The sequence below is a fragment of the Letharia lupina genome, assembly GCF_014066315.1.
Source record: "Letharia lupina isolate WasteWater1 chromosome Unknown contig_5, whole genome shotgun sequence".
NCBI classification, from domain to species: domain Eukaryota; kingdom Fungi; phylum Ascomycota; class Lecanoromycetes; order Lecanorales; family Parmeliaceae; genus Letharia; species Letharia lupina.
This window is the reverse complement of record NW_023502974.1, coordinates 1768708-2344266: the sequence shown is the minus strand read 5'-3', so window position 1 is coordinate 2344266 and position 575559 is coordinate 1768708. Positions and strand designations below refer to the sequence as shown.

At 37.8% G+C, this 575559-nt stretch overlaps 119 protein-coding genes and 1 non-coding gene across 120 annotated transcripts in view; 62 read left to right on the top strand and 58 right to left on the bottom strand.

Annotated features, from left to right (window-relative positions):
- The window catches only part of HO133_008886 (uncharacterized protein), a gene marked incomplete at both ends in the record, with an annotated part of 5327 nt that extends 686 nt beyond the window's left edge, over positions 1-4641 (top strand). Inside the window, 2 exons of the mRNA XM_037299749.1 lie at positions 1-320; positions 404-4641. The exon at positions 1-320 is cut by the window's left edge and continues 112 nt beyond it. Of these exons, the coding sequence (XP_037155750.1) occupies positions 1-320; positions 404-4641 (4558 nt within the window). The remainder of the gene's footprint in view (positions 321-403) is intronic.
- Positions 4642-5381: 740 nt separating this feature from the next.
- On the bottom strand, positions 5382-6878 carry HO133_008885 (uncharacterized protein; the record flags this gene model as incomplete). The annotated part of the gene is made up of 4 exons (XM_037299748.1): positions 5382-6581; positions 6676-6685; positions 6749-6798; positions 6858-6878. 4 exons carry the CDS (start codon positions 6876-6878, stop codon positions 5382-5384), a joined length of 1281 nt encoding a protein of 426 aa, XP_037155749.1.
- Positions 6879-9707: 2829 nt separating this feature from the next.
- On the bottom strand, positions 9708-12617 carry HO133_008884 (uncharacterized protein; the record flags this gene model as incomplete). The annotated part of the gene is made up of 2 exons (XM_037299747.1): positions 9708-12129; positions 12184-12617. 2 exons carry the CDS (start codon positions 12615-12617, stop codon positions 9708-9710), a joined length of 2856 nt encoding a protein of 951 aa, XP_037155748.1.
- A 5455-nt stretch (positions 12618-18072) lies between these two features.
- HO133_008883 (uncharacterized protein) lies at positions 18073-19311 on the bottom strand (the record flags this gene model as incomplete). The annotated part of the gene is made up of 3 exons (XM_037299746.1): positions 18073-19142; positions 19195-19227; positions 19278-19311. 3 exons carry the CDS (start codon positions 19309-19311, stop codon positions 18073-18075), a joined length of 1137 nt encoding a protein of 378 aa, XP_037155747.1.
- Positions 19312-19718: 407 nt separating this feature from the next.
- On the top strand, positions 19719-20440 carry HO133_008882 (uncharacterized protein; the record flags this gene model as incomplete). The annotated part of the gene is made up of 3 exons (XM_037299745.1): positions 19719-20056; positions 20119-20364; positions 20422-20440. The coding sequence occupies 3 exons, from the start codon at positions 19719-19721 to the stop codon at positions 20438-20440; spliced, it is 603 nt and encodes a 200-aa protein (XP_037155746.1).
- Positions 20441-23963: 3523 nt separating this feature from the next.
- HO133_008881 (uncharacterized protein) lies at positions 23964-24727 on the bottom strand (the record flags this gene model as incomplete). The annotated part of the gene is made up of 2 exons (XM_037299744.1): positions 23964-24575; positions 24680-24727. The coding sequence occupies 2 exons, from the start codon at positions 24725-24727 to the stop codon at positions 23964-23966; spliced, it is 660 nt and encodes a 219-aa protein (XP_037155745.1).
- Positions 24728-30610: 5883 nt separating this feature from the next.
- On the bottom strand, positions 30611-31424 carry HO133_008880 (uncharacterized protein; the record flags this gene model as incomplete). Its single annotated transcript, XM_037299743.1, has 2 exons — positions 30611-30935; positions 31153-31424. The coding sequence occupies 2 exons, from the start codon at positions 31422-31424 to the stop codon at positions 30611-30613; spliced, it is 597 nt and encodes a 198-aa protein (XP_037155744.1).
- A 27041-nt stretch (positions 31425-58465) lies between these two features.
- Positions 58466-61088, bottom strand: HO133_008879 (uncharacterized protein; the record flags this gene model as incomplete). The annotated part of the gene is made up of 4 exons (XM_037299742.1): positions 58466-58564; positions 58621-60666; positions 60719-60981; positions 61040-61088. The coding sequence occupies 4 exons, from the start codon at positions 61086-61088 to the stop codon at positions 58466-58468; spliced, it is 2457 nt and encodes an 818-aa protein (XP_037155743.1).
- A 367-nt stretch (positions 61089-61455) lies between these two features.
- HO133_008878 (uncharacterized protein) lies at positions 61456-65296 on the top strand (the record flags this gene model as incomplete). The annotated part of the gene is made up of 4 exons (XM_037299741.1): positions 61456-61554; positions 61604-61840; positions 61891-61969; positions 62022-65296. The coding sequence occupies 4 exons, from the start codon at positions 61456-61458 to the stop codon at positions 65294-65296; spliced, it is 3690 nt and encodes a 1229-aa protein (XP_037155742.1).
- Positions 65297-66971: 1675 nt separating this feature from the next.
- Positions 66972-67844, bottom strand: HO133_008877 (uncharacterized protein; the record flags this gene model as incomplete). The annotated part of the gene is made up of 2 exons (XM_037299740.1): positions 66972-67250; positions 67290-67844. 2 exons carry the CDS (start codon positions 67842-67844, stop codon positions 66972-66974), a joined length of 834 nt encoding a protein of 277 aa, XP_037155741.1.
- Positions 67845-68939: 1095 nt separating this feature from the next.
- On the top strand, positions 68940-69802 carry HO133_008876 (uncharacterized protein; the record flags this gene model as incomplete). The annotated part of the gene is made up of 2 exons (XM_037299739.1): positions 68940-69202; positions 69460-69802. The coding sequence occupies 2 exons, from the start codon at positions 68940-68942 to the stop codon at positions 69800-69802; spliced, it is 606 nt and encodes a 201-aa protein (XP_037155740.1).
- Positions 69803-70394: 592 nt separating this feature from the next.
- Positions 70395-72405, top strand: HO133_008875 (uncharacterized protein; the record flags this gene model as incomplete). The annotated part of the gene is made up of 2 exons (XM_037299738.1): positions 70395-70634; positions 70684-72405. The coding sequence occupies 2 exons, from the start codon at positions 70395-70397 to the stop codon at positions 72403-72405; spliced, it is 1962 nt and encodes a 653-aa protein (XP_037155739.1).
- A 3747-nt stretch (positions 72406-76152) lies between these two features.
- On the bottom strand, positions 76153-78016 carry HO133_008874 (uncharacterized protein; the record flags this gene model as incomplete). Its single annotated transcript, XM_037299737.1, has 5 exons — positions 76153-76221; positions 76277-76387; positions 76441-77429; positions 77485-77725; positions 77774-78016. The coding sequence occupies 5 exons, from the start codon at positions 78014-78016 to the stop codon at positions 76153-76155; spliced, it is 1653 nt and encodes a 550-aa protein (XP_037155738.1).
- A 1863-nt stretch (positions 78017-79879) lies between these two features.
- Positions 79880-81727, top strand: HO133_008873 (uncharacterized protein; the record flags this gene model as incomplete). The annotated part of the gene is made up of 1 exon (XM_037299736.1): positions 79880-81727. One exon carries the CDS (start codon positions 79880-79882, stop codon positions 81725-81727), a length of 1848 nt encoding a protein of 615 aa, XP_037155737.1.
- Positions 81728-82468: 741 nt separating this feature from the next.
- Positions 82469-84130, bottom strand: HO133_008872 (uncharacterized protein; the record flags this gene model as incomplete). The annotated part of the gene is made up of 3 exons (XM_037299735.1): positions 82469-82869; positions 83009-83442; positions 83493-84130. 3 exons carry the CDS (start codon positions 84128-84130, stop codon positions 82469-82471), a joined length of 1473 nt encoding a protein of 490 aa, XP_037155736.1.
- Positions 84131-85421: 1291 nt separating this feature from the next.
- On the top strand, positions 85422-88082 carry HO133_008871 (uncharacterized protein; the record flags this gene model as incomplete). The annotated part of the gene is made up of 5 exons (XM_037299734.1): positions 85422-86198; positions 86346-86452; positions 86600-87021; positions 87170-87270; positions 87426-88082. The coding sequence occupies 5 exons, from the start codon at positions 85422-85424 to the stop codon at positions 88080-88082; spliced, it is 2064 nt and encodes a 687-aa protein (XP_037155735.1).
- Positions 88083-88491: 409 nt separating this feature from the next.
- HO133_008870 (uncharacterized protein) lies at positions 88492-90337 on the bottom strand (the record flags this gene model as incomplete). The annotated part of the gene is made up of 6 exons (XM_037299733.1): positions 88492-88891; positions 88967-89054; positions 89111-89245; positions 89302-89519; positions 89567-90102; positions 90176-90337. 6 exons carry the CDS (start codon positions 90335-90337, stop codon positions 88492-88494), a joined length of 1539 nt encoding a protein of 512 aa, XP_037155734.1.
- A 1580-nt stretch (positions 90338-91917) lies between these two features.
- HO133_008869 (uncharacterized protein) lies at positions 91918-92728 on the top strand (the record flags this gene model as incomplete). Its single annotated transcript, XM_037299732.1, has 3 exons — positions 91918-92074; positions 92283-92579; positions 92631-92728. 3 exons carry the CDS (start codon positions 91918-91920, stop codon positions 92726-92728), a joined length of 552 nt encoding a protein of 183 aa, XP_037155733.1.
- A 9598-nt stretch (positions 92729-102326) lies between these two features.
- HO133_008868 (uncharacterized protein) lies at positions 102327-103608 on the top strand (the record flags this gene model as incomplete). Its single annotated transcript, XM_037299731.1, has 3 exons — positions 102327-102401; positions 102539-102988; positions 103015-103608. The coding sequence occupies 3 exons, from the start codon at positions 102327-102329 to the stop codon at positions 103606-103608; spliced, it is 1119 nt and encodes a 372-aa protein (XP_037155732.1).
- A 95-nt stretch (positions 103609-103703) lies between these two features.
- HO133_008867 (uncharacterized protein) lies at positions 103704-104205 on the top strand (the record flags this gene model as incomplete). The annotated part of the gene is made up of 2 exons (XM_037299730.1): positions 103704-104148; positions 104177-104205. The coding sequence occupies 2 exons, from the start codon at positions 103704-103706 to the stop codon at positions 104203-104205; spliced, it is 474 nt and encodes a 157-aa protein (XP_037155731.1).
- Positions 104206-107367: 3162 nt separating this feature from the next.
- Positions 107368-109383, top strand: HO133_008866 (uncharacterized protein; the record flags this gene model as incomplete). Its single annotated transcript, XM_037299729.1, has 2 exons — positions 107368-108105; positions 108160-109383. The coding sequence occupies 2 exons, from the start codon at positions 107368-107370 to the stop codon at positions 109381-109383; spliced, it is 1962 nt and encodes a 653-aa protein (XP_037155730.1).
- A 2931-nt stretch (positions 109384-112314) lies between these two features.
- HO133_008865 (uncharacterized protein) lies at positions 112315-113805 on the bottom strand (the record flags this gene model as incomplete). Its single annotated transcript, XM_037299728.1, has 3 exons — positions 112315-113192; positions 113241-113471; positions 113529-113805. 3 exons carry the CDS (start codon positions 113803-113805, stop codon positions 112315-112317), a joined length of 1386 nt encoding a protein of 461 aa, XP_037155729.1.
- Positions 113806-114122: 317 nt separating this feature from the next.
- HO133_008864 (uncharacterized protein) lies at positions 114123-114820 on the top strand (the record flags this gene model as incomplete). Its single annotated transcript, XM_037299727.1, has 3 exons — positions 114123-114146; positions 114284-114588; positions 114658-114820. 3 exons carry the CDS (start codon positions 114123-114125, stop codon positions 114818-114820), a joined length of 492 nt encoding a protein of 163 aa, XP_037155728.1.
- A 239-nt stretch (positions 114821-115059) lies between these two features.
- Positions 115060-115819, bottom strand: HO133_008863 (uncharacterized protein; the record flags this gene model as incomplete). Its single annotated transcript, XM_037299726.1, has 2 exons — positions 115060-115557; positions 115610-115819. 2 exons carry the CDS (start codon positions 115817-115819, stop codon positions 115060-115062), a joined length of 708 nt encoding a protein of 235 aa, XP_037155727.1.
- A 100-nt stretch (positions 115820-115919) lies between these two features.
- On the top strand, positions 115920-117084 carry HO133_008862 (uncharacterized protein; the record flags this gene model as incomplete). Its single annotated transcript, XM_037299725.1, has 5 exons — positions 115920-116002; positions 116116-116411; positions 116476-116580; positions 116634-116885; positions 116942-117084. 5 exons carry the CDS (start codon positions 115920-115922, stop codon positions 117082-117084), a joined length of 879 nt encoding a protein of 292 aa, XP_037155726.1.
- A 1551-nt stretch (positions 117085-118635) lies between these two features.
- HO133_008861 (uncharacterized protein) lies at positions 118636-120051 on the top strand (the record flags this gene model as incomplete). Its single annotated transcript, XM_037299724.1, has 3 exons — positions 118636-118670; positions 118836-119222; positions 119283-120051. The coding sequence occupies 3 exons, from the start codon at positions 118636-118638 to the stop codon at positions 120049-120051; spliced, it is 1191 nt and encodes a 396-aa protein (XP_037155725.1).
- Positions 120052-123002: 2951 nt separating this feature from the next.
- HO133_008860 (uncharacterized protein) lies at positions 123003-123806 on the top strand (the record flags this gene model as incomplete). The annotated part of the gene is made up of 1 exon (XM_037299723.1): positions 123003-123806. One exon carries the CDS (start codon positions 123003-123005, stop codon positions 123804-123806), a length of 804 nt encoding a protein of 267 aa, XP_037155724.1.
- Positions 123807-125748: 1942 nt separating this feature from the next.
- On the top strand, positions 125749-126510 carry HO133_008859 (uncharacterized protein; the record flags this gene model as incomplete). Its single annotated transcript, XM_037299722.1, has 1 exon — positions 125749-126510. One exon carries the CDS (start codon positions 125749-125751, stop codon positions 126508-126510), a length of 762 nt encoding a protein of 253 aa, XP_037155723.1.
- A 2041-nt stretch (positions 126511-128551) lies between these two features.
- HO133_008858 (uncharacterized protein) lies at positions 128552-130028 on the bottom strand (the record flags this gene model as incomplete). Its single annotated transcript, XM_037299721.1, has 2 exons — positions 128552-129685; positions 129873-130028. The coding sequence occupies 2 exons, from the start codon at positions 130026-130028 to the stop codon at positions 128552-128554; spliced, it is 1290 nt and encodes a 429-aa protein (XP_037155722.1).
- Positions 130029-131118: 1090 nt separating this feature from the next.
- On the bottom strand, positions 131119-132211 carry HO133_008857 (uncharacterized protein; the record flags this gene model as incomplete). The annotated part of the gene is made up of 2 exons (XM_037299720.1): positions 131119-131388; positions 131477-132211. The coding sequence occupies 2 exons, from the start codon at positions 132209-132211 to the stop codon at positions 131119-131121; spliced, it is 1005 nt and encodes a 334-aa protein (XP_037155721.1).
- Positions 132212-132788: 577 nt separating this feature from the next.
- On the bottom strand, positions 132789-133807 carry HO133_008856 (uncharacterized protein; the record flags this gene model as incomplete). The annotated part of the gene is made up of 3 exons (XM_037299719.1): positions 132789-132954; positions 133023-133148; positions 133197-133807. 3 exons carry the CDS (start codon positions 133805-133807, stop codon positions 132789-132791), a joined length of 903 nt encoding a protein of 300 aa, XP_037155720.1.
- Positions 133808-134300: 493 nt separating this feature from the next.
- Positions 134301-135238, top strand: HO133_008855 (uncharacterized protein; the record flags this gene model as incomplete). Its single annotated transcript, XM_037299718.1, has 5 exons — positions 134301-134331; positions 134389-134434; positions 134491-134505; positions 134573-134848; positions 134917-135238. 5 exons carry the CDS (start codon positions 134301-134303, stop codon positions 135236-135238), a joined length of 690 nt encoding a protein of 229 aa, XP_037155719.1.
- A 135-nt stretch (positions 135239-135373) lies between these two features.
- On the bottom strand, positions 135374-136831 carry HO133_008854 (uncharacterized protein; the record flags this gene model as incomplete). Its single annotated transcript, XM_037299717.1, has 3 exons — positions 135374-135736; positions 135847-136705; positions 136740-136831. The coding sequence occupies 3 exons, from the start codon at positions 136829-136831 to the stop codon at positions 135374-135376; spliced, it is 1314 nt and encodes a 437-aa protein (XP_037155718.1).
- Positions 136832-138076: 1245 nt separating this feature from the next.
- Positions 138077-139482, top strand: HO133_008853 (uncharacterized protein; the record flags this gene model as incomplete). The annotated part of the gene is made up of 2 exons (XM_037299716.1): positions 138077-139222; positions 139270-139482. 2 exons carry the CDS (start codon positions 138077-138079, stop codon positions 139480-139482), a joined length of 1359 nt encoding a protein of 452 aa, XP_037155717.1.
- A 548-nt stretch (positions 139483-140030) lies between these two features.
- Positions 140031-142423, bottom strand: HO133_008852 (uncharacterized protein; the record flags this gene model as incomplete). Its single annotated transcript, XM_037299715.1, has 4 exons — positions 140031-140441; positions 140512-142048; positions 142098-142290; positions 142351-142423. 4 exons carry the CDS (start codon positions 142421-142423, stop codon positions 140031-140033), a joined length of 2214 nt encoding a protein of 737 aa, XP_037155716.1.
- Positions 142424-143124: 701 nt separating this feature from the next.
- Positions 143125-144307, top strand: HO133_008851 (uncharacterized protein; the record flags this gene model as incomplete). Its single annotated transcript, XM_037299714.1, has 5 exons — positions 143125-143131; positions 143220-143356; positions 143413-143944; positions 144048-144061; positions 144122-144307. The coding sequence occupies 5 exons, from the start codon at positions 143125-143127 to the stop codon at positions 144305-144307; spliced, it is 876 nt and encodes a 291-aa protein (XP_037155715.1).
- Positions 144308-146591: 2284 nt separating this feature from the next.
- Positions 146592-148049, top strand: HO133_008850 (uncharacterized protein; the record flags this gene model as incomplete). The annotated part of the gene is made up of 1 exon (XM_037299713.1): positions 146592-148049. The coding sequence occupies one exon, from the start codon at positions 146592-146594 to the stop codon at positions 148047-148049; it is 1458 nt and encodes a 485-aa protein (XP_037155714.1).
- A 1873-nt stretch (positions 148050-149922) lies between these two features.
- Positions 149923-151438, bottom strand: HO133_008849 (uncharacterized protein; the record flags this gene model as incomplete). The annotated part of the gene is made up of 4 exons (XM_037299712.1): positions 149923-150709; positions 150774-150900; positions 150972-151092; positions 151268-151438. The coding sequence occupies 4 exons, from the start codon at positions 151436-151438 to the stop codon at positions 149923-149925; spliced, it is 1206 nt and encodes a 401-aa protein (XP_037155713.1).
- Positions 151439-152482: 1044 nt separating this feature from the next.
- Positions 152483-152923, top strand: HO133_008848 (uncharacterized protein; the record flags this gene model as incomplete). The annotated part of the gene is made up of 3 exons (XM_037299711.1): positions 152483-152495; positions 152605-152819; positions 152879-152923. 3 exons carry the CDS (start codon positions 152483-152485, stop codon positions 152921-152923), a joined length of 273 nt encoding a protein of 90 aa, XP_037155712.1.
- A 1704-nt stretch (positions 152924-154627) lies between these two features.
- HO133_008847 (uncharacterized protein) lies at positions 154628-158918 on the top strand (the record flags this gene model as incomplete). Its single annotated transcript, XM_037299710.1, has 3 exons — positions 154628-155826; positions 156498-156633; positions 156705-158918. 3 exons carry the CDS (start codon positions 154628-154630, stop codon positions 158916-158918), a joined length of 3549 nt encoding a protein of 1182 aa, XP_037155711.1.
- A 536-nt stretch (positions 158919-159454) lies between these two features.
- HO133_008846 (uncharacterized protein) lies at positions 159455-162451 on the bottom strand (the record flags this gene model as incomplete). Its single annotated transcript, XM_037299709.1, has 6 exons — positions 159455-160881; positions 160929-161016; positions 161076-161195; positions 161241-161390; positions 161500-161850; positions 161900-162451. 6 exons carry the CDS (start codon positions 162449-162451, stop codon positions 159455-159457), a joined length of 2688 nt encoding a protein of 895 aa, XP_037155710.1.
- Positions 162452-162821: 370 nt separating this feature from the next.
- On the top strand, positions 162822-164453 carry HO133_008845 (uncharacterized protein; the record flags this gene model as incomplete). The annotated part of the gene is made up of 2 exons (XM_037299708.1): positions 162822-163046; positions 163119-164453. The coding sequence occupies 2 exons, from the start codon at positions 162822-162824 to the stop codon at positions 164451-164453; spliced, it is 1560 nt and encodes a 519-aa protein (XP_037155709.1).
- A 5045-nt stretch (positions 164454-169498) lies between these two features.
- Positions 169499-170316, bottom strand: HO133_008844 (uncharacterized protein; the record flags this gene model as incomplete). Its single annotated transcript, XM_037299707.1, has 2 exons — positions 169499-169722; positions 169830-170316. The coding sequence occupies 2 exons, from the start codon at positions 170314-170316 to the stop codon at positions 169499-169501; spliced, it is 711 nt and encodes a 236-aa protein (XP_037155708.1).
- A 504-nt stretch (positions 170317-170820) lies between these two features.
- On the top strand, positions 170821-173364 carry HO133_008843 (uncharacterized protein; the record flags this gene model as incomplete). Its single annotated transcript, XM_037299706.1, has 1 exon — positions 170821-173364. One exon carries the CDS (start codon positions 170821-170823, stop codon positions 173362-173364), a length of 2544 nt encoding a protein of 847 aa, XP_037155707.1.
- A 702-nt stretch (positions 173365-174066) lies between these two features.
- On the top strand, positions 174067-174996 carry HO133_008842 (uncharacterized protein; the record flags this gene model as incomplete). Its single annotated transcript, XM_037299705.1, has 3 exons — positions 174067-174287; positions 174334-174574; positions 174736-174996. 3 exons carry the CDS (start codon positions 174067-174069, stop codon positions 174994-174996), a joined length of 723 nt encoding a protein of 240 aa, XP_037155706.1.
- A 136-nt stretch (positions 174997-175132) lies between these two features.
- HO133_008841 (uncharacterized protein) lies at positions 175133-176480 on the bottom strand (the record flags this gene model as incomplete). Its single annotated transcript, XM_037299704.1, has 2 exons — positions 175133-176053; positions 176223-176480. The coding sequence occupies 2 exons, from the start codon at positions 176478-176480 to the stop codon at positions 175133-175135; spliced, it is 1179 nt and encodes a 392-aa protein (XP_037155705.1).
- A 1489-nt stretch (positions 176481-177969) lies between these two features.
- HO133_008840 (uncharacterized protein) lies at positions 177970-180592 on the top strand (the record flags this gene model as incomplete). Its single annotated transcript, XM_037299703.1, has 2 exons — positions 177970-177994; positions 178305-180592. 2 exons carry the CDS (start codon positions 177970-177972, stop codon positions 180590-180592), a joined length of 2313 nt encoding a protein of 770 aa, XP_037155704.1.
- A 3092-nt stretch (positions 180593-183684) lies between these two features.
- HO133_008839 (uncharacterized protein) lies at positions 183685-186258 on the bottom strand (the record flags this gene model as incomplete). Its single annotated transcript, XM_037299702.1, has 3 exons — positions 183685-185381; positions 185441-185944; positions 186000-186258. 3 exons carry the CDS (start codon positions 186256-186258, stop codon positions 183685-183687), a joined length of 2460 nt encoding a protein of 819 aa, XP_037155703.1.
- A 2791-nt stretch (positions 186259-189049) lies between these two features.
- On the bottom strand, positions 189050-190656 carry HO133_008838 (uncharacterized protein; the record flags this gene model as incomplete). Its single annotated transcript, XM_037299701.1, has 2 exons — positions 189050-189542; positions 189617-190656. 2 exons carry the CDS (start codon positions 190654-190656, stop codon positions 189050-189052), a joined length of 1533 nt encoding a protein of 510 aa, XP_037155702.1.
- Positions 190657-191071: 415 nt separating this feature from the next.
- Positions 191072-192095, bottom strand: HO133_008837 (uncharacterized protein; the record flags this gene model as incomplete). The annotated part of the gene is made up of 3 exons (XM_037299700.1): positions 191072-191411; positions 191468-191736; positions 191973-192095. The coding sequence occupies 3 exons, from the start codon at positions 192093-192095 to the stop codon at positions 191072-191074; spliced, it is 732 nt and encodes a 243-aa protein (XP_037155701.1).
- Positions 192096-192587: 492 nt separating this feature from the next.
- Positions 192588-195309, top strand: HO133_008836 (uncharacterized protein; the record flags this gene model as incomplete). The annotated part of the gene is made up of 9 exons (XM_037299699.1): positions 192588-192973; positions 192995-193403; positions 193610-193914; positions 194062-194191; positions 194247-194301; positions 194356-194505; positions 194554-194769; positions 194835-195079; positions 195148-195309. 9 exons carry the CDS (start codon positions 192588-192590, stop codon positions 195307-195309), a joined length of 2058 nt encoding a protein of 685 aa, XP_037155700.1.
- Positions 195310-199655: 4346 nt separating this feature from the next.
- HO133_008835 (uncharacterized protein) lies at positions 199656-200998 on the bottom strand (the record flags this gene model as incomplete). The annotated part of the gene is made up of 5 exons (XM_037299698.1): positions 199656-199905; positions 199975-200574; positions 200666-200745; positions 200843-200897; positions 200949-200998. The coding sequence occupies 5 exons, from the start codon at positions 200996-200998 to the stop codon at positions 199656-199658; spliced, it is 1035 nt and encodes a 344-aa protein (XP_037155699.1).
- A 1628-nt stretch (positions 200999-202626) lies between these two features.
- On the bottom strand, positions 202627-208668 carry HO133_008834 (uncharacterized protein; the record flags this gene model as incomplete). Its single annotated transcript, XM_037299697.1, has 3 exons — positions 202627-202740; positions 202799-203965; positions 204016-208668. The coding sequence occupies 3 exons, from the start codon at positions 208666-208668 to the stop codon at positions 202627-202629; spliced, it is 5934 nt and encodes a 1977-aa protein (XP_037155698.1).
- A 1398-nt stretch (positions 208669-210066) lies between these two features.
- Positions 210067-214064, top strand: HO133_008833 (uncharacterized protein; the record flags this gene model as incomplete). Its single annotated transcript, XM_037299696.1, has 10 exons — positions 210067-210301; positions 210365-210802; positions 210859-211077; positions 211124-211467; positions 211520-211870; positions 211920-213258; positions 213312-213381; positions 213429-213595; positions 213678-213786; positions 213887-214064. 10 exons carry the CDS (start codon positions 210067-210069, stop codon positions 214062-214064), a joined length of 3450 nt encoding a protein of 1149 aa, XP_037155697.1.
- A 336-nt stretch (positions 214065-214400) lies between these two features.
- Positions 214401-217063, top strand: HO133_008832 (uncharacterized protein; the record flags this gene model as incomplete). Its single annotated transcript, XM_037299695.1, has 3 exons — positions 214401-215976; positions 216030-216484; positions 216539-217063. The coding sequence occupies 3 exons, from the start codon at positions 214401-214403 to the stop codon at positions 217061-217063; spliced, it is 2556 nt and encodes an 851-aa protein (XP_037155696.1).
- Positions 217064-219246: 2183 nt separating this feature from the next.
- Positions 219247-219705, top strand: HO133_008831 (uncharacterized protein; the record flags this gene model as incomplete). The annotated part of the gene is made up of 1 exon (XM_037299694.1): positions 219247-219705. One exon carries the CDS (start codon positions 219247-219249, stop codon positions 219703-219705), a length of 459 nt encoding a protein of 152 aa, XP_037155695.1.
- Positions 219706-220424: 719 nt separating this feature from the next.
- On the top strand, positions 220425-221882 carry HO133_008830 (uncharacterized protein; the record flags this gene model as incomplete). Its single annotated transcript, XM_037299693.1, has 1 exon — positions 220425-221882. The coding sequence occupies one exon, from the start codon at positions 220425-220427 to the stop codon at positions 221880-221882; it is 1458 nt and encodes a 485-aa protein (XP_037155694.1).
- Positions 221883-222186: 304 nt separating this feature from the next.
- On the bottom strand, positions 222187-225054 carry HO133_008829 (uncharacterized protein; the record flags this gene model as incomplete). The annotated part of the gene is made up of 4 exons (XM_037299692.1): positions 222187-222875; positions 223238-223401; positions 223543-223822; positions 224634-225054. The coding sequence occupies 4 exons, from the start codon at positions 225052-225054 to the stop codon at positions 222187-222189; spliced, it is 1554 nt and encodes a 517-aa protein (XP_037155693.1).
- A 603-nt stretch (positions 225055-225657) lies between these two features.
- On the top strand, positions 225658-226353 carry HO133_008828 (uncharacterized protein; the record flags this gene model as incomplete). Its single annotated transcript, XM_037299691.1, has 1 exon — positions 225658-226353. One exon carries the CDS (start codon positions 225658-225660, stop codon positions 226351-226353), a length of 696 nt encoding a protein of 231 aa, XP_037155692.1.
- Positions 226354-228525: 2172 nt separating this feature from the next.
- HO133_008827 (uncharacterized protein) lies at positions 228526-229188 on the bottom strand (the record flags this gene model as incomplete). The annotated part of the gene is made up of 2 exons (XM_037299690.1): positions 228526-228964; positions 229046-229188. 2 exons carry the CDS (start codon positions 229186-229188, stop codon positions 228526-228528), a joined length of 582 nt encoding a protein of 193 aa, XP_037155691.1.
- A 1230-nt stretch (positions 229189-230418) lies between these two features.
- On the bottom strand, positions 230419-232433 carry HO133_008826 (uncharacterized protein; the record flags this gene model as incomplete). Its single annotated transcript, XM_037299689.1, has 3 exons — positions 230419-231848; positions 231899-232267; positions 232322-232433. 3 exons carry the CDS (start codon positions 232431-232433, stop codon positions 230419-230421), a joined length of 1911 nt encoding a protein of 636 aa, XP_037155690.1.
- A 642-nt stretch (positions 232434-233075) lies between these two features.
- Positions 233076-234271, bottom strand: HO133_008825 (uncharacterized protein; the record flags this gene model as incomplete). Its single annotated transcript, XM_037299688.1, has 9 exons — positions 233076-233144; positions 233210-233268; positions 233406-233545; positions 233597-233647; positions 233714-233778; positions 233852-233871; positions 233991-234031; positions 234081-234184; positions 234236-234271. The coding sequence occupies 9 exons, from the start codon at positions 234269-234271 to the stop codon at positions 233076-233078; spliced, it is 585 nt and encodes a 194-aa protein (XP_037155689.1).
- Positions 234272-234862: 591 nt separating this feature from the next.
- On the top strand, positions 234863-235879 carry HO133_008824 (uncharacterized protein; the record flags this gene model as incomplete). The annotated part of the gene is made up of 1 exon (XM_037299687.1): positions 234863-235879. The coding sequence occupies one exon, from the start codon at positions 234863-234865 to the stop codon at positions 235877-235879; it is 1017 nt and encodes a 338-aa protein (XP_037155688.1).
- Positions 235880-236361: 482 nt separating this feature from the next.
- On the top strand, positions 236362-239579 carry HO133_008823 (uncharacterized protein; the record flags this gene model as incomplete). The annotated part of the gene is made up of 4 exons (XM_037299686.1): positions 236362-236470; positions 236520-238944; positions 238994-239255; positions 239391-239579. The coding sequence occupies 4 exons, from the start codon at positions 236362-236364 to the stop codon at positions 239577-239579; spliced, it is 2985 nt and encodes a 994-aa protein (XP_037155687.1).
- Positions 239580-242006: 2427 nt separating this feature from the next.
- Positions 242007-243204, top strand: HO133_008822 (uncharacterized protein; the record flags this gene model as incomplete). The annotated part of the gene is made up of 3 exons (XM_037299685.1): positions 242007-242295; positions 242369-242533; positions 242594-243204. The coding sequence occupies 3 exons, from the start codon at positions 242007-242009 to the stop codon at positions 243202-243204; spliced, it is 1065 nt and encodes a 354-aa protein (XP_037155686.1).
- Positions 243205-243344: 140 nt separating this feature from the next.
- On the bottom strand, positions 243345-243893 carry HO133_008821 (uncharacterized protein; the record flags this gene model as incomplete). The annotated part of the gene is made up of 2 exons (XM_037299684.1): positions 243345-243675; positions 243790-243893. The coding sequence occupies 2 exons, from the start codon at positions 243891-243893 to the stop codon at positions 243345-243347; spliced, it is 435 nt and encodes a 144-aa protein (XP_037155685.1).
- A 551-nt stretch (positions 243894-244444) lies between these two features.
- Positions 244445-245171, top strand: HO133_008820 (uncharacterized protein; the record flags this gene model as incomplete). Its single annotated transcript, XM_037299683.1, has 5 exons — positions 244445-244560; positions 244710-244779; positions 244859-244927; positions 244983-245015; positions 245073-245171. 5 exons carry the CDS (start codon positions 244445-244447, stop codon positions 245169-245171), a joined length of 387 nt encoding a protein of 128 aa, XP_037155684.1.
- Positions 245172-246886: 1715 nt separating this feature from the next.
- HO133_008819 (uncharacterized protein) lies at positions 246887-247728 on the top strand (the record flags this gene model as incomplete). The annotated part of the gene is made up of 6 exons (XM_037299682.1): positions 246887-246940; positions 247000-247074; positions 247149-247166; positions 247321-247371; positions 247425-247514; positions 247657-247728. The coding sequence occupies 6 exons, from the start codon at positions 246887-246889 to the stop codon at positions 247726-247728; spliced, it is 360 nt and encodes a 119-aa protein (XP_037155683.1).
- Positions 247729-247835: 107 nt separating this feature from the next.
- On the bottom strand, positions 247836-249473 carry HO133_008818 (uncharacterized protein; the record flags this gene model as incomplete). The annotated part of the gene is made up of 9 exons (XM_037299681.1): positions 247836-247886; positions 247941-247972; positions 248022-248152; positions 248211-248308; positions 248373-248427; positions 248479-248601; positions 248660-249222; positions 249279-249328; positions 249383-249473. 9 exons carry the CDS (start codon positions 249471-249473, stop codon positions 247836-247838), a joined length of 1194 nt encoding a protein of 397 aa, XP_037155682.1.
- A 247-nt stretch (positions 249474-249720) lies between these two features.
- HO133_008817 (uncharacterized protein) lies at positions 249721-251811 on the top strand (the record flags this gene model as incomplete). The annotated part of the gene is made up of 2 exons (XM_037299680.1): positions 249721-250843; positions 251465-251811. 2 exons carry the CDS (start codon positions 249721-249723, stop codon positions 251809-251811), a joined length of 1470 nt encoding a protein of 489 aa, XP_037155681.1.
- A 5626-nt stretch (positions 251812-257437) lies between these two features.
- On the top strand, positions 257438-260443 carry HO133_008816 (uncharacterized protein; the record flags this gene model as incomplete). The annotated part of the gene is made up of 10 exons (XM_037299679.1): positions 257438-257776; positions 257847-258191; positions 258254-258430; positions 258600-258657; positions 258706-258800; positions 258947-259019; positions 259084-259151; positions 259300-259338; positions 259494-259691; positions 259748-260443. 10 exons carry the CDS (start codon positions 257438-257440, stop codon positions 260441-260443), a joined length of 2088 nt encoding a protein of 695 aa, XP_037155680.1.
- A 383-nt stretch (positions 260444-260826) lies between these two features.
- On the bottom strand, positions 260827-262607 carry HO133_008815 (uncharacterized protein; the record flags this gene model as incomplete). The annotated part of the gene is made up of 4 exons (XM_037299678.1): positions 260827-261063; positions 261117-261868; positions 261919-262405; positions 262500-262607. 4 exons carry the CDS (start codon positions 262605-262607, stop codon positions 260827-260829), a joined length of 1584 nt encoding a protein of 527 aa, XP_037155679.1.
- A 308-nt stretch (positions 262608-262915) lies between these two features.
- Positions 262916-265201, top strand: HO133_008814 (uncharacterized protein; the record flags this gene model as incomplete). Its single annotated transcript, XM_037299677.1, has 5 exons — positions 262916-263052; positions 263102-263839; positions 264008-264032; positions 264179-264428; positions 264486-265201. The coding sequence occupies 5 exons, from the start codon at positions 262916-262918 to the stop codon at positions 265199-265201; spliced, it is 1866 nt and encodes a 621-aa protein (XP_037155678.1).
- Positions 265202-265823: 622 nt separating this feature from the next.
- HO133_008813 (uncharacterized protein) lies at positions 265824-267652 on the bottom strand (the record flags this gene model as incomplete). The annotated part of the gene is made up of 4 exons (XM_037299676.1): positions 265824-266747; positions 266811-266948; positions 267007-267563; positions 267616-267652. 4 exons carry the CDS (start codon positions 267650-267652, stop codon positions 265824-265826), a joined length of 1656 nt encoding a protein of 551 aa, XP_037155677.1.
- A 404-nt stretch (positions 267653-268056) lies between these two features.
- HO133_008812 (uncharacterized protein) lies at positions 268057-268610 on the top strand (the record flags this gene model as incomplete). The annotated part of the gene is made up of 6 exons (XM_037299675.1): positions 268057-268081; positions 268145-268201; positions 268266-268304; positions 268365-268392; positions 268456-268519; positions 268569-268610. The coding sequence occupies 6 exons, from the start codon at positions 268057-268059 to the stop codon at positions 268608-268610; spliced, it is 255 nt and encodes an 84-aa protein (XP_037155676.1).
- Positions 268611-268822: 212 nt separating this feature from the next.
- Positions 268823-269815, bottom strand: HO133_008811 (uncharacterized protein; the record flags this gene model as incomplete). Its single annotated transcript, XM_037299674.1, has 1 exon — positions 268823-269815. One exon carries the CDS (start codon positions 269813-269815, stop codon positions 268823-268825), a length of 993 nt encoding a protein of 330 aa, XP_037155675.1.
- Positions 269816-270259: 444 nt separating this feature from the next.
- HO133_008810 (uncharacterized protein) lies at positions 270260-271426 on the top strand (the record flags this gene model as incomplete). Its single annotated transcript, XM_037299673.1, has 4 exons — positions 270260-270279; positions 270846-270904; positions 271035-271164; positions 271234-271426. 4 exons carry the CDS (start codon positions 270260-270262, stop codon positions 271424-271426), a joined length of 402 nt encoding a protein of 133 aa, XP_037155674.1.
- Positions 271427-271958: 532 nt separating this feature from the next.
- On the top strand, positions 271959-276610 carry HO133_008809 (uncharacterized protein; the record flags this gene model as incomplete). Its single annotated transcript, XM_037299672.1, has 5 exons — positions 271959-272493; positions 272540-272603; positions 272651-274693; positions 274744-275328; positions 275383-276610. 5 exons carry the CDS (start codon positions 271959-271961, stop codon positions 276608-276610), a joined length of 4455 nt encoding a protein of 1484 aa, XP_037155673.1.
- Positions 276611-276934: 324 nt separating this feature from the next.
- Positions 276935-278317, top strand: HO133_008808 (uncharacterized protein; the record flags this gene model as incomplete). Its single annotated transcript, XM_037299671.1, has 2 exons — positions 276935-277151; positions 277209-278317. The coding sequence occupies 2 exons, from the start codon at positions 276935-276937 to the stop codon at positions 278315-278317; spliced, it is 1326 nt and encodes a 441-aa protein (XP_037155672.1).
- A 1101-nt stretch (positions 278318-279418) lies between these two features.
- HO133_008807 (uncharacterized protein) lies at positions 279419-281104 on the bottom strand (the record flags this gene model as incomplete). Its single annotated transcript, XM_037299670.1, has 1 exon — positions 279419-281104. The coding sequence occupies one exon, from the start codon at positions 281102-281104 to the stop codon at positions 279419-279421; it is 1686 nt and encodes a 561-aa protein (XP_037155671.1).
- A 1792-nt stretch (positions 281105-282896) lies between these two features.
- On the bottom strand, positions 282897-285813 carry HO133_008806 (uncharacterized protein; the record flags this gene model as incomplete). The annotated part of the gene is made up of 9 exons (XM_037299669.1): positions 282897-283331; positions 283537-284091; positions 284158-284340; positions 284453-285120; positions 285168-285288; positions 285360-285387; positions 285455-285468; positions 285525-285534; positions 285596-285813. 9 exons carry the CDS (start codon positions 285811-285813, stop codon positions 282897-282899), a joined length of 2232 nt encoding a protein of 743 aa, XP_037155670.1.
- A 2357-nt stretch (positions 285814-288170) lies between these two features.
- HO133_008805 (uncharacterized protein) lies at positions 288171-294776 on the bottom strand (the record flags this gene model as incomplete). The annotated part of the gene is made up of 5 exons (XM_037299668.1): positions 288171-291483; positions 291778-292983; positions 293284-294041; positions 294145-294306; positions 294612-294776. 5 exons carry the CDS (start codon positions 294774-294776, stop codon positions 288171-288173), a joined length of 5604 nt encoding a protein of 1867 aa, XP_037155669.1.
- Positions 294777-295072: 296 nt separating this feature from the next.
- Positions 295073-296767, top strand: HO133_008804 (uncharacterized protein; the record flags this gene model as incomplete). Its single annotated transcript, XM_037299667.1, has 3 exons — positions 295073-295318; positions 295374-295571; positions 295622-296767. The coding sequence occupies 3 exons, from the start codon at positions 295073-295075 to the stop codon at positions 296765-296767; spliced, it is 1590 nt and encodes a 529-aa protein (XP_037155668.1).
- A 538-nt stretch (positions 296768-297305) lies between these two features.
- HO133_008803 (uncharacterized protein) lies at positions 297306-299556 on the top strand (the record flags this gene model as incomplete). Its single annotated transcript, XM_037299666.1, has 5 exons — positions 297306-297350; positions 297406-297982; positions 298037-298629; positions 298678-298808; positions 298863-299556. The coding sequence occupies 5 exons, from the start codon at positions 297306-297308 to the stop codon at positions 299554-299556; spliced, it is 2040 nt and encodes a 679-aa protein (XP_037155667.1).
- A 570-nt stretch (positions 299557-300126) lies between these two features.
- Positions 300127-301809, top strand: HO133_008802 (uncharacterized protein; the record flags this gene model as incomplete). Its single annotated transcript, XM_037299665.1, has 1 exon — positions 300127-301809. One exon carries the CDS (start codon positions 300127-300129, stop codon positions 301807-301809), a length of 1683 nt encoding a protein of 560 aa, XP_037155666.1.
- A 218-nt stretch (positions 301810-302027) lies between these two features.
- HO133_008801 (uncharacterized protein) lies at positions 302028-302690 on the bottom strand (the record flags this gene model as incomplete). Its single annotated transcript, XM_037299664.1, has 1 exon — positions 302028-302690. The coding sequence occupies one exon, from the start codon at positions 302688-302690 to the stop codon at positions 302028-302030; it is 663 nt and encodes a 220-aa protein (XP_037155665.1).
- A 757-nt stretch (positions 302691-303447) lies between these two features.
- Positions 303448-306786, bottom strand: HO133_008800 (uncharacterized protein; the record flags this gene model as incomplete). The annotated part of the gene is made up of 2 exons (XM_037299663.1): positions 303448-306456; positions 306526-306786. The coding sequence occupies 2 exons, from the start codon at positions 306784-306786 to the stop codon at positions 303448-303450; spliced, it is 3270 nt and encodes a 1089-aa protein (XP_037155664.1).
- A 293-nt stretch (positions 306787-307079) lies between these two features.
- On the top strand, positions 307080-308749 carry HO133_008799 (uncharacterized protein; the record flags this gene model as incomplete). The annotated part of the gene is made up of 3 exons (XM_037299662.1): positions 307080-307428; positions 307487-307699; positions 307812-308749. The coding sequence occupies 3 exons, from the start codon at positions 307080-307082 to the stop codon at positions 308747-308749; spliced, it is 1500 nt and encodes a 499-aa protein (XP_037155663.1).
- Positions 308750-309349: 600 nt separating this feature from the next.
- HO133_008798 (uncharacterized protein) lies at positions 309350-311154 on the bottom strand (the record flags this gene model as incomplete). Its single annotated transcript, XM_037299661.1, has 2 exons — positions 309350-310458; positions 310515-311154. 2 exons carry the CDS (start codon positions 311152-311154, stop codon positions 309350-309352), a joined length of 1749 nt encoding a protein of 582 aa, XP_037155662.1.
- Positions 311155-311621: 467 nt separating this feature from the next.
- HO133_008797 (uncharacterized protein) lies at positions 311622-317539 on the top strand (the record flags this gene model as incomplete). Its single annotated transcript, XM_037299660.1, has 3 exons — positions 311622-311629; positions 311679-313452; positions 313505-317539. The coding sequence occupies 3 exons, from the start codon at positions 311622-311624 to the stop codon at positions 317537-317539; spliced, it is 5817 nt and encodes a 1938-aa protein (XP_037155661.1).
- Positions 317540-318796: 1257 nt separating this feature from the next.
- HO133_008796 (uncharacterized protein) lies at positions 318797-321094 on the top strand (the record flags this gene model as incomplete). The annotated part of the gene is made up of 3 exons (XM_037299659.1): positions 318797-318921; positions 319005-319321; positions 319386-321094. 3 exons carry the CDS (start codon positions 318797-318799, stop codon positions 321092-321094), a joined length of 2151 nt encoding a protein of 716 aa, XP_037155660.1.
- A 1196-nt stretch (positions 321095-322290) lies between these two features.
- HO133_008795 (uncharacterized protein) lies at positions 322291-324530 on the bottom strand (the record flags this gene model as incomplete). Its single annotated transcript, XM_037299658.1, has 3 exons — positions 322291-322884; positions 322935-324259; positions 324365-324530. 3 exons carry the CDS (start codon positions 324528-324530, stop codon positions 322291-322293), a joined length of 2085 nt encoding a protein of 694 aa, XP_037155659.1.
- Positions 324531-328616: 4086 nt separating this feature from the next.
- Positions 328617-330062, bottom strand: HO133_008794 (uncharacterized protein; the record flags this gene model as incomplete). The annotated part of the gene is made up of 3 exons (XM_037299657.1): positions 328617-328910; positions 329069-329451; positions 329507-330062. 3 exons carry the CDS (start codon positions 330060-330062, stop codon positions 328617-328619), a joined length of 1233 nt encoding a protein of 410 aa, XP_037155658.1.
- A 390-nt stretch (positions 330063-330452) lies between these two features.
- HO133_008793 (uncharacterized protein) lies at positions 330453-332196 on the top strand (the record flags this gene model as incomplete). Its single annotated transcript, XM_037299656.1, has 4 exons — positions 330453-330859; positions 330912-331352; positions 331501-331748; positions 331871-332196. The coding sequence occupies 4 exons, from the start codon at positions 330453-330455 to the stop codon at positions 332194-332196; spliced, it is 1422 nt and encodes a 473-aa protein (XP_037155657.1).
- A 202-nt stretch (positions 332197-332398) lies between these two features.
- Positions 332399-333911, bottom strand: HO133_008792 (uncharacterized protein; the record flags this gene model as incomplete). Its single annotated transcript, XM_037299655.1, has 6 exons — positions 332399-332648; positions 332705-332909; positions 333031-333047; positions 333102-333146; positions 333279-333426; positions 333569-333911. 6 exons carry the CDS (start codon positions 333909-333911, stop codon positions 332399-332401), a joined length of 1008 nt encoding a protein of 335 aa, XP_037155656.1.
- A 991-nt stretch (positions 333912-334902) lies between these two features.
- Positions 334903-338652, top strand: HO133_008791 (uncharacterized protein; the record flags this gene model as incomplete). Its single annotated transcript, XM_037299654.1, has 3 exons — positions 334903-337379; positions 337436-338042; positions 338098-338652. The coding sequence occupies 3 exons, from the start codon at positions 334903-334905 to the stop codon at positions 338650-338652; spliced, it is 3639 nt and encodes a 1212-aa protein (XP_037155655.1).
- Positions 338653-338923: 271 nt separating this feature from the next.
- HO133_008790 (uncharacterized protein) lies at positions 338924-339661 on the bottom strand (the record flags this gene model as incomplete). Its single annotated transcript, XM_037299653.1, has 1 exon — positions 338924-339661. The coding sequence occupies one exon, from the start codon at positions 339659-339661 to the stop codon at positions 338924-338926; it is 738 nt and encodes a 245-aa protein (XP_037155654.1).
- Positions 339662-339916: 255 nt separating this feature from the next.
- Positions 339917-341131, top strand: HO133_008789 (uncharacterized protein; the record flags this gene model as incomplete). The annotated part of the gene is made up of 1 exon (XM_037299652.1): positions 339917-341131. The coding sequence occupies one exon, from the start codon at positions 339917-339919 to the stop codon at positions 341129-341131; it is 1215 nt and encodes a 404-aa protein (XP_037155653.1).
- A 1495-nt stretch (positions 341132-342626) lies between these two features.
- On the top strand, positions 342627-345884 carry HO133_008788 (uncharacterized protein; the record flags this gene model as incomplete). Its single annotated transcript, XM_037299651.1, has 2 exons — positions 342627-343506; positions 343684-345884. 2 exons carry the CDS (start codon positions 342627-342629, stop codon positions 345882-345884), a joined length of 3081 nt encoding a protein of 1026 aa, XP_037155652.1.
- A 768-nt stretch (positions 345885-346652) lies between these two features.
- On the bottom strand, positions 346653-347879 carry HO133_008787 (uncharacterized protein; the record flags this gene model as incomplete). Its single annotated transcript, XM_037299650.1, has 1 exon — positions 346653-347879. One exon carries the CDS (start codon positions 347877-347879, stop codon positions 346653-346655), a length of 1227 nt encoding a protein of 408 aa, XP_037155651.1.
- A 1307-nt stretch (positions 347880-349186) lies between these two features.
- HO133_008786 (uncharacterized protein) lies at positions 349187-349899 on the bottom strand (the record flags this gene model as incomplete). Its single annotated transcript, XM_037299649.1, has 2 exons — positions 349187-349509; positions 349572-349899. The coding sequence occupies 2 exons, from the start codon at positions 349897-349899 to the stop codon at positions 349187-349189; spliced, it is 651 nt and encodes a 216-aa protein (XP_037155650.1).
- Positions 349900-350533: 634 nt separating this feature from the next.
- On the bottom strand, positions 350534-352244 carry HO133_008785 (uncharacterized protein; the record flags this gene model as incomplete). Its single annotated transcript, XM_037299648.1, has 3 exons — positions 350534-351154; positions 351209-351676; positions 351729-352244. 3 exons carry the CDS (start codon positions 352242-352244, stop codon positions 350534-350536), a joined length of 1605 nt encoding a protein of 534 aa, XP_037155649.1.
- Positions 352245-353548: 1304 nt separating this feature from the next.
- Positions 353549-356347, bottom strand: HO133_008784 (uncharacterized protein; the record flags this gene model as incomplete). The annotated part of the gene is made up of 11 exons (XM_037299647.1): positions 353549-353868; positions 353933-354271; positions 354448-354615; positions 354678-354948; positions 355064-355172; positions 355332-355389; positions 355447-355472; positions 355620-355704; positions 355760-355841; positions 355895-356260; positions 356315-356347. The coding sequence occupies 11 exons, from the start codon at positions 356345-356347 to the stop codon at positions 353549-353551; spliced, it is 1857 nt and encodes a 618-aa protein (XP_037155648.1).
- Positions 356348-357421: 1074 nt separating this feature from the next.
- HO133_008783 (uncharacterized protein) lies at positions 357422-358395 on the top strand (the record flags this gene model as incomplete). Its single annotated transcript, XM_037299646.1, has 3 exons — positions 357422-357837; positions 357944-358087; positions 358146-358395. The coding sequence occupies 3 exons, from the start codon at positions 357422-357424 to the stop codon at positions 358393-358395; spliced, it is 810 nt and encodes a 269-aa protein (XP_037155647.1).
- A 503-nt stretch (positions 358396-358898) lies between these two features.
- HO133_008782 (uncharacterized protein) lies at positions 358899-359857 on the bottom strand (the record flags this gene model as incomplete). The annotated part of the gene is made up of 3 exons (XM_037299645.1): positions 358899-358956; positions 359032-359365; positions 359419-359857. 3 exons carry the CDS (start codon positions 359855-359857, stop codon positions 358899-358901), a joined length of 831 nt encoding a protein of 276 aa, XP_037155646.1.
- Positions 359858-367248: 7391 nt separating this feature from the next.
- HO133_008781 lies at positions 367249-367320 on the bottom strand. The gene has a single exon. It is a non-coding gene; the product is annotated as a tRNA-Met (tRNA).
- A 1955-nt stretch (positions 367321-369275) lies between these two features.
- HO133_008780 (uncharacterized protein) lies at positions 369276-371950 on the bottom strand (the record flags this gene model as incomplete). Its single annotated transcript, XM_037299644.1, has 4 exons — positions 369276-369530; positions 369581-371170; positions 371224-371815; positions 371868-371950. The coding sequence occupies 4 exons, from the start codon at positions 371948-371950 to the stop codon at positions 369276-369278; spliced, it is 2520 nt and encodes an 839-aa protein (XP_037155645.1).
- Positions 371951-372292: 342 nt separating this feature from the next.
- Positions 372293-374276, top strand: HO133_008779 (uncharacterized protein; the record flags this gene model as incomplete). The annotated part of the gene is made up of 3 exons (XM_037299643.1): positions 372293-372341; positions 372392-372652; positions 372703-374276. The coding sequence occupies 3 exons, from the start codon at positions 372293-372295 to the stop codon at positions 374274-374276; spliced, it is 1884 nt and encodes a 627-aa protein (XP_037155644.1).
- Positions 374277-374526: 250 nt separating this feature from the next.
- HO133_008778 (uncharacterized protein) lies at positions 374527-377407 on the bottom strand (the record flags this gene model as incomplete). Its single annotated transcript, XM_037299642.1, has 4 exons — positions 374527-375548; positions 375626-375811; positions 375863-375958; positions 376015-377407. 4 exons carry the CDS (start codon positions 377405-377407, stop codon positions 374527-374529), a joined length of 2697 nt encoding a protein of 898 aa, XP_037155643.1.
- A 778-nt stretch (positions 377408-378185) lies between these two features.
- HO133_008777 (uncharacterized protein) lies at positions 378186-383700 on the top strand (the record flags this gene model as incomplete). The annotated part of the gene is made up of 3 exons (XM_037299641.1): positions 378186-378324; positions 378383-378729; positions 378796-383700. The coding sequence occupies 3 exons, from the start codon at positions 378186-378188 to the stop codon at positions 383698-383700; spliced, it is 5391 nt and encodes a 1796-aa protein (XP_037155642.1).
- Positions 383701-385690: 1990 nt separating this feature from the next.
- HO133_008776 (uncharacterized protein) lies at positions 385691-387811 on the top strand (the record flags this gene model as incomplete). The annotated part of the gene is made up of 2 exons (XM_037299640.1): positions 385691-386502; positions 386584-387811. 2 exons carry the CDS (start codon positions 385691-385693, stop codon positions 387809-387811), a joined length of 2040 nt encoding a protein of 679 aa, XP_037155641.1.
- A 2565-nt stretch (positions 387812-390376) lies between these two features.
- On the top strand, positions 390377-391381 carry HO133_008775 (uncharacterized protein; the record flags this gene model as incomplete). Its single annotated transcript, XM_037299639.1, has 2 exons — positions 390377-390659; positions 390897-391381. 2 exons carry the CDS (start codon positions 390377-390379, stop codon positions 391379-391381), a joined length of 768 nt encoding a protein of 255 aa, XP_037155640.1.
- A 1014-nt stretch (positions 391382-392395) lies between these two features.
- Positions 392396-393973, bottom strand: HO133_008774 (uncharacterized protein; the record flags this gene model as incomplete). The annotated part of the gene is made up of 8 exons (XM_037299638.1): positions 392396-392455; positions 392518-393069; positions 393139-393184; positions 393251-393280; positions 393344-393413; positions 393501-393657; positions 393738-393786; positions 393855-393973. The coding sequence occupies 8 exons, from the start codon at positions 393971-393973 to the stop codon at positions 392396-392398; spliced, it is 1083 nt and encodes a 360-aa protein (XP_037155639.1).
- A 1148-nt stretch (positions 393974-395121) lies between these two features.
- HO133_008773 (uncharacterized protein) lies at positions 395122-395897 on the bottom strand (the record flags this gene model as incomplete). Its single annotated transcript, XM_037299637.1, has 2 exons — positions 395122-395342; positions 395417-395897. The coding sequence occupies 2 exons, from the start codon at positions 395895-395897 to the stop codon at positions 395122-395124; spliced, it is 702 nt and encodes a 233-aa protein (XP_037155638.1).
- A 765-nt stretch (positions 395898-396662) lies between these two features.
- On the bottom strand, positions 396663-397798 carry HO133_008772 (uncharacterized protein; the record flags this gene model as incomplete). Its single annotated transcript, XM_037299636.1, has 4 exons — positions 396663-396686; positions 396740-397054; positions 397112-397727; positions 397776-397798. 4 exons carry the CDS (start codon positions 397796-397798, stop codon positions 396663-396665), a joined length of 978 nt encoding a protein of 325 aa, XP_037155637.1.
- A 1419-nt stretch (positions 397799-399217) lies between these two features.
- HO133_008771 (uncharacterized protein) lies at positions 399218-403313 on the top strand (the record flags this gene model as incomplete). Its single annotated transcript, XM_037299635.1, has 11 exons — positions 399218-399365; positions 399526-399570; positions 399633-399849; positions 399900-400917; positions 400971-401138; positions 401189-401265; positions 401315-401699; positions 401753-402052; positions 402108-402217; positions 402267-402595; positions 402655-403313. 11 exons carry the CDS (start codon positions 399218-399220, stop codon positions 403311-403313), a joined length of 3456 nt encoding a protein of 1151 aa, XP_037155636.1.
- A 1527-nt stretch (positions 403314-404840) lies between these two features.
- HO133_008770 (uncharacterized protein) lies at positions 404841-406779 on the bottom strand (the record flags this gene model as incomplete). Its single annotated transcript, XM_037299634.1, has 4 exons — positions 404841-404944; positions 404998-405274; positions 405339-406719; positions 406775-406779. 4 exons carry the CDS (start codon positions 406777-406779, stop codon positions 404841-404843), a joined length of 1767 nt encoding a protein of 588 aa, XP_037155635.1.
- A 1004-nt stretch (positions 406780-407783) lies between these two features.
- On the bottom strand, positions 407784-408910 carry HO133_008769 (uncharacterized protein; the record flags this gene model as incomplete). Its single annotated transcript, XM_037299633.1, has 4 exons — positions 407784-408020; positions 408071-408223; positions 408277-408483; positions 408542-408910. 4 exons carry the CDS (start codon positions 408908-408910, stop codon positions 407784-407786), a joined length of 966 nt encoding a protein of 321 aa, XP_037155634.1.
- A 614-nt stretch (positions 408911-409524) lies between these two features.
- Positions 409525-412680, top strand: HO133_008768 (uncharacterized protein; the record flags this gene model as incomplete). The annotated part of the gene is made up of 4 exons (XM_037299632.1): positions 409525-409725; positions 409775-410158; positions 410207-410435; positions 410483-412680. The coding sequence occupies 4 exons, from the start codon at positions 409525-409527 to the stop codon at positions 412678-412680; spliced, it is 3012 nt and encodes a 1003-aa protein (XP_037155633.1).
- A 479-nt stretch (positions 412681-413159) lies between these two features.
- On the top strand, positions 413160-415600 carry HO133_008767 (uncharacterized protein; the record flags this gene model as incomplete). Its single annotated transcript, XM_037299631.1, has 3 exons — positions 413160-413223; positions 413278-414108; positions 414168-415600. The coding sequence occupies 3 exons, from the start codon at positions 413160-413162 to the stop codon at positions 415598-415600; spliced, it is 2328 nt and encodes a 775-aa protein (XP_037155632.1).
- Between the last annotated feature and the right edge of the window lie 159959 nt (positions 415601-575559).

Genomic DNA, 575559 nt, shown 5'->3' with positions numbered 1-575559 from the left:
GTTGAAACGCGCTCAGAAAGCCTTAGCAGCGTATTCCTCCTCCACCTCTAGCACTTCTACGGCCACAACGCAAAGATTGTCCAACGTGGTAGCTTCGTTAGCTTCTGTTACTGGGGCCATCAGTTTGTCTTCACGTCAATCTTTCTCCCACTACGCCAACACGACAAGCTCCACACCTGCCAGCTCCCAGTCGGTGACCGCATCGAGCACCAGTTCCCTACCCTACGGATGCACTGATCTTGCTTGTGTGTCTGAGTCCAATGCAGGACGGGCCGGGGCCGGCACCGCCTCTACTAGTTCTTTGCCATTTGGTTGCGGTAGTAAGCTTATATCTCCTACTTCGTCAATGGCAAAGGCTGACTTCGGTTTCTCCAAGACGAGATCTGTGTGTCATTGTCCTTAGGTGTACAAGCCAGCGTGACTTTGGGACTGAACGCGTTGCCCACAACAAAGAGCGCCACGTCTACGAGTTCAGTGACTACGAGATTGGTGACCACGAGTCCTGCGATCTCGAGTTCTAGGCACACAATTTCTACGTCTACCAGTCCTGCGCCCACTACAGACATCCTACCTACCGATATTCTCCCTACCAATATCCTCTCTACAGGCATCCTGCCTACAGACATCCTACCTACCGATGCTCTCCCTACCAATATCCTCCCTACAGGCATCCTACCTACAAATCTTCTACCTACAAATCTTCTACCTACAAATCTTCTACCTACAGACATCCTACCTACCGATATTCTCCCTACCAATATCCTCCCTACAGGCATCCTACCTACAAATCTTCTACCTACAAATCTTCTACCTACAGACATCCTACCTACCGATATTCTCCCTACCAATATCCTCCCTACAAACATTCTACCTACCGATATCCTCCCTACAGGCATCCTACCTACCGATATTCTCCCTACCAATATCCTACCTACAAATCTTCTACCTACAAATCTTCTACCTACAAATCTTCTACCTACAAATCTTCTACCTACAAATCTTCTACCTACAAATCTTCTACCTACAAATCTTCTACCTACAAATCTTCTACCTACCGATATCCTCCCTACAGGTATCCTACCTACCGATATTCTCCCCACCGATATTCTCCCCACCAATATCCTCCCTACAGGCATCCTGCCTACAGACATCCTACCTACCGATATTCTCCCTACCAATATCCTCCCTACAGGCATCCTACCTACAAATCTTCTACCTACAAATCTTCTACCTACAAATCTTCTACCTACCGATATCCTCCCTACAGGTATCCTACCTACCGATATTCTCCCCACCGATATTCTCCCCACCAATATCCTCCCTACAGGCATCCTGCCTACAGACATCCTACCTACCGATATCCTCCCTACCAATATCCTCCCTACCGATATTCTCCCCACCGATATCCTCCCTACAGACATTCTACCTACCGATATCCTCCCTACAGGCATCCTCCCTACCGATATTCTCCCTACAGGCATCCTACCTACAGACATTCTACCTACCGATATCCTCCCTACAGGTATCCTACCTACCGATATTCTCCCCACCGATATTCTCCCCACCAATATCCTCCCTACAGGCATCCTGCCTACAGACATCCTACCTACCGATATCCTCCCTACAGGCATCCTACCTACCGATATCCTCCCTACAAACATCCTACCTACCGATATTCTCCCCACCGATATCCTCCCTACAGGCATCCTGCCTACAGACATTCTACCTACCGATATCCTCCCTACAGGCATCCTACCTACCAATATTCTCCCTACCAATATTCTCCCCACCGATATCCTCCCCACCAATATCCTGCCTACAGATATCCTACCTACGAATATCCTCCCTACAAATATCCTACCTACCGATATTCTCCCCACCGATATCCTCCCTACAGGCATCCTGCCTACAGACATTCTACCTACCGATATCCTTCCTACAAACATCCTACCCACCGATATCCTCCCCACCGATATCCTGCCTACAGATATCCTACCTACGAATATCCTCCCTACAAATATCCTACCTACAAACATCCTACCTACCGATATTCTCCCCACCGATATTCTCCCCACCGATATCCTCCCTACAGGCATCCTGCCTACAGACATCCTACCTACCGATATCCTCCCTACAAACATCCTCCCTACCGATATTCTCCCCACCGATATCCTCCCTACAGGCATCCTGCCTACAGACATTCTACCTACCGATATCCTCCCTACAGGCATCCTACCTACCGATATTCTCCCTACCGATATCCTACCTACCGATATCCTCCCTACCAATATTCTCCCCACCGATATCCTCCCCACCGATATCCTTCCTACAGATATCCTGCCTACCAATATTCTCCCTACACTTGCAATTCCTACGATACTACCTACAGACATCCTTCCTACCAATATCCTACCTACCGATATCTTACCTACTAATATTCTACCTACAATTGCTCTTCCTACAGTGCTACCGACAGATATCCTACCCACCGATATCCTCCCTACGCTTGCAATTCCTACAGTACTACCTACAGATATCCTCCCTACAGATATCTTACCTACCGATATTCTCCCTACCGATATCGTTCCTACAAATATCCTGCCTACCGATATCCTCCCTACAGATATCCTGCCTACCGATATTCTACCTACAGTGGCAATACCTACAGCGCTCCCTACAGATATATTACCTACCGATATTCTCCCTACCGATATCCTTCCTACAGATATCCTGCCTACCGATAATCTACCTACAGCTGCTCTCCCTACGGTGCTACCGACAGATATCCTCCCCACCGATATCCTTCCCACGGATATTCTCCCTACAGCTGCTCTCCCTACGGTGCTACCGACAGATATCCTCCCCACCGATATCCTTCCCACGGATATTCTCCCTACAGCTGCTCTTCCCACCGATATCCTACCCACCGATATTCTCCCTACAGCTACTCTTCCGACGGTGCTACCTACAGATATCCTGCCTACCGATATTCTCCCTACAGTTGCGATACCTACGGCGCTCCCTACCGATATCCTCCCCACCGACGTTGTCCCTACCGATGTTGTCCCTACCGACATCCTTCCCACTGATATCCTACCCACCGATATTCTCCCTACAGCTACTCTTCCGACGGTGCTACCTACAGATATCCTACCTACCGATGTCCTCCCTACCGCGCTACCTACAGACATCCTCCCCACCGACATTATCCCTACAGTTGCAGTGCCTACGGTCCTCCCTACCGATGTTGTCCCTACCGATATTGTCCCGACCGATATTGTCCCGACCGATATCCTCCCTACCGCGCTACCTACAGACATCCTCCCCACCGACATCATCCCTACAGTTGCAGTGCCTACGGTCCTCCCTACCGATGTTGTCCCTACGGATATTGTCCCGACCGATATCCTCCCTACCGCGCTACCTACAGACATCCTCCCCACCGACATCATCCCTACAGTTGCAGTGCCCACGGTCGTCCCTACCGATGTCGTCCCTACCGATGTTGTCCCTACAGACATCCTCCCTACCGACATCATCCCTACAGTAGCAGTTCCTACTGTCCTCCCTACCGATATTATCCCTACCGATATCCTCCCTACCGATGTTCTCCCTACCGATGTCCTCCCTACCGATGTCCTCCCTACCGATGTCCTCCCTACCGATGTCCTCCCTACCGACATTATCCCTACAGTAGCAGTTCCTACTGTCCTCCCTACCGATGTTGTCCCTACAGACATCCTCCCCACCGACATCATCCCTACAGTAGCAGTTCCTACTGTCCTCCCTACCGATGTCCTCCCTACCGATGTCCTCCCTACCGATGTTGTCCCTACAGACATCCTCACCACCGACATCATCCCTACAGTTACAGTGTCTATGGTCCTCCCTACCGATGTTATCCCTACCGATATCCTACCTACCGATATCCTGCCTACAGTAACAGTTCCTACTGTCCTCCCTACCGATGTTATCCCTACAGACATCCTCTCCACCGACATCATCCCTACAGTAGCAGTTCCTACTGTCCTCCCTACCGATGTTGTCCCTACGGATATTATCCCTACAGACATCCTCTCCACCGACATCATCCCTACAGTTGCAGTGCCTACGGTCCTCCCTACGGATATTATCCCTACAGCCATCCTCACCACCGACCTCATCCCCACAGTTGCAGTGCCCACGGTCCTCCCTACCGAACTCCTCTCCACCGACATCATCCCCACAGTCGCAGTCCCCACGGTCCTCCCCACCTCGATCCTCCCCACAATCACCCTCCTCCCGGCCCTACCCATCTTAGGCGGAGCCGCCACCCCCGCGCCGATCTCGACCCTGCTACCGTACAACTGCCCCGACGAAGCCTGCGTCAGTCTCGAAATCTCGATCCAAAACTCACTCGTCCAAGCCACGCTCGGCGGCACGGTCCAGCTCCTCCCCAGCGTGACCGCGACGGCGCCGAGCACCTTCGTCACGGTCACGGTGGCCGCGGGCTCCGCGGGCTCCGCGACGCCGGTCGCGACCGTGACCCGGACCGGGTTCACCACGGTCGTGGTGACGAACGCGGTGGCGGTGAGCACGAGCGGTGGGGCGGTGGCGCTGGTCCCGGTGGTCAATACCGTCATTGCTGGGATCGGTCTGTGATTTGCTTTGGCGTGCTTTTTCGGCGGCTTGGGGATGTGTTTATTTGCCATCTTTTTTTTTCATGTTATCAAACGATTGCTCGGGGGGAGGGGAGTTGGGTTTGCATCGCTTGGGAAGGGGGGTTTGGTTTGGGAGTTGGCTCACTTTTCTAATCGCTAAGGTTAATGATAATATCAATCAATGAGTTAGCTCAACTTGAGAATCGAGGCAATCGGTCCCGTCATTGCTTGTACAGTTTGAAGAAAGAAGAAATTTGCTTTACTGCTGAAGGTGCGCGCTCCAGGAGACAACGCGCGCGTCCAGAGATGTCTGTTTTAGCGATGCTTCCAATCCATGATAATGACTGGCATGTAAGCAATGGGGAAGAGTGTGAGCTGGTTGCATCTTTGGAGGGCCCACTTGTTGGGTGAGATTGGAAACCTCAAGTCGACTCTGAGCCTTGTTGCATATTTAGTGCCCCTTTCAGCCTGACAGTATTCCCGTAATAGGTGAGCTCCTAGGGTCTAGCGGCCAAGAGGGAGCAATGCCAGGGAGAATAAGAAGGGGCATAGGGCCATAGACCTTTGGGAAATTTATTAATGGATAATCATCATGATATTCTATGAGCATAAAAAAGGTCTGGAAGCATTCATGCCCATGTCGGACAAATCATCTAACATACCCCAACGCCGCGCTCTGGGTATCATGCTACCGTCACGTGATCATACAATCTTCGTCGGAAGTTCCCCCTATGGCATCGATCAGAAGAAAACCACAATCTCCCCCTTGTCGTTCCTCCTCAGCCTCAGCGCCTTGAACAGCTCCTTCTCCTCATCCGCCTTCTCCAGACCCAACCCTTCCTCTCCTCTCTCACGGTGATACCTTTTCAGCGCCTTGTGCAAGCTATAACCCTGCTCGCTTTCGGGACCCTTGGTCACGAATGACGTGAACAGTTCTGCTCTGGTCTTGAAGAGTACGAGCTGTTGCTGGGAGTCATCGGGATCGGTTTGGGTGTGGTATTCGATCGCTTTGCGTTTGGGGCGATCGTGGTGGCTGTGTTGGCTATGTCGATCTGACTCGTGATGTGAGCGACGCTGCTTGCGCGGTCGAGACTCGTCTGAGCTCCGCCTTTTGCGGACCTTGACCAGGATCGATTCTGCTTTTCGACCCCGATCTTTCTCCTTGGCGGCTGGCTTAATTGTCCGCTTCACTGGGCTGGGTGGGTCACGGCCACCATTCGAGAGCTCAGACCTCGGTGGAAATTTGGATTTTGTAAGCAGGCGGCCGAGACCGCCTGTGAGACCAGAGTGTAGTATTGGTGGTGGTGCGTCGGCCATGATGTGGTCTGATTCACGGCTGGGACGTCGAGCTGCAGTGAATTCTAGCTCTTCGGCGTGAACACGTTTGCGCTTCTTGTCCGTTGATCTTCTCTCCGAATCCTCCAGATTGTACACCGAGTCCGTGCTCGGGTTTTGCATATATACCGACTTTGGTGCCGGGGTCAAGTACTCGACCTTGAACCTCTCTTTCGCAACGGGTATTGGCTCAGAACCGTATGTGAAGCCAAGTTTGTCGTAGGCTTCGTCGTAGATCCCTAGTCCTGCTTCCCGATGGCCATTCCCAAGGATTGATGGCGATTGCTCCACCATTTTCATAGAATCGTTCATACCTTCAATATTAGTCTTCGAGGCATTAGGGGTGTCGCCCGAGACGAGGAAGTCGAAGACGTTGATATGTTGATCCTGTGTAGAAGGGATAGCAGAAGGTGGGGTGGGAGCAGCAGGAGGAGCGTTGACGATGGAGACGGCGTTGCCTGTCTCTTCGTCTAGAGCATCTTCTACGTAGGCTTTGCGCGGGGCGTGTGATGTAGGCTCTGATATCTTGACCGACTTCTTGGCCTTTTTCGCCGGCTTCTCTTTGTACAACGTTCCCTGGTATTTTTGGTCTTCGGACACGCAGGACTATTCGAATGGAGGGGGAGTTAGCAGATTCGGTTGCGAGTTGGAGCCAGGCGAACAGGCATCTATTGTAGGCTATGCGACGGGATAGACATACGGTATGAGTCCTAAAATCCGTTCCGCGAAAATGGGTCATGCAATCCAGGCAAGTAAATGAGGAACCCTGACACTGGCGGTGATGAGCGTCGAGCTTCTTCTTGGTGAGGACATCTCCGCAAGCCTGCAATAAGTCACCAACGTTAGCATGTGTAGTGAAGCCCAGTCAAGGGGCATGGGTACCTCGCAGGAGAAGGACACCATGAGGGTGATTGAGCAGCAGCGCCGCTACCGTCGCGATACAAATTTTGAGGCGATAGAATGGTGGTGTCTAGCAGTAAGAAGAGAGCGGAGAGGGGATGGTGGCATCAGTTGGAAGTGGTTCTCGTATTCCAGGCAGGGCGCAATTGTTTACTATTTTTGTGGCCTGTGACCGAGGACCCTTGCTTGCCGCTCGGCAACGATGACCTGCTCAATTATACGCGTAGCTTGGGTACATCTAATAATAGACTTGGCGTGACTATCAACGCGCCCTCGCCTCGCCAGTCTCAGAAAGGCCCCACGCAGCATAGTTTGGCAGGTATCCTACGCTCTCTTATAACGATGACTTGTGCAAAGCTTCAGGCAAGCTGCCAGAATAAGTAACAGTCTTAAACGCCTACCCACTAACAGCCTCGTTCAGTTTCAAACACACCTTGATACCCCGGTCGAATGAACCCAACCCAGGCACTGTATTCGACAAAGAAAAGATCTGCGACTCATACTCAGCAATCTCAATATTTTGGGGACTCGAACAGCTGCAAATGCGACTTTTTCGGGCAGCACGCCTATCACATGCTTTTCCTGGACTGCGAGACTCCGCCAAAAGTGACAGTCGCGGTAGATCAAACATATCAGACGGCCAGCAATCAGGAGACTCGGAGTCAAAAAAGGTGTCGGTCTGATGTGCTGGAATTACTGTTTCACCGTCAAATTAGGGCTTCAGTCCAAGAAATTTTATACCTGATGACGGGAATTGTGTCGAGAAGAGCAGGACACAAGAGAAAACATCACAGTGCGAATGCTTCTTGTGGACCGCAGTCTTGAGATAATATGAACTGATGATAATGTATTGCAATTGGGGCCCCCACTTCCGCCCAAAGCTTTCCCCAACGTTCTCTACACCGTGGAGAAACTACCGAGAGTAGTAGCCGGGTGGAGTGAGGACGCACAACGTTCTGCGACGCTTGTGGTATACATAAATGTCTATTACCGAAGCAATCTTGGGCGCCATCAAGTGGTATATATGTACAAAGGTATATAACCAGATGTCTCTCATTGTAGCATCCGGCACTGCTCTCCTCGCTTATTCGGCGACTAGCTTGAATGATACCGAGAAGACCGATGACATAGAACCTAATCGACTCCAGCTTGTCATCAACAACACATTTACTGACAACCTCCACTCGGGGTTGAAAACAATGAACAGGTGCTGGAACGAGCAGCGACGAAGTTCGACAGAATGACTCAAGGAGGGAAAATCGCATCGGTCACGGCTTCGGTTTGTAGTCACAGTATCGTTGAGTTTGCTGAAAGGCTGGGATACTGGCGAATCGAAGTCCTGACCGTTTGAAGGACTCAAAAGACAAGTTTTCGAAAGAGAAGAGTCTCGAATCCCATCTGGTGGGGAAAAACGATCGATAGTTCGATATTCAACGTAAAATTAGCCCGTTATGGTAACACTGACAGCGCCCATGGTGCTACGCGGCACACTCGATATATCGATCAAGACCTCGCCGGCTCGGCGTCCTTCCGTAGGAGCTACTCGCTCGCATCCAACAGCTACCGGGAAATCGGGTAAGTAGTAAGAGAGTATAGCAAAAGTCATGCACAGAGGGAATTGAAAACTTTCCGAATCCCAGGAGGAGAAAGCTCTCTTTCTTTTCATTTGCGCATACTTCTGTGGGTATCGACCAGAACAAATCGGCTTTTGCTATCAAACCATGTCGGATCAAGAGGATGAAACGCATAAAAAGCAATTCCCTTGCAGGTAAATTGACGAAATTCAGGAAAAGTTCGTAAACATTGTCACTTTATTCTGGCAACGCGCCGGAAACTGTAGACCTTCAACAGCTTCGTTCGGAATGTTCGCCCTCTATGCATGACTTTTACTGCATCTCCATTCTCTTATGTCGACCAGCTCATCCGCGTGATAGCAATGGTACCTGGTCTGACACGGGCAGGTCTGTGCTAGAAAAAACCGGGCTGTTTCGGCCATTTGGCTTTGTGTTGAGGTTTCCGATAGACCTCTTCTTACCAGCCAACTCATCGAGCTCCTATGGTGGGATGATAGCGCGGGGATTACCTTTTGATTTAGATGTCAAGGATAAGGCATCCAAGAGTCCACTTTAACACGACCGAGTCTTAGACATTGACGGAAGCGTGGTGCTCTGATTCTGATTCCAATATGACTGAGGTTTTGATCACCAAGTCAAAAGTGAGACCGTGTGAATTGACAATCCACGGTGTCGTAACTCGGATTCTAGGCGAGAAACTCGTTGACGAAGCAGAAGGTCGGACTGTGGACTGGATTACCGCGACCCGTGTGAATCTGGTGTGAGGGTGACTGATGGTGATTCATGTTTTCAAGGCTTGTCACTTCCAGTATGAAGGGAATCACACTTCGTGGTTCACCACTGAAAACTGGAGCTGAAGCTCCATCCATGTGCTAGTTGGGGCGTGTTGGCGTGAAGAGGAGATTTGGGATTCGGAGACCGAAGCGTTGGATTTGCCCACTAAATAATGACTTACCAGTAGGTATGACAACCGGTCCTCTCATCAACCGCCCACCCCTGAGCTCATGGAAGTCCCAATCGGTTTTTGTCAAATTTTCCAGCGTTCGGACGATCTCGTTAGCATCAATGGACGAAGCCTGCTCAGAGATCAGGTATCTGGCTATGGCTCTGGCTCGTCATCATCAAATAGCGATGCTAACCCATTAGATCGAAGTTGCTGACTCCTTTGGCCGTGTGCCGATCGAACCAAGGAAAACGTCGTCAGTTCAACAGAAATGGCATGTTGTTTAACCTCCACCTTCATAAGCAGGTCGTGAAGTCAAGTCCAGGGTATCAAGTTCCACACACTCCAGCTCGATGTCTCGGGCACAATAGCCTCTATCTCCGCAATCTTGCCATCGCCGAAGATCTCCCTCAAGATACTCACAGCCGTGAGCTCCACTGGGACATCTACTTCAATAATCCCTCCTCGAGTGACCACTCTTCGATACTTTGCCGTCTTCACCAGCGCAGCCGTCTCCGCCTCTAAGTGGTTCGCCATTTTTTCTCGCCGCGTAGTCTCAAGCTTCAGCTTCCTATCAGCGCCTTTTCTGATCATCAACTCCGCCGCTTTGAACCAGGTTTCTTTGGCTTGGGAACTTTTGATATCCTTTTTCTCGTAGCATGAGAGGAGGAAAAGCGCCCAGACGGTGATGTTGCCGTAAATCGATACCTTTTCGTTGGGGTTGGCTCCCTTGTCCAGAAGCAAGCGAACCATGTCGAAATCGATAAACTCCACAAGTTGCGGAAGTCTAGTCGGGGTTACAATATTGGGTCGCAGTGCGTAATCCAGAAACGGGCGGCCACTTTTGGCGCGCAGAAGGTTAGGTTTGCTATCGAGCTTCTCCTTGACATACAAGCCTAGGCGACTCTGAACTGCCAACGCGAGAAAGCTGTTGTAGTTGTATTCGTCGAAGTACAAGCCTCTTGGTGGATCGCGAGCATTTGTCCAGTGATAGACCATACCATTATCAGCGTAGTCCGAGATGACTCGATCGAGTTGTTCTAGTAATTTGGTCTGTGGCGCTTTCTGCTCTATTTCAACTTCGTGGGCATAGAACATGAGTGTGTCAACGAGAGAAAACACGACGTTGAGTCGGTTTTGAATGCCATGTTTGAGAGGCAAGCTCTTCGCTCTGGCCAGCTCTACGTAGCAGAGTGCTTGGTGAGGATCCCATTTGGCTGTATCGTTGTCGGTCGCGCGTTGAACCAGGTCTTGGTACATGTCCTTTTCCATGAGAAAATCGCTTACAGTTCTATGGAGGAAGTCCACTTGATAATCAAGCCTTTGGTCGGTAAGGGTCTCATTCACCTCGAGTAAGTCTTTGCACAGGAAATTGATCCGATCCCTAACATCTTCGTGTACGAGCGTCAGTTGTTCTGGGGACATCGGCTCGATCAACGCTTCAAGCGCGTAGCCCGGCTCGCGATGTTCTTTCTCGAGATAGCGATAGCAGGCAACAGAGAGTGGCTGCACAGCATGGGTCGTCAGAAGGAACACCTTGGCAGATTCCGTCCGGTGTGCTGTGTCAATTCCATCGAATATTTGCTTGAAATAAGATTCCAAGTCTTTCGGCATTGTGTCGAGTTTTGCTTGGAGGTCTTCTAATTTGTTCCGCTCTCCCAATCCTTTCAAAAGCTGATTGACTACCAAGAACACCCACAAGAATACACCGAGGGCTCTTTCAATCACTTCATGGACAAACAAACCATATTTCTTGTCTATTCGCTCTGCTTGGGTGAATCTTTTATCTTTCTCTAGTATATCCCTCACGAAGCGCTCGATATCATGCTTCGTATGTCTTTCGAGTAGAAGTGAGCCATCGCAGTTCCCTTCAGCGAAAGCTATCCTGAATGGAGTCCAAGGACGACTGGCGAGACACATTTTGATGTTTTCAGCTTTTGCCAAGAGTTGGAGCCTGTCTATAATTTCGGTGGGTCGTCCATCATATTCGTCCAAGCCATCAATGAACATGCAGAACAGTATCCCGGGCGTGGGCTGGTTTGATATGATGACAAAAGCAGCGTCGAGTTCCTCAAGGGTCCATGGATCGCTCTCTTCGCCGTATGCACTATCTTCTTGCCATCTACTTTCGCAGACAATCGGAATGAGATTAGGGCATCGTCTCAGAATCTGGAATAGCAGCGACTGAAAGAGACCTTCTTTGGACTTCTGCATAGCCGATCCAACAGCCCAGAAAAACCAGGAGATCAATACCGGTTTTGCAGAAAGACCCGCCCAATCTTGGAGATAGTGGCTAACGCGTGGGTTCTCGGCGAGGAACTTCATGAGAGTGGATTTCCCAGACCCTGCTTTCCCAGAGATCCAATAGATACCATTTTTACCTTGGAGCCACTCCTTGAAGCCTGTGGGTGGTATGGCAGGGTCCTTGGAGTCTTCCAACATCCAATCGAAAGTCTGCGTGTGAGCTTTGTGAACATCATTGAATCTGCGCTTCCACTCGGTGAACTCAAGGCTCTTGAGGATTTTTTCTTCATTCGCCACTCTGTGACCTTCTTCGGCCAGGTCGCCGAGTTTCTGAATTAGGATCTGGGCGCGATTGCTGTCATCAGCCTGTCGCGCGGCGTATCTCCGAATGTCAGCCTTTAGCTGCTCCATGTGGTGAACGCTCTCGATCTGCATTAGGGTATGCTCCTTGGAGATGTGGTTCATTCGCTTGGATAGTTCAGACTGCTGGTTGCTAAAGCGAAGGAGTTAGTCGAGTAAACTGTATCACAAATTTGGCGATACGTACGTCATCATTACTTGTAATCGAGAATCAATCTGCTTCTGTATCTTGAGCAATCGTGTCTCAATATCCTTGACCTTCCCTTTCTTTCGTGCACTTTTGATGGCGTTCTTGAAGCTTTTCCATTGCGTTGCATCTGGCGGCACCTCCAACTCCGCCAGGAGGTTCATCAATGCTTCTACTTCTCGCAGGCATGCACCGACGAGCTTTCCAAGTGCTCTGTCATCGTCGTCTAGCATTTGGAAGTTTTGGTCCTTACTGGTTAGATCCTTGTATAGGAGGTTGATATCCTTAGTAATCTCGCCACTTGTCACATTATCTTTTGTCGCGCCATTGGCGGAATAGTATATCTCTTGACTTTGTGAAACTAGCTTACATCCGAAGTCGACGATCTGGATGACAGAGCTCGCGATACTTAAGGCGGTCAAAGGGTCAAGCATTGCAAGAGAAGGTCTCTGTCCACCACAGGCATTTAGGTGAGTCCGTCTGATCTTTAACTTATAAATTATAGATTAGAAGTAAGACAAGTATAAAGTAACCAGCTATAAAGCCTTAGAAGTAAGCATCGCTTGGCCAACAATGACAGTGTATGGTTGTTATATTGTTGAATGAGCGGATTTGGGGCTGGTCTTCAGCCTTACGGTTTAGTCAACACGGCTACCTTAGATAATCAGGCCAGCGGCACGACCAAACGATTAGGTAAGCCGCCCTATTCATCATGCTAGTCCTATTGGACTTAGCCAAGTAGCTTTGATAGCTGTCTTTTTAAGGTACGTACTTAGCTATCTTACCATTCTTACCTTCCAGCTTCATACGCTTCGATGGCACGCGCAGCTTGGCCAGGTATATGAGGCTACTTGAAGGAAGTCGCTGCCAGTCCCAACACATTACTTGTGCTCCTTCTCTAAATCTATGTCAACCTGCGATTGACTTCCTCTATCCACCGCCGCCTTAGCGGCTCTAGCACATACATATGTGTATTGATTGCGTGCGAGGGGCCTGATCTCCAAGTGTTCAGGGATGTCCGACAGTAAGGCACTGTCGACTTCTTACTCCATTCGTAACCCACCTTTTCCAAAACTAAATAATTATGTTCACAGCTAGGTCCAACCGGTCCAACCTCAGGAAACTTGGCCATTCAGCTGGCGGCTGGGAATGGACAGCATCCAGAAGACCTCGAGAGGAATCCACACCGATCGTTCATGGAGAGGACGCAGATACAGAGCTGTATGGCAATGAGACCAGAATGCTTGGGGGCACAGAAGCCGCATTCCAAACGCCTTGGCATAGGGATAATAGGCGGTGGGTTCGGTGGCCAGCACAATTGTGGCACGTCACCGGGCAACGTTTTGTACCTCAGGCATGTCTTTCCCAGTTCGTTCACCCCTCTTGACTACCAGTACTTGGGAAGGCCATGTCTCGGGGGTGTCTGCTCCTACCGTACTCCGCAAACATGCCATGTAACCAACTGCACACCGTTTGATAACGTCAATGATGAGTTTGCTCTCCACTGTTTGGTACCTTGGTCACAGTCCTAGATTCAGGGGCATTTCCTCGTAGCGTACTCCCTTAGAATGCTTTGTCACTTACTGAAAGTTTCCCAATCATGGCAACGCTGAATTTGAATCATAAACCAGCTGCGCGTCTTCGGGATTGATCTTTTCCTCGTTCATATCGGATCTTGGGTTGCAGGCCAAATTCCGCGCGCAATTTCTCCCGATATCCAGCTCAAATATGCATCATGACTCACTAGAATACTGACTCCTTCGTGTAGGGGCGAAAGTCGGCATTTCGACCAGCTTCTTACTGGTGGTCACGTTGGCTGGGCTACGTCTGGCGGATGTTCCAACGCTCAGGAGGGTATCGTAACCTGTTACAACCTTTGCCACAGAGCTACCTGAACCTGTTACTGGTCTTTCTTCCTCTGGCACTCGTCGCTGTTGTTACTCCCTTGGCCCCAGATGTCGTCCTTATATTCAATTTCTTGGCTATTATTCCATTATCTGGTCTCGTGCACTCAGCTTGCGAAGACTTGTCAGCGAACTCGAATCCAGCTCTGGGAAGGTTGCTTGTCGCGTTTTCGGATAACCTTGTTGAGTTTGTTGTATGTGTCACACCTACCGCTATTAGGCCATGGGTCTTTATTGATTCTGCCAAGGTTGGCATAGTAGCTCTATGCAAAGGTGAAATACGTCTGGTGCAACTCAGTGTAATCGGTAGTGTTTTGTGCTACTCTCTCCTCGTATGTGCTCTCACGGTGACTTCTTGCCGCTGTGGTTTTTGCTAAAAAGGCCAGATAATGGGCTCGTGCTTCTTTGCCCACGGCATGAAGTACAGCCGGGGATCCTTCAATTCATTCACGACAAAAAGTATTACCTCACTCAATCTCCTTGCCTTGTGTTGCCTCTTGATACCATCAGCGCTCTACATGATACTAGAGAACTACGATCCGGCTCATGTTGAAAATTTCATGCTGCTCATAAGCCGTGGAATTGCGATAATACTCTTGGCTTTGTACATCGTATACCTTTTGTTCACACTCAAAACCCACAGCGACTATTTCTACGAGGACCCAGAAAACTATGAGGAAGATGCTTCTGCCGACGCGGCCAACTTGTCGCTTCGACCCTTCGCGGCCATCACTTGGCTCGCTGTCAGCCTTACATGCATCACGCTCTGTACGTTGGCCCTGGTGTCGAGCATCCAAGGTTCGATCTGGAAAGCACACAAGTCACTTCTTGGCTTTATACTCTTTCCCTTTTTGGGGAATGTAACAGACTACCTGTCTGCTTGCGTAGTCGCATGGAAGAATAATTTGGATATCACCATTCTCGTTACCATTGGGAGCAGTATGCAGCTCTTACTCTTCACTTTGCCCATCTTGGTCATCCTAGGGTGGATAACAAACGAGCCGATGACTTTGCACGTTGACTTTTTTGAGACTGCAACTGTCTTCCTTGGTGTGTTCGTCGTTAACGGCCTGGTTCAGAACGCGAATAGCAATTACTTGACTGGCGCAATGTGCATTGCTCTGTAAGTCTCTGACGCTAAAGCTGGTACTACTCTGACATCGCTAAAGCTATGCCATCATCGCTCTTGCGACATTTCTCCATCCAGACGATGTGTATTCCAGCCCAATACCCATCTGAGCGAGTTAACGGCATTGCAATCGAATCGAAGCGTCCTTCTAGTGCAGACTCCGTCTTTCGGATTGGAAGATAGGAAGCAGAAGCTGAGCGACTGGCTGACTGCCGTCAGTGGGTGCCCGGAAGCCAATATCAGCGGCAGAAATTGTTACTGAGAATAGCGCTGCTAGAAAAAGTCGCAGCTGCTGCGGTACGAGTCCTTAAAAATATAGAGACTTAGTATTACGAGGAGTTGATTTCCACTGGCCCAAGGCTCTGTTGGAGCTGGACCTCGTTCATGACAGCACAAATTCTCGGCTAAATACCCAATTTTTTTTTCTGAACAGACGAACACGGCGTTTGAGACTGTCATTTTTCTGGATGATCAAGTTTTAGTATATTACCTCCAGTCAGAGTTGTGACGGAAGTATCGGGATGATCCCAACATAGAGCTTCCAGTACTGGAGTTCATGATTACTCTTTGAAGGGCTGAGTCCCCGTCATGACTGTGATGTACAGAAGCACGAGTGGCAGTGATCGTGGACTAGGCAGCATCGGTTCAAGCATCCCGCAAGCGAAAAGGTTTCCGTAGGTAAGATGACGACTCTCTCAATCTTGCCAACGACCTTTTTCACATCCTTCTATGAAGCGTATATCCAATGAATCCCGTCATTGACGTTGGACATCGTCGCGCAACGCATCCGAGCCGAATAGAGAGCCCTGAGATCCTCCATGGAGGCAGGCTTGCTCGTGCATAATGCTGTCGTCTGGGCTGGGCTTGATCTTCAGTCAGGCGTGGCTACCGGCGAGCTTTTGGGTTGAGAGTCAGCTTTTACTCGTCATTCTGAATGTAGTCTTTGGCAACGGTACCGTTCTTCGCCGTTTTCGCCTTGTTCGGCTTGGACTGCTGCTCTGCTTCATTCTCAGTACCCTTGGTTTTCCCCACGGCTCCTTTCTTTTTTTCGCCGGGCTTAGCAGGTGGCATTGCTGTCCCATCTGCGGTTTCTCTACTTTGTCCACAACGTACCGCTTCGAACCCGGTTGCTTCTTTACCGAGCACATACGCCTTTCTTTCCCAGGTTCAGAATTGTCACTGCCGCTCCATTCTCCTTCTCCAGCCGCTCTCGCAGCGTTTGCACATTTTCGAACATCTACAATATCGTCCTGACCGTACGCTCTGTCCCGGCAACCGTTGCATTCTACGAAAAGCTATTGGGGATGAAGCACCAAGTGTTCACGTCTGCAAAAGTTGGATATGTGGAACGGTACACAGGACCTCCATTCTCCTCCTCCTTCCAGTCAATCCAGTCGGGGAATAGCTCGTAGGGCGTTATCGCTGTGACATTAAATACATATCATCGCGCATTCCCGCCTTGCCGTGTACTCTACAAATGCTCAAACAATTCTCAAGTTCTGGAATTCTCATTGCATAATGACCTTCGCCGATCTTTGTTCTCTGACCGACCAGGATACGATAGGCACGCACTTGTCTTCGGCTGCCAAAAAATCAATCTCCACCAAGCTGGCCGCGAATTCGAGCCCAAAAGCCCAGAATGTAATGGGGATCTGTGTTTCTTGACCGATACACCCGTGGGCGAAGTTCTACAGACGTTTCAGGAGCAGAAGGTGGATGTACGTCAGTTTCTCGTCCTACGCTACGATATCAAAAGCTACCTTGGTGAGGGGGCGAGAGACTAGCCAATCATCTTCAGCACACGCGAGCGCCTCGTAAGCGGAGACTGACGTGTTACTCAAGGGTCTTGGAAGGTGGAAAGGTAGTTGACAGGACCGGTGCGGTGGGCCATCTCCAGAGTGTGTGTGTGCGGGATCCTGATGGGAATTTGGTAGAATCGCAAACTCCTCCCCTCCCCTCCCACCATCACCCATCTCCCTTTCCCATCCCACCCCCCACGTCCAAAACACGCTCACTCATCAGCCACCCCGCGCCGGGGCTTATCCCACGCATTCGGCACACAACGCCCGCACCGCTGCCTTCGCCTATGCGGAATTGATGACCAAATGAGTCTGGTAACGTAGACGTCACGGTCACGGGCGCGATGTGGTTGAGCTTGGTGTTATTCGTAAGCTGGATGGATGGGGACAATCTCTCACGTACTGTTGGGTGGGTTTGGCGGAGTGAGCGGTGATGGTCGGGGTCGGGATTGTCGGGTAGGTTTTGGGGAAAGGGTTGGGGGTGGAGATGGAGATGTCGCGGGGGGGATTTTTCGATCGAGTTGGGTTGTGTGAGATGGGCGGCGGGGAGGTGTTGTGTTCATGATGTAGGTGCGTGGGACGGGGTTTCGGGATGGCGCCTGGTGGGGTTTGATAGTTGGTCTGGGTTTCACTGGCTTGCACTGTTGCGATGTGGGTTGGATTGGAGTCTGAGGAATTAGACACGGATTTCGTAGAGTAGAGAGTCGCTAGAATGGACGATGATATGTTCTAGAGGTATGACTTTTTGGTCTGACGGTGAAGACAATTTAGAGAAGAAAAAGGGTCGAGGAATGTTAAATCCATTGTATATATTCTTTCCAAAATTGTGCTGTGACTCACGGACAAGTAAAAAAGAGGAACATTGCTCTCTTAGCGCGAGTATAAAACCAACCGCAGGAACATCGAATCCGGACAAGGGAAGGGACAGTAGGAGAAAGCCTTTTCAGATGGTAGGGGGCTTTGAGGGAGAAGAAATGAGAGAGTGTCATGAATATGGAGAAACCTGCAAGCCACTGGAAGCTCATAGGCAAAAAATGACCTGTAATCACTTTTTGAACTAAGGTAGCTCGTCTACACTACCGTCCACGCCGTTCACGCCGTCCGTTGACGCTCCATTGATGCTCGGGAACCCTTTAGGTTCTTTCACGTAGTCCAGCCATCCGAAGGGGTCCTTTATCTTGCCTTGTTGTATCGACTTCAGTGTAGTCAGGAGCTTCTCACACGCCGGTCCAGGCTTATCGCTTCCGCCTTGATATATAAATTTGTCGTTCCTCGACCTCATCGTGATAGACTTGATAGGTACCAGCGCCGCAGCCGTGCCAGCGGCCATGATCTCGGTGAAGGTGGATATTTCATCGTACTTTATTGATCGACATTCCACCTTCCAGCCTAAAGACTTTGCGATCTCGCAGACGCTGTCGGATGTGACGCTCTTGATCACACTTTTGCTGTCTGGCACAACCACTGTATACTTTTCTCCTTCTTTATGCACTCCAACGAAGCCAGATGTTGAGAACTCGTCAACCTCGGTCTTTGTTCTGCTATCTAAGTGCAACGTGATACCGAAACCGTCTTTCTTTGCTCTTTCACTCCATTTCAGGACAGGACCATAGTTTCCTCCTAATTTAGCGGATCCTGTACCTTCCGGCGCAGCTCGGTCGAACTCCTCAAGAATCAAGGCGTCGACGGGATGAACGCCATGGAAGACGCCAACCGGTACCACAAAGACAACAAAGGTAAACTCTTCGGGCGGGGTTAGTCCGAGGTGTGCGGAGCTTCCATATACCAGGGGCCGGATGTACATGGAAGCACCGGTACGATGAGGAGGGACATGTTCCGCGTTGAGCCCTACTGCTAGGTGACAGCATTTGACGAAGTGTGTTTCTGGTACAGGGGGTATCGCGACAAATCCGGCAGAGTGGGCCATTCGTTTTGCGTTGGCCATCGTGCGGAAGATAGCTATCTGGTCGTCTGGTGTTCGAAATGTTTTGATCCCTTCAAATGCTTGCTCGCCATAATTCAGGGCAGGTGCCATGCCGTGTATGCGGAGATAAGGGTCCGCGACGAATTGGGGTTCACTCCATTTGCCGGTATTGACGCTGTAATAAGATTCGATGTGGCCATTGACTGCGTGAGTTATAACCTCGAAATATGTGTGATCCTGCATGTTCGCACATACCATCGCGGACTTTGAAGCCTATGTTGTCCCAATCTGCATAGCTGTCAGAAATGATCCTGAAGCTTGGAGCCGTGTTACAATACCAATGGATTCTACAGGCGGCGGGGGAAACGGCATTACGCGGGGTTGATGGGAGCAAATTTTATGTAAATTGTCAATGACTAGAATATCAAGGTGAGACGAAGGCGAGGAGGTGGAAAAAAAGTTGCTGAGTGTTTATGTGAGATTTTGGGGCTTCTGGGAGCGGCGATATCGGTGAAGCTTAAGGTACCTATGCATGCCCGAGTCCCTGCATAAGCGCATAATTCAGCCTTACAGAATTGTGAAGGCTCAGAACTTCGTCTGATGTTCTTCGTACTCTAACCTCTAGGTTCCTATCTCATTTTCCTTCTTTGATGTTTGCCTATATTTCTCTGCCAGTGAACCGCGCGAATGATCAGCGAACTTTGAAATGACCGCCCATGGAACCGCCTGACCTTACCTGAAGACCCTCCAACGTTCTACCTCCCCCCGCCTCGGGCGCCATGCCTACCCCGGGCACGGTACCAAACCGACGCTTCCTCCTCCTACTAGTTACAGCCGTCGGTCTTGTCTCGCTCCTGACTTGGACGTTCTCTGGACGAAGGAACCTAGATGCGACCTTCAGCTCCATTCCCATACACCAGGTCAGCGTGGACGATGATGTGCTGAAAGGGGGTGCGATCATGGGCAAGATTGGGAATGAGACAATAAAAGCGGAATTAGGGAGAGCTGCGTGGAAGTTATTCCACACGACCATGGCGAAGTTTCCGGATAAGCCTTCGCAGGACGAGCAGACGGCGCTCTTTTCCTACATACATCTCTTTGCACGGCTTTATCCATGGTAAGTGTCAAAATATTCAGACAAAAGTTTCTTATGAGGGGCTTGCTGATGTTGGTTCTAAGCGGCGAATGTGCTGGTCACTTCCGTCAGATCCTCAACAAGTTCCCTCCGCAAGTCTCGTCGCGCTCATCCGCTGCGGCTTGGGCATGCCACGTTCATAACGAAGTCAATAAATCTCTGGGGAAAGATCTCTTCGACTGTTCTAAAATTGGAGACTTCTACGATTGCGGTTGCGCTGAGGAAGATGAGAAGAAGGACAAGAAAGTGACGAATACGGATAGAATTGATTTGCAGGTGGAGAAGCTGGGGTAAAGACTGCCCTTCAAAAGTGCCGCCCATACGCTGATGCTTTTCTCCTTCTCCAGGCCCACTAAGGGAGGTTAGCTGCCCAGCTTGGGTTGGCCTTTTTGGAACTCTCGCGGATACCCCATTGCATAGATATGGCGTTCCGGAAACGTGAAAGACCTTTCAACACCACTTTGGAAATCCATGCATTTGAAAGTGAAAAGTGTGTGAAGTCTGAGTAGCTCGGCTTAAGCTGCGAATGTTTATGATCGTTACTATTGGCTTTCTGCAGCAATGTAGGAGATCTCAATATTTGTTCCAGACACAAGCACTGTTGGGTGAGTCCTTGGTCGTTCTACCCCCAGGCCCCCCTTGTCTTCCCCCTGTTTCTGCCCAAGTCCATAGCTTCGACTGAAACATCTGTCCTTGCTCGAAGAGCTGGTCTCAATACTCATTCGGGCGTGTCCCCCTTTTTTCCTCAAATTCCCGCGAAGCACTGAGTATACTATTACATCTTGACCGAGGAAAATCTGCTCAAAGCACTGTTCAAAGTGGCCCAAAGCACTACTGAAAGTGACACAAACCAACTCCATATGCCCAAGACTATCGATCCCTCCATCAAAACATATACGTACGGAGTTACAATGCCACGAAAACTGACCACCAGACGCCCCTCTCCCCATCCGGGTCGCCGAAGCAAGACGTAACGACGAAATAGTCAAACTCAACCGGGTTCGAAAGCGACAAGACGACATCTCTAACACCAAAGACTCCACCCCCAAAACACATGTCCCACCATCCGTCCAATGGGCTAAATTTCAAGAATCGACGAATATCGTCGAATAGGAACAATCTACTCCACACTCACCCACGGCACTTGGAATATAACCCCCTCGTTGGAGACTTTGGAGGGCTTTGGACCGAACGACGAGAGGAGAGGCCGGCTGAGGCTGGGCTCTTTTGCGTTTTCAGACTACCTTGGGCCGACTTGCGTAGGATGTTTTCCAGCTTTTGGCGTAGATGGCGGTATTTTTAAAGTAGCAAGATACGATTCAATATAACGGGTAAGGTCGAAGCCAAGGGCTGATATAGACGGTCGTACTTTTTCTGTCTTCGGTAGTGTGATAGTTGTTGGTGATGCGAGTTGGGCAAATGCTACAACATGATTGACAATGCTGCTGGTATTTAATTGCTTGCTGTTAAGCCCAATGCTACCTCGGTTTGTGCAAGCCACGGTTTGCTTGCTGCAAAAGCATCTAAAACGCCTGGCTGCATAGCAACGTGAAGTGTCAAGCCACTCCGCATCACAGACCGTGGACTCAAGCGGCCATGCAAAGAACAGACCATATTTACAACGCTTTGCACAAATAGTCGACCATGTTTTCGCCGTCATCCATGATCTTCGGCTGAGCCGATCATTCAGAATTCCCTTGCGTCACCCTCACAGCCCCCAATATCTGCTCCAACATGCCCTTCTGATCCCGCTGCTCCTTTTCCATTCGCTCAATCCTCGAGATAATCAACTCCCCGCTCTGCCTTTTCGGGTCTCCCAGCGCGCCGCCAGTAGATGCATCGGGAGTCCCAGCCGCTGCAGACATGGATGCGGTAGGAGCATTCTGGCGTTGAGAACGTAGACGGGAGGGAGTGGTGTTGGCTTGGTGGTTGGAGAATGGTGAGAGGGTGTTAGAGTCATCGTCTGCGTTCTGAAAGGAGGGGAAATGCTCAGCGGGACCGTTTGCGGTAGGCTGACGTGGATAGGTGTTAGGTGCGGAATCGTATTCTCCGTATCGGAGATGTGTTGGCTGAGGATGATTTTGATTGAAATCATTGAGCAGCTGTTGACCAGCTTCTGAAACAGGTTGCTGAGAGGCAGAAGAGATACTGGGAGTCTGTAGCTGAGGATCAAGCGCTGAATTCACTGCAATTGGTGGTACAGGAGCCGTCCTCCTTCGCTTCTTAGACTTCTTGTTCATCACCTCGTCGCCATCCTCAAGCCAAGCCCACCTTCCATTAGTACTCGGACCAGGGAACACGCCATTCGGATCCTCAAACGGCTGCTCTTCCGGCTGACCAGCAGCCAGCTCAGTCAGCTCTTTCTGAGTCTTATGCTTCTTCCTCGCATTGTAGATGTCCCTCGTCAACACCTTGATATCTGGCCACAGAATCCTCAACTCCTCCAAAGTCTCGGCCGGGCTCCTACCGGCATCACACATCTCATTCACCTTAATCACTTGCTCATCCGTCATGCGCCTCAACGTAGGATGCGCGCTCAAGTCCTCTGAGGGACCGTGATTATGCTCAGCCACCTCAGTTTCGACCTTCCAAGCCCCGTCTCTCTTCACATTTGCTAGCATCTTGAACTGACATCCTAGCAGACGACTCTCGCCCCGCTTGCGCTTTCGTTGTTCGGGAGTGAGGTTGCGGCGGTTCTCGTACGTGCCGCCTCGGTCGCATTTGAGCCAAAGGCGATTGAATCGTGAGCGAGCAATGACCACTGCGAAGCCTTGGTGAGCAGCCCAATCTTTGCAGCCGGCGAGCAGCTCTTCGCGGGAGTTGAACTCGCTGAGGGGCATTGGGGCAAGGGAGCGTGGTGGGGGTGGTGAGGCTCCGGGAGAGATTGGCATGCGCTCTCGTTCAGGAGTGCTGGGACGCAGTACACCAAACATGGTGGCGGGCCTGTTGAAAGGTGCTGCTTCTGGGAAAGGAGGCCGATGCCGAGATTGATGTTGATGATTTGCCTGTCTTGAGCTGGACCGTGTGTGCGGAGTAAGAGTGTGTGTAATTTGAAGTGTCGTGGGACTAAAGACGGAGTCTCGGGATACGATTTTTTTAGCGGGTTCACGTGACTACCCATATCTCTATGTGACAAAATATCGAAGAGTACACTACTACCAGCCTCAGCCAACAGGACGTCGCCATCAACTTAATATGTTGCACATCGCAGCGTCCCATTGACTTCTACCAGCGCTTGACATAATCGCTGCTATTCCCCCAAGCCGCCTTACAGGCCCCGTATCCAGCGTGTAAACCGTGACTCGAAAGGACTTCGAGCACCACACAGACCCAGGCAGACTCGCCTTTCTCAAAGTCCACGCTTCCCTTTCATCCGCTAACGCAGCGGCAAAGGCCCACCTTCTCGCCCAATCACGCAAGACCGGCGCGCTCGATGCAGACATAGAGGAGCCGCAGAAGGACGGTAGACATGATGGATATTGCTATACGCACGAGGACAGGCGTGATCACTTTAGATGTGAGGTCAGAAAGATGGAATTGAAAAGTGGAAGGTTGGCCACCAGTGGAGCAGCAGCGCCAGCTTGAAGCCTTGCAATATACCTGCATATCATGTTGCTACAGCTATTGATTAGCCAGTATTTTCTGCAGTATAATCTGCAGTATGTTTTGCAGTGTGTCCCGAGGAGTTTCCCTGATAGCGCCAACGCTCAAGCATGCAAAGGCAAACCGATGCGACCACCATCATTCGCTAGATCGACGTGCCTTTCACTCAATTCTCGGAGGGCTCCTCGAAGGCTTCTGGCTCGAATGCTTGTGGCTCTGTGAGGGACTGGCACTCGATCTGCCCACGATCAGCAAAGATATTTAATACATGGGTCACGTCGAACACTTACGACCTCCGCCTCTCTCCTTCCTTTCTAAACCCCTCAATAATCCTCAGCATCTCTTTCCTCCCTTGCGTAGCATCCACACTCTTCCCTCCCATGCTCATACTAACCTTCTCCTTCGCATGCGCCATCAGCAGCTTTCTCAATAGCAAATGTCTCATCTGTATGCAAACAAAAACCCCACAATCACTGCTGTTCTCCTGTTGCGGGGAATCCGCCAGATCGATGAACTGGAGCTGTCTTCCTAACAACTGACCAATCTTTCTCGCTGCCAACCCAGCTTCGTTTCTATTTGCGGGGTTGAGGCTATCATAGTGAAATGCCACGCCGTCGACGACGCTCACAAGGAGCAGGGACCAGTGCGAGCCGCCTTCGGCGATTGAGGGATTGCGGCAGTCGTTGATGGGGAGGAAGATGTGAGTTGTACGCGAAAAATTGGGGAGGGCTTCTTTGAGTGTGTGAGGGTCAGGGGTCTGCATGAGCATGAAGGACATGGATGGGCGGAGGAGGACGATGTGGGCATTTTTGTATTGATTGAGGTATTCGCGTTCGAGGTACCTGTAGACGCTGTCAGCCCGCCGAACGAAAGTTCTTTTTGGTGTGGCCGTATAGTGCTAGGACGAGCCTAAGCCTGGCGATGGACGTACTCTTCCCAGAATGATATGCTCTGCACGATCCATTAGCCATGCCCAGGTCTCGCAGGTGTAACCCTTCATACGTTGTCCGTCAACCAGTCATTCTTCAGTGTGTCGATATCCTCTTTCATCACTATCAACTCTTAGCCGCAGTCTCCATGATCGAGTCTGTACGGACGCACACACATCGTATATCGAAGTCTACCCTCCAATTAGCCACTGCAGTACACGGGTCGGGCATGCGCATGTCTAGACTCACAGCTCAGATATGCAGCGTCTGGGCCAAGCTACACGCAATTGATCAGCTCTAAAACCCCTCTAATATCCAGCCTCTTCACTCTGTATACGGACGTCATGTCGCGTACCGTCTCGCCGAAGTGCCTACTGACTCGACCCTTGAACGGGTGGAAGCCGGAATCCCGCATCCTCCTTGCAGACTCGAGCTGAACTCGAGCCGTGTGATTATCGAGGTGAGTGATGATTTGGTTGTGTCTGACGACAATTGATTGGTTTGCGATATAGAAGGCTTCTGGTGGAAGAGGGGGGGCAATCAAATTTCGCAGTGATTTGAAGCTCGTTTTCAGCGCAAGAATTTCGTCGGCAGGTTTGCTGCAAGGCGAGTTTGGCTATAATGTCTGAGGATCGAAATGCGTTATATCAGGAAGAAAGTTGTTGTACCTTGCATCGTCATTAAGAATTGAATTGAGATCGGCCCATGCCACGCCTTCCCGAAAACGGGTAGCTTTTATACCTCAGTCAATGCTAAGAAAAATACTATTAGCGTACTTATAAGGTGGCTAAGCTAGATTTATATAATAGCTATATTAAAATAAAGCGTGACGATACTAATATCTTACTATTATTATCGCTATTATCGAAAATCTCTTAGCTATACTCGCTGATATTACTATTAATTAAAGCGAGATTTATATAGAAGATATAGCGGAGTTTACGTTATAATAAGAGACCTCGCTATTATCTTTTATAAGGCGAAGAATAACTTAATAAGATTAGATAAAATTTAAGTAGAAAGATATCGTTATTATTATAATATCTCGAGGCTATTAAAGCGAAATCTAATAAAAAAATCATCGCTATTATCTTAATATTTCTAGCGTCTTAAGATAAAATCTATCTTATTATCGCTTTATAAGAGTTTTATTAGAGGTTTAACTAGCTATCTAACTCTTATTCTTATTATCTATTAAAATCTTTATAAAGTTAATAAATATCTATAATTTAAATATATTATAGTTAATATTAATAAGATTCTTTAAAATTAATTAAACTCTCTATTAACGAATTAGCTTAATAGTTTTTCTAAGTATAATAATTTATAACGTCGAGATATAAGCCCTATTATTATTCTTCTATAATACGATATTCTCTTTTAATTTATAGAATTTAATCTTAATCTTATTAAGTATCTCGCATATCTTAAGTATATACTTATTAGAGTTATTTAATTTCTTATAAATATTCTTAATAACGTATTTCTTTATTATAGATTTATAGATCTTAAAGTTTCTCTCTTAAAATATATAGATCTATTACTCTTAATCGCTATCGCTAAAAGCGTTATTTATAAAGTAAAATTATTAGAAATAAAAGTATAAGAGCTAATATTAATAATAAAAGAGATATTAATAAGAGAGATTATTCGTTAAATCTTCTTTTAATATTTTATCTAAATAATTAATAAATAAAGCTATTTAAAAATAGAGTAGATATATCTCTTTTTATAGCGTCTCTTATTTTTTAATTTTATTCGATAAGAAGCTCTTATATCGACTTAGAAAACTTTATTAATACGGGATATTAAGTATATTTAGCTATTTAATAAACTCGCTATTTAAGTACGATCTTATAATAATAAAGCTTTTATTAATTATCGATTTTTAAAATATATAATACTATATTAATGAGACTAAATTTAAGTATAGTTCTCTTATTCTTCTTATAAATCTTAAGCGAATAATATTATAATTCGATTAGATTTATATCTAAAATCTAAAGTAGTAAGTATAAATATTATTTAATATAATATCTCTAAAGCTTTCTAGTTTTCAATTATTAACGCTTAATATACTTTTATTAATTTTTTAAAGTAATATTTAATATTATATTAATTAATTCTAGATAGTTAATATATATAAATTAAAAGTAGAGTACTTTATAAAGATATTCGAAGAACTTCTTATAATTATTAATACTTAACTCTTACTTTAATATTTATTTATAATATCGATAATATAGTAGATATTAAATCTCTTATTTATTTATCTCTAAATTATAAAAGGCTAGCTTAATAACTCTCTATTTAATTAAAAAGTTATTAATAATTATATATCGAAGAAGCTAGCTATCTCTTTCTTTATATTATTTCTTTATTATATATAAAAACGTTATTATAATATTATTATTCTCGAATTAAAAAATTATATAAGTATATAAAGTTTATTATTTATATTTACTATAAGCCGCTATAGTAAATAGCTTTTACTTAAAATTATTACTATTATATATAAAATCTATAAAAGCGAGATACTCTTATTTTTTTAGAAAATTAATACGAGCTAATTAAATAGAATTAGCGTAAATTTATAATAAATTAAAATACTATTATTAAAAAATATTCTTTTACTTATATTTCTTCGCAAATATAATCGTATAAGTAATCTTATTATTAATCTATCTTATAACGATAATATTCTAAATAAAGATATTTTTCTAACTCTTTAGATTAGTTAGATAAATCTCTTACTACTCTAATTAATTTACTTTAACTTTATAAATTTAATTATTTAAATACGCTCTTTTAAACTTAGTCTTAACGTTATAAATATAAATAAGATTAAGATATTTATTTTTAATAGTCTTTAGAGCGTTAAAATTAACTATTTATTTAACTTTCTTTATAACTTAATAGACTTAAGCTATCTTATATTCTTAAGCTACTTATTTATTTATAATATTTATAATAAATAAATTAATTTTAATAGCGTTTATAAAGTCTAGTATATAATTATAGATTAAATAATAAGTCTTATTCTTATAAAGAAATAGTATAATTAATATAAGAATACTACTATTAGATAAATTATAGTACTTAATTTTTTTTATCTTTATCCCGTAGAGCTAATATATTCGAAGATTCTTATTTTAATAATTATAAGTCTATAAGAGTAAAAGTACTTAGAGTAAACTAATAGACTCGCTTATATCGCTTACTAGACTATAAGCTACGTAGCTAAGACGAGTATTTAATATATTTAACGAAGTCTTAAATACTTATAAGTTCTATTTCCTCTTCTTCTTTCTTTAATTATTAATTTATCTAATAATTAATTTATTTATTCTATTAACTACGTATCTAGATCTTATAATTATATAGCTACTACGTAGTTCTATTAAAAGAGATATTACTATCTTATAATTCTAATAACTTTATTTATATAAAGTTATTTAATTTAATTATAGTAAGTAACTCGCGAGTTAATTCTATTAATTTATAAAGTAAAAATATCTTATTATTATTAATTAACGACGTTTTTAATCTAATAAGCGATTTTTATTAAAATATATCTATTACGTAATTAAGCGATTATAATATTAATTCTAATATTAATAAAAATTCTAATAATATTATTAGCGGAAATAATAATCGTTAAAGCGTTATATTTAATAAATCTCTATCTATAGATAAAGATTTTTATCTTATAAATTTAATTTAAATCTAACGCTATCGACTTCTAGAGCTTAATATTAAGAAGTAATTAATTATCGAAAAATTTAAGCTAATTAAAATATAAAATATATAAAAATATCGTCGCGAGTATAATAATAATTACTATCGTAATTTAAATTATAAAAAAATAAGTATTATTAAGATATCTAATACGTAATATCTTAATAACTATAACTCGATAATTATATTTCTTTAAAACTACGATAATTTTATCGCCTCGATATCTTATATTAATTTTTATATAAATAAAGAAAAGATTTATTAATCTTTTATTCTCTTAGTAAATATTAAAAAATAGATTTAAAGAAATATTAAGAATATAATATTATATAATATTAAGAAATTTATCTAAAAGAAATATAAGAGATAATATTTAAATTAAGTTTATAATTTAATTATTAAGTCTTATAATATAAGATACTAGTTAATTAAAGTAGTTATAAGAGATATATAATCGATAATTAGTTTTAATAACTATTTTACTATACTCTAATTATAGTAAAACTACTATATAATTAATTTAGAATATATAAAAAATTTATAAAATAAAATAATAGAGAAAATTTCTCTAAAAGCTATAAAGAAGATTATTTAATTTATTATCTATATTATATTATTATAATAGTATTAAAATATAAAATAAAGATTATAAAAAATAAAAGAGCTCTTTATTTTAGATAAGACTCGCTTTAATAATAAGATAAGTAATTAGAGAAGTAGTAATTAATAATATATTAAGTTTAAAGAATAATATATAAAAAGCTAATAAGATTAAAAGAAGAGTTTATTCTTATTAACGTTATAAAATCGAAAATTTAAATAAATTAAATTCGAAGATAATAACTCTTATATTAAATTTAAGATATCTCTTATTAAAATATAATATTATAATTATAAGTAGCTAAGATATTATAAGAATTTATTTAAATATTTAAATTATATTATAAGTAATAAAGTATATAATTATAAATTAGATAAGAGAAAAGATAAAGTTTAATATTTATCGCTATAGTATTAAATATATTATTAATTAAGTAATAATCTCGCTCTCTATTATTAAGAGATAAAATTATTATACTAAATAAAAAGCGTAAAATAATTATTTTAATAAATATCGATAGCGAGAAAATCTTTATATCGCAAGTTTTTATTAAAGAGATATAGATTTCTAAATCTAAATACGCGTTAATAATAATATATATTATTGTGAAAATATAAGATAAGATACTTAGTTATTAACTATAGAGTTACTATAAAGAAAAGAGCGACTAGATATAAATACGCTAAGGCGTATCACGTGACTATATTACGTAACCGCTAAGAGTTATATAACTCGAATTTTAATACTCTTCTTTATATATATTCTCTTATAGATAAAACTTAGTAAATACGAAGCTTAATACTAATAGAGTTTAAAATTAGATAAATAAGATAAAATAATTTAATCGATTTTCGTCGAATTATTAAAGTAAGTTAGCGTTAGATAATTAAAGTAAAATTTAAGTTAAGTAGTTAGAGTGAGTTAGCGCCGGGTAGCTAGCGTAAAGATATATTTCTTATACCCCCTTTATCTCTATTTCTCTTATATAAATAAAATTAAAAAATATAAGATTTAAAGTTCGCGATATTTAAAATAGAGTAGATAAGATAAAAAGTCGAAATCTAAAAATAACTATATCAAACTAGTCCCCTATTAAAATTTAATCTAAATTTCACTTTTTATTAAAAAGCGATTTTTCGAAAATTTTATTTTCAAATTATCTAATATATATTAAAAATCGATTAATTTAAGATCGAAGAATATATATAAAGATAGCTAAATAAAATAATTAAAAGAAATTCTTCTAGCTATATATCGTCGACTATTAAACTCTCTATAAGAGTTATTCTAGATATTTAATTCTTAATAATAATAACTATAATAGCGATAATTTGAAGATATAATATTTAAGATATTAATAATAAATAAATATAAGTTTCTTAAAAGAGCTTTAAAAGTTTAATAACGATAGCGGTAATAGCGTTAAAGAAATAGCTGTTTTGATATAGATTAATAAGTTCGCTAAGTGCTAAATCTAATATAGCGACTGTCAGGACCAGCATAGGTGCGATACCAGTATGGGTGAGGTAGATCAAGGATAATAAGGCTACCGAACTATGTAGATGGGAAGGAGGCATGATATGGTAGGGGATGCCTCCGCCAAGGCACTAGGCCATAGGGCTGAGTGGTGTGTCAAGGGTACGCTCGTAACAGTACTCCCCCCTCTCAAAGAGCCATGGCCCCCATGGCTGGTAGACCGGAGATGCACGCCCATTGCTTGCCCTGTGTCTCCAAACATCCATAGTCCGTGTAGGCCTCGACCGGAGACGATTTGCCGAGGTGTAGTGGTAGTAGTCGAAAACATCGGATGGTTTCAATTCGTTCAAAAACACCATGTCCGAGGTTTTGCCGGATCGCATGCTGGTCTTGACTGTGCCATGCCCACATTTGTCCTTCAGAGATCCTGGAGATGTAGCCACATCTTGCCTGCGTACCAGCAAGATTCTCCATACTCTTCTCCAGCCTCTTGCCCAGTCTTCTTGCCATAGTCCTTCGGTAGAATTGAAGAAAATCCAACGCATACATATATGATGAAACCCCCTCAACACCTGTTGGCAGCCTGGCCTGGGAGCTTCACTGTAGATTTGCCCTGTGTCTCTCATGCTCTTGCCATCAAGTCCATCCTCGGTTTTATACCCTTTGTCTTAACTCGTAGCCATCTTGCTTCGTAGTGCTATCCATTGCATCCATCCGCCTTGTAAGCCTACCGCTTCGACTGCCGGTACCCCGTAGGCCTACCCGTCCTAAGCTGCCATAGCGAGTACTCAGCAGCCAATGACCTGACTGACATAGACCACTTCCGTAAACTCATGCACTTGTCGATTCGTAGGGTCTGGTAGGGAGGTAGGAGGCTGGGAAGAATCGAATGTGTTGAATGCCATTTGGTAGCAGGCTCACTATGTGTGTTGCCGATATGCTCAGTGAAGAGATCGTACGTTTGCTGCCATTGTAGCAGGCTCACTGTGTGTGTTGTCGACATGCTCAGTAAAGAGGTCGAATCGTAATCGTGTTGTCGGGTCTGTTCCCGTCGCCATTGTAGCAGGCTCACTATGGTGGGGTGGTGTTGTCTGTCAATTTCTTTCTGATTCGCTTGCAGTACGAATGGTCCAGTGGTGCTTTATCCCTCCTGCTGTCCAGAGGCCGTTCCGTCATGCCGAAACGAATTACCCGTTTGGTGGGCTGACCCAAGGATACGATGCCTCAAGTTCCTGTCTTGACCTCAACCGGTCGTGGTGTCTTGGTCTCAAGTTAGTATCTTGACAAAGCCCTTGCCAGCGCGTTTGTTTATTAACCATTCGTCCGCTAATCCGAATAGACGTGAGTGTGCGTTGATTGGCCCGTATGTGTTTCTCTTCGCCGGGTGTACGAAGGAGCCTTATTATAATGTCAGGACCAGCATAGGTGCGATACCAGTATGGGTGAGGTAGATAGGATAATAAGGCTACCGAACTATGTATGTGGGAAGGAGGCATGATATAGTAGGGGATGCCTCCGCCAAGGCACTAGGCCATAGGGCTGAGTGGTGTGTCAAGGGTACGCTCGTAACAGCGACTTAATAAGCGACTTAAATAGATTATCTATAGTATAAGAATTAATAAAATAGCTTTTCTAAAGTAGTTAATAGTAGATGATTTCTCTAAATTCAGATATAGATATAATAGAATAGCTTTTCTATTAGATATTATTAAATTAAGATTATATTAAGACTATATTAAGATAGTAATAAAATTAACGATTATCGAAGAGATGAGTAGATATAGTTTTCACTCTAAGAGTATCTTAAAAAGTAATAAATTTATTTAAGTAAAGAGCCTTAATAAGTTTATTAGCTATCTATTTATTAATAGAAATATATTATATATTTATAATATTATTATTAATCTTTTCTTATACGAAATAATAAATAATATTAATATACTTAATATAAGTATAAAACTAAGTATTCTTTATAAGAGTAATTACGCTTTAATTATTATCGAAAATAATAATAACTTTAAGATTTACGTTATTAAGATAAAGAAGTTAATTAAGTAGATTCTTTAATTAGATTACTTCTTTAATAATCTACGTCTAATTAATATACTTTATTTTATAAATAAATAATATTATAATAACTTAACGCTTAGATAATTAACTAATTACGTTATTTTTTATATTAAAGAAATAGCTAGATATAAATCTTCGAGTTATATTATTAATTTAATTAGAATTAATATAATCGATAAATTCTTAAAGAAAGTCTTTATATACGAGTTTATAATATACTATATCTCTTAGATATCGAAAGATTTAAATAATTATATTTTAATATGTTAAAGTTAAGTTAACTAAGTAGTAATTTATTAATAATATCGCATAGATAATATTAAAATAAGTATCGAGTATAGTATATATAAGAGATTCTATCGCGAATTAATAATTCTCTTATAATTTCCTTAAGACGATATAGTTTTTTTTAGCGAAAATTAATTTATAATTAGTTTTAAAAAATATCGATATCGAGATAAGGTTTTAATAGTTAAAATAATTTAAAAATTAAATAATATAAGTCTCTTATCTTAGGCGAAGAATATCGCTATAATAATTTCTCTTAATAGTTATATTTAAATAGTAGATATATAATTTTAAATTTAATATATAAAACTTCGCATTAAGATCTTTCTTAATCCGCTAAATTCTAGCTTTATTAAGATTAATAATTAAAATATTATTAATATAGAGCGCTATAATAGTACTCTTTTTAAGATTTATAAATACGCTATTATTTAATTTAATAGAGAGAAAATCTAGTTTTTTTATATACTTCGAGAAGTGCTAATATTAGATTTAAGAGAATTACTTTAAATTATAAAGTATCTTATTTAACTTATAAATTTTAATATTATTTTTATTAAAGCTATTAAATTAATATATATAAATCTCTTTCTTTATATTATTATATAGAAAGATAATTTTAATATTTATTTACTTTAGATTCTAATTTAAGATAATTATAAGTATAAAGATTATCTTATAATTTATAGACTTTATTATTAATACGAAAGTATTATAATAATTATAGCCCTTCTATTATTCGAATTTTTAAATAATTTAGTATATCTTATAGCGGGTAATTTCTTTATTAAGATCTTATTTTAAGATATAAATCTATCTATCTCTTAGAATATAAGTCTTAAAAGACGTCTAAATAAGATATTAAGTATTATTATTCATAAGAGATTTATACTTATTCTTTATAAAAAGTTTTTAATTTATTTAAAATAGCTAGTTAGATATAGTCCACTTATAAATAATAGACTTAAAAATATTTAACTTATTAATATAATTTATAAATAGAGTAAATATTATAAAGATTTTCGAAAGAGAGTTAGAGAATAGATCTTATAGATTTAAAATTATAAGATTTAAATAATTATATAATACTCTTTAAATAGTATTTAACTTATAATCTTCGCGAATAGTTTATATAACTTTAATAATAATAAATAATAAATCTAAGTTTAAGGAAATTTCTTATATAGATAGCGTAAATCGAATTATTAATATAGATATAAATATAATATTTAATCGAGTAACTTATATTAAGAGCGCTTAAGCTAAAGACTTTTATATAATTAATTAAAGATTTTATATTAAAAACTCTTATATAGATCTTCGCGAAGGCGCTAGTTTATTAATTAGTTAAAAAAAATTTAGCCTTAGCTTTATAGATACTAGAGATCTTAAAGCTATTAAAGATTTAATAGCTATTCTAGTTACTAATACAACGTCTTTTAGAATATTAATAATATACTACTTATTTAATACCTTCTCTATAGTAAATACTAATATTATTAAATATTACTACTTATTCGAAAACTTATAAACCTTAATTTCTTCTTTCAAATTTATAATTAGAGGCTATTTCTTTATAAAGTATACGCTATTAACGCGAATAATTATCTTCTTAATAAGATTATATAGTTAAAAGATATACTCCCTCTTATACTCTAATAAAACACACTTTTCACTTTAATCTATAAATTTCTTTTAAATTTATTTTATCGCGTAAATAATAGAATTAATTATACGTAAATAAAAAAGAATAAACTTTCATTAATAAAAGATCTTAAAAGAAATTACGATAATTCTAATATTAAGCGATTATATTATTAAATAATTAGCAATAATAACAATTTTAGACTAAAAAGATTTATTAAGATTAAAATTTAATAAAATAGAATATATCTTATATAGTAAGATTTATTTAAAACGCTTAATTATATTATTTATCTAAAGATTATTAGAGATAATAAGTTTCTACTTAATATCTAATAGAGCGAGATAATTAAGAAAAACTTTAAATATATATTCGCTCTTATTATCGAGATAAATATAAGAGATTTTATAATTATATAACTTAAGATAAGCCTTAAATTATAAGAATATAATAAAGATCTTACTCTTATAGCGAATATAGTAAACTTTAGAGTAGAAGATAAAATTATTCTTAAATATTATAAAGTATTTATAATTATTAAAATTTATAGAGAATAGAGGCCTTATAAGATTACTATAAATAAATTCGCTTAATTATATATCGAGTGTAATAAGATTAATATAAGAAATAGCCTTTTAGCGTCTTATAATATAGTACTTATAAGTATATTTATTCGCGATATTCTTAATAAAATCTATATTTATCGCTATAATAAAAAATCTATTTAAATTCTACTAATTTAAATAATTTATATAAATATATTAGAGTTAATAAATCGAATTTAAAGAAATACTATATATCGCTAAAATATTATTTAAATTATCTTAGAGATTAAGAAAGAATAAATCTTAATTATAAATATTTATAAGCTTTAAATTATATTGAAATTCGAGTTACGTGACTCTTAGCGATTACGTAATATAGTTATATAATACGCCTTAGCGTATTTATATCTAGTCGCTCTTTTCTTTATAGTAACTCTATAATTAATAACTAAGTATCTTATCTTATATTTCTATAGATTATAAGTTTAAACTCTACTTAATAACTATTATATTATAACTACTATTTACCTCTATAACTACGACTACTCTTAGACTTTTAATATCTATTTTATAATATTTAAAGTTTATTATATAGAAGTAATAGTAGCTATAAAGATATTCTTTTAATCTTCTTGATAAAGATATTTCCTTCTCTTAAAATAATTGTAAATCTAAGCGAATATAATTTATTAATAATATAAGAAGCTAAGAGTCGCTTTCGCCTCTACTCTAAGCGAGTTAAGATATATTATCTCTAGTCGAAGTATTAAACTCGCTAAATATATTAAATATATAATTATATTATTATATAATTAAGTTATATTATTAAGGCCTCTAAATCTTATTAGCTTTCGCTAAATTAAAATACTTAACTCTATTAAAAGTAAAGTTATTTTATATTAATATTAAGTTTAAAACTATATATTAATTATCGAATTAATAATTATTAATTAAAAGTAGTTAAATATTAATATTAATAGTCTAATCGTAATCTAGAGTATTTTAGAGTTAATACTACTATCTCTTAATACGCTTATAAGTTTATTAAAATTGAAATAATAAGAATATCTTATTAATATTAGCTTTTAGACCTTTAAAAGCCCCTTAAAAAAGGGGGCTAAGACTCTATTACCGAATTCTTTTTCCGCGATTATCTATATCTTATCATCGTAATTATAAAATTAAAATAATCTTTAAAGTCTTATAGTAGTAGCTAGCGACGTAAATATTCTAGATCTAAATCTCTAAATAAGTAGTATAAAAAGAATATTAATTTCTCTTTAAGAAGAAGATTCGTATATTTATAATAACTATATTTCGTATAATTCTATTAGAAATTAATCTATATTTATAAGTTATTCTTATTATTAAATATCTTTTATTTTAATTAAATTATCTATATCTATTATAGCTCTATATATAAGTACTTTTTATTTCTTATATAAGAACTCGAAGCTTAAAGGCGATAGTTAACTAGTATTAATAAGATCTTTAAAAACTCTAACAACGATTAGAGTATCTATTTTACTCTTACTACTTTATCAAATAATAGTCTTATTAATCTCGAATTTAAAGCTAGCGAAGATACTCTTAGCTCTATAAGCGATATTAAGCTATTTAATTTTTATACTAAAAAGTCTATTTTACTTACTTTAAAGTTACTCTTAGAATCTTTCTCTAACTCTACTATCTCGTTTAAAATAGTAATTAAATTATTATTATTATTACCGCTATTACCCTCTCTATTAATATTCTATATACTATTATTTAGATTATTCTCTAATAATAATAAATTTAAATAATTAGTTATAGCGCGCTATAATTAATATCTTTAATTAATCTTAATTTAATAAAAGTAATTTTCCTCTAATCTTTATCGCTATTCTAGAATTTAATATAAAATATATTAGATAAAGATAAGATATTAAAAACTAGTTAATACTTAATAATCTTTTACTCTTTATTAAAACTACTAAGCTTAAAACTTATATAACTATTTTTTAATATCTTAAATATAATAATCGCTAGCTTATTAAGATTAATTATAATAATAAAAATTCTTAAATAATATTAAACGTTATCGCTAAATATTATAAGTCTAAAGACTTTAAGCTCTATATAAAGTTAATTTATCAACTACTTAATATTACTCTTACTTTTAAAAGAGATATTCGCTAATATAAAAAGAATTTTTATAAGATTATTATCGAAATTGCTAGTCTATATAAATCGCTCGCTTTATTAGAGTTCTTTCTAATTTAGCTCTTTCTTATAAAACTTAAAAACTCTTTTAATATCTTTATAATAATTTATATCTAGATTTATAAGCTATATAACGATAAGATTATTAAATTTAATAAGATTATTTATATCGCGATAAATAAAGAGATTTATTTATTATTATTTAAAGACGATAGTATTATTATATACGCTATCTATAATAATAGTAATAAGAATAAAGATAAGTAATTCGCTAGATATTATAAAGCTAATAACTTAGAAATCAATTATAAAACTTATCTCTTATATAAGATCGTTAAATATAAATTTAAATATCTCTTAATTAAATACTAGATTAAGTTCTCTTATTTAAAATTTAAAAAGTTTATATTAAATAAGAAAAAGAAGAAGAAAGCTTAAATCGCTGCGATTAATTTTAATAATATAAAGGAGAGTCTTAGTATTAAGCGTAAGCGTATTAAAGAGGCGCTCTTTAACGCTTTTACTTTAGAGGAGAATAAGTATCTTAATATTAACTATATCTTTCTAAAAGAATTAAATTCGATTATATATTATATAAATTCTAGTCTTAACGATTTTAATATTCTTAATACGATTAATAATAAAAAAGTTATTAATTTAATAATTATCGATTCTAGTCTAGAGTATAACTTAATAATAACTAACTTTATTGATCTATACTCTCATATAATAGTAAACTCTAACTACTCTCGCTATTTCTTCGTTAATTATTTAATATTTATTATTTATAAAAAGATCTACTCTTATTCTATTCGTAGTATTAAGAGTAGTTAAGTTTAATCTCTTAACTATAATATTATTAGCTTAAATTACTCTATTTAAGATAAGCGTATAAATATTACTCTACTTAATATCTTATATATACTCGATATAGATATTAATCTTCTTTTTATCGATAAACTCTTAAATATCGATATTATAATTAATTTTTATAAGATTAATTACGCTTTAATTAAAGATAATTTAAAGTTTATAAACACTCGCAATTAAGATTTATTCTTTCTCGATCTTTAAGATAATTTAAATAGTACTTTAATAATATATAGTATTTTTTTAAATCTAATTTATTAACTCTAATATACTTATATAAGCTATTTAGATTAGTAGAATTTAAATAAACTCTTCGCTATAGCGATAGATATAGATTTTATTAAGAATATCGCGGATAAGTATACTTGCGAGTACTATATTATAAGACGCTAAAAGACTATTCTCTATATTAATTCTATTACGCCTAATATATAATTAAGCGAATTTATTTATAGCGATCTTATAGAGTCTCTATTTTCTATAGATTTTAATAATTATAGATACTTTATAATATTTAAAAATAATTTTATCTTCTATTTTAAAGTCTACTATATTCGCTATAAGAGTAAGATCTTCGCTATATTTTTATAATTTAAGACTTATCTTAAATCGTATAACTATAAGATCTCTTATATTTATCTTAATAATGGGGGTAAATATATATTTAAAGCCTTCCTTGATTATCTCGCTCTATCGAGTATTAAATAGAAATTTATCGTATCTAGTAATCCTTAGATAAACGATATAATTAAATATTTTAGATAGATCTTATTATATAAGATATATCTTATTCTTTTAAGCTTTAATCTTAATAAATCTTTTTAATCTAAAATTATTATTATCGCTAACTATCTAATAATATAATCGTCTAATATTAGAATTATCGTAATTTCTTTTAAGGCCTTCTATTAATAAAAGTCTATTCTTTTCTACTTATATATAATTAATTTTATTATTTACGCGATAAAATAAATTTAGAAGAAGCTTATAAATCGAAGTGAAAAGTGTATACTGCTGGGGTATAAGGGGGAGTATATCTTTCGATTATATAATCTTACTAAGAAGATAGTTATTCGCGCTAATAGCGCGCACTTCGTAGAAAAATAGCCCTTAGTTATAGACTTAAAAGAAGAAATTGAGGTTTATAAGCTCTTAAATAAGCGATAATATTTAATAATATTAGTATTCGCTATAAGGGAGGCACTAAATAGATAGCGTATTATAGATATTTCGAAAGACGTTAAATTTAAAGAAGTACTAGAAGACGTTATATCTATAACTAGAATAACTATTAAATCTTTAATAGCTTCGAGATCTTTAATATCTATAAGATTAAGATTAAATTTTCTCTAATTAACTAATAAGCTAGCGCCTTCGCGGAGATTTATATAAGAGTTTTTAGTAAAACGAATTTAATTAACTACGCGAGAGTCCTTAGCTTAAGCGTTTTTAATATAAGCTACTCGATTAAATACTATATCTATATCTATATTAATAATTCGACTTACGTTACCTATATAGAAAATTTTCTTAAACTTAAATTTATTATTTATTATTATTAAAGTTATATAAACTATTTATAAAGATCGTAAGTTAAGCGCTATTTAAAGAATATTATATAATTATTCGAATCTTATAATTTCGAATCTATAGAACCTATTCTCTAATTCTCTTTCGAGAGTCTTTATAATATTCGTTTTACTTATAAACTATATTAATAAGCTAAATATTTTCGAGCCTATTACTTATAAGTAAATTATATCTAATTAGCTATTTTAAATAAATTAAAAACTTTTTATAAAGAATAAATATAAATCTCTTATAAATAATAACACTTAGTGTCTTATTTAGACGCCTTTTAAGGCTTATATTCTAAGAGATAAATAAGTTTATATCTTAAAATGAAATCTTAATAAAAAAATTACTCGCTATAAGATACGCTAAGTTATTCGAGAATTTAAATAGTAGAAGAGTCGTAACTATTATAATACTTTTATATTAATAATAAAGTCTATAAGCTATAAGGCGATCTTTATATTTATAGTCGCTCTAGATTAAAACCTAAAGTAAATAAATATTAAAACTATCTTTCTATATAGTAATATAAAGAAAGAGATTTATATACGCTAACTCGATAGCTTTAGTAAGAATAATATTAAGATCTATAAGCTAAATAAGATACTTTATAATCTAAAGTAGTTTTCTCGAGTTTAATATTAATACTTCTCAAAGTATATAAAAAAGCTAAATCTTCTCTCTATTAAATTAAATAATAGCGTATTTATAGATCTTAAAGAGAATACTATTATAGCGCTCTATATCGACGATATTCTAATTATTAACTTTAATAAAGTCGAAATTTAGCGGATTAAGAAGGGTCTTAATACGAAGTTTTATATGTCGAACTTAGAACTATATATCTATTACTTAAATATAACTATTAAGAGAAATCGCTATAGCGATATTCTTCGCCTAAGATAAGAGACTTATATTACTCGATTCTTAAATTATTTTAACTATTAAAATTTTACTTCGATATCGATACTTCTTAAAACTAATTGTAAACTAGCTCTTATCGAAGAGAGCTATATCGCTTTAAGGAAATTATAAAAAAACTATTAATTCGCGGTGAAATCTCTTATATATATTATACTCGATACTTATCTCGATATCGTTTACGCGATATTATTAATAAGTCGCTACTTAGTTAATCTAATTCTAGCGTATTAAAATACGATTATTTAAATCTTTCGATATTTAAAAAGTATAGTATACTATAAACTTGTATATAAAGACTCTCTTTAAAAATTTATCGATTATATCGATTTTAATTAAGCTAGCAATATAATTTGAAGATTTATATCTAATTATCTCTTTAATATAAAAAGTAATATAATTAATTAGTTATTTAAGCGTTAAGCTATTATAATATTATTTATTTATAAGATAGAGTATATTAATTAAATATAGACTATTAAAGAAGCGATTTAGTTAAAGAATTTACTTAATTAATTCTTTTACCTTAATAACGTAAATCTTAAAGCTATCGTTATTTTCGATAATAATTAAAACGTAATTACTCTTATAAAGAATACTTAGTTTTATACTCGTATTAAGTATATTAATATTATCTACTATTTTATATAGAAAAAGATTAATAATAATACTATAAATATATGATATATTTTTACTAATAAATAGATGGCTAATAAGCTTATTAAGACTCTTTACTTAAATAAATTCGTTACTTTTCGAGATACTCTTAAAATGAAAGCTATATCTACTTATCTTCTCGATAGTTATTAATTTTATTACTATCTTAGTATAGTCTTAGTATAATCTTAGTTTAATAATATCTAATAGAGAGGCTATTCTATTATATCTATATCTAAATCTAGAAAAGTTATCTACTACTAATTACTTTAGAAAAGTTATTTTATTAATCCTCGTACTACGAGTAATCTATTTAAGTTATTTATCGAGTCGCTATATTAGACTTAATACTTAGCGAACTCGCTATTCTATATCGAAATAGCTATTTCTTTAGCGCTATTATTACTATTATTATTAAACTTCTAAAGCTCTTTCGAAGAGACCTATATCTATTTATTAATAATATCTCGAATATTATACCTTCAAATTATCGCTATTATAGTCATTATTACTAAGGGCTAGATATCTAAAATAACTCTTATAGAGAGCTTAATAGCCGGCGATATATAGCTAGAAGAATTTCTTTTAATTATTTTATTTAGCTACTCTCACATATATTCTCTAGTCTTAAATTAATCGATTTTTGATATATACCAGATAGCCTAGAAATAAAATTTCCGAAAAATCGCTTTTTAATAAAAAGTGGAATTTAGATCGAATTTTAATAGGGGACTAATTTAATATAGTCGTTTTTAGATTTCGACTTTTTATCTTATCTACTCTATTTTAGACGTTATAAACTTTAAATCTTATATTTTTTAATTTTATTCGTATGGGGGGGATAGAGGTAAAGGGGGTATAGGGGGTATATCTTTACGCTAGCTATCTGACGCTAACTCACTCTAATTATTTAACTTAAATTTTACTTTAATTACCTAACGCTAGTCTTACTTTAATAATCTAATAAAAATCGATTAAGTTATTTTACTTTATCTATCTAATTTTAAATCTTATTAGTATTAAGCTTCGTATTTATTAGATTTCGCTTATAAGAGAATATATGCGAAGGGGAGTATTGAAATTCGAGTTATGTGACTCTTAGCGGTCATATGATATAATCACATAACACGCCTTAGCGTATCTATATCTAGTCGCTCTTTTCTCTATAGTAACTCTATAGTTAATAACTAAGTATCTTATCTCATATTTTTATAAATTATCTTTAATTAGAGTATAACTAATCTTATAAAAATTAACTATAATATTAATATTTAAGAGTTTATTAATAAAAAAAAGATTAATATCTATATTAAATATATATAAGATATTAAGTAAGATAATATTTATACGCTTATTTTAAATGAAGTAATTTAAGCTAATAATATCGCGATTAAGAAATTAAACTTAATTATTCTTAATATCGTAAATAGAGCGAGAGTAGATCTTTTCGTAAATAATAAATATTAAATAATTAATAAAGAAATAGTAAGAGTAGCTAGAGTCTATTATTATATAAAAATATAAATTAATAAAGTTAGTAGTTATTAAGTTATACTTTAGACTAGAATCGATAACTATTAAGTTAATAACTTCTTTATTATTAGTTATATTAAGAATATTGAAATTATTAAAGCTAAGATCTATATAATATATAGTTAAATCTAGTTCTTTTAGAAAGATATAGTTAATATTAAGATATTTATTCTTCTCTAAAGTAGAAGCGTTAAAAAGTATCTCTTCGATACGCTTACGCTTAATATTAAGACTCTCTCTTATATTATTAAAGTTAATTATAATAATTTAAGCCTTCTTCTTCTTTTTCTTATTCGATATAAACTTTTTAAACTTTAAATAAAAGAACTTAATTTAATATTTAACGAGGGGATATCTAAATTTATATTTAACGACCTTATATGAGAGATAAGTTTCATAATTAGTTTCTAAGTTATCGACTTTATAGTATCTAGCGAATTACTTATTTTTATTCTTATCGCTATTATTATAAATAGCGTATATAATAATATCGCTATCTTTAGATAATAATAAGCGAATTTTTTTATTTATCGCAATATAGATAATTTTATTAAATTTAATAATTTTATTATTATATAGCTTATAAGTCTAAATATAAATTATAACGAAAATATTAAAAGAGTTTTTAAATTTTATAAGAAAGAGTTAAATTAGAAAGAGCTCTAATAAAATAAGTAATTTATATAAATTAGCAATTTCGATAATAATCTTATAAAAGTTCTTTTTATATTAATGAATATCTCTTTTAAAAGTAAAGATAATATCGAGTAATTAGCGAATTAGCTTTATATAGAGCTCGAAGTCTTTAGATTTATAATATTTAGCGATAGCGTCTAATATTATCTAAAAATTCTTATTATTATAATTAATTTTAATAAATTAATAATTATTATATTTAAGATATTAGAAAATAGCTATATAAATTTTAAGCTTAATAATTTTAATAAAAAATAAAAAATTATTAAGTATTAATTAGCTCTTAATATCTTATTTTTATCTAATATATTTTATATTAAATTTTAAAATAATAATAAAAATTAGAGAGAAACTACTTTTATTAAATTAAAATTAATTAAAAATATTAATTATAAAGCGCTATAATTAATTATTTAAATTTATTATCACTAAAAGATAATCTAGATAATAATATATAGAATACTAATAAAGAGGGCGATAGCGGTAATAATAATAATAATTTAATTATTATTTCAAACGAGATAATAGAGTTAGAGAAAGATTCTGAGGGTAGCTTTAAAGTAAATAAAATAGACTTTTTAATATAAAGATCGAATAGCTTAATATCGCTTATAGAGCTAAATATATCTTCGCTAGCTTTAAATTTAGAGTTAATAAAATTATTATTTAATAAAATAGCGAAAGTAGAATAGATACTCTAATTATTATTAAAGTTTTTAAAGATCTTATTAATACTAGTTAATTATTATCTTTAGATTTCAAGTTTTTATATAAGAAATAAGAAGTACTTATATATAGAGTTATAATAGATATAGATAATTTAATTAAAATAAAAGATACTTAGTAATAAGAATAATTTATAAACGTAGACTAATTTCTAATAAAATTATATAAAATATAATTATTATAAATATATAAATCTTCTTCTTAAAGAGGGATTAATACTCTTTTTATATTACTTATTTAAAGATTTAAACTTAAAATATTTATATCGCTAGCTGCTACTATAAGACTTCGAAGATTATTCTAATTTTATAATTATAATAATAGAATATAAATAATTATAAAAAAAGAATTTGATAATAAAGCCTTAACTTCTTTTTTTAAGAGAATTCTAAAAACTTAGAAGCTAATATTAATAAGATATTCTTATTATTTTAGTCTTAATAGATTTATAAATATATTAAAAGATAGTAATATTAGCTTTAAAATACTTTAAATTATAATTAAACTATTAATACTAATATTTAATTACTTTTAATTAATAATTATTAATTTAATAGTTAATATATAGTTTGAAAGTTAATATTAATATAAAATAACTCTATTTTTAATAAAATTAAATATTCTAACTTAGCGAAAGCTAGTAAGATTTAGAGACTTTAATAATATAACTTAATTATATAACGATATAATTATATACTTAATATATTTAGTAAATTTAATATTTTAATTAAAGATAATATATCTTAACTCGCTTAGAGTAGAGGCGAAAGCGACTTTTAGCTCCTTATATTATTAATAAATTATATTCGCTTAAATTTAAATTGTTTTAAGAGAAAGAAATATTCTTATTAAGAAGATTAAAAGAATATCTCTATAACTACTATTATCTCTATATAATAAACTTTAAATATTATAAAATAGATATTAAAAGTCTAAAAATAGTTATAATTATAGAGATAAATAGTAGATATAATATAATAGTTATTAGATAGAGCTTAAGCTTATAATCTATAAAAATATAAGATAAGATACTTAGTTATTAACTATAGAGTTACTATAAAGAAAAGAGCGACTAGATATAAATACGCTAAGACGTATTATATAATTATATCACGTAATCGCTAAGACGCTAAGAGTCACGTAATTCGAATTTTAATAATAAGCTTTATAATTAAAAATATTAATTTAATCTATAAAAATATAATAGTATATCTATTATAATTAAATTTATAGTATTAATAAAGTAACTAAATAATATTATTATTATAAATATTTAAGTTATTAACTTAAATAAAAGAGTATTTAATAGATAAATATATATTCTAGATATTACGATATTATCTTAACTTCTAATTTATTAAATTTTAAAATTAAAGAGATTTTATTTAGAGTTATAAAAATTAATAATAATATAACTATTTAAATTATAATATAAAAATATTTTTATTATAAATAAGAAGTATCGTTAAAAATACGCTATTAAATAGAATAAACTTTTAAAATAGAAAGTTAATAAGAATAAACTATTATATTATAATCTCGTAGTTTATATTTCTAATAATTCTACTATAAAGAAAGAGATCTTTTATATAAATTATAATAACTCTAATACTAGATACTTTATTCGTAAATATATTAAAAAGAATATTAAATTTAAATATTATTAAATAGATATAATAAGCGATATAGTAGAATATATTTATACTTATCTTAATTATTAAAAAATATAAATTTATTATTATAAGCTATATAGCGAGTTAACGTCGATCTCCTTAAATAATATAAATTTATTTCATATTATAATATTAGATTTTATTATAAATCTATTACTTATAAAAAATTTATAATATTATTTTAATCTTAGTAAATAAATTAATTAAGTATATAATATATATAAAAATTATAAAGAATTTAAAGGCTAATAATCTTATTAATATCTTATAGCGAGAGTTTATATTATTACGCGATATAATATATAACTTAATTTTAAATCGAGACTCTCTATTTATAAGTAAATTTTAAATAATATTATATTAATATCTAGATATAAAATATAAACTTAATATTATATTTTATTCTTAAATTAATAATTAAATTAAGAGATAAAATTAGATATTAAAATATTATCTATAAATATATTATAATTATAAATAAAATAATTAACTCGAGATCTTATTAATAATAATATTTATATATAATAATAATATATATATAAATATTAATAAGATCTCGTAAGAGCTATTAATAAAATATATAATAGATTTAAAAAATACTTTTAAGAGTAGAATCTTAAAAAGAAAAGTATTACTTATTATAGAGCGAGTAGATTAATTATAAAAGATAAGATTATATTTAAAAGAATTATAAGAGTAAGTATTAAAATAGTAAGTAAAGTATTATAATAGTAATTATAAAATTATAATTTTTAAAAAAGAGAATAAAGTATTATTATAAAGTTTAAATATATATATTTTATAATTAAAGAAAAAACTTAATTATAAATAGTTTAGATTTTTTAAAGTATTAAAGAAAATAAATATATAGATTTATAAGCTAGATTTCTTTATTAGATATAAAAAAATTTATTTTATATTTTATATATCGCTATTAGAGTTATAATACTTATATAAAAATAATTTAAAATTATAAATAATTTTAATTAATAAAGAAGAAGAATAGAAGATTAATAAGATATTAGATAAAAGAGTTTATAAGAGTAAGATTAAATATCTTATTAATTAGAAAAACTCTCTATTTTATAAAGCTTTATAGAAATTAATAGAGTATCTTAAAAATATTAAAAATTTAATTAAAGACTTTAAGTAAGTAAAGAAATTATATAAATTAATATCTAAGATAAAATTAAAGATATAATTATTAAAGAGAATTAAGAAGTAAAAAAGATTAAGAAAATAATAATAATAGAGATTTAGATAAATAAATAAAATTATAATTAAAAGGCCTAGCGAATATAATTAAAAAGTTTATAAGTCGATTTTAAAGCGTTAAGATGTTATATATAATAAGAAAAGTAATTATTAAAGTTATATATATAACTATTACTATCTAATATTAATCTATCTATTCTCTTATATTAAAAAATAACTTTTTATTTAAAAAATTTATTAGATAATAAAAAGATTTAATATAAAAGGTGATAAAAGAAGTAGTAGAAGAAGCGGCGAAGATAATAATATTATATCGAAGTTTCTTAACGCGATAAGCTATTATATATATTAGCTATATAATCTAATATATATTAATTAAGATTTATATTATTTTATATTTAAAGAATAATATAAATATATCGAAATATAAAGTTCTCAGTTATATTCCCAGTTACTCTCCGCTATAATCTATATATATATTAACTATATTACTCTATTTATATAAGATTAAAGATATTCTCTAGAAGATTTTAGAGATAGAATTAATTATCCTTCTATATTATTATATTTATATTCTATTCTTTTTAATAGATTATAAACTCGAAAGCGAGTAGAATAGTATTAAATATTCTTTACACTTTCTAATAGAATATTAATTAATATTAATATACGATAATCTTATATCTATAAATATACCTTTATTAATATTACGATAATTCATTTTTTTAATTTATAATTATCGACGAGAGAGCTATCGCAATTTAATTTTACTATAAAAAATCGTTTTATCGCTATTACTTATAGAGTCTTAAATTTAATCTTATAATAATAGCTATTAAGACGAGTATTTTAATTTTAAATCTCTAAATAAGTAATATAAGAAGGATATTAATCTCTCTTTAAGAAGATTTATATATTTATAACTATACTTTATATAGTTCTATTAGAAACTAGCCTTTATTATTAAATCGTTTTTATTATTTAATATCTTTTATTAGAACGCTCTTATCGATATTATTCGAAGATTCTTATATAAGCACTTCTTATTTCTTATGCGAGAATTCGAATTTTAAAGATAATATCTAATCGCTTTTAATATTAATAAGATTTTTAAGAATTCTAACGAAGAGTAATAGAGTCTCTATCTTACTTCGATTACTTTATTATTATATAATAGCGATTTCGAGGCTAGCGAGGATATATTTAATTCCTCGAGTGATATTAAGCTATTTAATCTCTATACGAAGTTATCGCTCTCGTCTTTATCTATTTCTTTCGAAGTATCTTTAAACTCGTTATTATTATCTTCTTCATCTTTATTTTTAAATAATTATTAATTACGATTAGAAAGATTTATTAAAAATTTACTTATTAATAATTAGAGAGCTAATACTCTTTTCCTTTTTTCTATAAGATTTTTAAGATTTAATAAAGTTAATAAGAAGTTAGAGAAGCTATTTAAAGGGGAGTTTTAGATTATTATAGATTATTTATAGAGAAATATCGAAATATAAAGTTTTTAGTTATATTTCTAGCTACTCTTCGCTATAATCTATATATATATTAACTATATTACTCTATTTCTATAGAATTAAAGATATTCCTTAGAAGATTTTAGAGATAGAATTAATTATTCTTCCAGATCATCGTATTTACATTTTATTCTTTTTAATAAAATATTCTCGCTAAAGTAGATTATAGCGAGAATATTATTTTAATAATAGAGAATTGAATTTACGATATATATATAATCTTCGCGAAAGTATTACTTATACTTATATTAACGCGAATTAATAAAAAATATAATATAAATTTTATAAAAATTATATATAAAAGTATATATATAATAATAGTAAAAGGGAATTAATATATATTAGCGTAATCTCTTAATTATTTAATATTTCTTTTATTTATAAATAAGAATAAAAATAATAATAAGAGAAGTTATTAAGTTCTCTTAGTTAAATATATCTTTAAAATAAAGATAAGTATTTATTAATTATAGCGAGAAGCGTAGAAATAACGATAGCTATAAGTATTTAGTAACTTATAAAATTATAAGAGCGGAGATTTAATACTACTATTAATATATTAATATACTTCTTATACTATTTATAAAGTATCGTAAAGTATTCTTTAAAATACTTATTATATATAAAGTTAATTTAAATAATTATAATCTTATTTAATTATTATCTTAATCGATATATATATTATATTATTATAATAATATATAACTTACTATCGCGATATTATAATAAAAATAAATAAAGATAAAATAATAGATATAAAGAAGAATTAAGTATTTACTTATAATAATAATATTATTATTATTATTATTAAAAAGAATAAAAGTTAAATTAAAAGTAAAACTTTTATATTTACTAATACGATATTTACGATTATAATAATAGATTTATTATAATTATTAAAGTAATAATAATATTAATAGTATATAATAATAATAATAATAATAATAGTATATCGCAATAAGATAGTAATATATTTATATTCTATTAATTAAAATAATAATATATAAAGCGATATTATCGCGATTTAGTATATAAATATATTAATATATTTAAGAAGATCTTAAGATAAGTAATTTAAATACGTTATTATAGTATATATTAATTTAGATTATATTTAAACTAGTAATAAATAATATATATAAAATTAATAAATTTATAGTATTTAATTATAAGATATAATAATAATAAGATTTAAAGGCTATATCTTTTAAAAGAGAATATAATTATAAAAATAAAAGTACTTAAAGCGAATTAATAGACTCGCTTATATTACTTATTAGATTATAAATTATATAGCTAAAGCGAGTATTTAATATATTTAATAAAGTCTTAAATATTTATAAGTTTTCTTTCTTTTTCTTTTTTCTTTAGTTATTAATTTATTTAATAATTAATCTATTTATTCTATTAACTATATATTTAGATCTTATAATTATATAGCTACTACGTAGTTTTATTAAAAGAGGCCTTACTATTTTATAAAGTCTTAGACTTAATAGTCTTTTTATATAGACGATATTATTAATAGAATAACTAAGTATCTAATTTAATAATAGAATTATTAAGCTTATTATATATCTAGAAGTTATTTATAAATAATTATAAGTAGACGAATTTCTTAGTTATTTACTAAATCTTCTCTCTTATATTAAATAAAATTTAATAAATTATTTTAATATTCGATAATAAGACTATAATTATTAATTTTAAATAAGAGATAACTACTTTATTAATACGCGTCTTTCTTTACTTAATTCTCTTATAAGACTCTTTCTAATCTATCGATATATCTAAAGAGATCTCGACTTTATATTTTAAGAAGAAAGAGAAGAAAGAAATAATAAATATCGATAATAATAATCTAAACGCGTTAAAATATATAGCTTTACTCTATTCGTCGTCGCTATTATTATTATTCTCTTTCTATATTAGAGATAAAAAGTCGTTATTTAAAAACTTTATCTTTAAGCTACGGTCTCGATTAATACTCTTTAAATTATTATTATACTAATCTAACTTCTTTTAAATATTCTTAAAGTCTCTATACTAAGAGAGCTAACGAATACAAAGAGAAGACGATATTAAGACTATATAAGAGGAGGTTATATAAAGATTTAATAATAGTGAGATATAGAAGGAGTAAGATATTGAAATTCGGATTACATAACTCTTAGCGGTTATGTAATATAGTTATGTAATACGCCTTAGCGTGTTCATATCTAGTCGCTCTTTTCTTTATAGTAACTCTATAGTTAATAACTAAGTATCTTATCTTATATTTCTATAGATTATAAGCTCGAGCTTTACTCGATAACTATTATATTATAACTACTATTCGCCTCTATAATTGCGGTTACCCTTAGGCTTTTAGCATCTATCTTATAATATTTAAAGCCTATTATATAGAGGTAATAGCAGCTATAGAGGTATTCTTTTAATCTTCTTAATAGAAATATTTTCCTCTCTTAAAATAGTCGTAAGCCTAAGCGAATATAATTCGCTAATAATATAAGAGGCTAAAAGCCGCTTTCGCCTCTACCTTAAGCGAGTATAAGATATATTACCTCTAGCCGAAATATCGAACTCGCTAAATATATTAAGTATACGATTATATTATCATATAATCGAGTTATATCGCTAAGGCTCTTAAATCTTACTAGCTTTCGCTAAGTTAAGATACTTAACTCTATTAAAAATAAAGTTATTTTATATTAATATTAACTTTTAAATTATATATTAATTATCGAATTAATAGTTATTAATTAAAAGTAATTAAATGCTAATACTAATAGTCTAATCGTAATCTAGAGTATTTTAGAGCTGATATTACTATCTTTCAGTGCGCTTATAAGTCTATTAAGACTAAAATAATAAGAATATCTTATTAATATTAGCTTCTAGATCTTTAGAAGCTTCTTAAAGAAGAGGGCTAGAGCCTTATTATCGAATTCTTTTTTTATAATTATCTATATTCTACTATCGTAATTATAAAGTTAGAATAATCTTCGAAGTCTTACGGTAATAGCTAGCGATATAAATGTTCTAGGTCTAAATCTCTAAACGAGTAGTATAAGAAGAGTGCTAATTCCTCTTTAAGAAGAAGATTCGTATATCTATAATAACTATATTCTATATAGTTCTATTAGAAACTAGTCTACATTTATAAGTTATTTTTATTACTAAGTATCTTTTATTTTAATTAAATCGCCTATATCTATTACAGCTCTACGTATAAGCACTTTTTATTTTTTATATAAAAACTCGAAGCTTAAAGGCGATAGTTAGCTAGTATCGATAAGACCTTCGAGGATTTTAATGACGATTAGAGTATCTATTTTACTTTCGCTACTTTATTAAACGATAGCTTTATCGACCTCGAATTTGAAGCTAGCGAAGATACCCTTAGCTCTATAAGCGATATTAAGCTATTCGACTTTCGTGCTAAGAAGCTTATTTTACCCGCTTCGAAGTTACCCTTAAAGTCTTTCTCTAACTCTGCTACCTCGTCTAAAATAGTAGCTAAATTATTATTATTATTATTACTATCGCCCTCTCTATTAATATCCTATATATTATTATTTAGACTATTCTTTAGTAATAATAGATTTAAATAATTAATTATAGCGCGCTGCGGCTAATATCTTTAATTAGTCTTAATTTAATAAGAGTAATTTCCCTTTAACCTTTATCGTTATTCTAGAATTTAGCGTGAAATATATTAGATAAAGATAAGATATTAAGAGCTAATTAATACTTAATAATCTTTTATTTTTTATCGAAACTACTAAGCTTAAGACTTATGTAATTATTTTCTAACGTCTCGAGTATAGTAGTCGCTAGCTTATCGAGATCGATTATAATAATAAGAATTCTTAGATAATACTAAACGCTATCGTTAAATACTATAAGCCTAAAGGCTTCGGGCTCTACACGAAGCTAATTCGCTAATTACTCGATATCACTCTTACTTTCGAGGGAGGCGTTCGTTAATACGAAAAGGACTTTCGTAAGATTATTATCGAAATCGCTAGTCTATATAAGTCGCTCGCTTTATTAGAGCCCTTTCTAATTTAGCTCTTTTTTATAAGACTCGAGAACTCTTTTAATATCTTCGTAATAACTTATATCTAAACCTATGAGCTATATGATAATAAAGCCGTTAAATTCGATAAGATTATCTATATCGCGGTGAATAAAGAGACTTATCTATTATTATTTAAAGACGATAATATCGCTATATACGCTACTCGCAACGATAGCGATAAGAGTAAAGATAAACAGTTCGTTAGATACTATAAAGCTGACGACTTAGAAATTAATTATGAAACTTACTCCCTATATAAGACCGTTAAATGTAAATTTAGATATCTCTCAATTAAATACTAAATTAAGTTCTCTTATCTAAAGTTTAAAAAGTTTATATCGAATAAGGAAAAGAAGAAGAAGACTTAAATTATCGCGATTAACTTTAATAATATAGAGGAGAGCCTTAGTATTAAGTGTAAGCGTATCGAAGAGACGCCCTTTAACGCTTTTATTTTAGAGAAGAATAAGTATCTTAATATTAACTATACCTTTTTGAAAGAATTAAATTTGACTATGTATTATATAGATCTTAGCCTCGACAATTTTAATATCTTCGATACGATTAATAATAAGAAAGTTATTAACTTAATAATCGTTAATTCTAGTTTAGAGTATAACTTGATAATAACTAACTTCGCCGATTTATACTCTTATATAATAATAAACTCTAGCTATTCTCGCTATTCCTTTATTAATTATTCGATATTTATTATCTATAAAAAGATCTACTCTCGCTCTATTCGTGATATTAAGAATAATTAAGTTTAGCTTCTCGATTATAATATTATTAGCTTGAATTACTCTATTTAAGATAAGCGTATAAGTGTTATTCTATTTAACGTCTTATATATATTCGATATAAGCGTTAATCTTCTTTTCGTCGATAAACTCTTAAATATCGATATCGTAGTCGGCTTTTATAAGACTGGCTGCGCTCTAACTAAAGATGATCTAAAGCTTATAAATACTTACAATTAAGATTTATTCTTTCTCGACCTCTAAGATAGTTTAAATAATACCTTAGCGATATATAGTATTTCTTCGAATTTAATTTATTAACTCTAATATACTTATATAAGTTATTTAGATTAGTAGAATCTAAATAGACTCTTCGCTATAGCGATAAATATAGATTTCATTAAGGATATCGCGGATAAGTATACTTATAAGTACTATATTATAGGGCGTTAGAAGACTATCCTCTATACTAGTTTCACTACGCTCGATATATAATTAAGCGAATTCATTTATAGCGATCTTATAGAGTCTCTATTCTCTACTAGTTTTAATAGCTATAGATACTTTATAATATTTAAGAATAATTTTATCTTCTACTCTAAAGTCTACTATATTCGCTATAAGAGTAAAACCTTCGCTATATTCTTACAATTTAAGACCCATCTTAAGTTGTATAACTATAAGATCTTTTATATTCGCCTTAATAATAGAGGTAAGTATATATTTAAAGTTTTTCTTAACTATCTCGCTCTATCGAGTATTAAATAGAAATTTATTATTTTTAGTAATCTCTAGATAAATAGTACAGCTAAGCGTTTTAGATAGATCTTACTATATAAGATATATCTTATTCTTTTAAGCTTTAATCTTAATAAATCTTTTTAATCTAAAATCGTTATTATCGCTAACTATCTAACGATATAATCGCCTAACATTAAAACTATTATAATTCCTTTCGAGGCCTTCTATTAATAAAAGCTTATTCTTTTCCACTTATATATAATCGATTTTATCGCTTACGCGATAAAATAAATTTAAAAGAAGCTTATAGATCGAAGCGAAAAGTGTATACTACTAGGGTATAAGAGAAAGCACATCTTTTGACTATATAATCTTATTAAAAAGATAGTTATTCGCGCTAATAACGCGCACTTCATAAAAAAACAGCCCTTAGTTATAAACTCGAAAGAAGAAACTAAGGCTTACGAGCTCTCGAATAAGCGGCAACGTCTAATAATATTAGTATCCGCTATAGAGAAGGTACTAAATAAATAGCGTATTATAGATATTTCGGAAGACGTTAAATCTAAAGAAGTATTAGAAGACGTTATATCTATAATTAAAATAGTTATTAAATCTTCGACGGCTTTAAGATCTTTAGTATTTATAAGATTAAGGCTAAATTTCCCCTAGCTAACTAATAAGCTAGCGCCTTCGCGAAGATCTATATAAAAGTCTTTAGTATAACGTATTTAATTAATTACGCGAAAGCTTTTAACTTAAGCGCCTTTAATATAAGCTACTCAATTAAATATTATATCTATATTATTATCGATAATTCGATCTATACTATCTATATAAGAAATTTCCTTAAGCTTAGATTTATTATTTATTATTATCGAAGTTATATAAGCTATTCGCGAAGATTATAAATTAAGCGCTATTTAAAGGGTACTATACGATTACTCAGATCTTATAATTTCGAATCTACGGGACCTATCCTCTAACCCTCTTTCGGGAGTCTTTACAATATTCACCCTACTTACGAATCATATTAATAAGCCAAATATCTTCGAGCCTATTACTTATAAGCAAATTATATTTAATTAACTATCTCGAATAAATTAGGAACTTTTTATAAAGAATAAGTATAAATCTCTTATAGATAATAACACTTAATATCTTATCTAGGCGCCTTTCAAGACTTATATCCTAAAAAATAGATAAGTCTATATCTTAAAATGAGGTCTCGATAGAGAAATTACCCGCTATAAGATACGCTAAGTTATTCGAGAATTCGAATAGTAGAAGAGTCGTAATTATTATAATACTTTCGCGTCGATAATAAAGCCTATAAGTTATAAGACGATCTTTATACTTATAACCGCCCTAAATTAGAATCTAGAGTAAATAAATATTAAAACTATCTTTCTATATGATAACGTAAAGAAAGAGATTTATATACGCTAATTCGATAGCTTTAGTAAGAATAATACTAAGATCTATAAGCTAAATAAGACACTTTATAGTCTAAAGCAGTCCCCTCGAGTCTAATATCAGCACTTCTCGAAGTATATAAAGAAACTAGGTCTTCTCTCTATTAAATCAAATAATAGCGTATTTATAGACCCTAAAGAGGGTACTATTATGGCGCTTTATGTCGACGATATTCTAATTATCGACTTTAGTAAAGCCGGGATTTAGCGGATTAAGAAGGGTCTTAACGCGAAGTTTTATATATTAGACTTAAGATTATATATCTACTACTTAGATATAACTATTAAGAGAGATCGCCGTAGCGATATTCTTCGCCTGGGATAAGAGGCTTACATTACTTAATTCTTAAACTATTTTAACTATTAGAATCTTACTTTAATATTAATATTTCTCAAAACTAATTATAAACTAGCTTTTATCGAAGAGAGCTATATCGCTCTAAGAAAATTATAAAAGAACTATTAATTCGCGGTGAAATCTCTTATATATACTATACTCGATACTTATCTTAATATCGCCTACGCGATATTATTAATAAGTCGCTATTTAGCTAACCCGACTTTAGCGTATTAAAATACGATTATTCGAATCTTTCGATATCTAAGAAATATAGTACACTACGAACTTATATATAAAGGCTTTCTTTAAGAACTTATTAGTTATATCGATTCTAATTAAATTAATAATACGATCTAAAGGTTTATATCTAGCTACCTCTTTAATATAAAAAGCAGCGCGATTAGTTAGTTATCTAAGCGTTAAGCTACTATAGTATTATTTACTTATAAGATAGAGTATATCGATTAAACGCAGGCTATTAAAGAAGCGATCTAGCTAAAAAACCTACTTAATTAACTCCTTCGCCTCGACGATATAGATCTTAAAGCCACTATTATTTTCGATAATAATTAGAGCGTAATTACCCTCGCAAAGAACGCTTAATTTTATACTCGTATTAAGTATATTAATATTGCCCATTATTTCGTGCGAGAAAAGATTAATAATAATACTATAAATATGCGATATATTTCTATTAATAAATAGATGGCTAATAAGCTTATTAAGGCCCTTTACTTAAATAAATTCATTACTTTTCGAAATACTCTTAAGATAAAAGCTATATCTACTTACCCTCTTAATAGTTATTAATCTTACTACTATCTTAATATAGTCTTAGTTTAATAATATCTAATAGAGGAGCTATTCTATTATATCTATACCTAGATTTAGGGAAATTATCTGCTATCGACTACTTTAAGAAAGTTATTTTATTAATCCTCGCACTACGGGTAATCTATTTAAGTCGCTCGCCGAGTCGTTATATTAGACTTAACACTTAGCGAACTCGTTAATCTATATCAAAACAGCTATTTCTTTAGCACTATTACCGCTATCGTTACTAAACTTTTAGAGCTCTTTCGAAGAACCTGTATTTATTCGTTACTAATGCCTCGGGTAATGTATCTTTAAATTACCGCTATTATAGTCATTATTATCAAGGGTTAGATATCTAAAATGACCCCCATAGAGGGCCTAGCAGCCGGCGATATACAGCTAGAAGAATTTCTTTCAATTATTTTATTTAGCTATCTCTACATCTATCCTTCGATCTTAAATCGATCGATTTTTGATGTATACCAGATGGCCTAAAAATAAAATTTCCGAAAAACCGCTTTTTGACAAAAAGTGGAATTTAGATCGAATTTTGGTGGGGGACTGATTTAATATAGTCGTTTTCAGATTTCGACTTTTCACCTTATCTACCCTATTTTAGACGTCGCAAACTTTAAATCTCGTATTTTTTAATTTCGTTCGTATAGAGAAGTAGGGGTAAAGGGGGTGTGAGGGGTATATCTTCACGCTAGCTACCCGACGCTAACTCACTCTAACTACCCAGCTCGGATTTCACTTTAATTACCCGGCGCTAGTCTCACTTTAATAACCCGGCGAAAATCGACCAAGTTATTTCACCTTATCTATCCGGTTTTAAACCCTATTAGCATTAAGCTTCGTATTCATTGGATTTCGCCTATAAGAGGATACGTGCGAAGGGGAGTGTTGAAATTCGGGTCACGTGACTCTTGGCGGTCATGTGACATGGTCACGTGACACGCCTTAGCGTGTCCGTATCTAGTCGCTCTTTCCTTTATAGTAACTCTATAGTTAATAACTAAGTGTCTTATCTCATATTTCCACATAAGAGGATAGAGGATAATAATAGCGAGATATAGGGAAGACGATAAGATCAGCTAGGACGTATCCTCTATTTACTACTGTAATCTCTTACTAATTAGGGGAATATAGCTAGGTCGGCCTAATAACTCTCCGGTATCGTACACTAGCGTTGGCTGAGGTTTAAAAGGAACCCGAAAACGGCGAGCTTTGCTTTTTTGTCTTCACCTCCTTTCCATCCACACAGTGGAATAGCGTTGTTGTAAAACGCTTTATTCTTACTACACCTACAAAAAGTTCCTTGAGAGACATACCTCTAGGCGCACGTTTGGGCTACCGCCTACCATGAATGGCACAACGACTAGACTATCTGTGATCGCGAAGTTGGTGAAGTGCCTTGTGCGTATGGAACATGGTCATCCTTTCCCCAAAAAATATGCATTGTTGACCCCTTTGCGTCAGGTTGAGGCCTCACGTCCATATGATGTTAATAGAGAGATCCTAGGGTCTCTCTCTGAACACGGATGCCGATGCTGTTTCCTCGGGGCTCCTGAGGGTATCATTATCCAAATCGGTATTTCAATCTGGTCTCAAATACATTGCCAACTGCTCGCTAATTTGTACAAGCTATAGTCTTGCAAGTAGCAGTCAAATGAAGCCAGACGCCATGAATAGCACTCCATCTAGAACATATCATCGTCTCCATCCATGTCCATGTCCCCATCAGCATCTCCAGACTCGATGAAAACAAGACGAGTACCTTCCGCAGCCGTTTGCCATACCTGTGGAGCTTCTTGTCAGCGATGCCTCCACTGGGCAAAGGGAATGGGTGGCTTACGTCAAGCAAAGCATACTCATCCAACGCCTGGCTGAACTGATCCTCCGTGAAACCTTTCGCAATTATTCTTTCCCTGACCTTCTTAATGCTCAACTCTCCTCTACTCCCATCTCCGATAGCCGCCGCCCCACTATCCTTCATCGCCCTGACAAGATTGTAAATCTTGCTGCTTGGGCTTTGATCAGCCGCTCCTCTCGAGTCGTTGTACAAGCTTGCTTTGCTGACTTCTACCAGTCGTAAAGCCTCGTCAACATCGTCAGTGACAACTTGTGAAGAGAAGCGTAGTCGAGCCAATGCTTGCGAGAGTCGAAGGACACCTAGAAGTGTGCGAGGCGAGGTGTGGGTGAAATGCTTCTGGCCACCTTCATCACGTTTCTGCTGTTGGCGCATACGCACGTATGCGCCAACCATGTACTCCGAAACCTCCTTGGGCACCGTTGGCCGCCAACTTCGAGCTTGAGCAATGTACTGGCGAACTTCGTGAGGAGTGAAGATCACGCCCGTGGTTTCTGGATGCTTGTTGTTCATGTGAACATAGGTCACATGTTGGGCTAGCTCTTCGTCCGACTCGCGACTGGGCTGGTCAAGCATGAGGAAGAGAACATCAAAACGTGAAAGGAGTGCGGCGGGAAGATTGATGTTTTCCACGGGAGAGATTCGTGGGTTGTAGCGGCCATAGAGGGGATTGGCTGCAGCGAGGATTGATGTCCGAGCATTGAGGGATGTTGTGATGCCAGCTTTTGAGATCGAGATTGTCTGTTGTTCCATGACTTCGTGGATGGCTGTTCGGTCTCCATCATCCATCTTATCGAATTCATCGATACAGCAGATACCGTTGTCTGCCAGGACTAGAGCACCTCCTTCCAGCACCATCTCGTCTGTGACTGGATCTCGCATGACGGCTGCTGTCAGTCCGACACCGCTGCTTCCACGTCCGGTAGTGTAAACACCCCGAGGAGCTACTTTGGTGATGTACTTGAGAAGTTGAGATTTAGCCACACCAGGATCACCCATAAGGCAGATGTTGATGTCTCCACGTATTCGCATTCCGTCGCCCATTTCTTTGGTGACACCGCCGATCAGGAGCAGTAAAAGCGCCTTCTTCACATCTTGATGACCATAGATTTCCGGAGCGATGGACCTCGAGAGGTACTCGTACATGTGACCTGAATGCTTGTATTGCTCGATTCTTCGGAACGTCTTGGCATCAAAGACCAGATCATCGTATGCCTTTTTGTGTTGATTGACATGTTGAGCCTCGAGGTAGGTATCTGTCAGAAGACCAGCACGGATAGCTTTGAAGCCTGTGTACGGCGTTGGGAGGAAGATTCCCGCCACATCAATGACATCGCCAGGGTTGATCTGTCTCGTCAAGGTCCCATGACAGTGAACGGTTAGTGTCCGAGGGATATGGCCAACAGGTACTTGATCAGCCATTTCCTGTATCTTGACTTCTTGGAAAGGCAGAAATTTCGATGCCCGCGTTGATAGGAATAGTTGACCCTTGGAGTTGTTCTGCTTGCATTCATCTGAGGGACATTCCGTCATTGGGGTAAATTGCTTTGAGGTGACAGGCTGAAATATCTCGCATCCACATCGATCACAGGTGTACGCGTTGACTTGTACGGAGGGTTTTACGTCAGAAACCCTAGTCGTGATACCTCTAACAGTGATTAGATGGCCTAGATGCTCTCCTCGCACATTCCGAACAGCAAGCGCCTTTGTATTTCTGTCGCTATCCGATCCGGCAGGACTGATTGGTTTGAAAACCAAAGTGTATCGTCGTGTAAGCTCAGCAGGAAATATTGCTTCAGGCTGCGAAGGGTCGAGCTCATTCTCTGCTGCCAGCATTACGCTCTCGTTCCTCTTCTCACGCTGCGACATGATGATATCAAGCACATCGTCTTTGAATGAAATCTCCTTCGTCTCTTTCGGCATTACTTTGTCCACTGCATGCGATAGAACGTCGATGTAATGTTTCGCATTCTTTTCGATCGAGTCGACTAATCGTAAGCCCGTACCCTCCTCACCAAAGCTTTTCTCATACTATGTCGGATGATCAGTGAAAATAGAGAACAAAATCGGAGGGCTCACTTACATTGTCCAAATCGTCCAGCTCTATGGTTACTTCCCCTATCTGTCGATCTGCCACCTTCTGTAGCATATCCATGTATTTTCTCTTAGGCTCTGTATGCTGCCCAGCATGCCGCGCTGCCTTCCCATCTACCACATCATCCATAAAGTCGTACTCATCGCTCGTGCCATCTCCGTCGATGTTGAGATCTTGAAAGGCGTCAGTCGCTGCGAGGTCTAGGTCGGTTTGCGTAGATTTGTAGTTCAGTAGGAAGTCCTCGAAGGCAGCTGTAGTCCTTGTCAGTTCTTCATGTCCGAAAGGCCAGCAGAGGAAAGGGGCACTTACTTTGTTGTGCAGCGTAGTCCACGGGCGATCGGAAGGTGAGAAGCGCCATTGATCCAGCTGGAGAACAGTTGTTGGTTTGCTTATGAGAAGGAAGGAGATCTAATACATGAGTTTTGCTTGCTGTGGAGCAATTCCAAGTGCTCGATAGTTTATGATATGGAGAAGGCCAACCACTTTGGCGCGTGAGACGCGTCGTTTCGCGATCAATTAGTATCTTTTCGGGTTAGCGCTCCCGAAGCTCGTACATAAGGTACTTCCGAACCGCTCGGTTCTGCCTCGGCTGTTGAAAAGCATAAGGTACACAGTTTCTCCAATTCTGGTTGCTGAGCAATAAGAGAAGTTCGCTACTAATCTCGATGGTTTCATAACGCTCTTAAGTCATCTTGGACGCCCACAAGAGGTTCTAAAATCCAGCTATGGCGCCAACTCAGGCCGAAATCAAGCTGGTAGAGCTCAAAAACTGCTTTGTCAACGTTCCTCGGTCAATCGTTGGACTGCTTGACAATGCAAAGGCTGTAAGCAGTCAGGTTACTCTTTATGGACATAATACTTATACATTGCTAGGTCGTCCAGAATGTTGTCATTGAGCTACAGTACAAGGAGTCCTCGACTGAACAAGTCTTAAAAAGGCCCAATGGCGCTTCACAACGCTCTGTATACGTCGGATGGACAGGAATGGCAAGTACAGCAAAGTCAACGTCAATCACCGACAGAACTGGAAGAAGACCCATAGACGAAATTGGAGTGGTGGAAATTGATGCAATGTTCGGACGTATGCTGGGTCTCATGGATGGCCAGAAGGTCAGAGAGATGGGGTGATTGCATTAAAGGATGCTAAGGTCATAATGCAGGTGGGTATATCTCTACATCTGGATCCTCCCATGGCACATACAGTTCATATTGAACCGCTGACTCCAGCAGACTGGGAAAGCAAGTGTGTCCCGCGCTCATATCTGGGAACGCAAGCTAACGGCTGCCGCAGTTATTGAGCTCCATGCGAGTTTTCTCGAATCCAATCTATTATTCCAAGTTCGAGCCTTACCCAACCCCTCTTTCGCTGCGTCGCCTTCCGCCCAGGCTCAGCAAGTTCATCCTTTGACTATCCACCTGTCGCCAACCTCCACGGCAAATGTCATCATTAGCTCTCTTACTCCGCCACAACCTTCTTCGACTCCATTTGCGAAGATCTCGCCGGACGGTGAGGTCATTGTGGCTCCTAAGACACGACCTCGCCTATCGCATAATGACCGTACCACGAGTCAGAGTATTGCTAGCACTGGGCGCCGAAGTGCTGGCGGAAGAAGTGGAATGGGGGGATCAAGGCAACGCAGTCATCGAGGAAGTGCGGGCCCGAGCGCAGTCTTCCTCCGTGGTGTGGATAGAAGCCGGTGTGCTCATTTGTTCGACGAACACGATGAAGGCAAGACTCATGATAGAAACCTCGGGCTATGGGTAGACCGAGAGTTGCTAGCAAACAAAGCTCTCAAAAGTCTTGAATACGTGTGTGTGTCTGTCGTGAAACCTGGTGGGATCGAACTTTCACTTGATCCGCAGCAGCAACAGAGAAGTAAAGACATGGAAGCCAGCGAGTCTGGGAAGCCTGCGTCGAAGATTGTTGCAAAGCTATTCGCCTGGGACGATGCTCCTGATTCTCGTCATGTTGCTCTTTCTTCGGCCCTTTGCTCTGCTCTGAACAGTGAGGGCATTGTTGGAGGCCTTGTGCGTATTGAAGCCGCGCCACCTCCAGTACCAAGAAGTGGAATTGAGAATCTAAAAATCTTCCCTATTATCGGGAAGTTCGGAGAAGTCGATGGCATCAAGTTTGGCGGGCAATCCAAAGCAGGCCGCGAAGCAGCAGCTGAGAAAATTCGGGCTTATTATGCAAGCGTGGAACAGGATGAGGCAGGCATGCTAGATGGGCCCCTCACGAACGGCCTCGTTCTGCCCAGAATCCCACAAGACATTGAAAGCCAGGATTGGGAAGGAGGACTTGTCCGGCTGGAGGTACCTTCGCACGACGGCAGGGAGTCTGCTAAGGCTTCTGTGAAGTGGTGCATAGGCTCAGAGATCAAGGGTGCCATCCAAGTGCAACAGGGAATACCAAATCCCTTTAGTACCTCAAAATCAACCGCTATCAACGCTGACCTAATTCCAATTGAGTTCCCCTCCATAATCGGCATTGACAACCTTATCAACCAGCTCACCGCCAACCTGTCGCACTGTTCGTCTGTTCTATTGACTGGTGGCCTCGGCTCTGGCAAATCATCTCTGGCACGCTTACTTGGCCATCGACTGCGCACGTTCGATCTATTTCACACAAGCTACTTCCCCTGTCGCAAGCTGACGACCGACGAGACCCGAGTCTCTACAATCAAAGATAGTCTGAGTCGACTGTTCATGACCGCATCTTGGGGTGCTAGATCAGGAGGCCGCGCGCTTGTCATTTTAGACGACCTTGACAAACTCTGTCCCGCCGAGACAGAGCTTCAGACAAGTGACAATGGCCGCAGCCGACAGATCAGTGAGATAGTGTGCTCTCTCGTGCGCCAGTACTGCAGCCTCGACTCGCATGTGGTGATCTTGGCAACGTCGCAAGCGAAAGAAGCGCTGAACAACGTTATTATTGGAGGCAACGTCATGAGGGAAATAGTAGCGCTGAAGGTGCCAGACAAAGACGGTCGGCGGCAGATGCTGCAAGCTCTCACCGGTCAATCTCGCGATGGAAGGTCATCAGCCAATGGGGTGAATGGCCACTCACGCGGCAGTAGCCAAGATATTGAGGCCGCTTGGATGGGTGAGTCCCCTCGCTCGGAGCCTGCAGATGGATCCGGAAAATTCCAAGTCGATCGCAGCCTAGACTTCCTTGATTTAGCAGGGCAGACTGATGGCTACATGCCGGGGGACTTAGTGCTACTTGTCTCTCGAGCAAAGAGTGAAGCTTTGATCAGATCCGTTGGCACAGCCTCAGATCCCGCTGAAGAGTCGAACATCGTCCTCGAGAAAGTGGACTTCGAGAATGCTTTGAAAGGCTTCACTCCCGCATCTCTCAGGAACGTAACCCTGCAGTCATCCAAGACTACGTTTGACTCCATCGGAGGGCTGCTAGAAACTCGCAAGATCCTCCTCGAAACATTGCAGTACCCCACCACTTACGCTCCGATCTTCGCACAGTGCCCTCTCCGCCTACGCTCTGGTCTCCTACTTTACGGCTACCCAGGTTGCGGCAAGACATTGCTTGCAAGCGCGGTAGCTGGCGAGTGTGGCCTGAACTTCATCAGCGTGAAAGGTCCAGAGATCTTGAACAAATACATCGGTGCTAGCGAGAAAAGTGTTCGTGATCTCTTTGACAGAGCTGAATCAGCGAGACCATGTGTGCTTTTTTTCGACGAGTTTGACAGCATCGCACCGAAGCGAGGCCATGATTCTACAGGCGTCACGGATCGTGTGGTGAACCAACTTCTGACGCAGATGGATGGTGCAGAGGGTCTCTCTGGGGTCTACGTGCTAGCTGCGACTTCTCGACCTGACCTGATTGATCCTGCTCTACTAAGACCAGGTCGCCTTGATAAGTCGCTGCTCTGTGACATGCCCAGCTTGGATGACCGACTGGACATTCTTCGAGCGCTAAGTAAGAAGCTGTCCATCAGCCAAGACATCCTGGATGCGGCATATCAGCACAAGAGTCTCTCGGAGGTTGCCCATCGAACAGCAGGCTACTCAGGCGCTGATCTGCAGGCTGTCATCTACAACGCACATCTCGAAGCAATCCACGATGTACTAGGTGACCATAGTATCAACGGTGACATCAATTCCAAGAGTCGTAGAAACAATAAGAACTACAGCAGCGCCTCGAAACAAGATATTCTACAATTTCGCTTTGGCAAGGAGGACACCGTAAACGGCGCAGTTCCCGCCATGAGTCGCGCAAAGCAGGCAACAGAGTACGCAGCAATCGTTGCAAAGCTGGATGCAATCAAGCTTGCCAAGCGAAAGGATCGACATGCACGACGTGGGATCACTGAGCCATCTTCCAAGGACAACGCCAACAGGGATGGTACACAGGCGGGGTCGAAGCAAGAGGTCGTGATTGAGTGGAAACATATTGAAGCTTCGCTTGCTACAACGAGGAGCTCGGTCGGTGCAGATGAGAGGAGGAGGTTGGAGCGCATCTATAGGGAGTTTGTCGTTGGCAGGAATGGCGAGATGCCAAATGGGCAGGGACCTACAGAAGTTGGGGGAAGGAGTAGCTTGATGTGACATGATTCAGATATGAGATGATGGTGCAGATATTCTAAAGCATCTAGCTACAGTGGCAGAAGGTATTCACAATCTTTCGTTGCCGTATGAGAGATCTAGACTCTGCTGGGCTAAATTCGAAGACATGCAGTGATTGAGGAAACCTTTCCGCCCGTATCTTCTTGGTTTGGCCTCATCAGGTCGGGGTCATCGTTCCTCACAAAGCATCAACAAATTGTGACGAAGAACCACAATCTACGTATTTTGTGACCCTGACTATGCGACCGTCAATCTTGAGCTCGATTACTCCGCCATGTCGGCGCCGCAAACATAACTGGGAAACCCTCTTCGGCCTCCACGTAAGCAGAGCCCTCAAACACCAGTGATATATATCATTATAAGACCAACCTTTTCTCTACTGGAAATGATGAACGAACGAATGAAATCACATTGGTTGACACGCGCGTGGTCTAATTGTTTGCGCTTACTGAAAACAAAAAATGTCAATACAGAAACCTGATCCAGCTGCCTACTTAATCTTTTTTCGCGGTTCGAGGACTCGAAGCTCAAATATCGACCGTCTCATTGGATTTTCATCTGTAAAGGCATTTTTGTCCGAGGATCCATGTACGGCAATGCTTCGAAATACTCTCGCCAGTGCTTCGATGTTCGTATGAACTGCCTCGCTTAGAAGGCGCTAGTGTCGATCCTATGGGCCCTGTGAGGACGCCGCAACATATCTATCAGACCTACCTACTCGTCTGTTCGAGGGGCAAGAGAAGTGGATACTTCGGGCATTCATTCACAGAAAATAAGGTAGCAGAATTCGGCGTTGAGGTTAGTGTTGATATTTCCAAAGGTCCGATTGGCTCGAACTCCTCAGTTGTTTGTTTATTTTGATATATAAGTGGTGTAGGATGGAGCTTTTCACTAACCAGCTTCTCTAGCCCAACATTTAGACTTTGGAAATTACCAGCCAGCCAGCCAGTCAACCTTTTCTTTCCCTTTCCCTTTCCCTCGTAGATCCCTTCTCCAAAAAGTTTCCCACACCCTGCCAAACCGCATGTTACGACAAAACTCACCATAACGGACCCCGAAGTCGACGGGCATCAACAAGTCCGGTCTAGTCATTCTAGATGAGAGTGGGGAGGCTAGCTCGTGATCTGCCCCCTTCCCGTAGGCAGAGATGTAGGACATTTGTTTCCGAGGGTAGAAAAAGATCGAGAGGGAAAAGGAAAGAAAAAAAGGGGAAGAAATCAGAAAAAGCCAGAAGGGAAGAAACCCAAATAAAGACCCTGACAAGATGTCCGAACTCTTTTATCATTTACGATGTTCAAGATCACTAACGTGAACTGTTTTGTTTCTATGCAGGCTTTGTGTGCACGCGGACCCACAATAGTTTACAGGTGTCGTCAATCGTACTCATCACTGCTCCTTCTTTGCGTCTATCCTACGAAACTCCAGCTCACTATCCTCTCATTCAGGCTGTGACAACATTTATCAAGACACCCGCATCGTGTCTTGCAACACCGTCGACAGCCCGTGATCATCAACCTTGGCTCAAACACAGTTCTGCCCCTCCTGCCTCACCAATTCATCAGCGTTGTTGATGTGGTTGATCTGGCCGGAGCCTAAAGAATCATCAGAATCATAGCGGCGCTGCCCTCATGGTCAACGTATGTAGGGGCAAGAAGATCTAGAACCTTACCTTTCGATCGATAATGTTCCCAAGTACAGTCCTCATATTAACATGTGGAGGAGTCTGAGTCGGCTTTACGGGGTTTGCTGGCCTCTGATTCGGCGTCGCGACGGGTTGACACAAGGTACACCACCCCACCGGATACGCTGGAGACACCCGGTCTTCGTGGCCGCCGTTCACCGCTGTCATTTTCCGTAGCCACGCAGATGAGGCATTGCAACGGACAACAACCTTTCGCGTGATAAGTTCATTGACTGTCTCAACAACGACGTCGGTCTTTGGGATATAGCCGTTGTTCGCGAAGAAGGGTCATACCGAGTCTTGGAGGTTGGCAGCGGACTGCAGTGGACCAGAGCCCAGTTGGTAGACTGTCTCATTGGAGCCATTCCAATCCAGGGTGTCAATTGCAAGTTGTTCCACCTTGTCATCCCCAAAGTCAAATCTGAATACTCGAAGAGATACCTGGGCTTCATCCCTCAAGTCAACCTTGGCGAATACTGCAACCAAGGAGGGATCATAAGCTGTTTCAAGCTCTATCCTCACGAGTCCGGGAACATGTGGATCAGAGTCCCCAATATGGATGTGCGTTCGCTCCACAGAAGCTGCCTTCTCTACTCGTGAAGGCAGAGATACCTGAAGAGCCGTACCGCCGTGCAAGAGTTTTGTTACGTGAAGCTCCGTCAAGTTATGCATCTGGAGGTGGGCAGTGTTGAGGTCGGGTGGGTCCTCTAAGTGGTAGTGTTCCCAATTCGTAATCCCTGGTGGAAGCCCCTTCCCAACCTCCCTATACCATCGACGACGGGCAACTGCAGACTCGTAGTCTTGCCTTGCGGCACGAAGCCTTGACGTACCGTACCGTTCCAGAGCCATTGCGCCGTCGCGACAATCGAACTAAACCCTGTCAGCTTACTGATAATCATGTAGCACCCCATTGCCAGTCTTACCTGCTACGGCAACTGCTGCTGAAGCCCCACTGCTCCAGGAAATCGCTGAATCGCGAACTTGACTACTGCCGCTTTTATTGCATCTGGCGAAAGGCGTGCCCTCTTGTTAGGATTGCACGCCACCACATCAGAGATGAAGCGTGATATATATATATAACCAGTCCATCACTCGTGAACTGCTCTGGAGTTACCAGCGGCAAACAGGACTCGTGGTTCTGAAATTTAAACACAAGATGGCCGTATTCGAGTGGCTATGGGGCACATTGGCCTGGGCTTGGTATGGTTCGTCGTCGAGAAATCGCGTGAGGACTTTCCAATCGGGGTGCTCTTCCCACCTAACTCATTGTCAGAAAAGTGGTCGAAATTTTGTTGCTCGGGCACCTACTCGCTGGAGCGCCTCTCTGTACTGGACTTTGAGGGTCGCCGAAGGGTGTTGCCATGTCCTCAAAGTCACCACCCGGATATAGACGTCGTTCACTTTTGTACTGGTTATCTGGACGCCGGGTAGGCCCGGGTTGTTTGCCCGTACCGGCCACCGAATATGGAAGGCGGCATGTTCAGGAGGGCGGCATCGCTGAGCGCAGGGCATATGAGATCGGTCCCATCGCGCGTTTGGAGAGGCATTCTCGAGCAGGACAATGCCGGAAGAACCTCCGGAGTGCGCCAAAAAACTGCGTATCTGTAGAGAGAGGGTTTTGCTAGTATGGGGTGAATGGTGCGGAAGAGGAGTTGTAGTTGTTGATGCTGAAGGCTTGCCAAGAGTTTGGAAAGGAGCAAAGTGTTGAAGCGTTCGGGACGCGTGCTGCCGCTGGGTCGAACGCTGTATAGTAAAGATCCAGTACCACGCATGACATACCCAATCACAACTCCAGCCTACTCGGCCCTATTCGCGACGAGGGTAACTTCCATCTTGCGAGCGCAGTATCTGACTGAAGGTTCTGAGAGGAGACTACCTTCCTCTGACAGGGCACTCATTGTGTCGCGGGTATCGACCGAGGAACAAGCAGAGTCCCTGACACAAATGCACGTCCACCGGCTCGGACAGGGCCCAGCCAATGGTCCGAGGTCCACCAAACCCGAGGTTCTGGGCGCACACAACCGCCCCATTGTCATACCGTTCGACAACGATACTGTAAGAGATATGGCTCTTTCGCATATACAACAAGCAAGATTTCACTTCAGAGACGAGCGAAATGTCAAGCTTGATGTAACGCGGCTGAGCGAGGGCACAGCCACGAAAACGAGCTTTGTCTTAGACTCTCGCCTAGTGGAATTTCTTAGGCTGTCTCGACGATTTCCTGCGGCCGTTCTTTGCTAGTGCTCTCTTGACTGATTGGATGGTCCCACTATTTTGGCAAGCGCTGGGAAAGCTGATTGGTGGCAAGAGGGTCAACGATTTATCAAGCCTTGACACTGTTCACCTCTTCAAGGCGTTCGTCGATAACCATTACCCTCACTTCACACATAAAGAGAGGCGGGGCCTCTTTACCGCAGTATGTCTTTGGCTTCTACATGCATGAAGGCTGCTGACGTTGTGATAGACCAACGTTGACCACCTGGAATACCGCTCTTTCTATGTGGCGCTACCCGTTCTCAGTCACCGACTTGGTGGCCAGAGAGAGCCGAACGAGTGGTCAACCAATGCTGCAGCTGCCAAGCTCACAGTCAGTACCTGCGCCTGTGCTATGGCCAAAGCAGACCATTGTGACAGAGTGGCTCTTTCCTAGACAAAGTCTGATGAATGCCGTGAATCTCGTGGTCGAATCCCTTTTCGACAGCGGCAAAGTTGCTCGCAGGAAGCAAAATGTTGAGGAAGAGAAGGTTTCTACACCGAATAATGGCTTCTTGACGTCGTTGGATTTTCTCGAGGGACATCTGGGATAGCTGTAAGTCTGCAAGAGGGAGAGACCTTCATTTGGCAGCAAGCAGACGTTTGGAATTGGGCTTATATCGAGAATTAGCCCATAGAGCGACGTTGTTCTACTCGGAGCCTCTGCATTAAACGATTAGAGAATATCAGGCCCTGTGCTTATTAGGATCTTACATTCTTCTGCTCGTAGCAAACCGTTATTGCCTTTGTCTAAACCATACTGGGGAAGGACTAGGGAAGGGCTTATGCCGTCTTCTTGCCCATGTTTATCAGATCGAGAGCAAGCGAGGGAGAAGGGGCAGAAAAAGCCATAACGACAGTACGAACACAGAAAACCCCAAGACAGCTTGAGATGTCTTTTCCAGCCCCGGCCCTTTGCCAACCTCTGATATCAACCGCGCGCCTGGAAATCTGGAGTCAGAGTTTCTCCTCGAGTCTAGCGCCTTCCATATCTGTTTCAACACTTTTTGGCCCGCGCGCGTGGTAAGCAAAGCACCAATAACAACGATTCCTACACAGCACCCATCTGCCATACAACTTCTTCATACACCATCACCTCAACTTTTACTCATCTCAACGGGTTATCTGACATCACTTTGACGCGATATGGACCTTAGCATGGATCTCAAGACGATCCCCAACGCAGAGGATGGCGTGGCCATGACGCCGCCACTGCTCAATGACAGCGTCATGCCCTACATGACGCCGTCAAACTTCCTGGCGTGGATGCGCTGGAAGCTGGAAACCCCTGCCTGGGTGCTACAGGCTTTTGAAGAGCTAGTACGCGATAGAGCTCAACAGGATCTCCCAGTGAACCTGCAATACTACCAAAATATGATGGAACGCGTTAGTAACTATCAATGGGATGGTTGCTGCAGCTAACGGTATGCCACAGTTCAGAAACCACTCTGATTGGGTCTCCATGAGGCCGGCTCTCGAGAACAAGACGGTCCTCCGTCAAGCAGTGGTTCCCCACAGCACACCGGGCGACGATCCAGCTTACTATGAGTACGACAAGAAAACCTTCTTGTTGCCTATGGTGGACCAGAAGCAATTTAGTCCTTGGGGTCTCGATCCTCAACGATTCATCGAGGCTATGTTATTGGCTAATCCAGGTCGAATCAAAGAACTGTCAACAAGCCAGATAATTCAAGCAGCGGGAAAATTCGCCAAGCTACGTTTCCCAGGGGCAAATTTAGGTCTGGATCAGCAGTTCATAAAGCAGGTAAGGGATAAAGTAGGTGTGGGGATTGTTTTTGCAGCTTACAAAGTCCAGTTCGGCACCTCAGATGGACTGGCGGCCCTTTTGAAGCATGAAAACGAACGACGTGCCATCATAGCTGAAGACCGAGCTTCCATACGCACTCTCACGAGGAATCCGGCGGCCTTGACGAATGAGCTACAGCGTCACTGGTCTGGGATGTTTGGCAAGGCTAGGAAGAGTGAGAAGGAGATATACCAGGGCGTGATAAAACGCGAAAAAGAGATAATCCACGGCAAGCCCAGGCAAGATCCGTACCAGCCTGGTGTGATATCGACCGATCGAAGTCACGATATCTTGCGAGCGCATCCCCTTCCAGAGCCACATCGGGCGAGGTTGGCTTCTAGTGGTATGGCATTGATCGTGTCTTTAGCGTCTCTGGAAGAGCAAGCGGTTTCCGTGACCGCAACGCATTTCCACATCCACGAGACTGAGCCCGAACATAAGCATATTTGGGTCAAATTAGAGCTTCTGGCAGCGTTCCACCCAGCTGTTGTTATACCCTTCGACAATGTAACCATTAAGGAACGGGCACTTGCGCAGCTCCAGCACTCATCCAGATTCGACTTTCTAGAAGAGAAAGGCCTGCAGCTTGATGCATACACCTTGCGAGAAGACATAGCCAAGGAGCCGACCTTCATGCTGGGCTCTGGGCCACTGAGAACTCTGGCTTTGCTCGACGAATCCTTGAGAGCTTTCTTTTGGTACAAGGGTTATATCTCAAATCGAGACCTCATTACTAAGCATGTCCGCGGTATAACTGAAAGAAAGGTCGTGATTCGAAACAATCGTGGTTTCGATTGGGTACAGAAATGCACCGTGACCAAAGCTGGCAATGGAGACCAGAATATTCCCGCAGAATCAGTGGAAAAGTGCTCTATCTGCCTTGGATCTCGATCTCGTCTGCCGCTCGTTCGTGAGAACGTTGAACCCAACGATCGGGACATTCCCAGGCAAGTTCCAAAGTTTCCAGATTACTTACGCTCGGTATCTGCCTCCAAAATGCCCGCTCGTAGAGGTGTTGTGCCGAATGACAGGAACGCCCCCAAGTACGCTCCAGTAAATCAAGATAAAGTGCGTCCAGTGGCACCGCTTCCAGCGCCACTTGCTTCAGATCTAGTTAGGAATGACGCAAAAGCTCCCACGCATATCCCAAAGACACAACTCCCAGCAAATGCTGCCGGCATTTTTCAACCAATCGTTCTTGCGAATACGGTGGCCAACGATGACCGGGGTCCCATTTCTGACACGCATACTCATCGCCACGCGCGCTCGAAGGATGCGTTCCAAACCCCCGCTCGTGCTAGTAATGCGCCCAGGGGTGTCAAAGCGCCTAGCCGCAAGGTAAATACTTGAATCGTCGCGATTCTGCGCTTGCTAACAGTTCCGGCAAGCGAACATTCAGTCCGGATGCTCCAGAACTCTACCAACGACGACCAAGGTTGCAAGCACCGTGAAAGGCTAATTGCCGGCTTCAGGGTACGGTTCCTTCGATAGGAGTTGCAGCGCCTGATAACTGGAGGTGGATATCTAATGAGACGCAAGAAGAGGTGGAATATCAGCAGTTCAGATAACGTCGTGATGGATGCAAGTGGATTTACTAGCGATTGTAGAGCGGACAATCAATGATACTTGTTACGCTTCATAGCTGAAAGTGCACTCTAACAGCCCGTATGCCTCGGGTTGATAATGTAGAAGATGTACGATAAAAGTGAGATGCCGCTGGATGTGTTGATCACTAAAGTTAAAGACAAGAGTAAGCTTCCAACTGCATATTCCAAAGGAAAAACGAAAGCAAAAAATACAAAACGTAGATAGACTCAAAACCTGGGACTTGGAAAATGCAAAAGAGTTCGAACATGCTGAACGGGTGAGCGACTCGAACCCCAGCATGCCTACGTCTCTGCCTACGGGCGAGGGACAGCAGATTGCCTGACACCCCACACTCTCCAGAATGACTGGACCGGGTTGTCGATGCCCATCGTTTCGGTCGGGGTGCGTAATTGGCGACTTTTTCGTATCTTTTGGGGCGGCTCGTTACGATCGTTTCGGCTCGATGGGAAGGGATAGGGAAGCAAGCGCCTACGAGGCAAAGGAAGAAATGTCTACAGGGGGGCATGGGAAGGTGGGAAGGGAAGGGAAGGGAAGGTAGGCAGGGGAGGGAGATTGGCGGTGGGCTGGTAATTGGCAAGGTCTAAATGTTGGGCTAGAGAAGCTGGTTAGTGGAAAAGGCGATCCTACTTTAGTTATGAACAAAAAGCGAAATGAAATGAAAAATAAACAACGGAGTTAGTTCGAACCAATCGGATGTCTGGGAATCTCAACACTGACCTTCTGGGGAGGAACCTCCGTCGTCTCTGTTCTTGGTAGCGAAACTCTTGATGCACTTCCATTCCTATGCCTTCTCAAAAGGAAAGTAGGGTCAATGGATATACGAAGTGTTCTCGAAGCCCGGAAAGATCACTTTTGGATACGGCGGTTTTTCGTAACCATTATGGGCAACCAATACTATCAATGATAATTGTTGTCTTGATGGTAGCATGTGATACAGTACGATTATGACAGTAGTTATGTTAAAAGATATGGATTCAATCCATGAGCCTTGTGGGCGGTGTCTACGGTACCTTCCTTACTGTGAAGTCTAAACGCCAAGCCGCTAGAGTAGCCGGGTAGGTCGGCTACAGGCGGCGCCTGATTGACACCATGGATCTTGTCAACTCACGAGCCTCTCCTTCAAGACTGAGCCAGCATGAAGCACCTGGTAGATATCAAAATGCTTGAATTATCTCTTAGCCTGGTCTGAAAACCGTGTTAATGAAGCCCAAAACATCAGAGAGAAATCTGATCAGCCATCTTTTTTGGCAGTCTAAAGGCTCCAGGGAATCTAAGTGGAACGCATCTTCGTTCATGGAGAGCATTCGCAGTCAGATCGGTCTTGTATTTCTTGTCCGATGAGGATTTTGTCGGTCTTTTTGCCAGAAAGGTATTCTGAGAATTCCCACGCCATTCAACGCCAACTGGCTCAATGCTTGTCCTCTTATGGCTCTAGCCTTGAACGCTCGAGCACATGCTGCGGGTCAAAACGGACAATAGTATCTTTGTTTCAGATCGGCAATCCTACCTTTGCTTGATTTCTGATGCCCGATTGCCGCTTGTGCGTCAATTCTAAGATTTAAAAGTACTCATCATGCATGTAGCAACAACGGCAATGTTTCACGAGGGTATCTGGTCTTGATCCGAGTCTATGACCGCACCATTTGAGAGTTCTCGAGCCCACCAGCTTGACCAAACGCAGAATTAGGTCCGGGAGCTTAATGGGATCTTCGACCCACTGTGATTTATGAGCATTGAATGCAGAGCATCGTAAAGCATGTGCTGCGTGATAGTCCCTTTTTCTGTCCTATATCAACATGATGATAGCTTGGTGCATTTTTGCTACATTTCCTCGCTTCGATCTTGATACGCCGATGATATACTTCTTGATCTTAGATTTTTAAGAATGTCAAACCACGTCTGTTCTGCCATGATCACTACCAGCGTCTGAATGAGGTAGACGGCATGGCGAAGAGCAAGGTGCAGAAGGGCACTTCCTCGTTTGCACAGACTCTTCCACTCCTCCTCCAAAGAAGTTAGGGCGCCTCGTCGTCGCGAACCAAGACCCTAATGGTCACCTCCCATCGATACGCTACTGCCTGGCTTGTACACAAGTCTTGCAACAGAAATATCTCAGCCAACGCTTTCAAGAGACTATGCCAGACCATGGACTAAGCCACCAGCCAACAGCTGATTGGTAGTACGGCGCTTGTGCAGGAATGTCTTCGTTGGTTTTAGTCGGTTGTGTGGGCTTGGAGGCTTACAATAACTGAGGAGCACATTTCTGTAGGTTTACAGCAGCAGAAACTCGAAAACCAGATGTAATAGCCATATTGTATGGGTGCTCTGTACCAGTGACATTGCGACGGATTTCGAGTCCTGAGAGCAAGGTGGTGACATTTGATTTGATAGGGCAATGCTATGTTGCTGGGGTGAAGGACCGGCAAGCGCTGGCTATCAAGAGTGCAACGGGTACTACGACCTAGACACTTGTTTTTATATGACCGAGTCGTATTAAAGCAGTGTCTTGAGGCACAGTACCAAGCTCGTGGGAGTCAGGACCCCAAAAGCTTCAGGAGAATATCAATACTTAGTCCAACATGCGCTAGTTTATACATCACGATATCGAGGATGTAAGCTACAATTACTCAAATAATTCCCTCTCTCAAGACTCCATAGAACACCGAACCATAGATACGTCTTGGCTGCTAAAAAGGATGCAGAGGACTTACCGGGCACTTCTTGCAACAAGTGTTGACGCGGCACGGGAGGCCGATTGGCCGAATCCGTTCCCAATTTCCCTCCCTTTATAAATGAATTAGCAAATCCCATTCCATGCCACCAGCTTCTTTAGCTCAGATGTTTAGGTTTCCAAATTACCAGTCGCCTCCTGCATCCACACACGCCATTGCGAACCCCGACCGTCACCGAGGGCAACGACAAGTCCGGTCCAGTCATTCTGGAATAGTCAGTTGCTCCCGGGCAAGGAGGTTCGAGTTCGAATTATTCTCTAATAAAAAAAAAAAAAAAAAAAAAAAAAAAAACCAGATTCAAAACTCAAAGAACTCGAATAATGATCCCCCGGTTCAAGAAGCGCGACTATCGTAGGCAAGAGATGTAGACATCGTGGGTTAGAGACACTCGCCCATTATACAAGATGCTCGAACTCTTTTTTTGCCAGTTGGGTCTTCCAAAAACATGAAGATGTGTGGAATTCCCATAGGTCTCTAAAACTACGCCACCTGGTTTGTTGTACTCCTCGTTTACTTGCCACCATGCACATTCTAAACAGGAAATCATGACGCCATGGATTTTCGTAGAGAGCCTAGATCTCCACCATCGCCTAAACAAATTTCGTAGGCACATAGTCCAGAGGGACATTCTTTATCGCTATTTGAGCGCATCTTACCGACTGTGACACAACGCTACGTATCTGTCACCCAAGTCTATGTAACTGAATTTACTTCTTGCTGCTTGATATTCGTTAAAAAGCAGACGATCATACCGTAGCTACATATAATCGGCAGCGACCGGACCCCTGAGCATTTTTCGAGCTGCTCCGTTATCACCAGCTAGAGTCTGTTGCAGGACGTCAGTATGCATCCAAGGCAGACAATATATTTTCAGTACTGACCTTACGCTTCGAACCCACGACTTTGCCATCAGACATGTAGACCTTGGTAAAATATCTCCGCAAATGTTTACACAGAAGTTCCCAGTCATCTACGCGCTCGCCCCCATCGATCTATCATGAAGCTTTCAGTTCTGGTCTTAGTAGGATGAGGGTCGTACACTTACTCGGTGGAGCACAGCGAGTCTGGCTTCGAAATCAGAATCTGGATAGAAGGTGTCCAGGAATAGGTTGAAGCCGCGCACGAAACGGCGTGGTGGAACCTTCCTAGCAACCTCAGACCCATTCAGTAAAGTGAAAACTGCTATGTAACTAGTGATCTTGAAATCATCCAGTGAAGGATGAGCAGCAGCAAGAGCGGGGCCTGGTATACTCAGGCAAGGCCGTGCAGAATTCTCCGCGCTCGCACCGTCATTGCCGCGGCGTAGGGAAGATGGCGTCACAATTGATAGATGCGCATCTTTCGGGCTGGAATGACGCCGATCTTGGCCTGCAACACGCGCGCACAGGCTACACGACTCAGCTGGTTCTGTGGGGATTCTATTGTCTCCGTGACCACCTGGCAGGGCGTTCAATTTCTCCAGAAACCCGGGAGAGAAGCGGTACCGTATCAGTAACTCTATTCTCAGGACGCCAGTCCTCCGCGTTCTAATGATGTCGGTGATGGGCACAAAGCCTTCTTTGCAAAAGAAACGCTGGAGCGACTCCCGGTGATCACAATAGTAGAGAAAGCCAGGACCAAGAGTATAGGTAGCTTTGGCACTTGCTGGATTGTCGCCAAATTCTTGTACGTCAACCTTGATGGGATCGTTGTCCTCAAACTGGAATTTCAAGCTCCCGATCTGCCGTGCTGCCAGGTCCTTGTTGGCTTTGCTGTCATACGCCAGTACGATTGAGGGATAGCAAGCCAACACTAGCTGAATACGACGGAGGCTTTCAGCCTGATCGATGCCATCGCAGAGGTGTGCGTGAGTCGTCTTTGTAGGCAGCGCATGTGCCGTCTCCGACGGCAGCGAGATGAGGAGGCAGTTCCCGCTCTGTACCAGCTTCTTTCTGTAATGCTGGCCTAGGAAGTGAGGCATTTGCACGACCACATTTCTGTTGTACGGTGACTTCAACGGGATGAGCGCGAACCCTTCGTCAAGAAGAGTGGGAGCTAACCATGCTTTTTGAGCCAGAATGCTTCGGCCGCGATCTCACTCGTGTCAAACATTGGTTGGAGCCAACGCGCTCTGGCACGCTGGGAGCAGTGGCAGGCGGTTTCGTGCCCGTCGCTCGAGGATCCATGACCTTTGTTGGGACGATTGAGGCCATAGTATTGCTGCTCTTTTGTGTCTTTGGAACCGATGCGCTCGCGGTGGAGGACACGCTGGGGGGTAGATATGTACCGATTTTACGTAGCTTGCCATCGAAGAGCTCGTGAAGGACGTCTCCGGCTGTGGAGGAAAGCCACTGCCACACAATATTAGCGGAGTCATCGACTGAAGACCTGGTACCTACTCGCTGCTGTACAATCTGAATCTGCGCTTTGACCTCTGTCGAAAAGGGACCTCCCTGGCCTAAACGGGCTATTCTTCCCGTAAAGCAGCACAAGAGGTTATGTTTAGTGAGTTGAGTTGCGGGCAAAGTAGGGTTCCTTGTCAGGAGTTCTTGTACAAATCCTGCTCGCGATGCGTTGACGAGCGCGTGGATGTCCATGTCGGGGAGAAGGATGGTGTAGCCGTCTGGGGTTTTGTGCGTCATGGTAGGCCACAGAGGAGGTTTATGACCCTTGTGAATGAAAGAGGGGAGGGTGTAGAGGGTTTGGAGAGTGCGGGGAAATTGTTGATGATGGTTGTGGGGTTGAGATTTTGAGCAAGAAGTATAGTGTTGAAGACGGAGGAACATGCGCTACGGATGGAAGCAGTGCCGCGAAGCAGCGAACGGCATAAACCTACCGTTCTGGCTTTCTGAGCAAAAGAAACCTATCTTCGAGTACGGAAGAAAACAAAGTTCCACAGTTCAAGTTGAAGGCTTGATGAACAGCGAAGACATTACCCGCAGCCCGTCTTGGTCTCAGAACTTACGAATGACAGTCCCTTCTTTCTCTTTGCACTTAGGCTCCGCCACTTGAGAAAGCCGTCGTACGCAGTTGCCATCCAACGAACGACATCGCAAGTGTTCGACCTTGCCTCCTTTCGGCCTTCATGAGCCACGGCGTCCGATTGACACCCACAGTCTTCATCTTCTCGCCATCCTCCATTGCAGTCCAAGAACAGGCATGCAGAATAGCAAGCGAATGCTGCGGCTCTTGAGAAATACAAGGAAATGCTTCTGCAATACTGGAGCCAAAGACCTCAGCTGAAGCAGTGCAGACGCCGCTAAAGAGACCCCTCATTCCCTGTTTCTGCTCCCGCAAGACTGACAGAGCAAAGTCTAACAGCTTTCTCCTCTTTTCTACATGCTCTACCCTCCATCGAACATCTGAAACTTCATCGACGGCAAGAAGGCCACTGTCGAGGTTGGAAAAAGCAGCTTGGACAAGCTTAAAAATGGTGGGGAAGCGAAGCCAACAACCGCTGAGCCGCGACCGCCAAGTCTAAAGTACTCCTGGACGACATACCAACGCTACAAAGGCTGGCATTCTCTACACCAGCGTCCATACACCCTCCAGGCTCTGGAATAGCCGGCGGGGATGAGCTGTGTCAGTACCGGAACTTGCATTGTGTCGGCAGATTGATGCTGTCTCCACCGCTCTGCCCAGAATGCAGACTGCCAACCCACCGGCTCTGGGAGCTTAAAGGCCTCCAAAGACCAGATGTCCGCTTCGAAGCCAAAGATACGGTGTAATGGTTGATAGAACAAAGTTACTGCTGCCAGTCGCTTCGACATGCCCAATGGCCGCGGCATTGCATTTTGCTTCGACCACTCCCGAGGAGCGAGGGCAGTGGCGGGCATGAGGTGAAGAGGGCAGGAGAGCAGTTGACTCGGATGTAGAGGGAGGATGATAGGGACTTTGGGAGCAAGTACAGGTTTCGGTACCGCGCCCTTGGAATAATGCCCGGGCAGCGTCTGCCATGGTTTCTACACGGGCGTGATGCTTTGCCCACTTGACATCACATGTGTTTGTTCGCCGTAGCTTCAATGCAAAAACAAGATTCTCTACAGAATCATAATCATTTTGGGAGTGCAGACCTGGCCTACAGCAGGTTCGGGCTCCTTTTGTGAACTGACAAGCTGTCCAAAATGTCGTGACATTTGCGGCTGACAGGGTAGAAAGCCCAAGTGCAGCGGCAAATTCTACTTTGATGACAATGCATGACTCTGTAGGGTGATAGAGCTCTGACTCTGAAACGCTCTCGAAAGATCAAATAGTCTACTCGTGAAAAGTATGGTAGCAGAAGAAGGGTCTCTTTCGTAGGATCGGATCCCCCTTTGCTGTGTATGGCTACGGAGAGAACTGAGCAATTTTCGTGTTACGGCCAGCCGCGTCTGCAAAAAGGAGACGTTGTCGACTTGCTCCGGATTTGCACATTCAACTCACTTCCCCCAAACCTCAGAATCTTTGAACAACGCGCCGCCCTCTACGAAACGTTTATTTACCATTCCTACGTGCCTAGCTGAACCATGTCTACCACTAAGAGGTGTAAGACCCAATCCGCTACAACACAAATCATATATCCTCGGCGCGCTGTTCAGCATGCGGCGAAGCTCGCGCAAGATTTCTCCGATGTCTACATTCACATTGAGAAGCCCAAAACCCATCATGGCAAGTTGCCCTCGGCCATCAAGGAGAAGATGAAAAAGGGCGTAGAGAGCGTCGTCGCGAAAGCTCTCTCGAAGCGAGTCTGCGCGAGTTTTCCTTCCAACCAAGACAAGAAGACCTTTCAAGACATGATCTCCAACATGATATGTGACTTGTATTCCTCCACAGTCCCTCAAGACCTGTTCGATAAACTCGAACAATCATTCAGATGCCTTGTTCCCAAAATCCAGGCCCTGGAATCCGCTTCTCAGCATCTTAACTGGTATCCGGCAGATTCAACAGTCGGCATGGGAGCAAAAAAAGACGCAGACGCTTTAATTACTGCCCAAGCGGCTAGGCTTTCGATAGACCACGAGATAGCTGACAGTATGGATGACGAAAGCTCTGACGACCAAAAGGAAACGAACAAGCAAGTGGTACAGCCAGCAACCAGATTGCAAGGTAGCGTAGACTTCAGCCCAGATCAGAGCGACTTGGAGAGCGATGAAGAAAGTGAGGAAGATAGGGAGGAAGATAGTGAAGTGGAGATCAAAGAAGAGAATGAAGACCAGGCTGCGGCAATGGTCTCGCCCGATCCCACAGTGTTTACCGTCACCTTAGGCGTCCCGATTGCGCCTGGCGACCATCGATTCAGCATCAGATTCCACAACGAGCGCGTCGTCCATGGCCTTCACTGTATGCCCTCTCGCGAGATATGGCAGCTCGTTCACCATGCAATTCGACAGGACCCCAACATCTCCGACCGCCCGTCCTCGCTTCCTCGGATCACCGAAGTGCATCAACAGGATGACGGACGTCTAGCTTTCAGAATGAGCAGCAAAGAAGATCTTGGCATACTCTCCACCAACGTCCAATGGGCCAGAGACCTTCGGGACACGATCGCGGCAGGCATCAAGACCTACAGGGTCGTGTTCGAATTCGGCAAGAACCAGGCTCGAAAAATGGAGATCGAAGAATACACAGACAGGGCATCGATCCTGGACAAAATCCGGGAAGGAAATTCCGAAAAGATACCCTCACTCAGCCACATCGGCGCAATCAGAGACGTCATGACGCTCCAGGACCCGGCCTCGAAGGGGAAAAGGATCAACTACATACTCGTCTTCGGATCAAGGGAAGCGGCGAACGCGGCCCTGGAAATGGGCCTGACATTTCACAAAAAGAGCCGCGCGTGCACGGTCCACTCGCCCGGCACGCAATGGCACGAGCAATGTTCCCACTGCCAAGGACACACCCACGCCGCCAAAGACTGCCCGTCGACCCCGTCGTGCCGCAAGTGTGGCTACAGGCACGCAACCCGGTATTGCACATCGGCGACGATCGAGTGCGCGAACTGTCACGGCGAACATGTGGCATCGAGCAAGGAATGTCCCCAGTGGCTGACGGCGGAGGAGGCGGCCCATCGTTCGTACCGTTTCCCGGCAGAAGGGGCGGAGTGTCAGATACCAACTCCAGCGACAGCGGTAACCTTGCCTACCCCAACGTCGCCACTACCGATAGACCAAACGCCACCGGAGCCGCGCAACCATCGACCCGAAACAGCTCTCCCACCAGCCACCCTCAGCACCCAAACCCAGAACCCCTCGATCAAAGCCCACCCCGCCGCCCCCGCTTCCGCCATCCTCCAGACCATAGACGAGTTCCGAGCATTCGTAGCCGCGCGCGAGAACCACGGCCGGGATTCTCGAAAGCGGAAAAGGGCCGGGTAAACGTGACGGCGGGGGCGTTGCGGGACGGAAAGCGAGCGAGGCGGGAGGAGGAGGAGGGGCCCGTGTGGCCGATGGGTCGGGCGGATTCCCGATCTTCTTTGTTTTAGGCTGCGTGTGGGAGATCGTTGAGTATCTCCTTCGGCGTTAGGTCGGTACATCTCGTGTGCTGCGGATTGTAACGGCTTCTGATCAGGTGCGTGGAGCGGGCGGGGGAGGAATGTCCAGAGCGTCTTCTTGAGGATAGATACTATACGGTGCGTTTCACAGCCTCGTATCAAGCACAAAGGACTTCGCAATGGCAAACAGACATGTAAGACACGAAAGCCACTGCACAGGCTCAGACGAATAAGAAACGGCCTCGGTGATGGAAATGCTTAGCTTTCCACATGAAAAATTCTGCAACGTTCGGCTCACGCCTCGATCCCTTCCCAGTTCCGCAAAGTGACCCGCCCTCCCCCACGCATTCTCCGCACCCGGTCCTCAGGACTTGGCTCGTCTTTTCGTACGACGAACCTGAGGGCGCAGTGCTGTTGTAGAGGTAGAAGGTAGGTGGGTGGGTGGGTAGGTCGAATACGACTCCCCTCCATCTGCTTCTATCCTGCTGGCGCAACCGTTGAAGCGAGCGGCCTTACTCCGTAGACGTGCTCTAGGGACCTGATGCTCCAGGCCCGCATCTAACCTTCACAGGACAGCGAGTCAACTGCTGAATTCAAGGCGAACGTACGTAGAAACTCTGCATGCTCAACCGAAGCTCCTCGTTCCAGCATATCTGCCATTATACAGCTGCCAGAAATTCCTTTTTCCATTATCCTCGATATGATCATCGGACATGGTCTTCTCAGCCTCCAACTTCTTCGCTTCCTCGAATCCCATCTGAATCCACGTCTCATTCTTCAGCGCCCACGTGGAATTCCACTGCGGGTCCCACTCGTCCTCCGTTGAAGATCCGTTGAGAACCTTGTCCGCGTTCAGCCTCGCCGAGTACTGCAAACCGAGTCCGGGATACCATTCCGTCACGGCCGTCTCTCCCGTTACGATCTCACCGAGGGGATGCTCGATGTTAGTTTTTGTAATAGCCGCAGTGAAAACTTGGGGCCAAACACCGAGGCAGTTCACATCTTGATTCTCACGACATATAGTCGCTGCGCAGATTCCGGAGTCAGCATTGCTTACACAAGGCATGGAACGGAAGACAGGTCTTGAGAGTAAAAAGGTTCTCTTGCTCCCGGAACATGTCTTGCCACTCAATTTCAATACCAAACCGGAAAGACATATACGTACCAAGCCGGAGATCTATATTGTCGCTACCCTCTCGGAATTCCTTTTCCAACTTGACGGCGCCGGCATTGCTGATGGCATAAGCGGTGGAGCAGACAGCGAAGCCGAGTGGGAACACCGATCTAGTCCCTGGTCTGTGCTGCTCCTCTCGTGGCTTATCTGAGAATGTGTATTCATAGTCCTCTGGCGGCACGGCGCTGTCGTTGAAGCTATATATGCGGTGATTTTCGTGGTTCCAGGCGCCGCAGTGACCAAACCAGATGACATCCCATTTGTCGCCGTACGGAAAAATGCCTGGGCGTTTTGGGACATCGAATGGCCAGTCCACTAGGCGTTTGGAGGCGGACGCTACGCCCTGCATGGTCTCCTTGATGCGAAGGTCCCAGTCAGTATCGCTCTCCATGATCAAAGCGGATTCGATGTTTTCAGCGATCATCCTAGAGCATGTCTTAGTTCTAATTAATCCTATTGGGACGTCGTAACTTACTTCTTCCAAGTCCTTACGTGAGACGTGAGGCAGCCGAGTTCACCGCTTTTCTTCTCATGATTATCTGACCATCCTTTGGGCCAGGCATCCTCGGGGATCTGCTTGTCTCTGACAGCATTGAGGATGGTTACGTTAATATTAGTGGCACTGGCGGCGTTTAAAAGTGGCTGGACTCTGTCGAGTCGATCTGGTAAGGCAAGTGCGAATACGTGTTGGAACTTTTCCCCTATGTCAGCCAGAACCTCCCAATACAAGCTCATCGCAGGGACACAAACCCCAAGAGTATCGTTGAAAACCGAATTTTCTGATTCAGCCCTTCTGCTCGTGGACGACGATACACCTTGCCGCAGAAAATTCGACCAAGAAACAATGAATAGGACTATCAAACCGAAGACCAGCAGCTTCTGGGAAAGAGATCTTTGTGTTCTGCCACTAATTCCTAAACGTCGAAAATTTGGCTTGAAATCGTTCATCTGAGGCATCGCATATTCAAGATGACTCTCCACATCTTGGAATCGCGGTCTCAGATATTTACATTGAGGTTCCAGATGTACAAGATTGACCTTCAGCTCCTCCAAATACAACTTCAGCTTTTCAAGCCGAGCATCCAGCCATTGAAGATCAATGTAGTGTTGCATACCGAGATGACCGCCTAGAAGTCAGACCACAAGTGAAGCACAGAATCATGAGGTGCGGGAAAAAGAAAACAAGCAGCAGGGAGATGTAGGAAGGAAGACATAAAGACATAAAAGACCCAAGGCATAGAAACAGAGTGAATAGCCTGCCCGGCATAGAGGCAGTCGTCGATCAAACATGGCCAAACAAAGGGAGAAGAAAAAGTAGATTCTCATACAAGCGCATCAGAAATAGCATCAAACAAAGAGAGCTTTCAAGCCCGGTCTAGCGGGTGAAACCTAGGTACTTTTCATCAAGTGTTACCCTTATCCTCGTACCATAATGAAACGCGGGCAGAGATATGTTCCGAAAGAGAGCGGCAATAGTCGCATATTGCCAATTGGTTTGGATGCGACCCGCAAAGCTTAATCGAGGACTTGGGGGCCTCTCCCGACTCGCTGAAACGAGGGCAGAAGCCCAGAGGTGTGCAAGAGGCGGAAGGGAGGTCTCATTACCATTACGAACTATACGGGATGCTGGATTGCATTGTTTTTGCTCTGACTCGTCCAATAGGACTATCGAACGCTTTAATCGTAGGAGAGGAGAGAGGAAAGAGGAGACAGCGGACGACGGAAGAGCGGGGACATTAAGCGGCGGCAGATTTTAGTGTCGTCCCCTCGGTCCGAGCTTTTGCAGTCCTTGGCATTTGAGAGTCCTCTCCCGCCCCTCCCTCATTACAATACTCGCTCTCATGCCGATATGGACAGCGTGGGAAATGGTGGTAGGAAACATAACAAAACCCCCTGTACAAACTTCATAGAAATAAATAGTAGCAGATGTGATTGTGTATTTGACAATACTGTAAGAATTTAAGCAATTGCAAAAGTCTTGAACAGGCTCAGGTGGCTAGCTGTGCCACATTCAAGCTTCTACCGCTAAATAAATTGACCGCCGCAAAACATGTCCACCAACATTTTGATCTGAATGTCTGTTGCTAGATCTTGAGCTGCCTGAGCTGCCTGATGAAATTCTACTGGATCGACGAAGTCTTATCGGCGTGGTGGGGACTCGGGTTTCCTGACCCTTTAGGAATCTGCCAGCAGCGCTTGTCCACAACCTTCCTCTTTTGTTGACTCCCCACGTCATTCACTCATTCAGTATGCGCCCAGCGTCCTATCTCTGCTATCCTTTGCTGAAGGCCTCGCCTTCAGTGCTGCCTTCTTTTGTCCTTTTCCTCTCCAGTACGTTCTCTTTTCAACCAGGGAGATCCGACTACTAGATCGCTGAGACTGCGCATAGTCACCTCCCTTCACCATGCTTCCTGCTATGATCAAGTCCCCTTGTCTCCTTTGCCTGTATGTCTTCATATTGCGTTGCGCAGCCAATGCTCTTCTTTCCCAAAGTCCTGACGATGCGCTCCAAAAGCGACAGACTCCAGCTACCACTCCTCTGGTTGACTTTCAGGTCTACGAACCCGTCCTCACACCATCCGGCACGAGTGACCAGTATGGATGCATTTATACACAGACGCTCATGAGCTATGTCTTCTCCAACAGCTACGGCGCCCCATTCGTTGGTAAGCTCTCTCCTTCCAAGTCTACCGAGGAAGTAGGACTAACCAGCGGCCTACTGCGACTAGGAGAATACACGCCCCCACCATGCAGCTTCAATCGAGTCACCATGAACTTCACCGTCACTTCGCAGGGTCGCCAGTTTGACAGGCTCGGACTGATGTACCTGGGGGACACTGAGGTATTTCGGACTTCCACTGCCGAGCCGACTGCCTCTGGCATCCTCTGGACTTATGTTAAAGAGATGGAACAATACAATGCTTTGTGGGAGAAAGACCAGAAGGTCATTTTCGATCTGGGCAACATTGTAAACAGTGAATACACCGGACCTTACTATACAACGTTGACCGCGACTTTCTTCACGATTCCAGATTCCCAGCCTACTGCCGATGTAATCTTGCCTATCTCGGCGGAGCTGTCTGCTGAGAACATGGGCAGTGCATTCTCAGTCCCAGGCGTAAATGCCTCTGTATCCTATACCTTACCTCAAAACATCGAGAGGGCGGTCATTTCTCTTTCGGTACGTATATCCGGAGCCCATATTTTCCCTTTTGGAGCAAATCTTGAGTCTTGAGAAATGTTTTGGGAGTCTTTACTTTCAAAACATGTTCCAAGGCTCGACATACCTCCTTAAATAGGCATTGCTGACGGCGAAATCGTAATCTAGGCGTGTGGTCAGAGCACGGAGGAGTTCTGGTACACAAATACTTTCAATTCAGAAGTGGATACCTTCGAGCCTACGGCTGGGACCTTGTATGGATTCTCGCCTTTCCGGTTCGTTATGATTTCCGTGGCAATTATCCCCCATTCATGCTGTCTTATGAATCGTCAAACATGTCTCCAGGGCCCTCTGCTCCTTAGACATGTCTCGCGATACAGATCTTCTTCCGAAAGAGTAATGCTGACCCCGAAATCATCAAGTGAAGTTCAGCTGCTCATTGATGGCCAATTGGCAGGGGTTTCTTGGCCCTTTCCCATCATCTTTACCGGTGGCATTGTTCCAGGGTTCTGGCGGCCAATCGTGGGCATTGACGCTTTTGATCTTCGGCAACACGAGATCGACGTCACTCCATGGCTTCCTCTGCTGTGTGATGGTGCCTCTCATACTTTTGAGATCAGGGTTGCCGGCCTCAATGATGATGGAGCTGGCAACGCCACGCTCTCTGAAATTGTTGGCACTTATTGGGTTGTCACGGGGACAATCTTCCTTTTCTTGGGACAGGATGGATCTGTGACGACAGGGACCTCACCAAGCATTGATACTCCTTTGCCGGAGATCCAGATCTCATCGTCCGTTACCACCAATTCGACAGGTGCTAACGAAACCTTGACCTATTCTACCGGTACGTATTTTCGGAGCCCATCTATCCTCGTTTGGACCAAGTCTTGAGTCTCGAGATATGTCTTGGGAATTTCTGCCCTGTAGAAGTGTTCCAAGCTCAATGCAAGCCCTCGATTAGGCAATACTAACCCCAATATTACAATCCACAGCAGCCACCCGAGATATCTCCATTACTTCTACCATAAAGACTTCAAACGGCTCTCAGAAAGCATCGTGGACCCAGAATTTGTCCTATTCCAATTTTAACGCAGTACGTATATTTTTGAGACCATCTCTCCTGTTTGACATTAAAATTGAGTCACAAGACATGTTTTGGGAGCATGAGGACCTTTCTACTTCCGGGACCGGTCTTGCAACTCCATTTTGTGCCTCGAGTAAGCAATGCTGACTCCGAAACCTGCGTAGTTGACGAATCAGGGATTTGTGCAGCTCACAGTCCAGAATACTACCGGCTCGGACCTCTCATCTAGTGGATACGCCAATACTTACAGCTACCCGTTAGATGTCAACTCCTCTTTCTCAGTCGACGCGGCCGGCGAAGTAGGCATCAATGGCACCCTGACCCGAGGCCTCGACTACAATGTCTATGGACCTTCCGTTTTCCCCTCAGGCATCCAAACCTTCAACATCACAACCCCAAGCTTCTTCAGTGCAGAAGGCGCCTTGACCCACCAGAAAATCCAGCTCTCTGCCAGTCTTCCCTTCTTCAGCGGCGCGCTTCTGTCCACCACCCAAGAGGGAAGTGCGGAGTACTTCTCCGGAGTCAATTCTTCCTACAGCTTCGGCACCACGACGCAGGACTTTGACTTCAAAGGTGCCGAGGTCAACACCCCGGACACGACCTATGAGCTCTATCACCGGCTCGTGATGGCTGTGAATTCCACCATCACAGAAGACGAGCAGACGCTTGCGGGGCAGACGTTCGGGGTCCCGGTCGCGCAGGCGGCGGAGAACGTCCCGGCGCCTGTTTTTGAAGGGTTCAGTGTGAGATCTTTGCTCGGGAGGGGGCCGGGGCAGCCCAAGGCGGGGTTGATGGGCGGGGGAGGTTCTGAGCAAGGATAGATTCGTTGATAACTCGATTATTTTTGACGTTGGATCCAAAGGCAGCTAGCTTGATAGGGTTAGTCGCCATCTTTCTCTTGGACTGGCACTCTTAAGCGGGATGCTGTCAAAACTTTTGAAATCTCTCAGACTCGTGATTTGGTCCTCTTGTATGATATGGAGACATATTCACTTCTATCAACGACCCTGCGAATTTTCCCCTCCGGCCTCTCAATCGCCACATTCCCCATCTCCGTTCGAACTTCATCCCTCCCATGCATCTCCGCAACGCTGAGTCTCCCACCAATCACGCGCACGGCTAATGTGTATTCAAACGTCACCGATCCATTTGCAACAGTTCCCGCGTCTAGCCCATCGTGTATATATATCTATATGAGATGATCGCCACACGACAGCTACCCCGCGGTGTCTAGAGCGTATAGAAGAAATCGGGCCTCATATCCCCAAGGGCCTGGACCTCCTCCTCCGTCTTGCCGTCGGCCCAGTGATCCCTGCGGCCGGCCCTCCTCTTGGCGTTTTCCCTCCTCAGCGACCAATACTGCAACAGGCTGCCTCCGAGCAGGAAGACGGTCAGGTAGGCGAGCACGATGCCGTGGCCCCGGCGGTACAGGGGCGCGTCTGTGGCTTGGTAGATGTTGGAGGAGACGACGCCGTTGAGGTTGCCCCAGCCGATGACGAAGCCCATGGTGATGCCGCGCTTGTAGACGCCTTCGGTGTTGTTGGAGGTCCAGACGATGGTGTTGGCGACGCAGGGGTAGATGCCGAGGGCGCCGAGGAAGGTACCGGCGTAGCGGACTCCGGGGGATGTTCTGATGGGGGTGGGGTTAGCTTGATGTTTTGGGTTTGTTGACGGGGGGGGGCTCGAGGGGGATGGGGGAACGCACCCAGCTACGAGCATCGCGAAGCCGGCCATGCCGAGGAAAGAGGTGCAGATGTTGCAGAGGGCTCTCTGGTGGGTTCGATCGGCGATGTCTTTGGGCTGTTAGCAGGTGCAAATTGTGTCGGAAAGCTGTCAGATTCAAACTCACAGCCGACTGTGATGGTCAGGATGGCGGCAGCTGCGTACGGGGGGACAGACAGGAGTTGGGCGGTGGTTGATTTGTAGCCGAGTGAAGCGATGATGGAGGGGAGGAAGAGGGAGAAGGCGTAGAGAGGGACATCACCTGGAACAATGCGTGTTAGTGTTACTGTATATAGCGACAGGATAGTGGCCACCTGCAGCCCATGTACGTCGCGGCAAAGACCCAGGTCTTCAAATCCTTGATCGAAGCCCAGAAATACGCCATTTTGAAGGATTCATGCTCCGCTGACGACTGCTTATCCGCTTTTAAGCGTCGTAGTACGCGCTGTCTGTCGACCGAGGAGAGGAAAGTTGCTTCATCAGGGAAGTCATAAACCATATAGAAGGATGCGAGACCGATACACACAGTAGCCAACCTATAGAAATCAAATCTGACGTTATATAAGGGTCTTTCCCAACCAACCCTTCCAAGATGAAGATCCAAGCCCATCCCTCTTTGCCACCAATACCGGCCATGTTACCAATTGCGGCTGCAAGCAAGCCTCCAAATGATCCCGATACTGCGGCAGCGGAGAAGAAGATGGCCGCTCGGATGCCAAGCTCATCGCGTTTATACCAACAGGATAGATAGAAGTTTATGCCCGGGAAAAGCCCAGCTTCGGCGGTCCCTAAAAACCATCGCGCCGCCATCATCCCTGAAAAGTTATGGGTCAGCCCCATTGTCACCATCGTGATACCCCATAGCGTCATGATAATGGGAATGAAGACGCTAGGTCGAAGTCGCTTGAGCAAGACGTTGGTAAGGGGTTCGAAGAGGGCGTAGGAGACGAAGAAGATGGACAGGCAGGCATTGTATTGGCCGCCGGTGATATGGAGACTCTTCTCTAGCCCGTCAAGTTTGGCATTGCCGATGTTGGTTCTGTCGAGAAAGGAAATGAGATAGAGGAGGCACAGCCAGGGAATTAAACGGAGGTCGAGTTTCCACAAGAGTTTGCGGTCCTATGTGAGGGCAATCAGCTATGAAACTCGTCGTATGAAGGGGATTAAAAGGTCTATCATCGAAGCTACATACGATGGCCGCCCTTTCTTCCGGGCTGAGGTGTGCATCTGGATCTGGCAGAAGTTCGCCATGTCCGAGGGTGTCGCACTCTCCTTGTCCTACAGCGATTCTCTTCTCATCATCGGAAGGTGAATGGCCACTATCGCTATCAATGTGCTCTGTAGATAGCTTCATCTTGAATCATAGACCTCGCGATGCCGAATGGTGGAGGATGGACGAGATAAAGGAGAATGAGCTTGAGTAGAGGCGAATGATGAGCGTCATGCTGGATTACCTGCCGCTTGTGATATGCAGCCTTGTGCGGGCAGGCCAATAGCACTTTCATCAGTGTGTAAAATCGGCATATTCTTCATCCTGTCAACCGTTTTCCCCGCGTTGCTTGGCACTCTAAGCCGAGCTAATTTCCGGCAAACCACATGTGGGGATCTGCCGTGCATTAGCGTGGCATATCTTTCTATTAGCTACATGTAAGGTAGGTATCTCATGTTGTAATTGCCGTGACAAGACTTGCAACGAAAAGACAGAAAATTCGACTATCCAATCCATGGGATGAATCCTTTTCACTCACCAGGTCCACACCCAACTTCAGGTACTCCACAAACGACCCAGCAAATAGGGCTTAAGGGAAGCAAAGCATCTAGAGAGACAGTGAAACCCACATCATCCTGTTTTACCCCTAATATCACGCCTCATTCCTCCAAATAGTTCTAAGGGGAAAAAGGGATTTTGTGGATTACGTGTCCAAGATTTCATCCGTCCTTGTCAATATACGCGTCTTAGGTCCTCCCTGTATTCGACATCTTACCTCAAACTCCTGCAGCAAGCGCTGGGCATTCCCTCACTCGTTCCCAGGTAGCCTCGTATCTTACAGCGCATCTCGTATTCATCATCCCTTCTCGTTCGTCTCTTATCAATAACTCTCACAACTTCCTACTCCTCGTCCTTACTGGTCATTGCCGAATAAGTCGCTCGCTGTATGAAACCCGACTTCTTCTCCATTTACCTCCCCGGGCTCCTCTACCTCTCAAGACACTATCTTGGTATGTCTCCGCTAGCTACCTCTTCCTTCATGCTTGAGGAATTCGTATCACATCACACGTCTGGCCCCCCAGAGTAAAACTCTGCTCAAGAGCGCCTATGGTTGAATCATCTTCCGTGTTAGTTCTAGGGAACACGCTGTGGTAGCAGATACAGAATCTTGTATCTCCATTCTCAGATTAGTCTCAAAACCTTGCATGCATCACCACTGGAACAGTAAGACCTACCAGCAGTATCTGTGGATATGGAAGCCGTCAAAATGCCTTATTTTCCTCTTCGTCCGCAATGGGCAGTCTCCAGGACTGATTCGCGCCCGTAGTCAATTTGGAGAGACGCGCCGAATTGCTCATGATCCCGACCTTCAGTACTTTAGAATTTCATGGCTCAGCAGCCGCTCCGTGATCTCGACAAATCATCTTGGCATCGTGTCTGATCTTAGCCTACCTTCAAAACATACATCCCAATCAGGCCTAGCGTAGCTTGGCACTACGTACTTCACAATACTTAGTATTCTATTCATAATGTAACACCACTACAAATATCAGTCTCATCTTACGTCCAAACCCTGACACTAACCTTGAACTGACTTGCATACAATGTTCAATTCACTCTCACATTGGAAGTCGGTCTTCCATCCACTTCTCTCAAATACTCAGCGAAATTTTTCCCACCTGTACTGAAGTTGGTCTCCTGGCGACTTCTCCCAACTACTCACCATGTCTACCGCACCACAATTTCTGCCAGTGTGGAATGAGGAGTCTGCAAAAGCTGCCGACGATCGCAAAGTAGAAGGAGAAGCGAAACAAACCCGGCAGGCGTGGAATGACTGGGGCGAACTACTAAGAGAAGGGACGCAGCGTCGTCCGGCCAAGCGTACTGGGGAGACTTCGATTTTTTGAGACCATTGGCCGTCAAATGATGACGGATTTTGCTGCATGATTGCATCTTACATGAGCACATCGGGAAAGACGATGGAGTCCATCACATATTTGGTAACGCGGATACGGTGTTGAGATTTGGCATCGGCGGGGGTATGTCTTCCCTTATGCTGTCCGTCGTGACAACTCCTGACCAAGTTTAGGCTCGGATGCTCCTCACTTTCGGCTCAAGCTCACGCACAAGCCGAGTGGACGGAGCGTCATGCTCTGTTTCATGGGATGGACGCGGAACCAACCACCAAACGCCGCAGAACGACCTGTGTACCAGTATCCTGAGACTCCTTCCGGGAGCCCGCATTCCTTCAGTATGCACCTCATCCATGTCACATGGGGCTACGTTCACAAATCTCCCGACATCGTTGATGCGGAGAAGTCATGGTCTTCAACTGAAGGGAGTTACCCCTTAGGCGTGAATTGGAAAGTCGATGAATCTCCAACTGGTATGAATATCACAACCCTTCTTTGGAGAAGGGAGACCTAAACGTGTTCAGGGAAAAACCTCAATGTTGACACGTCGAGGATGTCGACCGCGGCGGCGGCCAAGTTTGCAACGTTAAGGATAATCAAGACCAATGCAACGGCCATTTAACTGACTTTGCGCGGGCACAGAGGGTTAGAAGAATGTTGGTAATTCTTTGCCGCCCAGCCGTCTCCGACACCACCTTCGTGTTGGAGATACTCTGATACTATCGCGCAAATGGAAGTATATGAGCATTACTTCAATCACGTCTACTCGTATGATTTCGTCACCTTACAAGAGTGTGTGAAGGGTCTGACCGCGGAATCCAAATTCTTCATCCATTTACCGGTGAGTGGGCGTCGGCATGAGGGGTCCAGATCAGATATCGTCGATCCGTCCACATCGGAGTCGGCCTTTTGGCCACTTCTCCCAAATCCCACTCCCAACCTTAGAGCAGACAGGGGACGACTGCTAGCATCAGACGAAGCATCAGCGCCACCAGTGCCGGAAGTCGGCACCGATGTAACAATCGACTCGGAATTCGAGTAGTTCAAAGGATGAGTCATCTCTGTCGACAACAGTGTCCTCATCATGGAAGTTGTCAGAAGCCGCGGAACAGGTGCCATGATTCACAGCGGTCGGTCAGGACATTTCACGTTCAAAGACCCTGCAGCTGCATTCGTGGTAGCAAAAAAGGCCATTCAAAAGGCAATGTGGCAGAATCATCCATTCAACTGGTTAAAGAATCTTCTGCTTGCCCATAACAACAACGCAATAACTCTAACCAACCCTCCTTTTAGCACGGAAGCCTGGACAAGAAGTCTCTCACCTCTGAATACGCAACAGAATATAGCCTTCGCGCGCGTTGTCCGGCGGAGCCGCGAGCTGTCCGATATTGTTCTCATTCTCACGCCTCACACATACATAGGGCACATAGGTATGAGGTATCAAGTGGTTGGGCCGTCCCCGACGCCGGGATAACAGCTGAATAGAGGCCTGAACAGACGTATTCGTACCCCAGCGCCGAGAAAACTCCCATGCCTATGGCATAGACCTGGAGTGGAATGATAGCTAGCTATGTACAGGTGTGGGTGGGTAGGACAAAAAGTACGCAATGGCTCCGAAAGAGACGAAGTGGGATGAAGAGCCATTGACAGGTGCAAAATAGGTGGCTATATAGCTCGTATTGGACACCTATCCCTAACCCCTTACGGGGATATTAATAGGGGTATCAATAGGGCTATGATATCATAAAATCCACTAACCCCCAATCCCACTATAGCGATTAGTATTTTTATTCTCACATCTTATATATATATAGGATATATAGATATAAGATATCAAGTAGTTAAATCGTTCTCGACGCCGAAATAATAGCTAAATAGAGATTTAAATAGATATATTTATATTCTAATATCGAGAAAACTTCTAAATCTTAAGACGACGTTATCGAAAAAAAAAAATTTAACGAGAATCGCTAATATTAACGCTAAAGAAAGAAAGATATTAATATTAATATAAATCTATTAATTATAATAACTAAATAATCTTTAATTATATCTACTAAATAGTTTTATAATTATAATATCTAAAATAGCTAAAATAATTAATTAATTTTATAATTATAATAATTAAAATAGCTATAATAACTAAAATATTTTTATAATTATAATAATCTAAATAATTAAATAATTAAGATATCTTTATAATTATAATAATTTAAATAATTAAGATATTTAAAATATCTCTATAACTACGATAATTTAAATAACTAAAATAATTAAAATATCTCTATAATTGCGATAGTCTAAATAGTTAAGATAATTAAAATATTTCTATAATTATAATAATTAAAATATCTCTATAGCTATAATAGTTTAACTAATTAAAATTATTAAGAAATCTCTATAACTACGATAGTTTAAATAAATAAAATAATTAAAATATCTCTATAGTTATAATAATTTAAATAATTAGAATAGTTAAGATATTTTAATAGCTGCGATAATCTAATTAGCTGAAATAATTAAAAAGAAAAATCTTCTATAACTGCGATAGCTTAAATAGTTAAAATAATTAAGATATCTTTATAATTATAATAGCCTCGATAATTAAAATAATTAAGATATCTCTAAAGCTATAATAACTTAAATAATTAAAATCGCTAAAATATCTTTATAGCTACGATAATCTAAATAATTAAAATAATTAAGATATTCTATAATTGCGATAGCTTAATTAATTAAAATAATTAAGATATTCTAATAGTAACGATAATCTAATTAATTAAAAAAATTAAAAAATCTTTATAGCTATAATAATTTAAATAGTTAAAATAATTAAAATATCTCTATAATTATAATAATCTCGATAGTTAAAGTAATTAAGATATTTTTAAAATTATAATAATCTAAATAAATAATATAGCTAAGATATTTCTATAGCTATAATAGTTTAAATAGCTAAAATAACTAAGATATTTTTATATTTATAATAGTTTAAATAGCTAGATATAGCTATAATAATTTAAATAGTTAAAATAATTAAAATATTCTTATAGCTATAGTAATCTAAATAGTTAAAGTAATTAAGATATCTTTAAAATTACGATAATCTAAATAGCTAAAATAATTAAGATATCTTTATAGCTATAATAATCTAAATAGCTAGAATAGCTAAAATATCTTTATAATTACAATAATCTAAATAGCTAAAATAGCTAAGATATCTTTATAATTATAATAACTCAAATAATTAAAATAGCTAAAATATTTCTATAGCTGCGATAATCTAAATAGTTAAAATAATTAAAATATCTTTATAACTGCGATAGTCTAAATAGTTAAAATATCTAAGATATCTCTATAACTATAATAGTCTAAATAGTTAAAATAATTAAGATATTTTTATAACTACGATAGTTTAAATAATTAAAATAATTAAGATATCTCTATAATTACGATAATTTAAATAGTTAAAATAATTAAGATCTCTCTATAACTACGATAATTAAAATATTCTTATAACTACGATAGCTTAAATAATTAAAATAATTAAGATATCTTTATAACTGCGATAATCTAATTAGATAAAATAGATAAAATCTCTTTATAGCTATAATAACTTAAATAGATAAAATAATTCAGATATCTTTATAATTATAATAGTTAAGATATCTCTATAGCTGCGATAATTTAAATAATTAAAATAATTAAGAGATCTCTATAGTTACGATAGTCTAAATAGCTAAAATAGCTAAAATATTCTTATAACTACGATAATCTAAATAGCTAAAATAATTAAAATATCTTTATAACTACGATAGTCTAAATAGTCGAAATAATTAGAATATTTTTATAATTGCGATAGCCCGATTAGCTAAAATAATTAAAATATTTTCTCAATTACGATAGCTCGAATAGCTAAAATAATTAAAAAATATTTTTATAACTATAGTAGTCTAAATAGCTAAAATAATTAATATATTTATATAACTATAATAGTCGAAATAGCTAAAATAGTCATATAGCTATAGTAGCTTAAATAGCTAAATTAATTAAAATATTCTTATAACTATAATAGTCTAAATAACTAAAATAGTTAAAATAATTAAAAAAATTTATATAACTATAATAATTTAAATAGTTAAAATAGTTTCTTAGCTATAATAGCTTAAATAGCTAAAATAGTCGAAATATTTATATAATTATAATAGTCTATATAGCTGAAATAGCTAAAATAACTAAAAGTATTTATATAACTATAATAGTCTAAATAGCTGAAATAATTAATATTTACATATCTATAATAGCTTAAATAGTTAAAATAGCTATATAGTTATAATAGTCTATATAATTAAATTAATTAAAATATTCTTATAGCTATAATAGTCTATATAGCTAAAATAATTAAGATATTTCTATATCTATAATAGTCTAATTAGTTAAAATAGCTAAGATAACTAAAAAATAACTATATAATTATAATAACTAAATAGTTAAGATAATTAAAATATTTATATAGCTATAGTAATCTAAATAATTAAAATAATTAAAAATATTTATATAGCTATAATAGTTTAAATAGCTAAAGTAATTAATATATTCTTATAATTATAGTAATTTAAAAGGTTAAAATAGCTATATAGCTATAATAGCTTAAATAGCTAAAGTAATTAAAATATTTATATAGTTATAATAGTTTAAATAATTAAAATAACTAAAATATTTATATAGCTACGATAGTTTAAATAGTTAAAATAATTAAAATAACTAAAATACTTAAATAGCTACGATATCTAAGATAGTCGATTTAGCTAAAATAGCTATATATCTATATCGCTATAATAGCTAATTATTTTTATAATTATATAATTTTAATAGCTAGAATAATTAAAATTTCGATATAATTATAATAGTTAAGATAAATAATTATAGATAGAATAGTTAAAGTATATATTTAAATAGTAATAATATAATTATATAATTATATAATTATAAATAGCTAATATAACTTTAATAGTTAAATAATTATATAATATCTATATAACTATAATAGTCTTAAATAGCTAGTATACTAGATAATTTCATATAATTAAAAATAACTTATAATCGTATAACTATAATAGAATTAAAATAGAATTAAAATATCTATATAATTATAGTAGCCTTAAATAGCTGAAATAGCTAAATAGCTTTATAGTCGTATAGCTGAAATAGTCGAAATATTCTTTTATAATAATTGATAAAAAGTATATAATAGCTCTAAAAGAGATTAAATTAAATGAAGAGCTATTGATAGATATAAAATAGATAACTATATAGCTTATATTAAATATTTATCTCTAATCTCTTATAGAAATATTAATAGAGATATTAATAAGATTATAATATTATAAAATTTATTAATCTCTAATTCTACTATAGCGATTAATATTCTTATTTTTATATTTTATATATATATAGAATATATAGATATAAGATATTAAGTAATTAGATTATTTTTAATACTAAAATAATAGCTAAATAAAGACTTAAATAGATATATTTATATCTTAATATTAAGAAAACTTTTAAATCTTAAAATAATATTATTAAAGAGAATATTTTTAGCGAGAATCGCTAATATTAATACCAAAGAAAGAAAGATATTAATATTAATATAAATTTATTAATTATAATAATTAAATAGTCTTTAATTATATTTACTAAATAATTTTATAATTATAATATTTAAAATAGTTAAAATAATTAATTAATTTTATAGCTATAATAGTTTAAATAGCTAGAATAGTTAAAATATTTCTATAGCTATAATAATCTAAATAATTAAGATAATTAAGATATCTTTATAATTATAATAATTTAAATAATTAAGATAATTAAAATATTTCTATAACTATAATAGCTTAAATAATTAAAATAATTAAGATATTTTTATAATTACGATAATTTAATTAATTAAAATAATTAAGATATTTCTATAACTACGATAATTTAATTAATTAAAATTATTAAAAGATCTCTATAGCTACGATAGTTTAAATAAATAAAATAAATAAAATATTTTTATAATTATAATAATTTAAATAGTTAAAATAATTAGAATATTTTAATAGCTACGATAGCTTAATTAATTAAAATAATTAAGATATCTTTATAATTATAATAGTCTAAATAGCTAAAATAATTAAGATATTTTTATAATTATAATAGCCTCGATAATTAAAGTAATTAAGATATTTCTAAAACTATAATAATCTAAATAATTAAAATTATTAAAATATCTTTATAGCTATAATAGTCTAAATAATCGAAATAACTAGAATATTCTATAATTATAATAATCTAATTAGCTAAAATAGCTAAAGAATTTTAATAATAATAATAATCTAATTAGTTAAAATAATTAAAAAAAATTTATAATTATAATAGCTTAAATAGTTAAAATAATTAAGATATCTTTATAGTTACGATAGCCTTAATAACTAAAGTAATTAAAATATCTTTAGAGTTATAATAGTTTAAATAGATAATATAGCTAAAATATCTCTATAGCTATAATAGCTTAAATAGCTGAAATTATTAAGATATCTTTATAATTATAATAATTTAGATAGTTAGATATAGCTATAATAATTTAAATAGCTAAAATAATTAAGATATTTCTAAGACTACGATAGTTTAAATAATTAAAATAATTAAGATATCTCTATAATTATAATAATCTAAATAGTTAAAATAATTAAGATATTCTTAGAGCTACGATAATCTAAATAATTAAAATAATTAAAATATCTTTATAATTATAATAGTTTAAATTATTAGAATAATTAAGATATTTTTATAATTATAATAATCTAAATAGCTAAAATAATTAAAATCTCTTTATAATTACAATAACTCGATTAATTAAAATAATTAAAATATCTTTATAGCTATAATAGCTTAAATAGCTAAAATAATTAAGATATTTTTATAATTATAATAATTTAATTAGTTAAAATAATTAGAAAATTTCTATAATTACGATAGTTTAAATAGTTAAAATAATTAAGATATCTTTATAGCTATAATAGCTTAAATAATTAAAATAATTAAAATATCTTTATAGCTACGATAGTCTAATTAGATAAAATAGTTAAAATCTCTTTATAGTTATAATAGCTAAGATATTCTTATAATTACGATAGTCTAAATAATTAAAATAATTAAGATATCTCTATAACTGCGATAGTCTAATTAGATAAAATAATTAAAATCTCTTTATAACTATAATAGTTTAAATAAGTAAAATAGTTAAAATATTCTTATAGCTATAATAGCTAAGATATCTTTATAATTACGATAGCTCGAATAGTTAAAATAATTAAGATATCTCTATAGTTATAATAATCTAAATAGCTAAAATAATTAAAATATTTCTATAACTACGATAGTCTAAATAGTTGAAATAATTAAGATATCTTTATAGTTACGATAATCTAAATAGTTAAAATAGTTAAGATCTCTCTATAGCTGCGATAGCTTAAATAGTTAAAATAATTAGAATATTCTATAATTACGATAATCTAATTAATTAAAATAGCTAAGATATTCTAATAGCGACGATAATTTAATTAATTAAAATAATTAAAAAATTCTTATAATTATAATAATCTAAATAGTTAAAATAATTAAGATATCTTTATAACTACGATAATCTCGATAATTAAAGTAATTAAGATATTTTTAAAATTATAATAATCTAAATAGTTAAGATAACTAAGATATCTCTATAGCTATAATAGTCTAAATAGATAAAATAATTAAGATATCTTTATAGTTATAATAGTTTAAATAGTTAATTATAATTATAATAATTTAAATAGTTAAAATAATTAAGATATCTTTATAATTGCGATAATTTAAATAATTAAAGTAATTAAGATATTTCTATAATTATAATAATTTAAATAATTAAAGTAATTAAGATATTTCTATAATTATAATAATTTAAATAGTTAAAGTAATTAAGATATTTCTAAAGCTACGATAATCTAAATAGTTGAAATAACTAAGATATCTTTATAGCTGTAATAATCTAAATAATTAAAATAGTTAAGATCTCTCTATAGCTGCGATAATCTAAATAGTTAAAATAATTATAATTTCTCTATAGCTATAATAGCTCGATTAGCTAAAATAGTTAAAATATCTTTATAATTATAATAGCTTAAATAGTTAAAATAATTAAGATATCTCTATAACTATAATAATCTAATTAGTTAAAATAATTAGAAAATTTCTATATTTATAATAATCTAAATAATTAAAATAATTAAGATATCTTTATAACTACAATAATCTAAATAGTTAAAATAATTAAGATATCTTTATAGCTATAATAACTTAAATAGATAGAATAATTAAGAGTTCTTTATAACTACGATAGCTAAGATATTCTTATAATTGCGATAGTTTAAATAATTAAAATAACTAAAATATCTCTATAGCTATAATAGTCTAAATAGCTAAAATAATTAAGACTTCTTTATAGCTATAATAATTTAAATAAGTAAAATAATTAAGAGTTCTCTATAACTACGATAGTTAAGATATTTTTATAATTACGATAGTTTAAATAGCTAAAATAATTAAAATATCTTTATAGCTATAATAGTTTAAATAATTAAAATAGTTAAAATATCTTTATAACTACGATAGTCTATATAGCTAAAATAATTAAGATATTTTTATATCTACGATAGTCTAATTAGTTAAAATAGCTAGAATATCTTTATAATTACGATAATCTAAATAGCTAAAATAATTAGAATATCTTTATAGTTATAATAGCTCGAATAGCTAAAATAATTAGAATATATCTCTATAACTATAGTAGCCTAGATAGCTAAAATAATTAATATATTTATATAGCTATAATAGTTAAAATAGCTGAAATAATCATATAGCTACAATAGTCTAAATAGCTAAATCGACTAAAATATCCTTATGGCTGCAATAGTCTAAATAACTAAAATAGTTGAAATAACTGAAAACATTCATATAGCTGCAATAGCTTAAATAGCTAAAATAGTCCCTTAGCTGTAATAGCTTAAATAGCTGAAATAGCTGAAATATCTATATGGCTGCCATAGCCCACATAGCTGAAATAGCTGAAATGATTTATATGGCTGCAATAGTCTAAATAGCTGAAATAACTGATATCTACATGGCTGTAATAGTTTAAATAGCTGAAATAGCCACATGGCTGCAATAGCCCACATAGCTGAACTGACTGATATCTACATGGCTGTAATAGTTTAAATAGCTGAAATAGCCACATGGCTGCAATAGCCTAAATAGCTGAACTGACTGAAATATTCACATGGCTGCAATAGCCCAAATAGCTGAAATGACTGAAATATCTATATGGCTGCAATAGCCCACATAGCTGAAATAGCTGAAATGACTGAAAAACATCCACATAGCTGCAATAATCAAATAGCTAAGATGACTGAAATATCCACATAGCTGCAGTAGCCTAAATGGCTGAAATAACTGAAAATATCCATATGGCTGCAATAGCCCAAATAGCTGAAGTGATTGATATATTCTTATGGCTGTAGTAGCCTAAAAGGCTGAAATAGCTATATGGCTATAATAGCTTAAATAGCTGAAGTAGCTAAAATATTCATATGACTGCAATAGTCTAAATAGCTGAAATCATTAAAATATCTCTACAGCTGCGATAGTCTAAATAGCTGAAATAATTGAAATAACTAAAATACTTAAATAGCTGCGATGTCTAAGATAGCCGACTTAGCTAAAGTGGTTATATACCTATATCGCTATAATAGCTAACTATCTTTATAGTTATATAGCTTCAGTAGCTGGAATAATTGAAATTTCGATATAGCTGCGATAGCTGAGGTGAATAGTTATAGATAAAATGGCTAAAGTGTGTATCTAAATGTTAGTTATATGATCGTATGGTTGTACGGCTGCAAATGGTTGACATGGCTCCAATGGCTGAATAGCTATATGATATCCATGTGACTGCAATAGCCTTAAATAGCTGGTATGCTGGACAATTCCATATGGCTGAAAATGGCTCATGGCCGCATGGCTGCAATAGGGCTGAAATAGGGCTGAAATATTCATGTGACTGCAGTGGCCTCAAATAGCTGGAATGGCTGAATAGCTTCATGGCCGCATGGCTGAAATAGCCGAAATATCCTTTCGCAATGACTGATAAAAAGTATGCAATGGCTCTGAAAGAGACGAAATTGAATGAAGAGCCATTGACAGGTGCAAAACAGGTGGCTATATAGCTCGTACTGGACACCTGTCCCCAACCCCTTGCCGGGGTACCAACAGGGGTACCAACAGGGCCATGATGTCATGAAACCCACTAACCCCCAGTCCCACTGTGGCGAATATTGTGACCATGATCCAGGGTCCACCAGGGACTGGCAAGACTAGGCTTATCGGCTTTTGCGTGCTTAATTGTGTCCAGCAACAGCAGCGGTGGTTACTCACCGCAGAGACGCACTATGCGGTTCAAGTATGCGCCGATCGAATCTACGCAAATCTTCAAGCTGTAGATGGTAACTACAATGGTATATGGCTGATCGAGCGCGCTGATCTCGACAGCGCTGCTTTTACTGTCTCTTCTTCCGACTTCCCAGACGACCAAGCGAAGATTTCGGAGTTGACCCGAACGAAGATCATTCAGCGCCTCCGTGGCATGCGGAGCCCAAACGGTTCTCTCTTACCTCTCACATCTCAGATCGCCTCCGACTTTTCCGAGACCAACAAAGAATGCGAGCCGACGAGGCTGCAATTCTTAGAGATCTCAATGTACCATAATTGGCCCTCGACCACTTTAGTTGTGAAGAGGATGTCGGTGAGTGGAAGAGGATATACAAACAGTTCGATAAGGTGTGGGAAGACACACAAGAGTATTACATCAGAACCCAAGCACTTGGTATTATTGTCACAGCGGCAACTGCAATGACAAAGATGCTCCGCGTCTTCAGACCACAACAAATCATAGTCAATGAAGCGTCGCAGCTTACCGAGTTCGCGACTGTCGCTGTCGTTTCGAGGTTTTTTGAAAATCTCAGGAAGGTTCTCATCGTTGGGGATCCGTGCCAAAAAAAGCCCTTTGTGCTCAACCAGAATTCCGAGTTCGTGAATACAACTGAAACAAGTCTCATGGTCAGGCTCTCAAACTCTGGTGTTCCGATTACTAGACTCCGCGAACAATTTCGTATGCATCCCCACATTGCTCAGCCCGTCTCTTCCCTATCCTACGAGGCAACATTAATCAACTCACCGAGCGTGCTTTCGAGACCAAAAGACAGGATTTGGCAAACCTTCCACGGTCAGACTCTACAAGAATGTGCCAAGCGACACTCCATCTTTGTCCACGTCAAGAATTATGTGCCGTATCGGCTCAAGAAGACACAATCAATGTTAAAACCCTCGCGCCTGGCCATCGTACGCGCGCTGATAGATCGGTAAGGGCCGCTGGTGCCAACGACAGACAAATCTCCGTATTGACACCCTAGCAGGGTCAATCGCGTTGGCTGAGAACCTGGGAGACAGCAGATCTCACTATGGCCACAACTGATTCGGCGCAGGGCAAAGAGTACGACTTCGTCATACTCGATTTGGTAAGCCCCGGTGGAAGGCAGTACGCGCTTGGGTTTCGGACAGACCCGAGAAGGATGTGCGTTGCTCTGTCAAAGGCCAAGATTGGGCTTCTCATCATTGGTAACAAGAATAAGGCCAATGTTGCATACCCTGGGGCAGGCACCAGAGCATGGAAGCAGCTGATCGATGACCACGTGACCAAGGATGCAGTGTGCGAAAAGGATGCATGGGATTTTTCAGGGCAGGTGAAGGCATTGATGCGAGAACATTATATTCCAGGTGTTTTGTATGAAGAGGCACCAAGACGGGGTTACCTGATAGCTAGGTACCCATATTCGACTATAGCTAAAACGCTGGCAAATATACTGCTCGAAGGCGCGGACATATCATCAATCCTTCTCTCGATGGGTATGAAATTTCACCACTATAACGATAGACTACGGTGCTATATTCAGTTTTTTATGAAAAGAACGTCTCGTTTACACTACTTGTGCTTCTTGACGTGACAACGGAACACTCTAGATTTATTCATTCATGTAGAGGGAGTTGGTTTTATGCATCAGGGCTATATAACATCCAAAGATGATAAGTATCTCAGCACCATATAGCCATATTCACAATTCTCTCAAGGAAGTTCTACAGAATGGCGCGTTCAGTTCTCCTACCATCAATCACATTGTCCCATCTCCTTTCTACTAAATCAACGCTGTCGCTACCCACCTCCTTCTCCTCCTCCTCCTCCTCCTCCTCCTCCTCCTCCGGTCTGAGCCTGACGTCCTCAGCGACCAATCCACAAGGCAACTCGACTCAGTCGCCCTCCGGCCACCCGAACGGATAGACACCGTTGTGGATATCGGGAGATGGATCCCAGATGGTGCCTGTCAACGGGCAACCTCACCCAACGCATCTACAAGTCGAACTGACCCTGCTGAATGCCAGCACAGTCGGGACAAACCGACAAACCTCACGGTCTCTTGGCTGCTGCGAACGGCCACTCTTACACTTTTCGGCTTCGCAAACTACCACGGAGCGGTGACCCCTGGATCAGGTCTCGCAGATTTGGTTTCCGAATGCGAAATCGGGCTCTGTGGCTGGGTAGCGGCATCGGGGCTCGACGTGTGGATGATGTATCCACGGGGTAGGTGCGTTTGCGATGGGAAGCTTCGCGGCATGGTTTGAATGGGTCTGGTCGATGATACTGTCGGCTGCGAAATGGCCTAATGGGATCTTGCGTTCCTGATCAAAGTCCTTTATGATACCGAGGGCGTTAAGGAAGAAGCGCCGTTCTTCGACCTCAACCTTCAATGGTACCGCCGCGAGGAGTGCCCAGTAGCGTAAACGGTAGCCATGCTGAATGAGTGAGCGATGGAGACTTCTGTTCGACCGGAAGGCGCGGCCTTTTCATGTATGAGGTCTGCAGGCCGAGTGAGCTTGTTTAATATCGTACATACACAATACAGTCTCTTGGCCCGTCAATTGCGAAAAGCAACTTAAGGATTCTCTCGTAGGTTACAACATCAAGAGGTCCGTTCAACATCGACTGTGTCGCCGTAATGAACAGTAAGGTCGGACGAACCCGGTGGATAGATGAACCGTGTACTGTTCTCCGCAGGGGAGGTAGCGCTCAAACAGACAATTAGGAAAAAACTTGGAATTGGAAATGGGAGGATTTTGAGCCTTCAAGTGCAGCAAAGGAAACGTAGACGGTAGACGACTTGAAGGATTCTACCTGGGCTAATCCGTAATGAGGATATACTCCATCGACGATGGAGCTTGAAAAACGAAAACGGAAGACACCCTATCTTTTGAGGTTTCCGAATCCCACGCAAGAAGACTGGAAACACGAAGATTGAATTAGATAGGTAGGTTCAATGCAGCGCATGGATCGTGCAGGTGCTCCGCAGACACAGCCTTGTCTCCCTCGTCCCATGCGACATTGCATGAAGGGGCTGGGGCCATCTTGGCATTGAAAATCCTTGCGCAGCGTCTTTATCGTGGAGTTCTTCTTATTGTTCTGGGGGTTTTCCCCGCTCTATAGAATATCTCTTTATCTTTGAGGGTTCCCTTCAATTGTAGGGATCCCTTTACGTTAGAGCTCTGTTGTTAGAGGTATTTAGTTCGTATTAGGTTCGATTCCTAATGGCGCTGGTACAATGGTGTTGCGGTGCTTTTTATTTTCTAGCTCGCGCGGTGACTCTCACACTTGTGGAACCGGCGCTTCACCCTAGACCTAATACGGGTTGAGGTTCGCAAAGCACGTGAGGGGATCTGCCGTATTATCTACAGTAGCGTGGCATGTCTTTCGGTTAATGTAAGGTACTGTACCTTGAGGAGTAACTGCCCGAGAAAGCTTGCATCAAATGGTACTCCGGCGTACGCTTACTCCTTAAATGCGTTTCTTACTCTGGAGACAGGCTGCCAAATCTCTTGCAGCGTGCCTACTAAGAACAACACCTGCATACTCAACCATGGCTCCCTCCTTCAGGAGTCTTGGGGCTCAACCCGTCTCTGCACAGTCCATGCTTTTCGAGTGGTATCCGAACTGCTGGGCTTATACGACTCTATATGCCATTGGGTGGAACGAGCTTCAAGGCATTCGCTCGAGACCAGGCTGAACAGCAATGGCTTAGTGATGGTGCTCCACCAAAAGCCTCGCTCTTCCTTCTATCGAGCCTACGCAGATGCTCGAAGACTTGTTTTCCTGACTTCTGGTGGTCGACACATCTGTTGTAGGCATCATTCGTTTCGATCTTTGTCTGCATGGATCCTGCTACTGGTTCTTCCAATTGACGACCTGAACTCACAGAGACGGGCGAAGCTCCATTGTGCCGTCTAGATCCACACGATCAGTCACAAATGAGTGGTACAATGCCGTTGCCTGGCATACATCTTATCTTCTACCTCACGTGGAAACCTTTCAACACTTCCTCTCAGCAGCTTAGAAGATGAAAGGCACATTCCACTTGAGCTTCTGATCGAGGTTTTGTCATTCGACTCTACATCCTGCCCGCCCTTCTCGTCCCACTTGATAAAATCGTCGGCGCCAGTAAGTACATCAAAACTGCTCACAAATCCTTCATTTCCCGCTACGTCACCCCTGTCACCCTCGTCTCTTGTCTCTTGTCCCCCTTCTGTCGATTTACACCATTCTTCGTCCTTGCAATACTCATCTATTCGACCCTCATCTTTGCTCCGCCATGATTACTTGTGGACAGCTTTGGACAGCTTTTATCATCCTCATCCTTCACCGTTCTCTCTAATTTGCTGCGATCAGCGACTTCGAGAAACCCTTGGGAGCTCACGGACTTTTTCCGTCTCTCGAACTTCCATCTTTGTCTTACCTACCTTCTCTAGCCGCGCTACTCTCTTGTGAGTTAGTCCCTCACTGCCGCCCCATTCCGAGACCAGCTATAACCTACAGCCAGCAGCAGTCATACTAGGCTATTTGCTCAGTGCGTTGGGATTTTCCCACCCACCAACCATCATTTCGTGCCTTATTCCCCTACAGCTGTTGCTCCATCTCAATCTCACCAACCTACTTCGTGCGGTGCGTATTATCTCTCACCACCTCAGAATATAGCTCATCTTGATTTTAGCCATTTCCTTGATTGTCACCCCACCTTCGCAATGGGTGCAACCCTTTCTTACCTCGGCTACGCATCACATCAGCAGCCTCACCCAGGTTTTTATGAGCGTGTTTCCCGGCAGCTGCACCAAGGCTTCGAACCAACTCTCATCTTCGGCAATAAAGATGCAGTTTCACCCTCCATCATCGACCTCTGTACTCGTCTTACCGCTTTGGAGAAAGATCTTCAGATTTCTCGAACGGCAAACACCAACAAAGAGGCTGTCATTCAGTACCTTCTGCAGTCCAGCGTGAGCAACGCGCGTGTCAAGGAACGCACTGTAAAGCTCAAGGAGCAGCTTCTAGTTCTGAAGACGACCATCGACCAAACTCACAAGGAGAAGAAAGAAATCAAGGACAAGCTGAGGAAAGCTGAAGACACTATCTTTGCCCTATCCAGGCCCAATGTTCCCAATTCAATGTCTCAATCTATCTCAACAAGCTTCAGCAGTCACAGCGATTCCCCACCGAAAAGCGAGATAGTGACCGAGGATTTGATTGATCTGCTAGACTGCAGCCAAGAGTTCAGCAGTGCGAAATTAACGAAAGGGGGCACCACTTTGCTAGATAAGTTCTACGAAGACGAGTCAGATACTGAGGGAGTTTCCAACAGTACTACGCCATTTCAGTCTCTGCAACAGTCTTCTGATTCAGATTTCGAAGGGTCCTCGTACATTGTCCATTTCGCGGACAGCGATGAAGATACGAAATCACAGGACGCTGTTAAGGTGTCTACAAAGGTATTGCGCCGAGGAGCCTTATACTATTCCAGTTGCTAATTAGCCTTTTAATAGAAGGTCAGGGTGCCTCGCGGCTTATCAGAGTCTATCACACCTTCAGAGCAGCAGAACGACATTCTTGTACTTTCCGAAAAGGCCGATGAATCTTCTTCGGAGGATGCATCCTCTCTGAATGGTCCTAATTCCACAGCAACCTCCTTTACTTCTACGAGCAGTGGAAATTCGCCGCTCAACGCCAAGCTCCTCAATGAGGAGTTTTTGCAGCTGAAGGCCTTGCATTCTGAAGGCGGCAATTTGGATAAATCTATGGCTATAGTCAGCACATTAGCAGACAAACTATGCAGTTTCGGCACGCTCAATCAAGACGAGCCATTTCGGCCAACCGCCCAAGCCCCTACGGAATCTCGAGATCTGCAGACCTCAGTCAAGGGTGATACCACCGAGCCACGTTGGAGCCCAGAGAGAATCTTTGAGTCTGTTCAAGATCGCAAGACTGCCGTCTTAATCAACGGACGTAGTGCTCAGACTGGAGCAAGAGATGTACCCTATCCAGACTTCTTCAAATATGGTATCCGCTATGTTCCCAAAACCTACGAGCAGGATGTCTATCGTACCGTTGCAATCTCGGGACTCCCGCCATCTGTCACAATGATGGCTCTTCTAGAGAAAGTCCGAGGAGGCATGCTCGTCGATGCAAAGCTTCTGGACACAGCCAAGATTACCGGTAGTAACACGGCATTAGTGACTTTCTTACACGAGCGTTCAGCCATGGCATACGAGGATCGTGCGAAAGAGCATCCCATAGCCTTCAACAACGTTGTGGCCCAGGTTGCGGTAATCCCAACTCCGACGTGGCCCATCCCGGTTAACCTTCGAACAGGCATCGAAGAATTTGGACGCACGCGCTGCTTCGAGGTACATAACATTCCTCGCAATCTCTTTCTGCCGACTTTGAGACAAGAACTCACAGCCTCCCCTGTCATGAAGTCAGACAGCCTGGAGTGCATGAGGCTGGGAGCGGACGGGGTTCTGGGACTGCGCTTTTCATCCATCAGAGCCGCCGGACACAGCTCTGCTTTGTTCAGCAAAACCCTGCGCTACCGGGGATGTACCGTCCAATGCATCCCAGATCCGTGCGCTCAGCCTTTGGAGACTCTTCTTCAACCACGTACAGACATGTCCGAAGTTGTCAAGGAAGTCACCCCAGAGCCTTCCTACAATTCGGAGGCCAAAGCCGCTGCCGATGAGCAATCTGGTAGGCTCACCAAGGTCGACTAGACAATCGATTCAGAGCTTCGTCGTGGCCAAGGGTTTGAAGACCGAGCCGATTCCGCCCTTGATAAGACCGTCGAACTAGCCGGCCACAGCATCTTACTCAGCAGCGTCAGTACTAAGGAGCCTCTACACCAGCAGACAGCAGCCACAATAGCTTCTTTCGCAAAGTCCCCTTCTCCCCCGAAATAACTTTGGCTTCCCTTTACAAGCTATTGTGCCCGCGGGTCTATCGTTCACATCGATTGCCAGTTTTCATTTGCCTCGATCTTCAATCTTCAAAAGCATTGTTTTTGGCTCAAACACCGCTCGCTTATGCTATTCTGGTGAGGTGTGAGCCAACTCTGGATCTTTATTTGTATCTATCAGCACGTCTATGCAACCTTTGCCGTTAGTTATTGACGAGACTCGTCGCAGCCTTCGTCGTCTTCATCACACAGCGCGCGGAGATGGAGACTTCGGTTGGATACTCTGTGGAAGCGTGAAGCGCTGGAGGTCGTGCGGGTGGAAGGTGCAGGCCGATCATCAATGCTTCTTTCGATGGCTACGAATTTCCATCATTACAATGATAGACTACTTTGCCATATACCATTTTGATAGAAAGGAAGTCAACTACGCTGCTCATGCTTTTGAACGTGACATCGGAACAGTGAAGACTGATCCATTTATGTAGAGGGGGTTGGTTTTGCCTAATTCCCATATCTGGTTATACCAAAGACGCCTTACCGCTGCAAAGGATCGATCATGGCCCCATCTCCATCGCTCCCACCACGTATCAACACATCACAAAAAGTTCAGCCTCCGCTTATTGAACGCCCTTTGATCCTTCATCCAATTCCTATACTCCTTCACGCTCCCAATCTTCTCCCCGTAATAATCCGGCACGGGATTCGCCGACGACCCTCCGGACGGATCGACCCTATGCTTCTTTATCCTCCTGTAAAAATCCCTCTCCTTCTATCCATCGCACACACCACTCATCAGCACCCGTCCCTCGAAAACGCACCCCTCCCCCCGCCTTCACCACAACCCAGCCAAACACACACACATACAGAGACGCAAAACTCACCTCGGCAATCTGCCCCCCCACCCTCCGATGCGCCACCCCGAAGACGGCATTCCCCACAAACGGCCCCAGCAGCCATCCCACGGCCCCGCTGCCCGCCGTCAGCGCCGCGAGCACCAGGAACGGATCCAGCCCGAAGACGTTGACCTGCTCGAGGTTGAGCGTCGCGAGGGCGGACACGCCGCCCGCCGTCGTGAGGAGCGAGCTCAGCAGCGACGAGGCGAGGTTGTAGCGGCGCCGCGTCTTGCGCAGCGAGAGGTAGGCGTTCCAGGGCAGGGGGTGGAGGGGAGGGGGGGATGGGAGGGGGGGCGGCGGCGGTGGTGGTGGTGGTGGTGGTGGTGGATTCGAAGCGGAGGGGGGGCGTGCGGTGGGTGGATGGGTTGAGGAAGGGTCGGTGGGTGGGTTTCGACGACGATGTCGATGTCGACAGTGACGCGCAGCATGGTGTGGTGAGCTTGGGTTGGAGTTTCAAGCTCGTGAGTGCGGAGCGCAGGTGCGTTGAGTGGGGGGGGAGCATCTTGGACGCAACTTGGGGAGAGGCGCTGTGGGGGGGGGGTCTGGTCTGGTCTGTGAGGGAGGGTAGTGCACACGACTGGAGCTTTTGATGGTCGGGATGTAAAGTAGGTATGTAGGGCTGTTGGCGCCGTACGCGCTGTTGGCGTCTATCTCTGGCTTGGCACTGCTCGTGGAGTTTCGCAAACTTACTGATGAACAATTCAGTCAACTGTATGTAGTCAGCCAACACGCTCATTTGATTTTTTTACCTTTTGATCAGAGAGATACCTTATAGCTAGCAAATGGTATGCAAGACAAGCGTCGATGTTGTGAGAAGAGTTGCGAATAGGGGTGTGTAACTAGTGTACGGGTCGAGTAATGTTCCAGGACGCACTCTCGGTATTGTTGGAAGTCCAGACGAGATTCGAGAATCAATTGAGGATCTTTGACCCGAGCAATATGCTATTACAGTAGATTTATATAATGGGCCAAAAGGAACGATCAGAAGGGTGGTCTGCCATAAATGTAAGAGTTTGTAGCAAAAGTCATGTCGAAACCCCTTCATGAAATTGGAGCAGTCCGACAGTTGCCAAAAAGTAGTTGACGATTTCCATAGACTTTTCCTTATAAATTGTCATTGTATATACGACGGAGAACTTATAGAAGTCCTAAAGGTTAGGCGCAGTGCCAGAAAATAGTAACAATTTTCGGCAGAATTTTCCTCCAGGACCATCACTTTACCTGCAAGGGAGAATCTGTAGAAGTCGTATAGTTGAAGTATACTACCCCCCGAAAAATGACAGTTTCGCAACCTTTCTCGGAAAATCGTTGTTTTATCTGCGATTCTTGATGTATTATATTCAATCCTTCCTATTGTGAAATGATAGTCCCCTACGCGAGACTTTTGGTACATTCTCTTACTGTAAATTGTTCGGAGTTCCTCCAAGTAACCTTGTTATTCAAGCATACGAGGCTTCGAATGTTGCTCAGACAATCCTTCAAGAGCTTTGGTTTTGCGCGAGGAGAGTAATAGTCTTCGCTGTTTCGCACCGTTAACCCTATAATAACAAGCCATGCAACCATTTATCCTCCGTTGAATGCACGTCTCTTTTCTGCCGCCAAATGATATCTCAGAAGACGTAATCCAGAGCAAGAATGATGCTCATGCTCATGCTCATGCTCATTAACAGCCTCATCGGACGCCGAAAATCATAACTTGAGGAAGGGTGCCGCGTACCAGTTGCCGTTTCCAGCTCAGATACAACAGCCACCAAATCTGATGACTGTGGCAGCGCTAACAGAACAGCACGACACAGCGTACGAAAGTGAGAAAAGGACCAGTTAAACTCGCTGACCCTGATTCGGTCCCTCTATCCTCAAAACGTCAATTGAAACTCCTGCTCTGCTTCCTCTCTTAAAAGCGTGTCCAACCCATGCGGATGATCGCCTGCAAAGATCTCCTCCAAACTTGGCCCCTCATCCTCATCGAAGCATCCCGCGGCCCTACAGCGAATCCACATCTCGCTACCGACTCGGGGTACACCATAACGCCGAATGTACTCCGCTGGCGCCAACGAAGTATCAGGTATCTCATTTGAGCCAGTCTTGACATCTTTCTTTGGCACCACAGTCTTGCGGAGCGTGGCAGAAGTGGCGCGACCTTTCGAGTAGCCCATTGTCGTCTTCGAGGCTGCTACTGCGGCGTTATGACGCATAGGTGAGGGATTAGTTGGCGCAGGTGCGTTCTTGGGCCGGGCAACGAGGGAAGTTGTAAGACGGGGTTTAGCGGGTGCAAAGGTGGGCTTTGAGGCGGTCTTCGACGCAGGACCAGATTGTTTAGGCAGAGACAATGATGCTGCAGCGACTTTGGATTTGAGGGTGGATGGTCCCTTGGTTGGAATCAATTTTCTGGTAGCTGGTGTAGTCTCTGCCTCAATCGTTGCTATGGTCTCATGATACTGCTCCTCTGCTGCTTTTCTTGCCTCGACTGTATCTTTGCATGTTTCGGTCGGACATTCTGGATAGTGCGTGCATGGAATAGGCATACTGTCAATATCTCGTTGCATAAGAGCCTCCATTTTCCTGTCAGCTATGTCATAGATCCTTTGCAGTCGTTGCTCCTCTCGCTCGGCATGACTTAGTCCGTCAGGCCCTTCCCTAGTCATGAAATGGCTCCAGGCCCCTCTCATCCTGTTCTCTCCTTCGAACATGGATAGATTGAGTTCAACATGATCGTCCGGATAATCAGGTAGATCTAAAGCCGATCAGCGCCGCCCTCAATTGGTAAAAGCGAGATGCTAACTTTTCGCCTTTGGTGGCATGTACTCGATCTCCCTTTCTTTCAGTACATCCTTGTCACCCAAGACCTCCAACTTGGTCATCTCAGCATGTGAAATCCTCGGCTTTGCCTTTCGCGCTGACACACTCTTCTGATTAGTCTTGCCCAGATCATTGTCAGCCGGAGGTGGAGCGGGCGTTTGAAAGGCTTTTGCGTTGGTTGTCTTCATGCCTAGAGGCGCTCGAGTTCGCGGGGCTGGATCACGGATACATTAGCTTGACCGTATAGCCAGGCGAGTCGAATATATTATACCCATCGGTGTAACAAAGGCAGTCTTGTCTCCCAGGCCTCCCTTCTTCGCCCCAAGGATCATGTTCTCATTGCCCTTGCCATGGGTCTTCAACCCTCCCTTCCCCCCTCCAAGAGCCCCAGCATTGTTTTCATCGTTCAATGGAACCTTGAAGGGTGTCTTGGGTGCTTTGGCCGGAGTCTTTGGCGCAAGCTGTCTGGCTCCTTGATTGAGCGGCTTTGAAGCCGCTGCTGCTTGATGACCGTGGACCAGGTTCTCTTGGTCTCGCGCCGCAAGCATACTGAATTCAGGAGATTGGTGATTCAGTTCGTAAAAGTCCCAATCATTGATAGTCTTCAGTATTTTCTGTAGTGTAAATGTGTACAGTACTGTTTACTTTTACATGTTGCCATTGGCGACTGAGACGCGGCTAAGAGCCGGATTTAGACGCTTGCGGCGTGGGCACCATGGGCAGATCTTTATCATTCAGGTCCCACGTAAGCTCCACAAACTTCATAACTCTTTTCTCCCTCGAAAAACCTCTCTCTACATACTCTGAATCTCTTGCAACTCCACTAAACTGCCGCCTCCGCTCTGCCTTGCTCAATACCGCCATCATGTCTCTCGACACTATCAAACAGGTACGAAACGCTACTTTCCCCATATCTGCCCCACCTTAGTTTGCGTCGAGGCTAGCAAATGCTTTTGATCACTCTGTGACTGCAATCAATGCTTGTAATGTATGTGGGAGAGGCTAGAATGCTAAGAATTCCTCTAGAAAATGAGTTCCCTCCGCGTGCAGCAAGAGGAGACCCAGGCCAAGTATGAAGAGCTCCAAGGCAAGGTCAAGACGTTGGAGCAGGAGAATCTCGCAAAGGAACAAGAGATCACTTCATTATCGCACAAGAACCAACTGTTGGAGACCGAGGTCGAGAAGCTAGAAGGTGGCATCAAGGAAGCCAAGGTGGCTGCGGAGGAGAGCGGCCAACACGGCATTCAGAATGAGAGTCTACAGAGGAGACTGCAGCTGCTGGAAGAGGAAGCTGAGGAGTCGGACAAGAACATTAGGGAGACAAATGAGAAGTATGACCAAGTCTCTTGCGTTACTGCTAGCGTAGGAGAAACACCAAGCTAACGTCTCCTTTCTCGCAGGCTACGTCAAACCGACGTCAAGGCCGGCCACTACGAACGCAAAGTCCAGGCTCTCGAAGCAAGCCGTGATCAATGGGAGGAGAAGTATGAAGAGATGGCCCAGAAATACAACGTGGTCAAGAAGGAATTGGAGGACTTCCAGCTTGAGATTGGGAATATCTGAGCGGCTGGAGTACTCCACTTGAGTGTTGCATTTGAGCGTTACTGCGGTGCTGCAATGGTGATTTGAGGCGGGAGAGCGCCGAGCTTGCGAGCTGTAAGATGACCAAATGTTGTGCAATAGACATACTTGCATCCTTGGTCGGAAGGACTAGCTATTCAAAAGATGATCATGCTTTTTATTACACTGTTTATTGCTGCCGCTCAAAGGGTATCATGACGCTCATGCCCTTCCTTTGCTTATCATTCCCTTCTGGCCTTGGCTTTCGCTTTGTTGCCCGATCTTTCCTTGTATCTTGTGGCCTTCCTCTCAGCTTTGTTCTCATAACGGAACTTCTTTTTCCTTTTTCTAGGGCCACTTGGGGCCTCTTTGGTCCATACCCGCTTGCCCTTCTCGGATCCTGTTCTTCCCTGCAGAGCCGTAGTTCCCTGTGGTTTCCCATCAGGTCTGTCGGTGCCCGAGGCCTCGCCTTCATTCTCTGCATCTTGAATTGCTTTCTGTAGACCATCCTTTGAGACATCCACAGCCTCGACTGTGACAGTTGTAAACCTATCGTCGTCCATGTATTCGTCCTCATGGTCCACTAGAGGGTCATGATTATCCTTGATCCCATCCCATAGCTCTCCCTCACCCTCAACCCCTTCCTCGCTAGAGTCTGAAGCTACCCCATCCGCTTCCCTTATCATGGAATTTACGGCTTGCACATGCTTCTCCAGATCTGCTTTCCGCCCTTCTCGTAGCTGTAATCGTCCAGTCAGAACCGCAGGGAAGCAGGAACAGATTGAGGCATACGATCTTCCTAGCAGCAAGTTTGTCTTCGCGGTCTTTCTTGGCAGCTTCCTCCTTAGCATGCTTTATTCGTAGCAGCTTGCGTTTGTGGAATCCAGTCAGGTAGTCTTCTCGGGCACTGAAGTCGAAGGAGATCTCTTCGATGGCTGACGCTGATTTCCGCTTCTTCCTTGGTGGAGGCACAGCTTGGAATGCTTTACGTTTACCCAGCATCATGACTGATGTCTGAAGGATGCCAGAGATTTTCGAAGGAGGGGAATCCTCCGTAGATGCGCCGCAAAAACGTTTATCCTAGCGCCAAACATGTCGCCGCATGTCAGGCTTCAAGTGGCATCAGCACCTGGAAAAGCAACATACAGGCAATGTTATCAATGAGGATCTGGGCATTTGCCCTGGGTGCATGCGTAGTCAACGCCTTTAAAGACACATCGCCCTTCTTCCTTTTCTCAACCTCTGAGTAATTCCAAAACTCTGGGCGAAGCCGAGCTCCACTAATCTACAACTTCCAGACTCCTCGCATCCTCCCCAGATCTTACCTCCGCAGCGTCTCTCAGCAAAGTCATCATTCCAGAACTCGAAGCATGTACATCAGATACCTACGTCGTCGTATCGCAGCCGGGCGTCAATGCAGTTGACTACCAAAACCGAGCGTCGCCCTATCTACGGATGAAAGTACTGGGGAATGATAAGAGTATACGGTCAAGTCTTGCGGTCAAGGAAGTGATGGGAGAGATTAGCGGGGACCACCTGAGTAAAGTCATACAAGAGAAGTGTGGGGCAAGACATTTGAGGGTGGATGCGTCAAGTAAGAGCTTCTGGGGCTGGGAACATGCACTGGAGATTATTCGCTGACATATGGCATCATAAAGCTGGCTCCTTTGAAATCTCTGAAGACGCGAAACCCAGAGTTATCAATCTCGATTTCCCCGCTCTTCCTTTCGGTAACGCCAGGTCCCAGAGATTGCTTGAAAACGGTATGGAGAAAATCACTGTTCGACTATGCAATGTGGAAGCTAACATAAATTAGACGCCTTCCTCGCGTCTGTCCTTGACCTACTCTCATCAAATAAGTTCACTGTCATCTACACTACTACGCCTCCCAACGCTGCTCATCAACCAGCCTCCACTGAGTCCGAGTCGTATGAGATGGATGCTCAATTCCAAGCGCCCGTGCACATGGACCTCAAACGAGACTTTTCGAATGAAAAGCGTGCATCTGATGGCAATATTACACTCCCAGATGGTCCTTTGTTCGAACGATACCAATATCTTAGCCCAGGTACTTCCCCTAGGACATGTTTACTTGTGAGACAGCATACTGACTACTCTGTCCAGGCCTTTTTATGGGCTTACTCGTATCCTTCATCCTTATATCGATCCTCTACGTCGGTATCAATGGTGTTGCCAGCCTCCAAGTCTCTTATGCCGCTTTCGACAAGGAGATGGGCCCCGCGGCACAGAAGAAGCAGCCTCAGTAATGTGTTCATGGATTGTAAATTTACGAGATAGTTTGCTTGTATATTGATAGGCTACTAGGGACCCAATGTATGATTTATTGGCTCTCCCATAGCTGAAGTAGCTTGACAAGCAAGATTCAAAGCCGGCACTCGGAGCTGAGAACACCTCTCGCCGCCCAAGGCGTCTGACCTGCATCCATACCGTATTATCTATTCGAAGTACAACAGTGTGATCTCCTAAGATGTAAGGAACGTTGGGTTTCCATGGCTGTGAACACGTGCATTGGCGACCCTGCTGAGCACCTTTCCGACTAACTTATGCCATTCCCGCAACTTTTTCCCATAGACGCATCTTTCATAGGTTAGGGGCCCGACTTTCTCTTTCGATTTGCCTCCATAGTAGTCACGATCGATCATGACTACAAGAAAATCACCTTTGCATGATGCAGGTTGCGAGCAATCGTAGCATCGCGTGGTGAATATTGAGGACCATCAAACATGATTCGTTAGCTTCTTTCAAAATTCGGAATACAGCCGTTGACACACTTCGGTAGGTCACTGAACGTATTCGTGGCAGAGAAAGATTCGACCGCAGAGAAAGACTGTCTAATCTAGGATGAATGCTGGCCACTGAGTTGGTGAGCCGGAGCAATCAATTTTCGTTGTGCAGGTGGTTGTTTGCCGGTGTAGTAGTATATTAACCTGGCCAGTTCGCCTGTGTTACACAAAATGTCCACGCCACTCTCTTCCCCTCCCACCCTCATACCCAGAGAGAAATGAACAGTATGCAGGCCTTAGGTATTGAGGACGATGTCGACCATGATGCGTGAACATCAGAGTGGTATTGGACTCTTTGCGTGGCATGGCCTTGAGTGGTTAGGAAGCTTCGTTTCAGTCCTGACAACATCCGAGTAGGATTCAGACTAGGCCGAAATGACAACGCAATTTCCTGCAATTGCCTCCTTGGTGTGGTAGGCAGCCTCATTGATCATGCATGAAAGCGTTTTTGCTCATGGGGCCTTTACTGTCTTTCGATGGCAACTGTATGGTGAGTTTTTCCCTTCCCCTCACTGAGGAGCCTGTGAGTGAAGCTCCCTCTTTGCCACCCAGCTAACCCGTTGGGCTGCAGGAGTCATGCGGCCCCAAGTGGAGCTCGCCATATGCTGCTACTACATTACATTGGATCATTCAAGTTGTCTACATTATCGTGGATGTCATGGAGTCAAAGCGCCATAGAACGATACGTTGCTGGCACCATCAGACTGGTTGATCTGCTAGGTTACGTTCTCGTGGATCTGGCAGCCTGAAACCAGCACAGAACATCACGTCGTTTGCACTTAGGGGATTGGACGACGTCTTTTGGCGCAGTTATCGTGGACGTGACTGGCACTCGTACTTGGGAGCCATACAATTCTCTACGGAAGATGACAAAGAGAATGGCTCCAGGTATATATATACCGTGGTCTGTCTTGTTCAGGGTGCGTTGGTAAGTAGCATTCATTGCATTCTCCAAGAGACTTCTTTTTTGACTCCGAAGAAGAAACAAGACGACAACAGACATCAACGCTAAAGATGTCTTCTAACAACTTCTCCACCTCCGCGCCCAAGTGAGTGCCTCCCTCCCTCGAACCATCGCTACTATATGTGCGGATGCTAGTCGTACCTGATAGCAGTGTCCTTCTGCTGCTCGTCTCAAGCTACGAACACTGCAAACTCCTAAGCCATTCGACGTGTTTGGCCAATAGACTCACGCTGACACAAAAACTTCATAGTTCACGGGCGCCAGTCCTGCCACAGACCCTCGTCTCCCTCGCAGACCCTCCGCTCCTTGGCGGTGATGAGCCGTTGATCTTCGATGAGCTCACCGGTCCCTATGCCATGCCCCCCAACGACTGGTATGAGTGGGAGGATCCCATGCCCACGGTCACCTCTGTCCCAGGTCTGCAAGCATCGCCTGAGCTTTGGGTACCCGTCGATGCTGTAAGCATTGCTCCGAGGCAAAGGCACCGCGCGCCGGCACCGACCAGGCAAGAGACAGAGGCAAGGCACCCGGAGCTTGCTAACAAGCCAGAACCAAAAAGGCGCAAGGCTCCCCCCGTTAAAGGGGTCTCCGGTCGGGTCATCGAGAAGAAAGTGGAACAGGCTTGTATGCGGTGCCGGTAAGTACTTGGCTCCTTTCCACAAAGGAACGCTCGATGAGCTGACTTTGAGCTTTCTAGAGCCGCAAAACAGAAATGCGACGGCGAGAAACCCCACTGCAGGCGGTGTACAAGGAGGAACCGAAGGTGCTCTTACGTTCCCACCGAGCGGCAGATCGAATGGGCTCAGAAGAAGGCGGCGGGAAGTGCCAATACACCGCCTGAGTCTGTCGAGCAACCTAGGACAGTTGCAATGACACCGCCGGAGAATTACGTCCTTACGGCCCCGGGGCGAAGACTTCTACCGCGTCCTGAAGCACCAGAAGCGGCGATGGGAGGGTTTACAGCAGGCGCAGAGGCACAATTACAAGATCCTGAATATTTTGATCGGGCTTTGGAAGATTTGAATACCATGACGAACGGATACTCACAGTATCCTCAACAGCCTTGCTGGACGTCTGGGGAATTAGATCTCTGGTCAACTGGAGCTTTACAGTATCCCCCACAGCCCAACTTGGCTTTTCGAGGGTATTTGTCTCAGCCAAGCAGACCCTTGCCATTTCTCGGAGAGCCCAGTCTCACGTCTGAAGGGTCAGTTGGCCAGTCCACCGGGTTCTCGCTATACACAAGAGATCCTAGCATGGCATCTGATGGTCCAACGGCTTTTTCAGAGAACTCAACGCATCAAAATGAACCTGGAATGGGATTCATGAATTACGACTTTCCTCAAACAAGCCCAGAGGGTGGACAGGATCTGACGGGATCCAACCATTTTGACGGGCAGGCATGGACCCTCGCCCACTTCGCAGGACTGGATGCGATGGACCTGCCGGGAAACCGAAGGACGTGAGGCCAGGAAAAAAGCCAACTATATAAGAGTGATGGTCAAAAGTTACTACAAGAATTTAGAAATAGAATATAGATTTATAGAGCATCGCAAGTCTCAAAACTCATTCTACACCACTTCCTCTGCTCCCAAAGATTCCCCAAAATTCTCGCGATGTCATGAAAAGTATCTGTCCCTTCAACTCTACCCCCACAAATACAGGCACATGGGAAACGGCAGACAACCGTGGGCCCTGGGCTTTCCCGGGCACGTTTCTTGGCGCTGCGTAAATTAAAGGGATAAGTACCGATGCACTGCAGCACTACAAATATCTGCAGTGAAGGTCATGTGCATAACCTCTAATTGCTTCCCAAGAGACCTACATATCTACGGAAAACGGAAACAATCAGTGAGTATCATTGGCGCGCTTTACAAAGTATGCCAATGAGTCTGACGTGCTGGACAGGAAACGTTTGCTATGCTACTACTTCCCCTCTCTGACAACACTTGTGTGGTGGTGGTTTGCTATCATGGCAATTCGTTCTTGATTGGAAGATCTTCACTGTAACCACTCAAGAATGTATGAGATAGCACAGCTGTCTGAGATCCACAAAGTCCATCACGGATGCGTCTCGGTAGATTTGGGCATCGGCTTGTTTCATCTTACTTGACTTTAGAAGGGTCATCGCTGGGATGATAACACGGATATTGGCAAAGACGAAGCTCGTGCTTGTCTGCAATCACCCAACGCTATTTGCCCCCCACCAACCTCAACTTTCGTCGTCCTCTTCGCTTGACACCTCTTTCTTTCCCAGCAGAGGCAAATTGCAGTATTTTACTTATTATTCCCCGATCGGATTTGTAGTACCTTGCTTCCACCAGGGTCCGCTTACGCAACAACGAGCACCCAGAAAGTGTATCAGAAGCACCTGTCTATGCCCTTTCCGTGAAGACGGTGCCGAGTCAACGGACGGCATGGAAAGTAAGGGTCTATCTCATCCTTGTCTACACTTATCTAACACTCTCTCCCTACCGGTGGCCTTTCCAGTCTTTTCCCCTTCCCTCTAAAAAGGCAAATTGCATGATTCTGCCGATCACTTCTGCTTCAGGATTGCTCGGTATCATGTGACATAGTCAAAGCCGTCTTTTGCAACGGAAGGTCTTCCGAAGATGTATCAGAAGTGGCCGCCTTGACGGTGAAAGCTGGCGCTAAGCCAGCGCACGGTGCAGAAGGCTGAGCCTATTCATCTTCATGGATGCCTGCAAGTCATCCACACCCTTTCCCCACCATATCCGCTCTCAGATGTACCCCGGCTTTTCGACAATCCACTCACCGTGGTCGATCGATTCTGCTTCAGAAATGCAGTATCACGCGATCCCTCCCACACCCTGCTTTTACAATAGGACCCTTCCGAAGACGAATCAGAAGTGCCTGGCTTTGACTTATACGAAAGATTAGCGCTAAACAAACCGACAGCGTGGCTCGGCCGTCCGTCACAGGAACGTGGTGGTTTTGACGGGGACGGGTACCTGGCGATCAAAACTACCCGGACCTAGAGCAAGGGTGGCAGTACGAGTGCTTCCAAATCTGGCTGGATCATCAGAAACTACCCCATGACTGGCAGTACAATGCCCTCGACGCTATTTGTTGCAACAATAACGAGCCCGACCGGCTCTTGAGGAAGGGGAGCAGTACGAAAGCCTCAAATCAGGAGGAAGATGACAGAGCTGCGCCTGGGCCTTTCCAAGTGACGGTGCGAAACTGACCGCGGCACGGCTGTAGGTTGACAAAGCCTATGGCAGGCCGCGTGGTAGCTTTGACGTCAGCAGTTCTAATGAAACACAAGATTCACGTGGATCATCAGAAATGGTAGCTATACGAGCGCTCCCATTGCGTGCCCATGAAAGAGAAGGCGAAGCTCTAAAGTCAAACTAGTCAGTAAAACACTGAGTTACCACGCTCTCAGGGAGCCTTAGTAGTGTGGAAGTTCTGGAATCAGATGGTGGCAGTGAGACATAGCCTCGAAAACATTGTTCTAGCCGCCAAGGGACTGTGGAAGCAAGCAACGGCATTGCTTTGGTAAGTCGAGAGACCCGGTCTATGATGCAACGAGTGTCATTTCTTAATCACCTCATCAGCCACCAGTGACAGATATTGTGCAGCATCTGATAGCGACTTTGCGATTGAAACACAATCCACTGGCTCTCACGGAGCGAAAATAACAGGGGTACCCTCGAGGTGGAACATGTTGGGATCATGCACTGAGCCGATGCAGTGCTGGTAGCCGCCGACAGATAGCAGAGTAAGCACGTGCCCTGCTTTCGCAAGTAAAGAGCCTGCTTGAGAATGAATGAGTCTAGTCGGACTTGCTTTAGCAAGCCGAGATGTCCGATTGAAAGTGTGTAGGTCCATCCACCTCGTCTCAATCTCGTCGCAGGAGATGATCCGTGCCGCTAATCTTCGACGCTTTCAGATGTCTGATTGACCATGTATCGAGCTCTGACGGCTCCTTTGTGGCAAGCGCAGGCATCTAATTGACCAATTTCTCCAATCTTATCTCCATTGTCCTAACTAGGTCAAAAGGAGGGCGCCTGGCGCTGATCTTTGTCAATTCGAGATATCTGCTTGACATTCCACTGTGTCTCACCTGTTTTACTTTGGCAAGCCGATATCCAGGATGGACAACACCCTCACTGCTCAGCCTCGTCTCGGTTTCGTCGCAGGCTTCGTCTCCTGGCGCCAGGGCAACTCGAGGTATATCAGTCCTGCCTGCCCATCATGAAATGTATCAGATTGACAACAAATCTTCTGAGCATACAGGATTCCCCCTAGACAGACATACATCCTACACCTTGGAACAAACACGAGTTCTTCTCTCAAACACAGACAAGAAACCCAACCCCCTCGGCAGCCAACCACCACAATGTGCAGACAATTTTACCGCCACTGCCGCGATTGCCACGAATTGTTTCCAATGTCGGAGCCCGAAATGAGAGAACCATGTGAAGCATTTCAAAAAGCGCGAACCATCAAACGTCATTTGAAGTCATGTCCAGGGGATGAGATCCCAGTCATCAGACCCCTGTCCGGCCATGGTGTGAAAGTCTGCGGAACATGCAGCAAGAAGAATCGGAATGAACAACGGAAGCGAGAGAACGCCCAAAAGAGAGCGAGGCGTGCAAAGCTGAAGAGAAACAAGATGACAGCAGGGATAGGGGCAGGCAATGTGGTATGGACTCCGCCGAACACCTGGCCATCCATCGTCGTGGATTCGCAGACTTTGGCCCTGCACTCTCCGCAACCCAAACCTCTCAACGACTTCAACGTGAGGTCAATGACGCAGGCGCTCCAACATGGGCTCAACGGTAGCATCAGCACAGCAATGATGGCGCACAATCATGTCAGCGTCTCCCAGCACGAGCGCGGAGTCTACTCCCAGTCTCATCAGGTGTTTGCGGCAACTATGTCCAACGCTCTGCAGCTACAAGAGGATGGTCATGACAGGATCGCAACTGAGATGCGAGACGACGTTACCTTGCACCACCAGTACAAATTTGAATCGCCAGACCTTCCAACAACAATGCTAGATGTCCCGGTGTATCAGGAGCAGCAGTGCCAGCATGTTGGTCCCGGCATTACCATGGCCGATGATGCCAAATGGAAGCAGAGCCGTACCGAGACCTGTACCTTCAGTGAATGGAGCTTTCGAATGGAACTCAACGAATGGAGTACCGTGTTTGACGACAATGATGATCCTGATGGTGCCAAGGAGCTTTGAGCAAGATTTAAGAACATCTGGATATGCAGGCGTATCTAGCCAGGAGCCCATTCGGCGCCTCGTGGTCTCAACGCATTTGCTATGGAGATGGAGTATTGATTTCTTTAGTGCACAGGGAAGAGATTATTTGTTCGAACTGGCCCATCTACCCAGCTTGCATTCACATCCACTTGGCTTTTAGAAATCACGCATCGGCGAGCAGGCTCTTCGACGACGATGATGCATGCATACTGTCGACTGCGTCGAGCAACTCGCATTTTCCTTTTGTTTTTATTAGCACACACTCGTTGTGGTCACATTGTCCTTCGCCTATCGTCTGTGTTATGGCGTTATTGGCTTATCGACAATCTCAGATAGATGGTCATGCATTCTATCGTCATTGCTATGTTGGTCAGACACTCAAAGAATCTAAGTGTGCTCCAGAGCCTCGACTAGATTCATGCAAGTAGTTCTGTTGCAAGCTCAAACCAGCCCAGTCGAAGATGAACGTAGTATCCATGCCATTCATCCCAGTCCTGTTGGCATGGAAGTAGTACCCATGCCAAGTCGTAAACGGTTTGATGCAGGCTCTCCAGCACAGACATGCAATTTACCTTGCTCCGCCCAAGAGAATCTGGTCTCGGCTTCACTCGGCTTCGGCCATTGAGCGGCGGGGTTTTGTTTTGATTTTCGCAGGCAGAGAGCTAGGGCCGTGATCTAATTTCCCGCTTCGAACATGCAGGGCCATCCGTCTCACTCTTCTTTCATTTCCACCCACTTTTCCCAAATACTTCATCAACGACCTAACTCTCCGACCATGCTGCACGACTGACGATCTGATCTAGACTCGGAAATTTGATACGCAGGTACATGTGACTCCACTGCATACGGGAGACACGGGGAAGCAACGCACTCCGGACTTTATTCGCGTGGCCCAATGATGTGGGAACGCTTCTACCAGCTTTGACGAATCCTCTGGGATCAGCATATCCTTCATACCCATACAATTGTGCAAACAGACGTGCTCTAGACCCGGGAAGGACAACTACACAGACATGACAATCCACGAGGAGCTTCAGTTCACTCCTAGTCCACTCTGACAGATGGCAGACAGCGGGACAAGCATCGAGACCTCTAGAACCCCGGGCTAACGGCGAGTGATGGCATGATGCAGGTAAGCCGTTTAGGCACAAGGCCCGCCCTCGGCCCCCCAGAAACTTTACACTCGCTCGGTCATGGTCGGGTTTGACCACTCGTTCAACCTCGACTAGCAAGATTCCTCCGTGCAGACAATGACATGGGATTCTCCGGCCTAGGCCGCGATTAGTGCAGCCGCTCAGGAGAATAAAGTCAATTCCGACCAGCCATGCAGACCATGCGAAAGTCCAACGTTGCATCGATATGCAGGCGACGAAACGTCTAGACGGTCCACTCCGTCGGGCTCCATGGGACGGATCAAATTCGATATGCAGGATCTTTTCGCCGAGGATTTCGAGGCAATTGAGTTTGATTTGGAAATAATTGCAGGGTTGGAGGGTATGCAAAGGTACACGGGCCGGACGCGATATGCCCCATGTTTACCTACCTACCTACCACAGCTGCTCGTTCGTTTGCACGTGCGCTTTTCATGCATGGCACCACGTTATCCACCGGTGGAAATGCAACATAAAAAGCCACCAGCAACCCCTCCCGCTGTGATTCTAAATCAGCGTCTGTTCCCGAGAATCAGGGGGGCTATACACTTGCCTAAAGAGAGCATCATTAAACGTTGCAGGAAAGTATTCGAGGCTTTTATTCTCAGGCGCTGGATTCTCACCCTACGCTCTTTATCGGCTGGCCTTCACAGACCTCATCGCTTTCACAATAGCAAAACAATTTTCACCCATCCCTACCCTTTCCTCTCACGATGTGTATCCAGTGGTGTTGCAAAAACTGCAGCGACAAAGTCACAATACTCCCCCACATGTGGGCGCGTGAACGTTGCAACGACTTTTTCATAGAGCGCTCAAAGAACCGAAACCTAACGGACTGCCCCAACGGACCATTGGAGCTGCGACGCGCATTCCATAGACACCCTTACAGAGGTGCTCAGAAGTGCGACGCTTGCAAGAAGGCCAGCCGGAAAGACTCCAAGCTCGTTCAGTCGGCCCGGCAGAAGGCCAATGTGGCGCTTGGTGAACGACCAGAATATGTAGGAGCGCTGTTCCTGGGAGAGCTGGAGATCCCGGACGAGTTCCACGAGGCGAACCAACTTCGACGCGGCGAAGTGGATGCGATGAGGTCGAGCTGGGAAAGCTTCAGTTTGGCCAACGGGCATCTGCCATCGCACGAGTTGGAACGGGAATGGGCGACCCGATTCTCTGCATTCAACGTTGGTCTGAACGCCGGAGTACGGACCCAGTCATCGAAGCTTGCTCCCACCTTCGGACAGCGGATGAGTGGAGAAGATGATAATCGAGGCATGACGGCTGCTGCGGACGAAACCTCTCGAAGCCTGCGTCAGGAAACCAGTACAACCGTCGATGAAGCAGCCTCTCAAGACACGCACAACCAAGACTTTTACAAAATCAGCTCATGGACCAACAACAGCACCTACACCACTGCTGAGGAAAGCGGAGCTCCTCAAGAGCCCCACCGCGAAGTCCATGACAACTCCAATGACTCCAATTCAGCCACGGGCTCCTCGTCATCTCAATCGACACGAGCAAGACCATGGGATCTATGACGCCGGCGAGGTCAGTGCCAGCCTTTCAACCCCTCAAAGCGCCCGAACAATGACACTTTTGAAGGAAGACACCAACAACAACGATAGAACATGGAAAAAAGCGAACCGCAATGACCTCGATTTGCTGAAGTCTCTGCTCTTCGTGCCTCGCAGATATCTCGACCGGAATTGAAAGGTATAAGAAATGCCAAAGACATACATACAGCGAGGACACTTTTTCACGCATGCATGCTCTATGACCCGATCCCCCTCACCATCACCATCGCCATCGCCATCGGCACAAAATGGCCCCCAGCGGCTCGCCACCTTTCCATACATCCAACCTCCAATATCACGCACAGCGCATAAAGACGGAACGTATCCTATGAGGACCCTCGAGCATTCACGATCAACAAGAAAATCCCTCCCAACCAAATGCTGCACACCACACAGTCCAAACCCTCACCAACAGCACCACCGCTTCGACCCTCGTCCCATCATCCAACATCGGAAGTATTCCACGTTCCATCACAGTCAGCCTCTGATATGGTACCGTCGTCCATCGTTTGCCTCGCACCATACGAGTCACACACGCACAGTCTTCGACCTCGATGTGCATGGCACGGGATTTGCCATTCCGCTACGCTCTCCTCATGCGCAACTTCAAGCGTTGTGTTTGCACCATCCGAGCGAGCCACACGACCATGGTCTCCGAAATGGAATCTATGACCGCCAAACGCTGCAAGCTACCACGATGCCCACGACATGGGCCTGGCAAGCAAATCGTATCCACGCGGTATCGGACCAAGCTTCGTCATCACTACCGCACCAGTTCAGCGTTCAACGGAAACACTATCCGCATAAACCCCCCATTGCAGTGTTTCGCAAAGACAGCCGGTGCAGGCGAGTATACATCATCCGAGCTCGCCAGCGATGCAAGCGAGGCATGAGGATCGACATTTGTCTTATCAACCGTGAGTCCTACCTATCATTCTTATACTCCAGTCCCTGCGCCGTGACACGCGACTCTAATATCCCGGTACCTGTGCTCCACCCTGAATCAACATCCTACCAACAAACAAAGTCGCAAGAGCTCCCTGCGCTAACATCTTTTGACGAATGTAGTTCATACCCTCAGATACCGCTTTCCCAAATCCAACCAACCTCCCGCTGCGCGCCGACAGGACAATGCCATCTGCCCTGCTTCTCTGTCTCGGGAATTTGGAAGTGCGTACGCGCTCGAGAGTGAGGACGGTCTCGCCTACTCCCTTTCGACATGCGCCCTCACACCCTGCATCCGAGCGGACTGCTACATAGGGTGGCGCAGAACCCGTCATTTGGAGAGTCTGAAGACGATACAAGTGGCTTCGATCGCGGTGGGGGGATCCTCTCTCCTTATTTCGGGTCTTCGGCAGAGACGGCCGGCGCGAGTATGTAATCCTAGAACCACCACTACCACACTACCCTACAACATTTCCAATTTTATTTCGGAAATATCTCAATCGCGACAGGCGAGACCATTGGGGATTTAATCCGTAGACGGTGAGGTCAGTGCCCACGTAATCAACACACCCATTCCGCAGTGCGCACATACTGACACCGTCCAAGATGAAGCGTACTGGACATATGGCTAGGAAGGGGTCGGATGACCTGGCGTTCGGAATGGGCGAATTTCCGAAAGGACTTGGTACGAGGTGGAGGGCAGAATATTAAGATACTGAGAGGGAGATTATGAAGCAAGGCAATGGACGGCGGTGTTTGGAATCGGTACCGGAAGGATGGATGATGGTGATTTGACCGCAGTGGATATACATTGAAATTGCTAGCTTTTGTGGGGAGGAGTATTGAGCGTATAATACACGGTGTATATTCCCGAGCGAGGCAAGAAAAAAGCAGTGGTGGCCCTTTTGGTACTCAGGTGAAGCTGAAGCTTCGCCAGTACGGGTTCTCAACCGGCCCATTGACGTTCTTTGACTGTTTGAGACTATTTGCATCAGAGGTCAGTCACCCTGTCGCGTCCATCGACGGCTGGGTGTAGTACGACGGCCTGCTCCTGCATCTTCTACTCGGTATCTTGGACGTCTGTCTCCTTCCCTTCCGGCGCCTTTGCGTCCCTCTCGTCGACGATTGCGCAGTCATGAGCAACATGCGGAACATCCTTATGACTCCGAGGGTCAGTCACGGCTTGCTCTTCGGCCTCTTCTTGCTTCCTCATCTCCTCCTCCCAATCGTCTACGACGACTTCGCTCTCCTTTGCTTTCTTCATCTCCTCTTTCTTTTTCTTTGCGTCTCGCAGCTTGCTTCCCAGGACTGTGTATACACTCTTCTCTCCGACGACGGTTTGCCTAGGCGCCGTCCTAGGTGCCGCGGCTTTGGCTGCCACCTGGCTCCATCCGCCGTTGTTGGCGGGATCATCCATTTCTCGTCGTGTGATGTTGAGTGAGTTGTCCAGTGAGCAAAGTTGGATCGAAGTTGCAAGATGCTTAGAGGAGATGGAAGCCGAGAGCGATGCTTTCAACGCTTTGATGGCGGCCTCAATTGCGGAGGATGAAATGACTGTCGAAGACGAGGCCGGTCGAGCCTTGATGACAATCTCTTCGCTTGGTAGAAATGAAATGTCGTATGATAGGCCGGGCGTTGAGTCCAAGCTTGCAGCACAGTCTGCGCGCAATTCTTCTAGCGTAAGACCAAACCGCGGATTACTTAACAAAAACCCGTTGTAAGTTTCGTTGTTAGCTTGCAACTTCCTTTGAGTCTCTGCTACGGGATTGCTAGAAGCCTCTGCGGAGCTACGAATGCGGACGGACTCAGCGAGAGTCTTCATAGGTGCCATGACGAATCGTGGTGTCTTGAACACAGCAACGTGGCGGTGTGGTTCGGGATCCATACTTTCGCTGTCAAAACCAAAATCGACGGAAAGAGAGTGTAGGAAAGCTCGCTGATGGGGTGGCATTGGCTTGAAGCGTAGCCGTTTTTCAGCCTCATCTGCAGCAAATACTCTAATTTCCCTCTCCTGCGTCTGGCCCCATTTGACATTCTCTCGGAACATCTTCAAAGTGTCATTGGAGTACGGGATGTGGTCGTCCTTATGGGCCTCTGGGTCGATGTTGAGCGCTAGGGCCAGCTTATGATTTCTGGCAAGCCTTGCGCACTCATCGTCACATTCCAGACTCTTCCCGGTGTTTCCTTCGCTCGTCTTGGAAGCATTACACTTCACCTCTTGCTTCAAATGTTGACATTCGCATGTAATGAACATCCTGTTCTGGCAAGGCTTGTCTTCGCGGCAGGATGAAGGGGCATGGCACTGCTCTTCACAAGGGTGGCCACATGCCTTCTTTGCTTTACCGCAAGCTTGCTGACACGTTTTTACAACATCTTCACACTCCCCAGGTCGATGGCACTGTTTTCGGCAAAAGTGGGAACCACATTTCAGTTTCCTTCCGCAGACCTCCCCACATCGGACCTCCGAAAGCCAGCAAGGCTGGTTCTTCAGCGTCTTCTTTCCACATAAGCAAGGTTTCTGTGCGAGAAAAGGACATTTGGGGCAAGTTTCGTCGTCGCCATGGCAGCTGTGTGGTACCCTTGGATGACCACAGTCCCTCGGACGCTCACAGTCAAATCGGCAGGGAGGTGGGGAAGTTCCACAAGGCAACGGAGGTTGAAGTACAGTCTTGCCACAGTGACAGCTAATTTCATCGAAGATAGCTTCTCGACAACTCCCACATGGTCCCTTATGACAGAGCTCTGGACAGGTGTGATTTCCGCACTTCAGCATCCGCCCACAAGAGCGAGTGCAGATATGCTCGGCTTCGATACCCTCATCAACAATGCGCGAAGCTCCTAGAGGTCGAAGTTTGCGTTTCGTAGCCTGGCGTTCTGCTGCCTTCTTTTCGCCAGAACAGCATCTCTCGCCACACTCATGACGACCACAGTTCATGGTGGCTCTGCAAGCTCTCATGCATTGCGGTCGCTCTTCGCTTCCTTGATGGCATACAGTGGAGGATTGGGTGCGGCCGCAGCGACACAAGATCTTCACTGTCATGAGACAGGGCATACAATCATCTGCATGGCAAGTCTGCAGACACGAGTGACCACAAGGAAGCTTCTTCAAACATGTCTTGTCGCAGTTCGGGATTGGATCCTCGCATGTCTCTCTGGAGGCGCAAGACACGTCGTTCAGCAAGGTCTTTCCACAGGGGCAGTGAGATACGACATCTGGGGACCGAGGACAATGTGGCGTTGTGAGCTCCTGCGGATGGCATCTCTTTTGGCAGGTGTGTTTGCCGCAATCGTATTCTCTCTGACACCCATTCCCACAATTGAACGTCCCAGTCCACTCCTCGACGTTCGTAGAATCATCTCTAGCCTCCAGTATTCGCTTACTTTTTCTTTCATCACCGCGTTCGCAACAGACAATCGTTCGCTTGTCCTTACCACAATAGCAACGGCAGTCCATAGGAACCTCACAAGCGCCGCACAAACCCTCATGACATGGTTTCCGGCATGTATGCTCACCACATGGTAAGAGATCCCCACATACCTCCCCACAACTCCAGCCTGTGTCGTAATTCGTGTCCACGCATCTCCTCGAGGTTGACCTTTTGCCGCAAAAGCAACTTTGCGGAGGACCTATGTGTGAACAAGGAGGACATGGACCGGCATGACACAGTAGCTCGCAGGGATGAGGGCATTTCTTCGGTAGAATTCTGTGATTGCCACAAGTTTGTCCACACGAGTGAGGCGGTATCCCAGGAATGGGTTGAGGGTCCGCTTCCTTCGTGCACCAACATGTGTAACTAGAGGGCAGAACATCCTTAGGCAAGTTGCATCCAGGGCATCTCCATTGTCTTGGAGGAGGAAGGTCTCCATTCTCGTTACGCCGCTGAGCTTGGGTTGAGCCTTCGTTGGTCGACCATTTCTTGATACAACTCAGATGAAATACAGTCCAGCATGTCTTGCAAGACCAGACCTTGGAATTGCGAGCTACCTCATTCGTACATATAGGGCATTCGTAGATCCCGTTTGCGATATCTTCGTGTGTGCGTGTAGCAATATCGGGAGCCGTGGACTTGGGGATTGACTGCCTCCTTGCACGCGGTGCTTTTGTTTGAGGCTGGCGTTGGTTGGGTTGGGCTGTCTTTCCACCTCTAGTATTAATGAGCCGTTGTTGATGTCGTTGACCTGGGTGAAACTCTGGTGCATCTGCTTGCAAGGTAGATACATTCTGCGTTGATGTGAGCTCCTCCTGGGTCAATGCTCCGCGAACATGTCTACCAGACCCGAGGACTGTTCCCTGGTTGTGTCCATCGCGCAGCCCATCATGACCGTAGCCCTGCCCATTCGCATTCGTTCCAGAAGCATCTGCAGGCGCTCCGCCTCCACGGACTTCTCCTCCTCTGCCTGTTCCTCTCCCTCTGCCTCGACCCCTTGGCCCCCGCCCTCTTGCATTGCCTGAATGACCATTTTCATTTGTCGAAGCTTCAGCACTTGAAGGCTCGGTAGAAGATGGTATCGAAGGTGGTGCTACAGAAGCTGGTCTTAGTGCCAATGATTGGTTGATTAGTCGAGAAGAAGAGCCGTTTGTCTCTGGGATTTGAGTGATCCTGCCCAGATTCTGTCCACCTCTGTGAGCCGACGGATTGTTGCCACCCCACCTTGGCCTCCTGCGTTGCGGTGTTGGGTTGGGCAAATGTGTGATAGGTGCTGAATCAACTGAAGCCATGACTGGAGTACAGATTGGCAGGTGGCTATGCTGTAGGTGATGAATGGCGGGCAGCAAGCACCAATATCGGGTCAAGTGTGCTGCTGGCCAACAGAGATGTTCCAAAGGAGATGTTTACTATAGTTATTTTGAGGCTTCATGAATTCAGTCTTACTGACGAGAACACAAGAAAGGGAGTCCCGGTGCGGGAGATATCGTCGTGGGAGGAACTGGAGTGGCACAGGCCCCGTTTTTCATCGCTTTCCGCTAAATTGGATGACGCATCAAACTCCTAATCTTCTACTTACTTTACTCTATGAGTCACATGCTGCAACTGCATTTGTTCTTTCCTCTACTACTTATTATTCAGCCAGTGGCTGAGTCCATCACTTTGCCTGAGGCTTCATCCGTTGAGCGGAGGGGTCCAGATTCATTACACATTATATGACTACAATCAATTCATCGAGTATTCGCCTCGTTCTGTCTGCGTACAAGTTGCGCTACCGCGCTGTCGACTCATTATGTTCACTGCTTTAAGTCTCCTCCTGAACCAGTGCCTGATCACAAGGACAAGAGAAATAAAGACAGGACTAGGGTATCAAAATAAATCAGTGTCCCCCAATGCCTTCTCCTTGATGAAGTCAAAGATGAACTGGAAATAATCTGGCTCGGCCACTGTATTGTTGTGAGAGCCATTGGGTATGGTGCGCCAAGTTATGCTTTTTGCTCGGCACACGGATAGGAGCTTTTTCATATGAGATGGCCTAGACGATAAGCGACTCGATCAGCTCCAGTCTATTGAATGAGCTGTCCGTTTGTGGAGGCTGCTTACGGAATGATCTCGTCCTTCAAACCACTAATAAACAGGATGGGGACTTCGGTAATCTGAGGGAGAATATCTTCGCTTGGCCAATACTGATGGCATAGCCAAGCAATGTATTTCGCGGGTGGAAAAGCACTACATACAGTCAGCAATGGTGGCAAGGAGACAGCGTGGAGTGACAACCTGGGGATTAATTTTCTTATCGAAGTGAAAGTGTTCTCCAAAATTAAACCAATCACATCATGGGCCTCTTGATTCTTTGCCACAAGTTGAATCGCAACAGCTCCACCCAGGCTTTGGCCATAGACCACGATCTTGGTACCCTTAATGTCCTTTCTGTTGCGGATATAATCAAGAGCCGTTTGTGCATCGATCATCAGACCTTCTTCATTAGGAGTTCCAGTTGACATGCCATAGCCTCTGTATTCAAGCATGAGAACGTTGCAACCGACATTCTCCTCCAAGATCTTGGCGATGGGAACCCGATGTCCAATGTTGCCAGCATTCCCATGGAACATGAGAATTGTGACATTTTGCGCAAGTCCTTTGTTGGAGGGTCGAATAAAGAAAGCCCCAAGAGTCTCTCCATCCGGCGTAGAAAGCCGCAGGTCTTCGTACTCAGAAATCCCAAACTGTGTCGGACGTGGGACACCTTCATCAGTATTCGCACCTGATGGCAGATACCGTGGATATATAAGCTCGTTTTGCTTGTAGTATAACAGTCCGCTTGCTAAAAAGGCGATGCCAGATGATGCCATTGCCGGCAAACGCAAATATGACAGGTAAGAAGCCATTTGAAGGCTGAGAAGAATAGTGCACGGACTTCAGCCACTGAGAAACTGATCGAATTAAAATCGATGTTTGCTTTACAACGGTTTAGCGACTTCCCAACGAAGAACAACAGGAGTATTTCGTTCAGAGAAGTAATAATGCAGCTTAGTTGTTGGTGCGGGCCTAGTCAAACATGGCATTACTTTTCCAACTAACGCCAGATCTAGTTCCTGATCACAAGAAGATGAGGAACGAGAAACGAGAAAGGCAAGTCGGTCAGTACATATCACTACCCAAGAAAGTCGAGAACAAAGCCAAGGAGTCCAGTTGCCGCTGAGGAGCACGCGCGCTAGCCGCCAAGCGCCACCCGAAGCTTCAACGCGTCCAAGCTGCCTGGTAGAGGTTGATTTCCGTTTCTCAAAGTGCCACACTTCAAAATAGCTGACTGATTCCATTTTACTCATAGTCTATTATAATACTTGACCAAGCCCCGTACTCGAGAGACTGTTCTTCACCATGGTGATGCCAACGGGGACGCTGAGCGAAGGTGCTATCTCCGAGCTTACTTTAAGACCTGCAGAATGAAGCTGACAGCTCTAATTAGACGGCATACATATCGACATGAATCATCTAAAGACAGGAGAAGTAAAGTCAGCACTCCGACCCCTAACCTCCCCACCGCGCATCACTAACCCCTCCTCTCCAGCCTCGGAACATCAATGTACTTCCCCATCTCCCCCCTCCCCCTCCCCTCTCCACCCTCCTCTAATCCCCCCCGTTCCAACCAGCATGGCCATCACCTTCTCCCAAGGCGTCATCCTCGGCGCCGACTCCCGCACCACCACCGGCGCCTACATCGCCAACCGCGTCACCGACAAACTGACCCAAGTGCACGACACGATCTGGTGCTGCCGGTCCGGCTCGGCCGCCGACACGCAAGCCGTGGCCGACATCGTCGACTACCACCTGGGCATGTACGGGACCGCGAACGAGGAGCAGCCGACGACGCAGACGGCGGCGGCGTTGTTTCAGGAGCTGTGCTACGATAACAAGGACCAGCTGAGGTGGGTGATGCTTGGAAATGGAGGTGCGATGGAACGAGAGAGAGCTAATTCTGGGGACTGGAATGCAGTGCGGGGATGATCATTGCAGGCTACGATCCGAGACATGGAGGGTCGGTTTACAGTATCCCTTTGGGAGGCAGCTTGCACAAGCAATCGTACGCTATCGGTGGTTCGGGAAGTACATACATTTACGGATACTGTGACTCGTATTGGAAAGAGGGCATGAGCGAGGCAGAAGGGGTGGACTTCGTGAAGGGGGCGTTGAGGGAAGCGATAAAGTGGGATGGATCCTCAGGAGGCGTAATAAGGCTGGTGGTGCTGACGAATGAGGGGGCGGTGAGGCATCTGTATCTACCAGATCAGGGTTACAAGGGGCCAGGCACGAAATGACGTGGACGAAAGCATAGGAGCTTTAGACATTCATCTCAATGATTGATTTGTGCAAACCTCCTCTTCGACATTTCCTAATGTCCTGGAGAGATATGCTCCAGGCGATATGTTTTCGCTTTCCTTCTCAGTCCTCTCCTAACTGTCTGGTCTCACGGAATTTCGTCTATGTATTGCTCGGATATCTAGCTTCCCTACCCCACCCATTTTGAGCGATTCACCCAGTCGGTCTCGCGAAGTCGAGGACCCTAGGACGTTCCGCCCGGCCTCTCTGTTGCACAAGAAATCCGTCAGACTTTGGCAATATGCTGCATGACGAGAACTGAATGCCTCATCGTTAGGGTCCCCTGCTCCGATGACGTCCTCAATGTCGTCACTCCAAAGCCATCTCAGCTTAACCCAATCCAAAAATAAGATAGGAGCGATCTGCTTCAACGTCTCCTCCCATGAAGTAGATCCAACTGATCTGTTGTCGAGACGCGCGGAACTCATGCTGATTTCCTTCAACGTTGTGCTGTGACGTCTGATGAAATCACTCATAATTTCCTCGGCAGTATGCAAGACCAAAGGCGAAATATAGCCAGATTAGGTAGATTCAGTGTCGCGAATACCTGTCCCGTGCGGGGAAGCGTTCCCCAGTTTGCATCACCAAAACCTGCCCCATCATCAAGCTCCTCATAACACAGAAATGTGAGGTCTAGCAGTCGAAGTCCTGGAGCTGCTCCAATAAAATTGTTGGCTGAAGGAGGCATCAGACCCTGTAGAGAGACTTCAAGGTCGTAAAACCCAACCACAAATTGGACGTCTAAGCTCTCTAGATACCGGAAAGCGGCATGAATATGTGACCGCACACCATGCTCAAATCCTGAAGGACCTTCTTGCTTCCAGAAACTCCGAGGGATCCGACGTAATTCTTTGGTCCGTAGCTGCCTTCGAGCGAGTCCCAGACCGGAGATTAATGGGGCTAGCGGTCGTGCGGTTCCGGGCTGTGTTGATAGGGAAAGGTCAATGAAAGGCGTTGGCAGGAGTGTCTCGGTCTGCAGATCCGACAGTATTGGGACCCAATCCTTCTCATGGCCTGCAATTGAATCGTAAGGCGTGGCTACAGCTCCATTTCGAAATGCTTTCTCAATCGACTCTATTGTTCGCAAGTTTTGCAACATGGGAAGAGCTGCTGACAGTACTATGAGGTCCATCCGGCCATGGAAAAGTGCCCTTTGCGAGGCAAGAAGGCGGCAAAAGTTGGTGTGAGAACGATCCAGGTCCGCCTGCGAGCACTGCCATCGTGCTTCTTCAGGGTTCTTTGCCCGTGTGTCTCCGGTAGTTGCGAGCTCGCGCGTGTCGATAGTCGCTTCCCAGGTCTCGTACTCCGCAAAAATTTCATCGAGGATGTCGCGGTCAAAGTAAAGTGTACGGACATGGAACCGTAGCGTAGGGTGAAATGCTACCTCTGTAGACTTGTCAAAATATCTCGGAATGAATTTGAGGCAAAGTCCTTTCGAACAAGTATTGGGCTGCAACTTGGGCGAAGATAGTGTTGACAAGGCGAATCTTCTTCAGTGACCTGATATCAGAAAGACTGCAGACTTGAGCCATGAGTTCGGGGGGTAAACACTCCATAGTATGGATGTGACTGTGGACTAGCTCCGCCTCGAGACCTGAGACCGAGATCGTGACTCTTCGATGTTAAGGAAAGGGAAGGAAAGGTGTCAGACCTTGTAATTAGAATGTCAATGTCGGAACAGTCTTGTGGGTATCTCAGAGTTGAAAAAGATGAGCTTAGCTTTCGAGACGGAGATTGCCCAGCTGACAAGGTGTCCGCATTTTTCAAGGGTGGAATGATCACTTCACCAGAAAGCAGGCGAAAAGAAGTCCTCACTACTGTGCGTACGTTCCTTGGGTCGATAGGCTTGATTACATGATATTATCAGTCGATGCTTCAACCAAAACTCTGGCGTTCATCGTCACCATCTTTACTGAACGAGCTTACAGCTGAGAGCCAATCATCTCATGACAAATTATCCATCTTATCATTGATCTATGATGGCAAGCGGCTCTGGCTCGAGCGTTTTAATAGATATCTACCTACCTTAGTTGACTCTTCATATCCTAGCGTCGTCAGGAGGAGTAGAAAATGACCGCTCGAGCTCTTGTATGCTTTTGGCAGCAGAACGCACGGACAGAGGCTTGAAGTGCTTTATGCATACCTCACCCAAAGTACAATTCATTGGTGGTGGTGCGCTGTTCGGTGACGGTGAAAGCGGCGACTGTAAAGGCGAGGTTGTACGGTCGTTCCCATGCCAGCGTTGCCAAACGGGAACCCTGAAATTGGTGAAGTCGACTTTTAATTTCGGCCTGCTTGCTATTAATATAACGGCTTAAGAAGTAATTAGACCGCTTTATACACCTTCACTTTCTCCATACCAGGTAAATTCAACGCTTTGTATCAACTGATTGCCTACATATCTATATTCTCGAGCAACGGGCGCTCCAGGCATGCTCCTACAGGTGAGAGTGAGACGGCAGCTTTCTTCCGAGTCTTGATCCTCCAGTCCAGACATGAGCTCGCTCCGCAAGGAGCTCCAAAAGAGGAAGTAGTGTTGCGCGATCTCCTTCTCAGCCTCAAGCTTAGGAGAGTGATGCAAATGTTGCTTCGACAATATGATCGTTCCAACTTCTGCCCATCCTTAGCACTTTGTGTGTTGTTCTCGTCTTTTGGTCTTCGTCACCCCTACACCTCGTAATACGGAGTACATGCCAGCCTTTCGCAGAACCCAAGCTGACCTTGAACATGGCACCATCAGCGAACTCATATCCGACTTTGTGCCCTTGCCCTCGGTGATGGCATCTGGAGACGTGCATCAGATGTCTTCAGCGATATCTAACCCCTTCCGAACCCCGTCACAAGTCTCGCATCTACAAAATGACCCTACCGCCACGCCCTCTCCCACCTCGAATAGCAGATCGTCTCATACCCTCCAACCTACTTCACCAGCGAACGTCCGATCAATACCACACATTGACGGGCCTCATATACATTGGCGAGGTGCCCCACCCCAAGAGCAACAACATATCAACGACGGCAATCACCTCATGCCGCAAGAGTCTCAGTCCGAGGCAATACCTCCACCGTCACCACGCCTTGAGCCTACACACCGCTCAACGTTGTCTCTAAATGGGTCAACGGTCAATTCGCCGAGCCGCATCAAGGTTCGAGATCTCGGCCACATACAAAGCTTCGCCAGTGAGGAAGTCCTTACCCGGTCACGCCACCCATCCAGGCATTCTCTACGAGGGAGGATGGATGGCGGGCAGCAGTACGAGATCAGTGGAATGCCGGTCACAGATGTCATTGAGATGGTAGCCGGACTCTTGACGAAGATCATCACTACAAATGATCGCCAACATGAGAATCTACATCGGAATATACCGCCTCCAGAAGGTACGACGGCGCTCAGTCCGCAAGCTACAAGTGTGCTCGCTTTCCATGGAAAAAATGTACCCAGCATCACCATCGCAAGCTATCTCAGCCGCATCCACAAGTATTGTCCGACTACATACGAAGTCTTTTTGAGTCTGCTGATATATTTCGATCGCATGACGGAAATGGTCAACAGTGGAGCACTGCCTAGATTGCCAGGCGATGGGCAGCATGGCAGGGGCCATTCGAGAGTACCGAGTGGCGTCAGCTCTAACGGCTCGAGCGAGACGGCGGTCAACTCTTCGCCAGGCGGAGCGGGAATCGACTCTTCGCCCAGAGCACCAACCATAGTTTCTCCTCCTGGTTCCGATAGTTCAGACTCTCAGGACTCAACCATGAGGCCTTCGCCCTCGATGCCCTCCGCGATACCTGATTCCGACGCCTACGACCTTTCGCACTATTTTGTGGTGGATAGCTTCAACATACATAGACTCGTCATTGCAGGAGTCACTTGCGCAAGCAAATTCTTCTCCGACGTCTTCTACACGAATTCCAGATATGCCAAGGTGAATTCGCTAATACCTTGTTCCAAAATCCCACTAATGTGTTGCAGGTCGGCGGCCTACCATTAAACGAGCTAAACCACCTGGAATTACAGTTTCTTCTCTTGAATGATTTTCGTCTTTCTGTACCCATAGTCGAACTAGAGGCGTATGGAACCATGCTGGTTGAGTTCTATGCGCGCGAAGTCATTTCTCAACAGCAGCAGGCCAACCATATGGAGGGACTGTACATGCAGACACAAACCCCTACGCCACCACCGTAAAGGATCTTCGACAGAGCGCAATTTTGGGGTTCTAATCTGCGGACATCGCCAACCTGCAGCGAACGCCCCAAGGAGCACGTCTCAACAATCGGCGCCTTTCTTTTCAACAGTATACTTAGATCTCGCATAACGCTACCAGGCGGATACCCATTTCCGTTACCTTTTTTTTGATGAGCCATGACGACTTCCTTTTGGGGTACCTTGATGACCAGAATGAAATGGTGGTATGTTGCATCTTTAGAGGCGTTCAGGCGGTTCATGTCGTGGGAGATGAGATCACGTGTAGTGAGTGAATGACCTACGGATCATTTTCTTGCGATACCTCCTGGTGGCAGATACATCTGTGATTTAATACATCGTTCCCTAAGGATCATCCTCTCCGACGTAGCAAGGGTGCATGCAAGCTCTACAAGGCACTGGCAGACTTGATAACTCAACTGCTGACTGCCAAAGATCCGGGGTAGCTGCCTCCTGGACGGCAGATCACCACACCTGATACAATGCCAAATACAGCTTCTGCGACCATTGTCAAATCCTCTCAAGCAACCCTAAGCAATCTCCTCAACCTCATCCAAAACCTCCTCCATAATCTCCTCAACAACCGCCCCCCCTCCATCCTCCCCATCAGCCTGCTCCTCCTCCTCAACATCCTCCTTCAAACCCAACTCCCTTCTCTCCGCCTTCAATTCCTCCTCTTCCTTCTCCCGCCACGCAAGCCATTCACTCAGAACCCTCCTCCTCTCCTCCACAATCGCCCCCTTCTCTTTATCTTCCTCGATCCGGTCTTGCTCTTCAAAGTCTTTCGAATACTCGCGGAGGTTTTTGCGGATGGTTTTTTGTTCGTCTCGTGATAGAAGGGTGAGAGGGCGAGGGCGCCAGGAGAGTTGCTTGAACTTTTCAATGTGCTCTTCGCGCAAGAGCTCCCCTTTGAAATCGTAGAGGTGGTAGCCGTTTTCCATCTTTGATCATGTCAGCGTCGCGGTAGCTAGACGTAAAAAGAAGAGAGGGGAGGGGAAGAAGTGAGCTTACGGTATGTTTCCAGACACTAGCACTCGTTACGCAGTAGCGACCGGTAGGGTCCCAGTCAACGTCCGTAACTCCGTAATGGTCTCCTGTGTTCATGAGCTGCAAGTTAGCGGTGAGGTCTTTATCGCTCTCGGGCTTCTCGCCCTCGAAGTCTAGATCCCAGAAGTCGAGGTCGAAGCTCTGCTGTGAGTGCACTGTGGCTACAATCACGAAGCGGCCTTTAGGTGACCAGTAGATGGCGTTGCTGTTCTTCTTCTCGATGGTGCGGATGTGTTTGAAGTTTCCTACACCGGCGCCCTTGATCTTTTCGGGACAGAAGAACGATACTGCGGTCTTTGGGGGTACCGCGGTGGTCATGACGACCTCGGCAGTGGTGATGAGAACGAAGCGGTCGCCTTTCGGTTCCCACGCAAAGTTGATGACGGTGTCTTTGATCGAATCGACGACTTCGACGGGGACACCCTTTTCTCGGACACGGAAGATTTCGAGATTGGTCGCCAGTGACTTCTTTGATTTTGAGTGCCTGTCCACTTTGACGCAGACGTAGGCGCCTTGTGATTGCCAGTGGAGCTTGGCATCCGTAACGTTGAAGAGATTTCTTGTCCGTACTATTTCTTTGGACGGTATGCTCATGAGGCCGACTTTAGCAGGGTTGCTGCCGATTTCCGGGGTCCAGAAGCAGAAAAGCTGCTCATATGTCTTTACCGAGTCCCGCTGCGGAAGTGCAGGCGACCATTCGAAGTCCATCACGCCTTCGATTTTGATGGATGTTTTGTCCATGAGAGTCATCTTGGGAAGTTCATAAACAGATATTGATTGACCCTCCAGCATGCGAGCAACGAATTTGTCGTCGGACGACCATTTGAAAGCGGGCCACGGTACCTTCTTCTTGACGGGCTGGCCGGTTTCACTCTCAGGAGGGGTTGGAAGGTCGTGCATCTGGAATGACCGTAGCGGTCTTCCCGTTGCGACGTCCCAGATAATGTAATTCTTCCCATCTTCCTCCTGTGACAAAATCGGGTCGTCTTCTGAAACCTCAATCGGCTTGAAGGACCATGTTGTAATGTATGTCTCCCCGGGCGAGAAGTCGATCAGATTGCACATAGGATGTGGAAACCTCGTCTGCCGTGTCCAATTCGGTCCGCCCCATAACTGTACACCCCGAGCATGCATAGTAGCGAGATATGTGCCCAAAGGCGACCACTGCACATGTGACTCTGTCCAGTGCATCCGATCGACTATATTTTCAGGCGGGTCCTTCTTCTTGTTCCAGAATACCCCAACATTGTCCCCTCGCAACATGACGAATTGATCTCTGCTGTTTGGGTCCCCCAACCACCACCTCAGGTGCTCTTTTTCTGCGAAGTCATCGATCTTAGGTGGTTGGTATTCATCATCGATGCGGCCTTCCCTTCCATATCTTTCCACGTCTGTGATCTTGTTTATCGCGAATGTATGTCTTTTGTCGATGGCGGTACCGTGGAGTTGCTTGGTAGCTGCGATGGCTTGCTGTGGTGTTTGGTATTCGACGAAAGCATAGCTAGACAGATAAGCTCATGTTCCTGCCCCTCAATGGAGGGAGGTCGTACCCTTCCGTCATGCCCTTATTGTTGGTTGGCATGAAGAACCCATCTTCCTTGACTTTTCCCGCCTTGTTCAGCTGCTTCACCAAGAATTTTACCAGCTTCGGTTTGCTGTCTTCCGGGACCACGGGCAGGCCATCGACGACCACGAAGGCATCAAGGCCTTGTTCGAGTCGGACGTCGTATTGTTCCTTGAGATCTGGCAAGGGGACTGATTAGCAGACTGGTGGTTAGAAATGTATAGCGGAGTTTCGCGAACCTGAGAAGTCTATCTCTTCCTCTGAGTCATAGGTACCATTGTCCTCGGTGAGGTTATCAAAGCTAGGTGCCATTTTGTTTGTAGGAAGAAAGGTAGAGGAGCTACGAGTGGGCCTACTTTTGCTGTGGTGTGGTGGTAAAGTTCGAGCCTTGGCACAATATTTCGCTTAACTAAGCCGATCACGCCTAACGCTTTCTGGATGTACCTATGAGTCTTCTTGTCTCTGGTCTGTTAACGTCGCAGCGTTCATATATTGGAGCTTGAGCTTTTGCGTAACTCTTCTCAATCAGAAAGTGAGACTATCACACCCGTTGCTCTGACTCAAGATATGATTCAGAACCCACTGATCGCCAATTGCTTCTTAGCGTATTCACTTTGGGACTAGTCCATTCGGACATAACCGACTTGCCGCCTTCGATCACCGGCGCGTTTTGGGTGCCATCGTCCGTTGCTGATGCAGACCATGGCTTAGCCACGATTCAAAAACCACTCCTCAACGAGCTCTTTGCATACATACTGGGACATTGCGAACTGTTCTGCACTGTTGACTTGCTGGAGGCGCATCAGCCAATCATTTACAGCCAATCACCGCCGGGGCGTTCAGTCTTTCAAAGCTCATTCCTATCGTTCAAACACCCAGTCATGAGGTGACAATTGGAGCTCAGGTCACACTAAAACTAATATCTCTTGCCTCTACACTCAAGATCGAATCAATCTTCGTCAATCCGAGCCCGAATTTGACTATTCTATCTCGCAAATCAATCATCCTCCAAAATGTCTTGTATGTTGCACGCCCGCCTGCCCTCTTCCTTCCCTCCCTCGCCCCTTCAGATCGCGACTCCAGTCAGCTGATACTAGTTGGAAAACAGTACCCACGGAGGTAGAAGCGTCATTCACGACCATTATTGACTCAATCCTTGCCGCAAGTGATCTCGACACAATCTCAGAGAAACGTATTCGCCAAGGTCTCCAGCAGTCTGTCGAATATGATATTACGCCCCAGAAGGTCGGAACTACTATGCCCAAAATAACAAGGGAGACCATTGCTCACATTTCTTACAGACGGCCATCAAAGCCCTCATAATGAGACGCTTCGACAAGTTCGATGAGCAGAGAAAAGCGCCTCCACAGACAAACGGCCACGCCAGCGTCAAAGAGGAATCATCTGCTTCGCCGCAAACTTTTAGCCACACCAGTGTCAAACAGGGCTCACTTGCGTCACAGCAGACCAATGGCCACACCACTGTCAAAGAAAATTCACCTCTGTCGTCGGAGCCTACCCGTAAAGCCACTTCTCAGTCGCCCAAGAAACATAAACAAGAAAGTGACGAGGAGGAGCTCTCGGATGTCAAAAATACTCCCCCTCCTAAGAAGAAGAAGAAAGTAGAGCGCGATAGCGACGCCGCATATGCAGCGAAACTTCAAGCTCAGGAGAACGCTCGCACTAGATCTACAAGAGGTGGAGGGCCAAAAGCACCGCCACCGAAGAAGAACAAGAAGAGCCCGAAAAAAAAGACATCGGCAAAGGTGAAGGCAGAAGATGATAGTGACATTGATGCATCTGGTTCGGACGTGAAGGAGAAAGTCCGGAGCGGTGGATTTCATGCAAGTCTACGGGGCCAACCTGACTTTGATTGCGAGTATTGACTGGCTATAGAAAGAGCTTATGCTATCCCCGCCACTTTCAGCTTTGCTAGACAACGAAATCAAGGTATGTAACCAAGGACGCTATTGCCGAAGCGTTCGAGACTATACTAATGTTCCTTTATAGTTATCTCGGCCTCAGACAGTCAAGCGCATTTGGGCGTACGTGCGGGCTAAGGATCTTCAAGATCCCAGTGACAAGCGAATGATCCGCTGTGATGACGCTCTGAGAGCGGTATTCAAGCAGGACAAGGTGCACATGTTCACGATGAACAAGATCCTGAGTCAGAATCTGTACGTCCCTGACGAGTGAAGATTAATCGACACGACACGCCATGACAATACCTTACGATGGAACGTGGCTTAGCCGATCGTGGCTTAGCGGAACGTGGCTCCTTCATTGTCCGCTTGTTTGAGAAGGGCTTTAAAAAAGGGCGGTTACTGTACAGTCACCCCTTTGAGATGGCAATGCCTGGGTGTACTTCGAGCGCAGGTGTTAGGCGAAGAGACGGCTAGTCGGTGGCCTGTCTATGACTCACTCTACTGAGCATGACTGATCGTTGAATGTATTTGAGGAGACGTAGGAGAAATAGGGCTTGTCAATATGAAGAAACAGAATTTGCAGTATTTTTCCATCTTTTCTGCCCGCGGATGGGAACATGGCCCTGGGAAGGGTTTTCCATGTATTTGCCTTGGCTGCCTCTTCGCCCAGCTCGCTAGAAATCGGCGGAAACGTGCTCAAACCCGTTGTTACCCGATGGCTTTCAACCTTCGACACCATTGCAATTCCTATCCCTCGACTTCCTCGCTACCATCACACCCTTACGCATCATGCCGTCAATAATATCTGACTATTTCACTACGTTGAAAAAAAGCACCACGACGACCTGCCGGACTATAAAAAAGATAGACGCCATGGAATCATCGAAGCCCAATTGGCATTTTTGGGAGTGAATCTGGTGTTTACGCTCTTTCGTGTCTAGAAGGACAATCGATGAGTTGACAACAATAGCTTCCGTTTCCCTGTTCACTAATCGGAAAACTTTAGGACACTTCTTGGAGGCACAAAATACAAGATCCACCAACCTCTCTCTGGATGACAGAAAAGCAGCGTATTTCGTTGGAAGAGCTCAGATCCCACAATCTGAGAACGCTCTCCGCTCTTTACCCCGATGAGCTTCCAATTGGATCGGCGAATCCTGCTCTTCCTCAGCCCCGAAACCGGATGGATAGTGTACCCGACCCCCCTAAGATTTTCTGCCTATAAGTATGTGCGAGGACGCTCTCCTCAGATAGTCAAGAAGCTGTGCTACCCATTATGTTCAAGGCTCTCTGGATGGACTTTCTCACAAGACATAAGCCCTAAGCGGTTGCAAAATTTGAGAAGTCAATCGTGTCACTGCTGCTGTAATGCATGCTTGGGCCTTATACCCCGATCCATCTCTATTTCACAAAATTGGCGACATGGTCATTTACGACTGCGAACGCGGCTCATGGGAAGCCTCCCTGGCATCTCCCATGACCGCACCTTTTGCCACTGTCATACTGCGCCTAGCACGAGTCGGAGTATCACATTATCGATTAGAACGATGAAGACCGTCACGGATGGTTGTGGATCAACTTGCGGGGTAGTTGTGGTGCGGTGACAGAGTCGAGGTAGCACTGCGGCAGACGTTTTCCTTCTAGGCTGCCCGGAGAGGTGTCCGATATTTAGGTCAGATGGGGGGTTCCTGCACTCCATGATCATGGTGCACAACTTACATCTTACGGGTGCCTTTTGTTGTTGCCTCTACTGCAACAGAGCTTTTCGGGATTCGTCAAGACCGGACGTGGCCTAATCAATAATACAATGATCTAGTCTACGCCCTTCGATTTGCCAATCTCTTCGGAAACGTCTCTGGCCTTGCCTATGCCTCAGCTCTGCTCCGAAAATCGGTACGATCACGACAAGATACCACCAGAGCGAGGAGAGTCCTCTCATGCAACAATTCTGCAATGAAGCTTTCGAGCAAGCAACCCTAAGATGACGCGGATAGGCGATGATTGACTGGCTGGGGTTCGACGAAAAAGTTAAAATTCCGGACACGGTTCATACTCCCTGGCATACAGTCCTCCTGGTCCTACATGATAAGCGGGGGACTCGACGAGCCGGGCCACTCTGCTGTCATAATCTCCGCATCCCACAGAAAGTGGGGCAGGTCACGATGATTGGCCAAGGTTGACGAACACAGCGGTCTGTACCACGAGGACTGCTTGCTTTTTAAGATGCCATTCCACATCTCTGCTCCCTTCAGCTCTCTGAACTATTCCTCTGCTTCTGAGACCCTCAGCAGCTCTCATCTACACTACCTTCTGTCCGAAGATTCCCACCGCAGTCTAAATCGCCCACACGACAAGTCATCGCATCTTTTCGAAACCTTTCCACCTTTCGAGAACTTCATCTAGAATTTGCAGCTACAATCGCAAGCTCCTAAAAAGATAAAGTCCACTGGAGTACCTCAGCCCCCGCATCGTTACAACCAGTTCCGTTTCGGTAACCGCTATACCGCTCCTCCGGCTGCATCATAGGAAACCGCGTTTCAAGTAACATACCTCAAATGTCGCAGCATCTCGGACACTCTACATCTCGGAACATGGTGTCTGGAAGACCTAGACCGCCGCCTGAGCTGGCATCGCAGCAACAATATCTCCTAGATCCTCTGCCGGACTCTGGATCTTCTCAATCGTCAGCGCCATTCTCACAATATTCCTTGTCCCAGCCAACTTCACAGTACACTATGGATGGAAACCCACAAGAACCGGCGCTGGCGCCTATGCAATACCCTCCATTCCAGCAATATACAGGTACCCAGGCTGTATATCAAAATTTTCGACCTCCATACCACCTCACAGGGACTACCCCAAACGGTCATCCTGTTTCACATCAGAGATATAGTGAGAGGGACTGCACCACGTCTTTCAGAGGGGCCGGAGGTCCGGTCTTTGGAGACGACTTGCGCAACCACAATGGAGGCAACTCTGGTTGGAGTTCAATGGGTGATTCTAGTCGCCAGAATGTGCGAGGGTCTTTCATAGAGCCTTGCTATCCCAACTCTGATGGAGATGGCTACAGTCAGGCACAACAACACCTCACTGAGCATCGCACCATGGACCAAACAAATGCCTTGACTGGCCGCGATTCATGCAAGGGATTCCCAGTCCAGTATCGAATTGATGCCACAAGCGAAAACTTCGGTATGAGAGTCTCACCCTCTTTTTGTTCAGCCACTGACAATCATGGAGCCGGTGGAGACATTGACAACCAAAACTGCAATTTGGCGACCGCGGATAACAATATCGGTCATGGCAGCCAATGGTCAGACTCACAGGAGATGGGAAACCAAGCAAATCCATCCACGATTCCTCCGTCCGGTATTGACCTATCTCTCATAGATGGATCTTTCTCGGCGAAATACAACTCTTTTTTGGCAGATTTAGCCGAGACGGACCCAGGAGGAAGCGATGCGCAGAACGAAATGCTTCTATGCAATCCTGATCATTTCGATAATAGTTTTCTTAACGGCTCACCAACTTCCACGTTTTCCGGGTCTGGTACTGTATCGAGGAAAGCACGTTCTCGCGCTACATCTAACACTACACCACATTCTCATCGTCGTGGTCGTGGTCGTGATCGTGGTCGTGGTAGCGCTCATCCAGTCTCCTCTGAGCCTTTGGAGACGAGATGCAAAGCATGCGATGACGATCCAGATTGTGAGGACAAACCAGTCTACCGTGGCACTCCCGAAAGTCAGAAGACAAGCCTAGGAAGGCACATGCGTGAGCACCATTCCGATAGCAAAAATTGGTCTTACCAGTGTTTGCTAGATAAGGACGGGTCGGCCTGCAAGAAAGTCATCAGAAAAGCTCGCGGTAGGAGGAAGCATGTGGAAACAGTTCATCCAACAGAGTCCAGGAATTTGCCGCCAAAAGATGCAGCCAAGAGAAATTCCAACGTCAACACCAATGCAATGCTAGATGAGTGGTTTGACAAAATACCACAAGGGAGCAGCCCATGACTTGCAGTCACGGCTTCTATGCGACATGATATGTTGGGCGATGAGGTAAAGCTACCTTGATGTGTTGCTCTGCGAAGGTGTCGGGATAAATTGTGCATGTGGAAAGAGATGATGTTCATGTTCACGGATCGACAGCGCTTCGTTTTTCTGAGTTGATGAAAGAAGAGGTGATCAAGATAGTCTGTCTTTAAGAATTCACCGGAGTCGGGGTATCTATATGTTTTCATTCTGGACTTTAGGCAACCAACGTACAGCCTTGCTTTTGCGTATAAGCATAGTGGTAGACACTATCCGAAAGGCTTCAGCCATTGAGGTCAGCGACTCAGACTTTTCCGAGGAAAGTCATTGGCTGGGGAGCACGTCTTCGGCTAGGCTAGGTTGGTTGGAGGGACTAGGCGAGAGGACTGAGCGAGAGGACTGAGCGAGAGGACTGAGCGAGAGGACTGGCCGAGGGGACTGGACAAAAAGGACTGGCCGAGAGGACTGGACAAAAAGGACTGCCAAGGGGGACTGCCAAGGGGGACTGCCGAGGGGGACTGCCAAGGGGGACTGCCAAGGGGGACTGCCAAGAGGGACTGCCAAGAGGGACTGCCAAGAAATCCTGCCGACGAGTTCGACCAATGAGCAGGACTAAAGGCACTGCCATTGATAGAAGATTATAAAAGTGCTATTTGACACTTTTGTCGTCAAGAAATTACCCTGACCGAAGGATCTCATCAGCACTCTCAGAATCACCGGAACCCCCTTCGCACGCTCGTCAGTCAACCACAACAATCCTCCTTGACCTTTATGGAACGTCTTACCGCCAAAGCTCTGGCGGTAAGATCCAAAGAGAAGAGATCCGCAACCGACGAGTGGAGCAGGAAGCCGGAACGGCATGAAGAATTCGCGGTACGGGGTTCCACGAACCTTTTCCGCCACAACGTGGAGGCTTCTCGGATCGTCCGCTCCTGCATGCGGAAACTTCGCTGAAGACGAGGGCGAAGGACGCAGGAGGAGTGAAGTGACGGTTGGGGTAGATGGATGTTTGAGAGTAGGGAGGGGGGGGGCGTGGGATGTGGACGTAGAGGTACGGGGGTGGATGATACAACGACCGAGCATTTCACACAGTCGGCCTGAGATGACATACCACCGACCTCACTTCGGTTCCGCAAAGGGGGGAAACAGACAGAGAGAGAGAGCAACAACAGCACCTCCCGCGCAATTAGAAACGCCGCCGTTACGAGTCTGCGTCACTGTGCGTACAAAGACAGAGGATCCCACACTCGTATATCAAAGGATCTCGAAACGCCTCCCTGCTCACCAGCTTCCATTAAAAGACCCCCACAACCTCGAATATCTCCTTTATATGGCCCCAATCAAGCCCTGGCTCATTCTCCTCTTGCACCTCCTACGGCTCCAGCTCCTCCTGCTGCAACTCACTTTGGGTCTTAGCGGCGGCAGCCGACGGGGTTTTCCCTCTTCCCAAGACCTTTGTTGAGAGCTGGTCCGTGGTCCTTCGGAGTAGTCGGTATCGCACTTGTGAAAAAGGGTTATGCTATTTGCGGAATCGATCTTTGTGTCCTTTTTTGCTTGGGCGATTCTGTTATGGGTTTCTTTTGACCCAAAAATGATGAGGGTGTCCGCTCTCCTGCCTCGGATATGTTTCACATCGACGGAAGCCGTGTGGAGAGCAGTCTTCCTTGCCGGCAAAAAAAGGGTAGCAAAGGAGGTGCTCGCTGATGAACAAGCTTGATGCATGGAAGGAAGGAAGGAAGGTGGATCCTGCCAGCCTCACGGCAAGATTTGACCGACAGTACGGTCCAGTTACATAAGATAGCTTGGTAGTCTCACCGAAATCAGCATATCGAACAAGGAATGCATGGTTCTGAACTCATTGCCTCAGAACGGCCTCGATCAAATTCTCAGAATTCGGCCCGAGCTCCCATATCTTTACGACTTCCAAACCCTCCTGACCCAGCAGTTCCGTCCACTGGCCCCGATTGCGTTCCATGCTCCCAAACAGCGTCATCATGTGCATATCCCGCAGTCCCAGGTAACTCGACACTCCCGTGTCCGGTAAGACGTCTTCAACGATGAGTAACCTGCTCCGCCCACCGGGGAGCATGGCGGCGACCGTTTGCTTCAGTATGGTCCGGCATTCCGCGTCCGGCCAGTCGTGGAAGATGTGATGGAAGTAGTATGCGCGAGCGCCAATGACGGGTTGGGGATCGAAGAAGTCGTGCGCTATCGGTTCAACCCTTCTCCGTCCCAGGCTCTCCCGGTCGGCTTCGGCCAGCGCGTGCGCTTGGTCTTGCAGTATCAGACGGCCGGGGACGGAAGGGTGCGCGGAGGCGAAGGCCAGCAAGTCTTGACCCCATCCCCCGCCGACGTCGACGAGGAGTACCTCAGCCGAGGCTGGTGGCACGGTCGAGCAGAGATTTGCGACGACCGGATACTTTGTGAACCAGGCGGCGTCGGCGCTGGCGTGGCGCCGATCGACCATGCTGGAGTGGAACGCGCGCGCGCGCTCCGGGTCTTCTTCCAGCCAGGCCCAGAAATCGAGCGGGGTGTTGAAGGCGTGCTGCCAGAGTCCGCTGCCGTCTCGCGTCGGGTTCGCGAAGGAAGTCTGTTCCAGGAACGAGGGGAGTTTGGCGGCGGCGTTGAGGCCGAAATCGAAGCTGGGTCGTCGTTAGCGTCGGCGCAGACGTGGATGGGAGAGGTGGAAATAATAGAAGGACGGACAGAGTGGTTACGTTGTCTCGTAAAGAGGGTCTGGCACGGAGAGCTGATGCGATTCTTCCGGCTCCGTAAAGTTCTACGCCTTTTTCGGTGAAGACCCCCATTGTGCAGAGTACCCTCATGATACGAACTAGAGTGGGATGAGATAACGCTTAGATATTTAAACTGGGAATGAAAGTCAGGCCGTATCAGAACGCTTACCTATGAGCAGGCGATCTGCTCCAGTTGTAGTGGCCAGACCCAACGCGGTCACGTCTTCGTCCTTGATGGCATCTAGAAGGTTCAACTGGACAGCTATTCTCAGGGCAAGGGTTTCGTATGGCTTGGTATAGTCAGTATGGACAATCTCCAGCTCTGTATCGCACGGGGGATGGTGGACGCTCATGGATAGGTAAGGTCAGACTAGACTACAACAAAATACGAATATACATGAGACCATTTGTTCTGACCGACTGCATTCAGACGCCGATCGAGAATGCTTCAAATTTTGAACGTACCTGAAAAGAAAATCTTCTAATAGCCTCGAAAGGCGACTCTAATTCTGCCGTCAACTTTCTACACGTGGCGAGCAATTCGGCTTGTGCGTCTCGGTTCTGATTCTCGTCCTGACAAGCTTTGGCACCCGAATTCACCTGGTCGATCAAAGAGAGCACTTCGGAGGATAGCATGTTGATTGACCATTTATCCCTTTCAGATCAAGAGTCGAATGTGGAGGTGGTACGGGAAATAGAGAAAATGAAAGGAGATCTAAGGCGACAGCTAAACGAGAGTACTGTGTACAGTCGAGCGCGACGGATTGATGTGTGGAAATTGCCCAATGGAAAATGGTTCCTCCAGTGTGTAATGATGTAATGCAAGGTTACGTTGGCTTCAGCAGTGCTGTTCGTGCTTTGAATAGAGACACTCGACGGACGCGAGCCTGTACAATGAGTATAACTGTGATGTCATTTACTGCAAACGTGGGATGTTGAGATTAAAAGCGGTGGAGGGAGTGTGATCCAGATTGTATATGATGATGTAACCTTGCTGCTAAAAGGTAAGCGAGCCACATTTGTTTTGCTGCATGCAGCATGCAGTGGATCAGCATAATACGCTTGATGCGGTATTCGCGCCGACGCAGAAGGTCATCACTGCGCTGAAGCTTTGACTCTAAGACCTGTCGAGCCTGAGCGTGCAGAAGGATGGGTATTGTGGTCGATCAGGTACTCTTCGAAAGTTTCAATCTCGCAGAGCTGCAACTGTCTGTAGCCCAATCTCCTCTGTTCCTTAAATGTAATATCAGGAATTTCGGCAGTGATATTCGATACTCGCCGTGACTTCTTATGTCATTGCGTGCGGCCTGTTCTCGTTGCCGGCCATTTCCCTTACTCAGATGCCACTGTGCGAATCATGGCACCCAGATAGCATTTCTAGGCTTAGGCAGTATGGGCCAAGTATGTTTTTCTACCATACCTGCAAGCCTGTATTCTAATGGGATTTCTGGCAATAGGCTATGTGCAAGAACCTAGTCCAAAAAAGAAATTTAGAGAAGTTGTTGGCAAACTATTTGTCGAGTGCTCGACGATTCAACGCTAGCATACGAGTGAGCTCGCGAAAGGCGTGGAGCGGGCCGGAGCGGAAGATGTCGCCATGCCAGGTATGCAGTGTGGAAGCTGAGAACCAGCGCATGATCTGACTCGTTTCCAAATGGACAGTCTTTGGGGGATCCCGCAATGGCTGAGAAAGGTTTGCTTACGTGTGTTCCTGCTAGCAAGCTAGGGCAGGTAGAATGCATTAAGCCTTACTGTACCGGCGGGTGAACACCTTTGCGTCGTCATTGACGAAGTTATCTGAGGCTCAGCAGAGCCAGTTTGGACCCATTGGTTGACATCCGTCAGTACTGGTCGAGTCGTGGTAGAAATGAGCAACCAAGAGCCGGGCGAAGAGTCCCTTTTCAAGGTCATCGGTAATATAATCATCGTCAATTTGATGGAGACGGTCGCAGAGGGCCAAGTGCTTGCAGAGAAGACTGGATTGAAGATCGGAAACCTACACAGTTGTCTCAGCACGGTATTTGGTGGTCCATACCAAATATACTCGAAGTGTATGAGCTCTGATGATTACTACAGAAACCAGGTGAGAAGATAGTCGACTGCATGCCGACTGAGCATTAATTGTTGTACAGCCTCTTGTTCCAATAAATGAATGCCGAAGGTTAGCTTCGGAGGTACTCGAGCTAGCACACCAATCCGGGACGTCATTGAAGGCATATGAGCAGGCTGCTAAGCATATGGGAATGGTGCAAAGGCGTGCAAAGGCATGCCGGGGCTTCTGGAGACATTTCGGGCATCTATGGGGCAGTGCGACTCGAGAGCGGCCTGATGTTCGAGATTTAAGACGCTTGGTCAAATGTCTTCCAGCTACTGCAGAATTGCTGTATCCGGTCCAAGGCTGGGCATTCCCAAATTCCGCACCAGTGGTTCTTTAATCTCTATCATAAGGGTTTGTGAGAGTCAGTAAGGTGTTCTTTGTATTCGTGTACCAGTTCACCGGCAATAGACCGCCGCGTCAAATTTACGTTTCAGCGTATTCCGTTTCCGTGTAGCCACTCGTGTGGAACCTCCATTCCTATGATGGGACGTAAAGCACTGCATCGCCATCGATACACCACTGAACGATGCGCGCAGAGACCCACCCACAGTATGCTTGTTTGATCACGTTCCCCCTGAAGGACAGGTATGCCGCTTCAGAGACAGGTCAGATGAGTGCATGAGGCGTTTTAGTACGACGCCTTGCAGGCTCCAAGAATCCTAACCACGTAGGTGAGTGGGGATTGCCGTGCAGCTGATAGGAATGACGAACCTGCAGGAGGACTGCATGGTACATGCGTGCTATGTTGTGCCTTGTAAGCACGATGTAGATATTGACCGGAACCTACTCCAGATCCACTATTGGAGTCTCATACGTGTACACCCCACATCGTACATATACATACACCTTCTCAACCCGGGCTATTTTCTGTGACCATCAGATCAATCTACCTGTTCGTATCTACCCGGAAATGCCGGCTACCCGGTGATGCACGATCTGAAATCCGGTAAATCTGGGGGTGAGTTTTGGGGGATACCCCACCAAAAACTCACCCCGAGCCCACCCTAAATCGAAACCCGGGCGACTTCCCCCACCCACCCCGTTGCATCGCGTAGGCTTAAAGAGTTCGGGCAGACTTTATGACTGTCTAGTATAAATTCAACAATACTAGTTCAATTTTTTAAAAATTCTTTAGACTCTAGAAGTCTTTTTTTTACGCTTTATAAATTTAATTCTTTTTATTATACTGTTGTAAAAGAACGAATTATTGAAATTTCGGATTTATCGGATTTTAGACCGTGTATTAATCAAATATGAAAAAAGAAATTCCACCGAAAATGTACTCGTGGATTCCAGAAGTGAGTTACTTGATAGAGCGAGGACACCAATAGATCAAGCGACATGCCGCTGAGTGGAAATATTCATTGGTGTCCTCGCTCTATCAAGTAACTCACTTCTGGAATCCACGAGTAATTTGCCCGGTTCAAAGACCAGGGAAATGCGATTCATGAGTTGAGATAGACGTTTTGCTACAAGCGCACGAGGACCTCATACCTCATGCATTTGGCGATAAGGAAGTTGCGATCCGGGCTCTACGAGTACCGTCTGTTCCTATCGTAACCGTGTCCGTCTTTCCGAAATTCGGCTAATGGCGGCGGTTGCAGAGGTATCTTAATGCCGCTTCCTGCGCTGCCGCTGCGCTTACTTTCATTGAGGACGAAAAGTCAAATCACTGCAGTCTTTAACAACAACCTTCACCAACACCAGAATGAGCCGGCAGTGTCAGAATGAGACGGAGAACTCGGAGAAGCCTCGTGAACATTTGCTTCTTCGCCATCGCTTTGTTTCTTATCGTGTACCTCAACCGTCATCAACCGAACAACAAAACCTACGCATGGACTACAATTCGCTACAGGACTACTTCTACCACGCTACCCAAGACTCGCGGCATCTGTCCCGGCCTGGCAGGGAGCTCGAAGCCGGCACTAGTCGTGTCGCGAGTTGCAGCCGACGGCGACTCCAATTGGCTCGATGCGCTGGCTAATTTATATCACCTATGCGTTTACACTGCCGACGCACCGGCCGACATACACAAGACGCATTTGCAAGTCCCTGCAAACCGCGGGCATGAGGCAATGGCGTATCTAACGTTTCTAATCGACAACTACGCAGACATCCCTGCAGCCGGTGCAGTATTCGTACATGGCGCGCGCTGGGCTTGGCATAACGATGCCCCTGACTACGACAACGCAGCTCTACTCATCGCTCTCAATGTTTCTGCGGCGCTCGCGCCGTCGGGCTACCATAATCTGCGTTGCGACTGGAGCGCCAGCATGTGCTCGTCCTCTTCGGCGCCGCCGCAGGGCAGCCTGGAGACAGTTCTGAGCGCTATGCTGGAGCCGTGGAACGCCCGCGCGACATCTGATGCGGCGCTGCCGCGCGCTTTCGCGGCTCTGTTCGGTGGTGATGGGTCTGCTGTGGGTTTGGGCTCCATCGCCGATGAGTACGCCTCGTCCAAAGATGGTGGGAGACTTCTTCTAGGTCGAAATGATGCCGTCCGCGCGCAGTGTTGCGCGCAATTTGTCGTTGCGCGCAATCGTGTATGGCAGCATTCCCGTGACGAGTACGTCGCTTTGAGACAATGGCTACTCGACGGGAGCAGCGACAGTGGTACGGACGAGCACTCACAGAGTAGAAGTGTTGCACCGCGTGACGACCGAATCGCAGGCCGAATCTTGTCGTATCTCTGGCACATCCTGTTTATGCAGCAAGGTGAATCTAACGCTCAGACCTCGTCACCTGGTGCATACCGAGGTGTCGACCTAGAGCGGCTCAATACCCTAGCATGCCCGCGCGCTGACGACTGCTACTGCCGCTTATATGGGCGTTGCGGTCTTGAAGGTTGCAATACTCCGGGTCATTGCCACGGACAGTATACCTTGCCGCCGGACTTCCGACTTCCCGATAATTGGATGGCCACGCATTCGTGAGTCACACATATCGTGGACCTATATTTTTACGTGACGGCGGATTCACAGAGCTTCGGCATTATTATTGTGCCCACGCCTGGTAAGGCGCCGTGAATTTGTTTGACTGGATAATGATGGATTCGATAGGATAGAGTCTTCTGACTGATGGATTGCAAACAAGCTAATCGTGCCACAAACAAGCTACATAAGTGCGTGGCACCGTAGCACGATTAGCTCACTCGCTATGTTGTAAAGTAGCCACGCATACGCGAGATCCGAGTACCTACATTAAGGATGTGAACCTGGCCGGACAATATCTACGTCTTGCGGTAGATACAGCTATAACTACATTTTCACAGAACGCTAGACTGTATGTGCTACTAGGGTGCAAGTAGATACGGTATGTAAATTTTCACCTGTCTTCAGTAGGTACTGATCTGACCAATCAAAATGCGCATGACTTGACTTACTAAGCGCCTTAGAAATATGTTTTGCCAAGCAATTGTATTTCAATGAACCCCACTAAACGCATCGATACTCTTTTTACGTCTGCCAGATATCATTCACAAATGAGTACAACTCCCAGTTAGATGCTCAAGTAGACAGGACCCCTATTACTACATATTCCATTCCTTCCAACTCTCCCATTCCCAACTGCCATTAACCCGCAATGGCCTCAGTAACACAGGTATCCGGGACCCATTCCGAAACCGCCCAAACAATCATCGACTCGCAACCGCAAAATCACATACATGGGACCTATTCGCGAGGAAGAGGAGGAGGAGGAGGACCTGGTGGAGATAGAGGCCCGCACCAAAACCAAGGTGCGAGGGGTGGAAATAGACGAGGAGGGAGGGGGATTTGGGCCAATCGACCAAACGGAGGACCCAATCAGCGAGCAAGAGGCCTCTCTAGCTCAGCGATTCCCTCAGCACCTCCCATACCACCACCTCCCGGCGGTGGAGGCAGCTTTGGTGGTCGCCTGACCAAAGATGCCGAAACGAAAGAGGGCGACGAGAACAAGGAGCAGAATGGGACGGAGGACGAAGTCGAAGCTGAAGTCTGCTTTATATGTGCTTCGCTTGTGGTCCACAACTCTGTTGCCCCTTGTAATCACCGGACTTGTCATATCTGCGCCTTGAGGTTGAGGGCTTTGTATAAGACGAGAGCATGCGCTCATTGTCGGACGGAAGCCAGATTCGTCATATTCACTGATGATGCCACTAAGCGTTACGAAGACTTTGTTGAGGCGGACTTCCAAGAGACCGATGAAGTGCTGGGTATCAAGTACGAGCAGAAAGAAATCCACAGTGACACAATACTTTTACTTCGGTACAATTGCCCTGACGAAAGCTGCGACATTGCCTGTCGGGGATGGCCGGATCTTCACCGTCATGTCAGGAGTATCCACCACAAGGTCCTGTGTGATCTATGTACAAGGAATAAAAAGGTCTTTACACACGAGCACGAGCTGTTCACACAACAAGATCTGAAGAAGCATGAAAAGTTCGGAGACGACCATCCCGGGGCCGTAGACCAAAGCGGTTTCAAGGGACATCCAGAATGCGGCTTCTGCAGACAGCGGTTCTATGGAGACGACGAGCTGTATACGCATTGTAGAGATAAGCATGAGAGGTGTCACATCTGTGATCGTAGGAATCCAGCAAGGCAACAGCAGTACTACGTGAATTACGATTCATTGGAGCAACATTTCAGGAAAGATCATTTTTTGTGTGCAGATCAAGAGTGCATGGACAAGAAATTTGTTGTCTTCGAATCCGCGATGGATCTCAAGGCGCATCAACTCGAAGCACATCCCAATGGTCTGACCAAAGATGCCAGGAGAGATGCTAGGAGAGTCGACATCTCGGCCTTCGACTATAGGACTCCGCACCAAGACAATCGAGGAGGCAGGAGAGATAGAGAGGGTAGAGAGGGGAGAGGCAGAGGAAGGGGCAGAGATCCCAACACTGAGGCTCTCCCACAGTCAACCGCACAACCTTTGCGTAGAGATGAGCTCGCTTATCAGAGGCAAATGGCAGTCCAAAGTGCTCAGTCAGCCACTGCGAGGACCTTCGACGACCAAATGGCCTCTACCGACGCATACGCTGCGAGGCCCACAGGCCGAGTTCAAGACATAGTCACAGCACCTAGGAATCATACTACCACAAACAGCTCGTTTCCAGCCATAGACAATCTCCGTCTCGACTCCGCCGCTAATACAATATTAGCACCTGCCCAAGCCGCACCAGCAGTGACCCCACAAGAACAAGCCCGAAGATTGCAGCACAGCTCCGTCATGGACCGCGCTTCGACCATGCTCAAGTACGACCAACCCAAAATCTCAGACTTCCGCAGCAGCGTTTCGTCCTATCGCACATCCACCATCACAGCCTCCCAACTCATCGACTCCTTCTTCTCCCTCTTTGACGTTCCCTCGGCGGATCTAGGCAAACTCATCAAAGAACTTGCCGATATCTACGAAAATGAAGCAAAGCGCAATGGTCTGCTCAAGGCGTGGAATGACTGGCGCGCCATCAATGAGGACTATCCATCATTGCCAGGGCCGAGTGGTGTCTTACCTGGCTCTCCAGCCGCTGCTGCAGGTAGTGGAGGCCACCGAGTGCTCAAGCTGAAGAGCTCCACAGCTCAATCATCACGCTCGGCAGTTAGCAAACAAGGTAGCTGGGGCAATTCCACGGCCGCGAACCCATTCCCGTCGATACCTGCATCCTCGGCCAACAGAGCAGGCGCGGGACGCGTTGGCGCCACACCTTGGATTGCCCCTTCCTCCTCATCCAGACCCCCACCAGCATCCTCGCGACCACTATCCAGACCCTCAACCTCCGGCCAACAGAACGGTTCAGCGGCAGATGCCTTCCCCGCGCTACCAGCCGCTGCAAAGCCCAACACCATGATCATGGGACTAACGCGAGGGACTGTGCGGTGGGACGACGGGAGGGGAAGCAACAATCGTGCTAATCCGTGGGGGGCTGCGAATGGTGGAAGTGGGAGTACCACTCCTGCGGCCGAGACAGACGGAGAGCCCGAAGCGGGCAAGAAAAAGGGCAAGGGGAATAAGAAGCAGACTTTGTACAAATTTGGTTAATCACCTTTCTTGAATTGCAGCCCATCTTTAGACATAGACAACGGCGTATGATGCCCAGGATCTGCTCGGCTCGGCTCGGCTCTTAAACAGTTTTTTTGGGAAACCCTATGTGATATCTTCGACGGGGTTGATGATCTTATGTACATAGACTATATAGCGCGACGCTGGTAAGATACTAGAAGCGTCAATCTTAGCACGGATTACACGATAGCTGATCCATGGAATGCAACAATGTCTAGGCGTGGTCCCTTCTTAAGCCAACACTCCGGCGCAAACGTTGGTTTGAACACGGGATTTCAACTGCAGGACCATGCACATGGTCGATGTTGCTATAATTTAAGATAGCATCTGGATCATGGACGGGTGAAAGCGCAGCATAGATATCTTTATTGAACATAGATGAAGCTCGATCGAAGCCACATGATGACTTCAAAAGCGTAGAATTCCGAAATCTATGCCCGATTGATCATCGAACGAGCTCGAGCACAAGCGAAATGACATCTCAGACTCTGCCGCCTCGCGAACGATATGGCCATCTAACTCTCATCCCCCGTTTCGGACTGGAGAGCACCCGTCATTTCGAAGCGCGGCTCGGGGCTCCATTCCATGCTCTCGGCTGGTTCTTCCGGCCGGGTACCTCCACCATGGCTCACGGAGCGGTCCTCCGCCTCACTTTCTGTCCGGGCTTCAGCCTCGACCTCGGTCCCAGTGTCCGATTCCTCCTCGCTCTCGTCCGCCGCTGAAGCAGCATCCGCGTCAATAGCGGCCATGCGGTTCACGAATTCGTCCTGTAGTTTCTGCATCCAGGTGGCCAGCACCTTGCCGTTCATATTCCCTTCGTGTGCCTGTATGAGTTGTTCGCGTAAACTGAGGATCAGCTTCCGGCGCCTGACCAGTGCTAGAGTCTTGGAGTTCTTCTTGCGCTTCTCCATGTTCGACGTCAGCTTCTTGGAAACCTGCTCCGCGACACGCAGGACATCTGGAGGCAGATCGACGACTTTGGCGAGTGCAAGACCGTAATGCTCTTCTTGGACCGCACCGCTGGCAACCTTGTATAGCATCTTCATCTGATCTGCTTCGCTCATGTCCACGGAGAGGTGGAAATTGACGACGCCACTGCGCTCGGCAAGGATCTTTGCCAGGTCGCGGAAGTGAGTGGCGAACCAGACGAAGGCCCCACTCTCCACCAAAGCCTCTGCGACAGCGATGGCGATGGAGAGACCGTCCCGAGTGCTGGTACCTCGACCAAGCTCGTCGACAATGACCATGCTTCGAGCATCGATGTTACGGAGGATGAAAGCTGTCTCGCGCATTTCGGCCGCAAAGGTGGAGACATTCGCTTCGATGCTGTCGTCCATTGAGATGCGGGCGAAGAGCTGGTGGAAGATTGGGAAGGATGCATAGGAAGCCGGTACAAAGCATCCTATCTGAGTCATAACAGCCATTAGAGCGATTGATCGGATGTAGGTACTTTTTCCGCTCATGTTGCAGCCCGTGATGATCTGGAACCTGCTTTGCCGTGTGGCATATGCGTCATTGGGGACATACTTCTCTTTATGTATCTTCTCTCGGATAGGGTGTCTTCCACTCTTGATAGCGAGGGTGCGAGTCAATTCGGGCCTGCAGTAGTCCTGGGTGGTTACCAACTGCGCGAAAGAAGCAGTGACATCGAGGAGTGCAATAGCATCGCTGATCTTGAACAGAGGCGCGATCTCCGCACGGAGATTCTGGATAAATTCTTGTATGCTTCGATCGCTCAGTTGAAGCACCTCATGGTGAGAGTCCATTATTTTCTGGTTCCACTTAAGGAGATCCAGGGTCTGACACTCAATCATGTTCCTCTTTTTGAAGACGTTAATGAAAACATCTGGCAGGTTGCGGTCCTCTATCTCCGATGCAGCGATGCGGATGTAGTACTGCCTGGCGGTGTCGTACTTCATCTCAAGAGCTATCTCATGGGTTTCTGGATTTGGTCAGTTCCACAAGACAAACAGGCGGTGCTCGACCCACCACCCAAACCTGTGACGAGCTGGTAAGCGTCCGCGTTCGCCTCTTTGTACGTCTGTCTTGCAACGTCAAGAAGGCCGTTGACTCCTGACTGTGGAGAGAAGCCCGATCATTCAACGATCTTTTAAACCCGATAGGACAGCGGCTAACCTTCACTGCATATGTCCTCTGGTTACGTAAGTCCAGAGGTTGAACCTGGTATGTAATATCTTCATTGATGGTGTCATCGATCATGGCTTGCACGTCGGTATAATTTGCAGGAGAGCACAACTACACTATCAGCGCCATCAATCAAAGACAACAAGCATTTCCTACCTCGTATATTCCCACTAGCAGTTCGCTTCTTGTAGTTTCCAGTGCTTCGTAAATCGGAGGAATCGACTTCACGTATTGCTTAAGTGAGATGACATTGTTAATTGATTGCTCTGAGTGCTGAATGGAGGGTTTCGTAGGGATCAGGGTGATCTGCTTTTGTCAGGTTCCGCTGCTTCTATAGCTGGACAAAAACTGACCGCCGTTAAGACCCTGTCAACGTCCACAAAAGCTTTTAAAGCTGCCACGACTGTCAGCGCACGGTCAATGTGCTATCGAGAATTATCGTCATGCCTTGTCGAACAGCGAAGAAAACGTCTTCTCTCGTGGTCAACTCCTCCAAGGCATCATAGCGTTTCGTCAAGTAGGCGGCACTTGTGGACGGTTGGAGAACACTGCTCTTAAGGACTCGAGCGCCCATAGCCGTCTGGGTCTGGTTTAGCAGACCAAACAAACAATCTTTCGATCTGGCATTCTGCAGGTTCTGAATAAGCTCTAATGCGTGAATGGTTGAAAGATCGGTCATCATCGCGCCATCAGCCGGCTGGTATGTGATGCGAAGAGAATGGAAAGGGAAGGAGTACAAGAGGCTGAGCTCAATGTATTTGAGCACCTGGAACAACTCAGCCTCGATCGGAGAAGCATGCTAGATCGCTACCCACGGCAGCGATACAGCAAATTGCGTAATAGTTGCCTTCAATAGCAACTTTGAGAGCTTCCAGATCCTGCTTCATTGCCAACTGTTGAATGTATTCCATCCCTGTCGTCTCAGCCCAGTACTTTCTATCTATTGGGCTGATGCGGATGTGGGGAAGGTCGCCTTCAATGACAGAGTAAAGCTTTGACTTAGGCTGTGCGGCAGTAATCATGACAAGGACTTCAGTTGGCTCGAGACAAGCAAGCTTATGTATGGTCTTGACATAAGTCTGGTTGTCTGATATTTGACAGAGAACAGCTTCAGTAGTAGATATGTTGACAAAGGCCAAGCCGACGATAGGAGAAAGTCCTCTGGATTCGCTGATAGCGCAGATGATCTGCTGATCCCCACCAATGGTCGAGGCAGCTGTTCTAGGTCTACCAGTCCGCGGTCGACTAGTGGTAGCCCTGCTCATGCTTGTGCTTGGACGAGGGGTAGTACTTTCATCATACGGGCGTGATGGATAAGATGTGGTAGCAGAAGTATAAGATGTGGATGGACGACTACTGGCCGCCATGTTGGATGGCCCGTCCGCTTACCTGACGATGCTGGCTCGAGTAGGGATTTTACTCCTCTTCTCTGAGGAATTGCCGCTCACTTGCAGTCCGATCGTGTAAGTATGGAGACGAGAAGGATGGAGATGAAACAAAGTTGGTGAGGTCGGCCTAAACTTGACTCGGCAAGGGGCTGTTGGGGGGTGAAACAGTGTTCGGGTAGGGGTCGGCTCGGGGCACGTGGGGTCAAACGTTCGGACATAAGGTACTTAAATGTTTTGGCTGCCGCTCGCTAGTCTAAGCACTTTTCAAGGCATCGAATATTTTGGGTCTTCGAGTAAGGTACATCTTTTCTTGTGTACCTTTTTCTGGCGTAAACTTGTTTAACTCATCATGGCGACTACTCTACCCCCACCAAGCAAGCGTCAACGCACCGCTACAGCCGAGAAGGCAAGAGCGCAGCAAGATGTCGACACAATCCCTGACAACCTGGGATCAATCCGAGTGCAATTTCTGGATCAAGCCTCTGGCATATCAGCCGGTCCACCGGTCTCTGTGCCAGTCCGAGATGCTACGGTGAAGAATCTGGAGCTGCTGTTGAATACGTTGCAGAGGAACGTAGGTGTTCCCAGGACCACGAGTTGTTCTCCCCATCAACCGAAGGCAGAAATAGTTGCTGACCCTTCGCAGGATGCCTCTGAACGAATCCCCTATCGGTTCTCCTATCGCTCTGACTCATCTGATCCCACCCGACTCGACAACGCTCTTGATGTATCAGATGATCTCTACCATTCCCTTCTCAAGCCTGGCCTGAAGACAACCGAAGACTCTATCAGTCTCCAATATACCCCCCAAGCAATATTTCGAGTCCGTGCCGTATCAAGATGCTCCTCCTCAATACCAGGGCACGGGGAAGCCATACTAGCAACAGCGTTCTCGCCTTCGTCATCATCAAGACTAGTAACAGGCAGTGGAGATTCGACTGCTCGGATATTCGATTGCGACACTGGAACACCCATTCACACTTTGAAAGGCCACACGAGTTGGGTGCTGGTAGTCAGCTGGTCTCCAGATGATTCGACGGTAGCTACAGGTTCGATGGATAACACAGTCAGATTATGGAACCCCAAGACTGGCGAATCACTAGGTGCACCCCTCAAAGGTCACAGTAAATGGACCACCAGTTTAGCGTGGGAACCTTACCATCTCCAGACGCCTGGCCGACCACGGCTCGCCTCTTCTTCGAAAGATTCCACCGTAAGGGTATGGGACATTGTCTCTAAGAGGATCGAATTGGTGCTCAGTGGTCACAAGGGATCTGTATCCTGCGTTCGCTGGGGTGGGACCGGCAAGATATATACATGTTCGCACGATAAAACGGTAAAGATCTGGAATGCAAGTGACGGTACTCTCGCACATACGCTCTCCTCCCATGCCCATTGGGTCAATCATTTGGCTCTCTCCACAGACTTTGTACTACGAACGGCCTATCATGACCACACAGGTCATGTGCCACCAACGCAGGAAGGCAAGATTGCAAAGGCAAAAGAGCGCTTTGATAAAGCTGCAACCATTAGCAATGAGATAGTTGAGAGGCTAGTGACGGCCAGTGATGACTTCACAATGTATCTATGGGAACCATCCAAGACTACCAAACCTCTTGCTCGCCTTCTTGGGCATCAAAAACAGGTAAATCACGTTACGTTCTCCGCCGACGGTCTTTTCATCGCCAGCTCTGGCTGGGACAATCATGTCAAGCTATGGAATGCAAGGGACGGGAAGTTCATTGCTACGTTGAGAGGCCATGTTGGGCCAGTATATATGACTTGTTTTAGCCCCGACAGCAGGCTGTTGGTTAGTGGAAGCAAGGACACCACGCTGAAGGTATGGGAAATTAGGACTGCAAAGTTGAAAGAAGACTTGCCAGGGCATCAGGATGAGGTGTACGCAGTTGATTGGAGTCCCGATGGAAGCAAGGTTGCGAGCGGAGGGAAAGACAAGGCGGTGAGAGTGTGGAGACATTAAAACGTTTGGTGAAGCAGCCATTCAATGACACAAGCTCATCTATGTTGAGTCATGATTATGTCATCTTCTTGAACAACGGGTGCTACGACATAAGTCACAGTTCGGTTATGCAGAAACAGTAAGGGAGACCCAGCACCAGGTAGTGGCGACGATGTCTTCACTTGGCTGATTGCTGGTATGACGTTCAGACATCATCCCTTCAATCGCCATCTCCTCCCCATCAACGCCAAGCCATGGCTAGATACGGCTCCAATCATGTACCCGTTGACGTGATTCTCATCTCTGACCGCCATCATAGCCATCCTCTCCAGTAGCAAATATACCTCAGGTTCGTATAGCTGCTAGCGTGACACTTTGGATCCTGTCCTCTCGTCGCTGCCAGACTCGGCCTTCGGTCCCCGCCGCGACATCCTCCCCCAGATGGATGGGTCTCCGGTCCATATGTCTGGTCTGGAGTAACCGCTTCGGTCTACTAGACGACCGTCTAGATGGCCTTCCAGGTATCTCTTCACGTCCAGCCCCAACGATAGGGGTCGTGCCATTTTTTCATGATGCGCATCCTTGGCATAAGGATCTCGCTCCCTACCCGATGGTCCGGTCCGCTTATACGGATTGTTCATTATACACTCATCTTTTGTTGGGTTTGTTGCTCATTCAGGTTAGATTCAGGGGATGTCGGACCGGGATCAAGCACAACACGTAACCGTGGTCACACTACTCGCTTCTCTGAGTACCTTAGTTGGCTGATGAAAACCTCGCTAAGCTTTTCGAACTCACGCAGTAACCGATTTGATATTGGAGCTATAAAAGTATTGGATAGTTGGCTCGCGAGATTGCTAATCATGATTCATAGCCGAGGGCGGGTAGCGTAAGATGTATGAAGTTTCGCTGGACACGCCTTGGCTTTTCTCGCTCATACGCTTCGTGACGAGTTGTTCAGATCCAATGCAGAGCAGCTGACGCCCCGGCCTGATGTCTCTCTCAGCTCTGCGGATTAACAAGCCACACTCGCCCCAGCGACGGTAGATCTATGAACTTGGTTGGGCATCTTTTCCTTTTCTTCGCTCATATGCTTCGTGACGGCTTGTTCAGATCGAAGTAATCTTGGGCAGCTGACGCACGTTGACTTGAGAATTATCACTCTCAGCTTTGAGATTAGCAAGCCACCCTCGCTATCTTTTGTCTTCGGCCTGAGATCTCTCGGCTCTAGCGTTAGCAAACCACTCTCACCGCAGTAATCCTTCACGGCTAGGTTTCGTCCTTGACCTAAGATGGTCTCAGTTTTGAAGTTAGCAAAGCCACCCTTGCCTCACCAAGCGTTCACGGCCGTGTTTCGTCCTTGATTCATCTTGCAAGCAACATGCTTGCGGTATTCGTGGGCTGAGAATGCGGCAAGATTGGGCACACCTGTCACTTGTCTAAGATCATCTAAACACCCACAATCTAGGCCAGGTCGCTGCACGCTGCAAGTGACTTCTCTAATACCTTACGATATGCAACCACAGCTACTAGCTAGACTTGGAGTTTAGAGTCGTTCAAGACCCATATGCACGGTACACGAGTGCGCATGGCGACAATCCGTCCACGTCGTCCAGTACTACTAGCCCAGATGGATGCTTGGGTGTATCCTTGGGTGTCCAATCAAGCTATGACTTCTTGGATGGCACGCATCTAGTCCCCGCTGTTGGGGACGCCTCGTCTTCAGACGAAGCGTATCACCACCAGTCCGTTCTGTACGTGAGCGAAGACGGTTTGACAGCCTCCCAGCTTCCGATTCGCGATCCGAGTTCCAAGTGGTGGAACAATGGCTTTTAATGGTCTAGGATGGAAAGAGTATGGGAGGAATGATCTTTTGAATCGGTCTGAGCACTAAGTCGGAGGCGGATGTCCATTACCAATTTGATGTCCGGAGAGGCCACGTTCTATTGAGGGCATCTTTCCCTGGTCATTGATTTGTCTTATGCAGTCTTTCATCTGGATAGTGGCTGAACCAATATCTCACGACGCAAACGACAATCGAATGTCTTGTGTTTCTCCTGCGCGGTCAATCTTAAAGTGAACACTGAATCAACCGATATTCGTTTCGAAATCCAATATCGGTGTCCGACTCTACTCAGCAAGACTCAAAGATTTAGTGCTCCCTGAAACTATAAGGATCGAGATAACTCTATGGAACGGACTTATGCCGTTCGCCAAGGGTATCCGTCACCCTCCGGCAGTGCGTAGCCCTAGAGAAGCACCTGCGCAGACAACGTGTGAACTAGGACTCATCTTCAGAGAAACAAACGTTGTGAGGCACGCCAGCAACCATGGCATCAATAACTACCCACACATTCCTCATGCCTTTTACTTCCGATAATTTCTTTACCACTTTTTATCTACGCTCTTGCCTGCGCAACGGATAATCTTTGGGGGTTCGGTTGAGAATTAGGCGTATTCCATGGGGCTTTTGCGCACAAGTGGTAGGAAGTGGTACGCGATTGGTAGATTTTGGGCATCATAACAGGGCAGTAAGTCTGGATCATGCAATAGTGGCGTTGAGAAGCCCGTTTAAAATGCTTTGAGTTGTGATCCATTTGCGTTTCAGTAACGCTTTGGAGTACGCGCCTTTCATTCAAGGACTCCGTGAGTGATCTATCCCACCATGCTATTGGTCCACCCATCTCATTAGGTGTCACGCTTCTCTCGCTCTTTCTTGCCGTTATTCTTCATCCATTTTGCAATTCTGGGTCGTCCTAATAGAGCGGAGACATGATCCCTTCTTGTGAAGCCAATTGAATAGTTTCAGCGCGATAGAGCCACAACCAGGAAGAAACAGGAGATTTGAAAGCATTGCGGTTAGGGTCAGGCCCAACCATCGGTAGTATCCCAGTAGTACCTTCACCGCCTCCCGTTGATCTTCAGCAACGGCGTCCCTCAGACTCGGAGCTTATCTAGAGAGTTTTTTCTGGAGGCTTCTGGGCCTCCAGAAGAGAAGCTCTCTAACGAATTCGAGTTTGCTTTGGCTCCAAATCCCACGTAACGGGCGAGCGGGCAGGTGCGCACCACTGACATAGGGAGAAAGGTCGATCTGCGTATTGCTCTTAGTATCTGAGTAGGTAGTTGGAGATAGCTTTGATCTTACGTATTCCTCCATCCCGTCACTACTACGCATGTAATTCACGGCGGCTACTAGTCTCTGTAGAAAGTCTACAGTAAACCAATCCAGTGCAAAGATCTTGGTTTGTTCATCGCGCAGATGGACAGCTTTTGGCCCCGGGTCTTTGCGAGCATTACTGAGATAGAAGAGACGTGTGCAGAAGCGAAGACGAGTGAAGTCTGAGTTGAGGGCGATGTAGAAGCTTCGACAGACATGTGGCAGTGAGTGTGTCTCTGATAGAATGTAAATCTCTTCCAATAGCTCGACGGGCAGCCTCATAAAGGGACCAGGCAAGACACGCCCTGATGAGACAGACATGGTTCGCTGTTGATTCATAGAATGCGTATCGATATGGCACGGTGGTCACCAGAGTAGTGGACGATAGCTGGACAATATGCTACAAGTGAGAGATTGAAGACAAAAGTTTGATCATATCAGCGAGTGGCGACGACAGAAATGACAGAGATTCACAGAAATTCCAAGGCTTAATGCTTGGCGTTCCTGGCATAGAAACGACGCTAAATGTCCTCGACGTCAAGTCCTGTCATACAGCTATCAAATCGAAGGTCAGAAGAAGAGAGTACGCCGAAAAGAGGCCTCACAAGCATTGACGCAGCCATGGACTATCTCGGAGACGATGACTACCCTCCTCCTCCACCGCCCCAATCTCAATTCATGCAACCCACCGCCCCACCTCCGTCCCTCCCAGCCTACACCACCGATCCCTACAACGGCATGCCCCCACCCCCTACCGGCGAGTACCCGGACCTCCAGCAACTCATGCAAGCCTGTCAAGACCACGCCCGCCTCCACGGCTACGCCTGCGTGACCGCCAGCAACAATTACAAACGGGGCATCGCATACGTGCGCTGCGACCGCGGCGGCGACTATGTCAACCACTGGAAGCTGACCGACGAGACACGCGTGCGGAAGAATCGGAAGAAGAGATTGGTTGGCTGCAAGTGGAAAGCGAGAGCGAAGAGAAATTCGACGGGCACCTGGGTGTTGACCATGATGGAAGATAAGCACAACGGACACGATCCGTCAGGCGACGCGACGAATCATCCGAGTCTGAGGCAGTTACCGGCTGAGGCCGTGGAGGAGGCGAGACAGGCGTTCAAGGCGGGGAGGAGTCCGAAGCAGGTGCTGGAATTGTTGCAGCAGCAGTACAACCCGGCGGTGACGGCGCAGGATGTTTACAATCTGAAGGCGAAGATTAACCGGATTGATAATTCGGCGACTGCTTCCCCTCTTACATCCAGGACCGAGGCGGATATACCAACTGATCCGTCGCTGCACATGCAAAGTTCGTACCAGCTTCTTCTCGTCTTCGAGAATACGCTAAAGTAACGTTGCAATAGGCTCCACCCAAACCCTTTTACCTGGCAGCCCGCATCCCCTTAATGGTGTTGTATCTGCTGCTCACAAGTGCCAATGCACATGCTGCGATCATTGAAGGCCCAATCGTACCAGCATCCTCGATCAGCCCAGCATGATTGCAGTGAAGCTTACGAAGGTACACTTGAATGCTTCTTTCATCTGCTCTCTTCTCACCACTTTGAGTCGCATCGTCACCAATCTCGGCACCAGATTGGGTCACGAGCACCATTACAAACAATATTTACCAGACGACAAGCATTGCTAGGAGCGTTTTGCACCGTTAGAACTAGAGCTGACCGGCAGGGCGTTAAGAAAATGGACATGCGTGCATCTAGCTCTTTGCACGAAACCGTATCTGTTTCAACCAGAGGCGTCAGGGGCCGGGTTTAGCCAGTCTGCTCAGCTAGATACCCAGCACATGTATGCTTAGAAAAATGCAAAGAATGTTCACACGACACACATTCGTGCTTCAGAAATCTCGGTTCTATGTACTGCCAAACAGGGTATTATAGGCGAACTCCCAGCGCTACACGCATTCATGAGGCATGAATCCAACCTCCCACGCACCAGGCGCGTCCTTCACAACCACAAAGCCGTCAACATCCCGACCCCCACAGTCAACAACCCCACCCACGAATCCCCCTTCCTCCCCCCTCCATTCATCTTCGCCGCCAAATAAGCCAGATACTCGCCCGCCTCCCCCTTCCCCTCCGCCTCCGCCTCCAACCTCCCCACCTCCCTCCCAACCTCCTGCCCAAACTCCCCAACCACATTCCCAGCCGGCCAATACTCACACACGACCAACCAGCCCGGCACGCCCCCCTGCCCATCACAATCCACCCGCCCGCACCCCACACCCGTCGTCCCCTTCCAGACCAGCTGCGAAAAATGCCCCGTCGACTCGCTGAACCCGCCTCCGTTCCTGAAATCGTACCGACTGCCCTCCCGGCCCCACGCGTCGACCGCGTCCGTCACGTTCGCGTAGCCCTCGGCGAGATTCTCGCCCGCGGCGCCGTGCGAGTGGTTGAAGTGGCATTTCGAGGCCCAGGCGGTGGCGTAGGTGGCGAGGGAGGCGTTCCAGGCCAGGGCGGTGGCGTTGTAGTTGGCGCGGTAGGTGTTGGTGCTGTTGAGGATGGAGGATTCGAAGGTGCTGTCGGAGGTGTATTGCGCTGATGCGGAGGGTGTGGAGCTGGTGGGGGAGGAAGGGGAGGAAGAGGGAGAGGGAGAGGAAGAGGTGGCTGCCGCGGCGGTGTAGGTGGAGGTGGAGGTTTCGACGACGAGGACGGCGGCTGTGAGGGTGGATAGGAGGGGGATGAGGATGATGGGGAGGGGTGGGAGATGCATTGCTGTGGGCAGGTGTAGGGTTGGGAGGAGAGCGAGTGGCGACGATGAGGGAGAAATGCAGAGGTTGATGGCTAGTATGAACAGACGAGTGTCAAACAGATGAGGGCCATTGTTAGAATATATCAGCGACCAAAGACGAGGGGACAGCGGTTAGGCATCTTGATTATCATGACGCCCTTTTGTCGAACACGTAAATACAGGTTTTTGGTTTCATAAGTAGTGTACAATGAAACACGACTTTATTTGAGAAAGCTATTCATATGTACGGGGGTTTGAAATTGCACGTTTCATGGAGAATGATTCGCCGTGGTCTTTTGATTTGTCGGCGGCTGCGCTTGCAAGCGTGCAAGCCAGCGGCAATGTCTTGGCCATTGTGGATACTTTGACGTCGGCAGAGGGTTTTTCGTAATGGTTAACATAGGCTAGTTATAACACTCTGCGCGGCCTACATGTTCACTCGTAGAAGCCCTGGGAGGCGTATCGATCCGGTGTTTAGATGTACAAATGGCCTCCCCCACCTCGACTTCGGCTCATGATGATCCGCTCTCGCAGGAAGAGCTGTTACAATCGCGCTACGCGGATTGGAAACAACGATTCGATGGTAGGATGATGCCGGAGTTGCGGAAAAAGCACATATTCTCGGCGTCTTGGGAAACGTTGTGGCATGATGCATGGACCGAGTATGATCAATTAGAGAGAGTGAGACTTGAAGAAGGCTTCCCGAAGCAGACTTGGCAGGATGAAGTGGAACATGATCGGAGACTATCCGAAGGTATGAGGAAGTATAAATCTAGGTCTGTATCTTTGACAGCCTCCGATTGGTCGCAAGTACCTCTGGGCATGATACTAGAGAAGTACTTGGGTACGAGCATTCGCAGCGGAGACAGAGATGCGGCTGTAGCCCTCGCTAGATGGCGCAGATTTCGCGAGGTAGTTGCAGAGCAGCCACAGTTCTGCCGCTCTCTATCATTTTCTCAAAAGGTCTCATGGACCATCTTGACACACTGGTGGTCAGGAACCTATCAAGATTCAAGCTTGTCGAATGCCGCAATAGCGTCTCTCGAAGCCGCTGCTTCTTCTCCAGTCCCAATGATCTACTTCTTTGGCGAGGCATACCCAGACGCAGAAACATTCACCCAACTTCGAAAATCTGTGTATCACTCAATCATGTTCGATCTTTTCAACCGGGAATTCAATCCGCATCATTGGGAACCACACGTCAGGGGAATCCTACTCACCACTCTTCGGTTTACAAGGTCTAAGGCCGTCCAGCACGCAACAGCTCAGAGACTTGGTTATACGTCTTATATGAACATCAAAGGATGCAGGACATATGACGCCGGCTTCTACATGGGTTCAATGGACAAGCCTTGCCCTTGGCTACGCAGAGAAGGCGACCATAAAGAAATGCCTTTTTTCCTCTGGGACGTCGAACAAAGGCGTACTGTGATAGTGAACGATCTGAGCACTGAGCCAGTGTACTGTTGTGTAAGTCATACCTGGGGTCGATGGCGGAAAGAAGCTATTCCGATAGATGGAGTGCCTTGGCTTGTCCCACGGAATGAAAAGTTTGAAGTCGAGAGACTGCCTGAGCATCTACAACAAATTCGACCACAGATACGCTTCATCTGGATCGATCTCTTTTGTATTCCTCAGGATGGGTCCAGAAAGGCGGATGAGGAGATAAATCGTCAAGCATTGATCTTCCAGAATGCTTCTCGCTGCATAGCCTGGATAAATGACGCAAGACAGTGGAATGGGACTATGAAAGCCTTGGACTGGCTTGGAATCTCCTATTTGCATGCCACTACTTGTCCTGGTATTTATGACACTGACACGCTTCTACCTCCCCTGCGTCATGAAGCCGATACTACCAGCGAGCTGTTCTCATCGCAAAGCGATCCTGCCGAAGTGGAAAAACGGCATTCTGCCGGGTTGCTAGCAGCAACTGGCCCACGCGCGGCACTGTCAAATGATGTTGAGACGCTTGCGGAACCTGCGAATTGGTTCTCCTCGCTTTGGACCCTCCAAGAAGCAATGCTTTGTCCTAGTATCACCTTTGTCGCTCAAGACTGGATGCCATTGAACGATAGAGCTGGAACACCTGTACCTCTTGACACTTTCTTTACATTCATAGACACCGTAGAAAGTGTCTGGCGCAACGGAATGCCATATAAGGTCTTCACAGAGGGCACCATGACAAAATATTCGAAATATAGTATCTTCCTCCAATCCGACGAGCATTTCCGATCCGACAAGCATCTATACTTGAAATGGCCCAACGGCCCAAGACAGCTTCAGGACTTGTGTCTGATTACGAGAATGGACAATCTCCTCGAATCACCATCTCCAATCGGGCTGCTAATGGTGGCAAACGTTCGCCAATGTACAGGCAGCAGAGCACCGGCTATCATGTCTGCTCTAGGGATCACGGATTGGTACAACTCCGAGTCGGAGGCCCACACGGACTTAGTCCTGGATACCTACCCTTTAGCGTTTGTTAAGGAGGCTGCATCGAAGCTGGGTGCATCGTTTTACGAATCTGTGACAAGACGTCAGAACATACCAAAGTGGTATGATATATTCAATCGCTCACATAAGGGCTCTATGATGCCTTTCTCCGCCACCAACGGTTGGTATTCGCGCATTCTTGCAATGCCAATCCAGCACAGGTACACTCCAGAAGATCATCCGGCGGTGAAGACATGGACAATCAAGCAAGACGGGAGTGTGGGCATCAAGCGGGCAGGCATTGTAGCTTCAACGGAGTTTCCAAATCCTAATGACTCACAAATGCAGATTCACATCATGAAGGGTGAGTTTCTGGAGAAGGATTGCCGATTTGGTGATTGGGCAAAGAATCTGCCGGAAGGGGTATGCGCGTACGCTGTCAGCCTGCTGCAGGATTCCCAGAGGCAATATGGTTTGATCTTCCAAGGCTATCAAAAGATGTGGTTCTCAACCCAACGCCTAGTGAAGGTTGGCACATTCATGCTCCCTGAGATTGACTTACCGCCTACTACAGGCGTGGACTGGGTGGTCCGGTGACTACGAGCTGGCAGATAGTAGCGGTAGAAGAACAGGACTCTACGAAGTGATTTATCGCACAAGTTACCGAGCGATACAAGAAACATGAGCTTTCGTCTGACGGTCGTTCGCGCCGAAGATTCCTTCGTTAGTGCGCTGCGGGTGTTACTCCGAAATGCTTGGTTTACTTCGCTCTGGACTTTACTACGGCAACCCATTTCGACCAGGGGGTCAACCACCGAAAATCCATTTTCCATTTTTCCATTTTCCATTTTCCATTTTCCAATATTCGCTTATCCCACAACATTGCTCCACACCAAGGCAATTAATTTAGATTCTGAAGAGTGTAGATTATAGCGCGCATTCTATAATATAATTTAGAATTCGAAATCACATAAATTGACTTAATATTGGCGGAGTAATATTCAATTGGAGGTTTTGGAGCCATCTACCTTGACTGCAGCCCACTCCCCAACCAGTGGTAATGACTCCACAATAATCACAGAAGCTTTGGGCATGATAATTCCAAGTCTTCTTTCAATAATAGAACACTATTTAATGAATCACATCTGAGTGTTATAGAGCCATCGCTTGCGTTTTGATAGATCGATAAATAAATCGGGAGGTGGCTATGAAAAATGATTTTGCGATTTTACGATTTTCAAAAATTCGAAATTGCGGGGTTGACCCCCTGGTCGAAATGGGTTGCCCTACTTACAAGAGATGTTCCTTCGCGCAGACGCTTCGATTGTGGTCAAGGCTGCAAAGTCGTTGGAGCGCAAAGGAGGCAATGGCAACAACCTTGGGCTTGCGAATCTGATCGTCAACCGTACCAGTGTCTATGCTGAACTAACGCGCAGAGCCGTCAACGGCCAGCGTCCCCCCAAGAAAGAACACGCGGCAATTTTCAATCTGATAGAGAAGCTAGGTCCGTACCATAGGCTGTGGGAGAAATCCATGCTGCTGTTTGGCGCAGCTCGACACTGGCAGACACGAGATCCCAACGATCGCGTCTACGGCATTATGCAAACATACGGGTCCAAGCTTGGCCGGTCCTTCCAGCCCGCAGAACTTCGCCCTGGAGGCTCTCAAGCTCCTGCTTGCTACAGCTCAGAACACTCAGTCCACAATGTCTGCTCAGCTATTCGTCCACACAAGGCGTATCGAGTTGGGTAAATTGCTGACGGGTGGATTCCGATTCCAAACTCCCACAAGTCCTCGCGATCACCGAGTCCGATCGCAAGAGCCTGTGCGAAACATCGTTCGAGACGGTTCAAACGCCGACTCTCGGAGGAAAATCCTGTCTTCCAAATGACCTCGCCATGCTTTGGCAGCAGGCTTCTTCGCCGCAGGAATCCAACGCATTGCAAACCATCCTGCTGGTCGTTACAGATTTCAGCGAGCAGATTGTTGGGAGCGTTAGTCGACGGTGTGGATGAAGACATGGATGTCATGGCTGGTCTGATCGTTCACCGGAAACCTTACGAGACAGCGTGTGGTGGCAACGGTTTGGGATTGACCTTTGGGAATCAGCGCCCCAAGCGTCGGTGGAAGGGTCCAGGCGGAGGCTGGTACAATTTCGATGGCAGTTTGGCTTGGTCGAGCTTTAGTGGGACGCATGATCGAATCCAGGCGGTGAGGACTTTTGACTAGTACGTTGAGTGCGCTCTGTCTCGGCCGGCTATTCTCGGTCTCCGTGCGCGAAGTCTTAAGCTACGAGAACTTGAACAACGATGCATGGAAGCTCACTGTTGGATGAGAGCAAGCTTTGAAAGCCTCTTGCTTGTGATTACTGCATTGTTATCGCGGGTTCGATACTCCCAGTACACTCACCGAATCCTACAAGGCCGCCTTCTTCACCTCCGGCCCGACCCTTCAGTGTCAGTGTATTATAGTCTTTTAAGAAAGTCCTCTCGTCTCCACCGTGTAGCTGTATCTTATTATTCCCATTCGCACTGAGCTCCAACATACTACCGGACATAGTGCCTGGCTCTGTTCCGCTTACCGTTCCCGATCCCAGTAGATCGCCTACTTGCATGGGACAGCCACCAGCTGTATGATGTGCGAGCATTTGAGGGAAGGAGAAGAGGAGATATTTGCCGTTGGTACCGGCGATCGTGGTTGAGGTGCCAGATTTGGCTGCATAGATCGTTAGGACATATGGAGATACCCCAATGGAGTTGGCCATAATCGTCAACTCAACCTCTAGGTTCAGGTCGTAGACATTTTCTTCCTTCCCCTCTCGCATATATGGCAGCACTCCGTTCTCGTTCTCGATTCCGCTGGCCCTGAACGGCTCCAATGCATCCATCAATACGACCCATGCACTGCCACTTGTTCCGAAGATCTTCGAATTGAATGGCCCAAGTGGTACCATTTCCCATGCCTGTATGTCCCTTGCAGACCAGTCGTTCATCAGAACCAAGCCGAAGATATTCTCCTCCGCCTCTTTGATTGACACGGGCTCCCCCATCTTGTTGGCCTTGCACACGAACGCACCCAGCTCAAGCTCGAAGTCCAGACGTTTGGAAGGAGTGAAGATCGGCTTTGGAACTTCTGCAGTCGGGTTTCCCATGACCTGGCCATGCGGTCTGCGGATCGAAGTGCCAGAGACAGCCACCGAAGAAGCTCGGCCATGGTAGCCGACAGGCAGGTGCATATAGTTCGGGTGTAGAGCATTGTCGATGCCGCGAATCAGGGCACCAGCATTCTAAGCATGGTGCTTGCCGACGAAAAAGTCGGTGTAGTCGCTAATGCGGAAGGGGAGGTGGGTCTCGACATCTTTCAGTGGGAAGAGACCTGTCGTAGGGTTTTGTGACACCCTCAGCAGGACTGAATTTTGACCCTTCTGCAAAGACCTTTGGGAGAAAATGGCGAACCTCTCGATGGACGGCGCGCCCTAGTGCTGCGAAGTCGTTGAGGGCGGGTTGAGAGAAAACCTCGAGATGTGATGTGATCGCCCGACAGTCCGAGGAGCCCGAACATAAGGCGAACACGGAGAGATCAAGAGCATGTTCTCCAGTTGCTACTCCGACGTGCGGAGAAGATGAAACAGGTGTTGTGATTATTCCGAAAGGAATGTCGGCGAGGGAGAAAGGGGAGTCAGGGGCGATATCTAGCCAGGATCTAGGCGCCATTGTTTTGACTTTCGATGAGGCACTCTGTTGCCACGGGCAGCTTCACAGCTTCGCTCGGGAAGGTTGGAATTTTTGAAGTAGGCCATAGCGAACGCAACGTCAGCGCTAATGCAAACTTTGCGTTGCTGTGAATCGAGGAGGTCACGTATCGGACGCACTAATGCAAGTCACGTGACTAGTGCGCCAAGGCCCCGGATGCAACCTGGAAACAGACTAGGCCTGAATGATACGGCGGACGAGGGCTGACACTACGACAAAACCGAAATCAATTTTTTTTTCTTTGATTTTTTTCTCCTTCCCGCGACTTTAAAAAAATATTTGAAGAGATTTTTTTAAAAAATATTTTAGAGAGATACTTTAGGGGATTCTTTAGGGGGTACTCGAGGGGGATTTAAGAGATTATTCGAGGATATACTTTTAAGGATACTTTAGAGAGCACTTAGAGATGTGTGTGGGAAAGCGGTCGTACGCTTTCAAGCCTACAACTAGTATAAGTAACTGTTTAGTGACGGACTACTAGTGATCACCTTTTGGTCTAGTCGTAACGAGCATAACCCGCCCCGCTTCTCTTAGGGGGTTACTTGAGGGGTTTCTTAAAGAGTTACTTGAGAAATCACTCGAAGAAACACTCGAAGTGCGAAAAAGAAGTTTTCTTAAAAGAATTCACGGAAAGTTCTGCGGAAAGTCCCGTAGAATTTTTTATTTTTTTTGCGCGAACTTCATGGTACCTGGGAGGATACTCGGAAAAGTACCCGAAAGAGTACCCCGGAGAATACCCCGGAGAGTACCTCGGAGAATATTCCGGAGAGTACCCCGGAGAGTAGCCCCTAAAGAGTACCTTAATAAGCTTAATAAGTACTTCTCGAAGAGTTAAAAATAGTGTACGCGTAGCAGCTGCCTAAAAATATTCTAAAAAGAATATTTTGAAGAAATTTACTAGAAATCGCGAAGACGAAAATAAAAAGAGAATTTTTATTTTATTTTATCGTAGTGTCAGCCGTCGTCCGCCGTAAATAAGGCGTAGGGCCAACAACTAACAAGCAAGGTTGAAAGCGAAATGAAACAACAGCAGCACAGCGAATTTACGACAGTCAAGTGTCAAGTGTCCATGATGTGACGAAGTGAAGAGTAAAAGACCAATCCGACAGAGAGAATGCATAGATCTCTATGGGATCCATCACTCAAGCCGGATCGTCGTATACAGGAAGTATTCCATCTCAGAGTCAGACCAACAATCGCTGGCGTCGATATGCCTGTCTCGCTTCTCGCTTCTTTTTAGCCTTCTATGGTACCGAATTAATTGACTTATAAGGTAGTATTTCATTATAAGGTAGTATCGCATATCAAGGCTCCATCAAGCAACTGACTTATTAATAAATACTCTGGGCAACGTGCGAGCAAAGCAGAGAGCTAGTCAGGAAATTTTGAAAGCTGCGGGCCGGCTTTTGCTGGGTTTTCCAGTAAATAATCATGTCATCCTGCATCAAACATGTTCCTCCCCATAAGAAAAGAAAGTCATAGAGCACTTTTGGCCGTGCACAGGACCTTCTTGCCTATCAGTGCAGACTTGCACGTGTCGCACCCAGTCTATCATTAACATTGCTATATCGGTTGGGAAGAGAATGTCATTCTTTTGTTCCTTCAATGGATTACTTTTCCTGCTTTGGCTACAGGTCAATCACAATCACGCTGCACCTGCAGCCGAGTGTATACCATTGGTTCCGCTGTTAGATGCTAACGCGGGATCGATAAATAACTTGCTGGATATCTCATGTGCAACTGTATATGTGTTTGACAATATAACATTCAGTGGCGGCTCTCCAGGACTCATCGCTGGAAAGACCACGCTACTCCCCGGTGGACCACCAGCTATCATCTCACATCATACATTCTCCCTTGGACCATCAGGAAGTTCGGTTGCCGTCGACGGGACACTCACAGCTTTGTCACAGCAAACACCGACCAAGACTCCCGCTCCAGGTTCCACCAAAAGTGCTGGATCCCCTTCCACCACTGTGACTTTGTCGACGTACACAGTCGACGGAATCCCTCTAACTGGCAACCCTACAAGCCTCGTTTCAGGAAGCAACACACTTACACCCGGCGCTGCTCCCGTAACAATATCGAGCCATATTTTGTCGATCCCCATTTCTGCGAGTGAAGGACAGATCAGTGTCGATGGGACCTTGACTACTTTACCAACCCAGCGCCCAGCAAGTAGCCGAACTCAATCAGTCTTGTTGACTTCGCTATATGAGATCCTCGGTGTCACTTCAACTGATACTGTACCTCCTCCCAATCTTTCAACTCAATTGGTCACTAGTACTTGGACCTCCAATACTTGGTTGACAACCACGGTTGGTGGGCAGGAGACGATTGTGCCCGTTCTTGTGGGCTGTGCTCACTGTGGAGGTACCGGCGGAGGCGTGATTGTCTGGAATTACCCTCCACTCCCAGGTGTAACCTTTCAATTTCCAAAACTGCCAAATGGAGACATCGTGGATCCTTTCCATTTGCCCTGTATCCCGGTCCCTTTCATCAGCAGTTGCGCGTCTCCACCTGTCGACGATCCTCCTGTGGATGGCGCTGCTGGTGGACCTGATCCCAATCCAGAATCCCCAGATCCAAGGACGCCCTCTTTAGCCTCCTCTCCAGATCCAAGGACGCTGTCCTTAGCCTCCTCTCCAGGTTCAAGGACGTCGTCTCTGGCCTCTTCCTCTACTATGTCATCGACGACCTCTCGACAGCTATGTTCAGCTTTATGCTCTGCGTGTGCGAACAATGACCCTCCTTCATCCTATCCTTCGCCTGCAAAATTCAAGAAACGCGTTGTATCGCTTCCCCAGAAAATCTCTTCGAGGTATCAGAGTGCATCGAAACTAAAGAAGCGCGTTTTATCTTTACCTAGCGACGCACCGTGGAATGGAAATCTGGACTCTTTCCTCTACGACCAGATATCGATTGCAGAAGATGCTCACAATGATGTACCTCTCAGAATTCAAGGGGTAAAAGGCATCTCATCCTCTCTCGCAATTCCACTGCGGGCCCTCCCCTTGAGTATGGTTCTACAGGGAATGTACGGCTGCACCTCGGTGATTGTCATATCTAAAGGGCTTGTTTGGGGTTCACATTTATGGGAGAGTGAGGGCTTCTTATCGGGTGAAGATAATTTCAAAGCTAGCATCATCAATGTGTTAGGTTCCGGGGATGGTACTCCTGAAATGCCTGGTCTTTCCCAATTCACAGCAGTCGGTGGCCGACTCTCCCGTGCCACCAACCCACAAGTGTTCATCGTAACCCCTGGATTTGTCTCAGGATCAGGAGCCATGTTTCATCCCCAACGAGTGGGAGAAATTACTGATAAGCTCAAGGAGATTCTTGGTCAGAATGTACCCTTGGAGCCGATTCTGTATGATCCCGTGGACAAACCGCCTGAGCCGGATAGCGATGACGGCAGCCACGAGGATGACGAATGGACCCCTGACGGGAGATTTTTATTTCAGTACGACCCTAATCAGATGCAATGCAATGGTGTTCAGACGGCCATGTGGAGACTCTGGATCGAAGGCGAGCTCCTTAAACAGGGATCCTGGGATGCCACGAACGAACAGCTCGTTCCACGTCAAAAGCGTCGAGATCTTGAATCCGCAGGCGCAGCTGTTTGCTCAGCTTCCAGCACTAGCCCAGCTTCCCCACCACCCTCGACATTTGCCATATACCTTGCGCTGAAAAGCCTCGAGAAAGAAGTGATTCAGCCTAACGGATTACCCATAGAGTCCTATGTTGAACTCTACGACGAAGCCTGGGAAATAACTGGAGACTCCGAGCCAGACTACTGCGACACCCCCACCAGGTCTACGGTGATCAGTGGCGCAATACCAATCATCAATAACCCATACCCTACCACTACTATCACGAGTCTCCAACCATCGGGAACATCTGGACCCACGTGCAATTGGATCCCAAGCCCGAGCGACGACGCGGGCTATCTCAGCTGCAATTCCAATCCTACCCGCGTAGCCTGCCTGAGTCCGGACGCACCGGAGACCACATGCGGGAATGGGGACTCATGGGTTCTTCCAGCTGTGCGGTGTATTTGGCAAGGAGATTGAGGTTCTGTGCTTCGCAATAGAATAGGATGCGACCTCTGGGTTAGCACACCTGAAATCGAATGATAGTGCCGTCGTGGCTCAGCGTTGATAGCGTCCAGAAGAACGGCGCTGATGGTCCATAAAATTTATAAGAACATAATAATAATCTTAATCTGAATCGTGTTAGTACACCTTATTACATGTACAAGACAAATTGATTCTTTCGGGCAATGCACTCCGCGGCGCAAGCCAGATTGATCTTCACGGGCCGATCACGCCTTGCAAAAAGGATGGCCAAGCTTGACATCGCAATTGCGCTCGGATCAAGCTACCAGTTCGAGAGGTGTGTTCTACGGGCCGCCTTTTGTGATTCATTACGTGAGTACTTCTAGCTCGAGCATCTGTATTAATTATCGAATATCCTTCAACAAATCTCGATACGAAAGATAAAAAACAGAATCAGACATTGATAAAATCTTAGGAATCAGCTCATTGCATCTGACAGCTCTGACAATGGAAGATAAACCAAACGCTAACTTCGATCTACTTTAGTAGGATGCGTAAGTGTGTGAACATGATTCCCTCTGCCTTCCTTATCCGGAAACCAACAACTGGTTTCGGAAGAGATGTAGCTCAGGCCAATGTTCCCACCGAATCGGTCTTTCAGCAAGCATAACGGCGTCAAGTCGAACTCTCTAATCAAGGGTTGATGAATTCCGTAAGCATGTTAGTGAGCAGAACCCTCAAGTGCAGAGGTACTACGCTCACTCTGCCGTAATACGACTTGGATTTTCAATTTTTTTTTTTGCAACAGCTGCGCGCAGTGCAATGATTTCGAAACACCAGCCCACGCCTGAATCAACTCGGCCGCGAAGGATTCTCTTTTCCGAGCAAGGAGCGAATGGGGCTCTTCAGGCGTCTCTCAGTTTGCGCAGCTCAGAGAACGAAAAAAAAAGAAAGAAAGGGAAATCTCTTTATTTGAAGTATAGGTCATACATACATAGACTTGATGGTGCGGTCGGAGTGCTGCTTTCAACAACTCGGATGGGAATCCCAATGCACCAATACCCCAAACCAAGAAAACCCTCACGGAAAGCAACCAAAAGGGTGGCCGCTTGCAAAATGTTGAAAAGGTGCATGATGAAAGGTGCAAGGAGATTTTATAACTTTTGTGTCGGTTGATCGGTTGGAGGTAATCGCTATTGGTTGTTTCGAGACGACTGTTCGATGGCGTGGTTTCTTGTGATGATAGAGGAACTGATGAGCAGTGGGATGGAGCTCCTTTTTATACGTGCACCAGCATCGTAAGGCTTCGTCCACCAAAAGCCTTGCGTGCACCGGTCACGGCACGCAATCAGTGTTGCAATGATGCTCTGTATAAGTGATTTCACACCAAAAGGGACCATAGCTAATCCCACAAGGCGGATGCTAGCGTAGAAGAAGATTCTGGAATATGCAGAGCGTACCAATCAGTTACCCCCCAGGATTCAGGGTGCAATGCAATGTAGAGTGATATGTAGGGTGACTCGTAACGCAATGCGACCCTATTGGCTGGCAGCCGAAATTTCTGACAGCAGGCCTGCAACAACTGCTTCGCTGCCTGGATTTCACCCCCTTTTCTCACCCACCATTATCGAGTTGCAGTCTTTCATGAGTCACTGCAGTGACAATTGAATGGATAGTCAAGATAAAACAACGCAAGCGTTACTGTTTTTTCACCAGTGGTGTTTGATATCCCATTTCGGTACGTACACGCTAGTGGATGCTTGACAATCCCTTCGCTTTTTGGAGGTCGCGGCCCCCATCATCGTTGAGTCACTGCTTCCAGAGATAACCTCGCAGCTTTCTACCGTAGCGACGGTATCTTCCAAAGCGTGACCGTTTACCCCAAAGAGCATAACGCCGCTTTATCCAGCACATTATGGGAACCTAGGATATTTCCTCACCGTAGTCCTCGACGGCAAAGTGGAAACTTTGGGCCAAGAGCACCCGGATCGTGTCGAGGCTACGGAAATGCTCGACCACCTCAATCTGCAAGCCCGGCCAGAGGGCGACGAGGCAGTTCGACGGATCGAATGGCAAAGGTTGATGGAAGCAAAGCGATGTAGCGTCAATGGTTCAGTGACGAACTATGACTTAGCCATTGCAGATCCCCATACGCCTTGACAAGTCGTATGTCCAGAGGGGGAGGATATGAGAAAAATGGAGGGGGGTTGAGGGAGTTCGACTGATCAGCTCTTTTCAAATATCAATTCCTTACTGCGTAGTAGATATCATATTGAACACAAAATCCGAGAAACTTTATTCAACAGGTGATAGGAATCAACCACCTGGGAAATGTCACAGGTTATTCCTTAGAGAAGCGCTGACTTGTGGCTCCGTACATGGTGAAACCCAAGGGTTTCGGCGGTCACGGTGTCCGCATTCTGGGCCTAAGACTAACCCCGGCAGTAGAGAGACGAACATGGGACCTTTTCGCGAAGCTTCAGCGTAGCATCTGCTTCATGTGGTGACCTTGATCGCTAACAGGTAGAATGTATGCTTATTTGTACCCTGAATGACCCATCCAGGGCGTGCTGTCGCGTGGGAGTCAAATGGGAACTACGAAACGATCAGAACTGGTCAGATTGAGAGCAAAAAATGTGTTCAATTGCTCCAGGCTGTATTGTTGTAGATGTATCAAAAAAACCATCTCTTTAGTTGTGTTGAAAAAAGTGTGGTTGGAGAGCAATTACTTTCGCTCTGATAGAAAGTTAACTGAGTATTATCAGTGCTCGAACGAGTGACTTTGGTAAAGCAGATTAAGTCCAAAATCAGCAGTTGCGACGTCAGAAACGCCAAGAGTGTTAAGGCAAAAGCAAGAAGTAGTAAGACAAAAGCCAGGAGTATTAGGATAAAAGCATGAATTAGTAAGACAAAAGCAAGGAGTATTAAGGGGCAGTTAAGTGCTTCAAATAACCAATGATGACGAGAGAGCAGTCCGTTTCCACCACTGATTCCAACGTGTTCCAAGCTGCCCTCGATTTGCAAACCCATGGCTACAGGTTCGAGAATGCGCAAGAGTTCGACGACCTACTCCCCAAGGCAATCAGAGCGCAAGCCCACAGTATTCCTCAGTAGACCAGCTGGCTGCCGAGTCGAGAATATGGTCCACGTCTAGACCCGTTGGTTCCTGGGTGCTCGGAGCGGTTGCGCCTTTCGTTACCATGGGCGCTACCATCGCGAAGGGAATAAAGACTGCGTTTTGTAGAGAGGCTAGGAGTGACGGCAAGTCTGGGTCTAGTAGTTCCGCGGGTGGTAGACTCGGGGTTGGCAGATTCGCCAGCGAAAGTAGATTCTTGTTTGAGGACAGTGGAAACAACTTTGCCAAGGGTTGGATTAATCGCTCCCGCGACGACGGGGGCAAATTTCATTGCGATAGGCGCAATGACCTTGATGGCCTCGGTGACGAAGTCAAAGAAGCCTTCCTCTTGCAACTGCTGGGGTGGGAACTTCATCACTGCTGTAAGGGCAGCGTCTGCGACAAGTGCACGCTGGGCAAGAGGATCAGCAGCCAGAAGGTGAGCGGCTGGGCCAGAGCTAGGTTCATCTTCAAAGGCTTCGGCGCCACCGGATTGTTTCAGTATGTCAAGTAGGATTGGAAGACCGTACTTGGCCGCAGCGGACACGCCTTTGCTGGCCAAACGACTACCTGCTTTGATGACATCCAGGAGACTTTCTTCTGAGCCATCGTCGATGGCAGATTCCTGAAGGTTCTGCTGCATAGACGCTTGAAGATGACCTAGAAAGGCCTCGGCCTTATGATCAGCTGGCTGGTCGATGGCGGAACTGTAGAGAACAGTCGGACGGAAATGTTCTGACCAGGTGGTTTCAGCACTTTCTGCGCCGGATGCTACCTTCTGGTTATAATTGTGGAGTGAGTCAAGTGCAATTCTCAGAGCAGGTTCCATCATAGCACCCATCACATGAGGAGCCGCCTTGCGGATGACAGGTAGCGCTTTCATGACTGTATCCTTCATGTCGTTGAAGATACTCTCCTCCAGATCGGGATGCATTTCTGCCGATTGAAGAGCGCTGAGCGTTGCCTCAGCCAGGATTGCTCTTTCCATGGAACCTTCATGCATGTCTTGTGCGTCCACGGCGCTCTCAGCGCCCGTCGTCTCGGTCATGATTTTACTAGCGGCATTCAAAGCGAATCCCGCCAGCGCACCGATAGGGCCTCCGCCAATGAGACCCAATCCAGTAGGAAGCGCAGATGCTACAGTCCTCAGCACGGTCATGAAACTTTCCTCGTCTGCCTCAGTTAGCTGGCTTTTAGCAATTAGAGTTCGGCCTTGAGCAATTCCGCCATTCTGGATGAGCTTGGTCATAGTAGATGTAGGTCGCTGATATTGAGAGCGGGGTTGTGTTTGGGGGGCCTCCGGTGGTTTAGAGGCCTCCGGTGTTTTGGGGGCCTTCGGTGTTTGGGCCCCCTCCGCTGCTTGAGAGGCGTGCTGCGCTTGGGAAGCATGAGGAGTTTCAACGTTGCGGGACTTGCAAAAATCGCAGATCGCAGAGCCAGTCGCAGCCATGCTACCCGGAATGCTTGAGCCATATCCCGACGGCACAGGAGCGGATATAGCTGTATTTCCTGTGACGGGAATGAGATTCAAGGCAGCATTTGGCAAGGGTAATCCGAAAGCAGCGATATAGTCTCCGTAAGGATTGCCGTATTTCCCAATGACCGAAGCAGAGTTGAATGAACCTCCGTACACGTGAGCTCCAATGGAGACCAGGTCGTGTTGTCTGAGGACTGGAGATCCAGAATTACCTGGTCGACGGGTGTTAGATGTCTCCACGTAAATATGTGTCACTATACACAAGACTCACCACCAAAAGTATCAATCTGATACTCCAACATAGTGTCGGCTTGTGTGGAGAGGTCAAAGTCTGTCGGAAGGAACATTTCGTACATGTGCGCTCCTTTCTCGCCAGTCTGCTTGTCGGTCAAGTCACCTGGATAGCCAACAACACCGAGGACTATTTTCCCTTGAGAAGGTGTCTCCTCAAATCGTAGGGGAGTAATTCCAGTGAAGGGTTTGTCGACTTGCATGAAGCTTACATCAAAGGATTTTTGACCTTTAGTTGTGACCCAGCCTTCGGTTGTGACGATTCTCTTGACATGCCTGAACTGAACGTTTGGGTCCTTCTCCGCCTGGTGCCCATCGTATCCAATGTATGCTTTCACTTCCGTAGCACGGCCCAGCTTGTGGCTCCAGTCGTAGCTGCAGTGTCCAGCAGTGACAAGGACGTCAGGCTTGATGAGCCAGCCGGTACCCATGGCCCAGCTACCAGGCTTTTGGAACTCGTAGTGAACGAAGAGCTTTACAATCGCTGCATAACTATGTGAGCGATGTGTACTGAATAAAAGCAATGGTGATTGAGTTACATCGGTATTTGCCGCCAGGTGCAAAGTGCATTTTGTCGACCAAGACACGCTCGTCTCCGTCTCCGATGACGCTTTCAGAGCTTTCATTTTTCATGTCAAGGGAGAAGGCAGCCTCGGGTGGTGGTGGTTGCGCGCGAGTAGGCTCGACATCCCACACGGCGGCCAAAGTTCGGCGCACCTCATATGCCTTGATGTTGAGGTTGAGCGCCGCATCTTTGATGTCTTGTGACTTTGCAACGGTGGTCTTGATGACGGCCATTTCGAACAATGGAAATTGTTCTAAGGGTTGTAGGAGTCCTGTTCAAAGTTAAGTTCAAAAAAGCAGCGATGGAAGATGTAGAGACGATGTTCTCGAGATATTGGCTTGAAAATGGCCAAGAGGGGGGATTGATGCCGTATTTATATTCCGGAGGCCTGGGACCTCGCTCTTCCATCACACGCGCACATGCTTGTGGTGGACACGAACTGAACACGACCAAGATCGCAAAGGAGGTGCTCCAAATGGTCCAGATTTCCATCAAAAACAGATTAACTACTGTTTCTGGAAAGGGTGGTAGCCATCTTGGAAAGGGGGAAGCCGTAATCCTTCGAAATCGAGCGCTTCAGCCTAGAAGAGCCAGCCATCGATCAATATACTTCAGTCTAGATTTCGGGGCGGCTTCAGCGATCAACATTGTTCCTCCTTTTTCGGGAAGTTAGTATATTCTGGGACAGAATGGTGGTCGTCTCGTGCACATTTATCAACCGGGAATGGCAGGTGCCCCTAGCCGACATTGAAAGGTTGTGTCAAATTGCAGACGTGAATTGGCGCGTCCGTTAATTCATGCAACAAGGATTGGATGGAAAAAGGTCCTAATGAACCAAGTAAATTGGCTCAATAATTCCTCCGACTCAGGCAGCCATCTCGAATCGACGGTTGCCGTAAGCAGAAAGCTCTCCTACTGGGATGATCCAAAATAGAAGGGGTTGGGGGGGCGGGACTGCTGCCGGCCCTAAGTCACGAAACACCTGATCGATGCCTTAGCAGTTTAATCTACAGTATTGTCAACGAGCTCAAACAAGACCCCTCAACGTATTGACCCCTGACAGAGAAATTCAAGAATATAGCATATAACAATGAGCCCAATGCTGATTGAATCTATGTTGCATGGGCCTTTCTTGGAGGCGCCTTCCAGGGGCCTTCTAGTAGACTCGAAAGAGCACATCTGAATTGACGTATGATGTGACGACCTGCATATGCAAACGCGAGGGCGAAGAGGCCCATCTGATGGACGAGATGTGACTGATTCATTAATTAACGACTTCGCCAATGGGGTCCAAGAATCGGGTCGTGGAGAGCATAATGTTACTGGTAGATCATTCGGTCGTGGCTTTGGAGGCAGGACCTTTTCGGGTAGTTCTGACCCATGCCCGAAATTGAAAATGGGGCTGGATGATCCATCAAGGGACCGCCGTCATCTCAGGTAACCGATCTTTGATCCAAAATCAGGAGTTACTGCAAGCCCAGACTCTCTACGTACCTCCGGGATTCCCTCTTGGCCTCGTGATTTCCTCGAAGGTCCAGAGTCGCACTTCCGCTTGTCATGAAACGCAGGGATTGAAAGGTGTTGAGACAAGGTGCGTCGTAACGAGAAAGCCAACCAGCAATGTAGATCCGAAAATCAAATTTGCTTCGTCTTTATCCGAACTGAAGGAAAACAGCCTCGAGTCCGGAAAGGAGCTGATTGAGCCATAGGGTGTGGGTGTGGGGGTTACAAGTGGCCAGAAGTGCAGAACTTGAATCGGCAGCCGGATGCTCGAGGTTGACAGCGGTTGACAGCGGAGGGAGGTTTCGGGACGGTCGGTAAGCCGGAAACAGCTTGGCAACTATTGAGATCATATCCCGCTGACACAATGGATGATGATTCTGGTCAGAACGCTTTGGAGTACTTCGTCGAATGACGGAACGTAGCCGTACATTTCGTTTCCCCTCGACTGGGGCTTGCAGTAAGACGTGAGCTGAAAGCTGAGATCGAGACATGCAAGCTCGAGTTTCGCAAGAACTTGCCGACTTGAAAGTGATGGTGGAGCTCTGCATCATGAATAACAAGGGCAATTCACAGACCCTTTGGATGTGGGATGGATGTGGGATGGATGGGGCGAGCATGCATAACACGCATTGGTTACTTTGGAGCATGCTCCACTCCCATAGGCTAATACATGGAAATCACAAACTAGCCGAAACTGGCAAGGCGGTTAATTCAGCTGTCAGGGCAGCGAAGCCACCACAGCCGCATGCTCAGCCACGGGTCACTGCCTGATCTGACACAAAGTTCCAAGCCTGAGCTCATCAGCAAAACATTCCGTGTCAGGGGAAACAAGATGAAGTTGGCGCAAAAGGGTATGAGTTCTCAGCTCTCTCCGCGCTGTCATATTGCATGACACCCCAAAGAAATTTAAGGAGCAGCTTAAAGTTGCGGAACTACACATTTGCCTCTGAAGCTCGCATTTGGGATGTCAATGTGACAGACGAGAATGTTATTGCAGAGTCGTTCTGCTTTGATCCAGAAGTTGTCGCATCTGGAGAACCCCAATTTTATCAGGAAATTAGCAAGCATACTTGCTTTTTCTTTCGGAACAATGCAGGGCAGAGTGCGTATCAAACGCTTGGGAAGCATGAAGAGATAGGACAAAAGCAATGCTAACGAGGATGACAGGTTATCAAGAGAACAGCGGAGGATGTTTATTGGGCCTCAAGCCGTAGTAGCATTGCTAGGCCGTGACGTGAAGCAAGAATCTATTGGACTGTCAAGCGGAAAATAGCATTCAGAAGACAATCCGAGCAATTTTATGTTCACATTACTCGATCCTTGAGAGTTTGCCGAAGGACGGAGGGCCGTGAGATAGACCGCTATGCAAGCCCTTGTCCAGAGGCAGGAGAACAAGGGCCGGGAACGCACCGGTGCGCAATATGAGGAGCAGAAATGCTTGATTTGCCAGACCTGCTACCCACGACGCCCAATTGTGCCTCGATGCCTCACAAGGCTCAACAACGACAGCATGGAAACCCGCTAGACGAAAGCGCCATCGCTGTCACTGTCATTCGGAAGACTGTTATGGATTTGGGACATGCTTCCAGAATCTGCTGCCTTAGGTGTTGACAGGTCGGGTTGTGCTTGCATTTCGTTGGCACCGGCGTTAACACCATCCTTGTCGGATCCTGACCTGGAGGCCCCGCTGCGTGGTGAATGCTCCGAGAATGCGACCACGATCTTTGGTGTAAGAGGAGATATAGCTTGCTTTCTCAAATGATCCTCATCGTCTGTGGATTCCCATCCTATCTCCTTAGCAAAATCGCCAAATGGCCTCGTTTGAGAGAAGTATTCATCAGCGCTGTCTTCACTAGAACAAGAATGCTGAGCCGCCTTTTTGCTTCTAGTTGTTGGTTCACTGTCGTCGGAGCTTGCGAAAGGGTCGAATAACGAGGCAGAATCCGACTCCCCAGTATCATCATCAACCTCCTTTGGCGCAGTCGCCGTTTCCGGCTTCCTCTTAGCTGTATGCCTTGTTTTGGCTGTTCTTTCCTCCAAACAATCGCTTTCAGAATCAGTGTCAGTGAGGAGAGATTCGACAGACACGAGGCTCGTAGGAAGTTTAGAGACACGTTTGGCTCCGGTAGCCGTGAGATTTTCTTCGACGACTTTAAGAGTGTAGCTTCATTCCGATGATGGCCCCTAGGAACGGTTATGATAGCATGGCGACTAGCCAAGATCCTTGCTTCTGCAATCTTCGTTGATAGACGTGCAGCATCCCGTATTCTGGCGGCGATAAGAATTTTGACTGTTATAGCAGGGTCATCTGCCAATGCGTTGAGATTTCTGAGGAGCGCAAGTGCGTTTTCCAGCCCCTTCCGATTCGTCTCCTGCTGTAGGATATCGACGTGATCGACAACGATCCATACACACTTCCCTTTTGCTGCTACCTCGAGGATTTCTAGAAACAACGCCCAGAGTTCTTCTACATCGTTTTGCGCATCTTGAAAATGCTGTTGAGTCAGTTCAACCGTCCGAACTGTGAATTGCTCATGATGGAGTGAGATAGATTTGGAGATCAAAGACTGAATCAGGATAGCGGCTGTGGTAATCGCATTTCCTGTGGAGTGTCCTTGGCAAAAATGTGCTAATGCCATGGAGTAATCAAGTCGTGCGCAATCATCTGCTAGGCGTGTGGAAAAGACAGAAGCCCAGTCTAGCTTGTGGCTTTGGTACGTGTCTACCCATAGGATTCCGGACTTCTCAGTCGACATCCAGCTTCTCATACTAGGATGTCTCAGCAAAGCCACGCAGTGCTGCCAGTCATAGGCGGTCAGAAGACGGCTGCCTGCTCTAATATAACTTTCTCGCTGATCAAATCGCTGAAGCTGTGGGAAAGCCTCATTCCGGAATTCGAGCAGAGTCTGCGGATCTGAGACGAAGTCTGCTAAATAGACTTGCGGTGTGAAGACTGGCAGAGCAAGTTGTGCGTTTGAGTCATTTAGATCTGGTCTGCCGGTGTCGTTCCTCCCATCAAATAGTGCAGTCTGCTGCAAAAGCAATTCATCGAATCTTTGCACCCACCTGGTGTCAAAATCCTGGAGCAGGCCGTCTATTTCCCTCTTTATTTCTTCCCTAATCTTCATTCGGAGTTGCTCGGATCCTGACTCTCGCTGTGGCGATTCCCTCTCCTCTCGCTGACGTTCCCATAGAGATTGAAGAAGACTTTGATTGCGAAGAGTTGCATGAAAGTGGCTGGCGCTGGCAATTTCATTGAATCCTTCGGATTTGTGTGTCTATCTGAGAAACCACTTTCTGGAATTTTGCTTCCCAAGGAAACGCGAAGGCTTCAATCACGCTGGCGAGTTTATTTTGGCATAGCATCGAAGAGCCTTGCCCAGAAATTTGGAGAAGCTCGCATATAGCGCAGCCACAGCCCTGAGGAGTGAATATTAGCACTTGGAGCCAGCAACATTCTGTGACTTCATACTCTACCATTTTGTCCGTCGGCGAATATGCAATCAATTGATTTACCAACCCGAGCTGCTCTCCAATAGAGAGCTAGTGTGATTCGACATTTTGTTTGAGCCTTGAGTGATTGATGTTTGCGACTAGGAGAAGCTTCGTGACGCCCCAAGCCAGAGCCACGTATTCCGGACACTGGTTCATAATCACATCTAGTAGTTTTGAAGATTCCAAAGCTACCGTAGAGAACCTTTCCAGCCCCTTGAAAGGTGTCTTTCGAGACTTCTGCTTGTCCAGAGCTGCTCTTGCCAAAGTATCGAGTTCTGCGACATCTGCTCGAATTCGCCAGAGTTCCCCCCATTTCTCGTTGCTCGCCTGCTTCTCGTACACTACAACAGTCTGACGTAATTGACTCAAGGAGGTTTGTATAGGCTCTCTGGAGGCAAGATTAGGGCAAGGTCCGGAGTGGTTTTCATGTCATTCTATACTTACTGAGAGACGAGGGCATCACCCCACTGGGCTTTGAAACCGTGGACATTAGCATTGCTGTGGGACCTCGTTACTCTTCTGACTTGCGACTCTGGATCTGCGATTATTGGGCTCCCGCCTGGTAGATGTTTACTGTGCAAGAATTCTTGGCCCGTTGACTTTCTTCGACCAATGGCCAATTTCTCGAGAAACACTTTTCGGCGCGGTCTTGGCGGTCTTGGCAACAGTCCTTCCAACGACAGTCCGTCTTCCTCGTCTTCTCCACTCGACATCTTGAATTATCTGTATATGTTAACATACCACATTTAGTTTATTGACAGCATCGAATGCCATCGATCAGCATGACTTTTACGCAGTCGGAGAGTCAGGCCAGAATCGAGATTGGTCTTGTGGGGGCTCGAGGAGCCACAGCCTTGCCCCACGCGCCCCAAAATCGCCAGTGTCGTCGTGCATGCACCACGCAGTCATAGTAGGTATGCGGTGTCACATCAGCCTACCTAGTGCTTACTGGGAGCCTCACTAGGCCGGTAACCGTGAGGTCCCATGTGACAAGCTTCTGATGCCCTTTGTTGATGCCCAAATCAAAGGAGCAGATACTGGCATCCTTTTCTCTTTTTATTTCGAGACCCATTAAAGCGGGTCTATTGCCCACTTCGCCCCTCATGTTTATATTTGAATGCACGTAATCATGTAAGGTGTGCATCTAAGATGCGATGCTATCTCCGCTTTGATATGCAAGGCTACTGAAGTCTGGCAATGCCGATCTATGATGGTGTGTAAGCCGAGCGGGAGCAATGCAGTAGGGTCTGCCTAGAGTGCCCAGATCTTGAACAAGGCTGCAGTTTCAAAACATGTCTCCAATCTCCGGTCTTTCTTTTCTCTCTCTATTCACTTTGAGCCTCATATACTAGAGAGAGCGGTGAGAAGAATTTTACCGAGTTTTGTCCTTCTAATGGTTCTACTTTGCTTGGTTGTGCCACCTTTGAACTTGATCCCCAAATCCAATGTCATTGTCAATTGACACATCTAGCAGCCCCAAATCAATGCAGAGCAATCTCACACCGTCTATCACGCTCAGACTCCTCAGGTTGCCCTTGTATCCGCGCAGACTTGGATCCACAAGATGACTTCCGTTAATTCCGACGATTCACCCTCCTCTCAAAGTCCTAAAACCCAACGATCAAAAAGTGGCTCCAAAAGCACCAACTCTCGCCGTCTTCAAGAGCTGCCAACAGGCTACGGCTACAATGACGTCAACGGCGAAGATAATCCAGCAAGCGTCCTCCAGAGCGACGACCGAAATCGCTCCGCTTATATCCAGGAGTTGCAAAGGACCATCGAAGCCCTTCGCGCTCAACAAGGGGCCCGTCGAGATCGTTTCGCCCAACCACGAAAGTCGCAATTTAGCGGCGAAGGAGATGAGCGTCACCACTTTGCTCACAGTAGAGAAGACCGCATACATCCACACCAATTTGAAAATGGCGAAGAAACGGAAAAGGGGTGGAAGCTGTAGATAAAACGTTGGAAAAGGGTGAACAATCGCCACGGCTTTTCGGACATCTACGATGAAAGCGAGAAAATAGAAGATATCCGGAAGAGGGAGCGGGAGATACGTAGTGGGGGTATAAAGCCTTCATTTTGTTCCATTTTGGCGACAAGGAAACTGACTGCGTTAGGCTACGTCCTTTCCGTCTACGATGAGTATGATGTAGATGGAAAATTAATGCACGTCCTTCTAGCAATACACTCAACTCCTTTGCTGGACCTGCTACGCCAAGTCATTACGTTCTTTCCGGGAGATGAATTCGACAATCTTAGAGGCAAAGATTCGACTGACGACACTGTGACTTTCATGGATCCATATATGATCTTCTTCGCATATAGAGCCCAGCTACGCCAGACTTTGAAGGGCGACTTTGCTGAAGATGCCAAGCAGCATGTAAGGATGCTGCTAGACTTTTTAAAGTCAGAACATCGTAAGGCTCCTTCTTGTCTTGATCTGCCCTGATATGTTCCCTTCCTGAGTTGCAAGACATGTTTCGAAGGTAGTAAGGATGTTCGCTTTTGATATCACTCTTAACAGCTGCTTCGTGACTCCCTTTGCGCCTCGATGAAGAAGTGCTGACCCGGAAATGTCCGATAGAGGTGACAGATGCGAAGTTGACAGAGATCGAAGACGGTCGTTGTAAAAAGATATCCTACGACAAGCTGTTTTTGCTATACCCTCCAAACACCGCTGTTTACGCGTGCAAAGGCGTGGATGATCGTCAAATCGTCGTCTACTCCCGTTCGGTGACGAATTGGAACACTAGGGGTCCGAACAGGACGATGAGGCTGACGTGTTGGGAAGTAACGTTTGAGGGAGGAACCTTCAAGCGTGACTTCTCGGAATGGAATATAGAGCCTTATTCCGGCGAAAAGAATATCAGTAATCTTGAGCTTGTGCCCGTGTAAGCTGCTTCTCCAGAATTTTATCCCCTAATCCACGCCACATTTGAATCGCGAGACATGTTACGGGATCAATTTGACTGCCGTGATCTATTCCGCCACTCCTGCTTGATCCCAAAGGTGAAAGTCACTGACTGGGGAAATACTAGGCGATACATGGAGAACGAGAAGGAGCTGCATAACAAACTCGTTGCCCGGGGTCGACGCTACTTTGAACTCAACAATGGAGCTTCGCTTCAGGACTATTACGGTGATAGGTTCCCTCGGGTCTACAAGGACGTAAGCACTTTCAAGCATCGTCGAGAGACGAGAAATGGCTGATGAAATCATTTAGGAGCCCGTGCGAGTGGTCGTTGATGAGGATACTTACTGGCGAAAGTATCCTCCGAGTAAGCAGGCATCTGCCGCGCCCAGTGCGGAGAGGCGCTGATTAGTCATTTCAGGTGTGGCAACCAATGAGGGCCCTTCACGAGATTATGGTTTCCCTGAAGGAGAAGAGGATCTTGTGGATCATGACGGTCAGCCTCTCGAAGACACGCTCCTGCGATGTTTCCCGGAGGTCGGCGTTCTCTCCATGCGCGACAAGGAATGGAGTGGGTGCTCCTCATAACGTTAGTGAATTTTATTGACTATCATTGCAGCGCTAGTAAAGGTGGATGACCTTAAGCCTGTCCGATTTCGGGAGAAAGCGTTTAGAAGATTGGTCATTAGGGACGATTATAAGAGGATCATTAAAGCTATGGTGGAAGCATATCGGCTGGAGAAACCGGGCTTCAGTGATATAGTGAGCGGTAAAGGGCGCGGTCTTACGATCTTGCTCCATGGCCCGCCTGGCACAGGCAAAACGCTTACCGCTGGTCAGTCTAATAATCATCTCTGTTCTGCCTTTCAAATGACTCCAAATCCAGCTGACCAGCAAAAGAATGCGTGGCAGAGAAACAGGAGTGTCCTCTTTTCACCATCAGTTGCGGAGACCTGGGTACCGAGCCAGAGCAATTGGAGGTCAAGCTGAAGGAGGTCTTCGAGTATGCCGTCACGTGGAAAGCCATACTCCTCCTCGACGAAGCCGACATCTTCCTCCAAGAAAGGGACGTCCACGACGTAAAGCGTAACGCCCTCGTCTCCATCTTTCTCCGCGAGCTCGAATACTTCGATGGCATCCTCTTCGTCCGTCCCCCTCCTCTCGTCTCCTCCCCTATCCATCCAGAAGAAACCCTCTAACGAAACCCAAACAGCTAACCACCAACCGTCCCGGCGACATTGACGAAGCCTTCGTCTCTCGCATCCACATCACCCTCGGCCTCAATTCCCTAACACGCGAAGAGCAGAGAAAGATCTGGACCATCTTCATCAAAGACTTGGACCTCTCGGACGCCGACAAGCGCGCCTTGCTCTAGTACGTCACTGAAAATTTCGGCGCCGATAATCTGAATGGGAGGCAGATTAGAAATACGGTCAGGACGGCGCTGGCCCTGGCGCAGTTGGGTCAGCAGCATGTGACTGCCGAGCATTTGGAGCATGTGGTCAAAATCGGGAGGGAGTATGCCGGGTATGTTAATAGTTTGAATCGGATGGGGAGTGAGGAGTATGCAGTGGCGCTTGGGCGGAGGGCGCCTGGGGCGTGAGAGGTCGGGGTTCTGGCGCACGAGATGGCTGCCTTGATCATGCACTGCGCCCTCTCCCCCCAAATCCTCGAGTCGCCTCGCCGCATTAATTGCATGGGTCCGTTTTGATATCTTTGTACATGTGGCAACGCAATCCTGTACCGTTATCCATCTCTGTACTATGTGAGCGTGGTGGAAGGGTAGGGAGTTTCCGCAGCAGTCGATTCGTATCTGCATGTATGTATGTACAATGAGTCTTTGGAAAAGTCCAACCCGGCCGACGGGCCTACTGACTATAGATGGCACGCGTTGACGTGGAGAGCATTTGAGGCTAGATGTTGGGAATACTCGCAGGACGCGATTGCAAGCCCATCGTCCCCATCGTCCTCTCCGCTGTACCGGCGACGCTGAGCCCATACCGCACCGCCGAAAGAACATATAATGTCTCGCTATAGGATGTGAAGGGGGATACCTGCGGATCTTCTCTCCCTCTCTCCCCGTTCGCATCCACCCACCTATTTCGACCTGACCTGACCTCGCCCTGTCTGCCCAACTCCGTTGCTATCAACTTCTTTCTAGCGCCCCTCAACCCTTGACACGCTGGATAGGGATGGGTCAGTATGAAGTCTTCCCTCAACGCGTCACCTACCTACCTACCTACCAACCTCATACGTTCAGAAGGCGTCTGCGAAGCCGGCGTCCGTGTTGGAAGGATTCAAGAGACTTGCATGCATGTGCGAGAATATGAATGGAGGGCGAGACTGGATGGGGAAAGGAGTGAGTGACTTAGATTGCGTCCGTGATGATCCTGTCCGTGCAATGATAAAGGATGAGTGAGTGATGCCCGTTTCTATCTGTTCCCCGAAGTCCGTGTTTTTATTAATACTATATAATATGGCAGATCGGCACGATCGTGTCGTCCATTTAATTGTTTAAAAGAAAGAAAAGAAAAAAGGAAAGATTGTCCATAGAGACAGAATGGATAGAATTACAAAGACTATCCAACTACTTTACTACCCCAACTCACCACCAGAGATTATGGGCCGCCTGAGCTTGGATGAATTCATCCGAACGACAACCAGCTGCACCTCAGCTCAGTGTTGAAAACAAGAACGGTAACGGAGTCCCCATTCATACACGTCCCATTTTCAAGAAAGTATCATTCTCTCACGGAGGTACGTACCAGTACATGACAGTTTGGGTGAGACGCTGCTCACCCAACCCACCCTTCGATCACGCGTCGGGGATGATGGTGAAGGATCGGCCGGAAAGGATGCATAGACGGTAGGACAATTCCAAGAACCGAGGAGCATGGCGAGCGAGGATGTGTGGAGGGAAGTTGTACGCATAACCTACAGCTGATACACACGAGCCCGATGATGATTCGACATTCAGAACGTCAAGCTCGCTCTCCCTTCCCGGCAACCCTCCCACACCGGGATGACGTTGACAGCATGCACCGCTGTGCTCGAAAGAAACTCCCGAGCCTGTCCAACTCACTCAAGAACCATCGACTAAGTAAATAATACATGGACGCATGCGTGCAAACCCCAGCGTTTCCAACTTCCCAATCAAACGCCTCATCTCAGGCCATGACCGCCTGCCAGACCCCCGGTCGAGAAACTCTGCAAGGAATCCCTCTCATGCACCACCGGCTTCCCCAGCATGCGCGCCTCCGCGTTCTCCCACACCGCGCTCCGAGCCGGCCTATCCTTCGCCCCCTTTGAGGTTCGTCTGAATCCATTCCCGGAAACCGTACCACTCAGCAAACGCCCACCCCACACACACTCACTCACTCACCCAACCCTGCTCAGAACAATATCCATAACCATCGACATCGAAAAGCCCGATTCCCCCAAAAAACCCTCCGCTTTTTTCACACCCGCAAACTTCCTACACTACCACATGATGATAAAAAATCTCCACGAGACTCCTGAAAAACAAGCAAAAAAAAAAGACCATCGACACCGAAACTCACCTGGAAAAAACCATCGATGGGTTTCCGACATGGATGCAAGCCCAGCAGTAGAATTTCTTCTTCCCCCTTCTTCTTCTTCGAAACGGTGGTATGCGCACTCTACACTAACGTCATCTTATTCCAGGTAACTGTTACAATACCAGCCCCTTCGGCTATCGCATACACGTCGCGTATTACCACGGCTGGTAATTACCAGCCGCTAGCCACCAGCCACCTGTTTTACGTACATAGATATCCGTACATCCCACGAATCAATCATCAGTCTTTCAGTCCCTTTAATCAATTCCTAACATGTCTGGTATCCTACTTTCAACAGTAACTGACCTAAAAATCTCAATACCTGATATTAAAAACCCCATCACCAAACCCATCACCAACCCCTCCCCACCCCTCCCCAAACCTCTCCACTCCGCTCCCAACATCCTCCATCTCATCCCTTCACCTCCCATCCCCCATCCCATCCCATCCCATCCCATCCCTTCACCTCCCTTCCATCCCTTCACCCCCAGCATCCTCCCTCCACCTCCATCCCATCCCATCCCTTCACCTCCTTCACCTCCCTTCCATCCCTTCACCCCCAGCATCCTCCCCCAGCATCCTCCATTCCATCCCACTCCTCTCCCACTCCATCCCCACTCCTCCCCAAACCCCTCCCCCCAGCATCCTCCCACAGCATCCTCCATCCCTTCACCCCGACCAATCCTCCATCCCATCCCCACTCCTCCCCCACCATCCTCTATCCCATCCCATTCGATCCCATCCCCACTCCTCCTTAAACACCCCCCAGTATCCTCCCTCAGCATCCTCCATTCCTCCATCCCATCCCTTCATCTCCATCCTATCCCTCCACCAACCTCATCCCTTCACCTCCATCCATTCCATCCCATCCCATCCCATCCCTACTCCCCTCCCCCCTCCCCACCCCCTTCATCCCCACTCCCCCCCCACCATCCTCCATTCCATCCACCCATCCCATCCCATCCCATTCCATTCCATCCCATCCCATCCCATTCCATCCCATCCCATCCCCACTCCTCCACCCCCACCATCCTCCCCCAGCATCCCCCATCCCATCCCTTCACCTCCCTCCACCTCCTTCACCTCCTCCATACCTCCATCCCTCCTCCCTCCATCCCACCCCCTTCCACCTCCTCCACCCCCTCCACCCCTCCCCACATCCCTCCACCTCCACCATCCTCCATTCCATCCCTTCACCTCCTCCTCCACCCCCTCCACCTCCCTTCACCTCCCCTCCCCTATAATCTTCCCAACCCAACAAGTCCCCAACCGCGTACTTCTCCAATTTATACAAATACGAATCACACAAACTGAGATCAAAGACGCCTATAAAACCCGACCCGCCCACGAGCCCACCCTACCACCCACCGTAGCACTACCTCCCACCCTACCTCCCACCGCACCTCCCACCACGACCCCACCGTAGCTCCCACCCACCGTAGCTCCCACCCACCGTAGCTCCCACCATACCACCCACCGCAGCACCCACCCACGACCCCACCATACCTCCCACCCTACCACCCACCGTAGCACCCACCGTAGCACCCACCGTACCTCCCACCGTACCTCCCCACCCACGACCCCACCCTACCTCCCACCGTCGCACCCACCGCCGCACCCACCGCAGCACCCCACCCCCACCCTACCCCCCACCGTAGCACCCCACCGCAGCACCCACCGTAGCACCCACCGTAGCCCTGTGGCCGGGGGGAAGGGGAAGCCAAGCGCGTTGGTCTGTCGGATTGCTTGGGGGGGGAATCAACGGGGGCCGTTCTTGCCGGATTGGAGGCACTGATGGGTAAAAGAAAGAACGAGGCGAGGGTTCTTTGACGGGTGGAGGGGCGCAGAGAGATCGAATGGGGCGCTTGAGGGGCTGGTATGACCTTTTGATGTTGGCGACGTTCATGGGATTTGTGCGTGGCGTGGATGAAGACCGGTCGTTCAATTGAGACGCCTATTTCGAAGGGTTTATCAATGAGTCTATACAATACAGATTTCCTACCCATTACCCATCCCAACCCTCGCTCCATTATGGATACTCCCATACCAATCTAATAATATCCCTCATTACCCTCTGTTTCCCCAATGGTCCCCGCGTCCCTCTTCACTCGTGTCACAGTCGTATCCATCCCCTCCATTCCCTTTACTCATCATCCTCCCCCTCCCCAGGCCTCCTCTCATTACCTCTGACCCCATCCTTCCGGATCGGAATCTTGATCCCCTGCGTAGCGAAGCACTTGCTCAGATTCGTGCTTTCAATAACTCCCGGAAACTTTTTCGCTGAATAGACGTCAAACTTATCGCTGAAGCACGACGCAAGGACGGGAGCCGAGGCTGTATTGAGCGTTTGAGCGGTGGTGGGAGAGCCGACATTGACAAAATTCATTTTCAGTCTGTGATGCAAGGTAAGCTTGGGTGCGTGCGTGAAATAGTGGAGGTTTAGGAAATTCAGGTCAAAATACCGGAAAGAACCCTCGGTGCGCACACTAAGATCTTGCAGGATGAACCAGACCCCCATTTCATTGTTTGGATTCGTGAGTTTGAAAGCGCTCACGCAGAGGCTGCCGATGAGATTCCGCGTGAACATGCCACTCGCCTGAGAACGAGGATCGCACGAGGGAGCGCTAAGTTGTGATGGCGATAATAAGGGGCCTTGGTTTTGCTGAAGCTGCGACTGGTATGTTGGGGTTACCGGGGTACCCGTAGGCGTACTGTAGTAACCTTGTTGCTGCTGCCCGGGTGGCGGTGGCGGTGGCGGCGGTGGCGGTTGCGATGTTTGACCTTGTTGAGAATATTGGTGTTGGTGGTATTGAGACGATGTCTGCTGGTAGGCCGAGGCCGGTGGAGGTGGGGGAGGCTGGCTGTATGATGAAGACATTGAAACTTGCTGAAGGGTATTGGAAGCGTAAGCAGATGTGTCATCGACTGGTGGGGGATAGGCGGAGGATGTCGCAGCTGAGATGGAGGGAGATGTTGCGGAGTGTCGGACGAGATTGACTTCTTTTTGGGCGTCTGCCGACCAGAGATCGACGGTGAGGACGAAGTACGAGGTATCGATGTCACTGTCCGAGATGAAACTTCAGCTTAGGCCTGGCATGACCGTCGAGCATCTTCTGATCGAAAGAGAGGATTGCCGAATGAAAGGCCACTAACTTTATGTCCAATTCCTTGTTGGTACTAGCATCCTTAACCACAAGTCTGATACAAGGCGGTGGTGTGATAGGCCGTCTGTCCTGCACAACGCCGAGTCTCAGCCATGGCCGTTTCAACGCATTTGAGGCCTTCAGTCCCAACATTCGAGATCTTGCTGCTCCAATTGCCCCGACTAACCTTGTCTCCGAATCCACACATGCGAGCCCGGACAGGTTGTTGAACAATATCCAAGCTGTAGCTTTCATCAGGAGCCTTTCTGCCAACACGATCCCATCTTACATACCTGTATATCCGGCCATTGACCATTGTACTCGTCGGGGACGGTTCTGACATGTTTTGTGGGGGTAGGCTTAGGGTAGGGCGTACTGCCGTGGATGCAGACGAGGGGGCGGGGTATGATAGGCCGTTGCTCTCTTTACTGACAAGAGTTGCCACATCCATGGATGATGGTGGGTTCAGTGGTGTTGGGTGTAATGGATGTTGTCGCTCATGTACAAGGGACATAGCCATACAACAAAAGGGAGCCCCAGAAGCACTTGCTTTCCCAGCTCCGTATTGAGTGGGTCGCGCCTGTTGAGTTCAGCAGTGTCGGGATGAAGCGAGAGGATAATGTGGGGCTCGTGTCAATGGAGAGTGGTCTTGTGTGGATAATTGACGAGGCGGGGAACAAATGATATAGATGAGGAAATCTCTCTATCGAGCTCGATGTATGAATATACTTCTTTCAATATCTGTGGTCGTTGCATGGCAAATTGAGAGAGATTGAGGGAGAGAAAGATGAGGGAAGAAAGATGAGAGGCAACAGTCATGCAACAATTCAAGTGCAGGTGAGAATTAATTTTTCGAGGAAGAGAAAAAGAAGAGAAAAAGATGTTGACGTTGCGAAAGACATGCCAGCCAATCTCCCCCCTTGAGCCCCTCTCTCCAATCCCAGTGCTAGTAGTTTATTAGCTTATTACCTTACTTTAACTTTGAGCTTGTGGGGGGCGATCTGCATGAGAACCGAAATGGCGGGCTCACGCCACCGGCCCGTGTCCAGGGTTCAGCACGGAGGGGTGACCAAGTTGAGAATGGTGCAGTCATTTTAACGCCGACTTAACTCTACCAAGAATCTTCAACACTCTGTTCAAATCTCACCAACGATCAACGCGCTGCAGCTTATGCACCCACCCAACCTATCAAATTCCCCCGCCCCATCCCCACCCCTCCCCCCCACCACCAGAAAATCCCCATCTTCTTCAGAATATCGTGCGGCTTACTGAAGCATTCTAATTTCTGCTGCCTAATTGACCCAACTGTATGCACCTAATCCTTCCATCAGTCAGTCAGTCAGTCAGGTAGTACCGCCCATACGAATACGCTAGCTATGTAAATACCCGTTAAGGAAGCTGCAATTCTCATCTTCAACGTCATCAAACCACAGAGAGTAGTGCAAGTCCGAGTCGGAAAAATTAATTCATTTCCTACTCCTTCCCCGCCTGAAGCCGCTGAATATTTCTTGTGCTCCCAGGCCCAATCAGAGTACTCCGTTGGACCTCATTCAGAGATCGGGTATCTATACTACAAAAGTGTATCACGTCCTATCCCCACACATGGTGAAAAGAAATCCATAAAAGGAGACTGCGCCGGAATGCGCAAGCGTCCGTCCCTCGTAAATGCCCACTGTGAATCCAGACGCCAGATCCCGCGGGAGAATGAAAACGTCGCTCGCTCGCTCGCTTGTACATGCGGCTCTCAGCTTAAAGTACATGACCAAAGAAGCATCATAATATTACCAGAGCATGGATAGACAGAGGAAAGATTCACCTGCGTCTTGATCATTGCTTGCGAGTATGTCATTCCTCTTGGGCAGACGCTACGGTTCGGGGTATACGGCAACAGTGGACGATGTTGTTGGGCGAGAAGGGGGGAAAGGTGAAGGGTGATTGGCGGCGGTCGAGAAGGTGGAGGAGGGAGAGGCTTCAGGAGGCCAGCTTGACGAAGTGCTTGTTCCATATCCAGCCGACCAAGTTGTCCGAGTCATCTTGATTCTTCGCGAGCCAGAGCTCGCCCTTTTCGCCGATGACATCGAAGATCTAAGGGAATAGGTTAGTGCTACGTTCCATCGCCCGTCAAATGGAACGTCAAACTTACTTCTCCGGCAACGTAGGTCAGATAGGGATAGCCTGCCTCTTTCCGTGCACGATCAATGTTGAACTCGTAGACGCTGGCTGCCAGGAAGATGACATTGAAGTCCTTCTGCGCTTGCCCGGGTGCTGGAGATTGATTGCGTGGAGAGTCTGACATTGGCATGGCCGAGGAGAAGAAGCCAGAATATCGGGCCGAAGGGGAAGCCGCGCGATGCTGAGATGTGGGACCGCCCGGAGGATATGTACTTCCCGACGAATCCCTACCGACACGCGTTGAGTCTTCGCTGACGTGGCTAATGCTCGAATGGTCAACGCTTGGACGAGAATGAGCTGGCGAAGGCTCCGTGAAAGTCCGGGGGCCGGCAGTGATCATGCGTCCAGGAGTCGAGCTCACCGGTGTTGTGTTGTTTGAGTAAGAATGGTAGCTGCCGGGCACCTCTGGTGTTCGCGGACTATGGCCAGAGAGGGTGGAACTGGCCCGCATGCGGCGACTGGGTTCCACATAATTCCCCGTGGGCTGCCCTGCGGGTGCAAGTTGAATCCCATCGCCAATGGTAAAGAAACTTCCACTGCTCCGGCCTCCGAAGTCCGGCTTGGGCAGTATGGGTGATTTGTCACTGCTGACGGAAAGCGTACGCCGTTTTGAGAGTTCCACCGAGGAAGGCTGCCTCTGCGAAGTGCTATCGTCACCATTGAACGTGGTCGAGGGCGAAAGAAAGTTGGCGGCGTCGTTGAGCATGGAACCGTTGCAAACGCCAAGTGAAAGGACTTGAGCTTCGTAGAAAGCAAAGTCACCGGTAAATGCATCGACAATGTCTTGCGCCTTGCTCGGTACTTTATTATCATCAATGGCCTGGCTCAGCTTCCTCCGCCAGACAATGTGCCATTGCAATTGGAGCTGAACGAAATTGTTAAGACATGCTTCCACCAGTTTGCTTGTCAAAGAGAACAGCTTCGGCAGCTCGTCTTTGAGGGTATCGTTGACGGCTATGAATTGCTCGCCTTGCTCGATGGTTTTCTTATCTGGTTTGTCTCCTCGGTCTTTGATAGCTTTGAAACGCGCGTAGTCCATGATTCGCTTGTTGCGTTTCTGCGTCAACTTTTGAGGGCCTTCGTAAAGTCTCAATAGTGTCATCATGGGTTCAATCACATTCTTGCGAACAGCGGCGATCTGGCTCTGGTTAGTGCCGTTTGGCACGAAATCAGTGCGAGGGAACTTACATGATCCGTTAGGGCCGTCATCGACATTTCCCTCGTGGACATCCTGAATTTTCGCCACTTGCTCTCGACCTCCGGGTAGCTTGTCTGACCGACATCGATATGCGCCTCCATTGCCAGAACGAATTCGCAAAAGCGGCTCATGAAAATTTGAACGTCGTTGGTGTACATTTCCACGTCCCTCATCACGACCTGAAGCTGGAAGAAACATGAGCCGAACTTGTCGTAAACCGCTGAATAGGCTTTGTCTTCCACCATATCCGACAAGCCAACCTGTTGTCTGAGCTTCTCTGTTCGACGACCAAAGGCTTTGGAGAGGCCAATGCGAACATCTGATTCCTTGCGCTTTCTGTTATTTGTCACCTGCTCCATGATATCGGCACGCCTCTTGCTCTCGTTGATCCTCATGGAGATGCCTTTGATTTCTCGAACAGCAATGTCCAAAGCCGTATAATCAGGATGGTTCTCTGGCGTTGCTTCCAAGAGTTGTTCCAGTAACAATGGGTATTTGAGAATCCGCTGAACCGGCTTTACCAATAAAGAATCGAGGTCCCAAGCTGAAGTTAGATCGTGAGCATAAGCTCGGCATTCCTTGAGCCAGATTTGCACCTTGGGATTCTTCTGCAGTACTTGAAGCTTTTGGTTGGCAGCATCATGGTTTTTCAAGTACTCAGCATACACCTTTTCCATGTGCGCCATGTGATGGCCAAATGCCTCTCCAATGAAGGTCTTGCGGTCCTTGTCATCATCACTGAGCTCAAGTCCGTTTATTGAGGACTGATCATCAGTATTCCCGCTATATGACGTTGCATTGCTAACACGGTTGCTTCGCCACCGTTTCGACTTTGGCAATACATAGACTGATTTGGAAGCTCCCTTCAAAGCGTCAAGGAAATTGGTCGAAAAGGCGACGATCTGGTCAGAATTGCCGAACAAGGTCTTTACATCTTCTGCTGAAATGATTATGACGTTTGAGGTGCCTTTGTAAATGTCGTCGACTACCTTCATATCCTGGCCGAAGGAGTGCTCCGTGTCAACCAGCTCCTTGATAATATGCCTCCGTCTCGTCAAGCGCTTCTGGTCTGGAGATGGCGACGAGGTTTTCGAGGTATATTCCGTTAATACTGACGGTCCCTCCACACTCGGTCGGTCTTCGAACATAGAAGAGGAGCCCGATGGCTGCGCAGATGAATCCATTGATCTCGAGGGGCGTGATGAGTCGTGACTGGGAAGGGAAGGCACCATAGGGTCATTGGTGGGAGGTTTATCAGGGTAGGCGTTCGAAGTGACGGAATCAGCTGGGGGTGGCGGGGGTGAATGAATGGGGATTGGGGGTGGAGGTATCACTGGAGAGTCATCCTTTTGAGGCGGCATGATGTTAATTGCTAGTCCAAGTCCTTGAATCGGAGGTAATTGTGGATGAGAGTCCGCAGCTGGCTGGCCTGCCTGGTTAGGCATCTCTGCCAGTTCTCTCTTCAAAGTCTTCCAGTCTTTTGGTGGTAATGAAGGTTTCTCCTCTATAGGACTATCCACGGCTTCCGCTTGTAGATAAATACCACCGAGTGACGGCGACATGTTCCAATCGTCTGGTCCAGTTAGACTAGCCCTGGCTGGCTTCAGATCCCCTTCGTCGATCGCAAGTCTATTACCGGATGGCGTTGAATCATCATGCCCGCGTTCCATGCTTTCTACCATTTTCTCATCGTGATCTTCTCTCACCTCTTTTTCAGGAACCGGTGGTACCCTTAAAGATGTTGTCCGTTTTCTGATCTGAAATTTGAGCGGATCAGGCATCGAAGTAGACTGTTCATACCTTCTTTTCGCCAGCTCTTGCAGATACAGCTGCGTCACCTTCTTCGGGTCCCAACCCCCCTGACGAGCAAGGTCTGGAGACTGTGTCAAGATGTGTTGTTGGACATCATTCATCAGCTCCGGACTGACAACATTAGTGTCATGGTAATGATCTAGGACACGATTGATTGTGCTATAAGCATCACTATCCAAAGTGGTTCGAGCGGTGCGAGGTGAGGAGAAGGATGCAGGAGACCATGCCTGTTGCGGAATCTGCTCGCTTGTTGAAGTGGACGTGGATAGGTCGTTGGGTTGTGTAGGATTCGAGGGACTGTGTTCGTCGATTCGCTCCATCGGTGTGTCTCGGTCATCCCTTGACCTTGTAGAAGAAGTCCACGAACTCATGCTCCACCGACTTTCAGGCTCTTCACCTTGAGGTGCATCCTTCAGCTTTTCGTCGCGATGCCTCTTGAACGGCGCTTTATCAAGGACAGGAGTGTCACCAAGCATGATCTGTATTGATTCTCGATCATCTTTGTCGGAACTCGATTCTTCTGTCGCACTAGGACGTCGAGGAGATTCGGGACTAGGACTCGAGTCTCGCATGTGCATAATCTGGTCGAGCAAAGTCTGATGGTCTTGCGATGGATTTCTGGAGCTATTCTGCGAATCCTCCTGAGGCTCATCGTCAAAGAACGTGTCCACTGAATCGGATGTACCTGCTGTGATAGCAGAAGAGGGTTCGACATCGGAAGGAGGCGTTCCGTTTCCTTCTTGCACCCGACAGAGATTTGACGAGAATCGATCGTACGTGCCTAGAGTGGGCGAATCCTCCATGCTCAGATCCAGGACAGACCGTTCTGACAGAGGGCCAGTATTTATTGTTAATTCGCGCTCCGACTTGGGCAATTCCTCCGCTGGAGTTTGAAATTTTTCCTCCTCCACCTCTTGCTGGCCTTCTTGGCCGGGATCGACAGCTGGCCCGGGATGATCATGCTGATGTCCAAGTCCCTCAATTTCTTCGCTGGTGTGTGACGCTTCCAGCTGCTGATCTTCCTGAGCCATCGACATTCTCCGCTGCTCAGCCTCGACCTCTTGTCTCTCATTCTCCTTGACAGTCTGAGTGAAAGCCTGCTGGATTTTCTTCCTCCTTGCCGCAAAATCCACAGCACCAAGTTCTGGCGGCTTGCGAGGCCGGCTCTCTCGTGTGTTCCTTAGGCTACCATTTTCGGTGCTCGAATATCGATCAGCAGCGCGGGCACGAGAAGCTGTGGTTGACGCACTTGAGACTGGTTGGCGGGGTCTCGAGCTGCGCAGCGGAGGAGACTTCTTCGGCATCGGAGCTGAGATGTAGGCTGTAAGCCGAGGGCTAGTCGCGGTATGTTGAGCACCAACATCACCGCGCAGTGGGGATCTTTGTGGAGTGTTTGATCTTGGTTGCCGTTGTGGACTGCGCGGACGCTGATTGTTCTTCTTGGCTGGGACCAGTACCCTCGTCGGAGATTTCATATGTGTCCTACCTAATGCAGAATTGTTTCTCGTAGAAGGGGTAGAGTTGCCAGAATCGGACGTAGGACTTAAACGTCGCGTACTGATAGGTATTCGAGATTGAGAATTGCGTTTCGATGTGCCAATTGAGCTAGGAGAGGACGGTCGATCTTGTGTTGGCGAAAGATCAAGTCCATACATTGTAGACGCTGGTGGTCCGGATGGCACACCAGTGAAGTCACTCCTTGTCCGTCGATGCACGTTTGTGAGAAGAATGGGTATCTGCTTCTCCGTTTTGATCTCTTCCAATGTCGGTATGACCCCTGAGTACCAAGCAGAAGGCGACGACGGCGAGCCTTCGGAAACATGACGATTTCGTTCCTCGGGAAACATTGGATTAGGGCTATGCATACTTCCCTCAGATCCTCTCCTTCGACGCGTCGCAACAATGCCATAGCCGGGATCAGGTAGGGTAGAGCTCATTGCCAAAATTTCCCCAAACAGAGGCCTTCGCGAACCGTTGTCAACATATGGAGCCAGATCAATCATGGATTGAGAAGCAGACATCTTGGGGTCAGAGGGCTCAGTCCGTTGAGGCCTCGGAGCCCTCTTTGATCTGGGACTTGTATTCGCATCCTCATTCGTCCGCCCTCTTCGAGGGTGAGGTCTTGCATTGGTAGTGGACCGTGATGATTCCGAAACCAAACCCATTCTCGAAGAGGCATTTCCATTGCGGAATGACAAGGACGAATTCCGAGGTCTTAAGCTTTGAGCACTGGTTGATGGGTTGGAGCCTGCAGACGGAGATCTTGAGCTAGACTTCCTTGGTAATGGCAAAGTCTCGTCAGGAGTTTGGTTGAACTTGTCCACCAGGTCCTTCAACGATGTCTGCCGATTTCGGGCAGTGTTTAGGGTAGGGCTGGACTTGGCGGCGCTCAAGGGAGATCTGTCGGAGGTGGGAGAAGAATGATAGTCGTGGGTATTGATGCGAGACGGTACAGCATGCAGGCTTTGCCCTTTGGCTCTCGAGACAGGGCCAGACCTCTGCTGGTGGCCCATGCTACCGTCACGGCGTTCCACTCTTATATCTCCCTGGCCCAGTCCATCATTCAAAGCTTTCCCGAATTGATGCTGATGGTGCCTGTAGAAGTCGTGAGGATCGGGAGAGTCCCTCCCAGTACCGTTGACCCTAGCGCTAGAGGTGCTCTGTTCGAAGGAAGTCGACACTCTGGGCCGTTTCCCCGAGGGAGTATAGGCATAGGCAGGTAAAGGGGGTATGGATGGAGGGCGTGATGTAGGATCGATGTCTTGAGCTGCGGGGTCGTAGGAGGATGACGAGGGACTGTGGTGGTTTTCTAAGGCATAGGACGACGACATGCTGACCTCGGGTGAGAGATGTAAGACATCAGTGTTGTGTCACCTGTACAACTCGGCCTTACCAGGCACGTCAAATTGATGGCCCAGAAATGCAGGGTCTTAGTGTAGTGTGTCCGGATAGTTGTCGCACGAGACAAACGCGGAGAAAATACGTGAAGCTGGAAATCTATCGCGCGCAACAGTAATGTGCAGGTGGAGTGATAGGTTGATAAGGCACCCGTGAAGGAAGACGTGGTTATGGCAATTTGTGAGGTGGAGTTGGTGAGTCGTACTGAAATTGATTATGGCCTGTACGCGAAAGCAAGAGCATGGTCCAATGAGATTGAGCCTCTTTTTGATCCCACCAATCCGCTTGATAACAACGAGGATTCCTTGAGGTACTTAATATTTAACGGCCAGCTACCCAGAGAACGTCCTCGACTTAATTACCCTGCGCTACTGCCCAGCAAGCAATTAATAATAATGATTGTTGTCACTGCCAAATGCTTGTTCCGCTACTGAGCAGAATTCACTGCTGGGCGGGCCCGAAACCACGGATAGAGTACGGTACGGTGTACGAAGCAAGCCACTTGCAGGGATCTTGCTGGCAATGCTTTACCTTAAACACCTGGCGGCCGCATGCCTTAAGGTGGTGACCATCAGCTCCGACTTCTGAGGTTCCCAAAGAATTATTTGCAACGACGCTCGCGACTCAAGTTGACAGTCCCGGATTCCTGCCTGCTACCCGGACTACGGTACGAGTCCAGTGGTACTCTACAGAATGTCCAGTGGACAATGGATACCACACTAGCGTACTTGCGCTTCTTAGAAGCGACTTTCCTTCAACGGCCATTCGGCGGATTAACCAGTGGCCGGTATGAATCTTATTCCCTTGAAGAGCTGCGTCGGGAACAGAAGAGAGAGTGTCTCTTGAGAGTCTGTGAGATACGCTTCAACGCAAAAAGTATTGTACCAAACATCCGAGGCCACGGGCGACAGTGCAGCAGCGAGAGATAAATCATGTACGCGGGCCCGCGTTTGCAGCTTCAGTCAATTGAACTTTTCAGTCAATGAAGATACAGTCTGGCCTACCTACCTAGGTCCTTTGTCTAGGCAATCTGCATCACGTCTTCTATGCTCAAGTAATTCAACCAATCCCGGTGGAGTCCTACCCGTAAGCTGACTAGCTTTCGACCTTTGACGCGACTCAACGCGTCAAATCATCTGCTTTTACTTTGGTTTCTCGTGTGAGCAACAACCATTGAAAAGTTTGAATGAAGGTTCTTCATTCAAACATATGGAAAACTTCTCTTCTGCCTTTTATTGGAGAAAAAGAGGGTGCACTCCCCCACCTTCGGTTATGTCTTGCCATCTATTGCCCGCTGCTCAATAAAACTCTGAGAACGTGTGGTGCGCATGATGGGCAAGCGAAAACGAAGTCGCCCCTTCGACGAAGATCACAAGCGAGCTAAAGTCGAAAAAAAGATCATAACCCCTGTAAAGCATCCTGCGTTGAGTCTTTATTACCGCAATATCTTGACTTTGAGAGACTATCTACTCTTGAAGCTGCCCACAACGTCCAAGGCCAGACGTCGCAAAATTGTGTCCATCTTGCCTGGCACGGCCAACTTTCACCACAGCGATGAAGAGACCGGTACCTTGTCCCAAGATAGATATTGTCTTTCTCAACTCTTGAACAATACCTTGGTTTGCACAGTCCACGAGCAGACGTCGCGACCTGAATCTTCTAGGGTGAAAGACTTTGCAGTCTTCTCTCAGCACGTTAGTCCCACTGCTGGGAGCAGTATTGGCGGCAGCACATCGTCGCTGTCGGATCTTGTCGACTTTGCCATATGGCTACTATTTCATAAAATTCATCGCCATGCTCATAGACCGCCCCATATGCTATGTCATGGCTTTCAGCGTGCGAGTAACCCGCGACAAACCAATGAAGATCATTGTGCAATCGCTGGCATCCCAGGAGTTGTATCGCACTACCCCAATGCAAATGTAAACGCGCTTAAAGGCTCACCCTGGACGGAGACATTGAGCTTGCTAGGGAGAGAAGGTGACCGCATAGTGCTTGATCTAATTCTGGATTGTGGTATATTCCTCGCCGGCAACGAGGGCCTAGGTAATTATTACCAGCTATCAGGTAGGGATTACCCCAGCGTCCTCTTATTCAAGCCTTAAGCTCAATGATAGACGCAGGGACTCCGTTGACCGAATTACAACCTCTGAGTGCCTCAAATTCTCAGAGAAAAGTACTCACTTCGAAGCCAGAGCTCTGCAAGACATCTATATTATGTCATGTCGCTCAATCAACGCACAAAAATCCTGCTGCCATTACTTTCGTTCGAAATCGTATGTTCTACGCACGCGCGGCTTTAAACGCCAAAGGAAGAGTTACCTTTGGCTTGCGACATATCCGTAAGTTCGGAACGACTGTACAAACGGTCGGACTAATGTGTAATAGATGTCTTGAATCGATATTCAGACAGTGGCAATATAGAGCACACAGCCCATGTGATGAAATATTTGTTCCCGAGGCAATTTGGGATGCACAATGTCTTTACTTGTACAGTCGACTCAAAGGAAAGCATTCAGCCTTTCAAAGACTACACTCTTCGAGAGCAAGAAATCGCTCAGTTGGATCGCCAAAAACTACAGAAAGGAAGCGCTGAAGCTTCAAGCATTGCCGTCAGACACCGAGTACCGAAAAGGCTTCGAGGTGAGGCGCTGGATCTTGTCAGAAAGTTGCAGAGACTACACTCCCGATGCTCGTATCATGATCTCCTGAAGCATTACTGTCCGGCAAAGGTGAGCAGGATAATGCGTTTTCCTGCCAATGCAGCTTGATAACATCGAATAGCGAACAGGCCCCCGTCCCAAGCGGATAGTGGTTGCTGGATCAGCAAGAACCATGCCCGAAAAGGTTGACAGTCAAGTACCAGGCCCTTCATCGTGCACAGTCATTAATGCCGCTGTTCCTCAAATTCGAGCGGAGCCTCCCAATGCACCTTTGGTTTCGCTAGCGACCCCTCAGTCTGATGTATCTGCATTTTGCCAAGCTGTACTATCCAATTTAATACCGGACAGATTCTGGGGCGAAGGAAACCAAGGACAGGATAATAAAGAAGTTGTGATGCGGAACACTGATCGTTTTGTTCGATTGAGAAGATTCGAGAGTCTGTCATTGCATGCGGTGTTTCAAGGCTTAAAGGTAATAGGTCCCCCAAATCAAAAGCGCGGAGTGAAGCTGACACCTGCAGTTGACATGTATGACCTGGTTGAAACCAGCTCAAGTCAACCATTCCATGAGGGTTGCAGCTTCCGATGTTGAGAAGCGCAAAGAAATATTTTTAGAATTCCTCTACTACGTGTTCGACTCTTTACTGATACCACTGATCCGCTCCAATTTTCATGTCACAGAATCGAATGTTCACCGGAATCGTCTCTTTTATTTTCGACACGACGTGTGGCGGGCGTTGACGGAGCCCGCTATGGCGAACTTCAAACTCACTATGTACGAAGAGATGAAGACTGCGAAAGCCAAAAACTTGCTCGACGCACGCGCTTTGGGTTTCAGCCAAATCAGACTGCTCCCTAAAAGCAACGGAGTACGGCCCATCACAAATCTTCGCCGACGCGTCACCAAATTACAGAACGGCAAATTTACCTTGGGCAGAAGTATCAACTCTGTCATGGCACCTGTGTTCAATGTGCTCGACTTTGAGAAAAGGAAGCGGCCAGCTCTTGTAGGCTCAGCTCTTTTCTCAGTTGGGGATATGTACCCGAAGTTGAAAGCTTTCGCACAAACGATTCACGGGGGCAAACCACCGTCGAATTTCTACTATTTCGCAAAGACAGATGCCAAATCATGTTTTGATACTATCCCTCAAGACGACGTAATAAGGCTCATAAAGCAGATAGCTTCCGAGGAAGGCTATAGAATCGCTCGACACGCGGAGGTCAAACCTTCCGACACTCATGGTTATGACTTTGCAAGGAATAATATCGACATCAAGCCGGCGCGCAAATTCGTTTCCACCGCGAGAGCGGCCACAGACTTCCAAAGCTTCGACGATTTCGTAAGTGCTGGTCTGGGAACAGCAAAGAAAAATACTGTTTTTGTAAACAGCATCATCCAGACTTTACAGAAGAAGGAAAAGACCTTGGACCTTTTGCAGGATCATGTCGAGAGGAACATTATCAAGATTGGCAAGAAATTCTTCCGGCAAAAGGCTGGTATACCACAAGGCTCGGTCCTGTCCAGTCTGCTTTGCAATTATTTCTACGCGGAGCTAGAAGAAGAATGCTTGGGGTTCTTAGAACGGGATCAGAGTATCCTGCTCAGACTTATTGATGATTTCCTGCTTATAACAACTAACAAAGATCACGCGAAGAAATTCCTGCAGGTGATGCATGACGGAGTTGAAAAGTATGGCGTCGAGGTGAATCCGGTCAAAAGCCTTGCGAATTTCGACGTCATCGTCAATGGCTCTCAGGTGCCTTGCTTGCATGAAAGAACTGAGTTTCCCTACTGCGGTAACTCAATTAACACCAAAACACTAGAAATCACTAAAGACAGAGATCGAAGGAAGGGTACAGGTAGTTGATAGCGCTCTAAAGCTCAACCGTGTTTCTCTGCTAATGGGTAACAGTGCTAGCGGATACATTGACCGTCGAGCCATCAAAAGTCCCGGGCAAGGCTTTTTACCGTAAAGCGTTGAAGTGTGTACTTTTCAGTGGGCAACGGCACTGGCTGACAGTAATTGCAGTGCCTTGAAGATCCAGACACACAAGATGTTCCTCGATACAAACTTCAATTCCACTGGTACAGTCTTGTCGACCATCTATCAGAATTTTGTGGAGGCAGCTATGAAGTACTATCGGTACGCCAAGTGCATGGGAGGAGGGAAGCACCCTCACCCAGATCTGCTCATAGGTGAGTCTGGTCGAGTCCATATCAGAAAGGCAGAGATCGTTGTGGGACGTAAGCTAACGAGATACATTGATGACATATGCAGGTACCATACACGATCTGGTTGAATTGGCGTTCGTACTCATCAAAGGCAAGCACAAACGTCAGACAGAGCAAGGCTATAGCTGTACGGTCAGCAAATGCCAAGTAGAATGGTAAGCGGCCCCTGCTTCAGCTCCAACCCCTGCATGAACACGCGGGAATCCCACATGTTGCAAAATCGTGCCACATGGCTAACCGAAGGATGATACACAGGTTGGCGGCAAAAGCTTTCCGCAACATCTTAGCAAAGAAGCAAAGCAAATATCGCCTTGTCATCCTTTGGCTTGATGATGCGATTCGGCGGACGAAGCCGGACAAAGCCAAGGAGATGTGGAAGCTCAATAGAATCGTGAAAGAAGGCGATGCTATATTTATAGATTATAAGTTTTAGAGATAATACTCCCTACAAAGCACAATGAATGCTGGTCAATGAGCCCTGCGGAATGCACGCTTGTAATCTTGTTGCCAGCCACATATGCACCAACCCCCACATTGACAGTGCCCCCACAACAGAGATTCTCAATATTCCTGTCGCATTTCTGCAATTTTCTCCTCTTTACTTTGATGTACTCTTTGGACAGCTTGCAATTGAGGTTCAACGAGACATTGAAGCTACTGTTGCGAGTGGTCGTATCCTACATCAATTGGATCGCCCGATACGAAAATCCTTCGTCTTGGCTCTCGCGCCCGCGTTTAAGATTACTCGTACTCCGGAAAGGCTGAAAATATGCCCGAATCTCTGACCCCAAATTTCACTGCTCTCTCCGTTGTTGACCTCTTAGGTGATGTCGATAACCACTACCATTCTTACTGTACATACATACCTGTCACTATCCTAGGTGTTGCCCGCCATTCTTTACACGTTCACCGTCATTCTCCAGAGGTCGACTTCAAAGCGCCCTCATTCTCATCCTCAGAAAGCACCAACAAAACATTGCATCCCCCACTCTACACCGCTAGAAACATCACTCGCTTCCCTAAGAGCTATACCACACATCCAACGCATACATGCCAACGCTCGCTGACTCATGTTGCGGTCACACCTGACGATGAAATGACCGACGCCCCTGGCTCTCCTCCCGGTCTGACCGGATCCAAGTCTTCCAAATCTTCCTCATACCGTTCCTCTTCTTTGTCCGGCCCAGACGGCATTCTATCTGATATTACCCACTTTGAAGACATTGGTCTTGACGGAGATCATCTCTTCGGGCGGAATCTACATGGCATGGAGAAACCAATGCGGCCCGTAGCCGGCGCGGCCCCCCCAATGGCTACTATGCGAGAGCTCACAAATGCTGGAAAGAACCGGCCTTACCCCCTATTGCAAGGTCCGAAGAAAGAACATTCCGCGACTTATTCTGCCAGTCTGCCAATTCCAGGACCACCAAGAAGAGGCTTGAGGAGCCCTTCGACTCCATCATTAGCTATGGCAGCCATGAGCAATCGCACCCTGTCTCGGAGCCCATCTCCCAATAATGTCTGCCCAGTGTCCAGACCCATGTCCAACCCGGCAGCGCCTCGGAGACCAAGTTTAGCCCCAATAAAGGCGATGAATCCGCAAGCCAGACGTGGCTCTTGGCAGCCAAGCCGGAAATCTATAAAAGAGCTAGAAGCGGAATATAATGATTCAGACGAAGACCTTCCCGATGATGCGAGTCTATGGAATGTACCGCTTTCTCCTCGACCCCCCGCTGAGCGGACGACCTCAATATCTGCGTCCAATTCGCCCAAGATTTCACCTTGCACAAGTCCGGAACCATCCAGTCCTCTTCACACTTCCTCCCGTAATCATTCCTCGCAACCTCCAAGGACCGCTCCAGTCCTCAGAGCAAACTCACCACTGGCGGGCAACATGACTTCTCCACCCTCTTCACCAAGGAAACCGAAGACCTTGCTACGAGGTGCTTCTACAGGAACAATGCCCGATCATTTCGGTTTTGCTGCATCACGCACAAAATCCTGGAACGTAGCACTATCGGAGCTCTCGGAAGAAGCTAAATCGCTGACAGAGGCATTCGAGAACCATGCTGTCTTGGCCGAACAGCAACATGAGGAGGCCGTTCAGAACGGGGAAACGTCCTTCAGACCAAGCCTGGAAAAGCTGTCGAGGTCGAGGACGAGCACGGTGGAGCTTCCCCCTCTCCGAAAGAATAACGTTATGATTGATCCACTGCCTATAAGCAAAGAAAAGGAGAAGGTGCTTAGCAGGACGCGACCAAGCTGGCTGCCTCCGAAGAGCCAAAAAGAGGAAAAGAAGCACTTGAAAGAGTACCAACGAATGATGGAGTTTTCTCTGGAAGCCGGTACGTCGAATGCTTTGTATTGATCCTTTTCTGTGCTAATGTAGAAATTCCAGAGAGGAAAAGAGCTGCGAAAGTTGCTGATTCTCAATGCGCCAAAGACGATACCAAAAGCGCCCTCCTTCGAATATGGGAGGAACATGTACTTCCGAATTGGGATCAAGTGGTCCGAGAGCCCCGCACTCGTGAGCTTTGGTGGAGGGGAGTGGCACCAAAATCACGAGCTCAAGTCTGGCAGAAAGCCGTTGGAAATGAGCTTGCGTTGACAGAGGTCACATACAAAAAGGCTTTGCAAAGGGCCAAAGACGTGGAAGCACGACTTGTAAAGCCGGGCAAAGAAGAGCTGGATAAAGAGAAGGTCTGGTTTGATGCCATCCAGAGGGACGTTAGGGTCGCTTTTCCGGAGCTCAAAATCTTCCAACCGAGCGGCCCATTACACGGTGATCTGGTCGATGTTCTGATGGCTTACTCAATGTACCGCTCGGACGTCGGCTACAGTCACGGCACTCATGTAACATCCCACCTAACTGTCAATATTCCTACAGACCAGCTAACATCATACCAGCTCATCGCCGCTCTTCTCTCCCTGACCCTTCCTGATCCCACCTCCGTCTTCCTCACCCTTTGTAACCTCCTCAATCGCCCCCTACCGCTTGCCTTCCTGACGGGCGATCCATCTGCAACGGCCAAAGCCTATTCCCTCACTGATGCTTTGCTCTCTCACAAATTTCCACGTCTTCACGCCCATCTCTTCGACCCAGCACCCACTGGACTCGGCCTCACAGCGCACGAAGCGCTTGAACCTATGATGCGCACGCTTTTCCTAGGTCCTGGAAATGGATTAGGTGTGGAAAGAGCGGTCAGAGTGTGGGACGTCATGGTGTTCGATGGAGACGGAGTCATCATAAGAACAGCGGTGGCTGTTTTGGGCGCACTGGAAGGGAAACTATACGGAGGCAAAGAAGAAGTCCTAGGGGTACTTGGTTGGGGAGATAGCACGGGCAAAGGTGCGTGGGATGTTGGGGGTGAAGAGAGCTTCATGGCATTGGTGAGAAATGCTGGCAAGGAAGAGAAGGGAAAGGATATGTAATGAGCTTGATGATGGGTGTTAATATGAATGGGCCTGGGTGTATATAGGTTCGATTCCTTTGCAGGGTACTGTGCGTCTTGGATGAACGCCAGCGAGCATAGCGTTTTTAATAGATAACATTGGCTGATAAAATGGTTCTTAGGTCTTGGAATAGTAATTCTTCCTCGGGCGTGTCATTGTGATTGGGGATCTGGAATCTGAGAGTGATCGTGAGGCTAAGGTACCTTAAGCGAGGTGAATCTGGGAGCGGGCCACACCCGGCACTAAGATAATATGTGCTGGGGCGCGGGCTTCCCAGTAGTGAAAAGCTTGCCGAGTACTGGTTTTTGACTATATTGGATTCTCAGAGAGACCCCCTAAAACCCCTCGGGTCCTTCAAGAGCTCTTTAAGGGCTCTCCGAAGGCTTCTGTCGGAGGGGCTGTCAAAGCAAGCTCGAAATTTGATTATTTTAATACTATTTGATTAATTTCGAGCTTACTTTAATAGCCCCTCCGACAAAAGCCTTCGAAGAGCCCTTAAAGAGCTCCGAAGGGTTTAAGGGGTTTTAAGAGATCTAACTTCTAAGAATTAAAAGAGCTTTTAATTAATTCTTAGAGGGAGACCCTCTAAAACCCCTCTTCCCTCCGAGAGCTCTTCGAGAGCTCTTTAAGAAACTTCGAAGGGCTTATTTAAGGGATTTTAAGGAGTCTAATCTCTAAAAATCGAGAGAGCTTTTAATTAATTCTTAGAGGGAGACCCCCTAAACCCTTCTTCCTTTTAAGGGCTCTTCGAGGGCTCTTCGAGGAGCTTCGAAGGGCTTAAGGGGTTTTAAGGGGTTTAACCTTTAAGAATCGAGAGAGCTTTTAATTAATTCTTAGGGGGAGACCCTCTAAACTCCCTTTTTCTTCGAGGGCTCTTCAAGAGCTCTTCGAGAAGCTTCGAAGGGCTTAAGGGGTTTTAAGGGGTCTGATCTCTGAGAATCGAGAGAGCTTTTGATTAATTCTTAGGGGGAGACTCTCTAAACCCCCCTTCCCTTCGGGGGCTCTTCGAGAACTCTTCGAGGAGCTTCGAAGGGCTTAAGGGGTTTTAAGGGGTCTAATCTCTAAGAATTGAGAGAGCTTTTAATTAATTCTTAGGGGGAGACCCCCTAAACCCCCCTTCCCTTCGAGAACTCTTCGAGAAGCTTCGAAGGGCTTAAGGGGTTTTAAGGGGTCTAACCTCTAAGAATTGAGAGAGCTTTTAAAGTATTAAAATAATTAAATTTCGAGCTTGCTTTAATAACCCCTTTAATAAAAATCTTCGAAGAGCTCTTAAAGAGCTTCGAAGGGTTTAAGGGGTTTTAAAAGATCTAACCTCTAAGAATCGAGAGAGCTTTTAATTAATTCTTAGAGGAAGACTCTCTAAAACCCCTCTTCTCTTCGAAAACTCTTTAAAAACTCTTCGAGAAGCTTCGAAGGGCTTATTTAAGGGATTTTAAGGGGTCTAACCTTTAAGAATTAAGAGAGCTTTTAATTAATTCTTAGGGGGAGATCTCCTAAACCCCCCTTTTCTTTGAGAGCTCTCCGAGGGCTCTTCGAGGGCTTCTGCCGGAGAGGCTATTCTCGCGAGCTCGATAAATCTTAGTTTTTAGTATATCTTTACGAATACTTTATCAAATTTCATTTTCGCTATATTAATTAAAAGCGTATAATTAACTCTATAACTCTATAAACTTATTTTATTATTATTTATTACATAACGTTAAAGAAATTAAATAGAATAAATTAATAAAGTTGATGTTCGAGGTTCAGCCTTATAATACTTCCTCTTTTAAACGTACCCGTATGCACCCGCTTTTAGCTTAGAAATGAAGAAATAAGATAAGTTTTAGCTTCAAAATTGTCACGGTACGCCAAGGCCTCCTCCAGAGCCACCACCCAATTGGGCCTAGCGTGGCTTGGCACCGCACATATCTGCCTTGCAGGCACATAGAATAATCAACATCTTTTACACCACCATGAATTCATGACCCAGTCATCCATTTCCTTGACAATTGGTAGCCACACCTAACCCAGGTCCTCTTCCAAGTCGTCTATACCGTCACTCAACCCGCAGTCACGATATACCGACAGTCAGCCCCCGCGCTTCCGCTACGCAGCTAGATTCAGTCTACGCAAATCAGCCAATCAGTCAATCCTTTCATTAGGCCATTTGACATCACATCATGTCTTCCAACAGCCAGATAATTCGCGGCTTCACGGCAGAGCAAAATCACTCCTTCACGAATATCCTTCTACCAGCGCTTCAAGTAATGCTTCGCCAGGCATTCGACAAGCATTTCAACCCACTGCAGCCACAGCAAAAGCAGTCAGTCATAATGCCAAAGCCGGCACAGCCATCAGAGCAGGAACAAGAGCATAGGCCATTGCAACAGGCAAATGTGGAGAAAACTGCGGAGAAGACTACGGAGAAGAACAAGAGCACGGACAGCAGCAGTCCTATTCAAGCGGGCACACTCTCTACAATTCCACACCAGGCCACTATGCAGAATTGCGGAGAACCTACCCCTCGCCTCAGCAGTACTCCACTTTCTACCTCGCCTCTCGCCTCTCTTCTCACTCTCGCCTCTCCGCTCGGCTACATTCGATATGCGAAGGATATGGAGGCTATAGGCCAAGGCTAGGTGCATGGATATATGGACGGCGCACGCTTGATGTAGCTATCCAGAGATGCAGCCACGAGGACGTGTCTTTTTTTCATTCTTTGCGGGCATGTTGTCACGGTACGCCAAGGCCTCCTCCAGAGCCACCACCCAATTGGGCCTAGCGTGGCTTGGCACCGCACATATCTGCCTTGCAGGCACATAGAATAATCAACATCTTTTACACCACCATGAATTCATGACCCAGTCATCCATTTCCTTGACAAAAATCACGGAATCTAAAGATTTGATTAGTCAACTTTAAATTTATGGTTGTCGAACATTTTGTGATTTTAGTCTTGAGTAATGAGAAAGCAAGCTTTCCAACTAAAGTATCGCCTGCAGGGTTTTGAGCTAAGGTAGATGTAGCTAAGAAGAAAGCCACAGAGGTTCAGCGAAGTCCGTGGGCCATGCAGAATCCAGAGTTTGAGGTAAGATAAGGTACGAGTACGACCCCACCTCGATATCTGGCTCCCTTCTCTATGTATACTCTTCATCTCTACATGCACATATAGCACATATATTCATTCATTCCCCATCCTAAATACTCCGTAATTACCATCAGGTCTCGCTCCGAGCATGTGCAACAGAATGAAAGCCAGATACTGAATCATCCACATCAACCCAACCCCTTCTCCAACCTCCACACAACCTCACCTCTCCCTCCACAACCCCCCAATCCCACCCTGCGCCTTCCCGCAATGTCCTGGATCAGCAAACAGCTCGAATTAACCCCCACTCACTTTGTCTACCTTATCCTCTCTGCCTTTCTCCTCCTATACGCCCTCTTCTCAGCCTTCATCCGCAACCGACTCCACCTCTCCGAACCCCCACTGGCCACTCTAGTCGGCATAGCCTTTGGACCCCAAGGCGCGAACCTCATCAGCTCTGTACGATGGTTCTCGGACGACATCACGCAGGAGGCAGCGAGGGTTGTGGTTGGGCTACAGTGTTTCACCGTCGGCGTGGAGTTGCCGAAAGCGTACTTTTCGCGCCACTGGAAAAGCGTGGGCATGATGTTGGGGCCGGTCATGACCTTCAGTTGGCTCATTACCGCCGGCTTCGTATACGCTGTGTTGCAGACCAAAGTGACGACGGCCCTCATCATCAGTGCGTGTCTCGCTCCTACGGATCCCGTGCTGGCGGCCAGTGTTCTGGCCGAGAGCACCTTCTCTAAAAGAGTGCCGAGGAGATTGAGGCACATGCTCAGTGCCGAGAGTGGATGCAATGACGGCGTTAGCTTTCCCTTCCTGTACATTGGCATCCTCTTCCTCGTCGAGCAGACGCCGGGAGCTGCGGTCAAAGAGTGGGTTCTTGGGACCGTGCTATGGCAATGTACGCTCGGTCTACTGATCGGCCTCGTCATCGGCCACTCTTTCAATCGAAGCCTGCGATTCGCGGAGCGCTGGGCTTACATCAGTCCCGCGCCTTTCCTTGTCTTTTACTTCCTACTCGCCATCTTCTCGGTCGGGATCGGCTCAACCCTGGGCGTGGACGACTTCCTCGTGGCCTTTGGAGCCGGTTACGGTTTCGCATGGGACGGCTGGTTCGCGAAAAAGACGAGGGAAACAAACCTGCCCGAAATACTAGACCTGCTGCTGAACTCGAGCATGTTCGTCTACTTCGGTGCCATCATCCCGTGGAGGTCCTTCACCCCGACGGAATTTACACCCTCGATCACGCCGGGCCGATTGGTGGGCTTGCTGATCCTCATCCTCCTCTTCCGCCGCATCCCCATCGTCCTGGCCATGAAGCGCTTCGTCCCCGACATCCGAACGTACCGCGAAGCGCTCTTCTGCGGCTACTTCGGCCCCATGGGCGTCGGCGCGCTTTTCCTCGTCATCGAAGCTCGCGCCATGCTGGAGAACGGCACGTCGATACCGGACGCGCACCCGCCCGCGGAGAACGAGAACAAGCAGGCTATAGAGACGGTGTGGCCCGTGGTCTGCTTTATTGTCCTGGGATCGACGATGGTGCATGGGCTTTCGGTCGCGGCGATCAGCGTGGGGAGTCATTATGCGCGGAAGGAAGGGGAGAGGGCACCGCTGATTGGAGGCGAATCGGATGGCTTGTACGGTATGGTTCATGAGGGAGGTGGGGGAGAGAGCGAGCCGAGTGTTAGTGGGGATGAGGACCCTGATCCCCCTGATCATTATTGATGGGGGTGTGAAATGCATAAGTAAGACATTCTTATGTACAAAGAGAATAAAAAACCCCCCGGCTTTCATGGTGGCAGATCCACTATCTGGCTCATCATCTCAAGCCATCACGCCCGCACAGGCCACATTTGCCAAATACATCAACCCTCCATATCCCTCGCCCTCGTCACCCCCTCAACCTGTCCACCAACCGGCGCTCCGCATTCCGAGCAATGAGCCCGCTCCATCGGCATGGCATGCCACACCCTCCAATCGCAAACTACGGCACGACACGGTCAGTCGGTAACACGTACAACCCGCCGTATTACAAACTCACCGGACGGCCATTGGCGTAATTATACCAGTGACCGGAGCGCGTAGCGAAGCCTCGCATCGCCGTCTTGACAGCCGCCATCGCCTCCTCGGTAACCTGATCGTGCCATTTTCGGCGACGGAGCCTGATGGACTGACTCATCGATAGCTGCGCGTAGGGCATCTGCGTTCCGGAATCCCAGCGCACATTGGTCTCTGGTGTTCCACTACCAAGTCTTTTGCGGAGTGGGAAGGATCTTGGTCTCTGTGATGTCCCGTTTGTCGTTACAACTGTGGCGGTGTTGTGGTATGAGGAGGTCTCGGGGATAGGTGGAGGTCGGGACAGCTGAGTTGAGACACCATCTATTTTCGGCTCTCCGTCCTGTTGCAGCAGGCCAGTTGCGCGGCCGACTATCGCGCGAAGCTCTGCAATGCTTTTGCGGAAGACATGGAACGTCACATGATGTGCATCAATACCCGCAATAGCTACACGGTTTTCGATCGAGCTGATCAGACCCGGCAGATGGTCATGGAACGCAGCCCGTTGCTCTCTTCGGAGCAGCTCCCGTAGGCCTCTTAGCGTTGCGATAAGAGTCGTTTCGAGGATCGCTTTAGGATCAGGAGTTGCCGAGTCGAGGATTGGCTCGAGGCTGGAGGTAAGCAGCTGGAAGAAAGGATATTGCTCGGGGTCCATTTCTTCCACTGATGGAATTGTACAAGCCACCGACGGCAGTACCGACGGACAAGCGATCCAACAATGCATAACGGGTAATGATCAAACGAAAGGGCTGGGCCAGTGTAACGAATGTGCTGTGGCCATGAGCGTATGCTTTCATGCCCAAGAGTATCTGAATGTGTTGACGACGGCAATATTCATCATCGTCACGGTCGAGGGGGAGCATCTGCTCTCAATCCTGATCATCTCCATTGAGAACTGTAACAGCGCCACTCCAGAGCCTTTAAATCGTCCTGTTGTCATTGGGCTGTGGTGGGATCTTGATGAGTCCAAATACTTCCTGCCATCTTTCATCTGCAAATCCCAACAGCATTGCTGAAGCACTTACGCGTGGCCGCAATCCATGACAGTGACCCTTGAACAGTATCCGATACTACTATGGGATGGGATGATAGGTGAAGAGGCTTATCCACGTTCAGAGCTTGCGGGCCAAGAGCGACGTTTGCACGAATCTCAACATCTTGGATTGATTTGCTACCGGCACCTGCAGGTCTGCAGGAAGACTTATAACCCCTGTGACTGGAAAAGTCCAGTGCCGAGGTAGCTAATCGAATCAGTCAAATTCGAAACCATCTTATTTAAGTCTGTGCTCAAAGTCACAAGAATAGAAAAGGATCGCCGGTCACAGCTAACCTCTCGCCACTATCTACATCGACCGCAGGCATATCAACGTTGGCGCCGCTCAGCCTGGGCGGCTCAGGAGCCGACTGCCTTCTCATCCTTTCACTCTTTGAAAGGCTCATTTCTGCGTAGGCCCAGTCATATCGATCGATTTGGTCTCCGCAAAGATACTTCGCAACGGGAGAGACTTCGACCGGTATATGTGGGCCTGGCTCCGAGAGCGTGGGGTAGGTTTTGACGGGACGGGAGGGTATGGGGTTTTTGAGCCAGGAAAGGATCTCGGTCAGGCGGGCTCCGAGCAAGAGAGTAGTTTGAACGGCTAGAGATCTGAACTTGGTAATGCTTCGAACGGGCCGAGAGGCGATGCAGCCCATTTTGATGCGTGTGGCTCTGGGTGAAGAATTGATCGCTGGTATGATGGAACGAGAATGGGAACTGTTTGACGCTCTCGGCTTGGGTAGGGGGGTGAGTATCTTCAAGGCGAGACGAGATTGTACGAACGATATCTCAGATGAGCGTTAACAGTACAGATGCGAGAAGTATATACAAGTGCTCAGCATTTGGCGCCATTGTTGTGGTGTCTCTTTATTGGACAAGGTTTGTTGTTGCTACTCTTGTTCATTTCGTGATCGAGGCTTTGTGGATGACTTGTCGATTGTTTATTGTCTTGTCTCATCAAAGCGTTCCTCGGTGTTTTCCCCTACCTCCCTTGTCTCAAGATGAAAGACAAAAGCCAGGGGTCCGGTCACCCAAGGCGCATTTTCCGAAAACTTGGCAGTTGCCGTGGTACAGGCTTACCCAAGCTTGAGATCCCTGCGCAAAACGAGAGGTCATGTACCCATGAAACGGTATACTAGATCTCCATGAACTTGCAGATACCAATTTAGGCCGGCGCTCCAAGACTCTGACTTTTTGGCCAGCTTGCCAGACTCAATGGGGGTAATGGCTTGCTTCAATGAATGACTTGATGAGAGTCGCTACGAGGTTGGACACGGTGATACGGAACAAACCAAAGGTATAGCGTTCACACATGGCATCTTCAGGTATCAAGGACAATGAACGCGCACTTTCAAAGCTAAAGACTACAGCATGGGTGCACTAACTCGAAAAGTACAGCGTATCCCCCTTGGAATAATGCACCGCCTGACTCTTGACCCTGGGGCCCTGGGCATACTGCACCTTCTGATCCTTGCGCGAGGCCTGCGCGCCCTTACTGCGGGCGTTCAGCTGCGCGTACGCGTCCCCGTACCTTTCCGGATCGACCGGCCGTACACTCTGGCGTGCTTTGTACGGCGTCGGCGCGCGCTTCTGTCCGCTGCGGGCGTTCAGCTGCGCGTATGCGTCCCCGTACCTTGCCGGATCAACGGGCGGTACTACGGACGGGTGTTGATAATGGGGTACGTATAGAGGGATGTTGGGGTCGAACGGGCGGGATAGGCGGCTGTTGTTGGGCTTTCGGGGCCCATCGGTCTGCCTTCGCGGCCGGGGGACGGCGTTCGAGGGACGGGACGGTGCGCAGCCCATTTCGGTGGTTTGGTTGAGGAGGGTTGTTTGGTGTTTCGGTTGGAGGTTGGGGAAGTTGAGGATGCGGTAATGGTTTTGAGAAATTGTACAGAGAAGGGAAATGGATATGGTGTGTAATAGCAGATGGGAACTGGGACAGCTAAGTACGTGGTTTTCGTCAATGTGTCGTCGTCAGACGGTATAATGCCAATCTTCTTTCAGTCGACTCGCTGTCTTTGTTCCGAACAAGCTCTCCTATGTCTCTCCTGGAGATCTCATTGTCTCTTGTTTCCCTTCGGTACATGTCTCATGGTGAAGACAGAATCTACGATGCCGCTCATCGCGTGAAAAGCTTTGTACTCGCAAATATGTCAATGTTCCTTTGCCAATGTGTCTTGCACAATGGTGCACATTGGCCTTCGTGCACATTGTTCTTCACAACAGAATACGAACCTCATTGTAATTCGCAGGTGTTATACTTGCCTTCTGTTGCCATCATATATATACCTTCCGCCTCTTGTTCTTCAGCTCCTCAGCATCACTTCCACCGCATCCCTCCCAACAGCTCGACACCGCCAAAACCAATCTAAATATATAAAGATCGCAGACAGCAACCAAAAAAAGATGCCATCACTCCGCACCCTCGCCGCTCTGGCCGCCGTTCTGGCAACGGCCACCGCCAGCTCCACCACCTTCACGAACGCCGCCGCCAAAGACATCTGCTACATGGCGGAAGTGTCGAGCGGGACCTTCCCCGGGACCACCCCCTGCGGGCTCGGCGCCGGCATCGCGGTGAAAGCGGGCCAGACCACCACCGTCGCCCTCGACCCCGCCTTCAACGGCGCCCTGACCGCCTGGACCGACGGCGTCCGGGGCGCGCGGTACGAGGTCAACTTCGCCGCCACGGCGGGATCGACGTGGTACGACGCCGACTACCAACTCGGCATGAGCGACGGCACCCTCGGACCGTCCGACCACCGCCGGCTCGCCGACGGCCACCCCTCCGCGTCCGGCGAGCCCGACACCCTCGCCAAAGCCAACGCCGCGTGGCCCCAGACGCCGAACCGGGCCGCCCTGCTCGCGTACCCGGATTACATCAAGCAGGGATCCGACGGCGGGCTGAGCTTCGTCTACTGCGACGGCGATGCGCCACAGGTCGTGGTCGAGTTCTTCCAGGTCACGGCGGAGTTCGACGCCTATATCGATGCCGGGAGCGTGGCGGGGGTGACGCCGGCGGCGGCGGATGCGGAGGCGGTCAGGATGGCGGATGCGCAGAGTTTGCAGGTCGATACGCAGGATATGCTGATCGTGGCCCACTAGGGTGAGGGTGAGGGGTCTTGGGTGGTCGAGTGATGACGTCTTGGAGTTTTGATCTGTTTGTTCCTTTCCGGTCCTGGGGAGTATCCGACACTGGTACGGTCTTTCAATCTGGTAAAGCACGTTGGCTCTTCTTTCTAACGTGGTATAATTCCATTCAACGGTATATACATCCGTTTGCATATTCTCCGTCATAGTAACAATATGAACTTAGCAAGTACTGCTCGCAATTGAAATCTTAGGATCTACGAGTCATGCTGAATTGAATTTGTGATCCGTGCTTTGAGCATTGATTTACTATCACACTTGTAGTTTGATATCTTGATGACAAATGACATATGATAAACCGAGACTTTGACCGATTATACAGTGATGCGCGTAGGCCGAAAAGTCAGGTGAGGTGGTGAATTCCCAGCACCGCCGAGTTTCAGACCTATATACCGTTCAACATTTAGCGTGTGCTGCTGTCAGAATCCGAGATGCTGAAGTTATTCAAGGGCGGAAATTGCTAATGTACTCATATGGTATGGGTATGGTTGGGGCTGCTGTGAGAAGAAAGCGTGCAAATTTCGACGGGAGCTCCTTTGTGCGACTGTTCGACCGTGGTGGTTGATGAATGGATCGAGGCCCAAGGAATTGTTCTCGATGACGTTCAAGAATGCGCTCGACCTCGGTGAGTCCTCCGAGGGGAACCATGACGATTGTTCTGCTCTCCAACACTAAAGGTATTGTGTAGCACAATGATTACCTTCTCGTCCGATTGTCGCCATCAAAGCTATTGTGCTCCTGGGATACATATAAACAGGAAGGAAGGAACGGCCTTGCGCCGAGGCATACCTGCACCATCGCCTATATCCAGCATTCTCCCATTTCCCGCCGCATCGCAGTCTCCACCACTACTACGGTATACTCGACATCCGCAAGCATGGGCGCAGTACACGTCCTCTCAAGAGCGGTTCCTGCATCGGCTCCCAAGTGTCCACTGGGGTGCGCGAATCCTAACAGCTGCCATCCGATTCTTCTCGGTCTTGGCATCCTATATGTTTTCCTCCTCCTCGTCACGCTGTTTGGTTCTACCGGCCGACGGAAAAGGTCGACCGAGCATTCGTCCACAGGGGCAGACTGCATGCCTTGACACTGACAGCCAGGAGCTGTTCCGTTTGTGATGTGAATCGCTTAGAGAGCGGACAAAGGCAGGGAGGACGGCAGCGTTTCTTTGTCTTGTGTGGTAGGTTGTCTGAGATAATACAATCGCATCGGTATTCCTTTGTCTGTTCATTGTCGTCAACGCGTTTCACGACCTAAAATTGCCGTGTCAAAGGAGCTGGACATACATGTAGCAAAGAGACTTGACGTCCGCGATCACCGCACTTGCCTTTATGTTCCCTATACCCAGAGCCCACATCTCAACATCCCCTCTTCATTTTAGATTCCCAAGTCACCAACATCAATCTCCATTCCCCAAACCGACCCCAAAGTAAAAAAAAACAAAACAGCCACAAAGATGGGCTGCGGACATTCACGACCGTCACGAGAAACGGACTCCGGATATCGCTCCACCAACGCCAAACCGAATCGCCGCCCCAAATGGGCAGGGGCTCACAGCTCCCAACGGAATAATCGCGGATATGAGAAGCTGACCGCAAGAGGAAAAGGCGGGGTGAAATCGTCCCGGATGAACAGGGTGAAGGTCGACGAGGACGGGGTGATTTGGTACTACTGATCACGGTCGCGGCGTGGTGCGAGCACGGACGTTGCGAAAGTCTCGTGGAGCGAGGGAGACTGGATCATCGAGCCTTTTGATACTTTTGCGAGATGGTGCAGACAGGATTGTTATGGCTTCTGTAGCACGGTAGAGAACAATTTGGATCGCTTAACCCTTTTTTCAATGTACCCATGACTTGAAAGACGATTTCGTGAAGTGTGGCATTGTGAGCGCGAAAGGTGAACGTAGGAGATGGCGAAGAGATAATTGTGAATGCCAAGTCTGGACCATCAGGAGCAGGGTGAGGGCCTTGAAAGATTTTGGAGAACGGTGCCTGGAAGGATATGAAGGCAAGAAGAAGCATATATAGAGCCGTTGATCTTCGAAGCATATCGAGGAAAACGATGACTGGACGTGGACACGGGTTCAAAATTTACAAAGCCCCCTCTATCCTTTTCTCCCACCTACATTCAAGCCGTTTCAACCGCCGTCCCAGCCAGCGTACCCTCAAGCTTCTCATCCACCCGTGCACCGATAAACCCACTCCCAATATTCCCCAACCCCTCAACCTCAATCATCCACTCCCCAATCCAGCACGCCTCTCTCTCGAAAAAGGCTCCGACTCCATACATGGTATCGGCGAGCATGCTCCACGTCAACTGTCCGGTACGGGCGTCGCCGTGGTTTTCAATGGTGGCAATGGCTCCACCGTAAGACCATGAGACTGTGTCGATGAATATGAGGCCATCGCCGTGATTGAGGATGGCGGAGTGATAGATGGAATTGAGTGCAGTAAGCAGAGTCTGGTAAGTGACGGTAGGGGCGAGGGTAGGTGCTGCTGCGTAGCCGATGAATATGAGGGTGGTAGGGGAGTTGGGCACGTGATAGGACTTTGATCTCTGGATGGGACTGTGGAGTGTCAGTCTGTGGGATAGTTTAAGACTCGAGAAAACTTTGAAGATTTTACGTCGAGGCATCCAAGAGACCTACTTTGATCCTGTGGCGTTGGTAATTGTATTGCTGAGAGGCGACGCAAGGAGGGTCGAGAGATTTGGCTGGGCATTGGATGCTGCCAAAGCTGATAAGACAACTCTCGCAGTGGTCAGTAGCACAGAGAGACGAAGGAACTTCATGACTAAGTTGGGATAGATGGGTGCTCATCAAAGACTGCACCTGAAAGAAAGTGGAAATGGGGTGCATTAGTAAAACGCACGGGCAGTGCGGTTATCAAACCAGTCTCATGGGTCTTAGCCTCAGGGTCTTTCTGCAGGTACAAAACGTACAATATCAGACCATGACGCATCTCGCGAGAGGCGGAAGATGGTCTTGGAAGAAAGGCGCTCGATCCCCAAGATAGGTAGGCGCCTTCCTTGCCGGCAAATTCGAGAGACAGCTTTGTTCGTAGTGACATACAGCATGATTTCATGAAGTTTAACAATGCCAAAGTCTCTGCTTCGAAGTACAGCGTAGACATGCTATGATGCTTCATAACGATTGTCTTTCCGCAGCCACCCTAAGAATCAGTAACTGAAAGCGGCAGTCGCGTGTGAGGCTGCTTATCAGCGAACGGCTACCGCCAGCTTGGGCCAAATCGTCGCATGGGCCTTCAGATATAGACCGATATGAAGCCACTACGATTTAGTAGGCGCTCCAGGGTCCAGACCTTGACTTGCGGTCCGATTGCAAGGCTCGCCTCCTACTTCTCACTTGATGAAAACCCTGATACCCTGTGACTCCATTTTATGGGATAGACTGAAGTCGTGGGCATCTCAACGTCGCTGAGATCTCTCTCGGACAGCTCAAAGCGGAATTTGTTCGGTGTGAAGATGGCTGCAATAGTGAATTAGAACTTGCAGTATGCGAGGTTATTCGGCAGAAAACCGCGTCAGGAGCCTGCAACGAAATGCATCAGACTGCGGATTGATGCGTACGGTCGGTCCTTGAAGCCTGATCAAGTGGAGGTACGCCTTCAAGTGCAGAAAAAAACAAAGGGAGCATCAAAGAATTCCACGAGAGCTGTTCCACTCTGTATTCCCCAGTTGGAACAAGCATTGGCATGATTCGCCAGAGATGCCGGGCATGCACGCTTCAGCCGAGGACTCATATGACCCCTGAGTCCAGACTGCCAACAACAATATACTCGCCGTAAAGCTATGACGACCAGCTCCCTTGAAAACCAAAAATGGACCTCAAATTTTTGTTTCTGGACAAAGAGCCCTTGCCTTTGAATCATCGTAACCAAACAGAAATGGAGAAATGCCCCTGGCAATCTAGGGCAGATGGGCAAAAGCCCACTCTAGCGTTGTGAGGCTAGCTAGGCCTCAGAGATGAACATCTCAACTCCTCGGTATCAATGCCCCGCTTTAAGCAACATCAATGCTGACGATCTTGATATCTTCCTCCGGTTTCTCCTTGTAGACTCTGGCATTCTCGATCCGATGCACCACATCGAGCCCTTGCACCGCTCTCCCAAAGATTGTGTGCTTCCTGTCCAACCAAGGTGTCCTTTCTGTCGTGATGAAAAATTGGCTGCCATTCGTATTTGGCCCTGCATTTGCCATGCTAACCGTGTAAGCTTTGTCGTGTTTGAGCGCAGAGAATTCATCCGCAAATTCCGTGCCCCAGATGCTTTCACCACCAGTCCCATCACCTAGCGGATCGCCACACTGGATCATGAATTTCCGGATCACGCGGTGGAATATTGTATTGTTGTAGTAGCCGTTCTTGCTATGAGTGACGAAGTTCTCCACAGCTTTGGGGGCAGCTTCGGGAAAAAGACGGATGTGGATGTCGCCATATGTTGTATGTAGAATGGCTGCGGTACCACTCTCCGCAGGCTTGGCTTCGACTTGTTGGCGAGAATTGAGATTCCTGGGCTTTTCATTTTGAACGTCGCGAGAAGACTTGCTGATATCGGTCTCGTTGGTGAAAATATAGAAGCGGACTTTTCCTGAGCCAGTGGAAACGAGCATCGGATCTCGCTCTTCGGCTTCTTGGAGGAGAGGATTGGCGCTGGCAGCCATGGAGACCGTGACAACACCTTTCTTTTGAGGTTGACCCTGGTAAACAGCCAGATTCAATGGGCGGAACGATTCATCCTTGCCGTAGACTTTGACGACGCGATTGGTCAGGGTATTGATGACCTTCGATCCCAGGAGAGAGCCATAGATGATGAAATTACCTGACTCGTCGAATATTATGTTGATCTTATTTTGAAATGCTGGATTCTCCAGTTCCCGTTCAACAGCTAGTCGCCTGCCAAACTCCACATCTTCGAGCTTCTGCAACGCCGTACCGGCTTGTTGCATGTCGGTGACAGTTGATAGTGACTCGTCATACGTCCGGTAGAGCTTGCCAGTAGCAAAGTCAAAGACTCTGACCTTTCGATCAGGAAAAGAAAATGTTGCAAACTGTGTACCAGAAGGTGAGATGGTGATGGAAGTTGGCAAACTTTTCGCTTTCTTGAACTCGAACAAGTCCGTTGAGCTTTTATACTTGAAAAGATTGTCCGGTTTCTCGTAGTTTCCCCCGGGGCCCCAATATTCAATCATACCATTATCATCAGCAGAGATAGCACAGTCATAGCCATTGTTGTACGCAATTGTTCTCACTGAGCTTTTGTGCAAACTGGTAATTCGGTGTATTGAAGTCTGCGATTCACCCCTGCCATCATATATATTGATTATATGGTCGGCCTCATTTGAGACAGCAAGTAAGGGTAGCGAGGCGCCGCGCCTATGGACCCAACATATTGATCTAGGTGTGAAGTCCAGCTGGAGAATCGCTAGCAGATCTAAGCGGTGTGTTAGCGTGCAATCTTCGCAATGGTTCCAAGGACTATACCAAAAGTAATGACATCGAAGATTTTGATCGTCTTGTCCGCTCCAGCGGTAGCAAAGCTGCGTCCATCCTGGCTGACACTGACACTCTTGATTTCTCCAACATGCGCCCTGAACTCCTTCACCGACTCTATTCCTACAGCAACCTTCTTCCAGAATTTGACGACCCCGTCTACCGAGCTGGTAATTAAGAAGTCTGTAAATGGAGTAACCGTGACGAAAGAAAGCTGGTCTTTGTGCATCAGAGATTTGGAGTAGCGCGGAGAGGTAGGGAGGGCGGAGATATATAGCTTTTCGTAAGGAAGCTTTCGACGCTTCTTTTTTGGTGCGGTTGAAGGCAGTGCCGGACCAAAGTCGTCCTCAGAGGAGCTATCTATGTAAAAATCAGCCAGGTGAGTAGAGGAAGAGCTTCTATGGATATATGTACCATCGTTTTGTACTGAGTCGCTGTTGGGCTTGGCCGGAATTGCATTCCCGTCTTCGAAATCGGCCCGCGATCGTTTGTGTGCATTGTCTGGGGATTGGATCTCAGTCTCCATCTTTATGTTTCCTGGGAAGTACCTAGGTTCACAATGTCTGAGGTCCCTTGAAATGGAGACGCTGAAAGCGAAACCCATGATTTACCGAAGATAACCCATGAACAAAAGACCTAGCCCTAAATTCAGACAGTCACCAGCGAATCAGAGTATCATCATTGAGAGAATTTTGAATATATTAATTTACACACTAGCTTCTAAAAGGTCGACTGAGCATGTCTAATTCATGATATTAAGCCTCTCCCATCGGGTTTCTCGACCCAAACATGGAGATAATGAGTGCATGATATGGTACTGAAAGCCCCATTCCTACGCTCGCTTAAGCAAGCTATTTGTCTGCTTAAGCTCATTGCCTGGATCCACCCTTATTGACCGTCATCTCGGTCTTTGGTTCCAAGGCAATTTGTTTTTGTCTAGAATGCCTGGGAGTCGATTATCTCATGCCTGTACCAGTTGCTGGCTCTAGAAACAGTGGTGGCATCCTAGAATGGAGACTTGAGGGCGGAAGCACAGGTCTTTGGAATATCAAGCAACGGAGGTCAGCCGGCATGAAGCTATGCTTGAAAGCATTTGTCCATGCTTCCATCAGTACTCAAGCCGAAGAAAGGGTCTTTGCCCTTGATATCCGAGGTAGCACATATTGCTCTACTTTTCCGGCGCATCGGGTAATCGCTCTATCACGTATTTTCCCCTGGCGACAGACATAATCGGCACCTATGGCTGTCAGTATATCTGACAATGCATCGTAAAATGGGAAGAAGGCTCCTAGTAACACTTACACCTGGTATTTTCCGTATCCTTCTTTTTAGATCCCTATCGTTTGTGGCTACAATATAGACTTGAATTCGAAGGTTAGCGTTGCATCAAAGATATCGTTGCATCAAGGATATAAAAGTCAAGATGTTGGCAAAACATGCCTCACGCAACTGATGTTCGAAAATTCATCAGGACTGAACACTCTGAGATACAGCTTACTTTTGTGTTTCTGAACCCTTTCCACCAAGCAATCATCGGCATATATACCCTTATGATCACATTTTAATCTCTCCCACCGCTCATCTCTTGCAATTCGCAGCGCTATACGATACTTTTGCCCTAGCTTTTCTAGTTCTGCCCTGCACACAGGGTGAGCATTATCAAAGACTCTCAAAACGTGGGAAACCTACATGACGCACCCGGTGATGATCGGTATGCATTTGGCGTAGAGACAGTCCATCCTGATCCACGTAGAAACCGTCAGATGTTTGTGGCCCCAGGACAAAGGAATCTAGATGCCTCCCTACATCGTCGGCAAAATCTCGAGTTTGTGCTGAACGGTCAAGGATAAGAAGTTTGTATCAACAAGGATCTAGAAGTCATCAAAGTAAGAAGTTGAATGATGAGACATAATTGAGGATGAGATGGAAAATGAGATCGCATACGGAATATGGTGGGACGAGAGCTGCGTAGACGTTCGGAGTCAGCATTTCCGTCTGATTCGAGTCGGGTAGTACAAGACACATGTGCTTGGCTTTCAAGACACCGATGCCGAGGAGAGAGGTACGAAAAGAGGATACGTACCTGTGTTGTATTGGAAGAAAAGAGACGAGGAAACTTGAGGTCTGGGAGGCGTTAGAGAGGAACGACTGCAGGGAATAATTGGAGGCCGACATCTCTCGAACAATCTCATCCTTGGATTTGCGCTTGCTTTGGATCACGGCCTTGTCTTGATTTTTCTTTAAACGAGCATCTCTCTGGCCGATGATTCTTTTGACCTAGAGGGAGGTTTGAGTTGGAATCTCTGCAATACACGAACTATCACCTACCTGGACGAACTTGCGTGTCTTTTTAGTTACCCCCATTACTTGGTAGTGATACTACTTTGATGTTCTTCTTAAATATCAGATGCGACTCTGGCAGCGAGAAACGAGAATCACAATTGGAAGATTTCGATATTGGCTATTTTTAGCTTTCGTTCGGACCGTTGCCCCCCGACTTGCCCTGCAGCTGGCTAGCGTGAAAAAGATGCCGGGAATCAACACAGCTATGGCCCATGCTCTTTCCGACATGCATGTCCCAGCATCTGCATCAAGCATGCAAATCATTCTCTAAGTCAACATACAGGACACACTCATTGTACGCCATTCGACAACTCGACACTCGCTTCTCAACGAGTATCAGCCATATTGCAACATTCGTGCATTCATTACACTACGTGGACAAAGACTTACCTAATTGAAACAGGGGCCGCCTTCCAACTCGATCGGCCTTCTCATCCTCCCTACTCCACGTTCACCACCCGAATAATTTCTCGCAGCCTTACTCGTCGACCATCATATAATTTGCAACCGTCGCTATCATCTGATTTGGCAAATTCAGCACAAGCATAGGATACCAAGCGAAAGAAGGGCCCGACTTCGATAAATACAACTGTGCGAAAGGCAGGGTCAACGATGCGGCTTCACCGGAAGCCTCAGCCATGCTTCATATCAGTCCTCTTTGTCTCTGTCTTTCTCGTCAACCATGTGGCAGCGCAGGACTTAGGCGTCAAACTGCCGGGCGCTTCCTCCACGACAGACACATCGTCCACTACGGCATCATCTTCCACAACCTCTACCGTATCTTCTACTAGCTCTTCGGCCAGTGCGTCCTCAACCGACGCAGCGGCTCTAACGGGTCTGCCGAAGCTAGCCCAGGACAACTACCCGGCTCCCACAGTACCACCAACTGCTGACGCGCCTTTCATGCAAAAGTCGTCTCTCCCGGATGGAACCGTATTCATATGCGTCGGTGCTGCTCTCGGCTTCATTGGCGTACTTGTCCTTGCTTGGCGTGGCCTTGTTGCCTGGTCATTACACCGATCCGTTCAAAGGGCTGCGATCGCACAATCGTCCAAATACTCGCGTGTGGGAGATCCAAGAGCAAACAATGGCAAGTCAACTGGCCCGTACTTTAGTCCAGGACCTGGGTCTACGTTGAGTCTCGACCATCTAGCGGCAAGTGGGAAAGGAGGGGGAAAGACACCTTCTTCAGCTCACGGAAGCCTTTTCTTCTCGCCTACGGCAGGTACTGGCATGCAGACCCCAGGTAACCGAGGGTCTAGTTATCTTCCTGCTGGGTATTATGCTGCTGGCAATTCTGCGCCTGGTGGTGGATCTGGAATGACGCAGGTTGGGGGTGGAGGAATCGGGCTTTCAAATCTTGCACCTCAGAATCATCGATACTCAAGAGCAAGGTCGACTGGGCCAAGTCCACCCGGGTCCCCCAGTTTGCCACCAAGCAGAGGCGCAGACTCGACGCTTGCAAGACTCAGTAGTGCGGGTTTGACAATACATGCCAGCAACAGCAGCCTCAATTTGTCCGCAGCACCCCAGGGCCGTGCACCAAGCGCATACCTGGAAGACCTTTTCGAGAATCATCCTCCGGGAACCCCGCCGCCAGAAGAGCACGGTAGAGGAAGAAGGTTCTAAGGGCCGTTCGATTGGGGTTTGGGGGGTTTTGAGCATATGTGTTACGAGGACGTCACATGGGAGGTGTTGGGTGGTCTCTTTACAGGAGATTTTTGCATTGTGGCATGGGCCTGGCGTTCTGGGCATCGTGAATTGAGGAGAGCCGCCTTAACGTTACTATAATTACCTACTCGTATAAAGCTAAGACGTCTCAGCAGCAGACTTTCGCGTGCTTATGAAAGTTGAGCAGCTATGCTTGCTGATATTTCAATTAATGTACATATCCAAGTCATTCTACTTCCTGTCATTCGTATAAATGTCTGCAAACAAAGCAAGATTTTGAATCGCTCTTTCTCCATGAGGTTCTTGAGTAGTTCCCTCGCTCCGCAGTTTCCCGCTACTCATTGTCCTTCGTAGAACTTCAAACTCTTTCCGCGGCCACACAAAGACACCTCAAAAGTCCTTCATCTGATACATTCCAATGTTCTTAGAACTCAGAGATCATGTCCGCCTTCAAGAGGGTCAACGTGAAGGGTGGCATCTCAAGGCAGTCAATATTGGCTCCTTTGCGGGAGGCTCAGATTGTCAGCTCAAAGCCAGTATTTCCAGCAGGTATTGTAGCTGACCGTTATGCTTGAAATTGTTTTTTGACTGTTGCTAGAGATCCTGTCCACCATTCTCGATTACCTACCAGTCCCAGGCCAACTGCGATTTGCTCGCGTGTCGAAACGGATGCGGGAGATGGTCTACGATGACACGAGATGGGTGCAAAGACTACAGCTAATGGGATGCTGGGACGAGAAAGAAGCCAGAAAGAGCGCAGAGGCCGCAAGACGTAAGAGATCTGAGACGCTGCAGAGCATACACGAAGAGGAAGCCAAACGTGCTGGAATTGGGGTCAATGGTACAGCGAATGGAACGAACGGATCCGATAACCCAGAGGGACCCAGTGTTACCCTTTTCGACGCTGCGATAGAAGCTGCAGAACACGAAGGGAAGACGAATGGTGGCCCATTGAAAGTAGCGCCACCCAATGAAGATGGATTCGATGCGATTGAAACCTCTCCTCGAGGAAGGCCCGCAGCCTACAAATCGCAAGATACTGCGTCACGGATAGATATCTTCGCTCATGTCTATTCGCTCCGGGGGTTTGCACGGCAAGAATACGGCAAGGTCTATGGAGCTCTGGCCCCTTTCTATCTAGACGCCATACGCTGCGAGAATCACACGCATGCTACAGTGTTCCGCACCTACCGAGACCCAACTCAGCAAGCCCGGATGCTCTTCAACATCAGCAAATTCTCTAACAGTGACATGTCTGAAGGATGGCAGAAAAGGAAGGAGAAATTCGATGCTTTGGTCGGAGCCTTCGAGATGGCAGTCTCCAAGGAGTTTGAGCAAGCTTTGGACGCTGGAGATGTCGCTGGGAAGATGAGAAAGTATGCACATGTGCTGGCCTATCTTAATGGTGGCCATTCGGGGGTAGAGCTCTTTATCTCAAAAAGCTCAATCATTGGCTCAAGGTACAGGTTGGGGAATGCCCTGGATTGCCTGAACCGAAAAGGCCCTGGCAGCTTCTCGACGGAGGAGTCGTACAGTTTCTTCAGTAACGTATCAACGGCTTTCAATGAGCAGGTCGGCATCATCGACCAGATCTTTCCCACTTCTGTCAATGCCATTGTACCCTTTGTGCAACGAGTTGGTAAAGCGGTTATCTCCGATTACCTGACCACCCTATATGACGAAGCACACCGCACGAATATTGAGTCTTATTTGAGAGCCGTATCCGCTACTTGCGACCAGTTTCTGGAGATGACCAGGTTTTTGCGGCCAACATCTGCCTCTGGAGACGATTTCTACGAGACCCTGGACGAGGTCATTGCTACTATCTTCGAACCTCACATCGATCTCTACCTGAAAGAAGAATTGGAATTTTTCAAGAAGAGGTCCTCTGCGGAAGTCAACAACTGGGAAAAACAGCTTTCTGAACAAGATGCATCTATGCAATCAATGTTTATGTCCAATGTCAATCGCCAAGCTGACAAAAGGGATTTCTTGACCTCTTTCAAGAAGGTCGTCATGATGCCTGTTAACGTGCTGCCCACCTTCCCAATGTCATCACCATTCGGTGGCAAGCCGGCCACTGCAAAAGCCCTGGTGAATGGAGAAGCCCTGGCAACCACAGAAATCTCCGGATCTCAGACTTCTACAAGACCGTCAAGTCCAGGCGTCATCAATGGCACTACTTTGAGCGTCAACAGACCTACAACGGAATTGCCAGAGCCACCTACAACGGAATTGGCTGCCAAAGCCGCAATCATGAACTCCAGGCTGGAAGGGATTCGCTCTCTTTTCAGTATTGAAGTAGCTTTGAACCTTGTTCATACTGCGAAGTCAAGCATCGAACGAGCCGCTGTCTTTGTCAAAGTTGGTGGGCACTTCGCTAGCGATGCCCGTCTACAGTGTGAGCTTGTGTTTATCTCGCTACTGCAGACCTTGGGCACGCGCCACATCAAAGCTGGTTTCGACCAGGCAGTGGATCATCTATCAAAATATAAACCTAAAGAGGTCGACGAGCAACAGGGGTCCGGCGTCACGCCACTGGTCACTTTTCTGGAGCTTGTTAATGTGGGAGATCTGATTCAACAGATGTTGGACGTTTTCTACGAACAGGAACTTATCACAACCAAGCTCTCTGACCGCAATGACTTCCTCAACCCTGCTGTCAAGGAGAAGAAACGCTTCGAGCAAATGCTTGACGAACGTGTGGCCGCTGGGCTCAACAAGGGTATCGAGGTATTGATGGCAGAAGTAGAATACTTGAACGCTACTAGCCAGAAACCTCAGGATTTCAACCCAGGTGCTGCAAGTGGAGGCGATCCTGACGTTATGGATATTGGTCCGAGTCAGGCAGCAATACAAGTCATTGAAACTGTTTCGTCCCACACGAGGATGCTGGTCGGCAGCACGGACAAGAATATGCTTGATGTTTTCAACCAGGAAGTTGGAATGAGGCTCTTTGCAGCATTGTGCAAACATCTAAAGAGACAGCGTATCAGCGTCAACGGCTCACTCAAATTGATAAGGTACTTGAACTCTTTTACCGATCAGATTTTGGTGCTGACCATTTCCCAGTGACATGAACCTCTACTTCACGTACATACAAACACTCAAGAATGAGGACCTACTACAATTTTTCAAGGCGCTTCGCGAGCTCTCCCAGATATATCTAGTCGATCCCGCTGATGCGAAGGAGCTTGCGACCATCATTGCAGACGGGGACCGTTTCCATGGGATTTTTCGCGCAGAGGAAGTTTATCAGTTCGCGGAAAGGCGAGCGGACTGGTATCAGATCAAGAGCAAAGTTGAGAGAGCAATGTATGGTATCGGCTGCATGGTAATGTGAGTAGCACTGGGATTGAGATTAGCACCTCTGGACTTGCTAGCATCTGAACGAGTGGAACACGGTGGGTGTATATATTTGTGGGCACTATGTGGATATGTACATTATCATGTTACATACGACCTGCAGCTACAACGCTTCTTCCTCATACAAGTAGAAGCCTCCTACAGTGTTGTTCCGCAATACGCAGATCCATCGGAACATGAATACTCCCGCCTATATTTCTATCCCCTTGCGTCGACAGTGGAAAGAGTGTCACAGGAGTCGCCTGAAAGACTCGATCATAACGACACACCTCCCTCCATAGTGCCACCTTGAAAACCCACAGCCGTCACGATGTGCAGAAGAAAGGTTTCGCATCGGAAACGGCACTGACGATCATCTCTCTTCCTCTTCCACTTTCACGCACATCCGTTTCGGGCCAATTGCGACGTCGCATGTCGCGTCCGTGAAGTTCTACAAGGTGACAGGGGGAGATCTTGACTGCTACCGTGCTGCTACTGCTCCTGTGTGGGCGAAACGTGGTCGCGATATGCGGTGATGGGTGGCTGGTCGGTTCATGGGATGAGACGGATCGTCAGTACCGTCGGGGGAATAAGACAGGTGTGATGTTTGGATATAATCGAGTCTCCGGACTGGACTGGGACTGCTCTATCTACTCTAAACAGAATTGACGTGTACGCTATGCCCAAAAAATGATCCGTCGATAAGCCCGGCCCTTCCCATCAGCTGTTCTCCAAGGTCTCGGTCGGACACTGAACCGCGTCTCTTGGATCGAAGGATCCGTAGGACAATTGCGCCGCGCACGTTCCGAGTCCGCAAACTCGCGTGGTAATGATAATTGAGAGGGCCAATTGGGGCCGCTAATGTCCGGGGAATCATCCAGATATCGCCGGACTACTACTTTGAGAACTTTCTTTCCATTCATTCAACGGCCGAGCAAGCTTGTGGTTGAACCTGGCTTTGCAAACAATGCACTCACTTGCCTGGATTGGCGACCTGCATCCTTTACAGTTGCAGATAGCTTGACACAACTGGGAATCCTTCTGGAAAAAGATGGAGCATTAGGGGTCGTTGAGCTTGATGTGTGGGCCAGCGTCAAGATCGAGGGGTTTCAAGGCATCAGCGACAGTGAATCTGGAGATGCTTGATCCGACGTTGACAGCGAGAAGTGGACGACACGTGACCGTTGCTTCCAAGCCCAGCCAGATAGAGTGAATCTTGCATTCACAAGGCCCATAAGGCCAGGAAAATGCGCGAGCACCTGCAGCAGCCGGCTGGAATCGGTCAGGGTCTTCACGGTAAAGCCTGAACCTGCGAGTTGTCCTACACCTTGTTGGGGCAGATCCACAATCTTTCTTCGTGACCACGATATTGACGCTCTGAGGGTCCGTCGCGGACGGCAGCGATAGAAAAAGAGAAAGTAGCTCAGACTTTGATGCAGCTACTGCAGACGAGCTTCGATTTCGAGATTTGCTGATCCCTCCCAAGCATACAGAGAAAGGCAAGCCGCTTCCCTCGTCCCTCTACGCCATTATACCCGGCCGCACGTTGATTGGGAAGTATGTCCTTCACGACGATGGTAGAGCTGAGGTAGAATTTCTTGCATGCATAGCCCAACGAAAGTAAGCCTTTGACACAAAACATAACTGCCGTGGGGCGGGGGGTTGGAATTCTAGCAGGAGCGTGAGAATGCAGGGTTTCCATCCCTGGTTCGGCAAGACTCGGACGAAGTCAGAGCCGTTGAAACGTTGGTCCGAGGAGACAGATCCTGGACGGAACACACTCCAGTCTTGTGTAACGAGGTAGTTGGGACTAAGGCTGGTTGCTCAAGTGTGGCCATGGCACCTTCTGTGCTTGAGCGGCGAAGGCTTCTGCATGTGCCTCGTGCAAATCTGACTTGGTCGCATTTCTGGTACTCATGAGATGAAGACATTCGTTGGCCAATCCTCCAGACCGAAAGCGTTCTTCTGTCAGGAACTCGTGTGGTTTCAGACTCCACAGAGGTACATGTACTTGGAATCACTTACCTAGTGAGCGCTGAAGATCTAGAAGTGACTTAAATCTGTCTTGTTAAATACTTAGCGATTGATCCCCAAATTCTTTGTTTGTTTTGTACGATCAGAGAAGAAGGGAACAAATGCTGCACTCAATCATGTAAATTTCAATAGTACTACGCTTTGAGAGCATTCAGAATAAAAAAATGCATTCATGCTTCTCAGGCCAGTTTTCCAAAAATTCAAAAATCGTGTTCAGATGCTCTACGAGGCGTGTCCGGCAAGTGGACCACGTAGCAGCTTAGAGGATGGAGTATCTGGAAGCCGCCTGAGAGCGCTTGTTGCGACGGAGATACATGATCTCTCCATTGTTGTTCACCTTCACGAACGTTTGTACCAGAAAGAAGAGCAGTCTACCATCAAACTGTACCGGCGTATATTTGTATGGCCTGCTTGATATGGGTGATGAAACCAGTGTAAAGGCTTTGAATTCTCCTAAAGAGCCGTGTTTTCGTGAGCTTAAGACGAGCGCCGCCTTAGACGGCTGCATGCTTACTCACTCATCCATTCAAGCAACTTGTCGCATGTCGCAATCATCTGTCAGAGTTGATCCCCGATCGAGCTCCTGTGTTACGCTTGTTTCAATGCGACACGCGATGTCGCATTGATACTCACCATCCTAGCCTCTCAGCAAAGCAATCTGTAACAAAGTCAGTACTGCCTTTCGCTCTGTCAAAGACCGAAAACTATGGGCATTAACAGTACCCCAAGCCTTGCTGTGCTTCTATCCCTCCTCTTCAAAACACTATGCGTATCCGCTGTCGAGAAAAGTATTTGCAGTCTCTCATACTTTGGCCTTCCTGACTACCACGCCTGTTACTCTCTGCTATTCAGTGGCACGAAGGGGAGACGGAGAGGCATCAACGTCATAGACGGCGCGGACCATGCATTCCTCCTGCAGGATTTTGCAGAAGCCTCCGATTTTACAAAGGAACAGTGGAAGTACAAGGTCTACATCCCTCACGTGTTCAAGAATGGTAGGTATCTCTGACCCCGATGTCCGAGGTTCGAGATTTCAGACTGATTTGAAGTTCTTCGGGTCAAACTCAGAGGGATGCAAGATCCTTTTAGCCGTTCAAGCGGATCCGAAAGGGGGCTTCACTCATGACAGCTCACATTGGCCATATATAGCAAGCGACGGACGGCAAATATTGGAGGATTGCCTGAGTCCTCTGCACTCTGGAAGGCCACGCTCTGGCGGTCAAGAGAAATCAGGTGCGTAAGCTCAGTCGGAATCATTAGCAGCACCGTGAAAGGCTGACGTAGTTGGCTCAGGTAGTGGGCGTAAACTTGTCATGTACCTGTATTCCTGGGGGTCGAGCTTCGACCGTGACATAACGCTACAATCTGCTGCAGGCAACACAATCGTCGCCAGTAGCGATGGAGCTGTGGGCAACGTCAGTGTAACTGCACCGTTCTCAAAGTTTTTTCCAATCTTCCCTGATAAGACCCCTACTCCAACCAATGTGACGGACTTCCAGTATGGCCAGGAATGCTCTTCCAATGGCGACTGCAGGGCAGATGGTTACGTCTGTGTCGTTAGTTCCATTGGAGAATCGAAGAGCAAACTTTGGGCCGGAACGTGTGAGCTCCCATATGCGGAGGTCTCCAATGGACAGAAAATGAATACCTCCGAACTCACTTCCGCGGTATCATCAAATTCGTCAAACACGATCGAACTGCTAGAGATGGTCATTCCTGCGGCTTGTTCATGTAACTGCACCTATGTGTCTAAGTCTTGCTGTGGCTCCGCATCAGGGGTTGTAAATGAGGCAGCGGCACTGAAACTTGGGACGCTCCAGGCACCCAGTGGGCAACTTTGCAATCCGACTACTGGTCGATTTCAGACAGTGTCAGCTTCATCTGATCTGAGCGCAACGTCTTGATATGAATCATCACAAACTTGCTCGTTGACAAATATTGTCCACAGTCAACCCCCCTTTCTTCGAGTACCGACATTTGAGACGGCTGAGATGAGGCTTGTTTGGAGACCATCCTGAGGCGTCAAATCTATCACGTCTTCGCATCAAACATGACGCTTTCCCTCCTCACCCCCACCCGCAACAGCTGCCGCTTTTGCTGCCTTCCTGGCCACATATCCGAAATTCAGCTCGCCGCCTCTCATAATAGCAGCCATGGGCGTCTTCTCCGTGATCACGATTTCGGCCATGATTGCACGGCCCACGCAATCACTGTACTTCTCGAGTGCGTCTCTGTCGTTGGCTTCGAGCTTGTCGACTGGGACCTGCGAAAGGTTGCCGCAAGTACGCTGAACGAATTCCCAAGTGAAGAAGAGAGGCTTAGGAGTGCGGCCATCGTGAGGGTTGTCCCGCATTTGGGCATGCTGGCGGAGTAGTCTTGATTGAGAGTCAGTGATGGGCTGAAAACAGGCAATAGATGAGCAATAGCGGCTGAATCGAAAAGCTAAGAATTAAGGCGTATGAACTATCAAAGCAGTAACAGAGGCTTACCGCAAGAGTTCATGAAGTCCTTTAAGGAAGGCATCGCGTTGAGCAGCTTTTACGTTCCTGATCATGGCGGGCATGTTCGAGCCAGCTTTATTTGAAGCCTCCATTGCTATCCCTCATGCAGAAGGCATTGAAGACTCGGCACGAAATTACTTGGTGCTGATGCATACTGCAAATGCAAGGTAAAGTACGTTACTCTCTAAAGTTTTCATCGGTCAATTTCCGATGGCCTGCAAACGCGCGACTGCCAAGAGGCGAGCTAAACGCGATGTCACGTGGTTGGCGGCATCAAGACTCTCTGCCAGGCACTTTAGTGCTGGCTGGGGAAAGAAAATGTGACGGATGCTCCTTATAGATTTGGAAACTCTTCTGCATTCGCAAATTGGAGTAAATGAGCATCAGTGATGAAGTTGCATTTACTACTACCTTGTACCTACGGCGTTATTGTCGTATGGGTCCTGATCTACCGTTGTAGGTTTGACGTGTCCGGGAAATGACGAACTGTGCAATGTGGGGTAGCCAACCGCAATTCTTGGCTTCCTATCCCCTCTCTCTCTCCGAGGATACTCAACTTCGCACGTGAAACATCCCACCGCTTGCACTCTGTAAAGCGTCCCTTACGGCACAATAGCATCGAAAAGATCATTCATTGCCATCCATGGCGGACGAACAAAAACTCAAGAAGGCTCCAGGTGCCCGACCAGACAGGGTGAGATTGGTGGTCCTCTTGTACCGCAAGAAAGGCCTCAGCATAGAGGAATTTCACGCTTCCTGGTACGCACTCCGGAGTCGTCTCTTCCTTCTTTGTACCGAGGTCTGAGCCTCAAGACGTGGCTGAGCAACATAGTCTTTGTGCTTCCCAGCCCTGCCTTCTGGCTATAGCTCGTCAAGAAGGAGCAATGCTGACTTCGCAATCTGCGTAGGCGAGACGATTTCGCTCCAATCATGTCTGGCGTACCAATTTTCAAGAAGAATCTGCTCACTTATGAACAAGTGCGTCACACTGCCATCCAATGTTCGTGCCGGTTCCACGTCACTCATCACGGGCTAATGTAGCATCGAATCTCTGCAGTGTCATGTCAATGGGGAGGCTCTAAAGGAACTTGAGACAAAAGGCTTTCCTCTTGAAGGGTGCGATGGGGTAAATTTTCCTTAGCCCCCGTATCTTGAGGAAATCTCCTAATTGTACGGATCAGATTGCTATGTACGAAGCTTTGTCCTATGACAAGGTTCGTTCTCTCTACCAAACGTAATGAGAAAAGAGCAGTGACCGATCGTGCTGTCAGATTTTTGAGTGCTTGAACGATGAAGAGTTCCGGAAGATCATAGCTCCGGAGGAAGAGAGGTTGCTGGATGAGTCGAGGGTAAAGTCTGCTAAGCTCTGACCTCTATGCAACTCGCTCACAGTTACTTAGTCATTAGCTTTCCCAGTGGACATCGTGTCGATTTTTGACGACGTAAGTATTATTGAAGCACTTTCTTCCTGTTCGGTCCTGCAGTATGGGTCGCAAGACAAGCCTCAGGAGCCAGGCATCTTTTTGCCCTATAAATCAGTCTTGATACTCGAATTCGTCTACTCGAAAAAGCAATACTAATTCTGATATCCCTAATAGCCTACCTAAGAGACGTTGGACTCTCCAGAGCTGTCAATGTCTCCCAGCAAGACATTGGGACTCGGGCAGGCCACGGAACGCGCGAAAAGTATAGCACCAGCGTCCTTTGCTACTGTAAATAGCACTGAAACCCTTTGGGTCTTCGACCCTTGACTGCTGAAACACTTGTTCACCTGCATGCTTTAGAGTTTGGCTTGCGGACCAGCAAGAATTTGGAGCTGAACTTGAAGCTGAGAGTCAATTTTCACGTCATGCCAGCACGTTCACGAGGGTGAAGTGGGTAATAGCAAGTGCTGGGACCCAAGATTCCCTCCTTCCGACGATAAGATCTCCTTGTGACGGCCATGACGACAACAATAGCAAGCAGGGTCATCTAGTCAAAAGTCTGAACACAAAAAACAGGATGTTTCGTTAGGTCCATGTCGAGCTGACTCATGCAGATTGCATGTATCCCACTTGGGGAGATAAGAGGAGAGCCTATTGTCTTGTCTTCTACGGAGGTCTGTACCAAGAGTCCTGGGTGCCAAAACTCGTGCGCTGAGATCTCTGATGCAAGGTTGCCTGGACAATGCGCTTGGAAGTGCTTCGGAATTGCACCTGGTCTAGCCCAGTTTGGGGCCCAACGCCCGGTACAACGCCCAAAAGAGATCTCCAAAGTTCAATTCATATGCTGCCAGGAGATGGTTTCCAAGGTCTCTCTTGTTCTCCCACTCCCGGGCTGCCTTCGGAACTAAGCTTAGGGCTGATACTAGCGCTGTCCAGGACTTGCGGTGCCGACTTCGCATTCGTATTATCATATATATCATTCTCCGTTATCGCTGGCACCACATCCACACCATCCATCCGGGTATCCGCTGGGCTTGCCAGTGCATTACCCCCGCCAATGCAGGGTCCTTACAGACTTTCGGCTGATGCAGGGCACAACAGGGTCTAGTGATGGACTCCTCGGGTAGGTCAGTCCCGAGCTTATGGGTGAACCTACCCAGTTTTCTGTGACAGCATGCGTCCACAAAGCTAAGATACGTTTGCCAAGATCGGAGAGGTTAGCCCGACTACAGATATTGGAGCTAGACAGTAACTTGAAGAAGCGTGGGTACAGTTCCTAAGGAAAAAGGGAATCTGTTGACTCGAGTTTCAAGGCTACTTAGTAGCTATAGCTATGTCGGTGATCCTACGCGTCTCGGTGGCGTTTTCATACCCTGTCCACCGCAACCACGCAGGTGCTCTTGCAGAAAAGGGGTCTGATTCCTGCAAGTTGGGGAGGCTATCGACCCGGCGTGCGTAGGATCTGTACAAGAAGCGAATACGAAGATTCCAGGGGAGCCAGACCCTGATAGTATGGTACGTATGTGTTGCCGTAGATTGAGGGGTACAGTTTTTCCAACTCTGATCTGGAGATTTGTATCCAACCCCCGTCATTCCCACTTTCTGCATTTGGTAAAACAACCCAAAAGCGAAAACAGCACTGGAAAAAGCCATTGCCCTCCATGGCAGACGAACAGAAACCGAAGACTAAGTCCTTCGTTGCGAGGAAGGACAGAGTGAGGATGACGCTTCTCGTGTACCGAAAGCCAGGGAGAGCCTCGATGAATTTCATCAGTACTGGAAGAACCAGCACGCAGAGCTTTTCAGCAGCATTGCCATTGTCAAGAAGAATTTGCTCAGTTATGTACAAGTGCGTGAAGCTTGCGTCGGGTACGCTCGATCCGTGGCTGCAAAGGGCTAACATCGTATATATTGTCTCTGCAGGCTCATGTCAATGAAGAAGTAAGTACGCCTCGGCTAGATGCGTTCCCCGTCTATGCCAAGATGTGAGCCCGAAGATCTTTTTCGGGAGCAAAGACCTCGTTGGCCAACAGCACAATCCTGACCTTGAAGCTTGACCTTGAAGAAGGAATGCTGACCTGGAAACCCTGCGTAGGCTTCGGCACAATTGAAGCAAGTAGGCTTCCCTGTCTCTGATGCCGACGGCGTGAGTTCACTTCATTCATGCCGCTTTCGAGGAGCATTCTCCAACCGTCCTAGATGGCTATATTTGAAGCCCCTTCGTACGCAATGACAGCTGCTTGCTTCCAAGACGAAGAATACCAGAAGATTGTGGTGCCGGATGAGGAGGTGCGTAATTTCAAGTCCAGATTTCATCTGCTGAATAGAGTCTTGGAAACTTGGGTCATCTGTTGGCAATGTTCACTCTGTAGACATGCCAAAGATATCAAGTTTTCGAGAAAGCAATGCTAACTCTAGGATGCTTGTCCAGAATTTCTTGGACCGGGGCAGATGTTTTGCATTAGCGGCGGATTTGGTGCCAGTCTTGGATGATGCTACCTAATGTACACGTCTTATTTCGGGAATGTTGGGCTCATGGGGCTGTCCATCATGTCTCCTAGCAATATATCTTCTGCCGGTGGACCGCGATTGGTACGAACTGCCGTGGCATTAGCAATTCTTGGCTGCTTCAGATGGCTCATGAATCAATATACCCCATTCCTGTGAAAGCATTAGAATCATCTGCTACTGCGAATGGCTCATGAGCCTACTCACCGTTTCCACTCGAAAGAAGATCCATAGCCACCCTAATACTGAATGAGTAAACGGCACATGTTGAAAGGGTCATTCACATACGCCGTAGGACTTCTAAGAACTCCATAATGAAGATCGATCCTTCTAAATCATTAAAGTGATCTAAATGCGGACTGAGCTTGAAACTCCATGTACACCGCAACATGAGGTCTATTAATATTGCGCCGTAATACCTGTTTTTTTGTTAGTCTACACTATTGTAACATCTTGATATGGGTACAGGGGTTTCACATTTGTTTACTGTGAAAATGTTGGTGTCGTCGTAATCCCCACGGGTGCTCAGGGTTATTGCGCACGGAGGAGGGAGCAAAGAGAGTGAGGTCCCAATCCTGAAGGAAATGATTGGTCAGAACGCATCCCGAGCAAGTGCATGTAGGGATGAGGGATTGGTACTTTGGCAACGTCCCAATAGAAGGAGTAGAAGGAGTTGAGGAAGACAAAGAACAACCTGGGCCTATGTCAATCGTGGCCTTGTACAGGTCTAGAAGCTATGTCCTACCACAAACGAAATAAACTCGCTTCGGTCATGCCAAAATCGTTCGGATTCGTCCCTCGCTGCAGCGCGCTCAGAACGATGACTGGGAAAGCGCTGGAATACTTCAGAGCATTTGCGAGGTGTTGTCTGCATGATTTAATCAGCTCTCTCTTCGTATTGACTCCACGAAAGGGCATCCGCATACCCGCCCCAACCTGTGGTTGCATTCTTATTAGGGTTGTTTCTGACCCTCAAGAATTCAATCAAACACTGCCTGAGCCGTATCATGCTGGGAACGCTGATGATGAGTGGCACCATGTAGGCGCCACCACAATTTCGATCAGGCTTGCCCGTAGACGAAAGCCCCGGAGACAGAAGCATGCACCAAGACACGAATAAGTCACCGAGAACTTTTGCGTACGATGTTAAGACATCGGCCAAAAGTATGTCTCCGAACTTTCCATTGTCTGCTTCTGCAATCCCCCCAATGCTGACACGTTTCAAAGTCGAAAGGAATCGGTATCGGCCTGTGCGTGACAGGCGTTGGAAAGGCAGGAGAAAGAAGACGGCGAGTAGGAAGAGGAACGATTGAGGGAGGATATCCCACGCGAGGACCAGAGCCGGTTGTCCATGTGTGATAATCCAGAAGAGCAGGATAGAAATGATGAGGGGCACAGTTACTGTGGCCGCAAGCTGGTATGTTCGGCGGTGGTGGGGAGGGATGCTGGAAGAGGTTCGAGTGTGATACTTGATAAGTATTGGCAAATCCTTGGACAATCCCATCAGCCAAATGATATTGCTGGTATGGTGCTTGCCATGCTCACGATCTTCAGGATAGACAGGTAGTGTAAATTGACCCCCCAAGCCCACACGCCTAAGAGTGTATTAGCCACACTGCATTGGCTAATTGGGAGAGGATAACGCATACCAAGAACAAGGATGACTGCGATTCTGTACGGCAAAGGCAGTAGTAGACTAAAGGCGTCGAGCTCAGGCTCGACAGCTGGATCCCCATCCATGCTGTAGACATAATCAACCGAACATTCTCAAAGGTGTAAACCAAAAGAAGAAATGAATGTGATTAGAGCGAGTTTTCTTGCTCACGCGAGCTTTGTATTGTACAGTTTGCGCATACTCGGGTGCCGCTTGAAGCCAAGTGGCTTGCGACCTTAAAGAGGCAATGGATCTTGTGCCGAGGCAGTCAAATGTGGAGACGCTTCAAGGAAGCTTATATGCCAGTGACATCGAGTATGGAAGAGACAAGTCATGGCAACTTCCAATCTCCCCAACGATCACGTACACGACGTTCCCAGATCATTGACCTCGGACTATGCCTTCCCTTTCGCTGCCGCTCCAGACATAATACGTTCCAATCAGAAAGATATTTACTTCCAAGGCGTCCTCTTTGAGCAGCTCTCTACTATCCTTCGCCGTCTATACGGGTCGCGGTTCTCTCACAGATACGGCTCCGAAGCCCGCACATTCACTGAGCTGCTTTATCTTGGGCTCACTACCGTGCTTGGCAATCGCAGCCTGGGCGAGGAGTACTGTGATATCTATCAGATCGAAAATCAGTCCAGGCAGCTTCCCGCCATAGGTCGCCGCACAGGCTACGTACTCTCGGCCGTTCTCCTACCCTATACCCTCAGCAAGCTTCTCCCCAGTCTTCGCTCTCGCATTCGCCTCAAGATCGAAAGCAATCTCAGTCGGGCACCAAAGTCTCCTAGAGCCTCTCTATACCATCGTCTCCAGTTCTATCTCCTAGAGAACCTGTCCACCATAACCTCAGTCTCGACTTCCCCCATATGCGCTATTTTTCTCGCGGTCTTCTACTTCACAGGCTCCTACTATCACCTCAGCAAGCGGCTCTTCGGGCTACGCTACATCTTCTCGAAGCGCCTGGCCCCCTCCGAACAGCGCGTAGGCTATGAAGTTCTCGGTGTGCTATTAGTGCTTCAAATAGTTGTGCAGGCTTATCTGCACGTCCAGAATACTATCACAACCGCTCTACCAACAGAGGGATCCAGTGCTTTCCTCGATGATGGGGTGGAGATAGGTCTCCAAAGCCACCAAGGAACCCAAGAAGCTGGCGACCTACTGGAGCCCTCAAAATCCATGGAGAAAGCAGATACCAGCCGCAATCGTATCTCAGTTACAACCCATACGCCCCTCCCCACGTCCTCCCTCCCGCGCTACGATCTCTCAGATCCGTCATGCCTCGCCTGGTTACAACCGAAGCAGCAAAGAAAATGCACACTGTGCCTCGAGCCGATGAAAGATCCATCATCTACAACTTGCGGACATACGTTTTGCTTCACGTGTATTTTAGACTGGCTGGGTGAGAAGCAAGAATGTCCATTATGCAGGCAAAGGGCTTTGAGCCAACACGGTAGGTATCTTCTGAGCGTTCAATTCCTTAAGAAGCAATCTGATTCGCGTCATGCTAATTCAAGTTTGGTCTAGTCTTACCACTAAGAGGCTGAGTAGGATAAGTGCGAGGCTGTTAACATGGGGGAAATGGAAGTGTGAGGGCCAGATTTGGAGAGGTCTATGCCCGCAGCGACTCTCATGTAGTGGTCACGCAAATGACAGAAACTGCGTCACAGTGGAAGCAGATGAGCGATTGACTCGAGCTGACTGTATGCGCCTTCTTTGGTGCATCGAATGCCGTGGTAATAAATGATGCAGGCACCAAGCCCGCCTCTTGCCCTGTTTTGACCTCGAGCTGCATGTGAAAGCCATGCTGCTCAGACGTGACAGATACTGAATGAGAGGAACGAGAGGCTCTTGGTGCGATATTGAACAAGGATCGCTGGAGCAGCGGCTCTGTGCGGTGTCCCTATTGGTATGCCCCTTCAGTGGTTTGAAGCCATAAAATGGAGCATAGGTGTCGATTACTAACCCAAGAAGCAGGTATGGATTGCGTCTTCTTGTTTGTGAATTTCTTTTCCCCGAAAGCCGCTCTCGTAGCTTTCTGGGGAGGATAAACTTCCTTCTCTTGTTTCTTAAGCTGAGCAGGCTTGCGTGGTAAATTGGAGAGTTGCGTCGAAAGATGGTATACCAATATTGGTTAATGTGCTGCTTGAGTGTTTCCGTTGCGATTATCTCCAATCTCAAAAAATCTCAGACTTTGAGCAGATCCTTCATACCGTACAGTCTCATCAGATCAAATCTTGTTTCCCCAAGAAGTCGCAGCCGAGAAGCAGGTTTGGATCCAGCGCGAGAAGCTCTGGCAGGTCGAAAGCTACAGATCATACGTTTTCTGGATTTCAGGCACGACCCAAGGGGCAGGGATCTTTTCCACCCGGTCCTATGGCGAACATGACGGAGAACGCGCGCAAGAAGCATCTTTCGTGAACTATCTGGGTAAAGGATTTCCGAGCCCCGCATTGCTGTCGACGAGCAGCTGGTTTCTGGGCCAAAATCCTTCCGCCAAGCCACAAGCGGCCAAAAATAAGCCCTCCATCCGACAATCTCAACATCGATCGACCCCGAAGAAGTTCCAAAGCCGCGGTCCAGAGAAAGCCACAGTCGATCAGCAAAGAACTCTCTGGCTGCGATGATCTCAGCACACAACGTTTGAGCAAGTGCAAGGATATCCGCTCAATTTTTGATACCCTGCCCAGATCAACAGAGGCTTCGCCTAGCGAAAATCAGCTAATTCGACGCCTAGGCGGAGTATACATCATGGAGAACACTGACGAATTTGAAACCGCTTTCACCGAGCTACTCCGACTAGCCGGGGGATGCACGGGTGGCATTGCAGTCTCGGGATGAGCTAATTCGGAGCGGCTTCTTTCCTTGCGATGCGAACTCGGTGAGGTCCGATGGATTTGTCATGAGATCGTCTACTAATGGTGTAAGCACTTGGCTTGCATCCATGCAAGGTATGATCCAAGCTTTTTGCGGCTTGTTAGGAATGAAGGGAAAAGATCGCTTTGCACGAAATGAGCTATCGAAGAAAGAGCGTCGAAAAATCGCAAAAACGCTATCTCTACCGAGCACTAGACTCGCGAACTTGAGCAGCAAAATAAGCATCAAGTGATCTTCGGGGCAGTATCCATTCGAAGCTAGATCAACGGCCATGCCAGGACCTCAATACGCTCAGACCCTCGTCATCTTGAGCATGTCCAAGTCCATCTTCCGACCATCCTCGTGGGCTCTTGTTTTCATGCCCGGATTGTCTGTCGAGGCGATGAGCAGGTACGGAGCGTACAGACGGCCGTAACAGGTAGATGGCAAGAATAGCCCGTCAACTACCCCCTTGGAGTCCAAAACGATTGCCATGCAGAAGCGTTGTCCGTTGACAAATACTACTAGATACCTTAATGAGTTAACAGAGGCTTACTCGGCAGGTTCTCATCGATTAAGTGCTCTCATCGTTGTATAATTTAGCTGCGTCCATTTATGCACGCTTCCGTGAAAATGAGAAGGTCGCCCATTCCTGCCACACTTCTGCGGAACTCGAGCTCAATTCTCGACACGAAAGCGCACTGGGAGTTTCGACATCAATGCGAATTGGGAGGCTTTCTTTCAAGTCGCAATAATAGCGCTGCTGCTGAGAGATGGGACAACAATGCACAAAGAGCGGGCCAAGCCAAGCGCGCCGTAGTCCGTGTGTAAGTGGAGTACCTCTCGCGGTAAAGCGTGCCGCATATGTTTACTCCCGGTCTACCCCTCTGTTCTTGTTGGTTTGGTCAAGATCGGAAAGCGCACAACGGAACCATCTGGGGAGATAAGGCTATGGAGGGGGTTCGAGAAGGGAAGGCTGGGATGATCCGATTGGCCCTTAGAAAGCTTATCCAAGCAACATATGCGAGTCGAAGACATCAGATGCTGGTATATTTCACAAACCATAGTCTCTCACCTATTGGGGCGGAAAAGGGCATCCTCCTCGATTTCATTGAACCAATTGACCCCGAGGCTGATCCATTTCTCTCATGCCCTTATAGTGCTGAGAGCTTGGGGTCCGATCTCAGCGAAGGTGTAGCCTTGGCGATAATACTTGTCGCCGTCGTCGCCTGGTACTCTGGATCCAAGAAGCCTAGGAATCCAAGCTCCCGGCCCCCAACGTCGCATACCAAGGATACGCTAAGTAACTGAACCAATCATACCGTTCATTGTGACTGTCAGGTCCGGCTTCTATCCAATGTTCTCGCGGGAAATCAGGTCGAGGTAAGGCGAAATAGCGAACCAGTAACCTTCGACCATCGAGCATGCCATTGATTACGTTGTGATACATAGCGGGTGAGTTGGGGTACCTGGAATTCGATGAACCAAGGAGAGCACAGACAATCCTCTGAACTCCCATCATCAAGCGTCGCAATCGGCCTACCAGGAGCGAAACAACCATCATTCTGCAAGGATCGCGATATTTGGCAGGCCACTTGGGCAACAAGGTATCTAATTGCGAATCTGCAAGCTGTTTAACATTGTCAGCAGGAACCATATGTGCATCCTCGTATTTATGGCTCCATTTTTTCAAGAAATCCATTCGCGCTATAGCTTCGATAGCTCTTTCCCATGTTGGTCTATTCAGTCCAAATTCGAGAAGGAGCACCCCAGCATCAGCAGCCCGCTTCGATGCAGTTTCGAGATCCTTGAGTTGCCCCGTCGCTGCTAGGGGAGAAGATATACCGGGCATCCTGTGTCTGGACGTCCAGATCAGTCAACGGCGAGTCGCAAAGGCACTTCTGCGCGCTGCCTGCGCTGAAGAGAGCCATGACCATTGAAAATTCGTAGAGTTTCGGGATTCCCAATCCGGTAGTGGTTTTTGGTATAGCCTGTGCGTCATCTACAGTCATGTTGCGAAGGCTTTCTCGGCCTGTAGGCGCGTGCTTTCTCGCCAAGCTTTCGGCTCTTGGCTATCGAAGGACGAGCAACTAGGAAGAGTTGGACAAGCATCCCTAGCACCAGAATGAACTTCCATCGTTTCGCAAAAGGATCGGGTGTCGTGATATCTGGCTCCGTTGTAGGGTTTTGGTACGGTGGATCGGTCGTAAACGAGAGAAGAGTACAATCATGGAACGGGTCCTCGGAACTTCACCCTTCGTACTTGTAAGTCTTGGTGCAGAGCTACGTTTTTCTTGGCGGTGTCCTGCCATTCTACTACTTTTGATGGAACGTCTATCAACTTGGCACGAAAGTACCCACCAACGGATGCCGGTTATGGTACATTCAGGGAACGATTCAATTGAAGGCAGACTTCTCGGCCGCACGACATAGCTCCGGGATCGCCGCCCAGCTGATGGCTGTGCTAAGGTAGGTACCGATCAACCTGCGACGAGACTCTGCACCATCAGCGCTAGTGATGCACCTCAATCATCCCCTTCGAAAGTGAAACTCGTAGCCACGCAAGACTGTCCGTTGATTGTGATTTCCTATTGGTCTGCTGAACTCACCCTGCTGCAAGGCTACCTGCCACACGCATCTCGCTTATGTATGTCAGCCGTACGCCCTACTAGCCCATTCGAATCTCCCGGTCACTCTTCAGCTCTTCCTTTCTTTAATATTAGTTATGATGCGCACAAGGCTGTGAGAGTAGTCTGCATGTGACCTTGACCGTCTACAGCCGAGACGCTGCTAGAGCCAAAGTTTTCTAGAAGATTTAACAAGCAGTCGTTGTTCTCACCAAAACTTGCTAGCTGGATGGTGCATCCTTCTAGCCCCGCCGCATGACAACGAGATTTGAAACGGGTTTCGTCAGGTCGGAGATTAAACCTTAATTTGAGATAGAATGTAGAGCGCCATACGGAAATGCTGTGTATCCTAGTGGTGGCAACAGTTCGGGCCTCAAAGGACAGTTATTCGACATTCTGATGGGTCCCGCTCATCAGAATCGCAGGGACTCAAGGCCACCCTGGTCGTAGCGACTGTTCTCCTCCATTCGGAACCTCCTCGCACAGGTAGACAACTTTTGCATGAACTCACCAATCTCCCCAGACTTTTTATAATTTTATCATTGCTTTATAGATCATCAAACGCCGCTCCGTTGGCAGAGCCAGCAGCTCATTCCCTCTAACGGAGCTTTAAGCGTCAAGGAAATGCCTCAATTGCATCAATCGCCTCTTTACGACGGGCCTCTTCCAAGATGTAAAGGCCGAAAACTCTCTCCATTCCGAGACCGTTCAGCCGCTATCAACATTCTTTGTCTTATAAGCGATACTGACCCCGAGAATACCTCCGGAGAAGGGCACGCGCACGTGTTTGAAGCTTGGATGGCTCTAAGCCATACGCGCTGAAGGTGCGCAGCTCGCCTTGACTCCTCGCCTCTCTGCGGTGTGGTCTTCTTTACATAGTTCAAGTTCTATGACGATAAAAGTGGCCGCGCAGCTTTATTGGGCAAGGAGCACGACCTCATATCCGTTGATATTCTCCGCGGCCATAGGAATCCCTTCTAAAACGAATTGCTCGCTTATGGGCGACTCGTTGACACCAAAGTGTACGGAAAATTAGCGGTGCGTTGCTATGGCTTCCTGACAATCCCGGCGGAAAGGGAAGAGGAGATAATAAAGAATTTCAATGTTGAAGCATGGGATCGGCCTGACAGCGAGTATATCAAGCCAGCGTAGATAAGACAGTCATTTCGAGTCATCGTGAAAGACTTGATCAGCGAAGATGTACTATTTACCTCGCGATTGGTCAAGAAGATTTTGAGGGGTCTGAAAATGATGCGAAAATTGGGCATCTACCGATGGATGTTCAGGCACGGAACTACAAGTGGCGGGCTTTTGGCTGATTTCAGCGCCGCGATGACGGAGCCACACTACCTTATCGTAATCAGGCCGAGGTGGAGAACAGAAGAACATGAGCTGAATGACCTGAATGCTTTCGATAGCATGGTTAGTGATCGAGGATTTGTCGCATAGGAGAGAGCGGTGCCGAACCCTGAGTACTGCAAGAAGCTTCGGTCCTATGATAGCAAGAAGTCAGAGCATAAAAAATGAACGAACCTTATCTGAGGGTACTGAGACTAGTTCGTTTTCAAAGAGGAGCGAAGCACGAGGATAATGGACGTGTTTGAGGCGAAAGCGGCATATTTCACGAAAGATCTATGAGTGCTTTTCTGTCGCATTATGAAAGTCATGCGAAATTGTTTATTGGGTCGCAACTCAGCTTAGCGCTCCCTCTATCATGGGGTGTGGCCACAAGGCATAGATGAGATAGTGAGATCATGGACACGGAATGATAGACGAAAAGAGCGCTTGAGAGTCTAAAAAGTAGCACGCCGCGATGAAGAAAAAAGATAAAGTAGTCAATCCGGGTTTAAAACGGCCACCGATGATCTACATCTACTTTAAGGCAGCGCAACTCGGGCGGCGCGCGGCCCTTGCGCGGCAGCACGGCAAAGGAAAAGACTAGCGGCGAAATGCGAATGTCACTTCAACCTTCGGCTCAAGCTTCCTTTCGAGTCGTTGCTTGGCCTAAGGTACCAGACCCTAAGGTAGCCAGGATAAAGCAACGTTCATTGGCGCATGACCCAAGTGCTCACTCTGCTTACAATTTTGATTTCTTCCTGGGTGGATCCCATCTCCGTCTCCGTTCTCCGCAGTGTATGCCAGGCATAAGCACCTTGAATATCAAAAGGCTACTCTCGGTGTGCCTGCAGGCCCGAATTGATGGCGCTATCCTATCCCTCCCCTGGGCAGGGAACCCATCTCTCCGGCTGCCCGTGGGGGCAAGGCAGCGACCCTTTCTGTAACTTCGTGCATTCATTCTCGAGTCTTCGGCTCTATCTTGCTTGTTGCTACGTCACTCATTCAGGATCCCTGGCTTCACTTCTACAGCCAAGACAACATCGTTCTTGTCTTTCCTATCGTTTCCCTTTCCTTAAGCCTCATGTGTCCAACTTGTTTGCATATCTTAGATCTGTGTATTAGATCCCCAGTTCATTGACCTCCCGAATAGTCAAGGCATCACAAACCCTTGTTTTGCAATGTTTTCCCCCATCTCAAAGACGCAAGTGGAGATGCTGCTACACCTCATGGCAATAGTCTCTCTTGCGCCAAGACACATCCATGCCATAGCGCCTTCTGCAATCGCCCTCAACAAACCAGCAGCTTCAGTGCAGGCGGCAAGTACTGACAATGGGGGCCTGGTGACCGAAGGTGTAGCCACGCTCGATGGGTTGAACCTTGATGCGATAGCAGAGGGTCGGTCCGCAGAGTCCCTCATTTCCACGTCTATCCCACAGACCAATTGGGTCGCTACAGCCGATATTTATCAGCCTGGTTTCCCTCCTTCCAACGTCCTGGACGGCAATCTGAACACATTTTGGCATACGACTTATACCGTTGGGCTACCGTCTTCAGCTATGAGTGGAGTAATGAACCTCTAAAATCAACATCTCAGGGTGCGTCTGCCAAATGTATGCTGACACTAGATGCATCCAGGCTTCCCTACCACACGCGCTGACCATCGACATGGGCCAGACTTATCTAATTAACAGCATTGCGTATATACCACGCCAGGATGGTCCAAGCAACGGCAATATCGGGGAGCACCAGATAGTTCTGAGTGTAGACAATGGCACTTGGACTCCAGTTGCGTTGGGCACATATCAGGACAGCAATAGCACCAAAACGACAATATTCGAAGCCTCTTATGCCCGATATGTCAGAATCATTGCCCTAACAGAGGCGGGAAGCCGAGGGCCTTGGACTAGTTGTGCATCCTTCAATATCTTCGAGACCAGCACGCCTTCCCCAGCCTCAGGCGAGGGAGAGTGGAGTCCTACCGTGAGCTGGCCTAATATCCCTGTTCGAAGGCTCGCGATGTTGACTAATATATCCTATCCCAGATAGACTTTCCCCTTGTCCCCGTCTCCGCAGCAATTGACTATAGTTCTGGAAACATCCTTGTGTGGTCATCGTGGGCTGCCAGTACCTTCGCTGGAAGCGCCGGCAAGAATACGCTCACTGCCACGTACAATATGACCACAGGACTAGTTTCCCAGCGGAACATTTCCAATACAGACGTATGGCTTATCTCCGTGTTGTTCTGTCCCAAAGCGCATCCTGTCCTGAGCGGCAAGACATATTTCCGAAGTGGTACCTTTTCTTCGCCTTCAATGCTACTTCCAGAACCTGTCTTGTCCCCCGTTTTGCATTGTTATGGGGACATACTGACTCCGAATTGTCCGATAGCACGACATGTTTTGTGAAGGCCTCTCTCTAGACGCCAAGGGTCGAGTCGTTGCAACAGGTCAGTGCAACATCTGGGCATATACATACTTGACATTAACGATGGCAGGTGGTAATGATGCTGCCAAAACGAGTATATATGATCCAGAAATGAGTTCATGGACAGCAGAAGGACATATGAAGATCCCTCGCGGCTATCAATCTGTGAGTCATGTTTTCCGAGCCATTTCTTCATGGTTCGTACTGCATTCTGAATTGCAAGACTTGTCGCAGGAGTAAAGCACTCCAGAGACCTGTTCCACCACTCATATTGATCTCAGAAGAGACACACTGACTCGCAAATCATATAGATGGTCACACTCTCCAACGGCAATCTTTTTACGATCGGTGGGTCCTGGAGTGGGAACGAGGGCGGCAAGAATGGTATGAAGCCTTGAATAATGCGGTTGTCAATGTTCCGTGCTTCTTGTGCTCACACATTATACAGGGGAAATCTACAACCCATCAACGAATAATTGGACCCTAGTTCCTGGTGCACCAGTTGCTCCTATGTTGGTAGGACTTCCGCTGCCTTGAACCTCCTCAGTTGGACGTCCTCGAGAGCGGCCAGACATGATCCGGGAGTCTCATACTTCCAAGCACATGTTTCAATACTCCAATTCTCGTCAAGAAGAAGTCATTGCTGACTGGAGAACCCCGTCAGACCAACGATGCGCAGCTCGTATACCGTGCTGATAACCATGTACGAACGTTTTAATATCGCCCCTTTCTAGCCGTTACCGTAGCTTGGGTTGAAAGACGATACTCAGAAGCAAACCACTGCTTTCGTTATTGAAGCCCGGCTCATGCCTCAGGCCTGTTGCCTTGGAGAAGCAATGCTGACTATAGATGTTGTAGGGAATGCTCTTTGCTTGGAAGGGTGCATCGATCTTCCAGGCAGGACCGAGCAAAGCTATGAATTGGTATGGCACCAATGGAACGGGCAGCCAGGTAGCGGCGGGGGATCGCGCTGATGGCGACGCCATGTGCGGAAACGCGGTCATGTATGATGCTACGGCAGGAAAAATTCTGGTAGTCGGTGGGGCAATTGATTACGTATACCTGTCTCACTGCCTTGAATACACGGCGAACCATTGCTCACACGTCCACAGCAAGGCGCCAATGCGACGGCAAATGCCAGTATCATCACGATCGGTACCGCGATGAGTGCAGCCACCGTCCAGACAATCAGCCCAATGTCTTACCCAAGAATCTTCGCCAACGCGGTTGTACTTCCCACAGGAGCAATTTTCATCTCGGGTGGCCAAGAATATGGTATTCCCTTTTCTGACAACGGCAGCCAGCTTCAACCGGAAATGTGGGACCCTGTGTCTACCAATTTCACAAAACTCGCACCCCAGGCCATACCGCGTAACTACCACTCAATCGGGATCCTCCTACCGGACGCCACTATCCTATCCGCCGGGGGTGGCCTGTGCGGAGCCTGTGCGACAAATCACTACGACGGCCAGATCTACAGCCCCAGCTACCTGTTCAACCCCAACGGCAGCCGGGCCATCAGACCGGTCGTAGAATCAGCTCCCTCTCAAGTCAGCGTCGGCGGAACTCTGATAGCGACCACAGACTCGCCAGTCACCGCTTGGGCCATGCTTAGACTCGGCGCGACAACGCATACCGTGAACACGGACCAGCGGCGTATCCCGTTGAACGCCACCGCCAACGGCACCACTTACACCATGACGTTGCCCCTCGATCCGGGCGTTTTGATCCCCGGCTATTACTATCTGTTCGCGATGGGTGCGGGGGTTCCCAGTCTGGCGAGGTTCGTGTCGGTCCCTGTGCCTTGAGTGCCCAACGGAATGGGTGGGGATGGCGGTCTGATGGGAGTATGGTGGATGGGGCATGTTGTTGGTTACGTACGGATCATGTTACGTAACTCTCTCTGTATCGCGTTGAAAGCCATTTACGGCTGTAGAGCAAGGGTATGATAGTCATGAATGAATGCCAATGGTACATCCAAAAGCTTCACGTAGTTCTACAGGCCATGTTGAAGGGGCGACATCTTTATCAGTATCTAACTTGAAGCAAATCTAGATCTGACTCTGGTAAAAGAGACTTTTGAGCGACTCTATTGTTGGTGTCCACGACACAGATTCTCGCGTACTTCGCTGTACTATGCTCTCGGAACTGGTCATCCAAATATGTCGATGTCCAAGTAAACAGAAGTTGGCTACTCAGATCGCAACGCTTGTCGGACCTGATCTCCTAAGCCACCAGCAACATTCTTGAAGCGATTCGCTGCAGCATCGACATTGGACGTTGCCAGTGCTCCTGTCAGGCCGAATTGAGTAGGGACCCCTTCTATCCGGTGTGTGGAGTTGATATTTTTGACCAACGTAATCTGATAACAAGTCGCAGAGCCCTGGCGGGAGACGATGGTTGAGTAGGCAAGAAAAAACTCCCAGATCTGGAATGATACATCAGTACACAAGTGCGGCTGTTGGAAGACAAGAGACGTACCCTGAACCACCTATTCCCATACTTCGCTTCGACTTTCTCCCTGTTTGCCATCCAGTTCCTGTACCATCTCCAAAGTGTTGCGGAGTAGTGGACTCCGATGGTGTCGATGCCCTTCACTTCAAATCCAGCGCCTTCCAACTTATCCACGAACCATCCCAAAGGTGTTGATGCATCCGCTCCGGGGAAGATGTATTTGTTCATGAAGAGCCCCCAGATCAGATCTTCGTATTGCCAGCATTTCCGGATGCCAGCGATCTGCAGAAAGAAGACCCCATCGTCATCCAGCATGTCGTAGACCTGCTTCAAGAAGGTAGAGAAATATTTAACACCAACGTGCTCTGCCATCTCCAAACACGTAATCTTGTTATATCCTCCGGGCGGCAAAGGGATATCACGATAATCCATACATAGGATTTGGCTTTGGCTTTCTTCAATGCCCGCTTTTCGCAATGCATTGTTACCCCACGCTGTCTGATTCCTTCCGAGGGTGACTCCTGTCACATGTGCTCCATAACTCGTGCTGGCGTATTTGGCAAGCGTCCCCCAACCGCAACCAATGTCAAGTAAAGATTCACCGCGTTTGAGGCCAATCTTCTCGCACACAACTCCGAGTTTGTTGTCTTGCAGCTGCTCGAGGCTTTCTTCCTTGTTGATGTCGGAAATGATGCCAGAAGTGTAGATCATGCGGGGACCTAGGAACCAACCGTAGAAGTCGTCACCGCGGTCGTAATGGTCTCGCACCTGTTCCTCGTCTGGGGCCGTTAGAGACCACATGGCCAGCCTGCATTGAAAAGTAGCTCACCTTGAGAGCGAGTGTGCATGATAACCTCTGGCATCATACCAGTGAGGAAGAAGCGGAACAGGCTGAGTGTGAATCTGAAATTTGCCCAGTCATGGCGGTATTCCATCACCTCCAAGGCATCGCCTTTGAAGTCGACGGCGCCATCGAAGTACTTCTCGTGAAAGGTCTCCATTGGTATCTTGCTTTTGCCATGGTATCTCGCTCTATCCTTTTCGCTGTGGAACTGCAGGTAATGCTCCACCGGTCTTCCTGGATATCGAGCTTTCTCATTTTTTCGCGGAGATATCGTAGAAGCTAGATACCAGAATGTGGCTAGGATGGGAATACTGGTGAACAAGGCGAAAAAAATCCAGGTGAAAAGGCCTCCGTTGACCTGACGCGCCAAGTAGGCTGGTACCACGGCGAGAATTGTACCGAGTAGAATATTATTGAAGCTGTCGCTGCTTGCAGAGTCGGCAGGGAGGGGGCCATTCTTGATTGAAGGGTACTACAGAGCCAGTGTCAGCCTTGATAATATGACCACATACCCCCGGTCATCCATTTCAGAGTCAATTGGAGCTGCCGAATGAGTTGGTACTCACGATAGTTGTCCTAACTCCATAGTCCTCAGGGGGAGGCACAGAGGTTGGAGCAGCTGGAGTCTCGATGAACTCAAAGTCATCAGACACTTCCGACCCTGACTTGGGCATTGTGGTCACTCGGAAACAGGTAAATACAGTCCAAGTGGTAACATTGCTATAAATTTCTTTCTTGCGGACACGAATTTTTGTAACTGATTTGGTTCGTAGGGCTGAATCTTTTGTGCAGGTCTCGGGCGCTAAGAATCCGGGTTCAGGCACATCTCCGCCAATCCAATCAATCCAATCCAGTATCGCCACCGCCATCTAAGAGCAGCGAAAAGCGAAACGCGTCTTCGGATTTCATCTGGCGTAACTTGTCGCCTATGAGTCAGGGACAGCAATGGGGCTGGTCCTAATGGCGCCTATTTCTCTCCACCATGCTCCGTCAGCAGAGACTTGCCTCGAACGTGAGCCGCCGCGCTGCAAGGCCTCTTCTCATGATGAGTACAGACGCTGCGCCAGATAGGAGCTCTCGTCGGGATACACCAGCTGTCTTGAAAGTAATGCCATCCGCGTATGCCTTTCCGCTCTATAAGGAAGCAGGCAACTGATTATACCGTTAGTGCAGTGTCACGACCTGGCTCTGACCGTACTTGGGACAGCTTTCACGGCATCACATTTGCGTCCAGCCATGAAAGTACACCTTCTCAGAGTGCGTCCCATCTCATCCACGGCCCACTGTCCCAGGGAACAAGTTCGCAAATCTGGACTGAGCCGCCAACGCAACAACGCATTGAATCACGAGATGAACATCGCGATGGCTGTGAAAATATTGTCTCGACCAAAAGCACAATGCATATGCTTCAGACCCAACTCGGATGTGCAACAAAGAGTCCTGGTTCGAATGATGATGGCCATTCTCCTGAATCTGCTCATTTTGAACGCTGTCCTCCATCGAATGATGAGACATTCCGCAGTCCGCTCGGCTTTCATATTCCCGAAGTTAAGCTGCGAAATGCCCTGCTTGCTGAGCCTACCAGTACCGCATCCTACTGGCATTATACATTGTACCAAGGACCGGGTGGAGACAAAGACAAAGTGAAGGTGCATTACTGTAAGAACAAGGAAAATACCGAGAAAATAGCTCAGCTGTTTCTCGACGAAAAGGTCATAGGTTTTGACATTGAATGGACACCAAATTCGTCCGCGACTGACGGAATAACGAAGAACGTCGCGCTGATCCAGATAGCGAGTGAAGAACGGGTGTTGCTCGCTCATATTGCTCGTTATCCCAATGCCGCTACCTCGGAGAAGGCGCAACAAATCGAGGATTTTGTTGCACCCTCTCTGAAGGAAATCATGTATGGCTTATCTCCGTGCTGTTTTGTCTAAATTATGTCCCTTCCCGAGTCGCAAGACATGTTCCGAAAGTGGTACCTTTATACCGCCTTCGATGCCACTCTCAAAATCTGTTTTGTGATTTAGATTGCACTCTGATGTAGAAATGCTGACTCCGAAATGTTCGATAGGGAGTCATCTTCAATAAGCAAAGTCGTAAGCAGCTTCTCTAGCTTCAATTCCCTATCCCTTATTATATTTTGAGTTGCGAGACACGTTGCGGAAGTAGAATGATTCCCTCAAAATTTTCATGACTCAGTTCTGATATTTGGCAAGGATGTTTCTGACTGGAGATGTTGTAGGGCGTCGCCATCAAAGCAGACTGCACGAGACTCCGGAAGTTCCTGCGTATTGATTCCCACGGACTCTTCGAACTCAGCCACTTGTACAAGTTGGTCAAATTCTCCTCTGGAAATGTCAAGAAAATAAGCAAGACGCTGGTTTCACTGAAACAGCAAGTCCAAGAGCATCTTCAGCTTCCCTTGGATAAGGGTGATGTACGAACGAGCGATTGGAGCAACAGCCAGGACTTAACTTACCAACAGACACAATGTAAGTCAGCAAGCTCCTTCTCATTAATTTGGATCATCTGACTGGACCCTTTCTTAGATGCTGCTTCTGATTCGTACGCTGCTCTCCAACTCTATTACATTCTGGAAGCGAAGAGAAGAGCGTTGGAACCTACGCCTCCTCGACCTGCGCACGCAGAATTGAATCTACCAATCCGCTTAGCAAATGGTCAAAGAGTAGAGTCGTTTGATGAAGCATCGGAGTCGATTGAAGAAGGAAGTACAGACGCTGCTTCAAATACATTCTTCTTCCTAGAGGACGACTTCCAAAAGTTAGCAATCGAAGAGTCTGCATCGTTATACCCGCAGCTGCCAGCATCCTCAGTATCATCCTCCTCCTCCATCCCTTCTCTAGACTCGCGCCCTCCGCCATCGTCAAAATCTCTTTTTGCCATCCCATCGAAAGAGGAGCTCGCCCCTGAGATTGTCGAAGCCAACGCTTCAGTCACTGAATACATAGAAGCGCGTCCCACCGCCATCAAGATGAAACCAAACAAGGCACACTTGCGCGCTTACTATCTCTGGGAGAAAAATTCAATGGAATCTAATGTGATCGCGGCTCTATTGCGCGTAGAATTAAGCACCGTGGCCGTATATATCCTTCAGGCCATCAAAGTTGAGCACTTCCGTTTTGGGGAAAAGAGAGCTCGCATGCTTGTCCCCCTCGCGCCCAAAGCGTTGAGGGACGACTTCGAAACCATGATCTCAACCAGGATCAGGAAGTGGAATGATGACGCCAGAGAGAAAGGGCAATAAGGCTCGGTGCTGGGACAGGGAGCCTGGGCGTTGATAGGAATGTTGTGATGAGTCTAGTAGATGACTTTGTGCACATGTATGAGAGTACCAGATGTTTAGAATTTTTGCTCCACGAATGTTATTCTACTTCGTTCAATCTGTGCTCCCGGCGCCTTCATCCAGACTTCTAACGCCATGGCAAGCGTCCGCGTCCGCGTTCGTGACTTGTTACGAGGATGCGGATGCGGATGCAAACTGTCTGCCACCACCGGAGGGCGCTCGATTGAGACTAGCATACATTGTCTTCTAACATACATAGTCCACACTAGCTCGCACCTACCGAACTCCACGTCCATACCTCTAGGCCAACTCCTGTCCGGGTGTCCAACAGCGGATTCATGTGACAGGCATAAAGATCTATAAGCATGAATATCAACAGTCTATACATGAAAGCCTGTGAACAAAAGTCAACGGTGGATGGTACTTGCTTCATCGGTACTTGCTTCATCGGTCGTCATGTACATTGACGCTCTTTGGAATGATCGATCGCCCATAGCGGGTTGCTGTAGCGTCGTGAAACGGATCGATCAGCTTCCCTTGGGCTGTTCCCCGTTACCCTCACGGGGCAGACCGATCTGGGCTTTTAAGATGGGTTGCGCACGGCCTCTCCTAAGCTTTTCCATGCTCTCAGAGGCAAAGCCGCGTCAGAGTGTAAGGACGCACTCCTACCAATCGCAGGTTCCTTGGGGTCCACCGCCCAACACGGTCGCACCACGGCAAAATGACCATTCGATCCCGCATTTCGATGTCGATCTCTGCAAGAGGCCATCCACAAACTAAGAGGCGTGACCTGATCCATTGCAAACTCGCCCCAGCCAAATCCACTGCTTCTAGCGCGCTTCTTGCATACATGGTACAGCCACTTGGCCTCCGGTGAGTTTTTGTCGGCAGCCAGGTAAGCGATGGTGGCAGGCAATTGAAGGACTATGTAGCCACGGGAGCCATGTCGTTCGTGACAGAGGTATTCAGTGCAGCGGCAGATGTTGCAGACTACATCCTGTATTGATCCGTGGGGGAAAAGGCCGGGCAGGATGTCTTCAACGGGCTGGAGATTTTCGGGTGAGAGATCCTGATAGAGCAAGAAGAGAAGAATACAGGCCATCTGATAGGCGCAATACTCATAGGCACGGAACAGGTCTGCGAAGTGAATGGCTGCGTCAAATGGAGGCCTGATACTGTCGGAGCCCTGCGACGAGGCAGATGCGACAGGAACCTGCCACACTGGAGTCGAGTATTTGATGTGCCATTTCCCCTGCAGTTTTCTCAAGATCTGCAGACGCTCTAGAAGCTGCTTCTGCAGGGACTCTTTATCTGGCCGCTCGGGCAAGTCGGTAGCCGTGGAGATGTTGGCGTGCGCTACTTGTTGCAGGAAGTAGGGTAAATCGGAGAGTACATCGACTATGTAATCGAACATGGACTTTGCGGATACATCCTCCTCCCATGGAACGTCCTTCCACTTTTGCTCCTCAAGGAACGTTCTTTGGCAGGAAAAGATCGCATTCGCGACCTAGCTCGGAAACTGTTAGGGAAATGACACTCATGAGGCCTATGGACTTTAGGGTTGACGCACGAGAATTACGCGTGCTTCCAAGTAGATTTCTTTTTCAGGATAGCTCTTATGGAGCTCAGGCCCACGAGCGTATATTAAATCTCCGATGCCGCCAGCGTGAGTGAGTAATCCAGTACTATCAGGGGTGAGGTGTATCATCTATATGTGGATCAGTAGGGTTTCCTCCTCATGATGCGTAGGATGAGCGAAGGCAAACCTCATACATGTTGAGTGCCATGGTCGCGCCCAACGTCTCGAAAGCATATGCTTTCACCTTATGCGACAGGTCACTCGACAAATTCCGCAAGGCTTCCCCATACAATAAGGTTCCCTGGTGCATAATCTGTGGCTGTTGATGTATACGTCCGAAGAATGCAGCCGCCATTGCTTTGCTCGCTGAAACCAGTGTTCGCGATTGAACTTGGACCCTCGGCGTCGGATTCAGCCACCAGCTTATAGCCTTGGAGAGGTTCTCTCCTGAACAGAGTCTGTGAAATAAAAAGGAGCGGCATATATCCTCTCGGAAGGCGGACAGGTTCAATTCTTGGGCGACTTTTTCAGCAGGCAGAAGGCCTTGGGATATGAGAGCTTGTTTTGGGAGAAAAGCGTTATGCCTGGCATTGTATAGTTGGTTCCGCACCAGAATACGCTTGTGGGCTTCGCGCTCGAACGGTGCTTCATTGAGCCAAGATTGATCGTATCCAGCGCACCTGTAGGTTGCCTTCTTGCATCTTTCGCATTCTGGCTTGGCTTCATCACATTTCACCTTGCGCTCTAGGTTGGATGTTAGCAGGAGCGGAGGCGGTGTGAGTGAGAGCAAATTCACTTCTGCAAGTGATACACCCACTGCTTCTTTTGCCCATCCTCTACGAATACAAGCACCATGGCTGTTGGACAGCTTCAACAGTGATAGAGCATGATTGTAGGAGGTGAGCCAGATGGTTGAGACTCGGTAGAGACAGGGATGAGAGGGAGACTTGTTACCTTAATAGAAGAGATAAATGCCGCCTAGAACCAGCAGACCACCGACAAGACATTGATTTAGCTTAGTCCAAAGCCACTGGTGCCGCCATGTCCAGAAAGAGCTGCATGCATATAACCGCGATTTACCCGGGTTATACCGTAGCTAGCTCTGTAGTTGACAGCGACGGACCAGAAGTATAAGCACATCTCGGCCAGACCGTTCTCCCTTCTCCAACCTCCATAGTCCATACAGTATTTCCGGTTTTCTGAAGAATAAAGTAATCGCCATACCGTACTTCAAGAAATGACATCTCAATTATTACCCTTGGGTATGTGACCACTTTTGATGTAACAATATGATCTGGTCCAGATACTAAGAGACTTCGGCGCAGAATTAATCGACAAATGCGTTGGCTCACGCATTTGGGTGGTGATGAAAGGGGATAAAGGTAAACAGCCATCTGAATCCCGCACATGTCCAAGGAGACTCTGCTAAGCCACCTTGATATCCAGAATTTGCAGGTACGCTCTTGGGCTTCGATGACTATGTCAGTATGTCTTTGCGCCTTTCTTGTCTTGCAACATAGAACAGTTGACTAATCCCTCGCTCAGATATGGTGCTTGAGGATGTGACCGAATTGTACGTTTTCTATGATGCCGCAGCTCAGATTTAAACTAGCTTTGCAGCTGATGTTGCTTGCAGTGACTACAGCGGCTCTCATACGAAGCTCCCGAAAATCCTACTAAATGGCAACAATATTTGCATGGTAACGACCATGTACTCCGGTGAAGCTTTTCGAGCTGACTCTTTACCAGCTCATTCCCGGCGGTGAGGGTCCTGAAACGACTGAATCATGATGCGAGTTCCCTGGCATTGTTCCTCTCTATCAGGAGGCTCTCACACGATTTCACGAGCGGACACGATGGCATCAGAACTTCTCCATGGAGATTGAAGAGAACGGCCTGAGGATATGCATGCGTGTCATCACTCAGCCAGCAAACAGGTGTTTTAAATGTCCCTCAGGGAAATAGTTCGAGTGACTTTATTCCGATTAGCTGGGTAGCTCTAATCATAATTTTGATGATGCATGTGAGAGCTTCCAAAGCACCTCAGATATATCTTGTCTAACTTCATCGATAATCTCTTTTGCGTGCTTGACTTCTTTCACCAAGCCTACACCGCATCCAGCATAGGCAGTAACCCTGCCACTCTCCCCCCATCCATGGTCACCCTTCTGTAGAGCTACTCCATATAATCTCTTGTTCTCATCTATAATCATACCATTCTGTGCGTCCAGATAACTTTGATTGATTATACCCCGTCCATCATATTGACGGGGCCACACCGTCCCACGTAGCGTATCGTACACGCTCGTTCTGACGGTACTCCTCCCTCCGTCGGTCGTTCTAAGCACATCAACTTGATATCCTTTGGCTATGTTGGCTTCCTTGCTTGCCAAAAATCTTGTGCCCATTACAACGCCACTTCCGCCCAGAGCCAGGCAGGCAGCGGCCCCTCGACCTTCCACTATACCTCCTGCTGCAACTAGAGGTATACTTCCCATTCCCATCCCTCGTAACGAATCAGCCACCTCTGGAAGCAAGCTCACAATTCCAGCACCATGTGCTAGTCCGTGCCCTCCAGCATCAGAACCTTGAACGACAAGGACGTCTGGATGACAAGAACGGGCAACTTCAATTGCGTCCATAACTGTCCCAATCTGTATCCATATTTTTGTTTTCCCCTTGCTCACCTCTCTTATGTTTCTCGTCCACTCGACAAGGTCTTCGTTCTTCCTTGGTGCAAAGAACCACACCGCAGCGGGTATATGCTCCCTCAGAGCCTCCAGCGCTGTCTCCAGTTCAACACACCAGTTGATAAAGCCCACACCAATGGGGAGGGAGTCTGAGCTCGACCCTGTAACAGGATTTTGCGCCACTTGATCTGCGACTTTTTGCAACTCCTTTTTCAGATCAGCCACGTCAGTACCCGCAGCGAGCCAGCCAAAGCCTCCAGCCTGAGACACTGCATACGCAAGGGGCGCCAGGGCTATCAGCCTCATTGGAGCGTTGGCTATGAGGGGGCTCCGGGTCCACGGGTATGCTGTGTTCAAAGTTGTAGTAGGTATCATCTTCGCAAATTCTATTGGCGCATGGCCACCTATCTCCAGAATTGGCAGGGGGTGGCAGAAGAACGACTGAGTGCGGTCCAATTCCGCTGCGAGCACCAATCAAACCTCCCTAGTCTACGTCTTGGCGCCAGATTCTTGAGACAATGGTTGTCGAAAGCAGTTGTATCTCTTACCATCTCCATAGTATCGCATATTTTATTTTGCTTAAAGTGCTCTTAGCTACAAATCTACACAACCAGTACATCGAAGAAAGCCTCACGAGAAAACTTCCTGTAGTGCAAGGCATTGTGAAGCAGGAAAAGTGTTGTACAAGTCTGGGTTCAACTACAAACAGCAAGAGACTCAGCAGTATTCAAGGAGACAGGACTTGGGAAAATGGCGAATGCCCCAGACAGGTATGTGTGATTTTGAATGTAGTTCTTCATATGATTTGGCATCTTGTTGCAGTCGTAAAGAACATCAAGATGGCTATGCAGGCCTTTAAAATCCAAAAATGTCAAATTCGTAGTGGGAACTATGGTTGGCAAGTCTTCATATGCCACCCAACTCACAACATGTTATGGCATGTGTACGATTAGTCGCCATCATCCAAGTGCGTTAGCTCTGATGCATCATTCACTTTTGTGCACTCAAATTCACTTTCCAGTCCTTCACCTACTTTTGCTTGATCTTCACGCATTTTCCTCACATATCTATCGATCACGTGCCTTATGACCTGAGTCATGGCATCTCAACACTCTCGTGGTAGCCTGAGCCCTACATTTTCGGCCGACTACATTGCTCCTACGAGTGACTATGTGACTCGTCCATACACTACAAACTTAAGCACTACCCAGCACACATCTGTACACTCGCATATGAGGTCAGCTTCATTGCACATGTCAAGCATGAATCCCAACGCAGGCAACGCAGGCTACAGACGCGAGTCAAGACCTACAGCAGAGGATAACACGCAGCCTAGGTTCGAACTTTTTCTATTAGGTGACGGCGAGAAGAAAGTTACCGAAGAGGCAGATACACGTGAGTTCGATTTCCAGACCATCTCCATACCTCACAATCGATTCCCCAGATCTTTCTCCATATTACATCCCTACACAGTTTTGCAGAGCGTTCCTTCCCTTTGCTAACATATGATGCTTCGTCCACTCAGGTATTCCCTCATCATCGATCTTCACTTTCAACAAGGAAGATCATACTCTCGGTAATCTTCTCCGCTCGCGACTTCTACAATCGCCACACGTCAAATTCGCCGGCTACAAAGTGCCTCATCCACTTGTCAGGTAAAGCCATTTCCCACGCAAATCTTCCCGGTGCCTGAAACTCTCTGCTAACACTCCTCGCCTCCTAAGTAAATTTGAACTCCGAGTTCAGACTGATGGCACCCTAAGCCCTCGCGCCGCTCTAATGCAATGCTGCAAAGATCTGGTCAACGACCTGAGCATTCTAAGCCGCGAGTTCACCAAAGAATTCGAATTGAGGAAAATGGTAGGGGACGGGGCTAAGGCGGATGAGAAGAAGGACGATAAAAGGGCGGGGAAATGATAGGTCAGATTCACAAAAGCCGCAGCAATTTGCATAGCGATGAAGATGGCGTCAGGCGTTGGCGGAAAACGGCATGAAGCTAGGAGCCGAACCCTGGAATAAGATCAGACCAGATACCAGAAGCAAAACGTTGTCATGAAAACATTCATGCCATGATTCAATACTCATAGTGTGAATGGGAGTGGAAATTTGGGTATCAACCTCGAATAGTGTTGTCCGCACGATCAAATTGCTTCGGAAAGGAAGTTAAACAGCACAAGAAGCTCCTTGAATTTAGTTTATCAGAGCCTTAAGGAATTGTTCACTTTCAACTGTCACTTTATCTGGCACCTGGCCTGCTGGACGACCTTATTTATTGTTACTTGGCAGCCTGACACCCTGAAGAGGCAAATCCCATACGTGCAAGTTTAGCCGAGTAGGAGTAGCGCCCAAGAGTTCCAAAACATCGTCAGTTCGTCACGCTTAGATAATGGTCTCAGACTCCCTCACATCCCAGCTCTACATCTTTTTCCTTTGTCTGTACCGATAATTCATGTATTCAGCATCAAGTTCCTACCTGGGAGGGGGCAACAGCGCCCGTCCAGCCCCTCCCCAGTATGGACAGTCTTACCCCCAGCAAGGCCAGCAGCAACCAAACAGCACTCAACAGCTTGGCTACAATGCGCCTCAGCCTACTGGCTTTGGTGCAGCTCAGCTCCAACCTCAACATACAAGCTACCCAGGTCCGGGACAGCAGCAAAGCTTCCAAGCTTCGCAACAACAGCCACAGTACACCGGATACCCTACGCAAAACCAACAGCCTTCCCAGAACCAGCTTCCTCAACAACAGTCTTTTCAGACGGGACAGCCTCCTCAGCAGCAATTTACTCCGCAGAAGACAGGTCAAACCTCCTCCCAAATAGCCCAGTCTTTCTCCTCAACGCCTGCATCGCAACCTTCAGCGCCCCGAGTTACCGCATCAAGCACAAAAATACCCAAGATTCGGCTATCATATTTGACCGCCACGGATCAGGCGAAGTTTGAGCAGCTATTCAAGTCGGCAGTAGGTGATGGACAAGCTTTAGATGGTAAGCAGCCAAGGAAGAGGTCGCTGCTACAACTAAAAAAACATAGGCGAGAAGGTCAAAGACTTGCTGATCCGATCGAAACTTCCCGGAACTGATCTTATGAAGATATGGTACGACATGCATGAGATCCTGGTGTCCGACAATTGACAATTTCTAGGACTCTCTCGGATACAACGAAGTCGGGTCAGCTCCTCTTTCCGGAGTTCGCTCTAGCCATGTACCTTTGCAATTTGAAGCTTGTGGGAAAAGAATTACCGCAAAGTTTGCCGGAAAAGATCATGAACGAAGTCTCTAGTATGGTGGATATCATTTCATTCGGCGTGCCTGACGATCGTCCTGTGGCGCCTCCTCGAAGCAATGCGCCCAATTTCAATGCTCCAACCTCAGCAAGCTCCGCCTCCGTAATTCAGCAGCCTCAGCCTCAGGCTTCGAACAGCCAGCTGCTGTCGCAGATTGCATCTCAACCAACAGGTTTCGCAGCGCAGTACATCCCACCTCAACCAACGGGCTTTGGAAATCAGCAAACCGGCTTCACACCACAGCCGACTAGCTTTCAGCAACAGCAGACAGGGTACCAGCAAAACGCACAAGCTACGGGTTACCAGGGTCCCAGGCCTCCCATGCCGCCAATGCCGACGGGTTATGGCTCGAACCTCTCTCCAGCGCAGACTGGCAACCAACCGTCAATGCCTCTTAATGCTCAGCCTACGGGACGCCCTGGGCAGTGGGGGCTTGTGAACGCTCCGGCTTCAGGATTGCCAAATATTGATGCTCTACAACAGCGTATGATGCCCCAAGCAGGCCGTGAAGGAGGATATACAACGGCTGGACTGTCGGGAAGCGCTACGGTTCCGTGGGCTGTTACCAAGGATGAGAAGAAGATCTACGATCAGCTATTCAAGGCCTGGGATGGATTCAACAAAGGCTTCATTGGTGGTGATGTTGCCATTGAGGTCATGGGCCAAAGCGGACTGCCTAAAGCCGACCTCGAAAAGGTTTGGACTCTGTCCGATCCTAGTAATAAAGGAAGATTAGATATGGATGAGTTCGCTGTCGCTATGCATTTAATTTACAGGAAGCTGAATGGCTACCCCGTGCCTAATCAGCTGCCACCAGAGCTTGTCCCTCCATCGACAAGGAACTTCACGAATTCTATAGATACTGTCAAGTCGCTACTTTCACAAGATGCCGAAACCAGGAAAAGTACGGGTTCCTTCCTTCAACCGCAGAAAACGGGTGTTAGCTATCTGAAGAACCATTCATTCCGGAACGATTCGAACGGCATCACGCCAGGACGAAAGGATGCAACCATCTTTCGAAACAACGACGATGATATCGGGTACAGATCGAGTGCGCGCCGCAGGGTTGGTGGTGATGGACGTACTCCTTCACCCGCTCAATCAACATCACCATCTTCCGAAAGATCAAGTGATGATCTGTCGATCGAACAGCTGCGTAAGAAGATCCGAGAAAAGCAGGTATTGCTGGACGCAATTGACTTCAAGGATGAGAACGCTGCGGAAGAAGACGATGCTCTTGATCGAAGGGATCGTCGAGAGGCCGAGGACCTTTATCGACGCATACGGCGGATTCAAGAGGACATCGATAGCCATCCCAAAGCAACGCTGCGAAGCATTGATTCTAGCGCGGAACGAAGGACCTTGAAACGCCAATTGCAGAGATTGACAGACCGCCTCCCAGAACTAGCGTCCCAAGTCAGAAAGACAGAACGTAGCATTTCTGATGCCAAGATTGAATTATTCCGTATGAAAGATGCAAAAGCCCACCCCAGCAGCGCCTCCACGATCATTGGTACTGGACCCGGCGGGGCTGTCACAGAGGCAGATAGACTCAAGGCGCGCGCGAAAGCAATGATGCAGCAACGCTCTGCGGCTCTGACAGGTAAAGGTGCTCCCGCCGGCGGAGATGACAGCGGTGCCGCTGCAGGACGGTTGGAGGAGGAGAATTCAAAAGCTAAGAGTGAACGGGAGAATAATGAAAGTATGATCAAAGATGTGGAAGACAGCGTACGAGACTTTTCTCGTGGTCTTGAGGATACTCTGATGCAGGATGGTGAGGATGCGAGCAGTGAGCACGAAAGACGGAGGTGGGAGGACGGCCTGGGTGTCGAGGATGAAGTGAGAGACTTCATCTTTGATTTGCAGAGGAGTAGTCGTAGTGCCAAAGTACGAAGTGAAGAGTGGGTCCTTCTTCCTAGCACGATGCTGGGCTTCTGCTGATAACCTCTAGTACTGGTAGTAGTCGTTCCGATGAAAATGGCCGAGGTCCCTCTCGCAAAGATAGCTCGCGTGACCTTACACCGACCAGCCATGAGAGGAAACCCGAGTCTCGGGAAACTTCAAGACCAGCAGCTGCTTCTGCTTCTGCAGGCTCTTACTCATCCTACAAGACCGGCGAAGATCGAGCCGCATTCATAAAGCAGCAGGCAGAGCAGCGTATGGCCGAACGTCTTGCAGCTCTTGGCTTAAAACCACCAACTAAGTCTGGTGAATCTGCCCAGCAGAGACAAGAACGCGAAGCCAAGGAACGTCAAGAACGAGTCCGTCAAGCTGAGGCAGAGGATACCAAGCGAGAAGAAGAGAGGCAACGTAGGCTTGCCGATGAGCAACCGTCTGCTCCAGAAATTAGCAAGTCCTCCAAAAAGCCACCTCCTCCACCAACGCGAAACCGTAGAGCAGACAGTGCCGCGCAGCGTGAGGAAGTCAAACGGCAACAAGACGATGATGCCCTCAGGGCCGAAGCCGAGCAGCAAGGAAAGGAGCAAGCGATCAAAGATCAGCAGCGGGTCCAACAGTCAGAGACCAGGGGCATGGAGTAAGTCACGATGAAGGGTGAAGATACCGACGCAGAAGCTAATAAAGCGTACAGAAACGAAGCTCAACGACAGGAACATGACCTGGCCCAAGAGCGTGAAGCTTCGCAGGCTCGTCTTAAAGCGCTAGAAGAGCAGGTCAAGCAAGGTAAAGTTAAGAAGCAGGAGGAGAAACGCAGGAAGCAAGCCGCGGAGAGAGAAGCAAAGGAGAAGGAAGCTAAGCTTGCAGCTCAGCGAGCAGAGCTGGAAGCTGCAAAGGAACGGGAACGGCAGCTACAGTTGCAATTGGAGAGCCTAGGCGACGAAGATTCGTCTGACGAGGATGGACCTCAAGCGATTACGCCACAAGAGACTACGCCATTGAACAGTCAGGTGCTCTCAAGAGAAGGTAGTGTCCAGGCGTCTAGTCGCTCATCACCGCCATTTGCGCCTGCGGCCAAGGCTGAAGCTTCAATGAGTCCACCTCCAGCGCCCGTCCAAAGTCCTCCTGCGGCACCAGCTCTTTCTCCACCGCCAGCACCAGCACCGTCGTCATCATCTTCATACGGTGCAGATACCAAGAACCCATTCTTCAAAAAGATGAATCAAGCTAATGAAACGGCCGCTACGCCGCCATCCATTGCCTCACCAAACACTGCTGCCGAATCCACAAATCCTTTCCATCGTTTGACTCAACAGCAGGAATCCGCAAAGTCTCAAACGCTTCCTCCACCTCTCACTTCTACCCCAACCGGCAACCGTCCGTCACGAGTTCGTCCGGAAGAAGATGAATGGTCCGTTGTTGATTCTACCTCGTCCTCAGATGACGAAGAGGATACCAATAAACCAACAGGAGGTAGCGCGAAACAACTCGCTTCCATGCTGTTCGGCACAATGGCACCCCCCAGGCCCTTATCAGCTATGGATGATAAAAAGACTATGGAAAGCCCAACTAGCCCAACACCTCCAACACCGAGTACAGCTACGGCCATGTCTCCACCGCCACCCCCACCCATGCCGGGAAGTTTCGATGACGGAGAACCTCCAGCTGCACCCCCACCCCCACCACCGCCTATGCCGACGTCAGGCGCTCCGCCTGCACCTCCGCCTCCACCACCACCGCCTGGAATGACAGGTGCACCACCAGCGCCTCCGCCACCACCCCCTGGAATATCGAGTGGTCCGCCAGGTGGAAAGCCGAGTATAGGAGGCTTACTGGGCGACATTCAGAAGGGAACAGGGTTAAAGAAGGTTCAAACCAAGGATAGGAGTACAGCTAGTACTGCTGGGCGAGTGCTAGACTAAATTGAGATACGAGTGGAGAGAAAGGAGATTCGGGCTTCTCATACATGGTAAGGGCGGTCATTGGAGAAGGAGTGGAAGAGGTCGCTTCACTGTATCAATCACTTGTAATATAAGTAAGCTCAAATTTGGAAGACAGACAACAGATGTTCAAGTGTTTTGCTTCTAGTAGACGGAGATACATGAAGTATTTGGGCCTCATGGTGGCCGACTGTGAGTCGACAGCTCATGTTACTCGTACAACTCGCTAGCGCCACGGGAAACGCCAAGATTTTGTGAATTTGCCCGCACAAAATCCACGACTACGACTTTGTTACGGCCATCAATATGCCTGGCCCCACGAATACTCTGCTGATCGAAGGTTCCTTTGAGGAGCTTGCCGATGAGCTCGCACATTACGTCGATGAGGTCCAAAAGAAACAAACTCCGGACAACGCCAACATTCAAGCAGAAATCACGCCTCTGTTGGAGAAGGGGCAGAAGGATGAAGTGCTCAAAAAGCTCGTCACTGCCAGCGATGTGCTGAATACCGCTCCGGAGAAGGGTGGGCTGCCTGTCTGCACAATTCTTTTCAGGGCATGTGCTAAAGATCAGGATACAGAATTCATAGCAGCCTACAACCTCCTCATCCACCTAGTTCGCCAGTCACCGAACCTCGACAAATTCCTCCCCAAAATCTGCCAGAACCTTTCCGCCCCCGTAAAGTCCTCCCCAAACAATGGCCCCGGCCTCGCCCTTTCCATCCTGACTACGATCTTCAACATCCTCCCCCCAACGAATGACACCCGCTACCACGTCTTCCTCGCAGTCCTGCGCGTCGTACGCAGCTCTTCCTCCTTCGAACTCCTCCGTCCGCAACTCAAGAACCTAGACAGCTGGATCGCAGCGTGGGAGACTGACGAAGAAGACCAACGCAAATTGTATCTCGAAATCGCAAACGTCGCCGCGGAGGCGGGCGAAGATGCACAGTCATATCTCTATCTACTCCGAACCCTACGCGCCATCCCCGCCGACGAGGTCTCCTCGCCAGACTCCCACAACCTCGCGATCCGTGCGCTCAAGGCCGCTCTGTCCCATCCCTCGCACTTCGACTTCCAAGACCTCACCTCCAGCGACCCTATCCAAGCGCTCCGCAAGTCGGAACCAGAATGGTATGAACTGCTTGAAATATTCAACGCCGAGCTGCTGGACGACTACAACGACTTCCTCGAATCCCACGACGACTTCTTGTCCGATGCGTCCCTTGATGCGGCGGTTCTGCATCGGAAAATGCGCCTGCTCACGCTCGCCTCGCTGGCCGCGAGCACACAAAGTCGGAGTCTGCCATATCAGCATATAGCCCGCGCCCTACAGATCCCCAGTGAGGATGTAGAGATGTGGGTGATCGATGTGATCCGCGCAGGGCTCGTGGAGGGCAAGCTATCCCAGCTCAACCAAACCTTCCTCATACATCGGAGCACGTATCGCGTGTTTGGGGAGAAGCAATGGACCGAGGTGCAAGGGCGGTTGGATACGTGGAGGACGAGTCTGGAAGGGGTCCTCGCCGTTGTGAGACAGGAGCGGATAAAGATGTTGGGGGAGCGGGAGAGAGAGTTGAAGGAGTTGGAGGGTAGGATGAACGGCGGGGGCGGCGGCGGGAGTGGCGGAACGGGTCGAGGGATGGGTGGAGGCAGGAATCCGAGGGATGGGTTCGAAATGGGGCTTGACTGAAGTCACGAGCGGTGGCAGCCCGGTTTCCACGACGACTATGATATCAAAAGCGATAGCTAAGGTAATAGCATCAGCGGCTTTGACTGGATTCGTCACCGCCACTGACAACGCTCCTGATGTTTGTGGCCATCAAAGCTTCAAAATCCTCTTCCACATCCCTTTTCCCTTTCCCCAAAGTACCTACGATTACTGTACCTAATCCCAGTCTCCAACAATAGCTAGCTACCTTATCCACCACCGCATTCCCTCCCCCCCCCCCAAAGAAAAAAGCCCCAGCCTGCCACTTTCCCCAGATCCACAGGCACGCAAGTACCCCATCTACCTTCTCCACCACCCACCGCTCCCACGCTCCTCTTCTCCAGCCTCATCATTACTCATCAGGGTTACGCTCACCGGCCAGATCGCCATCGCATCGCATCGACCCGACCCCAGAACGCCACAGCCTGCTTCTCACCGAGTCGGTAGGCAGGTCGGTAAGTCGGCCAGTAACGATCCGAAGACGGGGGGGTCCGCCACTCGTCCACGACGGCCCGGACTGCCTTCATGACCTTTCTATACGCAGATGTCATTCTTCTCGCGCGACTTTCCCCACCATCGATCCATCATCCCCTTAGGCTCATCGGTCACTCGTGTTATATGCTACCAAATCTCCCTGAACCGGTCGAAGAGATCAAGTGTCCCGAGCTCATGACCACTTTTTCTTTCATTTTCGCCGGTCGTCGAATGAGATCGTTTCCGCCACGCTCGCTCGCTTGCCCTCGTGGCGGCGATCGAGTCCAGCCTCCGGTTGATATTGCCGGCCGGCGACTCCCCGGACTGGTTTGTGGGGAACGAAGGGAGACGGGGGATGGAGGGAGGGCCCGGATTGTTGTTGGTGTGGGCTGGAAAGGTCAAGGATAAAGGGTCTTCGTCAGGATCTGGTGAGCACTTCGAACCCGTGTCGAGGTTCACGTTGCATAGCGGTACGGTGATGGGTGAAACGGTTGTTAAAGTAGAGACGAATGGCCTAGTGACTGGAAATCCACAGGATTGGAACGACGCTAAATGGTATCTTCCGCATCGCATAGGCAGGCAACAGGAACGGTTCCACACGCCCGCTACCTAGACATCCGGAGGCCGATATCCAACGCGATGCCACGAACTCGTCAGGTGGCCTCGGAAGTTATAATTCGAGTCGTAATCATTTGGCTGGGTGTTGTACGCCTCGTCGACAGCCTTGACGACAAAACATCTCCCGGCCTGCTGCCGCGGGACGACCCATCGCCATCTCGTCCACGCCCAAGCCTTTGCACCTTTCCCCTTGTCCGACAGGAGCTCCGCCTGATGCCAAGTCCGTCCGTTATCGGCACTAACATCTACGCGGACGATCCTCCTCCCTCCACCAGAGAAACTGTAACCCTCCACGGCGACCGAATCTTCCTCTAGTCCATACAGTCGTAAGTACTTGCGATCGGCTTGTGAGTGGGGAGAGAGGTCGCGAAGGGAAGTGATGGCGCTCTGCACCGGCATCTCCTGGATAGCTGGCGCAGTACCCCAGTCAGGGTTGCCGCCTACATTAGGCCCGAAGCACTTGTAATCTCTCTGCTGCCACTCGGATGAAGACTCGTCCTCGGATAAAACGATCCGATTGACCCATTTCACACTACGTGCCGCGACGGTGCCCGGTACGAGAACCCGGAGGGGATAGCCATGATCTGGCGGCAGCGGCTTCCCGTTCATCTCGTACGCGAGCAGGACATCGCCGCGTCGATCTACAGCTTTGTCAATGGGTATCGAGGCCCCGTACGCTTCGGCGCCCATGAATTGCGCATGGCGCACCTCGTCCGGGTACTCGTCGACAGGGAAGCCTGCATCAGCGAGTACGTCGCGCAGGCGGACGCCCGTCCATTCAGAAGTGGATATACCGCCTACGTTCCATTGGAGGCCCTTGGTGGAGCGAGATTCCTGGGTCATGTTTTTGCGGCGGTTGCCTGAGCACTGCAGTGTAGCTGTGACTGTTGTAGATTCGAAGTTATCCTTCAAGTCTTTGAGGCTGTACTCTTTCTCTTCGCCGTTGGGCAGCTCAACGACGATCTTGTGGTCAGATTCCGAGGTGGATGGTACCCACATGTGGTTCCTCACGTAGAAAATGTCGTTCGGGGTGACAAAAGCACCTAGTCCCTCCGTAGGCGTTTCCGCATTACACGGGCGCGAAGTGTGAACATGCAGCCTCTTATCCCGCCTGGGATCATTCTCAAACGGATCATGAAGGTCCTCGACAGGCACTTGCCCGTCGACCAGATCCCCGGGGTCAATGTCCCCAATGTAGTATGATTCAAGGATATCATACACCTCTTGCTTCATGTGCACCGTGAAAATACTCCAGTATTGATCGACGGGGCCGCCGACGGCTCTCAGAATGACTTCGCCACCTGGGTGACCGGGAATCCAATCTGTGATGTCGTAGACCCGCGCGCCCCTAGTGACCCATTTTGTCTCAGCATCGCGCCCGTGTTTCTGTACTTCCGCTAGCCGTATCTTGCGCCTTCCCGGAGTATGGGAAATAGGAACTTCGGCATGAGCGATTGGGGCATTGATGAGGCAAAATGCTATTGTACCTGCCAGGATAGCAGCGCTTGCGCATGCTGACTTGGTGACGAGTGAGGACGTTTTAAGGGGTTTCACTGCGGTGGAGTAGGCGTGGGAGAGAGGCTTCGGATGGCCACAGCTGCTGAGGTTGCGGGCAGCACCATAATAAACATTCCTGCGTATAATTGTGGTGACGACCACGTGGAGTCTTTGCTTCATTGCTCTGCACACACCTTGGTCGACAGGCTTCAACTTCAAAAAAAGAGCAAAAGAGTGTGAGGCGACATGGTCATGGCAACCAGGGGCGAAAAGGAATAAAAGGAATAAGAGGAATGATTTTGTATTTATCAAAGAGTTGTCCAGTCACCAGTGGCCATTGAAGCCTCTCGGCGATTTCGGGTTCTGATCGACATTGATTTTACGCGCTGGGGATGACTTAGCAAAATCACGCAAGAGTCAAGACGCGAAAAAAGAAGCAAAGAACACGCCCATCTGCAACTTGGATGTCACGTCAGTCAAGCAGTCCAATGAGGAAACGACTTTGACCGTGGTGTTAGCGTTAAGGTGCGGTAAGTACGTGCCCAAACTCATGTAACCGCACCGTGCTCTCCAAGCTGTATCCCAATGGGATCCTTGGTATAGCGACCCCTTCCGCCACACTCTCCTCCCTCTCCGATCATAATCAAATTCCGGTACCATGATCCCTCCTGAAGCCAATTGTATCCCTTGCATGGCTCGCCAAGCGTCTACCAAACGCATCAACCGCGACGTCTTTCACCTCAGAGAACTGATTGCTCACGGTCCTACAGAATGATAATTCATCAGGCGTTCGCGAAGCAGACGTTGTATTGCTGGCGTGCAAATCCTACAACAATCTCTTCCGCTGTCCGACGGGAAAAAGGCACGCGAGAGGCACTGGCTGGGAAGTTCATCTGAGCCGGTGGTTCCCGGTCCGCGAGATACTACTCCCTCCAAACCCTGCAGTTGACGGCCCCGGCAGAATTGTGCGGGTGATGCCCAACACGGCCGCGTTGATTCGGATATCCATCCATGACCCCGGGCAGGATGTTTGATCTGAGATGGTTGAGGCTACGGAGAAGAATGTTGCTGGCGTCGGCTCAATTGTCGCTGTTCTCAGAGTGGAGGAATGGGCTACAGAGTAGAGTAGGTGGTAGATGGTTACGAATGCTCATCTTTCAAACAATGGTAATAATGATCAGCCAAAATTTGGCACCGTATGTAATCTATCCATCTCATGCTCATCATCTCATCACATCTCATCTCCTCTCCTCTCCTCTCGTATCCGAAGACCTAAAGTAGGCGCTTGTGTGTGAGATGAAACAACCGCCGGCAGCCTCAACCTTCTTCTTGGAAGTGAAAAGTGAAAAGTGAAAAGCAACGGGTGTGGCCGAATAAAGTACTTTACTTTAAGTACGGTCTCATGTCGTCGAAATAGGGTTGGCTTCTTTCCTCGCTCTGGCTTGCCCGTTTCAAGCTCAGATGGCAGGGTGCCAACCAATCAACCAATCAGCCAATCCACCAATCATTCTTCTTTCTTACCAATTCAAACACAACAACAATAATAATCATAACAATGTCAATGTTACATCACTCGCCGCAGGTTTCGCTAAAGATGCAGCAGATGCCTGCCTCCTTCACCATCTTTCTCGTATTCTGTTCATATATGTGATACACCCCCATGCCACGCTATGCCATTGTGCTAAACCCATCCCCCTGCAATTTCGATCCTTGACAAATATCAATCTGTCAGCACGAATAGAATCTCCTCATAGCCTGGCCTCACCGTCCTGATGATGTCGACAAGATTCGTCACCATAGCAAGCCTCGAACCACTTCTCGTATTTCCGAAACGTCCGTCACACCAGCAAGCCTGAAGCCATCTCTCGAGCAATTCCTCATCAGCCATGACCCTCATCTCCCAGACAGCGGCCGAACGTCCGGCAAGAAACCCCGCCTTCACGCTCCTCACCAAGCTCTCGGCCTCTCACTCTCAGAGTCGACAATTGACAACCTGCAACCCCAGCTCCCTAATCATGCTCACCCAATCCACGTCCTCCCTGCCCCCGTCGACGCCCTCCCTTCTCAGCTCGTCTCTCCGCCTCTCCTGCCTCTCGTAGACAATCTCCAATAGCTGCCTTGCAGCCACTACATTCCTGCCCACACTATCCTCCTCCATCTTCTTCACCAACGCTAGGATCTCCATGCGCTCATCTTGGCTTTTGGAGACGAAGCCGGACATGAACAGTGGGAAGACGATGAACTTGCGCTCCAGATGATTGTGGGCGACAATTTCACGGGCCAATCTGAGAATTTCCCCCCCACATTGAGAGACCTCGTGGATGAGTGATGACGGCGATAGGAGACGTTGTGTGCTGTACATGGAGGTGTGAGAGTAGATGAGGCAGGCGCGGTAGAGCGCGAATGACTATAAATTATTTTAGCAACCATCCCTATAGCGGCTTCTAGGCAAAAATATTTTCATTTTGAGAAGAAATTTGTGAGCTTCTGGGAACCTGACATGCCCCCAACGAACAAGTGGCGTAGATCGCCCCCGGACGGATCAGCAGAAACTGCTTGTAGACGAACACTGCTAGCTCTCAAAAGCAAGGAAAATAGGGTCGGTCACTCACATGTTCAAAAATGCCTCTGGCCCCCACCGGCAAGACCTGGTTGCAGTAACCGCTCGCCACGGACACAGGCATTTGAACATTCCACGTCCTTCTCAACGTGTCTTGCAGTACGCCAATCCTCTCATGCCGGCTCTGCATAACAGCATGACTCCTATCATCGGGGTTCTGCTTCTCCACTGCCCGAATGTCCCTCGCCAATAGCCCTAGCTCCGCTGCCAAAATGCTAATGCGGCGATGGAAGGCGAGAGCGCTAGGCAAGGCTTCATGACCGTTCGGTGAAGCAAGCCCACGCGGAGGAGAAGCATAGTCATAGGTGTGGTAGGGATTCTGGGGGTCCATGCCGGATGGTAGCATATTATTACGGAGCATTGTTTCAATGAATTCGCCGTTGCCCATGCCCGAGAGGACCACGTGGGTATCTATGCTAGCAACCCACCAGACGATGAACGAGTAAGGCTCGTGGCCATACATCTCGCGGCGGAGAAGCGTGATGCGAAGTAGTTGGCCGATGTGCTGAGACCACAGCGAGAGACCCCTCGGTTCGCCAGCTGCGATCTGGACGGCAATGTTAGTGGGTCAATTCAGGGAGGGTATTGGAACGTGAGACATTGCTGGTCTTACCTCGTATAGGAGGAGAATAAAATGGGTGAGAAAGACGCCGTCCGAAGTCAGGTCTTGCTCGGTTCTCAGGCTGGATTGCAGGGATGGAAGCGCCTGCTGGTAATGCTGTAAAGCGTCCAGGTTGGGGACACCGTTCTTGTAGGACATGCTCAACGCAGAGAATGCCATCAGGGCATGGTAAAGCTGTGGAAGAACCTGATCAGCCCAGCTGCCCGACGAATGCCTTCATGGGCCTCTCTTCCAGAGCTGCATTCCCCAGCCATGCCTTCAACGAAGCAGCTCAACATTGACGTACCGGTAGAAAGCTAGCAGCCTGTCGTTCGAACACGTCCGGCGCTGATAAAGCTCCAGTCTCCAAAGACGTCCCTAAGGAATCTCGGTGGACCTGAGCTAGATGGCGATGCACATAACTCTTGTAGTAGTACACCAATTGATGATCCCGTCCATCTTTGTGAGCCATCCTCATCAGCGGCGTATTGTCATACGAGAATCTAAAGTAGTCGGCACGATGTGCAGATCCCGCAGAAGACGGAAGCGAAAGAGTCGGCGTCCTCGATGATCGCCCTTGAACGACAGCACTCGTTGGTGACCCCAATTTGCGTGTATCGTCTTCGAAGACTCTCAAGATCACGATGTCTGGGTCATCGGATGTCTGACTATCATTGAAATCGGTACCGTTTGGGTCATTATATTGCGTCTGGTCGTTGCTGAACTGGTCGCTTAGTTCGCTTCCTGGTCCCTTTGTTGGTGTGCTCTTCGGCGAGATCCGATCATGACGGTTGTCTTTGTACTCGTCAAATTCTGCAAAACTCGAAGGGTTCACCAGGAGATGGTAAGACCCAGGGATTCTAAATTCAGCCTTCTTCTCTCGATCCTCGTCGTTGGTCAAATCTGAGAAGGGAGGGAGCAGATCTTCCTGTTGTGGGCTCGTGCGTTGACGCTTGAATGGTCGGGGTAGGGATGCTGCTAAGGTTGAGCTAACAGGCTGAAGCAGGACAGGGAGAACATACGATCCCAAACCGGTCCTCCTGTTCCTGCTACACGGGCCATCTTTTCGACCACTCTCGGCGTGTCATCCTTAAATGAAAGTCGAGGATTGTAGTCACACGGATGTCCTAGGCGAGAACATGGCTAGAACAGAGTGTTATGTTTAGCACTTCAACAAATCTATTGCAAAGGATGTGGCAGCATGTCTGACTTACTGTGCATTCAGGTCTAGCCTCGTCACATCTGAAAAGACGAGCAGAAGATTAGTAAACGCTTGCTGTTGCAGGACAGCGTCAGAGGAGGGACCGACTTGACCTTGCGTGTCTGCAAGCATGTCAGTATCAAAAGTAGTATTTCGGGCCTGCTGGGGAAGTAATTACTCGACATGTCCTGAATCTTCAATGTCAGCCAGAGAGCCTAGCAGAGACTGATTTGGAGAAGGAAGACTTACCAACATCCGAACCTTGACCTTGGGGGCAGACGAGTCCTGGGCACGTTCACAATCGCATTGACTGTGGGATCCTCCTTGTCGAAGGCGTCAGGATCGGAGACCAACTGATATCTAGGTGCAATAGCTGCCAGTTGAGCTTTTCGAGCCTTGCCTTGCCTCTGAGGCTTGGATATGGAGGCAATCGGCCTGCCTTGCATTTGGAGGACGGCGGCGGTCATTGAAAAGGCTTTGTCGCCGCTGAGGTGGACAATTGATTGTTGAGATGATGGATGCTTTGCGAAGTTAAGCTTGATGGAGTCCGACCAGTCGGTCTAATTGTCGAGGTTCTTGGAGGTGTGTATGATTTCCTCCAAGTGGTGGGATGGTGGTGTCTTGCGTAGTGGGGCTTTTGCGAGTATGCCTTGGCGAGGGGCAAAGCGTGCTATAGAACGACAGACGGGGGGGATGTTGAAACAGGCTGTGTGGTATGACGAATAAGATACCTTGGCGGAAGAGAGAGGTCCTTGTAATGTCCTTGACTATCATGTCCTATACAGCGGGGTTGAATCGTTCGTAAGGTTGAGACCCTGTCGAATCTGATCGAGGCTAATTTCTGGATGAGTCTGGGGTGGCGGATGGCATGAAACAGTGATGAAGCGAATTCAAGCACTGCATGTGTGAGGCGTATGCAACACTGGATAGAGCAAGTAAAACGCAAGCTACGGATTCAGCCTCCGTGGAGAAAGTACGGTGGGCGAGTGATGCGGCTATCAGTTCCCCCATATAAGCATAGATGCTATGCTCCGGAAGAAGGGTGCTTGCTTTTAGATGAGCATTATTTATTGCAGGGAGTGCAGAAGGCAGGGGAAGAGGATGATAGCTTGTATAATCATCCTATGACAGGAAATGATAAGTGGGATGCTATACAGGAAGGAGGAGGGATATGCAAGCAGCTAGGAGGGAAAGTGCCTCCGTAATGTTTAAAGTATCAAGTCATCAGATGTGTAATGTGTGGAGAAAAGGCAAATGATGATATTTTTTATTTGACAGTATGAACTAGAAGGGATAAATGTTAAATAATGATAATGATAATGAGAATAATGATGAAACATAGTCAGTCTTTTCAAAGGCGTCTAGTAAGTAGGGTTTTGGCACGGTCCAGGTTCGTGGCTTTCGAGCATGGCTTTCGGAATTCATTTTTAACCTAGCCACAACTCCACGAGGGAAAAAGAGCACGGTCAGTAAAGTAAGGGTACAAGTAGTGGTGAGTAAGGTAGTATTGTGGACGTGGTCAATATAGTTACCGTAATCCTGTGGCCAATAGGTGCTTAAGCTACCAGTAAGCTAAACTCCACACTAAAGAGCGGCACAGCCAATCGTTTCACTTCCCTGGCATCGCTCCAAATTTCCACATCTTGGTCTTGGCAGATTCACCATCATTTCAATTGTCTATTCCAATGTCAATCACTCGTCATATGCCTCGGATAGTCGAAACGCTTTCGGCATGGAAATGAGCATGGCGCTGGAAGGAGGATGGTGGAATGGCGTGCAAAAAGACATATGAAGCAATCTTCTTCTGAAACTTGGTCATAAATTGACGACAAATTATGTTGGATCACTTCTTACTTGTAAGTTGTTTCAACGATCAACAAATAAACAAGCCATTGCAAACGCTCAAGTTGGCCACGCTTTTAGCCTTCTACGAGAGCACTTTAGGTACTTGGCTTAGCGCTTTGAGGACTCCCAGAAAACCGGTCTCCCGATCGGTCCCTGCAATCTCATCCTTTCTTCCCGCTTTAAGCTTAATCCTAAATCTAGACTAGACTATATTAGACGATACCTGACCCCACCACCAGCCACCAAACTCAACAAGGCGTTTTCCACCTCTCCAGCTGGGGAAATCCAGCATTACATGATCAGAATAGTATTAATCCAGTTTGCCACATGGACCCCCGCACTCTCAATAGGTAGCCCGAACATCTCCGCTGCAAAGGCAATCAATCCTCTTTACCCACTGCCGTAGTTGTACGGGACTTTACACGAGCATCAGATTTGGAGACGACATGTCGCGTTTCGTTTGTCGGGACCAAGGCTCAGCATCATTAGCTCTGGGTAGAATTATTGCATCGAGTCATTGATTGATAGATAAAGTCGAGTAGCACCCGGGTAGCAAAAAAGCCCGCACACCCTAACCAAATGGAGACTACTGCCTTCCCCCCAGCAGAATTACCTACATTATTGAATGATTCTCTATCTACTAGCCAGTCATTTGACCGTTACCGTCTATTACAGCCTGAAGCCTTTCGGGCGACGACATTGTGCTTGATAATGAGAGAAGACTACTAAATTTGTGTGTGAAATGTTTGCGGGATGGCCTCGCTTCTCCTAGCCACTTGCGGGTTAGGGTGTGCGGGCTTTTTTGCTACCCGGGTGAGTAGCTAGCGGCGATGCCAGACACGCCAGTGCTAGTGCTAGTGCCTTGGCGAGACTGTAACATACTTTAAGCTTAAGGTAGGTAAAGGCCCACATCCAGGAGGATTTGTCCGAAGCCGTTGAGCTTGCAGAAGCCTACCAGGCACAGCTGTAAAAGGGAAATTCATCCATCCACTATCTTCCTTGCTCGATCGAGATTTTGCTGAACGGACACAGAGCGCTCCTGTGCCCGTGCCGTGGCTAAATCCTCAGTCAACGCTGCTTTGATACGTGTTCCTTTGTGAACTATGGGCGCCACTGCTATGGCTGCCTCGGACGCCTTGAGACGCGTCTGTTCAACTTGTTCGCTCGAGCCGAAAAGTTGCTTCACGTATTCCACCAGGATGGTCTCGAGTGGCCCAGACAATGCCCCATGTTGTACCTTATTGAGTCTTTCGAACAACTCCTTCTGTCCGTCATAAATCGCATTGAGCGTGAGTCTGCTTGCCATTCCAGTCCTGACTCGACTCACAAGCCGGAAAGTCTCAGTAAGGCTTGAGACTAGGTCCCCTTCACTCCTTTCCCGAGGATTGACGGATTTCAGTAAGGCAGTCGATGCGTTAGCCAGCGTCAGCTCCATGACAGTTTTGGAAGACGGCCCTCCTGACTTTGAATCAATGTCCATCTCGTCTGAGTCGCTCAACATCTCTTCGATGATTGGCTTCGTCACTCCCAAGACTTGTGGGAACATATCAACCGTCTCGCGCACTTCGACGAAATCTCCTAGGCATTCTACTGCATGTTGACGGAAGACAGGGTTGTTCCTCTTGCTTTCCCGCAGTACAATCTTTTCAAACTGCTCTCCCACCCCCTGGTCCGTCGACCAAAAGGTGCTGTTCCTTGCGAGGTGGATTAAGGCCTTCATGATGATCTCCTTTCCTTCCCACGTCTTGCCTGACAACGCCTTTTCGAGAGCTGGCCATACCATCCTAGCATTGGCATCGGTAATGGCACTACCAGACGAAGTAACAACATCTGCAACAGCAAATGCCGAGGTATGTTTGATAGACCAACGAGCGGAGTTCAAATGTTGTGATGCCAGGCCGACAATTTCTTTCAGGTACAGCAAGACTGCTCGGGATCCCCCAACGTTCTCGCTCCACGTGTCCTCGAAGAGTGTCTTCGCTCGGTCGGAAGTATCATGCTTTGCAACGAACACGAATGGCAAAATGTCCCCAGCAAGGGAATTGAATCGGTCAGTGGCATGCTTTGACATCGCATAGATTAAGTCTCCGGAGATCACTCGGTGCCGATCTTCATCCGAACCGAAATACAATTTCCGGGCAGAGTCCACAAGATTCAAGATGGCCTCATTAGAACACAGTCTTGTAAGATAGCCACATGCTGCGGCATACGATGACGAAATTGTGTCATTTCGGTCAAACACTTGTTTCAGAGCAAGAGAAAGAAAGTGATCTGCATGAGGCTTGAAGATGAAGTTCTGTCGTGTGGAAAGAGTGACGAGCACACGGCTGCAACCAACCTTAGAAGGAAGGCCGACCACGGTCTTGATGGCATTCTCAAGACTTTGCTGTAGCTCTGGCATCGAATCCCCATCTAGGAAATCGAGACATCGCTCAATAGCCTCAAGCATCGAAGATCCTTGAATGTTTTTTAGGCGGGCGTCGTCGAGCTCCTGCGCTGTTAGACCGTATTGTTCAGCGTTGAGATGGACATAATTGATCATTTCGGGCTCGATGGAACTTAAAAGTGCGAGTAAGCGGCCCACGAGATCTGGGACAAAAGGGCGCAACGTCTTTCCGTTACTGCTCTTTATGATCTTCAGCAACGTTTTCCTGGCAAAGTCTTGTACTTCGGGAGCACCTGATTCCAGGCCGGACGGGCTTAGCAGGAATGGTAGCACCTGTTTCAGCATCTTCTCCGCACTCGAAGCAGACGACTCGCCGGCTTCGAGCCCACGTGTCAACACGCCGGTCAAGACTCGTGCTAGGGACATTGCGGCACCACGGACAGACTCTTTGATGTCATCGCAGACTTTGAAAGTAAGCTCCCAGGTCTGTGTCAGATACTTCTCGTACTTTCCAAACGGCCGCCCCTGAATGAGGTCAGCAATAGCGGCGCAGCTGGCCTGACGGACACGCCATTCCTTGCCAAGGATATTTTTGAGAAGGTCATTCATGATGCTGTCAAAGTGCAGGTCGATTGTCTTTGCTGGTTTTTTCACAATGGCAGCCCAGATGTCGTTCATCGAGTTTCGAACGTTTGTGTTAGGATCAAATCTATATCGAAAAAGGGCTGGATAAATCTTTGGATTTTGTGTTAGATAGCCATCCGTAGAGGCATCACTCAATATATTAGTGAGCCCAAACTTTCCAAAGGCAGCCCTTTCGGACCATATGGCATTGTTTGACGCAAGTGACATGAATCTGTACACCAGACTGGGATCCTGGACCTCAGCAGCAAGACTCATGATATCTTTATATGTTGTTACCGAACCTTCGCCCGTTGGAAGAGCTCCAGAGTCAAACAACTCGGTGTCTTCGGATACATTTCCTTTCCCTGCAAGGCCAGCGTTTCCAGTAAATGAGGAGACGAGGTCTCGTATCAAATCATCCTTTAGAGATTTATCCCCTTTGTCGTACACGAGAGCTAGACCTCGCGAAGCAGACTCTTGATTCAACGAGTCGCGATCGGCAAGGAAGCCTTTAAAGGCCACCTGACACTCCCGTAATCGACCCTGGATTTCCTGCATGTGCGCGCAGTACTGTACCAAGCATAGGAGCCAAATCACCGAAGCTTGTCGCAAGGCTGGCTTGCTGGCTTTGCACTTTAAAAGCACGTCGTCGAGAACTGATGCAGAAGTCTTTGCTCGAGCTGGCGACATGGGAACAGGGCCCTGGATATCCAAGGCTGAAACCAACGATTTCGACTGCCATCCTATTGCAGCGCAGCACAGTGCAGCGCCAACAGCGAATTGCACTTCAGGTTGTCTAACACTATGCAAGTCGTAGAGCTGTTCGATGATGTGAGACAGTATCGCGTCATCGTCTGACTCTTCCCTACATTGCAGTGCAAGATGGCCCAAGGCCGTTATAGCCTTTTCGTCTCCCTCTTTGGCTTTTTCAATGGATTTTTGAACCAAGTCGCGAACATTGTATGGCTCCGGAAGGGACTCGGGGGTCAGCGCGCCAAAGAGAGCGAGTTCCGAAACAGCAATGAAAACTGCATCCAAAAGCATTTTATCACGGCTATCATTAAGAACTTCCAGGATATTGGCAATGAAGGCCGACCGCTTCTCCTCGAAGTCTGAAGGAGTATTGTGGCGGGAGACTGACCTACTCAGGAAGTATGCTGTGGTAAGGATCGAGCCGTGTACTTGAAGGGCCTCGTTCCCAATGGCTTGACGCCACGACCGGACCTTTTGGTCAAAGACCTTCAACATCTTCTGGGTTTCGTTTTTCGAACATTCTTCGAGACTGACGATGATTCCAGTGTCAGCATTGCATTCTCAAGAGGTAAAGCCCACTCCTGGGACGAATGCAGGGAGCACAACAAGAGAAAGACGCGCATTGCCTGACAGAAGGTCGAACTGTCAGATAAATTTTGGGGGCAGAACAAGGAAAGGAAACCCATCTCATGACTCTCAATCGAATCGTAAGAACAGTCTCAGAAAGTATAATTGAGGGAGAAATCCTGTTCCAGCTGACAAAACTTGACTTATGACCCAGACCAAAGGCCCAAATAGGAAAGAACCAATCTAAATTACATACCTTGCCAACAGACCGAAAACATGCGAAGCTGTTTCACGCAATGTCTTCCTGGTGGAAAATATAGGTCCCTGTAGACTCATGATGTTTGCCGAGAGATAGATGTAGGCCGCACAGGGAAGGAGAGGACAAAGTTCCAGGAGGAAGTTTCCACCTCTATTGGCATCTTCACCTTTTGAACAAATCATACCAGTGTATGATGCCTGCAGATACGTTTTGAGTGCCCTGGGAGCTGCTTGATTTTCGCTTGAGAATTTCGAGTACTTGCGAAAGTATTCCTTGAGACTATTCCGAGCGTCTTCATCGTTTGCTATTAGAGCGTCTATGTTTCGCTCCCAGTCGCTATCTATAATTGGAGATCTTTTCGTAGCTGTCAAAGCTTGATGCAGTAAAATACAGCGACAGAACGTGAGAGCAGGTAAGTAAGCGTTGGCCAGATCAAGGCTGCTGCTGTTGTTGGTGACATCCCAGACTGATCCAGCACCGAAAATCCTCTCCATCAATTCTGGAAAGCCAGGAGGATCGTATTTCCGGGCTTGGAGAGATCGTTCGCTTGGGAAATCATCATCGTTGGTTGGATTCAACATTCTATACCAGTAAGGATCCAGACCCTTCCTCCCTTCCTCGAGGACCTCACTCCGCTCATTGACGCCGCCGTCAACAGCGAGGATGTCAATCCATCGAGCAGTTGCACTCCTATATGGAAGGCAACGGTTGGCAAACCGAACAGCAACATAACGAGTGCTTCGGACAATGTTAGTGTTTGAACCTTCGGCGTCGCTAGGATCGAGGGGATGTAAACCCATATAATGCAACAACAAAGAGGTCAGTGATGACTCAAGATCGGGGCTTAGGTCGGCATCAAACCCTCTAAGCACACTACTCAGAGCTTGCTCAATACTAATAGATACGTCTTTGCCTGATGGATCTTCACTAAGAGACATGAAAAGCCATTGAAGAAGATCGAGTTCGGGTTCTAGCAGAAGCTTGTCTGGGCAGGCCCCGGCGAGGAGTCCGATGCTTTCATATCCGAAAGCGCGTGAGGTCAATTCTCCTGCGCTTGGCATGGCTTTTTCGGTGTCATACCGTGGCCAGCCTTGATTCTCGATATATGTCCGGAGCTGATTCACCAAACCCGGTGCAAACGCGTTGAGATCGGCCGGCGAGCTAATTCGTGCAAGCCAATTTGTAAAAGCGAAGATCTGGCCTCTGATGATGGTTTCGGAATTAGTATGCCCTTTTCAAGACGTAAAGTCAACTCCGAAGACAAACCTGGGGAGTAAAAATGGGTAAGAAGCCATCTAGTGATACACAATCTGATCGTGAAAACAAGTCTAAAGAGTCGAATTGGGAGAAGAAGCCCCTTTCGTGACACAGAATCGAGTCGTGGGATGAAAATGAAAAGCCCCGGGCGGGAGGGGAGGATGAAGCCTTATTTCCCTCTCCAACACATGCCTCATGTGCAGATCAAAAATCCGAACAGGAAGCAACGACTCCGAAACGACGTACCTAAGCTTCGAGGCTTCGAGGCCTTGTTTTGGTGCCGAGATGCTAGTGTCCTGCTGGGCACTTTTGGGGGCTGCAAGCCCTTCCTGAACAATCTGGATGCTCTGCGGAACGAAAGAAGAAGCGAGCTTGGACTTGCACAGAAGTGTGAGAATCTTCGTCTGCAGAGGAACTCGAGCTGGAAGAGATCCTTCTGCACCCCTTGTACCTAAGTAAATTTCATATAGCTGCTGCACTAAGATCGGATCTTCGAAAGAGACAGCAGAGTTTGCTCGTTTCAGGATATCATCTCCAATGTCGGAGAGACGCGAGTTGGGGTCAGCTGAAGCAAACAATGCCGGTAGAAAGCGTTCAGTATCAACAAAAGCCCCACTGGCGAGGAACTTAGCAGACACGACTTTGGTCTCCACGAGGTTCAATCCACCCATTGCGTTTGGTGTCCACGTTTCTTTCTTGCCGTAGAGCTGTAGGAATCTACAGTCCTCCGTGTTTAAACCTGGACAGCGAGTAGTACCAGCTTGGCCAATGCCAAACAACATGAGCTTCCCTAGCCACGTAGCGACAAAGACTGCATCGTCGGCTTTGTCGCTTAATCCAAGGCCCTCCCTTAGATCGACATCTTCCTTACTCCCGCGTGCAGGAAGCGTCATGCTGTGAAGAAGTTTGAGCAAAAGGTTAAACAGGGAAGCTGCATGTGTGGCAGACTCCTCGGCATTAGATCGCAAGCCATGTAGAAGAGTCGGAAGAAGATCAAGACGTTCCTAGACGAGTTTTCTGATGAGCATGGTAGCGGGAACAAGTGGTCGTTACAACCGAAAGCCACTGTCTTAGGAGCAGGACGTAGTGTGGATTGAAGAGACTCACAGAAATAGCTAGTCTATCAATGCCTTGTTGGATGTATAAGAGATCGAAGTGGCGGACCAAAGCGTTATGATTGTCTTTATACTGCCTGAGAAGCGTAGCTACAGGAAGCTTTATCGACGGTGGTTTGATTCTAGTATTGATGTGCTGACAGACGGATATGACCTAAAATCACAGACGAAAATTAGCTCGACCACACTTGCGGCTGAAGGAAAGCATTGCAGGCAGAGTCGCTGCCAGGAAAAGTGGCACTTGTAAGTATCCGAATCCCTTGAGTCTCGACTACAACAACACGGAAAGGAAAGGGTTTCGCGGTAGAAGCGATTTGCTTGAGTTGACTATGTATATCAATCGTCTTTCGATTCGGCTTGACACCCAACAATTTGCAGAATTTATTCAGATGATGCCGACACTTGGATGACTGCCATGTTTTTGGACAACTAGCCTGCAGGATGGTATTGCATACTTACTTTGTTTCGCACACTCACAAACTCCGAGGCAAGCTTGAGCAATAATGGAGCGAGATAAATATTCAACGTCTTGCCCAGAGAGGCATCATTTGCGAGAGCTATACGCATCTCGACTTTGCCAACCAGGCTTAGCTCTCTGGCCTCTGGCGTTTCCATGTTCGACATGATGGTCACAGACTTTGTTGCTTTCGGTCATGGCAAGTAAAAGAGCTTGGGAGAACCGAAGGTGACTATTGAGAAAAGAGTTTTGCCTGTCATCCGAGTATTTGGCTCAGGCTGATGCTGCTTGCGCGTCTACTAATAAGAACAATGTCGTGGTCTGATGTGCCTGTATCGGCTATTTAAACTCCGACATAACGCTAGAATGCCAAGAAATAAATTTCGAGTACGAGTCTCTGTTTTCTTGTCTCTACAACTCAATTGTCCTAAAAGTGCAAGACCGCTGTCTGTCATTTCCGGCCATGGGTGTTCTTGCGGCTGTCTCCGAGCCTTTGCGTCATCTCTTATCTAATAATTCCACTGGCATGGTTATCGCTGGAGGCCTCTTCTCGTTGGTTGTTGTTGCCGTCGTTTTTAACGTGCTTGCCCAACTACTTCTCAAAAATCCCAATGAGCCTCCACTTGTGTTTCATTGGGTGCCATTCATTGGCAGTACCGTCACCTATGGAATTGATCCCTACAGATTCTTCTTTAGCTGTCGGGAGAAGGTAGCTGAGTGCCGCGTGCGCCAAGACAGCGAAGCCATGCTGATCACATCTCCAGTATGGTGACATCTTCACATTCGTTCTTCTTGGGAAGAAGACGACAGTCTGTTTGGGGGTGAAGGGAAACGATTTTATTCTCAACGGAAAGCTCAAAGATGTCAATGCAGAGGAGGTATACAGTCCGCTCACCACGCCGGTCTTTGGAAAAGAGGTTGTATATGACTGTCCAAATGCGAAGCTGATGGAGCAAAAAAAGGTGTGTGGAATAGTAAGGAAATGCAAGTCCATATCTGACGATCAGATTAGTTCGTCAAATTTGGACTCACCTCCGACGCCCTCAGATCCTACGTGCCCCTGATCGTTGAGGAGGTCCAAAATTTCGTCGCCCGCTCTGCCACGTTCCAAGGATCCAGGGGCACTTTCAACGTTCCCGGCACTATGGCCGAGGTAACAATATATACTGCCTCTCGCTCTCTCCAGGGCAAAGAAGTCCGCTCGAAATTCGACTCAAGCTTTGCGGACCTCTACCACGATCTTGACATGGGCTTCTCTCCCATCAATTTTATGCTACCATGGGCACCCCTGCCCCATAATCGGAAACGCGACTACGCGCAGAAGAAGATGGCCCAGACATATCTGGAAATCATCGAGGCAAGGCGCGAAGCCGGTTCGCAGCGTGATGCCGATGACATGATATGGAACCTAATGTCCTCTGTCTACAAAAACGGCACCCCGGTCCCCGACTTAGAAGTCGCTCACATGATGATTGCGCTTCTGATGGCAGGCCAGCATTCCTCGTCCAGCACTTCGGCATGGATTCTCCTCCGCCTTGCTGCCCGTCCTGATATTCTCGAAGAATTGTACCAAGAGCAAATATCAGTCCTCGGCCCAGATATGCCGCCACTCAATTACGATTCCCTGCAGTGTCTCACTCTCAATTCCCAAGTAGTCAAAGAAACCCTGCGCATACATGCGCCCATCCACTCTATTATGCGAAAGGTTATTGCGCCCATGTCAGTAGAAGGGACGCGATATACAATACCAACGTCTCGCGTACTCCTCGCTGCACCAGGCGTAACATCAAAAACAGAGGATCACTTTCCCCAACCCGATCTGTGGGAACCACACCGCTGGGACGAGGGGTCTGCCCTTCATGGTTCGAACAAAGATGCTGACGATGACGAGAAAATCGATTACGGGTATGGACTCGTCACCAAGGGTGCCAACAGTCCGTATCTGCCGTTTGGAGCTGGAAGACATCGGTGTATTGGTGAAGCGTTTGCATACGTCCAATTAGGCGCTATCACGGCGACGATGGTGCGGGCGTTCCGATTGAAGAATTTGGAGGGCAAGGAAGGAGTTGTGGGGACGGACTACTCGTCGCTGTTCTCGCGACCTTTGAACCCTGCGGTAGTGCAATGGGAACGAAGAGAAAAGCGGGAAAAAGCATGAGCTGGTCGTTGTAGAGTAATCTGTATATAATCATTTGGCGATGGCGTCGGCGCGACAAGGAGTCCTTTTAGCTGAGGTTCGCCTTTGCTATGACACGCTCAATATAATATACCAGCCCGGGTGCAGTGCGTAGACTTAGTCCGTTGAGGCTCGGCAACGGGTGCCGCAATTATATGGAAGCTCCAGCCTCGAATCGTTCTCTGACATTTCTAAGAGTACTCACGTACTCGAGTACTTCATTCATACCACAAAGGTCGTACGGCGAATAGGTGACGTCAATTGTCTGCTGCTCGAAGGATAAATATCCGACCACAAAATTCTACAATTTTGCCAATAGTCTCGACGGTCAACCCAAGGAGAAGGGAACTCACAGTGACAATGATAACAATGCTTTGAGATCAGATGCAGAATTATCAATTCCCTACGAAGTCTAGCAACGCTATTCGCTCATTGTTATAAGCTTTCTCTGCCATCGCGTCCGTCTTCCCGTTTGCTCCAGCGAAGGTGCTCTCTCTCAATTGGCATATAAGTAGCCAAAATGGTTCTCAAAGCCTCTGAGAAAAGCTCCTTAAAGCGTGGGAGGGTAAGTGGCAGTGCACTACCTATCGAGCGTTAGCTTACCATTCGCCGTGATGAAGAATTCTACTGGCGAAGAGTACGATACCAAGAAGCCGCGTCGCTCCGAGCGTATATCATCGCAGACGCAGACGACTCCTCTCAAAGACAAAGTAAAATCCTACCTCCCGTCGCCCCTGACGCATCAAGAGAGTACAAGATCAGAGGACTACAAGGACGTCACAGCATCGCCACCAGAAGGCCGCCCCAGTCAGATCCGGCATCGAACCCCTCCGGCCTCATCTCCTGCTCAAAACACGCAAGGATTATCCTCTCCTCCGTCAGATACGCAAGCTTTCTCGCAATTTCTCATCCCTCCCCGAGGGCGCTCGTTTGAAGTGGAGGATGAAGAAGCCGAAGGCGTCTGGGGTTATTTGGTACCCGTGGACCCTGTCTTTGGTGATACCTTGATTTGCAGGGCAAGGGCAGCATGTCCAGCACCATACCCGAATGCGCATTTCGGCAAAGGTACCAAGGTTCGCGGTAAGACTCGAACGGAAACCCTCAACTACGTTGATGAAGAGAAGCAATACGAAGCTGAGAAACGCTTGAAAGGATTTCCCGGGGGTGGTTATCTCATTGGGAGACATCCAGAATGCGGTATGCAAAATCCGCAGACTAGTGATGAGGACTCTGAGAACTAAAGGGCATTAGATCGCAAGCTGGAGCTTCCTACAATCTCAAATCGCCATTGCATTGTCTTCAATGAAAGCAAAAACGGCAAAGGTGTGGCCTTCATAGAAGACCTTTCGAGCAACGGAACCTTTGTGAATGAGGCCATCGTTGGAAGGAACAAGCGCCGAGAGCTAGAGAATGCGGACGAGATCTCTATCCTGGATCAAGCAAGATGCATGTTCTACTACCCGCGAAACAGAGATGCTAGTGCCTTTCGTCAGCAATATAAAATTTTGCAGCAGTTAGGCAAAGGCCACTTCGCTACCGTATACCTATGCATTGAGCGGATCACAGGCATGCAGTATGCAGTGAAAAGATTTGAAAAGAGATACGGGGACAGCGGGAGATCGCAGACGGATGGGTTGCAGCAAGAAATAGGTGTATTGAAGTCTGTCAGCCATCCAAATATGCTATGTTTAAAGGACACTTTCGACGAAGACGACGGCGTTTATCTGGTGCTTGAGCTTGCACCCGAAGGAGAATTGTTCAACTGTATTGTCATGAAGCAAAAGTTGACGGAAGAAGAAAGTCGAAGAGTATTTATACAGTTGTTTCAGGGTGTCAAATACCTCGTACGTTCCTCTCCTCTCTATCTGGGTGATGGTATTGACCTCCCTTAGCATGAACGCAACATTGTACACCGAGATATCAAGCCAGAGAATATCTTGCTGGCAGACAAGGAGCTGTCAGTGAAGCTTGCCGACTTCGGTCTAGCTAAGATCATCGGCGAAGAGTCGTTCACTACAACGCTGTAAGTTTGTTTGCATTCCACTAATCCGGCCGAGAAGACTCATGGTTGTCGTAGATGCGGCACGCCCAGCTACGTTGCACCTGAAATACTGGAGAACTCAAGGCATCGCAAATACACTAGAGCAGTCGACGTATGGTCGTTAGGGGTGGTTCTCTACATCTGTCTTTGTGGCTTCCCACCATTTTCAGACGAGCTCTGGTCGGAAGAGCACCCCTTTACTCTATCACAGCAGATCAAAATGGGCCGTTTCGACTATCCTTCACCGTACTGGGACTCTGTTGAGGATCCAGCGCTCGACCTCATCGATCGTATGCTTACAGTCGACGTAGACCAACGCATCACAATAGACGAATGCCTCGAACATCCATGGACGACGCAGAAAACGATCAATCCTGCTGACAGCACCGACGGTCTAACAGGTGCTATGGACCAGCTTGACTTTTCGAAACGCAAGTACGCGCGGGAGCGGACTTTACTCAGCGATCTCAACGATGTCAAGGTCAGCAAGGTAGTCGAGTGGGAGGATAACAAAGCCCCAGTCAAGGTCTTTGAAAAAAATATCGAGGGGAAAAGGGTCCACAATCCTGCCACCGTGATTGCGAATGGCCATACAGAGCGGAAACATGAGGAGCTTCCGGCGGCGCATCAGCCAGCGGAAGTTTTCATGGAGATGGGTGGAAAGGGGGATCAGCAGCTTTTCGAGAACGACAAAGGCAGCCGTTATGAGCCTGACGAGGTGCCCAGATAAGAGCGAACTCTCGGAATTCGCTTTTTGAATATATATGAATCTATGGGAGATTTGTGTTCCCACGTCCCTCCAAGGAAGGGATAGGGTCGAATTCCTGCAACAGGGAAATAGAATGAATAATGGTCGTGCTTGAGGAGCAAATTGATCACGTGAAAGTATCACAACCTTCCTTGCGTTGACACTGTTTGGGGGAAGTCTTCATTTACGACGTGATTTTTTTACGTTGGGTCACAGAGTTGGGTAAAAGCGATTTCGAACACCACTCTCGGATCTTTTCATTGCGAAGGCTGTACATGTATCAAATAGGCGTACATAGATGATAAGCCATCTTCACATGTTAACAAGTTCTGCTGTGTTGGATTTCGAACGATTGCTTTTGCTGGCTGTCAATGTTGCACTAATTTAAGCCAATCTTGGTCCCCGCGTAGATGTCATGCAAGCAATCTCGCTCTTCAGACGAACCATCTATGTTTTAAGGAGCAAACATCTCAGGTGGAAAGCCCTTCATCATCCGCACTGCTGCTGTCTTCTCCCAATCCTGGGTTAAGAGCCAGTAGTATCCTCAACAATATGACGGACGATTCTTCTCCACGTCCGAAATCTTATCGTATTGGATCACTTCGCGGCTTCCTTCCTCTCTCCGACACAAGCAACGCATTCTCCACACGCGGTCAGAAACTTCCATCGCTACTCCAGAGCAGATCTACAGCCAATGTTAAAGACCTGTGGGCGCAGACACCGCAACGAAGGTCAGCAACTCCCGAAACGGTTGAAGATGACGAGAGCGACGTGGAGCGAAACGTGGATGGAGGGGACGATGGGCCATCACCCGCAAAGAGCAGATTGTCAAAGATGGACAGGAGAATGAGTGGCGTGAGCGATGGGGGCGAGGTTCTGATGACCCCACAGATGAGAAGCATGCGTTTAATTGGGAGCAACAATCCAAGATATCAATGGGAGCAATACTACAAGAGCGACGAAGAATTGAAGAAGATGAAGAAGTCCATACGGAAATATTATCAACGTAACAACCACCTCATATCTTCGTATCTCTACATCGACCGCCTTCTTGATTCGTCACTTCCACACAATCTCATCCAGGAGTACAATCACCCGGATCCAGACTTGCATATTCCTAAGACCATCTCCGAGGAGCAAACCTCCACATTGGACGTTCAACATCCTTCTGCTGACATCAAGCCCACGGCTAACGGTCACGGCAGCCAAGTTAAAGTGAAGCGGACTCCAAAAGCACTGTACAAGCTCCCAGACGAAGACACGCCCCTTTTGGGTGACGGCGCGCAAGACGGACCCAAAGCCTATGAAATCCAAGGCTCCGACGATGACGATGATCACGAGAGCGGAAGCAAAGTAGTGACTATTGCCATTTATGTAAACCTAGCAGCCAACGCCATTCTTCTCGCTGGGAAAATCGCAGTGATTGCCCTCACCTCCTCGCTTTCCGTGCTTGCTTCTCTGGTCGATGCAGCTCTCGACTTCCTTTCTACCGCCATTGTATGGACGACTACCAAGCTCATCTCCCGCCAGGATCAGTACAGATACCCTGTTGGGCGCCGTCGTCTCGAGCCTCTTGGCGTCCTCGTCTTCAGCGTTATCATGATAACGTCTTTCTTCCAGGTCTTTCTAGAATGCTTTAACCGGCTCACATCCCCTGATCACTCCATCATCCAGCTTGGACTCCCAGCGATCATAATCATGGCTTCTACCGTTTTCATAAAGCTAGGATGCTGGTTCTGGTGCCGGCTCATCAAGAATAGTTCCGTTCAAGCTCTGGCCCAAGATGCAATGACGGATGTCGTGTTCAACATTTTCTCCATCATATTCCCGTTAGTAGGCTACTATGCTTCCCTCTGGTGGCTCGATGCTCTCGGCGGTCTGTTGCTTTCTTTGTATGTGATAATAAATTGGTCAAGGACGTCCAGCACTCATATCAAACACCTTACGGGTGCCGCTGCCCCTGCTGCTGACCGCAACGTTCTACTTTACCTCACCATGCGGTTCGCCAAAACAATCAAATCGATACAAGGCTTGCAAGCTTACCATGCGGGTGATAAATTGAACGTGGAAGTCGACGTTGTGCTGGATGAGGGTATGACGCTGAGGGACAGTCATGATTTGGGAGAGAGTCTGCAGTACGTATTAGAGAGTGTTCCGACTGTGGATCGGGCGTTTGTGCATTTGGATTATACGGATTACAATCTGCCTAGCCATATGCAGCAGCAAGCCGGCTAAGGAGGATCCAACCCTGCAGAGGAGGGCGTTGGTTTGGTTGAGGATGGAAGGAAAGGGGAGTTATTCACATTGGTGTTTTGGGATGGGGAGGAAGGGATGGAAAGTTACTGGTGATACCCTCGGCTTGTTATTGCTGGCGCAAATGTACCGAGTAAGATGGGAGAATCAATTGATCTGCAAAAAGACACCAGTCTAATTCGCACTACCCTATCACCATACTAGCGCTGCTCAACGCGCATCTTCGCATCCAACATAGTTGTTTTGCGCACCTCCAAGATCTTCAAAACCTCCTCATCCTCATACTCGTCATCGGCATCACCCCGAGCGTTCCTGCACAATCTCCCACAAGCGTCCCGGTTGCCCATATGTCCGGTGATGGCCCGCCGGCAGACGTACACCTTTCTGGACTTCCATGTAACGTGGTGCTCAATCTTGACATGGCTCCCGGTCGGCCCACACACATCCTCAATACCGTCCAATACCCTAGCCGAATGCACAATCTTCACCGCCTGCAGATACTTCTGCTCCTCAAGCCATTTCTGCAGTGGCTCCACCCCGAAGTACCTGGCTTGCTCGAGGACAGCGAGGTACAGTGCGTAATCATGCCCCTTCACGTTGTCATAGAAGATTGGCATGATTTCGTGGCGAAGATAACGCAGCACGTGCTGAAAGACGTCGCCGTCTGCGTCGATGAAGTAGGATCCGTCTGGTTGAATGTCAGGCCATCGGCCAGAAAGCTGTCGAGCGAAGAAGTCGCTACCTCGGGTCAGTGTTGCTGGGCGAGTGACGAATCGGCATTCGCCTACTTGGAGGGTCATCGTGTTGCTCGGTGTGGGTGCGGGTGCTGATGCTGATGCTGTTTGAGGCGTGGGCGTGGTCATGGTTGGTAGTATTGGTACCGAATCTGAGTGGGAGCCGGACATCTTTGCTCGGTTGAACAATCGGCGATGATAGTGGACGAAAGGAGCAGAGGACCTAGTGGGCTGATGATATAGGTAGACATAGCTTCCAGAACCATTGAGAGACAAGACGGAAGGGCATAGAAGAAGACGCGCGAAGATTCCAAGACAACAAAAGGATTGCAAATTCCCGTTACCACTGGTTACCTGCCTGCCTTGATCAATGCAGAGATGTGGCTGAGCTCCTGTTTTGTCCGGGTACGAGCCGGTGAAAGTTGGCTGCTTTGTTAGTATGTGCCTTAAGATATCATGGTTGTATCGGGTGCTTGCAGTTCGTCTGATGCTCCTATATCTTAACCCGGTATCCCGGACTGGAAGCCTTTTTCACGTAGTCGAGCCTCACGAGCGAGTAGTGAAGAGGTTTACGGTGATGAAAGACGCTTAAGTAAATGCGCTACGGAGGCACGTCCTCGAAAGAGGGGCGATAAGGTCTGTGGAGAAAGGTCTGTCGAAAAGTGCATGGAATTAATTGTATGTGAATTTGACAAGAGTAGCGTATGTAAGATGTGTAGAGCTAGGTCTGTTGAAAACGGGCAAAAACGACTTTGTGAATGAAAATGAATGCCTGTGGTGTGTGACCAATCTCAGTGCTCTGTTATCCAAGACAACAAAAAGGACTTTCCAGGATATACAACGCCATCTAATGCAATACTTCCCGCTGCGTTGTCTGCATTCTTCCTTACGATTCCTTTCCCCAACCCACTATCTCTACAGCCACATTACCGATTGTACTGGCGCACCATAAAGCAACAAGACCCCAGCCTACCCTCCTATCCATCCACCAGCCCCTCAAAGGCACGACGACTAACAGCCCTGCGAGCGTGACCAAAAGCGTTACTCCACTGATCAGCAGTGTTCCTCCCACTTCAATCTGATATGGCTTGTATCTTATTGGTCGCCCTGGATGCTTCTCGTGTCTTCTCTCGCCTCCCTGGATCGTCATATACAGTCCGCTGAGACCAATACCAAGAAGAATATTCAGCATGGGACCACCAAAGCAGGCGCTTAGTGCCATAACAGGATAGCCGAGCCTTGCAACGGTAATATCAGCAACAAGATCCCCCAGGGAATTTCCAACTGCGAAAATGGTGAGTCCTAGGATAGCGTCGCTGATGCCAAGGATGACTCCGAAGGCTTTGAGGACGCCGACGACTTCGTTGGCAATGGTAGATATCCAGGCAATAGAGATGATAAAACCAAAGAAACAGAGCAAATAGCGGTGTTTGGGGGCATGAGAAGGTGTGGTGGTGAGAATTAGAATGGCAAAGGCGAGCAGGGAAGCGATAAGGGCGTAAAGACACGGTAGAAGGAGGTTGCGGGGCGAGAGGCTGGGGTCCGTGTTTGCCCAGAGCAGGACGACAATGAACAAGGGGCCCGTAAAAATTTGGGTAGCTACAAGCCAACGGTTCCACTCTTTAGGGGATGAAGGTGGCTGGGTCGGACTGGATGAGTTCGTTACACTGTTGGACTGGTGGCCCGGCGGGTGGAGAGGCTCAGGCTCCTCGGGCAGAGGTATTATGGCACTGCCATTCTCAGGCTCCACAATGTTGATAGATGGTGACACAGTCCCTTGCTTTCCATATTTCCCAAAATTCGGCGGTTCCAGTCCCTCGCCGTTGCTAGCGGCCTCCGTCGAAGGACTGTCTGGAGGGGGTGCTGTAATAACCGTTGAGGGAGAACGGGATCGAGAACGACGGGGCGAAAGCAGACCTGGATCCGGATCGACAATATCTGGAAGGACTCCATCCTCCTCCTTATCGACTTCAACAATAGGCAAGGTAATGGCAAGGAGGAAGACGCTTGGCGCGGCTACGATACCTAAGAGCTTCTCCCAAAGGTTCTTGTCTTTCCATGAGTAGAGCGTGGGAAACAGAGTTGATACGAGAATTTGCGGTGATGGAAGGACTTTATAAGGCCACCACCGCATCGGCTTCTCTTCAGGTTCTTGATAAAGATTTTGGTGAAAAGTTGACTCGGATCCGATACTAGACGGAGGTAATCGTATGCTCGGTGTGCGTGACGAAGATACAAAATTCCGATCGTTGTGGTAAGCTGGGAACGGTGAGTGCGGGCTTGAACCTCTTGACGACTGTGATCCTGAAGACCGCGGTATCTGTATCCTAGGTACGCTTGGTCTCCCAATCAACTTTGGTAAATCTCCTGGCAAGCCGGCGTTATCCTGCTGGCTATCGACTCGAGACTGAGCATGGTTTCGTGATCCAAGAAGGCTGTCCTCGGGTGGAGCCAGAAGCTCGCCGGACCGACCATGTTGCAAAGGAGACATGGACGCAGGACTCATAGAAAGATATCCGAACTCGTCGGCCGCAGGCGATAAAGACAGAGTTGGGGCTGGAGGACTTAGAGACCTTCCGCTGGGTCGATGATCCGCAGTTCCATCCACGGGCTGCAGCCCTCCCGGTCCTGGTGGCGTTGCACCTAGGAGGTCAATCTCTGGCAGACGTGAATTTTGCAAGGTCTTGGGGTCGAGTCGAAGACCCACTGCATCATTTGCAGAAACAGCGCGAATGCGATTTGGACCAGTCCGTTCACCATCCGCACTCGGCCATAAAGTAGCATTAGAAGCCACATCATGAGCGTCGACATCGTCATAGTTGTTTTCCGGATTGGAAACCGTCGAAGAATTGTCCTGCTGTTGCGCTGCACAATAAGATGGATCGTCTGAGTATCGGCGAAGGTTAATAGGAATAGTCTGGATATTTCTTGATTTCTGCAGAGACGATAGTACTGCTCTGAACTCGAGTGCGCCGACCAGACTTGGCCTAATTGGGTTGATGGTGTTCCTACGCTCTCCAGGCTTCCGTCGGCTGACTCTCATATTACTACTGATCTCGGCTAGATAACGGTCTCGAGTCTGATCGTCTGCATCCGCTTCTTCATCCATGGGTCTAATCATCGGACTCCCTCCTCTCTCCAGATTAGCAAAATCGTTGTCCGAGACTGTTCTAGTTGGAGCCCGACTTCCTCTTGCTGCAGCGTCCTCGTCGTCTTCATCATGGTATGGCTCGTCCTCCGCTTCATCTGCTCCGGGGGTATGGAAATTACCCCTTGCTGCGTCTTCTAGTAATCTTCGACGAGATCGCCGGCGCAAATACCAATGCCAGAAAACCACCGTAACCACATAGAACACATAGAATGCGACCATGACGGCGCACTCCCATAGATGTAGGTGACCGTCCGCTAGAAAGACCATGCTAAAGCTTGCGGCAACAATGAAGAAGCCCACATCTCTAACAAAGCTCTTTCTTGCAACCTTGAAAGGTCTCACCAAGGCCATTGATCCAGCCACTACAGCAGTGATAAATCCAGCAGCGCCAATGAGCTCGCCAACAGCCAGGCTTCCGCTATTTGTCTTCATTGCAGCAAACGTGGAAAAGACATCCGGGCTTCCGTTTCCAAAGGCCAAGAAGGTAACGCCGGCCATGCTTTCGCTCATTCCCAAGATGCTGGCAATCGTGCTAAGGTTTATGCAAAAGAAGTCGCTTGCAGCAATGCCAATAGTACTGAAGAGGAGGCCGAGCCATAATATCAAGATAATGAAGGCGAGAGGTTGAGCCTTGTGTAGCTTGCAATAGTAGAATTGTAGGTAGGAAAAGAGACCTGATTCCTCGTCTGGGCAGTTGGCGTGGACAAAAGCGCATTGGTCTTTAGCGGTATTGACGAGTCGGCACTGTGTAAAGCATCATGAGCTTGATGGAAATCTTTCTGGGGGTGTCCTCCAAAGAAACTCCCAACGTACTGCCTGATCCCTCCGCACAAGCTCGCCACTGCTCCCATGAAGAAGCCCGTCTCTGATGGTAAGACGGGGTCGGCTGGAGAGCGCACGATTTGCGGCATTGATATCATATTCAATTCTTCTCTCCTTGAGCAAGCTCAAGATGGCAATGGCTGATATCACGAGAATGGTAAGGTAGAAGGCTCTGGCAGCGGAGTACTTCTGCCTCGGGCGAGTCCGCGATGCCTTCTGCACTGGCGTTGGTGCAGGCATTTGTAGGGACATAATGAATGCATTATGGGATAAGGCGCCTTGAATGGGAAGGTAGGTCTACTGAAGCAATTCCGATTCGGCAGAGCAGGCCGTAGGTGAACACCAAGTTCAACTTGTTTTGTGTCGCGGCATCAGCGGGATGATCTCCGCTACGAGTACGAGTAGCCATTGCCAAGCCTTGCAGGCTTGAGCCGCGCCAGGTCCAGGCATGTCTGGTGATGTGATGTGATGCGACCGAGGGAATACACCAGTCTCTTCCTCCTGCAATTCATCTTCTAATCCAAAGTATCATTGTAGAAGGGAAGATGTCTTCAGAGACAGATCCTCTTCTACCTCGTGGGAATACAGCCCCTGAAATATCGGGCTACGGTTTCTCAAAGTCTTCCCAGTCGCAGTATCAGATCCAAAATGAAGTCCTCGACTATCCAGAGGACATCGAAAACAAGAGCGAGCAAAAAACACGTCTGAGCTATGGCGATATCTCTCCCCTCCGAACCCTCCTTGTTATCTTTATTATAGTCGTGGGTCTCGCAATGTTTGTTTCTTTGCTCATACCCGATGCCTTCAACCCTCCATGGAATAAGGCCCCCGAAGACGACGACATGACAGTCAAGGCCAGGGTTGATAAGATCCTAGCAGAAACACCTCTGATAGGTCGTCCAGCTTTCTTCCTTCGTCATTGTGTTAGCACGAGCTCTAACAGCAGGATCAGATGGTCACAATGACCTTGCCTTCTTGATACGTTACGCTTTTCAGAATAACATATATGACAAGAATTTTACAGACAAGTGGGAGGGCGGTGGAATGCCCGCCCAAGTTGACCTTCCTCGCCTGAAAGACGGCAGAGTTGGAGGAGCCTTCTGGTCAGCCTTTGTACTGTGTCCTAAAAATGGCACTGACTTTTCGGATGGGAATTATGCTGAAGGTCAGTCATCAACATGCTACGTGTGCTGTCTTCTAACATGTTGTGTGTGAGCGCTTTTGTCTCATCACACCAGAAAATCTATGGCAAGGACAACGCTTACAGTAGACTACAGCCGTATCCACGACACTTTCACAGCTGGATCTTCTTCGACGCTTGACGGTAGCCTACCCGAAAGTGTTCTCCTCCTCAAATATCGATAGTAGCAGTGCTCTGGCTGCTTTCAAAGACCACCATCAGCTCATCTCGCCAATAGGTATAGAAGGGTTGCATCAAATTGGCAACTCGTTTTCAAACCTTAGACTTTACTACTCGCTAGGTGTCAAATACGCTACACTGACGTGGAATTGCCACAATGCTTTTGCAGATGCAGCACTCACTACGGACTCTTCGGGGCGGACTGTTGCAGGTCACGTTTACTGGCGTGGTCTGAGCAAAGCCGGCCGGGTCATGATCACGGAAATGAACAGATTGGGCATGCTAGTCGACCTCTCACATGTCAGCAAGGATACTATGCTGGACGTCTTGGGAGCTCGTCCGGAGAAGGGTAATGGCAGCATCGCTCCTGTTATCTTTTCCCACAGCTCGGCATATGCCCTGTGCCCACACCCTCGTAATGTCCAAGACGACGTGCTTAAACTAGTCAAGAAAACGAACTCAATCGTAATGGTCAATTTCTCACCCGACTTCATCTCTTGTCTCCCGTCAGACTCCGAGACTGGCATACCAGACTTCTATCCCCCGAATGCTACTCTTCACCAAGTCGCAAGACACGTCACCTACATTGGGGATCTGATTGGCTATGACCACGTTGGCTTGGGAAGCGACTTTGACGGTATTCCTAAGACTCCTGAGGGATTAGACGATGTCAGCAAATACCCGGATCTAGTGGCCGAGCTTTTGAAGATGGGGGTTTCAGACGTGGATGCTGCTAAAGTGGTAGGACTGAACATCTTGAGAGTGTGGGGAGAAGCCGAAAAACAAGCTACGAAAATGCAGGGACATGGCGTTTTGCCGGCGCAGGACTTTGTCGAGAAGATTTCGTTTCCATAAGTAGCCATGACGTTTGACGCTCTGTCCATCAGATTCCCGGGACTCTGATGGCGACGGTGCGCAGGATGTGAGACGATTGCATCAGGGCCATGGTGAATAGCCGTAAGCATTTATGTTGGAAATTGTTAGTCCCCAAGGCCAAGCAAAGTTCTTTCCAGGTCATTGATTCCCTGATCGCCACGTTCAACGGAGTCCAACACATGCTCAAAACAAGGACTCGAGTAAATCCAACATAGCACCGAAAGATCTTCCTACTTCAGGTCCGTTTTGAAGTTGGAGAGGTGACAGTACCCTTGTGAGAACTTTTGATGGAGGCAAGTAATCATTGCACTGCCTAATTCCAGCGTAAGAGTGAATGTTTGCCATTGGAAGTGTACCATCCGACTCGTCTACTTTTAGGGTGCTTTGGATTAAAACAGTGTCTAGAATCGTCCAGAATGAACTATGTATGGCTCTGCTATCAGATACATAAAAGGGGCAAGCAGGATACCAATGCGGAGTCAAGGGCACCATTAGAAGCAATGTCTATTAGTCTTGATCCAGTGTCTAAACGGCTGCGAGTATAGCTCCTATGCTGGGCTCACGCTGTTCGCTGTATCCTCATCCTTCTATGAACTCAATCATCACAGTGCCATTCTTCAAGCCCGCTTGCTCGATGGTATCGTCCAGCATCTCCACCAGGTTCTTCTGCATGAAGATCAATTCAAACTCCAGACCCTCTTTGCCTTCAAGCGGGCTAGCTTTCAGCCACTCGAATATTCTCCTCACGGGGTCTGTAAGCGCAAACCTCCTAACCACTCGACCGTTTGGATGACGAAATTGGATTCTCGTGATACTGGCCGCGTCCGGAAGTGGTTCATTGTGAGGTTTTGACGAGGAAATCGCGGTAAACAGGGAAGCAGCCGCTAAGGCTGATCCGTTCGTATGTGTGGGCTCCGAGACATCCATCAAGTCCGAATCCTCTGGCTCCTTTCCCTTTCCTTCAGGCTCATTCCCCACATTTCCAACACTGCGTGTCAATTCGTCAGGGTCAGAATCTCGTCGCCCTTCAGTCCCTGCAAGACTAGCCTGTAACGCCATTTCCATCATCTGTTCCTCAGTCATCCTGTCCACTTGTGTCTCTTTCTTTGCTTCTGGTTTTCTTCTCACCACTGGATTCTTCGCAGACGCCTTCAGGCTGTATCTGTCAAGGAACTCATGTAGCTGCATAAGAAAATCCATCGCTTTCGGCGTGGGTGAACCTGACCAAACCTTGACTTGTTCGCCCGTCCTTGGGTCGACTATGGCAATGTGAGGGTATGCCTCTTGGTTATCCTTATTCTGAAAATAGTATTGCACGTATTGGTTGCCTTTAGGGTCATCCTTCGAGTACTGCATAAAGATGAAGTTTTCCTTGACCGTGTCTATAATTCCAGGATTCTTCCAAATGTCCCGGTTCAGCACCTGGCAATCGAAGATGGATGGGTCTTGAATGTTGACCAAGATCCATTTCTCACCATCCTTACCCTGCTGTCGAGCTTGGTCCCAAGGTAACCTCAACATTAACTCGAAAGGCGGTCGATACATTTCTGCAAGTAGATTTGACTTGGAGGATGCTTCTGATGCTCCTGCCGTTGCTCGAGCAAGTTGATCTCGATGAGCATCGGGGCGACTATCTGCATTGTTCCATATTGAGGGTGTAGTGGCTTGGTTGAAGATACCATGACGATCTGTGCCTGTCAGTATTGTGGTCAAAGGTGTTGTCAATGTTAGGAGAATTGCTCACCTCGATGTCTTGGCGGCTGTCTTCTGGCTGCCATTTGCTCCATGACCGCCGCCCTCATCTCGTCGTCATCAGTGGGATCAAAGGATCCCGGGCCAACGAGAGTCTCTGTAGTTCGTCCTATAGGTGCTCTGTATCCGTGCTCATCCAATACCTCTGCACCAACTTCACCACTCCTACCTGCTGCACCGTAGAACTCTTCTTGTAACCTTCGAGCTATAGCTTCATCGTCATCAACAGGCATGGATCCTTGGCCTGCCAGAGGAGTTGCGTTGGATGAGGTTTGCAGCGCGGATGTTGCTCTACCCGCCGTTGAGAGTTCTCTCCGGTTTTGCCCTGCGGTCTCGGCGGCATTATCATCAGAGTAGTCTAGATCTTCTTGGTCTGAGTCCAAGTGCACGACGCCTTCTTCATCTTGGTAACCTCGCTTATGTCCTGTGGGTCGAGTCGATGGTGCTGGGATTGGTGGAGGATGCGAGGAGAGCGGAGACTGTGATGAAGGCTCCAAATCAGCGCCCTCGTTGGCATAGAAAAGCTCGATGGCTTGTTCTGTGTTATTATCCGCGAGGCGTAGATACTGTGCAGCTAGAGCAGGTGAAGAGCCTGTGATGGATGCGAACTGTGCTATCGTGTCCTCATCCATGTTGCAATACGTAGTGTAGTCTCTATGTTGTAAAAGGAGTGATGGGAAAGGTGGCGTGAAGGACTCAGAAAGTAGAGTACAAGAGCTGAGTGTAAAGTTTGGTAGTCAAGGTGCCTGGTGTCATGTTCATGCCTGGGATTTCCGTTGTGAGGAGGAACAGCTGTCAAGGCCTTGAATGAAGAGTTGCAATCATAGAAGGGTATTCCACCAACAGGTGACGAGGGGGGTGTGTTCAAGGCTCGGAAGGTAAGGTAATCAAAAATATCACTTTACTTTGCTTCACTTTACTTTACCTCAGGAAGACTGGTCAACCTGCGATACCTGTAGGATAGTACAGCCGCCGCGTCATTACGGGTATTCGCGCGTCTCTTAGCGTCGGATTTTAGAGTAGCTTGCTTCACTGACTCGACTGGGGTATTTGTACACTCAATCAACAACTGTTGAAGTATGGCCGAGAGACTTTCATAATGGAAGAGTAAGCTGAATGGGCAATTGTGTTTATTCTTGTAAGCTAACAGGTCTAGTTCCCCGCGTCTCCGATCGCAAGCATTGCGGAAGATAGCTTCACTGTCTGCTACATCAACAGAAGCCTCCAAGAAGCCAGACCTGACCAGACTCTACCATGCTTGCCCTTCTGCCGAATCACCCCACTCTGCTCACTCCCTTTCACAGTCTCCAATTAGCCTGTCCGAGCTTGACGTACTATTTGCTTTGTGTAAAGCCGCGCCACTGCTGGATCATGTGGACAACGCAGAACGGCTTCTCAGGCAACTGTCACCTTACCTGGGTGAGGCACATGCTCAAGCTATTGCCCCCTCGCCTTTCCTACGCTTGATCAAACCATCACCATGGGAAGCACTCAGCTTTAACTTGACCAGCGCTCTACTTGTAATCGGAATTCGGCATCCAGACCTTCATGACCCAATTTTTGCCTGCATAACAGGATACTTACGCAACTGCCTTAGCACCGTCAACGCTGCTTCTGGAAAGCGCTCCCACTCTGAAGGATCCAGCAGCGACAATGGCATTGAAGAAAACCTTGAGATTGCAGCCGTGTCAGTTTCCCTTCTGGGATTCTTAGAGGCTGCTTCTCTCTACACAAACTTCTACAGTATCTCCGAAAGGTATGACTTGGTAGAAATACTTCGACAAATACTCGATGAAGATCTCATGGTTTCAGTGGAGGGTGTTTTCTCCTCAGTTCGCACTGCTGAAAGTACTTCGAGAATTTTGATGGACTGGAAGTCATACACAAAACGTTATGCCGCCTCTGGAAGACCGCTGGGAGCGATGCTTCTACAGCGTGGATTCATGAGACTATTAGTGTCCTGCAGTTCGTTACAAGTATCTCCGGCCGAGAAGTTACAGAAGACAGACATTTTCGATATAGTGACGGCCGAGGAAGATTTCACTCCTCGCGAGCACCAGAATGCCACCACGTCTCTGTTGGAGCTACTGTCTGATGTTGCAGCTGAATCAATGCGTCTACTCGAAGACGGATCCGACTATCTTCAGCTTGGCTCCGCGTGGCAGCAGCGGCTGGCCTTTGCCGTCAAAGCACACACTTTGCACACTTTCCTAAATTGCATGATAGTTGAAGAGGAGATTGCTGACGCTGACATTCTCCTGTCGTGGCTTGAAGATACTATGGCTGATCCCATTCAGATGGCTGATGATACATTAGCATGTGTCGTACTAAAGTCAATGGCTGTAGTTGCCAAATTCTCTCCTGCGATCGCTTCCAATCTTAGTCGCTCGCTGCCAAGATTCATTGTGCAAGGCGGCGTCAAAGGCGAAACGGTCATCGTAGCCGCTCGCAGCTTGACATTAATACTTCGTATGTTGCCACCAGATGCGATTATCACGGGCCTCTACTCGCTCGGCAATGTCCTAAGCGCTCGAGCCGGTACCGACAGGACTATTGGTAGCTCAGACGTGCTAAATGGGACTGCAAATGCTTCTAGAACCACTGCACAATATACCCAGCATTCTACTGGTAGTGCCATCTCGTTGGACTTAAGTGGCGAGGAGGAGGCTTCCGCTGCCTATGGCAGCATAGTGCGTACCATTGTCAGCATCGCAAACATCTGTCAAGACGACAAAATTACGGCACTGGCGCAGTCAATGCTTCTACAGAAGCTCGGGCGAGTGAGCTTGACAATAGACCTACATATTATTACGGAAACTGCCAGACTCGCCACGGTTGGGGGTTTCGTCGAGTTCAGATCGCTGCTTAAACTGTACGCCAGACTAGGTCACGATGCTATCATTCGAGGTAACCAGATCCTTTTGGACACGGTAAGTTTTAACTCACCTTGACTGCCTTTTTAGTACTTACCATTGCATATAGGTGAGGAATGCCAGACTGTTCATCGCAAAAGCCTTGGGCCATGACTCGCCCTTGTATCAGATCTACTTGGTCCATCTGCTCGAGACCATCGTCAGCAAGGGAGACGTTCATGAAAGCGACAATACCCATCAGGCCGATGTTGATCTTGCCGCTCGAGAAATCATAGAGTTGCTCCCGCCTCTGGCTACTCTTGCAACTGTCAGAACAGACAAAGAGGGTATTAGCGATGACGAGAATGTTGCACGTCTCCATCACGAAGCATGGTTCAACGTGGTTGTGCACGGCATCACCCCAACTTCCTCATACGGCCAAAAGTGCGCCAGCGAGCTACGTACTCTTGCAATGCAGTCGAGGCCGCTCATCCCTGAAGATCGCGCTGATCAGTTCGAGAGCGAAATCGAGCTCAATACTGTACTGCGACGAGGAATGAATGCTCCCCACACTGCAGAACAGAAGAAGCGTCTCATTCTCCTACTGCCAAAATGTGAATCTGATATTAGAGGCTTGAGCTATCCGAAGGTTATATTTCTCAATGCTGCATACCTAGTAGAGACACTAAGGGCAGGTGCGGGTGATTGCTCTCATGTCCTGACCTATTTCTTGGATCCGAGTCTCAATGGTAGCGCTATGGAAAACTGTATGGGAGCGATAGCAGACGAAGTTATGACAGTTTACCTGAGGAGAAACATGACTGCACCTCACCAAGACAATTCAGCGCCCTTGATTGCCACACAGCTAGCATCCATGTTTACTGGCTGCTGTCACCGAGTTCCTAGAGTACAGCAAGTCGCTGCTTCTTGCGCTGACAAAATCATCGGTCAGATGCCCTCTTCTCTCTGCCAGAAGTCCTCTCTCTTTGCTCTTCTAGAATTGCTTTCAATCATGTGGACCAGCTGTCTCGAAGCAGAGCTAGATGAATATGAATTGAAAGCAAATTACGTGTCTGTGCGGGCAAGAGTGTCAGTGGAGCTTTCGGATGACTACGATCTTCGAAGAAGCACGCTCAACAACCTCTACAGGCGGGCAAAAAAATGGGTGACGGCTGTCATTAATATCGCGCCTCTCGATGTCAAAGGGTTGCTACAGACATACCTTTCTGAGTACGATGATGAGGGAGCATATGGCCATGTGTCTTTAGGTAGAAGCTTCGCATTGGATATGGGTTCCGTCATACCGTCGGCGGATCAGAAACTAGCAGTCATTGACCATCATGGGGAGTGTAATATCAATACCGCCTCCGATTTTATTGCTCAATACACCACACGCCAGGAGTATAGATATGCCGATGGTCTACCTGATTACGATCAAGAGTGGGCAGCCTTTCTGCATCTCAAGGGGAAGGCAGACCAACCTGCAGACGGGGGTACAACAGAGGCAGGGGATGATGAAGCCATTTTGGCTCATCTAGAACGTCGGGCGCTGAATAGCCGATTTGTTTCTATTGGGGAGCTGCGTGATATACTTCGACGGGCCGCGGCTCTTCTGTGCAGAACTAACAAGGATCAGTGTGCCATCGTACAACATCTTGTAGGCATACCCTTCGCAATGTTCACCAAACAGTCCATTAAACTCGGTGTATCGTTGTGGCTAGGCGTCATAAACGAGAATCCATGTATGGAGCCAAGACTCCTTGCAATAATTGCAGAGGACTGGGAGAAGACTGTAAGGAATCATGTGGGGGTCTTCAGCAGCAAACTCCAACACCTTGACCCGTTCTACATCAAAGAGGAGTTTGCGCCTTCGGAGAAGACCGCCTTGATGAAGAAACAGCAAGCAGCTCACAATCTGATTGCTCCTCATCTTCGAATACTGCAATTCCTCTCCAGCCACTTTAACGCCGGCCGACTTGGGAGTCCAAATTCGCAGCGGATATTTCATAAGCTAATAGTTGGGACTCTGGAAGGACTGAAAAGTTCTGCCGGACATCCTCTAGCTCGTGAATTCCACTTTCAAGTGATTCTGTTTGGGCTCAACATCCTCAGACATGGGACCAGTATCGATCAAGCGGCCCGATGGAGACTGAAAGATACGATCCTAAGCGCTGCGCTGTCTTGGTTCTCTCATCCACCACGATGGTCATTTGGAGGAAATCGCCTGCAGATCAAAGCGGAAGTTCGTCTGATGGCCGATGTTGAATCCGCGTTACGAGTTGTATCTCCTCTCTTCGCGAAATGTATGGGAACACTGCAATCGCTTGCTACAAAACAAGACTTACTCTTGATGCTGGTCGAAGACGAGCACATGCGTTTGGTCGTTTGGCTCTACCCGCTTGATCACGAAAAGCGACACCTTTTCTCGTCGGGGCACCACGGCAAAGTTCCTTCAGATGCAATGCTCTCCTCGGTGTTGAGGACTGCATGGACAGAGAACACTAGCCTTGCTGTACAACTCACTGTTCGCTTCGTATCCTCAAAGCTTACCGGCGAGGTTCGCTCGATGCTTTTGAGGTCTCCAATCCGTGCGATTGCAGAGCCTGACGCACTTCACATTCTCATCGGGCCTTCGCTGCCAGCTGATATTTCAATCCATCTCAAGTATCTGCTCTACTGGGCTCCTGTTAATCCCATTACGGCAGTCACGTTCTTCTTGCCGGAATATCGCAACGACCCGTTCATCATCCAGTATGCCATGCGAGCATTGGAAAATCATTCTGTTGATGTGACATTCTTCTATGTTCCTCAAATCGTCCAAACACTCCGTTACGATGTACTTGGGTACGTTCAGCGATATATCATCGAGACTGCAAAATTCTCGCAGCTTTTCGCTCACCAGATTATCTGGAACATGACTGCAAACGCTTACAAAGACGAAGACTCAAGCATCGAGGACTCGCTAAAGCCAACGTTAGACGTGGTCAAAAACAGGATGACTGCTAGTTTCTCGGGAACAGATCAGTCGTTCTACGAGCGAGAATTCTCTTTCTTCAATGAGATAACGGATATCTCTGGCAAGCTTCGGCCTTTCATCAAGAAAAGTAAACCGGAGAAGAAGCAAAAAATCGAGGAGGAGTTGCGGAAGATCAAGGTTGAAGTAGGGGTTTACTTACCTAGCAATCCTGACGGTACCGTGATCGGCATTGATCGAAAGTCTGGTAAACCCCTACAAAGTCACGCGAAAGCGCCGTACATGGCCACGTTCCGGATCAAGAAGAACCGCGGCGGTATGGAAGGGACAGATAATATGCTGGAAAGGACAAATCAAAACAAGGAGACAGGCCGAAACGGACCAGTCACGCAAGAAGATACCTACGAAGTTTGGCAGTCAGCTATATTCAAGGTAGGGGACGATTGTCGGCAAGACGTGCTGGCCTTGCAGATGATTGCCGCATTCCGAGGCATATTCAACAACGTCGGCCTGGATGTCTATGTCTACCCGTACAGAGTGACGGCCACAGCCCCTGGGTGCGGCGTTATTGACGTTTTGCCCAACTCGATATCGAGGGACATGCTAGGTCGAGAAGCGGTCAACGGACTGTACGACTATTTTGTGTCGAAGTATGGTGCCGAGAACTCAATCAGATTTCAAGAAGCGCGAAACAATTTTGTCAAAAGCATGGCTGCCTATTCGGTGATCTCCTACCTTCTCCAATTCAAGGACCGACATAATGGAAACATCATGGTAGACGACGCCGGACACATCCTGCACATTGATTTTGGCTTCTGCTTCGACATTGCCCCCGGTGGCGTCCGTTTCGAGCGCGCGCCTTTCAAGCTCACCTCGGAAATGGTGGCGGTGATGGGGGGCAGTACGTCGTCGCAGTCATACAAGTGGTTTGAGGAGCTTTGCATCAAGGCATTTCTGGCCTCGAGACAGCACACGGAGAAGCTGTGTCACATTGTTGTGCTCATGCTTGGCAGTGGGTTACCGTGCTTTAAGCCGGAGACTATTGCTCATCTGCGGCAGAGGTTTGTGCTGGAGAAGAGCGAGAGAGAAGCGGCCGACTTCATGAGGGATTTGATCAAGAAAAGCTACAGCAGCTATTCGACCAAGGGTTATGATCAATTTCAATTGTTGACGAATGGGATACCTTACTAGGGCAGTGATCTGAATGTTAATGTATGATAGCTTGACTGGCCATTCTCTTACTTGGCGTAGTTGAATTGCTGGCTGCTGATGTTCCCGTGAGCTGACGCATGTCGTGCAACATTCTTGTGTGAAGCGGTTACAATCTTCTGCGCAACAGTAAAGCGCTCATTCCACATATATATGGGGAACTCTCCGGGGCCCCGGCCGGAGGACAGTCCTCGCAAGCTTAACATCGAGCGAGTCAATCTTTCGCAGCGAGAGGAAATAGGTGTAGGTACATCAGATAAGGTAGGTAGAGTAATCAAAATAGAAGGCAATAGAGTAATGCTTGGCTGCCGCCCCCCGCTGCAAGGTACGTACCTAAGGTACTGAAGCACGTAGAATAAGGTACTTGTAACACCGGGGGGGGGGGCAAAAGAGGGCCATTGTCAGCCAGTAGTTTGTTAAGGCTCACAATACTACCTATCTTAAAGTACCTTATCCACTTATCCACAATAACACACACACACTCCATGGCAATGGCGATAACTACCGCCATACTATACAACGTGACAACTCAATTCCGACCATTTTGACGCCCTGAATCCAATCCAATCCAATCCAATCCAATCCATCATGCCCATTCGCCGGCCTGACTTTCGAAATCTCAATCTTACAACCCTGTGCACCCATAATGTTTGACTGTCTTCTCAATCCGCGTAGCTTCTGAAACACTCTCTACCGCCGAACCCTTTCACACCATAACCCACAAATCCTTGACTCTTGAGAGCTTCCTCCAAGCACTGCACAAGGCACGGCTCCTGCCGCTTCCTTGTCCTCTTCCACATCTGCTTTCTATACTTTGACCGCTGGCAAACTGACTCGGAATACCACGTAAAGCTCCCAATTTCCATTGCCATTTCCATTTCCATTCCTTACTCCTCAGCTCTCACACCACTCTCAGGCTGGTATAACCTGGCGTCTCTCACGCCGCTCCGTATGTGTCTTTAAAACCACTGCCCATCACGGCTTCATGATTTGACGACTTGACGACAACGAATCTCCTTTCTCCAATACAATTAGACATCTGCCTCTCACTGGTACGTTATACTGGTAAGGACAGCAGAATCCGGCCGGAGGATTGAACTCCTCAGAAGTCAACACAGAGGCCCAGAAGTGGTGCTGACGTCCTTCCCGCGACAATCATTTCAAAGAGCTTGGGCCAACACAGATAGAGTACACGGTCTCGCAAATAGGCCCAGCAGGATCGACAGAAGCTGTGCAGCCATGGCGGCTGCGGAGATCCGTACTGGAGGTGGGAGCGTGGACCCGGAAACGCTGTACTCGAGACAGAACTGCATCGGTCTGTTCGAACGCTCCGTACCAGCTGCGACGTCTCTGACATGGCTTAGGTGGTGGCAGCTTTGGAAAGGTGTATAAAGGGTAGGCTTCGCTTCCACCAATGCTGGTGACCCATGCTCATGGTCTTCTCTAGAGTCGATCGACGGACTGGCCAAGCGGTGGCCATTAAAATTATCGACGTCGAAAACGCCGAGGACGAAGTCGAAGACATTATTCAGGAGATCTCTATCCTATCAGAGCTCCACTCGCCCTATGTCACGAAATATCACGGGTCATTCCTGAAGGGGTCGGATCTCTGGATCATAATGGAGTTCTGCTCGGGTGGGAGTTGCGCGGACCTCTTAAAGCCAGGCCTGATTGCTGAAGAGTATATCACTATAATCATAAGAGAGCTTTTGATGGGGCTGGACTACTTGCACTCGGACAAAAAGCTACACCGAGACATCAAAGGTAGGATGTCGCGCATGTCCCCGTTCTCCATATCGAGCAGTACCTGATGCTATCTTTCTTCTAGCTGCCAATGTACTCCTCGGAGCCAACGGCCAGGTTAAATTGGCAGATTTTGGTGTGTCTGGGCAGCTGTCTGCCACCATGACCAAGAAGAACACCTTCGTAGGCACACCGTTCTGGATGGCCCCTGAAGTCATCAAGCAGTCAGGCTATGATCACAAGGCAGACATCTGGTCTCTCGGTATTACCGCTCTCGAACTGGCCAAAGGGGAGCCGCCTTACTCTGACATTCACCCAATGAAAGTTCTGTTTTTGATACCCAAGAATCCGCCTCCAACCTTGCAAGGAGATTTTAGCAAAGCTTTCAAAGACTTTGTCGATCTTTGCTTGAAACGTTCTCCCCAGGAGAGGCCGACAGCCAAAGAGTTGCTGAAGCATCCGTTTGTTCGTCGAGCAAAAAAAACCACGTATCTTACAGAGCTCATTGAACGACACGAGCGATGGCAAGCTGTGCATGGAGATCAAGATTCAGATGATGAAAGCGATGATTCAAGTCAAGAGAGTCAACATCCCAGAGCCGACGATGAAGACCTATGGGATTTTGGCACTGTGAGACCCGCAGGTGGTAGAGGTGCTGGTCTAAAACCTATGAATGATTCTGCAGCGAATACAAGGGCATATAACGGGTCAGCGTCCGGCCCATTCCATAGAAGTCCGGAGCGGAAGTCTCGCGACGATGACTGGGATAATCCGTCTCAGACCCTCGAGGATACTGTTAAAATTACATCCCCATCCGGTCAGCCGCGTGGCTGGTCACCGCAGAGGAAACCCTTAGTGACTACCGGGCCAGTGTCACCTGGCGTTGCAGCCAAAGTACCGCTCCCATCATCACCAGCAAAACCTCTACCAAACAAACCATCTCTTGTGCAGACACCATTACGTCCTGCACCTGCATCACGCACACCCCAAGACAAACATTCACAGACATCCGAGAATGATAGAGAAGTGCGACCATCACTAGCTAAAGATATGGAAATCCTCAATTTGGGTCCTGCCCTCAATGCTGCGCTCAGATCACCTCCATTCAAGCGTGACCAGGACCGTTCACCAACGGCGAAAAATGCGCCTACGCATTACGATTCAAAGTACAGCCTTCCAGAAATTCCACCCTATCACTCGACTCCTGAAACCGATGTCCAGTCTCTCCAAACCCTCCCAGCTCTAGCGTACAATCCCAATCAGAAGCGTGGTGAACAGCATTACTCACCCTCCATCCAGCAGCAGCCTCTGCCCACCAGTTCGTTTGAGGACTTTCTAGCTTCCAAGCATTCGTCGCCATCGCAATCCAAGTACCATGATCGCGACGCAGGGGACCCTCGCAAATCCGGTGACTCGACCAGCTTTCCAGCTCAAGATCCGAACCGAGAACCTACAGCCTCATCAGCAGTGCTCATCCCCGCCCTCAGCGCAGCCCTCGAGCGTCGCACCCACATTCTCAACGAGTCCTTGCAAGAGAACGCGGACAAGGCTCGCACTGCGACGAACGCAGAGCTCGATGCCATGGATCAGAAGGACCAAAAGCGCAAGAGAGCGCATGAGAAGCTAAGGAAGTACGTGATGAAGGCGGCGGGAGTCTTTGCCGAGATCGAGAAGTGGGACAGGGAGGAGCAGGTGGGAATGGGAGGCGAGGTGCAAGAGTTCATGGAGGGGTTCCTGGAGGAGATTCTGTTCAGGGTGGATGATTCGCCTATCCCCGAGGGGAAGGGGCCATAGGGGGGGGAGAAGGGAGTCCTTTCGTCATTGATGTAATGCATTGCGGCATGTGTCTGTAAAGCGGGAACGTCAAAGTGGAGCGAAATGCATAGTTGAGCAGGTCGAGAGCAGGGACGGTTTCCCCATGCGCATGTACATCGGGCGTGCGAGGGCAGGGATACCATAGCAATCAAAGGACCCTTCGACCGGTATCAAGAATGGTCGAATGCAAAGCGAGTACGGTCCGCCTACCATATCTCACAAGCGGTTCTTGAATGCTTTCACCCAGGAGAAGCTCTCGATCATTTCCCTCAATGTGAACATGTCCCTCCACTCGTACTAGTAGCGACGCCTAAACTCAACGCGCGCAGCTGCCAGGGAAAGATAAAACGCTCGAGGTCCCATCCGAAGGCGAACGTTCCCTCGTCGTAACTCTGGAACCCCGAGTCACCCACCTGTATTCTGCGAGCGATAATCGGGGCGTGAATCCCTACGCTGGTGACGTCGGAGTCCTGGCCGAGCGAGCCGGGCAGGCCAGGTCTGGGACGGGTGTGAAAGGCGATCGGTTTACGGGCCTACGGATACGTGAATCGATTGCGACCAGCGAGAAGACGAGGAGAAGGCCCGAAAAGCGGAAGGAGGCCCATTTGCAGAAATCAGTAGAATCTATCGAAAATCATTCGTCGCAATGCGGCAGTAGGCATGGGGAAACAACGATGATAATTTTTTTTGTTGGTCCTCCTACGTATTATACTTCACCTCATACTCTCAACCTCAGCCAGCAATACCCATCATGTATATATCCGGATCGATCCTCTATGTGTGTACATGCCCGCGATATCCTTACCCTTACCATACACAACGTCTCCCCACGCTCTTATCACGCATATATGCCTGCAAATGCGCCCCCCCCCGCCCGCCCGGTTCATTACAAGTATGTCGGCTTGTCCACAGTCGCGCCCAGCTAGATCTACATCGCGCTCCCATGATCATGCCGATGCAAGTGCCCGACATTGGAATGGCAAGGCGGGGGAAGGGAGCGAGGTCATCTGTAAGTCGCATTGAAACATTCCAATCGTTGCTTTAAGTCCCATAAGTCCCATATGTCGTAATCGTACACATCTTGACTCGATGACTTCGTGAGCAGAATGATAAAAATGGTTTAGATTTGCTGGCCAGCAGCAGCATCGAGAGAGGATAAGTGCCTCCATCTGGGGTTAGTAGGGTCTCCCGGGCGACCAAGCCAGTGCTGGCTGCGGTCCTTCCAATGAGGGCGATTTATGGAACATCTGGACCAGCCTTCTGCCAACACTCGTCTCAAGTTCTGTACCGTCTCTTGCGATCTTGACTTCCCTGTTGGCATTCCAGGGGTTCCTAAGCCCTCGGGTGCGATAAAAGGGCAGTCGGTTGGTGGCAAGCCATTCAATCTTGAATGGCTTGCCAAAAGCCTGCGCGTCACTCGAAAGGGCGGCATCATCGGCGTCTTCCGCCTTCTCCGCAGCTTGTATCATTTCATCGGGGTCGTCAATTTCATGATCGATGATTGGCGCGATTTCATCGTCCTCCGGGTCAGCTTCCCAGAATATGGTGCCTCGGGCAGAGTCATCAATGATACGGCCCTTGGGCGCAAATTCCGTGGCCGCCGTCGGTATCGATCGAGGAACGTCGGGATCATCAGCCACCTTTTCGCCTCTAGGAGCCCACTCAAGCCCTGCAGCCGCTTCATCGGTGATGGGAGAAGCCATGCGCGCCACTCCGAAATACTCTCCAGACTTGTTTGCCGAAAAGATGAGATATACATTTTCTGATGTCTACTCCGGGTATAAGCTTGAGCACAACGGTAACGTGGTCTATTGCTCACCTCATAAGCCTTGTTTAACGCATCTTCATTGTGGGATTGAGTCGCCCAGATGCTGTTTCGCACACTCAATTCCATGTCTTCTACTGTCAGACTCTTTAAGACAAAGTATTTATCCATGACCTTAACGGTCGGCTCGCCTGTGCGCGTAGACTCAGCAGCAGCCTCCTCCAAAGCTCGGAAAGATACCTCACGGTTCTGCTTAATGGCTTCAAAGGCCGTCTGCATATAGGTCACAGAGGGCATGAGGGCTGCAGGTCCTGTAGGAACCCCTGGAGCGGAGGTGTTGGAGTTTCTTCGTAAACGGCAAACCAACCGGACGCCTTGAAATCTTGAGTCGTGGAATCTGCTCATCGCAGCCGCACAAGCCCCCTCGCTTCTGTAATTGACAAATGCGCAATTGCTTTTCGAAATGAGGAATACGCTCTCAATATCTTTGGTAGCATCTTTTGAGAAATGGTCTTTGAGGTCACTGATCACGGTTCCTGACGGAAGGTTTCCCACCCAAAGTGCATGGCCAGACTGCTTCGGTTTGCGAGGCGGTCCCCTTGGCGATGACGGAACACTTCCCGAGCTCGAACCTGAATTGCCTCTGCTAACCGCTATAGCAGTCGTTAGCCATGACTTTGAGGCGTAGAAAGATCGCTTGCCTGTCAGACTGCCAGGTCTCAGATATGCCCCAGGAGATCCGTACGAGGAATACGGCATTACAGTACCCGGCGGATAGCCACTGTGCATCGTTCTACCAGCCATTGCGGACACGTCTCCCCCTTGCTGCCCATACGCATGAGTTGACCCAGGACCATAGGATGTGGGATAAGACCCATGTTGCGGCTGGGGAGATTGTCCGTACTGCCCTGGGTAGTATATGTACTGCTGTTGCGATGTCGGAAAATAGGCACCGCCCGGGTAAGAAGAGTGAACAGGGTTGGGTCCACTTGGATGAGAGGACTGTGGGCTGGCCTGCAGTTGACCATAAGCTTGCTGGTAAGGGTACTGCGGGGGGTGCACGGGATAATTTCCAGTGCTCAACGGCGCTTGGCCTGGAAACTGCTGAGCCTGGTAGCTTGACGAAGTACTTGAAGTGCCCGCTAAGAACCGCTGTGAGTCTTGATGCGACATCTGAGAGGAAGTGGTGTTTTGGTATTCTGGCAGCGCTCCGGCCATTGCGGACATACCAAACGCGCCTGGAGATTGCCCTCGACCCATTTGATAGCCTGTGGTCTGTTGTCCCGGTAAATTGAAGATTTGGCCACCCGGAATTTGGTGCTGAGGAGTCGCCATCTGCACCTGGAACTGGTAGGGAACATTGCCGGAGGAAGCATTTTCTGCTATTTGGTCAGCACTCGAGGGGAAAAGAAAGGATAGAGACGACAGCAAAATGATGGGAAGAAGAAAAGAAAAGAAAAGAAAAAGGGAAGGGAAAAGCCTACGGGCTTGAGTGGGTCTTTCCCTCTCGCCTAGTCTGGTTTGCGCCGAAGGTTCCACTGTTTGGGACCCTGGTGGCAACCCTGCCCCGTGCACATTTCCTTCCACCATATTTCTATCTTCGACAATTACCGGCAGGACCGCCCACTGCTGAACCCACAGTAAAGGCATGTCAGTATTCATGTCCGAACTTGAAAGTAAAGGAATACATCGAGGGCCCCGCGGGGAAGGGGCAGTTGAAGCTATACCTTTCGCTGCTACCTCCTATATGTAGCTTGATAGCCTCAAGCAATCGAGAGTCAACCCGTGGCGAGGATCGGAGAAGTTGAGGTCCGACTAGATGTATTTTCAAGGCTGCCAGAAGATGCTGATTCGAAGAAAGAAGGAACGGGTTTCCTGAATAGGGAGTGAGATGTTCATTGACCTGTCCTGTTGCAGCAGAATCTAGTGGCAAGCAAGTGAATAAGTGATGGGTCTTCCTCAACGGGCGTGCCAAGTAGATTTGCGAAGCAAGGTGAAACACGATTGGATTGTACGCAGGAAAGAAAGTGACAGGCGGGCTGAAATTAGCAGGCGAATGGGAGAAAGGGCAGCAGCGAAGGGTTGAATAGAGGCCATTCGGCGGGGATGAATGGATAGTGACAGGAATAGATCAACTTGACAGCAGGCCCGGTGGAGGAAACTATCCGGCATTACTGGGAGGGGTGAAGATGGCTAAAGACCCAAAGCATTGTAGGTTGCACATACCCTTCGCTTCAAGTGATGGTGGCGAATATGCGATGCTGACTATCGATTGGTTGTTTGCCTCATGACCCCGGTTGGTTGATTCCCAGTTTTGAGAGGTCGGACTAGATGTTGGTGCATGAAGCTATGAGAGCTGAAAGATTTGCAGTGGATCTTGGTGGCAAGCAGCAAGCCGCAGGGAAGAAGTTGAGAAATTCGGAGAGGCAGAAGTCGAGGAGAGGCTGATGAGGGACGGAGAAGAACGAAATTGATTTTGTTGATTTTGGGATATAGGATTTATTAATTAATGAGTTTTGAGCGAGTGTGGATGAGCATGAGTGGTTCGAGGAAGATATAGGATCCGGGGGGGGGTTAAATGATTATACTTACAACTTAGCATTTTATCTCATCAATCAAGACTAATAATAAGAAAGGGAGGAGGAAGATGTTTACTGCGTCACCAGTGTGACTGTCTTCAAGTGGCAATTAGCAAGGGTGAATTGATAATCGGTAGGCAATAGGCCCAGCCACAGCAGTTTGCCCATCCTTTTTCGCTCTAGATCTCCAACGCAGTCCAGACTTTTCTTCATAGACCCTGAGACCCTTGTTTTTTGGAACATAGGGCAGGGATGGCGCCTGAGGCTCAGCATCTCTTCTACTTTACTTTTCACACTCCCAATCCCCTCCCCCCCCCCCCAAAGAGAGCCAGACATGCCTGTCACTCATGCTTCAGCTCCTCGCTGCTTCCGTCGTCGTGTCATTCATTCATTGCTTGCCATCATCCCTAGCTATCACCTCACCACCATTCTTGCCACTCACAGACTCAGAGTGCCCGGCTTACCTAGTCACGAAAATTGGCAATGACTTTGACCTAGCAGGCTTCTGTCTCCCTAAAGTACGGAGGTTGCTCCGATGTAATGTACTAAATCCAGTAGCGTACCTTGCCAATCTCCTTATTAGTCCCGCACAGGCGTCTTCCCTGGAATCCTTCTTGCGCTTTTCTGCTGATCAAACGCTTCCGGAAATGCTTGTCCACCATTGCCTTCCTTGCAATTGGTGCATTCCTGCGACAAATCCAACATGCCGAATATCAACCTGTCCGACGTGCCGTACTTGGCGCGCCTCGAAGCTGAAGTGTCAGACGTGTGGAGTGAGCTTTGGTGGTCAGGCTTCTCCGTGCCTTTTCCGGCTGCCTCATGAACCGTATTCGCCAGAGCAACCAAGTGCACGACGTCTTCCGTCCATGTAAAGTATTATTGAGGAAAGACTGGCAAAGAGGGATGGATCTTCGGTCTGCGCGGGCTGCGGGTCAAATCATCATTTGGCTTTACACAAATGTAGCAGCGGTTGCTTGCTACTTTAAGAAACCGTTGATGACAGGATCAGCGACGGGGTGGACGAAATCGGCAGTAGTAGGAGGAAAAAGGAACTTTAATGAAGACGTGTCTGGAATCTGGATACTTTGGTTCTGTGGAAGTCGCGGAGAAACGGGATCGGCGAGACATCAAGCCTCCAAGCGCCACAAGGATGCGGTACAGTACAGGGATGCAGGATCATTATATCACGTACTCTGTAGGGGATTAACGACGATAATCAATGACATACTAGGGGGGCGGTCACGGAGACTCTTTGCTTTTGCTCTGATAGCCACTTGGGCTTTGGAGAGAGAGAGTTCAACGCCACGCCGATGACATCAGGTCGCATATGTACTCTCACAATCCGCTTTGACGGTTTGACCATTTCCATGGGTTTTTGTTATCGGCGGGCTCGGTGAGCACCGCCTCTACGAATACGGTAACATTCAGGGGGGGGTTTTTTGGTTTCCCTTTTTCTCCCGAATGGCTTGAAGATGGAGGTAATGACACTTTCTCAGTGGGTCCCTCGGGTATATGAGCCACTGAGCCACAGGTCCTTTTGGCAGCAAGGGCCCTTGGCAACCTCGGCTCGGTAGCCGAGCGAGCGCTGGGGACAAGCACTGCCACGAATGCCACGATCACGATTCAAAGTAAGATGCCGATCTTACATTCTCGAATGTCTCGAAAGTCCAAGGCCACGAGGCTTCAGGGGTAGATTCTAAATGGGGTAACAAACTGCTCGGTGGCTGCACCAGTCTCGAGTGTGGCACTGGCACTGGCACGGGCATGAGATTGGCAGATGGCACCAGAGTGGCGTAAGTACAAGTACCTTACTTTGTGCACGGAGCAGCAACATGCGCTCTTTTGGGAATCGTGATTTGGTCAGGCGGCAACCATGCCTTTTGAAGGCCACGGTCGCGCCCCAGGTATCGAATGTCGTTTCATTAATTTTAATGATTGTAGGCTTTGCGACGGAACGATTCACTATTATCATTGTAGGAAGTAGCCCCCGCTGCAACACTCACGTAGGAAAAGGAAAGGCAAGGAAAGGAAATGCCGTACCTTTTTTGTGGCTGATGAATTTCTACTTCACATACTCTCTAGTCCCTACCCTCACCACCATGTACCCTGCCTGCCTACCCGCTGTGCATCGGCACCACCGGGAAAGGGGAAATGTGGGAGAGACCATCTCCGTGATGCTGTAAATAGCACCCCCTCAAATCAATCCAAGGCATGCCCAATTGAACAAGGTACATGTACTTCAAGGTTCCTCGGTTGCCTCGATTAAGGTACGCAATGATACATGTACTTCAGCTTCCAGTACCGGGCCCGGAATGCCTAGACCCAACACACCTAACAGACCCAACATGTCTTGCCTCCTCTTCCTGCCTGCCTGCCTGCCTGCCTCACTTGACCAGCGAACCCAACGGCAGCTGCGACTGTAATTCCTTCAGCAATTCTTACATTTTTGGTGTAAGCTTATAATAAAACGACGCTTTGCTAATATGATACACATTCACTTCTTGGACCACGCCATCTCGCATGCTATCGGAAAATGACTTCTCATCCTCAGATTGCAACTGATCATGGACGAAACTAGCCGCCTTTCCACCTACATCCCGTGCTATGCCAGCAAGTCTCTATCATACTGATTAGCCGCTCCCACACTGGTACGGCTCCAGATGACTGCTCGGCACACATTTACTACCGGCACCTTCCTCTTTTTCTCTCTGTGGCTGACCGACAAAGGCTAGTTCTTCGGACGCTCGACAGCCAGCTGTGATCACGCTCACGGTGATTGGGCCTCACCGAGCCATTCCGACATGGACGTTCTATGGCATCTCCCCGTCCCCCACTGAGGACGTTTCGACCGTCTCCATGGACGTCATAGCAAGTGATTATGGACCCGCCAAATAGAACTCTCGATATTTTGTTGCAAAGAAGCATTGAAGGTATAAGGGAAGGGGAAACCTCGGCATCTCTTTTACAATGTCCATAGCCTTGTCTGAGAGGCTGCCCAGTGCTCTGGTCGTGCAGGACATCTTGAATCCAGCCCAGGTTTGGCTAATCCGGTCTGGGTCTTCGTGACGACCCCAATTACCAGAAGGCCGCAGGGCAGGCCCAAAGCATCCAGCTGAAAAGAGGACTAGTCCCGAATGATTTGGAAGATAACTGGAACTCAAGGAATACGGACAGCTTGACCAACGCTTCCAGTCTCGAAAACTTCCACCAGGCCTGCGCCAAGGCACTCTGCCAACGTCCAATCAAAGGAAAGCCCATAAAACTGCTTCCATCTTCGAGTCCGGCTTGGCAGAATTCCTGTAAATTCGCCCCTGTATTTCTTTGCTTTGGCAGCAGGGTCATCAGCAGATATCCCCCCATCCCATTTCTCACGAAGGAGGTAAATTGGGATTTCCCGAAATTTCGACTTGATGGCAAGAGAGACAAGATGGGAACGAGCAGCACTCAAGAGCTATAGGACATTTTGGTGTCAGCATTTCTCCATCAGAATACAAATTGAATTACAAGACAGGTATTGAAGTGGTAACGAAGGCGAAACAAAAGAAGTACTCCCGGAAAACGTCTTGCGACTAAGAAAGGATTGTAGATTAGGACAAAAAAGCGCCGTACCTTCAAAAGAGCGCCGGTGCCTGGCAGAGACAATCTCAGTTCTACTCCCTCGCCAAACGGCTCCGACGATTGCTGCTCAGAAGACCTCTCCAATTGGGAACTGCTACGCCGGATGCCACCTCTTCCCCCAGCACCATATATGGCGCCTTCTCCCCCAATAGCAGCCATGGAGCCAGACGCTGCTTTTGCAATAGTTGAGATTGAGGTTAAATTTCCAGGAGGCCCAGAATCGGGGCCAGCAAAAACGTTCGTGGAATTCAAACCCTGAACAGAAGATGTCAGGAAGCCGGCACGCATAAGTGCTGTAATCTCTGCTGACGAGAAAGTACTAGGTGGGATCTTTAGAGCCATTGGCTTTGTCCGGAGACAGACTGAGAATTTATCTAGCATTGAGGGTCACTGTCTGCGGGTCGAATTTACAAAATAGTATAAACGTACCCGCCAATTCTTGACTGAGCTCCTCAGCTTGCCTTAGTAGACTTTCGACATCTTTCGAGAGTATCAGGCTCTCGCCTATACTCGACCCACCGGTGCCTCGTCCAGGAGTGACCAATCTCCTGACAATGCCAGCTCTTGTCAACTCTGCAATCTCTCGCTCCGTCTTGGTGGGCGATTGGGTCAGAGCATGAAGATGGGGTAAAGTGACAGTTGGAGGTAGAGATTTTCTGAAATTAAGGATCTCTGCAATCCTCGTACTGTTGAAACCCCCATCGTCTGGAATGGCAGTAAACATATGGGAGTGCACGTATTGTATTGATTGAGCCACATCTCGTAAGGAGAGGTCAGATGCTAATGACTTTACAATGCCAATATCGTCAAGACGGTCTCCAAAAAAACCATCATCGTTATCAGCGACGTCCACTTTGGACTTGGAGCGCTGGATTGGTTTCCTTTGAGTGAAGTCGGTAAAAGGCGACGATGCAGAGCGTCTTAATAGCTGCTGAGGTCTTTTCGATATGCGGGAAGAACGTGCGGCTGGATGGCCAAGAGGCATGATAGAACATCAATGTTTGATGAAATATCGATAGCGGATAGCGTAGAAAACAGAGAGTAGGAGGTAGAAAGTCGAAAGTCGAAAGTAGAGAGCCTGGAGATGTGCAAACCATCAATACCACTCTTCAACTACCATATTCGCGGCGTATTCACGGCGTATTGACAATGCCTGTAGGGTACTACTAGTAGCTGTCTGCCAAGCATGCCATGGTTAGCCTTTTTACCCGACGCCGTTTATGCAGGTTAGCCAAAGCATCAGGTCAGCTTCGACCTCATCGCTCATCTGCTTCTAGCACAGCTGGAAAAATTTATAGAGAAAATGGCCTTTCGTATAATTCTTGACACCTGACATCTTCCGACTTACGACACCGTCCAATATCCTCTGGCCGCAATGGCAACAGCTGCAACACTAAACCAGGAGCCTTTTTTGCCCGCAGAACCGAAGCAGCAACATCTGTCGCCCAATTCATATGTCGATGCAGCTGGGGGAAATGTTGACACTTTCTCTCAGAATGGGAGACCTCCTCCCGAACTCTACTCTGGACAAGGCGAGGATGCGACTCCACGAAGTCCTAGGCGAACTTCTCACAAGAAGTCTACATCATTGAAGACGAACGGCATCTCAAAGGAGAAGAAAGATGGTCAAGTAGTAGTGGAGAGGTACGAAGATAAGGACGGCGAACATCTAGTCAGCATCAGGCAGGCATGGGACAGAGGAAAGGGCAAGCCAATGGCAGCAAGGCGCAACAGCGAGCTTGTTAGTGGACGAAAAGCCGGAGCAGGCTGGGAGCAGAGCCAGTATGGCGACCTCCATTCCGCCATCATGCCTGTCAACTGATCATTTGTGCAGTATCCACTTCGCTCCCCTCTCGGTTCCTCTGAAAAGACGCCTGCAAACTCTCGTTGTCCTTGGGCACACTCTCAGCATTGCCTTGCTTCTCGGCACCTTCTTCCTCCTCTGCGCCATCCCACTATTCTGGCCTATCCTCGTTCCCTACCTCATATATGTCCTATTCTCCAACGCTGGACACTCTGGCACTCTATCCCACCGCTCCAATTTCCTTCGATCTCTTCCAATCTGGTCGCTTTTCGCTTCATATTTCCCCGCCCGCCTCCATCGCTCCGCCCTTCTCGCCCCAACACGCAAATACATCTTTGGCTATCACCCGCACGGCATTATCTCGCATGGGGCCTTTGCGGCATTTGCGACCGAAGCCCTCGGATTCTCCCAGCTTTTCCCGGGGATTACAAATACTCTCCTCACCCTCGACTCTAATTTTCGGGTTCCTCTGTACGTATTTTCGGAGTTCATGTTCTTCTCTTTTGAACCAGATATTGAGTCTTGAGACATGTCTTGGGAGTCTTCAATTTCTCGACGTGTTCCAAGGCTCACTATGCCCCCTCAAACAAGCAAGACTGACCCTGAGATCATAATGCAGATACCGTGAATACACATTATCGATGGGACTGGCCTCTGTATCCCGAGAATCTTGCGAGAATCTACTTTCGCGTGGTGGTGCAAATGGAGAGGGAATGGGGAGGGGCATCACGATAGTCGTGGGTGGTGCTCGGGAATCTTTGGACGCACAACCGCACTCTCTTCGTCTTGTGCTCAAGCGCCGTAAAGGTTTTGTCAAGCTTGCCATTCGTACAGGCGCAGACTTGGTGCCCGTCCTCGCTTTCGGCGGTACGCATCTCCCGAGTCCAGATCTCCTTTCTTGAACCAGATTTTTAGTTTCGAGATATCCCTCATTGTTCCAGATCCCATCAAGCTTCGTTAGGCAATGCTGACTTTGAGAATCTACTTAGAAAACGAGTTGTATGATCAGGTGCAGCCCGAGCAGCACCCACTTATTCACAAAATCCAACTTGTGATTAAGAAAGTCTTGGGCTTTACTGTTCCCCTCTTCCATGCGCGAGGTGTATTCAATTACGACGTAGGCATGATGCCCTACCGACGGCCGCTCAATGTCGTGGTGGGCAGGCCAATCAAGGTGCAGCAGGCAAGCAAGCCAGAGGAGACATATGTAGACGAGCTGCATGACGTATATGTTAAGGAGTTGGAGAGGATATGGGAGGAGTGGAAAGATGAATTTGCCAGGGAGAGAACCGGAGAGCTGCAAATCGTCGAGTGATTGAGTTTGTACAACATAGCAAAAGAGGTATTCAAGGGCTTCCTCATCTCCATATTGCCATCTTCGTGGCCTAAACCTCCAACAAGCGCTGCCTTCCTTCGTAATGTCGTTCGATATGGTACAAGCCGATGTGGCTCTAGGCCGAGTGAACGCCTCACCAGTAACACATCAAGAAATACAACGTCAACAAGCTATGGGTCCCCTAGTCTCCGTTCACACCCGTACTAGTACCATCCTCCCGCCTTACGATAAATGGGGGATCTTTGCGAAAAAGGGGCCTACGCGTCTTGACCCAGCCAATGAATAGCCCGACATCCTTGACAACAGCGGAAGGAACCCCCATCTTTTGGGCCCACATTGGTAGCCAGCCTTTTGCGTCACTAGCTGTAGCCATGACCCATTCAACATTCTGGTCCGGGAGCATCTGGCAACGCTCAATGCTCGTATAGACACTGAAGGAATGTCAGCAATTGGACTATTCATAGGGATGTTGGATTAGCAATCATACCCAAGAACCGGCTTCTTCCGCTTCACTGCGCTGTCACCTTTACGCAAATTCCTTCCATTGCTGTACATCGCCACTGTTAGACCCGAGATGTCCACTGGGATCTGTACAACAACAAAAGAGTGCTTTCCCCTTTTCGCAGTGACGACAAGGACTGGAAAGACGCGGTTGGAAAGCATAGCCGGTAGTTCATGGCACATTTCGTGGACTGCAGACAAGATAGTCAGCCAAATTTCTTCGGAGTTGCCACTTCAACTGAAACGAGAAACGCTGTGATTCTCGAGATGGCCGATGTGAAGGAAAAAGGTCGGTAGAAATAACACGCTTACTGCTCATGCTTAGGTCCCTATAATTATCAATAGCTGACCCATTCGCAATGGCTGACCCTATTTGCTCGGACCAATCAAGCACTTTATACGAATCGAAGACATCTGGCGTATACTCTCTAGTGTGGTTGTCCAGTCAGCAGTTAATCTCTCCATACGGGAAGTGGAGTCACAAAATAGGCGTCTCGAGTATGAGATGAGATTACCGATATCGTCCGAAGAAGAGGAATTTGGGGCTGGGGAAGTCCTACTGCTCATGCTTCGAATGGTCATGCCGTAAGCCGAAGTCGAACTCGTCGAGGTCTGCAGTTCCTTCGTCGCTGTGATTGGCATGGCGACTCCTCCTGGCAAACCAAGCTTCGGCAGGTTTCCTCCCATTGGACCAATTTCGCGGAATACCTACGTAGAGTCCGGAGTCAATATAGCTCCTTCGAGGGAAAGCGAGGGAAGAGATAGGTCTTGGTAGACAAAGAGAGGTTCGCTCTTGATGCACTGTGTCGTGATTCGAAATAGGCCAGAAGTTCCTTCGGGATGTACCTACTGGAATTAATCCAGGGAATAGCCTGAATCTCTGCCTCCGAAATATTTCGACTCAACAGTCTAACCTTGGCTGTGGCTGGAGCAGACTTTTTCAAATTGCCTTCTTTGAACGTGGCCGGAAGAGTATCATCCACGAATATTGTAGCCTGGTCGAGGACTTCCTCCATGAATGATATGAGATTGGGGCGTTCGCTTGAGTCGACTTTGCCAGCTTGTGATGGACTGCTCTCGGCAGACCTGGTGTGTTCTGAATGAGGGATGACCAGAGATTCGAGTGCAGGGTGGGCCGGTAATTCGTTGATGTGCAGTGGAAGTAGACGCACAAGATTGCCTAATGGCGCCATTGTTGGATTCAGGAGCGCTGTTGCTTCTAGATAGTGAACAAGGCAGAGTCAAAGCAACGTATAGAATGAACTGATATTCAGCAGTAATAATGACAAGCAAAGAGGAATGTTGATACACCGTTACGACATATAATTAATGATTGAACTTTGAGCGAGTGTAGTGATAAAGTACTTTAACTTGCGATGAATGTTCAAACAGTCGCGGAAGTCGATGAGCAAATGATTGCATTTTCTATCCTCGGGAAGCGGCGGCCCGAACCCGTTACCAAAATAAATCACTCGCTCACTCGTAAGTCGTAAGTCGTAAGTCGTAAGCTGGGGGGAAGTTGCCCTCGAGTGGTACTTTACTCCTACTCCTACTCGACAGACGTTGACCATCTTCAGCCAGACGCGCAAATTTGTACGTATTGGAGACTCGTTGAAGGAATTTGAGTCCTATCGTGTCGGTTGGGGGTACAAAGTAGCGGTACCTTGTTTATTAATCGATAGACGGCTCTGGCAAACAAATACTTGCTTAGTTTTCGTATTGAGGCCCGTGGGGGCAGCGACTACACATCGCAAGCCAGTTTTTCAGTCTGGCTCCGCCGTGAAACAATAAAAGAAAGGAAAAGGAAAGGAAAAGTACAGCACCAAGATTCGCAAGTACCTAATTTCGTTGGTCTACAAGCCTGGGCGCTTAGATTCGTCGGCTTAGACCAGCCCCCCTCTGATTAGGTAGCGTGGCGGCTACAGCACGAGATCCTTGTTCTTTGCAGAACACTACCTCCGTACTCGGTACATAAGTAAGTATTACGACCGGGACGACCGTGACGACCGTGACGAATGAAGGCATGATATCAACAGTCCCTGCCGCTTCACCTAATTTCCACATATCACTCGTGCGCAGCAATCACCCAGACTGGCCTGCTTGACATCAATTCTTCGACAAGGCTATTTATACCCTCATTTCCTTAGGCCGACCGATTGTGCGAGCTCACTCAAGCACTAAAGCATGAGCTCCAGCGGCGTACGTCATGGCAAGCCCGGCGATGAAATGTTTCTTCAGAGACCTTTGGCCGAAGATTCGCCAACTATCGAACCATTAAGGATATACAAACGCGACTCATGCTCCCCAGAATCCGACAATCAACATCCACCTCACATACACTCCGCTGCCTTTGCTCTTCCTCCCGGCGCATCGAGCTCACCGGCTCCACTGCCCTACCCAGATGATCGTCAACGCTTCCAACCACGGCCTGCCAACGGTCGGACGACAACAAGCGAACAGGGCAGAGTCTCGCCAGCATACCCTGCTTCGCCTCCTCGCGTGGGTTTTGCAGAACCTGCAAGACCGGGTGTGCCTGAATACCCGTCTGCGCTACGCCCTCGAGGAGATGCCCAGTCAAGCTCCAGGTTGGCAGAACGAAGGGCAAACATACCGAAGCCATTGCCGGACTCACCGGGACCAGAAGCCCCAGACAAAGAAGGGCTTTTCCAGAGGCTGCCGCAGAGAGACAGAGAATCGTCAATAGCGGACGCCCGAAAACCGTCTCAGGCTGAAGTCAATCCGTACCCCGATTACTATCAGCAGTACTGGCCACCTCCAGGAGGGTCTACTTCTGGTGACTCAGCCCCATCTGGAGGCTTGAATGTTCCGAACCCTGCCGGTGTGAATAGACTGAGTTCGACTGCCTCTACGTCGACTACAAAAGCTCAGCGTGGCTCTCCACCTCCCCCCGAAACCCCGATACTACCACCAGGGGACCCGCTGGGAGGGGGTATAGAAGCGCGCTACGCTGCGGCAGGCATCGCAGGTACATCCACATTGACAAGCCTGCAAGCTCAGAATGCAGCTGCCGCACACAGAGCAGCCCAGTACCCCCAGCCTGCGAGAGCGCAAGAGTCGGCAGCGCTGCAGCAGCCAGACCAGACGAGAAGGCCTTGGACACCTACAGAGCAGCCTGGAAGTCAGCCTCATGGGCCTCCGACGGTATACCAAGGCCCCGGCCAGGCCTCTGGCTCACCTCCCGTACAATCGCCGATCCCTCAAGGGCAAGTTACTTCTCCATCCTCACAAGTGGGAAGGACTACCGCCTCAGCAGCTCTGGAACAAGATTTTCAACGAATGCATGTCACATCGTCTCCTCCACCCGCTTACTCGCCAGCTGGATCCTCCGCCACTGGGACACAAGGTTATCCCAACGAGAAACATTCTCAAGCAGTTGGAGGTGACGCCGCGGGAGCGACTGTTGGAGGTGCAGCAGGAGCGGCTGCGGCGGTGAACTCTCGAGCAGAGTCCGGCAATCAAGGCCACCCAGCATTCGCCCATGACTCTCCTAGACCTCAAGTGACAACGGCGCTACAGCCACTACAAGCAAGCACTCAAGCCTCTATACAAGTGCCGGCCAAATCATCTCCTGGGCCTGCTGGTCCTGGGCCTGCTTCACCTCCACCTCTTCCAGAGGGCTGGATCCATCACCTCGATCCCAACTCAGGCCAGTATTACTACATTCATCTACCTACCCAATCTACACAGTGGGAGTTTCCCAAGGGGCCAACACCTCTCAATCTCAATGAGCCCCTGTCACCAACCGGTAGTGTCAACTTTGGAAATGCGCTTGCATCTCCAGGCCTTAGTGCGTTCAGTGGTAAGCCATTGGCATCTCCAGGATTTCAGCCATCCACACCAGGTTATCAAGATAGTATCATGAGCATGCAGTCCTCAACTCCTACCGTAGCAGGCTTTTCCGGACCTCCACCAAGTGCAGGCGTGGATATGTACAGGATTGCGCCTACTAATGGAGTTTACTTCGGGCCTTACCTAAGGTATACCAATATGGATCTACAGAGGGGCATTTGGCTGGGGTCAATATTGCTCATCACCGACGCTCCTCAACCTCCCACTATACATATCCACCAAAGCGTAGATCTCTCTCCAAACCCCCGCCAACTGAAAGCCAGCCAAATCTCCGTTCATCAGCGCTGGACTTTCTATCGGTATGATGTAGATCTACAGATGGAGGAGCATACTAGTGCAAAATGGACCTATGCCATAACTTCTCATCTTGGCTGCACAAGATATGAATTCTTAGTTGCGGGCCGTAATGAGACGAACTGGCGATTCATTGCGACTTCTGGCAACGACTTCTCGCTCAATGTCAATACCAATGAGCGAGCTCGTGTGGGTGGCATCGGTCATATGTGGAAGGACATAATGCAAAAACACGTCGAGTGCGGTGGTTTCCATACGCAGCTTGGCTTGGGCGATCAGATATATGCCGATAGAATATGGAAGGAGATTCCTTTACTGAAGCAATGGCTAGCAATGAGTGGCAAAGAGAATAGAAAGAACGCTCAGTGGACGGCCAAGCACGAAGAAGATGTCTCACATGCGTATTTCCATTATTATACCAGTCATTTCGACCAGCCATACTTGCGAGAAGCTTTTGCGCAAATACCGCACGTTTTGCAGATTGATGATCATGACATGTAGGTTCTCAAACTCGCCGTGAGCGAAAATCGGCATGAAGACTAAAAGCTTGCAGTTTCGACGGTTTCGGATCATACCCTGAATACATGCAATTTTCTAACATGTTTAAGAATATTGGCCGAGTCGGCATAGAAATGTACTTGCTTTTCCAGCACCACACGACTCTGGAGATTCTCCGCAACGTGAGTACGGACACCGATATCTTCACCATTACTGGCACTGGTTGGCATTTCGTGAAGTACCTTGGGCCTGCAGTCGTCGTCGTGGGTCCGGACTGCCGATCTGAGAGGAATCCCCATCAGGTAATGGCTGGTCCAACGTACCAGGGCCTCTTCCCGAAAGTCGCAATGCTACCGCCTAGTGTGCAACATTGCATCTGGATGATTTCGGTACCAATCGTGTATCCAAGACTGGAAGCGGCTGAGCAGATTGCTCACACCGTTGCAACCGGTAAGAAAGCCGTGACCGGTGCCTACAACCTCTTGGGTAAAGTGACCAGCTCGGCAGCTGGAGTTGTGGGTGCTAAAGGCGTTGTCGGCTCTGGCTTTGACTCTGTGAAGAAGGCTGTCGGCAAGTCTGGTCTCATGGGCGGGATATTGAGTCCATTCGGCGACATTGACATGCTCGATGAACTGCGCGATCAATGGACGCACGAATCCAAGGTAAGCCCTTATTACTCGCCAGTCGTCGAAAGTGTCTCATGCTAACTCCCATCAGGATCTTGAACGCACTTACCTCATTCGTACCCTTCAGAGTATATCCCACCAAAAGTCAATTCGTATGACTTTTCTATCAGGTGCCGTCGATTGCTGCGGTGCTGGTATTGTGCACGATCCGGCAAAACCATCTGATCACAAGACCATGTACCAACTCATATCTGCCTCTGTCGTCAACACCCCCCCTCCATCTTACGTCCTCAAGCTTCTCCACGCCTCCCAGAAACCGCTATACATCCCACAGAACGGACACCGCTCGAATAATGCGCCGAGCGATACAAAGGAGGACATGATGGAAATATTCGCTGCAGAGCCAGATGGAAGACAGCGAGATATGAGGAAGCTAATGGGCAGGAGGAATTATGTGGCAATTGTGGCTTACGATCCGGAAGTTGTGACGGGGACCTTCGGACAAACGAACATGCATGGCACAGCGACTGGGAAGTTGAGCTTGGCCGTAGATTTCATGGTGCAGACCGATGCAGCGGGGATGGGGGCGGTGGGGGTGAGTAAATATGGGCCTGTCATTGTGCCTAGTTTGGAATATGGCAGATGAGGGAGAATGTCCGGTATGGCAAGCGGGTTCATTTGGATTTAGCATGCCATGATTGTTCTTTGTACGGCTTAGGTGCACGAGTACTAGTGTTGTGCAGTCACATCATGGAGCTCACAATTTGTTTACCACGTCAAGTAAAAATGGGTATAGATAGCACAAGCCATCGATAACCGGAGAGCATTTCCTTCTTCGTGAAGTATAATCACGCACCTTCTCCTATGGGAAGTTTCCAGACAAGCAGAAAAATCACAGCTTGTGTTTCCTATACCCACTACTTCCTAGTTGTTCTCCTCTCCTCCAATAATCTCTTCCGCCTGACCTGTAATTTTCTCCTCTCTCCACCATCAACCTTCACCCCTCTCCTGACCTCCCACATTCCTTCCTGAACCTTGATGGTGGCCACGCTCCCACTCGTTCCCTTCACGGGCTGCACATATGGTCCCACTATCGTCCGCAAGCCAACCACTTTCATGCCATCCACTGGTTTCAGCTGCTGTAGCGATAGGCTCTTCTCTATGACCTCTGGTGGCTCGTTGACGATCATCCTCTTCGTTCGTTGGAGGCCAATTGCTATGCTCGTGCTTCTGGATTTTGGAATCGCCGCTTTGGCAACGGGGAGTTCCACTACACGGAGTTCTGCCCCCCCATCCTTGACGTTCCTGAGATCTCCACCCACGCCGAAGATGCCTTTTCTGAATCTATCCCTCCACCAGAGCAGGTACCGTCGCGTTCGAGCTGGCTCAACGCCTAATTCACGAAGTTGGGTTGACGTGAGGGAAAAGAGGGATTGCCAAGTGGGTATTTTTCCGGCATGTTGTGAGAGGTTACGGCCAATGAGTTTGAGAAAGGTGGAGGCGTCTGGAACAAATGGCGTGGGTTGAGGAGTTGGGGGTTGAAAAGCAGAGGCTCGAGCGTGGAGATGGCGGAGACCGTGCGAAGGTTGGGATCTTATGAGAAAGGATTGAAGGGTTGATGGTATTAAGGGGGATGGCAGGCTTCTGACGATCATGATGGAAAGAGGCGCATTTGTATCTATATGTTGTGATTACTCGAGCTTTGAGGTTGCCAGGAGCGGAAGGATATTTCTACTACTTGCCGTTAGCGCGAAAGCGCATATCAGCACTCTATTATTGGAGTGATGAGTCGGCGGTTTGCTAGTTTTACAAAGTCAACCGCAGATACAAAGTATATGCCAATTGTGCCTTCTGAAGATCTTGCGGGGCTTTGAGAGAGTGTGATCTCAAGCCTCCCTCCAAAAGCAGCTATGGCAATGTCGCCCGTAGTCACATATGATAGTACATCCAACATCAAGGTCACTGCCACCAAAGCCAAATCTTTAGCTGTTCGCACCAACTCCATCTCGAAGCCTCAGAATGGTTCTACTTCTGAGCCAGGAAGAGGGCAGGAATTAGCAGAAAGACTGAATGATGAAACCAAACAAAAATACGTCAAGGACAAGAAGCTTGGAGAAGGCACTTACGCCATAGTTTATTTGGGACACCTGAAAGCAGACCCCTCGTCCCTATTGGCAATCAAGAAGATCAAGGTCAACACCGAGTATCGCGATGGCTTATCTATGGACGCTATCAGAGAAGTCAAGTATCTTCAAGAGCTTTCACATCCAAACATCATTGCACTGCATGCTGTCTTCTCCTCCAAAAATCAAAACCTCAACCTGGTACTTGAGTATCTACCCTTGGGAGATCTTGAAATGCTCATTAAAGACAGTGAGGGTATCCGCTACGGTACGGCTGAGGTCAAAGCTTGGATGGGCATGCTAGGTCGTGCTGTGTGGTTTTGCCATGAGAATTTCGTGCTACATCGCGATATAAAGCCCAACAATCTTCTTATAGCAGCAGACGGAGAAGTCAAGCTTGCTGATTTCGGACTGGCAAGGTCATTCTCTGACCCTTACCGGCCTATGACTTACCAGGTCATCACACGATGGTATCGACCTCCAGAGCTACTCTTTGGGGCAAGGTTCTACTCTGGTGCAGTCGATGTGTGGTCGATGGGAACAGTCTTCGCTGAACTCATATTACGCTTCCCTTTCGTTGCAGGGAACACCGACATGCACCAGCTTGAACTAATATGCAACGCAATTGGCACTCCGACAGAGGAGAATTGGCCGGGTGTGTCCAAGCTCGAAGGCTATCTAAAATACGATAAAGCTGCAACAATACCAGTGCGCGGGAAGGACTTCTATTTGTCTAAATTTGGCACGGCAGGGCCTGTGGGAGTTGATTTGTTGATGTCTATGCTTGCCTTGGATCCTCGGAAACGGTGCACGTCCCGTGAGATGCTTGAGCATAAGTGGTGGTCGAGCGAACCACGACCCACTGCGAAAGAGGATCTGCCGAAGAAGGGTGGGGGACCGGAAAGGATGGGCGAAGATCTGAAGAGGAGAGGAGGTGAGATTGAAGACGGTCGCGGTGATAGAGTGGCGAGGAAGCTTAACTTTGGTGTGGCCAAGTCATAGTTAGATCACTATCCGTTACTCTCTACGCACAGCTTCAGGCTCTCCATCATCATGCCTTTCGCCGGACCTGTTCTTGCCTTTGAGCCTGTTAAATCGAGATACGCTCAACCAGGAACTACAAGCTTAGAAAATTGCAGCTTATTCCGTTCAAATGCTTGACCGAGGTTACTCAGCACGTCGTAAACTTTCATCGCTGGATGTCGTTGAAGATTGCTATCGAAGACAAGCCCAGACCACGAAATGCAACGCCGTCATCTGAGGCAGTTTAGTTGTTCAGAAGGCCGATTTCACGAAAGTACCGAGGATTGTTTCCAAGGGCGTTAGAAGGGAGAAAGAAAAATGGGCAAGATCTTCGAAAGCAAGCGTAATTCACTACGGGCACCAACTATATTCGTTCTCATTTCTTCCTTCGTCCTGCGCAAGTCCAAGGCTGGCAAAGAAGGCATTGCATTCATGATACTCTGGGATTTCATGAGAAATGCTCGGGTGAGGAAGACCAAGGTTGTCCTCGATGTCGGATGAGTATCATCCTTCTCAATACTTCAATACCTCAATACCTTAATACTGCGGAGTACAGCAAAGGACAACGTCCGTTCAAGGGGTTGTGATGCACATTTGCCGTGACTGGTGTGACGGTGGCAAGCAGTCGTTATTATTTGGCCATTGATTTTCTGCAGCAACTGCATGGTGTGATAGTGTGATGTGATGCTTCTGCCTTGAGCGAATCAAGCCCCTGTGCCCCTTTCCCCGTTGCGAGTAAGGTTGCGTAGCGCAGAGCAGGTGGAATAGCGCGGGGGGAACGTTGCTGCTGCAGTGGACCCTGGTCAAGATTATTGTAGGTACCTAACTGGAGGGTACATATGTATGATAATTCTATTGATTTTGAAGTCCGTTTGTAAGTTACTTTATAGATTATTAGATTATTAGATTATCATCTTAGGCAAATAGGTACGTTGTGAGTGTGAAGTGTCCCTCTACCTTACCCTTCTCCCCCCCCCAACCCTACTCTCTTTTGCTTCAACAAAATATTGAACGTCGGGAGGAATGCTGCCATCTCTGAAACATCGCGGGGTCTCAAATTTTCAAGGATTTGGGGACGTACACTTTGGAAAACCCCTACTTTGCTGGTTTGCCTTCAACCTCTCTTACTGTACTCATCTTCAATGCTGTGAAGCCAGGTCGCGTACATTCTTCTCTCCAGTCGCTGTACCATACATCCTTCGCAATTGCTGCTGCCAAGTCTCCCTGGCGACACAGGACGGATAAAAGTACGTCTACCATCCCTAGCCGTCTGTCCTCGAACAATTGGTCACCGCGACAGCACTACAATTCCTCGACTAAACCCTCTTCAGCTGACGAGGGTGAGCAGCTGGCCATGGATTGACAACTCCTCACAAATCGCCCATCATCCAGGGGTCTGCGCTCTCTCGTTCGCTTTGTCTCCTCTGCCGAGAGAATACACAGTTGTTCGCAACTTCCACACATGGAGGTCAACATGACCCGACCTAATCTCCCTCCACCAACCTCTGCTCTTCCTCAATTGCCAGTCTCCAAGTTACGAACCCCTGTGACTGTGTCTGAGTCCTCTCGAGAACAAGTTGCCCCTCCAACGGCCTCTACACTCGCTCTCAAGAACCCTTCGAAGCTCGTCAAATCATCTACCTCCCCAAGCACCAGTCACGCGCCCTCTAGCCCGAAAACACCAACTCTACGGTCCGATCCCGCCAGCCAGGCTCACAACCAAGTGGAAGGTTCGTCGACAGACAAAGAGATTCGACGCTCTGTCAGTATTGCGAATTTTCCCCAACCTCCCAAAGTCAGGAGGACTGGTCTCGACAGCAAATACTCAACAGCCACGCATTCCTTGATATCCGAAGCAACCGCACAAAGCAAAGACGGAGGTGGTACGCCGCCCGGTAGCTTGAGGATCAAAAGACTAAAAACAAAGGCGTCAACAGATGGGCTTAGTCAAATGTACAGCGGAGGGCCAACCCCTACTCTTCTGGACGGAAGTGGCGATGGTAAAGCAATATCCAGTACTTCAGAACCAAGAGTGTCAAATGATCTCGTCAGTCTGCGGTCACCGCCACACAGCCGAACTTCTTCTGCTCAAGGGTCTTACTCTACTTCAGCAACAACGTTCGAAGACACGGATGACAAGAGGGCCAGAGAAGAAGGTCACGTCAACAAAAAGGATGGAAGTAAGAGAAGGGATTCTGGCCGAAGAGAACATGAGGGGAAGGGCAATGTGATTGTTAGCGTGCGTGTACGACCCGATGCAGGCGCGGAAAAGTCGTCAGGCAAGGATTGGATGGTGGATAGCCGGCAGTCTCTCGTGGCCTACAGGGGAAGAGAGGGTGGGGATTATTACTATGGTAAGCCAGTGGAAGTTCATTGCACTACTATCAATCCCAACTTTTCAGGCAGTGCTGTTAGGATATCGCACTGGCAATCGCCAATTTCGGAGCAGAGATCAATTGTCCCTTTGTACCTGAAGATCACTTGGTTGGGTTAATTGACAGTGTTCGAGACCGCTGCTTACGTCGAAGTAGATAATGTGTTCGCGCCTTATGATCAAAATCACAAAGTTTATGATGCGTCAGCGAAACGGCTTGTACGCCGTGTAATGGAGGGCTACCATGGAACAGTGTTTGCTTACGGTATGACGGGGACTGGCAAAACCTTCTCCATGCAAGGAACCGCAACATCACCAGGAGTGATACCACTAGCTATAACCGACATATTTTCTTTCATTCGCGAAACACCGCATCGGGAATTTTTGCTACGAGTTAGCTACCTAGAAATCTATAACGAGAGGATTCATGATCTGTTGAAGCCGCCGATGGAAGCCGGCATTGGACCAGGATCGCCACAGCCAGAAGAGATCAAACTTCGTGAGGACCCAAAGCGAGGGGTTTTTGCCAGTCCGTTGAAAGAAGAGATCGTGCAGAGTCCGACTCAGTTGCTTCGAGTAATTGCTCGAGGCGATCAGTCCAGGAGGACTAGAAGCACCCAATACAACGCTCAAAGCTCCCGTAGTCATGCTGTGGTTCAAATTGTTGTTGAGAGTCGGGAGCGTGCGCCGTACGGCGGCAAAGACGTGAACGACAAACGAGCCCCTCTCATGCCTGGGGGGGTTCGGGTATCCACACTGAGCATGATTGATTTGGCTGGCTCCGAGAGGGCAGCAGAAAACAAGGAGCGAAGAACTGAAGGTGCCCACATCAACAAGAGTCTGCTGACCCTCGGCACCGTCATTGCAAGGCTTTCGGGTGATAAAGACTCCAACGGCAATCCAACCGATAAAGATGGCAAACACTTGCCGTATCGAGACAGCAAACTAACTCGACTGCTGCAGCCAGCCTTGTCAGGAAATTCATTGGTCAGCATTCTCTGCACGATTCAGCTCGGGTCATTTGGGAGTGTGACCACAGCCAATGGACATACTAGTGAGACCCTGAACACTCTGAAATTTGCGGCAAGAGCGAAAAACAACATAGTCAGCCATGCAAAGAAAGCAGAGGAAGCTCTTGGCAGCGGTACGGATGCAGGAAGCAGGGTTCTCCTCGAGCGATATCGAATGGAAATACAGAGCTTACGGAACGAACTCGACAGCCAGAAAAAGGCCCAGGAAGGCAGGGAGGAAAGACCATTTGACTTTGAAGAGAAGCAGTTCGAGAGAGAAGCAGAACAGAGACGTGAGGAGCAGATGCTCGAGATGCAACTCGCAAGAACGGCTTTGAACGACCGCATCGAGCATCTCAATCGCTTGATATTGTCCTCCAAATCGTCCGGTGTCAACACAAATGGCAAGATGTCATCCCTGAGCATGCATCCATCACTTTCTTCGAACCACAGGATTGAAATCTCCACGAAGACATTGCGATCTCTGCGGCCGTCAGGAAGCCAATCGACGCTCGGAGGAGCTGCACCGTCACTGAAACGGACAGTGTCCGCTGGCTCTACCATCACAGCAGCTGGGAAAGGAGGTGAGGAGCAATACTCGCCCGTCTCTTCGCTGGGCAACGAAGAAGATTTGGCAGGCGAATTTGGAGATGGTACTGCAACATCGAATGCACATATCCGCGCCCTTCAAGCGGACTTGGCCGATAAGAACAGGTACATTTCGACTTTGGAGAAGCGCTTGCTGCAAGCCCGGCGATCGAGTCACTCCAAATCATCCGCTCTGGGTTCGCCAACCTCGCAAAAGAAATATGGCATGATCGAAGAAAATGCTAGCACAAGAGATATCATACGAGAAAAAGATGCCGAGATTGCCGACTTGCGTGCACGACTAGATGACAAAGACCGCATGGTCAATGCCCTTCGATCTGCAGCTCGCCATCGTGATACTGCAGATTTCGTATCTGAACCTCTGTCACCCGAAATCCGCAAGGAAAGCTATCATCAAAGCAACGAGAGCAAAGATAGCGGTGGCAGTGTTAATAGCGGCGGCAATGGAATCTCCTTGACGTCCCCCGTCAGCCCCGTACAGCTGCTCTCACCTACCAGCCCCGTACAGTACAAAGAAAAGGAAAAGGCGATGAAGAGAAAGAGTATAGACGAGATGACAAAGATTCTCGATAGCATGATTAACGATCGAGTCCAGACAGGTGGATTGGTCATTGGGGCTAATGGCATGGTGAGACCTCTGCAAGAAAGGAGAAAGGAGAGCTTGAGTGCGGTGCCCAGTGTTGGCGCCCTGGCTGCGACTCTGAGGCCTATCTCGACAATCTCGGAAGCCGAATCTTGACTGTGTGGGAAAAGGCGTTTGGGTTTAGGGATGTGTCCAGTTCCCCATCATATCTCTTCGGTGCTCGCCTCGGATACCCCTAGTTTTTGCTTCCATGTACCCACGCGGAATGGCCTCACGCTTACGCGTTATCTTCTTATCTTTCATCGGAAGGTATGGAGGTAGTGCATGAGACACTACTGTAGTGATATTTCATGCAACAGTCCTCTCTAAAATTCTTCCCAGAGATATTTCAACAACAAAAGTGCTGAATCACATGGCTGATAATCCATTGCCTAGAATAACGTTACCATCTGCCAGTCTGTTGCTACTGTGTTCATAGGCCACCACAGCTTGTACATAGGGCTTGTCAAGATGCTCAGCGTGTAGAAGCACTACACGGCAGAGCCGATGGGGAAAATGAATGATGATCACTGATGTGGGAACTTGCTGGCCGGCTCCCAATTAATCTTTTTATTAGCTAAAGAAACCAATGTAATTGATTTGATGGTAGTCAGTGTCCGTGTTAAATGATGTTGTGCATGCTGCTGAGTGAAGAGAGGAAAGCAATCGTGTGACCTGTCCAACCGGCCTTACCTTTTCCCTCCTGGCTTCCAATTGAGATCATTCGGACCACCTTTGTCCCCGTTGAAGCTATCCTGCGGACATTGTCCGGGGGAACAGAGGCCTTGGAATAGACCAAACTTTTCCTACCGAACTCCCCTCTAAAACCCACGAGCAAAGGCAAACCACCGTCTACGACCATGACCTCGCTGTCTCCTATACCCCTCAAGCACCTTCCAGGCCTCCATCGACCCGAAGTCTAAGCACCATGCCTTTCTGGACTTCCTTTGCGCCACTTTGGCGCTTTTCGAACCCGTAGGCATCACGTTGCGCCTCCGCCTCTTCGTCCCATAGAGCTCCGAGTATCTCCTTTCTCACCTTCCAACTCTCAACCTCCAGGATCGAGCTGTCTTTGCTCAAGCAGTGCAGACGCACCCAGCACCGTTGGATCCCCACATCTTGAAAGCCCCATAAGGGTTTGATCCACTGAGCACCAATCCCTGCCTTGTCTGCGAGATCGAACGGTGCGAACCAAAGCGGTGACTTGTTCAGCGTGAGATCGAGTGAGAGACGAGTCAATGAACTGCACTGGTCTGCGATGCGCCAGCACAAGTCTTCCCATAGCCGGTCGTGCTTGGCTTTCCACATCTGATCTTCAGTGCGGTTCGGTTCGCCGTAGGCACGATGCTTGATTCCAAGTCGCGTCAAGGCTTCCGTCGCAGTTGGGGAGAGGTTATTCAAGAAATGACGAAGGGCGCCCAGGCCATGGAAGGTGAAGGTCGACTTTGAGTAGAAGACTGAGCATGCCTCCTTATGCATTTTACTGCAGACGACGAGAAGAGCAGCAGGGCCGGGATAGATGGAACCCTCCACCAATCGTTTCTGACTAGGTACACGCCGGGAATAGTCCAGCTGACGACGGCGTCTGGCTGCACCCGATTCAAGGCGAGGTCCATATGCTCTGCCTAGCTTGGGTAGCCGATAGGTCAGACTTTTGCTCTTGTGGTTGTTGTCGACCCATCCGATCTCGTAGTACTGCTTTACGATTCCGTAATCATAAATCTTGTTTCGGAGCTCTCCAGGAAGTTCGAGGAATGGAAAATGACCCTTTGGCGCGTATCTCAGCGCACGCATCGTATCGGGCTCACAAGGGAGACATACGAGTGGTTTCCCGGGATGATGTAGGTGTTCTGATTCCAAAAGAACGGGTTTCTGATCTTGTATCAGGCCTGGGACGATCTTTTTAGGTTGTCGACAAAGCGGCCCACGTGGATTGTCTCGGCTGCTGGGCTGCAGCGGTGGAAGACGGACGCTCGCCGTGCCAGGTGGCAGCTTGGTGCCAGAAAGAGATTTCTTCCTGTTTGCCTCTTCGATCAATTTGTAGATCTCAGCTTTCTTACCCATAAGGCCCTTTTTAGCAGCCCGGGCTGGCGTCGACTTCTTGTTTGCCATGACGTGTAAGGCGGATCACGGCCTCGTTGAGAAGCGGACGCGTCGAGTGGAAAAATGGGGCTTCGGTTGATGTTGATTTCAACTGTGAAAGAAGAGAGGCTGGGTGAGCACAGGTGAGGAGAGCGTGAAGAATGTGGCGGTTGTAGCAGGCAGGACGTGTGAATGATGCTCAATGATAGAGGTTGCAGTCGCCTGCAAATATGGATGAGACGGTGACCTTGTGTGTCTGTTTCGTGGAGATGTCTTTGAAGGTTGGAAAAGTGGAAGGACTACTAGACAGTCGATTGGCGGATTGTGAATGGATAAGAAGCTCCTTTTTGAGAGTCACTGTGAAGACTTATGCTTATTCATAGCATGCGGCCTTTGAAAGTGGAAGGTCGAAGGTAGTTGTGGAAAAGTAGGTTGTGTAGGATGATAAGAGGGAGGGAGGGGGGAGAGAAGGTGAGAGGTGAAGGACATGAGGCAAGCAGGGAAGGGAAGATCTCCTTATTAGCTTAGCGTGTGAGCGTGAAGGGACTTGATTTTGAACAATAAGGTATGCCTTACTTCAATAAGGTAGAAGGAGAATAAGAAAATAGGAAAATAGGAAGATAGGAAAATCTCACTTTGGCCGACTTATTCACTTTTCCTTTCCCTTTTCCTTCTCCTTTTCCATTTCCATTTCCACTTCCATTTCCATGTCGATTTTCTTTTCCTTTTCCTTTTCATTTTGTCAATAGAAGAAGCCAGGCAATAAAAAATTCAACAGATCGCGCCAACCTCGCCTTGTATCATCCAACTCGCCACTGGCTGCTAAGCTATTCCTTCTTAGAGGAACACCAACGTATCAGTATATGGTGAAGCATGGAGGATAAAGTCTGCTGTATTCATTGCCGGTGATGAATGCTGAGACTCATGAATGCCCAAGCCATCATCAAACAAGACTGACATTTTCCCTCCGCGGCAGCCTGCATCACACTTGGAGCGAACCACAATTGCAACTACTTGGGACAGTCGTGTGCGTCAATATGGTACAACAGCAGGCACCGAAAGCGAGAAAAAGGTTACATCTTCTGTGCCTCAAGGCTTGACCAGCTTATTTCACTGCCATAGACCTGCCTTCCATTGTCGGTAGAGGCCAGAAGAGCAGCAGCGAGCAAAGAAGGGATGGTATTCTCGTGCATCCGGGAATAACGCTTCAACATGTCGAGAGATCGTCTATGACCACAGCTTTGATGGATAATAGGAACATGCATCGATGCAGCTCCAAGGCAGGAGCAAGGATGAAGCCTGACACCGAGCTTTTCTCCCTCCGCGATGATGCTCTTCTATTTCACAGCCATCTCGAAGCCTCTCTCTCCCATCCTCATCTTCACTTCCTCGTATATCTCGCCCGGACTTTTCACAGCCTTGATCTTCACCACCCTGTTTTCTTTCTCGAAGTAGTCCACAACTGGCATGCTCGTCTCCACAAATGTTTTGAACCGCTTCTTGATACTCTCGGCATTGTCATCAGCACGGCCGCTGGTCTTTCCTCGGTTGATGAGACGCTCGGTCATGACGTCTTCGGGGCAGTCGAAAAAGAGGGTAAATTTCGAGGGGCACACGGCTTCTTCAAAGCGGATGGCTTGGTCCATTTTGCGAGGGAAGCCTGCGCGTCGATAAGCCGTGGTTATTTCATCACCTCATGTAGACTCGACAGTGTAGACGCACCATCAATCAGGAATCGCCCCCTTCCCTTCTCCTGATCCATCATAGCATTCTCCAAAAGCTGCACTGTCACCTCCATCGGCACAATTTTTCCCTCAGCGATGTACTCCTTGATCATGCTTCCGAACTCGCTGCCTTCCCTATCTTGCTCCGCCCGTAGCAGATCTCCAGCAGAAAGGTGTGTGAAGCCATAGTCTCGGACCAAATTAGCACACTGAGTGCCTTTCCCAGCACCTGGGCCACCCAGGACGTAGATTACCGACGTTTTGTCCGGCGAGAAGGTGGGGGTGGACTTTTTGGGGGCCGAGAGGCGGGGTGAGGTGGGTGCCATGGTATGCGAGATTCGGATACTGAACCTATTTGGGTGTCACAGAGGGGCCACGGGGTTTTTGGGGCTCGCTGGCGCGGGTCTTGACCATGTAAACGTAGGCTCCTGTTCCAGCGAAGAAAATGAAGACGAATGGCCAGACCTTGAGGGTTTGATTGGGGTTTGGCCGCGAGACGTATGTCCTGCGATAGGGCAGAGTTGCTCTCGTGCGGACACGCTCCAACGGAACTGAATCTTTTAACCTTCTGGGAGGATTGTTTTGGATTGGAAATGCTTGCATGGACATGTGGAAAGGGTCAGCGATGAGTACTCGTACACCATGCAGAGATCAAGAGTTGTCGATCGGCATGACTTCATTTCTACTTGTACAAACGCCTGTACCCTAGCGTTATCACTTGATCAATGTTTGACAAGACGATAAGCTCTCATGCTTCCAACATGACTGTCTGCATTTATAGCCTCCAACATATTTACTCAAAGAAGTAAGTATGGGAGTAATATGATATATTCTCTTTGGCAGATTTACAAAATTCATGAACCCCAGTCAAACACCACCTCCGGTATATGAAAGAAAATGGTATAGATTCTGATGAAGAGAGAATTCCGTAAACTCCTGATTATTGGTCTCCTTGAAGATCTATCGTAAAGTACTGTGCCGCAACCGAGGACTGGTAGGTGGGCTTTCCAGGCTTACCCGACCCTCCGTCGTGTAAGCCTGCCCCGGTTCGCTGCCAAAATTCATGCTCTGTGGTTGGTAGCCTGGACTTTGAAGCGGGCTCGCATACGCTCCTGGTATGGGCACTGCATCGTATGTTTGCTCGCCTGGCGCTGCCGGGACATGCTCCTGGACCTGTGGCGCTGGTTCAAATCCATCCTGGGACAGAGCAGGAGTGGCAGAGTGAACCTTGATTGGGGGCGGCTGTAGATTGAATGGCTTCGGTTGGGAAAATGACTGGTGTTTCGAAGCGAATTGGGTGGATTCGTTGTAATGTTCGCCATTCTCCGCCGCATCGATCGGATCATCATGAATGTGCGCCGGAAACGTGGAAGTCATGGGAGTCTTCTGGAAGCCAGGGGTGTTGGGCGCAGATTGACTCCTGAGTTGAGCAAGATAAAGATCAGAGCGAGCTTTGTCACGCAGATCCATTGATTTGGCGAGCCTGCGCTTGGAGTGAAAGCGATAAAAGACGATGGCGTAAATGCTGATGGTGAGAACTTCGACAATGATCTCGATAAAAGCGCAAAGCAGCGACCAGTTCTACAGGCGTAAGTCAGTATCATAGAATTCCTTATCAATCAGCGAGCTCCATACCTGAAGTCTGCATATCAAAGCATAGTCGACGTCTTGCTGAAACAAATCCTTACGCTTGCCATCCTTGCAAGACCATCCCCACATATCCTTGCCACCCCCGTTCTTCCTGCTTTGATTCAATATTGCAGCGCCGATAGCCCACATGACTATACTGAATGTGAAGAAAGCTATAGAGAAGACGGTATAATAGATTGCGGCTTTCTGCGCTCGCTTGTGACCACCTCGCCAGTATGCATAGAAGATGCCGAGAGAGAACGCCAGCGATACGCACGAGATGCTGAGCAGGGTGATTTGCGGCCATGTCTTCTGGTTGGGAGCCCAAGCAGGGAGGTTGCTCCTCAAAGGCAGCGATTTGGTGGTATTGAATATTGTAAAAGTAGTTGAGAGCATAGATAAGACGATGAGACTGCAACTGAAATTTGTTACTCGAAGACACATCTTGGCCATTCGGACCCGGGTTTTGACTTTCTAGAAATCAAAGTCAGCATGTAGTCCAGCGATGTGCCATGAAGTCTTGTACCAAGTCCTTTGCATTTTCCTTCTCTGTATGGTCTTCGTGTTTCTCCAAGATCTGCTCCTCATGGAAAGTTGGGCTGAGTGGATTCGCAAGTCGTCCAGGGGTCCCAGGGGGCTTCAAGGCACTCTTCAAGGGTGAGTTTGGGGTCAGCGGAACTTCCACACCCGCATAAGATGAGTGTTTAGAAGCCTGATTGTCGGCCATGTAGCCGAAGCCCACGTCGGAGGGCTGTAGTTGAGGCATGAGGTGGCGAGTCGTAGGTGGAGGATTGGCGAAAGGTGACGGCCCAGCTGTGCTGGGACCGATGGGTGAGTTGACAGATGTTGCTTCCGCAAAGCGTGCTGTCCTAGGCGTCTTGATCGAAAGTCCGGACGAAGAACTTGACGACGTCCTCGGACGGACACTGACTTGACTGTTCTTGACCTTGTCGTTTGTGAGGGCTCGCTGCGGCAGTGACCGCTTAGGATCAGGTTCTATAGGAGATACTGGATCGTAAGTTCGATGTTGGACGTTCGACATGCTAAGCGACAGTGCGGCTAACGTGAGATACTCAAGAGCGAGTTTTTTTTCAAGTACAATCTGCCTCTTCAAGATCGATTGAAGAGGACAATGAATGGTGTCAGCAAGATGCAGCTGTTGAGAGAGTCGCCGGTTTGAAGGGTAAAGAAAGGCGTAACAAGGTGTAACAAGAGGAGAGGAGGCCTGCTTGGAAGGTGACGAGGGCGGATACGCTGGGGTTTTTCTCCAAGCGCTGGGTCTCAGTCTCTGGACCCCATAATTAGGAGATTGGAGGTGGTGTCATGATGGGCTTGATCGCAATGAGCAATTGAGCAGGGTAATATCAATAGCACGGGCGCGAAGCCCTAAGCATGAGTCTCAGAGTGACAGAGGAAGGGCTTTGGAAGGTGTGATAGGCCGAGGTGTAGATAAGCTAAGCCCCAGGAATAGAGCGTAGGCGCCCGGGAAGCAAGTGTCATGCATAAGGTATGCTAAAGATTAAAGTACTCTTGGGCAATCCCTAGGTAGGTATTGTTTCCTCGGGAATCCATCTCGTAGGCAAAAGGTCATAACCTGGCCAGGTGATTTTCAGAAGAAAGGAGTGTTTCCTTCTTGATGCTGGAATAAAAGATGTTGCAAGGAATGAAGTGCAAAAGAGAACCCCCACCCCCACTCCACAAAGTACGATGAATCAAATACTCCAAAAGAAAAGGCCTGTTCCGATTGCAGCGGCAAGAAGAGACATGCTGTGGTGTGATTGGTGTATTCGGTGTGAAAGAACGAAGAAACTCGGAAGGAGGACGGTTGGTTTCTGGACCAGTGGGCCATCTGGTTGGCTAGCACTGCTCCGGCGCTAGCTCGCACCACGCCTAAGGTACCTTACCTTACCTCACCTGAGATACCTAGGTACTTAGACCTAGCGAGCCTAGGTAACTCCAAGGTACCAATTCTAGAACTCGTGAACTCCAAGGAAACAGACGCAACACCCGTTTCGCAGGAAGACTGATGATCTTTTCCGAACTTTCGGATTGCCGCCTTGGAAGTAGGTAAATCTCCTTTCTGGGCAACTGACTATTGGTGACTTGATATGTTGACAAGATGGCTGTGTTGTTGTATATACATCTATTGATTGAAGAAGTGTAGCTAGCTACCGCTCTTCAAAAGAGCTGACATATACTGTCCACCGTGCTGCCGGTAAACCCTTGGCAGTCATGCTGTCTTCTAAGGCCACGCAATAACAATGCGTGGCTGCTAGGATCCTCTATACCTTGATCAAAATCATACCTGAGACACCTGCAACACACTGCTGGGGAAAACCAGCCCTTTTAAATTGCAGCACCCTCAATCTTTTTCCCTTTTACCGACTTCCACTCCATGCCGAGCGCGCCAACAATAGATAATGATGCCATAGCGACAGAAACGTAATATGTATGTGTTAGTGCATCGTTGTATGCGAACAGGACACCTTCAAGGCTACCTGAACCAACGGCATTTCGCAGACTCGTTGCCCCTGTTTTAAGGACGATCGATGGGTTGAGAATCGGTACATTGTTGGCAAGATTTGTAGACAAACGATTTGTGAAGATGTTCTGCCCAACCGCGATGAAAAGAGCGCCCCCGAGATTGAGACAGAAATTCATGATCGCTGCATTGAGGTTCCGGAGTCAGTATTGCCTATTTGATAGGGTATATTGAGCCTTGAAACGTACCTGTTGCTGTCGGGATATCTTCCAGAGTGCACACCGTCTGAGCCGCAATGATCCCTTGTTGCATGCCAGCGCCGACACCAAATCCATAAATGGCTTGGAAACCGATCCACATGGCATGGCCGGACCCAACTTTGAACGTGGATATTAAACCAGCACCCGCGGCCATAAGCAAGGATGAGATAATCATCCACGGAGTGTAGTAGCCCGTTGTAGTGATAGCAATACCAGATATTATAGATACGATGACGAGACCAAGGATCATAGGGAGACTCCTGATACCAGATTCAACAGCTGACACGCCATTAATAGCTTGGAACCAGATAGGAATGTAGTAGATCACTACGTGATCTTGTCAGTATTCTTCTCCTTAGAAAGGAAACCGAGCTGTATGAAGAATGTGAGGAGTGGAGGGGGGTGTTCGCTGCCAGAAACGTTTCTGTTTGAGCCTACAAGCCTAAATTGTGTGACAGATGTGAGGAGCGAAAGGAGGGTTTGATGGTCGGAATCAAACGTACGGAGAAAAAATGAACCACCCAAGCAGAAGACGAACCAAGAACCAAAGGCTATACTCCGTTTCTTGAGAATCCTGGGTGGGACTGTTGCATTGTCCCCCTTCCATAGCTGTACGCCAGCAAAAGCAATACCGAGCACTCCAGAGACGACAATCAGCGCAACGATCCTTCCTAAATGGGTCAGCCAAATAGAACCAAGATAATAAAGTGAGTCTGAAAATGGGAAATCTCACCATTGCCCCAGTGGTATTTCGACCCCCCCCATTGTAACGCGAGCAGGAGACATACAATACAAGGCACGAAGAGAATGGTTCCAATAGGATCGAACTGTTTCGCGCGTTCCCAAAAGCCAATTGAATTCTCCTGTTCACGTGGAGGTGAAGTGAAAAAGAGTGCGATGCCGAGAATCGTCACCGCTCCAAGGGGCAAATTGATGTAGAAGCACCATCTCCACGAGACTTTGTCCGTGAAAGCACCCCCCATTAGAGGCCCAGCGACTGACGCCTGATAGGGTCTCCCGTCAGCAATTACTCTTTTCCGACGGAAATTGAAGTCATGAAACATGTATCTGGATCACGAAAGTCCCAAAAAGAATTGATAGAGGGGGGTGAAGTCATACCAAACCATACATAGCACCAATAAAGCCGGTATAGATTGGCCTTTTCACTAGTGGTACAGCGTATGCTATGATGACAAGAGCACCAGAAAATATCCCGGCAGCTCCAACGCTGCACAGATTTTGGAGTCAGCATTGTTTATACGAGGTAGGTAATGGAGTTGCGGGACAGATCTCGGGAGTAGAAAGGTCCTCCCTCTTGCTCCCGAAACATGTTTTGCGACTCAATTCCAATACCAAATGGGAATAATCGGCTCCGAAACGTACGTACCCTGCAACTGCGCGACCAATGATAAGAGCAACAGAGGTAGGTGCTGCACCACATATGACTAGGATGGTATTCAGTATGATGGTTGAAGATGTCGAAGTGAAAGTAGACTATTTACCTGAACCGACTTCGAAGATGAATATACTGGATTACAATTTCGCAGTCAGTATTGCCTATTTGAGGAGGTCCATCGAGCCTTGGAACATGTCTCAAGAGTAAAGCCTCCCGAGGCGTGTCTCAAGACTCAAGATTTGCTCCGAAAGGGGAAATATGGGCTCCGAAAATACGTACGCAGTCAGATAGACATACTTGATGCTGAAAAAGGTGTATAATTTGCCGAAGAGCAGTAGTAAAGCACATTCGGTAAGTAAGTAGGCTGGGTGAGGGGTGGATTAGTGTAAGACTTCGATGTAATATAGGTGCATGCCTACCTGACCCATACCAACCCACATCATCGAGAGCTTTGAAATGATCCGTAATCTTTGGGATTGCAGTAGCAATGATGGTGTTGTCCTGGGTTAATATCAACATCCCACCCACTGACCATGCGTTGGGCTGGGACTCACCAAAGCCATTAGGAACACTGAAAGACATAGTGAGACTATTATAATGGCAAATTTCGCCCCAGAAGGATATTCTGGTTCATCTGAAAGCTTGTCTGCTGCTACTGCCTCGTCCAAAGGCGCTGTCTCCACGTACCTCTTCTCGCCCCCGGATTGGGAATTCTGCCTAGAAGAGGGGCGGAAGAGCGTTCTTTCCTCTTCGTTCTGACTCGTAGACGTGTGCTGACTCGACAGAACGACTGCGAGGGCGGGCGTATCGTTCTCTCTGTTGAGGGGTCTGGTAAGCTTTGTGCGAGACAGGGTAGGAAATTTCATGGTGGATGGTAGAGGTATGGGAAAGGAAGGAAGATTGGAAAGGTGAGGTGAGTTCTGATCCTTTGTCAGTCGCAGAAGGAAAGCAGTCCGTTCGTTTGGGAATAATACCGGAGAGACATTGCACTGTGGAAGAGGGAACATCAATGATGATATATTGAAACCTAAAGCGCAGGCTACTTCGATTGTTGCGATGACAAGCTCATTTTCGGACTTTTGCACGTCTCCGATGCCGGGCGGCTCAAAGTAGATCCATAGCGTACAAGTAACGAGTACGAGTATATTTCGCTAATCGAAATGGCTGTCTTCCTCATGTCATACAATTCGACGCCAGGATGAGTTTAGTGAGAGCAGTGATACTAATCTGGATAGGTAGATTTCCGCACTTTAAGTTCTCTTCGAGTCTATTAAGGGAGTAGGTAGGGAATACCCTTGTACGGAGGTTGCCACCGAAAGTCCTGAACATTAGGGTTAGGGCTTCAAAACCCTTGGCATTCTTAGTAAATATCTTGAATATCTTGAATATCAATGCTTTGCATAGTAGCGACATCACTGCTATATATATAGAGTGTATGTATATGAAGTACATAGTAGCGATATTACTGCATGCATACGGGGTATATAATTGCGATATTACTGTGTGCACAGTAGCGATAGCAGCGTATGCCTAGATATATTGTCGAAGTTATTCGTTTACGAGGCGGTAACGAGTATCGAGAGGGTCGTAAAGGAGGGGATAAGCGGCCCTATGATCCAGCTGACCGAGCAAATCAGTATATACGTAATTATATAAAATATCGTATGTAGATTATGAAGCTATTCAAGAAATTTGCTAAAATGCTAGAAATGCCAAGAATGCCAAGGGTTTTAGCGCATGTTCAGGACTTTCGGTGGCAACCTCCGTACGTACTGTGATACTTCAAGTAGGTTTCAAGCCCTAAGGTAAAGAAAGTACTTTCTTTGGGTACATGTAGGTAAGCCGAGGTCGACTTACGTTTCAGGCCCGTCCATCCATTGCCCCACTTCGCCCCAGCAAAACCTGCAAAGTGTTAAAGTGCAAGCTGAAGCTCAAGCTAAAGTACCTTAGCCTCCTCGGCTCCTTCCGCTTGTCAGACAAATCTTAAGTAAAGGTTAACGTACGCCTCTTTTGATCTGTACCAGTCTTCTTCATCTCTTCACCTCTTCGCTGGAGACACCTACCTTCTCCCCACCATTACCATGTACGCCGAAGCAGCCAGTGTTTATCCTCCCTTAGAAGGTCGTCCCATCAAGGATACAATATGCCTTTTCGACGTCGATAACACCCTCACCCTGGCCCGCCAAAGTGTTTCTCCCGAGATGCTCCAAGTCCTGTCCGTCCTTCGTCACAAATGCGCTATAGGCTTCGTTGGTGGCTCTAACCTTGTCAAACAGCAAGAACAGCTCGGAACGCCCTCCATACCCGTCATTGGCCTCTTCGACTTCTGCTTCGCTGAGAATGGCTTAACGGCGTATAGGTTGGGGGAGCAATTGGCGAGCAATAGCTTCATCGGATGGCTGGGCCAAGAAAAGTACAAGCAATTAGTCAACTTTTGTCTGAGGTACATTGCGGACATTGAGTGTCCGGTAAAGACTGGAACGTTCGTTGAATTCAGGTACGTGGTGATGCAGCTTGCCGTGCCCGCCTAGGCAGATTCTATTGATGGGGACATCCTCTCAACCTATTCACCCACGCTGACGCTATGCTTGGCCACACTGAAGGAGTGGCATGATCAACGTCTCACCAGTCGGCCGTAACGCCAGCATCCAAGAGCGCAACGACTATGAAAAGTACGACAAACAGCATCAGATCCGTGCCAAATTCGTCGAAGCTTTGAAAGAAAAATTCGGTGACTTCGGCCTTACGTACGTTGGCCTCTGCTGTTATCCACTTTTGTAGATAGGCTGATATCTACTATTATAGCTACTCAATCGGCGGACAAATTTCCTTCGATGTATTTCCCACTGGCTGGGACAAGACTTACTGCCTGCAACATCTAGAGACGGAGAAGTCTCTCAGTGGTGTCGATTACTCGACCATCCATTTTTTCGGCGACAAAACATACCAGGGTGGAAATGATTATGAGATCTTCGAAGATAGCAGGACGGTTGGGCATAGTGTTGATAATCCGGACCATACAATGAGGGTACTGAAAGAGCTATTCGATCTTTAGGCAGAGGGAAAGGGGGGACGGGTCGAAGTAAAAGTCATCGTGCTAGGAGACTGATAACGACGACTTGTCAAAGCTTCTCATTGAGCTTGGTTAAATGACAATAGAGTATAGAACGTGGGATATTAGATTTCTCTGGCTCTCTTCTAGCATGGCGGTGCCCAAGAGTGGCTTGACTTACGCAAAAAAGTGATTACTTCTACGGTCAAAGCATCTCATTCTCACCCGGTACTCTCTTGCCAGCTCTTTGAGATCTTCTCGCTCTATCCGGAGCTTTTGTCCTTAACCCCCCAATTTAAAGCCCATGAGATGTTATTCGCCACGGCATTTCCTTCCGCTATATAGTCTCCAGATATTGCCCAACGACATCACCCACCATCAACGCAAAACAGGGTAAATTCCTTGGTTTAGCAAAAATCGCGAGAATCATTGCACGTTGTTGAGTTCACCGTGATCATACTATCATTGACAGCACTAACCCTATATCGCTGTACTAATCCAGCACATCACATGAGCAAACGCCAGGCACCCAGGATCAGTGCAGCTGTTCCTGTACATACACCCCTAATAGATAGTTAGCGTAAGCCGTGCATTTCGTGATAACCCTATCGCTCTCATTGTCTTGGATTGGTGACCTACATTAGCCACTGCAAAGTACTGAATTTGACCCCTTCCACCCTCTCCCTGAGGCCTGCAACCTCTTGCTCTATCCTTGTCTCTGTCTCCTTGATCTTTAATTCCTGTCCCTTGGCTTCCTCCCTGATTCGACCCTTCTCAAGATTCAAATCTAGTCTTACACTTGCCTGAGCACGGTTCACTTCGTCACGAAGTCTGGAACTGAGCTTCGCCAGATCATTAGACAGTCGTTCATGCGAGGCCAGAGTCATGGATGTGTCGCTAGAATCGAGGGCCAGAAGCTCGGAGCGAAGTTTCGTGAAGTCGACCTTTTGTGTATAGGTACTTCGATCGGCATCTGCGAGTGTTAGTGACGGCTTGGCTGGTGCTCCGGACTGGAGAATTGGAGACCTTCTCGTAGGACCATGGTGCGCGTTAGGTTTTGGATGGATTCTTCAATGACATCTGAAAGCACGAGCATCATGGCTTTTGACTGCTCCTCCGAGAAACCTTCATCCTTAAGACGTTGCACAAATTTCAAAGTGTCGAAGTGATGGTCGCGAAAGCGGGTTGGGGTTGTTGAGAAGCATTGCGGGTGATTATGTGGAACGTAGGAGTATCTTGCGAGTGGTGGACCTTGGCGATTAGAAACCAAAGGCGAAAAGTTGTATTGGTTGTGTTTATATCTCCGTGCTATTGATGAGACAAAGCGGGTGGGCTTGTTCCGAGGCGCGGAACCCTTAGTAGGAGGATGTATTCGAGACGCAACAGCCAAAGGTGAGGGGCTCGAAGCCTTCCACGAAAGCTGCGGTAGCAGGAAACGCGGTATTGTAGCAGGACTAGGACCCATGATGGAAGCACCTTTGCAAAGATCTTTTTACTCATAAGCTGGGTGATCAAGTGCATTCCTTCAACTTTCAGCTAGGGAGCTCGATTTGATTGCCTTTAGCGTATGTCAAAAATTGTAAAAAACCAAGTGACGTTATATATTCGTTAGAGGATATAGTGGAAACATTACATACAGAAGATTCAGAATACGACTCTATTCCAGTATCTGAAAGTTATGAAGGAAGAACTATGTGATAAATCTAGAAAATAGTCCATTCCAGATGGACCTTTCCTCGTCAAGCCAAAAATAGAATTCAATATAGGGGAAAATCAACTACCAAATCTCGAGATTATTATATATAATTTTATATTATAATTTAAAGAGAATAGTTTAAATAGCTATTAAAAGCTTTTAGAAATTAAAGCTATATAAAAATCGCTTAATAGTAAGTCTAATTATCATATCTAAGCTTAACTACTATACTATAAATTATCTTCTTAAAGTCTATATATCCCGTAATCTTTAAGATATAGAATCTATTTACTTATTAATAAACTCTTAATTATTAGTATTTTATTCTTCTTATAGAAGCTTCTTTAGCGAGTCTTTATTCTAATATAATCGCTTACTAGTATACTATTTTAGCCTTTATTAATAATTCTTAATAGAGGCGAGATTTAAGATATTATAATAATTGTAGAAGACTTTCACCTTTATTTTTGAAATTACTTAATTATAATATTATTCTTTTTAACTAGATCTTTCTCGAAATCTTTATAATCTAAAGTACTATTCTATTTTAATAGAAATCTATTCTCTCTTTTAATTCATTATTATAGATTAAGTTATGATGTAGAAAGAAGATGAATTCTTACTATCTAGAAATCTGCTTTAGTAGAGAATACTTGAAGACGCTAATATATATTTAATCTAGGCTCTTTAAGTCTTTTAGACTTAATAGAAATAGCTCTATTAGAGATTTTTATAGAAGACTTTTATAATACTATATTAGATATTAATAAAGAAAAAATAAATTAATATTCTTATTAAGAAAATAGTAGAAATAGACGCTTTATTAATATAGTAAATATATAAATTAAATATATAGTAAGTAGTAAAAGTCTTTCGTCTTAGACTTTAAGAGTTTTTTTTATTAATTTAAAAAATAATTTAATATAGATTATTATCTAATTAGTAAAGTCTTATATAATTTTTCTCTTTCTCTTTTAGATATAGACTATAATATTTATATAGATTATAATACTTATATAATTCTAATACTCTTATTTATCTTTTATTTAATAGATAAGATAAATATTAATTTATATTTATAATTATCTATTAGCTTTATTATATTAAGTAAGTTTTTAATTATATATTATATATTATATTTATAGCTCTAATTCTTTTAATATAATAAATACTTAGACTTTTTATATATAATTCGTTTATTTATAATTATTTTAATTTCGAAGTTATCTCCTTTATTATAAATAAATAATAATTCTATATTAACTCTTATTCATAAATCTAAACGCCTTTAAAAGCTTCGAATTTACTGCTATAATATATTATTATAAATAGAATTAGGTTTCTAAAAGCTTAAGTAAAATAGCGCGAATAAACGTTTAATCAATTATATTCTTAAGCTGGTACTTAAATATAGCTAAATATAACTACTAATCTATAAAGTTAGAAATTGCGGGTATAATATAGGTTGTAAAAAAGATTTAATATATAATCAAATCTAGTCTAAAGTTATTAATAATAGTCTACACTAATTATTTAGCTGCGGTTCTTATTTCTAAATAAATTACGCTTAATATTACTAGTATCAATAAACTTAATCTTCGCTTAATTCGTATATCTTAATATCTTTTAATATTTAATCTTAAACTCCGCTATAAGATAGATAAATTTAATATTATATTTAACGCATTATCGTATTTATTATAAGCTTCTATTATATAATTTACAAAGTCTAAGAAAGTACTCGATATATTATATAAGAGTATAAAATACTAATCGAAGTTTTTAAGTATTATATTTATCGAGTTAGTAATAGTCTATTATATTACTCTTATAGAAATATTAGATAATTTTAAATAGCGGTTAAAGTAAGAATATATTAAGAATCTTTATTAAGAAAGATTTCTATAGATATTAAAGTCTTTAGTAGAGAATATTATTATTACGCTAGTAGCTATAATATTATTAACTTATACTATCTAAGTAGAGTCTATAAAGCGTATCTCTAGAATTTCATTTATATTAAGAGAAGGTCTTATCTACTATATCAACGGCGAGAATAGATCTTATAGAAGACTATTTCTTAAAGACGACGCTTATTATAGATTATTAGTATAAGTATTATTAATATAAGATCACCTCTCATAATAAGCTTTTTAATTATCTTCGAGAAGAGTATTAAAAAAAGTCTTTTATAAGTACTACTTCTTTTATAAGTATTAGTAAAAATCTTATTATAGATACTTTAATCTTTAAGTCTAGAAAGTCTATTATAGAGTTTCTTATTATTTTCTTAATATCTAAATCTATATTAAAGATCGAATACGCCTTTCGAAATTATTATTATATCGTTATTTATATTAATTAAAAGCTAGTAGATAAAAAGAAGAAGTCTTATATTAACGCTGGCTATATTATAACTATAACTAATTATACTTTTATTTCTACTTCTATTAAAGTTAAGAAAATAATTATTAAGATCTCAATTTAAAGTCTAGAATTTAAGATCTATTATTTTAATAAATATATAATTCTTATTTTTTATATAAAAGACGTGCTTCTAGATAGCATATATACCTTTATTTAAATTATTTAAGAGATTTACGTTGTTAATAATTTTAAGATTAATATATTAATTAGAGTCGATATTCTAACGCTAGAATAAATAGTTATCGATTTTACTATTTAATTTATTAAGATAGATAATTATCGAGATATAATTATATCTATAAATTCACATACCCGCTTTAAACCTATTAAGCGGACCGTAAAGTTATTATCTCATATAATTCTATCTTCTTATATTACGATATAAGTATTAGTAGCTTATACTAGCGAGCTATTAATAGATAGAGACTTACTCTTTAAATCGTAATACTTAATATTATTAGATTATATTAGAGAAGTCTACGTCTATATAATAGATATATCTTTTTAAGTAGTTTAAGTAAGAAACGATATCGATTTATTTATCGTTATTTCTTATAAGATATAACTAGATATACTAGGCGAATATAAATAAGATAAATACTTTTCTATCGAAGTATATTATGCTAATCTCGCTATTATCGAATAAAGAAACTAAAAGACTAAGTTAATACGCGATATTATTATAATAGTAACTACTATAATAGTAATAGTAGTATTCGATCTTTAGACTAGTCTATAAAAGTCTATCGCGAATATCTTATTCGATAGTATAGCTATTATTATCGACTTATTTTTAGAATATATTATACTAAATAAAGTAACGATTTATGAGAAGTCTAAAGTAGTAGAACTCTTAGTATATTTACTTAATGAGTATTAGAATCTTTTTATCGATTAAGATTAAATGGTAGATATATTAGAGAAGAAATAAATATTTATTCTCTTAAAGTTTGATATAATATTTAAATTTGCTAAGGTATACTCGATAAAATAAAAGAATAAGAAAGTTATTAATACTATGTTTGATAAGTTATATAATTAAAAGAAAATAATATAATCTAGATAATCTACGTTATATAGCTACTCTATTTTTGTAATTTGAAAGAATACTTCTAATAATCGTAAGGGATATATTGTAATAAATATACGCGAGCTTAATAAGATAATAGAAATAGATTCTTATTCACTATCGCTATAGTTAGAAATTATAATATTACTATTAGAATATATATATCTATTAATTATAGACGCCGTAAATTAATTTTATTAATTTCTTATAGTATGTAATAATCGTTATAAGTTTATAGTAGTTAGTTATAGAGAATAAAAAGAATCTACTATCGCCTTAATAAGATATAAGAATTTCTCGCTATATATTTAAAGGTAAATAAATACTATACTACGCTTATTTAAAGTCTTTATTAAAGTATTTATAAATAATATTATTATCTTCTTATATACGTTATAAGAGTATCTTAATTATCTTTATTAAATCTTTAAGCTCTTTTATAGTAAGCGAGTAAATCTATTATCTATTAAATTATTTATTAGCTATTTATTAATTACTTTATTAGACTAACGAGTTAATAAATTAGATATATTTATATCTTAGAAGAAAATTTATATAATTATTAATCTACGATTTTTAGAAATATTACGCGATCTTAAAATCTTTCTTAAGCTTATGGAATAGCTTTATTTTTTAATTTCTTATTACGCGTAGCTTATTAATCCGCTATAAGAATAAAAGATTATTCTTACTAAGAGCTTAGGAGTTAGTGTTAAGGGTTTATTACGTAAACGATCTACTATTAGAGTACTATTCTATATCTCTATCGAAGTAGAAGTAAAAGTCTTTTATAAGCTCTAGTAAGCCTTTATTAGCCTCTCTTTTCTAATACATTATAACTTTATAAGACTCTTATTCGTAAATCTAAACGCCTTTAAAAGCTTCGAATTTATTATTATAATATATTATTATAAGTAGAATTAGGTTTTTGAAAGCTTAAGTAAGATAGCGCGAATAGATATTTAATTAATTATATTCTTAAGTTAATATTTAAATATAGCTAAGTATAATTACTAATCTATAAAGTTAGAAATCGCTAATATAATATAAATTATAAAAAAGATTTAATATATAATCAAATTTAGTCTAAAGTCGTTAATAATAACCTATACTAATTATTTAACTATAATTTTTATTTCTAAATAAATTACGCTTAATATTACTAGTATCGATAAATTTAATCTTCGCTTAATTCGTATATCTTAACATCTTTTAATATTTAATCTTAAACTCCGCTATAAGATAAATAAATTTAATATTATATTTAACGTATTATCGCGTTTACTATAGACTTTTATTATATAATTTATAAAGTTTAAAAAAATACTCGATATATTATATAAGAGTATAAAATACTAGTCGAAGCTCTTAAGTAATATATCTATCGAGCTAATAGTAATCTATTATACTATTCTTATAAAAATATTAAATAATTTTAAATAGCGGTTAAAGTAAGAATATATTAAGAATTCTTATTAGAAAAGATTTTTATAGATATTAAAGTCTTTAATAGAGAATATTATTATTATATTAATAGCTATAATATTATTAATTTATATTACCTAAATAAAGTCTATAAAGCGTATTTCTAAAATTTTATTTATATTAAGAGAAGACTTTATCTATTATATTAACGACGAGAATAGATAACGTCTCGGCGTTTTATCTTCTATAAAATAAGAGATATTCGAGTAAACTTATAATCTATTTAATTATAAAGATTATTATAAATACTATAATCGATTATCTTATACGATTTTTATTAAATATCTATTTAAGCGCTTATAAACTTATATAGTATATTATTCTAAATATTAACTTAATTAGATTAAGAGATATAAGCTATATAAATCTCTTATTTTAATTATTACTCTAGCTATTTCTTTTTATACTATAGCTATAAACTTTATTATTATTTTATCTCTTATTAAAGTAGAATATAACTATCTACTTATTATTACGTATAAGATTATTAAAAGAAATCTTCTAATATCGAGAAAGAAGATTTAGATTATTATTTAATAAGCTGAGATAATACTTTATATATTACTATAGTATAACTGGGGCGTATTAAGATATATTATTAACGATCGCGATTTACGTTTTATATTTACTTTCTAAAAGAAGATCTTTAATAGATTATATATTAAGTTTCTAATATCTATAATTTATTATCTATAGATAAATAATTAATTTAAGCGAATTAATTAAATGATAGAGATAGCCTTATATTTTTATCTTATTACAAATTCTAATAATAAATAAAATAAAATCTTACTATATATTTAGACTATTTTTAATAATTCTTCGAGTAATATTATAGATCTAGTATCTAATAAACTATATTATAATTTTAAGATTAATAATACTATAGATATATTACTTACGAATCTCTTAATATCTATAAAAGTCTTTTATAAGCTTTATTTAATTAAAAAAGAAGAGATAAATAATATTATAATATTTTCATCTATTATTATAAAAGTAAGATACGATATAAAGTATTTAGCGCTAAATCTTAAAAAAAAGAATAACGTCTTTCTTAGACTATACTATAAATACTCGATTTTAGATCTTTTAAATAGAAAACTCTTATAATAACGTGTTAATTTCTTTAAGATTTTAATAAAGATTAATTACTTGACGTACCGATTAAAGCTATTATTAATTATACGAATTTATTTAATTATATTAATTATCTAATTAAAGCTAGTTATTATTATTATAATTAAAACTTTAAATTTAGATAAGAGAAGAATTAATATAGAATTATTACTTATCTATAATAAAAAAGATAACTTCGAAGTTAAAATAATTATAAATAAATAAATTATATATAAGAAGTCTAAATACTTATTATATTAAAAGAATTAGAGTTATAAATATAATATATAATATATAATTAAGAATTTATTTAATATAATAAAGCTAGTAAATAATTATAAATATAAATTAATATTTATTTTATCTATTAAATAAAAGATAAATAAGAATATTAGAATTATATAAGTATTATAATTTATATAAGTATTATAATTTACGCTTAAAAGAGAAAGAGAAAAATTACGTAAAACTTTACTAATTAGATAATAATCTATATTAAATTATTTTTCGAATTAATAAAGAAAACTTCTAAAGTCTAAGACGAAAGACTTTTACTACTTATTATATATCTAATTTATATATTTACTATACTAATAAAATATCTATTTCTACTACTATCTTAATAAGAATATTAATTTATTTTTTCTTTATTAGTATCTAATATAGTATTATAAAAGTCTTCTATAGAAGTCTTTAATAGAGCTATTCTTACTAGATCTAAGAGGCTTAAAAAGCCTAGATTAAATATATATTAGCGTCTCCGAGTATTCTCTAATAAAGCAGATTTCTAGATAGTAAGAATTCATCTTCTTTCCATATCATGACTTGGTCCATAATAATATGGTAGCAACACTTTGTCATGGAAAAGCGTGCCTTATCGCTAACCGCAGGGCCAAAAGAGCGTGGACCCCTGCCTGAACAGTAAGAATCCTCTAAAGCACACTAAATCCGTAACAATTGCACACTTCGAAAAATGGCGCATGTCCCTATGCGCTGGCCTACACGCATGTCGTATTTAGGAACCCCCCGGGTGTGACCCCGTAAGCTACTTGTGGCCTGGTGCTCCGCAGGGGATTCGAACACTCCTCCTCCAGGTTATGAGCCTGGCGTGCTGCCAATACACTATGCGGGCCAAGTAACCTATTCAGACTATCCGGGTCACACCCGGAGTCGAACCGGTGTTGCTACCATTTGTCACGGAAAGCGTGCCTTATCGCTAACCGCAGGGCCAAAAGAGCGTGGACCCCTGCCTGAACAGCAAGAATCCTCTAAAGCACACTAAATCCGTAACATTCATTTCTTAATCTCTATCTTTAGAATTTACTCGACATAAACCTTTATTATAATTATCTCATTTATATTACTCGATATAATATATTAAATAATCTTTAAAGTCTTAAAATTCTATTTAATTATAATTTAGCTATATATATAATATCGAAGTTTTTCTAGAGATAAATCTCGATATTAAATATTATTATATCGATATTATATTCTTATTTCACGTTAACGAATAATAATTAATTAATTCTCGAGCCTATAATTAGTATAAAACTTATCGCTATAGCGAATATCGTGAAAATTCTCTAAATTAAATCGATATAGTAGTATTATATCGACCTAATTAATATAATTAGCTTAAATTCTTTAATCTATAAATTACTTTAAAGTAGTCTTATATTTATTATAGTTAAAAGCGTTATATATTATATTTCAAACGGTTTTTAAACTCTTAATATTAAGATCTAGCTCTTAAATCATAATATACTAATTTATACCTTTAATCTTTATTTTCAAGTTCGTATTCTCTAATAATTAATTTATCTAAGTAATTTAAATCTTAATTATCTTATACTTTTAATTCTAAGTTTTATTATAATCTTAATTATAGAATATATATAACGAAGTATTAGATTCGATTATTTTATAATCAAATTATTACTTTATATTAAAGAATTTAAATATATTACGTAGATTCTTAGAAATACCCTTTACGCGTAGATATTAAACTACGTTTTAAACTTTAATCTTCTTAGATATATCGTAGACTTTATTTTTATATCTAGACTTTATTCTAGAATATTTACGACTTATAGTAGTAATATTATATAGTAAAAAGATAGAAAATATGAAATTTTTGATGATTGATTTTCCCTCACATTGAATTCTATTTTTAACTTGGCGAGCTTTCCACAACGTTAGAATCGCAGCGATAGGGAGATCCAGTCAGAAGCTTTTACAGTTCGTATCATACCCCTATATTCTTTAATTATTAGAAAATAAAAAAGTTCCCGCAAGCACCCCCCTCGAACAAAAATTGGAATTTCTTAAATATCTTTACAATCACCAGTCTTTATAATCTATAATTTTTATAATCTTTTCTTATAATACTAAATAATTAATTTTGAGAATTTTAGAAGATTTTAATTTAGATATCGTAAGATATAATATAAATTAAGAATATACGCTTGACGTTGAAAAGTTACCTCGGTTATTCTATAATCGCCAAGACTTATCGAAAAAATCTTAAGAATTTAATAGATTTTTATTTTACTATATAGTAGATAATTAGAATATTCCAAAAATTAAAAATCGTAATCTTTATTACATCTTCTAATAGTTATAAAGTTTTTAGAAAATTATAATTTATCGTTGTAAAGTTATTCCAGAAGTTTCATTTTTCAATTATCGAGAGGGGGGTGCTTGCGGGAACTTTTTTGTTTCCCAATGATTAAGAATATAGGGGTATCTGCGAAATTGACAATGCGGACCAGTTTGGCGCTCGACGAACCTACAGGCTACGAATTAATCGCTCTCCAGTTATATCATTATTTTATCTTGCCTACTGGTCAGGTTTGCACATAGTACGCAGAGCCTCGCAGTGACGAGGCTGATAAACTTCAAAGTTTTGTAACACCAAGTATTGCTGCTTGTCACCATCCCGTCAAGTCCAGTCATTGTGATATCTGCTGTACATCTGGCTCCGTGTCATCGACAAGCATACATTCAAATCCATCTGATCCGCCCACAATTGCGTCCCAAACGCCAGTCGCTAACGACAACTAACAGGAAGCATCACAAGTCTTCTTAGTCACCTTCAGTGATCTCAGCGGTCAAGTCCTTCTCTATACTTAGCTCCTCCAGGCCTGGTTCGTTGCCTAATGTGAGTCCCTTTTCGTTGGCCAAATGCAGGAGACATATAAAGCAATAAGACGTCGAAATGTCAGCCATGGCTTGCTTGGGATACACTTGCTGAAGTTTATTCATCACAGACGTGAACTTCAGGGGGGCTTCGTTAGATTTCGTTGGAGGCTCAGAGGGAGCGGGTGCTTGAGAGGGATTCTGCGCAAATGTCAGACATCGACCGTTGATAAGGAACAGAAACCACGGACCTCTACGAATCCAATGCCTCTCCACATCTCCTCTTTCAATCTTCGCACATCAACCTTTTTCGCTACACGGGCATACTGCACGTATTCTGGCCGTAGCCGTCGACTTTGCGTCACAAGCTGCGTCCCAAAAGCACCTTCCTGGCTTTCTTCAGTGCCGGTCAAGGCACCTGCAATGCCCTGGCTTCCGACCCCAGCATCACCTCCTAAAGCTGGCGAGAACGCTTCTCTAGCGTCCGCAAACTCCTCATCATCGTCTGGAAGACCATTGGGGAAGCCAAGTCCATCGTCTTGGAAGAAATTGGCGTCGTAATTGCCCTGTGGCGCTTCTTCGTCCGGCGAGGCCTGATTTGCTACATTTCCCTTCCGCGCCCAGAACGCTTCGTCCACTTCATTCTCCGGTACTTCTTCTTGCCTTGATGTCGTCCGACCCTTGCATCTCGGTCCATATCTTCGCGAGCCCATCCGCGCTTTAGGTTTGAGAAACAGTCGTAGGAGCTGCCGCGAATTAAAGTGCTTGTCATCAGGTAGGAGGTTCCGCGTCTTAGATTTCCATTGCGTTTTAGGCAAGGAGATAGCCGCGTTGGAACTCGCCGGGGTATACAGCATCTCCGCCAGAGCGGGACTCAGGGGAGATGCGAAGTCGATCTCGAAGGGTTCCTTCTCTTTCCGCTTCGATTGAGCTGGTGCAGAAGCTTTACTGAGGTCTTTAATCCTCCGTATCCTCCAATGCTCTGGTCCAGCCCAATTCTTCCGCAATGCATTGTCGAAATAATTGAGAATATCCTCGTGACCCCCTTCCATTTTCTTGTGGTGCAAGGACACAGCGTATTGATTGTTGTCAGGATCGAAGTCGCCAACCCCTACACCTTCTCCCACTTGGCCTACTCCAATGGCTCCTTCTTCGAAACCTATGTCTCCAAGATACATTTGAGGCTCAATGGCAGCGTTCTTCGCCCATGCTTCACCCCCTTCCCCAAAGCCGGCATCGGCACCGACCTCATACCCGCCAAGAATCCCGTCATCATCTTCGAATCCAGCAACGTTGTCGCCATCAAGAAATATGCCAGTCTGATCGCCGAGGCCCCCAGACACAGGGTTTTGCTTCTCTTGCCGACAGTCTTCCGGTGCTTTCAAAAACGGAATGTCTAAAGACCCAACCGGATTGCCTAGGTCGAGGTTCTTCAGCGAAGGACATATATCTTGTTCATCCAATATTCCTAGGTCGGGAAAGAATTTGACTCCTAGGGCATCGATGTCGATATCGCTCTGCTTAGCGTTGGTTGGTATATCTGGCTGCTCCATCCCGATCTCAGGTGTATCTGCATCATGTTCACCTGCTTCCGCGCCACTTTTCCTCCTAGTGCTGTCGCCTTCCGCACTTGCGTCTCCTGCATCATCGCTACTGTCGAAGACGATCCGGCCAGTGGAGTCGATTGCTAGATGATTGAGAAGCAACCCTTTTGCACCGCCTTCGTCAAAGTCCGCTGAAGCCTTCTTGAAGAGAGGATCCACAGAGAATTCGAGCTCAAACTTCTTCAGCTGCAATGATGTAAAGGATGGTGCTAGTGTCGCCTCTGATGAACGTTGTGTCTGCTGTCCGTTAGTTTCACAATCCGAAGACAAATCATCAAGATCAAGCGCACTCTTTTCCTCGCTTTCTTTCTCACGCCATCTTCGTCTTCCTCGTCTTCTCCACCTTCAGCATCTTCACCCTGTTCTTCACCACGATGCGTCTTTTTATTACCACTTTCCGCCAAGCCGCTCAGCAATTTCCCTGTCTCCGTTGCGACGCTGTCTACTCGGCTCGTGTAAATCTTCACACAGCCATCCAAAGTACAGCTAGCTTTTTGAAAGTTGACACCGTCTCCCTCCTTAAGCAACGACATGTCGTGAAAGTAGTCAATTAGGGCAAAGTTCCAGGAGTTCGTCGCGTTTATCTTATTGTCGGTGGCCATTTTCATCCATTCTTCAAAGTTCGCCAAAATCGGGACTCGCTTTATCGGTGTCATTGCGCTGGCAGCAACAACCGAAAGACCTCCATCTTCGATATTCTCCTTGCCCTTTGCTACCTGGGTCCGAGGAGTTTTGGGACTGTCACTGGCTGCGCCGTCGTAATTGTTCAGCTTTCGCACTGGAGAAGCCGCGGCTTTCAATGAGTTCATCTGTAGATCGTGGAGAGCTTGTCGAGATTGAAGGCGCGCCGCCTTCTCTTGTCGGTCGTCATTGAGGGGGATCCTACAGGGTTCAACTTAGTCCGCTCTTGTCAACCTCAATGTTTCGTACTCACTTTAAGGGCGATTGATTGGCTTGTTTGTGCGGTGTTGTAGCAGTTTTATGATTTGCGCGTGCAGGTTTCACAACCCGAGGCATTATGCTACCAACCCAACTATGTATGATACGTGGGTAAATTCGTGCGAGAGATGCTTGTCGCGATCGAAATCAACAAACAAGTTCACGAGATGTTTGTGGACTAGCGTGGCCGTGCTACGGTGGTCTGGAAGTTCGTACTGCGCAAAAGTTGATACATGTAATGTAAATTACAAGTGTCTCGGCACAACAGGTTTTCCGGAGCACTTAAGATAAGCTGGAATCGGTTAGCTCTCCGGAAAAGCTGGCGCGACTTTCGACGCGTTGCAAAATAATCGTGTCGTCTTCAAACGGCAACTTCGAGTGACACAAAGCAGCAAGAGCAACCCCCTCGATAAAGAATCAATGGCTTCGGTACTAGGAAAGCGTGCAAGACCTATCGAGTCAGCTCAAGGTACGCAGCAGCATAACGTCCACATTGCCAGTCTCTCTAATGCTACCAAGAATTTTCGGCCATCTCCTCCATCTCCTCTCGCGTCAAGCGCAGAGCCCATATCCAAATCACCAACGATGAAAATGCCGACCCAACGTTTATGCACCATGTCCGAGACAATGCTGAGCGCAATGGCATGGATTTGGATAAGCTGGATAGTTCCAAATACCTTCCAAACAGCTCTTGTCCACTCAAGCGCTCTGCCATCGGAAAAAGAGTCGCGCTGTCTCCAAGTACGGCCAATGGTCACAGAGAAGCATACACGTTTCCACGTATGTCCAGCGCCAGTCTGGGACGGCTTCAGAGCTAACGTTGTCAGTAGAAGACAAGAACGTCGTACAGCTTCCAACACCCCAAACGCCACGACACCGAGACGCTTCATCGAAGCGAATGCCCGTTACCCCTCGTCACCGAGTCGGTCTCGTTGGCAAGCCATTGACCCCACACACACCTCGGACGCCGTTCACTCCAAGCAATGCACCAACCGTGTACAGTTGTGCGCGTCAGCTGTTCACAAGGAGCGCAAACCCAGGTCGTTTAGTAGGACGTGAAGAGGAGAGGAGCGAGCTGCACACTTTCATCGAGGAGGGCATTAAACCCAAGTCCGGCCGATGCATGTATGTCAGCGGTCCACCTGGCACCGGAAAAAGCGCGCTTGTTAGGGAAGTCTGTCGAGACGTTCAAGGAACGGAAGGAGTCAAGACAGCGTATATCAACTGCATGAGTGCGAAAGGCTCAAAGGATGTTTATGGCAAGCTGATCAGAGAATTTGATGGTCACGATGATGAGGCCGACTGCGACGAGGTGGAGCATCTGCGGGAAATGCTCATACCAAGAGAAAAAACCTCAGATCATGTCTATATCTTGACCTTGGATGAGATCGACCATCTCTTGACTTTGGATTTGGAGATTATTTACACATTGTTTCAATGGTCGCTGCATCGCTCGTCACGCCTCATACTTATCGGAATTGCGAACGCGCTTGATTTGACAGACCGCTTTCTACCACGTCTGAAGGCAAGGAATCTCAAACCGCAGCTCCTACCATTCCTTCCGTACACCGCTCCTCAAATTACCTCCGTCATCACTACGAAGCTCATGTCGCTTTCATTACCGGATCCCACGATGCCAGTCGACTACCTTCCTTTTCTCCACCCGGCAGCAATCCAGCTTTGTTCAAGAAAAGCGGCGTCTCAAAGCGGTGATCTCCGTAAAGCCTTCGATATAATTCGCCGCACCATCGATCTCATCGAGACCGAAACAAAGCAAAAATATCAAAGCGACCTCACCGCCAGAGCTCTCCAAAGCCCTCCGTCGAAAACGCCTTTAAGCGTAAATCCCAACCTCTGCTCCCCCAAAGGCAGCTCACTCACCCTCGCCGCCTCCCTGGCAACGCTCACGCCTTTGACAGCCCCTCGTGCCACTATCGCTCACGTTTCACGTGTTTCTGCTGCTGCACTAAGCAATGGTATCTCTCAACGTCTTCAGAAGCTCAACCTGCAACAGAAAGCTGCTCTCTGCGCGCTTGTCTACCACCAAAAAGCTTCCAGAAAAGTAGCAAGTTCAATATTTGCCACGCCATCAAGATCTTCCCATGCGCCAAGTCTAAGAAAGCTTTATGAGACCTACTGCACACTGTGTAAGCGAGAGGACGCACTACATCCACTCTCGAATACGGAGTTTGTGGACATTTTGGGAGGGTTGGAGACATTAGGGCTTTTGGGAGAAGAGAATTATGGAAGTGGCCTGAATGGAAAAGAGGGCACGCCGACTCGTAAGGGAAAGCATGTTGGGGAGGAGAAGAGATTTGTAAGTTTTGTCGACGAAGGCGAGGTCAAAAATTGTCTGGAAGGAGTGAGTGGAGACATCCTGAGAGGTTTGTTGGGGTTGGAATGAATGAACGGTTGTGGTTGGGCGGAACCCATGCATGTGGTGTTTTGCATCCTAGTCCGCATTATTTCTCAGCCTGAAACCATGCCTTCCTTCATTCAAGTCTGACTCTAGCATTGGCCGGGCTCTCTCTTGTTCATTGATTTCCTTGGTTACAAATCCGTGCTTTGGTTTACAGGTGGACGGTTCAAAGCTATTGTTACACTGAAGTCAAGCGGCTCGAAGGCAACCCCACACATCCATTGCCTTTCAATGTTCAATCATCCATGGGCTTATCGCTCAACTGAACTCCATGCCTCTCCGTATTTCCGGCACCACTTTCGGGTTCCAGGCTATGTCTGTTCCCCGTCTCCAAACTGTTTCTGTTTCCACCGCCAGACCGATTCAAGCTTCCGGCCGTCCCTTGTTTCCTGGGTGGGAAGCGACTGCTCCGGCCCAAAGACTCGCGATTTTCAGCGAAGGTTGTTCCGCCGTTAGTATCTTCTGATGATGGGACATAGCTGGAGTTAATTTTCTCATAATTGGGGTCTGGAACGTGAGGTGGATCCTCAGGAATGGGCTTGGAGGTATTGTTAATGTTATTGATCATGTTGCTGACACTGTTTTGCTTAGCTTGCCTCTCGACCACCGGCGACGAGCCATCGTCGGATGGAACATCTAAGCTAGCTCGTACACCTCTTCGAGGTGCGTCACCAACGGTAGGTGAGCTTGTTTGGATTGGAAATCTGGTCGCTGGCGGATCACTGGATCGGTCTCTCCGATGACTCCGCCCATTCGCATGGGGTGCTGGACTGCTGTTCCTCGACTTGGACGCTATTGCTCGATTACGTGCTTCCATGTTAGCGCGGCGATTGCTTTCATCTGTACTGATGGCTCTCATGCGAGAAGCATTAGAAGCAGCGCCACCACTGGGCGTATGCGAGAGAGTGGATGCTCGTTTGAGTTCGCCGAAGATCTCTTCCTTGTGTGCAAAAAGATCCCGTATGAGCCGGTAAGAATGTCTTTCGTGCATGGTCAGTGAGTTCTCAGAGCGAGGCCGCAGAATGCAGGGTGCTAGATTGCTGGCGAGTGATGAGATGTAAGGTTCGTCTGCTGAAGTGAGCTCGATGAGGCGGGTGAAGTGTGTGGTCAGGGCGTCAAGGGTGGCAATATTGGCAAGGCGTAATTGGCCGAGGGTATTCTGGAGGACCGAAATCCGAGTTTGAGCGGAAGTGGAGGAGTCGGGAGTTGAGTATATGGTTTTTATAATTTCGTAAACCTGTGAAGAAACAAGGGAGTCTATGATGCAGGTTAGCAGTGGCCTTCAAGATTCGTGTCTCTTTGGATACAAACTGGATTTGTTTGTACAATCTTACCGGGCAATTCGAGGAGGTATAGTTTCAATGCGCTTGCAACGATGGGTATCTCGTATCTCTCTAAAACCTCACGCGGAATGGCTTTGCCTGTGTTGATGGCGTTCCGGAGATGGTGCGTTGCCGCAAGGGGCACATCAACAAGCCAAATGCCACGACGGGCCTCATCTCCCTCGAGATCGGGGTAATCTAGGAGACTCTATCAGATGATGCAGTTCTGATCTCATTGGTTTTACGTACGGTTGTCCAGGAAAGTGAGGATCGTGGTGACTATTATTGGTACACGCTTCCTGTCAGCTCGTGCCCGGGCTTCCAGGTCTACTCCGAATGTCTGCTCTGTGATTTGAGTCAGTGTTTACCATTCATTTGAATGGCCTCTATTCCGAACATACCGTCCACTGTGTTATAGTAATTATCATAGACCTGTACCCGTGGTACGAAAGCCCCTGTGCGATAATTTTCTAGCAGATACCTGAGATCCCCCATAGGTTGAACAGTTTCTTGATAGAGCATCATGTTGTCTACAGTACTCTGGAGGCTGGGTATAGCGTTGCTGATGGCTCCAGAGAAGTCCAGGATCACTGCCTTGATAGCCTTTAGCCTATCTAATTCGCATCGTTCCATGAATTTCAAGTTATCGACCATCTTCTCTTCCAGCTGACAGCGCAAACCGTCAAGTCTGCGGACACTAGCTTTGTATCGCTCGTCAGCTTCAGTTGATTCTCTGCGAAGCCTCTCTGCGGGTGTCTCATTCGGATGCGCATTGTTCATAGGGTTCCAAGTTGACAATATCTCTCCCACAGATCCGACGATAGGTGACTCGACGCTGTTTGTGGTAGAAGCTATCGACAGTACTCGGTCTAGAGATTTTTTTCTCTCTGGGATGCCTGTCGTTTGGAATACCTTTGGCCGCCATTGATAGTTCATCTTTGAGCTATTTGCGAAGGTGCTCCCCACAACCCCTATCAATCTCAAAAAACCATTCGTGACAAGATCCTGACCAACTCTTTCCGCATGACTAACACTAGTAGCACCCATGTGTTTCTGTATGTATTCGGTGATATCAGATCCTATAGAAACATTCTGGTAGACACCGAGAATAGGCACTTTGGCTTCGCCTATCTTGATCGTGTTCAGCATGTGCGTCAACATCTTCTTGATTCGTTCAGGGTCGTAAGTCTCATCTCCAATTTCTAAAGGCTCCTGCTCTTCGGTTTCCTGGGCCTCAGGCAATCTAATGATGGGTGTCGCCAGGCTTTTGGGGCTCGCCATGTCAGTTTTTTCAGGGCTCTGAAAGGCTAGCTTATTTTCCTCCTCTAAATCCTCCAGCTGGCGGCATTTGTTGAAGTATGCGCTTCTCAGTTTCCTGACATATTCGGCCTGCTTGTCGTGTGCTTTCATCCGAGATTGCAGGTCATCTTGAGAGCTTTGGACGCGGCCCTCGTGAGCTTCACACCATCGACTGAACGGTAATACAACCAATTCGCTGATATTGGACGCGATCTTCTTGTGACTTTTCGAAGCTTCTTCCATTTCCCCCCGCACACCCTCGTAAGCTTTGCGTAGGCTTGCTCCATCGTCTCTAGCAAACCCACCCGTCATTTTGTCTGTAGTTGGCGCAATGTCTCCCAGTCTTCGTCCGTACATTTCCTCTGCATCAGCTCGCATTTTTGCAATCGTCAAAACCTGCTGATTTTCTATAACGCCCTGTTGGAGCTTCCCAAACAAGACCCCCAGCCCTCCGGCGTAGTCCCCCGACCAAAAAGAATCAGCAAAGCCTGGCATCTTGGCTATCGCGGGGTTTTCGGCTTGTTGGTCAAATATTTCGGTGACATTCGAGAGATGATACTCAGTCACCCCAGTGGGAAAGTGGGAAGTGCTGCTGTTGTGGATGTTGAGATGGAGTGAGGTTCTGAGCCAGTCTGTATGCGCAGTAACGGTAAGTGGATTGAGGGAAAAGAAAGGAATTCTGAGCTCATACACGGGGGCCAAGCAGCTTACGAGCGCTTGAATCGGATGGAAGATGGCAGGTGCTTTCATCAGTAAGTGGCACTTCCCCAGGGCTACTATTGGGGTGGCATTTAGTTCTCAGCGGCGTGCCAGCAAATCTTGGCGCTGGAACAACCAAATTGATATCACTCCATTACCTGATTTTTGCATGATCAGCGCTTTTGAGAAGAAATTCTCTGAGACACGATCAGAAACAACATCTCGACTTCGAAGTTTATTACCAGATTCTACTTCGATAGAGCTTTTTTTGTGGAGCTGTGTCGAAGGATTGTGATTTTCACGCCGCCGGGTACTAAATACTAAAGTATCCTGATAGTATATTCTTACAGTGCCCTAGAGTGAATTGTAAGAACTCCTGCATGTTACTCCATTCAACCATCGCCATTTGCCGCCAAGGCATGGGACGCATTGTTCACCGTCTCCAGTACCAGCCTAGACCGAAAAGGAGTTTGCGCAGGAGCGATGACCCAAGGCCAAAGGGTGCGCATAGAGCCATGCGGCAAAAGTTTCAAGTCGCTGTCTTGATGCCCGCGTATACATGCTACCGCGCATCATGCCAGAATATCATCGAGGGCAGCAGCAGTCTCCTTCCCCTTCCTCCAAAACAGGGCCCATGCTTCCACCCCTTTCAAAGTACTACTATGGACCTGCTCAAGGTTGGAATTCGACCGAATCCTCTCCTAGCCATAATGGTATGTAACTGACTGCAACCTGCCCCCAAGACCTTATTCTAACATACTCGAGTTGCAGGATCGTCTTGGAATTTAAATCATCATGACATACCGCCGGCCTTACCGCCTCGATTATCCCCTGGACCGCCAGCTCATACGTCACCTCAGTGGATGAATCATTCCCCTTATTCGGCAGAATCATTGCAAGGATGGCACTCCCACGGTCCTCCGCCCTCAGCTCCACCTGCAAGTCAACTCGCCAACGTACCTTTTACCTCTCATGGCTATCCCCCTGTGCCTGTCACTAGCCACTCGAATGTCAATCCTACCTGGGACAGTGGTCCTCCAGACACATCAACGTGGGGCGTGAAATATAATCAGAAAGCCGCACATGGTTCAGAGCCAACAGCAAAGCCAGCTTTGCCAGTGAGTCCATCCTTTCTCATTTCCGCGTTCCATCTCAACGTAGAGCTGATACCCCCACCCTTTCAGCCACGGCCTCATCATCAAACACCAGGCCAGCCTATGTCACCCGAGTCGAAGACACCTTCATCTCGCCTGTCAGCCACAACAATCGAGGTGCCAGTCTTCCTACAACCAGTAGCTTACGACCCTGTCTCTGCACCGCCGTTACCAGAACCTCGTCAGCCCCCACCACAAGACGTGCAAATTTCGATACGGTCCCCGCCCGAGCCTGAACGGCTTCCACCACCTCCTCCGCAGAAGATACCCCTGGGACACGAGGATATGCCGCAAGCCCCGAAAAATATGCCACAGCGCCCCTGGCATGACCCACAGCATAGCTACGATGGTGGGCAGCAGAAAGATTCACCGATTTCTCAGCGCCCCCGATTTGACCCTCAGGATTCGCATAACGCTGAAAACAGACCATATCAATGGCACAGTCATGAGCAGCGGCCAACGATCCCGATTCCGCAGTTCACCAATTTCGATGTTGAATCTGCCCTACCACCACCGGAACCGCAGCCCGAACCATCACTCCCTCAGCAAAACTTGCCTCAATCAACTACCGTAGCCCAAAGTAATGATCTCAATCGCTTTCGGGTAGGCGAGTTCCTACACAAATCATCGATCTCGCCCGTGTGCCCCAGCGACGCAGATCGTTGGGTTCCATCATCAACGCCGTGGGAATCTCAGGCCGCCTATGTTCCTTCTCCAGAGCCGCAACATGCTGTCTTGTCCCCACCCGATGGACAGTCTATCTCCACTACTGACCTCTCAATCAATACTGCAGGTGTCTCGACACCAGGGTCCCATCAAACATCCAACACGTCGTACCGGGAAAATGAGAATCGAGGGGACTGGGGCAGACCTGAGCACCAGGGTGATGACTCATTCTACTGGCACTCAGGTCGCTCGTCGTCAGACGCGGAGGAAGACCAGGGCCAGAGTGGCTCTCCAACAGCAACGCCAGGAGACGATAGTGTTGGCCAAAGAAGCTCAACCATAACTTCAATGGGACTGCAGCGCGAGCATCAAGACCTCCCTATACGATCCACAAGTCTTTCATCGGCAACATCCGCGACCTACGGCGCTTCAGCTTTGGGCTTCGGTGGCCCGTCAGATTGGGAGTATTTTGGGGATTACGAGGCAGAAGAGATCGACGATGAAGAATTGTACAGTCGACCCAGACCGCGGGATTGCAAGAGCGTGGTCGAGGGATCCACTGAGCTGCCGGTGGACTTACCTCTCGACTCCATACAACCACGCAACGAATCGGACCTGCTTGGCTCCAACTTGATGCGGCTGGAGAGCCGATCTTTGCACGAAAAATCTTCCGCCAGGCCCTTTATGGAGAGGTGGTCTCAAGACAATGTCGTCCAGGAGCTGAGGATTTCGCGTGAAGGTGGCTATGGAACCAACACAAGGCCGCCATCAGCACAGAGCCTGGTTACTCTTCATGCTGCTTCAGGTCATGCAGCACCGTCATCAGGTGCTGATGGCCAGCAACGGCCAGATCTGGACGATGTAATCCGGGCATGGTCGGAAGCTCCCTATGTCGGAAAAGTCCAGGAAGTGGCGCCCGCCACTGGAATTCTCCCTGACAATGATGTAGAGCCTTCGAATATTGCTGAAGCATCACTGGCATCCACCCCTCGTGAAAGGATGTTAGGTGTAGACGTGATATTAAAAGGCGCGCCCTCGTTACCAAAATTACCAGATTCCGTGGATTCCCTGAATCCTGATGAGCGAGAGCTACACCACAATGCTAATGTTTCGGCAACCCCATCATATGCCGTTCTGACTGCCACTAATCATGGACAGCAATCGCAGCCTCTGTCAAATCAGCAAGAGCCGGCAAAAAATGACATGTCGGCGAATGCAGAGGTCAAGCCCAGAAAAGAAGAAAATCTCACATCAGAAAGCGAAAAGATAATACAAAATGTCTTGCCGCCAGTCGACGTGGCGGTTTCGTCGGGCCTTTCACTGTCGATTCCCACCGAGCCAAGCATCAACAGACTGTCCTCGGACATTGATCCCTCAGTAGACACATACACAGACCCGAGGACGCATGGTTTGCCTCAGGCTTCGCGAGAGACAACGCCGACAGATTCGAACGAAAATTCTCATAGCTCATCGCAGAGAAACGATTTAAACCCAGATCAGCAGATTTCGCAAAACATGCAACTGGAGAAGCTCGAGTCGGACCACCTAGACGATTGTAAGAGGAATTCACAGGAGGTCAAATCAGAGCTCCCGCAGAATTCAGGAGGCTCTACATCGCACGAAGCTATCATCATGGTGTCCTCAGAAACAATCGAGAGCTTGTCACGAGGAAGCTCGCCATCGAAGCAGTTGATAGCTTCCGCGGAGACAACGCAAGAAGACCCTTATTCGTTCATGCCTCGCAATACCTTGCAAGAGAACTTTGACGCGGGAGATAGTATTGAGGCCAGGCAGGATCATTCACAGGAGCATGCAAAGACACCGAAAACTTATGCAATTAGTGACAGGTCGCCGTCAAAGGACAACCTCACTAGCGCACCTCCCCAAGCAACTCCTCCTCCGCTCACCCCTGATACCTCACTTATTCATAACAAAACTTCATCGGAGATGAAAACGGTCCAAGATCCATATTCAGACCTCGAACCGTGGGGTAAAGCATCCTTGAATCGATTTGCGGCAATGCTGCGAGAAGAATCACGTGCAGAAACCAACCAAGACAAGCTAAATATCTTTAATGTGTTTACCAGTCGCGAATCTCGCTTGCGAGTTGTTTTGTACGGCACTGATGACGAGCTTATCATCCCGCAGAAATCGGTACAGCAAAAGCTTGAGACTATACAAAAGGTCGAGAAGGCAGGATTCGTGAAGCAAGCTGTAGAGCGTGCCGATTCAATAGGTCTCGAACGCTCACTGAAAGCGCTCCCTGCTTTACCGGCAAATCGAGAAAGCGTAATAGGTATGCCTGGGAACACTCTGGCCCTGTTGGTAATACAGCATGACTTAACAAACGACGGACGAGGTGTTGACTTGAAAGTTCAGCCGTCGGCAGACGACTCTAAGTCCAAGAAAGAAAGTAAAAAGTCAAGCAGACCGTCCGGAGATGGCTCCTATGTCATGGTCGATTCGCCATCGGATGAAGTTCAATACAGCCCTGGTGGCAGACCTGTAGGAGCTCGCTTGCTAGAGACCGGTCGTGGAACAGACGTAGATTCATCGCAGGACGCAAAATCAGGTTTTGAGAAGGACAACGCCGCTCTCTCAAACACGCCAGGAAGCGCCAGACGTGCGGACTCACCAAGCTCCGACGGACCGATCGCAGTAGGACTCGAAGATTTTGAAGCTACTAAAAAGCCTGCATACACGGCTTCGAAGTACAGCGATGGTCGCTCAGAGGTCAAAAATTACTTAGCAAATCGCAAGTCCGTCTGTAGGCCATATGCGACGCTTACGCAGGGGTCGTTAGAAAGTGCATCGACTTTTGGAAGAGGGGATGATACCAAATTAGCGGGAGTGGCAAGTATCATCACGGCACCAACGAGTCAATATAACTCCAGTTTGCAGGTCAAGGTAGATGGTGCAGCAACTGAAAACAAGCAGAAAGCTCCTGGAGCCGAAGGACCGCCTGATTTGCGGCGCTTTGTGAAGGCCGATTTCGATCCTTTACTGTTGGCGTTGCCAAATTCCGACGCTGTTGTTCACGAGTCAGCTCGAATTCTAGACCTGAGGAATGTCATGGAGGCGGTGCCCGACGAGTTCAGTTTCATTCACCAAAGTGTTGTTGCCTGGGATGCAAAGGCTAAGAAGCAGCGCGAAGAGAATGACAGACAGCGACATGCACGGCAAGTGGAATCTGAACAGAAGATCGACTCGCTATTCGACGACCATGAAATTGGGTATGGGGACATTGCGGAATTGGAAATAGAGTTCAAACGATCAGAAGCGGCTAGGAGAGCTGATGAGGACCGCTCTGAATATCAGACTTTCGTATCCGATGTCTTCAACCTAGTTTGGACACGTTTACATTACGAGCTTGACCAGCTGATTCCTCACTACGAGCAATATTCAGAATTGATGGATCATACGCTGGCTGGGAAAGATATGTTCGAGGGCTCGGAAGAAGGACTCGCGCTCGGACCGACAATGAGCTCCTTCCTTGCGTTGCACCAAAAACTTGAGATTCGTTACCAAAAAGCGTTCGAAGCAGTTCTGGAGAGAGACCGGCGGCTAAAGAAGACTGAAATATCTCCGTGGTACACTTTGAGCAACATTGCCAAGGTCAAGCAGCTGGAGAAGCAGTTTGAAGATGCGGAAAAGAAAGCGATTATCGAATACTGCCAACAACGTGATGCCAGAGCCAATCATCTTATGGACGTACTCGATCAGAACACGCTTCGAGGCGTGGGCGCGAACCAGGATTATATGGAGGCAATCATGAAGGCCGTGCGTAGGATCGCATCTGGAAGAGCGTTCGCTTCTGTGCCCGGCTCGAACGAGCCAACAGCCGGGCTTGAAGAGGTAGAAAAGGCCAAGGCCATCACTGCTCTGCTTGCTTCATCTTCAGAGCAGATCGTGCAGACATTTCACGTCGCGGACATGCTCTTGAATTCGGCAGATTACGAAGTCTCTGTCGCGAAAGCCAAGGTTGCAAAGGCTGACATGGCGACTCTGGCAAAACTCAAGGAAGAGCGGGCAAAAGAAGATCAGAAACTGATGAGAGATCTGGAGCACCGCTTGGCGCTTATCAGGGAAGACTCTAGGAGGACCAATGACGAAATCGTCAAATTGATGCTATTTCTGGGCGTCCAGAACGGGCGCGCTGATGGCGCACCGGCGCAGGCAGAGAATGCAGATCCAGAGCACGAAGCAAGAATACATAAGGCTTTGGAGGAGGCGAAGAGGAGGAATGCAATCAAGCAGTCTGGAGAATGAGATGCGTGATAAATGTTCTTGGAAATTTCGATGATACCCCTCGCGGCGCATAGAGGCGTGCGACAGCATGTGTTGTGAGCGGGAATTGCTTTTTTAAACGACATACGAGTATTCCTCATACCTGAAGAGACTTCAATCTGGCCAACGAAGCGAGCATTATGAGTATCTATTGAGAAGGTCTTAAACATTCGGCCGCTATCGTACCATGTACAGATATTATGTAAAGACGTAACTCTCATGAGAACTGAAGTAAGTGTTTTGGGCATTCGTCCTTGATCAATCTCAGGATACCTTTCTCGTTTTTTTACATTGAACAGAGTCGAGGAACGGTACTTAGTTGTCGCGTGTACAAGTAGTGGCGAGAGTGGCTGCAGCGGGGAGTGCAAACCCAGTGCGAGGGAAGCACGTTAGCAAGTCACGACCTACCCTCGCCCTGTCCGAAGACAAAGGTAGGAATATTCGTGGCGAGCATGTCAAAGCAACGGCGTGGCATGACTATGAAGCCAGCTTCCTGACACCAACGATGGGTTTGACCCCTTCTTGCAGGTTTAGCAAGTTGGCGGTGGTGCTGGTGGCTTTTACTCTAGCTCAAGGAGTCTTGACCAATAATGACTGGTGAATGGCAAGTTCAAAGTACCTTTGCTTGGTGGCACTGCCAAGATGAAACAACCATCGACATCGACCAGCTGTGACTCTCCTTTGGCGTCTGGAGAAAGAGCTTCGCTTTCCGTTGTGGATGGGGAGAGGATAAAAGAACCAAATGGTAATAGGGTTGTATACCCAAGTGGTCTGCTTTCACGAAAGTACCGTGAGAAAAACAGCGACCATGAAGAAGGTGACGAGAATAAAGTAAAGTACGAGGGTAATAATAATACAAAGGTCTGCACCGAAAGTCCTGCACCCGCCAAGACTCTTGCGCTCAGACTTCGGATAACGCCCCACCTAAAGGGTTACCTGGACAATACGCCTGGAGTTCTTCGGAATCGCACCTAGCCCTAGTCAGGTTTCGGGGCTTAATGCCCCTATCAAGCCAAGAGAAGTACCTAAAGTCCCATCCATGCGCTGTGAGAAGATATTTCTAGGCTTCCCCTCTACAGGGCCGCTTTCCGAAAGTAGGGTTAGGGCTGCACTAGTGCGGGTGCAGGACTTTCGGTGCAGACCTCTGTACTCGTGCTGTCCAGAAGTGAGTTCTTTGATAGAGCGAGGACACCAATAAATCCTTCCACTTAGCCGAATATCGGTTAATCTATTGGTGTCCTCGCTCTATCAAAGAACTCACTTCTGGACAGCACGAGTACAACTGGTACAATAATAATACAAGCTAATTAGACTAGCGAGAGATTGAGAATCCTGGACCGGGACCTTTTGACGTCATCCCGCCTTGGAAAGTGTGAGGAACGGTTTTTTATCATGGCTCCTTGGCTCGCTTGCCTCTGCCTTAGCGCAACAACTCCAGCCTCCCCGAGCTCCCCAACTCCAAGAAGGTGGGTGAGGTTCCACCCTTTTTACCTCGCCGGCACCGCCACCTCTACATTTTCTCTGCCACTCTGCCACTGCCCTCTCCCACCCCCCCCTCTCCTTCTCCTCCCCCGGCCTCTTAGAAATGCTTTCTCTCTTCCTGTATTCACTTTCGCAACCGTAATTCTCCATCTCGGTCGCTGCGGCTAAGCGGTCTTTTCAAAATCCTCTTGTTCAACGGTGCCAGCCCTCCTCCGGCGCCAGGCTGAATGTGATATCCAAACCCCAAAAGTTTGGACGAAAAGACAACAAACATACAGTACTTATTAATAAGAGTACCTTACGGTTGAAAGGCTTTTTGCGCTTCGGACCAGTACACGTTAGGTCTGCAGTCTGGCTTTTCTGAATACAGTAATACCTTCTCACCAGGCAAATGTGTCCTTCACTGGCATTGAACTGCGATTTCTGTGTCGCTCTTGTGAAGACACCCCGACGCAGTGCTCTCCTGAATCAAGATTCCCAACTCCTTTAGATGGCAGATTTCGTGACGTCTACAGCAACATCCAGCGCGACGGCAGCTTTGACAGACCGGCCCTCCAACTCCCACACCCCTGCCTCCGTCGCTTCCTCACCCAAGCTCCCAAGCGTTCCGCACGCTGTTGACTTCGCCACACCCCAAAGTGCTCGGAAACGCCGTCGCTCGTTCACAACCGCATCTGCCACCGGCCCCGAAGCCAAGCTGTTAAGGGCGTCAATCACATCCAAGTCAGCGCTTTCCCCGGAGTATACTCCAAAGGCGCTCACAGGAGCTGCAGCTCTAGCAGACGAGCAAAGGCAAAGAGACAGGATTGAAGGTCGCCAAACAAGCCCCAATCCTGCGCGAAAGGCACTTGGATACTTCTCGGGACCGCAAAGGAGTGGCATGAGCAGGTTACAGGATGCGCCGAACCAGGCATCTACCCTGAGCAAACCTCTCGCTGAGGTGGCTCCTTCCCCCAAATCAACTCTGACTGGGGGCTCAGTGGCTTCCAGTGAGGCTACAGCTCAGACGAGCCCGCGAAATACAGCAAGCTTCGCAACATCTGGCAGTACGGCCGCCCCTACAATCACTGCAAATGGTACCTCAGTGGCAAGTCCAGGTCAAATGGATGATGTCGCGGGCGAAGATGATGACGATGATGACGACGATGACGATGATGGACCGGGTCGAAGTGAGAATGGTCAAGGAAGGGACGATACTGGTGGTACGGATCCAGAAGAAGGCCGCTCCAATAAGGCTTTCACTTATCCTGGTCCAATGTTGGCCGCTCAAGCACACCGAACGTCAAGCTTACCACAGTCTGGGTACGGTAGCGGTAGAGCCAACACCAGGTCTCCATCCACCAAGAGACACAAGTGTCCGTACTGCAGTACTGATTTTACCAGGCATCACAATCTGAAGAGCCACCTCCTTACTCATAGCCATGAAAAGCCCTACCAATGCGACACTTGTGAAGCACGATTTCGACGTTTACACGACTTGAAACGGCATACCAAGCTTCACACTGGCGAGAGGCCTCACGTCTGCCCTAAGTGTGATCGCAGCTTCGCTCGTGGCGACGCACTAGCAAGACACAACAAGGGCCAGGGTGGCTGTGCTGGGAGGAGGTCTAGCATGGGTAGTTTCGGTGGCGACGAGAAGCACGAAGAAAGAATGAGGGCTGGTGACGGAGACAGTATGCCTGGGATTATGTACACTGCCGAGGCCTCACATGAGCCTGAGCACATGGACGAAGACAATGATAGTCCTGGCGGGAGGAGCCTTCCTAGCATTCGAAAACACGATGCTCCTCCTGATGAGCACCACGGACATGTATCTGAACACCAGACCATGTATCAATCACGACAGCCCAGTACCTATCCCCCTGTAGCTGCCCGGCAGCCTACAGGTGGCCTTTATCCGCCACCGAACGCAAGCCCTAGAGGCGGCTCCGGCCCACCAAGTACGCAGTCTTCGCTCGGCTTATCCTCATATCCACCTCCTCCTAGTTCTGGTATCTCGGCCGGATTCCAGGCTTCTGGCGCCAATGTTTTCGCCCAAGGCGGCATGACTGAGAGCCCAAAACCACTTTCACCGGCTGGCGTAACATCCCAGCAGCTGGGCCATCCAGATACCGGAATCCATCGCAACAGATCCCCAAGCCTAACGCAGCAATTCCAGCACACACAATTCGGTAGACGTACTACGGGTCACAACATATCGCCGCCAATGAGTTTGCCACCTCCAAACCCCACCGCGGGCCATCCCAATGCTCCTCAACTGCCCTCGCTGCCTGGTCTGAACCCTCCGGAAACTAGGTATACCCTACACAGCCAAACCACAGGGCCGACTCAACCGCACGCCAGCGTACCCAATAGCCTCGCTGGACCTCCATCACATGGACCGAACTCACCGAGCTATCCACCAGGTACTACGTCATCAGCAAACAACAGCCTTTCTAGCCACAGTACTGGGCCCCAAACCAGCTTTGACAGGCCTCACAATCCTTATACCCAATCGAATGAACAGCTTTGGAATTATGCTCGAAGCCTAGAGGTCAAAATCGACCGATTGCAAGACGAAGTTACTTCGTTGAAGAGTCGACCGATTGGAGGTGCTCACGACCATCACTAGCGCACCTCATTCTCTGCCTGAGCAGACAATGTGGGGGATAGACCACGACGTATTTGGATTCCAAGCCGTTCGAATTCCATTGTTCAATTATCTCCAATTTATCCATTTATCATAGCCGGCGGACAAATAGCATCAGCGAAGGGGAAAGGCGTCATCTGAGGAAGCCCAGCACACGATAGAGGCTTCCGGCCAGCGACAAGCAACACAAGCCGGCTCGATTCAAGCATGGGTGGCGCATAGCAAATATGGTGGGAACGAGTGACGGCAATGCAACGGGGACTGGAATAGTGATAGTCCTTGGTCACATTGCCATTCCCATGCACCTTGTCTTTCTCACGATTCCCTGTTGGTCTTCTCTAGTAGTCAGTCAAAAAGCGGTGTTTAGCGGGTCTCATTGCGGCTGTTGTAGCTACCATTTCACATAGCTACTCTCTTGCATCATCGGAAAGAGTAGTATATTTATGGTGGCACGACTGCACATGTGTATCATAGTTTCATGTTGTGTCGATAGGAAAAGGGCTGGTGCCTCTGTGCAAATGAAGCCTCGCGCTTAAAGCAGCTTACGAGCCGAAAAGCGATTGCCATTTTTCACAGAATTCAGAAACTGACCAATTGCATTCAGAGCGGCTAAGAGGACGCAGTATCTGCATCGATGAAGCGCAGTACATCGATATGAATCAGCCTGAGTTCGAGGGCTGAGACGAAGGTTATGGGAAGCGCCACCAAGGAGCACAGTTTGTTCACAGCACAGTCGCTGAGCCGCAATAAGTATACCAAAGCCAACTCCAATGACCGGAACTCCATGCGGCTTCATCTCCACCACCCACGATCTTTGATTCTCTTGTTCTTCTATCAGCCTCGAGGAGCTGAACGGAGGCCATGCACTCATGACTTAGGCTTCGCTGTTGCCGGCCCTGACCACGCGGCTACTGATTCAATCACACCTCCAATGGCCAATAACACGAGTGGGATGGCAGTCCACAGGACTTCTATAACGCCACTTGCCGTTGGCCCATTCACGCTTTGACCGTTTAGAGGGACAGCTCCATATTGGCATCAGCGTAGCCGGCACCACCACCTCAAGCTCCAGTTGACTCAGCTATATCCGTTTTTCCTGTGTCATCTCCTCCAATCAATTTCAAGCTGAATCTGGCGCGCTGCTAAGAGATGCTCAGCCGAGCTTTTAGACGCTCGAAGAATGTGCTCTGAAGCCATAGAGGTGCGGCCACCTCGCCTTTTGGTAAATTTGACTGGCGTTTGTCCTTTAACCGCCGTCAGAGGGAGCTGATACTTCTTCCATCTTTTCCCTTTGCTTACGTCTTCCTTCTTCAAGCAAGCTTGTTGCCTGAAATTTGAGTCAAATGCCCCGGTACAAAAGGTTCATGATGTTTCCAGTAGTACTCATTCCTGCAACAACCATCTCCTGTCGATCATTCGCTGTTCTTAATTTGCTCATGTCGGATCCGGCCCGACCGCTTGGAACCTTACATCTGGACGATATGCCAGTCACTCGTTCTCACACCCAATTCCCCCAGCAAAGGGCAGGACGATCTCCGCGAGCTCGGGCTCGAGGTCGCGGTCGTGGCCGTGGCCGTGGCCGCGCTCAACTTCCAGCACTAACTATAGCCCCTGTTTCGGGATACGCAGGTCTTCAGTAAGTCCACATTTCGTAGCAAGTTCTCCCTAATCGTGAATTGCGTTGTTAGACATGTTCCGCAAGTAGCAGGCTTAATCCCGAACCCAAAGATTCGTCCTATAGATTGGCTTTTATCGCGAAGAAGTCAAGCTAACATTGGAATTTACAGGTATGATACCCAACGCCTGTCTCCTAGTTCTGCTCAGACAGCTGTCGAAGGTTTGGAGTCCATGTTCTCGGTCGATCTTGTACGACCATACGGAGATGGCAGAGATAGATATTATGCCTTCCAGCTAAGAATTCCAGTTGCAGTGCGAGTATGTACATTCCAGGGTGATTCCCCCAATCTGCACCACGGTTCGACTTCTCATATAGACGTTGCGCGCGAAAAGTCCCTCCTGCCCCTTAGCCCTTGCTAGACCGGTTTTATGGACGTTGAAAAAGGCAAGGCTGACTCAGAAATGTCGGATTAGGTATACAATCCGGATAGTCAACGAGTACTGCAAGACAGGGTCGAATGTTCTTGTAAGGGTTATCGAATGTCACGAAGTGCATGTCCGCATCTATATGTGAGTCCAGCAACCCGGGCAGGCAAGCTGTCAAAGAAAAGGTAGTCCGAGGCACCAAAACCCTCTCGTTTTCAACAACAGTCTTAGGCATCAACCCGTATTCATTTGTTGTTCAAGATCGAACTGCTCCACGAAGAGGGTCTGTACCGTTTTGGCAGCCATCTTTTCGAGCATCTTGCCTGCCAGGTCCAAATTGTGACAATACTATACTGACAGATGTAGTGGCTCTTTGGACGCTTTCATGCCATCTTGAGCGAAGACCAGCAAGTAGCCAGCTCGGAAAATTCCACACAAATAGAAGTGACTTCTCGCTTGAGTGAGCTGTACCCTCTCATTGAGGAACGGCATGTTTCCTTACCCATGAGTCTCAACAACGTTGAAGGGGACGACGAAGAAGAACTCACGAAAATAGACACCCTATGTGATATTCTCTCAAGCTTTGATGAGGGTCGCACCCCAAGCGAGTACAAGCGCGATGTTGTAGACAACCAGCAGCCATCAATGTCTTTCGACGACATCTTCGTTCCAGGAGATATCTCCCGAACGATCTATCGGCTTGCAATCTATGATGAAGCCTTCTATCAGTACCTGCGGCAGGTGGTACCACCCGACGTGTGTGCGAGGCAGTACTATAATAAGCAGCGTCAGTGAGCGAGGCTTGCGGTTCAATGCCTTGGCCATTATGGTCAGAGTGGACCTCAAACCGGACACGCAAGGAACAATAGTAACCGCCGTTCCCGAACTTTTTCTTCCCCTTTCATACCACTTCTTGAGTCTGAAGACAATTTTGAGGAATAGGGACACATGTTTTGCCCTTCGAACAAGTCCTTAAACTGAAAGTTTGTTTCAAAGGCAGAATGCTGATTTCTAACTGTTGTAGTACCAGAACAGTGGAGGGATATGGATGTCCCTAAATGCGCACGCACTCTTCGTTTGCTCGTGCACCAGTTGTGTGAAGACCGCGAGAGAAGGACCACGAATGCTCCTCTCGGCATAGGGGCAGTATCTCTCCTGGCTGAGACCCTCACTGACCTCGTAGAAGAGGTCTGCTTCCACAACCGAGACATCTACGAGGGAAGCAGCTGGAACAGAAATCAAGAGCCCAATGAACCTGAAAGAGAACGCAATTTGTACGCTTACCTGATCGGAAATCCTCCGTTCAATCCATCACTCCTTCTCTGGATGAGAGACCACTTGATCATTGCCCGACTGCGAGCCTTCCCCGCCGACGTAGGGAGGTCCCTTTCCGAGCGTCTGACCACCATCAAGGAGAATATTGATGAATGGGATGCTGATAATATGCCTGCGTCTCGAGCATATGCCGGCAGGATTGAGGACATGTTGCACGAGTACGATACTACCTAGAACCGATGAACCTCGATCTTTTTCCGCTCAACCGCGGCGCGCATAGGACAGACCTGGATCGACGACTCTGATCCTCTTGTGAAAAGGGTTTCACATGTTGCAGTAACTGCTGTTGATTGCATTCCCTCTTCCAGCGATCTGCGCGCCTGAGGGAAGGCAACCCACGATGGATTTGAATAAGAAACCAGTCTCTAACATCTTGTTGCGTTTCCTGGCACTACGTTTTTGGGTCCTCGGTTGTGTGTATTTTCACTTGTTCCTCTACCATTACCGAACAAAAAGTCCATATGTCAGACCCTGAGATACATAGAGAAGGATGGCCTCAGTTTCGAGCACACTTGACTGTTCTATGGGCTGGTCCCACTTATAGATTATTCATAGCCAGGTTTTTGGTAGATTTTGAGCAAATCTCAACGTTCCAGTGTCTTGGGCCAGCGAAATATACAAGCAGATCTCCCAGGACTCCCTCTTCCATCCTCAAATTCCCCAAACCCCAGAGCGTACTCAACCACACTCGACTTACGAAATCAAACATGGGACAACACATGTCCTGCCTTTCTCGTGGCAGAGGGCGCTCCACGAAACGAAGCAAGCCACGTAAATCCTATACGCCCGCGGCCAAAGCTCAAGCATATCGCAACGCTCCCGCACAATCTACCACCACATGGACGGCAAGTCCATCCGGTGCTTCCGCTACGCACTCATTCACTTATCTCAATCCTGATCCTGTCTCTATGTGCACGGCTGCAAGTGTCAATCTGGGCAAGGGTATTGGATTCGCAACTAGTACTGACTGCTTTGATGCCGGAGCGTGAATTGCGATATCGGTGGCACAGACATGTCCTGTTGTTGAGTAACAACCCCAAACTAATGCCTTATGTCAAAAATACCACGCGGACGGATTCACATTCTACACATGAAATGGTTCAGTTGTATCAATCGCAGTTCACACACTGTGAACCTGAAGATGATTCTTTACCTAAGGCACGAACAGTCTCGGCATAGTGCAAAGGTCTATTGTAAATCCAAGACTACTCGACCGATCAGTTTCCCGTCCTTCATTTCCTGGAACACCTACATTTCCTCCAGTCAGCAAGCCTGTCGAGGAAATGTCAGTACGGGCTCTCGCCACTCACCTCCATCAGGTTTTCCATCTTCTCCGTCCTGTAATGCGCTTTTACAATCCCCCTCGCTGCGAAGTCTAGACACTCGATTGCGTCCCGCCTGGTCCCCACTGCGACGGCGCAAATGTTTGCCTGCTTGAACACGAGTGCCTGCGGAAAACTCTTCGCAATTGGTTGAGGCGCTCCTTCAGGCATGCCAATGCAGACAAGAGTACCGTCAAATCGCAAGAAATCCAACGCCTGCGCATAAGCCTTGTTGCTCGCCGTGCACACGAGCACGGCGCTTGCTCCAAGGCCACCTGTCAATTTCAGGACTTCTTCCACGATAGATGTGTCGTCGTGCGCAGTTACGTCAATGAAGTGTTCGGCGCCGCAGTTCATGACGACCTGCTTCTTGGAGGGGGCGTCAATGCCAATGACGCGAAGAGCCATTCCGCCAGCCGCGAGTTGACAAGCAATATGACCAAGGCCACCACCGGCGCCGGAGATGACGACCCATTCGCCGGACTTGGCTTTGGATTTGCGCAAGCCGGCATAGGTGGTCACGCCAGCACACAGCATAGGCTTTAAGATTGTCAGCACTGGACGCGTGCAACCAAGTCAGACGCACGTTGCCTCTCAGTTCATACTTACAGCAGCATCGGCGGATGGTAGGTTATCTGGGATTGCAGTAACATAGCTACATGCAAAATTTGTCAGAATATTTTGTGTTATGCAACACTTTAAATGGGTGGTGAGAGCTTACTTGATAGGGCCAATGCAGTACTGCTGAAAACTACAAACACCTTCTTGTCAAAGGGCACATTTGGAGAACTCCTGGACCAGGTGGGGAGCTTACGTGCCAGGAGTGTAATATCCACTAACCTTTGCCTTTGGGCAAAGAGCTTCAGAACCACCCAAACACTGAGCTGTAGCTATGGTCAGCCTTGAAGCACCAGGTGCGTATCTCACCTGTTGCAAAGGGTGGAGCGCTCCCCATCCCAGCCTCTACTCACGACAACTCCCGCAGGTCCCAGATACCCACTTCACGCCGACGCGATCTCCGACCTTAACAGTCGAGCTTTCGCTGCCAGGGCCCAGCTTTACCACTTTACCTACGCCTTCGTGACCCCCGACTTGGCCTGCCTGGGTTGGATGGGGGAGGGAGGCCCACTAGAAAGCACATGAGTCCCCGGCTTTTGGGGGGATAAAAGATGCGAGGCAAGCAAAAGGGAGTGATAGGACAGGCCTACTGAGTTCTCCATGACGCCCAAATCAGAGTGGCAGACTCCGGAATGAGTGCTTGAGCCGGGGGTCAACACGGAAATGTGTCCCTTGTCCGAGGGTCTTGAGGCGAGACAGGTACATACAGGTTGATCAAGACTTCACCAGGCCCGGGCTCAGGCGTCTCTCGAGTCTCAATCTTGGTAGAAATCTTTCCGGGTTCATCGTAAACGCAAGCCTTGTACTGCTTGGGTATTTCCGACATTTGGAATCAGGGTACACGCAGAGAGGGCGTTGCAGAAGGTCAAGATGTGATTGAATCAGAGAGCTATGAGAGAGAAGTGTGTTGCCAAATGTGATGCATGAGAAGTAAAAGGAAGACAATAAGAGAGAGGGAGGGGAGGGAAGGAAGAGACAGAGAGAGAGTGTGTGTGGGTCAATTGGAGAGAGCGGTATGGTAGGTAGCTAAGGGTGCGGGGCTCGGAGGAAGACCTCCCCATCTTACCAGGTCAGAGAAGACCGAGCCAGACGGAGCAAAATGTACTAGTAATTACATAGATAAGTACCTTAGGTAGTAGGTACATGTAGTAGGTTAGAGTGGTGGAGTGGTGGAGTGGTGGAGTGGTGGAGTACTCTGCGTCATCTTCAGAAACATTAACCGGAGATAGCAGTAGATAGCCTCCTCATGCAGATGGAATCGTGTACTGGTACCGGTTCACATGCAAACCTTACCTTATTTCCCCAAAAGGCCCACATGGCCCACATGGCCCACACCACCACCACCCCAGGTGCCCCACTTCCCTCCACCAAACTCTCTCGTGGGTGTGGGGAATGCACCTACATACTGCCTACTGCCCACTGCCCACTGCCTACCTTACTGACCCTAAGCGCTTACGCGCTACCTATGTGTGGGGAAAAGACAGGAATATGAAATTCCTGGTTGTTGAGGTGCGGTAAGATGTTGTGATGCTAGCACTGACAGAAAGTACACTACTCGCGCCATGCATGATCGCATCTTCCCCCAATAGTTGTCATCATCAGAAGTAATGACTAGCAATTGACATGTTTCAGAAAGCCCTGATTCGAATTCCACGGCCCCCCTAGCAATTGTGAAGCAAGACCATGTGCATCCTCTGAAACGCTGACACACTGCATCCTCCCATGCATCGGGCCGATAATGTGCGTCCAAGCGGACCCAGTAATGACCGTGGTGAGCAACAAAGACAACGACTCCGTGCGGAATGCCGGCCTTGCCAGGAGTCTTATTTCGCTGGTAGCAATGAATCATCAGCTTTTCCGAGTAACCCATTTGAGGACAGCCTTGAGAAGCGTGACCGTATATACTGATGCTGTCTCCTCCGTGCTTGTAGCTGGACGGCTCCGACTGTATATTGATGCGGTTGCCGTTGGGGTCTAGTCCATGTAGAAGTCGCCCTTCAAGATTCTTTCCTGGAAATGATCCGGCTTTCTGGGAGACTTCGGCATCTCCTTGATCGGCTGCTCGGGAGCTGACACACTGGCAGCCTTTTGATGATTCGAAGGACCCGTCGCTGGAGCAGGAGGTGCTTGGCTGTTGATTGAAGCTGATCGTTCAGCCCTATTCTTGATCTGCTCAGGCCAATTGAACCCTTCGCCTAAACCCGAAGAGAGCACAGGTTAGCTTATAGAACCCAACGTTTGACTACATCTGAGTGGCTTGAACACACACCTCGTCCTTTAACAGACGGGGCAGAAGACGCATTGGTGGAAGCTCTACCGTTGGCGTTACCTGTTCCCCCCGTTCTGACATCTCGAAGCGCCTTCGCACCGAAGCTCATCCTTCGAGCAAATGGCGACGTGGGCGATGTGTTTGGTTCTGCGTCCCCTTCTTCAACGGCGCTTTCATTGATGGAAGTAGAGGGAGAGCTGCCGCTTCCGATGCTGCTCTGCCGGTTCCTCATGTTGGTGAAAGCTGACGTCTGGGTCGGAGATCCTGCCAGGCCTAGTGAAGCGATGGATGTTCGACGACGTTGTTGAGCCTGGGCATTGGCAGCTGCAGTTGCAATGGGACCAGGATAGGCGGGGGTGCCATTGCCGTTGGGAGGAGAACGACCGAAGAGCTCGGAGAGCTTCTGGCCTGGTGAGAAGGAAGCTCGTCGGTCGGTAGTTGCAGTAGGTGTTGGTGGTGGTGAGTTCTCGTTGTTAGACATTTGGATCAATGTTGGAGTCGACGTATCGATGAAGCGCTCAAGACAGCTGTCAACTTAAGGGACACTGGACAGTTTCTTTGTTCGCTTGATCTCACAGCTAGGCGGAATTGCGGGGAACGGATGGAATGAAGTCGAATTGTCACCTTTCTTGTGGACGTATCTCTTAGCTTCACTCAAGGATGCTGGAGAGGACGAGTTGAAAAGGGAGAGTTGCGTCGGGTTACCACTGAGGTTGAAGCAAGGAGTGATGGAATTGATGATCGCCGATCTGTTTTGCGGGGAAAAGAAGCTTCCCGCAGAGCTTGAGAATTAGCGTGTAACGGCTCGAATTCCTTTGGGGTACATTAGTGTTGGTGGATTGTTCAATGCAAAGGAGGGTCCTCTGGAGAGCAGAGTGCTTTGTCTTTCGATTACCTCCACACTCGACATAATTAATAGCTGGAGATTCTATGGTCACGAAGAATGTCCATCTGGGTGCCATTCTGACAGTCGAAAAACGGCGTCAATGCAGTAAGATTGGCAGTGCAAACTGGAAACGTGGTGATCGGTGATTATAACGGTCCAGCATATCATAGGTCTGAAAGTTCTCTTTCGACAACCGAACCAGGCGCTAGCTGCCTCCAAATTGTACGCGAGCAAGCGGCAATCCAAGGAAAATTAACAAAGCCGCCCGCGTAAAAGATACTTTAGGTATGGACAATTCTTCCCTGTTCATTATTCATGAGTTGTCAGACATGTCTCAAGAGTTCGATGCTAACTCCGAAATCATCCAGTTTTGATCATGAATATCTGCGAGGAGTCAGCTAACTAAAGTCCCATCAAGCAGGCCAAGCTATCCATACTTCGTTCAACGCTTTGTTATCCATCATGCACATCTTCTTATGCTGGATGTATCGGTGGCGTACAGCAAGTCTGCCAGCCCCGGGCCTTTGTGATATTCTGGTTGGGGCTTTGGCCTCGCAAAGGGGATATGATGCTACAGCAACCTCTCCAATATTTGGGCCCGGAAGCTGATTGAGGTCTGGCGATGGCAAAATAGACGACTGCTCTCGCACTTTTGATGAGTGCCTTGCATCTCTTTTGGCCCGTTTGGGTTTGCGTTTTGCCTTCTCTGCGTGCCTCTGGACCTTGTCCATCTGAACTTCATCGAACATGTCCTTAAGCGATGTATGAGACTCCCGCTCTTGTTTTAAGGAAGGTGATTGGGCCCCTACTACGCTCCAGTTGACTCCCTTGCTTGTCTCCTGCACACCGTGATCGACTCCTGAAGTCTTCTGCTTCTTATGTCTCTTGCGCTTTGCGCTTTCTGATAGTACCTCCTGTGGTTCATTTGCTTCTGGCAGCCTTCCTTCGTCTAAGTAGTGACTTGGCGTTTGCTGAGAGTTACTGAGCGCATCTTGTCCACCCTTCACTAGGTCCTTCATTTCAGCTCCGACCAATAGTCCTCCACTGACAAAACGAAGATTCCCCCAGCGTTGATCGATATAGGCGGAGCTCCTCAGGTTTGACCTATGTATTCGATCCTTTTTTAGATCTGTTACGTTCCTGCCATTCAAGCGTCCAAGTAGGTCTTGAAAGACGTCAAGGCCTGTAGTCTTACTACTATCCAGGGCTGCTTCATGCTTTGCACCTAGACCCAGGTTGTCGTCCTTGAGCGTAATCCTTATATGGGAAGCACTAGCCGTAGAGCGCTGGTCTGAGTAGGATGCACCTCTGGCTCCGAGTAGTTCTCCGGGCATCCAGCCATGAGATTGGAGTATCTTGTGGCCATACTTCGTAGTTGACCGGCTCCAGGCCGTATTATTGGGGTCGTGGGAGAGCTTGAAACGTCTATTGAGTTCAGCAACGCGCAAAGGGTGACAATCTTGCTCTACTCACTTTTTAGGAGCACCCAGTCCCATGTCGCTGGGTTGATGAATTGAAAATCGAACGCCGTGGGATGGTGTACGAGGTTCAGAACTGTCTTGATGGGGCAAAAAATTGTCTAGGCGAGTTTCCTCGAGAAGCTTGGCCACATCTACAGGCGGCTCGGGCGGGAACGAATCCACGAATCTTGTCAATTATCCTTTTATTGTCCTTACGAGTGATAGGAGCTTGGGACATTCAATCAAACAGCCGATTATGGCACGGGTGCGCGTTTCCAAGTCACAGCGTACAGGAGAACGAGCATTGGCCCGAAGCGATGAAAGTGGAGTAGAAGAACCGTCCCAGCCAGGGTCTCAGAGCTCCGATGACAACCAAGTCACCAAGTTGGCTACAAAAATGCAGAGAAAGGTTATCCTGTGTTCAGACCCGAGCTAATGACGTTATAAGGGTTGACAGTCTCTTAGGCTAGAAGACGTCGAAAGGCTCGACGCACTGTCATCAACGATTGTCATCGGGAAGCAGTGAGGAGGATAGAGAATGCTATGACGGTAAGATTTGAGGAGATCAGGAGGCGGATGTAAGTCTACTGTCACTTTCTTCTCACTCTGTCTGAGTGGGACCAGGATCAAAAGGCATCGGCTTCGAATGGACAGGCTCAACGACCTGATCCAAAGAAGATCTATCATTGAGGCAAAGATGTTTGCGAGCTCTCAGAATATTGGAAACGCCTTCATCTATGCCGACAAAGCACTCGCATTCGCATTTGCACGCCGTCTTCAGAGTATTGGGAAGCGCCAGAAGGCAGCGCCCAAGGCTGTTCATCAATGATGACGAACACATGATAACAAATCGGCGCTTTACGCAAGCTTTTGCATTCCTGCTGATATGCTCTTGGCGTTCGAGATATTTGGAACATGATACCCCATTTTGCATCGCTTGTTTTATGGTGGAATGTAGCAATTTCATCGATCCAACGATTCTGCTTCCTATCAAGTAGCTCATCAAGAGAAAAAAAGTGTCTCAATTGGATTTGGAAGTGTGTTCGAGTATGAGATCTGCTCCTGTACACCTGCTCTGGCACTGCAAGGAGTCGTAGTGTCGTAAAGGTACAAAGAGGCTTTAATAGTGTTGGCACCTCGTAGATGCGCAGTAGCTTGAACTGGACCAAAAGGCGAAATTTGTGTCCGTGTACTAGTGCTCAGACTCGCACCAATTGGTAGATCCTACAGATGTTTCATGGGTAGTAGAAATTGTACCGCCATATCCATTTGTCGCTTGCAAACTTGCGCTCGTGACTAATGTCTTTAAAACTCTTATTGCGAGAACACCCTCAGAGAGCTCTTGCTATCCTTACAGATTCTCATGCTCTCATATTGCGTCACAGCCTGTCAAGTACCAGCGCGGATTCCTCGAGCAATAATGAGACAAGCGCGAGATCTTCGGCTTCCAAATGCATGGTCGAGTTCACGGCTCACGAGGATGTTGACCTGACGGATTACCGTGTGCTACGAGCATCTGGGGTTCATGGAACGCTTGGTCTGATCAACATCAACGCCGATGTTTTTCTTTGTGTCATCAGCGGAGCTGTTCGTGTGGCTACAGGTATGTATACTTTCCGAGAAGTTCGCCTTCCCTATGCCGGACCACTTTGCTTTTCGTAAGAGAAGTTCCGGGAGCAAAAAGTTGTCAATGCTCCTCTGAACTGTCTTATTGCACGCGTATTTGCCTTGCGGAAGGGGTGCTAAACTCGAAATCTTGATAGTGAGACCTGATGAGACTGTTCAGAGAATACTCTCTGTCGACTTCTGTGAGCCCCTTGCTCAAGTTCAATGTTCAGTGAGACTCGGAGCCTGTTAATAAGAGTTTCAGATTGCCTGAACAGAGACGATTTTGATTACGAGCTTCATCAAGAGGTTGACCCGTACTATGTAGACCATGGGCCGCCTCACAGGCACGAGCACACAAACGTGGTAGATCCGCATGATGCGGCCCTGGAGCATCCCTGCTCCGAACTGAAGAAGATCCTAAGCGGCGGGACTTTTTACTATAGCTTGACTTTCGACTTGACCAACCGGCTCCAACATAGGTATGTGAGGTATGTCACCTCGAGAATGCGGAGATCTGATAGTCTCCTAGATTGTCGGAGCAGTCAGCATTTGATATCGATAATCTAGATGACGGTTTTCTCTGGAACTCCTATATGATAGATCCTCTCATCAAGTTTCGTTCCCGACTGGCAGCAAATGAGAAAGAACTTCTTGACTCCTCTCGAATACTGACGTCCGCTATCCGAGGATTTGTTTCCACAATCACCGTCCCGTCCTCTTCTTCGCCAATTAAGGGCCTGAGGACTAATTTACCTTCAACTTTAACCTTGATATCAAGACTGTCCTGTAGGCGTGCAGGGACAAGGTTCAATTCTCGAGGCATAGACGACGATGGGAACGTGGCAAACTTCGTAGAAACGGAGACCGTTTTCTACCATCCTTCCAGCCTGTGTTTCTCTTACGCCCAGATAAGGGGCTCTATACCCATTTTCTGGGAGCAGGCTACCGGTCTGCTTCCAGGACAGCAGAAAATTCAGATTACTAGATCTCCTGAAGCTACGCAACCAGCTTTTGATAAGCATTTTGAGTCTCTGGGAGCTGACTATGGCTCAATTCACATCCTCAATCTCTTGAGTGAGTCAAAACCCGGAGAGGCAGAGTTAACAGCAAGATACAATTATCATGTGCTGCATAGCCCGTTAAATCAAACGGTCGACGTTGGTGGGACGTCGGAAAATCGTCTTATTGAGTCGCAATTCGATTTCCATGCCGAGACAAGAGGACCAGGAGGATATGAAGCTGCAACCATGGTCAAACGGCTCATTCAGGACCGTGCGGACGGATTTGTGTATTTTCTGTGTGAAGATGTGGACTCGTCGTCTCAACGATCGCTGTATGACGAGAAGGCTGCACAAGTGGGAGAGGTAGTGATACTTCAACAGGAAGGCATCTTTCGCACAAACTGCCTGGATTGCCTAGACCGGACTAACCTCATTCAAACTATTATTAGCCAAATGGCTCTAGAGCAGTTTCTACAGCATCGCAATGAGCATACTGCAACCGACTTCTGGGTAAGGCATTCTAGCCTCTGGGCAGACAATGGAGATGTGAGTCACAATCAATATAGGGACTATGCTCCAAGGGCTAAAGTGTGCTACAGGCATTATCTAAGATATACGCCGGCACTGGGGCTTTGAAATCCTCCTTTACCCGACATGGGAAGATGTCATTGGCTGGCGCCATAGCTGATGCCCGTAAAAGTGCCACCAGAATGTACATCAATAATTTCGCAGACAAGGGAAGGCAGAATACTATTGACATGCTATTGGTAAACGACTAAAGGTTTTGTAATCACATTAACGCTCTAACATATTTAAGGGACGCTTGATGGACCAGTCGTCTGTTCATTTGTATGATCCCGTCACCGACTTTGTAAGCGCGGAGCTCAAGAGGAGGTGTGTCTTAAACTTCGGCCAGTATCCTCATGATAGTGACAGAGTTCAGGTTCAACGAGTACTCCACACCTGACACGGTGCAAATTTGGGTTGGAACGTTCAATCTGAACGGTCGCGGCAGTGGCGTCAAGGAAGATCTTACAGCCTGGCTGTGGCCTGATATCAATCAATTGCATCAGCACCCTGGCATTGTTGCTGTTGGCTTCCAAGAAATTGTAGAGCTTAGCCCGCAACAGATCATGTCTACTGATCCAGTGAGGCGCCAGGCATGGGAAAACGCTGTGAGACGAACATTGAACGACAGTGCTCGCAAGCACTCGTCGGAGGAGTACATCCTATTACGCAGCGGACAGCTCGTGGGAGCAGCACTCATGATCTTTGTGAAAGCTGGTATCCTTAAAAAAATCAAAAATGTCGAAGGCAGCGTGAAGAAGGTAAGCTTCAAGGGAATCCCCGCGTTTGGAAATCTTGAGCTAACGATGGAAAGACTGGCATGTCTGGCATGGCCGGAAACAAAGGGGCGGTGGCCATACGATTGGACTATGCGAGTACCCGCATCTGTTTCGTAACTGCCCACCTGGCTGCTGGTTTTGCTAACTACGAAGAACGCAATCGTGACTATCGTACAATCAGCACTGGCCTTCGCTTCCAACGGAATCGATCCATTGAAGACCATGATGCAATCATATGGTTGGGAGACTTCAACTACCGAGTAGGCCTGAGCGATGATAAAGCACGGCAGCTGATCAAAGCAGGCGATCTTGATACATTGTATCAGAACGATCAGGTAAGCCACGAAGCGGTGGATCCATAATTGCGCTTGCTGAGTGACATGTACACAGTTGAACTTACAGATGGTCGCCGGGCATACATTTCCCTTTTATTCCGAGTCGAGAATTACCTTCATGCCAACGTATAAATACAACAACGGCTCAGATGATTACGATACCTCGTAGGCTTATCTCGCGCCCTTTAAGTAACCTAATGTTGACAACTAGTAGAGAAAAGGCGAGAATACCTGCGTGGTGTGATCGGATACTTCGAAAAGGAGAGATTCTGAAGCAGATAAATTATACAACAGCGCCACTCCGTTTCTCTGATCACAGGCCCGTCTACGGAACTTTCCAATGCGCTGTGAGTGCCGTCGACGAGGTCCGAAAAGAGACTCTGAGTCGAGAGATCTACGCGAAACGGAGGTCGGAAGTTGGGGACACCACTGCTAATGCTAGAAATGATGACATCGAGGACGAGGACATAATTGGTTATGAGTCAATAGCTCCCGAACTTCCTCCAGCTAGTTCGGATCGTCGCAAGTGGTGGTTGGACAATGGTGAGGAATCTCCTGGCTCTCACTTTAACCGTCTAATCATTGCTAATTCATTGGGCTAGGGCTTCCAGCTAGATCGAACCTCAAGGCCCCAGACGAGACATCTGTGCTTAACGTGCACAGACCTCAGAACCCTTTCACTCTCACCGACGAACCAGACTGGAAAGCGAGTAAGACGACACCTGGAGGAAGCCATGCCCTCAAATACAACGAACTCAAACATCCGAACTCTCACAGACTTTCGCCAATTCCTGATGGGAGTCAACCTTTGCCGCTTGACACCGATCCCGATCCACTGAGGGAAGAAGTCGCTCTTCGTGGACCGAATTCGAGGAGTTCCAGCCAGTCGTCATTAGTGTTAATGTCGTCGAATGTAGCACACAAAGCGGCTCCACCAATCCCAAAGAAACCTGCTCTGCTTAGCAATCGGCAGCACAGTCAAGAAAGCAGGAACAATGGACAAAGAAAGTCTACGTCATCAAGGCCTCCGGCAGGAGCACTAACAGCATTTGGTGGTGGTGCTAAAACAACTTTCCCTCCACCTCCGCAACGGACCAAGCCGCAGGGAATTTACGGGCAGCAGGCAGCAGAGTCTGATGGACCTCCTCTCCCACCAAGAAGCACCGGTGCTATCGTTTCAGTTCGGAATGGACTGATGGATGATGACAACGAAGGTGCAAGCGCAATACCGTCATTGCAGCCGATGCGCCGTCAACAATGATAATCTTGACCAGTAGGTAGATGGTGAGATTAGGAAGAATGATGGTCATCACAGATACTACAGCAGATGCAGAACAGTGTGATTATCCTTCAACAAATACTGTGGACGCACCGTGCTTTTTTTGTCCAAGCTCCGTAACATGTACGCTGGCAAGTGACTGTCATTATTATCACCTCCATGACTCTTGACTTATGGAGATTGGACTATTTTCAGAGCTTCATCTCTGCGGTCATATTCCATTCTCAAATTCGAATTCCCTTCATCGATCTCGGCCATTGTCTCTCTTTCAGATGCATATTCAGTGGATCGGACGCTCGTGGCTGACTGTGTTGGGCTGCGATGACTTGCATTTGACTGTTTTCCGCTCTGGATCAGCAGGGGCGAACCACACTCCTGACTGCCGAGGGGTGATGACAGCGACCATGCCATTTGATTGGCGAGGACTTTCGGCATGAACGAGTCAGGACCTAAGTTGGCCGTTCGACTCAGCTATGGACAGAGGCCGAGTTTCCCTCTGCAAGTCTTTCGGCAGGGTCCTTTGACCAGGTGAACGAGGCCGTTGGAGGACAGCGGGGCCAGATGAGCGCGGCGTAATGCTTTCGACAAGGGTGAATCGGTCCTGCGGGACGCTTCTGCGCAACTCGGCTGTGCGTGGACGTGAGTACGATTGGACAGTGCCAAGTGGCTCTAATCTTGGTGAGATGTGAAGAGGTGGACAGGCGCTGCGAGGGGCGGTTTGGTACCACGAGCTCCTCGTCATGATCCGGTTTTTCGATCTTGCAAAAACACATATTGGCGAGTAGGTCAGGCACTGTGAGAAGGGGGATCATGGTTATATGCTACGATTTGTGGGAGCGCAAGGGAGATTCTGGGCTTATGAAACGGCATCATGGTGGAAATCTAGATGAGTCACTGACACGTTGAGTCAGACCTGCCACCATACTTTAGACACAAGAAACTGAATTGCACTGTGCAGACAAGCAGATTGATCTGACATGATACATGCATCGTTTGCAAGTACACGCCATTGCTTACACGTCCTCGCAGGCTGCTACACAAAGTGGATTATGATAATCATAGATATCCACTATCTGACACTTATAAATCCTCAGTGCAATTTTTATTGGCTGCTAACCGAAAAAGTTCTCTACGCACTCCTCTAAGCGCCGTCGCTGATGCTGTTTCTGCCACTCTCCAAGACTCCGTCGCAAAAGCTTGGTGGGGAATCTATAGCCAATCATGATTCGTCGTAGTTCAGAAGTAAATAAAAACGGAACTGAAGCCAAAAGGAATTGATGTTCTAAAAAAGAAACAAAACAAGAGAGCCCTGAAAAGTGGTCAAAGCCAAGGATAGCTCTCCACAGATGAAGCGTGCGCCCTCAGGATATAAATATCGTCTGAAACTGGAGCGTACTTCGTAGCCGTCTCAGATAGAGCGTTCCATATTGGGCAGACTTCATCCTTTGCACAGTGTCCACACTTGTATAATCCCAGTACCAACTTAAGTGGAGAGAGTGCAAGAAGCTCTCACTTCTTCTTGCCTTTAGCGTTCCCTCGGCCCTTGTTTGACTTGCCCGCGGTCCAGATCATGAATGGCGGGATCTTTTCTTTTTTTTTCTTGCCTTTCTTTTCTGGTCAAAGTCAGCATAGATCAACGGCAGCTCCTTCAGGGGTGGAAGCACACCATCAACAATTTTGCCACTAGGGGGTGGGGGAGGCAGACCTGGCTCCACAATGACAACATCAGCCATTGCCCCTGCTAGAGCGTCTCCTCCTTCAGGCGCCTCCGGGATAGGCCACATGTGCATTGTTATCTCCCAGCCCGGCTCGACCACTGACTCCCAGATGGACGGCATGATGATCTCGTCTTTCGGACCGAGTAGGTCATATTGACCGTCAGCCACATGTGGGCCCAAGTCGGCAACATGGAGAAAAGCTTCCTTGACCAAGTACTCCATACCCTATAAGAGAAGCGGTCAATTGCGGTTCAAAACATGCAATTCTTCCTATTCTAGAGTAACGTACCGACCACGTATTGCAAACATCAAAAGGAAAGTTGAATCTTCTCCCAATAGCATCCTTGAATTTGATAGGTTTGTCTTTCTCCTTTGGTGGAGATGATGGTTTGACAGTGGCAGTTGCTGCGGCTACGGCGGCGGCAATTTCCTCCGCTTTTTTGGCTTCGGCTTCAGCCTTAGCAGCTTTGGCCTTTATAGCATCCTGGTGTTCCTTCACGAACTCCTCTTTTGCTGCCGCCGCCGCCGCCGCAGAAGCTGCCGCAATCTCTTCGGCTTTTTTCGCATCGGCTTCAGCCTTAGCAGCTTTGTCCTTTGCAGCAGCCTGATATTCCTTCTCGACCTCCTCTTTTGCTGCTGCCGCTGCCGCCGCCGAAGCCGCCGCAATCTCTTTGGCTTTATTTGAATCGGCTTCAGCCTTAGCAGCTTTGTCGTTTGCGGCTTTCTCGGCTGCGGCTGCCTTTTCTTGTTGCTCTGCTTTCTGGTCCAAAAAAAGCTTCTCGAGGCGAGCAAATTTCTCATCGTCTTTGGAAGTATCCGACGTAGACGGTGGAGGAGGCGGGGGAGGTGGTGGAGGCGGGGTGGTCGCTGCTGGAGCTGGTGGAGCTGGCGGAGCCTGTGGAGTTGGCGGGTGTGCATACATACCACCATAAGCAGGGTAGACTACGGGCGGAGACATGGACATGGGCATGGGCATTTGATATCCTTGTGGACCATATGGAAAGTACCCTGCACTTGGAGCATGGGGAATCATCTCATGGCTTGGCCCCCCATGATGCCCATGCGCGAAATAGGAGGACGCAGGTCCACCGGTAGGGGCTTGGTATGGGGAAAAGCCGTAAGGGACTATTTGCTGTAGGCCTCCGGGTACGGCACTTGGAGCTGGATAGGCTTGATAGGCGTGATGAGGGTAGCCTGGGGCATAGTGGGCATAAGGACGGCTATAATGCTGCGGTGGGCCTCGGGCGTAGCCCTGCCATTCTTCGTGGGGGTCCACACTTTCAGGCGGCTCCGACGGCGGTGATCGATGCGCTCTAGGATGTGGGAGGTGGCGCGCAGGCTCGCGGGATATGTGACGACGGAAAGATGGACGTCGTGCCTCCTCCGGTCGTGGCGCTTCCACAAAAGGGCGTTGCTGATTGGAGGTCCGAGGTCTTGATGCGGAATCCGAGGGACCGATCTCGTCACGGTAGACCACGTTCCAGCTGCCGTCTTGCTCTTCAACGGGGTCAGAATACTCGTGACCCTCGACGACTGATCTTGGGCGCACTTGAACACCAGTACCCGTAGAGTCTTCGTCGTCTGTCACTGATGATGATGAAGAGTGATCAGAATGATCGGAGTGATCCGAACTGTGGGCAGTGTTGGTGTGGTCGATGGTGATGTTGTATCTAGCAAGCACCATGAGCATTAGCAATGGCATTGAAGAACAATCGGTTAACTCACGGCATGTAGAGTTTGGAATGATCTAGCTCGAATCCTCTTGATGAAGAGGAAGAGCATAGATTGCCTTGAGAAATGAGACGACGGGCACGAAATTTTTCAAAGTAGCGGTGAAATTCTTGAACACCGAGGCAATGATCCGAGTTGGGGAAAACACAAGGCTGAGATGGTAACGAAGACCTGATTGAAAAATGTGAGTCAACAAGCAGAGGCTGAATATCAGCCGAGTCATGTGTTTTTCTTGGCAGTGCAAAGCAAATATTAGATGTGGCCTCGTCGACAGAAGTCAGTACTATGATTGTCGGGAATCGATCTGGCAGTGAAGTTCTTGAATCGTGAATTTGGATGTGGGAAATGCATACCCAATTGTTGGAGAGGGTGTCCTGCAGGTTCATCTAGGTACTAGTACTCCACAATATGTATGACCTATAAAGCTATGAGGCTATCACCCACTACTATTCTCCCTCTCCCGAGAGTACATCATATCACCACCTGAGTGCAGTCAACAAATCCAACATCGGCAGTGTCGTCTTCTTCTCCTAGCGGAGCATAGACATCTACGAGCTTATATCACATGTCGATGCCTAGGATTTTTCGCACAACCCATACCAATAACTACGAGCATGAACGTGCCCCTTGACGACTTAAATTTTGGAAGTTCCTGTGGGACATTAAGTAGCACCATCTTCTTGTATCACAGCAATACGCCTATCGACTCAAGACGCTCTCTGCTGGTTCATATGGATCATAAACATGTGTTGGCCCTGCAAAATCCCGTTGTTCCATGAGCAGGCAAACAGGGCCGCACTTCATCTCCGTGCCGTGGTGCCATGCGGAGGTGCCGCCATTGGCACAGGACTCTCAACAAACTTCGAGTCACTCGACTCTGTTCTATCGAAGCAACTGAGGCTTGCCGCGCTTGATTCTAGAATGCTGTTTGGCGTCGATTCTGCAACCCAATGCGGATGTGTTTCGAGATCTACACTCAGTCATCGTCCAATCATACAGGCCCTCACCGCTGCTTCCTTTGCGTGCTCCTATTTAGCAAATCTTTGGCAGCATTTATGTTGGCAACATTGCAGCTACTGTTACTCGTCCGGGTGATCTCAGCAAGTTTGAAGGTGGCCTGCTCATTCAGTCTTCTTACAACTGCAGTCGGAAGCATCGGAAGCTCGCCATTATCAACGGTCGCCACCTGTCCTGTCGACCTGGTGTCGTTGGGATTGGTGGAAAGCATTCGGTCGGACGTCTGAAGATGCGCGTCAGTTCCATGCTACCGATATACGGTCACGATCATACCAATTTTAGCCCATAGTATCCTCGAAGATAATCATCACAGAGTTCAACGCTCCTACAAAAGCGTCGCGCTGCCTCGGCGAGACTTCTGCCTTCCGAGCTTTCATTGCCGTTCATTGCGGAGATGTACAGTACCTCACCCAATTGGGCATGTATCTAGCATGAGTCCGTCAGCATCTATCCAATCAGCGTGAAAGAGACTATCTCACATTCCAAGCATTGGGCGCCACTAGCAAAACTTCCTCGAGGCAAAAGACCGCTTGAGGAAACAGATTTTGTGACAAGTACAGGTCGGAGAGTTCGGTCCATGCTTCGATGTCGGTCGGTGATGACTCTAATAGCTCTGTCAGAGCATCAATGGCCTCGGTGGTCCTCGATAGACTCCGAAGGAGTGCGATCCGACGTTTCGCTACTGGCTACAAAATGTCCGAATTAGTATAGACCGCGGGAGGCATATTGTTGGGGAACACCGACAGTATTGACAGTGTCTTCAGCGAGGACTTCGTCGTATTCCTGCAGAACTCTCTCCAACGCTGCATCGTCCTTCGCTACCGCCTCTTGATATAGTCCACGTAGACCCATGACCCGCTCGTTGGTAGCTCCAAAGCGATCGATGAGCTTTTCAAGGCAATTGAAGGCAGCCTTGTCGTCTCCTGTGCGCAAACAGGACAGGAGCAGCTTTTCGTACATAAGCCATACGTCTGTAGATTCTGGATATGACAGAAACGGGATATTAATTGTCGATATTCCCGTAGATGCGTGTTTTCGAAGGTACTGAGCCGTCTGCTGAGATAGGCTCAGAGCTTCTGCATTAGATTGTCGGAGTAGAGAGCTGAGCGACATCTTGACATCAAATTTGCCGGAGCAAAAATTTCTAAGTTTAATGGGAATGTCGATGCAAGTGTAGGACGCGGACTTCATGTAAAAATTGGAAGCATCCAAAAAAAGGTGCACCGAGCTTATTTTTCGTTTCTACACCAGTTTGACGTCGAACCTCGTTCAACCACGACTACCACGGCGGTATCCACTAATTCTACGCCACATTTACGAATGTTAGCACTCATTGTAGCGAATAGCCTTGTCAAAGGCATGTTGCGGGCCAGCGCATGCCGCAAGTATTCAAGAAGCAGAAGGTCTTAACGCCGGACCTCTCGTCGTTGTAAGGTCAAAAGTCCCTCACATTTGAAGCCGAAGACGAACGCAAGCGCTCTTGAAATGGGCTCTGCTTGCAGGACACTACCTGTCTGGCCTACTCAACCTCCCTGGCTTTGAACTTCCATCGTAGTTCACAATGTAGGTTCTCGCCTCTCCAGCTTATCACATATATTGAACAGAGTCGCAGGTTTGAAAAGTCTCTTTACGACCTGATCAGGGGCCTACGGAATCACAAAGGCAATGAAAGGGAGTATATACAGCATAGCCTTCGAGAATGTCGCTCCGAAATACGGGGAGCAGATATGGATCTGAAAGCTACTGCGCTCCTGAAGCTCATATACCTCGAAATGTTCGGCCACGACATGTCTTGGGCGTCGTTCCATGTGCTGGAGGTCATGTCATGCCCACGATATCTCCAAAAAAGGGTTGGGTACCTCGCGGCAGTCCAAAGCTTTCGTCCCGACACAGAGGTCTTGATGCTTGCCACAAACCTACTAAAAAAGGTATGAAACATAACTTTCAGAATCTGCAGAGCGCTCACCTGGGCCGTAGGATGTGTCTTCCCCACTGGCGCCCACAATGTCCTTACCTTTGGTGACTTTACCTCACATCATCACATCCTCCTTGGCGCTTTCTCTTCTGTCAGACTTGTTGCCAAGATTATCGCACTCGAATCCAAATATACGGAAGAAGACGGTCGCTACTCTGTATAGGCTTGCGTTGGTATATCCTGATACGTTACGGTCAGCTTGGCCGAAAATAAAGGATCTTCTCATGGATGAGGATGAAGACTCGAGCGTCACAGCTGCAGTAGTGAATGTTGTCTGCGAGTTGGGTTGGAGAAGACCAAGAGACTTCCTTGCCTTGGCCCCCAGGCTCTTCGATTTACTGGTCGATGGGGGCAACAATTGGATGGCCATCAAAATCATCAAACTTGTGCGTGCGTCGACATTATGTGTTATCTTCTATGCTGACCGCCTCAAGTTTGCAACGCTGACACCATTGGAACCTCGCTTGATTAAAAAACTATTGCCTCCTCTTACCAAACTCATTCGGACAACGCCGGCCATGTCACTCCTCTATGAGTGCATCAATGGCCTGATACAGGGAGGTATCTTGGAAGGTACGGATGGGGCTAGAGAAGGGGAGGAGATTGCTTCTTTGTGCGTCGGGAAGCTTCGAGGAATGATCGTCGTGGAAGGAGATCCCAACCGTGGGTTGACCAGAAGTCACATTCGGGATAACACTGACAAACCGCAGTGAAATACGTAGCACTTCTCGCATTCAACAAGATTGTGTCGTCACATCCACATTTAATATCCATGCAACAAGACGTGATCATCGGTTGCATTGACGATCCTGACGTTTCAATACGACTACAAGCTCTTGACCTTGGTTCTGGCATGGTCAACATTGACAATATGATAGCTGTCGTTGAGCGCCTTATGCAGCAACTCCGTAACGCACCTATTGCCAGTAGACGCGTTGACGATGGTCGAAGTCACACCGTTAGTGTTGAACCTGCGGCAGACTCAGACGGAGAGGATCCAGAAGAAACTCTGCGACCTGCGGCAGAATCGCAGGATGAGACTACTGCATTGCCAGCCGAGTACAGAACCATCATTATACATCAGATACTTGATATGTGCTCTAAGGACACATATTCAAACATCACTGATTTTGAATGGTATATTGATATATTGATACAGCTGGTAAACCTGGTGCCTATCACCGGTCAATCTACCCCTGAGCTATACGGAAGCAGTGGGCGCACTCTTAAAAACTCATCTACGTCACATGAGGCCGACGCATCCAGTGCCATCGGCTGGGAGTTACGTAATGTTGCTGTGAGGGTGAGCACAGTGAGAGCAGAGGCTGTCAGAGCTGCAAATTCTCTCCTAAGCGTGTCTGGGAGCGAAGGTTTCTTTGCTCTCAAAGGTGCTGGCGGCGAGGGCATACTCACATTCGTGGCTTGGATTGTCGGCGAGTACGTTGACGGTTCCGTCTCATCGTACCATAGCTTGGATTCTCTTATACATCCCAAGGTCCAATCACTTTCGCCTATGGTCATTTGCGCATACCTTCAAGCCATTCCCAAGGTGCTTACCTCTATCGTGTCGCAAAGATTGCTCGATTGGAGCTCTGAGCATAAAACGATGATGTCTCTGCTAGTGGCGCGGGTCATTCACTTCCTTGAACCCTTGGCAATGCACTCAAACCTTGAAGTTCAAGAAAGATCTATTGAACTTCTGGAGTTAATGAGGGTGGCTTCCCAAGCTATCACTAGCCACGGCTTAGAAAACGACCGTGGGCCTCTTCTCCTTACGCGAGCCATGCCACAACTCTTCACTGGCTTCGAGCTGAACCCAGTAGCTCCGACCGCCCAGCGAAAAGTGCCTTTGCCGGATGATCTAGATCTCGGAGCTCCTATCAACAAGAGTCTTCCACGCCTTCTGCAGCTTGCAGACCAGGGTCCCCTAGCTGAATCCGAGGCCGCGGAATTCGACTCCTTTTACAATAAACGCCCGCTCCCAAGAGTTGCCACTGGCCCGACCTTCAATTCATTAGCATCTCTTGGGCCTGAACCATCATCATATCAGCAAACAGGAGACAGCATCCCAGACACGGACACAGTTATGCGCAAACGTAACCAACGGCGGGAGAGAAATAAGGACGATCCTTTTTACATAGGAAACGATGATGTGTCTTCTGGTACCTCGACTCCGTTCCATGATATTTTAAGGAGCGCAAACGGGGAGGACGTTGACGTTGATTCCATTCCGATCATGAACTTAGATCTTGGGGACAAGACTCTGACAGCTGATGGCTCTAATATGGAGACTCGAAGGCAGAAGCGCAGGCTGCCCAAGAAATTTGACATTGTCAAAGATGAGAACATCGAATACGAAGATTCAGGAGTGGCTCAATCCGAAACAGCTTCTATGGGCACGATGAACGATAACGGTCCATTTCAACAGGCGCGCGACAAAACGAAGAAGTCTCTACTTCAGGTCGATTCAAGAGGGCTAGGTAGCTTCTCACTTGACAATTCTGAGAGTGTCGCTGAGCAGCTCGACATCGAGAGACAAGAGGCGCAAGACACAGAGATGGCCAAAGCGCTTGCTGAAGTAGAGCGTCTACGTCTAGAAATGCAGCGTGCCTCTGAGCGTATCCAAGCGACAGACGGGGCTCCGGCAGAGGGCACGTTGGTCAAGAAGAAAAAGAAAAAGAAGCTGAAGCAGCTAACCGGAGACATAGAGGCTCAATTCCGGAAGCCTAACCCGGAAGCTGATGGCGGTCCAGTTCGAGGCTCTCAAGATGCCGATGCTACTCTTATAGCAAAGAAGAAGAAAAAGAAGAGGAAACCTGAGATCACAAGGCCTGATGATGAGAAAGAATTGAGAGCTTTTGAGGGTGGTCAAGATGCTTCATCTTTTCGAAGTCAAGCGGTGCTGTGAATGAGAGGATGTGGAACTGCAACATAGCGTTGGCGTTGTCAGCAAATTTCATGCTTATAGAGCTGATGTAGAGGGATAAGACTTCGTACTTGAGTGCTTTCAACGTGAGAGCCTCAAGGTGTGCACATCGATATGATACACACAACGGGTGATAACATCAAATTCGCCAGCAAAAGCGATATAGTATTTGTCTGATGCAGCGGCTTTATGGCATTTGTTGACCAATGAGAGTAAAGAGCTCAGGAAAGGAGCGTTACCTCCTTTAGGCTTTAGCTCGCATCAAGTACGAAGTTGAAGACGCACGGCTATCTTGCGCTAAGATAGGCGCTGCTCCCGCTCCGCACGAATCGCTACAGTATTAACTGTATTATGCGGGGTAAAAAAATTATCTAGCAAATTCGTCCTTTGACACTCAGCAACATCGATGAGATAGCGTTTTGGCATCCGAATTCTTGGAATTAATTTCTTCCGCCCTGAATATGAGTTACACTGTAAATGAAGACCATTCTGAAAACGGCTTCGAGGCATCCAAAGGGATCAAAGGTTTACATCAACAGTACGGCTTTTTCGGTGAAGCTCGACTAAATCGTAACTCAGATATTGATTGGGAGAGGAAACAACGGAATCGGGAATATCGAGTCGCTGCACGGCGTGAGAAGAGAAATCGCAAATCGGACGAGAAGAAACAAAGGAAACTCAATGCTACAATCCTCCGTCGAATGACCAGGAATCCCGACAAGTACAACAAAAATGCTGAACGCAACCGTCTCCGGGATATTGAGGGCGAAAGACGAAGGATCTGGCAGGAGGCTGTTCGACAGGCACAAAGACTAGCCGTAGTACACGATCAGTCTGGGGTAACGTTCAATGTGGGACCCGTCGTGATGCAGGAGGATGGTACTGTCATCTCTCAAGGCACCCTAAGTCGGCGACAGGAAAAGGCCCAAGAAAGAGCTGCTGCGGAGCAAACCAAGGAAGGAGGATCTACCAATGGCACACGGACCACTGATGAACTTGGCGATGGAGAAGCTCTAGCGTCTACTTCTACCAATTCTCCAGCTTTACGCAATGGGATAAACCCCGATCGCCTCACGTATATAGAAGCTGTAGCATCTCAACGGCCACCTAGTCGTCTAAGCAAAACGCAGCAGAAGAAGAGAGCGGCTCTTGAGCCGCGACCACCGCCCCCGAAACCTACAGTCCCGGAAGGTGTCTCGATCCCGGAAGGCGAAGAAAATTGGCTGGAGTTGTGGGACCTACCCGATGATCAGCTGGAGAGGAGGGTTCTCAGGGAGAAGAAGCGCAAAGCCGCCGAAAGAAAAGCTCTACGTTTGAAACAAAAATCAGGCAAAGCGGAGCGTCGTGTCGCCAGAGACGAAAAGAGGAGAGTCTATCGAGATATCAAACTCACTTGGAAGGCTATCAAAGGTATGGATCTGTGCGGCTACAGAATACCCAAGGAAAGACTAATCATGTCCTGTCTTTAGAGGAGCAAACGAGGGAAAAGACGAGACTGAAGAGTATTGAGGATGAAGAGTCAAAGAAGATTGCCGTTGACATTAACGTTTTAGAGCGCAAGGCGGCGCTTGACTGTTGCGCAGCGCTAGGTTTCACACTTGCCAACACCCTTGGTGTAGACGAGATCAAGCCTCGGGCTTTAGGTATGAAGGGTGTCGAAGTTGACTTTGATGCTATTGAGATTGGAGGGAGTCGAAGTGACGTGAAGCCCAAGAAAGCCAACAGCAGAGTCAACCTGGGAGACGTCCCAGATCATGCAAAGGCGGAGTACATCTCTACGGGACAGCTAAGTGAAGAGAGGGAACCAGAAGATTTCATCAAATTAGATGTTGGCGAAGGTCAAGATCTTGAGACGCTCAACTACAACCACAAGCTCCGACGAAAACTCCGCAGGGCTATCGACAATGCTGAAATTCGCAAGGAGATGCTGGTTCGCCAGCGTGCACTTGACCACTGTAACGAAAAGAACATCGAGGTCCCGTCAGAGTTGAGAACCCCTTACAAGGCAATCAATGCTAAAGGCCAGAGGATCCTCGAGAACGGAACACTCGAGACTGCGAAGCAAGAAAGAGTCCGTGCAAGGATGGAACTGGCCGAATATAACACTCAGATGCGTGTTCTCAGGAGGCAAGCAAAAGAGGCTGCCATCTACGCAGGTTTGCGCAAACATGCTGAGCTGATAGGCAAGATCCCATCGAGTGATTCTGACATAAAACAAGAAGAAGCGGACAATGATGAACACGAGGATGGCCATGCTGATGTTATGAGCGCCCTAGAGAATTCATTGCCAATTGCAGCTCCTGGAGCTGCCAGAGTCAGGATGAAACGAAGCCGAGCTGAGAGCGAGAGGTCAGCATCCAGTGACGGTGGCGATCAATCAGAGCAAGATTCAAGAGCTCTATCCAAGGACAATTCGAATATTGAGTCATCAACTTCAACCCATGATACCAAAGCCAGTAAGCGGCAAAGGCTACAAAATGACGGCTCGAAAGTAAGTAACAAGCAGAGCGAATCGACAAACAGTGACCGTCAGGTAATGATCGACGCCGAGCTAGCGCTCAGTGCAAACGAGAAGCAGCGCAAAGATTCGCAGCTGCCCAACCGGTTTGGCTTGTTAAGGGAGGTCGACGCCAACGCCGAGCGTAATTCAGGGAGGAATGGCATAGGCAAGGGCGCCAATTCATGGAATGTGGATGGGTTGCCCGGCGACACGTCTCGCAAAAGCAAATTTCTGCGACTGCTTGGAGGCCAGAAGTCAACCATGGAAGGAAGTGATGGATCGGCGGGTCTTTCTGCTCGTTCGGCTGAGTACAGCGGTCACATTAATGCAGATCTGGAGAGACAGTATGAATCTGGCTTGTCGTACAAAAAAGAATCGAAGCGCAAAGGCTTAGGCTCTTGAGGTTGGCTCTCGTTTTCATTGGACGAGAGAGTTCCAAAGGTGACTGCGTCAACCTAGCGAGCAATTTGGCTACATTACCAATTTTGCTAGCTTGCACAGGTTCGACCATATCGCTCCAAGTGAATCTCTGAATACCGAGACCTAGTCCGCATCCCTGAAACCCTTCGTAACGCAGCAAGCTTAGAAAAAGAGTCTCAAGAGCTCGAATATGATGCCACCGCAAAGCACAAAGACTAGGACACCTTTGCATCAATATCAGCTCACATCGTTTCCGGGATTCTGTCTCTTCAATGTTACGATAACGCACCTATCCAGAGTGGTGATATTGGTGGACTGAACTTTTGCTTTTGTTTAATGGCACTTTCTGGTTTGCCTCTCTTGGCAGCCTCTTGTCTGGCGTATTTCTCATTCGCTCTGCGCTGTTGGAGAGTTTGGGCCTGTACCAGCAGTAAGCTTTGAAGCGGGAGAAGAGACATTGCGGAGTATTCGTACCATGTTCAGCTGGCTTGGCGGGTACTCTCACAGGCGTGGAAGTGTCGCAGGATTGTATTCCACGTTATAGATAGTCGGGATCGAGGATCAGATGGGGTTGGGAGAATATTAGAGATTATGCCCACGGCGATAACACCGTTGTCGTGAATAAATATGATGATGGTATGAAAGTGTGAGAGTCCAGAGGGGGTGTGGGTGGAGAGATTTGGCCTTTTCTCTGCACCACCTGTCCTTGTGCTCTCATGCTCTCAACTTTTCCCAAAAATTCCACACACCTTTTCGCGTCTCCAGGCCCAAGTTTTCCGGATAGCAGAAATCTTTTGCATCAGTGGCACATCAGCAAGTTTCCAATGTCGAACATTCTGGTCTAGTGCTTGACTGCTACTGCTCCCGTCAAAGGGCCCGTCCACCACCACATAATCCATACGGAATACAACGCAATGGATAAACCCCGGAGACCTTCGTCGCCTCATGTATGCTGCGCATCGTTGTTTTGTAAACGACCAATGGCTAATCTGAACAGGTGAACTTCTACAGGAGCTTCGGTCGTCCAATTGGGAAGGTCTTCCTTGGGGCCGTGGTGACTTATCAAACCGTTTACTGGATATGGGTGAAACTCGAAACGGACGAGATCAAGGACAACAAGAGAAGTGGGCGTTCTCAGGCCGTCATGGCGAATACACTTCACTAATATCGCTCAAAGAAGAAATATCAGATCTGGAGGCCAAAGTACGAAGAATGCAAGACAAACCCTCGCCATGAGTTCTCCTTGGATCCTGTCGCTTACCTCCATGATCCTGACGACAAGTCGGCAGAATCGGATGATATGTTACAAGACTCTGACGGCCATGAGTCTTGGTCGCTCAATATACTATGAGCATACAGTGTGAAAATCTGACTTTGAAGGCTGCTATTAAGTCGGCAATTTGTATGACAAGAAAAGTTTGGTCAAAGGCGAGAGCCAAAGTAAAGGCCACGGTTCAAGGGAGGGATACGCTACGTACCAGTGTCTTTCAACAAATTCCGTCAAAAAGTCAACGCAATCTGAGAAGATGATGCAACTCGAAGGCATGTGCTTCTTTCTCAAGACACAACACCGATACTTCAAAGAATGAACGGCGTCTTTATAAACGAATTTAGTAGCATATTATATAGACAATAACATCTCACGCGCTAATGACCCCTTCAGTAATTACATATTTTCAAAATCTGCTTATATATATTATTCTATCTCTTAATAAATAGAATATAGACTTGAAATAATACTAGTAGATACTTAGAATTCGAAGTATATTAGTCGCTTTCGTTTATATTTATTCTATTATCTCTAACTTCGCTATCTTAAAATCATTTTTTATTAATCTCTTCTTCTAATTATAATTATATTATATCGAGAAGCTTAAAAAGATATATATTATTTTATTTTAATTAAGCTAGTTTTAAATATATAAATAACTAGTAAGATTCTAAAACTATTATTTTAGTTATATAAATTTCTAAATACGAAGCTATTTTAAGAGAACTCGAATTTTATTAATCTTATTAATATCTATATTATTAAACATCTTATTAGAAATAATCTTAGATTCTCTTAATTATATATAGATTATCGATATTTTAGCTAATTTATATCTTAAATAGAAGAATTAAAAGATTTTTAATTAATCTTATACTTCTTTAAATAAAATACTAATTAAATTTAAAATCTTTTAAAATTATTTTTATTTATAAAAGTAATCTTAAAAGTTTTATTAATATTAATTTTACTTCTAATAAGAATAGAAGAAACTATCGAAATTAAAAGAAATAACTCTTTTAACTTTAAAAATCGTTTTAATATAAATCTTAATAACTTTATATCTATCGAATTTTTTAAAATTATAAAAAAATATCTAATTATATAACTCGATATTATAGAATATATAGCTAACTAAATCGAAAAGTTAATTAAAATTTAAAAAATTTTAAGAAACTTATAATACTTTAAAAATATTTATTAATAAGATTACGTAGTTATTTTAATAATTATTAATAGATTAATTAGAAAGAAGCTAAGCTATAAGTTATCTTTTCTATATAAATCTCTAATTAATATTAATATAAATACTATCTAAATTATTTATCGATTTTTATTAAAAATTAAAAAAAAGTTTTATTAATTCGAAATTAATTGATAACTTCTAAATTAAGAATTAATCTAGTATATATTAAGTGATTAATAAGATTTTTAAATTTAATATAATATAATAAGAAAAGAATTAAGAGAATTAAATATTTTTAATTTATCTCTTAAAGTTATAGAGAAACTTATTAATCGTTATTTATTATCGATATTAAATAATTATTTTTAATTTTAATATTTTTTATAGTAATATTTAAAGCTACTTTTATAAGTACTAGCTCTTTCTAATAGAATATATACTTTAATACTTCGCGCTTTAAGAATAAAAATTATTAAAAATTATTAAATCGAGAGATAGATTATTTAGATTTATATAATTAAGAAATTAAAAAAGATTTAATTAGATATATATTTAAAAGATTTATAAATTCGATAGATTCTCTAATTATTAGTTCTTTATCTTAATATTAACTAACTTCTCAAATTACTATCTTTCTATCTTATTAAAATATAAAATTAAAAAATCTAAAAATCTATTTAAATTTTCTCTTAGAAATTCGTCGAAATTTAAAGCTTTAAAAATTTATTTAAGAATTTTATTAATAATCGAAGAAGCTTAATTATCTAATAATTAAGGATAAATTAGCTTACTTATAAATAAGAGTTATTTAATAAAATACGAAACTTTATTAAAGTCGTAATCTCGATCTTAGATCTAAATTTATTTCTAGAAAAAATCGTTATTTAAAATTAATTTCGAGTTATTATTGAAATTAAAATAATTATCTATCTCGAGAATATAATTATCTATATATCTAAAATAATTAACTCTCTTAAAAATATAAAAATTCTCGAAATAATTTTTAATTATATAAGTATTTAAACTATTAGAAATCTTCGAATTAATAAAAAACTTCGAAGCTTCGCTTAAAGAATATTATAATATTTAATTCTTAAAAATACTTCGCGATCTTCTTCGTTTATTATTTTTAATATATCGCGAAATTAAAAAATAATACTTTTATTCTTTAAATACTTCTAATATATTTAGAGAGAGATATCTTAAAATAATATAATAATCTCTCTATAAAAGTTCGCTAGAAGATAAATTATAATCTAATAATATAAAAAGATAAACTTCTTTAAGAGTATTAATTAAATTATTTTAAATCTCTAAAGAAAGTAGAAAAGATAAAGTTTCGATTTAATAATTTCTTTATTACGTTAAATTAATATTTAATAAAAAAAATTAATTATCTATATAATATTAAGATTATTAATAAAAATATAATTATTAGATATCTTTAATAGAGATTAAATATAAATTTAATTCTCGCTATAATTATATATAAGAAAAAAAATATAATTAAGAATTTTAATAGATGAATTTATAATAATAAGATAATAGCGAAGCGTGTTTATAAGATAAATAAATCTCGCTAAAAGCTTAATTTATTAATAATTTTAATATTAATTAAGATTTAATAACTCTTTAAAAATTTAATAATAAAAGAATTAATATAGATTACGAAGTTTAAATCTAAAATAAATTTAGATACTAGATCTAAATAATTATTAAAAATATTTAAAAATAAAAAAAATAAATATTAATTTAAAAGATTATCTTTTTAGTTTTATAAATATTATAGCGAAGATTATTAAGATAATAATTATCGAAAAAGTAATTAAAAGATTATAAAAATAATTTAAAAGAAATAAATATTAATAAAGAGAATAATAAAAATAAAAATTATAATAAAAAAGAAGAGAAAGATCTTAATATTTATAATCTTAAGATTTATATAACTTTAAAAGCTTTAATAGAAGAGAAAAATTAGAGAAAATTCTCTTAGAGCTTTTAATTAATAATTAAGATTTAATTAAAAAAAACTCTATTATTATATTAGCTATAAAAATATCTCTAGATATTATATCGAATCTTCGATATTATTTATAAATATCTTTTAGAAATATTAATAATTCGAATCTCGTATTAATATTAACTTTAAATATAAAATTAGAAAAAAATAAAAAATATAATATAATATTTAAAAAGTTTTCTAATATTATATATAGTTATTATAATATAAATAAATATATATATAATTTTTATATAAACTTTAGTTTTAGAGTATTCTTAATATCTAATTAATATTATTTAAAAATTTTCGATTAGAATAAAGTCTATCTTATATTTAATAAAAGAAGATTTTATTATAAAGAAGTAAGAGCTAAGATATTACTATTATAAGATTATATATACTTTTTTATTAATATATAAATAGTAATTAAAAAAAGTAATAATTTTAAAAGAATTTTATATTATATTTAATTTATCTTATAATATAATTATTAATACTAATATTTTAAAATTAAATAAAGTAAATATTTAATAAAAAGAATTTAATCTTATTATTATTAAAGATAGAGATAAAGTTTTTATCTAAATAATTTAAAAAATTCTAAAAATTAAGACTAAAATTTTAAAGCTAATATTTATATCTATATTATTAATAAAAATAAAAATCTTATAAATATTAAAGCGAAGAAAGATTAATATTTACGCTATATCGATTACGATTTTTTAATTAAATATAAATTAAAATATTTCTATTAAATATCGATCTTTAGTATTAAGATATCTTTATTTATTTAAATTTATTTTTATTATAAATCTCTAACTTAGAACTTTTATATTAGATATTTAAATTATAATTAATAATAATTTTAAAACTATTTTTATAGTTAATTTTAAAAAATAGTTTATTAAGATTTATAAGAGCTAGCTATTAAAAAAGTTATTTATTTTTTAAAACTTAATTAAATTTATAAAGATAGATTTTTATTTTATTAATATCTTTATAAGAAAGTTTAAAGAGAAATCGAATATATTATATATTATAGATTTTTTAAAAAAAGTTATAATATTATAAATAAATATTTTTAAATATTAAAGATTAAAATATAAGAAATAAATTAAAAAAATATTTAAAAAATATTAAATATTATTTTAATCTAGTCTAAGACATTTTAATAAGAAAATTAAAATATTAATATCTTTTAAAAATAAAATTAATTTCGCTAGATTTAATCAAAATCCTTATAATCTATCTTAATAAAATTATTAAATTATAGATTTTATTTTAGATTTATTAATAAAATAAGATTATATCGAGAAGATATCTTTAGAAATTTCTTCGACTATCTTTTTATCGATTTTTATAATATAGAAAAATAATAAATTTTAAATTATTATCGATTTAAAAAATATTAATATTAAATTATATTTCGATATTTATTTATTCTCTAAATAGAATATTATACTAAAAGCTTTAGACGAATTAATAATCTTTTTATCTATTAATCTAATTAAAGAATTTTTCTAATAATTTATTAAATTATTAAATTAATAGAAGATTATTTTTATTAGTTCTTATCGAAGATAAGAATAATTAAAGATCTCTATTATAGATTTTATAAATATTTTAAAAAATTTCTAATATCGAATAAAACGATTTCTCGCTTTATATCTTTAATAATTTATTCTAATTTATATTAATAATATAATTATTTTTTCGATATCTCTTAATAATTATATTAAATATCTTAATTCAATATTAGACTTACAAGAAAAAAATAAAATAACTCTCTTATTTTCTAAATATTATTTTACTTATTTAAATATTATCGCTTTTAAATATTATATTTTTAAATTTAATTTTAATATTATAAAAGAAAAAATTAAAGTAATTTAAAAAATAACTTTTCTAAAAAATCTTAAATAATTAAAAATCGAATTAAATTTCTTCGACTATTATTATAAATTTATAAAATATTATATAACTATTATTAAACTTTTAATTAAATTTTAAATTTTAAATTTTAAAAAAAGCTTTAATAAGAATAAATCTCGAAGAAATTATATAAAAAAGAAATAACTCTTAATTAATATTAACTTAAATCTTATAAAGATAGCTAAGACTTTTAAATTGAACGAGTTTATTATTAAAGTATTAAATCTATAAGTTAATTTAGAATATTATAAAGTCTAGAAGATTTTAAAAAATAAACTATATAACGTATTAATCCTTATCTTTTTAAATTTTAATTATTTATTTATACTATATATTAATAATAATAATAAAAAAAAATTATAAGATAATATTATATTAAGTTAATATTAATAGAATTAAACGATTAATTTTATTTCTATTACGCGATTTTAGCGATATTAAGATCTAATATTAGACTATAAAATTAAAAACTAATATTTTAATTTAGATTTTAATTAAACTTTCTTAGTTTTTTAATAATAGAGATTTTATAATAATTACTAACTATATTACTTTAAAATCTACTCTTTAAAATAAAATTATTAATTATTAATCTATTTAATTAAATAAATAAATTTTATATTTATCGACTTTTTAATTTAGAATAAAAATTATATATAGAGCTAAAAAAATTTTATAATAACGCTAATAAACTATCTTAATTTTTTATTAAAGATTTATTTATAAAAGAGATATTAATAAAAAACTTAAATATAATTAGCATTTTTTCTATAATAATATTATAAATCGAAAAGAAATTCCTTAACGAAATTTCTATAGCTTTATCTAATAATTTATACTTTAATTATATATATAAATAAATTTAGAAGTAAATAAAAAATATTAAAGATTTAGAATTTAGCTTAAAAATTGTTTATTAATTCTATTATTTTAATATTAACTTAAAATTACTTTATATACTAGATAAAAAATTAGATTATTTATATATTTCTAAAAAATTAACTTATAAAGTTTTAGAGTATAATTATAATTATTATATTTATAAGAGTATATATTAAATATATAATTAACTTTATAGCTCGATATACTTTTTAAAAATCTAAAAGATAATCTAGAAATATATTAATAGTTACTTAATATATTAATTATTAAAATTCTTTTAATAATTATTATATAAATAGCTTTAACTAGTAAGAAATTCTTAATAATTATTAAAATAATTATTTATAAACTTTATAATTAGATTATCTCTAATCTCTAATAAATATAATTATATTCTAATAATTATTAATAAATTCTTTAAATTTATTTAATTAATATTAGAAAATAAAAAAGATATAATAGAAGTTTAAATAAGAAAATATTTCGACTAGATCTATAGATTTTAGAGGATTCTCTATAAATTAATCTTTAATCAAGATCTCAAATTTATAAATACTTTCTAAAGAATATTATCTTTAAAATATAAAATAATATTAGAAATAATAGCGATTTATTACTCTTTCGTAAATAGATAAATTAAATATATAAATTAAATAATAAAGATAGCTTTATAATATCTATTTATCGATAAATATAAAAAGAATTAAGATACTTTATTAATAAAAGTTAAGTATTCTTTAAATATCGTAGAGAATACCTCGACTTTTATTATTTCTTTTAAAGTATTTTATAGAGTTAAATCTAGAGATTTTTTAATAAATATAATCTTAGATAAAAACTTAATATCTATAAACTTTATTAAAATTTAAAAAATAATTTATAATAATACTTCTAATATAATTAAATTAATATAAATTAAAATAATTATTAAATATAATATTAAATATAAAACCTCTAATCTAATTAGAAGTATATATCTTAAATTAATTAAAATTAAAAATATAAACTATTATATTCTTAAAAATTCCTTATTATTTATTAAAAAAGTCGATTTATATAAAAATTTTAAAAAAATTAATACTTTAATTTATAAGTTAAAACTTTTATTTAATATATCTAAAGTCTATTTAATTATTTTAATTATTTATCTAAAGTAAATTAAATTAAACTCTTTTAATAAAAAAATATCTTTATCTATATTTATAATTATTAAGAAATAAGAGAAGTATATAATAGAAAAGATTATACGCTAAAAGAAAAAAAGAAAAAAGAATAAATATCGAGTATATTAAAAAGAATACTTCGAAATTACTTAGAAATCTATTAATATATTTTAAAAGAATATATTAAAAATAATTAAGAAATTCGAGAAGTTAAGAATATAAAAATAAGATTATAAATGCTTACTTTCTAAATAACTTAATCTATACTTATAAAATAAAAATAAACTAAAATAAATTTAAATCTTTTTATTATTATACTTTTATCTTTATTTATATTAATATATCTAGATCTTATTTTAATTTAATAATATCTTACTCTAACTATATTTTATATTTTTTTATTAATATATAAATATTATATATATAGATATTATTATAAAAATAATTACGCTTCCGTATTCTTTTTACTAATATAATTTATTAAAAACTCGAGTATAGATATAAGAATATTTCTAAAGAGAAGATTAACTCTTATCTAATAAATTAGTTTTATATTAAAATAAATAATACCTTAGAGGAAATATACGATTCGGGTATGTCACGTGATTATATTATTAACTCGATATCTATTATAACTTTTAATCGACGCTCAATCAACTTTTCGTTGATGTTAAATTTTTTATAATAGTAAATTATTCGATATTGAAAATAAATAGATAATTATTTAATAATTCCTTTATTATATATTAAGGTTTAGACTAGTTCGGGTATCTCGCTTCGCTTATAATAGCCTATTTATCAACGTCACGTGATTTATTTTTCGATTTTTTCGATTTTTCTCGAAATTTAATATATAAGTAAGATATATAGCCCTATAGGGCTATGGGACTTAAAGAAATTTTCGAAAAATTTCATATATTACCGCTACCCATTAATTCTCTACTAGTAATATATTAATGTATTACTTTATAGCGTAGTATTGAAATAATAATAAATCGATATCTCTTTCGTATTTCATTAATTATCCATTAACTACCCATTAATAATAAATTTAACATAATCCTCTATAAATAGAAAGTTTTATATAACTCTATTCGATATACGTTATATAGAATAAATATATCCGATGTGTAGTCCTTATTATACAAATCGTATTATTATCGCTAATAACTTATCTATTTTCTATTAATAGTAAATTCCCACATGTAGTAGCTTCCGTAAGGTAGTTATATCTAGCGATTTCTTATTATAAATTATTATTATCTAAGACTTATTTAAAAAAAGATTTAAAAATATCTTTCTAATATTTTTATACTCTTAGAAATCTAGAAAAATATTATAACTTATATTTTTTATATAATTAATTTTAGAGGCTATTCGATATCAATTTTATAATATAATAACGCGATATTTCTCTATTATCTCATTAAATCTAAATTTAAAAATCTTTTTAAACTTTATAATAGAACCTTTATAATATTAAATAATCGATATCTCTATTTCTTAATTTAAAATACTCTATAATTATTAATCTAAGAAGTACTTTATTATATTATAAATAAAGCCCTCTAATTAATTACTAATAATATCGCTAAACTCTTAAATCTTAATAAAAATCTTTATTAAATAAAAGAAGACGTTAATCGCTATTTTTTATCTCTTTATTTATTTACACTTTTAACTATAATAATTACCCTCTATTTAATACTTTCTAATTAATTTAAATTAAGATTTACGCGAAAACGTTAAAATAACTAGAAATTTTAAAAGCTTTTTATATTTATTATTTATAAGATTATTAAAAAGATATTAACTTATAAGATAAAGATAAAGACTTTTTATTTTTAAACTCTAATAATTATCTATAAATCTACTATAAAATATTATTAACTATAATTTTAAAAATAGATTAAATCTTAAACTACTTTAGAAAAGTAATTAATATTACTTTAGAAATCGCTTTAAACTATATTAATCTTTAGAGTTTTTAATAAATTATTTTTAAGAATATAAATAAAGTATTTTAATATATTTATAATAATCTAAAAAAACTATTAAATATTAATTAAAGTTAGAATTAGAGTAATTTTCTACTATATTTCTTATTAATCTTAAATCTAATAATATTAATATCTAATCACTTAATAACCTCTAATTTATTATTAATATCGAATTATTTATTAATCTTTAATTCGTTAATATTAACGCTATAAGTTCTAAATCTCTTATCTAATATAATTTTTATTACTTTAAAAGAATTTAAAATTCTAATAATTAACGTAAAGAACGAAGATATCTTTATTACTTATCGAGACCTTAATAAATTAATAAATTGCGAGATTTTTAATAATATAAACGATGGAGAGAAGTTTAAAAATACTATATTATAGCTTTAAACTAATTATATCGAGAAATCGAAGTAACTTATTATTAATAGATTTTCTATTTATATTATTATTAATATCATTAATAATATTATAAAAAAGAAATTTCTTCTCTATTATAAGATCTTTATAATCTTACTTAACTTTTAAAAATTTTATATAATAAAATTATATATTAAAAATAGATTCAAATTTTAAAAGTTTAACTTTAATTTAAAAAGATAACTAATTTAAAACTTTATATTTTATAAAATATTAACTATATAAAAGAATAATAATAGCGTTAGACGCTTTATTATATAAAATATATATTAATTATATAAAGACGTTAAAGAACGTATAGAATTTATATATAAGCTCTCTACTATCGCTTAAAAAAGTATAAGAGATAAAATATATTCTAATAAGCTAGTAAAAGATATTTAAAAAAAACGATATAATACTATTATCTAGAAGATATCTATTTAAATAATTATAAAATTTTAAAAGACTAAAATCTTCTAGAAAGTCTTTTATTAAATAAATAATAAAGATTTAAGAAGTTATAATCTCTCTTAATATAATTCGAATTAAATTTATATCTTAGCTAAATATTAATTATAACTCTAATATTAAACTCTCTTAAATAAATTTAATCGAAAATTTTATTATTAAACTTTATCTTAAAAATTAAATATTTTAAAAATAAGATATTAATAAAGTTAAAAAGCGAGGCTATATTATTTATATAAATCGCTAAATTATTTATTATTATTATCTTTATTAACTATAAAATCTAAGTCTTTATAATCTTTAACTTATATTAAAATAACGCGATAATAATTCTAGCGAATAAATTCTCGATATTAAAAATAATTATAACTACGATAAATAAGAAATAGAATAAATAAAATATTAATATAATTTTACAAAAAAGTAATAATATCGTAAAAACTCTAGCGATAAAGTTCTTTAATCTAGAATTATTAATCGCTTAATATAAAAATTAAAATTTTAGAATTAATTCGATACTCGGCGAATAGATAAATTTAAAAGATTATATCTAAGCTAACGAAATCTTCGATACTATAATTACCCGCTAATATCTATTTTAACCTTATTTTTTAATATTATTACTAAAGCTCGCTATTAACTTTTAGACTTATTAATACTTTTTACGAATTTCTCTTTAATACTCGAGATAAATTTTTTTTAAAAGAAGAAGATATTATAATTATAGCTATATTTATTATTGAAGAAATTTAATATAGCTTAATATAGCTTAGTACTTAATATAGTTTAATACTCGATATCTTAGCTATAGCTTTCTCTAGAAGAATTATTATAACTTTTATTATCAAAATCTTATATCTATACTTATAACATAATACTATATCTCTTCATATTTTCGTAATAGTATTCTTATAGATAAGAAGAAAGTATAGCGATCTCGCTAGAGTAAAGTAAGTAAGAAGTTAATGCCGAAATATGTTACCTAACTAAATTGAAAGGTTAGCCGAGGTGAGGAAGATTTATTAAGACTCGGCGATATATATATTTATAATACTCTTTATAGTTAGATCTAATTAATTAAATATTTTATCTATTATTTTTAATAAATCATAAATTTAAATTATAGAGTATTTATTTAATATATTATTTATAAACTAGCTAGCTTATTAATTAAGTACTTAAAAAATAAAAATAAAAATTATCATAATATTATATCGCTTAATAATATTATTATAATATCGAATATTTAATTAACTTACTTCGAAAATTTAAATTTATTTTTAATACGTAATTTTATTATATAAAACTTTTAAAAATTAAATAGAATTATAAAAATTCTATAATAGTAAAGAAGTTTTTTCTTAGTAATATTATTAGTAATGTCGGCGATAATATAAGTAGAAAATCTATTAATAATAGGCTACTCCGCTAAGAAAAAATTAAAATTAAAATTCGTAAAAACTATTAATAAGTTTAAGATAGATATTAGCGAATAATTATAATATTAAAAATTTTATTAGCTTAAATATAGTCTTCTAGACTTATTTATTTATCGAGTATTAAAGAAATTTTAAAATTCTAACTCTTATATTAAGCGATTAGAGGTTTTATATTAGAAAACTTTATCGCGAGAATTTTAATAGCGTTATCGCTTTTTTATAGAATAACGTTAATATCTCCTTCGATCTACTTTCTCTCTATTATAGTTATTATTATCTTTAATATTAAGAATTTATTTATTAAGATTACTATTACATTATTTTAAATAAAAATAATAATACTATTATTAAAATTCGAATTATATAACTCTTAGCGTCTTAACGATTATATAATTATATAATATAATATATCTTAATATATTTATATCTAATCGCTCTTTTCTTCTATAGAACTTTATAATTAATATAATTAAATATTTTATTTTATATTTTAATAGATTATAAATCTAGACTTTACTCGATAACTATTTTAATTATTTTATATTTTATTTATTATTTATTATAACTATAGTTACTTCTAGCGTACTTATTATATTAATATTTATTAAATAATAATAATTATAATTATAGAGAATCTCTTTTATTAATCTTTATAATATAAATATTTTCTATTTTAAAATAATTATTCTAATTAAATAATATATATTAAATATATTTTTAATAGAAAGAATAAGAGTTATAAGTAAAAAAGATTATATTAAAATTATTAATATATTAATATATTATATTAATAATTTATTGTATAGACTCTTATATTATTTTTAATATAAGATAATTTTAAATAAATTAAAATATATTATATTTAATTATATAATATTAAAACTATTATATATTATAATAAGATATTATATATTTATATCTTTTTATTATATAATTACTATAATTATTAAAATATTATTAATTTCTCTATATTAAATAAAATATACTAAAAATAAAAGATAATATATTCTTATTTTTATATTTTATTATATTAAAAACTAATAATAAGCGATTAAACTTATTATATAATTTTTATAATAAAGATTAAAACTTAGTTTAAGATAATAATATAATACTAAAAAAGAAAATAATTTATATCTTATATATCTAATATATTAATATATAAAAAGAAATTATTCTCTATTATAGCGATTAAAAAATAATTATTCTCTATATTTATAAAAATAAGATAATTTTATAAAAAAGTTTTAATTAAATTTAATAAGCGAGTAAAGCGAAATTATAAATAATCTTATATTTAATTTTAATTAATTTTTTTAATAAAAAAGTTAATTAATAAAAGATATTATATTATAAATATAATAGAGAGATAATTAAGATAATCGCGATAATAATATAAAAAATAAAATTTAATTAAACTTTCTTTTAAATATAAAGAGAGATAATTTTTTATTAAGTTATTATATATTTATATTATATTTTCTCTTAATATCTATAAATTAAAGTTTATTTTTTTAAAATATTATTAATTATATTATAAATTATAATATAAAATCTCTTTTTAAATAATATTTTAAATTATATCGAGCTAATTTTAAAGCTTAATAAGACTTTCTCTATATACTTTAAATAATTATAAATATTTTAAATATAAATAATATCGATAGCGAGTATATTTTAATTTTTTACGCTAATTTTATTATTATATTAAATTTATTTATTTTTAAATTATTATTAAAGCTAATTTTAGATAGAAAGCTTTTTAAATTTAAAATAAAGTTAATTTTATTAACGCTATTTACTCTATTTATTTTATTAAATCTTATTATATTATAAATCTTATTTTTAAATTTAAACTTTTATTAAAACTTTATTTTATTAAATTTTAAAAATTAAATTAATTTTTTATAAATAATATTATATCTAAATATATCGATATTAAGCTTTTAATTAATTTAAATTAACTCTATTAAATTCTTATATTTAAAAATATTTTTAATTATTATAAATAAAAGCGAAATATATAAGATTTCTTTATTCTATTAGATCTCTAATATTATATTAAAATCGATATAATTTAATTAATCTTTTATCTAATAATTATTATAAAAATTATAATTAATTAATAATTTATAAAAGATATTTTTAAAATTATTATTAATATAAATATTATAATATAAATTAAAGTATATTATAAACTTTATATTATAATAAAAACTCGTTATAAAAATAATTCGCGTAATTTTATTAAGAATTTTATTAATATTATAATTATTTAAAAGAATTTAAAAGAATATAAATCTTACGAATTAGATATTTTTTAGCTTTATTATTTAAAAATTAATATTTTATACTTTTATTATTTATAAAAATAAATTATAAATCTATATTAATTAATTTATTAATCTATTATATAAAATTAATAGCTTATTTAAAAAAAATTCTTTATTATTAATAAAAATTAAAAGATTTATTATTTTTATAAAGATTTAAATAATTAATATATTTAATATTATAAAATTTATAATTAAAATTATAACTCTTATAATAAAGATAAATTTTTTAAATTTATATTAATTTATATTAGAATATAATAGCTTAATATTATTTTTAATTTTATTATCTTTATTAAATTCTTTAATATTTATATAATAACTATTTCTATTAAAGCTTTATCCTTAATTAATTAAATATTATATTTAAAATAATATTAATTCTATTAATTCTTATATTTAAATATAAATTTATAAATTCTATATTATTTATAATAAGAATTTTTATTTTATTAAAAAGTATCTCGAATAGTTAAAGTATAAGCGTATTTATAAAAAAATTTAAATTTTTAAAAATAGAGATTATAATAATTATAATAATTAAGATAGAAAAGATAATTAAAAAAATAATAATAATAATATTAAATCTAAATTCGAAAAGTTTAAAAAGAAAAAAAATTAATTTCTTAATATTAGAGTAGTTATTATAATTATTTAATCTATAATAATATATTATTTTATTATTTATATTACTACTACGCTTATTACTAATTTCTAAATTTTAAATAATAAAATTTATAATTTTTTTAAAATTAAATTTTTAAATAGAGTTTTTATTATTATACTTTTTATTATAATAATAATATTCTCTCTCTAATTTCGTAATTATATATATATTTAATATATTATTTATAATTTTTAAATTTTTAAAATTTTCTCTAAATTCTAGAAATTTTATTTTATTAATAAACTCGTTAATAATAATTATATAATTATTAACTTTAATAATATTAACTTTAAATATAAAATAAAAAGTATTAAGTATATTTAAACTTTTAATAATATCTAATATATATCTAAATATAATTTTAATTTAATTTTTAAAAAATAATTAAAAAAGTAATAATATTCGCTTTCTTTTATTTTTAATAATCTTTTTATAAAAAAGTAATAATTTTTTTTAAATATATTTAAAGTTATTTTTATATACTTAATATTTAAAAAAATATCTCTTTAGCCTTAATCGTTATTAATAAAAAAATCTTATTTATAATAAGTTCTCTATTAAGTTTATAAAGCTCTTTAATAAATAAGAGTTTTAAATTAATAAGAATACTTTATATATATAATATACTTATATAAATTATTTAAATATTTAAAATATTAAAAAGATAGCTAAAATATATATTAAAATAAATCTTTTTAAATCTTTTTTTAATAATATTTATAAGTTATATTTCGTAGTTAGTCTTAAAATAAAGCTTTATAAATACTATATTATTTTTAAAAAATAAAAAAATAATTTAATTTATATTAATCTTTAAAGATTATTTAATACTTTCTATAACGATTATATATTTATAATTATCTTTTTAAATAATTTTACTTTATACTTTAATATTTATCTTTTATTAAATAAGTTTAATAAATTTATTCTTATCGCGTTTAAGCTTTTTTTAATAATATAAAATATAATAATTATTATTATACTTATCTTCGCTTTAATTATAATATAAAATATTAAAAAATTAAAATAAAAGTCTTTTATCTATTTAAAAAAATTATTTAAAAAAATATTATATTAAGAAATCTCTAAATAAATAATAAATTTAAATAATTAAATATTATTATTTAATATAAAATTAATATAATATTTAAAAAAAATAACTTATTATAAAAGTATTAAATTAAATTTATCTATATTAGAAATTATTTATATAATTATTAATTTATAATTAAATAAAATATTACTTCTTTCGAGATTTATATTAATTTCTCTTTTAATATTTTTTATCTATATATTATTAGATAAATAGATTTTTATTAAATTATATTTAAAGCTATTAATTAAAAAAAGTATTAAAATTACGCGATTAAAAAATAATTTATAAATTATTAAAATTATTTCTATTATATACTTTTAAATAATAATAAAATTATTATTATTTTAAATATTAAATAATTTAATAATATCTTTTTTAAATTTATATTCTTTATTCTAGAGAAGAATATATATGATAATATTAAAATAATAATCTATTATAATAATCGCTAATTTATTAAAATTATTAATTATCTTAAAAATCATCTTTTCTCTTTATTTATAATTCTAAAAAAGAATTATTAAAAGAGATAAATAACTTTTATTAAAGATAAAGCTAATAATTTATTTAATTTTATTTAAATCTTTAAAAGAGTTTAATTAATAGTTTTAATTAATTTAAATTTTTTAAAAGAGTAATTATCTAATATATTTAGTAATAAAACTCTCTTTATAACTCTTATAACGATATTTTTTAAATCTATTACTCGCTTTATAAATAATTATAACTCGATCTTAATAATAAATCGCTTATTCGATATCTTAAGAGTATATAAAGAACTCTCTTTAAATTCTTTAGCGCTATTAATAAAAATCTTCTTTTCTAAATTTTATAAATCTTAAATCTATAAAAAGATTATATCGAACTCTTATTATAAGATATATTAAGAAATTATTATAGAGAAAGAAATTAACTTATTTATTATTAACGAGTAAAGGCCTATGAATTAAATTCATAACCGTTTTTTTTGATCAGGGCTGTCGAGTAAATTTGGTGAGCGGTTTTTGGTGAGCGATCTTTGGTGAGCGATATTTGAATTCCTTGCGCTTTAATAATTATAAGACCAAATTTCAAAATTCTTAAAAATTTGAAAAGCGCAAATAACGCTTTATAATTTAAAAAAAAATCTCAAAATTTCAATAGAAAATAAAAAAGTTATTCCTATTATGAATAACGTATACCTATTTTTTTAATGGTTGCGGACGCTAATTTATTTACCCGCGGTGACTCAGCCGGTCTAACCAAAGAGCGTAGTGACCCTGAATTGATGATTGGCTGCACATACAAATTCAAGGTTTTCAAGCTCAGCCCTACCTTATTCTATTATATATACTAATAGAATTTAGATTTTAATAAATCTTTTATTAAATATATATATTTTAAAAAGTTAATAGATTTATAAGCTTAAATATAATTTAATAAAAGATAATTTTATAAAAGAGATTATATAATATAAAGCTCGCTAGATTATTCGCGATTTTAAATAATAATAAAAAATTAATTTTAATAAAATCTTTATTTTTATTATTAAATTTATAAATTATAAAATAATCTTTATATTAATAGCTATCTTAAATTAAAAGCTTAAATAAATAAATATTAAAATTACTTTTCTATATAGCGATATTAAAAAAATAATTTATATTATTTAATTTATTAACTTTAAAATTAAAGATTAAAAAAATAAGATATATAAGCTTATTAAGATACTTTATAATTTAAAATAATCTTCTAAAATTTAATATAATACTTTTATAATCTATTTTAAAAAATTAGATTTTAAATTTATTATTATTAATTTTTTTATATTTATTAATAATATTATTATTATCGCTATTTATATAAATAATATTCTATTTATAAATTTTAATAAAATCGAAATATAGAATATTAAGAATAAGCTTAATAAGAAATTTAAAATAATTAATTTAGAATTTTATATCTATTATTTTAATATAATAATTATTAGAAATTATATTAATTAAATTTTACGCTTTAATTAAAAAGATTATATTAAAAAGTTTTTAGAGAAATATAATATATTAAGCTTTACGCTATTATTTACTCTTATTAATAATAATAATTTTTATATTATTAAAAATAATTTTATCTCTATTAATTAATCTCGCTATATTTATTAATTAATTATAAAATTATTTATATATATAATATTAAATATTTAATTTAATATTATATTCGTTATTTTAATAATCTTTAAATATATTTTAAATTTTAATAAATTCTATTAAAAGGCTATTAAGCGTATTTTTTAATATCTAAATAATATTAAAGATTAATAATTAATATTTAGAGAAGATTTAAAATTATTTATTAATTATATAAACGCGAATTAGATAAATAATTAGAACACTTAATATTCTATTTTTAATTATATTTTTAATATAAATAATATTATTATTAATTAATTATTAAAATAATAATTTATTATAAATTTTTTTTTTTATAAGATTAAATATATTAGTTAAATATAGATTATTAAAAAAATAATTTAATTATATAAATTTTTTAATTAACTTAATCTTAATATTAAGTATATTTAGATTATTATTATTTATTATAATAATTAAAATATTATAGCTTTTATTAAAAATCTTTAATTTTATATATATATTAAATATATCGATATTTAATATTATTATATATAAAAATAAATTATTACTAATATTATTACTTTTAAATATATTTCTATTAAATAATAAATAGCTAATAAACTTATTAAGATATTATTTAAAAATAAATTTAAAAAGTTTTATATATTAATTAAGTTAAAATATTATTTATAGTATTATTTATTTAGAAAAGCTAATCTATTTAAAAAAGCTAATTTTAACTTTAGAAAAACTATTTTATTAATCTTCGTAGTTTAAATAATCTATTTAAATTACTTATTAAATTTTAGATTTAATATTTTATAAATTCGCTATTTTATACTAAAATAGCTATTTCTTTAACGCTATTATTATTATCGCTATTAAATCTTTAAAAAAAATTTAAAATTTTTTATTTATATTACTATTACTATTAGCTATTATTATTAAAAATTAAATATCTAAAATAACTCTTATAAAAGTTTTATAATTAATTGTAATGTGAGAGTAATATGAAAATGTAGGCATAATAAGTAGTGTGTAGTAAAGATGATTATTCTTCTACTGAGAAGTAACTACTTATAATACTAAGCTAAGGTTCTTATTAAGATATTTTCTTAATAGGTATAAAGGTAGATAAAACTATATACTTATATAATTATAATAGCTTATTATAATAATATACTATTAATAAAAAATATAGCGATCTCGGTATATATATAAGCGAGAGTATTAGTAAGTAAGTAAAATGAATAATAATTATATAATTAATTTCTTTTTTCTCAGTATTATAATCGTAATAGCTTGCTTTATAAAAGGCTTTAAAGATTTAATTATAAAAGATTTCTATAAATATATCGTTAATAGCGGAGGTAATAGCTTTAATAGCGGAGGTAGTGATAATATAACAGCGTGATTAATTGTAGAAAACTTCTATAACGTTATTAATAGCGAAGATAATAATTCTAATAGAGGCGATATAGCGATTTTATAATCTTTTATTAATTTCGAAGTATCGCCTAGCTACTTTATATTATATTATTAATTATATTTAAAATTATATTCTTTTTAATATATTAGATATTTAATTAAATAATCTTTATTATAATATTTAATACGCTTATTAAATAAGAATTATAATTTATATAATTTATAATTATTAATATCGCCTTTTATATAGATAGAATTAAGCTTCTTTAATAATAATTTATAAAAAAAGTTAATATTAACGAGTTATAATTCTAGTTATACTATTAAAAATATAAAATAAACTTTTTAATAATTAGATATATCGAGATAATAAGCTTATTTATTTATTTTAATAATAATTTTAAAAGAGTTAATATAGTATTAATTAATCTTATCTATCTTAATAGTATTAATAGATTATAAAATAAAATAATTTTTATATAGGCGTAAGAGTACTTTATCTCTTTTTCTAAAGTATATAAATTAATATTTATAATTATAGTAGAATTTCTAAGATATTTAGATAAAGCTTATTATATTAATAACTTTAACTCTAATAATAATATATATTTATTATAATAATTCGAATAATATAATAAGATTAAAGGCTTTATTAAGAGAGAATCTATAAAATAATTTATTCGATAACTTAATTATAATAGTTAACTATATATTATTAAATAATACTTATATATATAAGAGAATAGTAAATTATATTAAAGACTTCTTTAGAGTATATAAATAGAAATATAAAGCGATTTTAATTATCTAGTTAATATATTTATTATTATTATTTATTTAGAAATAATAAGCGATAGAGTATAGTAGTTTAACTCTTAATTTATTAAATATAGCTTTTTATAGTTTTAATAAAAATTTAAGATCTCTATTAAATAATAAGATTTTTAATATTCTTTAATTATCTATATCGAGATAATTTAGTAGAATAATAGTTTACTCTTTAATATTCTAGATAGATTTACTAGAGATATAAGTAATTCGCTTTATAAATTTATTTATAATAATTATTATATAATTAAATTTTTCGTTAGATAATAGTATAGTAAGAATAAAATTAAGTGTTAAGATATAAAAAGGTAGAGTAAGACTCTCTATAGATTATAGATAACTATAAGGCTTATAATAGCGAGTTTATAATATTAGATATTTAGAATAATACTTGATATAGCTATAAAGATATTTAAATAATTCTTATATATATTATAATTTAGAGATTATATTAAAAGATCTTTTAAAATTTAGATAATTATCGCTATAGATAATTTTAAGAATATCTTTAATTAGCGATTAAGATATATATAATTATTTAAAATTAATAAATTTATTCTTATAAAAAATAAGGTTAGCGTCTATAGTACTACGAATAAAAGAAAGCTTAACGCTCTTATTCTTAGCTATTAGCTTTATATTAATATTAATAATATCGATAATCCTTATTTAATATAAATTTATATTATATTTTATAAAAAGCTTATTACGAAAGACTTTATCTATCTCTACTACGATAATAGAGTAATTATAGATATTACTATAATCTATTACTTATATAATATAAATATATAAGATATTAAACTTTAAGTAATCTTTAAATAATATTAATTTATCGATATTAATAAGACGTAAGAGAGCGTCTAATATAATATATTTTTTATTAAGCTTATATCTTATATTAAGATAAAAATAGCGAAGAAATTATAAAGTATATACTAGTTATATATTTAGTTTTATTATAAATATTATAGAAGTAATAGAAGATTACTTTATAATATTAAGAATAGCTAAATAAATAATTTAAATAATAATAAATTATTTAGATGATTCTATAAGATATTAAATCTTCTTAATAATCTATATAAATTCTATTATCTCGAGTTTTATAAATTAATAATTTTTTTTAATAAAAATTAGTATTCTTAATAAATATATAATTAATTTTATAATAATTCTAGATAGCTATTTAGTACTAGCTATAATAATATATTTCTTTTTAATATAAAATATCTATATATTAAAATCTTATTTTTTAGAAATGTTAAGATCTATTTATAAATTTTTATTTAGATTAAAGTATATAAGTAATAAAAGTTTATTTAAAAATTTTTATAGATTTTAGAAGCTTTAATTCTTTTATAGAGTAATCTTTAATAAATAAAGTTTAGAGAAATAGATATAATGTAGATTATCTTTAATAAATATCTCTTTAAATAAGCGAGTTTTTAATATTTATAGAAGACTAATAAGCTATATATAATAATAAATTAAACTCTTTAAATAGTCTATTAATTTAAGATAATATTTAAGATTATTAAGTATATTAAGATAAACGATCTTATTAATAACTTTTAATTTATTTTTAACTATTATTATATTAAAAAAAATTAACTTAATAATCTAATAAATTAATATTAAAATATCTTAAAAAGATTTTTATAAACGTAATAATAATATTATATTTAATTAAGATTTAAAATTATTTTTATAGATATATAATATACTTCTTTAAGGTTTTAAAGCTTAGTATAATATTATTAATATATATTTAAATAAAGTCTTTAATAAGTTATAAAATTTTATTAATCTATCGCTATATATAAACTATAAAATTTATATATTTTATAATTAGTATATTAAAAATCTTTTAATCTTAATAAGAAATTATAATAAATATATAATAATTATTATAATAAATAAATTATTAATAAAAAAAAGATATTATATCGAATATAAATAAATAAATATATTCTAATAATCTTATTATAATATCTAATTATAATAATATAAGATATATATCTAAAATAATAAAATTATTAAGATCTCTAATATTTATTATAACTCTTCTCTTTCACTTATTATTTATTTATATTTATTAAATTATAAATATAGAATAATTAAATAGAATAGACTTAGTAGTATATTTAAGCTTATCTTATTATTATAAATTATCGAATATATTATCAATTACTTTTTTATTATTAATGTCTAGAGAATAGATCTTTATATAATTAAACTTAGATAATCTATTTTACTAGTTATTATATAGCGTAATTTTTATCTAATTATCTTTAAATACTTTAATAAAGTCTTTATCTCTCTATAAGATAAAAAATTTATTAATTAAATCTATTAAGATCTAAGTATTATATTTATTATTATAAATTATAATATTATTTAATAGCTTAATCTATTTAATAAGATTTAATTAAGATATAATAATATTATAGATAAGCTGCGAAAGATTATTAGCTATATTTATTAATATTATTATAATAAAAATAGCTATTTTTTTAATCTAATTACTTATAATAGATTTATCTATAAAAGACTTTAACGAAGATTTTATAAAAAAGATATTTTTATAATTAATTTTATATAGTATATTTAAATAAAGCTTTTTAGAAATCTAAATAATCTAATTAATTTTATTTTTAATTAAAATTTTAGCGATATATAAATTTATAAGATAAGCGTATAGAGTTAAGTTTCGCTATACTATTAGCTTAAAAATATAATCTCTCTTAAATAGTTTTTTAGAAGAGTTAATAGATATTATAATATCGATATAAGGCGCTATAGTTAGAGTCTTATAGATATAAATAATACGTCTCTAATATAGATTATATTATTAATTAATAATGTTGATAGTAATAGTATAGCTATTAATATATACTTTATCTTAAGCAATATTAAATATAATCTTTTTAGAATCTATAATATTATTTTCTAGTAATATATAGGCTTTTAAATTATTAATAAAATAGATCTTTCTTTAAATATAATAGAGAATCTTACTACTATCTATCTTATTAATAGAGATATATATTAAAATTAAAATATATTTATAAGTATTATATATAGCTAAATCTAAATCTTTAATATAAAGAGATAAAACTATTTTTCGAATTTTTATAAGAGATAATAATATTAGTAATTATAATTTATTTATTAAAGTAACTCTATAATCGATATTAATATAAATTTTCTTATTAATTATATTAGACTATAAATATATAAAGATATAAATATAATTTCACTCTCGAAAAGTAAATCTTATATCTAGATTAAACTTTTTAATAAAATTAAAATTAATAATTTTAATAGAATTAAAGTCTTAATAGTAAGAGATTTCTAATTAATAAATAAAAGATTTTTATTTAATTATAAAAGACTCTTATAAATAACTCTTTTATAAATATTTATAGAGTTTTATTTTAGATATAAATAATATATTATAATTCTAGTAGGCTATATAAATATCGACGAAGTTAATATAAATCTCTTTATATAGCTATTCTTTATAATTATTAGCGAAGCTTTCCTTAAATAATTCGCCTTAATAAGCTTTTTATATCTTATTATACTTTTAAGAATTAGATTAATTATTATTAATATAGTTAGCTTAATTATAAGCTATTTAATTATTATAATTAACTTAATAAATAGCGATCTAGCTATAATAGATATCTTATAACTACTATAACTATTTATCTCTATTACTTTAATAACTATAATCGTCTTATCTTAAAAACCTTTCACCTTAAAGAGGGTTTAATTACTTAGATTAATTCGAGAATATCGAATCTAATATATTTAGAGAACTAGTAATTTAAAAACGCAGCGGTATAATAAGTAAACGATTATCTTACGAAGGAGCGTATTACTAATTTAATTAATAATTATATTATTAATTATTATAAGCGTATTATCCTCTATCGTAAGATCTATTCTAATAATCTAAAGACTATTATAAATAAAATTAAAATTAAAAGAAGTTAAATAATTAATTTTCATAATTCTATTACCGTCCTGCCCGTTTGCAAAGTTATAGAACTAGCGTATTACGGTTATGAAACGGTATTATAACGGTTCTATGCTAGTTGGAAAACCGTTCTAGAACCGATTCACAACCGATTTACAATCGTTTTACAACCGTCGTAAACTATAGACCTCTTCCCTTAGAACCCACTACGGTTATAGTTTTATAACCGTTCTATAACCGTTTTATAATCGTTATAATAATATATTTTTATTTTTATTTTTTTACTAAGTCTCGAATAGGCTAATAGTATTATATAATACATCTTCTAATATAAAAATTTCGTAAAAATTTGAAAAAAACCAATTTTAAGTTACTAGCGTTAATATTTAAGCCTATATATACTAAGCGAATTTTCAGCCCTATAAAGAACTTTAAAATTAAAAATTTATTTTTAGTTATTATATCGATTATTTATAGTTCTATGAGAATCGTATGACCGTTCTACAACCGTTTTACAACCGTTCGACAACTGTCACGTGACCGTCACGTGACCGTTGAACAACCGATGTGATATCATGAGTTAGAATAATTCTTCTAACGAGTATGAATGGGGTTTCATGTCGGTTGTACATCGGTGATACATCGGTTATTTATCGGTTATTAGTTATAGAACCGTTATATAACGGTAATATATCTTTGATAATGGCCAGGACAGTATTCTTAATAATTAGTATTTAATTAATCTTATCGAAGGCCTTATTAAAAGATTTAATTATTATATTATTACTATAGTAATTAGCTTAATTAAAGCCTTTAATAAAATAGCCTAGATATCTTAAATCATATATCTTTCTTTAATTCGAGTACTTAAATAAACGAAGAAATCAATATTGTAATAGATAGTGAGTCTACGAAAGTATATAAGTCTGCTATAATATCTTAATAGATAAATATTAATTAATTTTCGATATTATCTATATTAATAAACTTAATATAATAAATACCTACTTATATATAATCTAAAGACTCTCTTTTATTATTTATATTTATTAAGATATATTTCTTAATAGTAAAATAAGTAAGTATTACCTTAATCAATTCCTTAAATCATCTTAGTAGTATCTTATATTATTTTTTAATATTATTATCTACTTATAGGCTAAGCTTCTTAAGATTTAATAACTTAATTATATATTATAATAACGCTATATCTCTTAATACTATATTAAAATTAACTTTAATTATAGAAAAGTCTTTTATAATAGTTATATTCTATAGTTATTTAATAAAAAGAATAACGCTATAAAAATAAGTATCTTTATTAATTATAATAATCTTATCTTCTTTATAGAATTTATTAAGATAAAAATCGAAGTAATTAAGATTTGATAGATTTTATTAATTAAAAGTACTTAATAAGATAGATAATTTCTTAAATAAATTTTATAGCTCTAATTATTCTATAAAATTTATAAGATTAAATAGTATTTATAAATTCTATAATATTTAGATTATAGCTCTTTAAATAATATTATTAATATTTTATTAAAGTTATTAATAATTAAGAGAAGCGTTAAAAGCTATAATATTATTATAAATTATAATCTCTATAAAAATCTCGAATATAGAGAAAGAATATTTACTAGATAAGCTTATTAATATAAGATTTCTTATTTAAATAAAATTTAAAGATTCTTATATAACTAATAAGAGAGAGCTTAGTAAAGACAAATTTAATAAAATAATATTAATTAAAGAAGATTTTAATAGCTCTACTAGCTATATAATAAAATTATTAAAATCTCTAACTATCTTATAAAAGAAAGATTTATTAATAATTCAGTCTAATAGTTATAATATTAACGATTTAAATCTTAGAAAATTAAATCTAGTTTTTACTCTATCATCTTATATTATAGATAAAAACCTTAATAGCTCTAAGGGCTTAAAAGTATAAGTAATAAAATATTAAATTATAAATACTATCGAAGGCTTTAATAAGTTAAAATATAAATATATTATTTTAATAAAGTCGTTAATTCGAAAGACTAGTATAATTACTTTTTAATTAATATAGATATAAATAACGTTAATATTAAAAAGATATTCTATTAGATTAAAATTATTTATTAGATTAATAAGATAGTAGAAGCTTTATTAGTAAATAAAAGAGTGTTAGCGAAAGGCTTAAATAATAAAATAATTATAAAGAATTAAGTAAATAAAGTATTATTAAATAAATAGATAATAATAAAGAAGCTTTTAAATTATTCGATAGTTAATTAATATTAAATAATAGTATTATTATTATATTATAAGAGTAATATAGAAATATAGATATAATAAATAATATATAGTAAAGATAGTTATTTTTTGATTAAGAAGTAACTACTTATAATGCTAAGTTAAGATTCTTATTAAGGTATCTCCTTGACAGATATAAAGGTAGATAAAATTATATATTTATGCAATTACGATAGCTTACTGTGATACGTAATATATAAAATAAAAAATTTCTTTTAATTATTTTATTTAGTTATTTTTATAAATATCCTTCGATTTTAAATTAATCGATTTTTGATATATATTAGATAATCTAGAAATAAAATTTTCGAAAAATCGTTTTTTAATAAAAAGTGGAATTTGATTATATTTTGATGGGCATAGTTTAATATAGTCGTTTTTAGATTTCGATTTTTTACTTTAGCTATCCGGCGCTAAACTCACTTTAGCTATTCGACTTAGACTTTACTTTAGCTATTCGATATTAAACTTACTTTAATTATCTAGCTCGAACTTTATCTTAACTACTTAATTTTAATACTATTAATATTAAACTTTATATTATTTAAATTTCGCGTATAAAAGAATATATATAAAGAGAAGTATTAAAATTTAAATTATATAACTCTTAGCGTCTTAATAATTATATAATTATATTATATAATATACCTTAGTATATTTATATCTAATCGCTCTTTTCTTTTATAGAACTCTATAATTAATATAACTAAGTATTCTATCTCATATTTTAATAACTATTAAAATTCTTATAGCGAAGTTTCTTAATATAAAATCTCTAATCGCTTAATATAAAAGTTAGAATTTTAAAAAAATTTTAATACTTAATAAATAAATAAGTCTAGAAGGTTATATTTAAGTCGATAAATTTTTTAATATTATTATTAAAGCCCGCTAATATCTATATTAAACTTATTAATATTTTTTATAAATTTTTTCTTTTTCTTTTTTCTTAGCGCTTAAAATAAGCTTTTTCTTAAAAAGAGAAGATATTATAGCTATAGCTATATCTATTAATATTATAGCTTAATATAACTTAATATAGCTTAATACTTAATACTTTAGTAATAACTTTTCTTAAAAGAATTATTATAACTTTTACTATTAAAATCTTATATCTATATTTATAATATAATTTCTAAGGAAACCTATTGCTAAGATATCGGGTATTAAGTTATATTAAGTATTAAGCTATATTAAGTCGTATTAAGTTATAATATCGATAGATATAGCTATAATTATAATAGATCTTATATCTAATATAGCGTATATAAAAGATTTAATAACTAATTAATAAGTTTTTAATAATTTAATAAATATTATATAATTATTTTTAACGAAAAATAATTACGCGTTAATTTTTATAAAAATAAATTATGATTTAAACTCTTATATTTTATAATATTTGAAAAATTATTTAATATAGATTATTTAATTTAATATAATATTTAATTAATATAATTATAAATTATAATTATATTTAAATAATAATTATAAAAATTTAAATCGCTTATTTTAAATTTAGTATTAAGCGTATTTTTAATTTACTAAATATTAAATTTAAAAAAATTAATAATAAGAATATTATTTTTATAAAGAGTAATAATAAGATTAAGATTAAGATTAATAAATATATTATAATTAATATTAATAAAGATAAAATCAATTTCTTATATATAATTAATAAAGATATTATATTATATATATGAAGATTATTTTAAATTATAGAGTATCTTATTAAGCTTATAGACCCGCCGAGAATACTTTTTTAAGATAAAACTATTAAATTATTTTATATAGATCTCTTCTTTAACGTTTTTATAGAGGAAAATAATTTTAATATTTATTTATTCTAGATCTTAATTTTTAATAGCGATTAAGATAAAGATAATCTTATAAAATATAGATTTAATTATTAAAATAAAGATTTTATTATAATTTAAGCCTTCGCGTTATTTAAAATTATATATTATTTAGCGAGCCTTATAGTAAGTAACTTTATTATTAAATTTATATTTTAAAATATAAATTTATCTATTATAAAATATAATATATTTATAAAATAAATTAATAAGAGTTTAAATTTTTTTTAGCGATATAAATTCTTTAATTATATTATCTTTTTATTATTTATAAAAAAAATTATTTATAATAATTTTTTTATAAGTCTTTAATTTATATAACTTTATATTTATAATTTAAAGAATTATAATATAGAGTACAAGTAAAGGCCCATGAATTAAATTCATGGAGTTGGATTTTTCTAAGTGAAATGAAATTTTAGCCCTAGCTCTAAGTCAAATCGAACTCTAATCACTTGCTGTGCGTTTTTAACCTACTTTCACCACTATAAAATTAATTTAATCTATATAATATATAGGTATATATATATGAAGAGAGGCGCGCTAAGACTTAATTAGGAAGACATATTAAGTATAGAGGATTAATTTGTAATAATTACCTATAAAAAATAGAGAAAGGCTATATTCTTATAATAAGAAGTATTAAAATACTAAAAAGAAATGGAGATAACGTGTTAATTAGTGGTGTGAATTCTATAATATCTTCTATCGTAGTAAAATTTTTCGAATAATGAAATAGCTATAGACATCGGACGGTTTTAATTTATTTAAATATATATCGTTCGATGTTTCTTCTATAGAGGTCTAATTAGCTATAATCGTCGTAGTAGATTCTTCTCTTATAACGTTATTATAATAATATATTATATTAATATAGTAAGAATAATAGATTAAGTTATAATAGTATTCTCCGCTTATTAAATAATAATTTAATATAAAATTATAGAGAGTATATAACGTGAGATCTTAGAGAGCTAAGTCGTGTTCTTAACGATAATAATCTTATTATCACTTAATTTCTTGATAATATTCTTTATAGTATTCTTCGTAATATTCTCTACATTTATCTATTATAATTTCTTCTCTTATAATATTTCTTTTATAAAGATTTAATTAACTATAATTATTATAATAGATTCTTCTCTTATAATATTATTATAATAATATATTATATTAATATAATAAAGATAATAGATTAAGTAATAGTAGTATTCTTTACTTATTAAATAATAATTTAATATGAAATTATAGAGAGTATATAATATGAGATCTTGAAGAGCTGAGCCGTATTCTTAACGATAATAGTCTTATTATCGCTTAGTTTCTTCGCAGTGTTCTTTATAGTATTCTTCGCAGTATTCTTCGTATTTATCTATTATAGTTTCTTCTCTTACTTCTTAATATAGTAATATTCTCCGCTTACTAAGTAATAATTTAATATAAAATCGTAGAGAGCATATAACGTGGGATCTTGAAGAGCTGAGCCGTGTTCTTAACGATAATGGTCTTATTACCGCTTAATTTCTCCGTAGTATTCTCCGTAGTATTCTCCGCACTATTCTCCGCATTTATTTATTATAGTTTCTTCTCTTACTTCTTTTTTTATAAAATATTAAATTAAGTAGCTAGCTAAGTAGCTAATTAAGTAAATTATTAAGCTAATAGAGTAGATAGTATTAATTAAATAATTACTTAAGTATCGCTAGCTTAGAAGAAGTATATAAAGAAGAATAATAGTTATAAATTTATTTAGACTTTATTAAGAACCTTTAAAATAGAATAATAAAGAATAAATAAAGAAGAAAGACGTATTTTAAGAGATAATATCATTAAGTTAAAAGATATTATTACTAATTTAAAAGAAGTATATAGAGGAAAATATATCTATTTAAACTCTTTTAAAAAGTCTTTTAGTATATTTATAAGTAGTAATAGATAGCTATTAAGCTTACTTATAGTCTTAATTATTAGTAATAATAAATTTATTAAAAAGTAATTTAGAGATATTAATAGGGGCTCTAAAAGGCGAGTAAAAGAAGTATATATATCTAAAGTATTTAATAATATTTCCGCGAGGGGTATCGAGAATAATTATATTTATATTAATAAAATTAATAAATTAATAGAGTAATAGAAGAATAATAATTATATAAATAGATAAAAGAATTATTATTCGATCTCGAACGCGTTTAATATAATTATAATATTTGAATATTAGTTTAATGTATTAATAGTAAGCTAAACTTTATTATTTTTATAGCGTTAGAAAACGTAAAGCGAGCTCTATGATTTGAGGAATTATTATAAGCTAAGTACCTCAAAGTATAAGACTTCTATATATAAATTTTTAATAAGAAGGTGCGGAAGGGCGAGATTTTGATAATTGCGGACGCTAATTTATTTACCCGCGATGATTTAGCCGGTTTAATTAAAGAGCGTAGTAATTCTAAATTGATGATTGGCTGCATATACAAATTTAAGGTTTTTAAGCTTAGCTCTACCTTATTCTTTTATATATACTAATAAAAGAGTTTAAAGAGAGATTTAAGAGATTAAATAAGAATAATTAAAATATAAAGATATATTATTTTATATTATTAAAATAGATTAAGATATAATTAAAAAAATATTTATATCGAAGTTAAAAAAAGTTATTATAAACTTCGAATATTTTAAAATAAATCTAAATAATTAAATAAGTTTATCTATATTTATTATATTTATAAAAAAAAATTAATTAAAAAAAGCGTTATAAATTTAAACGTATTTTTCTCTATAGCTAAATTATTTAATAATTAAAAAAATATAGAATTAGATAAAAATTCGTTCTTTTCTCTATTTTATCTAATTTTTAATAAATATATAATATTATTATCTAGTAATAATATTTAATAAATATAATTATTATTATAGTTTATAAGAATATCTTTTAAGCGTAATATTATTCTTTCTTTTATTTAATAGCTAATTTTTTTATTATAATAAAATTCTTAATTTAAATATATTTAATATATAATAAATAAGATTTATATTTAATATAAGCTTTATATAAAGTAAGTTTATAGCTTATAATAAAACTATAATTATAAAAATAATTTATTATTATTATAAATTTTAATTAATATTAATATCCTTTATAATAATATTAATATTCTCTATAATAATATTAATATCCTTTAATAATAATATTAATATCCTCTATAATAATATTAATATCCTCTATAATAATATTAATATCCTCTATAATAATATTAATATCCTCTATAATAATATTAATATCCTCTATAATAATATTAATAATACTAAAAAGAGTTTAATTAAATTATTTAATAACTTTATTTTATTTAAGATTTTCTAATTAAACTAGCTCTTAAATAATATTATAATTAATATAATAAATATCGAAATTATAATCCTTATATTCGCCTCTATAATTACTTTATAAATATTTAATAACATAATTATTATACTTATTATAAAGCTAAAAGTATTTAATAATTATAAAAATATTACTCTTTTATTCGATAATCTTAACTTTAAAGCGTTTATTATAATTGTTTAAAAAATTAATAAAGTATTTCTTTTCGTTAAAGTCGCGAGGGATAATAAAATTATAGATATCGCTATAAATTAAATTATTTAATCTTTTCTCTAGATGAATATAAGATTTATATATTTTATTTTTTATTTTTTTAATAATATATAAAGTATAAAACTTTATTTTTATAATCTTTTTAGTAAAGTCTATATCTTTAAATAATTTAGCGAATTTTTAAATATTTTAATATTCTAAATAACTTATATAAATATATTAAAAAATATATTTTTTTTTATTAATTTTATAAGGCGTTTTATTAAAGTTGAAATTAAAATTAAAATTAGAAATATTAGATTTAATAAGAATAGAAATATCTCTATTTATTAAATTAGCTTTTTTTTTATATTTCGAAATAGTTTAAAATATAATAAATTTTATATTTTACTATTTAGATATTAATATAAATATTAATTTAACTTTAAATAATATTAATATAAATTTTAACTTTTATATATAAAAGATATATAGATTATTTTTTTATAGTTAAGCGATAATATTATAATAGTTTACTTAAATATTATCTAAAATAAATTTTATAGATAAACTATTATATATTAATTACTTTTAAAAAATTAAATTAAGAGATAATTTAAAAAGATAAAGATTATTAATAAGAATTAATTTCTTCTTCTTACTATTAATAATAGTATTAAGATATACTTTATTAATATTAATAAGAATAAGAGAATCCACGATATCTTTAATTAGATAAATACTATTAATCTTAAAATCGAGAAAATAATATTTAATAAAAGTATCTTAATAAGAAGTAAAATATTATAAATAGATATAATTTAAAGTCTATTATATAGAGAAGTTATTAAATTTAATAATATATATAATATATATTTCTCTTTTAATATTAATAAAATTACGATAATACTTCTTACCTTATTAAACTTATAATCTCTATTCTTATTCTTCTTATTATTAAATTTAAAGTTATTATCTCGAGTATTATTCTTATTATTATCGCTATTATTATTATTATTTTAATTCTTTTTAACAAATAAATAATATTTTATTTTAATATAATAATATTTTTTATAATAAGTATAAGATTTAATATATTTTTAAATTATATAATTATTAAGATTAGATATAACTTCTTTCTACGACTTAATAATAATAATAAAATTTAAATTATTTAAAATAAAATAGTTAAAATACTAAATAGTAAAGATATAGCTAAATTTAATAAATCGAAAAAATAAATTAATAATTATTTAAATAAATTAAATAGTAATATATTTTAACGAGAAAATAGACTTTATATTTATCTTATTTATTAATTTATAATTTTAAATATAATAGATAAAATAGATATTATAGACTTTATCTAATTCGATATAGAAAAGAAAAATAAAAAAATTAATTTCTAATTTTAATTTAAATAATATATTAATAATATTAATATAAATACTCTTAAGATAAGTTATAAAGTTTAATATATTTTTATATTAATTAAGATCTAATTTAAATAACTAATAATAGAGATTTTTAAGAATATTAGAATTTTTAGACTTATTATTAATAATAATAATGTCTTATAAAAGATAGATATTAATTTTACTTTTTAAATTCGATAATAAATTATTATTAAGATAATTAATATTCTAGCTCTTATTTAGCGACTTTATTTTTAATAATATTAATAAACTCTATAACTTTAATATTGAATATATTTTTAATTAAAATAAAAATAATAAAATAATTTTTTTATTTAATTTTAATAAATTTAATAAGACGCTACGTCGTAAGATATTAATATATATCTCGCTATTATATTTAAAGATTTTTAGATTTTTTAAACTTAGCGATATAAAGAAGTAGCTTATTAGATTTTATATTTAAATTAATTTTTTTTAATTTAATTTTAATTTTAATATATTATTTAGAGTATAAAGAGATTAAGAACTTATAAGAAGATTAAACTTAATAGATTATATAATAATAATAAAAAAATTATTATTATTAATTAATTCGAGAAATAACTCGCGAATTAAATTATTAAGAATTATAAAGTTATTAAAAAGATAAATAAATATATAATTATATTTTTAACTTTTTAAATACTTTCTAAATTAATATTAAACTTTATTTAATATTTAATTATATTAAGAAAAATCGCGTTTAAAAATATATTTATTTATATATACTTTATTATATAATATATAAAATTATTTTTAAAAGATATTTAAAGATATAATAGATGTATATAGTTTTTAATAATTTTTAAATTTATTTTAACATAAGAGATATTAATAAATAATTATATCTAAAATATTTAATATTATTTTAATTAAAAGAACATATTAATATATAAAGTAATTATATTTAAAGTATTTAATATTATCTTAATTAATATAATTAAATAAAGAATTTATAATAATTTTTAAATTTATTTTAAACTATAAAAGATATTAATAAATAATTATATTTAAGATATTTAATATTATTTTAATTAAGAGAAAATATTAATATATAAAGTAATTATATTTAGAGTATATAATATTATCTTAATTAATATAATTAAATAAAGAATTTTTTTAAACTATAATTAAATTTAAAGATAATTAGATAAATATAAAATCTATATTAAATAAAAAATTTAAAAACTCTTTATATTCTTTATTTTACGCGATAATTATATTCTTTATTAATTAAATATTTAATTATTAATCTAATAATCCGTTAGTTAAATAACTAATAATATTAATATAATAATATTTTATTAGAATCTATTTAATTAATATAGCTATATTTTAATTAAAAATTAAAAATACTTCTTTATATATTATCTCTTTTATAATTATATTATTTTCATTTATAAATTTAGCGTTTTATAAATGAAATTAATATCGTTTAAAGCGCTTAATTACCTTAGAGGAAATATACGATTAGGGTATATCACGTGACTGTACTATCAACTCGATATCTGTTATAACTTTCAATCAACTTTCAATTAACATTTTATTAATATTAAAATTTCGATAATATTAAATTATTCGATATTCGAGATAAATAGATAATTATTTCGAAATTCCCTTATTATATATTAAGGTTTAAACTAATTCGGGTATCTCGCTTCGCTTATAATAGCCTATTCATCAACGTCACGTGATTGATTTTTCGATTTTTGGATTTTTCTCGAAATTTAATATATAAATAAGATATATAGCCCTATAGGGCTGTGAAACTTAAAGAAATTTTCGAAAAATTTCATATATTACCGCTAGCCATTAATTCTCTACTAGTAATATATTAATGTATTACTTTATAACGTAGTTTTGAAATAATAATAAATCGATATCTCTTTTATATTTCATTGACTATCCATTAACTATCTATTAATAATAAATTTAGTTAAATCTACTATAAATAGAAAATTTTATATAACTCTATTCGATATACATTATATAAAATTTAAAATTTAAATATATTCGATATATAGTCCTTATTATATAAATCATATTATTATTATTAATAGTTTATCTATTTTTAATTAATAGTAAATTCTTATATATAGTAGCTTTCGTAAGGTAATTAATTAACTCGATAAAAATTTTAATTAACTTAATATTTAAACTCTTTATTCTAATTTCTTATTTTTTAATATAATAATTAAAGATAGTAATAGCGAGGTCTTTATAAGAGTTACGATTATTATATAAGATAATAAGTATAATTTATAATTTAAAAATCGATAAAGCTTAGAAAGTATTATCGAGTTATCTTGAAGTAAATTAATTAAATATGTAATCAGTATATATAAAAGAATAAGATAGGGCTAAACTAGAAAACCTTGAATTTATATGTGTAGCCAATTATAAATTCAGGGTTACTACGCTCTTTGGTTAGATCGGCTGAGTCATCGCGGGTAAATAAATTAGCGTTCGCAACTATCAAAAAATTGCTTACCCTACTTTTAACCCCTTAATAACTTTACTATTTTCTATTAAAATCTTTAGATTTTTTTTTTAAATTATAGCCCGTAACTTGCGTTTTTTAATAATAAAAAGTTTATAAAATTTAGTCTTATAGTTTTTCAAAGGTATAGAATTTAAATATCGCTCATCAAAGTTCGCTCGACAGCCCTAATTAAAAAATAGATACACATTATTTAAATTTAGAATAACATTTTTATTTTCTATTAAAAATTTTCGATTTTTCTTTTAAATTATAGAATATAATATGGGCTTTTAGATAAAAAAGTAATTTTTAAGTTTAGTCTTATAGATATTTAAAGGTAAGGAATTCAGATATCGCTCACCAAAGATCGCTTATCAAAATTTACTCGACAGCCCTAATCAAAAAAAATGGTTATGAATTTAATTCATAGGCCTTTACTCGTATTATAATAATATCGCTAAGCGATATAATCTTATAATAATATTTTATTTTATTTTTTAAATACTTAATTAATAAGTTACCGTTCTGCCCGTTTGCAAAGTTATAGAACTAGCGTATTACGGTTATGAAATGGTATTATAACTATTCTATGCTAGTTGAAAAACCGTTCTAGAACCAATTCACAACCGTTTTACAATCGTTTTATAACCGTCGTAAACTATAGATCTCTTCCCTTAGAATTCACTACGGTTATAGTTTTACAATTGTTCTATAATCGTTATAATAATATATTTTTATTTTTATTTTTTTTATTAAGTCTCGAATATGCTAGTAGTATTATATAATATATCTTCTAATGTAAAAATTTCGTAAAAATTTGAAAAAAACCAATTTTAAGTTACTAGCGTTATTATTTAAGCCTATATATACTAAGCGAATTTTCAGCCCTATAAAGAACTTTAAAATTAAAATTTTATTTTTAGTTATTATGTAGATTATTTATAGTTCTATAAGAATCGTATAACCGTTCTATAATCGTTTTATAATCATTTAATAACTATTACGTAATCGTTACATAATCGTTAAATAATCGATATAATATTATAACTTAAAATAATTCTTCTAACGAGTATAAATAAGGTTTTATGTCGATTGTATATCGGTGATACATCGGTTATTTATTGATTATTAGTTATAGAATTATTATATAACGATAATATATCTTTAATAATAACTAGAATAGTAGTTACCTTAGTTTATAAATAATATATTAAATAAATATTCTATAATTTAAATTTATAATCTATTAAAAGTAGTAAATAGAATATTTAATTAATTAGATCTAACTGTAGAGAGTATTACGAATATATATATCGCTAAGTCTTAATAAATCTTTCTCGCCTTAGTAAACCTTCTAATTTAGTTAAATAACATATTTCGATAATACTATTAACTATATTATTAATAACTATTTAAAATTAGAATTAAGATTAGCGTTAAGACTATTAAAATAAATAAAAATATCTTTAATAAAATTTTCTATCTTTTTATATAATTAATTAATAAATCTATTTATCTTTTATAGAGCTATTAGAATATTTAATAATTAAATTTATAGTCTTTAAAGTAAATTAAATTTTTTATAATACTTTAGAAGTAGAAATTCTTCTTCTATAAGAATAATATCTTATAATTCTCTAACGACTATATTATTAATAACTTCAATCTTTTTAAAATATATTAATTTTTTTATTAGAATAATTTTTATAGAAGAAGAAATTTATAGTAATTTAATTAATTTAAAACTGTTATTAAATATAGTTTAATAGATAATCTTATAATAGTTATAAGATTTTATTATTAATATTATTAATATAATAATTCGAAGTTTTAACTTATTATTAGAATTTTTAAAATCTCTAAAACTTTTAAAAAATAACGATTCTATTAGAGAGGTTTAGTAACTAATTTAAAAGACTAATTTAAAATTAAAAAGGGTAATAACGTTATTAACTAATTATATGAGGTAGTACTTAGTCTAAAACTTAACCGAGCTTTTAAATTAGTGATTTATAATTTAAGGTAGCTACTACGCGTATAGCCTCTACTTAGTAGATATATAGCCTCTATCTACTAGACGTATAGCCCCTCTAATTAGATTAGCGACCGCGTGAAAGCTAATAAAATTTAATTGAAAATAATAAAGAACTCGTATCTAGTCTTTATTAAATGTTTTTATAGTAGAATATAATAGGAGAACTAACTTTCACTCTATCGTTCGCTATATCCCTCGCTTAATAAGTAAGAATTAGAGTATATATCTATACCTATCTCTATATCTACTTCTATACTATAAGCGTTATAGCGAGAAGATTTATAATCGCTATAGTAGTTACCTCGAAAATTAGATATTATATAAAAAGAACGATAAGATAGATAGATTAAATAGACTATAAGAGAAGAATAGCGAGATAATACTATATAAGAATAGCGAGATAATCTTATATAGGTCTATATATAAAATAACGAGATTATATTTAATATATTTTAAATATAGAAAGATTAGCTAGTCGATAGATAGTAAATATTTAAATATAATAGACGTATTTTTAATAGTAAATAGAGAGGGTAGTTAGCTAATTAGCTATCGTCATAGAGAAATTATTTAAAAATCTTATTAATTAACGAATTAAAATCGTTTAATATTATAAATCTATAGAAAGAGATATAGAGAGACTTATTCTACTACTATTAAGTATCTTTATAAGAATCTCGAAGAGATTAAATACGAGTTCTTTATTATTTCCGATTAGTATTTATTAGTTTATACGAGTTCTTTATCAATTTCGATTAGTGTTTATAAACTTTCGCGCGGTCGCTAATCTAATTAGAGGGGCTGTACGCCTAGTAGATAGAGGCTATACGTCTACTAAGTAGGGGCTATACGCCTAGTAGATAGAGGCTATACGCGTAGTAGCTATATAATTTAAATCACTAATTTAAAAGCTTGATTACCTGATTAGATCTTAGTGTAACTACTTATTTAAATATAGCAAAAATGAAGAAATAATCTACCCACCTATCTAGATGTCATTATACATATTCGTATATATCTAGAAGTGCCCGATACCTGGTAATGCCCGATTTTAAATCCGATAAGTCCGGCGCAACACCAAAATGCCTACCTTTCACCAAAATTCTATGGCAACTCGGCATAATCATGAAGGATAATACTGGACTTCCATTGCTAGCAATATTGATATATCTAAGAACCTAATTTATCGTTTTCTGGGCCTTATCGGTCTACCGGTTCGTGAAAAACCGTCGCTACCTCTTCTTCTACCACGTCTTCTTCCACTACCTCTTCTTCTATTACATCTTCTTTAACTATCTTCTTACCTCTTCCACCTCTTCCACCTCTTCCGCCTCTTCCATCTCTTCCACCTCTTCCACCTCTTCCACCTCTTCCACCTCTTCCACCTCTTCCACCTCTTCCACCCCGCTGTTGTTACTGTGGTGAAGCCTCTAGTGGAGCCTATAGTGGAGCCTACGTTTGAATTACCTACTAGCGAAGCTAGTGGCTAGCTATAAATAAGTAGGCTATCCTTTATGATATTCCACTGCACCATAGGGCCTCGATATAGTATAATGTCTTATTCAGATAGATATGTAGTAAAATCAAAAACAATGCGCATATTTTGGTGTTGCGCCGGACTTATCGGATTTTAAATCGGGCATTACCAGGTATCGGGCACTTCCGGGTATATACGAATACCTCTCGTTCTTACAGCAGTCAACTACTCAGCCAGCCACTCAGCCAATTACTCAGCCAGCTACTCAGCCAGAGCACTCAGTTAAGCAAGAGGAGGAACCACTACAGGAGACTATGGTAGAGAACACTGCGGAGAACGTTGCGGAGAACGCAAGCGACAGCAAGGCCCCCATCAGCAAGAACACGGCTTAACTCTCCACGGTCTCACACCAGTCCACTCAGCCAGTGCAAGAGAAGTCACTGCAGCAGGCAAATGCGGAGAACATTGCGGAGAAACCAAGCGACAGCAAGGCCCCCATCAGCAAGAACACGGCTTAACTCTCCACGGTCTCACACCAGTCCACTCTGCCAGTGCAAGAGAAGTTACTACAGTAGGCAAATGCAGAGAACACTGCGGAGAAACCAAGCGACAACAAGGCCACCATCATCAAGAACACGGCTCAGCTCTCCAAGATCCCACGTCATATGCTCTCCACAATCTCACGTCAAATCACCACTCAGCAGGCGGAGAACGACACTACAATTTGGCCTGCTATCTCCGCGTGCCTAGGCAATATCACATTGTGATACATCACTGCAATAAGCACACAAGAGAAGGATCTACTGCGTCGATCACAGCCAATTGGACCTCTGCAGGTAAGGGTCACCTATCGAACGATGCATATTTGGACGAATTGAAACCGTCCGATATCTTGTCTCGACAGCCATTTCAGCTATTTGGACTATCCCAGTTATTTCAGCTACTTGGGCTACCGCAGCCATGGAGATGTCTCAGTGATTTCAGCTATTGGAGCTATCGCAGCCACAAGGATATCTCAGCTATCGCAGCCATAGGGATGTCTCAACTATTCCAGCCATTTAGGCTACCGCAGCATAGAGATGTCTCAGTTATTTCAGCTATTTGGGCTATCGCAGCTATAGGGGGTTTTTCTTTTCAGTTATTCCAGCTAATTGGGCTACCGCAGCCATGGAGATGTCTCAGCCATAGGGATGTTTCAGCTATTTCAGCTAATCGGGCTACCGCAGCCATGGAGAGGTCTCAACTATTCCAGCTATTTGGGCTACCACAGCCATGGAGATGTCTCAGGTATTTCAGCTGTTTAGGCTACCGCAGCCATGGGGATATTTCAGCTATCCCAGCTATCGAGGCTACCGCAGCCATGGAGATATCTCAGTTACTTCAGCTATTTGGGCTACCGCAGCCATGGGGATGTCTCAGTCATTCCAGTTATTCGAACTACCACAGCCATATCCAGCTAATCAAACTCGATCTGCTCGTACTTCACTGAGAGGATGTATCTATAACGTGGTGTAGTGGCGATTATAGTCTAATAGCCTAGTAATATAACTATAAAGGTCGTTATAACGAGGGCCCCATCATTGAAGGAGTTTATAATATATATAGATAGTGAAAGAAGAAGAATAAGTGAAATTTAAAGAGATTTGTAACTCTTCGATAAAGGTTTCGCCGAAGTCCGTGATATTACTCAATCGAGTTAGCGATAAAAGGATAGGACTATTCCCGTTTTAAATCATTTCTTTTAAAAAAACTACTAAACCTTTCTATTATCGAAGTAGAAATCGAAAATTAATTTAAATAAAATTTCGATAAATTAAAATTCTTTAATTTTAATTATAATAAAAAATTTATTAATATAAAATCGCTAATCGAGTATATTAATAAAAAAAAATTTAAAATATTTTTTTATTTATCGAGCGAGTTAAGAATCTTATCGTTATTAAAGAATTATTAGATCTAATACTATTATAGACCTTAACGCTACTTATATCGAGACTTCGACATCGCATATATTACGTTAGGATTTCTTCTAGAATTTAATTTTAATAATATATTCTATATATCTAGAGACTTAGCGAATATAGATTTTATTAAAATTTGAATCTTTATTTAATAATTATTTTAATTATTTTATAATTTATCTATTATTTATTATAATTATAATTATTTTTAATATATTTATTATATTAATATTTATTAAATAATAATAATTATAATCGCGAAGATTTTTTTTTATTAATCTTTATAATATAAATATTTTTTATTTTAAAATAATTATTTTAATTAAATAATATATATTAAATATATTTTTAATAAAAAGAATAAGAATCGCGAGTAAGAGAAATTATATTAAAATTATTAATATATTAATATATTATATTAATAATTTATTATATAAACTTTTATATTATTTCTAATATAAAATAATTTTAAATAAATTAAAGTATATTATATTTAATTATATAATATTAAAGTTATTATATATTATAATAAAGTATTATATATTTATATCTTTTTATTATATAATTATTATAATCGCTAAAATATTATTAATTTTTTTATATTAAATAAAATACGCTAAAAATAAAAAATAATATATTTTTATTTTTATATTTTATTATATTAAAAATTAATAATAAATAATTAAACTTTAATATCTTATTATATAATTTTTATAATAGAGATTAAAATTTAATTTAAGATAATAATATAACGCTAAAAAAAAAATATATATCTTATATATTTAATATATTAATATATAAAAAGAAATTATTTTCTATTATAATAATTAAAGAGTAATTATTCTCTATATTTATAAAAATAAAATAATTTTATAAAAAAGTTTTAATTAAATTTAATAAGCGAGCGAAGCGAAATTATAAATAATTTTATATTTAATTTTAATTAATTTTTTTAATAGAAAAGCTAATTAATAGAAGATATTATATTATAAATATAATAGAAGATAATTAAGATAATCGCGATAATAATATAAAAAATAGAATTTAATTAAACTCTCTTTTAAATATAAAAAAAGATAATTTTTTATTAAATTATTATATATTTATATTATATTTTTTCTTAATATTTATAAATTAAAACTTATTTTTTTAAAATATTATTAATTATATTATAGATTATAATATAAATTCTTTTTTTAAATAATACTTTAAATTATATTAAATTAATTTTAGAGTTTAACGAGATTTTCTTTATATATTTTAAATAATTATAAATATTTTAGATATAAATAGTATTAATAGCGAGTATATTTTAATCTCTTATATTAATTTTATTATTATATTAAATTAATTTATTTTTAAATTATTATTAGAGTTAATTTTAAATAAAGAGCTCTTTAAATTTAAAATAAAATAAATTTTATTAATATTATTTATTTTATTTATTTTATTTATTTTATTAAACTTTATTATATTATAAACTTTATTTTTAAATTTAAATTTTTATTAAAACTTTATTCTATTAAATTTTAAAAATTAGATTAATTTTTTATAAATAATATTATATTTAAATATATTAATATTAAGCTTTTAATTAATTTAAATTAATTTTATTAAATCTCTATATTTAAAAATATTTTTAATTATTATAAATAAAAATAAAATATATAAGATTTCTTTATTTTATTAGATCTCTAATATTATATTAAAATTAATATAATTTAATTAATCTCTTATCTAGCGATTATTATAAAAAATATAATTAATTAATAATTTATAAGAGATATTTTTAAAATTATTATCGATATAAATATTATAATATAAATTAAAGTATATTATAAACTTTATATTATAATAAAAACTCGCTATAAAAATAATTTATACGATTTTATTAAGAGTTATATTAATACTATAATTATTTAAAAGAATTTAAAAAAATATAAATTTTATAAATTAAATATTTTTAATTTTATTATTTAAATATTTTTATTTTTTATTTTTATTATTTATAAAAATAAGTTATAAATCTATATTAATTAATTTATTAATTTATTATATAAAATTAATAACTTATTTAAGAAATTTCTCTTTATTATTAATAAGAATTAGAAAATTTATTATTTTTATAAAAGTTTAAATAGCTAATATATTTAATATTATAAGATTTATAATTAAAATTATAATTTTTATAATAAAAATAAATCTTTTAAATTTATATTAATTTATATTAAATTATAATAATTTTATTTTATTTCTAATTTTATTATTTTCGCTAAATTTTTTAATATTTATATAATAACTATTTATATTAAAATAAATATCTTTATCTTTATTTTTATAATATTTATATTAATTAAATATTATATTTAAAATAATATTAATTCTATTAACTTTTATATTTAAATATAAATTTATAAATTTTATATTATTTATAATAAGAATTTTTATTTTATTAAAAAGTATTTCGAATAATTAAAATATAAATATATTTATAAAGAATCTTAAATTTTTAAAAATAAAGATTGCGATAATTATAATAATTAAGATAAAAAAGATAATTAAAATAATAATAATATTAATATTAAATTTAAATTTAAAAAGTTTAAAAAGAAAAAGAATTAATTTTTTAATATTAAAATAATTATTATAATTATCTAATTTATAATAATACGCTATTTTATTATTTATATTACTATTATATTTATTACTAACTCTTAAATTTTAAATAATAAAATTTATAAATCTTTTAAAATTAAATTTTTAAATAAAGTTTTTATTATTATATTTTTTTTATATAATAATAATATTCTCTCTCTAACTTTAGTATTATATATATATTTAATATATTATTTATAATTTTTTAATTTTTAAAATCTTTTTTAAATTTTAAAAATCTTCTCTAGATTTTAAAAATCTTATTTTATTAATAAATTTATTAATAATAATTATATAATTATTAACTTTAATAATATTAATTTTAAATATAAAATAAAAAGTATTAAGTATATTTAAACTCTTAATAATATTTAATATATATTTAAATATAATTTTAATTTAATTTTTAAAAAATAATTAAAAAAGTAATAATACTCGCTTTTTTTTATTTTTAATAATCTTTTTATAAAAAAATAGTAGTTTTTTTTTAAATATATTTAAAATTATTATTACGCGCTTAATATTTAAAAAAATATTTCTCTAATCTTAATTATTATTAATAAAAAAAATTCTATTTATAATAAATTTTTTATTAAATTTATAAAGCTCTCTAATAAGTAAGAGTTTTAAATTAATAAAAATATTCTATATATATAATATATTTATATAAATTATTTAGATACTTAGAACGTTAAAAAAATTATTAAAATATATATTAAAATAAATCTTTTTAAGTTTTCTTTTAATAATATTTATAAATAATATTTTATAATTAATCTTAAAATAAAACTTTATAAATATTATATTATTTTTAAAAGATAAGAGAATAACTTAATTTATATTAATCTTTAGAGATTATTTAATACTTTTTATAATAATTATATATTTATAATTATTTTTTTAAATAATTTTATTTTATATTTTAATATTTATCTTCTATTAAATAAATTTAATAAATTTATTTTTATTATATTTAAGCTTTTTTTTAATAATATAAAATATAATTATTATTATTATACTCGTTTTCGCTTTAATTATAATATAAAATATTAAAATTATAAAATAAAAATCTTTTATTTATTTAAGAAAATTATTTAAAAAGATATTATATTAAAAAATCTTTAAATAAAAAATAAGTTTAAATAATTAAATATTATTATTTAATATAAAACTAATATAATATTTAAAAAAAGCGATTTATTATAAAAATATTAGATCGAGTTTATTTATATTAAAAATTATTTATATAATTATTAATTTATAATTAAGCGAGATATTATTTCTTTTAAGATTTATATTAATTTTTCTTTTAATATTTCTTATCTATATATTATTAAATAAATAAATTTTTATTAAATTATATTTAAAATTATTAATTAAAAAAAGTATTAAAATTATATAATTAAGAAATAGATTATAAATTATTAAGATTATTTTTATTATATACTTTTAAATAATAGCGAAATCGCTATTATCTCGAATATTAAATAATTTAATAATATCTTTTTTAAATTTAAATTTTTTATTTTAGAGAAGAATATATATAATAATATTAAAATAATAGTTTATTATAATAATTATTAACTTATTAAAACTATTAATTATTTTAAAAATTATTTTCTTTTTTTATTTATAGTTTTAAAGAAAAATCGCTAAAAGAGATAAATAACTTTCATTAAAGATAAAGTTAATAATTTATTTAATTTTATTTAAATCTCTAAAAGAATTTAATTAATAATTTTAATTAATTTAAAATCTTTAAAAGAGTAATTATCTAATATATTTAATAATAAAACTCTCTTTATAATCTTTATAATAACGCTTTTTAGATTTATTACTTACTTTATAAATAATTATAATTTAATTTTAATAATAAATTATTTATTTAATATCTTAAAAATATATAAAGAATTTTTTTTAGATTCTCTAGCGTTATTAATAAAAGTCTTTTCTTTTAAATTTTATAAATCTTAAATCTATAAAAAAATTATATTAAACTCTTATTATAAGATATATTAAAAAATTATTATAAAAAAAAAAGTTAACTCGCTTATTATTAATAAAATTTAAACTCTAATAAATCTTTTATTAAATATATATATTTTAAAAGATTAATAAATTTATAAATTTAAATATAAATTTATAGAGAAGATTATATAATATAAAGCTCGCTAGATTATTCGCGATTTTAAATAATAAAAAGAAATCGACTTTAATAAAATCTTTATTTTTATTATTAAATTTATAAATTATAAAATAATTTTTATATTAATAATTATCTTAAATTAAAAATTTAAATAAATAAATATTAAAATCGCTTTTTTATATAGCGATATTAAAAAAATAATTTATATTATTTAATCTATTAATTTTAAGATTAAAGATTAAAAGAATAAGATATATAAGCTTATTAAGATACTTTATAATTTAAAATAATCTTTTAAAATTTAATATAATATTTTTATAATCTATTTTAAAAAATTAGATTTTAAATTTATTATTATTAATCTCTTTATATTTATTAATAATAATATTATTATTACTATTTATATAAATAATATTCTATTTATAAATTTTAATAAAATTAAAATATAAAATATTAAGAATAAGCTTAATAAGAAATTTAAAATAATTAATTTAAAATTTTATATCTATTATCTTAATATAATAATTATTAAAATTTTATTTATTAAATTTTATATTTTAGTTAAAAAGATTATATTAAATTTTTTTTAGAGAAATATAATATATTAAGTTTTACGCTATTATTTACTTCTATTAATAGCGATAAATTTTATATTATTAAAGATAATTTTATCTCTATTAATTAATCTCGCTATATTTATTAATTAATTATAAAATTATTTATATATATAATATTAAATACTTAATTTAATATTATATTTATTATTTTAATAATCTCTAGATATATTTTAAATTTTAATAAATTCTATTAAAAGACTATTAAATGTATTTTTTAATATTTAAATAATATTAAAAATTAATAATTAATATTTAAAGGAGATCTAAAATTATTTATTAGTTATATAGATGTAGATTAGATAAATAATTAGAATACTTAATATTTTATCTCTAATTATATCTTTAATATAGATAATATTATTATTAATTAATTATTAAAATAATAGTTTATTATAGCGTTACTATTCATAAGCGTTTTTTTTATAAAATTAAATATATTAATTAGATATAAATTATTAAAAAGATAATTTAATTATATAAACTTCTTAATTAATTTAATCTTAATATTAAATATATTTAGATTATTATTATTTATTATAGTAATTAAAATACAAGTAAAGGCCTATGAATTAAATTTATGGAGTTGGATTTTTCTAAGTCAAATCGAATTTTAGCCCTAGCCCTAAGTTAAATCGAACTCTAATCGCTTGCTGTGCGTTTTTGACCTATATATAGGCACATATATACGGAGAGAGGCGCGCTAAGGCCTAATTAGAAAGGTGTATCGAGTGTAAAGGATTAATCCGTAATAATTGCCTATAAAAAATAGAGAAAGGCCATATTCTTATGGCAAGAAGTATCGAAATATCGGAAAGAAATAGAGATAACATATTAATTAGTGATGTGAATTCCACATTATCTTCTACCGTAGTGAAATCTTTCGAATAATAAAATAGCTGTTAGAGTAAGATATTAAACGATTTTAATTCGTTTAAATATATATTATTCGATATTTCTTCTATAGAGATCTAATTAGCTATAATCGTCGTAATAGATTCTTCTCTTATAACGTTATTATAGTAATATATTATATTAATATAATAGAGATAATAGACTAAGTTATAATAGTATTCTTCGCTTATTAAATAATAATTTAATATAAAATTATAGAGAGTATATAATATGAGATCTTGAAGAGCTAAGCCGTATTTTTAATAATAATAATCTTATTATCGTCTAATTTCTCCGTAATATTCTTCGTAATATTCTCCGTAATATTCTTCGTATTTATCTATTATAGTTTTTTCTCTTATAATATTCCTTCTATAGAGATTTAATTAACTATAATTATTATAGTAGATTCTTTTCTTATAACGTTATTATAGTAATATATTATATTAATATAATAAGAATAATAGACTAAGCTATAGAAGTATTCTTCGCTTACTAAATAATAATTTAATATAAAATCGTAAAGAGTATATAACGTAGGATCTTGAAGAGCTAAGTCGTGTTCTTAACGATAGTAGCCTTATTACCGCTTAATTTCTCCGTAGTATTCTCCGTAATATTCTCCGCAGTATTCTCTATAATATTCTCCGTATTTATCTATTATAGATTCTTCTCTTACTTCTTCTTTTATAGAGTATTAAATTAAATAACTAGTTAAGTAGTTAACTAAGTAGATTATTAAGCTAATAAGATAGATAGTATTAATTAAATAGTTAGTCGAGTATCGCTAGCTTAGAAAAAGTATATAAAAAAAAAATTATAAATTCGTTTAGACTTTATTAAGAGGCTTTAAAATAGAATAATAAAGAACGAATTAAAAAGAAAGACGCGTTTTAAAAGATAGTATCGCTAAATTAAAAGATATTATCGCTAATTTAGAAGAAGTATATAGAGGAGAATATATTTATTCGAGCTCTTTTTAAAAATCTTTTAACGCGTTTATAAGTAATAATAAATAATTATTAAGCTCGCTTACGGCCTCGATTATTAATAATAGCGAATTCGCTAAGAGATAATCTAAGGATATTAATAGAGACTCTAAGAGGCGAGTAAAGAGATATATATACCTTAGACATTTAGTAATATTTCCGCGAGGGGTATCGAGAATAATTATATTTATATTAATGAAATTAATAGAATTAATAGAATAATAAAAAAAGAATAATTATATAAATAGGTGAAAGGATTATTATTCGATCTCGAACGCGTTTAATATAACTATTATATTTAAATATTCATTTAATCCACTAATAGTAGGCTAAATTTCATTATTTTTATAGCGTTAGAAAGCGTACACTAAGCTCTATAATCTACGAAATTATAAAGTAATAGTATCCTTAAAGAGGTAGTTATTTCAGAGTATAAAACTTCTATATATAAATTTTTGATAAGGAAAGCGCGGGAGGGCTATTGGGCTGACTTAGCCGGTCTAATCAAAAAGCGTATAAGACCCGAATTGATGATTGGCTACACATACAAATTCAAGGTTTCCAAGCTCAGCCCTATCTTATTCTGTTATATATACTGATTATAGCTTTTATTAAAAAAATTAATTTTATATATATATTAAATATATTAATATTTAGTATTATTATATATAAGAATAAATTATCACTAATATTATTACTTTTAAATATATTTCTATTAAATAATAAATAATTAATAAATTTATTAAGATATTATTTAAGAATAAGTTTAAAATTTTTTATATATTAATTAGATTAAAATATTATTTATAATATTATCTATTTAGAGAAGTTAATCTATTTAGAAAAGCTAACTTTAATTTTAAAAAAACTATTTTATTAATCTTCGTAGTTTAAATAATTTACTTAAATCGCTTATCGAGCTTTAAACTTAATACTCTATAAACTCGTTATTTTATATTAAAATAGCTATTTCTTTAACGCTATTATTACTATCGCTATTAAATCTTTAAAGCTCTTTTAAAATACTTTTATTTATATTACTATTATTATTAATTATTATTATTAAGAATTAAATATTTAGAATAACTTTATAAGAGTTTTATAGCTAATTATAATATATAAAATAAAGAATTTCTTTTAATTATTTTATTTAATTATTCTTATAAATATCCTTTAATTTTAAATTAATCGATTTTTAATATATATTAGATAATCTAGAAATAAAATTTTCGAAAAATCGTTTTTTAATAAAAAGTGGAATTTGGTTATATTTTGGTGGGGGCTATGGTTTAATATAATCGTTTTTAGATTTCAACTTTTTACTTTAATTACCCGGCTCAAACTTTATCTTAACTACTTAATTTTAACACTATTAATATTAAACTTTATATTACTTAAATTTCGCGTATAAAAGAATATATATAAAGGGTAATATTAGAATTTAAATTATATAACTCTTAGCGTCTTAGCGGTTATATAATTATATCACGTAATACGCCTTAATATATCTATATCTAGTCGCTCTTTCCTTTTATAGAACTCGATAATTAATATAACTAAGTGTTCTATCTTATATTTTAATAGATTTACTTTATATATCTCGAAATTTTAATATTTTTTAAAGATTAATTCTATTATTAAATATATTATTAAATTTTATAATAACTCTATATCTTTTATAGTCTATACTCGCTAACTAATTATTAATAGATTATATTTTTATAATTCTCATCTCTCTATCTTTTAAAGAAAAAGATTTATTATTATTATAATATTAAATTTATTTTTAAATCGCGTAATAAATAATAAAGATAATATCGATAATCGTTATAGCGCTAATAATTAGTTTAAAAGTTTTTTATTAATAAAAAATCTTATTATAAAATAATATTTTACGATTATTAAGATCGAAAATTATTATTTAAAATAAGAATAAAAGTTAGCTATATTAAAGGCTTATAATTATAAACTTTATAACGTTAATTTACCATCTATAATTAATAAGAGTTTATTTATATTAATTACTATTATATCTCTAATAAATATATTAACTAAGATAAAAATACTTTATTTTAAAAGAATATATTCTTATAAAAATATTAGTAAGAGAGAGTATTTATACTAATTCCGCGAAGTTAAAATTAAGTTTCTTATAAATTCTAAGTATTTTATTATCGATTAAATTAGAATTATTTATTATATATAATTCTTAAAAGGTGATCTTAATACTTAATAATATAAATATTATTAAATCTATAATTTAGAAAATATAATCTTTAAATTTTTTAAATAATTTTTATTTAATTTAACTATAAATCTAATAAATCGCTATCTTCTTATTTATAAAAAATAAAAAAATATTAAATATTACTTTAATTAGAAAATATCTATTTTTAAAATTTATTTAAAAAAGCTAAAGATTTATTTATTTCTATTTTTTAAAGAATATTAAATTAATTTCTTTTTAGCTAAATTTAGATTAGAGTTTAGAAATAAAATTCTAAATATTAATAATATATCGAGATAATAGAAAGAAATTCTTACTTAGATTATTATATAGAAAAAGATTTTAGAATATATATACTTTAGCGGCGGTTTTTATTCGAAGTTTTTAAAGAGATTTACTAAGAATAAGCTCTTAAAGAAGCGAATTTCGAAATCTAAATTAACTCTAAACGACGACGCTAAAGTAGCGTATATTTAAGAGAATAATATAAAATATAAAGTTAAATTCTTTAATTTTAATTATAAAAAGAATAATTATTTCTATTATAATAAGTAAAGTTATTAAATATCTAAATATTTAGATCTTAATAAATCGTCTATTATTAATATTAATATAATATTAATAAAAAAAGATTAAGCTTTATAATCGCTTTAGAAGCGAAATAAGAATAATAATTAATAGAGATAATTTTTTTTATTTTTATAAAGAAGTAGATAAAGCTTTAAAGCGAATAAAGATAACTTATTACTTTACTCGATATTAAAATATATATTAATTTAATTTTATAAAAATTCGTAATTTAATAGAATTTAAAATCTTATAACGCTATTTTATTATAATTAAAAGTGTTAAGCGATTAAAGTATATATTACTATAGCGTATATTAGCTAAATTATTAATTAGTAGATAATTAAAATTAAAATAAAGAGTATAATATACTCTTCTATACTATTAATTAAAAAGATTTTAATATTATATTAAATATACTCGAGTTAAGTTAATTATAAATATTATTAAATCTAGCGACGAAGTAATAATAATTTAAAGTTAACGCTAATAAATTATAGATTAAAAAATTAATTAAATTTATTTAAATTATTAAATAAAAGCTAAATATATTCGCGATTATATATATCGCGATAATATAAAATAAATTAAAAAATAAATATAGTCTAAAGCTTTTTTAGAAGTTATTAGAGTTTAATAATATTTTTTCTAATAAAAAAGTAGAGATCTTATCTACGCTTAAATAGAGAGATTATATTATTAAAATTAAAAGCGATAAAAAGCCGCTATATAGCTCTTTATATAATCTATTTTAAATAAAGTTAATAAAACTATAACGCTATTTAAAGAATTTCTTTTAGAAAAATTAAATTTATTACTCGACTTTAGCAATTAAAATATTAATTCTTTTTATTTTTAAAAAGAATAAGAAACTTTATTTTTATATTAATTATCGAAGCCTAAATATAATAACTATTAAAAATCGATATTCGCTATTTCTAATTATTAAGACTTTAGATTATTTATATAAATTTAAAATCTTTATAAAGCTAAATCTTAAAAATATCTATTATTAAATTTAAATTAAAAAAGGCGATAAGTAGAAAATAGCGTTCCGTAGTTATTATAATTACTTCGAATATTTAATTATATCTTTTAAACTTATTAATATATTAATAACTTTTTAAGCGTATATTAATAAAGCTCTTATAAGTTTAATAAATATAATATATATAATATATTTAAATAATATTCTAATTTATAATACTAATTTAGCGAAGTATTAGCGATATATTAAATAAGTATTTAAGTATTTATATTAATTTTAATTATATATTAATTTTAAAAAGTATTAATTCTATATCGAATAGATTAAATTTCTAAAGTTTATTATATTTATCGAAGATATCGCGATAAATTAAAAATATATCGCTATTATTAAAAAGTAGTTAAAATTAAAAAGTTATTAAAATATATAAGTCTTTTTAGACTTTATTAATTTCTATCGATAATTTATCTATAGCTATTTTAATATAACTACGAGCGCTATTTATTAATTTATTTAAAGAAAATAAGAATAATAAGAAATTTAAATTGCTAGAATAAATAGATAGCGCTAAGCTAGCGTTCTAATAGCTTTAAAGTACTTTTATAATTACGCTATTTCTATATTACTATAATTTAAATTTAAAGCTATATCTTAAAATCGACGCTTTTAACTTTAATATAAAAGCTATACTTTTATAATTAAATAAAAATAGTTATTAATAATTAATAATATTTTAATTCAAGAAAATAATTTTTATAAAGTAAAACTATAAGATCTATAATTAAGAGCTATTCGCTATTATAGCATTTATAAAATAATAGCGTTATTATCTAGAAGATAATACGTTTTATATTAAAATTCTAATAAATTATAATAATCTTAAAAACTTTATAAAGTAGAAGAAATTAAACTCTAAATAAGCTCGTTAAATATTAAAGTTAGCTATTTATAACTTTAAGATTTTTTATTAAATAAATAAATTAAATTCTATTAACTCGCTATCGCGGCGCTTTAATTATAAAAGAACTTCGCTATTAAATATTAAACTACTATTAATATTATAAAATAAATTTATATTTTAAATTAATAGCGAGTAATTATAAAGAAATAAGAAGATTATAATAATAATAGCGCTCGTATTTTATATTATAGATATTTAAATAATTATTTCTAAAAGAGAGTTTAAAATCGTATAAGAGATTACTTATAACGTATTTTAAAGACTAATAAAAATATTAATTTAAGATTTATAAATTTATAATAATTAGATAAACTCTTTTTAAATTAATATTAATAAGTTAATAATTAAGCGTCGCGCGCGTAGCTAAGTATAAATCTTAGATTTTAAGAAACTATTAAGATATAATAGTTATTTTTATATTTTTAAAGATAAAGCTTTAAAAAAAGAGCTTATTAATAAATATTATAATAATTTATTATTTAAATACTTTAGCGTTATAAAGATATATAAATTACTTATTTATAAATATTATTAAAATAAGAGCTTAAAGTAAATTATTAATTATATTAAGATATATAATATTTACTAGCGAACTAAGACTTTACGATATTATCTCTATAGCGAATTAAATTCGCTTTTTATCGTTATTAAGCTATAAAAAAAAATCTATAAACTTTATTATCGGCTTATTAATAAATAAGTATAAGAGTATTATTTACGATACTATTCTAATTATAGTAAATCGATTTATAAAAATAATAAGATATATTTCTATATTTATTACGATTAATATTATTTAACTAGCGAAAGTATTTTATTTCGAAATAGTATATTACTATAGTATATTAAATAATATTATTAATAATAGAGGCTCTATATTTATTAATAACTTCTAATCTACTATTTACTTTTATTTTAAAATTAAATAATATCTAAATATCGTCTTTTATTTATAAATTAATAAATAAACTAAGTAATAAAATTAAATACTAAAATACTTTTTATATATATTTATTAACGATAAGTAAAATATTTAAATAAAATAATTATTAATAATAGAGTTTACTTATATAAATAATTAATATTTCTTTATTAAAACGATATCGTTCTTTCTAATATATAAATATTATTCTAAAATTTATTAAAAGATTAAAAACGACTTTATTAAAAAAGAGATATTCGCTATAAATAATAGAATAAAGAAGTTATAAATATTAAGAGATAAGATAATAGAGTATCTTTATAGCGCTATTACGACTTAGTCTAAATATTATAATAAAATATACTAATCTTAAAATTATAAGATAGATAATTTAATAATATTAGCGATTAAGAATTTAAAATAAAAATATCTAAATAAGAAGTTATTTTATAAATTTATAAAACTATTTTAAATTATAGATAAGATAGAAGTATAGATATACTATCTACTCTTATCCTCGATATATAATATTTATAATATTTTTTATATATTATTATTTAAGTTTTATTATAATCGCGATTATAATAACGTAGTAAATATCTTTATATAGACTCTTAAGCTTATTAATAACGATAAGTTTTAAAAGATTAAAAAAATTATTAATAAGATTAAGTATAAAAAAGACGTTTAATATAAAGTTAAATAAACTAATTAAAATAAAGAGTATAATTAATAGCTATTAAATAATAAACTTATTAATATTAGCGAGCTAATTTAAATTTATAAATAGATAAATAATAAGTAAAAGTATTAAGTAATAAATAATAATAAGTAAGCGAAGATAATAAAATAAGATATAAATATTAATTAAATTAGATATATTTCTAGATAATACTTATATTACGCGTATATTTCTCTATATTTATTATTATTAAGATATAGATTAATTAAATAATTATATTATTTAATTATCTATTAAACTCTATTATAGAGAGACTATATTATATTAAAGTATATATTATTAATATAGATATATTTTTATTTAAAGTAGTTATTAAAAAACTATTTAAAGACTTTATATCAGCGCTATTACTAAAAAAAGATCGCTATTTAAATATTCTCTATTATCTTAATATTAGATTCTAAATTAAATTTATTAATCTATTATTTTAATAAGAAGATAATTAAAGTATAATCTTTAAATTAATACTTATTAATATTCGCTATATATTAATAAAGACTCTTAAACTTCTTCTTTAATAATTTATTTATTTTCTCTAACTTCGCTATATGTTTATTTATTATTATAAGCTAGTCTTAAAAATCTATAATTATAATAAAAGCGATTAAAGTTATTATTATTATATATCTCTATAATTTATACTATTAAGTAATCTTTTTATCGAGCTTAGCTTATTAATAAGATATTTATTAAAATTATCTAGCGCGATAATAACGCTATATCGATTTTTTTATTTACGTTTAAAGATATAAAGAGATTTTAATATAGCGATTAATATTATATCTTTTAATCTTATAATTATTATAAAAAAAAGACTTATTTTAAATATATAAATTATTATCTTAATAAAAGTAAGTTCTATATAATAAATTAGATATTAGAATTTATTAGTAATTATATATATAGAGCGATAATAATAAGGATAATTAGAGATTAGTAATTACGCCCATAAGATAACTTTTTACTTACTATTAAAGTTATTATTATTATTAAAAAATAATATTATAAAATTATTAGTCTATATATTAATACGATTAATAATAATAAGATACTTGTAGTAAAAAGAGATAAACTATTAATATAATAAGATATACTATATTTATATTAATATCGATATTAATATTATAATATTAAAATAAATACTTATAAAAAAGACGTTAGAAGTTATAAAGAATAAAAATAAATAATTTAAAGAGAGTTTTTATATTCTTTATTATAGTGCTAATATTAATAAATAATATCTAATAACGTAGATATTAGAGACGCGCTAATATTTCGCTATTATCTATAAGATCGCGTTATTTAACTATTATTATTATTTTACTATTATTATTAATTAATAATTAAGAGTATTATCGCGAAAGTATTGCTCTATTAATTACTTTTTTCGAATATTTATAATAGAGATTATTTATTACGTTACTTCGCTATTAGCGTAGTACGCTATAAAAATAATATCGCCTATTAAGAAATTCTTCTATCTTCTTTTACTTATTAGAGTTTTAAAATTTTATTATAAATTCTTAAATTAAATATCTATTCGCTATAGAGGCTATTAATTAGCGCTATAGAAATATTAATACTAAATATATCGATTTATTATAGATTATTATTAATTAATATTATAAAGATAATATTATTCGCGAGAATAGTATTAATATTATTATATAATATATTAAGAACGCGCTTATAACGTATAATAATTAATTCTATTACGTTATTAGAACGATATCGTAATAAATTAACTCTTTTCCCTTATTTCCCTACTAAAGTTTAAAGGTTTTTTAATAAACGTTTTATTTATTTAGATATCTAGGGATTAAAACCTAAAAAAAAAAATTATTATTAGATCTAATACTATTATAGACCTTAGCGCTATTTATATCGAGACTTTAATATTATATATATTACGTTAAAGTTTTTATTGAAGTTTAATTTTAATAATATATCTTATATATCTAGAGACTTAGCGGATATAGATCTACTTTATATATCTCGAAGTTTTAATATTTCTTAGAGATTAATTCTACTATTAAATATATTATTAAATCCCATAACGACTCTATATTTTTTATAGTCTATATCCGCTAGCTAACCGCCAGTAGACTACGCCCTTATAAGAATTACTTATTTAATTTTTTTTTAAATATATCTATAAGATATCGCTCTCGAATAGTAGATTATAGAACTTCTAAATATTAAGAAACGCCTTATAAAGTATGATAATTCGAATTTCGATATTTCGAAATAAAGTTAACTACTTATTTTAAGATTTAGAAAATCTTCTAATATTATTATTAATATTATATTATAAAAACGATATTTTTTAAAAGATATAAATTCTTATTATAAGTCTCGCGAATATATCTAGAAGATCTTAAGATTAGCTAAAAATATCGATATAATTCTTATTAAGAATTAACTCGATATTATTTATAATAATCTCGATTTAAAGCTTTATTAAAATATTAAGAGATTTAATAATAATATTATTATTAATATATTTTTAATAAGTTTTAATAAGTATAAATATAAATAGTAAATATATATAAGTAGATATAGCGAAAGAAGTATTAGATTTACTATATAAATAAGTTAATAATAAATTTAATCTATTAATAATAGAAATAATTATAATAACTTTTAATTTTAATAATAAAAATCTAAATTTAGATAGTAATTATTTTATAATTAGTAATCTTATTAATCTTATTTATCTTTCTCTTATTAATTTAATAATTTAAATATTTATTAATTATAGTAGTAATATAATTAATAATTAATTTAATAAGAGCTATTAATAAGAGCTATTAATATCTTATTAACTATTATAAATTATATTTTCTTTAAATCTAAATATATTAGATTTAACGTTATCGAATTATCTATAAAATAATAAATTTTTAAAAAAAGTGTTAAGATAACGTAAGATCCTTAGAAATCTTATTTCTAAGGAAGATATTTTCTAAAAAAGACGTTTCTTAAGTAATAAAAAGATGATTCTTCTTTTATAGAATCTAGTTATCTAAATATATCTAGTATATTAAGCTATACTAAGTTACTAGCTTTTATCTTAAATATAATTTATAATATATATTAATAAAAAGAAAGAAAGATAGCGTCCTCGCTATAAGTAAAGAAACTTCTTTCTTTAAATAAGAATAATCTTACTTTTATAGAGAAAGTTATATAAAGAAATTTATTCCTTTAAGTAAAGTATAAGAATAACTAGATAAAGTATAAACTTTCTTTCTTCTTATAATAAGATCTTATCTTTATAGAAGAAACCCGTTTTCTATAAGAATAGTTTTTCTCGAAAGACGTTTTATTAAATAAAAAGTTATATATTATAATAGATAGTAAAAGAATTTAATAGTGAGATAGATAATAATATAAATAAAGGCGGATTTCTCGTTAATAGCGAAGGCTTCCTTTAAAAAATAAGTATTTTCTTTTATAAATAATCTAACTTTCTAATAATAGCTTTCTTTTTAAAAGCTAATAAAATAAATACTTTTTTAATTAATACTTTTATAGTAAGCTACTTTTTTTCTTAATTTCTTATAAAATTAATAAAAATATGTATATTATATTTTACTATAAGATCTCGTATTTCTAAAAGAGTATATATTAGATATTAGATATTATACTTCTTATTACTATTCTTTTAATATATTAAATACTTAATATTCTTTCTAATTCTTTATCTATTACTTAGTTTATTAATTTTAAATAATAAAAATCTAATAGAAAATTCTAGATTTATCTCTTTTTCTTCTTCTTTTACTAGTTATAATGAATATAATTTCTTATAATAAAAATCTTTAAACTAGTCTAAAGTAGATTTTAATTAAATTATAGATATTATAAAATAAATATATATAATATTTAAAAGATCTAGTCGATAGATAAGATTTTCGATTTTCTTTAATATCTTAAATAACTTAATTCTCTAATTAAAAAGCTTAAGATTAATATTAAGAATAGAGTATTTATAATATAATCGAAAATAGATTAATAATTTCTCGCGAAGATTAATAGCTTTATAATTATTATTATAATAAATTTTTATTATAATATTAGCGAAAGTAATAGTATTATTAGCTTTCTCGCGTTTAATTAGTATATATAAAAGAATAAGATAGGGCTAAGCTTGAAAACCTTAAATTTATTGATTTGAAAGTTATTTATTTTATTCGGCTATTTAGCTGAGATAGCCGCCTTAACGAAGATACTTCATCTAGAAATCTATAGAGACTTGAACTTATAAATTACTCTTATCTAAGTATATATAGAGTATTACGCGAAGGCCTTTATAGAGAAAGATTATATTAAATAACTCTATTAAATTAACGCTAAATTAAATAAATTAGAGATAAAAGAGTATAAATAAAAAATAAGAAACTATCTAAATAGTAGATTTAGGTTTATTAATTTATTTTAATCGCTAATATCGCTAATATTTATATTCTTATTTTTTATAATATTATTTAACTTCTTAATTATCTCTACTATTCTACGCTTAATTTAATTTATTATTATAAAAAAGTTAGATATTAAATAAATAGAGCTCTTATAAATCTTTATTCGATTAAGAAACTCGCTTTAAAGATTTTTAAATATCTATATATTATACTTTTTAGTTTAATATCTCTTATAAAGATATAAAACTCGATCTATAAAGATTTACTTTTAAATTAAAATTTAATAATAACTTTAAGCGATATTTAGAAATTAATATATAATTAAATTACTAAAGTTATATAAGAGATAATATTTTTATAGAATTTAAATAATAATCTAATAGGGAATATTCTATTATCTTTTATTAATATTTTTTAAATTAAAGCTAAATATTATAAAAGCGATTATCTTATTAATAATCTTTATTTTAAATATTAAATTAAAGATTAATTAATTTAAAATAATAAAAAACTTTTTCTATATTACTTTTAATATTATATACTTAATTTATATATAAAATAAAAATTAATTAATATTATAAATAGAGTATAATTATTATTATATTAATATTTAATTAAAATTAATTCTTAATTAAATTTTTCTATAGAGTAATTATGAGAGTAATAAGGAAATATAAGTATAATAAGTAATATGTAATAAAGATAATTATTCTTCTACTAAGAAGTAATTACTTATAATACTAAGCTAAGATTCTTATTAAGATACCTTCTTAATAAGTATAAAGATAGATAAAATTATATACCTATATAACTACGATAGCTTACTATAATAATATATTATTAATAAAAAATATAGTAACCTCGATATATATATAAATAAAGAGTACTATATAAGTTATTATAAAGTAAGTAAATATAGATAGTAAGACTCTTATATAATTAGTTTCTTTTTTTTAAATATTATAACTATAATAATTATAATAAGCTTCGAAGATTTAATTATAGAAGGCTTTTATAATAATAATAAAGATAGATAATTAATTACGAAAGACTTCTATAACGTTATTAATAGCGAAAATAGTAATGATAGCGAAGGTAATAACTCTAATAGCGGAGGTAATAGCGATAGCGAAGATAGTAGCTCTGGTAGTAGAGATGATAGCGGGGATAAAGATATATCAATCTCGTAGTCTTTCGATATAGCGATTTTATAATCTTTTACTAATTTCGAAATATTGTCTAGATATTTAATATTATATTATTAATCGTACTTAGAGTTATATTCTTTTTATTATATTAGATATTTAATTAAATAATCTTTATTATAATATCTAATATACTTATTAAATAAGAATTATAATTTATATAATTTATAATTATTAATATTATCTTTTATATAGATAGAATTAGATTTCTTTAATAATAACTTATAAAAAAAATTAATATTAATAAATTATAATTCTAATTATATTATTAAAAATATAAAATAAATTTTTTAATAATTAGATATATTAAGATAATAAACTTATTTATTTATCTTAATAATAATTTTAAAAGAGTTAATATAGTATTAATTAATTTTATCTATTTTAGTAATATTAATAGATTATAAAATAGAGTAATCTTTATATAAATATAAAAGTATCTTATCTCTTTTTCTAAAGTATATAAACTAATATTTATAATTATAGTAGAATTTCTAAAATATTTAGATAAAGCTTATTATATTAATAACTTTAACTCTAATAATAGCGTATATTTATTATAATAATTCGAATAATATAATAAAATTAAGAGTCTTATTAAGAGGGAAATTATAGGAAAGTTTATTTAATAACTTAATTATAATAGTTAACTATATATTATTAAGAAATATTTATATATATAAAAGAATAATAAGCTATATTAAAGACTTCTTTAGAGTATATAAATAGAAATATAAAATAATTTTAATCGTCTAATTAATATATTTACTACTATTATTTATTTAAAGATAATAAATTATAAAGTATAATAATTTAACTCTTAATCTATCGAATATAGCTTTCTATAATTCTAATAAAAATTTAAGATCTCTATTAAATAATAAGATTTTTAATATTTTTTAATTATCTATATTAAGATAATTTAATAGAATAATAATCTATTTTTTAATACTTTAAATAGATTTATTAGAAATATAAATAATTCGCTTTATAAATTTATTTATAATAATTATTATATAATTAAATTTCTTTTTAAATAATAATATAATAAGAATAAAATTAAGCGTTAAGATATAAAAAGATAAAGTAAGATTTTTTATAGATTATAGATAATTATAAAACTTATAGCGATAAATTTATAATATTAAATATTTAAAATAATACTTAATATAGCTATAAAGATATTTAGATAATTCTTATATATATTATAATTTAGAGATTATATCGAAAAATCTTTCGAAATCTAGATAATTATTATTATAAGTAATTTTAAGAATATTTTTAATTAGCGATAGGAGTATATATAATTATTTAAAATTAATAAATTTATTCTTATAAAAAATAAAAATAAAATTTAAAATATTATAAATAAAAGAAAGCTCGATATCTTTATTCTTAGCTATTAATCTTATATTAATATTTATAATATTAATAATTCTTATTTAATATAAATCTATATTATATCTAATAAAAAGCCTATTATAAAAGATTTTATTTATCTTTATTATAATAATAGAGTAATTATAGATATTACTATAATCTATTACTTATATAATATAAATATATAAGATATTAAATTTCGAGTAATCTTTAAATAATATTAATTTATTAATATTTATAAGGCGTAAAAAAGCGTCTAATATAATATATTTCTTATTAAATTTATATTTTATATCGAGATAAAATTAATAAAGAAATTAAGAAGTATATATTAATTATATATTTAATCTTATTATAGATATTATAAAAGTAATAGAAAATTACTTTATAATATTAAGAATAATTAAATAATTAATTTAAATAATAATAAATCGCTTAAATAACTTTATAAGATATTAAATCTTTTTAATAATTTATATAAATTCTACTATCTTAAATTTTATAAATTAATAATTCTTTTTAATAAAAATTAATATTTTTAATAAGTATATAATTAGCTTTATAATAATTCTAGATAATTACTTAATATTAGCTATAATAATATATTTCTTTTTAATATAAAAAATTTATGTATTAAAACTTTATTCTCTAGAGATATTAAAATCTATTTATAAATCTTTATTTAAATTAAAATATATAAATAATAAAAATTTATTTAAAGCTTTCTATAGATTTTAAAAGCTTTAATTTTTTTATAAGATAGTTTTTAATAAGCGAAGTTTAAAAAAGTAAATATAATATAAATTATTTTTAATAGATATCTCTTTAAATAAGCGAGTCTTTAATACTTATAGAGAATTAATAAACTATATATAATAGTAAATTAAATTTCTTAAATAATCTATTAATTCGAAATAATATTTAAAATTATTAAATATATCAAGATAAGCGATCTTATTAATAACTTTTAACTTATTTTTAATTATTATTATATTAAAAAAACTAACTTAGCGATCTAATAAATTAATATTAAAATATTTTAAAAAGATTTTTATAGATATAATAATAATATTATACTTAATTAAGATTTAAATTAACTTCTATAGATATATAATATATTTCTTTAAAATCTTAAAGCTTATTATAATATTATTAATATATATTTAAATAAAGTCTTTAATAGATTATAGGATTTTATTAATTTATTATTATATATAAATTATAAAATTTATATATCTTATAATCGATATATTAAAAGTCTTTTAATTTTAATAAGAAATTATAATAAGTATATAGCGATTATCGTAATAAATAAGCTATTAATAAAAAAAAGATATTATATTAAATATAGATAAATAAATATATTCTAATAATCTTATTATAATATCTAATTATAATAATATAGAATATATATCTAAAATAATAAGATTATTAAGACCTCTAATATCTATTATAGCTCTTCTCTTTCGCTTATTATTTAATAATATTTTTTAAACTATAAATATAAAATAGCTAAATAGAATAGATTTAATAATAGATTTAAATCTATCTTATTATGATAAATTATTAAATATATTATTAATTATTTCTCTCTTATTAATATCTAAAGAGTAAGTCTTTATATAATTAGATTTTAATAATTTATTTTATTAGTTATCGCGTAGTATAATCTTTATTTAATTATATTTAAATACTTTAATAAAGTCTTTATCTCTTTATAAGATAAAAAATTTATTAATTAAATTTATTAGAATTTAAATATTATATTTATTATTATAAATTATAATAATATTTAATAGCTTAATCTTTTTAATAAAATCGGATTAAGATATAATAGCGTTATAAACGAGCTATAAAAGACTATTAATTATACTTATTAATATTATTATAGTAAGAATAACTACCTTTTTAATTTAATTACTTATAATAAATTTATTTATAAAAAATTTCGATAAAAGCTTTATAAAGAAAATATTTTTATAATTAATTTTATATAATATATCTAAACGAAGCTTTTTAAGAATTTAAATAATCTAATTAATTTTATTTTTAATTAAAATTTTAATAATATATAAATCTATAAGATAAGCGTATAAAGTTAAATTTCGCTATATTATTAATTTAAAAATATAATCTCTTTTAAATAATTCTTTAAAAGAGTTAATAGATATTATAATATCGATATAAGGCGCTATAATTAAGACTTTATAGATATAAATTATATTATTAATTAATAATATTAATACTAATAGTATAGTTATTAATATATATTTTATCTTAAATAATATTAAATATAATTTTTTTAAGATTTATAATATTATTTCTTAATAATATATAAGCTTTTAAACTATTAATAAGATAGATCTCTTTTTAAATATAATAGAGAATCTTATTATTATCTATCTTATTAATAGAAATATATATTAAAATTAGAACGTATTTATTAATATTATATATAACTAAATCTAAGCCCTTAATATAAAGAGGTAAAACTATTTTTCGAATTTTTATAAGAGATAGTAATATTAATAGCTATAGTTTATTCGCTAGAGTAACTCTATAATCGATATTAATATAAATCTTTTTATTAATTATATTAGATTATAAATATATAAAAATATAAATATAATTTTACTTTTAAAAAAGTAAGTTTTATATCTAAATTAGATTTTTTAATAGAATTAAATTTAATAATTTTAATAGAATAAAAGTCTTAATAATAGAAAACTTTTAATTAATAAATAAAAGACTTTTATTTAATTATAAAAGACTCTTATAAATAACTCTTTTATAAATATTTATAAAGTTTTATTTTAGATATAAATAATATATTATAATTTTAATAGATTATAGAAATATTAATAAAATTAATATAGACCTCTTTATATAGCTATTCTTTATAATTATTAATAAAGCTTTTCTTAGATAATTTATTTTAATAAATTTCTTATATTTTATTATATTTTTAAAAAATATTAGATTAATTCTTATTAATATAATTAGTTTAATTATAGATTATTTAATTATTATAATTAACTTAATAAATAGCGATTTAGCTATAATAAATATCTTATAGCTACTATAGCTATTTACTTCTATTACTTTAATAATTATAATTATCTTATTTTAAAAACCTTTTATCTTAAAAAGAGTTTAATTATTTAAATTAATTTAAGAATATTAAATTTAATATACTTAAAGAATTAATAATTTAAAGACGTAGCGGTATAATAAATAAATAATTATTTTATAAAGCGTATTACTAATTTAATTAATAACTATACTATTAATTATTATAAGTATATTATTTTTTATTATAAGATCTATTCTAATAATTAAAAGACTATTATAAAAAAAATTAAAATTAAAAAAAATTAAATAATTAATTTCTATAATTCTATTAATCTTAATAATTAATATTTAATTAATCTTATTAAAGATTTTATTAAAAGATTTAATTATTATATTATTACTATAATAATTAACTTTATTAAAATCTTTAATAAAATAATCTAAATATTTTAAATTATATATCTTTCTTTAATTTAAATATTTAAATAAATAAAGAAACTAATATTATAGTAAATAATAGATCTATAAAAATATATAAATTTACTATAATATTTTAATAAATAAATATTAATTAATTTTTAATATTATTTATATTAATAAATTTAATATAGCGAATAATTACTTATATATAGTCTAAAAACTCTCTTCTATTATATATATTTATTAGAATATACTTTTTAATTATAAAATAAATAAGTATTATTTTAATCGATTCCTTAAATTATTTAAATAATATTTTTTATTATTTTTTAATATTATTATTTATTTATAAATTAAGCTTTTTAATATTTAATGATTTAATAATTTAATATAATAATATTATATCTTTTATTATTATATTAATTTTAATTTTAATTATAAAGAAGTTTTTTATAATAGCTATATCTTATAATTATTTTATAAAAAAAATAACGCTATAAAAGTAGATATCTTTATTAATTATAACGATCTCGCCTTCTTTATAGAATTTATTAAGATAAAGATCGAAGTAGTTAAAATTCGATAGATTCTATTAATTGAAAGTATTTAATAAGATAGATAATTTTTTAAATAAATTTTATAGCTTTAAATATTCTATAGAATTTATAAAATTAAATAAAATTTAATAACTCTATAATATTTAAATTATAACTCTTTAAATAATATTATTAATATCTTATTAAAACTATTAATAATTAAAAGAAAAATTAGAAGCTATAATATTACTATAAATTATAATCTCTATAAAAATCTTAAATATAGAAAAAAAAATTATTAGATAAGCTTATTAATATAAAGCTTCTTATTTAAATAAAATTTAAAGATTTTTATATAATTAGCGAGAGAGAGTTTAATAAAAATAAATTTAATAGAATAATATTAATTAAAGAAGATTTTAATAACTCTACTAACTATATAGTAAGATTTTTAAAATCTCTAATTATTTTATAAAAAAAAGATTTATTAATAGTTTAATTTAATAGCTATAATACTAATAACTTAAATTCTAAAAAATTTAATTTAATTTTTACTCTATTATTTTATAATATAAATAAGAGTCTTAATAGCTTTAAAGACTTAAGAGTATATATAAATAAAATATTAAGTTATAGATATTACTAAAGACTTTAATAGATTAAGATATAAATATACTATTTTAATAAAGTTATTAATTTAAAAGATTAATATAATTATTTTTTAATTAATATAAATATAAATAGTATTAACGTTAAGAAAATATTTTATTAGATTAAAATTACTTATTAGATTAATAAAATAATAGAGGCTTTTTTATTAATAAATAAAAGAGTATTAATAAAAGATTTAAATAGTAAGCTAGCTATAAAGAATTAAGTAATAAAATACTATTAAATAAATAGATAATAGTGAAAAAGCTTCTAAATTATTCGATAGTTAATTAGTATTAAATAATAATATTACTATTATATTATAAGAGTAATAAGAAAATATAAATATAATAAGTAGTATATAGTAAAGATAGTTATTCTTCTATTGAGAAGTAACTACTTATAATACTAAATTAATGTTCTTACTAAGGTACCTCCTTAGTAGATACGAAGATAGATTAAATCATATATTTATATAATTACGATAGCTTATTATAATAATAATCGCTAAAGAAAATTTTCTATATATAATATTCTAAATTTATTATAAGTTATAATCTATATTTTATTTATTAAAATTTTTAATTTATAATAATATTAATAAATAAGAATAAAGCTTTTAATTCTATTATTAAAATTAATAACTTTTAATCTTTTATTTAAAATTATAAAATAGATTTATTAAAAGCTAATCTTCGATAGAAAAATAAAAAAATAATTAATTTTTATAAAGTATTTTTATTAAAGTATATCTAATTTTTATATATATAGATTTAAAAGTAATAAATATTAATTAGATAAAATAGCGTTAGAAATTAATTTATTAATAATATAATCGATTTAAAAAGAATACTTACTATATACTATTCTAGCTAAAACTATAAAAACCGCGTATATTAAATCTTATATATCTTTTAAGACTTTAGTATTCTTATTTTATAAAGCTTATTAAATCTTAAAATTAAATTTTTTTATATTTTTTAAATTAATTTTTTTTAATAATAAATAATAGAATATTAGCGTTATTAATAGTTTTATAATATTTAAAAAAGATTTAACTTAGAGAATTTATATAGATATCTTTTTTTATTATTATTAGATAATTTATATTAACTTTAAAATATAATTAAATTAATTAAAGAATTAAATTATCTAAAAATTAAATTATCTAAAAATTAAATTATTTAAAAATTAATAAATATTAAAATATATAAAAAGCTTTAAATATATAATATTAGAATATTTTTAATCAAGATAATTTATATTAATTTAAAAAAGTTAATTACTCTACTAATTATAGTTATAATATTTTCATTAATAATAATTTATAGATTAATTATCTCGACTTTACTCTTTTTTATCTAATAATAAATATTAAAATCGCGAATAATATCTTAAACTTTATTATTCTATATTAATTTATAATACTTCTTTTTTAATTTATTACATATTATTAAGAGTATATATAGAAATTATAAAGTAAATCTAAATAGAAATATTATAAAGATAATTTTAATTATTACTCTACTTTTAAAAAATAAATAAAATTATAACTAATTTTATATTAATTTTTTAGCTTTTTATAGAATTTTAATTTAAAAATTATTTAATTAAAAATTAATATTTATCTTAATTAATATTTTTAAATATTTATAAAGATTTTTAAAAGAAATTTTTTTTATATTAATAATATAAATATAAGCGATATTTTCTATATATAGTATATATAACTTATTTTAATTAATTCTCGCGTTAATTATAATATAATAAATTCTTAAAATCGCTATTATAATATCTATCTCTATTTAAAATTATATTATAATTATTATATTATAATTATTATATTATAATTATTATATTATTAATATATATCGTTATCTTTAATACTTTACTTCTTATTTATATTTTTAAAATTTAAGAATTATAGATAATATATTAAATAAGATTTTTAATTATAATTACGAATAAAGAGTAATTTAGAAAATCTCTTTATCTTATATTACTTTATATTATCATTTTTTTTAATATAATTATTAATATAAATCTTAATCTTAACTTTTTTATAGATAAATTATATTTAAATAATAAATTTTTTAAATATATTTAATTCTTTAAGATAGTTAAAAGAAATTTATAATTAATTTAATTATATATTTTTTTCTAATTAAGAAAAAAAATAGTAATTTTCTTTTACTTCTATAATAGCTTTTTAATAAATTTATATTTAACTATTAAGTATTAAATTATTTTAATATTATTATTAATAAGTCTTTTTAATAAAATGATAAAATATTATTTACTAATTACTTTATTTAAAGCCTTTATTAAATATTATATTAAAATATTTATAAAGATTTTATAATTTATATTTATAATAAATAGAGAATAATAATGTTTAATATTAATTTATTCTTCTTTATTTTTAAAAAGAATAATTAAAATCTTATTTATCTAATATTTTAAAAGTTTTTATTTTTATTATATCTAATTATAGAAGAAGATTAATTAAGTAATAATAATTAGAATTTCTTTTTTTTTCTTCTTCTCTTACTCTATAATAGTCTTATAAAATTTATTTAAAAAATTATTTTTATCTAATAAGATTTTTAAAAATATTTAATAAATAGCGATTTATATCTTTTAAGTTTTAATAAAATTCTTTATTTTAATAATATCTATCGAGCTTACTCGATCTATTATATATTATAAAATTTCGTTTTAAACTCTCTTATTCGAAGACTTTATATTATAAAAATTTCGATAGTAATCTATTACTACTTTAAGGATATCCTCTAAATCTATATATATCTCTTTTTAATTATTTTTTAAAACCTCGATAAAGCTATAATTTATACGCCTAGTCTTTATAAAAAATTATCTTATTAATTTCTTATTAAGAATAAGATATTTAATTATAATATTATAGAAATAGAATTAATTATATATATCTACGAGCTATTTCTTACGTATTTTAATAATTACTATTCTTTTCTCTAGCTCGAAATTTAATAATTTAAAATGTCTTTTCTTCTATAGTTTATTACGGGAAAGCGTGCCTTATCGCTAACCGTAGCGTTAAAAGAGCGTGAACCTCTATCTAAATAGTAAGAATCCTTTAAAGCACACTAAATTCGTAATAATTGCACACTTCGAAAAATAATATATATTCCTATGCGCTGGCCTATACGCATGTCGTATTTAGGAATCCCTTAGATATGACCCCATAAGCTACTTGCGGCCTGGTGCGTAGCTAAGAAAGGCATGGAAGTTATGAGCCTTCATTAAATCTAAGTGCAGTTAAGTAAATCTATCTAGACTATTCGGGTTATACCCGGAATCGAATCGGTGTTGCTATTATTGTTATGGGAAAGCGTGCCTTATTGCTAACCGTAGCGCCAAAAGAGCGTGGACCTCTATCTGAACGGTAAGAATCCTCTAAAGCACACTAAATCCATAATATAGTTATAGACAATTACGCTATAGATTATACTTAAGTTTCTAATCCGCTCTATAATTATTCTTTATAATTTATTTTATAAATTACACTATTAATATCTTATAAATTATTTACTCTTTTATTAGATTTTCCTTTAAGAGTATTTATAATATCTTTAAATATAAGATTTATATTTAATTTTTTTATAGAAATAAGAGTAATAATTTTTATTATTCGAATTTTTAAGTAATTATAAAGATTATTTTTATTATAATTATTATAGTCTTATAATTAATAGATAATCTATTAAATACTATCTCTTAACTCTTTAATTCTTTTATTTAATTATTTTAAATATAAATTTAATTAATTCTAAAAATTAGAGTTTTATTTTTTAAGAAATATATAAAGACTTTAAAATTTAGATTTTAAATTCTCTAATCGTTTATTAGATAATATATATTATTTTTATTAAAATTTAATAATAATTTAAATAGCGCTTATAGCTATAAGAGAGATAAGAGAATTATAAAGACTTTATTTATAGCGATTAATATAAGATTTTAATCTCTTTTTATTATATTTTAAAATATTTATAATAATATTTATTTAAGTATTTTTATATTTATTTTTAATTATAATAATCTTTTATCTTTTTTAATTAAGATATATATTAATATTATTATAAGTACCTATATATTATATATATTTAACTTTATAAATCAAAATTCTTTTATTATTTTCTTTATAAATAATATAATTTAAATCTTTATCTCTCTATTATTTTATAGATTTAATATTTATAATAATAGCGATTTTATTCTTTTCGATTTAATAAATTATAATAGTTATTTATACAAATATTTTTTATAATATTTTATAATTTTATTAAATAGATTTATCTCTTAAAATAATAAAATATTAATTTTATAACTTTATATTATATTATATATTTTTCTAAAATAATTTAAATTTAGAATTAAATAAATATTAAGTAAAATTATTTATATTTTATATATAGTTATAATTATAATATAATAAATCTATTTTTTATAAAACTTTTTTTTATAATATTTATAGATTTTAATATTTATAATTTTTTATACTTAATTATTAAATATACTTTTTTATAAATATTATATATTCTAATTAAATTTACTAGCTTAAATCTAATATTAAATATTTTATTATATTTTAATTTTAATTATTTAATTATAAATTTAAAATTATATATTTTAAAGCTTTTTTTAAAAATAAAAATAATTTTATTATTTATAATATCTCTAAACTTCTAATATCTTATTTAATATTTTAAATTCTTAAAGTTTTTTATCTTTACTATCTATATAATTAAAAAATAAAAATCTATAATATTTAGCGAACTCTTATTTATTATATATATTTAAAGCTCTTTTATATAATATTTAATAATATATATAATTATTAAATTAATATAAAAGCTTTAATTTTTAACTTCTTTAATAATTATAAAAGAGTAATAATATATTATCTAATTTCTATGGAAATATAAGGTAAGATACTTAGTTATTAACTATAGAGTTACTATAAAGAAAAGAGCGACTAGATATAAATACGCTAAGGCGTGTTATATAACTATATTATATAACTACTAAGATATTAAGAATTATATAATCCGAATTCTAATACTCTTCTTCGCATATATTCTCTTATACGCGAAATCTAATAAATATAAAGTTTAATATTAACGATATTAAAATTAAATAGATAAGATAAAATAACTTAATTAATTTTCGTCGGGTTATTAAAGTAAGTTAGCGCCGAATAATTAAGATAAAATTCGAGTTAAGTAATTAAGGTGAATTAGTATCGAATAGCTAGCGTGAAAATATATCCCTTATACTCTCTATATCTCTATCCTCTCTCTATATAAATAAAATTAAAAAATATAAGATTTAAAGTTTATAATATTTAAAATAGAATAGATAAAGTAAAAAGTCGAAATCTAAAAACGACTATATTAGACTAGGCCCCTATTAAAATTCGACTTAAATTCTACTTTTTATTAAAAAGCGGTTTTTTAAAAATTTTATTTCTAGATTATCTAATATATATTAAAAATCGATTAATTTAAGATTAAAGAATATATATAGAAATAGCTAAATAAAATAATTAAAAGAAATTCTTCTAGCTATATATCGCTAGCTATAAAGCTTCTATAGAGCTATTTTAGATAACTAATCCTTAGTAATAGTAGCTAATAATAATAAATTTAAGATATAATATTTAAGATATTAATAATAAATAGATATAGGTTTTTCGAAAGAGCTTTAGAAGTTTAATAGCGATAATAATAATAATATTAAAAAAATAGCTATTCTAATATAGAATAATAAGTTCACTAAGTATTAAGTCTAATATAGCGACTCGACGAGCGATTTAAATAAATTATTTATAATATAAGAATTAATAAAATAGCTTTTTTAAAGTAGTTAATAGTAAGTAATTTTTTTAAATCTAGATATAAATATAATAAAATAACTTCTCTATTAGATATTATTAAACTAAGACTATATTAAGATAATAATAAAATTATTAACTATTAAAGAAATAAGTAGATATAGCTTTTACTTTAAGAGTATTTCGAAAAGTAATAAATTTATTTAAGTAAAAGACCTTAATAAGCTTATTAGCTATCTATTTATTAATAAAAATATATCGTATATTTATAATATTATTATTAATCTTTTCTTATATGAAATAATAGATAATATTAATATACTTAATGCGAGTATAAAATTAAGTATTCTTTATAAGAGTAATTATACCTTAATTGTTACTGAAAATAATAATAGCTTTAGAGTTTATATCGTTAAGATAAAGAAGTTAATTAAATAGATTTTTTAATTAAATTACTTCTTTAATAGTCTATATTTAATTAATATACTCTATCTTATAAGTAAATAATATTATAATAATTTAATACTTAGATAATTAATTAATTACGCTATTTTTTATATTAAAGAGATAGCTAGATATAGATCTTTAAGTTATATTATTAGTCTAATTAGAATTAATATAATTAATAAATTCTTAAATTAATTTAAAAGTTATTTATTTTATTCGGCTATTTAGCTAAGATAGCCGCCTTAATAAAGATATCTTATCTAGAAATCTATAGAGATTTAAATCTATAAATTACTCTCGCTTAAGTATATATAGAGTATTACGCGAAGGCCTTTATAGAGAGAGATTATATCGAGTAATTTTATTAAATTAATATTAAATTAAATAAATTAGAGATAAAAGAGTAAATATAAAAATAAAAAAAATAATCTAAATAATAAATTTAAGTTTATTAATTTATTTTAATCGCTAATATCGCTAATATCTATATTCTTATTTTTTATAATATTATTTAACTTCTTAATTATCTCTACTATCTTATACTCGATTTAATTTATTATTATAAAAAAGTTAAATATTAAATAAATAGAGCTCTTATAAATCTTTATTCGATTAAGAAACTCGCTTTAAAGATTCTTAAATATCTATATATTATACTTTTTAGTTTAATATTTTTTATAAAGATATAAAACTTAATTTATAAGAATTTACTTTTAAATTAAAATTTAATAATAATTTTAAATAATATTTAGAGATTAATATATAATTAAATCGCTAAAATTATATAAAAGATAATACTTTTATAGAGTCTAAATAGTAGTTTAATAGAGAATATTTTATTATTTCTTATTAATACTTTTTAGATTAAAATTAAATATTATAAAAGTAATTATTTTATTAATAATTTTTATTTTAAATATTAAATTAAAAATTAGTTAGTCTAAAATAATAAAGAACTCTTTTTATATTATTTTTAATATTATATTATATATAAAATAAAGATTAATTAATATTATAAATAGAATATAATTATTATTATATTAATATTTAATTAAAATTAATTCTTAATTAAATTTTTCTATAAAGTAATTATTAAAGAAAATTCTTTATATATAATATTTTAAATTTATTATAAATTATAATCTATATTTTATTTATTAAGATTTTTAATTTATAATAATATTAATAAATAAAAATAAAGCTCTTAATTTTATTATTAAAATTAATAATTTTTAATCTTTTATTTAAAATTATAAAGTAAATTTATTAAAAATTAATCTTTAATAAAGAAATAAGATAATTATTAATTTTTATAAAGTATTTTTATTAAAGTATATTTAATTTTTATATATATAGATTTAAAAGTAATAAATACTAATTTAATAAAATAATATTAAAAATTAATTTATTAATAATATAGTTAATTTAAAAAGAATATTTATTATATACTATTCTAGCTAAAATTATAAAGATTATATATATTAAATCTTATATATCTTTTAAAATTTTAATATTCTTATTTTATAAAGCTTATTAAATCTTAAAATTAAACTTTTTTAAATTTTTTAAATTAACTTTCTCTAATAATAAATAATAAAATATTAATATTATTAATAGTTTTATAATAATTTAAAAAAATTTAATTTAAAGAATTTATATAGATTTTTTTTTTATTACTATTAAATAGTCTATATTAATTTTAAAATATAATTAAATTAATTAAAAAATTAAATTATTTAAAAGTTAATAAATATTAAAGTATATAAAAAACTTTAAATATATAACGCTAGAATATTTTTAATTAGAATAATTTATATTAATTTAAAAAAATTAATTACTTTACTAATTATAATTATAATATTTTTATTAATAATAATTTATAAATTAATTATCTTAACTTTACTCTCTTTTATTTAATAATAAATATAAAAATCGCGAATAATATTTTAGACTTTATTATTCTATATTAATTTATAATACTTCTTTTCTAATTTATTATATATTATTAAAAATATATATAAAAATTATAAAATAAATTTAAATAGAAATATTATAAAGATAATTTTAATTATTACTCTACTTTTAAAAAATAGATAAAATTATAATTAATTTTATATTAATTCCTTAGCTTTTTATAGAATTTTAATTTAAAAATTATCTAATTAAAGATTAATATCTATCTCGACTAATATCTCTAAATATTTATAAAGATTTTTAAAAAAAATTTCTTTATATTAATAATATAGATATAGACGATATTTCTTATATATAGTATATATAATTTATTTTAATTAATTCTCGCATTAATTATAGTATAATAAACTCTTAAGATTATTATTATAATATCTATTTCTATTTAAAATTATATTATAATTATTATATTATTAATATATATTATTATCTTTAATACTTTACTTTTTATTTATATTTTTAAAATTTAGAGATTATAAATAATATATTAAATAAGATTTTTAATTATAATTATAAATAGAGAGTAGCTTAAGAGATTTTTCTATTTTATATCGCTTTATATTATAATTATTTTTTTAATATAATTATTAATATAAATCTTAATTTTAATTTTTTTATAAATAAAATATATTTAGATAATAAATTTTTTGAATATATCTAATTCTTTTAAAATTATTAGAAAATTTTTATAATTAATTTAATTATATACTTTTTTCTAATCGAGAAAGAGAATAGCGATTTTCTTTTACTTCTATAATAGCTTTTTGATAAATTTATATTTAACTATTAGATATTAAATTATTTTAATATTATTATTAATAAATCTCTTTAATAAGAAGATTAATTATTATTTATTAATTATCTTATCTAAAGTCTTTATTAGATATTATATTAAAATATTTATAAAGATTTTATAATTTATATTTATAATAAATAAAAAATAATAATTCTTAATATCGATTTATTTTTCTTTATTTTTAAAAAGAATAATTAAAATTTTATTTATTTAATATTTTAAGAGTTTTTATTTTTATTATATCTAATTATAGAAAAAGATTAATTAAACGATAATAATCGAGATTTCCTCTTTTTTCTTCTTCTTTTATCTTATAATAATCTTATAAAACTCGCTTAAAAAATTATCTTTATTTAGCGAGATTTCTAAAAATATTTAATAAATAGCGATTTATATCTTTTAATTTTAATAAAACTCTTTATTTTAATAATATCTATCGAGTTTACTCGATCTATTATATATCGTAGAATTTTATTTTAAGCTCTTTTATTCGAAGATTTTATATTATAAAGATTTTAATAATAATTTATTACTACTTTAAGAATACTTTTTAAATTTATATATATTTCTTTTTAATTATTCTTTAGAGCCTTAATAAAGCTATAATTTATATATCTAATTTTTATAAAAAATTATTTTATTAATTTTTTATTAAGAATAAGATATTTAATTATAATATTATAGAAATAAAATTAATTATATATATCTATAAACTATTTCTCACGCGTTTTAATAATTATTATTTTTTTCTTTAACTCGAAATTTAATAATTTAAGATATCTTTTCTTTTATAGTCGTAGGCGATTACGCTATAAATTATATTTAAATTTTTAATTTATCTTATAATTATTCTTTATAATTTATTTTATAAATTATATTATTAATATTTTATAAATTATTTATTCTTTTATTAGATTTTTCTTTAAAAGTATTTATAATATCTTTAAATATAAGATTTATATTTAATTTCTTTATAGAAATAAAGATAATAATCTTTATTATTCGAGTTTTCGAGTAATTATAAAGATTATTTTTATTATAATTATTATAGCTTTATAATTAATAAATAATTTATTAAACGCTATCTTTTAACTCTCTAATTCTTTTATCTAATTATCTTAAATATAAATTTAATTAATTCTAAAAATTAAGGTTCTATTCTCTAAGAAATATATAAAAACTTTAAAATTCGAGTTTTAAATCCTTTAATCGTTTATTAAATAATATACGCTATTTTTATTAAAATTTAATAATAATTTAAATAGCGCTTATAGCTATAAGAGAGATAAGGAAATTATAAAGACTTTATTTATAGCGACTAGCGTAAAATTTTAATTTCTCTTTATTATATTATAAAGTATTTATAATAATATTTATTTAAGTATTTTTATATTTACTTTTAATTATAATAATCTTTTATTTTTTTTTAATTAAGATATATATTAATATTATTATAAATATATATTCTTTATATTTAATCTTATAGATTAAAATTCTTTTATTACTCCCTTTATAAATAATATAATTTAAATTCTTATTCTCTTACTACTTTATAGATTTAATATTTATAATAATAATAACTTTATTTTTTTCGACTGGATAGATTATAATAGCTATTTATAAAAATAATCTTTTATAATATTTCATAATTTTATTAAATAGATTTATCTCTTAAAGTAATAGAATATTAATTCTATAACTTTATATTATATTATATATTTTTCTAAAATAATCTAGATTTAAAATTAAATAAATATTAAATAAAATTATTTATATTTTATATATGGTTATAATTATAATATAATAAGTTTATTTTTTATAAGAAAGAACTTTATAATATTTATAGATTTTAATATTTATAATTTTTTATATTTAATTATTAAATACGCTTTTCTATAAATATTATATATTTTAATTAAATTTATTAATCTAAATCTAATACTAAACGCTTTATTATATTTTAACTTTAATTATTTAATCATAAATTTAAAGCTATATACTTTAAAGCTTTTCTTAAAAATAATTATAGTCTTACTACTTATAACGCCTTTAAACTTCTAATATTCTATCTAGAATTTTAAACTTTTAAATTTTTTTATCTCTATTATCTATATAGTTAGAAAATAAAAATCTATAATATCTAGCGAACTCTTATTCGTTATATATATTTAAGATTCTTTTATATAATATTTAATAATATATATAATCGCTAAGTCGATATTAAAGCTCTAATTTTTAATTTCTTCGATAATTCTAAAAGAGTAATAATATACTATTTAGTTTTTAGCGTTATAAAATTCTATAGATATTATATTTTTAAATTTTATAATTTTCTTTAATCTCTTTATAATTTATTTTAAAGTTAATTTATTCTACTTTTTTTATAATTTAGATAATATTTTTAAATAGAGTTATCTATTATTTTTAAGAATTAATATTATTAAAGTAGTAATATTTTTTTCTTTTTTACTATAGCGAATAAGTATTATCTTATTCTCTTATATTAATATTTATAAGAGTTATAATCTAGACTTAAGCTTTAATTTAATATAATTTAATAAAATTACTTCTCTTAATATCTCGCTTTTTATTATTAAAGATAAAGCGCGAATTAAACTTATTTTCTATAATTAAGTTTTCTTTATTTTTTTCTTTATTAATAATTAAGAAAAGTTAAGGGTATTAACTCGCCTTTATTTAGAAATTAATATTTTAAATAATAAAGATAGAGAGATTTTTTTTTTTATTAATCTATTATAATTTTATAATTAATAATTTTATTTATAGAATTTATAGAGTTAAAAGAGATTTTCACTCTTTAGTCTTATCTTCTCTATTACTCTCTATCTCTTCTTATATTATTTATTCTTTTTAACTCTCTTTTACTTTTTTCTCTTTTTCTTCTTTAGTATATATTAATTAATATTCTTTTTTTTAATAATATTTTTTTTTAAAAAGTTTAAATTAAGATATTTTTTATAATAAAAGAGAGAAAATTAGCGAGATTTAATAGATATTAGATTTATTTTATTATTAGATTATAACTTATTTAAAAATAAATTACGCTTTAATAATATACTATTTTTTTATATTACTTCGTTATTTAACTAATTCTTAATAAATTATTTATTAATAATTTTAAATTATTAATTTAAGAAAAACTCTTTTATAATAATTTTAATAAAGTTAAATATTAATATTATAGCGTTATATTAATAATTAATATAATATATTAATATAATATATTATATTTTAATTTAGATTTTTTAAAATATATTTTCTAATAAAATTTTTAACTTTTAAATCTTAATTATTATCTCTTTTAACTACTTCGTTTTAATAAAAAAGTTTTTTATATTATAATATATATATATTTTAGAGAATAATATAATAATAGCGAGATATTAAATAAAGTAATTTATTAGAGTAATAGAAAGACTTTATTTATTATATAGTTATTTTATTCTTTTTAAATATTTAGTAGAGATATAAAAATACTTTATTAGAAAATAGTTAAGAGTTTATAATTAGATTCCTTAGATATTAAACTTTTAGAGTTATTATATTAAGATATTATATATAAACTTAAGTATTATTAATAAGACGTCGCTATTAATATCTCTAAAATGTGTTATCGTCGTCGGAGACACCTCTGAAAGATTAATAAATTCTTAAAGAAAGTCTTTATATACGAGTTTATAGTATACTATATCTCTTAGATATTAAAAGATTTAAATAATTATATTTTAATATATTAAAATTAAATTAACTAAGTAATAACTTATTAATAATATTATATAAGTAATATTAAAATAAGTATTAAGTATAATATATATAAGAGATCTTATCGCGAATTAATAATTCTTTTATAATTTTTTTAAAGTAATATAGCTTTTTTTAATAGAAGCTAATTTATAATTAGTTTTAAAAAATATTAATATTAAAATAAGATTTTAATAATTAAAATAATTTAAAAATTAAATAATATAAATCTTTTATTTTAAGTAAAGAATATTATTATAATAATTTTTTTTAATAGTTATATTTAAATAGTAGATATATAATTTTAAATTTAATATATAAAACTTCGCGTTAAGACTCTTCTTAATCCGCTAAATCTCGATTTTATTAAGATTAATAATTAAAATATTATTAATATAAAGCGTTATAATAATACTCTTTTTAGAGTTTATAAATATATTATTATTTAATTTAATAGAGAGAAGACTTAGCTTTTTTATATATTTTAAAAAATATTAATATTAAATTTAAAAGAATTATTTTAAATTATAAAGTATTTTATTTAATTTATAGATTTTAATATTATTCTTATTAAAATTATCGAGTTAATATATATAAATCTCTTTTTTTATATTATTATATAGAAAGATAATTTTAATATTTATTTATTTTAAATTTTAATTTAAAATAATTATAAGTATAAAGATTACTTTATAATTTATAAGTTTTATTATTAATATAAAAATATTATAATAATTATAATTTTTTTATTATTTAAATCTTTAAATAATTTAATATATCTTATAATAAGTAATTTTTTTATTAAGATTTTATTTTAAAATATAAATTTATTTATTTTTTAGAATATAAGCTCTAAAAAGCGTTTAAATAAGATATTAAGTATTATTATTTATAAAAGATTTATATTTATTCTTTATAAAAAGTTTTTAATTTATTTAAAATAATTAATTAGATATAATCTATTTATAAATAATAAACTTAAAAATATTTAATTTATTAATATAATTTATAAATAAAGCGAATATTATAAAAACTCTTAAAAGAGAGTTAGAGAATAAATCTTATAGATTCGAAATTATAAGATTTAAATAATTATATAATACTCTTTAAATAATATTTAATTTATAATCTTCGCGAATAATTTATATAACTTTAATAATAATAGATAGTAAATCTAAGTTTAAGAAAATTTTTTATATAGATAATATAAATTAAATTATCGATAGTAGTATAGATATAATATTTAATTGAGTAATTTATATTAAAAGCGCTTAAATTAAGAACTCTCGCGTAATTAATTAGATATACTATATTAAAGACTTTTATATAGATCTTCGCGAAAATATTAACTTATTAATTAATTAAAGAAAATTTAATCTTAATTTTATAAATATTAAAGATCTTAAAATTATTAAAAATTTAATAATTATTTTAATTATAAATATAACGTTTTCTAATATTTCTTTAAATTTAATATCTTTCGAAATATTAATAATATATTATTTATTTAATACTTCCTCTATAGCGAATATTAATATTATTAAATATTATTATTTATTTAAAAACTTATAAACCTTAATTTCTTCTTTTAAATTTATAATTAAGAATTATTTTTTTATAAAATATATACTATTAGCGCGAATAATTATCTTTTTAATAAGATTATATAATTAAAAGATATACTCCTTCTTATACTTTAGTAGTATATACTTTTTATTTTAATTTATAAATTTCTTCTAAATTCGTTTTATTATATAAATAATAAAATTAATTATATATAAATAAAAAAGAATAAATTTTTATTAATAGAAGATTTTAAAAGAAATTATAATAATTCTAATATTAAGCGATTATATTATTAGATAATTAGCGATAATAATAATTTTAGATTAAAAAGATTTATTAAGATTAAAGTTTAAAAGAATAAAATATATTTTATATAATAAGATCTATTTAAAACGCTTAATTATATTATTTATCTAGAAATTATTAAATATAATAAATTTTTATTTAATATTTAATAAAGCGAAATAATTAAGAAAGACTTTAGATATATATTTATCTTTATTATTAAAGCGAATATAAGAGATTTTATAATTATATAATTTAAGATAAATCTTAAATTATAAAAATATAGTAAAGATTTTATTTTTATAACGAATATAGTAAACTTTAAAGTAAAAGATAAAATTATTTTTAAATATTATAAAGTATTTATAGTTATTAAAATCTATAGAGAATAAAGACTTTATAAGATTATTATAAATAAATTTACTTAATTATATATTAAATATAATAAAATTAATATAAGAAATAATTTTTTAACGCTTTATAATATAATATTTATAAGTATATTTATTCGCGATATTCTTAATAAAATCTATATTTATTATTATAATAAAAAGTTTATTTAGATTTTACTAATTTAAATAGTTTATATAAATATATTAAAATTAATAAATTAAGTTTAAAAAAATATTATATATTATTAAAATATTATTTAAATTATTTTAAAAATTAAAAAAGAATAGATCTTAATTATAAATATTTATAAATTTTAGATTATCTTTAATTAAAGCGTAATTAATCTTATAAAAATTAATTATAATATTAATATTTAAAAGTTTATTAATAAAAAGAAGATTAATATCTATATTAAATATATATAAAATATTAAATAAAATAATATTTATATATTTATTTTAAATAAAGTAATTTAAATTAATAATATTATAATTAAAAAATTAAATTTAATTATTTTTAATATCGCGAATAAAGTAAGAATAGATTTTTTTATAGATAATAAATATTAAATAATTAATAAAGAAATAGCGAGAGTAATTAGAGTTTATTATTATATAAAAATATAGATTAATAAAATTAATTATTATTAAGTTATACTTTAAATTAAAATTAATAATTATTAAATTAATAATCTTTTTATTATTAATTATATTAAAAATATTAAAATTATTAAAATTAAAATTTATATAATATATAGTTAAATTTAATTCTTTTAGAAAGATATAATTAATATTAAGATATTTATTTTTCTTTAAAGTAAAGATATTAGAGAATATTTCTTTAATACGCTTACGCTTAATATTAAAACTTTTCTTTATATTATTAAAATTAATTATAATAATTTAAATCTTCTTCTTCTTTTTTTTATTTAATATAAATTTTTTAGATTTTAAATAAAAGAACTTAGTCTAATATTTAGCGAAGAAATATTTAAATTTATATTTAGCGATTTTATATAAAAAGTAAATTTTATAATTAATTTTTAAATCGTTAACTTTATAATATCTAATAAATTACTTATTTTTAATTTTATTATTATTATTATAAATAGCGTATATAATAATATTATTATCTTTAAATAATAATAGATAAATCTTTTTATTTATCGCGATATAAATAATCTTATTAAATTTAATAATTTTATTATTATATAATTTATAAATCTAGATATAAGTTATTATAAAGATATTAAAAGAGTTTTTAAATTTTATAAAAAAGAGTTAAATTAGAAAGAGCTTTAATAGAATAAGTAATTTATATAAATTAATAATTTTAATAATAATTTTATAAAAGTCCTTTTTATATTAGCGAATATCTCTTTTAAAAGTAAGAATAATATTAAATAATTAATAAATTAATTTTATATAGAGTTTAAAGTTTTTAGATTTATAATATTTAACGATAGCGTTTAATATTATTTAAGAATTTTTATTATTATAATTAATTTTAATAAGCTAATAATTATTATATTTAAAATATTAAAAAATAGTTATATAAATTTTAAGCTTAATAATTTTAATAAAGAGTAAAAAATTATTAAATATTAATTAGTTTTTAATATCTTATTTTTATTTAATATATTTTATACTAGATTCTAAAATAGCGATAGAGATTAGAGAGAAACTATTTTTATTAAATTAAAATTAATTAAGAATATTAATTATAAAGCGCTATAATTAATTATTTAAATTTATTATTATTAAAAGATAATTTAAATAATAATATATAAAATATTAATAAAAAGAGCGATAACGATAATAATAATAATAATTTAATTATTATTTTAAATAAAATAGTAAAGTTAGAGAAAGATTCTAAAAATAATTTAAAATAAATAAAATAGACTTTTTAATATAAAGGCTAAATAATTTAATATCGCTTATAAAGCTAAATATATTTTTATTAACTTTAAATTTAAAGTTAATAAGATTATTATTTAATAAAATAGTAAAAATAAAATAAATACTTTAATCGTTATTAGAGTTCTCGAAGATCTTATTAATATTAATTAATTATCGCTTTTAAGCTTTAAATTTTTATATAAAAAATAAGAAGTGCTTATATATAGAGCTACGATAAATATAAATAATCTAATTAAAATAAAAGATACTTAATAATAAAAATAATTTATAAATATAGATTAATTTCTAATAAAATTATATAAAATATAATTATTATAAATATACGAATCTTCTTCTTAAAGAGAGATTAATATTCTTTTTATATTATTTATTTAGAGATTTAGATTTAGAATATTTATATCGCTAATTACTATTATAAAACTTCGAAAATTATTCTAATTTTATAATTATAATAATAGAATATAAACAATTATAAAAGAATTCGATAGTAGAGTTTTAGTCTTTTTTTTAAGAGGCTTCTAAAAATCTAGAAATTAATATTAATAAGATATTCTTATTATTTTAATCTTAATAGATTTATAAGCGTATTAAGAGATAGTAATATTAGCTTTAAAATACTTTAAATTATAATTAAACTATTAATATTAATATTTAATTATTTTTAATTAATAGCTATTAATTTGATAGTTAATATATAATTTAAAAGTTAATATTAATATAAAATAGCTTTATTTTTTAATAAAGTTAGATATCTTAATTTAGTAAAAATTAATAAGATTTAGAGAATTTAAATAATATAACTTAATTATATAATAATATAATTATATATTTAATATATTTAGCGAGTTCGATATTTCGACTAAAGACAATATATTTTAACTCGCTTAAGATAAAAATAAAAGCGACTTTTAGTTTCTTATATTATTAATAAATTATACTCGCTTAGATCTATAATTATTTTAAGAGAGAGAAATATCTCTATTAAGAAGATTAAAAGAATATCTTTATAATTATTATTATCTTTATATAATAGACTTTAGATATTAAAAGATAAATACTAAAAGTCTAAAGATAGTCGTAATTATAAAGATAAATAGTATTTATAATATAATAGTTATTAAATAAAGCTTAAACTTATAATCTATGAAAATATAAGATAAAATACTTAATTATTAACTATAGAGTTACTATAGAGAAAAGAGCGACTAAATATAGATACGCTAAGGCGTATTATATAACTATATTATATGATCGCTAAGACGTTAAGAGTTATATAATCCGAATTTCAATAATCTTTAATATTATAGAATTCTATAAATATTATATTTTTAAGCTTTATAATTTTCTTTAATCTCTTTATAATTTATTTTAAAATTAATTTATTCTATTTTTTTTATAATTTAAAAAATATTTTTAAATAAAATTATTTATTATTTTTAAAAATTGATATTATTAAAGCGATAATATCTCTCTCTTTTTTGTTATAATAAATAAATATTATCTTATTCTCTTATATTAAAATATATAAAGATTATAATTTAAATTTAAATTTAAATTTAATATAATTTAATAAAATTACTTTTTTTAATATCTCGCTTTTTATTATTAAAGATAAAATATAAATTAAATTTATCTTCTATAGCTAAGTCTTCTTTATCTTTTTCTTTATTAATAATTAAAAAAAGCTAAAAATATTAATTTATCTTTATTTAAAAATTAATATTTTAAATAACGAAGATAGAGAAGTTATTTTTTTTATTAATTTATTATAATTTTATAATTAATAATTTTATTTATAGAATTTATAAAATTAAGAAAGATCTTCGCTCTTTAATCTTATCTTCTCTATTATTTTCTATCTTTTTTTATATTATTTATTCTTTTTAACTCTCTTTTATCTTTTTATCTTCTTCTTCTTTAATATATATTAATTAATATTCTCTTTTTTAATAATCTACTTTTTTAAAGAGTTTAAATTAAAATATTTTTTATAATAAAAGAGAGAAGATTAATAAAATTTAATAGATATTAGATTTACTTTATTATTAGATTATAGCTTATTTAAAAATAAATTATACTCTAATAATATATTATTCTCTTATATTACTTTATTATTTAATTAATTTTTAATAAATTATTTATTAATAATTTTAAATTATTAAATTAAAAAAGACTTTTTTATAATAATTTTAATAGAATTAGATATTAATATTATAGCGTTATATTAATAATTAATATAATATATTAATTATTTATATTATATTTTAATTTAAATTTTTTAAAATATATCTTCTAATAAAATTTTTAATTTTTAAATCTTAATTATTATCTCTTTTAACTACTTTATCTTAATAGAAAAGTTTTTTATATTATAATATATATATATCTTAGAGAATAATATAATAATAGCGAGATATTAAGTAAAGTAATTTATTAGAGTAATAAAAAGACTTCGTTTATTATATAATTATTTTATTCTTTTTAAATATTTAATAGAGATATAAAGATACTTTATTAGAAAATAGTTAAGAGTTTATAATTAAATTCCTTAAATATTAAGCTCTTAGAGTTATTACGTTAAGATATTATATATAAACTTCAATATTACTAGTAAGACGTCGCTATTAACACTTCTAGAATATGTTACCGTCGTCGATGACACCCCTAAAAGGAAAACCTTGAATTTATATGTGTAGCCAATCATCAATTCAGGGTTACTACGCTCTTTGATTAGACCAGCTAAGTCATCGCGGGTAAATAAATTAGCGTCCGCAACCATCAAAATCTCGCCCTCCCGCGTCTCCCTCATCAAAAAAATAGATATATGTTATTTACAATAAGTAGTAATAACTTTTTTATTTTCTATTGAAATTTTGAATTTTTTTTCAATTTCTAAAGCGCTATTTGCGCTTTCCGAATTTTTAAGAATTTTAAAAATTTGTCTTATAATCATTAAAGCGCAAGGAATTCAAATATCGCTCACCAAAGTTCGCTCACTAAAGACCGCTCCGCTCACCAAATTTACTCGATAGCCCTGATCAAAAAAATGTTTATGAATTTAATTCATAGGCCTTTACTCGTAAGATATAATTAATTAAGATTCTCTAGCGATAAATCTATAAGTAATCTTAAAATATCTCTTACTCGAAATTTATAAATAATTTTATTTAATATAAATCTTATTAATATAATTAAATTATTAAGATATATTTAAAAAAAAATAGAAATACGCTTAATTAATTATTTATATTAATAATAAAATAAAATTATAAAATAATTTTAATAATCTAATTTATTCTCTCTAATTACTTATCTATCTAAGAATAATAAATAGTTAAAATTATTATAATAGTTTTAAACTTTATAAAAATAGTTTTCTAGAAGATATTTATAAACTTAATATTATAATCGCTAATTATAATAATAAAAATATTTTAATTATAAGATATTAATATAATAAGTAAAGTATTTATTTAATTAATTATAATTTATTTATTAAATTCTAATATAAAAAGTTTTTTTTTAAAAATTTACAAATTATAATAAAAAGTATATTCTTATCTTTTTAAAAAGAAAGTATAATAATAAAATTTATTATTATAATATAAAATAAAATTAATACTATAGAAATTAAATTAAGTTTATTATAAATAAGATATCGTTTAATTTAATTAAATTAATACTTTAAGTAATACTTTAAATAGATTTAAAGATATTTTAATAAATCTTTAATATAGATTAATAATAAGATTTTAATATAAATAATATAAAAATTAATATAAAAACTCTAATTATATATTAACTAGAAAACTTCTTATTATATAGATTTAGAAATATAAAATTATTACTTATTAATATAATTAAGCGTAGTATTATAAATAAAATTATTATATTTTTAAAAGCGAAATTCTATCGAAAGGTTAAGTTTAGATTACTTAAATAAATCGAGAATTTTAATCTATTAAGAATCCTTACTATATATCTTAATAAGGCGTTTTTTAAAATTATTATCTATTTTTATTAGAATTATATAATAGATTAAGATCGCTTTAAGCGATATTAATCGTTTCTTTAATTCTAAAATATTTCTATAAAAACTTTCTAATATTATTTACTTCTCTTCGAAATTTATATTTATATAAAATCTAAATAATATATTAGAAATAATATTAAATTTATTAATCTTATAATATATAATTAAATTAAATTCTAATAAGTATTAGAAAATATAAATTAATTAAAAATTTAATTTATTAATAGATAATATAAAAATCGTAGTTTATTAAGCGATCTAAATTATAATAAAATAATTAATATAAATTATTAATAATAATACTTCTAATATTTTAATTAGATATTTAACTTTATAAATTAATTAAATTATAATAATAATCTTAAATTTTATAAATTAATAATTATATTTAATAGTATTAATTAATTTATTTAAAAATATTATAGCTTATATATCTTCTCTAATAGAAATAAAAATCTTTTTTTTATATATAATAAATTATAATAGCGAAATTCTATATTTTAAAAGTATTAATATCGATATATAATTTTTATTTTTAATTAAAATATATTAAAAAGAAAGATAAGCGAAAAATATTCTATAAATTCTAAAAGATAGAAATTTCTTTCTAAATTAATTTATAATATAGTTTTATAAAAGTTTACTTATAAGTAGATTTAATAAGTTATTTTTTAAAAGTAATAGTATTAGATATAATAATTACTTTAAATTAATTTAAAAAAAATTAATTTAGCTATTATTACTTAAGTAAAAGAAATCTTTTATTTCTATAACGATTAAATATGCTATATATAGTAAAAAATTAAGTTTCTTAGCTATCTTATTAAGTTAAGAAAGATTTTTAAATTATAAAGATTTAATAAAAATTAAAATATAGTAATTTTTTTAATCTTTTTTTCTATTATAGATATATTAAGAAAAATAATACGCTATCTTAATAATATTATTAATAAAAAATTTATAAAAATTTTTATTAATATTAGAGAAGTATATTTCTTTTATAATAGTTAAAAAAACTATTAAAAATAAGATTTATACTTTTAAAAGATTTTATTAAAGATAATAATATTATTTATAAAAGTATATATAAAAGTATAAAGTAAACGTAGTATAGTATTTATCTAATATTATATATATAATAAAGATCTCTTATATCTTATAAGTATTATATTAAATTCTTTCTAATCGCGATAGCTAATAATAATAAATTTATATTTATTAAAAAGCTTTATATTAAATTAATAGAATTATATAACTTTATCTATAATAAAAATATAGATATATTTTATTATTAATATAATAATATCTAATTATAAGAGTAATAAATAGTTATCATCTTCTATTATAATATTAAATCCTCGGATATTAATAATAACTCTTTCTTTATAATTTTATAATATATTTTATTAAATTATAAAGTAAGATTAATTATAAGAAGTTAACTATATAAAAAAGCGAAGCTTTTATTATTATTATAACTTATTAAAAGTAATATTAACTACTTCTTAATCTTTATAATTAAAAAAATAGATTTTTAATAGCTTTACTTTAATATCTAGCTTTAATAAAATTAATATTTACTATTCTTTAAAAATATTTATAATATTTTCTAAATCTATAAAGATATTTTTAAATTTTATTATAATAAAGCTAAAAGTATAATAAGTCTTATTTTTATTATAAATAATTATATTATTTAGAAATATATACTTAAAATTAAAATTTATTATAGTAATATAATTTATATTAATAGAATTATTCGTAATTATAATAATAATAACTATCTTTAATAAATTCGAAATATACTATTTATAAGCTATTAAATTTATTAATTTATAAGAAACTTAGTACCTTACGAGAGCTACTATATGTAGGAATTTACTATTAATAGAAAATAGATAAGTCATTAGCGATAATAATACGATTTGTATAATAAGGACTACACACCGGATATATTCAGATTTTACGTTCTATATAACGTATATCGAATAGAGTTGTATAAAACTTTCTATTTATAGAGTATTATGTCAAATTTATTATTAATGAATAGTTAATGGATAATTAATGAAATACGAAAGAGATATCGATTTATTATTATTTCAATACTACGCTATAAAGTAATACATTAATATATTACTAGTAGAGAATTAATGGGTAGCGGTAATATATGAAATTTTTCGAAAATTTTTAAGTCCTACAGCCCTATAGGGCTATATATCTTACTTATATATTAAATTTCGAGAAAAATCGAAAAAATCGAAAAATAAATCACGTGACGTTGATAAATAGGCTATTATAAGCGAAGCGAGATACCCGAACTAGTTTAAACCTTAATATATAATAAAGGAATTATTAAATAATCATCTATTCATTTCCAATATCGAATAATTTACTATTATATAAAATTTAACATTAACGAAAAGTTGATTGAGCGTCGATTGAAAGTTACAATAGATATCGAGTTTATGATATAGTCACATGACATACCCGAATCGTATATTTCCTCTAAGGTAGTATTTATCTATAGTATACTTTATTATAATATCTAATCTTATATTTCTAGAAAATTAAACTAGTATTTTTATAGAATTCTTTATTTATATAAAAGTTATAGCGAAATTTATAATATAAATAAAAATATCGCTTTCTCTTTTAAAGAAAGTTAAGAATTTAGACTTAAATAGATAATTATAATTATTAAAGAATATACTATAATAATTAATTAAGATATTTATTATAAAATTAAATAGTAATATAAGTATAGACTTTATTTTTATAACTCGCTTAATTTAAAAGTAAAACTTTATTATAAAATAAGTAGAAATCTTAATATTCTAATAACTTTTTATAATAATAAACTATAACTTATAATTTAGTAAAAATTTATAAAATATAAAAATATTTATTTTAATTAATATATTAATCTTAAGATTATTTATTAAATAAATTTCTATCTACACTTTAATAAGAATAGCTTCTTTTATATTTTTTAGATTTTTTAAAAAATATAAATTTATAAGAATATACTTTATAATATTAATAATTTATTATTATAATTTTAAATCGATATAAAAAATATTTATTTTTAAATTCTTTTTTAAAGTTAGATAAAAAAGTTAATAAAGTATAATTATCTAGAATAATTAAATATTTAAAATTTAAATAAACTTCGATATTAAAAGAATTTAAATTTAGATAAATATTTATTTTAATATATTAGAAATTATAAAAGACGATTTTTTATTTATATTTAGATAGTTTTATAATAGTAAACTCGATAATTTTAAAAGTAAAAACTATTTTCGTAATATAAAATATAAAAATTACTTTTATAATATACTTAAAATTCTTAGAATTCTTATTCTCTAAATCTATAAATTTTCTAGAAATCTTATTCTCGAATTTATAATTTTAATATTATTATTTAAAATAATAAAAAAGCTTATTTTAAAATTTAAACTTTTTATAATATTATTAATAAATATATTTTAATAGCGATAAGTCGATAAAGTCAACTTTTAATTTTATATTTTTATAAGATTTATAGAAGTTAAAGTAATTATTTTCTTATTTCTTAATATTCTTTTTATTATAGTCGTTATAAAAACTACTAGAATTCTTTAAATAACTTAAATCCTATTAAAAATCTTTAAATTTCTTTACTTTATTAATTAAGATTTAATAAATCTACTATTTTTATAATTAAAAAGATTAAGTAATATTTTAATAAACTTCTCTAGATTAATATAAGATATAATTAGACTAAAAAGATTAATAAGAATTATATATATTTTATTATTAATATTAATTTAGATTAATAATAATTTAACGCTATATTAATAGAGCTAATAATACTTACTAAACGTCTTTTTAAGAATAGCTTTAATAAATAGAATTATTATTTTAATAAATTAATTTTTAGAATTAACTATAAGTTTAATAATTTTATTAATTAAGAAAAGTTAAAGATTATTATTATAGTTAATTAAAATTCTAGAAATTAGAGTTTATAGATTAATTAAATATATCTCTTACTTAATTATATTAATTAAGATTATCTCTATAAGATAGATTTAATATATAAAAAGTATTACTTATACTAAACTTCGTTATTCTTAAAGCCTTTATTTATTATTAATTCTTTTTTATATTTATAATTATAAAAAATTAATTTAGCGTAATTTAAATAATTCGTAAATCTATATTAAATTAGAATTCGATATTAAAATTATTTTAAATAATATTAAACTAATTATACTTATTATTAAACTTTATTATTTTAATAATCTTAATAATAATTATAATATACTTATATAGCTTATAATATTTTATTATATTATTAAATATATATCGTTTTTTAATAATAGTAGTTATTTCTAATACTTTAATAGATTTAAATCTCTTAAATAAAATAACACTTTATTTATTAACGTTATTATTATAAATTAATAAATACTTTTTATTATTAATAAATTAATATATATATTATTCGAGTACTTCGTCTTAAAAATAGATCTATAAATTATTTTATAATAGCTTTATATTTTTAACTCTTAAAATATTCTTAATTCTATTAATAAAGATAATAATATTTTAAAAATAGATTTCTTTTCTAATATACTCTATATTTATTATTATATTAAAAGATTTATTATTATAAAAAAAATTAAAAGAATTCGATATCGCAATTAAAGAAATACAGTTTATTATTTTTATTAATAATATTCTATCTTAATATTTCTAGATTTTCTAGATTTTCTAGCGAATCTAATAAATTAGAAGATTTTAAATTTAAATAATTTCTTATATAGCGATTAATAGTACTAATAATAATTATTTCTATATTAATAACTTAGAGATTTACTTTAAATCTTTTATCTATTATTTCATTATTATTATAATAATAAATAATCTTATTAATAGAGATATTTAAAGTTTTTAATAAATAATATTATAGATTATTAGATTTAATAATAAATTAAGAATTACTATTTAAAGATCTAATAGATAAGATATTTATAGTTTAATCTAGAGAGATATATCTTTCTATTTCTAGAGTATTATTAATAAATAAAAAATTAAAAAAAAAAAATTCTTAAGTTGTAGATTTTTAGAAAAAATAGAATATTATTTTTAGAGTAATATAATTAATTTTTTAATTTTTTAATTAAGTCTATTAGAAAAGTAAATTAAATAACGAAAAATAGAATTATACTTATTATTTTCTTAATAAAAATAATATTAATTTAATAGATTTAAAGATATTTTTAATAAGATATTAAATAATTCTTTAAGTAATTTTATTAATAAGAGAGCTTACTTAATAATTAAAGATAATAAAATCTTATAATTATTAAATCTAAATAATTATATTATAAGAAGTTAGCTTAACGAGTATATAGAAGCGAAAGATAAAGAAGTATAAAGATTCTTTATTTTTATATCTAAAGAAGTATAAGAATCCTTAATTTTAGATTAATCTAATATTAATAGAGAACTCTATTAATTTCTAATAATAAGCTATTATATAATAGCTACTACTATATAGATATTGTTATTACTATTAAGATAATATAAGATTTTTAGAAATCTTATTTCTGAGAAAGACGTTTTCTAAGAAAAACGTTTCTTAAATAATAAAAAGATAATTTTTCTTTTATGGGATCTGATTGCCTAAATACATCTGGTATATTAAGCCATATTAAGTTACTAGCTTCTACCTTAAGCATAATTTATAATAAAAAGAGAATTAAAAAAATTAAGAATTTTAAAAACTATAATAATAATAAAATAATAATTATAGCGAGTATTATTAGAAAGTCTATTAGACTTCAATTAATAAGAATAATAAAGATTTATTATTTTAAGAAGAGTTAAAGAATATATTATATCGAGTATAAGAAATTAGTTAAATTAAATTCTTAAGAAAATAATAAGCTTAAATTCTTTAAATATTTCGACTTTATAAATTATTTCATAAAGATTATATTAATAATCTATATCTATTACTAATATCTAAAAAGCTTTTTCTTTAAAAACGCTCTATTTTATTATTTTAAGAAAGTATAAAAAGATCTCTTAAGATATACTTCAAAAGCTTTTAAAGTTATTAAAGATTTAGAAGTTATTAAATAAATTCTATTAATAACTTTAGAAATATTATTAAAATTAAAAAAGATAATCGAGTTTTTAAATAAGAAATCGATTACTATATTAAGATACGCTTTTTAAAAATATTATTATACCCTTATTAAAAATATTATTATACTCTTATTAATTTAAAATTAATATTAAATTTTCAAGAATTTATATCGAATTATATAAATTCTAGAGTAAATATTATTTTTATAAATTAAGTTTAACGTTAGAAGTTCTTTTTAGATATAAAAATTTTAAAAATCTTATTCTCTATACGCGTTAGAGATCTTAAAAAAATTATATATAATATTAATAAGTTTATTATAATAATAATATATATAAAAGAAAAACTATTCGATAACTTTTAACTATTCGCGAAGATAATTATAAAAGCTTATATAGTTAATAATTTAAAGACTAATATATTAATTAATAATAATATTTTTATATTATAAAAAATTAAACTTAATTCTATAAATAAAAAAATAATTATTAATATCTATTAAGATCTTATTATTGAAATTCGAATCATATAACTTTTAGCGTCTTGGCGGTTACGTAATATAGTTACATAACACGCTTTAGCGTGTTTATATCTAGTCGCTCTTTTCTCTATAGTAACTCTATAGTTAATAACTAAATATCTTATCTTATATTTCTATAGATTATAAGCTCGGGCTCTATTTAATAACTATTATATTATATCTACTATTTATCTCTATAATTATAATTATTTTTAAACTTTTAATATTTATTTTATAAAAATTAAAATCTATTATATAAAAATAATAATAGCTATAGAGATATTCTTTTAATCCTCTTAATAAAAGTTTTTTTTTAAAATAGTTATAGGCTTAAGCGAGTATAATTTATTAATAATATAAAGAATTAAAAGTCGCTTTCGCCTTTATTTTAAATGAGTTAAGATATATTATCTTTAATTAAAATATCGAACTCGCTAAATATTATTAAATATATAATTATTGTTATATAATTAAATTATATTATTAAGACTTTTAAATCTTATTAATTTTCGCTAAATTAGAATACTTAATTTTATTAAAAATAAAGTTATTTTATATTAATATTAACTTTAAAACTATATATTAATTATTAAATTATTAATTATTAATTAAAAGTAATTAAATATTAATATTAATAATCTAATTATAATTTAAAATATTTTGAAACTAATATTACTAGTTTTTATAAATTTATTAAAAATAAAATAATAAGAATATCTTATTAATATTAGTTTTTAGATCTTTAGAAGTCTCTTAAAAAAGAGAATTAAGACTCTATTATCGAATTCTTCTTTATAAATATTTATATTCTATTATTATAATTATAAAGTTAAAATAATTTTTAAAGTTTTATAATAATAGTTAGCGATATAAATATTTTAGATTTAAGTTTTTAAATAAATAGTATAAGAAGAATATTAATTTCTCTCTAAAAAGAAGATTTATATATCTATAATAACTATATTTTATATAATTTTATTAGAAACTAATCTATATTTATAAATTATTTTTATTATTAAATATCTTTTATTTTAATTAAATCGTTTATATCTATCGTAGCTCTATATATAAATACTTTCTATTTTTTATATAAAAACTCGAAGTTTAAAAATAATAGTTAATTAATATTAATAAGATTTTTAAAAATTTTAATAATAATTAAAGTATTTATTTTACTTTTACTACTTTATTAAATAATAATTTTATTAATTTTAAATTTAAAATTAATAAAGATATTTTTAGCTTTATAAGCGATATTAAGCTATTTAATCTTTATATTAAAGAATCTATTTTATTTATTTTAAAGTTACTTTTAAAATCTTTCTCTAACTCTATTATTTTATCTAAAATAATAATTAAATTACTATTATTATCGCCGCTATTACTCTCTCTATTAATATTTTATATATCTTTATTTAAACTATTTTGTAGTAATAATAAATTTAAATAATTAGTTATAACGCTTTATAGTTAAAATTTAATCTTAATTTAACAAAGATAATTTCTCTCTAATCTTTATCGCTATTCTAGAATTTAATATAGAATATATTAGATAAAAATAAAATATTAAAAATTAATTAATATTTAATTATTTTTTATTTTTTATTAAAATTATTAAGCTTAAAATTTATATAATTATTTTTTAATATTTTAAATATAGTAATTACTAGCTTATTAAGATTAATTATAATAATAAAAATTCTTAAATAATATTAAACGCTATTATTAAATATTATAAATTTAAAAACTTTAAACTTTATATAAAGCTAATTCGTTAATTATTTAATATTATTCTTATTTTTAAAAAAGATTTTTATAAGATTATTGTTAAAATCGCTAATTTATATAAAACGCTTATTCTATTAAAGCCCTTTCTAACTTAACTCTTTTTTATAAAATTTAAAAACTTCTTTAATATCTTTATAATAATTTATATTTAAATTTATAAATTATATAATAATAAAATTATTAAATTTAATAAAATTATCTATATTATAATAAATAAAGAGATTTATCTACTATTATCTAAAGATAATAATATTATTATATATACTATTTATAATAATAATAATAAAAATAAAAATAAATAATTTATTAAATATTATAAAATCGATAATTTGAAAATTAATTATAAAACTTAATTTTTATATAAGATCGTTAAATATAAATTTAAATATTTCCTTATTAAATATTAAATTAAATTTTCTTATTTAAAACTTAAAAAGTTTATATTAATTAAATAAAAAAAAAGAAAATTTAAATTTTTATAATTAATTTTAATAATATAGAGAAGAGTTCTAATATTAAGTATAAGTATATTAAAAAAGTACTCTTTAACGTCTTTACTTTAAAGAAAAATAAATATTTTAATATTAATTATACTTTTTTAAAAGATTTAAATTTAACTATATATTATATAAATCTTAATTTTAATATAATTAATAATAAAAAAGTTATTAATTTAATAATTATTAATTTTAATTTAAAATATAATTTAATAATTACTAATTTCGCTAATTTATATTTTTATATAATAATAAATTCTAGCTACTCTCGCTATTTCTTTATTAATTATTTAATATTTATTATTTATAAAAAAATCTATTCTTACTTTATTCGCGATATTAAAAATAATTAAATTAAATTTTTTAATTATAATATTATTAATTTAAATTACTTTATTTAAAATAAATATATAAATATTATTTTATTTAATATCTTATATATATTTAATATAAATATTAATCTTCTTTTTATTAATAAACTCTTAAATATTAATATTATAATTAACTTTTATAAAACTAATTATACTTTAATTAAAGATAATTTAAAATTTATAAATACTTATAATTAAGATCTATTCTTTCTTAATCTTTAAAATAATTTAAATAATATTTTAATAATATATAATATTTCTTTAAACTTAATTTATTAACTTTAATATATTTATATAAATTATTTAAATTAATAGAATTTAAATAAACTCTTTACTATAATAATAGATATAGATTTTATTAAGAATATTATAAATAAATATATTTATAAATATTATATTATAAAATATTAAAAGATTATTCTCTATATTAATCTTATTATATCTAATATATAATTAAATAAATTTATTTATAATAATTTTATAAAGTCTTTATTTTCTATTAATTTTAATAATTATAAATACTTTATAATATTTAAATATACTTTTATCTTCTATTTTAAAATTTACTATATTTATTATAAAAATAAAATCTTTATTATATTTTTATAATTTATAATTTATCTTAAATTATATAAATAATTATATTTTTTTTTTTTTTATTTTAATAATAAAGATAAATATATATTTAAAGTTTTTTTAATTTATTTCGCTCTATTAAGTATTAAATAAAAATTTATTATTTTTAATAATTTTTAAATAAATAATATAATTAAGCGTTTTAGATAAATCTTATTATATAAAATATATCTTATTCTTTTAAATTTTAATCTTAATAAATCTTTTTAATTTAAAATTAAAATTATTATTAATTATTTAATAATATAATTATCTAATATTAAAGTTATTATAATTTCTTTTAAAGTCTTTTATTAATAAAAGTTTATTCTTTTCTATTTATATATAATTAATTTTATTATTTATATAATAAAATAAATTTAGAAAAAGTTTATAAATTAAAATAAAAAATATATATTATTAGAATATAAAAAGAAATATATCTTTTAATTATATAATCTTATTAAAAAGATAATTATTCGCGTTAATAGCGTATACTTTATAAAAAAATAATCTCTAATTATAAATTTAAAAGAAGAAATTAAAATTTTTAAACAAATAAATAAATAATAATATTTAATAATATTAATATTTATTATAGAGAAGATATTAAATAAATAGCGTATTATTAATATTTTAAAAGATATTAAATCTAAAAAAGTATTAGAAAATATTATATCTATAATTAGAATAGCTATTAAATTTTTTATAGCTAATTAATAAACTAGTATTTTTATAAAGATTTATATAAAAGTCTTTAATATAATATATTTAATTAATTACGCGAAAGCTCTTAATTTAAATACTTTTAATATAAACTTCTTAATCTATTTAATTAAATACTATATTTATATTTATATTAATAATTTAATTTATATTATTTATATAGAAAATTTCCTTAAATTTAGATTTATTATTTATTTTTATTAAAGTTATATAAACTATTTATAAAGATTATAAATTAAATATTATTTAAAAAATATTATATAATTACTTAGATCTTATAATTTCGAATCTATAATATTTATTCTTTAATCCTCTTTTAAAAGTCTTTATAATATTTATAATATTTTTAAATTTATTAATTATAAATAAATTATATCTAATTAACTATTTTAAATAAATTAAAAACTTTCTATTAAAAATAAATATAAATCTCTTATAAATAATAATACTTAATATTTTATAGAAGCGTTTTTTAAGACTTATATTCTAAAAAATAAATAAATCTATATCTTAAAATAAGATTTTAATAAAAAAATTATTCGCTATAAGATATATTAGATTATTTAAAGATTTAAATAATAAAAGAATTATAATTATTATAATATTTTTATATTAATAATAAAGTTTATAAATTATAAAGTAATCTTTATATTTATAATTATTTTAAATTAAAATTTAAAATAAATAAATATTAAAATTATCTTTTTATATAATAATATAAAGAAAAAGATTTATATATATTAATTTAATAGCTTTAATAAAAATAATATTAAGATTTATAAATTAAATAAAATACTTTATAATTTAAAGTAATTCTCTTAAATCTAATATTAATATTTCTTAAAGTATATAAAAAAATTAAGTTTTCTCTCTATCGAATCGAATAATAGCGTATTTATAAATTTTAAAAAGGGTATTATTATAGCGCTCTATATTAATAATATCTTAATTATTAATTTAAATAAAATCGAGATTTAGCGAATTAAGAAAGGATTTAACGCGAAGTTTTATATATTAAATTTAAAATTATATATTTATTATTTAAATATAATTATTAAGAGAGATTATTATAATAATATATACTAAGTAAACTAAGTAGTTTACTTAGTATATATTAAAAATTGATTAATTAAAAATTAAAGATTTATAACGTTTATAATAGGGTAGATAAAGTAAAAAGTTAAAATCTAAAAACGATTATATTAAATTATACCTCTATAATTAAAATTTCACTTTTATTAAAAAGCGGTTTTTTAAATTTTTTATTTCTAGATTATCTAATATATATTAAAAATTAATTAATTTAAAATCGAAGGATATTTATAGAGATAGAAGAAATCCGATTAGAAGAAATTATTTATCTTATATATATACGCTCGACTATAAGGCTTTTATAGGGATTATTTTAGATATTTAATCTTTAGCGATAGTGGCTAATAATAATATACGCTTTATATATAATATATTAATAAAATAAAATATAGATTAAAATATTTTAAAAGAGTTTTAAAGATTTAATAGTAATAATAATAGTAGTATAAAAGAAATAGCTATTTCGATATAAAATAATAAATCTATAAAGTTTTAAGCTTAATATAATAGCTCGATAAGCGATTCAAGTAGATTATTTAAGATATAAAGATTAATTAGAAATAGACTCTTATATAAATAATAAAATTAAAAAACTTAATTTACTTAAAATCTATTTACTTTTTAAAATATTAGAGTTAACTCTTTTTTAATAATAATTTATTTATCTCTTAAGATATTAAAATTAACTCTTTTTTAATAATAAGTATATTATTAAAATATAAATTTATTTATCTCTTAAGATATTATAGTTAATTTTTTTTTAATAATAAGTATATCGCTAAAATATAAGAAATAGTTATTTTATAGATAAGGTTTTAGATTAATAAGTTTTCGAAAGAGCTTAAATTTATCTTTATATAGAGCTTTAATAAATTTATTAATTATTTATTTATTAATAAAAATATATTTAAGATTTATATTATTATTAATAATTTAACTATATATCTAATAATATTAGATATTAATATATTTAATATAATTATAATATTAAAAATTCTTTATTAGAGCGATTACGCTTTAATTATTATTAAAGATAATAATTATTTAAAATAATTTATTAGAATAAATTTAATTAAGTAATTTTTAAAGTTAAATAACTTTCTTTATAATCTAAATTTAATTAATATATTTAATTTTATAAATAAATAATATAATAATTATTATTTATTTAAAAAATTAATTAATTATTTTACTTTTTAGATTATAGATATAATTTAAAATTAATCTATGAATATTATAAATATTAGTTTAATTAAAATCGATATAGCTAATTAGATTTTAAAGTGAATCTTTATAAGTAAGATATTAATAAATAATTATTTTAAGATATTAAAAGATACGCTTAATAGCCGCGTAATAAACTTCGATAGAATTTAAAAAATATTATAAAATTATTGATATAATAAATATAATATTTAACTTTATATTTAATATAGCGTATATAAGAAATTTAATAATTAATTAATAAGTTTTTAATAACTTAATAAATATTATATAATTATTCTTAATAGAGAGTAATTATATATTAATTTTTATAAAAGTAAATTATAATTTAAACTCTTATATTTTATAATATTTAAGAAATTATTTAATATAAACTAATTAGTTTAAATATAGAATTTAATTAATATAATTATAAATTATATTTATATTTAAATAATAATTATAAATTATAATTATATTTAAATAATAATTATAGAGATTTAAATTATTTATTTTAAATTTAATATTAAGTATATTTTAATTTATTAAATATTAAATTAAAAAAAGTTAATAATAAGAATATTATTTATATAAAGAGTAATAATAATATTAATATCGAGATTAATAAATATATTATAATTAATATTAATAAAATTAAAATTAATTTTTTATATATAATTAGTAAAGATATTATACTATATATATAAGGATTATTTTAAACTATAAAGTATTTTATTAAGCTTATAAATTCGTTATAAATATTTCTTTAAAATAAAATTAATAAGTTATTTTATATAGATTTTTTTTTTAATATCTCTATAGAGAAAAGTAATTTTAATATTTATTTATTTTAAATCTTAATTTTTAATAATAATTAAGATAAAGATAGTTTTATAGAATATAGATTTAATTATTAAAATAAAGATTTCGTTATAATCTAAGCCTTCGCGTTATTTAAAATTATATAATCCAATAAATCTTATAGCGAGTGATTTTATTATTAGAGTTATATTTTAAAATATAAATTTATTTATTATAAAGTGTAATACGCTTATAAGATAGATTAATAAAAATTTAGATATTATTCTTTTTTAGCGACTCGAATTCTTTAATTATATCGTCTTTCTATTATTTATAAAAAAAAATTATTTATAATAATCTCTTTATAAATCTTCGACTTATATAGTTTTATATTTATAATTTAAGTAATTATAATATAAAGTTTAAAAAGATTTAAAAAGAGATTTTAAGGGATTAAATAAGAATAATTAAGATATAAAGATATATTATTTTATAATATTAAGATAGATTAAGATATAATAATAGAAATATTTATATCGAAATTAAAAGGAGTTATTATAGCTTTAAAAATCTTGAAATAAATCTAGATAATTAAATAAGTTTATTTATATTTATTATCTTTATAAAAAGAAGATTTTTAATTAAAAAAAGTGTTATAAGTCTAGATATATTTCTCTTTATAATTAAACTATTTAATAATTAGGAAAATATAAAATTAAATAAAAATTCGTTCTTTTCTCTATTTTATATAATTTTTAATAAGTATATAATATTATTATCTAATAATAATATTATATAGATATAATCGTTATTATAATTTATAAGAATATCTTTTTAAATACGATATTATTCTTTCTTTTATTTAATAACTAATTTTCTTATTATAATAAAGCTCTTAATTCTAATATATTTAATATATAATAAATAAGGCTTATATTTAATATAAATCTTATATAAAATAAATTTATAGCTTATAATAGAATTATAATTATAAAAATAATTTATTACTATTATAAGCTTTAATTAAAACTTTTAATTAATATTAAAAAAAATTATAATAATATTAATAGTATTAAAGAGGGTTTAATCGAGTTATTTAGCGATTTTATTTTATTTAAGATTTTCTAATTAAATTAATTTCTAAATAATATTATATTTAATATAACAAATATCGAAATTATAGTTTTTATATTTATCTTTATAATTACTTTATAAGTATTTAATAATATAATTATTATACTTATTATAAAGTTAAAAATACTTAAAAATTATAAAGATATTACTTTTTTATTTAATAACTTTAATTTTAGAATATTTATTATAGTTATTTAGAAAGATAATAAAGTTTTTTTTTTTTTAAAGCCGCGAGGGATAATAAAGCTATATATATCGCTATAAATTAAATTATTTAATTTTTCCTTAAAATAAATATAAGATTTATATAATATTTTTTTCATTTTTTTTAATAATATATAAAGTATAAGACTTCGTTTTTATAATCTTTTTAATAAGATTTATACTTTTAAATAATTTAGCGAATTCTTAAATATTTTAATACTCTAAATAATTTATACGAGTATATTAAAAATTAAGAGTTTTTTCATTAATTTTATAGAGCGTTTTATTAGAGTTAGAATCGAAATTAAAATTAGAGATATTAGATTTAGCGAGAGTAGAAATATCTTTATTTATTAAATTAGCTTTCTTTTTATATTTCGAAATAATCTAAAATATAATAAACTTTATATCTTATAATTTAGATATTAATATAAATATTAATTTAACTTTAAATAATATTAATATAAATTTTAACTTTTATATATAAAAGATATATAGATTATTTTTCTATAGTTAAGCGATAATATTATAACAACTAATTTTAATATTATTTAAAATAAATTTTATAAATAAATTATTATATATTAATTACTTTTAAAAAATTAGATTAAGAGATAACTCGAAAAGATAAAGAATGATAATAAAAATTAACTCCTTCTTCTTATTATCGATAATAATATTAAGATATACTTTATTAATATTCATAAGAATAAAAAAATCCGCGATATCTTTAATTAGATAAATATTATTAATTTTAAAATTAAGAAAATAATATTTAATAAAGATATTTTAATAAGAAGTAAAGTGCTATAAGTAGATATAATCTAAAGTCTACTATATAGAAGAGCTTCTTCTAGAGGTATTATCGGCGATAATGATATATTCTAAGAACGCTAATAGCGGTGTCTTATTAGTAATACTCGAGTTTATATATAATATTTTAATATAATAACTCTAAAGATTTAATATCTAAGGAATTTAATTATAAACTCTTAACTATTTTTTAATAAAGTATCTTTATATCTCTATTAAATCTTTAAAAAAAATAAAAAAAATATATAATAGACGAAGTTTTTCTATTATTCTAATAAACTATCTTACTTAATATCTCGCTATTATTATATTATTCTCTAAAATATATATATATTATAATATAAAAAACTTTTCTATTAAAATAAAGTAGCTAAAAATAATAATAATTAAAATTTAAAGATTAAAAGTCTTATTAGAAGATATATTTTAAAAAATTTAAATTAAAATATAATATAGATAATTAATATATTATATTAATTATTAATATAATATTATAATATTAATATTTAACTCTATTAAGATTATTATAAAAAAATCTTTTTTAAATCAATAATTTAAAATTATTAATAATTAATTTATTAAGAATTAATTTATTAAGAATTAGCTAAATAATAAAATAATATAAAAAAATAATATATTATTAAAGTATAATCTATTTTTAAATAAATTATAATCTAATAATAAAGTAAATCTAATATCTATTAAATTTTATTAATCTTCTCTCTCTTATTATAAAAAATATTTTAATCTAAACTTTCTAAAGAGATAGATTATTAAAAAAAAGAATATTAATTAATATACGCTAAAGAAGAAAAAGAGAAAGAAATAAAAGAGAGTTAAGAAGAATAAGTAATATAAAAAAAGATAGAGAGTAATAGAGAAAATAAGATTAAGAGATAAAGATTTCTTTTAATTTTATAAATTTTATAAATAAAATTATTAATTATAAAATTATAATAAATTAATAAAAAAAAAATCTTTTTATCTTTATTATTTAAAATATTAATTTTTAAATAAAAATAAATTAATATTCTTAATTTTCTCTAATTATTAATAAAGAAAAAAATAAAAAAGACTTAATTATAGAAAATAAATTTAATTTATACTTTATCTCTAATAATAAAAAGTAAGATATCGAGAGAAGTAATTTTATTAAATTAAATTAAATTAAAATTTAAATTTAAATTATAATTTTTATATATATTAATATAAGAGAATAAGATAATATTTATTTATTATAATAAGAAAGAGAGAGATATTATCGCTTTAGTAATATTAATTTTTAAAAATAATAAATAATTTTATTTAAAAATATCTTTTAAATTATAAAAAAAGTAAAATAAATTAATTTTAAAATAAATTATAAAGAGATTAAAGAAAATTATAGAGTTTAAAAATATAATATTTATAAAATTTTATAATATTAAAAGCTAGATAATATATTATTACTCTTCTATAATTTTTAAAAAAATTAAAAATTAAAGCTTTTATATTAATTTAGCGATTATATATATTATTAAATATTATATAAAAAAGTGTTAAATATATATAATAAATAAGAGTTTATTAGATATTATAGATTTTTATTTTCTAGCTATATAAATAGTAAAAATAAAAAAATTTAAAAATTTAAAATTCTAAATAAAATATTAAGAGTTTAAAAGCGTTATAAATAATAAAATTATTTTTATTTTTAAAAAAAGCTTTAAAATATATAATTTTAAATTTATAATTAAATAATTAAGATTAAAATATAATAAAGTATTTAGTATTAAATTTAGATTAATAAATCTAATTAAGATATATAATATTTATAAAAAAATATATTTAATAATTAAATATAAGAAATTATAAATATTAAAATTTATAAATATTATAAAGTTCTTTTTTATAAAGAATAAATCTATTATATTATAATTATAACTATATATAAAATATAAATAATTTTACTTAATATTTATTTAATTTTAAATCTAGATTATTTTAGAAAAATATATAATATAATATAGAGTTATAAAATTAATATTCTATTACTTTAAGAGATAAATCTATTTAATAAGATTATAAAATATTATAAAAGATTATTTCTATAAATAGCTATTATAATTTATTAAATTAAAAAGAATAAAGTCGCTATTATTATAAATATTAAATCTATAAAATAATAAAAAGATAGAGATTTAAATTATATTATTTATAAAAGAAGTAATAAAAGAATTCTAGTCTATAAGATTAAATATAAAGAATATATATTTATAATAATATTAATATATATCTTAATTAAAGAAAATAAAAGATTATTATAATTAAAAGTAAATATAAAAATACTTAAATAAATATCGTTATAAATATTCTACGATATAATAGAAGAAATTTAAAATCTTATACTAATCGCTATAAATAAAGTCTTTATAATTTCTTTATCTCTTTTATAATTATAAGCGCTATTTAAATTATTATTAAATTTTAATAAAAATAATAGTCAAAATATGAGGTAGAACACTTAGTTATATTAACTATAGAGTTCTATAAAAGGAAAGAGCGATTAGATATAAATATACTAAGGCGTATTACGTGATATAATTACGCGATCGCTAAGACGCTAAAAATCATATAATCTAAAATTTAATACTCCCCTTTATATATATTCTTTTATACGCGAAATCTAGGTAATATAAAGTTTAATATTAATAGCGTTAAAATTGAGTAGTTAAGATAAAGTTTAAGTCGAGTAATTAAAGTAAGTTTAGCGTTAAGTAATTAAAGTGAAAAGTCGAAATTTAAAAACGACTATATTAAACTATAGCCTTTATTAAAATATAATTAAATTCCACTTTTTATTAAAAAACGATTTTTCGAAAATTTTATTTTTAGACTATCTAATATATATTAAAAATTAATCGATTTAAAATTAAAGAATATTTATAAGAATAATTAAATAAAATAATTAGAAGAAATTCTTCGTTTTATATATTATAATTAATTATAAAGCTTTTATAAGATTATTTTAGATATCTAATTTTTAATAATAGTAATTAATAGTAATAATAATATAAATAAGAGTATTTTAAAAGAGTTTTAAAGATTTAATAGTAATAGCCATAATAATATTAAAGAAATAACTATTTTAATATAGAATAGCGAGTTTATAAAGTATTAAATCTAAGGCTCGATAAATAGCTTAAATAAATTATTTAAATTACGAAGATTAATAAAATAGCTTCTTTAAAGTTAAAGTTAATTTCTCTAAATAAATTAATTTCTTTAAATAAATAATATTATAAACGATATTCTAGTCTAATTAATATATAAAATTTCTTAAATTTATTTTTAAATAGTATCTTAATAAATTTATTAACTATCTATTATTTAATAGAAATATATTTAAAAATAACGATATTAGCGATAATTTATTTTTATATATAATAGTATTAAATATTAATATATTTAATATATATATAAAATTAAAGATTTTTAATAAGAATTATAATATTTTAATTATTATAGTAGATAATAATAATCTATATACACTTAACGCTAGAATTAAATTAATTAAGAAGTTTATATAATTAAACTATCTTCTTAATAATTTATATTTAATTAATATATTTAATCTTATAAGAGGATAGCGTTATAATAAGCTATTATTTCGATAATTAATTAATAATAATACTATCTATATTAAAGATATAATTAAAAATAAAATATTAAATATTTTAATTATTTATTTAATTCGCGTTTATATAGCTAGTAAGTAATTTTAAATCTTCTTTAAATATTAATTATTAATTTTTAATATTATTTAGATATCGAAAAATACGCTTAATAGTCTTTTAATAAAATTTGTCGAAGTTTAAAATATATTTAAAGATTATTAAGACGACGAATATAATATTAGATTAAATATTTAATATTATATATATAAATAATTTTATAACTAACTAATAAATATAGCGAGATTAATTAATAAAAATAAAATTATCTTTAATAATATAAAACTTATTATTATTAATAAAAATAGATAATAATATAAAATTTAATATATTATATTTCTTTAGAAACTTTTTAATATAATCTTTTTATCTAAGATATAGAATTTAATTAATATAATTTCTAATAATTATTATATTAAAATAATAGATATAAAATCTTAAATTAATCATTTCGAATTTCTTATTAAGCTTATTCTTAATATTCTATATTTTAATTTTATCGAAATTTATAAATAAGATATTAATTATATAAATAGTGATAATAATAATATTATTAATAAATATAGAGAGATTAATAATAATAAAGTTAATTTTAAATAGATTATAAGAGTATTATATTAAATTTTAGAGAATTATTTTAAATTATAAAGTATCTTAATAAGCTTATATATTTTATTCTTTTAATCTTTAATCTTAAAATTAATAAGTTAAATAATATAAATTATCTTTTTAATATTATTATATAAAAAAGTGATTTTAATATTTATCTATTTAAGCTTTTAATTTAAAATAATTATTAATATAAAAATCGCTTTATAATTTATAAATTTAATAATAAAAATAAAAATTTCGTTAAAGTTAATCTTTTCTTATTATTTAAAATTATAAATAATTTAGCGAGCTTTATATTATATAATTTTTTCTATAAAATTACGCTTAAATTTATAAATTTTTTAATTTTTTAAAATATATATATTTAATAGAAGATTTATTAGAGTTTAAATTTTATTAATAATAAGCGAGTTAATTTCTTTTCTTATAATAATTTCTTAATATATCTTATAATAAAAATTCGATATAATCTTCTTATAAGTTTAAGATTTATAAAATTTAAAAGAAGAGACTTTTATTAATAGCGCTAGAGAATTTAAAGAGAATTTTTTATATACTTTTAAAATATTAGATAAATAACTTATTATTAAAATTAAATTATAATTATTTATAAAGTAAATAATAAATTTAAATGGTATTATTATAAAGATTATAGAGAGAGTTTTATTATTAAATATATTAGATAATTACTCTTCTAAAGATTTCGAGTTAATTAAAATTACTAATTAAATTCTTTTAAAGATTTAAATAAAATTAAATAAGTTATTAACTTTATTTTTAATAAAAATTATTTATCTTTTTTAGCGATTTTTCTTTAGAATTATAAATAAAGAAAAAAGATAATTTTTAGATTAATTAATAGTCTTAATAAGCTAGTAAATATTATAATAGATTATTATTTTAATATTATTATATATATCTTTCTCTAAAATAAAAAGTATAAATTTAAAAAAGATATTATTAAATTACTTAATATTCGAGATAATAGCGATTTTATTATTATTTAAAAATATATAATAAAAATAATCTTAATAATCTACAAATTATTTTTTAATTATAGAATTTTAATACTTTTTTTAATTAATAATTTTAAATATAATTTAATAAAAATTTATTTATCTAATAATATATAGATAAGAAATATTAAAAGAAAAATTAATATAAATTTTAAAAGAAGTAATATTTTATTTAATTATAGATTAATAATTATATAAATAATTTTTAATATAAATAAATTCGATTTAATATCTTTACGATAGATCGCTTTTTTTAAATATTACGCTAATTTTATATTAAATAATAATATTTAATTATTTAAATTTATTATTTATTTAAAAGTTTTTTAATATAATATTTTTTTAAATAATTCTTTTAAATAAATAAAAGACTTTTATTTTATAATTTTAATATTTTATATTATAATTAAAATAAAAACGAGTATAATAATAATTATTATATTTTATATTATTAAAAAAAAAGCTTAAATATAATAAGAATAAATTTATTAAATTTATTTAATAAAAGATAGATATTAAAGCGTAAAGTAAAATTATTTAAAAAAATAATTATAAATATATAGTTATTATAAAAAATATTAAATAATTTTTAGAGATTAATATAAATTAAATTATTCTCTTATTTTTTAAAAATAATATAATATTTATAATAATTTATTTTAAGATTAATTATAAAATATAATTTATAAATATTATTAAAAGAAGATTTAAAAAGATTTATTTTAATATATATTTTAGTTATCTTTTTAATATTTTAAATATTTAAATAATTTATATAGATATATTATATATATAAAGTATTCTTATTAATTTAAAACTCTTACTTATTAAAGAGCTTTATAGACTTAATAAAAAATTTATTATAAGCGAGAATTTCTTTATTAATAATAATTAAGATTAGAGGGATATTTTTTTAAATATTAAGCGTATAAAGATAGCTTTAAATATATTTAAAGAAAAACTATTATTTTTTTATAAAAAGATTATTAGAAATAAAAGAAAGTAAATATTATTACTTCTTTAATTATTTCTTAAAAATTAAATTAAAATTATATCTAAATATATATTAAATATTATTAAAAATTTAAATATATTTAATACTTTTTATTTTATATTTAAAATTAATATTATTAAAATTAATAATTATATAATTATTATTAACGAGTTTATTAATAAAATAAAATTTTTAAAATTTAGAGAAGATTTTAAAAATTAAGAAATTATAAATAATATATTAAGTATATATATAATTATAAAATTAAAGAGAGAATATTATTATTATAATAAAAAGTATAATAATAAAAACTTTATTTAAAAATTTAATTTTAAAAGATTTATAGATTTTATTATTTAAAATTTAGAAGTTAATAATAAATATAATAGCGATATAAATAATAAAATAGCGTATTATTATAAATTAAATAATTATAATAACTATCTTAATATTAGAAGATTAATTCTTTTTCTTTTTAAATTTTTTAAATTTAGATTTAATATTAATATTATTATCTTTTTAATTATCTTTTTTATCTTAATTATTATAATTATTATAATCTCTATTTCTAGAAATTTAAGATTCTTTATAAACGCGTTTATACTTTAATTATTTAGAGTATTTTTTAATAAAATAAAAATTTTTATTATAAATAATATAGAATTTATAAATTTATATCTAGATATAAAAGTTAATAGAATTAATATTATTTTAAATATAATATTTAATTAATATAAATATTATAAAAATAAAAATATTTATTTTAATATAAATAGTTATTATATAAATATTAAAGAATTTAATAAAGATAATAGAATTAGAGATAATATTAAACTATTATATTCTAGCGTAAATTAATATAAATTTAAAAGACTTATTTTTATTATAAAAGTTATAATTTTAATTATAAATTTTATAATATTAAATATATTAGCTATTTAAGCTCTTATAGAAGTAATAAATCTTTTAATTCTTATTAATAATAAAGAGAAATTTTTTAAATAAGCTATTAATCTTATATTATAATTTATTTTTATAAATAATAAAAATAAGAGATTTTAATTTTTAAATAATAAAGCTAAGAATATCTAATTCGCGAGATTTATATTTTTTTAAATTCTTTTAAATAATTATAGTATTAATATAGTTTTTAATAAAATCGCGTAAATTATTTTTATAGCGAGTTTTTATTATAATATAGAGTTTATAATATACTTTAATCTATATTACGATATCTATATTAATAATAATCTTAAAAGTATTTCTTTTAAATCGCTATTTAATTATAATCTTTATAATAATTACTAAATAAGAGATTAATTAAATTATATTAATTTTAATATAATATTAAAGATCTAATAAAACGAAGAAATCTAATATATTTTACTTTTATTTATAATAATTAAAAGCATTTTGAAATATAAAAATTTAATAAAGTTAACTTAAATTAGCTAAAAGCTTAATATTAATATATTTAGATATAATATTATTTATAAAAAATTAATTTAATTTTTAAAGCTTAATAGAATAAAGCTTTAATAAAAGTTTAAGCTTAAATTTAAGAATAAAGTCTATAATATAGCAAAGCTTAATAGAATAAATAAGATAAGCGATATTAATAAAATTAGCTTTACTCTAAATTTAAAAAGCTCTTTATTTAAAATTAACTCTAATAATAATTTAAAAAAAATTAATTTAATATAATAATAGAATTAGCGTAAAAAATTAAAATATACTTATTATTAATATTATTTATATTTAAAATATTTATAATTATTTAAAATATATAGAGAAAGTCTCGCTAAGCTCTAAGGTTAGCTCGATATAACTTAAAATATTATTTAGAAAGAAATCTTATATTACAATTTATAATATAATTAATAATATTTTAAAAAGATAAGCTTTAATTTATAAGTACTAAGGGGAAATATAATATAAATATATAATAACTTAATAAAAAATTATCTCTTTTTATACTTAAAAAAAGTTTAATTAAATTTTATCTTTTATATTATTATCGCGATTATTTTAATTATCTTTTATTATATTTATAATATAATATCTTCTATTAATTAACTCTTTTATTAAAGAAATTAATTAAAATTAAATATAAGATTACTCGCAATTTCGCTTCGCTTATTTATTAAATTTAATTAAAACTTTTTTATAAAATTATTTTATTTTTATAGATATAGAGAATAATTATTTTTCGATTATTATAATAGAGAGTAATTTCTCTTTATATATTAATATATTAAATATATAAAATATAAATTATTTTTCTTTTTAACGTTACGCTATTATCTTAAATTAGATTTTAATCTTTATTATAAAAATTATATAATAAGATATTAAAGTTTAATCGCTTATTATTAATTTTTAATATAGCGAAATATAAGAATAAGAATATATCGTCTTTTATCTTTAGCGTATTTTATTTAATATAGAGAAACTAATAATATTCTAGCGATTATAATAATTATATAATAAAAAGATATAGATATATAATATTCTATTATAATATATAATAGCTTTAATATTATATAATATTATATAATATATTTTAATTTATTTAAAATTATTTTATATTAGAGATAATATAAAAGTCTATATAATAAATTATTAATATAATATATTAATATATTAATAATTTCGATATAATCTCTCTTACTCGCAATTTTTACTTTTTCTATTAAAAATATATTCGATATATATTATCTAATTAGAATAATTATTTTAAAATAAAAAATATTTATATTATAAAGATTAATAAAAGAGATTCTTTATAATTATAATTATAATTATTTAATAAATATTAATATAATAAATATATTAAAAGTAGTTATAATTACGATAGATAATAGATAGATTATAAAATAATTAAAATAGTTATTAAATAAAGTTTAAGTTTATAATTTATTAAAATATAAGATAGAATATTTAATTATATTAATTATAGAGTTTTATAAAAGAAAAGAGTAATTAGATATATATATATTAAGGCGTATTATATAATATAATTATATAACCGCTAAGACGCTAAGAGTTATATGATTCGAATTCTAATAATAATATATATTATTTAATAAATAATTAAAGAATTTAGAACTTAGATTTTAGAGTTTTTATATACTTTTTAAAAAATAAAATTTTAATTTTTAGAATTAATTAGATTTATATTTAAGATAATTAAATAGAAAAATTAGAGAATTAGAAGATAGTATTTAATAAATTATTTATTAATTATAAGATTATAATAATTATAATAAAAATAATCTTTATAATTACTCGAAGATTTAAATAATAAAAATTATTATTTTTATTTCTATAAAAAATTAAATATAAATCTTATATTTAAAAATATTATAAATATTTTTAAAAGAAAATTTAATAGAAAAGTAAATAATTTATAAGGTATTAATAGTGTAATTTATAAAATAAATTATAAAGGATAATTATAAGGCGGATTAGAAATTTAAATATAACTTATAGCGTAATCGTCTATAATTATAGAAAAAAGATATCTTAAATTATTAAACTTTAAGCTAGAGAAAAAAAAATTATTATTAAAATATATAAGAAATAGTTTATAGATATATATAATTAATTTTATTTTTATAATATTATAGCTAAATATCTTATTCTTAATAAGAAATTAATAAGATAATTTTTTATAAAAGTTAGATATATAAATTATAGCTTTATTAAGATCTTAAAAAACGATTAAAAAGAGATATATATAGATTTAGAGAGTATTTTTAGAGTAATAATAGATTATTACTAAAATTTTTACGATATAAAGTCTTTAAATAAGGGTATTTAAAATGAAATCCTACGATATATAATAGATTAAATAAATTTAATAGATATTATTAAAATAAAGAGCTTTATTAAAGTTTAAGAGATATAAATTATTATTTATTAAATATTTTTAGAAAATTTATTAAATAAAAATAATCTTTTAAGCGAGTTTTATAAGATTATTATAAAATAAGAGAAGAAGAAAAAAGAGGAAATCTCGATTATTATCGCTTAATTAATTTCTTTCTATAATTAGATATAATAGAAGTAAAAAATTTCGAAATATTAGATAAATAAAATTCTAATTATTCTTTTTAAAAATAAAAGGAAATAAATCGATATTAAGAATTATTATTTTCTATTTATTATAAATATAGATTATAAAATCTTTATAAATATTCTAATATAATATCTAATAAAGACTTTAAATAGAATAATTAGTAAATAATAATTAATTTTCTTATTAAAGAGGTTTATTAATAATAATATTAAACAATTTAATATTTAATAATTAAATATAAATTTATTAAAAAATTATTATAGAAGTAAAAGAAATTTTTTTTTTTCTCGATTAAGAAAAAGTATATAATTAAATTAATTATAAGTTTCTTCTAGCGATTCTAAAAGAATTAGATATATTTAAAAAATTTATTATTTAAATATATCTTATTTATAAAAAAGTTAAGATTAAGATTTATATTAATAATTATATTAAAAAAATAATTATAATATAAAGCGATATAAGATAAAAGAATTTTTTAAGCTATTCTCTATTTATAATTATAATTAAAGATTTTATTTAATATATTATTTATAATCTTTAAATTTTAAAAATATAAATAAGAAATAAGATATTAAAGATAATAATATATATTAATAATATAATAATTATAATATAATTTTAAATAGAGATAGATATTATAATAATAATCTTAAGAATTTATTACGCTATAATTAATATAAAAATTAATTAAAATAAGTTATATATATTATATATAAGAAATATCGTTTATATTTATATTATCGATATAAAAAATCTTTTTTTTAATAATTTTTATAAATATTTAGAGATATCGATTAGAATAAATATTAATTATTAATTAGATAATTTTTAAATTAAAATTCTATAAAAAGCTAAGAGATTAATATAAAATTAATTATAATTTTATCTATCTCTTAAAAGTAGAGTAATAATTAAAATTATCTTTATAGTATTTCTATTTAGATTTACTTTATAATTTTTATATATATTTTTAATAATATATAATAAGTTAGAAAAGAAGTATTATAAATTAATATAGAATAATAAAGTCTAAAATACTATTTATAATCTCTATATTTATTATTAGATAAAAGAGAATAAAAATAAAATAATTAATTTATAAATTATTATTAATAAAAGTATTATAGCTATAATTAATAGAGTAATTAACTTTTTTAAATTAATATAAATTATTCTAATTAAAAATATTCTAATATTATATATTTAAAGTTTTTTATATACTTTAATATTTATTAATTTTTAAATAACTTAATTTTTAAATTAATTTAATTATATTTTAAAGCTAATATAGATTATCTAATAATAATAAAAAAAGATATCTATATAAATTCTTTAAATTAAATTCTTTTAAATTATTATAAAATTATTAATAATATTAATATTCTATTATTTATTATTAAAAAAAATTAATTTTAAAAATATAAAAAAATTTAATTTTAAGATTTAATAAGTCTTATAAAATAAGAATATTAGAGTCTTAAAATATATATAAGATTTAATATACGCGGTTTTTATAATTTTAATTAAATCAATATATAATAAATATCTTTCTTAAATCGATTATATTATTAATAAATTAATTTCTAATATTATTTTATTTAATTAATATTTATTATTTTTAAATCTATATATATAAAGATTAGATATATTTTAATAAAAATATTTTATAAAGATTAATAATTATCTTATTTCTTTATCGAAAATTAGCTTTTAATAAATTTATTTTATAATTTTAGATAAGAGATTAAAAGCTATTAATTTTAGCGATAGAATTAAAAGCTTTATTTTGATTTATTAATATTATTATAAATTAAAAATTCTAGCGAATAAAATATAGATTATAATTTATAATAAGTTTAAGATATTATATATAGAGAGTTTTTTTTAATAATTACTTTATAAAAAAGTTTAATTAAAAATTAATTTTATTTAAATATTAATATAATAATAGCTATACTCTATTTATAATATTAATTAATCTTTATTTTATATATAAATTAAATATATAATATTAAAAGCGATATAGAAAGAGTTTTTTATTATTTTAAATTAATTAATCTTTAATTTAATATTTAAGATAAAGATTATTAATAAAATAATCGCTTTTATAATACTTAATTTTAATTTAAAAAATATTAATAAGAAATAATAAAATATTCTCTATTAAATTATTATTTAAACTTTATAAAAATATTATCTTTTATATAGTTTTAGTAATTTAATTATATATTAATTTCTAAATATTACTCGAAGTTACTATTAAACTCTAGTTCGAAAGTAAATTCTTATAAATTAAATTTTATATTTTTATAAGAGATATTAAATTAAAAAGTATAATATATAAATATTTAAGAATCTTTAAAGCGAGTTTTTTAATTAAATAAAGATTTATAAAAGCTTTATTTATTTAATATCTAATTTTTTTATAATAATAAATTAAATTAAGTATAGAATAATAGAGATAATTAAGAAGTCGAATAATATTATAAAAAATTAGAATATAGATATTAGCGATATTAGCGATTAAGATAAATTAGTGAGCTTAAATCTACTATTTAAATAGTTTCTTATTTTTTATTTATACTCTTTTATCTCTAATTTATTTAATTTAATATTAATTTAATAGAGTTATTTAATATAATCTCCCTCTATAAAGACCTTTATATAATACTCTATATATACTCGAATAAGTATAATTTATAAGTTTAAGTCTTTATAGATTTTTAGATAAAATATCTTTATTAAGGCGGCTATCTTAGCTAAATAGCTAAATAAAATAAATAACTTTTAAATTAATTATATAGAAGAGCTATTAAATTTAGCGGTATATATAATTTTTTTTTAATATTAATAGAATTATAATAACGCTTTTTATTAGATTTATAATCTCTATTTTTATTCTTTTTATTATTAAATTTAAAGTTATTATTATAAATATTATCTTTATTATTATTATTACTATTATTACTTTTATTTTAACTTTTTTTAATAAATTAATTATACTTCGTTTTAATATAATAATATTTTTTATAATAGATATAATATTTAACTTACTTTTAAATTATATAATTATTAAAATTAAATATAGCTTTCTTTTATAACTTAATAATAATAATAAAATTTAAATTATTTAGAGTAAGATAATAAGAATATTAAGTAGTAAAGATATAGCTAAATTTAATACATTTAAAAGATAAATTAATAATTATCTAAATAAATTGAAATATAATATACTCTAATAAGAAAATAAACTCTACATTTATCTTATTTATTAATTTATAATTTTAAATATAATAGATAAAATAGATATTATAAATTTTATCTTTATCTAATAACTATTTTAATTATTTTATAATTTACAAGTAAAGGCCCATAAATTAAATTTATGGAGTTGAATTTTTCATTTTTCTAAGTTAAATGAAGTTGGATTTTTCTAAGTTAAATGGAATTTTAGCCTTAGCCCTAAGTTAAATCGAACTCTAATCGCTTACTATACGTTTTTAATCTACTTTTACTATTACGAAATTAATAAAAAAGGTAAAAGCTCTAACTCTAAGTTAAATTAGACTTTACTTACTTTCTATATAATAAATAGTCTATTTCTATTACTATAAATCGCTAATTAATTATATTCTTATCTAAAAAAATAATATTTATTTAATAATCTTATTTTTAATATATCTTATTAATTAAGTAAGTTATTTTCTTAATAAATCGTCTAAAATCATAATTAATAAATTAATCTTATTAATAACTCGACTTAAAGCTATATATAATTAATTATAGATAAAGATCTCGGAGTATAAATATAAGTCGATTTACTATAATAATTAACTCTAGAACTTATTAATCGTTATATTAAAGACTAATTAAATTAAAAATTAAATATATTGAAAGAAAGTATATAGATCGTTTAAATTAGATAAAGCTAGAGGAATATATAATATATAATATTATTTATTATTATATTCGCCTTTAAAAATATAATAATTAAGTATTTTAAATTTAATATATTTAATTTATAGATATATTTTATTATATAGATTTATACGCTACTTTAAATTTCTTAATAATATTATTATATAATTCTATTTTAACTTTAAATAATAGAGTAAAAGTAAAATTAATTTAAAGATATTTATTATTTTAATAGATAGAAGAAAGCTATCTTTCTTATTAATAACTTAATTTCTATTATTATAAATAATCTTAATTCTAAGAAACTTATTAAGAATTTAATTATTAAATTAAATAATATTCTTATTAAGAGTATAAAGAATTATTCTAGATATATAGAAATTAATTATTTAATATAGATTAAAATTATTATAAATAGTATTAATTAGTTAAGTAATAGAGTTATTTAATAATTACTTAATAAACTAATTAATAGCTTCTTATTCTTTAAAATTTATTAAAATATTATTATTTATATCTAATAGTCTTTAAGCGAATTTCTTTATATTAATTTAATCTTAATTAATTAAATTAAGATTTCGAAGCTTTATATTTTCTATAAATCTAAAAATTTAAATATAATTTTAAAGATAGAATACTTTTAATATAGCTTAAGCGATATAATCTAATTTAATACTCTTAATAATTAAAAGAATTTAATAAAAGTTATTATAAAAGTATATAACTATATTATTAAAAGAAGTAAGATTCTTTTAAATATCTTAGAGTATATAATTAACGATCTCGATATCGTAGCGATTTTATATAGAGATCTTATCTTAGAAAATAAGCTTAATTATCTTTAATAATTAAGCTAAATTAGATTCTATTAATATATTATAATTAGATTAAATAATAATATTAAAGAGAATCTTAAAGTAAGAATAAGTAATAATATTATTTTAAAAAAGAATAAAGATAATATTAGATAAAGTTATAATAATAGCTATTTTAGAGTTATATTATACTCTTTATAATACGATATTCTAAAATATAATCTTATTAATATCTTTATAACTATCTAGAAAAAAGAATTCACTATTAAAATAAGAGATCGCGTTTTAAATAGCGTCGACTATAATATTTTAATTATTATTAAAACTCATTTATATTTACTCTTAAGTATTAGTTTAATAGCTATATTCTTCGCGTAGAAGTCGATTTTGATTATTAATATAATATCGTTTATAGTTTTATTAAATCGCTAATAAATTAAAGTTAATAGTAAAATTAATATTTCTTATAGAAATAATTTTTTTTTAAGTGAATTTAAATTAAATAAAGATAGAAATCTTTAATAATGGTTTATTTATATTGCGTATTATTTGATAGAGAAAAGATATAATATTAATTAAGAAATATATATAAAGTATAAGAGGAGAATTAAATTATTTATAAGTAAAAAAAGAAAAAATACGTCTAGCGCGAAAAGTTTTAGTATATAAAAAAAGAAATACTATATTAAAAAAAGTTATAATATTTTAAAATTATCGTTAGCGTGATAATCTTCTTATTCTATAATTTAAAATACTTTAATTTATTAAAGAAATTATTAAGGAAAAATATATCTAACGCGAAAAGTTTTAATATATATAAAAAAAAAATTATATTAAAAAAAGTTATAATATTTTAATATTATCGTTAGCGCGATAAGCTATTTATATTATATTTAAAGTTTTTCTATCTAATAAAAAAAAAAATTATCTATATATCTTAATTTATAATTATTTTATAGATTTAAAGAATTATCGGGCTTATATTATAATAGAATTATTATAAAAAAAATTAATAAATAATATTCTCTCCATTAGGTCGCTACTTTATTTAATACTTAATTCTATTTAACGTTATTATAAAGTAAGTCTTTTACTATATAAGTATTATAATAAAAAGAAAAAATATTATTATTTATTATATATAAGTCTTCGAAGAATATAGAATTTAATATATTTAAAAGGAGGTATTATAGATAGAAGAGTTTTCTAGCGTTTAAATTAATATAGTATATTCTTATAATAATATCTCTATACCTCTTATATAAATTTTATTTAAATATATCTCACTTTTTTTTTTTTTTAGATATATTACTTCGATAGATTAATATAGAAGAAGTTTTTTATTTATTTTCGTTATTAATACTATTAATTTAGTTAAAAAAAAGGTTATTAATTTAATCTAGCGTTTATTTACTATATTAACTATCTAAAATAAATTATTATTATTATTAAATATTATATCGTATTAATTCGAGAGATAAATAAATAATTATTCGATAGAAGAATTATAATTATATAATTTAAAGTTAAAAATCCTCTAATAGACTTTTATAGAGTCTATTTATTATATATCTTAATATTTTTAAATCTTATTTACTTAATCTAGACCTATATTATTCTAATTTATATCGCTTTTATACTCTATTTAAAAACTAATCTAATTATTATTCTTATAAATATATTTAAAGATATATTTATAAATTTTAATATTAATATAAATCTTTATATTAATATAAGCGTTATATTTAGCTAATAAATAGAAATTATAAAATATTATTTAATAATTCTATTTAAATTTATTATCTAATATCTTAATAAGTCTATATTAATAATATATAAGATATTTAAAATTTAATTTAAAGACGATATAGTCATTAAAGTTCTTCGAAAATTACTTATTATATATATTTTTATCTAAATTTTAATAAGGCGAGATAATATTTATTTTATTAATAATATACTAGCTATAATTTTTATAAAGTATATATCTAATAATAATTATATAGAGATTAAGAAATAGATTTTAATTAGAAATCTTAGTATTAATAGCGATATCTATCTTAATAATATTAAAGAATTAATTTTTAGAGTATAATATAATAAGAATATAGATATATAATAAATCTTATTTTTAAAATTCTATAGTATAAATATAGATAAAAACTTAATCTATTACTTATAAAGTTAATTAGAATTAAAGCTAATTAATATTTTAATTAATTATACTTTATCTTTATAGAAATAAAGATTTTTTTTAGATAATATATAGGGCTAATTAATAGAAATTATAATATATAATAAGCTAAATTATATTAGAAGCACTTTTAGAGATTATAATTTATATTAATTATTTAATTAATATATTATTTAAAAGATTATCTTATTAAATAAAAAAGAGAAGAGTTATTATATTATAATAAGATATAAGAAAAATAAAAGTATATCTAATATCTTTCTTTTTAGAATATTATTTATAAAAGTCTTTAGCTTTAATTTAAATACTTTAATTATTAAATTAAATTAATTAATAGCGTATTCATCAAGTAAGAGGTTTTTAATAATCTCGATCTATTTTAGATTATAGATAAAAATTATAAAGAGATTTAATTAATTAAATTTAATAAATAAGATAATAATATTCTAATAGAGTTATTTTATAAATTATAGATCTTTTTAATAGAAGAAAGAGAGAATAATATATTATTTATTAATTTAATTATCTATAATAGCTCTATCGATATAAGTATTAATAATTACTTAATAAATATCAACTTAAATAATCTTCTAATTTATCTTTAATTAATAAAGTTTATTATTTTTAATAATTATATAGATATTATAGATAAAATATTATAGTAATCTATTATAATAAAGAAGACGATTAAATTTATTAGAATAATTTTATATTATATATTTATAAGAAGTTAGCAATTAATAGAATAGAAGAAATAAATAATATAAATCTATAATATAAGATAAATATTATTTATATAGAGCTACCTTAATCGATAATTCTATTAATTTATAAAATGATTTTATTATTATTATATCGATAGATAAAAAAACTCTTATTTAATATAATATCTATATTAAATATATTATTATATTATAATTATTTATTAAATAAGAAGATAATAAGATAGTATAAGAGTATATAGGCTAAATACTAATATAGAATATTAAATCTCTTATTATTTCAAGTCTCTATTAAGATATTCTTAGCCTTAGATATATCTAATAGATTATTTATATTACTCTTTTAAACGATAGCGATTTTATCTAAAATAGAATAATTATAAATATATAAATTATAATATTATAAGTTCTTATAAAATAACTTATAGTCTTATATACTTAAATCGATCTTTAACTTTTCAAATATCGATTTAAGAGTATTAATATATAAATTAATACTTTTAAGAATTATAATTATTTTATAATAAAGTATTTAATTAGTATAATTATAATAGCTATATCTAATAAAGTTAATATAAAAAATATAATTAAGAGAAAGTTATATTATATTATAAATTAATCTTAAATACTATTTATAATATAGATTTAGCTAAAGATTAATTTTTTATTCTTTAAAAGTATTAAGATATATATATAAATAGTAATTACTCTTTAAATTTTATATATATATAAAATAATTAAATAATTAATAGTAATCTACTATAAGATTATAGAGACTATATTATTATACTAAACGCTATAATAACGAAATTCTTTATAATTATTAATAAGATTCGAGGTTTTTAATATTAAGAAGTAAAGGATTTAATTAATAATATACTCGCTAGAGTTAATTAAATTATTTATACTTATTTTAATACTCTTATAATCTTATTTTATATTATCTATTTTAAATATATTAACTTTAATCTTTTCACTATCGTAATACTATTTAACTATCTTATCTTTTTATAACGCTATATTATAATTATTATAAATCTAATCTATAGAATTTAAATTATATTATATAGAATTTATAGTATATAGATAACGCGCGATATAGTTAATAAGTCTTATTAGAGGTTAAGTAAAATCTAAATAAAGACTAAAAAATAAGCTAGAAGAACGTAAGCTATTAAAAGAGTCGTTATTAAAGAAGTCTATTAATAAATCTCATAATAGAGAGTTTTTAATAGCGTCTTTCTCTTATTTAGAAGCTTCTTTTTATTTAGAATTTAATATATATTAAGAGACTTTAAAATAGAGTAATAAAGAATAAATAGAGAAGAAAGACGCGTCTTAAGAGGTAGTATCGCTAGATTAAAAAATATTATCGCTAGCTTAAAAGAAATCTATAGAGAAAAACGTATTTATTTAGACTCTTTTTAAGAATCTTTTAATACGTTTATAAGTAGTAGTAAATAGCTATTAAGCTCGCTTACGGCCTCGATTATTAGTAGTAATAAATTCGCTAAAAGACGATTTAAAGGTGTTAATAGAGACTCTAAGAGGCGAGAAAAAGAGGTATATATATCTTAAACGTTTAATAACCTTTAGACGAGGGATATCGAGAATAAATATATTTATCTTAATGAAATTAGTAGAATTAATAAAGAGGTAGAAGAATAAGAATTATATAAATAGATGAAAGGATTATTCGATCTTAGACGCGTTTCATATAACTATATTTAAATACTACTTCGCTTTATTAATAGTAAGTTAAACTTTATAATTTTTATAGCGTTAGAAAATATAAAGCGAGCTCTATAATTTAAGAAATTATAAAGTAATTATATATATCGTAAGCTAAGTACTTTAAAGTATAAAATTTCTATATATAAATTTTTAATGAGGGAGGCGTGGGAGGGTTATTGGGCTGATTTAGCTGGTCTAACTAAAGAGCGTAATAAACCCGAATTTATAATTGGCTGCAACTACAAATTCAAGGTTTTCAAGCTTAGCCCTACCTTATTCTATTATATATACTAATATATTATCTATTATAATTATAATTACTTTTAATATATTTATTATATTAATATTTATTAAATAATAATAATTATAATCGCGAAGAATCTTTTTTATTAATTTTTATAATATAGATATTTTCTACTTTAAAATAATTATTCTAATTAAATAATATATATTAAATATACTTTTAATAAAAAGAATAAAGATTATAAATAAGAGAGGCTATATTAAAATTATTAATATATTAATATATTATATTAATAATTTAATATATAAACTTTTATATTACTTCTAATATAAAATAATTTTAAATAAATTAAAATATATTATATTTAATTATATAATATTAAAGCTATTATATATCGTAATAAAATATTATATATTTATATCTTTTTATTATATAATTATTATAATTACTAAAATATTACTAATTTTCTTATATTAAATAGAATATATTAAAAATAAAAAATAATATATTTTTATTTTTATATTTTACTATATTAAAAATTAATAATAAATAATTAAATTTTAATATTTTATTATATAATTTTTATAATAAAGATTAAAATCTAATTTAAAATAACGATATAATATTAAAAAAGAAAATAATCTATATTTAATATATTAATATATAAAGAGAAATTATCCTCTATCGTAATAATTAAAAAATAATTATTTTTTATATTTATAAAAATAAGATAATTTTATAAAAAAGTTTTAATTAAATTTAATAAGCGAGTAAAGCGAAATTATAAATAATCTTATATTTAATTTTAATTAATTTTTTTAATTAATTTTTTTAATAGAAAAGCTAATTAATAGAAGATATTATATTATAAATATAATAAAAAGTAATTAAGATAATCGCGATAATAATATAAAAGATAGAATTATATTGAATTTCTTTTTAAGTATAAAAAGAGATAATTTTCTATTAAATTATTATATATTTATATATATATTTTTTTGAATATCTATAAATTAAAATTTATTTTTTTAAAATATTATTAATTATATTATAGATTATAATATAAGATCTTTTTTTAAATAACGCTTTAAATTATATTAAGTTAATTTTAAAATTTAATAAGATTTTCTCTATACGCTTTAAATAATTATAAATATTTTAAATATAAATAATATTAATAGCGAGTATATTTTAATTTTTTATATTAATTTTATTATTATATTAAATTAATTTATTTTTAAATTATTATTAAAGTTAATTTTAGATAAAGAGCTTTTTAAATTTAAAGTAAAGCTAATTTTATTAATATTATTTATTTTATTTATTTTATTAAATCTTATTATATTATAAATCTTATTTTTAAATTTAAATTTTTATTAAATTTTTATTTTATTAAATTTTAAAAATTAAATTAATTTTTTTTAATAGTATTATATTTAAATATATTAATATTAAACTTTTAATTAATTTAAATTAATTTTATTAAATTTCTATATTTAAAAATATTTTTAATTATTATAAATAAAAGTAAAATATATAAGATTTCTTTATATTATTAGATTTTTAATATTATATTAAAATTAATATAATTTAATTAATTTTTTATTTAATAATTATTATAAAGATTATAATTAAATAGTAATTTATAAAAAATATTTTTAAGATTATTATTAATATAGATATTATAATATAAATTAAAATATATTATAAACTTTATATTATAATAAAGATTAATTATAAAAATAATTCGTATAATCTTATTAAGAGTTATATTAATATTATAATTATTTAAAAGAATTTAAAAAAATATAAATTTTATAAATTAGATATTTTTAGCTTTATTATTTAAAAATTAAAATTTTTTATTTTTATTATTTATAAAAATAAGTTATAGATCTATATTAATTAATTTATTAATCTATTATATAAAATTAATAACTTATTTAAAAAATATCTCTTTATTATTAATAAGAATTAGAAGATTTATTACTTTTATAAAAATTTAAATAATTAATATATTTAATATTATAAAATTTATAATTAAAATTATAATCTTTATAATAAAAATAAATCTTTTAAATTTATATTAATTTATATTAAAATTTAATAATTTAATATTATCTCTAATTTTATTATCTTTATTAAATTTTTTTAATATTTATATAATAAATATTTTTATTTTTATTTTTATAGCGCTTATATTAATTAAATATTATATTTAAAATAATATTAATTTTATTAATTTTTATATTTAGATATAAATTTATAAATTTTATATTATTTATAATAAAATATTTTATTTTATTAAGAATTATCTTAAATAGTTAAAGTATAAACGCGTTTATAAAAAAATTTAAATTTTTAGAAATAGAGATTATAGTAATTATAGTAATTAAAATAAAGAAGATAATTAAAATAATAATAATAATAATATTAAATTTAAATTTAAAAAGTTTAAAAAGAAGAAAAATTAGTTTTTTAATATTAAAATAGTTATTATAACTATTTAATTTATAATAATATATTACTTTATCGCTTATATCGTTATTATACTTATTATTAACTCTTAAATCTTAAATAATAAAATTTATAAATATTTTAAAATTAAATTCTTAAATAAAGTTTTTATTATTATATTTTCTATTATAGCGATAATATTCTCTTTTTAACTTTTTAATTATATATATATTTAATATATTATTTATAATTTCTTAATCTTTAAAATCTTTTTTAAATTTTAAAAATTTTATTTTATTAATAAATTTATTAATAGTAATTATATAGCTATCGGTTTTACTAATATTAATCTTAAATATAAAATAAAAAATATTAAGTATATTTAAATTTTTAATAATATTTAATATATATCTAAATATAATTTTAATTTAATTTTTAAAAAATAATTAAAAAAGTAATAATACTCGCTTTCTTTTATTTTTAACAATTTTTTTATAAAAAAGTAATAGTTTTTTTTTTAATATATCTAAACTTATCTTTATACGCTTAATATTTAAAAAAAAATTCTCTAATATTAATAATTATTAATAAAGAAATTCTTACTTATAATAAGTTTTTTATTAAGTCTATAAAGCTCTCTACCTTAGGGGAAATACGCACTTTAGAAATTTTTGACTAATTTTTTATACTTATATAGTCGATAAATATATCTTATTAATTTAATTTCTATTTTCTAGATTTCTATTAATATATTATATATATTATATTTTTATTAAAGATATATCTAATTAAGAGTATTATTAATAATTTAATATCTAGAATAGATAGTTATAAAAAACTAAAAGTATCTTATAAAATCGTTTTATTAATAATAAATTAATAAATCGTTAATAGAGAAAAATAATACTTATTAAAATAGCGTATTTATAATTATAATATCGATAGATATAGATAATAAAAAGTATAAATTAATATTATATAATATATATATAATATAATTAGTTTAGATATTCGCTATTATAAATAGCGTTTAAATTAAAAAATAATTTAAATAATAATAATAAGATATTATAATTTTTTTAGGTCTTAAATAAAATTAGAAAATATAAATATATTAATAATATAGAATTTATAAATATAAGAATAAAATTTTATTAATAGAATATTTATTTATTAAGTTTAGCGATAAAGATATATTAATTATTCTCTATATATTAGATCTTTTTTAATTCTTCTCTATATCTAAAGATATTAGAGAATAAATTTATTAAAGATATTTTTACGCTATCTTCTTATTAGATAGCTATATTAACTATTATAATTATGATCTAACTTCTTATTATAATTAATATAAAGTATTTAATTTATAATTTTAATAATATAATTTTATTTTAAAAAGATTATATAAATAATATAATTTAGTTTTAAAGATATTTTTAAAATTTAATTAAGAATCTTATTTATAATATAATTAGCTTTATTTTTAATATATTTAAAATATTAATATTAATTAATTTATAATTTATTTAAATACTATTATATTTACTCTTCGCTAAAATTTATTACTCTTCTCTCTTTCTTTTTAACTTTATAATTTTACCTTATAGGCCCTAGTAGTAACGAGAATTTTAGGTCTACTTTACATAGATTGACTATTTTAATGAATAGTGTAAACTGCATAATAAAGACTACACATCGGATTAGACAAAATAGCCTATTTTAAATAAATTATATTCTTCATAATATATTAATACGAAGTATCTATCGTTCTTACCTATAATAAGTTTAATAAAATCTGTTATTTATTTAAGCTTACGTATTAATAGAAAGTTAATAAAGAGTTAATAAATAATTAATGAAAGATTGATAGTAGAATAATATAATAGTAATTCTATATTAGTAACTTATTATATCTTAATATACTATTAATAACCCTATATAAACTATATCTAATATCTTTAATTATACGCTTATATTAGTATATCTAGATAATAGATATCTATTTAATTTACTTAATAGTTATTATATTTATTATCTAAATAGCTAAGATAAACGCTACGCTACGCTATTAATCTATAATATTATTATATAATACTATTTCTTCTTTAAACTTTAATTATATATTTATCTATATATTAAATAAATAAATATAATTAATCTATTTAAAGAAAAAATAGTATTATATTTAATAGATATATATTTAAGATAATTAATTTATAGTACTAACTATAGCGCTACTTTTTTTTTTTTAATTAAGCTTCTATTAAGATTAAAATAGCTTCTTATAATATTTATATATTTAATAATATATTATATAATAGTATAGAAATATAATAATATAATAAAATATCTAAATAAAATATAAAATTATTAAATAATTTATTATAATACTTTATTATTTAATATAATTATAATTTATTAAATAAATTTCTTTATACGCTTTTACTACTTAATTAAATAGATTTAAAAATACTTTAATAGCTTACGCGTTACTATTAATATATATTAATTCTTTATTCTTATATTTAATATAAAAATTTAAATTAAATAATAAAGTATTATATAATTTAATATTAATAAAGAGATAAAAATAGTATTAAAAGTATATTTCTTAAAAGTCTCTTAATATAAATATATTATTTAAAATTATTTTATTTAACTTAGAATAGCTATTAGAATTAATATATAATATATTAATAAAATATAATCGAAATAATATAGAATATAACGCGGTTATATATTTAAAAATAGAAAAAAATCTAATATCTTAAAATTAATATTTATAATATTTATATTAATTATATTATTCTACTTTCTTCTCTATTATCGCTAATTTTATATTATTATCTTATTCTAATATTTTATTAGATATAAATCTCTTTTTTATTTTAAATTATTTCCTTTTCTCTATTTATATCGCTATTAATATTATATTATAATATCTTTTTTAAATTCATAATAGAATATATAATAACGATTTATATATCTAATTTATTTATTTTATTTATTTATTTTAACTAATTATAAAAAGATAGATATATACTTTATATTTTATCGCTATTATTATTATATTAATTTAAAAATTTAAATCTAAAATTCTAATTAATTTAAAATTAAAAATTAAATTATTATTATTATAGATAAGATCTATAAAAATAAAATATAGATTAATAAATATCTAATTAATAAGAAAATTAAAGAAGTTTAAAAAAAGTAGAAAAAGTCGAAGATATCTTCGAAGATAAATAGAGATATTTAATATATAAAAATATTACGCTAATATTAAAACCGTTAATAATTCTATTATAAGATTTCTATATTATATTAATAAAGAAATATATATTATTATTTATTCTAAAATATTTAAAGATATTATTTATTTATATAATTTTCTTATTAAAAAAGTATTAATCTATTAATCGCTTTTTTTATATATCTCGCTATTAAAAAAGAGCTCTATAATTATATCTAATATCTTTTTATATATATAAATTATATTTACTAGATTTCTATCTTTTAAAAAAATTATAATTTAAATTATAATATTTAAAAAATAAATATTTATATTACTTTCTAACTTTTAATTAATTAAATCTATTTATTTATAAATTTTATTTTTTAATATTTTTTAATAATATAGATATTTATATAGCTTTAAATTAAATATCTTAATTAAGAGAGAATTTTATTATTAGATATTTTAGAAAGATATTTATTATTTAAATATATTTATTAATATTATAAACTTTACGCTAAAATTAACTTTCTACTTCTTAAATTATTTTTTAAAATTATTTAAATTAAAATATAGATATATAAATATATAATAGAGTTTAAAATAATATTATTAGCGAATAAATTATATCTATCTTCTCGAAATTCTCTTAAATTAAATATTAAATATTTCTTAAATTTTCGCTAAGTCTAAATTTTAAGAGTTTTCTAATAGTTTTTAAATTAGAGATTTAATAATTCGCACTTTAAATCTTAATATCTATATTTAAATATTATATTTTATATATTATATAATTTATATTTTATATTTAATAATTTAATATTAAGATAAATAATTTTAAAGTGTAGAAAATATAGCGGAATTTCTTATAGAGAGCGCTTACTTAATAAATATCTATAAATTTTATTATTTTATAATTTAAATAAATATATTCTCTATTATCGAGATAAAAACTTTTAAAATAAATTATTTTTATTTTATATAAATTAAATATTATAATTCTAATTTAAAAGTAAGATAATTCCTTCGCGAATTAATTATTAAGTTTTATTAAATTATTCTATATATTTAATATATATAATATAATATTTCTTACTTTTAATATTAGAAAGTTCTATAATATTTATAATTATAAATAATTTAAAATAAAAAGTATCTAAAATAGAATTAATTTAAAAGATATAAAAATTCTTTATTATAATAATATACGCGAATATTTTAATTTATTTATATAAAAATTAATATAAAAATATTTTATCTAAGCGAGTAAATCTTTTTATTCTAATAATAATAAAATTATTAACTTTAAATATAATTTAATATTTAAATTCTCTATATCTTAATAATTAATATTTTATTTTTATTCTAATTTTATTTTTAATGTAATTAATATCTTAATATAATAAATTTAAAAAGAAATAGAATATATTTATTTATAAAGTTTAACTTTTAATATTATTATAATCTAATATTATAAAGAAAAATTATATTTAATTTATTATAATTAATCTAATATATTTATTATAATATTAAAATAAATAAATTATTATATTTAAAATTAATAGACTAGAGCGATTAATCTAGCTTTTTAATAAATTTTTTATTAAGATAATTTAAGATAATAAATTTTTTATATAATTTATTCTCTAAAATAATTAATTTTAACTCGCTTTTTATATTCTTTTATTCTCTTTTAAAAAATAATAATAATTATTTAAATAATATTAAATATTAAATATAAATTCTCTATAACTCTATTATTAATTTTAATTTAAAATATTATATTAAATTAATAAATATAAAGCGAAGTATTTAATAAACGCTTTTTTTAAATAATAATATTTTAATAATATTATGATAATTTATATATAAAATAAATATTTTAAAGTCTTTAAATATTTAAATTAGCGAAATATAATAATAATTATTAAAACGATTTTTTATTAATACTTATTTTCTTTAAAGAAGATTATTAGATTATTTAAAGTTATATACTCTTATATTATTTTAATAAAATATAATTTAATATAAATATTTAATTTATTTATAAAAGTTTAAAACGCTTTTTTTTTTAATAATATCTCTTTTATAATAAAAGACTCTATAAGATTCTTATTTTTTATATCTTATAATTTTTAAATATATTAAAAATATCTAATTTATTATTAAATTTTTATTAAGATTTTATTAATATTATATCTTTAGATAAAATAAATCTTTTTTTATATTTAAATTTCGATAATATAGCGAGAGTAATATATTAAAATAATTTTTAAAATAATTTTTTTAATTAATATAATAGAATAATTATATTATTTTTATTTTTATTAATTATATTATAAATTAGAATAATAATATTACTTTTCATTATATAAGTATAATATTATATAATAAAATTTATAATATTATATTCTAAATTTAAAGAAATAGTACTCTTTATAATCTTTAAAAAGAGCGATATTATTTATTTTAAATATAATTATATTTTTAGAAATAGCGATATAATAATAGAGATTCTTATATATTTTTATATTTAATAATTTTATAAATAATAAATAGAAGATTATAATTTATTTTAATCTAATAAAAAAAAAAAAATTAATTATATAGATTTTAGCGCTTTTTATTATAAAAATAATCTTAATTAAAATTTACTAAGCTTATTTTATTATATTAATAAATTTTAAATATATTATATTAATTAAATTACTTTAAATAAGATTTAGAGAAGATAAAATTTTAATAAGAGAAATTTATTTTAAATTTATTTTTAGCGTTTTTAAATAGTTAATAGAGTTAGATAATAATTTTACTTTTAATTTCTTATATAAATTTTTTTAATAAAAGCATCTATTAAATTTAATATTAAATATTAAATTTAATTTATACTTTTTAAAGATTAGATATTTTATATAATCTCGATTTATTAGCGAAGAGCTAAATTCTATATTTTATATTTATTATTTTATATCTCTAATAAATATTATTATATAAATATATATTATATACTCTATTTCGTTAATTTTTATTAAGATTTTTTTATTTAATTTTATTATTCTAAATTTATTATCATGAGATGTCTTAGAAATACTTATAGGGTTATTAACGTAGACTTAATATCGCATATATCTATCTATAGACCATATAGATTAATAGAATAACTTTACACCACATCGATATTATAATATTAAGAACTATTACTTAATAAATAGTAGTAATATCTGAAGATTACTTAATAGGAGTCTAGTGAATTTATTCGCTTATCTATAGTGCTGGCTAGTTACGCTATACCTTTATCTACCTTAATACTTATATCGCTTATCTATCAGCAACTCAGCTCGTTATGTAGAGTCACTATACGCAAATAATATTTATATCGCTTATCTATTAGTACTTAGCCTGTTATGTAGAGTTACTATACGTAAACACATGCAGTAAATCTTTTAATAGGCTATCACTATGACTACTTTCGGTTCTAGCCCATTCATTCCTAGCATCTCGAACGATTAGCTTCAGGGTATAATCGCTCTATTTCAAGGTATGCTAAGGACTGAAATGGGTATACTAAGAACTGAAATAAGAGCTGAAATGGATCAACTACGTAATGAGTTTCGCCAGCAACCAAGTCAATTTTTTTTAAGTGTCGAACACCCTTAATCTTAGCCAGCCATTCAGCCAGCCACTCAGCCAGTCACTTAGTTAATCACTCAGTTAAAATAAGAGGAGGGGTTACTATAATAGGCAACTGCGGAGAACACTACGGAGAACGCTGCGGAGAATACTGCGGAGAAACCAAGCGGTAACAAGGCTACCACCATCAAGAATATGGCTCAGCTCTTTACAATCCCACGTCAAATCGCCACTTAGCAAGCGGAGAACGATACTACAACTTGACCTACTGTCTCCACATGCCTAGGCAATATTATATTGTGGTACATCACTGCAATGACAACATAAGAGGAGGATCTACTGCGACGATCACAGCCAATTAGGCCTCTTCAGAAGGGAGTTCGGACGATGTATATTTGGACGAATTGAAACCGTCCGATATCTTGCTCTGATAGCTATTTCGAAAGGTTTCACTGCGGCAGGAGAACTCGTGGGATTCATACCACTAATTGGCTTGGCGTCTCCATTCCTTTCCAGCATTTCGAAAACTCACTCATTCATGCATGCTTACTTCTTGCCATGAGGACATGGCATTTCTCTGTTTTTTGTGGGCAATTGTTATGAGATGCCTTGGGGATACTCATAGGGCCACTAGCGTAGGCTTGGTACCGCACATATCTGTCTGTAGACCACATAGATTGATAGAACAACTTTACACCACACCGATATTATGATATTAAGAACTATTCCTTAGCGAAGAATAAGTATAATAATATTTAGATAAATTATAAACTAATTAATATTAATATTTTAAATATATTAAAAATAAAACTAATTATATTATAAATAAGATTCTTAATTAAACTTTAAAAACGTCTTTAAAACTAAATTACGTTATTTATATAATCTTTTTAAAATAATATAATATTATTAGAATTACGAAATAGATACTTTATATTAGCTATAATAAGAGATTAAATAATAATTATAAAAACTAATATAGCTATTTAATAAGAAGATAGCGTAAAAATATCTTTAATAAATCTATTCTCTAATATCTCTAGATATAAAGAAGAATTAAAGAAGACTTAATATACTATTCTAGTTATTATTAAAGATATATTATTATTATATAACGATTCTATAACTAATAATCGATAAATAACCGATGTATCACCGATATACAACCGATATAAAACTTCATTTATACTCGTTAAAAGAATTATTCTAACTTATAATATCACATCAATTATTTAACGATTACGTAACGATTATATAATAGTTATTAAATAATTATAAAACGATTATAGAACGATTATACGATTCTTATAGAACTATAAATAATCTATATAATAACTAAAAATAAATTTTAAATTTTAAAGTTCTTTATTGGGCTGAAAATTCGCTTAATCTATATAGGCTTAAATATTAACGCTAGTAACTTAAAATTAGTTTTTTTCTTACGAAATTCTTATATTAGAAGATATATTATATAATACTACTAGCCTATTTAAGACTTAATAAAAAAAATAAAAATAAAATATATTATTATAACGATTATAAAATAATTATAGAATAATTATAAAACTATAATTATAGTAGATTCTAAAGAAAGAGATCTATAGTTTATAACGATTATAAAATAATTATAAAATAATTATAAATTAATTCTAAAACGATTTTTTAACTAATATAGAATTATTATAATATTATTTTATAATTATAATACGCTAATTCTATAACTTTATAAATAAATAGAATAATATAAAAAATAATTAATATATCTTTATCGCTAAATTTAATAAATAAATATTCTATTAATAAAATTTTATTCTTATATCTATAAATCCTATATTATTAATATATTTATACTTTTTAATCTTATTTAAGATTTAAAAAAATTATAATATTTTATTATTATTATTTAAGCTATTTTTTAATTTAAATACTATCTATAATAGTAAATATTTAAATTAATTATATTATATATATATTATATAATATTAAATTACACTTTTTATATCTATCGATATTATAATTATAAATATACTATTTTAATAAATATTATCTCTCTTTATTAATGATCCATTAATTTATAATTAATAAAACGATTTTATAAGATACTTTAGATCTCTTATAACTATCTATTCTAAAAATTAAATTATTAATAATATTTTAAATTAGATATATCTTTAATAAAGATGTGATATATATAATGTATTAATAGAAATCCAAAAAGTGGAAGTTAAATCAATAAGATATATTTTTTAATTATATTAGTATAAAAGATTAATTAAAATTTTTTAAAGTATATACTTTCTTTAAAATATTCTCTAATATTAATATTTATATCTTCTTTTTATATAAGATAAATCTAATTTTATATATTTTATTCTAAATAATATTATTAGATTTTATATTATTTTAAATAAAAATTAAGATATAAAATAAAAAGATAATATTCTTTAAGAAATTAAAATTATTATTATATTATAAATTAATTATTTAATTTTATAATTTTAAAAAGTTAGAAATAATAAATAAATAAATAAATATATTTATTAAAATTTAAATTATATAATTTTTAGCGTTTTAATAATTATATAATTATATTATATAATATATCTTAATACGCTTATATTAAATTACTCTTTTTTTTTATAAAACTCTATAGTTAATATAATTAAGTATTCTATCTTTATATTTAAATAAATTATAAGTCTAAACTATATTTAATAACTATTTTAATAATAGTATAATCTATCACTATAGCTATAATTATTTTTAGATATTTATATTTATTATAATAAAGATAACTATAATTATAAAAGACTTTATTAATCTTTTTAATATAAAAAATTTCTATTTTAAAATAATTATTCTAGGTTTAAATAATTATAATTTATTTATAATTTAAAAATTAAGAGCTATTATTTAAACGCTTTTATTTTTTATTTAAAATAATATAAAATAAGTTAAGATATATTATATCTAATTAAAATTATCGAAGTCGCTATATAATTAATTAAATTATATTATTATTAAGATTTTTAAAATATTATTAGCTTCTCTATATAAAATACGCTAAATAAAAAAATAATACGCCTTTATTTATATATTATAAATATTAAAAAATTAGATAGCGAGTATCTAGATTTTATATTTATTTAATTATAAAATATTTATAATAAAAATTAAAGATTAACTATCTTAATTATTATTAGAAAAAATATAATTTAAAAAAAAATTTTTTAGCTTTAATATTAATTATATAATTTCTAATTATTATTAATAAAAATATATTAATTAAAAAAATAAGAATTTTAATTTTAAAAATAAAAGAGAAAAATTTTTTTTATTATTATAAAGAAGTCTTAATATAAATATTTATTTTAAAAATAAAATATCTTGATAGTAAGTAAATAATCTTATAATTAATCTTAATCTCGATTTTAAATTTTAATTAAATTAATTTTAGAGAAGATAATTAAAACTTCTAGTTATTAAGATAATTAATATAATTTTAATAATATAATATTATATTTATATATAAGAGATAAATCTCTATTATTACAATATTTTTAGATTATTTTAATATCTTTAAAATTTATTAATTACTTAACTTCTTAATAGAATACTATTCGCTATTTTAAATATTAATAAATAATAAATCTTTATAAATAAAGATCTAAGCTATATTAAGTTAATCTTAAAACTTAATAAGACTTTTTTTATATATTTAAATCTTTAATATATTATAAAAAATATTCTAATAGTAAAAATAAGTATATATTAAGCTTTTTTATTAATTTTAATTTAATATTAAAATAATTAATTTTTAAATTTTTATTAAAATTAATCTTTAATAAAGATCTCTTTAATTTTTAAATATACTTAATTTTATTAATATTATCTATTTTAATTATTTCTCTAAATCTTATTAATATATAGACTTTATTTTTAAGCTTAGATTTTAATAAAGCGAGCTTATTTAACTTATTTAATTTATTCTCTAATAAAAAGAGTTTATTAAATCTCTAAATATTATATCTTTTAAGAAATTTAAAATCTTAATTTTTTTAAATTATCTTAATAATATCGATAAATTTAAAAATATCTTTAATTATTAAATTTAAAAGTAATAATTTAAAAATAAATTAAAGCTATTTAGATTATAGCGCTATATTAAAAAAAATTATATAAAATTAATTATTAATATTATTATTATTAAAGTCTAGATTAATAACTAATTATAAATATAAGATTAAATTTATATTATATTAAAATTACGCTATAAAAAAATTTATATTTTAAAATTAAAAATAAAATTAATATTAAAGAAATTTAAAAGATTTTAAATAAGTTTAAATCTTAAAACTTAAATATTCTTAATTTTATATTTAGAAAAATAAATAATATTATTCTTATAAATTATAATAATAACTTTTAATTCTATATTAATAGATTTATAGAGATTCTAGATAAATTCGATAACTTATTTTTAAAATTAAAGTTCGATAAAAATTAAAAGATTTATTACTTTTATTTAAATTTAGATTTTCTATATAATTTATATTATAAATAATATAATTAAAATTATAATATTTTTAAAAATAATAATATTATAAAGTTTAATTTAAATTATATAATTATTTAATTTATTAATATTATAATTAATCTTATTAACTCGATTAATATTAAAATCTATATACTAATTACTTTAATTAATAAATTCTTTATATATAATTTATAAAGTATTATTATATTAATTATTATTAGCGAAGCTATCGAATATAGAATTTAATAAAGAGTCTATATTAATAACTCTTATATTTATATTTAAATTTATAAATATTATAATTATTATAAAAAAAACTAGTATAATAATATTAAATATATTATTCTATATTTTAAATTTAAAAAATAAAATAATAATAATAATAGAGGAGATTATAATACTTATAAAGATTATAATAATTATAATAATAAAAATAAAAATAAAAATAATAATAATAATAATTTCTCTAATTTAATTAATAAATTTATTATTAATTATTAATCTAATAATATTAAAGTTATTATAATATATAATTAATTAATAATAATATATAATTTTATAATATATATTAATTCTAATTTAGAGAATATTATATATCTTATTATTAATTCTTAATTCTTATAAAATTAAATTTATTATTTCTTTATTAAAAAGAGTCTAAAGATTATAATTTAAACTTTTTTAATATTTATAATTATTATATTATTATATTTATAATTTATTAATAATATCTATATTTAATATATTACTTATAATTTCTTAATTTTTTAAATCTTTATTTTATTTAAATTATATTATTTAATTAATAAAATTAATAGTTTAATTATAGCTATTAATTTTAAATATATTAAATTTAAATATAAAAATTTTAAAAATAAATAAATTCTATATATAAAAGATATCTAATATATTTTTAATAATAATTTTAATTTAATTTTTTAAGAGTAACTCGAAAATTAAAACTATTCTTTTTAATTTATATCTAAAAATATTAAAATAAAGAAGTATAATATTATTTTTAGATATTAATATAATTACCTTTATATATTAAATATATAAATAAAAATTCTTATGTATTTAATAATTATTAATAAAGATATTTCTATCTATAATAAGTTTATTATATTTATATCTATATTTATATCTAAATTCTTATTCTTATTTATTAATACTTTAGATTTTTAAATTAATAAAAAAATTATATATATATAATACGCTTATTATAATTATTTAAGATTTTAGAATCTTAAAAAATTAGTTAAAATATATATTAAAATAAATTTATCTATTTTATTTTTTAGAAATATATATAAATTATATAATATTATTAATTTAAGAATTAAATTATATAAGCGTTATATAACGCTAGATTACTAAAAAAATAATTTAATCTATAATAATCTTTAAAGATTTTTCTCTATTTTTTATAATAATTATAAATAAATAGTAATTTTTCTAAATAATAAAATGCTTTATTTTATTATATTTAAATTTTTTCTAAATTAAATTAAATATAAAAATTATATCTATATTAGATTTTATAGCGATTATAATTTCGAGTATAATAATTATAATATATATATCTTTTAATTTATTAAAGAAATTATTTAGAAAGATATTATATCTAATAATTCTTAAATAAATAATAAATTTAAATATATTAATTAAATAATATAATATAAGATTAAAATTATATTTAAAAAGAGTAAATTATTATAAAAATATTAATTAAAATTTATATAAATTTCTAATTATCTATATAATCTATAATTAATATTAAAAAAAAATATTATCTCTTATAAAATCTTTATAGACTATTTATCTAATATTTTATATTTTTAAATTATTAAATAAACTAATTTTTATTAAATATATTTATTAAATATTAATTAAATTAAATATAAAAATTATATTTATAAAAAACGCTTAGTTAATTATAAAATTAATTAATTTTATTATATATTAATATTAAATAATAAAATTTAAATTTATTTAAATATAATTTAAATTAATAATATTTTTTTTAAATTTATTTTATTTAAACTTAATCTCGCTAGAAAAAAGAAGATTAATAATTAAAATCTATTTAAAAATAAAAATAAGTATTATATAAATACGCTAGAAAAGATTATATATAAATTATTAATTATTTCTTTAATATTAATTTTAAAAAAAAAGTCTTAAAAAGAATAAGATAAGAAATATTTATTAAAGTAATAATTATCTTAACTAAAGTCGTTAGAAGAAAATTTATTATTATTATATAAATCTTTATTAAAAAAATATTTTTATAGATATCTTTATTATAGATATTATTATAGATATCTTCGCTATAAATATCTTTATAAATATATCTAAAAGAAATAAAATTACTCGAAACTCTAAGCGAAAATATACTCGCGAAATCTATCTTAATAATCTTAATATCTTTAATATAAATTCTAATAAAATCTATAATTAGATTTATAATTAATTAATAATTTTTTTAAAGTAATCTAGATAATATAAAATTCTTAAAATTTATTATAATCTTTTATTAAATTTATTTATCTTTTTAATTAAAATTAATACTTTTAAATTATTTAAGCTTTAAATCTATTAAGAGATAATAGCGAATAAATATCGAAAAATAAAATAGAAATTTATTATATAGAAAGAAGTTAACTCTCTTATAACTAACGATATTTAAATTTTAATAAATTTACTCTTAAATATATATATCTTAAATAATAAATAAATTTATAAATTAAAATAAGATTTTATAGAGAAGATTATATAATATAAAGTTTAATAAATAATTTATAATTTTAAATAGTGTAAAGATGTAGATTTTAATAAGACTTTCGTTTTTATAATTAAATTTATAAATTATAAAGTAATCTTTATTTTAATAATAGCTCTTAATTAAAAATTAAAATAAATAAATATTAAAATTACTTTTCTTTATAATAATATAAAAGAAATTATTTATATAATATAATTTATAAGCTTTAAAATTAATAATAAATATAAGATATATAAATTAAAAAAAGCGCTATACGATTTAAAGTAATTCTTAAAAATCTAATATAATATACTTTTTATATATTTAAAGAAATTAAACTTTAAGTCTATTATAATTAATTTCTTAATTTTTATTAATAATATTATAATTATTATAATTTATATAAATAATATTCTCTTAACTAATCTTAATAAAATAAAAATTTAAAATATTAAAAATAAGTTTAATAATTATTTCCAAATAGTTAATTTAGAATTATATACTTATTATTTAAATATAATTATTATTAGAGATTATATTAATTATATTATTTAATTTAATTAGATAAAATATATTAAAAAGTTTTTTACTAAATATAATATATAGAAATTTAAAAATATATTTATTTCTATAGATATTAAAAGATACTAAATATTTAAAAAGAATTTTTAAATTTTTAAAATTTTTTATATTAAGTATTAATTAGTAATAGAGTTATTAATATATATAATATTTAATATAAAATTAAATATTATATTTATAATCTGAATATAATTTAAACTTTAATAAAGTCTATTAAAAAGCGATTAAGCGAATCTTTTATTATTTTAAATAAATCGTTAACTATTAACTCGTTTTTAGAAGAGATTTAAAATCTTTAAATAGCTATATTAATATTAATTAGATTAATAATTAAGATATTTATTACTTTATTTCTAAATATATATTTAATATTAATAATGAGATTATTAGTTAATTATTAAAGTAATAATCTATTATAATATTCTTAATTTATAAAATTAAATATATTAATTAAATATAAGTTATTAAAAAAATAATTTAATTATATAATTTATTAGATTAGTTTAATTTTAATAATAAATAAGTATAAGTAATAATTATTTTTTATAATAATTAAGACGCTATAGTATTAGCTAAAAATTTCTAATTTTATATTTATATTAAATATATTAATATTTAATATTATTATATATAGAAATAAATTATTATTAAAAATATCGCTTTAAATTATATTTTTATTAATTAATAAATAATTAATAGTCTTATTAAGACTCTCTATAAGAATAAATTTAAAAGTTTTTATCAATTTATTAAATTAAAATATTATTTATAACTATAATCTAATAATATTAATATAAAAAAATTATCTATTTTAAAAAAGTTATTTTATTAATTTTTATATTATAAATAATTATTTTAAATCGCTCGCTAAATTATTATATTAAGTTTAATATTATATAAATTTATTATTTTATATTAAAATAACTATTTCTTTAATTTTATTATTATTATTATTATTAAAACTTTTAAAACTCTTTTAAAAAATCTATATCTATTTATTATTAATATCTTAAATATTATATCTTTAAATTATTACTATTATAGCTACTATTATTAAGAATTAATTATTTAAAATAATTTTTATAAAAATCTTATAATCGATAATATATAATTAAAAGAATTTCTTTTAATTATTTTATTTAATTACTCTTATATATATTCTTTAATCTTAAATCAATTAATTTTTAATATATATTAAATAGTCTAAAAATAAAATTTCTAAAAAATCGCTTTTTAATAAAAAGTAAAATTTAAATTATATTTAAATAGAGATTATAATTTAATATAATTATTTTTTAAATTTTAACTTTTTACTTTATTTATTCTATTTTAAATATTATAAATTTTAAATTTTAAATTTTTTAATTTTATTTATATAAGAAAATAGAAGTATAGAGAATATAATTTTATATTAATTATTTAATATTAACTTACTTTAATTACTTAATATTAATTTTACTTTTACTATCTAATATTAATTACTTTATCTTATCTATTTAATTTTAATATTATTAATATTAAACTTTATAATTATTAAATTTTATTTATAAAAGAATATATATAAAAAAGAGTATTAAAATTTAAATTATATAATTTTTAATATTTTAATAATTATATAATTATATTATATAATATATCTTAACACGCTTATATTAAATTATTCTTTTTTTTTTATAAAACTCTATAATTAATATAATTAAATATTCTATTTTTATATTTTAATAATATTATTAATAAATATATTAATTATTATAATATCTATATTTTTAAAAAAGCGCTTTATAATATAACTAGCTAGTTTATTAAATAAATAATAAAATTTATTAATATTAATATTAAAATTTAAAATAAAAGATATTACTTTAAATTAATATATATAATATTTAATATATTATATTATTTACTATTTAATTAATATAAAAATATTATAAAATTTATAAAGTTTAAATAATCTATATAATATAAAATTAAAATTAAAAATAATTAAAAAATTATAAAACTTTAAATCTTATTTTATTAATTAAGATTTTTATATAATAAAATATTATTCTAGCTATTATTAAAAATATATTATTATTATATAATAATTCTATAATTAATAATTAATAAATAATTAATATATAATTAATATAAAATTTAATTTATATTTATTAAAAGAATTATTTTAATTTATAATATTATATTAATTATTTAATAATTATATAACGATTATATAATAATTATTAAATAATTATAAAATAATTATAAAATAATTATATAATTCTTATAAAATTATAAATAATCTATATAATAATTAAAAATAAATTTTAAATTTTAAAATTTTTTATAAAGTTAAAAATTCGCTTAATATATATAAATTTAAATATTAATATTAATAATTTAAAATTAATTTTTTTTAAATTTTTATAAAATTTTTATATTAAAAGATATATTATATAATACTATTAGTCTATTTAAAACTTTATAAAAAAAATAAAAATAAAAATATATTATTATAACGATTATAAAATAATTCTAAAATAATTCTAAAATTATAACTATAATAAGTTCTAAAAAAAGAGATTTATAATTTATAACGATTATAAAATAATTTTAAATTAATTCTAAAACGATTTTTTAATTAATATAGAATTATTATAATATTATTTTATAACTATAATATACTAATTCTATAACTTTATAAACGAGTAAAAAAATAGAATTTAGAGAAAATTATAATAATATATAATAAAATAAAATAAATAAATAATTTATCTTATCGCTATTATCTTATATTAAATTTATATATTTTTATTTATACTTAATATTATTTAATAATTATTTTTTAGAATTTAAAATTAATTTTATTAATATTTTATAATAAGTTTTAATTTTATTTATTTTATAGTAAAGATATAATTAGAATATTAAAATAATTATATATATAAAAAATATTATAACTCTTTAAAAAAGTTAAAGAGAATACTTTTTTTATTATTATCTTATTATTATAAATTACTTAATATATATATATTAAATAAATATCTTAAAAGTATAAAAGCTATTTTAATATTATATTTTATTTAAATTATAAAATATAATTTATTTATTATATTTTAAAATATTATTATTATAAAAATAGATATTAGTTTTAATTTTTAATTTATTATAAATTTTTAAATAATTTAATAGATTATATTTTTTTAAAAATATAATATATATAAAATAAAGATAGATAATAAATTATAAATCTAAATAGATAAATATATATAGAGATAATAAAATATAAATTTTAAATAGTAATAAATACTTAATATATAATCTACTTCTCTTTAATAAAGATATTATTAATTTTTTAATATATTAAAAAAATAATAATATTTCTCTAAAGTAATAGTTTAAATTATTATTTAAAAAGTCTAATTTATTCTCTACTTTATTATTATATTATTATTTACTCTCTAATATAATAAGATTTTTATTTTAATAATTATTATATTTTAATAAAAAGTTTATTTTATTTATTTAAAAAAGTAAATTATAATAAGAATAAAAAGATTTAATATATTTATTTTTATTTTAAAATTAATTTATATATAGCTTAACTCTAATATTAAAAATTAATTAGATATTTTATAAAAAGATTAATATTAAAATATTAAAAATAAATATTTAAATTTAATCTACTTTTAAAATAAAAATATTATTTTTTATTTATTTTATTTAATTTAGATATATTAATAGTATTATTAAAAAAATTTAAAATTTAAATAAAAAAATTAAATAAATATTTATTTATAAATTAATATATTAAAACTTTAGATTTTATAATAATAATTAAAATATTTATTATATTCTTTTTTAAAAAGTCTATAATCTTAATCTATATATAAAAATTAATTAATAAATAAATTATAAAAATAATATTAAAATAAATAATATTTATAATTATATTTAAAATAAATTAAGTTTTTTAATTTATATTATTCTAATTAAGACGATATTTACTTTTAATCTATTTCTAATTATATTATTTAATATTATTTCTTTAAATAAATCTAATAATATATATAATTTTATTTAAATTAAAATATATAAAATATATAACTTAATAATTATATAAAAGCTTATTAAATTTAATTTAAATATTATTAATAAAGTATAATAAGCTATTAATTTTAAATATAAATAATATATTATTTTATTTAGACTTTAATTTAGATAATCTAAATATCTATTTAATACTCTTTTTAAGATTTTTTTTTAATATATAATATTATTAAGCTCTTTATTTATTTTATTTTCTTCTAGAATATTATTACTTTAAATATTATATATTAAAAATATTAATATTTTAAAAAAAGAAAATTTACTTTTTATTTATTTTTTATAAATTTTAATTTATTAAATCTTTTATTTTTATTCTTATTTTTTTCTATATTATTTAATATAATAATTTCTTAATAATTTAACTTTATCTTAAAGAGTTTATATATTTTAAACTTCTTTATATTAACGAATTAAGAGATTATCTTTTTTTTTAAAGTTTTCTCTAATATAGACTTAGATGAAGAGCTTATAAAAATAAATTAAAATTATATATTTATTCTCTTAATTTATTTTAAATTAAATATTTTAAAAAATTTATTATATATTATAATAAATAAAAGAATAATTATTATCGCTATTAGAATAAATAAAAAAAATAAAAAAAGTAAAAGATTATAAAGAATAATAAATAATATAGATAAATTAATTTTTAAATTATAGATTTTTTATAATAATAATTATCGAAAAAATAAATTTAGCGATTTTAATATTTCGAAAATATTAAAAAATTAATTATCTTTTCTTTATTAATAATATTATCTTATATTTTATATAAATTAAATATTATTATATTTTAATTTAGAATATTCTATAAAACTATTTAATATTTTAAAAATTAGATTTAAATATATATTTTTTTTATAAAAAGCTTTTTATAATATGAGAGTAAAATTCTAAATTTAATCTTTAAATTTTAAAATTAATTATTTTTATAATAATAAAATATTTATATAATTAAAAAAGATTTAAAAAGATTTATTAATAAATATTAAAATAAACTAATTAAAATATTTAAGCTATTTAAAAAATTTAATTATATAATATTTAAAATTAAATAATAATTTAAAAAATTAATAAATATATTTATATAATATAGCGAAGTATTAATAATAATAATATTATTTTATAAATAATAGAATTAAGTTTTATAAAAAGAAATAATTAATATTAAATAAATAGATAATCTTTTTATTTCTTCTAATAATAATATTAATAAGAATTTAATTAATTAAATAATAATAATATTCTAAAAAAAAAGCTATTATTTAATTAGATAATAAGTTTAAATATTTATTATAATATAATTAATTATTTTTAAAATATTTTTATACCCGCCTATTTCCTTAAGACTCTTTTTTATTTTTTTATATTTTTTTATAAAAATAATATATTATTAATCGCCTTTTTAAATCTATAGCTATTATCTATTTCTAATATTTATTTATTTTATAATTCTTAATCTACTAGAATTTTAATTTATTAAATTAATATATTTTAAATATTTTAATATAATTTATAATATTATATAATATATATCTTTTATAATTAATAAATATATAATAAAATAATAATATATAAATATTAGATCTCTAATATTCTAATTTTAAATTTATTATCTTTTAAAATAATTATATTAAAAAATAATAAAAAATAATAATAAAAGAGAAGATTTAGATAAAGTAAAAGAATTTAAATAAAACTATATTTTTAAAATATCTTAAAAAAAAAATTAATAAATATTTTAAAGCGCTAAAAAGCGTTATAAATAGTAAAATAAATATAAATATATAAAATTATATTTTAATTTATTAATTAACTTTAAATATTTATTAATTTTAAAAAAATATTATTATTATAATAAATAATCTCTATTAAATTATTAAGAATATTATATTAAATAATAATTTAAATATTATATTAGATTAAAAAAACGAATTTAATAATAAAAAAGATTTTTTATTATTTTTATTAAATTTATTTTTAATTTTTATTTCTTTAAAAATATTAATATAAAATTTTAAAAATAATTTTAAAAATAACTTTAATAAGTTAGTATTTAAGAATAATTCGCGTAAATAAATTATAAATATATTATTACTATTAAAACGCTCTTTTATAATTAATCTTTCTAAAAAAATTCTCTATAAATTTTTTTTTATAAAATTAAAAATTTTTATAATAATTTTTAAATTATAATATTAAGTAATTAAATTAAATAAATAAAGTTATTAAATTTTATTAAAAATATTTAATCTATTAAAAAATTTAAAAACTCTAAAAAATCTATTAAAGTCTATTTTTATTATTAAAAAATATATTAAAATATAATTATTATTTATTAAATTATAATATTAAGAAATAATTATAATACTTTAGAAACTATCTATTTAAAGTTCTAAAAGTATTTTTTATATTAATTAAAAAAATATATATTTCTTTAATTCTCTATATTATTCTAGCTATTATTAAAAATATATTATTATTATATAATAATTCTATAATTAATAATCGATAAATAATTAATATATAATTAATATAAAACTTAACTTATACTCGTTAGAAGAATTATTCTAATTTATAATATTATATTAATTATTTAATAATTATATAATGATTATATAATAGTTATCGAATAGTTATAAAATAATTATAGAATAATTATAAAATAATTATATAATTTTTATAGAATTATAAATAATCTATATAATAATTAAAAATAAATTTAAATTTTTAAAGTTCTTTATAAGGCTAAAAATTCGCTTAATATATATAAATTTAAATATTAACGCTAATAACTTAAAATTAGTTTTTTTAAAATTTTATAAAATCTTTATATTAGAAGATATATTATATAATACTACTAATCTATTTAAGACTTAATAAAAAAAATAAAAATAAAATATATTATTATAACGATTATAAAATGATTATAGAATAATTATAGAACTATAACCGTAGTAAGTTCTAAGAAAAGAGGTCTATAGTTTACGACGGTTATAAAACGATTATAAATCGATTCTAGAACGGTTTTTCAACTAGCATAGAATCGTTATAATATCGTTTCATAATCGTAATACGCTAGTTCTATAACTTTACAAACGAATAGAACGATATCTCTTTAAGATGATTTTATTATTTATTAATTTTTATATAAAGATATATATTAAAATAGCTTATTTTATAAATAAATTAATAAAATTTTATTATTTTATAATATAAGCGATATTAATAAAAGTATATTCTAAAGATTATATTAGAAATTATAATAACTCTTTTATAATTTTTTTATTTTATTTAATTTATTATTATTATAAAAAGCTAAATTACTATTATTTAGCTAAATTAAATATTAAATTTTATTTTAATAGAGTTTTTAAAATTAAGAAAGATTTTATTAAAGCGATAATCTCTTTAAAAATAATAAAGCTTATTATTAATTCTCTTTATTTTTTATCTTACTTTAAATTAAATTATTTAAATTATTTAATTTCTTTATAATCTATAATTATAAAACTATTTCTCTTAAAAAACGAGTTTTATTATATTATTTAAAATTAAATTAATTCTCTAAAAATAAGAATATATTATTATTATTATTATAAGAGTTTAAATATAAATTTAAATAGAAAGCTAGCTATTTATAAAACTCGCTTTATTATATAAAATATTTATAATATTTAAATTAAGTTAATAAATACTTTATAATTTTATTCTTTTTATTATAATAAGTTAAAACTTTTAATTTATAATCGATATTATCTTTTTAATTTCTCTAAATCTTCTTATATTAATATATCTCTTTTTATTTTTATAAATATATTTAAATTATATTAAAATATATATAAATTAATTTTTAAAATATATATTATTATTATAAGATTAAATTAACGTAAAAAAAAAGAAGAGTTAATATTTTATTATTTATTTTAAAATTTTATAAAAGCGAGTTTATAAATATTATTAAAGTTATTAAATTTAAAATAATAAAATTAAATAAAAAGATTCTAATAAAGATTAATAAAGTAAAGTATATAATATATATTTATATAATAATATTTATTAAAAATATAAAGTAATAGATATAGAATATAGAATTTAGCTTTTTACTAATAAATTAAAATTATATAAAATATTTAATTCTTAAAAAATATAAATTAAATTTAATATTTAATATTAGATTTAATAAATACTTTTATTAAAGAATTTTATATAAAAAATTAAAAGTAAAGTTATTATCTAACTCTATTAATTATTTAAAAATACTAAAAATAAATTTAAAATAAATTTCTATTCTCTTATTAGAATTTTATTTTTTTTTAATTTTATTTAAAGTAATTTAATTAATATAATATATTTAAAATTTACTAATATAATAAAATAAGTTTAATAAATTTTAATTAAGATTATTTTTATAATAAAAAATATCGAAGTCTATATAATTAAATTTTATTACTTTTTTTTTATTAAGTTAAAATAAATTATAATCTTCTATTTATTATTTATAAAACTATTAAATATAAAAATATATAAAATCTTTATTATTATATCGCTATTTTTAAAAATATAATTATATTTAAAATAAATAATATTACTCTTTTTAAAGATTATAAAAAATATTATTTTTTCGAGTTTAAAATATAATATTATAAATTTTATTATATAATATTACGTTTATATAATAAAAAGTAATATTATTATTTTAATTTATAATATAATTAGCGAAGATAGAGATAATATAATTACTCTATTATATTAATTAAAAAAATTATTTTAAAAATTATTTTAATATATTACTCTCGCTATATTATTAAAATTTAAATATAAAAAGAGATTTATTTTATTTAGAGATATAATATTAATATAATCTTAATAAGAATCTAATAACGAGTTAAATATTTTTAATATATTTAAAAATTATAAGATATAAGAGATAAAGCGCTTAAAGTATAAGAATTTTATAGAGTCTTTTATTATAAAAAAGATATTATTAAAAAAAGCGATAACGTTTTAAACTTTTATAAATAAATTAAATATTTATATTAAATTATATTTTATTAAAATAATATAAGAATATATAACTTCGAATAATTTAATAATCTTCTCTAAAGAAAATAAGTATCAATAAAAAATCGTTTTAATAACTATTATTATATTTCGCTAATTCGAATATTTAAAAACTTTAAAATATCTATTTTATATATAAATTATCGCGATATTATTAAGATATTATTATTTAAAAAAAGCGTTTATTAAATACTTCGCTTTATACTTATTAATTTAATATAATATTTTAAATTAAAACTAATAATAGAGCTATAAAGAATCTATACTTAATATCTAATATTATTTAAATAATTATTATTATTATTTAAAAGAGAGTAGAAGAATATAAAGAGCGAGTTAAAATTAATTATTTTAGAGAATAAATTATATAAAAAATCTACTATCTTAAATTATTTTAATAAAAAATTTATTAGAGAGTTAGACTAATCGCTTTAATCTATTAATTTTAAATTTAATAATTTATTTATTTTAATTTTATAATAATTATATTAGATTAATTATAATAAATTAAATATAATTTTTTTTATAATATTAAATTATAATAATATTAAAAGTTAAATGTTATAAATAGATATATTCTACTTCTTTTTAAATTTATTATATTAAAAATAAGTTTAAAATAAGATTAGAATATTAATTATTAAGATATAAAGAATTTAAATATTAAATTATATTTAAAGTTAGCGATTTTATTATTAAATTATATTTAAAGTTAATAATTTTATTATTATTAGAATAAAAGAGCTTACTTATTTAGATAAATATTTCTATATTAGCTTTTATATAGATAAATTAAAATATTTACATATATTACTATAATAAAGAATTTTTATATCTTTTAAATTAATTTTATTTTAAATATTTTTTTATTTTAAATTATTTATAATTATAAATATTATAAAACTTTTAATATTAAAAATAAGAAGTATTATATTATATATATTAAATATATAAAATAACTTAATAAAATTCGATAATTAATTTATAAAGAAACTATCTTACTTTTAAATTAAGATTATAATATTTAATTTATATAAAATAAAAATAATTTATTTTAAAGATTTTTATCTTAATAATAGAGAATATATTTATTTAAATTATAAAATAATAAAATTTATAAATACTTATTAAATAAGCGCTCTTTATAGAAAATTTCGTTATATTTTCTATACTTTAAAACTATTTATTTTAATATTAAATTATTAAATATAGAATATAAATTATATAATATATAAAATATAATATTTAAATATAGATATTAAGATTTAAAGTATAAATCGTTAAAATTCTAATTTAAAAATTAATAAGAAATTTTTAAAATTTAGACTTAGCGAAAATTTAAAAAATACTTAATATTTAATTTAGAAGAATTTCGAGAAAATAGATATAATTTATTTATTAATAATATTACTTTAAGCTCTATTATATATCTATATATTTATATTCTAATTTAAATATTTTTCTAGAATATTTAATAATAAAATTTTCTCTTAATTAAGATATTTAATTTAAAATTATATAAATATTTATATTATTAAAAATATTAAAAAATAAAATTTATAAATAATTAGATTTAATTAATTAAAAATTAAGAAATAATATAAATATTTATCTCTTAAATATTATAATTTAGATTATAATTTTTTTAAAAGATAGAAATCTAGTAAATATAATTTATATATATAAAAAGATATTAGATATAATTATAAAGCTCTTTTTTAATAGTAAGATATATAAAAAAAAATTAATAGATTAATACTTTTTTAATAGAGAAATTATATAAATAAATAATATTTTTAGATATTCTAGAATAGATAATAATAATATATATTTTCTTATTAATATAATATAGAAGCTTTATAATAAAATTACTAATGATTTTAATAATAGCGTAATATTATTATATATTAAATATCTTTATCTATCTTTATTTATCTCTAAAAATATTTTTAACTTTTTCTACTTTTTTTAGATTTTTTCGATTTTCTTATTAATTAGATATTTATTAATCTATATTTTATTTTTATAGACTTTATCTATAATAATAATAATTTAATTTTTAATTTTAAATTAATTAAAATTTTAAATTTAGATTTTTAAATTAATATAGAAATAGCGATAATAAGATATAAAATATATATTTATCTTTTTATAATTAATTAAAGTAGATAAATAGAATAGATAAGCTAAATATATAGATCGTTATTATATATTCTATTATTAATTTAAAAGAGATATTATAATATAATATTAATAGCGATATAAATAAAAAAAAGATAATATAATTTAAAATAAAAAAAAGATTTATATCTAATAAAATATTAGAATAAAATAATAATATAGAATTAGTTATAATAGAAAAGAAAGTAGAATAATGTAATTAATATAAATATTATAGATATTAATTTTAAGATATTAGATTTTTTTTCTATTTTTAAATATATAATTATATTATATTCTATATTATTTTAATTATATTTTATTAATATATTATATATTAATTCTAATAACTATTCTAAATTAGATAAAATAATTTTAAATAATATATTTATATTAAGAGACTTTTAAAAAATATATTTTTAATATTATTTCTATCTCTTTATTAATATTAAATTATATAATACTTTATTATTTAATTTAAATCTTTATATTAAGTATAAAAATAAAAAGTTAATATATATTAATAATAGTATATAAGCTATTAAGATACTTTTAAATTCGCTTAATTAAATAATAAAAGCGTATAGAGAAATTTATTTAATAGATTATAATTATATTAAATAATAAAGTATTATAATAAATTATTTAACGATTTTATATTTTATTTAGATATTTTATTATACTATTATATTATTATATTATTATATAATATATTATTAAATATATAAATACTATAAAAAGCTATTTTAATCTTAATAGAGGCTTATCTAAAAAAAAAAGAAGCGCTATAATTAGTATTATAAATTAATTATTTTAAATATATATCTATTAAATATAGTTTTTTTTTTAGATAAATTAGTTATATTTATTTATATTATATAATATTTATTTAATATATAAGCGAATATATAATTAAAGTTTAAAAAAGAGATAGTATTATATAATAACGTTATAAATTAATAATATAGCGTAATATTTATCTTAATTATTTAGATAATAGATATAATAGCTATTAAGTAAATTAAATAGATATTTATTATCTAGATATACTAATATAAACGTATAGTTAGAGGTATTAAATATAGTTTATATAGAGTTACTTATAGTATATTAAAAAAGAATAAATAATTAATACGAAATTAATATTATATCTAGTTATTATTAATTCTCTATTAACTATTTATTAATATATAAATTAAAATAAGTAATAAGTTTTATTTAACTTATTATAAGTTAAAATAGAAGATATATTATATTAATATATTATACGAAATAAAAATTATTTAAAATAAGTTATTTTGTATGATTCGGTATATAGTGCTTATTATATAGTTTATATCATTTGATAAAATAGTTAATCTATATATAATAGATCTAAAATTCCTACTACTACTAAAGCCCATAAGATAATAAATAAAAATTTTAAATTAATAAAAATACTTTATATATATAATATACTTATATAAATTATTTAAATATTTAAAATATTAAAAAGATAATTAAAATATATATTAGAATAAATCTTTTTAAATCTTTTTTTAATAATATTTATAAATTATACTTTATAATTAATCTTAAAATAAAATTTTATAAATACTATATTATTCTCGAGAGATAAAAAAATAATTTAATTTATATTAATCTTTAAAAATTATTTAATATTTTCTATAACGATTATATATTTATAATTATCTTTTTAAATAATTTTATTTTATATTTTAATATTTATCTTTTATTAAATAAATTTAATAAATTTATTTTTAATAATATAAAATATAATAATAATTATTATATTTATATTTATTTTAATTATAATATAAAATATTAAAATTATAAAATAAAAGTCTTTTATTTATCTAAAGAAATTATTTAAAAAAAATATTATATTAAAAAATTTTAAATAAATAGTAAACTTAAATAATTAGATATTATTATTTAGCGTAAAGCTAATATAATATTTAAAAAAAACGATTTATTATAGAAATATTAAATTAAATTTATTTATATTAAGAATTATTTATATAATCGCTAATTCGTAATTAAATAAAATATTATTTCTTTTAAGATTTATATTAATTTTTCTCTTAACGTTTTTTATCTATATATTATTAAATAAATAAATTTTTATTTAATTATATTTAAAGTTATTAGTTAGAAAAAATATTAAAATTATATAATTAAGAAATAATTTATAAATTATTAAGATTATTTTTATTATATACTTTTAAATAATAATAAAATTACTATTATTTTAAATATTAAGTAATTTAATAATATCTCTTTTAAATTTATACTTTTTTTAGCAGAGAATATATATAATAATATTAAAATAATAATCTATCGTAATAATCGCCGACTTATTAAAATTATTAATTATTTTAAAAATTATTTTCTCTCTTTATTTATAATTTTAAAGAAAAATCGCTAAAAGAGATAAATAATTTTTATTAAAAATAAAGTTAATAATTTATTTAATTTTATTTAAATTTTCAAAAAAGTTTAATTAATAATCTTAGTTAATTTAAAATCTTTAAAAAAATAATTATCTAATATATTTAATAATAAAATTCTCCCTATAGTCTTTATAATAACGTCTTTTAAACTTATTACTTACTTTATAAATAATTATAATTTAATTTTAATAATAAATTATTTATTTAATATTTTAAGAATATATAAAGAATTTTTTTTAAATTCTTTAGCGCTATTAATAAAAGCTTTTTCTTTTAAATTCTATAAATCTTAAATTTAAAAAAAAATTATATTAAACTCTTATTATAAAATATATTAGAAAATTACTATAAAAAAAAAAATTAATTCGCTTATTATTAATAGAATTTAGATTTTAATAGATCTCTTATTAAATATATATATTTTAAAAAATTAATAAATTTATAAATTTAAGTGTAATTTTATAAAGAAAATTATATAATATAAAGCTCGCTAAATTATTTATAATTTTAAATAGAAAAAAAAAAAATTTTTAATAGAAATTTTATCTTTATTATTAAGTCTATAAATTATAAAATAATTTTTATATTAATAATCATTTTAAATTAAAAACTTAAATAAATAAATATTAAAATCGCTTTTCTATATAGTAATATTAAGAAAATAATTTATAATATTTTTAATATAGATAATATTATTCTCTTATAAGATTAAATATATTAATTAGATATAAATTATTAAAAAGATAATTTAATTATATAAATTTTTTAATTAATTTAAAAATTAATATTAAGTATATATAGATTATTATTATTAAAATTCGAATTATATAACTCTTAGCGTCTTAATAATTATATAATATAGTTATATAATATACCTTAGCGTATCTATATCTAATCGCTCTTTTCTCTATAGAACTTTATAATTAATAATTAAATATCTTATCTTATATTTTAATAGATTATAAGTTTAAGCTCTATCTAATAATTATTATATTATAAATACTATTTATCTCTATAATTATAACTATTTTTAAACTTTTAATATTTATCTTTTAATATTTAAAGCTTATTATATAAAGATAATAGTAGCTATAAAGATATTCTTTTAATCTTCTTAATAAGAGTATTTTTCTTTTTTAAAATAATTATAAATCTAAATAAGTATAATTTATTAATAATATAAGAAATTAGAAGTTATTTTCATCTTTACTCTAAGCGAGTTAAAATATATTATCTTTAATCGAAATATTAAATTTATTAAATATATTAAATATATAATTATATTATTATATAATTAAATTATATTATTTAAATTCTCTAAATTTTATTAACTTTTACTAAATTAAAATATCTAATTTTATTAAAAATAAAGTTATTTTATATTAATATTAACTTTTAAATTATATATTAATTATTAAATTAATAATTATTAATTAAAAGTAATTAAATATTAATATTAATAATTTAATTATAATTTAAAATATTTTAAAGCTAATATTATTATCTCTTAATATATTTATAAATCTATTAAAATTAAAATAATAAGAATATCTTATTAATATTAGCTTCTAAATCTCTAGAAGCCTCTTAAAAAAGAGAGTTAAGACTTTATTATTAAATTCTTTTATAATTATTTATATTTTATTATTATAATTATAAAATTAAAATAATTTTCGAAGTTTTATAGTAATAGCTAGCGATATAAATATTCTAAATTTAAATTTTTAAATAAATAATATAAAAAGAATATTAATTTCTCTTTAAAAAGAAGATTTATATATTTATAATAATTATATTTTATATAATTCTATTAGAAATTAATCTTTATTTATAAATTATTCTTATTATTAAATATTTTTTATTTTAATTATATTATCTATATTTATTATAACTCTATATATAAATACTTCTTATTTTTTATATAAAAATTTAAAGTTTAAAAATAATAGTTAATTAATATTAATAAGATTTTTAAAAACTCTAATAATAATTAAAGTATTTATTTTACTTTTACTACTTTATTAAATAATAATTTTATTAATTTTAAATTTAAAATTAGTAAAGATATATTTAGCTTTATAAGTAATATTAAATTATTTAATCTTTATATTAAAAAGTCTATTTTATTTACTTTAAAGCTATTCTTAAAATCTTTCTCTAATTCTATTATCTTATTTAAAATAATAATTAAATTATTATTATTATTATCGCTATTATTCTTTTTATTAATATTTTATATATTATTATTTAAATTATCTTTTAATAATAATAAATCTAAATAATTAGTTATAGCGCTTTATAATTAATACTCTTAATTAATTTTAATTTAATAAAAATAGTTTTTCTTTAATCTTTATTATTATTCTAGAATTTAATATAAAATATATTAAATAAAAATAAAATATTAAAAGCTAATTAATATTTAATAATCTTTTATTTTTTATTAAAATTATTAAGTTTAAAATTTATATAATTATTTTTTAATATTTTAAATATAATAATTATTAATTTATTAAGATTAATTATAATAATAAATTTTTTTAAATAATATTAGATACTATCGCTAAATATTATAAATTTAAAAACTTTAAATTTTATATAAAATTAATTTATTAATTATTTAATATTATTTTTATTTTTAAAAGAGGCGTTTATTAATATAAAAAGAACTTTTATAAAATTATTATTAAAATTATTAATTTATATAAATTATTTATTTTATTAAAGTCTTTTCTAATTTAATTCTTTCTTATAAAACTTAAAAACTCTTTTAATATCTTTATAATAATTTATATTGTATAGTAATAAAAAAAGAAATTTATTTACTATTATTTAAAGATAATAATATTATTATATATATTATTTATAATAATAGCGATAAGAGTAAAGATAAATAATTCGCTAGATATTATAAAGCTAGTAACTTAACAATTAATTATAAAACTTATCTCTTATATAAAATTATTAAATATAAATATAAATATTTTTCTATTAAATATTAAACTAAGTTCTCTTATTTAAAATTTAAAAAATTTATATCGAATAAGAAAAAGAAGAAGAAGACTTAAATTATTATAATTAATTTTAAAAATATAAAAGAGAGCCTTAGTATTAAGCGTAAGTGTATTAAAAAAATACTTTTTAATATTTTTATTTTAGAGGAGAATAAGTATTTTAATATTAATTATATTTTTTTAAAAGAATTAAATTTAATTATATATTATATAAATTCTAATTTTAACGATTTTAATATTTTTAATATAATTAATAATAAAAAAGTTATTAATTTAATAGTTATCGATTTTAATTTAAAGTATAATTTAATAATTATAAATTTCGCTAATTTATATTCTTATATAATAATAAACTTTAATTACTCTTATTATTTCTTTATTAATTATTTAATATTTATTATTTATAAAAAGATTTATTTTTATTTTATTCGCGATATTAAAAATAATTAAATTTAATCTTTTAATCGCGATATTATTAATTTAAATTACTTTATTTAAGATAAATATATAAATATTATTTTATTTAATACGTTATATATATTTAATATAAATATTAACTTTTTTTTTATTAATAAACTTTTAGATATTAATATTATAATTAATTTTTATAAAATTAATTATATTTTAATTAAAGATAATTTAAAATTTATAAATATTTATAATTAAGATCTATTCTTTTTTAATCTTTAAAATAATTTAAATAATATTTTAATAATATATAATATTTCTTTAAACTTAATTTATTAATTTTAATATATTTATATAAATTATTTAAATTAATAAATTTTAAATAAATTTTTTATTATAATAATAGATATAGATTTTATTAAGAATATTATAAATAAATATATTTATAAATATTATATTATAAAGCGTTAAAAGATTATTTTCTATATTAATCTTATTATATCTAATATATAATTAAATAAATTTATTTATAGCGATTTTATAAAGTCTTTATTTTTTAATAATTTTAATAATTATAAATATTTTATAATATTTAAAAATAATTTTATTTTTTATTTTAAAGTTTATTATATTTATTATAAGAATAAGATTTTTATTATATTTTAAATTATATAATTATAAGATCTCTTATATTTATTTTAATAATAGAAATAAATATATTTCTAAAGTTTTTCTTAATTATCTTACTTTATTAAATATTAAATAAAAAAAATTTATTTTTAATAATCTCTAGATAAATAATATAA